Source organism: Neolamprologus multifasciatus, chromosome 6 (genome assembly GCF_963576455.1).
Source record: "Neolamprologus multifasciatus chromosome 6, fNeoMul1.2, whole genome shotgun sequence".
Taxonomy (NCBI): Eukaryota; Metazoa; Chordata; class Actinopteri; order Cichliformes; family Cichlidae; genus Neolamprologus; species Neolamprologus multifasciatus.
The window spans coordinates 35,762,993-36,321,669 of NC_140444.1; the positions used below are offsets into that span (position 1 = coordinate 35,762,993).

Genomic DNA, 558,677 nt, shown 5'->3' on the forward strand with positions numbered 1-558,677 from the left:
CTTCCTAGAAACAAACAGATAGAGTATGCACGCATGTTAAAGCTAGCATTACGGTTGATTCCCGAGTTTAAGGGACCAAAATACAAAATAAAAAAACAAACACTCCCCCTGACAACTTGATAAGTGTGGTAAGAAAAATTCTGACCTGAGCCAAGGGAGCGGCAGGCGTTCACCGTGTGAGTCACTCCGATTAGTCAGTTGTTGGGGACAAAGACTGTTGCCTGATTCAATCTGGATTGAAAGAAAAGAGAGCTCAGTTGCATTCACAGAATTATATAATCCTACCTGAAAGGGTAGAGCTGCAGCTCCATATGGGCTCTGACTGTACAGTGTTTTTAATTGTTCTCAGGCAAATCTGGTGAATGAACTCAACATACATGTTTAATAATCAATAGCATTTTTATTACCAACGAGTTTTTACATTACAGCTGTTGACAAGCCAAGAAAAACAAACGACAAAAATCACTCCTGTCAAAATATACTCACCTGCAACTAAGCATACAAACATCACAATCACAACATTTAGATAAACTTTTTTTTATTAATACTTGAATCTAAATTTGATTTACAGCTCACATTAAAGCTGCTAGGATCATTCCATCATTATTTCATCAATTTAAATGATTCATGCTAACCTCCCTTAATTGTTTGACTGACAAATGTTTTATTATTCAGGTTGTCAGTTGCTCTTTGTCTTGGTCTTACATTAAAGTAAAATGCACTTGAAAATACAATTCATGAGATGAAGGGGATCAATTTATGACACATACAGATTAGGGGTGGGGGAAAAAATCGATACTGTGTAGTATCGTGATATTTTGTTTGCTAATAATGTATCGATACAGGGAGAAATCGATATTTTGTTACAAAAAAAAGGTTTTTGTGCTCTGACTTCAGAGCATGTTGATCCTTTTTCTGAGCAAGAATCCTGACATTCCTTCACTGTCCAAATGTGTTTAACTTTTTTTTGGCAGCAATAAACATGACAGTTTACTTATTTTACTTTAAGACACGTTTTATTTTAATTAAGTTTAAAACTTTTTTATTTAATGTAAAATTATATTTTGTTTTAATTTACTTTCAAATTCTTCAGTTGCTGAAGGGGCTGCATAGTTTTCATAAACTGCATAGTTCAGAATAGCTATAATTGTACCAGATGGTTGATTCAGTTAAGTTGGACTAGACTGTAATACAAACCGTTCAGTTTGTCAACAATAAAACTGAAATGAGAGAAAGACTGAGTGCGAGACTTTGTTATTAGATAAAATGAATATTGATAAAGTTTACCTTTATGTACAGAATCTGAATATCGCAAAATATTTTTTAAAAATGCAATAATATCGTATCGTGCGTTAAGTATTGTGATAATATCGTATCGTGGGATGTATGGTGATTCCCACCTCTAATACAGATATACTAATATGATGATCAGCATGTGGTTATTTGATCAATGTTATATGTCTGAAAAGTCTGACGTTGATGCCAAAAAAACAAAATGTGTCAAAAAATAAAGTCAGATTGCTTTAAAACAGTACATATAAAGAGAGGCAAACACACCTCAGGCTGAGTTCTTTGATCTCTGCCTGCAGCAAGCCTGAATCATTTTTGTTAGTCTGTTGAATGACAGTAAATCATTGACAGAGAAGTGAAGTAACAGATTCCGTCTGGTCATAAAAAGCCTTCATGCTTCTTCATAATAATAAAAAAAAAAAACCACTGAGAAACTGGATTTTGTGTTTTCTTTGTACAGATGGTTAACATTAAAAGAGTAAAGAGGATATAATGATAAAACAGAACAAACAGGAGTTGGATAAATTAAAAACAACTGTTTTGTGGTAGAGCTTTTCTCTTCAGTGTAGTTCTAAGATCTAATAAACCACCAACAGCCCTGTGCAGAAGAAAACTTACAATAAATGTTTTACACATATCTCCTGAGACTTATATACTTTATATTAAGTCTCATACAATGGTGACCTCATTCAAGTGACCTGTATTTTCCACACAATAAGAATTAAGAAAACACAAATTATGACAACTGCTATGATTACTGTTCCTGCTATTATTGTAAATGGTACTAGAAAAATGTGTGATTCTATGAAATAGTGCTTCCATAAGAACACAGTCACATTCATTTATAATCATCATCTTTGAAACAAAGTAAAAAGTTTGGATGTGTTTCCTTGCAGACAAGAGGAAGAAGCAGCAACTTCATGTTAGTTCCACAGATGAGGATTCCCAAAACTTTGATACATCTACTCTCATTTAAATCTACAAAATATGAAGCACTTTACCTTCCATATTCACGTTGACCTTGGCAGATACAGAATCAGGTACTATTCAAATAAAATCCCTCATAGCCCTTACAGGTCTTGGAGCATTTAAAAAAAATATTCAATAACATGTTTTTTTTAAATAAAATTCTAAAAATAAGACATTTCTGTTGAACTGTGAATGTTTCTTATTTTCAGGTCTCTCTTTTTAACTAAAGCACTCAAAGACTGACTGAACTCACTTTATACATTCAAAGATGATTCATAAAATGCTCCATATATCATTTGCTTCAAATGAATCCAAAACAAGATTATAAAGTCATCATTTCATATATTCTACTCAGATTGCTACTGTAATCTAACTGCAACATTTCTTCTACAGAGTGGTGTTTTGTTATAACACATTCCGTTCTATTCCTCTGCGGGGCAACCTGCATATGGACAATAAAGCATTCATTCATTCATTCATTCATTCTGCATTAGAATAATCACATTTCCAAACAGCCTCGCTTTTGAGTCCAAGCTGTCCGTTCCAAATGAGTTTTTGCTCAAAGTCTGCAACTCTTCTCTGCATCAACTCAAAGCAGCAAGTTGTCTGTAAATGTGTCTGATCATCTCATTGTCCCTGATCACCCGCCAGTCTGTGAAAGATGGAGTTATCAGCTTGGCAGAGAGACACGGGACTGTCAAACTCCACCACCTTCCCAGCATGCATCACTAGCACACGGTCACAGTCCATGATGGTGTTGATCCTGATGTGAGACAGGCACACAAAACACAAAAGGTGTTTCATTCAGAAAATAAAAAGCAGGAAGTTTTAGACTACAGTTGTAAAATAACATTCTGAAATGTGTTTTAGTGCAGGAACACATGCAGTCACCTGTGGGCAATAGTGAGCACAGTCTTGTCCTGAAACTTCTCTCTAATGGTCTGCTGCAGGAGTTTGTCTGTCTTATGATCCACGCTGGCAGTGGCTTCATCAATACACAGGACCTAAATGACAACAAAAACATTTATTGGAAAAATGTTTTGGTTTATTTGTTTGAGCAATCACGCTAAAATATTTTGTTCTCAGTAAATAGAAATAAATAAATGTCTGGTAATACAAGGTTAGTCAGTCTTCTTTCCAAATGTAGAAGCATAACATTCACAAAGCTTTTGCAAATACCTTCTCCTGCACACAGTCTCTTACAACCTACTTCCTTGTGAACAGGCGAAGGCGTGTCACATAATTAGAGCTAATCAAACCTGTACAGTTTGTTCTTTGTTTACAGCCTCATACTGTCACTGATGTCACAGAGAAAGCCACAGACTATTTTTCACCCTTTATTGTAATTCTGTTGCACCCTCTCACCATCAGGTCGGACACGACGTTTGTCGTCGGTACAGTGTAATGGTAAAGCTGCAAAACTCACCTTGGCTTGCGTCAACAGAGCTCTGGCCAAACACAGCAGCTGCTTCTGTCCTGCAGAGAAGAATCTTCCTCTTTCTCCCACCTCAGCATCCAGACCACCTGACAGTCACGAAAACATACACAAAAGTCATGAGAGGCGGCATGAATCTGTCATCATCTACATCTTCATGTAGATGATCTTTATGTAGTAGCAGCTCCATTTCATGCAGATTTGAAGCTTTATTTTAGGCTTTTATGATAAATGGCCCATAAAGTAAACAGGATTAATACAAAGATCACAGAGGAGGAAAGAGAACTCAAAGATAATGATGTTAGGTTCTGAAACACAGTCATCAATTATCAAAGTATGTTTGCCAGTCAGTGGATCCTTAGATTTATTCTGTGGTACAAAAAAATACTTTCGATCATCCAGCGTGTTGACTCAAGAACCATTTTCCCAGTGCAAGTAGGTAACTGAAGCAGACAGTCATGTGAGCAGACAGGAATGGAAAAGGGTGGCGTCAAAGGTGTCAAGCAGACACACCTTTGTAACAAAAAAGACAAAACACTGCAATTGTTCTGCTCTCTGTTAAATCACTGGGTCAAGCACACTTTTGTAAATAACTCTCACCCATTCTGCTGACCACAGGGCTGAGGTGGCACTGCTCCAGGACGTCCAGCAGCTCCGGCTCCAAGTGTCGCCCACAGGGGTCCAGATTCTCTCTGACTGTGCCACTGAAAAGGAAGGGGTCCTGAGGAATAATGGCCAACCTGGACCTGCAGAGGGCAACGACAGCACATAAGTCAACTTGTCTCCCACTGATTTTATTATATCATAAAGTACATTATGTTAGATCACAGTTTTCATGTAACTCTTATCCAATACCAATAAACAACTCAATTCAAATGTACCTGAGTTGAACTAGGCCCACAGTGGTAATATCCAGCTGATCCAGGAGAATCTGACCCTGGCTGAGCTCCACCATCCGAAACAGGGCCAAGAATATCGTGGACTTGCCAGATCCTGTACGTCCCACAATGCCTATTTTCTCTCCAGGTCGCACCATGAGGCTCACTCCATCCAGGGCATTGGGAAGACCATCCCTGTAGGTCAAAGCCACATTCCGAAACTCCAAACAACCGTGCTCAGGCCACGAGGGGGGCAGCTGATGTCAGAAACAGAGAGGGTAAAATGCAAATAAGTACTCCAAGAAATTTAAAACGTGTGACTGAGTCCATAAACACGTTAGAAACAACACTTGATTTATGGATTCATAAAAAAAAGGGCTGTTTTCCATAGATTTCGTTACAACAACCCATATTTTTTTAAAGCAGAGAGACTGCCCCCTGCTGGGCAATAGAAAAATATACACGTTAAAGTACTTTGTGTTGGCTTTTGTTTCAATTGACAAAAAAAAAGATGCCACGTCAATCTTTATTTAAATATGTAAATAGGTGTACAAATGTTTACATATGTTGTTACATATGTAAATTGTGTCTTGTGATCTTTTCCTCTGACTTTCAGGTTTGACTAAAAAGTAAGATACACTCTGTGAAGACAGCTGTGAGGTAAAGCCAGGAGCTCTGATAAAGCTTTAGTGTAGCCCACTGTTGTTATGTTAATATCAATATCCAGCACCCGACCTTTGTATTCTGATGCTGTGGTTCAATGGGCAGTCCAGTGGAATATTCCTCTGTTCGTTCCACGCTCACCAGCTGCATTTCAGTCTGCGTGAAGCTGAATATGAGGCCAGATAGCAGCTGTGTGATAGACAAAGCGTAGGACAGGGACAAACCCACCAGACCTGATAGGAAAACCAGCACACACAGTCTTACTTAATGGCTCCTACGGTCATTAAACAAGCACAGCCTGCAAATTCTTCTGCTGTCTTACCTGGATCAACAGAATTAAGCTGGTGCTGAACAACAGCTATCACCCCAAGGCCTGTCACCACAGCGATACCAATCAGCTGCAGACGGATGTCCAGCCACTGCCCTGCAGCGTAGCTAAGAAACAAACAGCGTTGGTTCTGCTCCAAACGCCTGGCGTTCTCCTCCTCAAACCTGAAACAGCAGAAAAATGTCCCAGTGGTTTAGCTGTTTCTTTAGTCCCTATACCTAATATATTTTATTAATATTAATACTTCCTGTCACCTATGTTCAAGAGAATTTAGATTAATTTTATGTCATGTGCAAGATAAAGTTAACAGCTATTACTTATTTCCACATACATTTATCTAATCACTGAAAACTCTGTTTCCGTGTCACTCACCTGGCAGAGTTGCCACTGGCCCGGATCGTTCCCAGTCCAGTCAGTGTCTCTGAAAAATGCGAGTAGATTGGTGACAGAGTGAGGCTGCAGAGGCGCTTCAGCTCTCGAGATGTGTGTCTATAGAAGTGCTGCGTGCGGTAGTACAGCAGACCCAGGGGAAGCAGGGCCACCAGGACCCAGGGCAGGCCGTAACTTATCACCACCAGCATGCCGAGCAAGCCGAAAATGTTGGCCAGTAAGATGTTCAAGACAAACGGCAGGCTGTCGTCCACGCTGTACAAGTCTGAGGAAAAACGGTTGAGAATTCGGCCCAAAGGAGTGGTATCGAAGAACGCCATAGTGGTCTGGATGGAGACGCAAACAAGACACTTTTTAATTTTTTTTGCTAAGTGGGAATTACTCATGTCACTCACACTTAAAGTGTTTCCCTCTCTCATTATGCATTTGCATTTTTCTTTAAAGAATCTTGTGAACTATAACATTTGCAGATGCAATTGTGATCTGTAGTAAGAGAAGGGAACAGGTAGAAGACAGTCGGGAGAGGTGGAGGTACACACTGGAGAAAAGAGAAATAAAAGTCAGTAGAAGAAAGAAGTATGTGTGTGAATGAGAGGAAGACAGGTGGAAACGTGAACATGCAAGAGGAAGAGACAGTGAGGGGAGATGAGTCTGAATATCTAAGGTCAAGCATCAAAGTGCCAGAGAGTGTTCAAGAGAGGTGAAGAGGACAGCGTAGGCAGGGTGGAGTGGGTGAAGACGAGCACGCAGGGTGATTTGTGACAGAAGAATAGCAGGAAAAGTGAAAGGGAAGGTTTACAAGATTATAGTGAGTAGATTCACCCAATCTACTTGTTCATAAACGTGACAATTTGCAGTGTTTTGAAAGGAGCATTGCAAAAAAAATGGCATTTAAAGGAAGATACAAACAATCAATTGTTACACATATGTAACAACATATGTAAACATTTGTACACCTATTCACATATTTAAATAAAGATGGCTGTGGCATCTTTTTTTTTTGTCAATTGAAACAAAAGCCAACACAAAGTACTTTAACATGTATATTTTTCTATTGCCCAGCAGGGGGCAGTCTCTCTGCTTTAAAAAAATATGGGTTGTTGTTAGTCATTTGAACATTATTGCTTACTGTGCAGCAAATCTATCTCAACCTTTTATGGCACTTAAATAATACAAATTATTATTCTAAAGTTGTCCAATTGCAATGACTGATTAGAAACTCTTTTCTTTTTTTTTACTGTCTCCTGTATGGTTTGGAGACAGTAAAAATAAATAAAATAAAATCCTTATTATATATGTATTTAAAACTACCTAGCACATCAGAAGGATTGGCATTAAGTAGATAACGTAGGCAGTGTGAGCATACCTCTTTACCTCTTCCTGTTAATGAACATCTACTCAGCTCGTCTGATGTCTCACACTGCTAACCCTTCAGTCACCACCCTGTTTCTGCAACCTTCAGCTATTTTTGCCAGACATGAAAAGCACTCAATCTGCTATGCTGACTGCTGACACACCTTAAAGACTTGATTCAGAAGTCTGTTGTGGATGACAGAAGCGGCACACATTACTCCATAGGCGAAGAGGAAGGCACGGAGCGCGGTGAACACGGTGTTGGCCGCAGCAATGGAGCCGTAGACTGTCAGGTAAAACTTAACATCTGCATCGATGTCGTTAGAGAGAAACGTGTAGTCAGAGGGCACTGAAGACCTGGATGGGTAGAGGTGAATATCTGATTTTAGTCAAAAGACTGAAGTAAGACAGGAAGAAGTCAAAGTTTAAATCACAGAACTAAAAGCAGTTTTTATTTTCATTATTCAAAATGAATGATAAACTTTGTGTTTAACATAATAACAGAAAATGTAATGGCAAAGTCTTTACATCTGTACCTTTTAAAAATAATATATAAATGAATAAATCATCATTATCTCACGGCTGAACTGCATGTTATTATTATAGCATGTGCTCTTTTAAAATTGGTTACAAATTTTGTGTTTTAAAGTTTATTCTGGAACAAAGATAGCAAGGCATCTTGGTTGTGTTACCATTCACAGACTCGTTTTCAAAATGTTGCCAATTGGTCGACTCACATGAGCCTGCCAGGTGAGAAAAGCAGCAGATGAGGTGAGCTGAAGGCAGGTAACGAAGAATCATTATTCCCAGTGGAACCATTGTGTTTTAGCTCAGAGATCCAGTAGGACAGCCACCAGTCAGACACATTTTTAGATGCTGATTTACACACAAACACACACACACACACACACACACACACACACACACACAGTTCTTATTAAATTAGAAATGAATTTAAAGCCAGAACACAGTAATTATTTTTTCTTTTGGGGACAAAATACCCTGAAGCTTTAAACAATAATCCTATATCACCCAAGTATCATACAGGTCGCCTGGACTTATTTTGTAATGTTGGCAGTAAAATTAAAAAATAATTCTCATCTTTAAAAGATGAAAAAATGTTGAACACAGAGAGAAAATCTTGCAGGTGATGTTTCTGAAAAATGTGCTAAGCGTCAACAGTGTACAAAGATCATAAAAAGCAATCCAAACCTTGCATGAGGAGCAGAGAGACTAAGACGCAGGAGGCCAGGACTCCACCCACAGCGGCCCAGTAGGTCTGGTAAACTCTCCATGCCAGCCTGCCCACCTGTTTCTGCTCTGCCCCTGAGAGGTCAGGATCATTATCCACATGTAGCTCAGGCAATGAACTCATTTCCCCTTCAACCTGCTCCACGCCATCTGCTCACAATCAACAGGGGCCAAACCAAAAGGATTATAAGAGTCCCAGAAAGAAGAGCTGAATTTTGGATTTGTTGAGATTTTGTTGAGATATTTTTATTGAAGAAGAAGATGACAACAATGGGAACTCTGGACTTGTAAGAGATTATACATGCGGCACTGTTTTTGTTTGTCATAATGTGAGGTGAACACACCTTTCTCTTTTGTGTTGAAGTTGTTCTTCTGCTTTTTCTGGACTGCCTCCACCAAAGGAAGGACTTCTGCTGGTGTCCCTGTTTAACACAGAGGAATAAAAAGGCCTTTTATTCCACAGATGTTCCACCTTATAATAATAATAATGGATTGGATTTATATAGCGCTTTTCAAGGCACCCAAAGTGCTTTATGCCACTATTCATTCACTCTCACATTCACACACTGATGGAGGCAGCTACAGTTGTAGCCACAGCTGCCCTGGGGTAGACTGACAGAAGCTGGCCGACACCAGTAGGCGGTAGGGTAAAGTGTCTTGCCCAAGGACACAACGACCAGGACCTTCCGGTTACAGATGCGCTTCCCAACCCACTGAGCCACTTACAAGTTGGTGCTCTTCTTGCATGTAATGCTAAACTAATGAAGTGAGCTCAATATAAACAACTAGACAAAACCAAAAAGCCTTTTAATAAATGTCCTGTATCAATAGCCGCTCATTTTTCTTTACTTGGCATATGGACACATTATACAAGACAACTCTGAGATGCTAAAGATGGCGGTTGTCCCACCTCGTTACCCAGAAGCCAATCAACCGTTTAGGTATAAAGCATATTAGCCAATCACATTATTCTGTGGATAAATGTACACTTCAGCTATGTGGAGGCAGACATCTTTTTCTACTTGTTATTGTTCTACAGATGTAGAGATGTGTACTTTTTTCCAATTATATTTTGCCTAAGTGCATATAGAACATTAATTTTAATTTGGCATGAGCAGATTCACTGTTAGTGGTCTGGACTGAGATGTGAATGAAGCTGTAATATTGTGAAACTATGCACATGCACAAGCAGAAGCTGTGGGATGAAAAATGCTTTTCTGAACTGTATTTTGGAGCAAAAATGCTAAAGTTGTTGGGATTTTTTGTATTTGACTGCCACTTCTATTGCATGCAGTTTCTATGACCCACTGATCAATACAATTGTGAGTTATGACTTTCTCCCCATCCAACTTCAAAATAACTTACGCTGCTGATCTGTGACACTTGTTTCTAAAAGGACTTTAAATCATTTAGAAGTTACATTTATACAAATGTCACCAAGATTTAAAGCAGACTTCAGTTTCTACCTGTTTTGATGATTGCTCCATTGTCCATGAGGACAACCACATCAGCTTTGTCCACAAACTCTATGCGGTGTGTGCAAAGGATTCTGGTCTTCCCTCTGAGGAGCTCCATGATACATTTCTTCATAAGGTGTTCAGCCACATCTGCATCCACTGCTGCCAGTGGATCATCGAGGAGGTAGATATCTTTGTCCTGCAAGAGAAGCAGAAAAAAGGAAGGGGAGGCAACATCACATTACACAAGCATATTGCATATAAACAGCTTTTTATGGCTTTGTAACTATTTGTTACAAGAAACTGTTAACATGCAGTTCCCTCAAACAAAATTAAAAGCTCTAAACGTTCACCTGATAGCTTTGAGTTTTTATCAATCTGTGCAACAGAAGGAAAAATATAATTCTAATATCATTTATCCTTGTTTACAGCATCCTTGCAGCCCAACTCATTTAATTGTAAAACCTCCTCTGCGCCTCTTAGAGTGTGAAGCAGATGGCTGGATTGTGCTGAAGACTCACCATGTAAACAGCTCTAGCAAGTGCCAGCCGGGCCTTCTGTCCTCCACTCAGAGTCACTCCGTTCTCACCCACTTCAGTCTTGTCACCATTTGGCAAAACCTGCAGATGCAGAAACAGAGCAACCAAAGCCCTGAAAACCAATTTATTTAACATTTTAAACAATCCCAGAAACTCCATGCAAAGCACAGTGAAATCAGTGTGAAGAAACGTAAACAATAAGAGTGTCACAATCGTACATTGAGGTCATCTGAGAGGGCGCAGGCCTTGATCACAGCCTGGTAGAAGGCAGCATCGTAGTCTCTGCCAAACAAGATGTTGTCTCGTACTGATGCATGCTGGATCCACGGTTCCTGCGAGGCCAAACCAAAGCCAACCTCCCTGTCTGCAACATAGAGCACTCCAGTCAGCCTGCAGAGACAAGTGGAAGATGGATAGACCTTAGTCGCACATTATTAATCCCAGGTTGTGTCAGTGCACTTAAAATCACTAAAACCAGATTCACTATTGATTTTATTGACTTTGTTGGTTCCAACTAAGATGAAAAATATCATCTAGAGCAGCGGTCCCCAACCCCTGGGCCTCGGACCGGTACCGGTCCGTGAGTCGTTTGGTACCGGGCCGCGAGAGTTGAGGCTTAGGTGTGAAATGTATAGTTTTCAGGGTTTTTATCGGTTTTCAGCGTTATTTTGTTATCGTTTTTATCGTTAACTCGGTTTTCCTTGGTCTTTTCACGTGTGTTATGAATTAATCTTCTTTTTTTCGGTACCGGTACTAGTTTTATTTTGTTGTATTTATCTGCGACACCTTAAAGGCCAGTCCGTGAAAATATTGTCGGGCATAAACCGGTCCGTGGCGCAAAAAAGGTTGGGGCCGCTGCTCTAGAGCAGCATAAAGCCCCTGACTGCCTATTAATCACCTAAGCAAACCTTTTCATATTGGGAAAGGGAATATTGATGACTCGACAACATTCTTCATATGTAAATTAAGTCATAAGTGATAATATTTTCAATAAAAGTTTCATAAGCTGTGTACCTATTAAGCTCTCCAGTCAGAGCAGCCAATAAGGAGCTCTTTCCACAGCCGACCTTCCCAACCACGACCACCAGAGAGCCCTGAGCCAGACAGAAGATAGCAGATGTCATGTCTGTACTAAGTCAGCTCCAAACACCTGCTGTTAAAACATTTTGGTGTCAATGCGTTTTTGCAATTTAAATATTCATATACAATTTTAGGGTGTTGAATACTGAGCTTATGTCACTGACAGGAGACGATGAATTTCCAACTATTCAGTTGGAAATTCATCTGGTGGGTGAAGCAATAGTTGCTTGTACCTTGGTTATGTTTAAATTGAGACTGTGCAGCTGCAGGCTTCCTTTAGCTCCTCCAGACTCTTCCTCTTCGTTTGGACTGCTGGGTTCCTGCCATGAAAATGATCCCTGGCTCAAAAGGACAGATGTCTGGCTGTCTTCTGGAGACACTGGGCACAGATGTGGTATTTCAGCACAAGAGAAACATTTCATAGATTTAAAAAAGCAAGTTTGGCTGATGAACTATGTACAGTTGGGTAAAACATTTTCTTTTCTGTGAACTTTACTCTTTGAAAAAATAGCATTTGATGCAATCACTCAAACAAATACTTGATTAAAGCAGAAAATAACTTCATCTAATGAGCAGAAGCTGTTCTAAACATTCATAAAAACTGCTTTTTCCTTGAATGAACAAAAAAGCACGAGGACCTGTTTCACATCAAAATCAAATACACCTCCACACAAACAAAGTAGCAAATCAAGCAGTACCCTACCCAGGGCATAGTATGCCTGCAGGTTCTGGTTGGTTAGTTTAAAGAAGCGCTGGATTCGTTCCAGAGACACTTTGGCTTCCAGGACTCCGTTGAGCACCCAGGGGAAAGCATTGAGTGGGACGATCAACATTCCTACAAGGGCAAGTGTGGTAAACACCTGCATGGGATGAGAATCACATTTACAAGAACGCACTCTTAAAAACTTAAAACAAGTTATATAGTCCACTGTTATATATGCATTTATACAATCATTCACACAAGAGCATAAAACTAGCTTAAAGAATTTCTAAGTTCAAAGCCACTGATATCCTTTTTACTAGGAATACAGAAATGTAGGTACAAAACATTTTTTTCTATTCTGAGAATTATTTAATAAATTAATATATTTATCTCAGTGGCAATTTTTTTTTCACCATTGTCCTTGACTGTCATTTTGGGGAACTTTTCTGATGGTCCAAATCCATCAAATCCTGATCATGAAGCGTGCTGAACACAGGATATAGAAGCTCAATGTCTAATATGCAAATAAAACTGACTTGATTTTACTTGTGCCTATTGAAATAAAATAACTATTACTGCTATGAGTTGTTAGTCATTTGAACATTATTGCTCACTGTGCAGCAAATCTATCTCAACCTTTTATGACACTTAAATAATACAAATTATTATTCTAAAGTTGTCCAATTGTAATGACTGATTAGAAAAAAGATGGAGAAAAAATTTGTTTGAAGAAGGTCTTCGATGCATTGGAGTGAGCTGGTTCAAGCAGACAACTCCAACTGTGGTACTTATGCATGTACCACGTCATCAAACACACCCTCCCTTCTCATCTCTCCCTCTGACATTTCATTTCCGCTGCTGCACTCTTTTCTTTTTTTTTTTACTTGCTAAATACAGGACAGACTTGACTGGGGAAAAGAAAGGGGAGAAAGAAAGAGGGAAAGAAAAACAGCAGAGAAGAGGGACGGGGATAAAGGGCAAAAAACAAAAAAACAACAAAATAAGCAGACAAAAAAATACAAATATCGATCACCTGGATCACCTGTTAAGAAAGAAAAAAGAGAAAACAAGCAGAAGAAAGAAAAAAAAGGGCAACATAATAAACAACATCACGATGATCTATGGGAATATAACAGTAAATACTAAATATTAAACATTGTGCAGCACGTAAGATCAAAAAGGGTGTAGTTTGTGTGTGTGAGCACCCGTGTGTACACCTGTGAGCATGAGCACGCTTGTTTTTAAAAGGTTCCTTCATGTAATGATCTGCTAGAGGGTGTGGGGGGGCCACAGCCCCGTCCTCCAGGGCATGAAGCAGGTATGGAGGAGATTAAAACTCCAGACATCCAGAGGCCCTCAGAACACAACAGACCAAGGAAGACCAACAGAGGGGCAGCTGAGCCACTGTCCCAGAGAGAGCTGAGGAGAGTCCCAGGTGAGGGGTCACTCAGCAGCCGCGGAGCAGAGGCCAGGGGGGGTTGCAGTGACGTGCCCGTGAGCTCCGCCAGCAGCCAGCTGTGCCACAGTGACCGAGCCCCAGGCCGAGAGGCCACCACAAGCAGCCACCAAGGAGTGAGCCGGTGTGTACCTGGACGCCCATCCCCGGACACAAAGAACCACCAACGCACCGATGTCTGAGGGCGTCTGCCACTGGCAGGGGGAGTGGTGGGGGGGAGATAGGCCTCCATACCTTGGAGGACCTGAGATGTCCCCAGAGAGGTGGCGTCTGATACCCAACCTGACATATGGACACAGACATACAGGCACACACAGATACAAACATCCATTCCCACCCTCATGCTCTCATATGCAATTACTCAACACTCACCCAACGTGGAGACAGACATAGAGAGACGCTGTACACACAATCACACTCCCCAAGCGTACTCTAAGCCCCAGATCTTGGTACCCTTGCCCCCGGAGGGGGAAACTGCACCCAGACCCAGGTAGTGTTACCCTTTTCCCTGGGGTGGAGAGAAGCAGACCGCCCCGTCTCCGCAGCAGCAGGGAGGCCCCACACTCCAGACCCCAATCGGACAGCCAACTCCTCCTCCCAGCCCCCCCGCTCCAGCAGCTGACCTCTTTTTAACCCCTCCACCACTCCAGCATCTCAGGTGTTGCTCTTGTCAGAGTTATTTTTTTTAAATATGTTTATACAGTGACGCTACATTCCCTAATTCTCTACAAAGCTCGCTCAGCATCAACACAGCAGCCAGTTTACCTTTGCTGCCGTCAGCTGGTGTCCAAGCAGCACATACGTGACGAAGGTCAGGATGGAGATGACCACAGGTAGAGCAGCCCAGGTATACACACACAATGCATCCAGGTATTTGACAGCCTTAAGGTGGGACAGCTCCTCTTTGCGACAGTCAGCCACCTTCTGTGTGAAATGAGGCTCCCAGCTATAGAACTTGATGACGCGAATGCCGAAGAGGATCTCTGTCATTAACTGGAAATAAGTTCAAAATTAAAAATAATCTCAACAAGATTTTTCCCTGGGTAGCTTCATAAAAGTATATAAATCAACTCAGTATAATAAGAGCTTAAACATGCCATACCTTAACACGGTTATCCTTCCACATGAGCATCTTTTTATTGTTGCTAAGGATGCAGGAAGCAAGGAACTTGTTGAATGGCACCAGCAGCAAAGCTACAGACAGTCCTCCAAGGAAAGCTACACCCACCTGCAGATATAGCAAGTAAAGGGTGACAGCTAACTGAAAGGGCAGGCTCCACAGCTCATGGAAGCTTTGGAAGAAGTTAACCACACGGTCGGTGTCTGTGCTCATTAAGTTCACCACCTCTCCTAAAGTAAAGCCAGCCAAGCTGCAGCTGCTGACTCTCAGGGCTTTGTTGTAGATGGCCGTCACAAGAGCAGCTCGTGCTGACAGCGCCACCTTGGAGACCTCGAAGACAAAGATGTTTCGCAGAACAGAGCACAGCAGGGTGGTAGCAAAGAGCCCCAAGGCACACCAGACACCCCTGCTGACTGGGGCACCTTTTTCCTCCATAAAATTCACAAGACTACTGAGGAGCAGTGGACCTGCAAAGCTCAATATGTTGACTGTCACCTTCAGCAGACCAAGGATGTAATACCACTTCCCAAACGCCTTGTGTAGCACCTTCAGCAATCTTACATCACCTTCCAGCTCCAGTGGTTGGTGCTGGTTGTGTAAACTCCTGCTGCCACTCAGGAGGTTTGTGCTGACTGGTGTGGGCCATTGATCCTCTTGGTAAGTGACTGGTGATCCTTGCCAGCAGGCTTCCCAGCACTGGTGAAAATACCGACAAATCACACTAGTTCTAAGTTTCTGGGGAAGGTGATATACATCGGCTGGTCTGTCCAGTTCACATCTCTGCCCTCGCCTGAGGAGAGGGGTGAGCCACAAGTAGAAGAGTCGAGATAGGCAGTCACTCCCGTCCTCAGCCACAATCTCCCCAGTCTCCAGCTGGGTGTTCTCTGGGATGAGCGGAGAGCCATCAACATCGTTAATATACAAAGTGTACCCAGCATCACTGATGCAGGGGAAAGCAAATGCCAGGAGGTAAATGAGAAAAAGAAACGTCCGTACTGAGGCAAGAACAAATCGGGCCAGTTTAAGAGGTTCAGCTGGGTTTAAATATTCCTTGTTGTTAGAGTAAATTATCAAGTTGATGACAAGGTTGGGGAGTAACAGAAGCACCAGGAGAAGCAGCAGTGTAGGTCCTCTGGTTCTCTTAAAAACAGTCCTCTGGAGCACTGTTATGACACTGAAGTGGACCAGCCAGGCCAGGATTGCACAGCTGCCAGCTAGGACGTCCAGGTACATGTCTCCCTGCTGGAGGACACTCACCAGGATGACATCTGCAGTGTAGAGTAAGGCAGCCAGCAGAGCTGACACGAGCCTGAGTGTCCAGCCACACGGGGGAGACGTCTGGAGGTGGCTGCATCTGGAAAGCAAACAAAAATGTGAAAATATAGACACAATTTTTAGAATCATCGGCATTAGTTTTATAGGGTGCCCCATTCAATGTTTAAGCTGCGCGTTTTGAATTAAGCCAAAAACTGGACAACACAGAGAAGACTCCAAAAAAGATGGGGGGGGGTTGCTTGTTTTTAAAGAATTGTTGTTACATTAAAGTAAAACATACTTCATCAGAAAATCCACTGCAAGGATTGATATGCATGTTTTTTTGTAACTACAACTTCATTATCCGCTAATAAAATTGCAAGATTGGAAAAGTGTTGCTGATAAGGACCTGGTATCAATGCATGACCTACCGTGACATGCTGAGGTAGCAGGCACTGAAAATGGCCATCCCAGCATGGGGCAAGACACCAAGGATGAGCTGGTTAAAACAGGGGCTGATGCATTCATTCTGCCACAGAGGAAGAGGATCCTCTTCATCGGTATGACAGAGGCCTGCAATCAGGTCAGTTGGCCCAAAGTTATTCATCCTTCTTCCTACTTGACTGCTATCATTCTAAAAATTATCTGTAGAGGAAAAAATAATATTATTTATCAACTTTTAAAAAAGGTAACAAGGGTGTTTCAAAGAAAACCCACAGGGTAGTTATTATTCTAGCCAACATTATTTTTTAAAAAAGAAGAAGAATACAACAATTAGTTGGCACTATCATCATCTTCCTATCAGTAAATAAGACAACATTTTACCATTGGCAGAGGCCACAGATCATCTGTTATGTCCCGTCAATTCTGCAGTCCATTTATCTGAGATCCAGGTTCAATAATTCACATATTTGTTCATAAATCCCTGGGTTGAAGACAGTACGGATAATTTCAGTAATGAAAAGGTGATAAAACTACAAAATAAACAAAAACTAATGTACTAACAGCAGCTATCAGCTAAATTTTAAACACAGCTATGTCCCTGAATTTTGTAATCTGTGCACGCCTAATGAAAGTGAACATATTTTCCCAAAGCCAAAGTTTGAAAAATGGCAGTGTAAAAACAGTATAATAAATAACCGGATTATAGTTTAGGTAATAGTCCTGTATGATTAATTTTATTGTAAGAAAAAAAAGGGGCATCCATCCATTTTTTTAGCGTTTAAAAAAAATAGGTCAAAAGGTATGGAAATTTGTGTTATTTTGAAATACAAGCTATGGTCATCCTTAGCTTGATCAAGAACTTTTCATAATTCATTCTGAAATGTTCAAATCCAAGTAAACAGTTACATTAAGGATATAAAATGCAGCTAGACTCTTTCGATAACTGTGTATTTTATGCCTGTAACAGAATCATCTAGACTCATTAGCGGTCGTGTTTTCTTGTTTACCAGATTGTTTACCAAATAAACCTTTCGTGAAAGACCTGTTGTTATAGTACAGTCTCTGTTGTATGTGAGCCCTTCAAGATGTTTAAGGGGCAAGTTAACAACTCTGGATTAAAAAAGTTAACATACAATTTGTTGCATTTTTTTAGGCGTTGTTGCGCCAACATTCACAGCACTAACCTTTAAGGAGTGACGAAGCAAAAAGAAACATGGAACGACAGACAGGCACATTTATCCGGTCTTCCTGACTGAAACACCCTCACACTAATGTAAACAAATTAGGCTAGCGTACTAGCTTAGGTAACGGAATATTACGCTATTAAGTTTTTTGATGTTACCGCATGCACTATGTAAATAGAAACTTTAGCGAGCTAGACCAACTATAAATACAAGTCGACATACAACCAATTTAAGAGCGTTTAGACCACAGGACTTTAAATGTTACCGGCTTTCATCTAGCTAACAGGAAATGGATCTGTTGATTTCTGATGACGAGTACAAAGAGCTTTTCAAAATAAATGCTCGATGAAAAAAAACAGTACAAATAAATGCTGATACTATTTCTACTATTACTGCTACTACTAATAATAAAACTGATGATGACTAATAATAAAATAATATTAATAATAATTCAAAAAATCATGGGAGCAACAACAAACCCGGCATTCAAAGTCACTAAATGTTTTTTCAAAACAGAAATACAGATTACTTATAGATAGATAACTTGACCATTAGTAGAGTGTTCTCATGTTATGATATAGAATTTCTTTAAAAATTATTTAAAAAATTGTTATGGCACTAAAATCAGTAATGATGCTTCTTTAAGGCTTAATTATCCAAATAAGGCTGTTACAGCCTACCAGGCATAAAAAAAATGTGCTTGGTTGTGATTTATTTACACAAAGACCACGATTATCCTTCTATTCCTGACAAACAATAATCACACTAAGTATGAATATAATTAATCTATTATTAGTCCCAAAATGAAAGTTAAAAAGAGTGACGCAGTTGATAAGGTATGAGTTCTTTATTGAGGGGGGGTGATGGTAGAAAAGGAGCAAACTATGTTTTAGCACCTTTATACAACTTAGAAAATTAATTGCTGGTTCTCTTGGTTCTCCTGATATACACACAAAAAAAGGTTTGTAGAACACTTTATGACATATAGGCTTGGAGAAGAAGCATTTCATTCACAGAAACCAAGCAACAGAAATGACTTAATTCAGGGGAAAAACACATTATATTTAATTACAATCAACATTAAATTTACAAATTTTGGAACCTGGGAGTTTAATCAGTGCACATGACATTAGCATGTAACATAAGTTAAAAACACAAAACAAAATTTTACAAATGTTGTTACCTGGAATTAGAAAAAAAAAACATCTTTAAATACTGGGTGCAGCTGTCTAAGGCATCTTTAATTCATAGAAAAAAGATCTAGAAGTCTTATACAAAGCAGGAATGAAGCTATACAATGTCACATATATATGTTTTTTTCCTTAAAACACTGTACAAAGTCCACTTCCTTCGAGGCTGGCTACGCCAACCACAAAACTATGCAGCTTACCAATTTTTAATATCCTACATTTACCGTGTCTGACAGACACGTTTTATTTACATATTCAGACATGAAATACAAACATAAATATGAGCAGCCTCTGTCTCTCTCCCAACGTCACCTTTTTAAAGCACTTTGTTCAAAGTGCTTTAAAAACAAATCGGACTTGAGCTTTTTTGGTCAAATTTCTCTGCTTTGCACAATCTGTAGCAAGCCTGCACCATCTACCAGAAACAAACCTCACTGTGAAGCTGCTCTGCTGGATAATTTGACCAAAAAACCTTGTTAAGCAATGACTTAATGTACTATTTAAAATAACTCCCTGGCAATTTCAGGCTTCAAACTCACTGCTGACTTGTTAGAAAACGGTCAGCTTATCTTCATAACATCAAAATCACTGAGCAAATGTACATTTTCTGTAAAGCAAATGAGATTAAAGAAAGTTATATCAGTACTGTGCAGCAGGGCTAATGCTGGTCATCTGTACATCACAAAAACATCTTAAGTGTTAATTTAGAATTAAAGCCATCATATAGCTGGAAAACATTGGAAAACTCATAGAAGGCCTGAGAAGGCTTTATTTTTTCCTGTTTTTTTGCATCTTGTGACATGATTGTCAAGTCAGGCCAAATAATTAAAAGTCTGATCTTATATACAGCAATGCATAGGCTACAATTCATCAAATCTGAACAATGAAAGAAAGACTAAAGTGTAGTTTTGTTTGTTTTTTAAATGAGTAAACTAGGAGAAAGTGTTGCAGGTACCAAATCTTTAGGTTCTTTAGTTTGGGATGATGAACATGTTTCCTGCCACGATGAAACTTGAACTATTCATGTTAAAAACATGTAATAAAAGAAGCAGAAATCATTAAGTTTGTCAAAGTTAAATGTCAACTATGAACATGCAACCATTTAAGAACTCAAATAAAATCAATCTAAAACTAAGACTGCTTTGACTTGGAACTAATGTGATTAATGACTGGATGGCTAAACTTCAGGAGCTATACAAAAATAAATGGCAATCTGATACACAGCCCTCGAAGTGAGTGTACATGTCTTGTTATACATGGTAAATAACCAACTATGTAGAAACAAAGTGTGGACCACAGATGCGAGAGCATGTTTTGCATTTGAGTTATCAACTCTTCTTACTGCTAATATTCACCAAATTCAATCTTTAGCGTCTAAACTCAGTAAAACTTAGCTCATCAGCAAAAATCTTTCTATGCATTTCTGGGCCATCTCACCAGCCTTTAACAATTTTATTTAATTTTCCTGATATTTGAAACTTCTTGCAGTGCCTGTGTAAAGGTAGAGATTTTTAGGTAGTATAAATACATAACTATCAGACATTTTCCTGATAAACCTACTTGGAAAGAACAATGGTCTCAAACATTTCATCTATTACACACAACTCATGATAAAAGAGCACCAACTGTCTCAACTCAACAGAGGAAACACCTGGAGCCACCATGAGCAGTGTGTAAATTTTCATTGTTGAATTTTAAGATACTTAATATGTTTCCTCCCCATCTTTAGCAACAACTTCTTCCTTGTGGCTTAAAGAGGTTAGATTCTGCTTTTCCTTTATCCGTTTCATGGTTTACAAAACTCAGGTGGCTCAAAACTCCATCCTCTTTACTTTGGTGTTCCACAAGGACTAATTCTTGGTCCTCCAAGTATTATATTTTCTAATTAATTACCCTTCCTTAAATTTAAACAATCAATTTCCCAACACAATTCCCAACATTAGCCAACTTTGCAGATCGCTTCATATTGCTGTATTTAGATCACTACTGGTAACCGGGGACCTACCAGAGCTCACAGAAATGATATACTGTTATAACTCCAGCACTTCCTTAATTGTGGTCTGTTTGGTTTTTTTTGTGATTTATTTTTACATTACTGTGGGGGAGGGGGGGGGGCTCACCCTCAATTTCTGAAATTTCTTAATATTCTGTAATAAAGAGTATGAAGGTTTTTGTGGTAGAAGAAAAAACAATATAAAAGAGACTGAAATTGTAACTGATGATGTTGGGTTTTCTAAAAGTAAAAAATAAAGAAAATCTGTATATGTTCTTCCACCAGAGAAGTTCATAAATAATCTAGCAGAGTTAAGCATTTAAATCTAAAGCATTTTTACCTTACAAATTCAGTCACAGTAATCTGTCCACGTGTTCAGACCAAATGGGGAAAAAAAACATTTAAAAAAAAGGTCAATAAATTTGCTGAAAGTTTGAAGTCCACCAGGAAGGGTTCCTTTGTACACCAGCGTCCTTGAAGAGTGACAGGGAAGCATTTCATTCTGGAGAGTTTCCCATTGCGGGATAAGTCACAAGCACAATCCCTTGGTCTCGTCTCCACTGCCCATCCTTCCTGTAACACAGTTCGTTTCTGAGTTTTTGTATCTGTATGCCGTCTGCTCACAAGTTCTTGGTGTTTATGTGAGTCTTGTAATGCTTTGTCAGGTGGTCGCTCCGCATGAAGCGTTTCTGACACTGGCTGCACTCAAAGCGCTTGTCTCCTGTGGGAGGGAAAAAAATGAATTGAGTAATATTTTTAATTCACTTTCAATAATGAAGAAACAATATGTGTTTTTAAAAACGTAATTTGTAAAAACGTAATTTGTAAAAACGTAATTTGTAAAAACGTAATTTGTAAAAACGTCTGGATTGTTAAGTTTTAAGTGTATTTAGCAACTCTGTGTGCCTATTTTGTAGCATGTGAAATTTAACACAGAGTGATTTGACGATTCTGTTTGTTTGTTTGTGTCCAGAGCACCTGTGTGCGTCCTGGCGTGCCTCTGCAGCTCGTCACTGCGCGTGAAACGTTTCCCACAGAAAACCCAGTTGCAGACGAAGGGTCTTTCGCCAGTGTGCAGCCGGACATGAGCTCTGAGCAGAGATGTTTTCCTAAAAGTCTTTTCACAGCCAGGGACGTGGCAGATGTGTTTCCTCTTTCCCACCTCACTGGGTCTAAACAGTGAACAAAATTCAAACCCTTTATCAGTATGAGAGTTTTAATAGTCTGAGTGCTAAAAAGTATAATATGAACTTCCCAAAATGTAGAACTGATCCCAACCCATCCTTTGACAGACTCACCTCTTGTCTGCATCTTTACAGTTGGGGCAAGTGCAGGCCATGCGTCGTTTCTTTTCTCCTGGCTGGCCAGGCAACTCCAGGGTGAGGGTCTGGTCTACCTGAATAGCAGGCTGGCCCTGTGCTGCGGCCAGCTGGAGCCCTCCACCCTGCATGGTCTGCACCGTTAGGTGCTGCTGGCCTAACAAACGCAGAGACTCATTGTAAGACAAACAGCAGGGCTTCTGCAGGAGCTGGATAATTCAGTTTACTGCCATCAGTGATTCTAATCAACAATAAATTAAGATGCGAAAGCTATATGTTGCAAAATAAAATTTTGTTTTTGTTTTAGAGTTTTTAAACACATGGCAAACTTTCAGCTGCTTTTGCTCTTTGACTGAGGAAAAGGTCAACATTATTCTTTATTAACATAAATAACTGACAACTGATAAAGTTATTTTATCCATCCGTTTGACTGCTTATCTGGGTCTGGGTTGGAGGGGCAGCAGACTTCCCTCACCCCAGCCACCTCTTCTTCATCTGGACAGACAGAGAGTCATCCTCAAGCCAGCCAACAGATATAAACTCTCTCAGATCCAGGTCTGCTATCTTTGGCACCAGACCTGGGTCTGACCTGAGGCCTCTTCCCAGTAGGAGATGCCCAAAGCACACCACTTCAGAGGCATCGATAAAGCATCCTCATCAGACGGTCAAATCATTTTTCAATGTGGAGGAGCAGTGCTTCTATTCTCAGTGAATATCTTCAGCAGCAATAACATGAAGTAATTGTTTTCTGTATAACTATCAGCCTCTCACATTGTTCTGGAGGAGTCTGACCGACGCTTCTTTACAAGGTCGCTTCATTGAGGTTTGTGGACGTGAATTTACACTAAGCTCTCTTAAAGTCTAACCACAGCATTTTAATCAGGGTGAGATCTGGACTTTTACGGAGCCTCTGGAACACTTTGAATCATTTACGTCTATTTTGTTGGAGATTTGCTGGTGTGCTTGGGTTGACTGCTCATGGTTGACTCAATGACTGCAGGGCATCCAGATCCTGTGGTTGCAAAACAAGCCTCTGCTCCCACGCTTGAAAGTTTTTATGAGGTGTCTGTGTTTGGTTTTCACCAAATGTGGCAACATGAATTCTGGCCAAAGGACATTGTTCCACAAGTCTTGAGGTTTGTTCAGATGCAACGTTGCAATTCTTAGCCAGGTTGTCACATTCGTTTTAGAGAGGAGAGACTCTCCTGGCAAACCTTCCAAACAAGTCAGACTTGTCCAGTCCTTTTCTGATTCTACTGCCCCGAACTTTTATCATGGTTTCATATCATAGCTTTTATCATAGTGCAAGGTTTTGGGGTGTTTTTCTAATTTCTCTGAGCATTAGTCGGACTCTGGGCCGTATTTAAAGGGAAGGGAAGTTTGTGGGAAGATTGTGGCAGTGAGTTAACACACACCAGACCATCAATCTGCCAAAATCAAGTACATTTGATTAGCAGCACTCGGCTGCTACTGACCTTCTAAACTGCCATGCGAGCAGGAAAAGGTTTACTTAATTTTTTCACAAGACTGCATAAAGTTTGTTGAAAATATTATTTTTCACATGTCTGTAAACTGGTCCACTTCTTGCACAAAACAGAAATGGCTAGGGACTGCTGGTAAGCAGCAACAGAACGAGAGAGGCGAGTATCCAGTAGAACAACAACTGCAGATGGTGTTTGTTTAACACAAAAATTACAATTACTTCAAACTTCAACTCCAATCCAAGTTCTTCCACCACTGCATTTCCTCAAAATGGGAAATGAGGGTGGTGGGGTCACCCCCCAGTGTGCTGCACACCATGCATGCGCTGCATAAACACCTTAGTGTATTTATCAGTAGTACTAGACAATAGCATTGGCTCTATAAACAGCCAGTGGAAAGCTTGAAGAAGAAAAACAAACAAACCCAAAGCATCTAGCATCAGCTCACCGCCTGCATTGGTGATGGTAACAGGAACTCCCTGAACTTGGACCCCGTTGATGCTGATGGTCTGCACTGCTTGTGCTGCTGAGGTGAGCTGCGATGTGTTCAATTGTATCATTCCACCTGCAGGGGCAATTTTTGCCAAGGTCCGCTCCTTTCGTCCTCCGGTAGCTTGTGTTCTCTTGGAGCCAGCTGGTGGTGTGACAGTGGTGGTAGGGGCAACTGTGGTGGCAGTGGTTGTTGTTGTCATGGAGTCCTGAAGCTGAACCGATTGCCATTCACCTGATGCTGTTTTAAAGAGAATCTGGGGGGAAAAAAATCACTAAGTTTACTTAAAATGTTAAACTAATTCTTAGTTAAACTGTTATATTATCTTATGTATGACTTTCGACATGTTGCTAGCTTAGTTGTAAGAATGTCACATGGTCCTTTGCTACCGTTCCTGAGGTATTCATAATAAACAGAAGAAGTTATTTTCAGCTGCTTCCTTATTTACAAGGAGTTACCACAGCAGGTAACTCTAGATATTGATTTAGCAGAATTTTACACTGGATGCCTTTCCTGACACAACAGACTAAAAATATTAAGAGTTAAAGAAACAATAAGTCTGAACGGATACCTGTGTTGGTGATGTTTCTGTTGGAGTGACCTGCAGATTCGAGGAGACAGATTGTCTCTGCGGGACGGGTGGCAACGTAGCAGAGGCAGCCTGTACCACCTTCAAAGCCTGTTGTGGGATCTGAACCACCTGAGAATCTGGTTTGGGCTGGACCAGCTGGACCTGTTGCACCATAGCAGGTTGCCCAGGACTTTGCACAATCAGTAAATTGTTCCCTGCCTGTGAATATAGAGAGACGAAGCTGACCAGTAATCCTCATACGTAGGCTTTAGCTAACATCTTCAATGTTTTGACCACACTGAAAGGCTAAACATTAATTTAACAGTTAGCTACAGACTGAGTTGAGTGTTTCAAAGTAGAATTTCAAACTCGATAACAATATTGTGGTTTCTGTTTAACTGCGGATAGACTTTTATCAATCTGAACTGCACACACATTTACTCACTTTGGCAGTATATTTATGTCACAGGGAACCTTTTGAGCGTGAAAAACAAAAAGTGGTTGTAACACTAAAAATACTTTTTGTTTTAACCATTTGGTGGCAGAAGAACACATCACAAATTAAAAAACAAAAAAAGAAACAATCTTTGTACCATAAAACAGCTGCCTGCCCAAAACTGAAACTGTCCTGAGGCTAATTAGGAAGCAGACGGTTCTGAAGATGTAAAACAGTTGACAGTTTCCTGTTTTTTTTTCTTCTTTTTTGACTCTTCACAAAAACCGATAACAGGAACAGCAGGTTATTAACATTCATTAGCATACATACATTTTTATTAAGATTAAAAAGTCCCAGTGCTCAAGCCCGGCTTGTATTACAGGAGCACAAACCTTAAGAAGTATACTCTGTGATAAAACAGAATCAGTTACACTGATTTTCAACAAAAAAGAGAGAATTAAAAAATAAAATAACTGATAATTAATTAAATATATATGGCATTTGGGGACTTCTACTTAAAATGCAGTAAATGTTAAGAGCAGTGAGAGTAGATGCAGAGTCTGGCTTACATGTCAAACTTGTGTCTGTTTAAGATTATAATTTGACAAACTTTAAATAAAACACTGACAGTTCAAAGAGAACACATTTAGAAGGGGACCATTAAGTCTGTTTGAAGATTAACTTAAAACAAATAAATCGTGCCTTCGTTTATACTTTTCAGTACCAGAAACAATAACAAATAGGGGTACCTGTATGATGTTATCACCAGCTTCTATTAGGATGGTCTCCATCTGCTCTGGGGTTGGAGAGGCAGCCTGTGCTGGAGGCGGCAGTGGAGGCTCAGCAGCCAGTACTGCCTTTTTTTTCCTCCCTCGTCGTGCCTTTCCAGGAGTGGGAGGGGCTGCGGCTGTCTCTGTGATGATTTGTGTCCCACCCACTTCTCCTGTAGCCACGTTGAGGGGAATTGTAAGTCCACTGGGCAGCTGCACAACGTTTGTAGCTGTATTGTTTGGCTTCCGCACCTTGAGGGAGGGCTTGATGGCTACGGTCTTCTGTGGCGTGACAGGAGCAGTGGCTGCAGCCGGAGCCGGCATGGTCATGGGAGTGGTAATGATGGCCTGGTTGGTACCGGGTATGAGCTGGATCTGACCTCCCTGTGGCATCACTTGAATGGTTTGTGCACCCTGGATCTGCGGCACCACCTGATACTGGATGCCAGGAGTGGCCGAGGTGCCGGTACAAGCAGGACTCTGCTGGATAGTAAGGACGATGGGGCTGCCAGGAGCTGTGGAGCCCAGGCCAGCAGGTAGCTGGATCACATTGCCCTTTGCTGAAAGGAAACCAAGGTTTTTCGGTGGAGCTGGCGCTATTGGAGCTGGCTTTATAGGAAGGAGCCGGCGAGGTTGCGGCTGCGCTGGCGGAGAGGTGACAGGAGCCTGAGCAGCAGGAGGGCCGATTTTACTGCAGGTGGCAGCCAGCAGAGCCAAAGGAGAGGGCTGAGTGTCCTGTGGGAAGACAGAAACATAGTCCAAGCCTGCATTAAAACCAGCCTGAACAAGAAGAATTCAACACTAAGGGAACAATAGGATGAGGTAGTAGTTAGATCAAAAGCTAAAACAAAACAAGTTAACACAAACCAACAGGTAGGCCGACAACTACACATTAAGAATCATAATCAGTAGCGATCAAGTGGTGTAGTAGGTGTAGGAGTTTCCACCTGCGATGCCTTTGTGCCCCTCTTTGGTCCAAATGTGTGATCATCAAGCTGCAGGACAGGGAAGCATTCTACATTAATGCCATCTTCAGCACACTTTATATACACTGGACCGCTTCATGTATTTGAGGCAACAAACGGGTTTAAGTTGGGACTAGGAAGGTTGATACAAAAGTGAAAAAGGTTTAGTGACTACTGGTGCAAGACACAAAGCGATGTCATTAGTATTTAAATTCCCAATAGTGCAGTTGTGTCTCTCAGATATTGATCAACATCGAAGGAAAACAGTGACTGAATTTATAGAATATATTGTTTTTGTTAGAAAAATATAGCACATCAGCTCTATCCTGGCACATAGAGAAGTGAGGGCAGCTTTTCCATTTCCAAACTAAACTAGTGCAAGAGCACCGAATCTGGATCTAACCTCATCTGAGAAAGTAATGATAAAGCTGCCATAATCCATAATTAGGGGGCGCAAGGGTCCAGATACCAGAGGTAAGTTAGAACAGTTGACTGGTTCTTTATCATTTGTTTAAATGTCTCTGGGGGTTTTAAATTTGACAATAAACTTATCATGACATCTTAACTTAACAGTGTCGTTTTTGTATGTATGTTAATTTCAAAATTCTACGCGGTCTTGTTCTCGAGTTATTGCATTCACAAGATTTTCAGAAAACTTAACCACTGAGATTTTTAGTAGATGCACCTATGGTATTCACTTTGAAGCTCCTACATATCCTTGTTCTCAAGTTATCGCATTCACAAACTTAGGTGTCCACACTGCCCGCCAGGCAGGGTAACAACAGTACTCCATCAGCCTTTTGCAATTGAGGGTTAAAAAACACTCAATGCTTACAATGCACTAAACATCAAAGGAATTTGATGTTTACAGAAAAGTAAACACACAGTGTATATTAGCACAAAGATATGGCAGCAATATGAACACAACAGATGTTAAGAGCAACAGTAAGAGAAGAGATTGCAACAGTGCAACATGCGTGCACAGCCGAGGCTTGTGGCTGCTACTCACTTGTGTTGAAGCAGAGGAGGGCTGAAGGTATTCGCTGGGACTGACAGCGACAGTGGTAGCCATGCTGTCCTGTTGTTCTGAAAAAACACACAGCAGGGAGATTTCAGGCTGCCTGCAGCAATGGTTAAGCTATTCAAGGGTATCACAGGACATTACAACAAAACAGAAGAGCTCTGTGAAGGACAAGCCATGCAGTATCTCACTTAAACTGCTATATGATCATTAAATGTCATCAATTACACAAATGATGCCATTAACTGCGCTAATTAACGCATTCATTTGCATGCTGACACTTTCATTTTCACCACACATGTGGGATATTTATATGACTCACATCTCTTAAAGGATTCAGGAATGACAGAGTTGTGCTTTTTTGTTTGTTTGTTTGTTTGTTTTTTGAGGTTTCGAGAAAATATTTTCCCTCCAATATGTTGACGATATTAAAAATATTCAACTCACGCATGTTATTAGCAGAGTCATTAGAAGCTATCTGTCAAGAGTCAATATATCATGTTGTTGTTAAATCACCATAATTGCAATTTGCATGAGTCAGCCACATTTACCAGTGACAGAGATGGGAAACAAATACTTTTCCTTCAAAGGTTTCTATGTTTTCTCTATTTTTGCCCAGAATCTACTCCACATCTATTCACATATTAAATTTAAATTTAAATAAGTCATTTATTCAATTTTCTCGGTAACTTAGTGGAGATTTTGTATATTCACACACATTAAACTGCATCAATAACAGAATTATAAAGGAATAACAAATTTCCACTGTGATGGAATATACCACAAAGAGCTAACTGGCAAAAATAAATGCAGACGATCTCTAAAGCCTGCTCTGAAAAACAGTTACCACTAATGCAAAGCAGTGTACGGAACTAAAGCTTTAAAGTTTTCCAGTACGTGGGGAATGATGCAGACACCTACTGATCTGTTTGATAAATACACACGGTTCTTTTAGGTACTGCAGCACATCTTTTGCTATTTGACTTGTTTTTGATCCAGTCTAATATAAACTGGTCATTAACCAAATCAAAATTTAGTCAATCAAGAAAGAACTGTGATACCTGTACTTCATAAACTTAACAAGTTGTGTCTGCCAGAGGTTGTGTGTGTTCTAAAAGCAAATGTCAATCTACTGGCCACATGTCAAATACTCTGAGCAAAAAAAAAAGACCAAAAAATACATTGGACTGCGCTCAAAAATATTATACGAGAAAAAGACAGTAAATATATTGAGCATATTATATTTCCATTTCAACAGTTAGCATAAGTACATTTAGGGCAGGCTGCCCAGCAGCAGTTTAAGAGCAGGATAAATCTTGAGAGCCAAGCAAAGCAGCCTAGTGGTCAAAACAGGTCGATGCTGTTATTGTCAAACAGAACTGCTGTGGAACTGTGGATAAAGCAACGCAAGCTGTGCTACTATCCATTACTGCTTGAACTACAACACAGCTAGTGCACACGATACAATCTCCACTTTTTAATAATTTATATAAATTCAAGAACAACACACAAATATGCAATTTAAAAGCCAAGGGATCTGTGACAGATTCAAATATTTTAATTTGGGATTTTATAGAACAGAAATACCTGCAGGCATTTTTAACATCTATTAACAATAATGTACAATTATTAATGACAAATGTAAAACGATAAACACTACTGGGACAGTAGTCCAGTACTGTCCCCTAACCCTAACCCCTGTTGAGCTACATATCTAAACTGGAAAACACCTGAACTCAACCAGCAGATAAGATATATGACCACATGGTAGCCACAGATCACTCTTCAGGCTGTCCCAATATTTTTGACAAATACACAGGATGATGATAAAGAAGTGATTCATCATCATAGATCTGCAGCATGCAGATTTTTAAGCCAATGGCCATATTTTATATAAATGTATAAAACAAAGTAAGATGAATTAGACTCTGTGTCTTCTTATCATGATAAAACAAATTATTGCACAAGTCTGTATATGTAAATTAACACAGATACTGCAATAACATTGCCACCAACACTTGTTTGGAGTTGTAATGTTTGGGGCTCAGTTATTCTCTGCCTGCTCTAACAGGTGTTATAAATTATGAAACAGGTTTGTGGTTGCTTGTCTTTGAAAGCATGTACCTTCAGCACAGTTTGCAGAGAAACAACTTAGTTTCTTTGTAAGAGTGCAAATGCAGCTTTCTACAAGAACTTATGTAGTTCAGTGATCTTTCTTGTCTTCACCCTTTGCACAGCATTTCTGTCCACACACGTAAAACACAAAAATGCACAAGTATTACACAATGATCATTTATTGAACTTCTCTTACATTTTTATTGAGGAAAATGATGTTGCAATACACCCATCACTAACAACGTTAAAAGCACTGACATTATGTGTTACGATTCAAGGTTCTGCGGTGAAACTTTAGTTCCTGGTACTCGTGTGGGTACTTTGACTAACTTTGTTGCACACCAAGAACACAGGCCACACCTTTGACATCACCCTGCAGAACAACACATCCTGCCACTAAAATACAAATAAAAAAAAAAAACTAAGGAACAAAAAACAGACATGCAAGGCACCCTGATCTCATTCCAGTTAGGCATCCTGACCTAGGACAGCCTCACTCCAAAACCAATGCACTGGATCTGTCACCAACATTCCAGTGCCTGACACCACAAGTGTAATAATATTCCATAAAAAAGCATTCCATACAATGCCGACGTCAGACAATAACTTGCTAGTTATGAGGAAATGCCTGAAGTAGAAATTCCTCTTTTCTACAAACTGTGCCGTCTGTATCTGCCAGCTCATCTGTCGACAGTAAACTTAAGCCTGACACACAATAAACTCATCTCTGTGTCGTGGCTGGTGATCAGCTGTACAAACAGGAAGGAGTTCCTCTGTTGGAGCTACCTGCCTCATCGAGTAAAAGTATTATAAATGCAGCTGTTAATCGAAACGTCTGAACATGACTACCAAAGCAACAGACTTTCACTCGGGGATATCTCAGCCTGCTGAGCGAGCCACTAATCTCTCCATTCTGACACATTTTTGGATTGGTGATAACAACAAAGAACAGAACTTCCCATCAGTTATGCAAGTGTGACTTTAAGTCCTGCAAATAACACAAATGGGGGGAAAAGTGCGGCCTCAAAATAGCGCCGCCATGCAACACAGTCTGTTAGGTTGGCTTGCAGAGCAACAGCAGCTAACGTTAGCCACCAAGCTAGCTAGTGCTACTGACTCAACTGAGGCAGACTCAAATGTCTATCGACTAGCTTATATATGTCCTGGTTTGCTTTGATGAAAATAAATGAGGAGAGACGGGAATGGGTGCAACATGAAAATATGTCGGTGCATTGCTGTGGGGTTTCATATGTGGTGGAAATGGACAAATCGATTTGGGGGCAGAAACAAGTAAAGGACCAGCTACATAGCTTCCAGTAGCATTTTGGCTAGCTGACGCGTAGCTAGCAAGTCAAACTCTCTTTGATAACGTTACAGAAAAAAGGAGCCCTTTGCCGGAAGTGCACTGCTTATTTTGGTACATACAACCGCACGAACACCCCTAAAACATAGTTATTTGTACCACAGCATGATTAGTGCTTTCTCTTCAACGCAAATATAATGTTTTACAAAGTAGAATGTAATATAAACACCAATGTTTTAATTCCTACCCACCGCTCATGACGACATTCGCTCTCCGCGAGCCTTGCAGACCGAACCCATGGAGGAATCCGCCCGCGCTGTTGCACCAATCCACGGACAATAGAGAGTTAATTGTCGTCTACCCCGACCAACTACATTTAGCTGTCTTTGTGACCGAAGTCCACCTGAGCCAATCCCGACGTCAGATTTCTATACATGGGTCGATGGATGACCGTTTGGCCAATGGGATATCTAGATTGTGATCAGTGGGGCGGTTCCAACAGGACTGACCTGGAACAAGCGAGCGCCCTATTACAGCAGGAGCACTGCTTCATTGACGTCCCTGACGGCCAATGTGATCTTTAAGGGGCAGTACGGTCAAACTAAGAATGACAGCCGCGCGGATCAATGAGCTTTAAGTCACTTGTGCCTGACCTGTTTAAACTGTGGCACGATATGGAGCGGGACCGTTATGTGGGATAAAGACTGCGCTCAGTGAATGGATTATACATTTATTTTAAAGCTGTGAGCATATGTTGCATTGATAGTTCAACATTTGTCTGTACAGTACAGGATATCACTACCAGCCTACTTTGCACAGCTTTGTATATTGTACATTTTAGATGTATTTGTTATTTTTTTTGACAATGTTGGCCTGTTAATGGCTTAATTACTGTTTGTTTAAAGGTCCGCTCACGCAAAAATGTACTTAACACACAAAAAGATGCCTGGCTAAAACATGTATGACATGTCTTTTATCTTATCCTGTTGTTTTCAACACAGCCTTCACAATAGACTGTAGTTTTACCGTGAAAAGCACTTTGACATTTAGCTCTCTGCTTGTGTGGTAACTGCTAATGCAATAGAGGATGCAGCATTCAAGTCAGTCAGTTTTAATCTTTGTAGACTTTGTGCCTTTTTACTGTCCTTTTGGTTTTTGTCTTCTGATAGACACAATTGATTTGTGCTAATATAATCACATTAACTGACCCTCTCTGTGGCTGATTTACAACTCTTTCTGATCCAATTTCTGTTTTGCACAGTTTTATTGATTTGAGTCTGTTACTACACAAAAGAAGAAAAAATCCTACTCTCTTTAATCTTTGATTGATTTCTGATACTTGGCTCGATAAAAGACTCAACTCACTCAAATGAAATTATGCTGTATATTTGCATGTTGTCTTTGTGAGCATGCACAGATATATAGGATTTCTGCAGTGATTCTTAAGATTATTTTTGTAACTTTTGTGATGCATTGTCTTTGGATCTAGTGCCATCATCAGGTGAGTATGTTATCTAAATATTTCAGTAAGCGAGGAACCAGCTGGACTGTTGTAGAATATATTAGGGGAGGCAGAAATGTAGAGTGATTGTGAACATTAAGCGATATTAGTGACTATATTCTATCCAGCTGCTACAGTCAATGAGTGACTATAGCAGCTGGATAGCTGGTTAGACTACACGCCTTTGGAACAGAGGATCGCAAGTTCGATTCCTGCCTGGGGCGTCTGTATCCAGTAAGGCTAGACCCCCTATGCTAAGCGAGCCTACCGCAGACATGAGCGAGACAGATAAATATGAAGGCTCGGCCGTCGCTCGGACATCACCCGGATCAACAAGGTGACCCTGACGAGAAGTGGGGAAACTGAAACAAGAAGGCATCGGTGGGCAAGAGACGAAAAAAAATCAGGGCGTTGTTGGAATGCTACTACGCAAGTAACCTCGGCGGAAGGGATAGGATGAGGGACCTATGGATTCTTCGATACCCAACATCCACAATGACGGCGAAACAGCTCAGTGTTCCAACATTCGAAAGAAGGGACTGCTTTCACAGCTAGAGATTGACGAGGTACAACATAAATGCTACGGCAAGGAGGAGTCAGGACGCCAGGTCAGGGGGGAGACATCATCACCCCCAAGTGAGACCCAAGTGAGACTGCAAGACCAGACTGACCAACCTGTGCACTGCCTGGATTGATTACAAGACATGACTCAATGCCCCACAGCTGGATACTGGAATGCCTAGAATTGTATAAGATCAATGGGACCCTAAGAGCCTTCATCAGGAACTCAATGGGGATGTGGCGTACAACACTAGAGGCCAACTCCAAGCCCATAGCACAAGTCACCATCAAGTGCGGGATCTACCAAGGAGATGCTCTGTCCCCACTGCTGTTCTGCATAGGCCTGAACCCCCTCAAATACCTACGGATACCGACTACGGAACGGAGCAGTTGTCAGCCACCTCCTGTACATGGATGACATCAAGCTGTATGCCAAGCGTGAACGAGACATCGATTCACTGATCCACACTACCAGGCTGGAATGTCGTTCGGGCTGGAGAAGTGTAGTCAAAGAGAGGGAAGGTAGTCAGAACTGAGGGGATTGAACTACCAGAAGGCAACATTGCAGACATAGAGGACAGTTACAAGTACCTGGGGATCCCGCAGGCGAATGGGAAGAGGCCACTAGAAAAGCTGCAACCACCAAGTACCTGCAGAGGGTCAGGCAAGTCCTGAGGAGTCAGTTGAACGGTCCTATCAACACGTACGCCCTGCCCGTGACCCTGCTGGGGTAATAGGCTGGCCAAAGGAGGAGATAGAAGCCACTGACATAAAGACAAGAAAAGCTCCTTACCATGCAAAGCTCCTTCACCCCAAGTCCAGCACCCTGAGGCTGTATGCTAAGCAGAAGGAAGGGGGCCGGGGACTGGTGAGTGTCAGCACCACAGTCCAGGATGAGACAACGAACATCCAAGAATACATCACGAAGATGGCCCCAACTGACACCGTGCTCAGTGAATACCTCAGGCAGCAGAAACCCAAGAAAGAGGAGGGAGACGAGGAACCATCATGGAAGGACAGGCCCCTGCACGGTATGTACCACCGGTGGATAGAGGAGGTGGCTGATATTCAGAAATCCTACCAGTGGCTGGACAAAGCTGGACTGAAGGACAGCACAGAGGCACTAATCATGGCAGCACAAGAACAAGCTCTGAGTACAAGATCCATAGAGGCTGGGGTCTATCACACCAGGCAAGACCCCAGGTGCAGGCTGTGTAAAGATGCCCCAGAGACAATCCAGCACATCACAGCAGGGTGCAAGATGCTAGCAGGCAAGGCATACATGGAACGCCATAACCAAGTGGCCGGCATAGTGTACAGGAACATCTGTGCCGAGTATAACCTGGAAGTCCCGAGGTCAAAATGGGAAATGCCCCCAAGGGTGGTGGAGAATGACCGAGCTAAGATCCTGTGGGACTTCCAGATACAGACGGACAAAATGGTGGTGGCTAACCAACTGAACATAGTGGTGGTAGACAAACAGAAGAAGACGGCCGTAGTGATCGATGTAGCGGTTCCGAATGACAGCAACATCAGGAAGAAGGAACACGAGAAGCTGGAGAAATACCAAGAGCTCGAGAGGATGGATAGATAGATAGATAGATAGATAGATAGATAGATAGATAGATAGATAGATAGATAGATAGATAGATAGATAGATAGATAGATAGATAGATAGATAGATAGATAGATAGGGGCAGGGATAGCTCAGTAGGTAGAGTGGTGGCCCCATGATCGGAAAGTCAGGGGTTTGATTCCCCTGAACAGCTACCCCGAGGTACGCCTGAGCAAGGTACCGTCCCTACACACTGCTCCCCGGGCGCCCAATGGCTGCCCACTGCTTCACTGAGTGAATGGGTTAAATGCAGAGAGGAATTTCCCCACGGGGATCAACAAAGTACACTTTCTTTCTTTCTATAGATATATATACACAGTCATTAGTCATGACACATTAACACTGTTTTGAGCTAATTTCAGAGCTTTCTGTCACAACGACAGAGAATAGATCATTGTGACATCCAAACATTATTTAATGGTTTTAAATGTCTTGTTTTCTTCCTATGACTAATACAACCGTGTCTTCAAAACAGAATCTGAAAGTGTAACCTTCATTTTTGCATTCTTACCTTTAGCTTGTTCAAACACTGACTGGTTCCTTTGGGATCTGAATACTAAAGATTAGGGACTTTTCTTTTTGGCTCATGTCATGATGCCATTCACTCTCTGCGAGCATTTTATACCTTTTGTGTCGGATGTTCAACTTGTTAAGAAAATGTCCCCATGGTGGCTGTCAGGCCCATCTGTCATCTGCATCAGCCGAGCTGGCCCCCAGCACTTTCAGCCAGCTTGTAGGCTACTATGAGCTGGCCTTCTTTCTCATTGGCTCATTCCCATTGACTCCATTCACATCCACAATGCACATAATGCCTTTTCATATAGGCTTTTCCCAAAAAGTACCCTTGACCTTATTCACATACAGACCTCTTTCATTTCTTCCCAGTCTGTCCTCTCCCTGCATCGCTGCATGAGTTTTTTAAGAGCTTAGGAAACCAGAGTCCTGCTTTTAGTTAAAGCACTCTCTCCCTCTTCACCTCAAGTGTGCTGTAGTTGGCTTGATGAAGGATGCAGATACTGTCTCTCACCTTCTCCCCAGGCACCTCTGTGGAGAGCCTCGGAGAGAAAGTGCTGCATAATTTAACTGGGACATCTCACTTTTATCAGTTAACAGGCTTCATGAGCAAGCCAAAGCTGTGGCAGAAGTTTTCAGCCTAAAACATTTCAAAGAGAATAGCTGACATTAAAAAATGAAGCACACTCTACGTTAAGAGCTCAAAGCCAGAAGCTGTGAAGCAAGGGGCATGATGTTGTGACGGGTTTTTAGCCTTTTTGACATTTTATAAACAAATGGTTTATATACAGAATATAAACAATACTTGCTTACTGAATTTAAAATGTTTTATTTAATTTAGATCACAGTAGCTATTTAAGTTCACTTAGTTATATTCATACACACTTTATATATTGTGCATGCTTTAATCACTTTGAGGCAGTTTTGTTATTCAGGGTTGATGTTCAAATGACTAAAAAAACAATGTTGCAATAATGAGGTGGTCTGCTGGTCACAGAAACACACACAACACAACCAGATGTCTGTGCCGGTATGAATTAACCATTCATATTGATATTTTAAGAATTTATTTGTCAACTGTTAATTATTCATGAACTAAGGGTATTTAATTTGAATTTAAATTGAATTTTGAGCTTTATATGTTGGTATTATTACTACTAATAATAATAAAACAGTCTGCACAACAAATTCAAGCATAAAAATCTGAACCTCATCATAAACGGTATGCATAATAGCTATAAAGGGCTGGATCAGGTGACCTATATCCTCCCTTAGTTATGCTGCAATAGGTGTAGGCTGCTGGGGGATTCCCATGATGCATTATTTCTTCTTCAGTCACCTTTCCCACTCTCTGTTTATTTTTTTCTCTCTGCTGAGAATCATACTTCCCCAGCATGTCTTTATCCTGTCTTCCTTCTCTCACCCCAACCGGTCGCAGCAGATGGCCCCGCCCCTCCCTGAGCCTGGTTCTGCAGGAGGTTTCTTCCTGTAAAAGGGAGTTTTTCCTTCCCACTGTCGCCAAAGTGCTTGCTCATAAGGGGTCATATGATTGTTGGGTTTTTCTCTGTCTGCATTATTGTAGGGTCTACCTTACAATATAAAGCGCCTTGAGGCGACTGTTGTTGTGATTTGGTGCTGTATAAATAAAATTGAATTGAGTAATGGCACAATGTCTTGTTCTCTTAAGCTGATGTTAATTTCTTTATAGCAGGTTTTCCTATTTTATAAATAATGTCATCAAATTTTATAGTGGAGCAGATTTATTTAAAGTGAAAGTTTTTGGAGGGTTTTCTACAAAAAGAAAAAAAAAAACAGATTTTGCTGAGCAGGCACATTTATCCATAAACCCTGTTAAGACAAAACTGTCGATCTGTCATCGATGTCATAGTTATGCCAAAGCAGTGATAGGTCTAGTATATTAGTTAGATCTCAGTATGCCAAGATTGAATTTTTCCTACTTTTAGATTGTGTATCGCAGTCTCGCACAATGACCAACAATTGCTAACTTTAAATAAAATATTTGGAAAATATACGAACAGCAAATTGGCTTGTTGTTTCCAAATCTTTCAGTGATATTAATTAGTTTTAGTTAAATTAGTTAATTAGTTTTCCATAAACCAAAATAAAATTCAAAATGAGCTAAAGTTAGATCCCATCAATATGTTTACTGAAATATTTTCAGTTTGCTTTCAGTGAAAATACTCAAATTGGGAGAAAAAATGCCACACACCAGGGTTTTTTTGTTTCCTTTTTACTGGAAAAGCCAGTAGCCAGCTTCACGGTACTGAGAAACAGAATGAGGAAAATACACCTGGGCATTTCAACAAATAAAACAAACAGGTAGAGAGCAGTTATAGGAGGTATACACACTGAGAGGCAGGGCATTTTGGCAATAATCAAATGTTCCCAGATTCAATAATTTCAGTTCAGATGAGTCTTTCATTTCAGTAACTGAAAATATCTACCCTAAAGCAGGAAAACCCCCACATCAAATACCCGTTAGTATCGTAAACCAGTTTTCCGAGGACGTATTTTCTCTTTGGTGTAATTTCACTATTTCCGTATATATCTGTCTGAACATGAACAGCACCAATGTGAAGTCAACTGGGTCTTTTAAAAGCAACAAATACAGGAGTTTAAATAGACCCGAATACAATGCATTGGGAGAAGTAAGGAGCATGTGAAATCAGTGACAACCTTTACGTTCATTTACTTAATGAACTGTAGTAATGGCTGTCTCTTTACATCGTGGCTCAGTAATCAAAAATAAAGACAATAACTCTATATGTTTTAGGCATTCTTGGCAGAAGACAAGGCAAAAACATGAACCAACAGAAACCATAGCGTAGCAGAAACTGCTATAAGCCAGCACCTGTGGGGGTCATTTCTCTGTGATTTAAATTACAGCAACAAAAACAACCAATTTTATGGCATAAGACATTTTATTGTATTTGGGGGGGGGGGGGGGGGGGGGGGGGGGGGGGGCGCTTAGGGAATAATGTGTTTACTATTATGTGATATTTTATACTCTGAAAAATCTGTCAAGTATTTAGTGGGCAATATAATTTTACCTATTAGAGGAGAACAGCCTAAGACTGCATACCTCTAAAAGCAAAACATTTCCTCCGCACCAAGCATAAATTGACTCTGAATGTTTTCTGAAAAACCTTATACATATAGCAGTCACTTTTTAGCTAAACATTGCTAGCACCAGGTTGGACCCTTTTTTGCCTCTAGAACTGTCTTAATTCTTCGTGGCACAGATTAAAGAAGGTGCTGGCAAACATTCCTCAGAGATTTTGGCCCATAACATCACACAGTTGCTGCATATTTGTCAGCTTCACATCTATGCTGCAAATCCAAAAGGATTGGAGGGCGTTTGAGCACAGTCAACTAATTTTCACGTTCAGAAAATCCGTTTGAGATGCTCTGAGCTTTCTGATATGGTGTGCATGGTACACCATGGTCATAAAAGGATTGACGTGGTCAGCAACAATAATCAGGTAGCCTATGTAATTTAATTGATGCTCATTGATACCAAGGGGCCCAAAGTGTGCTAAGGAAACATATCTCACACTATTACATCACCTCCCCCAGGCTGAACCGTGACTACAAGACGGGATGGATCTATGCTTTTATACTGCTTACACCACATTTTGACCCTCGTCATTCAACTGTTGCAGCAAAAATTCAGGGAACAAGGGAACATTTTTCCAATCTTTCCATTTTTGATAGACGAATGCAAATTGTAGCCTCAGTTTGCTGTTTTTAGACAGGAGTGACACCCAGCTTCTCAAGGTTCAGCGTGTTGTGCATTCAAAGCAATTTCCCTCTGCATACCTATATTGTAAAACATGACTATTGGAGCAACTTTAAAGCAGAATGGCAATTTCCTCTAACCTCTGGCATCAAAAAGGCATTTATAGCAGCTCACTGGATATTTTCTCTTTCCTTTTTTTCTGTGAACCCTAGAGATAGTTCCCCAAAAGTTAATTCTGTTCATCTGGACGTCTTCAGTGGGAGAAATGTTTCATCACCCATCCAGGTGACTTCTTCAGTCTCAGCCGACTGCAGGTTTCCCCAATCTTTTAAACAGTACATTTGCATAATGACTGAAACCAGCCCACTGAAGGAACAATGGGCTGTGAGATAGACCTAGAGATAGTTGTGTGAGAGATAGCCTGTCTGGCACCAACAAAGAAATCACATTTTTCCCCCATTCTGATGCTCAGTTTAAACTTCAGCAGGTGATAATGACCATGTCTATATGCCTCAATTCATTCGAGTTGCTGCTATGTGATTGGCTGATTAGATATTTGTCTTAATGGGCAGTTAAACAGGGGTACCTAACAAGGTGGCCAGTATGTGGACCCAGATTAGTTTAGGATGCTGTCTTAAGAAGAAAACAGTGTCTACCATGTTCTTATTTCAATTAAATAGATATTTTTAACACTATGACACAAAACGTCACAAAAAATCATCCAGTGATGACTATATATTGAAATGCCTATAGAATAAGCATACCAACTGCCTCCTAAATGGTTGCTCATAAGCAACACTTACACTCAGCAGCTCTGACTACCAACAGGTAAATCTCTGGGGACCATAGGCTGGCCAACACAAACAAAATGAGGATAGCACTTTTGGTTTCCTGGTAGCTAACGCAGATGAAATCACAGGCAGTAGAACAATCATATTGTGCCTATATTGTTGAGAGGCCAAAGACAAAGAAGACTTAAAGCAAAACAGCTTGTATCTCAGAATTAACTCAATGGGTTTTAGCACTCAAAGCTCATAGTAGGTTCACATAAAGTAACAACAGTTGGCTAGCTATTTACCCAATAGAAGTGGGTGTTTGTTTGTTTTTTAAAAACAAGGAGTCCAGTTTAGAAAGTTGGGTTATAGCGAAAAATGCCTATTGCCACTTTTAAAAAATAGCTGGCACACTGATTAATGTAGAATAGTGAAAATAACCAGTGCTGGTTGCTGCAAGTGAAAGCCACGGTCAATACTCTTAATATATTCCATATACAACTTATACAACTTGAGGAGTTCCTCAAATTGTGTCATATAACATTAGATGAGTTTAAATAAAATGAGGAAATTTACGGGATTTAAAAAAAAGCAAAAAACTTTTTTTAGCTGATTCATAGGGTCCAACTTTGGGGTTCAGTTTCAGATGATGAAGACACCAAATGATTTGACAGGCCTCTGTGGCCCTGCCTCTGTGTGTATACCAGTACTGAGGACATCTTTTAATCCAAAATCCCTTTTTTTGACAAAATGGAAGGAAAAACAAGGAAATGGCAGCAAACAACAGTTGTACAAATTGACCAGTGCATTGTGTTTTAAAAGTCCATTTCAACAGGTTCAGGAAATTGAGTTCATAATTCAGGCTCTGTTTTTGTGCCTGTCGACATGTTTTCAGGTGAGCGTATCTCTACAGTCCCTCCTCAGAAGTCTCTGAGTCCACTGCATATGCACCACGATTCAACTGCAAGCACACATCATTCCTCTCATTAGTCCAAATCCACACATAGGAGGATCCATCCCAGTCACATTGGACACACAGATTTCCAGGGACTCTGATTGGCCGATGCTGGAAGACTGGTAGACCAGTACAGACAGTACAGTCCTCCACAGCAAAACCTGGAGATGAGGGTAAAACTATGCATATTAATGCTTTATATTAAGATTTCACCTGAGCATCTGAGTCAGAGGATCAAAACATCGTTGGATTAGAACAGTACTATTTACCACTAGAAATCAACAGCATGCTGTTGATAAACTAACTCACTCGAGCTGAGAAGAGCTCTGCTGCTACGTCTGCGACTCGGCCTCCTGCCCTACTCCCACTACCCTCCGGATGCTCTTGATTGACAGGTACATCTCCTCCTCAGGGTCATAGTAATAAAACTTACTCAGGTAGGAGATCAGCGGTCTGGAAAGAGGTGAAAATACAGGCAAAAAATCAGTATCAAAATCAAGAGCTGTATTACTGAATGGAGAGATAAAGAAACAGAACAGAAGACACAAAAGTTTTAAACATCAGCACAAAGAATAAATGAAAACCAATCCAGGATTTTTCAAAATATCTCAGCTTTTGTTTGGATACCAATGAAACTATGCTAACACATACTGTTTTTATGAAAAACAAAATATGATATCCTTTTTCTTTACATGGAGTGGTTGGAGGTTGCTAGGTTAAAAGCTCAGTAAGATCTATAAGTGAAAACCCATCAATAAAGAGTCTGTTAAAACCGTTCCAACACCTTGGAAAACAGCAGCATTATTCAGGATGCTGGCTTTCCACTCCTGTATATTTCAGCAAGTATATTTCCCAGTTGAAACTGAATACCTGGGCAGTGGAAGCTCTTGGATGTGGTCGATGCGGACTATTTGTCGGATGCAAAAGCGACAGAGATGTTGAAGTGACTTCACGTTGCTGAAGCGAGACACAGGATACAGCAGCTGAACCGGAGTGGGAGGTAGTCCTGGGACAGAAAGAAACACTTTACTCAGTGAAACATTTTAATTTGCCCTTTCCCAGTGACTAACATGTAGGCGTCCTTCACCGACTTTGTGTCCTCTTGTCAACTGTTGCACCTGTAGCTTAATGGCCAAAAATTCTTACAAAAACATAGTTTTATTTGTTTTGAGACTTGCAGGACTTTTCTTAAAAGAGATGCTAGTTTCCAGCTTCGTACTTTTATTCTTGGAATCTACTAGAGCAGCATTTTCATTTTATTTACAGTGGCTGTAGCTCAGGTGGCAGAGCAGGTCAGCTAATCAGACTAATCAGAAGGTCAGTGGTTTGATCCCAGGCTGCCTCCTGGCTGCATGCCAAGTATCCTTGGGCAAGATACTAACCCCATGTTTGCCTACTGGTGGTGGTCAGAGGGCCCGGTGGCGCCAGTGTCCGGCAGCCTCGCCTCTGTCAGTGCGCCCCAGGGCAGCTGTGGCTACAACGTAGCTGCCATCACCAGTGTGTGAATGTGTGAATGACTGAATGTAGTGTAAAGAGCTTTGGGAAAAGCGCTATACAAATGCAGGCCATTTACCATTAATCCTTATTTATTGTGTACTTTCATGGCTTTGGGATGGTGTATCAGTTCATCCAACTCTCCTTCGGCTCTTCCCCTGTAAGTCAGCTTCTCTTAGTAAACAGGATATCTGATCTCACTGGCATCACGCAGACACAGAAGTAGATAAAACTGTGTGAAACTCAGTGCTTAGAGCAATGTGAATTTCTGGTTTACAGGGATTAATTGTACATACACTTCTCTATCAGCATAGGCATCCACCACTTCAACCTTAGACCACTTCAACACAACTCACAAATGAAGATCATTTCTGTGGAGCGATCCTTTCAACTAACCTGTTGCATGTGAGTCAAGTATTCGCGCTCTTTGAGCTCCATTTTTGGTCTCTACAGACACCTGAGGGAAGTATCCGTCTCTTTAGCTGCTAAAAGCAATAGATTTTTGGAGCTTTTGCTCTGGCTGAAAATTATATTATCGTGGGAATAGGAATTAAATAAAACAGTAGAGTTGTAGCTGTACAGGGAAGCAATGAGCTGAAATTCAATATAAAGCTCCCTAAAGCCCATGGTAGAAGCAGATGCAGCTGGTCCGTTACTACAAGACTCCTCGCACATTTGATGCATGTGAATGTATAGATTATAGGCTCTTTAAGCAGCCTGATTCTGTCATGTTTAGCAAAGATTATTCAAACAGGTGTAAATAAAGTATTTGCTAGACTAGTAGAGGAGCAATCCACAGGGAATTGGTGCTCGGTGAGTATTTCTAGCTCAAGATTTAGTTTAATATAAATATAACAGTAAAGGATTCGTTTCAATCGGACTCAGTTATGTCTGATAACATTTTGCACAGATATATTTCCCAATAAGAAGATGCTACCTTACTTATTGTCATTTAGGTGTGATGCAGTAAACTACAGTGAATTGTGCGATATAGGTTGGCCTGAGGTCCACATGCATCACATCTGTGTCGGCATGAGGGGTAAATCTGCTCACTGCTCAATGATATGTGTATAAATCGCACAGGTGGATGCAAAGGATACAATGGCATACAGTTACACTGCAGTATACACAAACTAGTGCAAATTTACTGTAAGACATAAATGACCAGATACCTTCACATGAGCATGATGCAAAACCTGAATGTAGACATAAAAATGGTACATATACAGCTATTCTCTCCTCCCGGTCTCTCAGGCACTTCTCACTAAGGGGTGATTCAAATGTTTTTTTGATCAGTTGGAGCTGGGTGTTGATATAAAGCCTGTGTTGTTTCACCTGGGACTCTGGAGCGGAGGAAGTAGAGGAATTTCCCATTTTTGGAGTGCATGATGGCTCGCTCGATGAATTCCACCACAGAGTGACAGCGGTCCTCAAACTTCGGGTGACACCACAAACTGAACGTCCCTGCAGGCAATAAAAGAGGAATCGTTTCCTGTATGTACTGTATTATGTGTACTTCTTCAATATCTATAAATCGTACCCACATGAGTAACGTTTTTATAAATGCAGCAAACATGTCAAAGATGAAACTGTTCCTGGATAGTTCTAAAGAGACTAAAGAGAACAAAAAATAAAGCTACACAACAGGTAATTTCCATCAGCCTGTCCAGCTTTAAGATGTAAACATGCCCTTTAGGTCCTGGAAATAATGCAACTTTAAAGGTAAAGTTCACCACTAAATCACTTTCACATACATTTCTACTGGCTTTAAGCGCTATTTATCCTTTTAGATGGCTTTGATGTGAGGTGCCCAGTTTAGTAGAGATTTGTGGAGCACGAAGGGCCAAAAAGCACAGTTGACACACAACATTGCAGAAATCATGACAAAGTTGCTCAGAAAATCCAGAAGCCTTTTTGTAAACAGTTTCATGCAGGAGTTGTTTGCTTTCTACTACCAAAAAAGGGCATGCAGCTAGCAAACATTACAGCTGTCACACTGTTGTGCATATGAGCCTCTGATCACAGGGATACGCAGGCCTCGTGCTGCGTAGTAATACAGCTGGAAAGTAAAAAAAAAAAGAAAGTGTTATGGTTCTGGGCAGTGTTGGGGAGTAACGGAATACATGTACCGCCGTTACGTATTTAAAATACAAAATATGAGTAACTGTATTCCGTTACAGTTACCGTTTAAAAAGGTGGTATTTAGAATACAGTTACTTTGTTGAAATAAATGGATTACACGGCGGTACTTCCTTGTTTCATATTGTGGCGGGTCAGGCCTGTTTGGGTTTTGTTTGACAGCTACGTTCTGTTGTTCCAGGCGGCAGCGTTACGGTTGCCATGGTTACAGGGTGACGCTCTCTCTCTGCGTGTTTCCTGGGTGAGAGAGGCCTTTTTGTTGTTGTTGTGCTAAGCTAATAGGCAGAATGCTACAGGTATAGCTCTAAAGAATGTAGCATCATAGGCAGTGTAGTCCGTGCTGCAGGGAGAATGGACTGCCATACACGTTATGTGTCTGTGAGCGAGGGAGGGAGAAAAAGGAAAAGTACGAGCTGTCACCGAGCAAAAACGGGAGCTGGAAGCATGTAAATATAATAATAACCACTGCAGCCAAGAAGAGAGCCTGACGAGCCCAGTTGTAAGTAAGCTATTAAGACTCGACTGTACACCGTGTTCGTGTTTTCCTCCAAAAACAATAAGTTATGTTGGAGCAGCCTTTCAACGCCTCTCTCTGTCTCTGCTAGCAAAGTTGACCCAGACAACAAAGTAGTAGTTAGTTTTGCTTCCCCTGTGGTGTCATGTTCATTTGTATCAGCTGTGTTCTCCAGGTGTTTCCACTTCCCTCATTGCCCTTCTGTGTATTTAAGTCCTGTCTTCCTTTGTTCCTTGTCAGGTTGTCTGTTCGTCTACCCGTGTCTGCTCTCCTTGCCGTGTTCATGGTCTGTAGTTTTCCCACGCTCTCTGTGTTTAGATCTTTGTTTAGTTTTTCCCCAGTTTAGGTTTTTGGTTAGTTTATCTCTGTGTTATTTTGCCTTTGTTTCTCATATTTCGTGCCTCAAGCGTTTGCGTTTGAGTCCTCTTAAATAAATACAGGGTCTGCTGCCGCAGACACGTGACAAAAAGAAATATTAAGGTAGAAATTACTTTAGAGCAGTTCATAATTACATAATACTGAATAAAAATAATTTACAAACAGCTATGAGTGATTCGACTTCCTGTTGACTTCACAGTGGTTCTTTCTCTTGAAGCCTTTCTGCCCTCTGTTCATGCTGGGTCATGATGCATTCATGCAAACAAGATTGTGCTGATGCGAACATGTTGTGTCAGTGAAGGCTGCATATCTGTGTAATGAATGTGTTTTCAGCCATGATGCTGTGGCCATGTAATAGTGACTCATTAATGTACAGCCCCAGTTATGAACATCTGCATGGGAGCGTGCATACTGGAGTATGTGACCAGTCACACATTCATCTTTGTACAAGTCACCTTGTTAGTTTGTCACACATGTGAGGCGTGTGCATGTGGCGCCCTGTGAGTTATTCATGCTTCAAGCGTTTTGGTTTCAATTTGCTCGATCTGTACAGGCCTGTCTGCTTACACATAATGTTTTCAGATCTGTCTATATGTTAACTGTAGACAGATTACTGTATGTAAGTCTGTATGTAGGTCTGTAGCTTATCTACTGAAATGGTGCTAATACACTTTAAAACAGCTCAGTCAATTGTATGAAGATTTGTTTGTCTCCTTTACATTAAAAAAATGCCAAATATACAATGACACTTTTATCGAACTCAGATTTTTGCATACAGTGCTTCCCGAGTTTTGTATAAAGAGACATTAACCCTTTTAATGTTGCTGATTTTGTCTGCTGGGTTGAGTCAGGTACAGTCTGTTTTTACTCTATTAATTTATTGCAAACTACAGTTTGGAATCCAAAACAAATCCCCCCACGGGGATCAATGAAATTGCTGATATGATGAAACTGAAGTCAAAGCCTTCTACTTGTCAGCTAGACCCCATTCCTACAGTTTTGGTTAAGGCATGTCTACCTTCTTTGCTTCCCCTCATATCTGCTATCATCTGCTCTTCACTCACCACTGGAACTGTTCCTGCTTCCCTCAAAATTGCTGCCATCACCCCAATATTGAAAAAAACTGGTCTAGATCCCAATCATTTTGAGAATTTTCAGCCTATTTCCAATCTACCATTCCTTTCAAAAATTCTTGAGAAAATAGTTGCCACACAACTCCACTCACATTTAACTAATAATAACCTGTATGAACAGTTCCAGTCTGGTTTTCGCCCCTCCCATAGCACTGAAACAGCACTTATAAAAATAACCAATGATCTTCTTATGGCAGCTGACTTTCCATTCTTATTCTCCTCGATCTGAGTGCTGCTTTCGACACTATTTCTCACTCTATTCTTCTCAGTAGGCTAGCCTCTCTCATACTCCACTAGCCTGGTTTAAATCATACCTGTCTGATCGCACTCAGTTTATTCAACTCAAATCCTTTACTTCTCAGCCCTTTCCTCTGACCACTGGCGTGCCCCAGGGATCTGTCCTGGGCCCCTTCTTTTCATTATCTACCTTCTTCCGCTTGGACACATTTTCCGTAAATACAATATCCAGTTTTACTGTTCTGCCGATGACACCCAGCTTTATCTGTCCACTAAACCTGATTCTGCTCTTCCCCCATCCTCCCTCACCCTCTGCTTAGCCGAACTAAATTCATGGTTCTCTTCTAATTTCCTCAAACTCAATAGTAATAAATCCGAGCTCCTCTTGGTAGGCACTAAATCAACATTATCCAGAACCAACAGTTTCTCTGTTACTATCAATAACTCACCGGTCTTCGTTTCTTCCTCTGTGAAAAGCTTGGGTGTCATCCTCGACAGTACTTTATCTTTCAATTCAAACATTAATAATGTCACTCGGTCTGCATATTTTCAATTGCGCAACATTAATCGTCTCCGTCCTTTTCTCACCCCACATGGCGCTGCCATTCTTGTCCACAGCCTTGTTACTTCCCGGATTGATTATTGTAATTCACTTCTTTTTGGTCTTACTCAAAAATCCATCCACAAGCTCCAACGCGTCCAGAACTCTGCTGCCCGTATCATCTCCAGGACCCCTTCTGCCCACCACATCACTCCTGTCCTGCAGCAGCTTCACTGGCTCCCGGTCAAATATCGTATCAATTTCAAAATACTCTTGTACACATTTAAGGCTATTCATCATCTCTGTCCTCCATATCTCTCTGATCTGGTTCAGATCACCGCCCCATCTCGATGTCTTAGATCTTCTTCTTCCCTTTCTCTCTCCGTCCCCTCCCCTCGTCTTGCCACCATGGGGAGCAGGGCTTTCAGCTGCTATGCTCCACGACTCTGGAAGTCCCGACCTCCTGATTTAAAAATTTCTCTTCCTTTTCTCTCTTTAAGTCCCAACTCAAAACTCACTTGTTCAAAATAGCTTATCCCACATAAACTCTCCACTCTGCTATTTTAAATTTGTTTTATGTCTTATGCTTTTATGATTGTGTAAACTGCTTGCTTTTATGCTGCTTTTTTATTCTACTGTGTACAGTGTCCTTGAGTGTTCTGAAAGGTGCTTTCAAATAAAATGTATTATTATTATTATTATTATTATTATTATTATTATTATTATTATTATTATTATTATTATTATTATCATATCTTATGTTGCTTTACATAAGATACTTTACACAACAAAGTTCTATAAGTGCAAACTTGAGTAAAATCGTGCCAAAGTATTTTCTCCAGAGGCAAACATTACGTTTTTTGTGCTTTTATTTTATTTATTTTATTATTATTAATGTATCTGTGTGAACAGTCTGACCTTTTTTTGTTATTTGCTTTCGGTTCCACATCTCATTTTTAGACTCAAACCTGTGCACTTTGTATGCTATACTTGGTTCTCTAATGCATAAGGTGATGTTTGGAACCTGCTGTGTCTGTCTGGCAATCACGAGTGTGGCAATAAATCAAAGTCTAGATAAACATCTTCATCTTTAATGATGACATTTTTGACACATTAACATTTATTAACATGTTGCATCAAGATCCTTCTCTATGCCTATGCTCACCTGCAGAGTATGAATAGCATGAAACCTGCTTTTGTTTGGCAGCTCTTTCTAAATACACTTTGCACTAAGTGAAGAGTGGCTAAAGTGGAATATAGAGTACAGTTTGATGTGCACATTTGTGTATCATACTTAGCTTGCGTGTGTGCATGAAGGTCTTACATGACTCATTGTGGTAATATGTGCTCACAAATATCCGCATTACACGCCTGAGATGTTGAATAACCATCATATGGGACTGTGTGAGTGGGTGTTTGTGTGTTTTTTGAAGCTCTATCTTTCATTTTACATTTATAGTAAGAATAAGAAGAATAAGAATAACTTGACATAACTGTGAATCAACTTCTTAATACAGTTGTAACTTGCGAGACTTATACTTTATCTTCTACAAGGTTTTGTAGCCCTATAACTACAGTCCACATGCTTCCAAACATTTTATACAATGTGGAATATTTGCCAAATTTCTATTTATTTGATTTTATTGATTAGCATTCACATATCTCAATGAATACAGAACAAGCAAGAAAGCATGAGACAAGGCTAATCAAAAGGTATTGGCTGAAGCATTTGCTTATTACGCCAACCCTTTTAACAAAAGATCTTTTTGCATACAGCTCCTGTACGCAGGGCTCGAAGCAAAGAATAAAACAAAGCAAAGCAAAAACAAACAAACAAACAAACAAAAACCTTTCCACCTTAGATAAGTAACTACATCAAAGCAAAACAGTCAAGAGTTTCAGTATTATTATTTTTGCTCTTTTCATTCTTGATTTATATATTTTTCTAATACTCTATTTTTAAACATATTTTCAAGGAAAAAGAACTACACCTTTTTAAATCACTATCATAACTATTCCACAGGTTAACTCCTCTAACAGAAACACATCTCTGCTTTATATTTGTCCTTATCTTGTTTTTTTTAAAGAAATCTGTTCCCCTTAAGTCATATTGACTCTCTCTGACTTTAAACAGCTTCTGAGTACTGTGGCAAAGCAAGTTATTTTGTGCTTTATACATTATCTGTGCCATTTTATATTCAACTAAATCATAAAATTTCAGGGTATTCAGATTAATAAACAAAATGTTAGTTGGTTCTATATAGTTTGATTGATTTATAATTCTTATAGCTCTTTTTTGTAACTTGAAAATGGGAAGAGTATTTGTTTTATATGCATTACCCCATATTTCCAGACAGTAAGTCGTATATGGAAGCAACAGAGTACAATAAAGTGTGTATAATGATTTTTTATTCAGGACATGCTTTGTTTTGTAGAGAATAGCAATGGTTTTTGACATTTTTGTTTTCACATGGTTTATGGTTCAACTGAGGAGCACCATGAGGATTAGATCCTTTATTGGATTTAATGATGTAAAGTGTTTGCACTTCAACATTACTTGATGCTCTTCTTTTATCAATTTCATGCTGACAAATATGAGATTGGTCAGAATGCAAAGATAAATCTTTACCTCCAAAACCTTAAAAGTCTGAACACCTCATAGTCTGAACCTACTATGACTGTCCACAAAAAAACAAACACACAGACAGAAAAGGAAGGAGGGCAAACTCTCTAACAGAATAAGCCTGTAAATTCAGTCCAGTACAACTTACCCAGACCTCTGAGCTCTATCCTAATGCTACCCATAATCTATAAACGCTCTAAAACTAAATAAGAACCAGAACTGAATAATAATAAGTCTTACTAGAAAGATAATGACATCAAAAAACTAAAACACAACACATGGCACATGACACCAGCTATCAGTCTGAATATCTTAATGTCACTTTCATATCAGATACACAGAAAATCTTTGTCCAGTGACATCGCCGAAATATTTTTGAATGCAATGATTCCCTCACAGGAAAAGCTAACACCATACTACATGGAAACAATGCACATTAATAATCTTAGAAAAGGACTGGTACAAGTATCGTCAAAGCAAAATCTATCTTAACCTTGCAAGCTGGGAAGATGTGATAAATACAGCAGAATGATCAGTTTATAATAAACGATGTGGATTCTAATTAATTAAGATAAGACTGAAAAAACAGTTTGTTCTGTCGCCTGAAGCATCATTGAAACCGTGAATATATAGCTGACTACATACGCAGCACAGCAGCCTCGCTTTGTCCATTTAAATTCACTAATAAGCTGGTTTATAGTGTAGCATCACTGCTAGTGTAGAATGGTCATGTTAGGAGGATGTTGTTCTTTATCTAGTTCAGTGGATTACTCTAGAAAATTACCTCTGTTAAGTTCATAAATAATCCCAACTGAGACGTGTGTGTGTGTGTGTGTGTGTGTGTGTGTGTGTGTGTGTGTGTGTGTGTGTGTGTGTGTGTGTTTCTCACCTCTGTAGTGCTCCATGCGAGTGTGGTGTGTGACTCCCTGTGATCTGAAGCTGAGGCTCAGGATGTACCGAGGGTCTGAGCTGTCACGAACCAGGAAAGATCCGTCTGGTTTACCCTTCAGCTTCATCTCCGCGTCCTCCCAATTCATGGGACCCCAGTACCAGCCGCACTGCAGGTTGAACCCCCACCCCCCAATAAAAAATAAAGAACAACCCCCCCCCCCCCCCCAAAAAAAAAACAAACAAACAAACAAACAGAGAAGCATTCTCAGTTATGCTTTTCTTTTCTCTGATCAATAACCTTTGGAAATAACCTCTACATAAACAGATTGTAAAGCCATCCCAAAAAACAGAAGAAGACCTTGTACATTTTATGGATTTATAGGAAGTTACACTTTGTATAGTTGACCATACAATGAGAAGATACATCAATATCATCTTACCTTCTCCAGTTCTCTCAGACTGGCGGTGAAGTTGCTGGCTTCCGACCGCCGCAGGGCACACAGCATGGGGGGTGGGGCCTGTCTGATGGGGGGTGGAGCATCAGCTGATGATGGGTTGGAATGAGGAAGGGCCCGTAGGAAAGCATCTATATGAGAGATGTTAAAGGTGCCAGATGAAGCATTTTTAACATAAACATGTCTATACTACTAACTGACGCACATTAGCTGATTATAATGAGAGCGGGAAGTCACTAATCTCTGAACACAATTCCCATCATCCCTCGGGACAGATCTTACCATTGAGGCTGAGACTGTGCTGGATGGTAGTGTGGGAAGGAGGAGGAGGAGGAGGGAGAGGCAGAGGAAGAGACTGCAGAGAGGCGCCCATGACGCTCACTAGGAAAGGCCCAGGCTGGGGCCCGGCTATGTCGTCTGGAAGAAGCGCAGGAAGGAAGGGAGGAAGGCAAAGGAGGTAAATGAAGACAGTAGGGAGGAACGACCGAGAGAAGAAGAAAGAGTGAGGAAGAGGAAAAAAGAAAAGGTGTTAGGAAAGGTGAAGGAAGGAAGGAGGTTTTGTCAGCACCATCGACAGAAAGTCTCAAGCTCGGAAATGAAACTTTACCACCTTTATAATTGACAAGTATTACACATAAAGACCAAAAACAACCACACATGTATCCAAATCCTATGAGTGTAATCAAACCTAACACATCCTGCTAGGTTGTCTAAAAACTATTAAATCAATCTATGAGCCACAGTGCTGCCCCGAGGGGCATGTTCTTTCATTACTATACACACACATGCAGTTTGTTTTCACTCAGTTCCATACAGCGCTAAATGTGTATTGATAACCCCGGATAAGTGCACTACTAAGTAAAGTTTAAAACTGAAGCTGTAAAAAATACAAAAGCTGTGGATTTCTGAGGGTTTTTAAAACATCTTCACAGAGCACAAGAAAACCCGCATATCGTTGCTGACAGAAAATTAATTAGTCTCGATCACGCCTAATAAGTGCCCAAGTCCAGTACACATGTTGGTCTGAAAATAAGATAACCTTCGATAACAACACTACATTTGAAGTTCAGAAAATTGACATGAAATAATAAAACATAATGTATAAATAAATATTTCTCAATACATAAATTAATATGCAAACAAATGCAAAAAAGGGTATTAAAAATAAGTGCAGGCATTATTTAATAAAATGTCCATTTACTTCTGGTGTGTGTAATGTATATTCTTTTCCATTATTTATTTGTATTCTAATATATCAATCAATCCATCAATCAAGGCTTTATTCGCCACGTGCAGGTTGCCTTGCAGTGAAATAGGACCCCCCTCCCGACCTTACACACACAACACAGACATCACATGGGGATACAGGTCGGAGATCGGTAGCGTTACAGAAAAAAAAACACTGAAATGTACACTACAATGGGAAAGTACAAGAGGGAAAAAAAAGAGAGCTCTACTCATGCTGGGCTCCTGGGAGGACAACATGAGAACAGGAAACAAAAAAACTCCTCTGCACAAAAAAGCACATAAATGTCCACAGCACAACATTATGGAACACGTGACAAGCCACAGGTTCGGGTGGGGGTGAGGAGTAATCTGAAGCAAACACAGCAGCCATCCTGCCCAGTGCTGAAAGGGTGTCCGCATGAAGTGATGGTGCTTTTTACTTTAGTGTGAACAGCTCATATGGATTTCAAAGCCGTTTTAACAGTCCAACACTGGTCTCTCAATCTCCCGTTGGAGAGCCGTGAGCTTCTCCATGATGTTATCAAACTTGCCTCTGTGATGTTTTTATTCTTGTGCTCAAAGAGCCGATTCTGAGAACTCACGACCACAGTGTGCCTCCCCAAGATGTAATCCAATTTGCGCTCAGAGATGTTATTCCGAGCAAGCCCCTCCAGATGTAATCCAGTTTGCACTCAGAGGTCTTGTTCTGAGTGTTCACGGCAGCCGTAGCCTCACCAAGATCTTATCCGTGCTGACTCAATGAGCCCGTTTTGAGAAACTCACACCTCTTCCCATCGTTCCAATCCCATCGGGCAGCCTTGTGGGGGTTTGAACAGCCGATTCCGCTTTCTTAATTCCTCGATAAGTCAGGGCCAAGCCAGCTCCGATCAGCAAGAACCCTGTTACCATGGTTCCAAATAGGTAGATATCTTCAGCACTCAGGCTCACCCAAGCCCAAACTTCTCATTGAGAAAGAGGTGTCAATTGCATTTAGGGACCAGTTGATCCAATCCAAAATTCCTCTTTTAGGTTTTAGAGAACAGACTGTGAGAGAGCGTTCCAGGGAAAAGTAATACAAAAAGCACGAGACTAGACAAGGACATAAGAGGCTAAGCAGGGAAGCCAAGGGAGAGGAGGAGAGGAGAAAAGTGCGACCACCTTCGTCAAGAGCAAGAGCAGGATATATATATATATATATATATATATATATATATATATATATATATATATCCTCTTATTTATGTGTTGTTGTTGTTTTTGTTTAGTTCACCTCGCAGCAGTAGAAAACATAATCTACCAGTCAGTACAAACTGTATTACCAAAGAACAAAGTCAGTGGAAGTAAAAATAGACAAACAGGAAGACTAAGTGTTTTTCCCTCTTCTTTGCTATCGATTGAGTCACTGCATCCAGATTTCAAATTAAATCTGTAGATTGCTGTTGACCTGTTGACTCAAAAGCTTCCACAATCAGATTACAGCAGATTATAAAAATTCGTCTGTGTCTGAGTTTCCAGAAATGTCCGGCGGTAACCAAAACTACTAAGCAAGACAGAAATATTAAGAGAAACTGCCTGGGCTTCAATTCCATCTGAGCTATAGCCCAGCTGCAGTGAAGCTCTCTGAAACCAAAAGCTTACAAAGGTTTGTTTTTTTATGGGCTTTATACTTTATGGATACTGTAAGTGAACTACTACTATTGGAAGAAGACGAGAAGAGAAACAGAAACTGACAGGAAGTAGAGAAAAGTACCTAAGAGACTGAGACTTCGACGAGGAGGGGGTGGAGGTGTAGGTGGGTGTGGGTGTGGCGTATTCGCCCCTCGCTGTGAAATATCCACATCCACTAGAGAAACGGTCTCACCTGAACACAGGAGGAAGAAAAGATAAGAAGAAATTGAGAGAAAGAGGAAAGTGAGCAGACGGTAAGACAGTGAAAGGGGCTGTGCTTTGTGAACCTGTAACTGTGCGTTGTTTTGTCTGTGCTGCAGCATGCCATTAAAGCTGCACCAGGCAGGATGTTTATGGAAAATTACACCCAGCTAATCAGCCTAAATCACTACAATAAAGGAGAACATCCCATCTCAGCTAATTGAAATGCTGCACATTCAATGTTTACCGAAGTCAAACCCTGCAGTAGGGCATGGTTGCTGGCAGGAAAAGAAACAAAATCAAAGGGTTAAGAGCCAAACCCTCAAGAGCAGAAAAAGCTGGACTTGCCCACATCCAGTCTCAGCCACCAACATCACTTTAGCTCGCTTTTTGGTTGTGAAACATCACATACAGGCTGGCTGGTAAACATGAGCAAGCCATGGGCACGGCTTCAGGGTTTTGAAAGTCCCCAAGATTTCAAACGAATCATCCTCACAAACTCTGCAACATGAAGCAATGCTGGGTGCAGCTTTAATGTTTTGGTCTAATTGGAGGTTGTGACGCTTGTGCTCACAAACTCCAAAAATTCTCAGTCTGTGAGTAATGTGGGAGACTGCATAGAGGGAACGTCAGAGGCCGCCATAGGTGCTGAATCAAGTTTTGCCTTATGAGCCACAAACCTTCTCTCCCTTTTTACCTTTGTGCTAAATCAGCTTTTATCTACTGCACCAGTTGCAGTTTTAGCATGTAGTGTTTTGGTAAATTGTGAGATGACCATGTTGGGGTCTCACTGACATCATAAAGCTCCAAAAGTAGAAAAAAAACTGAATGAAACTGAGCATTAGATCTTTTTGAAGACTGAGATTTGTAGCCACAGATATTACTTTTATATACAATTACATCATTATCTGAAGCATGGAAAAAAGAACATAGCAGGTAACTTTAACAACATTTGGTCTCACTATACAATCCAGCGTTATAGGATCTACTTCATGATTTATAGTTGTAAACACTCGCCATACTTAATATCTAATCTCAACACGTAACATAAAAACACTTTATATCAGGTTCATGTTGACTCAGTTTCACATCCTACTGCCCCAAATGCTTTCTACAGCACTCGCTTCTGTCAGTCTGCCCCAGGGCAGCTGTGGCTACAACTGTAGCCTCCACCAGTGTGTGAATGTGAGAGTGAATGAATAGTGGAATTGTAAAGCGCTTTGAGGGCCCCGAAAAGTGCTATATAAATGCAATCCATCATCATTATTATTATTATTATTATTATTATTATTATTATTATTATTATTATATGTGGCTTAATCTGCACTACTACAAGTACACTGCTTACTCCTGTCTAAATAACTTGTGCTTAAAAACGCAGGGTCAGCTGTTTTTTGGACTTATTTACAAGTTGATAAAATAAAACTACATTTGTGAACATTTTACATCTGCAGTGGGAATTAATGAGTTTGGATCAGTATTTCAAAGAAGTTTGTCATTTGGAGTGAAATGCGCTTACTTGTTTCTCTTATCTTGCGATGTTTGTCCAAAAAAAGTTAAAAGGGTGAAAGAAAGATATAAACTGTCTAATTTCATTCTTATGACTTGCTAACTGTGCATATAGGATGGAAATCATAGACTTTATAGGGCTTTTTGTGTTATACATTTTGTGCTAATCTTGGCTTCTTGCATCAGCTTCTTGGATAGAAATGAGACTGGAAGTGTCTTCCAGTGTATCCTTGGACTGCCTGGCTTTGACATCAAGCTAACATTTTTACTAACATGTGGAAGTGTTCCACCATTGTAATATAAGATTGTTCTTCTTATGTGTTTTGGGTGACAGACTGGATATGTTTGACAGGTATGTGTGATTTTATTAAGAAAAATATTCCCTGAAAAAGTTCTAAAACAAACTCCAGACTCAGCTTTAAATTAATCTTCAGACTGTCACATTACATCATTTCATCTTTCAGAAACAGGACCGTGTTTTGGAGGAGGAATATATTTTTGTGATGGGATTCAATGTGAAAATTTTGGATATGTACAGAGAGAGAAGGGGTAATGTGAATTAGTTACTACAAATTAAAGATAGTAAAAGCAGACATGAAGAATTTTTAAAATTTTTAAAAATTGTAATTTTGTTACTTATGCTGAATTTTTTTTAACTTCATCTTAATAGATAAACTGTCCTTAGTCACTGAAAACAATATTTATGGTATTATACTGTTTTTTGTTTCCATTTAAATGATCACAAGAGACCATTTTCACTCAAGCCCCACCCACTTGCTAATTAAAACTCCTTTCTTATGAGCAGTAGCCAATCAGAAGAAAAGTGGCTTAAAACAAGATTGTTCTTAAAGGTGTAGGTGCTAAAACAGCTTGTCTTATGAGTTGCACCAACACTCAGTGCAAGATGAAAAAGGATTGTTTAAAACCTCCCAAGTAACATCCAAGAATAAAAATATAGAGCTGGAAATGAGCATAATATGTTCCCTTTAAACATCCATTGTTTAGTTTTATCAGCCCCAAAGCCTAAAGTAGATTTTAAGGTTAATTACCAGCTTAAACAACATGTGCTTCGATTCAAAGTATGAATGTTTTGCCAAATGGAGCTGAAGTTGTGAGAATTATTGCAGCAAAGAGTATATCTGCTCGTCTTTTCTGCTGCAACTTAACTGGTGAAAAAAAAATAAAACTTAATATCTTAAAAGTGTACTGTCACTGACTCTGGTAAATCACACCTCTGCTCAGGTTATTGTTGGATGTGCCAGGAGCTTGACACAACATTCCTCCGTTTTGTCGCTTTTATGTGACAATAAACTGAATATTTTGACGTGGTTGTGGCTTCTTTTTTTTTTTCTTCTTTTTTTTTTTTGGAAAAAGGAGTACATTCAGAATTCATACATTTCTTTCATTAACAGTTATATATTATGTTGATTATTTACAAGCTTATCAGAAAGTTTGGGTGATGGATATCAGAGGGGTTTTCCTCTTTGAGCACAAAGCTGTGAGAGAAACAAAGCCAAAGCCAAAGCAACCCTTACCAGTGAAAGTTGAGAGAGAGGCAGAGAGGGAGGCTGGGGAAAAGGCACTGTGGGCCCTGGTCAGTCTGGGCTGGCTGTGGCTGAAGAAGGAGGAGGAGGAGAAGAAGAAGAAGAAGAAGAAGAAGAATTATGAGAAGAGAATTAGATTGCAGAAGAAGTATTAGTGCAGTCTCTGCTTAGCTTTAATAGTGTGTGGGTTTTTGCATTTTCTGTTTGATGCTCTTAGCGCCAGCACTAAAGACTTCTGAAGCCATGTTTTTTAATCATAGCCTGCCTTCAGTGTGCTGCTGTGAATAATGACTTAGCTGTGAAGACAATAGAGGGTGACAAGCCAGAAAGGTTAGAACAAAATCTCAGCATCTAATAACATGTAGCACCAAAAAGTTTTAAGAGAAAGATCTGGAACATGAGAGAGTTCAAGCCTCTGGAAATCAATGTTCAGCTTACAGAAAAGGTTAGGATGTTTCACTGGCCGAAATCTAATAATGGACTTCCTATTTCTTATGTTAGGTTAGACTTTTTAAAAAGTCTCTGGCCTACATGTATTAAGACAGCTTTTATGTTTTTAACTTGCTATGTTTACTTGTTCTGACCCTGACAGAAGATCTGTTTGGGATTTCTTACCTGTCTGCATCCTGCTCAGCACCCGCTGCACACGCCATGTCCACCAGACTTCCGGCAGAAGATACTGAATAAGTCACTGAGGGCCTTTTGTCCAAAAGGTGACTGGAACCGCTGCAGCTTTTAGTCCGGAACAATTTGCTCAGTCTGATCTTTAACGAGCCCTTTTTTGACTTCCCTGGAACTTTGAGCATCTTTTCCCCGCCCGTGGCCCTGCCCGTGGGAGTCCGGGGCGCACTGGCGCACCGCTCCGGCCGCCTTCTGGGTGTCGATGCCTGGCTCAGGTTCGGGCTTGTGGCCCAGGGCGAGCTCTGGGCCGGGGTAGTCGACGATGACTTGGCTGAAGCATGCGTGACAACCTCTGTATTCCCACAGCTTACCTGCGAGAGGCGGCCGGATAAGTTCCCGTGGAGGCTGCACACCTGCGTGGCAATGTGCGCCGCAGCCGCTGTTTCTGTCGCCGTCTCCTCCACCTGCCTCCTCAGTTCCACTTGAAAACTGCTGATGGAGAAAGCCCCGGACATTTTCTGAACTATTTCCCTTTTCCTGTTGAGTAAAAACTCCCGGCGTCCGTTTTCATCATCTGCCTCATCCTCCGGACACTCGTCCATGTCCAAACCGTCAACGTCCCCGTTCCCCAGCCCTTCCAGCACCAACAATGCGTCGCTAGTCTCTGTTGGGTCATCGCCGGGCTCTACTCCCCCTCCTGCCGGCCTATGTGCACTTTGACACGAACAGTGGGGGAGCTCGCCTGCTTTGAACAGCATTTTGGGTACCGCGCCAACCCCAAGCTCCCCGAACCGCCGGGCCAGTTCAAACACGGCTCCTTCCCTGTCCCTGGTGGCGCATCCCCATTTAGAGTCAATCACGGTGAGAGGGTTAGATCTCTCCGTCAACACGGGCCACTCTGGCGTAGTGGCGATGAGTCGATGCCGGTGGCACAGCTCAGCCGCTCCCTGCATCTCCACAGAGGCTGGCGAATGCGCTCCCCATGTCCGATCTAGCAGGTTCTGCTGCTGCTGCTGAACCTCTCTGACACTCAGAGTGTTGTTATTGACCGCTGGGCTGGAGCAGCCAGATCCCGGGCTCTGATCCAGAGCATCCCTCGGCTGATTCCGACGGTCTAATTCCAAAATCCCCTCTCCGTTCCGCATTATATTGGAGAAGACTAGCAACTGAGGCCGTAGGCCGGGGCTGGGAGCGAAGTCAAACGCCTGGGCCTCCATGGAGCTCTGCGGCGGCGGAGGCGCGGACAGTGTGGCTCGGCTCTCCGTCACCCCAGAGTCAGGTGCAGCCGTGCCCTCGGTGCTCGGCTGTGCTTTGTTCAGGTGGCTGCTGGGATGCTGGAGGCCCTCCGTTGGATCTCGGCTTATATCCAAACCCGCTTTGACGCCGCTGTGAGCCAGGACCTCCTTCCCCAGCCCTGCCACCACTCCTCCCGGCGGCAGATTCCCGTTTTCTGCGTCCAAGCGGTCATCCTCGGCCACGGAAACCAGGCGCATCAACACAAAATCGGGCGACATATCTTGAGCGTTGTTCATAATTGTTCGTCAGGATCACGAAACGAGAATTGCTAGGCGATCTGCTCTTCACATAGCTAACCGCATAGATCTCGTTCCTATAATAAAGAAAGGACCAAGCCGCTGCTGCCTCCCATAAATAGGCTATGAGCGAAAACGTTAAAAAAATATATCAGGCGATGTTTTCATCCTCCTCCTCCCCTTCGCCAACGCAGCGTCCGTTAAATATGTTGAAGAAATGCGTGCAGTTTGCTCCGGGCAGCAGGCGGACCCCTGGGTCAGACATGCGGTCTGATTTCAGTAGAATAAAAGCCAGCAGAGTCTCCGGTCAGTGACCACAGTCTGCCTCTCTGTTCCGAGCCAGGCCCCACCCGCTCCTCCTCCGCTCAGCCCATAATATCACTTTATGATGAGAACCATAAATTCGACGACAGCATCTTAATATCACAGGGTTGGCCTATCCAGCCTCACATCTGAACAACTGATTTTTGGTTTTCCGTCTTCATAAGGGGACGAGGGAAATATACAAATAGCCTACAGGCTACACATGTTTTTTCCCCCTTCCCCCCCTAGACATTAGTACAGCTCTTAAATGGAATTCAAAGACAAATAGAAACGCCCTCAATATTTTCACAAAGAGGTTGTTGTAAGCCCGAATCTATTAAAGTTGTTTTAGTAGTTTTACAGGTTATCAGTATATTTAATAATAAATAAAAAAAAGCTGTGTGGAAATGTATGCAGAAACACTAGGAAACAATTTCACGCTCCTTATGCTCCTATGCTGAAGATGGATTACCCTTTTATTTATGAAGTAGCAAACTGTGCAAAAGTTTTTGCGCCAAAATAGACTTGGAGTACCAAATTTAAAAGCAGTCATTATGCAAAATATCCCTTATCAGAATCATATTACTGGATCATAATTATTGACTCATTAATGCATATATGATTTTAATGTTGCACCTGCAGATGATTTCAATCATTAATGCTAGTTTTATATGTAATAATACAGCATCATATGATTTATATCTTGAAATCTGCAAATTAATAACTAATACCAATAATATACTGAAAATAAACAGTATGAATGAAAATATCAAAAGTTATACCTTTATACAAATCTGGAAACAAACACCATTTCACAAACTACAGGCCTGTCTCTTTACTACCTCAATTCTCAAAAGTTCTTGAAAAACTGTTTAAAAACCGACTGGAAAAATTTATAGATAAACATGAACTACTCACTGAGAGTCAGTACGGATTCAGATCAAGCAGATCAACATCATTGGCACTATTAGATTCAATAGAATACATCACAAATTCCATAGACCAAAAGCAATATGTGGCTGGGTTATTCATAGACTTGACAAAGGCATTTGACACTATAGATCATGATATATTAATAAGAAAATTGGAACGTTATGGTGTCAGAGGGGTAGTTTTAGATTGGTTATTTAAGTGACAGAAAGCAGTTTGTGAAAATAAATGGGGGTTGTTCCAGGGGCCCTGATTTGATCAATCAATCATATGTACAAAGAACAATATTTGCTGAGATGAACAGTACACCAGGTGGGTGACATTAGGGGACCAGTGCCACCCCATGGCACTCCTTCTGGAAGAACCTCTGACAGATATGTGCCAGGCATGGACAACATGCTCCAAAACAAAGAACAATGATTCCCTATATTTATCTCAGCAGTTGGTTCAGACCAAAATAGAGGTAAAACTAAGCATGTGTTGGACCTATGCTGGAACACAAAGTAGTCTTTCATGTCAAACTTGGTCAAAGTGTCTTACCGCGTTTGTCTTCGCTCCTGGGGTCTCTAAAATCAAATTCAAATTCAAATTTTATTTGTCACACACACACAACCATACACAGTATGACATGGGGGTGAAATGCTTGTAGCTGTACAATGCCCGACCATTAAATAACAGAAAAAAAAGTTTTTCAGTATTTACAATTTACAGGTTACTACAAAATTTACAAATTAACTTAGAAATTTACAGTAAGAAATGTGCAAATAGCAGAAAGAGATTATAAAGATTATAAATTATAGGGATTATAGGATTATAGGAAATGTGTGGTGGTGGTGTGATGTGTGTGGGAGAGTCCAGTCCTACACCTGGTTCAGGGCCCGAATAGCCTGGGGGAAGAAGCTCCTCCTCATTCTCTCTGTCTTGGCCTTAAGGGAGCGGAAGCGCTTCCCAGACCTCAACAGTGAGAAGAGTCCATTGTTGGGATGGGAGAGGTCCATCATAATCTTCCTAGCTTTGGACTTGCACCACTTGGTGTAGATGGACAGCAGGTCAGGGAGCTCTAAATGAGAGATGTAACTCCTAAACTACTTATTAAAGCACACAGTCTACACTTTCGAGTTACAAACACAGTGTAATTATCCAGATACTGGGACTTCACAGTCACTCACATATAGCTAACAAAATACAAAAGAAGATTTCAAATTACTGTCGGCAAACTAGGAGAGTTTAAAAAGAGCATTCATTAAACAGAAACAATAAATTAAGAACTGGGTTCATATTCTTACTGGAGTCTTGTCCCCAGTACCGATCTTATAGCTCTTATCTAATGAGATGCTGGAAAGAGAACGAGTTCCATGTGGCACAGTCCCAGATATCTGATGATGAAGACCCACTTAAGAGCAAGTTTATTCAATCTTCTGACAGAGTGCCACTTTTTACATAAGGTTGTGTGTCTTATTGTTGGCTTCATCCCAAAGATTCAGACAGTGTGGTCACCCTATTACATTTGATTAGCAAGTGAAATAGGGTGACTGTAAGCAGCTGTAGCACATGGCAGCTCCTCAGCTGACTGATAATGGCAGGTCTAACAGCCAGCAGTATGTACATGGAGACTATCCAAATATAGCCTAGTGCTAATTTGGCTTAGTGAAGTTTAAGTGGGAATTACAGAGAGAACAGCAATGGATGATGTCCGAGGGGAAAAAGAGAAAACTACAAGAAAAGAGCTAAAAATAAAAGTTAAATACAAATAATAAAATGGAAAAAGAAGAAGCGGATGGAAAACAACGACAGATGATAATAACTGCCTTTTTAAGTGAACAGTAAACAACATCCCAACACAACCTGTGAAACAGGGCTTTGCCTTTCCTGCATGTGCTACTGATACATGTGAGGCAGTAGAAAACCAAATTAGCGAGTAATAAAACACAGGAATTCAACCAGAACAGAAACACCTGCCCAGTGTAAAGCAGCTGTGAAAATACGTAAAGAACAGACACACATGCAGAGATTCCTAAATTTATTAGAGACATATGTCCCCTTCAAATTAAGCTGCCATCCACAAGGAGTAGAATAGCAAACAGGCCAAACCCACACAGCTTTCTTTCTAAGCTGAGTGTCCCATTCCAGCTCCAAACAACACTGTTAAAGTACCAAGGGCATGTTATTTAAGGAAGCGGTTAGATAACAGAACAAAAAGCCATAAGTCCATAACAGGTTAAAGGACAACTGATATTATAATTGATACACATCTTAAAAAGGAGGGGACATAATTATCGATGTTTACAGCATTACCTTCATGGTTGCTTTACCTTTTACATGGAAATATCTCAGTCCGGTTTGTTACAGAAACAGTTTTGGCTTCTGACACTCGTTTAAACAAAACCATGAACCTTCCCTAACCTTAACCGGTGTGATTCTGGTGTCTGTACTGCCACTGACAGTGATTATGCTACTGCTGAAGCATTTCCATGGAAACAATAATGATATTGTAAATAATACATAAATATAATTTCTAGAAGACAGGTTTGCAAAGGGTTTAATCTAATATTAAAACACTGCACTATGGTTCATAATGCTCACAAAAACAATCCAATAATTCAGAATAGTTATAATAATGATGAACAGCAGAACAGTTACAGATACAGTTTCCTTCAAGGGAACAAATGGACCCAAATCAAAATGCCCAAACACAGCATGACAGAGCCGCTGGATCCACTCATTAATCCGGTGGTCAGTCTTCCTTTTTCATTTAAAAAACTGAGCTATGCTGTTGTTCTGTTAACTTTCAGTATGTGAAAACTTTGCAGTAAATGCTGAAGACTGCAGTCATTTTTAATTATTTTTGATTTGAATACTTACAAGCTAACCTTCTCACAAAGGCCGCGCTAACATGCTGATATAAGGGCTCAGACTTTGGACCACAGACTGTATATCAAAGATGGCTATAGCCACAGTTTCCACTTCTGATGCCAATGTGGAAGTGACTTAAACCTGAATCTCACTAATGGGGAGCAGCGTGCAGTCGGAATAAGAACTGAATGGAATATAGATCCATGTAAAAACAATCTTTTGGCTCCGTTGCTCTATGATCTCAGTAAACAAGTTCCTGTTGGGTTTATAGTTTCAAGTCTTGATGATGATGTTTATTTTATACAGTCTGGTCACATGTAGGATAAATCATTTAGAACGGCAACTTTCTCATCAAATCTGGTTATAAAATACTGAGATCCCTAGAGTACTCAGACTGAGGATTTGCAACATGATTTCACTAACCAAAAGCATGATGTCATGGTGTTAGTGGCCATTTTTATTTACGCTCTATGAGAAATCACCATTATTGTGACTATAAGCACAATATTTAGGTTTTTTTTACTCAGGTATGAATCATCTGCAGGATACCACAAATGTTTGTACAAAATGTCCCTATTTTAGTTATTCTGTTCTCTTCTGCAGGGGGTTGGGGCCTATTCCAGCTAGCAAAGAACAAGAGACAGGGGTGTCTGTGAAGGTTCTCAGTCATCCAGGTCATTGTAGTCAAAGGAGCTTGCAAAGGAAAGCGTCTGGACTTCTTTAAGTTACTTGAAGACGTTTCACCTCTCATCCGAGAAGCTTCTTCAGTTCTAAGGTCAAATGGTGGAGAGTCCCAGATATAAACCTAGTGAGTAAGAGACAGGGGTACACCCTGAACAGGTCCCTAACACAGAGAGACAAAGAGACAAACAACATGTATGGACTGTGGTAAGAAGCCATAGTACTGGGAGAGAGCCCACACAGACACAAACTGACGTTTTAAGAAAAGCTAGCCAACAAACCAAACTAACATGCCGTTGTGTCTCCACCTCAACCGTTACCTGACCCTAGAATTAAAGTTAGAGCCTGCACACACAACAACAAACATACTTGATGCAGTAACAGACAAGTACAAACATGGAACTGATGATTATGTCAGTAACGACAGACATTTGATTGGTTTAATTTAAAATGTTTGGTGTGGAAATGTTTACTTTGTGAGTGCCCTAATAACCATCCTAGTAACTGGTACCATCCCATATCTGTGTGTTATGAGCTGTCAATGAGCTATGCCAATGACATTTTCCAGTTCTAAATGTCATACGCGATAAGATGTGGACTGTATTGAGAAGTGATGCGACAAAGGTAAATATGTAGAAATATATATCTTTGTTTAAATGAAGTGTAGTATGAACACAGCAGTAGCTTAGCTTTAAAACACTGAACAAAGCGCTCCAAAGACGCAAACCTCCACACTGACTAGCAGTGTTGTATTAACGCTGTGAGACAGGCAGATGGCGCTGCAGGTCATTCTGTAGTGATAGATGACGCTGCTGCTGAGTGCAGATCATGCTAGGAGAGTGGATGAAGGCCCATTAATCCTTACAGTGTGTGTGTGTGTGTGTGTGTGTGTGTGTGTGTGTGTGTGTGTGTGTGTGTGTGTGTGTGTGTGTGTGTGTGTGTACATGTAAGCCACAGAGATGAAGGCAGTGTTTGCTCATATTTGATGTTTATGTGGAGTAATCAAACTAACAACCTGCCCTGCAGAGCTGAATATTGATGTGATGAAGCCCGGGGGTCATTATACATCGTTTTTCTTATACATCCTTTCATCTTATATTTACTCTCGTTCAGTACAGTCATATATATCATTATTTATGGTCTATTTTGCATTGCGTTCCTTCTAGATGTTCCGGCTCTTTTAGTTCTTTTATTTGCTTTTAATAAACAAGCCTCTAAAATAATATTTACATGAAACTGTCTTTACTTATTTACTTAGTTATCTTAGTTATTATATTACCCACTCAAGCCTTGAATACCCCAAACTCATCTGCAGCACCTCAGCTGCCAGATCAGATGTTTGTTTATATGGGATCAAACTGGAACAACTTGAAGACCTCAGGAGTGAACAGTTGCCATCGCTGTAGGACCAAGATTTCCACAAACTGTCACTTCATTTTGTGTGCAATATTAGAACACTTAGTTAGCACTGTTGCTGCACAGCAAGAAGGTCCTGAGTTCAATTCCACCATCAGGCCGGGGTCTTTCTGTGTGGAGTTTGCATGTTCTCCCCGTGTTTACGTGGGTTCCCTCCGGGTACTCCGGCTTCCTCCCACCGTCCAAAGACATGCAGCTTGTGGGGATAGGTTAATTGGATAATCTAAATTGTCACTAGGTGTGAATGTGCGAATGAATGTGAGTGCGAATGGTTGTCTGTCCCTGTGTGTTGGCCCTGAGACAGACTGGCGACCTGTCCAGGGTGTACCCCGCCTCTCGCCCTATGACAGCTGGGATAGGCTCCAGCGCCCCCCGCGACCCTGAAAAGGATAAGTGGAAGTGAATGGATGGATGGATGGATATTAGAACACCCTCATATATGAAGAGGGGGATGGATAGACTTAAAAGCAAGTTCTAGGCTAAGTCACAGCAAAAAGTTTTGACTGCATAATTTGATAACGGAACGCAAATATTGCGTAGGCTGAATCTGCCATAAATTTGCATGAATTCCAGAGTGGATCTGTACCGTTATGTTATTGTAGGAGTGTGTTCATATATCAGTTATAATCACGCAATGTTCAGCCGAGAAGAAAAACAATCTGAGCTGGTAAGACTGAGTTCACCCCAGTGTTTTATCAATTTCTTCTTCTTCAAAAAAAAACCTGCGAAATCAAAATATGCAGTGCATGTGTCCCATCATCAACAGGGATTCTCTTGTTACTCTTCACAGTGCACAGTGCATTGTTTTAAATTGTCTTTAATGGCTTTCAGACAGATTACATTTGTTGGACTGAAGAAAAAGTTCAGATGTGACAACTTCTAGTGCCTTATTAGCTGCGCACTTGAACGTGCATGAAATGATTAATAGCATTACCAATAGATAAGCTAGAAGAAAAACGGTAGGTATGAATGTGACTCATGGTGTGTTAAAGCTTCATTTCATCACTGCACTTGTCGTTTGCGTGTTTTTCTATATAGATGCGCGAGAACAGTCTGACTTATTGTGTTCCTCGAGCTCGACTGCACCACCTTCGCTGTTCTGCAGTGAAGTCCCAAGGAGGGTGTGTGTGTGTGTGTGTGTGTGTGTGTGTGTGTGTGTGTGTGGCTCACAGTTGAGGAGGGGGCTGGGGCGGGAGATTCTCAGAAACTGGTTGCCATAGTCACCAAAACTAGTCTTCTTGCCCGCATACATCTGTGTCGCCTTTTCTTTCATCACGCTTCTCATACATCTTTCACTCAGCAGTGTGCACGCACACACACGATTGTTACACCAGTGTTATGGTATTTGCGAGCTCCCCCACCACACACAAAAACTAACAAATGAACTAAACATGCGCCTGGACAGAGAATGAACTCCCTCATGATGCAAAAACTTAGAAACAAAAAGCTGAAGTATAAATGTGGAGGTTGTTAACACTTTACATCCTGTGGCCTCCACTGTGTGTGTGAGAGAGAATGAATGCTCGTCTTTCTCTTGTTTACGAGGGGTTAATCCATCCAACCATCCAGCCAGTAGAGATATTTTTGATGGATGTCCAAATGCAGCAGAGCTTAACCCTCATCTCTGACTGAATGCATCATCCTCTGCTTTGTGAACACGCACGCACGCACACACAACAGATGTACCACTCTCATCACCTTTAAGCACTGGTGAGGGTTTGTCAAAACGGAGGGGGGAGTTCGGGGCTGAATGAAAGGAAGGGGAGGACGGAAGGCGGGAGGCAAGGAGAGAGGGAACGACGGTAGAGAGGGGTGGGACGAGCATCATGAGCCTCCACCCGACGGGCTGGAAGCTCTGTGGAGCAACAGATAGCAGAGCGGGAGGCAAAAGAAGAAGGGAGAAGTCTGCTCTCTCTCTTAACCCCTCCATCTCTACAACATCTCTCCTCCTCCTCCCATCTGACGCAGGGAGCCCCAAGTTTCAGGTTTTTCCTCTCTCCTCCTTCTTGCTGCGCACACTGCGTTTTCTTTGCACTGGTGATTGTAAAGCACGAGAAACGAAGACTGAGTGCGACGGCACGCTAGAGACACCTTACGGGAAACAGAAATGCGGGGATTGCTCCCCTCGTCAGTTTTATCCTTGCACCACCACCGAGGACTCGCAGGTTCAACTACATCTTCGTGTTGACACGAGCTCAGGCGTGCATGGTTCCGTGCGGCGCACAGATGGAGCTGTGCGCTCCGAGTGAGAGCTCAGCAGCGCGTGTGGCAGCGTTGTTACCGGATACCTGCTGCTGCAGTGCCTCCCAAATGTGAAGATGAAAAGTTCAAAACAACATGTGACGGGTTATCACTTCAAAGGAAATCCAAAAGGGGCAAAGCGTGCTTTAGCTGAGTGACCACCTTCAGTTACTCCCCCCCCCTTTTTTTTCTTCATCAGCGTGCGTCCAGGATGGATCCCGTCTGGCTTCTCCTCCTGCTGCCATCCGTCCTCAGAGCGCAGGTGGCTTCAGATTTCCCATCAGGCGTCACAGTGGAGACGACCAACAGCACTGACTCATTGACAAACAATACAAGAACTTCAGAAAACTCCACCAGCCCCTCCACTTCCTCCACTGCTGCAGAGCCTTCGGGGTTTTCCACTTCAGAAGCTCCCACAGAAATAGAGGATGACTGGTCACCGGCAGAGACATTTCTGTACACTGGAGACCCCTCGACTCTGGTAATGGGCCGTTGTTCACGGGCGTATAGCACCCGTGGGCAGATGGGACCCCTGCCCCTCAGCTTCACCGCCCCCCTCAGGCCAGCTATGGATGCACTAGCCAACACTGCCAACTTTCTTAACATGATCTTCCAAGCTAGTGACCTGCATGAGAGCACGGTGCAAGAGGATATGGAGTGGTACCATGCCCTGGTCCGTGCCCTTCTAGAAGCTGATGTGCTCATCCGACGGGCCCTGTTTACGTTTGATGCTGACCCAACTGCCCAGGTGCCGCAGCTAGTGCTCCATGCAACTCGCAGCCCAATGGCTAAGGTGCAGACAATCATCCTCCAGGACTTATCCAAGGCATGGGAGAGCCTGCACCCACCTGCCCCTGCCCCTGATGACAGCTGGTTCAGAAAACTGAAATTCCCAGAGTCCAGCCAGCCAATTACAGCCCTGTCCAAACGAGTGCTCCTCAATGACCTCAACACCTTGGACACACCTAAGTGGGGGCAGGGTGACAGCTATGTGACCAATCGCAGTGGGGTACGCTGGGATAGTGCTCCTTTTCTGGACTGTATGGATGAACGCTTTGTGCCTGGCTGGATGCTCACACTCTCCACCTCCTTCTTTGGTCTCAAGCCTGACCTGACACCAGAATTCAGGTTAGGGCCTGCACACATACAAACAGCAAGCAATAACAGTCACATAAATACAGGCACACACATAGAAGTGACACCTCTGATGATGTCAGTAATTATAGAAATTTGGTTGGTTCACTTTAAAATGTTTGGTTTGGGAATGATCATTCAGTTTCCTAGTAACCGTCTTAGTAATGATGTGAATCCACTGATCTGTGTGATGAGCTGTCAATCAGTGGTGCCAATGACATCTTCCAGTCATAAAATGCTATTATACGTTTTGTATTATGAACAGAGAGATTTGCATCCACATTGGGAGCACTTTTTTCAGTCCTTTGAATACTCTTAGTAATGTGAGGGTATTAAAGAAAAACATTTAAGTCATAATTTATGCAAAATCACGCCTAATAAGACCATTAACGATCTTGTTGTATCGATTGGTCACTGTGAGCAGAGTAGTTTAAACAAAACTCCAAGTCCATTTTACCCGCTGAAAATGACAGAAGCTAGCACTCTGAAATGAATTTACAATAACACTCGTGTTTGAATGTGTTTGAAGGGTTTAATTAAATATAACATTTGAAATAGAATGTCTTGCATGGTCAGGCAAAATGTGCAGTAGCAATTTAATTCAGTTTAACAGGACAAAACACAGACTAGAGAGAAGTCAAAAGTTATTGACCTGGAACAGCAGGATATAAACACATGGGGAGTAAAAAAGAGGGGAATGCAAGAGTGGTACATCATGGGAAGTCCTCCAGCAGCCGTAGGCTATTGCAGCATAATTAAGGCATGGCTCAGGGTTACCTGAACCAACCCTAACTGTAAACTTTACTAAAGAAAAAGTAACTTTAAAGCCTAATATTCAAAGTGGAGAGAGTGTCTGTCTCCTGAGAGAAACTGGAAGCTGGTTCCACAGCTTTGCCATGTTTTCTTCTCTGCCTTAAGTCTGTGAAGGTTCTCAGTCATCCAGGTCATCGACAGACAGTTGGTGTCGACACCAACTCTCTGACATCTATAATCCAGTTTTGAGTTCCCTCCCCAGACGCCTTAACGCCCACTCACATCCTCGGCCATCTGACCTCAGGAATTCGCATGATAAGGTGGGGCCAGGTTTCACAATGAACTCACCCGAAACTCTGGCTGATTGGGACCCACACCCAGTTTCACACCTTGGCTCAGGCGATTAGAGGATCATCAGGGGGTCCTTTTTGTCCCTCTGTGGGGGGACACTCCCACTAGGTTTAAATCTGGGACTCCCCACCATTTGACCTTAGAACTGAAGAAGCTTCTTGGATGAGAGGTGAAACGTCTTCAAGTAACTTAAAGAAGTCCAGACGCTTTTCTTTGCAAGCTCCTTTGACTTCTCTGCCTTAAATTCTACTTTTAGAAAGTCTAGGAACCACAAGTAAGCCTGTGGTCTGAGAGGAAAGTGCTCCATTGAAATAAGCGCCTTGAGGCGACTTTTGTTGCGCTATATAAATAAAATTGAATTGAATTGGCACGGTGAGGTCTTTGGGATATGAAGATGTATGCGTAAAAAGAAGAGACTTATTCTAAGTCTGACCTCATGTGGAGCCACTGTTGTTTCTTTGTTCTGTCACACATCTTTGACCCACTCCCCCACTGTCTGTGTGTTCGGCTTTAGAGGTGTGATCCGTGTGGATGTCAACATTCAGGACATTGACTTGGACCAGTGTGCAACAGGGGAAGGCTGGTTTGCTGATACTCACCAGTGCAACCGCACCACCATGGAGGTAAACACAGTGTAGACTGAAACTACCTTTGAGATAGCGACAGAAAGTCAAGATTTTGTGTTTTTGTTGCTTTTCGTACACACAACCAAATTGCCATGAAAAATGGCACCAGTATTAAAGATGTTGTTGTGACGATCCCTGAGATTTCATCTGGCACTATTAGCATCTATCTCAATAGACATGACCTGACTGACAGATAACTGAGCAAAACTGGATGAAACTCCATGGCTTTGGTGATGTCATTCCTTCAAGGACATAATATGGGAACATTAGGAACATCGGATAGATTGAATTGTTTTTGATAGAACTGTAATTGTTGTACATACTTTTTAAAACCATGGTACCTGCAAACTTACAGTACATTATGACTTAAAAGGTACTGCTAGCATGCTAGCCAATAAATATATATGGTGACAATGTTAAACTTTCTCGAACATCTCTAAGTCAGCACGTGAGTATTTTTATTAGGAACATTTTAGCACATAGCCTATTATACTACACATTGTTAGCAATATTATTCCAGTATGATCTTAACATCTGGACCACAAGGCAAGAACAAGTGTTGTTTATTGTTCATGAATCTAAAAGTGTCTGCCACTTCTACTGCCAGGGTAGTCAGTGTTTCATCATTAATCATACTCTTACACAAAATATACATTTTAAATCTCACATGGGATCAGACGGGTTTTTTTCTGGAGTTTTGAGATTATACGTATATTCATTGGTTTAAACATCCTTTCGCGTGCTAATTGTCTCCTTTCTCTTTTGAGGATGAAGCCTGAAATATTTACTAGATCATTCAAAGTAAGGAGAAAGAAAGGACTGTGAGAGGGGGAACTAGGTGATGCTACATTGTACATACTGTACAGTACCTGCACTACACCAGAGTACCAACAATAGTAACAGGGCATTAGAAGAAGCCTCTCAGCCTTTATACTGCCTCATGTGGTTGAATTTTGAAAAAAAGATATCAAGATCACGTGTGCAACCACTGCTTGATTTCTTTTTAGAGATTTCTTTTTAATGTGAGGCAAACAGCTTGGTGTTTGAAAGGGAAAATGTAGAAATTGAAAGAGGGGAAGATATGTCCTGACATAACCTGGTGTTGATCTCCGAATCACCTCCCACATCTCACATTTGTTCAGTGATTTGGTTACAGCAGAGCTTTTATTTCGCTTCCCGACAGCTGTTTCTGCATGTTTGAGTAACAATTACTCAAACAATTACTTAAAACGATAAAGACTGATAAGAACAATTTTTCTGAGGTTGTATTGTAAAATAAAGAAATAAATAAAATACATTTTATTTATTCTTATTTTCTGTGTTGTATGCTTTTAAACATGACTAAAGTTTAGAAGACTGAGGTTGGCATATGTAAAAGTTGTCATGGTCCTGAGTCTGCCGACTCAGTGTTTTGTGTTTCTTTATGCTTTTGTTTATTCTGAGTATTTATTCTGTTATGATTTGCCATTTGTTAGGTTTCTGTTCTGTGCTTACCCTGGTCCCACTGTGTTCTGTCTGTCTATGGTGTCACACTGTCTGGTTGTGAATCTGTCTGTCTGGTTCTCTGTGTCTGAGTTTCCTGTGTTATTCTGAAAGTCTCCGTCTCATGTGAGTGTGTTCAGGTTACGTTTCCCCTGTCCCGTCAGCTCTGATTTCTCCCAGGTGTGTTGCCCTCCTGTCTCTCATCCTGATTACTGCTGTGTGTATTTAAGCCCTGTGTGTTCTCTTGTCTGTTGCTGGTTCGTCTGCGTCTCTCGGCGTCTCTCGGCGTCTCTCGGCGTCTCTCGGCGTCTCACCCCATCTCTCCGCGTCTCTCCGCGTCTCTCTGCGTCTCACCCCATCTCTCTGCGTCTCTCCACGTCTCACCCCGTCTCTCCGCGTCTCTCTGCGTCTCACCCTGTCTCTCTGCATCTCTCCGCGTCTCACCCCGTCTCTCTGCATCTCACCCCATCTCTCCGCGTCTCTCTGAGTCTCTCCGCGTCTCACCCCGTCTCTCTGCGTCTCTCCGCGTCTCACCCCATCTCTCCGCGTCTCACCCCATCTCTCCCCGTCTCTCTGCATCTCTCCGCGTCTCTCTGAGTCTCTCCGCGTCTCTCCGCGTCTCACCCCATCTCTCCGCGTCTCACCCCATCTCTCCGCATCTCACCCCGTCTCTCCGTGTCTCACCCCGTCTCTCTGCATCTCTCCGCGTCTCACCCTGTCTCTCCGCGTCTCTCCGCGTCTCTCCCCGTCTCACCCCGTCTCTCCGCGTCTCACCCCGTCTCTCTGCGTCTCTCCGCGTCTCACCCCATCTCTCCGCGTCTCACCCCATCTCTCCGCGTCTCACCCCGTCTCTCTGTGTCTCACCCCGTCTCTCTGCATCTCTCCGCGTCTCTCTGAGTCTCTCCGCGTCTCTCCGCGTCTCACCCCATCTCTCCGCGTCTCACCCCATCTCTCCGCGTCTCACCCCGTCTCTCCGTGTCTCACCCCGTCTCTCTGCATCTCTCCGCGTCTCACCCTGTCTCTCCGCGTCTCTCCGCGTCTCTCCCCGTCTCACCCCGTCTCTCCACGTCTCACCCCATCTCTCCGCGTCTCACCCCGTCTCTCCGTGTCTCACCCCGTCTCTCTGCATCTCTCCGCGTCTCACCCCGTCTCTCCGTGTCTCACCCCGTCTCTCTGCATCTCTCCGCGTCTCACCCCATCTCTCTGCGTCTCACCCCATCTCTCCGTGTCTCACCCCGTCTCTCCACGTCTCACCCCGTCTCTCTGCATCTCTCTGCGTCTCAGGTTTGTTATTTAGTTTTCCCAGTTTAGTTTTCTTTAGTCTTGGCAGCTGGGGATCAGTCTGCCACCGGGGGGAGGCCCGGGGCAGACCCCCGGATAAGCTGGAGGAGGTGGATGGGGAGAGGGAGGTCTGGGCCTCTCTGCTTAGGCTGCTGCCCCCGCGACCCGGCCTCGGATAAAGCGGATGAAGATGGATGGATGGATAGTTTTCTTTAGTTTTGTCATCCCTCATTGCCTGTTTTGCCACTACGCCACTTTGTAAATAAACATCACTAGCACTATCATCAACTGCCTGCATTTTGGGTCCTTTCTCCCTCCAACACCACACGGCTCGCCTCGGCAGCCGTGACAAAAGTAATCTCTGTGAGTCAAAAGCTCTGACTTCAGACAGCTGTTGGAGAGTTTCGTCTAATTTTGGGACTCGCCTTCTGAGCGAAAGCAAAACTAACAGACATAAAATAATTTCCTAAAGAGTTATTATTAGCTGAAAACCTGGCATGTCTTGGTGTGACTTGGTGTGCAGTGTGTGCTTTGAGGAAACTGAACAAGTGGAGGAATAAAAAGTGGCAACTATCTACAGCAGATAAACCGTGTCTGAAAGTCGTGTCCAAGGAAAAAATCCAACAAAGACCTGACACAGGATCTCAGGACACAAGGCTGAGAAAAGGTCTAACAGTATGAGTCTACTGCCATCTGTAAAACACAGTGGAGGCTCTATCATGGTTTGGGTGTGTATTTCAGCCAATGGTCAAAACTGTTGTGTGTGTGTCATGACATGGCTGGTTACCTGCCTTCTGGCTCCCACACACCTGCTCCTGATGACCTTGTTTGGTTGCTTCATAAAGATGCAACAGAGACTCAGTCTTCACTGGGTTGTGGCTGGAGAAACAGTGCAGCATGTCTCCTAGCCTTGCTGTTGCGGTTGCCCAGGATTAGCTTTCAAGATGTGAAGTAGTGAGCTGGTTCTTGTGTGGATTTGGGAGAAGATTGGATAGTGTTAGGACTTTGAGGAAACCTTTGAGGAAACCGGACTGTTACTACTGTTCACTACCTTTCTGTTGTTTAAGAGTCACTGTAAAGAAATGAGCTCACGTTCACTTGGAGCCCTGCGTTTGAATCCTTCTTCTACTTACGTCTCCTTGACAGAACGATCCAACCTAGAGGAAGCAGCCAGATTCAGCTTGGTCAGGCCCAGCTGTATCCACAGACGCGAAGAAAATGTTTTGTGGCTGGTGTCTGTCTGTATTGCGGTAACAAAAGCGCCTTTGCAGCAACTTTTCTGGTGCGTCCGAAAGGCTGTGTCTGGCACGGTGTAGATTCTGACATCTTTCTGATAACTCCTTCCTACTCCGGCTCATGGTTCTGGGTAAAATCACCATCAATTCCCAAATTTAGTCACTCAAAGCTTTTATTAATTACAGAGAGGGATAAAATTTAGACCTCGTACCCAGAGCACCTTTGCCAACCAGCCACTTATATAGTCTGTCTAAACCCCAACAAGAAGCCATGGAGAAATGTACCGCAGAGTCTTGCTGCTGGTATTATCCTTCCATCGTCATCTCCCCTTGCTGGGTTTTTCTTCATCAAGAAAAAGGATGAAACACTTCGCCTCTGCATAGATTTCCACAGCATGAACAAGATTACAGAAGAAAAAAAAAACCTTATCACTCCCCGCCTCAGCAACTCTTTTCATCTGGTGAGAATGAGAAAAAGACATAAATGGAAAATAGTGTTTAGTATGCATCCAGGCCACTTTGAGTATCTGGTTTGACAAATGCTCCAGCTGTGTTTCAGGTCCTGGTTAATAATGTCCTAAGGAACTTCATTAATCATTTTGTGTTTGTGTACCTTGATGATATACTGATTTTCCCGAAGCCCCTGCAGGAGCATGAGAAACATGTCTGTCTGGTCATCCAATGCGTCTGTGTAAAGGGAGAAAAATGTGCCTCATGCTGACTGTGTCTTTCTCGGGCTTCACTGTTGAGAGAGGGCAAATGAAGGCTGACCTGGTGAATGTTAAGGCCGTGGTAGACTGATCAAGCCTAACTACTCTCACCTCTCCGAGGCACATGTTTCAGTGCAGTTCTGCAGCCCGAGCCACATTCGACAAGCTGAAGCAGCTCTTCAGCCACAGCAGTTGTTCTTGTACAACCCAATCTGAGTGAACAGTTCATTGTGGAAGTGGACATCTCAGATTCTGGAGTTGTTCTCTCGCAGCAAGATTTGGGTAAGATGCATCCATCCATGCATCCATGTGTCTTCAGTGTTAGTGACCGGGAGCTGCTGGCCATAAAGTTGGCATTGGAGAAGTTTTCCTATCTGCAAACCGCAAAACAAATAAATTCCCATCAAGCAAGGTGGAGTCATGAACTGAAATTCGCACAGAAGCGGGACCCAGAAACAGACTCAATACACTAGTTGCGAACTATATCCAATACTTTATTTCCAGAGGGGGTCGGGCAAAAACACGAGGAAACACAGGGGTAATGCAGTAGCCGGAGGAAGTGGGAACAGCTTATGGGAGAGGCTGTTCTAAGACACCGCAATTGGACCCACGGTAGTACGCAGGGACAGGAAATGGGAAATGGCAACGAAGGAAGTGAGCCTTGAATCCAGAACAGGATGGTACGGAGACTAAACAACATGAGTAGCCGGTTGCGCTGGTTTAAATAGTCCCTTGTGGTTAACAGTGAAATAAGGCTCAGGTGTGAGGCAGGCAGCTCCGCCCAAGAGAGTAGCCAGTACACCATCCTGATGACAACTCCCACAGCTGCTCCCACGGACCATGATAGGTGGGCTTTGGCAGCAGATTGGATTCTGTGTGGATTTTGAGGAAACCCTCAAGAGCCTGTACTGTTCCTACTATTTTGACCTTTCTGAATTGGTATTTAAGAGTCATTGTAAATAAATGCACTGGCGTTCACTTGGGGTCTGGCGTTTGAGTCACTTCTACTTACATCTCCTTGACATCTAATGTACAAATATGGAATAAAGGCGGCCATACCACCTTCTTTCGATTAACATTTGCATGTTAATGTAACTCGTACCAATTTCCTATTTTCCTTGCAAAATATATGAGGGATATCTCAAGACATATACACACTATTGTGTATCTTCTCCAATATACAGTAGGATCTAGTGTTGCAGTTCCACATAATAATGTTGTGATCTTAAGCTCTCAGCTCTTATTCCAGTATTGATGATTGTTCCAGTACATGTTCAATAACAAAGACATCTAAAGGTGAGTTGGGGTACATCTTACATAAACAAAACAATGCCCCACTTCTCATTACTGAATTTAAGGTCTAGGCCATGTAGTTTTAAGTGGGACCAAAGACAAAATATAATGGGCTAACAGACAACTACAGATTGGAGAGATCTGTAGTTCTGTAGTATCTTGAAGCTACGATGGAATAGAAACATTTTGAAACTGGAGCGCAGACTATGATCTTAGATGCAGTGATCATTTTTATCTGCTGAGTAGCTTTTCATCAACAGATAGGGCTTCTCTGCTGTCTTCTTAGATGTTGACGTTTTTCTGCTGAGGTTATTTTTCTAGTTACTGTTTCTAATGTAAAGAACACACTCTGAGCCCCGACCTAAAGCTAATATGGAAAACACGTCTGTTTATATTCTTTTTAGTTACATCTTGCATGCACACTCTAAAACGTTTGTGATCTCCAAAAGGTTTAAGCTCTGAGTGGTGGTGCTCGTTACTTCATTTTGGCCTCTTAAACTGTTCTACCTGCTGCACCCCGCCCGTCCAACGTTGGTTTCTCTTTTCCCTGCCAGGCTGTCTTTGCAGACCCATCCTCTACCTCTCATCTCAGCCATCTATTTAAAGATGGCTGTTCAGGGTGGCAGGCTGCAGGATGATCTGATGGATTATTGAAATAATCCAGCCCGCTGACATACTTCCCTTTTATGCACTACACTCACAGAGGTCTGAAACACAAGAGCAGAGCACTCTAAAAAAAATCCCCAAATCCACACGGCACCCTTTGTCGCGTCCTGCATTACCTGGCTCGTACTGGGTCATCCATTTCTTCTGTCCTGGTTGTCCAATATCTGCTCTGTTATTGGCTTGTAATCTATCACCATATCAAACCTCATAATAAATAATGGTCAGTTGGAGTGGGAAGCCCTCTCCTCCAAACACGGCTAACAGTGGACAGAGGTTGTCTGTGTTGACTATCCTCAGCTGTCCTCATCTTTCTGTCTCTCCTTTTTCATTGGTTACTATCTGTGGTGCTTTTAATGTGTGTGCTCCAGTACAACGGTGTAAATTTGCTCTTTGAGAGATTCCCTGAAAATGTGCAGTCATTCCTTTTTTAAATTGCTTTTCCACATGGTTCCCCTACACAGGCTATCGTGAATTAGTTGTAGGTGAAAATTTGACTTTAAATAAAACATTTGCAATACCAGTATGATGATTTCAAATTGATTTGTGCATAGAGTTATCATTAAAACACAACTGATTGTTTACTGTGTATAATTTGACTTGGGCTGTGTATATGCACTTATGTAAGGTTTTACTGGAGAGAGGACCTAAGTACAGGATTGAAAGGTTAAACAACAAAAGTTTGTCATTTATACTTGATTTGCTCTTACGCTAGAATAACCCTCCTTTTATCAGCCATTAAGTACCACACTAAAACACAGATGATGCTAACTATTCACACAAACGTTGAATTTTGCTACAACAAATACAGTTATTGAAGCAAACTTGTGATGTAAACTTTAAGAACAGCAGAGGACTTTTTAGGACAGTCCAGCAGTTAATCAGAGCCACTGTATGCAGTAATACTTTATATTATGTTAGGTCAAATGTCAGGCTATTACTATAAACACTGATGAAACCCAGGGGCTCTGGGCAAGCCAAGAGGCTGTAAAGCTTTAGAAGTGGCTGGTAAGTTTCAGCTTAAACGTTACAGAGTGAATCTACTGATTTACTGCAAATATCTGCTTGAGATGTGCTGTGTATAATCCACATCACATTAATGTTCAACCTGTGCCATTAGCATCTGATAAGGGAGCTGTGAGTTTATATATACAGTACGTGTGTACGTGTGTGTGTGCGTGTGTGTGTGCGTGTGTGCGTGTGTGACTATTTGCTGTTGAACAGGATTTCTCTAGAAAAGGATAATGCTCTCAGTTGAGGCATTATGTATCCATTTAGCTTTTAACTTAGATTAACACGCGGCATCCGTGTGTGTGTGTGTGTCTGTGTGTGAGTGTGTGTGTCTGTGTGTGTGTGAGTGTGTGCATTTGTTTCTCTGTCCCAGCTGAAGCTAAATTGAAGCTAGCATCAGAGGGAAATAGAGTGAGAGAGAGTAATGTGACCCTGTTTTTAATGTGCTGCTGTTTCATATCCTCACAGGTCAACATGATTTTAACCTGAGACACGCAGTCTAGTCTAGCTTTGTTTTTTGGCTCCCAGCTCTTTTTGTTTTCCCATCTAAACATGATCTACTTTCATGTTTATGTCCCGAGATTATTAGACGCATGTTAATGCCACCGCCTTGTCTAGTTTCTCTTTATAAAACACGTATTATGGCTCAGCAATAATATATAAAATATGTGCCACAATTCATTCATATATATATATATATATATATATATATATATATATATATATATATATAAACAACAAAAGAAAGGAAAAACAAACACTCCGTGTTTCTTGCAGTGTATTCCCGTTCCAGGCCGGGGCTTTCGATTGGGTCAGTACTGCTGTCGCTGTAAAGAAGGATACTACAGCCCTGACGTATCGCCTCAGGACTCAGGTAAGTCAACAGATATTAAGTAATCTGTTGGTTTAACTGTGAAACTCCCTGGAGGTTGCTGCCTTAACTTTGACCTAGCAGCTCTGTCTATTGTTTTATGTCCAGATTGGGGGGGAGGGGGATTTACAAAAATCAAATCTAAAGATATGTTTTTCTTTTTTCGGAGGGTCATAGTTGATTGACCACACTGTCACTTACTTGTATTATACAAAAAAAAAAATCAAATGTGTCCTTTTTCTTTTTTTCTGCTTTTGAGAAGCAAAGATATGGACATTACTTTTATTTGTTTTGCATCAAAGAACAAGAAAGTGATGGTAAAGTGCAAACTGTGCCCAGGCGACGATCAACTATCCACTGCTGCTAACAAATCAACTCTTTTCAAGCATCTGCAAAGGCAGCAGGCTACCAGGTCTCTTTAGGCTGGTTTTCTTAGTAGTCAGACCGTTTAAATCATAGATGCAGCCACCATGACAGCACCCATTGGTTTTGGAGCATCTACAACAACAGGAATTGTGCTAATTATTAAACCAGATCTTTCAAAGTCAAAATTCAAAACTAAAAAAGATTATTTCAAAATTAAGATTAATCATTTAGACCTTTAACATACTGTTTTAAGCTCCTTGAGGAGGTTGCATGTATATGAGGTTTTGCCATGGCTTTGTGTAGGTTGAATAGATGTGTGTGTCTGTATGCGATGCAGATGGAGCCCCTGTGAATGAGAGTGACAGCAATGGTATGTGTTACCCGAACATGCCCATCTGTCTCCCCTGCTGGCCGGGCTGTAAGAGCTGCCAGGACGGTACCCCATGCTGGGTGCAGGAGGACTGGCTTCTTAGGTCTGGTGTGCTCGCCATCCAGGGGGTCTTCATGCTCCTCATTTTCATCAGCATGCTGGTGGCCTACCGGCATCGTCGCAACCGGGTAAGTCAGATCTTTTGGCTTAGCAAGGCCACCATATAGATCATGTTTAGATGGAAGGTTGACGGTGACTGCTGAGCCAAATACATTATGTTAAAAAATCAATCCAGTTTTTATTCATCATCTTATTGTATGAAACTTTTAGTCTGATAATTAATAGGGGTGGGTTTTAATAATCGATTCAACGATTAAAATCGATTCTGGCTTGGATAACGTGATATCGATTCATTAAAATCCTGAATCGATTTTTTTATATAAATTTATTTTGCCCAAAATTCCAGAATCTCAGGTGAAACGTCAAAAAATTTTGACAACCACCAAACATTTAATACATTAAATGAGAGCAGGTACATGGCTTCTGCACAAAGACGTAAACACAAAGCGCGGACCGGAATCGGCGAGATGTCGCTTTTCTCACCCGACCGCACGGACACGGTCGGGGCTGAAAGCCGACAGCTCGATGATTCTGATGTTTCGGAGGATCCGCGCTTTGTGTTTACGCCCTTTTTACGCTGATTCTAAAGCTGTTAGTTTTATCTCTCTCCAAACAATATTGACCGAACCAGCAGCAAAAGAAGAACTACACTTCACATAAACATCGTCATGAATTCACTCTGACGTTTACTGTTTTGCTTCCACCACAATAAAATCACACTTCATGCACAGCTCTCTCTCTCTCTCTCTCTCTTTCTCTCTCTCTCTCTGTACTTCAAGAACAGTTTCCCGTCTATCCCCGAAATCTGTTTTCTGCATTATTCGCTTGCTTGTTACGCACAAGTCTACCGTTGTTTACAGCGCTGTCAGCCAATGTTTTTTTTTTCCTTTTACTTACTTCCGAAAAGAAAACCTAATTTCTGCCGTTCAATACTGAACAAATTTAAACTTTTTAAAATTATGCAAAATGCAAAACGCTCAGCTGTGTCTGTAATAAAACCGCTGTAACTTCAGAGGTAATGTTCATAAGTTGATTAATGATTTTCTTTCGTTTTTGATGTACTGCAGAATATTTTTATAAAATCCCAGGCCAGGAAAAATCACCTTCATGTTTTCTGTGTTTTATCTTCAGCTACTTTGACACAAAGGCATCTGCTGTGACGCTCACACCTTTGATAAAGTCTCGCAAGTGTCAGCTTCCTTTTTATAGATATAAAAATATGTAAATGTACTGATCTGAATTATAATATTTCTGACTGTCTGAGGCAAAATTTCCCAGATTCAAATCGAATTGAATTGAATCGAATTGAATCATGGATCGAATCGATTCAGGACCTTGTGAATCAGAATAGAATTGATTCTAGAAATCAGTGACGATACCCAGCCCTAATAATTAATCCTAATCATAAAATCAACCGCAGTTGTAGCAGTAGTAGTAGCATAATCCACATTACATTAATGTGTGTTATATTCTGTAGTGCTGTTTGCAACAGCTTCTCATAATAGCTGTTCCTCTCCTCCTCCACCCCCAGCGGATCCGGGCTTCTGGCCTGCTGCTGCTGGAGACAATCTTGTTCGGCTCCCTGCTCCTCTACTTCCCGGTGAGTTTCTGACCGAGCCAGCTGACTGAGAGCCCCACAGATTAGAGCTCTTCACGGATCACCACACAGCTCCATATCTTAGATTATGTGACAATGGACGATTTGTAGGGATGGTGAATGGGTTGAGGGCGTGTATGAGAAATGCGAGGGCGTGTTCATCGTCGGCACATTTCATAACCTCCCTCAGCTCCGGTCGTAGATTATCAATCAATCTTTAGATTCATTTTACCAATTAAAGAGGCGTTAACATAACCCGGATGTGATTTTGTTCTTTTAATCTATCTGAAAGTGTCAGTCAATTTGATCTACAGAGTGATTTAGTGTGCGCAGAGCTGGTCCTGTGCTCCGCATTACAGATGATTTAGTTTAATGTCGAGTGTGTGAACATGTTAATGGATTCTGGGCGTGAATTTTGAGAGTATAATAGAGCAATTATTCACTTCATAAGGTGCTTATATTTGGTGGTTGCATTAGATTGTAGATTTAAAAAGAAACATGATCATGTGATACGTGCGGATACGAGCGGCGGAAATGAGCTTTCTCTGGAGGGTGGCTGGCCTCGCCAACAGAAATAGGGATAGTTCGGCCATCTGGGAGGGGCTCAGAGTAGAGCAGCTGCTCCTCCACATTGAAAGGGGCCAGTTGAGGTGGATCGAGCATCTGGCAAGGAGATGATTCATGACATGCTGGAGAAATTATATCCCTTGGCTGGCCTGGGATTGCTTTGGGGTTCCCCCGGACAAGGTGAAGGAGAAGGCCGGGAAGAGGGAGGTCTGGGCTTCTCTGCTTAGGCTGCTGTCCCCGCAACGGATGGATGGATGGATGGATGGATGGATGGATGGATGATCATGAGACAATCCTAATTCTGAAACAGGATTTTTCTTGGCCTTTGATTTGGAAGAGGCCAAGCTTTAGCTGAGGTGTGGTGAGATGGTGGGGTAGCATTGCTGCCCTGCATTCTTGAAGTGTGGGGTCCAGGGTGCTTGCAGTCGCGGGTGCTGGCTCTGGACTGGGTGACCGGCTTCTTTTGGCTGGCTGCTTCCCGGGGCCATGGCAATTCTGGAAAGTCACAGAGCTAATACAAAGAGACAACTATTCACACTTACATTCATACCTATGGGCAATTTAGATTCACCAGCTATCCTAACCCCACTAACTGCATGTGTTTGGACTGTGGGAGGAAGCGAGCCCACACAAACACAGGAAGAGCATGCAAACTCTTTAAAAAAATAAAAAGGATAAAATAAAAAGAAACTGGATACCAAGATGAGCCTATAGAGAGTTTATAGAGTACCATATTCAGCTTGTTAAAGCTGTAGGCAGGGCAGCTTAAGAAACAAAACAAAATGCTGACTTTAACATTTGAAGAATATTTAAGTGATGATCTTCAAAGCTATTTTTTTACAGTATAATATATAGGACGCATTCATTTTTAAGATTTATTGAATCTGCTGTCCAAAAGTAAGATGTGTAGTGCAGTGTTTTGCACACACAGTTAAGTGGACCTATTATGTTATATATGCTGTTACAGTGGTAGGTGCTTCTATGAAACAGAGTCATCTTACAAGTAATCCATGCAAACAAAAAGCTCAGGATTCAGGACTCTTGGCTCTGTGTGATGTCAATAAGAAGGGCGAATTCTGCAAATACAGAAGCCCCTCCCACTCGATTCAAACCTATCAATGATGGGCAAACTAAAATATAGTCAAGCCATCTCACCTTTATTCAGATAGCAGCCTGCAGGTATATTTGGTATCCATTTAAGAGCTAAATAATAATAACAATGCCAGTAATAAATGCAAATATCATAAATGTCAATTTACGTGCATAAGTACTTGTAAATGTAAATGTAGATTTAATATAGTAGAGGTAGATGATCTGCGGTTGCAACCATTAAAGGGAGCAGCTGAAAGAAGAAAAAGAAATGCAGAGATACATGTGTCAGTTCATTTTGTGTAGAACTATACAAAATGATGATGCAGATGAAAGCATGGAAGGCAAGAATGTACAAACATGAATACAGGATATATTTCAGTTATGAAATTAAAGATCTAAAACCTGCTGTGGTGACGTAAGAGGTGGAAGCAAGACTGGAAATGAGCAAATATTTGGGATCATGTTGTGTGAGGTTTTTTTTGTTAATTCAAAGGTGACCTGCAGCCCACATAGCTGACTGTAGTTCTGAAAGCCCCAGATGAAAGGTCAGAGTTCGGTCTGTCATCTCACTGGGGCGTCACTGAAGTAAAGTTGCCATTTCATCTACAAATAAATCCCCTGCATGAAGGAAGGTTGTTGACCATCCCACCAACATACTCAAGCTGGTTTTGAAATCCACCACGACCCGTTAATGTAGCAGGATTTTCTAATGTCAACAAAAAAAAGATCAATACGAGCGTCTCGGTGTAGTAGCACCTGTAGTAGCAGGTACCTTTTGGGTACTTAGTAACTACTTTTTAGAGAACAACAACTGTTGTCCCTCTGCACTCATTAGTTCAGCTTTATAAGAACAGCAGCTTTATTTTTATATTAATGAACTGAACTGGTTTTATTGAGGAGGATTTGAGCTTTATTATTGGATATCACTGTCATTTTTTGAGTATATAGTTAATAAAGACAATGTCAGATCAGAGGAGAGCTTGGTTTAGAGCCCCATGATGCAAATCTGCACTGGAGAACACAGGTTCCCAATAAATAATCACTAGAGTTACTGGATTATTGGATTGATTCATTTATTCTGTCATTGATTGTTTTATTTTGCTCAGCTTACTCACTGCACTATATCTTTGGGTTGACCAATCACATTGTTTCTTTCTGCTGTGCAGCTCCATCTATAACAGAGACCCCAATCTGTGTTTGTGTGCTGGCCATTCATACTGATTAAACGTGCTTTCCTGTTGTTGTCTATGGAACGCCAGGACTGCCATAATGAATTAATTAAATACACCATTAAATAATTAATTAAATGTGTCAATAATTAATTAAAATGGGAAATAATTAATTAAATAAATAGTTATGACACATGTAATTAATTAATTATTGACACATTTAATTAATTATTTATGTATTTCACATTTTAATTAATTATTGACACATTTAATTAATTATTGACACATTTAATTAATTATTTCTTGACACATTTAATTAATTATTTATGTATTTCACATTTTAATTAATTATTGACACATTTAATTAATTATTTAATGATATATTTATTTATTTCATTTTGGCAGTCCTGGCGCCTGGCTCTCATCATGAAATAATTTTATCTGTCAACCTCACCCATCAAACTCAGGGGGCGGGGTTAACGCTGATCGACTCAAAACCATTGCTTTGGCCTGGTGGCCATTGTTTTTAGAACACAACAACCAGCATGTGGAAACTAACAGAACTGAACTTTGAAAAACCCTGTTTGTGTGTGTCACCAAATACAGTTTTAATATTTTTTTAGCCGAGAATGTAGTGGTTTAATCTTCATGTGTCTGGTCGGTTTCTCAAGATACAGCCTCTTTGCAAAAGTGCTTCGATGATTTCGGAGATGTCTGCCCAGTCTCACGGCAAAGCGTGGATAGACCCGCTCGCCTCGCAAGCAATCGAGCTGTTATTACCACCGAAAAGGCTCAGGCCCCGGTACACAGCTGTAATAACCCCCGCTGACACGGACTTCTTTTACTGAGGTTATATTTATCAGGGTTTTATTTCCTGATGTTCTTATGTGTCCTACGTGTTTCAGTCGCCAATTCTGAATTATAACTAACATTAAAAACATGTTTAAGGAGGAGAGAGAGCAAATAAATTCGATTAACAGCTGATCTTTGGGTTTTTGTTCAGTAATCAGCGTGACCTGCGTATAAACGCATAAAAGAGATAACGTTGGTGTTTCCTCATGTAGTAACTGCTGGCTTTAACTGTACAAAGGTTGTTCGAAACTATGACACACATACAGACTTCATGATGTTCGGCTAATATTTTTATTGTGAATATTAATCATGAGGGTAAACGGACCTGTACACCACAGAGCGAGGTCAGCATATCCACGATATCTTCAGCTCTCTGAGGTAACACAGAGTTTCCCAGCTGACTAATCTAACTGTCATCTACGAATAATTCACGGGTCATATCAATATGATTTTACAGAAAAGCATCCTTAATACTGCCAACTATTCCAGAGACGTGAAAATCTACAGCATAAAGAACACAAAAATATAGCAGTCTGACGCAACACTGTAGATGAACCGTCAGTTTGTCAAAGTGGAATGAAAGCGATTGGTTGAACAGGTGTTCGTGATCTGTGTTTTCTGCATTTTCATCAGCGTAAGAGACTCAGCAGCAGATTAGAATAACAGTTATACATTTAATAAATTACCAAATGAACGCAAGAAACGAGCAACCCTGTTCCGACAATTTGAGTTTGTGTTCCCTCAGCTGCAGACTGTTTAAATGTTTGAGAGGAAGATTAGATATAAAGCAATCGTCAAACATAGACTCAGTCTGCGTTCACATTTGATATGAGGCCAGGACGGATAATGGCTGTGTCCTGTTTTAAGATCATACATGTAAAATTGTTGTCTGACCTCCGTCGATCCAGCCGCTCAGAGTTAACTGAAGTTAACCTGGATAAATTATAGTTAAGGAGTATCACAGATAACACCCACGTGAGCTGTGTGACTGTTCACTACTACACTGAAATCAGTAGGCTATTACTGAAATACACGTGCTATTTCATAAACTATGATGTAAAGTCCTACTAACATGTTTAGTTTTAAAGGACACCTTCCTGCCTTATTAGCAGTATTAGTTTTCTTCTAACATCCAGAAGTCTGCACCATGTGTTTCATAGTTTGTAACAAACCTTTGACAGTTAAACATAACATGACCGAAAAAGCAAAAAAATGAATAAAAAGAGAGAGAGAGAGAGAAAAATCACACAAATTATATGTTAACCTCATTTATTTTTAGTTAAGTAAACTCTAAAATTTCTAACAGATCGCTGGTGCTTAGAAAACCTATTAAAAAACAGATGATATAATATTTCTGTCCAGGTTGCAGTCTGCATTATGAACATGTAGTTGGAAACTCTGCTCCTCTCGGTGGAAATGCGCCTTCTCTTTCCTCTTTGTATAAAAACATTTTAAAAGTCAGTTTAATCTCAAAATTTACTGTTAAATCCAAAACACACCAGATAAAGAAAAGCGAATGGTTCAGTCTAACACAGTGAACCATTAAACGTCTGTAAAACTGTGCAGTTATGAAACGTAACTTTAACCTCAGCCAAACCGATTTGCTCAGTTGTAAATAAAACAGCGAAGTAAACGTGACCCGACAGACAAAACCTGAGTGAATTAAGTCCAGCGTTTAACACTGAGAGCTAAAACTCAGCTCAGGTTTCAAAGCTGTGTGCCGGTGATTGGACATCAGCCGCTGATGAAGTGGGTTCGTGCTCTGTTGGGAAACAAGCTCCAGCAGCTCTGCGCTCGGGAAAAACTATATTTACTTATCTTGTCCAGAAAAATGTGCTGAGGTTGCGTAATATCTAGCACCGGCTGCCCAGTTAAACTGTGACTATCACCAGGTAACGTGGGCGTGTTTCTTGAATTAGCAGCAGGTGTTAAACAGCTGACAGGTGAGGAGGAGGATGCATGCAGGTAAACTGAGGGCCTGTTGAGCTGATCGCTGGTTTCGTGAGAAAAATGTCAGCTCGTCCTTTATGTTACAGAAGCACAGAGACACAAGACCAGGTGGAAAGAGACGATCGTTCGGTGAAAATGAGAATCTGCGAATGCAACACATGGAACACGGAGAGTGGAATATGTAAACAAACCGGTTAACGTAACCCCCTCGGTGCACTCTGCATGCTGACTGTTAGCAGAGCTACTGAAATCTCTGAAAACATCTGAGCACCTTTGCAAACATGTTCTATGTTGACAACCTGACCCATGTGAAGATTACAGCGCGACATTCGCAGCTAAAACACAGTTAAAAGTGTAGTTGGTGACAGAAAAACGGGGTATTTTAAAACTACACCACCAACATTGCTGCCTGTGATTTGAAATGCATTCTGGGATACCTGGCTGCCCCAAGTCTACACAAGCAATCGATTATCTAGGATCGACCTGTTTTGACTTACTTTGCACGGCAACCAATCAAATGTTAGAGAAGCTGCATGGGCAGCGTTAACCCCGCCCCCTGCGTTTGATGGGTGAGGTTGACAGATAAAATTATTTCATGATGAGAGCCAGGCGCCAGGACTGCCAAAATGAAATAAATAAATATATCATTAAATAATTAATTAAATGTGTCAATAATTAATTAAAATGTGAAATACATAAATAATTAATTAAATGTGTCAAGAAATAATTAATTAAATGTGTCAATAATTAATTAAATGTGTCAATAATTAATTAAAATGTGAAATACATAAATAATTAATTAAATGTGTCAATAATTAATTAATTACATGTGTCATAACTATTTATTTAATTAATTATTTCCCATTTTAATTAATTATTGACACATTTAATTAATTATTTAATGGTGTATTTAATTAATTCATTATGGCAGTCCTGGCGTTCCATAGTTGTCACTCTAAACAGTTTATTCTGTATAAGCAGTTATAACACAGTGATGTATGTTTGCGTTTACATTATCACAAGATATAGATTATGCTCTTATCCGGAGTGGCTGACACTGTTTTGCTCGTGTTACCATCACAGCAAAGTGAGTTTTAATTCCTGGATTACAGTCAGGCGTGATGTGCGCTTATACGCTCAGCAGAGGCATCAGTAAAAACAGTTGTGTTGTGTGTATGTATACACTACCAGTCAAACCTTTGGACACACATTGTCATTGAAGGGTTTTTCTTTATTTTCATGATTATTTACATCATAGAAGACTTCAAAACTATGAATGAACACATATGGAATTATGTAATAAACAGTGTGAAGTTTTAGATTTGATTAGATCAAAATAGCCACCCTTTGCTTTGATTACTGCTTTGCACACTCTTGGCGTTCCATCAATGAGCTTCATGAGGTCGGTCCTGAAATGGTTTTCCAACAGTCTTGAAGGAGTTCCCAGAGATGCTGAGCACCTGTTGGCCCTTTTGCCTTCACTCTGAAGTCCATCTCATCCCAAACTATCTCGAATGGGTTTAGGTCAGGTGACTGTGGAGGCCAGGCCATCTGGGGCAGCACTCCATCACTCTCCTTGTTGGTCAAATAGCCCTTACACAGTCTGGAAGCATGTTTGGGGAACTCAAAGTTTTAGCAATTTTGTGGACTGACTGACCTTCAGTTCTTAAAGTAATCGTAGACTGTTGTTTCTCTTTAATTAGCTGACTGGTTCTTTCCATAATATGAATTCTAACAGTTGTCAAATAGGGCTGTCAGCTGTGTACCAACCTGACTTTTGCACAACACAACTGATGGTCCCAACTCCTTTAAGAAGGCATGAAATGTCACAAATGAACCCTGACAAGGCCCACATGTGAAGTAAAAACCTGTTCAGGTGACGACATCATGAAGCTCACGGAGAGAAGGCCAAGGATTTGCAGCGCTGTCAGCAAAGCAAAGGGTGGCTACTTTCACGAATCTTAAATATAAGAGATATTTAGAGTTATTTATCAATTTTTTTCTTTGCTACATAATTCCATATATCTTGCTTCATATGTCCAATGTCTTCAGTTTGTATCTACAATGTAGAAAGTATTAAAAAAATAAAGAAAAAACATTAAATGAGAAGGTGTGTCCAAACTTTTGACTGGTAATGTACATACAGTGGTGTGTTTACCTCCTATTTTTTGATAAGTTTGTCACACTTAAATCTGTTAGATTATCAAACAAAATTGCATATTAGACAAAAATAAGACAAGTAAACACAAAATGCAGTTTCTAAATGAAGGCGTTTATTATTAAGGGGAAAGAAATCCAAAACCTACATGGTGAAAAAGTGATCGCCCCCTAAACCTAATAACTGGTTGGGCCAACTATCGATACACCAATAGAAACTGTTGGTTGGTCGTGTATAGCTGTAGTTTTTCTTTTACTAAGCATTTCTTTCTCTGTCTCTGCAGGTCTTTATCATGTACTTCAGGCCAAGCACCTTCAGGTGCATCCTGCTCCGCTGGGTGCGAATGCTCGGTTTCTCCATTGTCTACGGCACAGTCACACTTAAGATGTACAGGTAGGTTAGCACTGATAGTAGTCGATACTAACATTTAATGTAGTTAAAATTAAGTGCTTCTGTTTAATACCTTCTCCTTAAACATCAAAGCACAGTGGTTAATGGCTTTGAATAAATGCTCAATTTCATGAAAAATACACGAACTTTACTGTAAAATATTTAGTTTATTTTACTGAAAGATATTTTGTATGATCTTTTCTGAGTATGCTGGAAGGAAATTAGGCCTATTTATAAGTCCACAACTGCATTCATTTATAATTAAATAACATTTGGGTTCAGTGATTATCTACAAATATAAATCTCATATCAAATAATATGAAATTGATCATATTTGTCATATATTTTATATGTTTTGATACAGACAGTATTTGTGGTCAAAGAGCGACTTGTATACGACGGTTTCCACATAACATAGTATTTTTATTTATTATTTAAAATGGAAAAGTATTGAGTTTTTGGAGTACTGGGAGGACAATAGATGTCTGTTTTGTTTTGCTATAAAATGATTCATTTCAAAACTAAGTTAAACTACTTGCCTTTAAGACTGTGTAATTTTATGGGGGGGAAAGAGTATGTTCCTCTTGAATTTATATGCATATACTTATCAGCTAAAGTTTGCTAACTTGTACACCCAGAGTGTACTATAAATGGGAAGACTTTGTTTCTGAATTCTGTCCTTTCAAATAAACATTGAGTGATTTATTGTGGATTTTCTCAAATCCACAAAGGTCGAAGGTCTACATATAAACTAAATGCATACATACAATCACACTAATATTTGGTTAAACGTCACTTGGCAGGTTTCAAGTTGCACCTTGATCCTGGATCTTTTGATAGCCATCAACAAGTTCCTGGAATAACTTTGGCTGGAGATTTGAACACCCTTCTTGGCAAAATTGATAGAGTTAATTTAAATTGGTTGGTGTTCTGTCACAAACCTGGGTTTTAAGCATAGTCCCTAAATTTTCAATGGGGTTGACGCTTAAAGAGCTTTGGGAAGTTCATGTGTTAGCTTACTTTCTTAATCCATCCCAAAACCAATTGGAACACCCAATTATGTCCAAGTTTTCACCATCTGCCTGTTTATTTAAGGTAACATTGAATAACTTGTGATAATCAGTGATTCCTGGGTTGTTCCTAAACTTCCTAACCAATCTCTTCTGTCACCCTTCGGGTCTTCTGCCAGACCTTTGCAAAGTGGTGACACATCTGGATGACTTGTACTTATCTACAGTTGTTTGAACTGATGATCTTGAAATCTGCAGTTGTTTAGAAATAGCTCCAAGAGATCTCCCCAGCTTGTATAAATCTGCAATTATCGTGGAGAGCAAAAATTCGTCTTACATTACTTATTTTGAGCCTAATTCCACTGATATCAAAAGTCTCTCCAGGCAAAGACATCTCTCAAGAAACTTCATATTGAAGTGACATCCAATTCAACACTCAGTCACTGACTTTACTGTTTACTACAAGTTGCACCAGTTTGTCTTTAGTACTCAAATACTCCACATTAAGGGCCAATACTGCTCTTGTTTTGGACCAGAGTACTGAAGGTGTTCCTGTCACGCACAGCCCAGAGAATGCCCTACATGTCCAGCCTCCATTTACTGAGAATTCTGGGAGTGATGCTGATGACAGTCAGCTGGTTCCTGTGTGCATGGACGGTGGGTGTTATGCAGAATCGTGACAGAAACATTCCAGTCTTCATCACAATCAACACACCTGATGGACAGGGCTTCAACATGTGTTACATTGACCGTTGGGACTACATGATGGCAGTAGGTAAGTAAACTACATGTAAAGAACCTGTTAAGAGTATCAACAGCATCATTAAACATACAGTAGCTGTTACAGTGATTCTATTAAATCTCAAAGTGTACCTATGTCTATATCTACGCACAGTTATGGTAAAAAGAAAGTAAAACCTCTTTCACCTCTAAGTCTTTATGCATAAGAACATAATAAAGATAATCTGATTCATTTTAGGTCTAAGAATTCAGTAAATACTACTTTAGATGTGTCATCATCATAATCAGGCTGGCGCCTAACCCAGCTGTCATAGGGCGAGAGGCGGGGTACACCCTGGACAGGTCACCAGTCTATCACAGGGCTAACACATAGTGACAGACAAGCATTCAAACTCACATTCACACCTATGGGCAAGTTTACACCTTTATTATTATAGTTCATTACAAGTCCATTTTTATACTTATTCCTTAAAGCAATAAATTAGACAACAAAGTAGAAGACAGCGTTGGTACAATAAAATCCAGTGGGGCACACAGGATCACTTTATCAGCAATTCACTGGGATTATCTTGACAACTTAAGTTCTAGGTAAAAATAAAAAAATATACATCAGTAAATAGCTGGCCATTAAATTATAAGAAACCAGAATATATCTTAAAAAATAAATTCACTGTTGAATAAGCTTAAATGAGACTTCTTTGAATTGCATTCAAGAAAGGTGTTTAAGTGGTCACCAGTATTAAGAGCTTTAGCGCACAACATAAAGCACCACAAAACTACTGTTAGAGTGAAGTAAAACCAGTTTCAACATTTGTACTGTGTATTCCTGAACATCCAAGTGATTATAAAGTCTTCTGCTACAGCTGAGCTTCTGTTCCTGTGCTGGGGGAGTTCACTGTGGACTGCTGTAAGGCCAGTACCCTCAGCTTTCCATGAACCTCGTTACATGGGCATCGCCATCCACAATGAGCTGCTTCTCTCCTCTCTGTTCCACCTGTTCCGGTAAACAGTAACCAAGACCACTAAGGTCAATGTGTCTGAAAAGAAAGGCAGTAAAGCCCATCGCATGCTTAACAATATGTCTGTGTACCATACAAAATAGAAAGCCAACACACGTGGGATGATTCTATATTTTCTGCTTCCCACAGATTTACCTTTCCATCTCTTCATCCTGATTGGATGCTTCTGCTCTCCTTCACACACACCCATGTCACCATCACTGTGACACTCGCCCTGCTCTTTGTTCCCAAGGTATTCCACATTTTTATGTCCATAGTGCCAGAGTAGACTAATTATACAGTAAGAATTAGTGCTGTCAGCGTTAATCTCATTAAAATGACGTTACACCATAACCTCCTGCAGACGCAGACCGCCCTGTGCGTGGGGCTGCACTGTGTCAATGCGTTAGCGCCGTGCAGCCCCATGCACGGGGTGATCCGCGTTAACTCGCTAATGGAGATTTGCCGCGTTAACGTAATTTTAACGAGATTTACGCTGACAGCACTAGTAAGAATAGAAAAAAGTCATGGAAAATGGATTAGCGCTTTTCTACTGCCCTTGGCAAGAAAATGTTTTACTACAAGCCTCATTCACCCAATCACACACATTAATATATTGTCTAACAGTCACATACACACTCACATGGATGCATCAGGGATAACCCTGTGTTCAGTATCTTGCCCATGGATATTTCAACATTCAGAGTAGCTGGGACTCAAACCACTTATTTTCTGATTGGATGACATCATGCTGTAAAAATCTAAATGATATCTCACAGTATTCTCAAACTTGTTAGCTTTATCTTTAACTACTTTAAGCATGTAACTCCACTTTATGTTAAATATAAGACCTCAGTATATAATGCTAATGATAACCGCTAACTCAGCATGGTCTAGTTCTGCTTGAAAGCCAGCCAGTATGCTAATGTATGCTAAATGCTAATATGTATTAAGCTAACATGCTACATTTACTTAGTATGGAGCCCCGCAGGGGACATGGGCGGAAAAAAAATTAAGACGGACTTTTGCAAGATCTCGCAAAACAAACTCGGGATCTCGCAAAACGTTTGCAAGATCTCGCAAAAGTTTTAGCCGCATTCTTCGGACGCCGGCTCGAAGCCGACCGGGAGGTCGAGGCACGATGTGCCGGGAAAGCGGTGTTCCTCCCGGCTGTAGTAGGTCTCGACCTCCCGTTAGCTCGAAGCTAACGGGAGGTCGAAGGCCGAAGAATGCGGCTAAAACTTTTGTGAGATTTCGCAAAAGTTTTGCGAGATCTCGCAAAAGTCCATCTTAATTTTTTTTCTCCCATGTCCCATGTGGGGCTCCGTAACTTAGATATCATAAAATGTTGGTGGAACTCACCGCTGTTGCCAAGTGCTTACTCATAGGAGTTCGTCTGATTGTTGGGGTTTCCTCTTTATCATTGTAGGTTCTTTACCTTACAATATAAAACACATAGAGGTGACTGTTGTTATGATATGGTGCTATATAAATGAAGTAGAATTCAACTGAAGTGGAAAGCTTTCCAATCAGTCCTTCTAGTTAAACAATGTTCAAGACTTCTTTCTGTATGTGTAATTATTACTTATGGACTGTGTTTAGTCAAAACCAGTTATCTTACATGTGCTCCTCTCCTATGTGTTCCACAGTTCCTTTATGTATCCAAACCTGGGAGAGAGGAGATTGCAGCAGAGGTGTATGAAGATGAAGTTGACCTGCGGCGCTCTGGCTCCTACCTCAACAGCAGTTTTCGCTCTGCATGGAGTGAGCACAGTGTGGACCCTGATGACTTTCGGGTAAACGCTGTTGTCCCCACAGAACGATGTTATCACTTTGCAGTAGGGCATAATGTACATAATATGGAAGAAATTCCAAAGGCTACATTTAAAAAAGAAAAAATAATTAACCCTTAATTTTAATTATGTTTACATGTAGATTCAATAAACAAATGGTAAATATGTTATAAATGAAATCATAAAGTAACCGTAAATACAGTTAACTGTAGACTGAACATATTTCTATGAACTTTCACCACCCTTCAATCCTTTGCTTTAACCTGAACTGTGTTCTTCATACTTGAAAACTCTTTACCTGTCCTGACTCTCCTTGTCTTTTCCTCTTCTCAATCATTTCAACCTCCATCTCATCAATTCCCTCCTTTCTTCATATGCATCAGGATGAACTGAAGAAATTATATGCCCAGTTAGAAGTCCACAAGACGAAGAAGATGGCTGCAAACAACCCTCATCTACCTAAAAAACGAAGCTCTCGATGTGCACTGGGGAGATCCCTTATAAAACGCATAGCTGAAATCCCAGAAACGATGAGCCGCCAGTGCAGCCGTGAGGAGAAAGATGGATCCTTCCGCAGTAGAAGTGGGAATCATTCTGACTCTTTTAGAAGGTCTACAGAGACGGTCAGCATCAGTTACAGAAGTTCAATGAAGTCAGCATCTCTATCACCATCACCATCCATGCGTAAGTCGCAAAGTGATCATCACTATGTCAGGGAACGAGACTCTTTGCACACCTCCACATTAAGGGCCAATATTGTGAAGAGATCCTCACAGCGATCTGAGACAGACTCCTTGGATATACCACCAGGGGTCTGTAAGTCAGCCAGTGCCCAGAATCTGACGATTGATACCAATCTCTTGCATCCTGATCACAACAGACTTCATAAATCTTGGAGCCTAACCTCAACTACCAGCCATTCTATGGAGAATATACCCAAGGTTAACAGAGCCAACACAGTGAGTTCGAGGCCAAGCCTTTCTATAAGTGACCAGACCAGGAGTGCTCTCAAATCTGAGTCATTTGACAAGGCTGAAATCTGCCCTTGGGAGGTGGAGCCAGAACAGTCAAGTGACAAGAACCAGAAGCATGTCACATATGCAAACTCTGGGGATGATGAGGAAAAAGGTCCACCATCTCCACTTGCACTTATCTGTCCTTGGGACCATTTGCCACCTGTAGAAAAGAAGTCTTCTGTGGACAAAGGCCTACAAGGTGAAAGCGAGTCCCCCAAGTCTACCGTGTCTACAAGTGCACCTGGTTCTCCAAGACCAAAGGTTGCAAAGGATCAGCGTGTTTTCTCTTTCCGCACCACTACAACCGCTAAGTGGCTGACTGTGAAAACATTGATGGGATCAATTGATGCAGCTAGCAGGTCCAGCAAGGATGGAAGCTTAAATAGAGAAGATTCTATTTCGCAAAAAAGTCAGGAAAGTGCTTCAACAACACCAAGGTCAGGAACATCAAGACATCCTAGCATTGAAAAGAGGTCACTCCAGAAAAGAAGCATGACAACAGCAGATGGAAAACCATGTCTTGTTAAGCAGAATGCAGTCAGACTCTCTTCTGGGGATTCCTCTGACAGAAGCCCACGAAGGCTTGTAATTGTAAAATCTTCTATCTATCCATGTGATTCAGAAGATATGCAAAAAGATGGGACATATGAACACGTGCTTTTGTCGAGGCAGAGTAGTAAACGTAGTAGTATAAGTTCTATAAGCAGCTCCAGAACCCCTTCAACTCACAGAAGAGGTAGTTATCGAATTACTCCAACCCGTAATGTTCCTCATACAGATGTATGTTCACGGGATATCGCTAGTGGAGAGGGACTAAAGAAGCAGCAGAGCATCAAAGCAGATGTCTGCCCTTGGGAATCACAGGTATCTGAACGATCTAACGTATGTCCTTGGGAATCTCAAGAGCAAGCGAACATGAGAAGACGAGGAAGTGGTCATGGAGAAGTGGGTCCTTTGGAATCTCAGGATATTCCAGTTGTTTCTCACACTATCCTTTCTAAAGATTTACAGGCACAGCAGCCTTTAAAAGGCATATTAAACATATGTCCCTGGGAGACTTCAGAGTCTCCCCAGCCTTCAGTAATACAAACTAATGAATACGCTAATGTTTGTCCGTGGGATATGCAGGACAAGGTTGAAGGTGTATACGAAAATTTAAGTCCTTTAGAAAACAGGGGAACACTGACAGTGCCCCTTCAGCGAGAGGTCATGAAAGCTGCAATCTATCCTGGTGCATCAAGTAATGAGCAACATTACCATGCAATATCACCTGCCTCAAACTGGGGTAAAAACATAAACAAAGCAGCAGCAAGTTCTCCATGGGATTTCCCTGATCCCCCGACAATCAAGGAAAATATTTGCCCATGGGAAGGCAGTGACACGGAGCAGACAAATACAGAATCAACTCCACAAATGACAATAAAGGTACATATTTGTCCCTGGGAAAGTGAACAAGACAATCCAGAAGATTTAGAAATAGATACCTCACTTTTGGAAGCTACTTCAGAACATACTGATGGAAAAGACAGCACAAGAGTTAATGTATGCCCCTGGGAAACAGCACTACCTGAAAAAACGGCAGCGACCAAAACAATGTCTCAAGAACTTAAAAAGCCAGCAGAGGTTTGTCCATGGGAAATAGAGGAACCAGAATCAGGAAAGCCAGAGATCCCCAAAATATCAGAGAGCACCGCTCGAGCAAATGTTTGTCCATGGGAAACAGGTGAAGCAGGGACAGTTAAAACTGAAGTATCAAACGCATCTGATAAACTACAAAGGAAGGGCATTTCCCAGGAAAATGCTTGTCCACTGAAAACAGAAACCCCCAAAGTTCTGAAAAAGCAAGACAGCACAAAAGCAGATGTTTGTCCGTGGGAGACTGAAGAATCAAAAGTTCTGAAAAAACAAGGTAGTGCTCTGGCAAATGTTTGTCCCTGGGAGACTGAAGACACTATGGCTGCCAAAAAGAACGATAGCATTAAAGAAAATGTTTGTCCGTGGGAGACTGAAGAACCAAAAGTTCTTAAAAAACAAGATAGCACTCAGACAGATGTTTGTCCGTGGGAAACAGAAGAACCAAAGGCTGCCAAAAAGGACGATAGCACTAAAGAAAATGTTTGCCCGTGGGAAACAGAAGAACCAAACATTCTCCAAAAACAAGATAGTGCTCTGGCAAATGTTTGTCCGTGGGAAACTGAAGAACCAAAAGTTCTGAAAAAACAAGATAGCACTCGAACAGATGTTTGTCCATGGGAGACAGAAGAACCAAAGGCTGCCAAAAAGGACGATAGCACTAAAGAAAATGTTTGTCCGTGGGAAACAGAAGAACCAAAAATTCTCCAAAAACAAGATAGTGCTCTGGCAAATGTTTGTCCGTGGGAAACTGATGAAACCGTCCAAAAGAAAAGCATCACTGGAGCAGGTGAAGACAAAAATGATATTCCCAACAGTGACAAGGATGTCATAGAAAGTCAGAGCTGCCTTAGTGTCGAAGAAACTCCAGCAGACACAAGCCCTGAGCAAACAGATGAGTCTAAAGCAAACTTAGCCCTGGGCAGGCGAGATGCTCTGTGCCCTTGGGAGATGTTAAGGAGCACATCTGGCTCATTCACTGACAATGCGTCAGATATCTTTACATGGGAGCCAGAGAATATTCCAGAGGAGGACGAAGACGACGATGCCGAGTGTGCTGCTGAAGCTCTTGTATTCCCACCTGACCTATAGCTTTATACTTTTGTAGCTACTGTAGGCTCAGCTATAGAAGAGCTTCCCTGCAGCTGGCAAAGGCAAAATTTCTTTCTGATGGATTATTAAACAATAATTAAAGAGTAGACTTGATTAATGAAATTTGACAAACAGCCCACATGTCTAAAAACCTGGAAGGCTAGACTTGGCTGGACACTCCAAGTTGTGCAGACCTGACTGAAAATACATTTTGTAATGTACATACAGAAGATTTACGTACCCCATACATTTAACACAAAAAGGATTTTTACATGATAGAAGGGCATGTAAAGCAGTTAGCTGAAGTCCAATGTCTTTGTTTCTGTCCCCCATATTAAATGCAAATGATTTTGTGCGTCTTTGAGTGACGTCACTCAATTTTGCCATGTGATCAGTATATTGATGGCTGAGCTAAAATTATTACAAAAGCTGAAGTTAAGTCAGCACTACTCTCAAACAAAAGTACAACACAGGGTGTCTACAGATACGAAACTCTGGAATACTCCTGCCCCATAAAGATACACCAGACAACTCAAAATTTCTTAAAAAATCATTTGTTCAAACTAAAATAAAATACAAACTGTCAAGCAGGAATACAATGGACACAGTTACATTTCAAAAGTATTGATAAAACTATGCACACTTTTTTGTTTGGGTGACTCATTTCCTGACTAAATACTAGTGTTTACTATTGTGGACCGACTATGCTTTTATTTTCGGTCATGCTCACTGCCACTCATATTTGAACACAAAGTTTTTAATGGTGTGTGAAAATTATTCTGTGAGTCAATAGCTTGGTTTCAGACAGTTCTATCTACTGTGCTCATTATTTGATATCATTGAGAGGGGCTATCCCTAATGTGGTCACCTCAGGCACCCACCAACTGTTTATACCTTCTGTTGTTGAGGAGCAACTAATCAAAAAGAAGATGGTCTAAAAAGATCAAACAGCTTGTTTCACACAGTGAATGAACTTAATCTGAACTCCGGGTCAAAGAAAAACATTGCAATCACCACAGAGCTGTTGTGTAATCACCTTTTGAAAACACTGCAGCTATTTGATAAGGCTGATTATGTTTTTAAGCACAAATGACTTGAGCCAAAAGTGGTTTGCACCACAGTAGTAAATATTCCTTGATTGTTTAACAGATCTTGACAATATTTTTTTCTTTAAAGACAACATCTTATGATTATCAGATGGTCATCATTCGCTAATCACTTCTTCACATCAAACAATGCTTTTAATTTCAGTGTGTGATATTAGTGAATGCTACTTTAAGTTCTGAATCTCTGCTCACAGATTTCAGAGTCAGCTTCCAAGTTAAAAAGAAATAGTAATATTTTTTTGGTAAATTCTGGACTTTAAATATCAGCAGTTGTTAGTTAAGATGTAATTAAGCTGCATGTCCATGCCAGCAAATATTGTTTGAAATTCATTGATGGTTATCATCAGACGTTATGCTGCTACAGTGTCATACAGTGATTTTATTGCTAAACTCCAATTGTTGGCTCCAAGTCTTTTTTTGTCAGTGGACTGACCTTGTTTTGTAAGCAATGTTTGTGTTGTTGTTTTTTTAATGAGTGTACTGTAAATTGTAGACACAAATATAATATTAATATATATATATATATTAATATATATATAGTTGTAACACATCTTGATTTGTGCTTACAGTAATTTGTGAAAAGAAAACCAGGTGAGACACTTTATCTCATATTTCCTGAGTATATCCATCGCAGAAAAAGATTACTCAATTTCTGTACATCTGACCATTTTATTTCTTACATGTGCACAATCAATTTAATAAAACAATAAGTTTGAGACAAAAGCATCATGAAAAGAAGGTTTTATTGGCTTTCTGTGCAGTAGTATCTAAAATTCACCTGCTGCTTCCAGTGCCTCAACAACCAAAGTCCCTTTTCAATCAGAAACGAGTCTCATAGGGAAGCCTGGTTTCCTGCCAAAGTGGACAAATTATAACCAGCCACAGCCAACTTTTGGCCCATGAGTAATACAGTCCGCCTGTGGTTCGATGAAAGGCGCAGCGCCCCCTGGTGGCTCATTTATACCACTGTACAGCCTCTGGTTTAGGAACTTCATAGTTCAGGGCATCAAATTCTTCCCCTGGCTTCAGCTCCGGACCAGGAATCATGACCGTCTAGAAGAAGAAAACAAAGAATCTTATTTAAATGTTGGTGAAGTCCCAAAGCCTTCTACAGAACGTGTGCTGGCATAGTTTGTTCCAACAGCAATCAACGTTAAGATCAGAACAGCAGAAAGGTTTCATAAAAAGAAAAATAAACTTCTCTAGTTTACCTGTAATGTTTTCTCCTGAATCTTTAGATTCTCTATCACAGGAAGTGGGGAAAAAAAGCTTTTCATATTTTTATATATATATATATATATATATATATATATATATATATATATATATATATATATATATATATTTATTTATTTTTTTTGGTTTGAGTTCATGGACAAAATGCAAGGAGCCGTTTCACTGACAGATTGTGACTGACAGAAGGCAGACACATATCAAAGCTAAAATAATTTATCTGTCACAAATGTCTCAATTAGTGACTAAATACTAGAATCAGAATTCATTAGAATATTAGTATTAGAATAAAAGGTATATACAATAACTTATTCCAATTTTATCATGACCCTCCAGTAAAGACTGATCAGATTCTGATACATCACTTGAGGCATAATTCCTTTTATTATAGTGACATAGATTTCCTTTGCTTTCTTGCCCTGAAGCCCAAATAAGAGACAGACACTAATTGTTCACAGCTGATCACCACAATCTCTTCTCGACAGATGAATTAGAATGAGGACTTTAGTAAATCATCTTCACATCACATCCTGGGTTTTTTGACAGTATGACTAACGCTTTTTTTTGCAGAGCTCTGATGCTGATGGTAAAAAACACCTTCCAGGCAACATTGCAGCTCCATCTGCCACATATATCTGAGCCACAGCAGGGACTGACTCACATATTTAAGGTGATTACATTCTCAGTTCTTAGCAGTGATGCATTTAATGCAAGCCATCTCCTGTGTCCTCTCGCTATGCAAAGGTTTCTGTAGACTTAACACAACCTCCTGGTTTGCTTTTTCTTTACTGAATCTCCCTGACACGCTCGTGTGGGAGCAACTTGTAACAGATTCGCCTTAATGCAGCAGATCACCAGGTTTAAATTCCAGGTGACAGGAGTGGTAATTATTAACTACCTTTGACTCAAAACACTGTTCTACAGTATATTTCAGTAGAGCTGCAATTGTATTTCCTTGCATTATCTTTTCAGATAAATTACATTTTACAAAATACGACTGTCTGCCGTGTAAAAAGTGCAGATTTCAACCTGCTATGATGCAGCCTACGACTGCCTAATTTCATCTTGTTGCATGAATGTAGAATTGGGGTGACACAAGGAAATCATCTCCCGAAGTATTTAGAACAGATCCAGCTCAAACAGCAGAATAGCATCTCCTCTGATAACAATTGACGAGGCGGCTATCTGACATTAGAGCTTCTTTTTTTTCCTGAAGATGTCAAAAAATGTGGATATCCTTTAGATAAAGTTGACTGCCCTTCTTGTTTTCTTTAATGAGTAAGGCCAGAAGAAGCCACACATATAAGATGCATTTAAACAGCTTGTTTAACATGACTGCCGATTGTCATTTTTGTCCAGGGTCGTGGATTTTCAGTCACTGAAGAGGCAGCATTTGTAATATTAGCTACGTTTAGTCGGCTGTGACAGCTAGAAAGATGCTGAAATTGAATGGAAGTGCTCCCTTGGTCTTCATTGGTGCTCTATATTACAGTGTGACACTAATTTTGGATAGATGAAATGTATAGTAGTGTAAGCTTTCAAGGCTCTAGTCTGCCAGGTCCATGAAAACTGAGCTTAATAAAGGACCCTGAAAAGTGCAGACAGTTTCATGATAGAGGTCCAGAATAAAATTTAGTGTAAGGTGAAACTTTTTGTATTTTTATTTTTTATAGAAGGCTGAAGGCTTTTCAAAAAGGACACAGAATGTATTATATTTATGCAAAAAAAGAAAAAAATATCAAAAAGCTTGCAATAGCTAACAGATTTTGTCTGCCTTGTTCATGTGCCCATTAAAGTGAAGTATGAACAGGCCAGTTAATAACGGTATTTTAATTAGCATTTGACAGGGAGAGCGCCTTGGACCTCTGCCTTTTTCTTACTAAAAGATAAATGTTTAGAGTAGAGGGTCACCTTAATAATTGGATCCTTGGCAGGGGCCCAAGATGGCACTATTTTTCCATGTAACCGCCACCGGCCGTAGGGGTTGATGAGGTGCCTTTCTATGACCAGGTACTCCAATACATCCTTCGGCTGCTCCTCGCTTCCCAGCATTAACCTCCCGAAGCGGTCATAGATGGCCAGAGTCTGCACACAGACAGAGGTAAATTCAATTAGTCGTCTTAACACTAATTGTAACATGAACGCAAACCTAACCCTGCGTTTGATTTAGATTTTTCATCACCTCCACAAACACAGTTGTTGTGGGACACACAGATTCCTAAGCAACTCTAAAAACTGGCTGCAGGGCTGCTGCTTTCACTTTAGCTCACAGGAAAATATTAAATTTGTCCCAGAAGGGGCATTTGAAAGCTGCCAGACAGTTAAAAATACAGAAGGAGTAACTGACCAACAACATCGAAACCTGCAAAAAAGACACGCAGCCTTAAAATGTGTAAACAAGTCAAATGGCTTCTGGAATAAAATCAAACCTGCTTTTGCTCGTTTGATGTACTGACTCATCTTTCAACAAGCCAATATAAAATGCTTTATGTTACTGTCATGAACCAAACAGCAGAAGGCAATGTGATAACATACGCAGAACAGTTTTTCAAAGACAGTCCAATAAAATACAAGATTAAAAACAGAAACATGTCAAACAAGGAAGTAGCATCTCAGAAGTGATTCGTGTCCGTCTGACGAAGGGACACGTTCAGTGAGTGAGGAATAAAACTTATAATAAAACACTAAAAAATTTACTTGCTCAAAACTGTTCTGGACAATCTCACACACATGAAAACACCAACACAAATACTCATACTATACTGTACCTGCTTGGAGTGCATGCGAACCGTCACCTGTCCATACAGGTTGCCTTTGGAGACCATGTCAGGGCAGCGGGCATGGACCACTCTGGGTGGCTCCAGGGACTCCACAAACCTCCAGCGGATCGTCTTGTATCGGTTACCCCTCGTCATCTCCTGAACACAGTGCAGCCGAACAGAAGGTTGAGTACAATAAAACAAAGAACTGAATTATCTCAAGGATCGTCAAAGGATAAACTTACAGGATAACACCTCTCAGTCACCAAGGAGTGAAGTTTCTCCTTGTTGAACCTGAAATTCAGATGAAAGATTTTAATCTTCATCTCTAAAACTGAAGCCGGAGAGTTTTCATGACATGTTGCTTTACTGTGCATCAGCCTCTCGTATCTTTGTACATATATCTCATATACAGCTAGTAAAATGTATGAGTGTCAAATGTGTACTTCAAAAAAAAAAAAAGGAAAAAATGTTGAGAAAATGATAGTTGTTGGAGACGGGTCGCTGACAGGCTCTGAGTATTTCAGAAACTGCTGATATACTGGGATTTTCCCACAGTGTCATCTCCGAGGTTTACAGGGAACATCCAGTGAGCAGTCTGGCCATTCTCCTCTGTCCTCTACCAGCAACGAGGCATTTTTGCCTAGAGAACTACTGCTCTCTGAACACACCACATGTGGAGTCGCTGCTCAATGTTCCCTCTAAGCTGTGCACGTGCGTAATTGCGCACTGCTGGCACGGTCTCTGCACACAGAAAATCTGCGTTGCGTACAAAAAAAATCTAACCTGAATTGAAATTAAAATTAAAACTTCAACAATCCTGTTTTGCAGTGTTAGTCAGTAAGTGACTGGTTGCTCCCGTATGGGATTAGAACGATGCCACCTTATCCCATAGTTCAGCCAATAATGCGATTCACATTCGTATATACGCAGCTAATCAACGTCATTGACAGGCTATGACAGCGTCCTTATGTGCCGACACCGGTGTTTTAGCGAGCAAAGCGGCGTGGCTGATGTGGAGTGAAGCCACGTTAATGACAACGTGAACAACCATTGGAGATGTGAGCAGGACAGACGGAACAATTGACGGAAAAAGTGTGGACTTTATACCAGTTTTTAAATTGTGTTGATTGGCCACGTAAAACCAGAGTTATGATAAAAATATCTGCAATGTTTGGTTTTCTTCCTGAATACTATCGTTGTTTATATTTACTGCGGGAAGAAACGGTGAGAGATTTGAGACGTTTAGCGCAAATCTGTAGTGTAGTTAGTGTGTAGTTAGTGTGTAGTGTAGTCAATAGTTTTGTTGTGTGTGTCAGAACAATGAGGCGACTGCTGAATGTTACAGGTGTTACAGCAGTGATACATCTCCTGTTGTCAGGCCTGCAGGTATCAGGCTGTTGTTCTCCTTCATCTCATAGTGGACAGAAATTATTTTTTGGAGTGGCACAAATAATTTGTGTGACATCAGATTTGATGCAGAACAGCTGATTGTTCTGTAAATAGTTTGAAATGTTTATTTAAAAAACGCCTTGGCTGCATTTAAAAAAATAGCTGCAAAAAACTTTGTTGTTTGCCAAACTGAGTTACTTTTTTGAAGAAGTAACTATATAATTAATTGCCCAACATTGGTTATTATTTACTATATTTTGCAGACAGAGAGTTACAGGACTCTCTCCCAGACCACAGACTCATAATAGTCAGAGCTTTATATTAAAAAAAAATAAATTGTGTTTTCAAAGTTGGAGTTCAAGTTATTTTTACTTCCAATAGTGTTAACACACTACACAGGTCATGAACTAGATTTTTTTAAATTTTCATTGTAAGTGGGCTAAAGCAGTTAATTAAAAGTAGTCTAACATAAATGCTGTAATTTGATTATTTTAATAAACCATGTAACTTGAATGGATTAGACGCCGGCGTGACCACAGTGCACACGTCTGCTGTCGCTCACAGTGGTCCAAGGGACACATGACACATGAACTCAGACACGTGAAAAATTAGAGGGAACATTGGTGCCGCTCCTGTCAGCCAAGAACAGGAAAACTGACGCTACAGTTCGTATGAGCTCACCAAAATTGAAAAACTTGGTCTGACAAGTCTCAGATTCTGTTGCAGCATTCACATGGTAGAGTCAGAATTTGCATAAACAACACGAAAGCATGGATCCATGTATAGTTCAGGTTGTTCTTGGTGTAACAGCATATGGGGGGATTTTCTTTGGGACCTCAGTATCAACTGCTCAACGTTTAAACTACCCGAGTATCTTCGCTAACCACAACCATCCATGATTTATGAGCACAGGGTATTTATTTCCTGATGGCTGCTTCCAGCAGGGTAACACATGTCATGAAACTCTGACTATCTCAAGCTTGTTACTTTAACATAACTGAGTTCACTGCACGCTAATAGCTCTCAATCTAATGGAGCTCCTCTGGGATGTAGTGGAATAGGAGATGCATATCATAGATGTGCAATCGACAAATCTGCAGCAACTGTGCGGCGATGTGGTCACAGAATCTGTGCCAAAGACTTTAAGTCAGGTCTGAAGGCAAAAGGGGTCCAAGCCAGTACTAAAAAGGTGTGCCTAATGAAGTGTCTGATGATGGTCTACAGAGTAGGCTCGATTACTGTAAATGTGACTAACTATCATAATTCATTGTAATGTACTTTGGCTTACCACGATAACCTGTTTATCACTACAGATTGTTTCATTATCAGAGCTGAAGGCTGCCTCAGTGCGTCTCTCACCTCTATAAAAATGTGCCACAGTAATAAACACTCCTTGTCAGTTGACTATGTGAGGTGAGACAGGGGTTTATTTCTTACTGTGTCAGGGCGTGGTGAGCTTCAATAAAGATTTCTTGAGCTTTCTCTGCAAAATCCTTTGTTGTGAACACGGAGTCGTGCTCTTTGATTTTACGAATCCTGAAAGAACAAGAATACGGTTCGTTCACCATAAGATATTCAATGAATTCAATTAAGCAGCTGGATTGAGAAGATAATCGTTCTCAAAAATATCCAGAAAAGAAAAGCATCAGCACAGCGACAACACAAAGACACAAAGAAGAGAATCTTACGCCAGCTGTGAGGCGGCACTTTGTCGTATCTGTTCAGTACGTTGTTTCAGGCCTTCTTTAGACAGAGTGGAAAGACGAGCATCACCCTCCGGGGGTATGTAGGGGTCGAAGATTCCCGCTGGTAGAGAGAGCAGACATGACTGATCAGCCAGTGTGAAGCCTCCGAGCAGGGAAATGTTTCAAAATAAATCATTCCTGCTGACTGATTTAGCAAGAACAATATATAACCCTACTTAGAGCACTAAAACCCTCTGTTTAGCTTCTGTGTGGCACTGACATCTTATTCAGGACACACCCCGTACACGACTGAAGACAAAAGGGGGACAGAGCCTTTCAGTCTGTTGCACCAAGGCTGTGGAACAGTTTACCACTACAATTACGTTTGCTTGACTCTGTGGATTCTTTTAAAAAACAGTTAAAAACTCTTTTGTTCAAACAAGCCTTTTGTTGATCTACATATTTTATATTTTTTACATTAGTTACATTTGATCTTTTACATTGTATATAATGTCTATTGATTTTATTGTTTATTTTAATATTTGTGTACAGCGCTTTGTGATTGTCTGTCTGTGAAAAGCGCTTAATAAAGTTTACTTACTTACTTACTTACTTAATATCACCTTTTCCTGGATATAAAATACATTTAGTATTAAATAATAAAAATATAAACATAGATTTTTCAATTTTTTTGTTAAATAACCACAGACAGACATGAAGGAGATTTTCCAGGCCTGGCTTTTTATGGAAGACAACCTCCTTAAAATATTCTGCAGTAGATCAAAAACGTGAGAAAACCATGAATCACCATATGAACATTGCCTGATGCTGCTGAAGTGAAACAGAACACAGTTACAGAGGTTTTGTCAGAGACACAATTTTAAAAAGTTTAAATTTCTTTCGGTACTGAACAGCAGAAATGAGGCCGGATGTCATTTTGGATTTAAAAAAACGTCCGACAGCACCTTATACAGCGGTAGACTGGTGCATAAGCAACCAAAAAATGCAGAAAACAGAGATTTTTGATGGGAAACTGGTCTTTAAGTACGCTGAGATAGACCTGAGCAGGGAGTGTGATTTTATTTTGGGGAAGCAAAACAGCAAAAGTACGAGAAAATTCATGGCAACGTTTTTCAACGTGAAGCAGAGTTTTGATCTTCTTTTGCTGCCGGTTCAGTGAATTTTGGTCGGAGAGCGATAAAACCTGCAGCTTCAGAATCTATGAGCTGTTGGCTTTCAGCCCCGACGACACGTACATGTCTGTGTCGTCGCGCTGCGCTTTGTGTTCGCATCTTTTTGTGAAATCAGTTTACCTGCTCTTTAATCATTTGCTGTTTAAGCTGTTTGGCAGTTGAAATGCTGAGATTCTCGCATTTCTAATAAAATACATTTATCTTTAAAAATCAATATCGCATTAGAAGAATTCAGAATATGTATCTTGTATAGGGATGGGTACCGGTATCCGGTGCCATGATGGCACCGGTTCTGACATAAACGGTAGTAACCAGACCGAAAAGCAGCGCACATTTCGGTGCTTTATTTCGGTGCTTTTTTTTCCTGAGATGTCACACACTTTGAATTCTAGCCAATCATTTTACGTTTCCGAGGATAGTAGCGGGCCCTTTTAGAGCAGAGCTACAGATTAAAAATGCCCAAGGCGAAGCGGTCAAATGTCTGGCTGTACTTCACAGAAAAAGATGCAAACTCAGCAGCCTGCAACAAGTGCTTTAAGCTGATACTATGCAAAGGAGGTAACACCTCAAATCCGATGAAACACCTGGCGACGCATAGCGTTTTTTGTTTTTTTTTAAAAAAGCGCCGTATTTGATAGCTTGCTGCGAGATCTCACACCGTGCGCATCTACTGCAGGTGTGGTGGTGACGGATGATGATGGCAGCAGCAGCCGTTCTTCTCTGCGTGAGTAGCTTCATGTTGTTCGTGTATAATTTACGTTGAGTAGGCTAACCACGTTATTACATTAATGCATGTAAGGTGAACTAGCAAACACTGTCGTAGTTACATGCAGCTGTCTTCTTGTTTGATGGCAGATACTCCCTTCACCCTGGCCAAAAAGGCTAAAATGACCAAAGAAAAAGTGGAAAACAGTTAAACATGAGAGGTTTTTGGACAAAGTTTGTGTTTTTTTTTCCCATTGTTTAAGCACTGCTTCCAGCCAAGAATGATACCATATATGCCCCATAGCTGCAGAAAAGGTCAACATTGTTATCTTTTTACAAAAAAAAAAACAGCTGAACATGAGAGGTTTTTGGACCAATTTTGTGTTCTCCATTCTTTAAGCACCGGCACCGTTTCAAAAGTACCAGTTTGGCACCGGTATCAGATAAAACCTAAACGATACCCATCCCTAATCTTGTACTTGTAATTTCTGTTTTTTCTTAGCTATGGGCAAATGAAACAATCAGGACCATCTTCACATTTTTACCCAGAACAGAAGTTAAAAATTAACCTTCACCACGTCTAGTTATATCCTCTCTATACAATCAATTGTTGTATGTAAAGAGGATGATTATGCTGTAGCACCTAATTAGTAAAAGAAATGTAAACATAAAATATTGAATACTAATCTAAAAACAGTTCTATGACATGCACTCTTGTGTCTGAAGCCGGGAGGAAATGAAATATAGAACGGTCGTGTGTATTTTTAAACTGTTAGCTCAGCACGCCAGATTCCTTTTCAACAACATCTGTTACTGATCCTAATTTCATGTTGTATCTACAGATTACATTCAACAGCCAGCTCATGAAAACTTGCTCCCAAAGCTAAAACTATTTAAACACAATGCCCTTGAATTAAGAAATAAAGGTTTTTCCTCACTTTACTGTTATGTTGTACAATTTTTCAGTGCATGTTTACACAAAGTGTTATAATAAACTCTATAAAATGCAACAATAAATAGAGTTGATGTCCTCCAACTTATCTCTGTATCATTTCCCTTTGCTTTAATTCCAGAGGTGTTTCACTTTCCATCGAATTGTTTTAATGCCTGTTTTTATGTTACAATAGTTTCTGCCACTTAGATGTCTTCATTCACTTTTATCAAAAAATATTTACTTTTTTCTTTTACAATTATTATTTTCAGGTAGCTGTCCCTCCCTGAGCCTAACTGGAGGTTTCTTCCTGTTAAAGGGGAGTTTTTCCTTACCACTGTCACCAAAGAGGTCATCTCATTGTTGACGTTTTCCCTGTATTATTGTATGGGTTTTATCTTACAATATAAAGTCACTGTTATTATGATTTGGTGCTATATAAATTGACATGAACTGAATTGAAATTGAATTGTTATTAATTTTAGGGTTGTTGTTTTTTTTCTCATTTTTATTCATTTATATATTTTTGTTTTGAGTAGTTTTAGCCCATAAGTGATAAGTAAGGAAGCATGTAAGCATATCTCTTAACTGAATCCTTTTAGTTTTACTTCATTATGGCTTTTTTAATGTAATTATCTTTGCATTTGGTGCTTTTTGCAGCATGCTATAGCATTTATTATCCTAAATGCTACCATGGATGCTTTATTTGTTCTAAGTGGTTCAATTCTGGTTTACATTTGTGTAACTTCTATCTTCTTTGAAGATACTCAGTCTTTTCAATAGTTTTAAAAATTTCTGAGGCGATGTTCACAGATGGTTATTTATATGCATGAAAACAACACTGTTGCTTACTTTTGACAATAGATGGTTCCTAGGAGAGGAGTGCTAATATCCAGCATTAGTCACTACCGTACTGGTAGATATGAAAAACTTAATGACCACAACGTGCTCTAGCTTCAGAAATAACATCTTATATGCATATCACTGATTTTAAGGGCCATTTTACCAGTGCAGGCGATATTGATTGGCCTCTCAAAGTACTGCTGCCTGAAGACGATGCCTGCTGCTCGGGCTTTGGCCTCTGGGTTTTCCTGCCTCTTCCCCTTCAATCCCACTGCTGGAGGGATAAAGTACCGCTTTTTGGTTCGGACCGGCAGGTAAAGTGGAATGGGATGTTGCACATCCAGAGACGTCTCAGCATTCTAAGAGGATGGAGACAAATATGTGTTTAACCACCACAGTTATCCTCTAAACTCACTGGCCCTGAATTCTACTTTTACAAAACCTAAACACTTTCAGCTTTTGTCAACACTGTCAAAAAGACACCCTTATCTTTAATATCGAGAGGGCTGTGCCCCTTACCCTGACAGGTATTCCTAATATTTTGCCTCCCTCACAGGTCTACATGCCTGGAATACCATGCGTTTTAGTTTATATTGAACTCAACTGTTGTGAAGTTGTGATCTGTATATCTTAATCTTGTCAAATACTTAACACTGTGAAAACCTCAAGCTACGTAGTATTGTTTCATCCAGCAAGATAAACACAAAGCCTCTCTTTAGTTAAAAAAAAAAAAGAGCACCTCTGAGCAAGCAAGCAGTTAATTATATACTCTCTCTCTCTCTCTCTCATATATATATATATATATATATATATATATATATATATATATATATATCACTTAAAGGTAAATAGAATTAGTTTAGCTGACAGAAATAATAGTCCCTGTGTCCCTGGATGCTCATACTCTGTCTGTTAGCTAACATTAGCAAGGCTAGCCTGTGTAGGATTATAGGCAGTACTTATATGAAGCAAATCAAACGAATTGCTTCTTCTACATTTCGACTGTATGCCTTTCTACAACACTGTGCTCGTAAACGTTACAGTACCTTTAAACTGCTACAAATCGCTCTATGAAGAGCCCCCAAAGTCCTCCTCATGGGCATCGCCATCTTGCCAGGATTTTTGTCATAGACTTCCGGTTATCTCTTTCAAAATAAAACAATAATACTATGAAACCGCTGAGTAACGTTAGGCACTTAACGCATACATGCATACACAGTGTTATGGAGTAAAATACAAAATATGAGTAACTGTATTCCGTTAAAGTTACCGTTTAAACGGGTGGTATTCAGAATACAGTTCCTTGTTGAAATAAATGGATTACACGGCGGTCTTTTCCTTTTTCATATATGCCTTCTCTATTTTTGGTCATGTCACCCCGGTGGAAACCCAAACAAATCACGCATTAAGAGACTCTAGTGCCTGTGTCTCAATCTCGTGGCCCATGTCACCTCTACGCATAATGACGTGAAGAAATTTTTTTAAAATGTATTATTCAAAAAAATATTTAATATGAAGGCAATAGGCAGAGTGTTACAGGCATATCCCTAAAGAATGTAGCCGAATGTAGCGGACCTGTTTTTATATACGCGCGAATAGTTTTCTATACGAGATCGCTGCAAAAAGTGCAGCCTTACCCAATGTCCACCTACTGTTACTCATTTTATATTAAGATTTAGTTGGTGTTGGTATGGCAAGTAACCTTCAATAATAGTATTAAATCACACAGCAATCGTACATTCATGTAGTTGTAAAAAGCATGATAATATATTAAGTAATCCAAAGTATTCAGAATACGTTACTCTGTATTTTGTAACATAACTGAATACGTTACAAAATACATTTTGGAGAATGTATTCTGTAATCTGTAGTGGAATACATTTGAAAAGTAACCTTCCCAATACTGTGCATACAAGTATCTTGGTTACATGTGAGAAATTAAACATCTTATTTTGGATTCAAAAAGCTGGATGACCTCTTATCTTAATCTTGATAAAGTTGTTTATAAGCACCTGGAGGATTATAATAAAAACTGGGATGTTGTGACATAAAACCGGGGATTTTGTTTGTGCCTCATATGATGAAAACCAAGATAAGTTAGGCCTACAGCATTTTTGTACTAACTGGTAAACAAGCCTGTAACAGAAGATGAAAGATCTACATAACTACACCTCTGATCATAACACAGTAACTGCTTCAGCAGTTCTTCTGGTGCTGCATTCTTTGGAAATCTATAGGTCTTGAATGTTGTTGTTAAAGAAGTTTCTGTCTGTGGGGTTTCTATAGCATTCCATTTGTCCCAAGCTTCTGTCCACATGCACAGGGTTGACTGAACATGTGACCAAATATTTGTCTCTGTCTTTTCAAGTGTGAACTCAACTTTAAGCTGTGACAAAAACTATGCTGACCAACCGGCCCATCTGAGCTTAGCATGTTGTTTTTGTGCATTCTTATGAACAACACCCCAAAGTGTTATTCTCTTTGTTATTGTTCCAGTAATGTACTTTAAAGAAAACTTGTAATTATATAAGGTAACAACCAGATTACATTTGTTTGTTTTTTAATGTTTATTGAAGTTATGCATAAAATAAAATGTACATCATTTAGCTTCCTTAGTTTTAAGACTCATATAAGTACAGGGGAGCATAGTAGTCTAGGTGTCTGCTATCACGTCAAGTACTTGTCCTTCACGCAGGTTTGAGAAAAAAGAGAAGAAAATAACAAACAAAAAACAAACAAACATAAGTACAGATAGATGTAGTGTGTAACTATATACATCCAGAGAGAGGGCAGTCGAAAACCAACACACTCAGTAGCAGATGGTGACATAAATAGCATTAGTATATGTTACTTTAATTAAAAACAAACAAACAAACATTTAAACATCCATTCCTTCAATGGTGAATATCAGCAATATCTGGCCATACAGATATTGCCATTCTTCTTCTATAATCACCAGACACCCCCCCCCCCCATCTTTCTTTTATGTACTTCGCTGAGTATTGCTGATATCATGAAGATTCTTGTATATTTGTGAGATTACACTTTTCTTAATTTCTGACTTATAAGCATTTATAAAGAGTTGGGTAAATGGCCTCACTGCAGTGGTTATTTGGTTTTTAGTGTTTCAAGTATAGCCACAAGTATTTCTTGAAAATGAAAAATGAAACTTTGTAATAATATCCATATAGTGGCCAGCTTGTTAGGGATTTCACAGCTGACAGCTGTGTAAAATGACACTGACAAGAGAACAACGTATCAAGGCAACATTTGAGAGAGTAAAGTTGTGTTTCCACAGAAAAATAACAATTGAAGGAGACTTCAGACTTGACATGCTACCTTTGTTCATGTTTGTTAATTAAGAACCTTTGTCACATGTTAGTGCAGATGTAATTCTGACATACAGAACACAGAGTTCATATTTCTGCTATAAATCATATCTTTCTAACACTGTTACTTGATAAAGAATCCCTTAAGTATCAAGAAAGTCAACAGTGTAATGACAGTACTGATAGTTTAAACAAATGGCCACAAGTCAGACTTTTTGATTACATGCTGATCACATACAGACCCCTTGTTTAAAAGTTGTTCTAATCTTCTGTACGATGTCCATTTAACGATCCTAGCCATGTGCTGAGATCTGATTGGTACGTCCCAGATTGTACAACAACAAAATATCAATATCAACAACAAACATGTGTAACAAATTTCAGTTTGTTCATTATTTCGCTGGGGGAAAAGGATTTAAATTAATATACTGAAACAGAAAACATACAAAAAGCATGAAACAGTATAAAAATCTTTCTGTCAAAGGTTTTTGATAATATTACTGTCGCGTGTATGTACAGTTCGTGCGTGACCACACACACACGTTCAGTGGGTACGTTGGAACGTGATGACGTCGCATGTCTGTAGGTCGACGCAGGGTTAGTGGAGTTGTTTGGGCTGTGAGAGGAGAGATCCGTAGCTGGCAGTGCTGGGAGGGTTTCAATTGATGTTGTTGCTTCTGGGCCGCACGATTCCGTTGTCATTCGCCCAGAGTCACTACTTGCTGCCAATCCTCACTGTCGAGGCTCGTTGTAGCCAGATCCGTGTTAATAAAACTCAGAGCGATAGCCAGCATTACACACAGCACCGTCTTCGTGAGCGCAAGCAACCAAAATATAGGAACCATGCCCGAAAGGAGGCCCTTCGTACGGCTACCTACTGACGTTTACCCCGTCAACTATGGTTTGTCTTTGAAGCCTGACCTGATCGACTTCACGTTTGAAGGCAAGCTGGAGGCTTTGGTGGAGGTATGTTGACCACGACACCCCCGTAGATACACAAGTGGATTTATCTGTGCATGGCGGGGATCTCGTTATGTAATCTGACCAGCTAACGGTACCAGTTGCTAGCTAATTACGACAAATTGTTAGCCACTAGCCCACTAGCTGTCATTATTGCACGCGTTAGCTAATGTAAGCTGCAACGTGTTAAATGTTCTGACGGGCTCAATTTGGCCGAATTAAACCAGTGAATGAAAAAGAAACAACCACGTTATGTTTCTCTGACTAACAGTAAGCTGATCCGGACTAGCTAGCACAACAGTCCCGTGCCGCAGAGTTGCACTCTCATGTTAGCCTAGCTACCTGTTAGCCATCTGCCAGTGGCAGGCAGTGCGCTAAGTTGTGTTTTAAGAGGAGCTTGGTGAATACCAGCGACGGTAACCTCTCGTAGTAACATCCCATTGCTTTTGAGGCTGATACTTAATAAGTGGCGATTCATGAATTTGGTAAAGCGCTATCTAGCACCCAGCCAATACTCACTAGTGTTTGCTAAATCATGGCAACATCGTGTAGCCCCCTCCCACCCCAGTCCCACTAATACGGTTGAACTAGGTGAAGTTGTACGTTGTACATGAACATAAACCGTGAGTACAGTAAAATGACAACGTTTTAAAAGTCCTTTCGGTACGTTTGCTACTGTATCTTGTGCTCACTTGTATCTATCGATAAAATGGCTGTACTTTGTAGACTGGATACTATGTAGGACGTAAAAAGCGACTCTGTTTGTTTAACTTGTGTATAAATGGTCCCATTGTCCAGACACCTGTTAGTTGAGTGTGCTAACACCTGCGCCTGGTTGTAAACTGTTACTTAACGCACATTTTCACAGCAATCAAGTCAGATCACAGACGCTGTCTAAATATGCACCATTTCCAAGATTAACCTTATATGCTTTATGATATGCTTTACACCACTAATGGTAGTGTAAAGTGCTTCATTGTCAGGAAGAGTCATCTGTTAAAAAGATTAACAAGACACTGGCAAACCTTTGGTACAAAAGGGAACCTGGAAAAACAACACAACAATTTTTTACATGATGTAATAGCCAACCATTAATTGTGTGCAAATTCTATAAGGTGTTGTTGCAAAAGCAAAGCACAGGTACAGTTTTTTCCACGAAGAAACCTTGACAACTTGGGTTTTTATGCAAACTGATTAACTGTGACATGATTTGCCCATTAAAATTAGACTCCAAATGCCTTTAAAGAGTTTGCTTTTTTTAATTGGTAAAATGACCAGTTCAGATTTGGTAGACAAACCAACTTGTACACAAGTACTGTATACTCTCAGCTTCCATGTATCTGAAATAACATTGCCACAAACTGTGAATGTTTGTGTTTTTCCCTCTATGTTGGGGATTAACGTCTGCTTTTTGCACACAACTCAGAGTCCCCTAGTTGTCTACCTGTCTTGTGTTTTTGTTTTCATTTCCCTTCACTAACTATTGTTTCCCTTCAACGCTGTATTTTTTATCTGTAAATTAGATTTGCTGTGTTTGCAATCTAAACAGGTTCAATTTGAATTCACAATCACTGGTGCAGTTTGGTCCATTGATGTAGTTCCAAAATGAAACTTGAACTCTTCCTGATACTTGGATGCAGCTGCTGTGTTTTACTGAAAATGTAGAAATTTAGGCACAGCAAAGAGTCTAAGTTGACGTGTTTTATGTCAATATTTACAGGTTACACAAGCTACAAATCAGATTGTGATGAACTGTGCTGACATCGACATCATCACAGCTTCCTTTGTACCACAGGGAGGAGAAGGTCAGACTCAGTGAAACCTTGTTTTTGCTTTTATAAATGGCATTGTTGTGAATAGCATTGTCACTTCTAGCCATCTTATTTGATTTCAGGATTGAAAATTCTTAATAGCATCATTCCCCAAAGCCAACAGCGTGAGTTCTCAACATGTTCTGATCTTCTTTTTAAAATTTGTTTCTTTTAGAAATTAACGCGACAGGATTTAACTACCAAAATGAGGATGAGAAAGTCACCCTTTCATTTCCTAGTGCTCTACAGAAAGGTAAGAAGAGACTGTTGGCGGTCCCTGCTTCTGAAGCAACCGTCTGTATGACTGTTAAGAACACCAAGGACGATCATGCAGATGATCATTACTGTTATTATTCACCTCCCCTGTGGTGATGGCTGTACAAACAGTGTGTCTCTCTCTGTGCACGTCACCCTAGGCTTCGGCACATTGAAGATCGACTTTGTCGGGGAGCTGAACGACAAAATGAAAGGATTCTATAGAAGTAAATATACATCTCCTACTGGAGAGATTCGCTATGCTGCTGTCACACAGTTTGAGGTGAGTGAGTGGCCTCAGTGAAAAATACTTGAAGAAGTTGTGTGTATTGCTTAACACTTTAGTTCCCTGTGTTGCAAAACAGAGGCAAGTCCTGTGGCTGTTCTGCTGTTCAGAGTGGTATCTCACAGTTTGTTCTATTTGATACGCTCTAGTTTTGCTTGTCAGAAGTTGGCCAATTAAGCACAGACACTGACCAGGACGCCTTTATCAGAACCCACTGTGCAGGATATCAGGCTGTAGTTAACATGTAGGCTTTTCTTCTGCAGCGGGTGTAGCTGGAAGATAAAGAGGATCTTTCTTTATACAGATGCATTTTTCGCAGATTATTAAATGTTTCTTTTTCACCTCAAAGTAAATGCTGTAAAAATGTCCTATATCGAGTGTCCTATATCCTGATCGAGTGAGTTGACAACTATTGAAAAGCTCACTCGAGTGTGCTTTTCCTTGTTCTCATGTTGGGCTTAAGATTTTTCAGGAAGCAGTTCTTGCACTTACAGTAACTTAACAAGTTGTCATCACCTCTGTTATCTTCACTCCACATAACTCTCACCTGTTCCTCTGCATGTGAGTTCGTGAGGAGCTACACTCGCAATTAAAGAGAAAGAAAAAGCTGAAAAAGTGAAAATTTTCACACTCAGCTGAAGTGAAACAAGTGCAAAGAAATCTATGCAGATCTAATTTCCTATTATTCAGTGTACCTATCTTGCTTCTGTTTGGATTTATTTTCAAAGAAATACTTATAGTGTATACGATATGCTTTAAGAAGATGGGATAGCTTAAGAAAAGAGCAGGGTCTCGTTTGTGATTAAAATGATGACTCCAGTCAGCTGTTCACAAAAAGGGAGCAGTGAAAGTTGAGCTTGAGGGCGAAGTTCGACCACACTCGTTCAAATGCATCCATGCTTGTGTTTATGTCAGTCACTCCAACTGGCCAAGCTTGTTGGTTTGGGAAACATAGAACTGTCATTTATCTAAAAGAAGCATAAGCCATAGGTGTGTTTCTGTACATCAGGAAACAGGTTACATGACCACGCCAAAAATGTTCAGTTGAATTGTTTCCTGCTAAAAATAAGTGTAGGACTGTTTGCAGCACTGCTGAATGGAAAAATGAAGGTGTGTATAGATAATTATGTATGTTGGTTCAAGTTTCTGTTTGTGACAGTTACTTGTATACTTAATGTAAACATTAAGTTTTACCAGAAGTGAAGTCTGTTGCAGCTGGTGTCACACAAAAAGACCAGAAGGTGGAATATGAGAGGCATATTTAAGATGCGCTTGGACGCTGTGTGTGATCTGAACATAAACGCAGCCCGGCCTCGTCTGGACCCAACACACCTTGTCTCACAATCTGTCCTTTTCCCCTCTGCCCCTCATGCCCCTGTTTCTCCAGGCCACGGATGCTCGCAGAGCTTTCCCCTGTTGGGATGAGCCAGCTATCAAAGCCACCTTTGACATCACTTTGATAGTTCCCAAGGACCGAGTAGCCTTGTCAAATATGGTACGTGTCATATGTCCACTCCTCCCTCCGAGGAAGTGACGACCCCACAGTGACCAAGTCACTCTCTGCTGCCAGGGTTCCTTTATGCATGTCTGTGTTTTCCCTCCTTTCTTTTCCCTCTCTTTTTTCTGTGTAGCTTACATAACAGAGGGCAGACAGTCACTGTGTACTCTTCCTCTGGCTAAATATGAACAGCTCTGTCTGAAGTCTAACTACTGTATACATACAGTTTTGTCACTATAAGGAAATTTTAGTAAGTATCATGTGTTTATTTTGTATACTGTTTTCTGCTATTTCAACTGATCGACTTTACAGCCTAAATTAATCAGACAGCATCATCTGGCTCTGATTATTTAAAACGCAGCGCCCCTCCAGGCTAACGCGGTCCATCTGGGCAGTGACCGTGAAGTTAAATTTGGCTCTTTTTGACAGTTTAATACGAATGACATTAATGCACTCTTTCTTTAATAATGACATTTTTTATGGCTTCTTTTAGTAGAAAGGGTAAAAAATAGTTATAAATAAATGGAAAGGAAAAGAAAGACAACTGTAATCACAGGACCCCGGATAATGGTATTAATTGAAAGACTAAAACTGTCATGCATATGAATTATGAACTGAGCACAGTAGGGCTGCTCGATTATGGCAAAAATGATAATCACGATTATTTTCACTGAAATTGAGATCTTGATTATTTGACGATATTTATTTAACAATAACAATGTGTTGAATAATGACTTTAAAGATTGTCAAAAAATAATATAAAATAGTGTGCAAATACTGATAACAGTGCAAATGTTTGCAATATAAAAAATAAATGAAAAATGTAAACATCTATGTTTAGTGAACTTTGCAGTGTTGCTCTGTGGTGCAGCTACGACACTGTAGCAAAGTTTACACACTATGTGTACTTCCGCGGTCCCCAACCTTTTTTGCGCCACGGACCGCTTTATGCCCGACAATATTTTCATGGACCGGCCTTTAAGGTGTCGCGGATAAATACAACAAAATAAAACTAGTACCCGTACTGAAAAAAAGAAATTTATTCATAACACACGTGAAAAGACCCAGGAAAACCGAGCAAACGATAAACACGATAACAAAATAACGCTGAAAACCGATAAAAACCCTGAAAACTATACATTTCACACCTGAGCCTCAACTCTCGCGGCCCGGTACCAAACGACGGTACTCGTCCGAGGCCCGGGGGTTGGGGTCCGCTGGTCTACTTGATCCAGGTCTGACTCCGCGAACCCATAATGTTTCCACACCACTGAAGGTTTTTTTTTTTTTACCTCTCTTTTCAACCGACAGCAGTCACTCTCCTCTCCAAATAACTTCTGCTTAGCTTTCCGAGCTTCCCTCGGGTCCTCTTAACCAGCGGTCCCTAACCCCCGGGCCTCGGACCGGTACCGGTCCGTGAGTCGTTTTTACCGGGCCGCGAGAGTTGAGGCTCAAGTGTGAAATGTATAGTTTTCAGGGTTTTTATCGGTTTTCAGCGTTATTTTGCTATCGTTTTTATCGTTAACTCGGTTTTCCTGGGTCTTTTCACGCGTGTTATGAATAAATCTTCTTTTTTTCGGTACAGGTACTAGTTTTATTTTGTTGTATTTATCCGCGACACCTTAAAGGCCGGTCCATGAAAATATTGTCGGGCATAAATCGGTCCGTGGCGCAAAAAAGGTTGGAGACCGCTGCTCTTAATTGTTGTGACACGTGTTCGAAATGCAGAGAGGTGCGCTCGATTTGCCACACGGAGCAGCGCCAGAGTAAAGCACGAGGGAGGGGCTAATAATCGGCTCAGTCATTTTTAATGATCGTTGAAAGCCCAGATTATAATCGTGATTAAAATTTGATTAATTGAGCAGCCCTAAGCACAGACATAGGCTACTCCATCTCGGGACCTTTTTGTGTTTATGTGCCTGCTGCAGTTTATTTTCTGCTTTGACCTCTAAAGTTGTGAGAACGATGTTATTTCTGCAGTCGCTGTCAACTCTTGCAAAATGTGTCCTACTCAGTATTTATTTAAGACGATCGTTTATTTGTGAACTTGGCAATAGAATAGAACAGAATAGAATAAGCCTTTATTGTCTTTGTACGTGTACAAAGAAATTGTAGAGTGTTAGGGTTACTTTTGGTATAAACCAAAGGGTTTTGATTCATACAGTCAGTTACTCGTTGCTTCTATATTTTGTCAATCAGCTGGTTAAACTGAATCATTTTCAGTCCACACTTCAGCCATATTCACGTCTGAGAATATTTAGTTTTTTAATTGTGGATCGATCTTCTCTCCAGAATGTCATTGATCGAAAGCCACACCCAGATGATGAAAACCTTGTCGAAGTCAAGTTTGCCACCACCCCCATCATGTCCACATACCTTGTAGCTTTTGTCATTGGTGAATATGACTATGTGGAAAGCCAGTCATCAGATGGTGTAATGGTACGCGTCTATACACCGGTTGGAAAGGCTGAACAAGGGAAATTTGCCCTGGAGGTAAGGCTGTTGTTGAAACATACCACATTTACAGAGCTGAACCCAACCTGTCGCTTTATTCACTGTATTATGTTTTTACCTTGAAGTAAAAAGTTTGTCCGTAAGCAGAATGAGAAAACAGACAAATTAACCAGCGTTTATATGACGTGGATCTGCTGGATTGTTACTGACACAGAATCAAACACAAGTGCTTTTCCTTTTTATTTTATTTTATCTTTTATTTTATCTTTTTATTGCAGGTTGCAACTAAGACCTTACCTTTCTACAATGACTACTTCAGTGTTCCTTATCCGCTGCCTAAAATTGATCTCATAGCTATTGCTGATTTCGCTGCTGGTGAGTAGCTCTAGATTCTTACATGTGGAAGTTTGGAAATGGTTAAAGTCAAACTGAAACACTTTCTTCTTCCTCCCATTCAGGTGCCATGGAGAACTGGGGCCTTGTTACCTACAGGTAAGCTTTACAAAACACAATAAGATATTTTAACTTGTGTGTCCATAGTATTTGTAATGAATAGGCATATAATAATAGCATAACTACAAGCAGATAAAGTCTGTTTCCACCCAGGATATAATTTCTAGAGGCTGTGGCTCAGATGGGAGATTTTCCATCTCTCTGTTTTCTGTCATTATAAATTTAATGTCTTTGGCTCTTGGGCTATTAATTAGAATAAACAAGCACTTTGAAAATGTTTCTGTGAAGTCTATGAAATTGTGGTTTGCAGCCTGCTCTGACATTTATAAACTACGTGATTAAACACGAGTGTAATCAGGCTTTAACAGTTGTTAGACTCATTGAGAAAATGGCACGTTTTTCTTTATGGATGACGGCCCTAATGGCTTTTTAATTGCTTTGTGCTTAGCTGCATGTGCCACCACCTGTTAGGTATTCAGCTGCTATCTGATTAGCACAGAGCCGCATTCATCTAGCATCCTCAAATAGATTGAAGTGCCTTGATAAACTGCACAGAAGGCGATGGGACTGTAGACAGATGAGCGAGAGCAAAGGTTGCAGACGAATTGTCGACCTTCAGCCGTCTTTGTATTAACCTCGAGTTTCTGCTGTTTTTCAGGGAGACAGCATTGCTTATTGACCCGAAGAACTCCTGCTCATCCTCCAGGCAGTGGGTGGCACTGGTGGTTGGACACGAACTTGCCCACCAGTGGTTTGGAAATTTGGTCACCATGGTAAAAAAAAAAAGCTATAAACTGACACCAGTTATACACACGCAGAAGAGAAAATGATGTATTCCTGTTTGAAAAACATTTGTTAAAGTAATAACAAAACCTCGAACAGCATTTATAAAAAAGCAAAAACACGAACTGGACGATATTTTATAAACTAAGTTGAAGAAGACAAAATGTAAATCTCTGGAGAAATCAGTCAATCTTATTTATTTGGTCTTAATCTCTAAACTGTCCTCAGGTGTTTGGTTACACAGTCCTTCAATTCACGGCATTAAGAAAATGTCTCGAATTTAATTTCCTGTTGATACAGACGCTGCACTCTCCGTAAGAATGTGAAACTCATATCAAGTATTTGATTTGTATCTCAAAATATTAGAAAAAGTAGTGCCTGACTTATTTTTTTTGTCATGCTCTTTATGCACACTGTATAAATAGATATGCCTTAAAATATCTGTATATGTAATGTGTTTATAATACATTAAGTTTACACCATTATATAATGTTATCATTTATTTTTCTCATATCTTTATTGTAATTTTCTTCTATACAACAAAAAAACAGATATTTAATGAACATAGCTGTCACAATGATACAAAAGAAATCTTGCAAGTAATAGGGACAAGATTCCCCCTTTTTTCATGAATAACCTCTGCCTCCAGTCCTTATGTTCATCTATGGCTTCCAGATATTCAGAAAGTCCCGTTGTTTGCCCTTGGCAGTGTATATTAGGCTACGTTCACACTGCAGGCGAAAGCGCATCAAATCTGACTTTTCTGACCCTATGCGACCCATATCCGATCATGGTATGACAGTGTGAACGGCACAAATCCGATATTTTCAAATCCGATCTGGGTCACTTTCGTATGTGGTACTGAATCCGATACATATCCGATGTTTTAGAAAGCGACTGCTGTTTGAACGGTCACGTCGCATTAAATCCGTCTTTTACGTCACTGACACAAGACAGACGCCAATTATGAGCGCAGGAGAAGACATCGTGAACGCTTCCTGGCCATCCCGTGTAGTGAAACTGTTGGGAAGACAACGTTGGAGAAACGTGAACATTTTATTTGTACTGTATAATCTGCAGATTCTGACAGAAATCTGCAACTATCCTTTGAAGCACCGCTCCTCTAAAACAGCAATAAGGATCATTATTAGGTTATTCACATTATTATGTAAATAACAAAATAACTTAAAGCATAAATTGGGAAACGTAAAGTCCGAAGTCTTTATATTAACAGCCATCAGTCAAACAATACTGTTTGCTCTGGGTCTAAACATGTGTTGTGTGTGACGTCTTCTTTTGCGCATGCGGCCGCTTTGAGCGTTCACACTAGAGCGTGTTTGCTGTCGCATTTTATTTGTAGTGTGAACAAGCAGACAAAAAAAATCGGATTTGATCAAAAAATCTGAATTGAGCATTAAGACCTGCAGTGTGAACGTAGCCTTAGTCTTTCCAAGCCTGGAGAATCTGGAATTTCCTTCTTTCAGAGTCCCATGGAAGGTGCATCCATACTCCAACATAGTGCAGTGGCTTTTCTGGCTTGAAGTAGTCCAGTCTAGTAATTTGGTCTGCTTCTTTTATTGAGCTACACACTACCCTGCTTGAGCTCTTCTTGTTACAGGTTGTGGTTATCTTCATTTTTACCTGCTCTAACAAAAGGGATTTCCTGTGATAGGTGGATAAATTGATAGATATCCAAACGTATGTTAGCGTTTAATGTAGGTAATGTAGCTTTGGGGTGCAGTTTGAAGATGATCTTTTTTAACTCGAGTTGCAATGATGTGAAGGAACTTTGTCCATAATGGAAAACAAACTAGTAAATGTTTCCTTTTTTACCTTTTGGGAAACTCATCGTGCTTCGGGAATGACTGTAATTTGTTTGTTTGTGCTCCATTAGTTTTGAAGGACTTGGAGGACGGTCTCGTCTTAGTGCCTGTCTGTGTTTGTGTGCAGGAATGGTGGACCCATCTGTGGCTCAATGAGGGGTTTGCATCCTGGATCGAGTATCTGTGTGTGGACCACTGCTTCCCAGAATATGACATCTGGACTCAGTTTGTCTCGGCCGACTACACCCGCGCTCTGGATCTGGACGCACTGGACAGCAGCCATCCCATAGAGGTGAGCTTTGAAATCCAACATGTATGCAGGGAGTCACTTAAAAAACTTTTTGTCTCTATGGAGGAAAAAAGTGATTTTATTGAGACCATATCACCAGGATGTAAGCCCACCTTAACATCTGGATTTCACATTCACAACCCACATAATCTTTTCTTAATTACTGAGTGTGTTGAAGGACAGATAAAATTAGATGTATTAAGGTCGGTGTGTGTTGCTGTGTATGGCCTTCTGTCGGCTTTGTAACACCCACTTATGGTTTTGCTCTCAAGGTGAATGTGGGCCATCCATCAGAGGTCGATGAAATCTTTGACGCCATCTCCTACAGCAAAGGAGCATCTGTGATTCGCATGTTGCACAACTACATCGGAGATGAGGTTTGTCGTCTGATGTGGTATCTGTCGTCGTTTCCAGTCTGATGTTGAATATTTATGAACGTACTTGTCTTTCTCTTCCGTTGAAGGACTTTAGGAAAGGAATGAACGCCTATCTTTTGAAGTTCCAACATAAAAATGCATCAACAGGTGAGCGCACATGCAGGAAATACTTTCCCTTTACGTGAAGTTGTTGTGTGGAGTCACTCTTTTGACTTCTTCCTGTCTCCCACAGAGGACCTATGGGACTGTTTGGAACAGGCCAGTGGGAAACCCATTGCTGCAGTGATGGGCTCATGGACCAAGCAAATGGGCTTCCCCATAATAGCCGTCGACCAGGAACAGGTGAGCTGTTCAATCTGATTGTTTGACGCATGCACTTATATTTGTTGACTAGCCCTGAAGTTGATTTTGAAACTGGCCTAAACCAACACAGTGACATGAATACATTCATTTACACCTACAGTTTTCTAGTTGAGCGTTTGGTTCTTTTCTGCTGTGACATTCATTCGTGCCTTGACTGTGATATTCATGATACTATTTTTAGCAAGGTGATGACCGCGTCCTCAAGATATCGCAGAAGAAGTTCTGTGCCAGTGGACCACATAATGGTGAGTGTTTGTCACGGACGTTGCCTGGTAAAAATGTGGATTTACCAAATCCATTAGATGCAGTGGTTAACAGATTCGGTTAGCAAGTGTAAGGTCACTGGTTCAATTCCAACCCCTGAAGGGTTGTGTCAGGAAGTGTATCTGGCTCAAAAATGTTCGGAATAAGAAAATGTGTAGCTGCCTGTTGTGGGAATCCCTTGTAACAAGGGAACAGCTGAAAGTAGCTAGCTAACTAAATGTAGACCTATGGTTGTTTTTTAATGAGCTAAAAAAAAAAGAAAAACACTTTGAATCTAATCCTCCTGTGGTGGCTCCATCGTTTGTCTGCTGAACAGAAGAAAACTGCCCCAGCTGGATGGTCCCCATTAGTATTTGTACCAGTGAGGACCCCAAATGCACCAAGCTCAAGGTTCTGCTGGACAGACAGGAGACCACCATCACTCTGAACAGTGTTGGCCCAGACCAGTGGATCAAGGTGAGCAAGCAATAATAACCTGCACTGAAAATGATGCCACCACCAAAACGGTAAAATACTTCAGGTCACTTAAAGCTGATGCCAAAAAGTTACAACCCCAGATTTTGCAGCAGGTGATACATGTTTACAGCCATGTGCAAAAAAATCAGATTTGAACTCTGCTGGTTTCAGTCTTCATGACAAGTGTACAGGGGTTAGCCTGCATTTTAGCTTCAGTAACGCTTCAAAATAGGGGTGTGGCTACTTTGGCTAGCACATGGATCCTGACACAGTCTGCTAGATTTCTTTGGTAATTTAAGTTTTGTGGTGTTGGCATCATTTTAAGCATTTTAATGACAAATTCTATGGTATACTCTGGGATTATTGTACTAATGGCCCATTTAAAAGTCTAATATTTTACCTTTACATAACCTTCTGTATACATATATAAAGATATCTGAAGCAGTAGTATTAATTTTCCTGTAGGCCAAAGTGCATTCCAAGATATGCATAGTAAGACCTGAGTGAAGATGTTGTTTGCGTTGTTTGTAAATTGCTCGATTGTGTCATTTCGACTCTTGCAACAGCTGCAGACTGAGTTTAAGAATTAACGAGAGAAGATGCGTCAGTCTGTCGTCTTTTCATTAAAAGTAACTTTTAAAGTTGGAATAAAGTTAACAGACTGAGCTCCTTATTGTCAGCTGGAAGGACGAGCTGTAAGCACGTAATCATCACAGAGTCAAATAACACTTTTTCTATGAACCCAGTTCACTCTCAAAGGAACAGCAGCTATATTTATTCTTTTGTGTGGTCATTAAAATAATGACCACGGTGTAAATTGGCAAGGACAACGATGGACTTGTTTAGCTGCTTTTAAATGTGACTTGCAAATTAGTGCAGCTGTCGAGTCTGTTTAACAGTTCCTCAGGATGTAAGCATGGTAAATGTTTTGAAATGGGTCAGTGCTTCACAGCTGATGCAAACAATATGTTGAAATCCCATTACTGCTCTAACTATAGGTATCCAGTGCAGTTTAGAGTCAGTAGTGGAGAATAGTGATTGGAGGCCTGCTGTTCACTGTTGTCTCATTTTTATTCACCTAAAAAAACAATCCACTCATCACAGCAAGCTTATTGTTGATTAATCTCTTGCATTTATTCTGATAGTGTTTAGGGCGTGCTGGTGCTCAGCACTCAGTGTAAAGGGTAAAAATGATAAGAGCCCAAATTCCCCACAGTCTGACTCAGACTTGTCTTTCTGCTGTTTTCCAGATCAACCCCGGCACTGTGGGCTTCTATCGCATCCAGTACAGCTCGTCCATGCTGGAGAGTTTGCTCCCAGGCATCAGAGACCTCAGCCTGCAGCCTGTGGACCGACTGGGACTGCAGAATGACCTCTTCTCCCTTGTAAGCCACACACACAGCTGGGAAACAAAACAATTAAAGAATAGTATTTCCTTCATTTTGTTCACAGCAGAATGTAATTGGCTGCAAAGTTAACTGCTTGTGAGTGTAGAAAGGAAATCCACTCCCTTCCAGAGTAAACAGCCACCTGATTTACAGTACAAGGGAGCAGGAAGACTGAAAAGAAAATGTGGGACATGAAAGTGGAAAAAACAGTCAAACGAGTACAACTGTTTCTTATTAGTAGATTTATGTATCACATGATCTGAAATTATAATGGAAGTGTTGCATCGAAGAGTGGACGTGACTAATTGGGAATAATGAGCGGATCTAGCTAATGAAGCTCGTTTTTTCCGCTTTGTGTCTCTTTTTTAAAGCGGCTCATTTATTGTGTCTTTAATGAAGCACAACAGTTTTCAGCTAGAAAGAGAGAGACAAAAATGTTTTCTAATGACCAGTTTTGTAACACTATCAACTTCTATTAGTGACACAGCATGTCTCTGTATGCCTCCATATTTAATTTAAAATTGTGAATGGCTCATGATGTATCTTTCTATTAATTATTGTGAACACTTCTGAACATAGTGTTTTTAGAGGTCAGTGACAGAAGCTACATGACCCTCATGTTGAGCTTCTCGACACTAAAGCTGCTATAAAGTAAATTTGTGATTGACGGTATCATCACCTTGAATATAAATCAATATCTCTGACCCTGGATTGAAATTAACACTGAGCTAATGTGTTGCATAACTGTACATTTCACCACATTACTGGAAACTAATCAGTTTATCTTGCACTAAACCTCGTGCCTAGTACAGTATTTCCTACAACCTTTGAATAACAAACTTTAATTTGTTTGTGAGACATTTGACAAAAGCGTAACTTGAGCAGCACCGCATGTTTAAAAACTGCAAAATGCACAAGGATCGACAGATTGTCACTTCCTGAGGAGTCCTTACTTTGAATAACATTACAGCCTCCTGTTTTTTTAAACATCTTTCTCCACCTCTGAGTCCCACGTTACCATTTTTCTCTCTTTGGGAAATACAGCAGCTCTACATTTAGCTAGCAGATTCCTTTTTTGGCAACTTACATAGAAACATTGTCTGTTTGGTATTTGTTGAGCAAAATAAAATGACCTGCTATCTAAGATATTATTCTGTTTGTGCTCACGAAAAGTGCTTTTTAGATGTATCAGCTCACAGAGATGAGACGTGTTGAAGCTATAAGCTGGCCATTACTTTCCTATTACTGAGCCAGTATCACCATGTTGTTACTGGGAGCAACACCAGGCTGCAAAATGAACTCTTTGATAGTAATATACATTAATTAATAGTCATTACTGAAGGTGCTGGAACTTTGTTCCCGATTCCTCTGCGCCACTTTAACCCCCAGCTATCACATTTTACGTGATTTGATTCCAACCTGACTTGGTTTTGTTGTCACAAATTAAACGCACTTAACTTGTTACACTTAACATTCGTCCTCTGCTTCCTTCCCACTGGCTCAACACAAAGTTGTTTTGGATTAATATCAGACCTTTATGCTTCCTTCTTTACTCTTACACAATCTGCAGCATTATCAAAGGATTGGAATTTTCCTGAACTTTTATTGCAGTCAAATTAGATGTTGACACTGTGTGACAGGAGTAATGTTCACAAGATCAAACGGCAGCTAATCATAAATCTGTTCACTTGTTCACTTGTTCTTTGAAAGCAAACAACTCGACAGGTTTTGTCCATCTTCATTAAACTAAAACCTTATTGATTTGCACGTTAAAAACAAGCTCACGTGGACGTGATGGCCGTGTGGTGACAAAAAGTGCTCGTTTATTCATATTTCTTCTCTTTTTGGAAACATATTCTAACCCTGACTTCAAACATGCCAAGAAACTAACCTGACACACAGTCACTTTACTGGAAAAGCATTTCTTCTGACCCTGAGGCAGTAAAGGAAATGGATCCACGTTTCTTAGAAAAAATCCATTCTTCGTTTTCTATGAAATGCTTTATTGTTAGTGTTAGTACCATTGTAGCACAACCTTTCCTTTGCACCTGCAGTTTGAGACTTAAATGTGGTTATAAAGATATACAGAAACCCTTCACCTTGAAAAACTATAACATCCACCATAAAGCACAAGGCTTTCATCCTGCCTGTTTTAGTTTCTAATTGATTTGTGGCCTCAGTCTCGTGCAGGGATGATCAGCACAGTGGAGGTGCTGAAGCTGATGGAAGCCTTTGTCAATGAGCCCAACTACACCGTGTGGAGTGACCTGAGCTGCAACCTGGGAGTGTTGTCTTCTCTGCTGTCCCACACCGACTTCCACGAGGAAATCCAGGAATTCATCCGGGACCTCTTTACTCCCATTGGCCTCAAGCTCGGCTGGGACAGTAAACCGGGGGAAGGTGAGGAGGCGTTGTAGAGAGATTGCATTCAAGGTGGAGCCGCTCCATTCCTTTCTTGTTATTAATATTAAAATTGAGAGTAGTCTTTTAAAAGAAAGTGCAGGAATGTAGAGAGTAGGAAAGTAAAATATTTGATTTTCAAACTTGAAAACGTTTTGGTACAAAATAGCAGTAGAAAAAAATGAGCTTTTCTTTTCTTTTTTAGGCCATGAGAGCTACCCTGTTATCAGATGAGCATTTCGGTTACTTGAACTGAACCATATATAACTCGTAACTGTTTGTTTCCACTGTTTCTGCTTTAGAGACAGGTCGGATAAGATGACTGACTGAAATTAGTGTGAAAAAGCTCTGTCCATGAGTAATGGAGTAACCTAAGGGCTATTTTTGTGTGCTACAGGTCACCTGGATGCTCTGTTGAGAAGCCTGGTTCTGGGGAAACTGGGTAAGGCAGGACACAAACCCACACTGGAAGAGGCCCGGCGGAGATTCAAGGATCACGTGGATGGCAAGCAGGTTTTACCTGCGGACCTGAGAAGTCCGGTAAGTTGAGCTTGCGCAGGCACTTTGGCAACGAACAGTGTCAGATGGTATTCACACTAATCAGTATGTTTTGCTTCAGTTTGCTAAAACAGATGGTGTTGCAACAGTTTCTGTAAATAAATCAGATTTGAAAATGTGGACATTAGGCTGCAGTCAGGTCTTGCTTGAGCTGAAGATCTTCTTCCATCATTATTTTTTATTTTTTTAGTATGTTAGGCTTGTTTATTCAGTGAAATAGCCTGTGGACACACTGTGACCTATGTAAGCCTGTAGTAGTTACAGTTACAGGCAGTCATTTGCACTCTGACTGTGGCAAGAACTAGTAAAAAAACCAAAATCTATCTATAAATGATCCTTCCTCTGTTTTTGTAGTTCACATGTTGTGCTTATATCTATGCTGACTCTGCTAGAATAACTATTTGACAGTTCAACTTTGAGCCTTATTTATCTCATACTGAGCGTTGGTGCGGCCCCTCAGAGCTGTATATTATGAAGGAAACTCTTTGAGCGAGTGAGCTCGACAAAACCTAAAACCCATTTGGAGATGATGGTTATCAACAAGCTGTTAAGAAGAGCTTCATAATTCAGGCTCTCTGCGCCTCGTATTAAAAGGGGCTTTTGTTATTTTAAAGTCTGTAACTCTGTTTGGAAATCTCTTGAGCTCGGTATGGCTTAACAACTTGGGCAAATAAAAGGTATTCCCCCAGCAGAGAAGCTGAATGCCACTTAAACATGCATATATTACATTTTTGAAACGCATGTTTTTATACTTTATTTTAATCTGCTGCTGTCTCTCACACATTAGGCTTTATAGCAGAACATACACAGAGAAAACTGTCAATCAATAAAATAAATGTACTTGAAACATGCTGTAAATCAAAGAATTAGTGAAACTGGGTTCTTCCAGCCAACTTTGAACTGAAACTCTGAACATAACTTGCTCCCAACAAGGTTACATGTTCAGCATAAGTTACCATGAGGAACGATAACAAAATAACGCTGAAAACCGATAAAAACCCTGAAAACATTTCACACGTGAGCCTCAACTCTCGCGGCCCGGTACCAAACGACTCGCGGACTGGTACCGGTCCGAGGCCCGGGGGTTGGGGACCGCTGTTATAGTGCACTCCCCAGCATGTCAGCATGAAACAAGCAGTCTTAATTTTAGTCCACAGTGCTCATGATGACCTTTCATTAGCAACGTCTATTCTCTGTGACATCATACAGAGCCAACGGTATTTTTTAAAAAAGCTGTTTGTCGTGAGCATGCACTGTACATATAAAGGATCTTACAGTACAGGAGGTGTGTTCTGTGAGGAAAGGAAAACGGTATGTTTAGTATAATAAGTCCAGTTTAATTGACAACATAAGTAAAGAAAGTCTTTGGATTTATTTTCATCTATTTGTAAAGTTGACCTCCAAGACGACGCTACTGTCACTGGCGAGGTTTGATTGTGAAGATTTGAGTAGAATTTCAATAAAGTGCTGGTCACATGACCGTAGGTCACCTGATCTTTGGTAAAAACGTCATTTCACTTTATAAGGGAGATCAGCAGATGGCCCCGCCCCTCCCTGAGCCTGGTTCTGCCGGAGGTTTCTTCCTGTTAAAAGGGAGTTTTTCCTTCCCACTGTCGCCAAAGTGCTTGCTCATAGGGGGTCATATGATTGTTGGGCTTTTCTCTGTATCTATGAAGCGCCTTGAGGCGACATTTGTTGTGATTTGGCGCTATATAAATAAAGTTGAATTGAATTGAATTGAATAAGGGGCAAGATTGTAGGTGCTTATCTCAGACTGGATCAGAAGCTTTCATTTGATTGAAAGTGATTAGAAGATGGGAAAAAAACCTTGAAGGCCCAACAAAATACAGTATAGCAGCATCACCATACTACAGTGTAATTCAGTTAAACGTTATTAAAGGATAATGTCTAAGTATCTTTTTTTCCCCACAGGTGTATCTAACAGTATTGAAGCATGGAGATAGTGCTACACTGGACACGATGATGAAGGTAAAACTACATCATGTCTCCATCTGTGACGTACTCTGTGTCATTTAGCACCAATAATTCCAAAGGAGTTAGATCTGAGTGACTGTAGTTGGGTAATCACGGTCACACTGTGTCTTTGTCACTACTCCCTCAGCTCCACAAGCAAGCAGACATGCAAGAGGAGAAGAATCGAATCGAGCGAGTTCTCGGAGCCATCTCTGCCCCTGATCTCATCCAGAAAGTGCTCAACTTTGCCCTCTCGGTACATAAGACCGTTTAATTTGCGGCTCTCAAGCGTAGTTTTATTTCTCAGGATACAGGAAAAGAAAGGAATGGCATTTACTTGCAATCATGGTCAAATAAAAAGACCCAGGGGTGTTTTTATTTTGTAAGCTTTTTCGTATGAGTCGTGTTTTTAGTGCGACTCAACTTAGAGTAAAATTTGGAGTATTGGCTTTAGAAAAGTGTTGCATTTGGCTTTAAGTGCCTGTCTGTGCTGAAGTTACTGTCAGCTCAAAACTAAAGGAAGTTACAGTTAAAGCTGCTTTACATAAAAACTGACGGTGAACCGATAAAATTGGACGTTGTGCTTTCTTGTTACAGCTTTAAAGGAGTTGTAGAAAAGTCTGATGATTCTCCAGCTGCAGTGTGATGGAGGCCAACATGGCTTCTGTCAAATACCACAACAGCTAATTTAGTTCTCTCTGCACGTTCCCGTCCCAACAGGAAGACGTTCGTCCCCAGGACACGGTTTCAGTAATCGGGGGAGTGGCAGGAAGCAGTAAACAAGGACGGAAAGCTGCCTGGAAGTTTGTCAAGGATAACTGGGAGGAACTTTATAACCGCTACCAGGGAGGATTTCTCATATCAAGGCTTATCAAGGTAAAGAAAGAGCCTGAGGTTTACAGTTTCCTGAGGTTTTCTGGTTATTTCACTGTAAAATACACACACACGTCTTTATTGTCATTGTCACAGGATCAACAAAATTAAAAATGGTCCCCGATCAGTGCATCCGTTTTATTTGTTTATAGGCTGCTCACATTTGTCTTATTCATGTGTCTTTGCAGCTCACAGTCGATGGATTTGCTATTGATAAAATGGCTGTGGAAGTGAAGGTGAGCGCTCCCTCTTGTGGGATTTAATTAAATTATATTAATCTTCCAAGTTAGGAAATGAATGGTACAGGGAATGGTTCTTGTGTATTGCTTTTCTACTCAAACACAAAGTGCTTTAGCTGGACTTCTACTGTGTGGTGAAATAAACAAAGAAAAAAACCAACATGATTGATGATTGGATTAGAGCAGGGAGATATGACCAGAAATATTTATCATGATATACATTTGAAATTTTGCGATAACGATATAACTGACGATATAATTGACACTTTACAACTCCACAACTTTATTAGTGCAAAAAACCCCATCAATGTATTTTCACTTAAACAAGCAGCTGTTTATGTGCATTAAAGTTATATAAAAATGTAACAGTGCAAATTCCTTGCTGACAGTTTAACCAAAAGGCATTTCCAGTGGAAATATCCTCAGCATAACCATGTATAATATCCACAAAACCTAAAAAGAGGTTAAACACACACAATACGGTAATATTATGTTGAAGCACCGTACGTATCACTCCGCGGGGCGCCTAACTACGATAGCCGTAATGCTCCGACAATCCATCAAGCGGTGCGGCTTCGTAGCTTAGCAAAGTCGTACTGAAACATTTGACAGGTTTTCAAGCGCCGTGTACATAAAATCGTTTCGAGGTCAGTAAACACAACCAGAATTCATACATAAGGCACACGGGATTATAAGGGGCACTGTTGATTTTCAGAAAAATCAAAGGATTGATTTTAAGTGTGCCGTATTTTCCAAAAAACACGGTAATAACGACGGCCCGCTAGCATGCTCTACCAAAAATAGTGCTTTGTTGTGTATTTGACGGACGAAAGCTAAACCACTTCCACACCACTGATGTTGCAGCATTTTTACAAACCAATTCTGGTTCATTCGTTTCATTTAACGATCCGCTTTCGCTCTTCTCATTCTGCGTCGCCGCCATGTGCGTATGTAAACAAAGGCACTGCGCATGCGCATTTTACCCATATTCTATCGCAATATTTCATTTTCCTATCGTTGCCCAAAATTACACCGGTATTACTGTGAACGGTATGATATAGCCCAGCCCTAGATTGGATCATTGCCACTGATGACCAATCCAGCTTTTTAGGTTAGACTTTGACCCAAAAAGGCTGATAGGTGATTAAAATATTAAATTCCTATCCTGAAGTCAGGGTCTATGGCTCTGGGCATGAGGCAAAAATTCAGATTTTGAGAAAACAGTGTAGGTTACTCCATGTGATATTTCCCACCCCATCATATTTCCATCTAACTTTAACAAACAAAGCATCCTTTGGTGTCTTTGGTAGTTGCTTATTAGTTGCTTTTTTGCTCTAAATGGATTGTAGTTGAAATCGATGCACGCCCACTTCACTCTGCCAGCTGATACTTGCCTCGACGCCTGCTTGTCTCTGCCTGTTTGCCCTGAGCAACTTAAACCCTACTGCTATGAATACACAAGCATTTCCCCAGTCCAGATTTCTAAATGAGGAAACTGGAAGTCTTATGGAAAATGTTGGCACATGAGAGAAATGCAAATAGAATTCCAAAAGGTTGTAAAAGTGGTTCATGAAGAAATCGAAACTCCATTTTATATAAAATGTTATTCTTTGTAGGAGGTTCTGTTCTGCTTTATTATCTGGATTCTGCAGTGTGATTTTAAATTCAGTTATTAATCTGATGTGGTGTTATTGTTACTGATATGATGCAACAGGGGGTTAAGGGTTTCCTTCCTTTCTGTCCCTGCAGAGTTTCTTTGAGAGTCACCCGGCGCCAGCGGCCGAGCGTACCGTGCAGCAGTGCTGTGAGAACATCCTCCTCAACGCCGCCTGGCTTAAGCGCGACGCAGAAGACATCCACCAGTATCTACTCCAGCGCAAAGCACCCCCCGTCTGAACTACCAACCCCGTCGCCCCCACTCCCTACCCCCACCCCCAACTACAGACCAGAGCGGGAGACCAGAGGGTACTTTGCAGCAGGCTTCATTTCTCTAAAGAAACTGCAAGAAACAAGAAGACAAAGCCAAGAATTTAACAGTGTGTTGGAAACACAGACTCTTTTTACGTTAACAAGCAAAATTCTGTTTAGACAGACCAGGAATGTAGTTTTATCCCCATTCTGCCCATCAGCAGATGACCCATCTGTTAGTCAGCACGCAATATTTCAGTCTCGCAAGCACCTCGACCCTCGAAATGATCGCTAACCCTGCTAACGGTCACATGACCAGCCCGTAAACACCCCTTTATCCACTTTTGCTCGTAGCTGAGAAAACTGTGAACCCAGTCCTCCTTTTTCCTGCTGTCGGCCATTCTGAATGCATGAAGTGTCTGAGGTTTGTTTTTTCTTCCCTGCATTTGCTGCTTTAATTATACCACTTAGTCGTCCTTGCTGTGATACTTTCCCACATCCTTGTTTCTCTCACACGTTCCTCCTGGTCTTCCTTCACTTTTGGCCGCTGTGATTGGGTAAACTAAAAAAAAACAACCTGGGCAGAATGGGGTTAATAACCATAGTGTGTGTTGTAGTTTCCAACAGAACTGATTCTACATTGCTAATAAATGGTTAGGACGAGGTGAGCAACGCTAGCATGGTACTACATTATAAATTGTATAATGCAAGCATTATTTTATTTTTAAATTGTTTTGTTTTTGTTGCCAGTATTCCTAGCAAAGAATTAAATGGAAAGGTTCATGGATATCTGTTTCCACTCCCCCCAGGAAGAAAAAAACAAACAAACCTCAAGCTTGTTTGTGTTGAGCAGAGATTGTGTAGTTAAAATCATCCAGATTCTTTATCCTTCTCCCACAATGAAATGACGGTCCAGGCGTGTTTTTATAAAAGCGATGCAGTTATATATTTAAATGTTGCGATAATCCTGTTATGCGAGGACAAGGAAAGAAAAAGATCACAACACTACTTACCGGGGCCTTTTCTTTCTGAAGTAAAATCCTGAAACGCCTCTCCGTAGGGTTGAGAATCCAGCGAGACCCAGTTTCGACTTGACACATCGACGTTGACCCTGCCGTCGACCTCGGAAGCCTTAAACCGGTCGACCGGTTTTGCAGTAAATATTCAGCACTGAAGCGGTGATCATAGGGGACTTCCTCATAAACATCAAATGGATCTAATGTGACAGATTACACAGACTTGTTGAACGAGTATATCTATTATAGAATTTACAATTTGATGTGTTTTTCTGGAAACATACCAACGAGTCATCTAACCTGTTGTCGAGACCCCGCCCCCTCCCTTGGAACATTTGTTGTTTTTTGGGGGTTTTTTGTTTTGTTTTTTTTTTTGTTAAAAAATACAGTTGGTGTTCATTAAAGTGGAAAAGGATTATAAAAACTAATGATGTGAAATCAGTACATGTTGAGTTTTGAGTGAGGGGGTGAGTGTACGTCCATAAGAATATCATTTTTAGCTCGTGCAGTTCCTGTTAACCCTAGCCAGTTTTTTTCTTTTCTTTCCTAGTTTGAATTTATAGTATTGTATCAAATCAAACGCACTGAATAATTAATTTCCTTTTTTGAAAAGGGGACCGTTAAAAAGGGGACTCACTGAATGTGTGTGCCTGCTCACAATGTGGCTGAGCATCTTTCTTGAGCACAACTCAAACATGTCGCTGAAGTCATTTGTCACGGGAAATTAAAGAGAAAACATATATACAAAAATGAAACATGTCCAGCTTTGGATGATCCAGGGAGCGGTCAGCTCACTGTTAACTCAAGCTGAAATATGAGAATTGCTTTTCCAAATTTTCCACAACACTTACTCAGGTGCTCAGCAATAGATCTGCAAAATTTGAAGCCGGTGGTATGAACAGATACTTTTCAACTTACGAGCAAGCTTGTTTCTTAGAAGCAAATTGCAACCAGACAAAGAATGCGCACCAACTGCTTAACTCCCTGAAACTAGATTAATTAAAGGTTAATTCTGATAGAAAGTTAAAAACCCCATTTTGGTTTTTAGTAAAAAATACTTGTGTTCACTGAACATGCAGATGTTTAAATTACTCTGATTGTAGTTGAACATGAGGAGCAAATGTAAATATACAGTTTATTAAAGTAACTGGTGTCTGTCCATTAAGGACAATGTTCAGGGGCTTTTACAAAAAAAGGCTTTCTGGGAAGCTTATTGTAGTAACATTCATCATTCATCAGCAGAGCTTGGTTATCATCCAGGCACTAGAAACCTAAATGACAAAAGGACGTATGATGGCAAAGCCGCGAGATGCAGAGGTAGAGCAACATGGGATAGAGACTAGCAGAGTAGAGCCTATACATAGCTGTTCTACATTTTTATGGCATTTAAACTATATTAATATTGTCTGCATATTTTAAGCCCTTTGGCATCAAGGTTGAAAAACTGTACACTATTCAAAAGCACCAGACCTACTGAGTCTCAGTGCAAAGCATTTTAAGTGTATTCCACTTACCTAGTCATAGGGTGAAAGGCAGGGTACACCCCAGACAAGCTGCAACTGCATCGCGGGGCTGACAGATATTTAACCGCTGGTGCTGATTACTGCACCACTGCACCACCCTTTTTATTTGCAAATCTATTCTTTCAGTTTTTTTCAGTTTCTTAAGTTTCTATACTCTGTTTTCCGTACTTATGGCTGTGGGTCATTATCCCATATAGCATAAAAGAAATACACCCTATGTGTTTAATATGTTTAAGGAAAAAGAATATATTGCATATGTATGGCCTTAAAGTGACCTAAAGCACTACCTGAAATAAAAATGAGTCATTTAATCTGGCCTCATTATCTGTTTGTCATTCAGCTGAGTCCCAGTTTAAAGAGGGAAAAAAAGGTTCGCTGTCTAGGACTAAATCCATGTGTGGAAACGGGCCCATTTTGAACCAGTGCATTTGCCACATTTTCTAAAAAATACTTGATGGAGCTTGTTTGGCTACTGATGAGCGTCACCATCGCAATGGCCGGTAGGTGGCGTGAGTGCGCGCTTTGCTGTTTGTGGAGCTGAAGGAAAAGGAAATGATGAAGTGAACTTTGCTGCTCAGTTGAAGATGCTGCTCAGGAAATGACAGCTGTGTAAGTAAACTAAGTGCACTGTTAACTGATCCATGAATATCTTTATATTAATCTATTCGTAACTTGATCTTTAGGCATTGAGCCAACCCCCGGCCTCCAGCTCATGTAAACTCCTGAACGTGTTTGGCTAAAGCTAAACAGGCTACGTGCAACGGTAGCTGCGTGATAGCTAGCTGCTTTAAGAACTTGCTAACCTGTTCAGTAAGTCAAGTAGCAATGTGTTTTTGTGGACTGTTTCTGAATGATACAGTTGGAGGTAACTGGCATAGTCTTTAACAGTACGTCTGTTTTCATTAAAACATTTTTACTGCTGGGTTGTACAGGTTGAAACTGCTATTCTTAGCTGTTAGCGACGTAGCATGCGGCAGGTTCAGGTTCAGCCGTTACAAAAAGCTCTTTGTTTAATTTATCAGACTTATTAATGTTAAAATCCCTGAAACCTTTTAAGGGAGCCCCCTCCCAGTCTTGGTGTTTATTTGTTAATAAAAATGTAGTTAATGGTTAAAGTTGGTTGATTGGTGTCAGAGGTGAAATGGGGAGCAGGTGGTTATTTTTAACCGTGCCGAGAGGCTCTCAATCGAAAACTCTCCGGCTTCTTTAGAGTCATGTTTCACTGAGCTGCGAGGAGGCGGCCGACGGTTACCGCGTTACTTTCTCCGTATGTTTCTCCCGAGTATATTCAGTTTTTGGCACCGAAACTACAGGCGTCCTTTCTGTTCTGGAAACCAGTTTGTCATGTCTTTTAATGAATGGAAGAACTGAGGTAGGTTGACCGGCATGCTTTGCTGTCGTGTTTTTGTAGTTTTAACTTCTCATAGTCATTCTATAGTCTTTATTTTCGTTTTATGCGTAGCAATTGTATTTTACGTGTACACTACCTCACATCGGGTGTTAGGTTGTACTTTAATGGATAATTGTTTGTCTTACACATTTTTCCTGAAATCAGCAAATCCCGTAAAAATGGCAAACCATTCCTTAATTAATCTCGCTAACAGCTGTGGATTTATCTTGTCCCTGTATTCGATGAATCTCCTTTAACAGGACAGTGGTGGAATAACAAAGTGAATATTTGCTGTGATGGCTCTGTTACAGTAGGTAACTTATTAACTGTACATAATAAAATGAGATGAAGCAGACTGAGTATTGTTAGATAAGCTTTGACGGGCTTTGTAGTGTAGGACTAATTGATTATTTGCTTTGCCTAAAACAGGTTAGGGTGATGGGATGTCAGTAAGAACCTGCAAAACGTTCAGGGCCAGAAACATGTTAATCAATCTACATGTTGTATTAAATGGAAAGTGACTACTGAGTAAATCCTGCTAACAAAATGAGACGTTTCCTGTCAAACACACCATGTAATGATTAACTTTGACACCCTGCACCACAAGATGGTATTTTTAAAACATTTGGAAGACAGCTATTTTTTTCCACCATATGTGCTATTAAAAACCTAAGCTTTTAGTCACAAATAACTTATTCTTATAACTCTAACAACTAAAAGAGATGTGAATAGCTCCTTTGACTACGATGACTTGGATGACTGAGAACCTTCTCAGACAACAGTGTACATGGGTTATCAGAATATGGCTGTTGACTTATTAACTATCAAAAATTTAGATCCTAGCCTTATATTATGTAAAAATACAATGCTTTTGACATATCTTTACTTATTCAAGTGGGACATTTTTGGGGGGCTAAATCTACCTTCCTCTTTATTTTGTTTATCCAGTTTGGAGTTACAGGGGTGGGGGGCTATCCCAATTGTTATGGAGCAAAGCAAAGGGTATACTGTGGACAGGTTGCCAGTCTGTTCAAGGGCCAGCACTTAAAGCAATCTGTTAGCCTGACAAGCCTGTCTTTGGACTTTGGGAGGAAGATGGAGCATCCCAGAGAGAACTCATACAGACGCAGGAAGAACATGCAAATGCCACACAGAAAGACCAAGGCAGGATTTTAACTCGGGACATTGTTCCTGTGAGGAGACGGTTCTAACCACTGCATTGCAACCTGCATTTCATTAATGTTTTCTCTGTTTAATAATTGCTCAGTCCATGCTTTCTTGTCAGCCAAGGTGGTTCCCAAATCCTGCTTCCTGTCTCATTTCAAACATGGTGTGGCAAAAAGGCAAGATGGCAGCTGGTGGTGTTGAAGCACAGGCCCCGTGCTCTGTGTGATTGTTAGCCGAGCGCCTATCCTTGGCTTCACTGACAGTCCTCGGCTATTTTATATGCAAAGAGACGCTTTCCTTGTTGCCCAGGCTTCAAACATCATGGGATTGCGGGAAAACAACTTTCCAATATCTCTCCCTGAAACTGAAATATTGGTGTATTTGCAATGTAGGCAATTTTTGGGTGCTTCTTTATTATTTTGGTGCTTATTTGGACTTTTTTTTTAAGTACTGTGGGCTTCCCATTGTAATACATTATTAAATTGACAAGCACGGAGTACGGGAGTTCCCTTTAGGAGTGTGCTTGACCTTTCCACTTACAGAGTTTGAGATAACTGGGTTCAAGGGGTATTGAGTTAGTGAATTCTTGAATCCAGATGGGGGTTTGACCCAGTAACCATGTTTTATTTTGTTGCCAGAGAACAGTCTGGCTTGCAAGCCAAGTAAAGAACAAAAAAACCTGAATCATGGGTAGTCCCCTACAACTTCACCACTGTACGACCTTTGGCTGATTTAGCTGTAAAGGCAGGTTTGATCATGGCGGAGAAATGACTGTAACATAGAGCTGAGCTAAATATCCCATTGTGCCAGCAGTTGTCGTATTCAGGCTTTTGAAGCAGGTTGTTGGCAGTTTTCTGTGTGGTAACCTTATTACAGAACTGCAATCATAATGTATTTTACTTCAGCGGTCCCCAACCCCCGGGCCTCGGACCGGTACCGGTCCTTGAGTCCTTTGGTACCGGGCCGCGAGAGTTGAGGCTCAGGTGTGAAATGTATGGTTTTCTGGGTTTTTATTGGTTTTCAGCGTTATTTTGTTATCGTTTTATCGTTTACTCGGTTTTCCTGGGTCTTTTCATGTGTGTTATGAATAAATCTTCTTTTTTTCGGTACCGGTACTCATTTTATTTTGTTGTATTTATCCGCGACACCTTAAAGGCCGGTCCATGAAAATATTGTCGGGCATAAACCGGTCCGTGGCGCAAAAAAGGTTGGGGACCGCCGTTTTACTTGACTAAATTGTGTGATGGATACAACTTTTCTTTATATGTATGTGTGTGTGAGAAGCCTTACTTGACACTGACTTATAGACACACTGTGATTCTACATATTTTAATGTACGTTTTTCTCTTTTTTGAATTGCGTGACTCAGGCAGCTGTTTAAATGGCACACATCTCCAGTTTATGCGTCCACTTTTTTATGGTATCGGTCTTGCTTCCCTATCCTTTCAAAACGAACTAATGTGGGCTCTCTTTTATGATGCTTTGTGGTCTCACTTCCCCCTCCCCATTTTGCTAATGGGTAAATCAGTTAACCCATGCATAAAGCACTGTTGATCTCTCTCCAAAGCCTACATTAAAACTGCCTTTATCCAGTCAGTTTCTGCTGCCTGCCTATTGAAGACGGTTTGTATAGCTCCTCTCTGTTCAGCTCCCCTCTGCTGCTGATTTACAAACAGCTGGCTGTGACAGCAGTTGGAGTTGGTTGTACTGACTTCTGTAGTTCTGAGCAGCAGTTTAGCCTTTGCCTCTGTTTGAATGTAGCCTCCTGATCTGTGTGTTGTTCATTTATACTTTTCAGGCTGTCTGATGACTGACTGACAGATGCCTTCACCATGAAGCTGAGTTGCAGCGCGCTGGTCGTCGCCCTCCTGCTGTCCCAGGCCAGAAGCTTCCTGAGCCCCTCAGAGGATGACAGCTTCCCTGAAGAATGGGTGCTGCTCCATGTGGTTCAGGGCCACATTGGGGCCGGAAACTACAGCTACCTACGCCTCAACCACGACGGCAGAATCATCCTCCACATGCAAAGCCTCAAGGGAGACGCAGACCTGTACGTGTCAGATAAAACCCTGCACCCGAGCTTCGACACCTACAAGCTGCAATCAGCCACCTGCGGACAAGATGTGGTGGTGGTCCCCGGGGACTTCACAAGGCCTGTGGGCATCGGCATTTATGGCCACCCGTCTCACCAGGAGAGTGAGTTTGAAATGCGAGTGTTCTACGATCAGACTGTGTCCCAAGACCCATTTGATAAGGGCTCTTACAACTCAGAAGGTGTACATAAGGAAAAGAAATCTGCTCATGCTACAGAGGACGACTTCCAGGAGGAAGAGTCCATCTTTTGGACTATTCTGATCGGACTCCTGAAGATTATACTTGAGATTTTGTTTTGAAAATCACTGTTCATTGCTGTGACAGCAGGAGGATACTCTGCCATGGTACATTAGATTCCTTTCATTTTGTGAGGGTGAAAAAAATGTTGCACCAAACCCCAGGGAGATTTCTGACATTTAAACAATCAAACCTACAGACTTGGTAAACAGCAAAGTCAGATTTACAGCACGGAATTCACCAGCGAAGCCTGACCAGTCAGAAAATGTTTCACAAAGTGTATTTAGTTTTAGCTACACTAAAAGAACACAAGGGGACTTTTTCTGGAGTCTTGAAAGGTATATATGGAGTAAGAAGTTTCTTAATGCACATAAGTCAGTCGCTAGAACCATTCTTCCTTTTCCATTGCCCAAAGTCATAAAATTATTAAAAATATCAAAGGTAAAAACTGCAGTGAAGACACAAATAGGTTCTAAATTTGAGCTGCTTTGAGGCTTCAGCACTTTGGGATACCCCCATGCTATGCTTCAAAGAGAAAGTGTTAACTCTTATACTGTCACACTTGGGAGACACATTGAAATGCTTCCTTTATTTCATGCCTCTACACGTCTGGTCGGTCTGATCTTGTAAAATGTTCTTAGAATTTCTGTTTTTAGGAAGTTACAAAGCATTGTTTATCGCAGCAATCAGAAGCAGGGTTCCCGACACATTGTGTTATTCCCACCGTGTAGGAAAAATGATGGTGTGTGTGCAGGATTCTTAGGGGGAGTCTGTGAACTAAATTAACTCGATGGTTAATAGCAGTTTGCAGGATCTTTACTTCAGCTGCTACTTTGAAGCTGTATAATCTCTTTTTTTAAACTTAATTTTACCCAAAGCAAAGTTTTCTGTTTGATTATAATTAGTTTTTTTCCCCACATTCGCACATGCAGCAGACTTTGGAAAATGAGAGAACCTCTGTGTGTTTTTGTTTTTTTCCTCAGTGCACAGAGGATCTTTGTCCAAAACTGCCAAACTGTGCCCAACACCATAATCAACAGTATCACAAAGTTTTGAGGCCTAATTTTCACTTAATGCCACTGTTAAGTTTAAATGCGTATGTGCTGCTCTGTTGTGGTTACATTGTCCGACTTGACCAGCTGTCACTAATTCTTATACCATGATCTATATGTCTAGTTTCTGCGCACAGATTCAAACCGTAGGTTAAAAACTGGCTGGGCTTCACCTCGCTGACGAGTGATCTTTCAGCTATGCAGCTTCTCCTAAAATCCACCACACTTGACTTCCAAGCTAATAATACTTATTTGATTAGTGTTAAACCAAACCCCTTAATTTGAATTCTACTGAGGTCACACTGTGCACAGGGTTGTTGTTTCCTTATTGCTCAAAGGTGGAGGGATCACGTTAAACACATCCAAAGTCATTGGTTAGCCTCATAGTAGCTTCAGCTTAACATTTCTTTCTACAAGACAACTACAATTTGTGCACATTTAAGGTGTAGTGAAAGCTGGTGTAGAGCTGCAGGAGTGACACAGTAATTCAACATTTATGTTGTTTCCTTTCTGTATCAAGATTGAAATGATCGACTAGCCCCCTCCTCAGCCTATGAATGAATGAACACCACCTGTCTGTCTTAACACAGCTCAGCACCATGTGAGTTCTGTGGTCAAATATACTGAGCAATACGGTCAATTTGAGATATAGATACGATTTGGGAATCCTTGGACACAAAGGGGGACCTTAAAAGATATGAACAGATTTTTCTTAAAGCAGATATGTTTCATTGATTTGGACTCTTCACAGGGAACATGTGTTTGTGATGAGATTTCTACCAATCTGTTAACATGAGTAGCAGCATTGTATTTAGTTTGATCGCTCACTTTTGTTGTTTTTGCCTGTTGGACAAACTCCTCATTTAAACATCACCTCCAGCGCTGGAGTTCAGTTCTGAGTAGAACTTTGTTACCCTCTGAGCAGAAATGTTCAACAGTGCCTTCAGATCGATCCTCTGAACATCTGTGGAGCTTCCTTGTTCCCAGAGGCGATCTAGTCAGGTTTCACAATAAAATTAGAAATTGTTTTAAAAACTTGACTCTGTTTAAGTCATTTAAACATTTGTTTTATTTATTCTAACTTTTACATCAGAAATACCAGTAATAGTTTTATAGCATAAGCTACTTTAACATAGGCACACAGTCCAGTGTTGCATATCACCTCAGTTTGGGAACCCTGCATTTAGGGGATTGGTTTTATTAAATTAAATGTTTATGTATCAGCTGAGTCTCAAAAGGATGACATAGGTTCACAGACATTCTGGTCAGTGTGGGCAGACCCACTTTATCTTATCTCTCTGTAAATCACGATCTAGGCTAACGGTGGACTTACTCTGGTTATTCTGTGGGTCCTTGAGGAAATATTAGAGGGGATTTTCCCCCATTGCAGCTACACTAACTTCAACCCTTTGTAAAGTTTTGTGTTGTAAACTCAGATTTAATCCAAACCCTCAGTACATGTTGGAAACAAAGCTTTAATACATCTCCTCACAGGTCCGCACTATATATTTACAGGAGTACAAACCAGTGAACAGCTGCTCAGCGTATTACTCAAATGTTCAGCTCCTCGTTTTAAACCAGTCAGAGTCATGAGCATATAAGCTGACCGCCACAAGTTTGTTTACATGTTTGAAACCAATAAGAAAAAATAAACCGCGGGTCAGAGAGTAGAGTCTTTCAGTCCTCTGTGTCATCCTCTTCACGTGAGTCTGGGGGCCAGCTCGATGTCGTTGATCCTTAGCACCGTCTGCGGCTGGATGATGATCTTTTTGCGCTGGAACCGGTGTCTCTTCCAGAAACGCATGTGGACTTTGGGCCAGGACTCGGTCTTTTCGATTACGGTGGCCTCGACTCTGACCAGCTCCTTCCCCAGAAGAGGCCTACCAATCAGGGTGAAGTCCTCAGCTCCAACCAAAAGCACCTTCTCCATGCGGATACGCTCCCCGCACTCCGCCTCGATGTGGTTCTCGATCAGGATCAAGTCTTCACCGGTGACCTTCCACTGGCGTCCGGCGAAGTGCACCACCGCGAAGAGCCGGCCGAAATCCCGAAGGTTGATCCGCTGGTTTACGGTGCTCACCACAGCAGCGTGTCGGCTCCGCTCTTCTTCCGCCGAGTACGGGCTCGGCTGCTCCGGCCACGGAGGCCTGGAGAGCGAGGTCCAGGGCATCAAGTCTCCACTAGCAGAGCTCTGTGTTCGGATGGCAGCGGGGGACAGGACATGGTGTCTGGGTAGTAACATTCTGCATGTCCTCCACAATCCGGCGTACGCCATGCTCGCCGACATCTTGGCAGGAAGTCGTCTGGTTCCAACTGCGCAAGCGTCACGTTACAGTCACCTGACACTTCTGCCTTCAAAAGCATCCTTTAAAAACTGGAAAAAGGAAACTTTTCTGGCCCAGAGACAAACATAGCTTAACGCTATATTTTCATATTATTAATTTAATTTGATAATCACTTTAAACAATTTTCAGATGGACGCTAATTAATTCTATTATAGAAAGATTTGGTTACCTCGTATTTTACCAAGCAGACCCCTCAACACAGTTAATTCATTTTCTTGCCCTTTTATGCATCATGTTTTAGAAAGATTACACGTTTATTTGTTTCTCTGTTTGTTTTCTTGTTTTTACCTTTCCCACATATTTCATAATATGAAGCGCCTTGAGGCGACATTTGTTGTGATTTGGCGCTATATAAATAAAATTGAATTGAATAATAAGAAAATTATTCAAAAAGACTCCACATCACCGTTTATAATTTTTAACTGCTGTTAACTGCTTAGACTAGAGGGAAACTCTAAATATATGAAAAAGTAACCGTTTACCTCAACTTCTAGCACCAAAGGAACCATAACAATTATTTCATACAGTGAAAGAATATTTTCATCAAACACGAAATATATCCAATGCTCTACATCTTACGGAATATGAAAATTAGATCAACTGAACTGAAAATGTAAATCGTGACATTGACGTAGTCTAAACATTACACGTCCCATTAAACCAAACACGTTTCAGGACTGAGTTTTGTTAGTACCCATATGACCTTGTTCAGTTTAAAGCTGGAATTTACGGCAGCGCTTTAATGCACCGCTGTTGTGCTCCATTTTGTGTCGCTCTGCTTGTTTCCGGGTTTCCGAAAAGAGAGCGATAAAACGGTGTCAGCAGGGAGTATGGCTCTGCTGGCAGGTCAGGAGTGCAGGTAAAGTTTTCTATAGCTACCTAAAACTGATAAAAAGTGGTTCTCAGACGCGCCCAGCACTTTGTTTAATGCACTATTTATCTCAAAGACCTCTTGCGGACAGAGTTTGCAGGCAGCCGGACTGCGCTGACATTGACAGCTGGAAAGTAAACAGCTCGGTGCAAAGCAGCTAACTGCGGCTAGCTCCAGTGAACCCGCCGCTAGCCGATCTGTTGAAACCGTCGACAGCTAGCTAGCTAACCTGCTAGTGTCGCTGGTAACTTACGCCAGCACAGCTCACCAGCACCCTCCCATCATTTTTTTGGAAGGGGGGTCAGACTCTCCCCTACGAAGGATTTCTACATCGACACTTCCCATTCATGTTGTTTAGGAGGACGAGACTAGCAAACATCCGCTTGTTCGAGCCAGGGTGAGTAAATTCGTAATGCTAACCAAGTTTAAGTTAGCCTCTGCCAGGTATGTATGCTCACTCTCCCTTTACCTGGGAGCGGCTACACAACCTGGCTAGGCCTTTGGATCATGTGTGTGACGAACGTTTATGTCACTGTTTGCATGTTTCTCTTAGCTGGAGGTCTGTCCAACAAAAACTATGTTTATGCAGCGGTGTGCAGAGGTATAAGGAATTATGTACTCATGCGAAGGCATCAAATGTCACACTATAAAAAATCATCACTATATCGGTATTTAAATAGACGACTTTTGTCATTTCATACCCAAGTAGGGTAAACATCTCTCAAACACTGTAAGTAATGAGACTATCCGGTACACGGAAATATAAATGTTTATTTGAAAACAAAATAGATGCCAGTTTTCGACTAATCGATTATTAGTTTCTGCCTCGTGTATTCATTAAGCTCAACGCAATAAAAATTTAAATTTCTACATAGTGTACAAATGTGTCTTCCTTCCCTGGTTTTATGGTAGTTATCTGGTCTCTACGTGTTGAAAAAAGCTGACAGTAGAAAATGTTGTGTTTTTTATTCTAAAGAATGTCTTGAGCACACAATTGAGGTTCTGTTTTAGTTATATGGGGCCATCTCCACCCCCCTAAAGCCTAGAAACACACACAGTGTTACAGGCCTGTAAGCTCAGCGTACTTCCTTAACCACAAAAGCATCCTACTTCCTCATACAGCCCTCCCTCTCTGGCTCTGTTTCTCTGTACATCGCCAGACTGTTGATGTGGGGAAACTTCTTGCCATCAAATGGCTGTTTACCAACTGTTTGGGTGAACAGTTTAATGGTGAGCAAATCTCAGCCTCATGACCTACTTAAGAGCTCATTTTTACTTGGATCTTGAATGGACAGGATTAGTTAGATTATGGGGTCAAAGGTTGCTTTTGCCAGGGCATGTTGCTTTTGCCAGGGCATGACTGCCAACCATATGAGCTTTTTTTTTTACTGCCTGGGTAATATTTGATTATCATATCTTATTTAAACCACAGAGCCTTTTCAGTATTTCTGAAGTCTTATACCAACAATCTGAGGTCTTCTTGGCTCTATACAGTGTGGGTTGTCACTTAAAGAACTGCAAAGAATTGTTAAAAGCATAAACAACAGTTACTAGTTCCAGTTTCTTAAATCAGCTTTAAGATATAAAGATTAAATCAGAGATTTTGTGATATCTCATAATAAAGTAAATATGATGTGACGATGGATCCTTGAGTTGTGTAATAGCCATTTGCACACCTTTTTTCCTCCTTTCTTGCTGGTTTAATTAAATGACTGTCACTGAAATAGGTCTATTTGAGACTACAGTTACTCTACACACCAGACAGGTCTTGAAATATTTGCTAACCCCCTACTCTCAGTTTTCGTAAATCTGCTGCTGTGCGGTTCGCTTTAACCCGCGTCAATGCCTGACTAGCGAGCTTGCTAGGTAAGATTCCTTTAGTTTCCCTCGGTGAAAACCTGTCTCCGCTCTAAACCATGCTGCCCGAGGACTGGAGCATAAAAGAGGTGAGGGCGGGGCGAGGAGCCAACTGCCTGCATGAGGCAACAATGAGCCCAGACAGCTAACTGGTTTGGGGAGATCCAATGACCTCAGACACTCTTTGTGTGAAAAGCTTTGACATTTAGAGCAGTTTCAGTACAGGTGTATTATATGCAGGATGGACACAGTTTAATATAATATAATTAGCTATAATGTAAATTCAGTACAAATATTTTGGTAGTCTTTTCAAATCAAAACTTTCCAATACTGGAAAATGACGTCCATCATATACATTCATGTGTGATTACAGGATTTAAAAAAAAAAAAAAAAAAAAAAATATATATATATATATATATATATATATATATATATATATATATATATATATATATATATATATATATATATATATATATATATATATATATATATATTTTTATTTTTTTTTAATTTATTTATATATATATATATATATATATATATATAAAAATATATATAAAAATAAATAAATGAATAGGGGTCAAACAGAGCTGTACTTATCTCGCTAAACTGACTGTATAACAAGTTTTATATTTAGTGTACCTTCTCGCAAAGACGGGGAAAGTGCTATTCTAATTTCATAGTGGATGAAAACACACTGTCCTGTATTTCTTCAGGTCATTATTGATCAATAATGCCTTGAATAACCTCAAAATGGCTAAATTATTAAGTAATCAACCCTTTTCCTTTAAAACGGCTCCAGATTACAAGACTTGTGTCAGGAGTCAGTCTAATTCAAACAAATGTCAAGTGACCAATGTGATTCAAGTTAGTGGCCAGAGCTTATTGTATAGATAAAAACTCCAGTGTTTTCCATTGTGTTACAGACTTGCGTCACCCTGTATTTACACCAACCTAATCCTTGTTCCTAGTTGGATTTCAGTGCCACTGTTTTGGGAGATGAGACTGAACAGATGTTGAAGTTGGAGCCACTAAACATTGAACAACTTTTATTTCAACTGAAATTACTGCAATAGAAAATAGAGGGAAGACTTTGAAACCAGTTGAGTCTGTGCACTAACGGGAAGTGGCAGTGGTTAAACTGGCTATTTCATTAGCATTTGAGACACCTGGATACACTTATTACTTGTTAGATTTTGTTTCACAGGGGTATTGTCTATGACCAAATCAATAACTTAGTCATTGTCTGCATTATAGCCACCTGAAGCCATGTTTCTGGAGACGGACAAGTGAGGCTCCAGTCCAAGAAAAATATGTGAAATTGATCAGTCATCTGTCATGGCTGATCAGCTAAAAAAAAAAACAGGCCTATTCCAGTCAGCAGTTGGCATCTCTAGTTCCCTCTGCAGGAAATCTGTGCAGGGAACAGGACTTTTTGATTAACTGATTCTGTTACCCTTTTTCCACCAAAGGGACATAGTTCAAAATAAAGTTCAGGGGAGATCATTAGATTTCACAAAAGTACCCAAGTCATTAGCAAGACTATATGCTGAGGTTGCAATGCAGCCATTTGGTTCATGTTACAGAGCTCATGACTGAATAAACATGGTGCAATAAAAGTTATTTTAGAAGTACATATTTCCAAACACTTACTTTATTTAAAATGACTTGAGTAGGGTTGGGGGTTGCCACCTCAGCATGCAGTCAAGTTCTGTAGAGTCTTGCTAATGACCGACTAATTTTATACAGGTGTGTTGCAGCAGGGACACATTTGAGTTTTAGGACGCCGGCCCTCGAGGTCTGGAGTTTGACACCCCTACTTTACACCCACAACTGAAAACCTTTTTGTTCTGTGGGTGGAGTAAGCCCTGAGATGATTTTTTTTTTTTTTTTTTTTAGGGGAATATTCAGAGTAAAGTTGAGGCGTTGGATTCTTTCTGTAGAGACACGTCTAAAGCGAGTCTACCTACCTAGTTCGAGGGACCCTCTTAGGAACCTGCCTACTGAGCATCATCCCTAAGAGCGACTAGCTTCAGGGGCTTTTATCTAGTCGCAGTAACATAACACAATCACCAGCTGCTTGTTGGCATAACGTCAACTACAGTCATGACAACAAGACGGAAGACGCTTTGTTCAGTGATGCCATTTGCTGCGTCTTGGCTTTCTTCATCCGAACTATAGAATTAGAAATGCAGACTTTTAGAGACTGTGTCATGCCTGACACCTATGTCCAGTCTACACTAATAGAAAGTTGTGTAATACCAACATGAGAAGTTCTGTTTCGTTACAATTAGGTGTAGGTGTGTGTGTGTGTGTGTGTGTTTTTTTTGTTTTTTGTTTTTATATATAATCAGAAAAATCTTGCAACTGGTTCAGTTCTGTCCTACAAATAGGTGGAGTCAGTTTCATCAGCCTTATAAAACTGATGACGCTTTAAAATGAGTAATCATGTTGTGACACTTCATACTGGATTTACCTGAGGGCTCACTCCATTGTTGAACAGTTAAGGATTTACACAAGATTACAAGTGAAATTTGAAAGACAGAACAACTCTGTCATTTCATCCTTTATCTCAAGCATCATGCTTCATAACAGTCTTGTCAACTGTATTGTGCAAACTGTCCCAATTCCCATGGGAGTAATCCAGGTCGCAGTTGCATTTAACAGTGACACAGGCACAAAGTGAAGAACATTTAAAGGAAACCATATGAAAACACTCAGCTTCACATTAAAATGAACAGTCTCCTGTTGTTAGCTCTGCCTGGATGCTGGTTAAATGCATTGTTCTTATTTTGGATGTGAAACAAGAAGTTGATCAGTAGAAGAAAAACAAAAACACAGGATTGGTTAAATGTTTAATTATTCTTTGGATTAAAAATTGTTCTGTGGATCTGATGCTTGCTCTTCTCTCCTTTTTGATATTTGATTAGCTTTCAGTGAAACTGATAGGAACACATTCAGCACCACTTAGCCAAACCCGTTAAAAGTTGCAGCAGCTATTGAGAGGATTTTAGTGAAACTTTAGGGTTTACAAACTGTAAACTTGTTTTAAAGCCTGGTTCATTGTTCAGATAGAGGAACCAAAATGCCTGGAATGGTTGTGGATTGGCAGGTTGTTGTTGTTTAGCAGAGCTTTTCATACAGACATCTACATAATGTAGTTGTTTAGTGTCATCGGGAGCAGTGTCAAAATGTAACAGCCAGTAATGTGGGCTGCTCTTGTTTGTGCTGTTCTTGGTCCACTAGCATAGCGCCTGCTGTGCTAAGAACATAGGATGTTTAACATACAACGAACTCAAATGCAGTGGTGTTCAAAACAGGTAAAATTATCCACTGCAATCATGGTGAGTGTTCCTTGTGGCTTTTTTATTTTATTTTATTAAGCACATATTCTTTGATTTAAAAGTCTGTGGGATCCATTACACCCGCTGTGCAGTGCCTCATGAACGGCATAACATTAACATTACACCTGCTGTTGCTAGCCGCCATTTCTGCCGGTTACGCACTTCTAGATTTTTGTAGCCTACAACATGTGCCGCATCTGCTACAGGTGGGTTGAAGATGTTTGTATATGATTGCATTGGTTTTAGAGCCATTTAATGATATCTCAGTAAAGAAGCTCAGTGATGAACAGATTGTACAGAGGGAAATGTTGCAACAGTTTGTGGAAGAAACTTTTGGGGAAAAAAGTTATAATTTCTTTGCTTCTGGTTTTGGCTGCTTCTCCTCCTCTAACAGTGCTGATATGGACGTTTTGTCTTAGTAGTGACATCACCATTAGGGAGAATACTGCAGCTAGGACTACCTGCATTGTAACAGCGAGTATAAATTGATATAGTTGCGTAATTATGTCATCGGCGGTGCACGAAGGGACCACTGGAACATTTGGCCTGTAACTGGCTATATTGATCTAAGGCAGCGGTTAGCAACCTTTCACACCCAAAGAGCCATTTGGACCCGGTTTCCACATAAAAGAAAACACTGGGAGCCGCAAATACTTAATGACAACTAAAATGAAGATAACACTGTATATATTGTTTTTTACCTTTATGCTTTGTGTGAACAACTAAGTTGTTTATGAAATCCATGAAATACAGAGAAAATTACATTTTATTTATGTAGTTAACACATTTTGAACTCTTAAAGAAACATAATGAAAGGAAAGACACCCAGCTGAACTAAAATGATCCAGCAAACGAAAACTGTTGTGAGCCGCCACCCTTATATCGCCTTTGGGCTTTTGGAGCCTTGACCTGACTTTTAAAAAATAATTGGAAAAAAAAAAGCACTATGCTGCTAAAAGATGAAAAACAGATATTTGCAAAATTCTGCCTAAATATGTATTTTACCTGGTTAATGTGTGTGGCGGGGCGTGGTCTGCAGCGCCGCTGCAGGGGAGGCGGACGCACCTGAGCGGCACCCGCAATCACGCCTCGCCGCCTTAACGTCTGTGCTCTCTCTGCTGTTGTGTTGGTGTGTGTCGGGCTGTGAGCTGAAAAGCTACAGCCGGCTGTATGCGTACAGCAACCGTGTGTGAAAAGTGGTCAATAAAGAGATGCTGAAAAGTGTGTTCATGCAAACATCGTCGGGTCTGCCGTGATATGTTTACAATGGGACTTCTGCTCCTGAACCTCTGCGCACAGCGTCTGCAAATCGGGGCTTTCATCTTTACGCAGGACTGTAAGCTGTCATCTGTGAGGCGTGAGCGGTGTTTGTTTTTAACATAGTTCACGGTGGAGCTGCTGACATAATGTGGATCCGAAGATCCATAATTGGCCTACCTGGGGTTGAAAGTCTCAATAAATGCACGGCGTTTCGGCGGTACACCGACTTCCGCGAGTGTGATGCTTATTTTGAGCGATGAAAAAATAATAGAATATAATTGTATTTTTATATTTCAATATCACAATAATCTTCAAATTTAGAACTACAAGTTAAAAAAAGAACAAACATAAATAAAATACACTTCAGCTAAATACTTCCCAAACCACGCGGAGCCGCACTATAAGGACTAAAGAGCCGCAGGTTGCCGACCCCTGATCTAAGGGCTCCATGCAAATTTATCTGTATAGCCTCTGCATAGTTTGAATTCCCATATACCTTCTCTCTTCGTTGCCAAAGGGCTTTATAAAGAGATACTGATGAAAGATGACAAATCCTGCATAAGTTCCTTAACCCTCTATACCTTAGTAGGCTTCTATTTTAATACTTGAGTTTCCTTTAAATTCCACAAAAAGAGACATTTGATGAACATTCAAAACACCTGCATTTACCAACAAAAGAAAAAGTGTCTTACCAAGTTTGTCTTAATTTAAGTGCCATTCAAGATTTGTACATTTACATTTTCATCATTTGTCTCCTCCTCATCTTCATCTGCCTCCTCTGTCATTAAACATGCAAGCCTCTTGTCTCCAGACAGCTGACAGTCACGTACTTCAAAAAACAAAAAACAAAAAATTCACCAGCACTGAACAAAACCAGCAGTGTTTACTCACAGGCAAGTTCGGGGTATCCTCAACAACTCGTCTCATAAGTGAGCTTCGCTGGCCCATATTGGACTTTATTTGAAAAGACAAGCAGACAAGGACACTTCATACACAATGAAGTTTTAACATTTTATAAAATATTTGACATATTTTTAATTCCTAATTTATTTTTAAGTGTTAATATTAATTAAATGCATAAAAATATAATGTATATGCAACAATATCTTATATACCCGGACAGCAGTAGAAGGGTTCCAGTAATCCACGGCTGTTATGGGGAAATACGGCGTATCCAGCTGTTGCTGTTAAAGGGTACAGAAGGTTAAAAGGTTCTTGGTCCATGGGAAAGCTCCTGTGGTGGAAAAGTGTGTGTGTGTGCTCTTGAAACTAGGGTTACATCATATTCCAGACAGGACCTTTTTTTACTACTATACTGGTACAACAGTATGTGCAGTTTTACCCTTACTTAAACCTTTGCTTCATCAGACAAAACTACACAGCTGTGGCTAGTATAATGTGAACACAGTGAAGCTGGAGGATGAACACAAAAACTTTTTCCACTCAATAAAAGTTAATGTAAGGGTTCCTGACAGTTAGGGTCAAAGTAGGGCTGCACGATTTTGCATAAAATGAGAATCACGATTTTTTGGCTTAGAATTGAGATCACGATTCTCTCACGATTTTCTTTTCCAGTATAAATATTTATTGCACTTATTAACTGCACATCAACTTCGTAACAGTTGAGACTGAACATAAAAACAATAAATAAACATAAAAACAACAAATGTCTCACGTTTTGTCGTTGCCGCAAAATGTTGTACTGCTTGAATTTCCGTTTCCACCGTCGCTCGACACTGCGTGTGCAACAAGCAGGTAGTGCAACAATAGAAAAATAGTTGCGGGACGGCACTGTGTAGCGTTTGTCTAGGGTGTTGATCATTTTTCTAAATCCCTCGTTTTGCACAGTGTTGATGGAGCCATATCTTTGGTCAGGTGATAAGTGATAGCCTCCGTAATTTCTTTGTGCCTGCGGGAGTTCGACGGGTATGGGGAAGCGCTGTATAAGGTTCCCGTTATTGATGTTTGGGTGGTTGACCGGGACGGATTTTCTCCTGTCACTTTCTCGTCATCCCTGACGTGCTCTCCGTTGTTTTTTCCTTGCCAATTTTAGCAGCCAGCTTCTGTATCACGTGGTATAAGGCTCCGCCCTTGTCATTTGCTGAGCAGGAAGAGTGAGCGCTTGTTTTCATGCAGATTACGTCCCGGATCAAAGTGCGGTACAATCATCGTCTCTTTTTTAAAAAATATTTAAATCGTTGTCATTTGGAAATGAGATCGCACATAAGTATGAATTGAGATCGCGATTTTCTAACGATTAATCGTGCAGCCCTAGGTCAAAGGATGCTGTAAATGGACCAAATTTCAGTCAGGAGAACAACTGAGATAATCCATCCACCATGCGAAGTTAGTCTGCATGGGCTGGGCTGCAGTTACACCGTAAGGTTTTAAAAACTGAGCTTTAAAACGTGCTGATGAATAGTGGTAATAAAACCCGAGAGAGACTGACAGTGATCACTGACTTTTTTTAGGGGCATGTTCAGATTAAATAGAGCAAGATACAAAACTTGTGTTTTAAAACATGTTAAAAACAGAAAAGCCTTAATAAAAGCAGAGTAGAAGCAGGGTTCATACGTCATCACTTAACAACCGAATTGGCTTTCAGTTTTATCAGTTGAGATATTCTGTCATTTTCAGGAGCCAGCGTATTGTTCCAGCAGAGACGGTGAAGTCACCGGCCTTTACCCCACACAGAACGGTGCCAACGCAGAGTCAGGATGCCTATTCCTCCCCCTCCTCCTCCTCCAGGACCCCCACCCCCTCCAACCTTCCATGAGGTCAGTGGCCCGATCAAGTATTCATCACAACACACTGCACTGAAAACTGACAAGTTATACACTCCCTTGCAGCAGATCTCTAATTTGACCTGAGATGTTTATGTGCTGTGAGAAATTTGTTTATATTAAAACAAGGTGCAAATGTGCACAAGACGTGCTTGTCCCTGAAACAATGGGAAAAGTCAGATATAGAAGCTAAATTACCAAAAGCTGCTACTAAACTATATCTTTGTTTTAAGTCTGCATTGCGAGCTCAATAAACTTTCTGTTCTAACTAAAGTAAATATAGATAGACTTGTTCTTATATAGCGCTTTTCTACTCTGTCTGAGCACTCAAAGCGCTTTATACAACTAATTCATTCACCCAATCACACCCATTCACACAAGCACTTTTTTCTGACCTAAGTGCTAAGTAGTCTACCATTCATACACGTTCACACTCCGATGGACGCATCGGAGAGCAACGCGGGGTTAGTATCTTGCCCAAGGATATTTGGCATGCAGACTGGAGCAGCCTGGGATCGAACCACCGACCTTCTGGTTAGTGGCTGACCTGCTCTGCCACCTGAGCTACAGCCACCCAGGAGCCGGAAGTTTGTTTGCAAAGTTTTTAACTGTCTCCACAGGCAAACACAGCTCCTCCCAAACTGAGCTCATCTGAGGCAAAAGGCAGAGGAGCGCTGCTGTCAGACATCCACAAAGGCGCCAAGCTAAAGAAGGTCGGCCAGGTCAATGACCGGAGTGCTCCCGTTATAGAGAGTAAGTTTGTTTTATACACAAACTCAAATCCCAACTGATGTACTGCCTGCGAGTTGATTCAAAATGTCCTGTAAAAGAATTGTTCTTTGTGTCTCTGTGTTAGCCCTGCAACAGACTCCCAGCCTGGGTTAAGGTTAGAGTAGTGACCCTGACACGAGGATGGATGTACAGAGTCCTAAAGTTATGTTGTATTCATATACTGCCAAATAGGGATGGGTATCGTTTAGGTTTTATCCGATACCGGTGCCAAACCGGTACTTTTGAAACGGTGCCGGTGCTTAAAGAATGGAGAACACAAAATTGGTCCAAAAACCTCTAATGTTCAGCTGTTTTTTTTGTTTGTTTGTTTGTTTGTTTGTTTTTGTAAAAAGATAACAATGTTAGCCTTTTCTGCAGGTATAGGGCATATATGGCATCACTCTTGGCTGGAAGCAGTGCTTAAACAATGGAAAAAAACACAAACTTTGTCTAAAAACCTCTCATGTTCAGCTGTTTTCCACTTTTTCTTTGGTCATTTTAGCCTTTTTGGCCAGGGTGAAGGGAGTATCTGCCATCAAACAAGAAGACAGCCGCATGTAACTACGACGGTGTTTGCTAGTTCACCTTACATGCATTAATGTAATAACGTGGTTAGCCTACTCAGCGTAAATTACACACGAACAACATTAAGCTACTCACGCAGAGAAGAACGGCTGCTGCTGCATCATCATCCGTCATCATTTCTGCTACACTGGCAGGGCTAGGGGCCAGGACTCTCCTCTTCGGGTTTTTGGGGGATGTTGCTAACTCCGGTCCGATAACAGGCAACCCACCCGCAGTAGATGTGCTTGGTGTGAGGTCTCGCAGCAAGCTATCAAATACGGCGCATTTCTCGGCTTTTAAAAAAAACGCTATGCGTCGCCAGGTGTTTCATCGGATTTCAGGTGTTACTTCCTTTGACAGTATCACAGTATCAGCTTAAAGCACTTGTTGCAGCTGCTGAGTTTGCATCTTTTGCTGTGAAGTACAGCCAGACTTTTGACCGCTTCGCCTTGGGCATTTTTAATCTGTAGCTCTGCTCTAAAAGAACATACGTACCTGGACCCGCCTACTATCCTCGGAAACGTAAAATGATTGGCTAGAATCTAAAGTGTATCACATCTCAGGGAAAAAAAGCACCGAAATGTTCGCTGCTTTTCGGTCTGGTTACTACCGTTTATGACAGAACCGGTACCCATCCCTACTGCCAAATCACAACAATAGTCACCTCGGGGTGCTTAATATTGTACCAAACACTCGCTGACAGTGGGCAGAAAAAACTCTTTGACAGGAAGAAAACTGCCATCTGCTACAGTAAGGTGGGGTGGTGGGGGGCACAGGACAAAAGACACATTGTGGAAATGCAAAGTAGTGTATAAACAAATAGATGTTGGGGGAAAAAAGGTGAATGACAGCGCATGTTTGTTTTTAATAAGTCGTCTTGCTGTATGTCAGTAATGACGTGTGGTTTAAGAGTTCCCTTTAATTTTTTTTCATTGTTGAGCAGTATATATATTTTAGAAATTTATGTAAAATATGTTTAAGTGGAAAAAGGAAACTGAACTTGACCTTTAAAATGTTGTTGATAAAATTAGTTAAATTAAAGAACAGTTTTTTTTTCTTGCTCTGCAGTGTAACAGCTTATTCCCATCAGTTTTCCATGATAAAGTCTTAGGTTCTCTAAATATTTGAATATTAAAATGTATTTCTGTTTGCCCCCCCAGAATCTGGAGGTGGAGGTGGTGGTGGTGGAGGTGGAGGTTTTGGAGGTGGAGCCCCAAAGGGAATGGGCGGCCTTTTCCAAGGAGGTGTGCCAAAGTTACGCCCAATTGGAGGTAAGACATTTATGCTATTTAGCACATACGTGTTTGCCCCAGTTTACTGTATTTGGATCATTTTGTCAAAGAGCCGTTATCATTAATGTGAGTAAATAACAAGGAGAGAGGACACCTGAAGTCAAACCCTGTCATACATTACATCTGTCAGCAGATTATTCCAGAATAAGAAACGGCACATAAAGAGAGAATAAAGCTCCTTTGGCTTTTCTCCCGAGCTTGTACTTTTTATTTTTCTGTCCATCATTTTGTGGTTATAGAAATAAATAATTTACACTGCTACAATTCCACAATGCTTGGACCATTAATAATGAATGAAAGTCTAAAACTTAATATTTTAGTTGAATGTTAAATTATTGAACTGTTACACTTTATATGCAGCAAATAGCTTCAACCTTTAACTTCTTCTGCTGCTTGTTTGAGATTTTTATAAAGGAAGATCTCAGCAGTCAAAGGTGGAGAAACGAAAGTTCTCAACTAGTGTTAATGTAACCATAAGCTGGTCAAACTTGGTTACCCACCCCCCTCACTAATTAAGCAATAATGTACAGCAACAACACCACAAGATTGTACTGCACAGTTTAGCGAGCGGTTGGTTTATAAAGCAGTATTATCGACGAATCAGTGAGCAACAGGTCTGACATGTGACTGATTTGTGCAAAAATCATCTGATTGTAGTATTTAACTCGTCCACATAGGGCTCGGCGATATATCAAATTGTGAGATTTTCCCACGTATGTTGGTTAAAATGGCTTTATTGTAACCATCAAGTATAAGTTACCATGGAAATATTAAGCTGTCTGCGTGTAATTATTTTTTTCCCACATGCTGCGAATGCATCATTAATCCCCAACCAGGAAACATTTCTACCTGGCACACTGCATTGAGCGTGCGTGTTTATATATTACCCGATAGAGAAAAATATGGTGACAGCGGGAGTTTCAGAGCGAGAGTATGAGACTCACTGGGAGTGTTAAGTCCTTAAGTACTTCCTTATTATTTTGCTTCCAAAACAATAATACTTGCTTCCAAGAAACCAGAGTTGTTTTTTGTTGTTTATTTTTCCCCAGTGCTCTTTAGCTGTAGTTCTCGAGGCTTTCACTGGACATTGGCTGCTGTTTCTTTTTTTTTTGTCTACACATAATAGACATAACTTGGCAATTGATCAATTTTAAATTGTACCTTGAAGCACTTTGTTCCTGCCAGCCTGTTGCAAAAACACAACCTTTTTAAAAGTTTCAGTATTCAATTAACGAATTAGTCCATTGTCAAATTGTTTATCAAAGCTGCTTTGATGAAAGGTTGTAATGTTCCCGTTTGTATATAAATAAAGGACCATCTGTTGGGTTTCAGGTGTTGAGATTAATTATAATGAAGCCATAACTTTAATTCTATGAGTGCTGGGGAAAACTAAATAAAATTATTCAAGAAAATAATGTGATAAATTCATAAGGAAACTGTTTTTCTTGAAGCTGTAGCCCATGCCAGTGCTGCACTTAAACACTGCCTCTCTGTCTTCCACACAGACGGTCCTGCTGGTGGTTCACTGGGCAGATCTGCACTACGGCCCCCGGGGTCCCGGTCAGCGGCTCCTCGTCCTCCCACAGGCCGGTCCACCTCACCGTCACCCCCCAACAAGCCCTCTGCACCAGAACATTCACGCTCACACCGCCCCTCGCTGCCTGACATATCCCACTCCTCCAGCGGTAGCAGTGGGATGAAGCACAGCACCTCTGCACCACCGCCCCCACCACCCTTTAACAGAGGTGGCCGTGGAAATGCCCCACCTACCCCAAGCCAGAAAGCATCTCTTGCACCTTCCTCATCCTCTTACAGCAGAGAGAAGCCCCTTCCACCAACACCTGGAAGAGGTCCAGCCCCGCCCAGCAACGTAAAACCTCCGTCCTCCAGCAGACCACCTACTGGAGGCTCTTCTGCTCCTCCTCCTCCCCCGCCATACAGAGCACACACATCTGGTGGTGTCTCTAATGGGCCATCCCACGGCGATGGAGGTGGAGCTCCAGAGCTTCCCCAGAGGAATAACTCCCTTCATAAAAAACACACATCAGGAGGCAGCAACCAAGGACGCAGCCATGCCCCACCGCCACCTACATCATTATCATCGTCATCCTCTTCTCAGCAGTCTAACAGACCACCTCCACCTGTCAGAGATCCACCTGGACGCAGAACAGGTACGTCCCAGAAATCTGTCAAAAGTGCAACATTGCACAATTTTTTATTTATTTTTTTCCTGTGATTGAAATTCTCTCGTTCATTCTCAATCATCTCTAATTTGACCTTCATGAAACCTGACCTTCATGAAACCTAACCTCCATTGTTGACCTAATCCATTAATCAACTCATCGTTTGAATGCCCAGATTTACTTCATATATACAATAAAGATATGGCTGATTGTGAACGTTGAAGAAGACCTCATTATTCTTTATTTTGAGGAGAAATGTTTATAATGAAGGCAAAGCGAGCCTTGGCTCATTATCTCTGAACCTTTAAGGTACAATCCAGGATAACGCTGCAACGTTTTCTGCACATGACGGGCTTCAGTCCTCTGAATCTGACAGTAGTGCAGAACGATACAAAAAAATGTGCGTCATCTTGTTCTGTGTGATGTATAAATCTTCTCTTGGCTGCAGCATTTCATCAAGTTCCTGCACAGATACTTGACAGTAGTATAATATTTCTTATAATTACAGCTGCTTTTGCATTTTGGGAAATGACCTTTTTCCCCCCTTATTTTGTCAACAAGTGACGGCATTAGGATATTTTAATATGCGGAGCAGATATGCTGTTCTTTGGTATTTGTAAGTATGCTAAGTTGGGTGGATGCCATGTGCATGACACATCTTAGATGCTTCTGATGTTTAAAAAACAAAACTTAAAAAAAACTGGGGGATTTAGGACAGCCACACCTACAAAGTGCCCTAGTTACAGATGAAGTTCTCCACGTCTGACGTGTCAAATGATGATTTTGTTTCCGCTTCAGAAAAGATTTACGGGACACTGGAAACAGTCATAATTTGAATTCAAAGCAAATACACGAAACAGGAAGGCACTTGTTAGCTTGAGTCCTGGCTTGTGATTGAACGGTGAAACGATTTGCTACAAGGTCTCCTGGTTCCTCTGCATTCCTGTAGCCCTGTGGAATATTCCAGCATTCCTGTTCACCTGGTGTTTTCCCCCACACACACTCTTAATATTAAGTTGCACAGACTTGTTTCAATCGTACTGTTCGCTGGTACTGAAGTCTCTATATTTTAAAAGTCAGTATGAGAACAGATGTTTTTGGGTTTGTTTTTTTACACTGTGATGCAGTGACAGGAACTCGAAATGTGTCATGTGTCATATTCTAAGTTGCTTTGTTACAAACAGCAGCATTTTTAAGAAACTATCATACCTGGTTTCACGATTCGTTATGAAACCAGCTGAAATAAAGATGCTTGTAATGAGATGTTTCGCTCTGTTCTGCACAACATACATACACGTTTTTACTGATTGCTGAGTAACACTTGAGTCTGTACTAAATGTAAAACAGTCATGGGTCAGTACTTTCATTTCATATTTCTGTTTTAGCCCCTGTGTACAAACTTTGTACCCTTACAAGTTTTCTTATCATGGTGGGGAGACCCCAGCGACTGATACATTAGACACACAGACTTGACCAGATTCATTAAAATCACTGCCGTTCATCTGACCCTCAGTATGAATTCGTGATCACTTGTTTGTGTGTGTGTTGTCCATGCAGCTCCCCAGGCGCCCACCCCTGGCTCTCGTAATGGCAATCGGGATGCCCCTCCTCCCCCACCCCCTTACCGTGGCCATAGCTCAGACTCCAGAGGCAATAAACCACCACCTCCTCCTTCCTCTTCCTCCATCTCATCTTCCTCCTCACGAACCCCAGCTGGACCCCCTCCTCCACCCCCGCCTGTCCGGAATGGTTACTCCTCCAGCTCCTCCTCCAAGTCCATCATAGGTGAGTGCGAAGAGACTGCTTCGGCAACATCTCCTTCATTTTCCACTGTTGACAACTGCTAAATAACTGTGCATCAGTTTTTAACATCCTACTGAATCTAGTTCAATTAGATCAAATGGTTCCACAGTTCACAGCAGGCAAAAACAAAGGATACAGGATTTCACCATTTATCAAGTTAAAATATTTATAATGAGCTTAGCAAAAGGATAAGAAAAAAGGATAACATCCCTAAAATTGTGAATTCAACTGTTACGTATAAATGTCTCTCTCCAAACATTGTTTAAATCCTAAAAAGATGAGCTATAAATATCCCAGTTTTATGTGTGAAATCTTATTTACATGACTTTGCTCACAGGTTAGACCTAAAATGGCTTAAATGTAGCTCGTTACCTTTTTGCCTGGTTTTGTATGTGTGGAGGTTTTCAAATTGGACCCTGACACCTCCATCCACACCCATCCTCTCTTTGAATTTTCTGCTACAGTCTCTTTGCATAGCAGCACACAGTCAATGTGTGTGTTCTGTTAGGCAGGAGTGGAAAACCCAGCGCTCCATTTGTAAATCAGCTAAGAACACAGAGAGGTTACTGTACACGCTTCAGAAGATCAACCATAACTGGAGCACAGTGGACAACAGCCCAGTGCTTGCTGTTTAAACCAAACTGTGATCACAAAGAGTTTACATGAATCCACACTTGCCAATACTGCAGACCCACACAAACACAGGAAATGGCAAATGAAGGCTAGTGCAACAAAATGCACTGTGAGATGAACAGAAATGAAGATGGATGAACCAGATTATCATACTGCTGATAATCTAGTACTAATAATAAACAAGCCCAACCTGTTATAAGTAAATTGGTTATCCATGGTGTTACGATAATGTTGGTAGGAATACATTGTGATTAAGAGAGCATAACAAAGCTAGTTTATGTTTATCTCACGGTCTTACGTGGCTGCCGCAACACAAAATGTGGCCTTGTAAGGGATTGTGAAGTTGGTTTTCCCAATAAAAAATTAAGACTGAAAGTCTGAAACTTTAAGTCTGAAACTCACCAGAGTCACTAGAAGAAAAGATTTTGTTAGGCCTAGTAGGGCTGCTCGATTATGGCAAAAATGATAATCACGATTATTTTCACTGAAATTGAGATCTCGATTATTTGACGATATTTATTTAACAATAACAAAATAACGCTGAAAACCGATAAAAACCCTGAAAACTATACATTTCACACCTGAGCCTCAACTCTCGCGGGCCGGTACCAAACGACTCACGGACCGGTACCGGTCCGAGGCCCGGGGGTTGGGGACCGCTGGTCTACTTGATCCACGTCTGACTCCGCGAACCCATAATGTTTCCACACCACTGAAGTTTTTTTTTTTACCTCTCTTTTCAACCAACAGCAGTCACTCTCCTCTCCAAATAACTTCTGCTTAGCTTTCCGAGCTTCCCTCGGGTCCTCTTAATCAGCGGTCCCCAACCCCCGGGCCTCAGACCGGTACTGGTCCGTGAGTCGTTTGGTACCGGGCCGCGAGAGTTGAGGCTCAGGTGTGAAATGAATAGTTTTCAGGGTTTTTTTATCGGTTTTCAGCGTTATTTTGTTATCGTTTTTATCGTTTTCTCTGTTTTCCTGGCTCTTTTCACGTGTGTTATGAATACATTTTCTTTTTTTCGGTACCGGTACTAGTTTTATTTTGTTGTATTTATCCGCGACACCTTAAAGGCCGGTCCATGAAAATATTGTCGGGCATAAACCGGTCCGTGGCGCAAAAAAGGTTGGAGACCGCTGCTCTTAATTGTTGTGACACGTGTTCGAAATGCAGAGAGGTGCGCTCGATTTACCACACGGAGCAGCGCGAGAGTAAAGCACGAGGGAGGGGCTAATAATCGGCTCAGTCATTTTTAATGATCGTTGATTGTATGGTTTTTGTCGAGGGAGGGGGCGATGATTTCTCTTGAGGTGGTGTCTCTATGCAGGCAGTAGGAGATGGAGAGGAAGGGGAGAGGATGTTAAATTGTCTTATTGCTTATTGTCTTATTGGGGGCGATCGTGGCTCAAGAGTTGGGAGTTCGCCTTGTAATCAGAAGGTTGCCGGTTCGAGCCCTGGCTTGGACAGTCTCGGTCGTTGTGTCCTTAGGCAAGACACTTCACCCGTTGGTGGTGGTCAGAGGGCCCAGTGGCGCCAGTGTCTGAGCCCGGTGGCGCCAGTCAGTGCGCCCCAGGGTGGCTGTTGGCTACAATGTAGCTGCCATCACCAGTGTGTGAATGGGTGGATGACTGGATATGTAAAGCGCTTTGGGGTCCTTAGGGACTAGTAAAGCGCTATATAAATACAGGCCATTTACCATTTACCATATTATTGCTCCATAAATGCCTTTCATGTGGACTTTGGATGTTTACCCCTTCCTTAGATCCCTGAAAAGCTCGGATAATGTTTGAAAAAACATATCTCTTAATTTCAGTAACTTTGGGCAAATGGTAAAATGGTAAATTTGTATAGCGCTTTTACTCAGTCCTTAAGGACCCCAAAGCGCCTTACACTACATTCAGTCATCCACCCATTCACACACACATTCACACACTGGCGATGGCAAGCTACATTGTAGCCACAATGTAGCCACAGCTGCCCTGGGGCGCACTGACAGAGGCGAGGCTGCCGGACACAGGCGCCACCGGGCCCTCTGACCACCACCAGTAGGCAAATATGGGGTTAGTATCTTGCCCAAGGATATTTGGCATGCAGCCAGGAGGCAGCCTGGGATCGACCTTCTGATTAGTGGCTGACCTGCTCTGCCACCTGAGCTACTGGCACCACCAGTACATCTGTGCAGTGAGTAAACTGAACTTGAGCTATATCTCTGAGTGTCAACACTACATCCCGAAGTGTTGGCACCTGTCTGAATGTGGGGTTCGATCTGACTGCTCTTTTAAACAGGAGATGAAATGCTGAGGCTTATACAAATAGCTACCACTTTTTCTGCTGCTTAACTAGTCAAATTTGTTTATGATCTTGATGCGATGGAGGTGACGGCGACGAATCGCCGTTGATAGTCAAATCTCCCCTGACGCTATGCAAACTACCCTTTTGGTTTCCTGATTTTTCCACACATCAGGAAACCAAAAAGGTAGTTATGGTTCCTAGATTACTACTGAGGCTTTGTGTACTTCCTGTGTCAAACTTAAGAATTAAAAATGATGATAAAACCAAATCACTATTTATGTGATTTGTATAAAGGGAGAATTATCCAGACCAGGGGATTTATAGCCTAAGATAGTTTGTCATCCTGTCCCTCAGCAACTCTTTCAAACTGAGTAATAAATGTCATAAGAGAGCATAAACAGTCATTGCTTGCATGTCTGGTGATTAGGGAATAAATGTAAATTCTCGACATGCCAACCACTACAAGAAGTAAATCATCAACCTGTAGGAAAGACTTTTTTTGTGCACAGTTTGACAGAACTGGGAGCTGAGACGAAGTAAGCAACTTGTACGACTTATTTTATCATTTGACAAACCAAAAAATACCATTTATTTTTGTTGTCTAGGCTTGATGGTTGGAGTTTGTGGCTGTAGGCAAAGATGTTGTAGCGGTGATCTGTAGTGGCTGTAATCTAAAAACTGAGATGTGACTCGGCTCTGTTGATAATACAAAGGTAGAAGAACGAATAGGGTAAAAACTTTCATGCTCATCAGCTAATTGTTTGAGAGAGGGGTTGAAAGATTTTTTTTTGGTTTTGTTTTTTGTTTATTTTTTGATATTAAAAAAACAAAAGCAAACTTTTGCCTGGTGGTTTAAAGTACTCCTTCTGTCAATTCTTAAGCTTTATGTATGTAATGGTAATCTGTTCCTTAGCAGAGCTTAATATGATGTGAATATAACCTCAAAGGAGCTACAAAACATTTCATATTACATAATGTCATTATTTATGTAACAAAAACTAAGCCATATTGCAGAAGCAGTGTTTGTTTTTTAAACCAAGTGTACCCCTAATAATTCTATAGGAACGAAAAGGGTAAGGCTTATCAAATGTACTTCATTAACTGATCACCAGCCAGTGTGAGCTCACCAGTAGAAGCAAAAGTTTCGCAGCTTGCTTGCCTGCAGCATTCAGGTATGTGGTGACACGAGGCCAAGGAGGAAAGACGTTAATAATGATTGAGGAACAAATGTTGCTGCCTCGAAATGTCTGGCAATGGTTATAAATCATTTGAAGTCCATAATTCTACAGTGAACAAGATTATTCACAGGTTGGGATACATTCAACACCATTACCAATCTTCCCAGGAGGGGACATGCTAGCAAGTACACCCCAAACTCAGACTGTGCAATGCTCAGAAAAATTTCAACGAATCCGAGAGCGACACATCAGACGCTACAAGCCTCAGAGAGCTACAAAATGTTAAAGTTCATGAACATACAGTTAGAAAAAGACAACAAGTGTGAGTGGTCTAGAAGGTAAAATAAAGCCCCTTCCTTAAAATAACATGGCATCAGTTTTTCTAGGAGAAACATAACAATAATTGCAATAATTTAGACACAAATTATTGCATTATCGTGTTAAATGAACACTATATATTAACAGTAAAAACAAGCAGGACTGATGATCTTTGCTACCTAGTGCCAACATTAATGATAGAGTTAGTGGCTTTGGCTAATTAATGTTAACTTTTAAAAAAAGAGAAAAGACGGTACATAGATGTAGAAACGCTCTTATATAGATGAAACTCACACGTGAAAAACATGTTTGTCTTTATTCTTGTGCACTGTGCTTATCTGTGTTTCAGTGCTATGTTTGCTGTTTCACATTATTTTTAAAGAAGGGTTAAAAAACATAGCTGCCATCTGTGGGTAATTGCTAAGAATGAAATCTTAATTCATTAACAACGTTTATGATGATCAGGTTAAAATTTGATGATGATGATGATGGCCGTTTAATAGTATTTTCAAAATAAGAGCTTTACTGACCTCACAGAAGTTGTCATAAACACCGGGGTGTCAGACTTTAACATGCTTCACTAAGTCTGTTATGCTACTATTCACATCTGTTATGTTGTGTGTCAGCTGAAGGAGAAGATGATGTTACTCTGGGTGTATCAGTACTGTTGCAAATGAGTATGCAAGCAGTAAAAAAATCCATTAAAGCATTTGTTACTACACTTTGGTTTAGGAAATGATCTCTTAGCGACAGAAGTTTGAGATTTAACTTTTTCATTTTGCGTTAGTAGTAGTCGTAAGTTTTAATTTAAACTGTCCACCGGCTTTTCTTTGTAAAACAAATGCAATTAATAATTAAAACTTGTGACTTGATGTGTCTGCACTTTTTAAAATGTTTGTTTATTCTCCTTCCTCCTACAGATGATTTTGAATCCAAGTTCAACTTCCACCCTATTGAAGACCTTCCACCTCCAGAGGAGTACAGGCCTATCAACAAGGTCTACCCCAGCAAGACCAACACGGGTATGAGGAACACTATGAAGCACATTTCTCTCCCTCCACTTGACTTGTTTTGTCAGGAATAATAAAACTCTGCATTCTCATGGAGAATATAGTGTTATTGTCAGACACGGTCACTTCATTTACCCAGATGTCATTTGCTAAACACTTAGAACAGCAGTAAAACAACAAGGAATAAACAAGAAGAAAAGGTTATGATCTGTGTGATATGACTGAAGCATGACCCACAGTGTAAATGTAACAGAATGCCAGCTCCCCTTAAGATTCAGTTAAACCGTGGACAATTGACCCTGTGCACGAGAAAATGCTAACTTCCTGGTTTGAGACGGGATGTGGGGTTGTACATTTCCGGTAGCTTTACTTTGCGGTCAATCACTACTGCAAAGATATTCTCCAAAATCATGTCCAAAACTCGAAAACGGAAAGATTGCATTAAGTGACGAAGAGCAGAAGGTGGGAACACTTGCCGCTGTTGTGTCATAAAAAATCTAATGATCAATTTTGACGTTTAAAGCGTTTAGATCGATCAGTTGTTTACATCACTCAACACAAGCAGAACTACATCACTGCAGCAGAAGACACATCGTCCACATTCAGAATTATCTCTGTATAGTGACTGGTGTTGTGATTTAAACAGGCAAATGTTCAGCATTCAAACTACAGGTGAAGAATAGTCAAACCAGATGTTTCCCCGTTATGTCGATATCAGCTCGTCAAGTACACACCTACACAGCATGTTAACGAACCGTGAAAAAAAGCCACACAAAAAATGAATGATTGCTGGTAACGGTTTCTATACATTAGTATGTACGAAGGGTATGTTGTGACTTACCTTAATTACAGCGGTCCCTCGCTATAACGCGGTTCACCTTTCACCTCGCTGTTTCACCGATTTTTTTTTTTTTTTTTTTTTTTAGTGCAAGTTTGCATGCTTATTTTTACGTCACATTGTGTCCTGCGTCCTGATCGCTGCAGATGATCTCCTCCGTGCCGTCTCTCCTGCACAGTACAGAATCACTGCATCGATCGCTAGCAGTGTGACTCTGAAGTGCAGTGCTGTATGTCCACGAAACGTTTTGCACCATCAAAAAATAAAATTGGCTACTTGATTTCACCTATCGCTGGTTATTTTTAGAACATAACACCCGCGATAAACGAGGGACAGCTGAGAAATATAACATTTGAATCCCTTTTCTCTTTTGCCCTGAGGCGCGGGGGAAAAATATTGACAAGTTGATGAACATCATTTACAGATATATTGGGTAAATGCCCGAGACATCTATAGAAATGTAAATCACCGCTTGATTCATTCATTTGCTTAACTTGTTTTGGACCGTAAACAAGGCGCGAATAGGACACCGGAAACAAAGCTCCCCACAGGAGTTTCCGCACCGGAAGTAGCATATGCTAACGTGCACATAGTCTATTGTTTTTATTGCCATATAAACTGCTCTGTTTGTGTTATGTGTCAGGATGCAGTCATATAGGAAGCTGGGTTTCATGAAAAATTACCCTGAGCTGCTGTGTGTGTGTTTTTTAGACACTATCCTAACAGTTTGGTTTACAAGCGTCTTTTAGAGCTGTTGGCACGTGCTCCACATGCTCTGGAGTTGCTCTGGAAAGTGTCTTCCCTATAAATTCAGTGTTATTATAGCAGCATTGACATAATTAATAATTACTAGAAACTAGTTCTTCTTCTCTGCCTATAAAATAAATATATAATATGCACACACCTAAATGTAAAAGCACTAATTAACAGGCAATGGTAATTTGCAGTGTAGGAAACAAATTGTCTTCTTAAAATATTGATGTGACATCTTTATGATGGTATCCTGCCACAAATAGAAATGCTAACAGGTATTCAGTGACTCACACAAGCTGCAAATGTATTCTTCTGTTTTTTTACAACATGCCAAAAGAGAAAGGTATAACGCAACATTGACCTTTGTTTCACAGTAAAGGTTTACCACCAACTTAATCACAGCTTACCTACTTCCTTATAATGACTACTTGAGCTTTGTGAAACTAAATATTAACCTGTCGATGGGGAGAGGGGGGCAGTTTAAGTCTTAGGAGCCATGATGTTTCCAGGTTGAATCAAACGCAGGATTATCATCTCAGCTAAGAGATTTATTGGAGACAGTCTTTGCATTTCTAAAGTTCTCAACGTTGAATTCACGAATAAATTTCATGAAAATGGAAACGAGGGCAACAGTTTTAGCTTCTTCAGTGACCTACCAGTGTATAATTAACATTAGCAAACTGCTGTTGATAAGGCCATGCAGTTCAGTTAGTAACACGAGGATGTCATTTGTAAAACCATGTCAAAAGTACAGCTGTAGATGATGCCTTCCACCTTTGGCTTCTGGGTAACAAGGAAAAAAAGCACCTTCACAGAGCTCCTGATGGACAGAGCTAACTTAAGATTTTGAGTTATTTCTCAAAATTACAGCTTATTAACTCAAAATTTTGAAATTTCTAGTCCACTGTGGTTGAAAATGGTTCTCTGTGAGTGAGTTGTAAAATAATAGCTGACCTTCTGTCAGGGCTTGAGGTTTTAAAGATTTATTCACTAAACTGTTTTTTAGTTTTGAACTTCTGTCACTTTTCCAGCTTTCTTCTCAAAATGTCCAATTTATGCCCTTTACACCAGTGTGACTGAGCTGTAGTTAACTTTGTCTCTCCACCTTCTTTCCTCAGCCGTAAGAGGAGCTCCTCCAGCGCCGCCAGTGGGCAGGTGAACGGACCTCAGTTCGGGACTTGAACTGTGTCGTTGAGGAGGGAGTGGTGAAGCACTCGAATCATAAACACACTACATCACAAACATACACTAACATTGAGCCACCAGCTGGAAGCATCAAGGTGAACACCAAGTAAACACTACTACACCACGCAGGTTTGACACTACTCAGCGGTCACTTTCAGTCTTTGCACGAGAGAACAAAAACCACTGACTGGGATCACTTTGATGACGACTCTGCAGAGGCTTCTGTTTGACACTACATATCGGGACCAAACTCCGAACACTTCCAAATCTCTGCATTCCATCTTTTTTTATGCTTATTCAGAATAATAATAAGAATAGTTGTGATTTTTCAGAATAACATATTTTCTTTTTTCTGTTATGTTATTGCTTTTTGGTGTCAGCATTAATTTGTAGGGAATATGAGCAGATAAACTCGAGTTTTTCCCTAAAAATTTGTACTGCCACACATGTGGGGGTTATTGTTGGTTTGTTAATTAGTATTTGTCTTGAATAGCCATTCCATCAGTGCCAGGTAAAGGTGTGCTTGAGTCGGTGTGCCAAATGCAGGTGGAGTCTCACGAACGGTTCACCATGACAGCAGTCGCCACACACTTGTTCTGACATTTATAATTCTTTGATTGTAGTCTTGCCTGTTTTTGTAACTCTATCCTGTATCTGGGGTTGTTCATATTTGCATCTTCAGATGATGTTGCACAGCAGCTAAACTGCTTAACCGAGACACTGTGCATGACCCTGACATACGCACCTTCAACATCAGGACTACATCATGTTGCTGCGACATAAAACTGATTTGCCTGATGGTTCTGACAGGTTGTCCGTCACATAGCCAGCATATTTCTTCAGGCTCACTGTGGGTTCTGTGTGGGCCACATTTTAGTCCAACACTAATTATTTGTTTACTGGACCAAGGTTTGCAGACCATTTTTGGAGGAGTTTACAAGGGATCATCTGTTTTTGCAGGAATCTTCAAGGGAAGTTGGTCTGAAAGCTCAGCTCTGCTCTGATTCATGATTTGCTGCTGGTGGCCCTTTCGAAGAAGGACCTTATAGCCAGAGAAAGATAATGTGTTGTTGAATTGCTATGCAAGCAGCAGTTTGTAGAGATTGTAGATGGTAGCAGCTAACCAAAAACAAAAATCTTAAAAAAAAAATGCAGGAACACTTAAGTGCCAGAGAATTGTTGGAATATATATGGAGGTCCTCTCTTTTCTCCCTTTGAAAGCATCAAGCTTCACTTTAAAACACTAATGACATCATTTTCTACAGTGCACAGCACAAAAAGTGAACAAAAATCCTGGCTCAGGTCAGACTGTCCATTCTCAGTGATGCAGCGCCTCCTGCTGGTATTTGCCTTACACAAATCTGTTGTCACTCATCGGTACCAGTGATTAGTTTTTTGATGATGATGATGACGACATATATTGGGGGAAGATGATGACAACGGAGTAAATAAGAAACAAGTCTATTTGAAAATGCAATAAATATTGTATATTTACTTTAAGGAATATGGTAATCATAGTTATTGATCTATTTTTATGTTGTAAAAAGCTTGTACTATAGGAAAAGACAAATGATTAAGAGTTCTAACAATGTTCCAGTGGGTGAGCTTTGGTCTGACAGACTGGATTCTTTGTTGCACTTCTCTGGACATTTGGCCATAAAGGTGAACGAGCTGAATTGATGTATGTGAGGTTTTACCAATGAGCCAACATTTTTGGGGTCTGGTTTTCAAAAAATCAGATTGGAAGGTGATAAGTGATGCACCTCCACTTCTTTTTCTGGATCATGTTCACCTTGATACACAGATGACCCCTCTACTTATCTCATGTTCTCACCTTGTCCACTCTGAAAAGCAAAAACCCTGTGGTCATTCACGTTATCAGCCATGTTTTTATCATTTGAAATAATTTCAAATAAATATATTCCTGTTGGGAAAGGGTACCTGATTCATTGTGTCTGTTTCTTTATGCTCAGTTTCTGTATTTGTAGCTTTTCTTCCACTTGCACAATGTTTTACTAAATTGGCAGAACTCTGTACTGACAGCTATTTCATGCAGTGGACGCTTGGCTGGTCTCGTTTCTCTAAACATTAACACAGCTTAAATCTCATTTAGATAACTTTATCTAGATTTCAAGAGCAATAATTAACTGTGCAGTTAAGCGTATGGTTTTGTGAAGAGTAACTTTGCCACCTGCTGAACGTGTAACATTAAACTGTTGAGTTTGAGACTTGAAAGTGGACTATTTGTTGTGAACATAGTTGTAGTAGATCCTTGACGTTACACTGCCACCTTCTGAGGTCCTCCAATGTCTATGAGACTTTGTCCTTAAGTCCTGTTGTTCTCCAGAGTATGTATGTGTTCTTAGAGCCTGTCAAAATCTGAGTATACTCCGCTTGCACTTGCTTCCACTCTAACTTACTCAGCCCTAATGTGACGTTTCCCGCCCTCGCAACGGCGCGAAACGTGAAGCGTGATCTGTTAGCCCCGCCCACTTTAGCGAGCGGCGGGAAGGTCAGACCTGCAGAGGCAGCTGAGAGGATGAATATGAGGACTGTTTTAAGATGACATTTTCATTCCAGGTAAGTCTTTATTGTCAGTGATTTGTTTTCGTTAAAAACAAATTTGGGTTGAATCTTATGAGTAAACCTTGAGGTGTCTGGGATACTTTAATGTGCCTTTCTATTCATATCTAGATCGTAACTGTCAGTGCAGCTGGGCTCGACCTACCAAAGCCTGAATATGCAGATATTTTGTAACGTGTCATACAACAGCTGAAGTTTCTTGTAGTGCAGCTATCCCATCTGTTGGGTAAACACTTTGGCTTCAAGAAACAAAATCAGTCAGGTGAAGGTTTGAAGTTATTTTTTTTTTATCAAAATATCCCACATAATAGAGCTGTGTGAGGTAATATAAAATACCTTAAACTTTTAAATTCTTTAATGAGACTTCACTTGCAACTAACATGGACAGTACACTGTGTGGGAATTATGTACATGTCATACAAATGATTAAAGAGAGTAGCTGTTAATGGCGTTTGTAATGTGGACTGTATGGAACCGCCTTTCGCAGAGGAACAGGCTACTCTAACATTGGACCAACAATTCTTACGGATTGCGTTACAATTATACCAATATTCACGGCAACAGTGACACGTGATGGTTGTTTCCCGAGAGGACCACTAGAAGGTGTTTAATATCGTAAACCAGAATGTGCTCAAGACACAGTGGCACTCACTCTGTATATTCGCAACAACACGTGAAACGCTACTGCGTCAGTGTTGCCAACTCCTCAGTAAGGAAAATCGCTATTGGCTGTCCTAAAAGTCGCTAGAAGTCGCTAAATGACGTCATCGCCTAATTTGCATAATTGGTCATGCTAATGTAATTGTAACCTACGTTGTTGGAGAGAGAAATAACATCGTGGAAGAGACAGAGTGAGTAAAAAACGTCCTAAATGCACTTAGAGTTTATTTAGAACTACAAATTAAATTTATTTTAGCAATTATTGTTTTTTTTTAATGTCACAATTCCAACCCTGCTCCTTTACCCGGGCTTGGACCGGCAAAAGTGACCCGAAATAGGCATTCTGGTGGAGTTACTTTGTGTGTGTGTGTGTGTGTGTGTGTGTGTGTGTTTATAAGTAGTTTTAAACCTTGTGATCCACAAAACAGCATAAGAGTAAAAGAGTAAAAGAAGAACTGACTGCGTTACAGCACCCGCTGCTTGTTGAGAGTAAAAGCGATATGCGCTTTCACGTCTTTTTTTAGGGGGTCTGAAAACTCGCTGAATATAGCGACAAAGTCGCTAAGTTGGCAACACTGTACTGCGTTGTTTTTACGCATGCGTGGCAAACACACACTTCCCTGTCAACCATTTGACAGCCGCCCATTGGCCCTCTCAACTTACCCGCCTCCATTACCCTATGAATGTTTCGCGGGAACACTGAAGACGTGAAATAACCTATGAGAGAAGGTTCCGGATATCACTCCAACCGAGCCCGTATTGAAGTAAAGTTTTCGTATCCTGGTTGAACAAATTTAACTATGTTCAAACAAACGCTCGTTTTGGCTTTAATTTTCGCGTTGCTTCACACCGGTAAGTGCATCTAAAAGTACGTCACTTTGGAAGCTACGCGGACACGGTTATTTTTCTGTTTTGAGCCTAATGTAGCAACACTACTTTGGGTTTCACGAACCCTTTAAAATAGTATTACTGCGTTTTAATTGATTTGTGTGCTATTTAAACTCTCCCCACCTCACTCGACTCGTTGAAAGCTAAGGCTAACAGAGCAACAGGTACCTGTGCTCTGTTTAGCTAGCTGCTTTTTTAGTTTTGAACTTAGTTTTTCTTTTGAACTGAGACCAGATGTGTATATACAGTGTAGTAAACCCAGCATAACGCCACAAATGTCAATTTTAAGGCGCTAAACAATCGTTTAGCAAACGCTAAACGATTGTTGTTATTGTGTTGTGGCTACCTAGGTTGCTTGTATTACCAGTTTAGGATGAAATCAGAAACTCTTCTTTCCAAATTTGGTGAAATCTTTATGTCTAGCTTCTTTCTTTTAACTTGGAAGATTTTATACTAATTGTATATTTGATGTGGTACACCGTACAATAAATACCCAAGTAAGCACGTTCTTGATTGTTTTGCATTCCTCACATTTCATGAGTGAACTGCCGCAGGTTTGTCATTTGTATGGTTTACTCACAAGTGTGTGAAATAATCGTGATATAAAGAGTCTGGCACAAAACAAACAAAAGTTTCTGAAAAGATCCTCGTTTAGAAAAGAAAAAGATTATGAGGAACGTGCTGTGTACAATGATAGAAAACTGTTAGGAAGTTTGTAAACTCTGTCAACAAAAAAGCTATTTGAAGTCTTGGGCTGTGATTCAAAATATTGCTTTTGACAACTTGTATAATCAAATAACACACAGGTGTCAAACTCGGGCCCATGGGCCAAATTTAGCCCGCAGCCTAATAGACCATGTGCACAAGAAAATGCTAACTTCCTGGTTTGAGACGGGATGTGGGGTTGTACATTTTACTTTGCGGTCAATCACTACTGCGAAGATATACTCCAAAATCATGTCCAAAACTCGAAATTGCATTAAGTTACAAAGAGCAGAAGGTGGGAACACTCACCGCTGTTGTGTCATAAAAAATCTAATGATTGACGTTTAAAGCGTTTAGATCAATCAGTTGTTTACATCACTCAACACAAGCAGAACTGCATCACTGCAGCAGAAGACACATCGTCCACATTCAGAAGCACATCTCTGTATAGTGACTGGTCTTATGATCTAAACAGGCAAATGTTCAGCATTCAAACTACAGGTGAACAATAGTTAAACGTTTCCCCCGTTATGTTGATATCAGCTCGTCAAGTACACACCTACACAGCATGTTAACAAACCATGAAAAAAAGGCACACAAAAAATGAATGATTGCTGGTAACAGTTTCTATACAGTAGTATTTACGAAGGGTATGTTGTAACTTACCTTCAAAATTACAGCGGTCCCTCACTATAACGCGGTTCACCTTTCACCTCGCTGTTTCACAGATTTTTTTAGTGCAAGTTTGCATGCTTATTTTTACGTCACATTGTGTCCTGCGTCCTAATCGCTGCAGACGATCTCCTCCGTGACGTCTCCTGTACAGTACAGAATCACTGCATCGATCGCTAGCAGTGTGACTCTGAAGTGTAGTACTGTATGTCCACGATGTCCACAAAACGTTTTGCACCGTCAAAAAATAAAATTGCCTGCTTGATTTCACCTATCGCTGGTTATTTTTAGAACATAACACCCGCGATAAACGAGGGACAGCTGAGAAATATAACATTTTCTCTTTTGCCCTGAGGCGCGGGGAAAAATATCGACAAGTCGATGAACATCATTTACAGATATATTGGGTAAATGCCCGAGACATCTATAGAAATGTAAATCGCCGCTTGATTCATTCATTTGCTTAACTTGTTTTGGACTGTAAACAAGGTGCGAATAGGACACCGGAAACAAAGCTCCCCACAGGAGTTTCCGCACCGGAAGTAGCATATGCTAACGTGCACATAGTCTATTACATTTGGCCCGTGAAGCCATACCAAATTACTATTAGAGCTGGCCTACTGGTAATTATACAGCTAATATATATATTGTTTAGTATTAAGCTTTGCTTGTTCCATATTTAGTTTTTCAGCAAAACTTGTTTGAGTCCATAAGAAAAGATTCATTCTTATATCTGGAGGAAGATTTTTTTTTTCCAATAATTATTAATGTTAACCCGCGACTTTGTTCCTGTTTTGAATTTTGGCCCACTGTGTATTTGAGTTTGACACCCCTGCAATAACACAATAATCAAATGAACTAATGGTGAAAGCTGTCACAATGTGCAGCCATGACTTCGGTTAGCTTACTGAAAATGCCAGAATCTCTTTTTTCCCCCTTTTTTTAAAAGGGAAAAATGTTACATTTTTTACTGTCCCTATTCTTATAGTTTGCATGACTTCCTGAACGAATCCAATAGTGTGTTTAAATGAAATGCTTAGTATGTACAACTTGTACTGTCTGGGTAAACAGATTAACAGATAGCTGTATATTTGTCGTTTAGCTTGGTGACCCCCACTTTAACCATATATACCTGCATGAACCTGAAAGTGGAGACAATGTATGTGCAGTCTTTGTTAATGTTAAAACTGTTTGTTTCTCCAGGAAAATTTCAAACTTCGAACTCTGGTACTTCGATTAGCCGAGCAGAGGGTGATGATCTCACTTTTCAGTGTAAAATCCCCCCGAGAACCAACTTGAAGGACCGCTCTCTGGTTCTGAAACGAGTCGATGGAAACACAAGTTACACCGCAAGTGTCATCTACACCCGTCGAAATGGAAAGGAAGATCTTGATTCACAGCCGGAACAATACAGAAACCGGATGAACTTCATCGATGAAGACCTGGGGAGAGGATTCATGACTGTACAGATCCGATCAGTCCAGCAGTCTGATAGCGGAAAGTACAAATGGTTTATCCCAAAGTCAAACGCCGCCTGTTTTTTTGATGTTGTTGGTAAGTTGGTTCATGAGCTTGTTCATTATTTGATATTACTGGTATTACTTAATAAATGTTGGAATTGTATATGGTTATGTAAGTAAGAAACAGAAGTAAAACAACTTGATGGTTTTTACCTCATTTGAAACAGTGACAGAGAAGCAAAACTTGACTGAGGAGAATGACACTAGCACAACAGCAACGCCAACAGAGGAAATGCCAGGTACAGGTAAGACTGGCACAATGAGGTCATCGTTTTGTTTTTAAGTTTGTTTGAAAAAAAAAAAGAAAAGAAAATCAAGACGCATACCTTACAAACACTTTGCTTTTCCCTTTAGATCCTGCACCAGAGAACCGCCGTCATCATTATGCCCTCATTCCCGTCTTTGCTCTTTTCATAGCTGCTGTTTTCCTGATGTTCTTCAAGAACAGTGAGTTAAGCAGCATTACATTTTTAATTTAGCCATCACTGACTTTTGCATTCAGGCTTTTGAATTGGTACGCTCAGTCAAGTTGATTCACATATCTGGTTTCTCAGCTGAAGTCCATTGGTCAAACAAGGACCACAGGAGGATTCATTGTTTGTTTTTCAGCACAGGCTGTACAGGCTGAGCTCCGTTATGGTGCAAAGCTATTTTAAACAACCAGCACTCGTTTGTTTCCCCTAATAAATGCACCCCTAACAAACAGCTACTGAACGACAAGTCACAAAAAGTGATGTAAAGGTGTGGAATGATATTTATGTCATAACAAATGCACAAGCGCATTTAAATTCAACCGTGCAGACAGTCTGCATTGCACACACTGCTATAGTTTCACACTCGGCGAGTAGCTCCCTGCACTCAGAGGCAAATCCTGCTCAAACGAATAAACGAGACCAATGTAGCACACAGTGCTAATGTGATTGGTCACTTTGATGCACACTTCAGGTTACTGTGTTAAACTGAGGTAGGCTGTGGCAGCGACAGAAACGCTGTTTTAAACCGTACTTGTTAACATTTTGAAAACATAGCAGTGGCAAAACTGTCACTGTATTACTTTAATGCTGAAGAAACCAGAGGATTCGAAAGTAAGTTCTCTTGTACAGTATTACACAGCTTAACTTATAACGAGGACCAGGAAAGAAAGTGTGCATCAGAATGTGGCAACTATAAGTTTGGCCAAAATAAAGATGTTTAAACCAATCAACATAAAGTTGCTCAGTCTGCAGGAAACACGTGTAACAACATGTAACTGCACGTTTCAAAAAGTCTTTAAGATGAGTTTCAGCATTAAAGTGAAGCCCGTCATAAATCAGTACAATAGAAGTAACTGCTGTAGCTAAACTAGCAAACTGCGCTTTCAAAACATCAACACATCCTCACAACTGATATGTAGCACAGATCAACTCTTTTATATTAACGTTTTGCTTTATTCATAAAATATAACTATAAAAATGCAAATACTTCTAATCATATGTAGCAGAATTAGATTCATATAAAATATAAATCAACTAATTAATTGTGGTGTGATTTTTAGCTTCAGTGAATTAGTCCCATCAGTGGTGTACACTTTAATGACTGAACACTTATATAGAGTTTGAAGTATATTTTAATGCAGAATATTTGTACTTTTACTTCAGTAAAAATGTATTTTTACCAAATGCACATGTACTATAGTATTACTTTTTTATATAAGTATAGGATTTAGGATGGGTACTTCTTCCACAGCTGTAAAAAGCAGATAACACCTAGCATGCAGCAGCTACAAGCATAGTGTGTTATAGTTATATGACCTTTTAGATTCATACACCATGATGGCAACAACCTGAACTGTTCATCAGACACTAGTTCAGACCAATGAGCTACTTACCAAAGACAGTGTGTCACATCCTGCTCTGCTGTCCACCCCACAGACCGTCTGTGGTCACGGTGTGTGGAGCTCTGGAGCCAGATGTGTACAGCTGTTTCACTGAGTGAAGTACCCTCACTGGCAACAACATAAACACATTTTATATTTCTTCACATTTTATAAAATTACGTTTACTCGACTGACTAAGAAACAATTTTTCCTGTTGTTGTTTTTTGATGTGTGCTTCTCGTTGTGATTTTTAAAAGCTGTGTAATGCTGTACAACAGATGAATGGGGCGGCAGTGCAGAGGCTTCAGAACTAACCTTGGAATTAAATTAACATTAAATAATCCGGTGACAGTTGTCAGTGTTTCCACTGATGTACAACAAACAGTAACTGTTGATGATTAATTCAGCAACCTTTATTTTTCAAATTCTAAACACATACAGTTTAATGCCGGGCTCACACTGTGCGATTTTTGGCCCATTTTGAGCCGATTTTTGAGTCGTGCGACCATTTTGGTGATCGGCCCGATTTTGGCCTTCATTGTGCATCGTGTAGTATACGTGGGGTAACGAGAAGCGATTAACACCTCACGACCAGCTCCCGATCATCAATCGCTTGGTCGTGAGGGTGTCACCGCAGTTTCTCACACTGCGCACGCGCAAACACAAATGTCAGCGAAAAAGACGGAGTGGCACGGCGGTGCAGCGTGTGATCTGGACACAAGCGTTGGAGGCACTTGTAGAACTTTAGAAAGCTCATCCGAGCCTTTTCGATGTGGCCTCACAAAATTATCACGACCACAACAACCGTGAAAATAGTTGGATTTACACTGCTGCCCAATCACAGCAGCCTGATCATGTTTTTCATTAGCAATTTAGCAAAGTTGATGGCGGTGGTGTGTGTGTCTGTGTGAGTGAAAGACAGAGAGGGAGAGCGAGCGACAGAATTTCTGTTATAACCTTCATTTTATGGACGCACAGTGTGAGCACTCGGGTCGCATCCGAGCATCGGGTCGTATAGTGTGAGACCTGCATCGTGACCTACGAACTTCTAACCCCTGCGAGTCAATCGTACAGTTTGAGCAGGAGCTGAATCGCGCGACTGACATAATCGCACAGTGTGAGCCCGGCATAAAACAGCTTTTCTGTCCCTGTCACAGTGTAACTCAGTTTAACGCAATAACCTCAAGTGTCGATCAAATCGACCAATCACATTAGGACCCCGTCTACCTTTGGGCTCTGCCTCCAGACGGCAAAAGTACATTTAAAAGCATAAGCAGGATTTCTCTCCGAGCGCAGAGAGCTTCCTGCGCTCTCTGCGCTGTGAAACTGTAGCAGCACATTCAAACCAGACGCTCTTGCGTGTGCGATGGCTTCTTTGTGAGTTCTGCGCATGATGAGATAAATATCATTCATATTAAGGTTGCACCCCCTCACTGATACCATTTCTAATTTCCATCTCTTATAAAATTATAGTATGCTAAATTGTGCTCATTTTCTGAGTGCTCATAGTTTACTTTCATTTTGTTTAAAATTTATTTATTTGATTTTTTTTAATCTCTTTGAAGTTTCAGATTTCACACTGTACCTTTAATCAAATGGCCTGCATTTGTATAGCGCTTTTCTAGTCCCTAAGGACCCCAAAGTGCTTCACACTACATTCAGTCATCCACCCATTAACGCACACTTGTGATGGCAGCTACATTGTAGCCACAGCTGCCCTGGGGCGCACTGACAGAAGCGAGGCTGCCGGACACTGGCGCCACCGGGCCCTCTGACCACCACCAGTAGGTTATTTGGCATGCAGCTAGGAGGCAGCCTTGGATCGAACCACCGACCTTCTGATTAGTGGCTGACCTGCTCTGCCACCTGAGCTACAGCCACTAATCAGACACTATTGCTATCCATAATAAGCATATACTGTTAAACATTAGACGATATGGATATAAAACAGATGGGAGCTGGTGTTTTCTAAATTGCATATTCAGCTCAACACATAAATGGCACTTTGGCTATCAGCCGGGCTTTCTGAAAATCCATCCATGTGAAGTGTTGTTGGTCGGTGGGTGCGTCTGGTTAACTTTCCAGATAGTTTGGCTATGATGGTTATGTTGCAGCTTGAAAACTCTAGCTCTAGAAAAGTCTTAAATCACTCATATTTATTTATACGTTAGTTCCAATGAGACAGACTTTCTTGCCTTCTTACTTATGTGTTTAGTTAATTTTATTATCGTTATTTTTTTTTTAATTTTCTTTTGTGGTCTTGAGCACCACTTCTTTACTTTTTGTCTGATCATTGGCTGCTTTTTCACTCATTTTTCAGGCCTGTCCCTATACCTGACCATCTTCAGATAAACTGTTTGTTTGTTTTTTGGTTAAATATAATATACCACGTTCTGACTGAGAGATTTCTGAAAAATTCAAACATACACCTCTGCTGTCACTTCCCACATAAATAAAGATAAAAAACTAAACAGCAGTGTGGCGTTTGTAGGGTTACTGAAGTTGAGCTAGCTGGTATGTAGTGCTTTTGGATAGTACAGCATTATTTCAGTTTCTAACTGGTGTTCTTGTTTTCACAGGGATTTGTAAGACGTGCCAAAGGAAGACTGAAGAGAAAGACTCTGAGCTGGAAACCCAAGGTAACAAAGCAAAGGAAGGAGATGAAGAGGAACAGCTCAAACCATCAGCAGGAGGAACTGACGGACTGAAAGGATAATCTCATCATCACGGCCAGAGAAAAGAAGCTTTTTTGAATATCCACCATTTGGGCCATTCATCTGATCCTTCTGTCAGTTGCTCAGGTGCAGCTAAATATTTCCTGGAAACATAGAAAAAAGTAAGATTGTTTTATCAATTATTTGGAAAATCTAATTACTTAATAGTAGGGCTGCCACGATCAGTCGACTAGTCACGATTACGTCGACTATCAAAATCATCGACGGCTAATTTAATAGTCGACACGTCGTTTGAAGCTTTGTAAGATTCCAAAAGATGCAGGAATAAGTAGCAGGATTTAAGAGTGTAATAACGGACTGTAACAGAAGATGGCAGCACAGCAGTCATTAAACCCCGAAGAAGAAGAAACTGTTTCCAAATTCAGGAAGCGCATCCTCCTGTGCCCGCATTTGTAGGCCGATTACGTTACAGCCACACGACGAAGACTGTCCAAATTCGAACACTCCGACAAATGTGGCCCAGAAATGCGTCCTTCATTTCCCCAGATTTGAAGGATGGGTCGGGATGGGTCGTGGCCCAACCTATCCCAGAATTCATAGCGCGGCCCTGCTCAGTTTCCAACAATGGCGGCAGCTAGTTAGTTTTAATATTACTCTTATTATTCTTTCTGGGTCACAAAATAAACGTTTAACATATTTTCAGGCGAGAATGTAGCTGTGTAAACCTCAAATATCTGCTCAGTTTATCAAGACACCACATATTTTCAAAAGCGCTCCGACGTTTTCAGAGACGTCTGTTACCCACTAGCTCGATAGCGAGCCGGGGTTCAAGGCTCACTAGAGCCGCTGAGAACACCAAATCGTTTTCAAACCCACCACCAGCTTTCACTACTCAGGTTAAACATGATATATAAGTCACTTAAAAATGTTATTGTTTGGCTTTTTTTAGTATTATTATTTTATTTATTATTATTATTAGTATTATTATTATTATTACTAAGTAGTATTTTTAGTATTTTATTTGTTCCTGAGTAAATCGGTTTGGCTGAGATCAAAGTTATAGTTTTTACACAGCTGAATAAACATCAAGCAGACAACTGATTATCAGAAGTGTGAGATGCTCGAGAATTTACTCCAGTATCCTGTTATATTTTAGATAGCAAGGAGCAGACGGCTGAGTTTATTAAACTCCACTGAAACAATCTGCAGATTTCATCAAAATTTAATAAACTATCATCTTGTCTTTATTTTTAGTTAGCACAAACCTTAAACACTTAAAGCTAATGATAGTTATATCATTAGCTGGTGCAATAAGCTGATCTGATTATTCGACTAATCGCAAAAATAATCGGTGACTAGTCGACTATCAGAATAATCATTTGTGGCAGCCCTACTTAACAGCCCTTTGTAGCAGGGATTTAAAAGCCTTCTAAGCCCATGAAAGTGTTCACGGTCCCATTAACTATTTTAAAATCCTGGTGGAATAAGCATGATCTGATTATTCGACTAATCGCAAAAATAATCGGTGACTAGTCGACTATCAGAATAATCATTTGTGGCAGCCCTACTTAACAGCCCTTTGTAGCAGGGATTTAAAAGCCTTCTAAGCCCATGAAAGTGTTCACGGTCCCATTAACTATTTTAAAATCCTGGTGGAATTGCAACCAAATAAGCTAGAGCAATAATTTTTTGCATATTAAAACAGGAGTTGTACTTCCATATCATGTGTTTAACTTGTCCCAGGTTGTAGTTTCCTTCCACTAATGGCTTTGCAAAAAGTGCAAGAAACAACAAAAAAATTATTATTATCCAGACAAACGTTTTGCTGATCTGATCAGCTGTTCACAGCACTTCCTGCGTTTGAATAAACTTGATCATGTTGTTAGCAGGAACTATCACCTCATTTTGTGGGAAACGTAGTTTTTTGGGGGGTTTTTTCAGAAAGTTCACTCAGCCTATTGAAAGTCATCTTTGACTTTCTGTATAGTTTGTGACACTTAGAACTTTGCACAGTTGGAAATAGTTTATTTTTGAGGCACATGCTGTTGCAGATTGTGCACAAGATCGATTTTTGTTTTTGCAGCAGTTTATAAAAATTAGTGTTTGTTAGAAATGAAATTCTGAGGATACAAAATAAATTTCCTGTGGTTCGGAACTACTTTGCATTTACAGTTTTCACCTCTGAAATTTCTTTTATTAGAAAAATGTGTTAAAAAAATATAATTTTTAATTTATTTGTAGTTTTTTGCACCTTTTAGCAATTTATGTCCTTACTATGGACTTAATGCATGCATATTATTAAAATTTGCAACACAGTGATTGTAATGTATGTATTGTATGTTTAGCAACTTGAAATCCTCCAAAAAATGACACTATAGCATCAAAAAATGTAAAGACTTGTTCTATGATGGGCTTAAAAGGTTAAGCAAAACTTATCTTTCACTAATTTTGTCATTCTAGCTAGCAAACAATCCCCAAGTGGCTGATTTTGTAGTTACATTTAAACCCCTGTCATGTGTTTGCACATTAAACGATCCTATTATACCATAATTTATTTATATAGCACTTTAAAAACAACACATGGCCGAACAAAGGCCAGTAAATAAAAATGAGTTTTTGATCTGGATTTAAAAACCAGCACTGATTTCCTGATGTGAAGAGGAAGATCGTTCCAAAGCTTTGGGGCCACAATAGAGAGCGCTCGGTCTCTAAGTTTCATCCATGATTTAGGGACTCTGAGCAACACCTGCTCAGCTGACCGGAGTGAATGAGGGGCAGCATATATATTCAGGTACCAGACCATTTAAGGATTTAAAAACCAGTAAAAGGATTTTAAAATTGATCCTAAATTTAATTGGAAGCCAGTGTAAGGAGGCCAGAACCGGAGTAATATGCTTACATTTTCTTTTACCAGTTAAAAACTGTGCCGCAGCATTCGGCACCAGTTCCAGACGTGACAGAGTGCTCTGGCCAAACCCCATTAATCCAAGTGTGAGGTTATGATCGTCTCAAAGAGTATACTTATACACTTATACTGACACTCTTTAAGCTTTCACAAGCTCTGAATCACGCTGCTCCTGCCGACATCTCTGATCTTTTACAACCGCACGCTCCCTCTCGCAGCCGGAGATCCTCTGATCAAAAGCTGTTGGTCGCCCTACAAACACATTTTAAGACCAGAGGAGATGTTTTAGAGCGGTGGCCCCCAGGCTGTGGAGTGCTTTGCCTCCATCATTACATTGGCTTGATTGCCTTTATTCTTTTAAACAGCAGCTTAAGACTCTTTCATTTAGATTGGCTTTTAACTAGAATTGTGCAGTTTGTTCGATTGTGCTGTTTTATGTGTATCTGTTTTATATTATTGTGAAGCACTTTGTGGTTCTTATTTTGTTAAGAGTGCTATATAAATAAAGTATCTATAATTAATTGTGTTGAAATGTTATTTTGCTACAATTGTGCTACGTGTGCTTTCTAAATTGTTTCTTTCTTCTTTCTAAATTTATTACATTTTTAAGGAGAAAAATGTTGTAATTTTCTATGCGTCTCTGCTTTTGTCCTGGCGTGTGTGTGTGTGTGTGTGGACTAAGTATTATGTAAGACCCTCCCAGTTTGACCTATCTTACCTTAATTTCAAGTCAGTCTGACTGGATTTCAAAGTAAAAGCCCTTGGAAATGTCTTTGGTGCTCCAAATCTTATCAGGTTTGTTTAATTATTGTATTTATCTTTCTTAATTCTGAATGACGACATAGGGAAACATGGAGGCACTATCAACTTCAGCTTCATAGTATCTCACCCTGCAGTTACTCGGCCACTCTAAATTGACTCTTGCATTGTGAAATATAAAATCAGCCTTTCGAAATGCACAGTGGGAGGAGAAGTGATACTTCTGAATAAGAACAAGACCAGAGAAAGTTCAGTTTGAGGACGATGGCTATAAGACGGTCCATCCTGGGACAGCATGTTGATCTGGTGGAGTACAGGTACCTGGATGTGCACACTGACAATTAGCTGAAGCAGAAGACCAACAAAGACAAAAAAAAGGGGGGCTGAGCGGCCTCTGTTTTGTGGAAAAAGTGGAGACCCTGTAACGTGCAGCAAAATTATAGAGATGCTCTTTCCCTCAGTTCAAATGAGTACGGTGCTGAGGTCTGCTGGTGACACCAGAAAGAATGAATAAGCCAACCAGGAAGTTGCAAAGAAAAGCATCTGGACTTCTTCAAGTTACTTGAAGACGTTTCACCTCTCATCCGAGAAGCTTCTTCAGTTCTAAGGTCAAATGGTGGAGAGTCCATTTGACCTTAGAACTGAGGTCTAAGGTCAAATGGACCTTAGACCGAGCGTTCGGTCACTCACATCCTGGGCCATCTGACCTCAGGAATTCGCATGATAAGGTGGGGCCAGGTTTCACAATGAGCTCACCCGAAACCCTGGTTGATTGGGACCAACACCCAGTTTCACACCTTGGCTCAGGCGATTATAGGATCATCGGGGGGTCCTTTTGTCCCTCTGTGGGGGGAAACTCCCACTAGGTTTATATCTGGGGATATCTGGGACCACCATTTGACCTTAGAACTGAAGAAGCTTCTCGGATGAGAGGTGAAACGTCTTCAAGCAACTTAAAGAAGTCCAGACGCTTTTCTTTGCAAGCTCCTTTGACTATAATGACCTGGATGACTGAGAACCTTCACAGACATACCAACCAGGAAGGCTCCTCTGTGGAGGATTTTGAAGCTGTATTGGTGAGAACACACTGAACACGCTTTTTTTTGTCTTTTTTTTAACTTTACTACTAGAAGAATATAATCTATCATATGAGTAATCATTCTAGCTGAGATTTGTACCTTTTAGTTTAGCCAAAATCTTTTAAGTGAGTAGGATTTCCGGATGGTAAATAAGTCTGCTATGAGCCGTCCAGCCTAGTGTAGTAGTATACTACTTTTTCAGAATCGCTCTGACACAGGATATTGCGAGTTTTGAGAGAGATTTATTGGATGCTGAAGAACACTCTGATAGAAAAATGACCACAACATTCCAGACAGTGATATTAGGGGCCAACGTAATGCTATCCAGAGGAAGTATCTGGTCAGACACCCTGTTTCTGACGTCTTATTCCAGGAACTTCATTTAGTTTCAATTTAGAAGCAGACTGTATGTTATAGTGACTCCTGCAGTTTAACTGAACTTTGTTGGACTGTTGCCTAATAGTAAGAAGGCTATTGGATACCCTATCCCCTGACCCGCTATCACTATTTAGAAATATATCAGAGTTGATATTGACAGAGTGCCACTGTGAGGGTGTATACTGTACCTAGACCATGGAAATATTTATACCATTAGGAATATTATTTGAATCGTGGTTCTTATGCTTGGCAATACCTGATATACACACACGACGCAAAACAATGTGGGAGTTTGCACAGTGAGTCAAAGTTGGAAAAAAACCGTGTGCGATCAGCGTCTAAATGTAGCAGTGCAATTGTACATTTGGACTGCTTTATCCTGAGGTTTGTAGCTGATATAAAAGGAGAATTTTAGAGCATTTAAAACAATTTCTTTTGAGCAGTGCAATAAGGGAATTTCTGATGATTCATTACATTCCTTGTAAACGGATGGACAAAAACAAAAACGTGCCTAAACTTGTGCTGGCAGTGGCATTTAGTGACATTTAAATGTAGATGGGTAAATGATGTCTCCGGACGGGAGGTGGATCCTCGTTAAAGCGCTAGCTCGTTTACAGCTAGCTTAAACGAACCAGCGCTTAACTGACCGCAGTGTAAATGTTTTGGCTTCCCTGATGGACACACGGATAATCGCTCTGTGCCTACTTTGGGTTTTTTCTTCAGCAGGTAACTCTCACTTATTTAACTGGCAAGTTTGTACTTTTACTTTTACATCACTGGGATAACTACAGGCTGTTCATGTATTTGTAAGCCCAGTATGATTTGTTTTTACCGGTGTTAAAAACCTAATGGCTTCTGTGATGTAATTCTGTGGCTTCTCAACTCTTGAAGTTTACAGCGGAAACATTAAATCAATTTTTGGCGCAACACTGATAAGAAAGCAGGGAGACGAAGATTTCCAAAGCCGTTAATGGCATGATGATACTTTTAATCAGTCAGCGAGGTTATCGGCAGTAGAGCATCATGATCATCAGCTTATTTTGTCAGAGTGGTTTTTGTTTGCATCATTGTTGGCTTTATGGCGAACTGATGCGGTTAATAAGAGCGCAGTTATGGTTACACTTTAGATGGAAGGTGATGTTTCAGACGGCCAGTCTATAAAACTTCCTGCTCTGGGTCCTTTGAAATTTATTAGGGTAATAAATATCTGACTGCTTGAAGTCCTGCTACTGAACAATAAACTAACACATTTCATTGAGAATTCAAATGTAATTTGGAGACTGTCAAATTATATAAATGTTGCTTTTTTCCCTCCCCAGAAACGCCTCAAAGCTATTGCCCATCCCCACTGATTCAGGCAGAAGAAGGTCGTAATGTCTCATTACCGTGTTATGTGGATCCGTCAGTTGACCTGTCTGCTTATACCGTGGACTGGAAACAAACTGACTTGAACGATGTAGTCTTCTCGTGGCGACACGGGCACGAAAATCATGGCGCACAGGCGGCGAGCTATAGAAGCAGAGCAACTATGAACCCCGGAGACCTTAGCAGAGGAAATCTAACCCTGCAGATCTTCTCAGCACGCCTGTCTGATAGTGGACATTACAAGTGTTTTGTGCCAAAACTGAAAACCTTTTGCACCGTTCATCTTAATGGTAAACACTCTAAATAACAAAGTTTAGTTTGATACTAAGTTTTGTCAAAAGTACCTTTTATATTTGATTTTGGAATTTGGTTAAGGAAAGAGCAGAAAAGTGACTTTCCCTTTAAATGTAAACAGTCCTAATAATATGAAGTGCAAAAGCTGTGAGGTTTAGCTTTATTTCATGTTAACAGTTATAGCTTTGAACCATTGTGTCCTTGTATATTTTTATTTTGTCACAAAGGAAGCTTGAACAGCATGAATTTGACTGAATTTGGCTCATGTTGTGTTGTTTAGTACTTTTCTGTGTTGATGTTCACAGTTTCACAGCAATCTAGCTTTCCTCGAAAGCTCGAGGCCCCCTCACTAGCTGCCAGAGTGACAGGAGTGAGTTCTCATATAGGCTGAAAACAAATGAGGTTTCTATCAAAAATGAATTAGAATCCATCCTTTCCACTTATCATTATAACTTTCCCACAGGTGTGAATGTGAGTGTGGTCTTTATTTGTTAGTCCTGTGTCAGACTGCACACCTGTCCACGATGCACGATGTCCAGGGTGCACCCTGCCGGTTGCCCTATGGTAGCTGGGATAGGTTCCAGCTCCTCCTTGTAACCCTAACAAGGATAAATTAAAATAGCACTTTATTCTGTTTTGTTTTGTCCAAAGTAATTTAACATGGACTTGGAGGACACTATCAGACATGCTATCTTTTTAAAATATACATTTTCTTTAGAATATTATGTTTAGACAGTCTCATATATTTCAAATACTGAGAATTTATTTATTTTTACAGTAACCAAAGAGATTAATGTCAGGTCCAGCACAACCACATCTCCAAATCTCCACAGCACAACCACAACGCTGAAGCCAAATGATCCAGGCAAGTGACTTTGAACTTTTCTTCTTTTCACTTTATTAAGTTCAATTTAGTTTTATTTATAGTGTGAAATCACAACAGCTCAGGCTGCTTTGTATTACCAGGTAGAGACCTTAATACAGACCTCACCACAATACAGACAAAAGATGTTGAATGACCTCTTTTTTTTCTTCACAGCAGACATTTTGAGCTGATGACGAATCGTTTCTTTTTAAGTGTCCCGTTAAGTCATGAAAGTGATGCATCAAGCGTAATAGCAGAGTCCTCTGCAGCCAGGCATGATACACCTCACCCCCTGTGTACTTCAAAGGGTTATAGCTCACAAAATATTAGCCTGAAGTTAATATAATATAAATGTATGTTAGGATGAAGGCAACATTTTGCAGGGCTTCAGTTACTCTGCTAGAAAACATGGAAACTTCCTTGGGGGAGCCTTCCCCAGTGTTTGAGTAGGGGTCAGCTTTCTGGAATGATAAACATCTTTAAAAATAAACGAACTCTTCATTCAAACCCCAAACTTGTGGTTTGATTGTTATATTCTGAAAAATGACTCACTTTTGCATTGTTGGCTGCATGCAGTTTCTGTGAAAACTCGTGTATGAGCTAGAGAAGTGGGTTACACGTGAAGTCGTGTAGAAGGCTAGCTTCCTGTTTGGGAAGTCAAGGTTTGAAAGTACCTAAGTTTTAAAGGTTACGTTAAAATTCACAAAAACTGCTGTTGTCAGCATGCCACCAGTCACCAGACTGCACCACTCATCTTCATGGTGTTGTCAGTCACATTGTTGCAATACTTTTTCCATTACATATCAGTTCAACACAATGAAAGTGAAAGGAACTGGCTTCAACACTGATTCATGATATTTGGAAAATTCCTCACCAGCAGATTTTTTGGTGTCCTGTTCCAACTGCTTTACTTATTTATTTTATTTATTTTTAATTTCTTTGCATATCTGTTAGTTCTGTTAGTGTGCAGGCAGTAATATTGGGAAGAGAAGTCTCAGATCCTGACACAGCCGTCTGTGCTTGACCCATTTCAGCTTCCCTTCACCCAACAACTGTGCGAACTTTGTAATTACAAGGTTTTATAAAATAAATTTGAATTAAAAATGATCTAAATGTAATAATAATTCATGAGTGGCATCACATTAATTTGCCTTTTAATTTCTGATTCTTTCAGATAAACTTCTTGCCGTTCTCCTTCCTGTTGGTATCATCTGTCTCCTGATTGTCGTTGGATTTTGTCTGAAGAAACGCGTAACGATCCGTAAGTTGATCAACTTTAGTGCAAGAATTTGTGTTTTAATAGTTAAACCTTTGTTTGGAGATTACTGCTGGCAAGTCTGGTGTTTGATTATGATGAAAATCTGTCGTGGATACCAGAGGAAAACGCACTGAAACAGGAAGCAGAGAATAAGAGCAAAATTATACATTACACTGATATTAAATGAGTGAAGAGCACACGAACAATGTAAATAAAACACATAAGCCAAACACACAAACTTTTATTGTTCAACTTGAAATGTCTGAAGACAACTTAAGTTTCTTTTATGCTTTTTTTCCTCATTTTTACTCCATTTTGCATAAATTATTACAAGTGCGTCTTTCCATGTTTGCGTGTTTATCAAGGGCAATGCGTTGGGGGAGCTGAAAGGGCAGAAACGAGGAGTAGACCGTTCAAACCACGTTGAACTTCAGTCTTTGGAGAATTCAACACTGAAAGACGACAAGAACAAGGCTTCTTGAGAAATGAGTGAAGTACAGTGTTGTGCTTGTCTCTGATTGGCTGAGTAATCAAAATGATTTTAGATTCTCAAGCTGCTCTCATTACGTTACAGCTGGTTTAAGCACAACTTAATTCAAATTAATTACGTTGGATCGTTTTAAGCGGTTCTAAAAGCTCATCCTTGTTCCCATTTAGAGACTCATATTTGATCTGTGTTATTGTATTTCATATTGGAATAGTGTGTGTGTGTGTGTCTGTTAATATGTGTGTGCACATATATGCTTGTATAGCCATTTATGTATATAAGTATATGCATAAACTGTGCCCCCCCCCCCACACACACACACACATGTTTGCACTGAGTAGATGCTCTGTATCTCATTGTACATCTGTATAGTGACAATAAAGGCATTCTATTCTATATAAGCGTATGCTTCCTTTATATATGGTTGTCTTGTAATATTTTAACTCATTTTATTCTTTCTTGTTTTAACTACATTGTCCCTCTGTTCAACAATTTGGCCTTGATGTCTTTTAAGTAAATTAAATGTTTACAGATCTGGGAACAATCACTGAGTGACTTACTGGTCAGAGGCAGAACAAACAATCAAACAATCTGAAAGTATACTTCTGCTAAAAATCATGATGTATAAGTGTTGGTTGAATATACAGCGTCCTCCATAATGTTTTTAAGATTGTAGTTTTTTTCTCTGTACACCAGCGCGGTGGATTTGCGTAATGTTTTTTTTTTTTCGTGAACGGGAAACTGCTTAAAGAAGCATATGGTCAGTTTGTCCAATCGTGTTTTAAATAAAGTTCTTTGAAAAAAATTCCGCCAAAAAGTACGTCCACCACGACGTAAGTACGCGCCACAGTCAGCCAATAAGCGTTCGGAGTCTTTCTAAAAGGCGCGAAATTCAGCTAGAACGAGGAAGTCGGGGGAGGAGCTTTGTCATGTGTTCGTGTAACATGGAGGGAGAGTTGTTCTTCGGCGTGCTCTGGGTAACGTGTTTTTAATTATTTTCCACCTAAATGTGAGAGTTATTTTTGTAAATGTAAATCTGCAATGTTCCTGCATGCTTCTTGTGTTTAATTGGTTGCATGTATTACTTGAATTTTTTTTGTTTAAAATATGATATTTTGATGGCGAGGAGACAAATAAATATTTGCGAGGGAATCAGAGTTTCTTAATTTGTGAACTTTTGCGGTCAGCATTTTAAACTGTTATCAAAGCCTCATGTGGTAGCTTCTCCAGTAATGATGACAGTGAAGACTCTGCCAGGTTATTCAGTAAGTATTCTCTAAAGGTTTGAGATGTCGAGTGGATCAGGTCAGAAGATAAAATTGGTCTTTTGAATATACTTTATTCAGCTGAGAACAGATTGTTTGGTTTTTGCACTGATGTATAGCATTGTGCAGAAAGTCACAAACCGATCCACAAGTTTTGGATTCTTTTGCCCCCAAGTATCTGGATTTTGTTGTAAATGTATTAAGTCATCTTGAGCAATAGTTTTATTTTAAGTGTCTCTGAAGGTCTTTCAAAAAACATTTTGGACGCTGGGTTCTTTACCAGGCGTGATTGTACCGACGAGGCCATTCTCAAAGACGTATTAATTAACAGTGCCATCATCTCATCATGCTGTGCAGTGTGTCCTTGCAACTGGACAAATGAAGAACAAAAGAAGTGGCAGAAAGGCGCTGACTGCTTTGGATCCATCTGACTTAGCATGGCAGTGATCCCAGACACATTAGCAGTGCAGTACAACCACACAATCGGCAGCTGACGTACCAAAAAGAAATGTTTGGTGGCTCAAGACTTTTGTACTGTGTATACGGTGTATACTGTTTTGAAAGACTCCTACACACAAAAGCGGGATGTTGGAAGTAAGCGGCTGAGTGGGGTCAGTTATTGTTCCGGTTATCTTTTAGGAGAGAGCTGATGGGTCAGTGTGAAAACGGCACGTCCTGGAAGACTGTAAAAGTTAGTTACTGTTGCTGCGCGTACTGCTGGCGTCACTTCCTTTTGCCGGCTGCGTGATCTTGAATGAAGTCGCGCGCTCTACCGGTTTGTGAAACAAGATGAGATTTTCTGTCGCCCCACGCGACCTCCTACTCATATCATGCATAGTTGTGTGTTTTCCGTCATCTGATGGAGCTCTGAAGGGTAACTTTACTTTACACTTTACACTTTGCTAGCTGTTTAGCTCGTGGGTACGAGCATTAGCAGGGCAGGCTCTTCACTTGTTGTTTTTAGGAAACGACATTTGGTGTGTGTGACCTGAGCAAACTCGCTGATTATTCTCTGGGGACAGCACATAACTTCTGTGTTCAAGTATAAAACGGGTCCAGGAGCAGTATTCAGCTGAAACAACTGCTGTTTTAAGGTATGAGATCGTGATCTTAATTCAAAGGTACTCAAGTTGTGTTTTTCTCCTCAGAAGAACATCGAGCCATTTGCCCAGTTACGGAAATTGAAGCAAAGGAAGGTGATGATGTCACCCTCCCGTTTTATGTGGTTCCCCCTGTCAACCTGTCTGCGTTCACCGTGGACTGGTCAAGAACCAACCCGAGTGTGGTCGTCTACGCCTATCGACACCAACAGGAGTCACATAATGCAGAGATGAATGCAGCAGTCAGACGTGAAGACCTGAACAGAGGGAATCTGACACTGTGGATCCCCTCAGTACAGATGTCCCACAGTGGACAATACACAGGCTTCGTTATGGACCTCGGGATCAAGTGTAGTGTTCAACTTAATGGTAAGGACCTGAGTAATAGATGATGTGTTGTCCGATGTACTTGACATGAATGTAATGAAGAAATCCACTTAATGATATAAAATGATCTTCCACTTGGGGAAACACAAACATAGAATAACATGATTTAAAACTAAAAATGATTTGTATCCACATTTTGTGTGTGTGTGTAAACATGAAAGTAGTCTAATTGTGGATTTGTCTGTAATGCAAACCTGTTGCTGTGATGACTTTCCAGCAACGTGATTGGTCAGGCGTATAGTCCTGATTTACCACAGCTTGAGGCTCGAGTACATGTTAGTAATGGGATGCATCCAAATCTCACAAAAGGGGTGCGTGTCTAAAATGGGACAGCAGGCAGTGAGTGCAGGTCATAGACAAGCCTGAACAAGTTGTTTCATGTCCCGACCCCAACATATAAGACTTGAACCTGGACACAGCACAGCTCCAGATATGTTAATGTGGTGTGAATCCTAATGACCAGCGGTCAACAACCCCCGGGCCATAGACCAGTACTCGTCCGTGAGAGTTGAGGCTCGGTGTGACATTTATGGTTTTTATGTTTTTTTTTTTGTTTTGTTTTTTTTTTTACTTAAATCGTTTTTATTGATGACTCTGTTTCCCTGGGTTATGAAGAAATCGTCCTTTTTTGGTACTAGTACTGGTTTTATTTTTGTTGTATTTATCTGCAACACCTTAAAGGCCGGACATAAACCGGTCCATGACGCACAAAAGGTTGGGGACCATTGCTAACGAGAACGTCTCTCTCTCTTTTTTTAAACAGTAACCAAAGACAAACTGAAAAAGCCAAAGGGGCAGGATGGTTTCAGCACAACTGGAGCTCCTCTCAACACGACGGTGGAGAAAGTCGGTCCACGTAAGTTACTCTGAGCTCTTCTCCAGAGGATTTTGGTTGAAACACAACCTTCAAGAACCTTTGCGTGATTGCTCACTTCTTTTAAGTATCCATTAAATCATGACAGTGAAACAGTATGCATAATAGCAGGCTCTGCATACACACATCAGTGATGAAGCTGTTCTTTTTCCTCATGTGATTTCACAAAATGTGAGATTGCTTGAGTGCATTAAGGAAATTAAAGACTGGTTGTGCCACAGTTTTCTCCAGCTAAACAGAAACAAAACTGAAGTAATAGTCTTTGGTGCCAAAGAAAAACGATTACAGGTCCCCAGAGAACTTCAATCTATACACCTAAAAACCACAAACCAGGCGAGAAGTTTGGGTGTAGTGATGGACGCAGACCTAAACTTAGAAAAACACATTAAGACAATAACAAAATCAGCTTACTATCACCTCAAGAATATTAGATCTGATGTCTCAACAGGATCTGGAAAAACTAGTCCATGCATGTATCTTTAGTAGGCTCGATTACTGTAACAGCATCTTTACAGGTCTACCTAAAAATAATCAGACAACTACAGCTCATTCAGAGCTCTGCTGCTTGAGTCCTCACTAAGAGCAAGAAAGTGGACCACATCAGTCCAGCTCGGAGGTCTTTACACTGGCTGCCTGTCCACCAGAGGATAGACTTTAAAGTTCTGATGCTGGTCTATAAAGCTCTGAATGGTTTAGACCCAAAGTACATCAGTGACCTCCTGACCCAGTATGAACCTTCCAGATCCCTCAGGTCATCTGGATCCGGTCTTTTATCAGCTCCCAGAGTCAGAACCAGACACGGAGAAGCCGCATTCAGCTTTTATGCTCCATATATCTGGAACAAACTCCCAGAAAGCCTCAGATCAGCTGAAACACTCAGTTTATTTAAATCCAGGTTGAAGACTCACCTGTTCTCAGCTGCATTTGAATAAAACGCCAAATCCACACTGTTTTATTTTTAGGTTTAAATTTCAAAACTTACATTTTAACTATCGATTTTATCTACTGTTCCTTTTTTTTCATTTTAAATCATGCTTTTTATTTGTTTTTGTATTTTAATGTCTCTGTAAAGCACTTTGAATCACCTTGTTGTTGAATTGTGCTATACAAATAAACTACTGGGTGAAAATGAACCACGCTCTTAGGTTTTCTCACTTTTTGCTCTAAACCAGGGGTGGGGAACTCCTGGCCTCATGCAGGTTTGATATCACCCTGGGTCAACACACCTGAATCAAATGATTAGTTCATTCCCAGGCATTATAACTTGTGGCTGATTTTTAAACTTCAAACATCAGACGGTTAGAAAAATACTGAAGCCCAGGATCAGTACATGACATTCGTGTGGTTGATTAAACCAGGTCCAAAATGCAGCATAATTGAGTTAAGTGCATTTAAAAAAAAATGTTAAAAATGACCTAATTTAAATTGAGGTATCCACGTCACGCGTGGTAATCTGAACTCTTAGAGTCAAGGCAGAAGTGACGGAAATCTCAAATCCTGACCAGTGAGAGCATCTGTGGTTTGATCTTTCCTTCACCGCAGGACTTAGTTTGTCATGTGGATATATTAAAGAATGATGTTGGAATAAACTGACCCTTGTTTTCAATTTCTGACTTCTAGGTGGTGACATGATGCCCATCATTGGGATTGCTCTTTCTTGCAGCGTCGCTCTTCTCTTCTTGATTGTTCTTGTTCTGGGATTGCTTGGAAAGCTCGGTAAGTTGGTGGTCAGTCTAACGGTTAACCTCTCAGTTAGGCATTACTTTTGTCAGCAAGCTGGATGATAATGAAACTTGATGCAACTCTTCATTGAGCTTAAATCAAAGGTCATATAAATGTTCCTAAATAAAATCATGCTTGCTTGTTTTTGGATCCAGACTTTATCTCTGCCATCGTTTTCAGTGTGCTGTAGGATCCTCATACTGTGATATAAACATGGTGACAGCCAGGAATTTTTAAGAAAGGTCTTTAAGGCCACGTGTGGGCAGACCGCCTGCAAAAATGTAGAATGTGTTATAATCATTACTATATATTTACATTTTCACCATGAAAATAATTAATGTAGTGTTTTTTTTTTTTTTTTTTTTTTTTTTCTGTCTAGTAAAACTTTTGTTTAGGTTTCTTAATTTAAAAAACAAACAAAACAAAACTTTGTCTTGATGCATTCTCAATATTCCAGGAAAGTAAATCTCCAAAAGCGTTTTCAGTGGGAGAAACAGTCTCAGCTGACTGCAGGTTTCCCCAATCTTATAAACAGTACATGGAAAGACCATCTCTGAATCGAGGAGGGGGCCTAAGGGTTCATCTTTCACCATCTTACAATGCTGTGATTGCAGCCATTCCCCAGCTCTCTGTGAATGGTACTCATGGCCATTGATCAGTGGGCTTTGATCAGTGGGTTCTGGTCGGTGGTTGTTGATCAATGGTCATGAGAATTTGCATAATTAAGATTAACGAACTGACCTCCCAGCCCATTGTTCCCTCAGTGGGCTGGTTTCAGTCATTATGCAAATGTACTGTTTATAAGATTTGGGGAAACCTGCAGTCAGCTGAGACTGAAGAAGTCACTTGGATGAGTGATGAAACGTTTCTCCCAGAAAACGCTACATCCAGATGAACAGAATCAACTTTTAGAGGAACAAAAATAACCTTAATGAACTTCATGTTCAACCATAAAAAGTCTTTGTTTTTTGCAGAGGGATTTGTGAAACGGTGCAGAGGAGGATCCAGCCACCAAATGATGATCCCACTGAAAATTAAACCATCTTATGAAATTTAGCAGAATGCAGTGATTAACAAATCTCATGTGCTGCCCATAAGATGTGGGTTTATTATAGAATGCGTGTCAAATGTTTCAACTTTAAAAAATTCTTTTATGTGTGTAAGGAAAACACAAGCTCTTGGCTGTAAATGAGGTATTACATGTGAACACAACACATGATGAGTCACGATGACAAAGTAATACCAGAGGTGCCTCTAAGATGAGTTTGAATCTCTGACCTTGTCCTTAACCTCCTAAGACCCAAACTCTCATTTCATGAATTTTTAATTTGTCTTTGTTATTTGGACTGATTGAGACCTGCTGAATGTAAAAACAAACCTGATGTAGTTTCTGAGAATCTGATATCAGGCCTTGTACAGCAAATTGAGTAACTGTAGTCTAGACAACCCAAAATAATCATGTTCACACATGTGGGAGGTTAAGGTCAGAGTTCAAATTTTCTGAAAACTTGAACTCTACTCACATGTCACCTATGATTTCCATATTGCTGTCACATCTATCGGTCCTACATTTTGCTGCTTCCATCAAAGTCAAAATGAGCTAATGTTGTTCTGAAAATGACACTTTCTCAGTTTAAACTTCTGTTTATGTTCTGTTGTGAATATGTGGGTTCATTGGATTTGCACATACTGCTTTCTGTCATTTATGTTTATATATTTTGTACATTGAGACTTTGGGAGGCTGGCCTATAGTGTGTGTGAAATGACATTTCCTAGAGCAATAATGTAAAGAAAATGTGAATGAATAAGTTTGTATTTATGAATGTTTTATAAATGTTACTTTTCATCGCTCTGTAAAACATTAACACAGAAACAGATGGATGATAGTATGTGTGTGAGTGAGAGGTGACTGTGTGATGATTAAATCAATAAACATGATACTGAATGACACAACTTGACTTGCTGATGAAACCTGAACGTCACTTCACTCGCTCAAGATTGGGGAAAATCAATGAAGCTACTCACACATTTATAATGTCTGGTTATTTTCAGTATGCGCACTGCTCGCTGCATATACATGTATGACTTTTTATTGAATGAGGGGCCATGAGTCTTTTGATGAGTAAGCATGCTAAATGTTTGGCATGGGTGCAGTTATCTTTTGTTGACAAGACTGAATGCAAAACAGTTCTGTTGCCCAATTACTGGAGTTGTTCACTGATGGCTAAAAGCTGCAGTAAAACCAGGCAGTTTCCATCAGTCCTACAGTCTGTAGTGAAAGTCGAGCACTGGCCTCCTTCATCTGTTTCTCTAATTCATTTAAAATCTTACAGAAATTGTTGGGATGTGTTTGTTTTATTTGTGCTTTATAAGCGAGACACTTGTAACAATGTCCGCATTCTTCAAAAACAAATGAATTGTTGCTAATCTTCAATCTAACAGAACCTCGTCCCACAGTACTGGTGTTTATTTAGATAAACACCTGAGCTCGTTATTTTATTAACCCTTTTAATCCTTTATTTTAAATGTGTACAATTTGTCTTTTTGCTCTTATGGAGTTGTTTGTGGCTTCATGTTGTATTCATTTTATCAGGCTTTTCTATTTGGTGTTGTAGGGGTTTTTTTTCTTTCTTTTTTTAATTTCACAACAAAAGCTGCCTTGGGGTTTGTTTTACTGTGAGGTAAAGAGTCCAGTTGAGGGAAAATGACAATCGGAAGGTATTTGGCATCCAGCAAAACCAGACTCGGGGAGGAGTTTATCTGCCATAACAAGTTAAGAGTGAAGGCAAAGACATAAAAAAGGGGAGAACAGGGATGATAAACTAGCAATGGGAGAGAGAAGACAAAACCGAACAACATATTCCAGAGGTATATAAACACACAGGCAGTAAAAAAAAGGTGAGTGTATTAAAAAAAACAACAACACAAAAAAACCTGCAGACACAGGGACAACATGCTAACTCCACAAAGAAAGGCTTGGATTCAAACCCAACCTCCTTATATGAAAATAGTGCTAACCACCGTTCCCCACTTTAACTAAAGGATATAAGATAGTCAACACTTATCTTCAGTTCTGAATAAGGCAACAATAAAACGGCCATGGCAGATCAGGAGCAAAATGTGTCTTTGTAGTAATGTCCCAAAAATATTTTATGTATTAAAAATATATATTTATATGCTTTATATATTATTAATGCTTTGTGTTATTGTTTTAGTGCAGTGATATGGTAGTTAAAATAGTTTACTCCGATTATTTCCATAACGTAAATTATTTTGGAGAAACAGGTAAATATGCCAGCATTTGGACACGTATAAGTTCCCGGGAACTTTGCGCCAAAAAAGTACTCTGTGTTCAAACTCCCGCCACCGACTGGGCCGCGTAACATTGACGTAACATCCTCCGTAACGCTTTAGCCAATGAGCTTCACTCAGCTAAGCCAATCAGAGGGCAGCGGCGGGAAAGACAGCTGATCTAGAAAGAGTTGCGGGAGATTCGGCGCAGGTTTGGTTTTGGGCGGTCAGAGAGAAAAGAAAACGCGTTTTGCTTTGTACCGAGAAGACTTCTATCAACTTAATTTAAGAGGTACGTTTATTACCAACACGCGCATTTAACTCGTAAAAGAAAAATACATTTGATAATGGACGGGCGGAAGAGAGCTGACTTACTGTAGTCTACTCTTCAGAGCAGGTTTGCCACCACTCTTAAAATATCTCAGTTACCTTTACACGCTTGCTTGTATTTGCAAACAAATGCATTCGCAGTCATTTTTAGCCAACCAGATATATTTTAGATCAAAAAACTGTCCGGTGAAAGTGTAAACTCGGATATTTAAAGGCCGAGGCCTTTGTTTGGCGCCATTAGTGGAGCACACTGTATTATTTCCTGTTTATAGGTAACTGTTAGCTCAGGAATCACGCGATATAACTAATGTAATTTGCGCTGTTTGTGTAGTACTAAGCGCAGTGCTACGATTTTATTTGCGATTTTGAATTTTAACACGAAGTTACGCGATTAATGGCTCGTGTTTGAGTAGCATGTTAGAGCAACTGAGCTAAACGACTTTGATAGGACAGCAAATCCTGGAGGGACGCGAAAAGATTTGTACAACCAATGAACGGAAGGTTTATTTGGGGACACGATTGTTTCTGAAATGCCTTTGCCCGTTTTTCGAGACCCACAGCAGACATTTCCACTCAAACACTACAGTTGTGAAAGTTGGGCTTAGTAATAATTTGCCTGTGAATCAGTCACATGTTTAGCTTTGTTGTTTTTTGGTGGCCCTTACACAAAAGTACATGTTTCTGTATTTCCAAATAGGAACACGCACTTCATCGTAAATCCCATCAGTGTTTAATCTTCACACATATTTATGATCATATTATTCTGGCTACAGTTCTGTTCATGCATATAAATATATAAAAAAGCCAAACAAAACATTGGTTATTATTATTTTTTAATAATTAAATGTCTGAATCATGCGTCATATTTAGGTGCTTAAACATGTTGTCTTCGTTTAGGTTAATCCAAAATGCCCAGCACACGCTCCCAGGGACGAGCTCAGCCCACACTTCAGTTCCCTCGACGTAAATCCTGCAGAGTTTCCTCCCGCTCCAAGAAGCCGGAGCCCCAGAAGTCCCCAGCTGTGTCACCAATCAAGCCTGAAACTCAGGCCCCGGGGCTGACGCGGATCGGCCCCCTCTCCCCGAGACGTCCCATTAACTTGTCCACCCCACTGTCCCCCAGACGCTACACAGACCAGCCCACTCCTCTCTCCCCAACGCGGCCAGTCGCCCTCTCGTCCCCTCTTTCACCCAGACGCACTTCAGCCCAGCCACCAGCACCTTCCTCCCCTCGTCTCCAAAGCCGGATCCCCCTCAGCCCTCGAAAGCGCACAGGTATTGAATTCAAAAGCTTCAGTTGTTCCACTACTTCATGCAGCTCTGTGTACTAATAACCTTCAGTACCTCTAGTGGCAAATGGCAAAACTTCAATTCAGGATTAAAATTTCAGATCCTAAAAAGCCAGCCTTGAGTCATAACAAATAACACTTTTCTCATTTTTCTCCATCAAGGTGATGACAATGTCTGCAACCTTGGCACCTCCCTGCAGTGCTCACCTTCAAAACAGAGCAAGCTGAGCCTGGCCTCACCACGAAAACTCGGCTTTGATGAGAACTCACCGGTCCAGGCTCGTCGGCAGCTGATCCCATCCTTGGGGCAACAGACGCCTCCTTCCACTGCCAAATCATCTCCGAAACGAGAAGAAACGCCTACTGGGAGCCCCATCCATAAACATCTGAACAAGAAGCCACCCGTTGCTCGACTGTTTGGAGAAAGTAAGAACTCTAGTTCTTTTTTTCTTCTTTTTTTGTTTCCCACTTATATTACATTATATTATATTACATTATATTATATTACACTACATTACATTATATTATATTACATTATATTATATTACACTACATTATCACCATGTCTTCTCCAGAGTTGAGGCTTCAGAGTGTGAAGCAGGCGCTCCACACTGCCATCCCTGAGCGCCTTATGTCCAGAGAGGCCGAGCGGGCGTCCATCCGGTCCTTCTTGGAGGACAAAGCGCTTCAGCACGTTCCCGGCAGCCTCTACATCTCTGGAGCCCCGGGAACAGGCAAGACAGCCTGCCTCAGCTGTGTGCTGCAGGAGATGAAGGTGAGCGTGAAGGAGTCTGTAGTCTGTCATGTTTAGTGCTTTAGGACACCTGCTGGCGACTTTCAGTTACTGCAGTAAGATTAGAGTTTGAGCAGCACCCCACAGGCTTCATCTCCAGAGTTTGAGGGTCTTAAAGTGCAAGTTTAAAGTCTGAGTGCAGGCTAATAATCTTGTCTATGTAACAGCCAGGGTTGAAGTTTTGTGAGTAACTGGTTGCGTTTTGTGTCCCTTCAGGCGGAGCTGTCGTCAGTACAGACGGTGATGGTGAACTGCATGAGTCTGAGGAGCTCCCATGCTGTCTTCCCACTGCTGGCTGACAAACTGAAGGCATCTGGCGGCCAGAACGGACTGCAGAGGTTCCTGACAGCCCCGGGGCCCACTGTGTGAGTCAACAAATCCTCAATCCTTTGGGGCGATCGTGGCTCACAGAGTTGGCAGTTCGTCTTGTAACTGGAAGGTTGCCGGTTCGAGCCCCGGCTCGGCAACCTTTGGTTGTTGTGTCCTTGGGCAACTTCACCTGCCACCTACTGGTGACGCGCAGAGGGGCCGATGGCGCGATATGGCAGCCTCGCTTCTGTCAGTCTGCCCCAGGGCAGCTGTGGCTACACCTGTAGCTGCTTCCACCAGTGTGTGACTGTATAGTGGAATTGTAAAGCGCTTTGAGGGCCCTGAAAAGCGCTATATAAATGCAATCAATTATTATTATCATTATCTTATCACACATTTACTTGAAAAAGGAAGTATGATCGATGACTAAAGGGTGTGGCTTTTTAGAATTTTAGAGCAAACTATCCACTAAAGGTATTCTTTTAAAAAAGTTGCTGGTTGAAGGCGTTTTTGGGATGTTTTGAAAATATAGCTGTAATTGCTGCCTGCTGAGATACTGATTGGGTCTGTTTGTTTGTTTGGCTTTCCCCTTTAAGGCTTCTTGTTCTGGATGAGATGGATCAGCTGGACAGCAAAGCCCAGGATGTCCTCTACACAATCTTTGAATGGCCATACCTGCCAAAGTCTCGCCTCTGTCTCATCGGTAAGTACTCGACTCAACAAATATCCCGAATTCACCAGATCTCACATCTTCGTGTCTTGTACACAGGAAGCAGAGTGTTCTGAAAAATCTGTTCCACATGCTGACCACTGATGTCTTTGCAGGTATTGCAAACGCTCTGGATCTGACTGACCGGATCCTGCCCAGACTGCAGGCGCGTCCCCAGTGTCGCCCTCTGCTGCTGCACTTCCCTCCCTACAGCCGGGAGGAGCTCACGGCCATTGTACAGGACAGACTTGTGCAGGTAAATGTAGTCTGTGTGACTTAGAGTTTAAGCTGAAACCTTATAGATCACTTTTATTTAATCAGCGCCGCGTCTTCTTGTCCTCAGGCGTCAGCTGAAGGGCTCCTCGACGCTTCTGCAGTTCAGTTCTGTGCCAGGAAAGTTTCAGCTGTGTCGGGAGACGCCAGGAAAGCTTTGGACATCTGCAGGTGAATGCTTGGACTTGTTTTTTCTTTAACCTTTTAGGGAATCACGTCTCTGTGTTTGCATTTAAATTCTGCACTCGTTTAGGCATTTTAGTTGTTTCTGCTCTCGGGAGACCTCGTGCAGATTCTTTGATGTCATTCAAACGATTTTCTGGTTTCTGATTTCAGGAGAGCAGTTGAGATTGTCGAGTCTGACGAGAGAAAAAAAGCAAGTGATCCAAAGGGTGAAAGTAAAGGTGAGTTGTGAAATGTTTTCTTGAGTTAAAACTGATGATGATGGAAGTCACACGGCAGCTGATTGGTGGAATCTTACCTGGAAACTTCCTGTACTTGGTGTTCTGCAGCGTCCCGGGTCAGCCTGCCGCAGGTTGCGAGAGTGCTGTCGGAGGTCTACGGCGACCGCATGGCGTCTCAGAGCAGCGGCTCAGAGGGAGAGAGTTTCCCCCTGCAGCAGAAGCTGCTGGTGTGCTGCCTGCTGCTGCTCATCCGCAATGGGAAGAGCAAAGAGATCGTCCTGGGAAAGGTGAGGTGCTGATTAGGGATGCACCGATACGATACTGGTATCGGGTATCGGGGCCGATACTGTAAAATGTGTGTGTACTCATACTCGTAAAAGTTAACCGATACCAACTTATTTCATTAATCAGAGGGTGGCTGGTCATTTCTGTTGTAGTTTTTAGATTGGCCACTAGGGGCCAATTATTATTTTATTTATTATTTATTTTATAATTTTTTATATTTTATTATTTATTTAATAATAATTATTTTGTTTGTTTGTTTACAATATGGACACTCTGCAATAATTTAAGTTTATTTTATTCTCAAACCTAATTTGTATTTATTTTATTCCAAACAGAAGTGTTTATTTATTATTCCGAAAGCTCGAGACAGTGCCAATAGTTCAGTGATATTTTGTTAAATTACAATGTGGAGACTCTGCAATAATTTAACAGAAGAGCTTAAGATTAAGATTTTATTTTTTTATCGGCAGAGAATAAAATAAAACCTGTCTTCCAATTAATTGTATGTGTGTGTGTGTGTGTGTGTGTGGTAGAAGTATCGTTTTTTTGTACTCTGTATCGGCAAGTACTCAGATCCAAGTATCGGTATCGTATCGGTTTGAAAAAATTGGTATTGTTGCATCCCTAGTGCTGATATTAGTTTGCTAAAGGATTGTAGCGTCGTGTTGTCGTGGAAAATCAGGAAACTTATTGCATTAATGCTTAATTATTCCGTCTCTGCCAGAGAAAATATAAATCTTTCTATTTTCATGTGATGAGGCTGGATTATGAATTTGTAACAGTTCTTCCTTTAAGTCTTATTTTTAGTTGAAGTTGACTGGTGGTGTTTTCTGACTGTGGGTGTTTGTGTTTCAGCTCCATGAGGTTTACAGCCGCCTGTGCGCTCAGAGGCAGGTGTCTGGAGTGGGTCAGGGCGAGTGTTTGTCGCTCTGCAGTCTGCTGGAGAGTCGAGGGATCGTTGCCCTGAAGAAAGCCAAAGAGGCTCGTCTCACTAAGGTACCCGACGCTCCACGAGAAAATGCTCTCAGTGCAGTGTTTGACCTCTGTTGCTTAAAAATGAAACTCGAGGGGTTGTCAGGGAACAAGACAGTGGCTGATTAAAGCGTCTGTTTCTGCAGGTGTTCCTGAAGATCGAGGAGAAAGATGTCGAAAACGCTCTGAAGGATCGAACGCTGCTGGGCAGCATCCTCGCCGGAGGACTCCCCTCGTGATCGTGTGATCGTTCCCTCTTTTAAAGACTCATTTTTAAGGTTGCACAATGAGCCAATGTTTTGTGGGTTTTTTTGTTTTTTTCTTCAAAGACATTTTTTGGTTCTCATTTTTGTTGAGAATTTGTACAGTTTTAATGTTGTTAATGTTGAGCTTACATCAAATGAACCGTTTCAGTTTTGAAACCTCTTTAAGCTTTGAATAAAAGTGAAGCTGTTTTAACGGCTGTTGCTTGTCTCATTGAGCACGTGCGTTGAAATGCTCGCGCTATATTTGAGCTGATAACTGAGGACAAATGTTCACTCACTGAAATCAGCTGAGTCTGTAGATGTTGTTCCAGAGAACAAGATTTTATTGATTTCATACTTCCATTTATATTATGGAATATTGCATATACTTCTAGCGTAAACAGGAAGAACGGGATTCTGATTCTGTCTGCACAGATTTCCTTAACGATGCTGTTAGTTTTCACTGAGACTTTACATCTTTGTCCACAAATCAGCAGAACAAAGCTCAAAGCTGTGGAGCCCCTGAATACACCGATGCTTAAAAGATATGTTTTTATCCCAGTACACAGATGTTTCAGCAGCTGGAAATAAAATGGGTGGATTGGGTCACAGTTGCACCATTAATATAAACCCAGAGTGTTAATTCAAAGCAAAAGTCCATATTCAGCTTGGTTAAATGTAAAGTGGGAACACTGGCTTCATGGCTGAAGGTGAGCTCTTCAGAGGGTCAGAAAGTGTTTTCCCTGCACCTAAATATTAGAAAGGATCCAGACATCTGTGATATTTTACTCGGCGAATATTAAGTTGTAAAACAAATGGGATAAGCACCGTTTTCAGCGACCTGGAGAAATGCAGGTGAAATTACAAGACGTGAACAAACCACGAAGGCACAAAGATCAACTCTTCAAATCCGGTTTTATTCAAATAATTTATTCACAGCAATGCATTAAAGTGGATGAAAATATAACCTGTGCATGTTTTTAATACAAATACAGTGGGCAAAGTATGTCGACAGCATTAAATACTCAGACATATGATACACATTTCTTCTCATCTGTTGCTGGTAAACCAGACAAAGCAACATTTTCTCCACCTACGTCCACTCTGACAGCTTATCTTAAGTGTTACATATTTAGTTTTTTTCACTTTCAAATCACCTCAAATAATTTGTAGTGATTGTCTCGACATTCATACGTTTAAAATGCGTTGTGAAGATAAATAACCAAAGCGTGACCTTTGCATCCACAGCAGCTCTACAGGTACGTTTGCCCACTCTCACTCTGAGGTCTTTAACAGCTGTGTTTACAATCACTCGGTTTCTGAGTGTCCTCAGTTATAACAACATCACATTATGCCTCGTGTTATATTTGATAGCTGCTGTTGTCAGTGACGCTGAAAATGATGTTGACTGTTCACGCTGACCGACAATGAGAACATTCAGGTTGAAGCAACGCAGAAACAAACGCTCCTGGGGTCCGTTCTTCGTACCTCGCTTACTACATAGATCAAATCATCGCGCCAACTTTGAGCTCGCTATTCCGGTTCTCCGAACACACCTGTTGTTGACGATTAGTACAGCTGGATGAAGTAATGTGAGATCACTGGGTGGCTTAAAAGGGGCTACGCATCGATAGTAGAAACATTGATTGGCAACCCTTTGATTGGTCGGCGAAAATGTCGAAGGAGCGCGCTCAGTATTTTTCGGCAGCAGAGCAAGAACTCTTGATTGAGGGATTTCAGGAGTTTCAGAGTTTAATTAAAACGCAAGGGAACACTGCAAAGGCTGCAAAAGCAAGGAGAGAGGGCTGGCAGAAAGTTGCTGACAAATTAAACTCGTAAGTAATTTATTTTATTATATTATATTATATTATATTATATTATATTATATTATATTATATTATATTATATTACATTATATCCTCTTTCACATTAGAGCCACAACAGGACCCACTAGAACATGGGAACAAGTAAAAGTGAAATATAAGAATATTCTACAGAATGGTAATATTTATCACTTATATTGCTTTTAGTCTCTTGAAAAGAGACCCTGTAATAATCTGTTTGTTTATAACAGCAACCAAGAAAAGGGCAGAGCAAAAAAAAAGACAGGTGGTGGTCCTGCACCCCCTCGTCACACCCCGGCAGAGGAGCTGGCCCTAGGGTTGCATGCTCTCCTTATCAATCTTGCACCTTCCGCAATGGGTTGCTCGCGTACAAACAGACAGGACATGGCTGCGACAGACTTCCCAAATCCACCTTTGCTTTTATAGCCGTGATCTCTCATCTTGATTACAAGAAGTAATTTACTATTACTACTCTAAAATATGAATTACATCTGAAATAATCAAATACATGAAACAGAATGATTAATAGTACATTTCCCTTTTTTTAGGAAATGACCTGTATGTATCTGTATGAAATCAATAAAAGAATCAAATACTGCATTATCTTTAGTTACATTGATAATATTTATTTATGGAAAAACAGTGGAAAAATATCGCTGTTGCTTTCGTATAAATGAAGCGGACATACCTGAGTGGCCGCGATCTAATCCTGTTTACATAAAGTAAGCCTGCTCCCAAGCAGGTTTACACTTACGGATCTGTTGCTATGACAGCAAGTCCCGGATGAGCTTCGGAGAACCGAACGATCCAAGATCACGCGAAATCGTCAACAATCAAATCCAGCTAACTTACTTAGCGAGGTACGAAGAACGGACCCCAGTACTTTAGATAAAACATGTTTGGAGCACATTGATGAAGCTTTACAACTTTCTGAACCCTGAGCACTCACACTGTACTTTCTCACAGCTCTAACAGAGTTAGTCAATTCACAAACATATTAATTGCGAAACCCTACTTGCTACTCTTACACAACAAAACATTTAGTCACGACTGAGTCTTTTTTTTAACCATTAGTGCTTTTACTTCAGTAAAGTGTGTGGACATCTCTGTCGCCACCTACAGCACAAACACTGGGTTTTAAAGTTGGACGTGTTAGAAAATATGAGAGTTCCTGTGGTGTCAGGACGAACACGAAGGGCTGTGAACATTCAGAGTGAAGAGGTTCGGTTGGTGTGAAAACGACGAGCGTTCTCAGTGAATTTGAGTGCAAAGCTGTAAACTTGGTACGTAATGACGATTAGCCCTCAGTTTGAGTCACGAGACACCGCCATGACCTCACAGTGTATTTACAATCTTGAGTTAAAATCAACAAATAACAGACGCCGCAAACTCAGAGCGCTTTAACACGTGCGCTTTTCTTCACGCTGATGTTTCAGGCCTGGTGGACCAGAAACGCCTGGATTTAAACTGGAAGTCTGACACGTTCTGGCTGCCTTTAAAAAAATAAGAGTGACAGCAGTACAGCGACACTTTTTAATGACTGCTCCTCGTTTCATGTAAAAGTTTTAGAAGCATCTAGTTTTGCGTAATTACCCTAAAAGCTTTTTTCCTGCAGAGTATTCACACTCAGGTTATTTCTGCTTAAAAATCAATTTTAAAAAAAGAAGCTGCCTCAGGTGAAAACACACCAACTACACTCTGCAATAAATATACTGTATGCTTAACAGTTACCTGATCTAAATAATTACAATGATTACAATTTAATAAACTAACCTTTTCTGTAAAAATACCTTAGATTTGAGCTTTATTTGACATATCATGTGTTTCTAACTTCTTTTAATCTAAGCTCGAGTCTTCATATCCAAAATACACAGATATCAAAAGTTCCAGTTCGGGCCTTTCTCCGATCAAACTCTGAGGTGTAAACACACGGCTGGCTTCATGAGAGAGAGCTGAAAATAGGATGTGTGTTTAAAACGAGCTCTAAATGAAAGCCGAGCGGAAACTAAATACATTCAAAAGTGACGTGGATGTGTTTTTTGTAGATATATGTATAGAAAATCTAAGAAAGAGTCATTTTATTGTTCATTCTCATACAAAAAACAACAGCAGAGAAACACAGTTCAGCCAATCTCATCTGAAAGTGTTTAGAAACAGAAATCTGAACTGTTCCTGCAGATGCAATCGTTACTGTCGTAGGAAAAACAACAACAAAAGTTGGTTAATAACTTTTGCATGAATGGTCTTTAGTCTGAAATTTAAGGATAGTACTTTTCTTTCTCTCTCGACAGCAGCGATTTGCTCTGACAGGATGCTGGAGCAAAACAACACTGTTCCTGTTGTCTCGTTAGTTCATCAGAAATAATCCCGTGTAATGTGGCGTCGAGTGAAGACGTGGGAAAGGCTATACCATCACAAGCCATAATAAATGTTCTGTACACCTATTGCATAGATGAAACTAACAAAAAAGAGCATTGGTGGACCTGCCCTTAATTTTTGGGAGGTTTTCTGCACTTTGAACAAGGCTACCGGCCTGAAACTAGCTCTCAACCCCCTACTTGCTCTCTTTAGTAAAGCGGGAGAGGATGATATTCCCAGAGCAAAGCGCAGGATGCTGTCCTTTGATTCCCTCTTGGCTAGGCGTGCTATTTTGATGAGGTGGAAAGCTGATGCCCCGCCCTCCCATGTGTGGCTTGCTGATCTCATGTCGTGTCTAAGTCTGGAAAAGATCTTTTATCCTGTCTTCCTTCTCTCACCCCAACCGGTCGCAGCAGATGGCCCCGCCCCTCCCTGAGCCTGGTTCTGCTGGAGGTTTCTTCCTGTTAAAAGGGAGTTTTTCCTTCCCACTGTCGGCAAAGTACTTGCTCATAGGGGGTCATATGATTGTTGGGTTTTTCTCTGTATCTATGAAGCGCCTTGAGGCGACTTTTGTTGTGATTTGGCGCTATATAAATAAAATTGAATTGAATTGAATTGAATCCACTGCTCCATCCAGAACCAAAAGGGCACATTTGATAAAATTTGGGGTCTCTTTCTGGAAAACTTCTCTAAACTTCAACTTAAGGATGTTCCAGCTGACTAACGGATTTGCTTCTCCATAGTGGTCGGATGTCTTAACGGGAACGTGAAGCTCAGTGATGGTGTAGCTAACTTCTGTGTGGTTCTTATGGAAAGGGCTGGTTATCATAATCCCTCCCGGGTTGTGGCTTTTGTTATTTTGTTTGGGGGGGTTTCGTTTATTTTCTCTCTTTTTGTTATTTTTCTGTTATTGTTTTTTTTTCTCGTTGCTTGTTTGGTAAATAATAAGAGAGGAAAACAATGTTCCAACATGAAAAGTTCTGTGTTGTATTCATTGTAAACAGTTTTGTGTTTTCCGTCTTCTTTTTTATCTTTGTAAACGATATCCACAAATACTCAATAAAAATATTTTGAATTAAAAAAAGAGCGTTGGAGCGTTTTAGCGCTTACAGCTGCAGCTTCTGACCACTTGGGGGCGCCACAAACATCTGCGAGCTGTGTCCGTCCAGCTTTTTGTCTCCATCAGGAAGCCAAAGCAGCAAGGTCGTGAATGCAGATAAACGCTGATGTAAGGGCACATCTTACATCTTACTGCAGTCTAGCTGATAACTCTGCTGCTCAGTGATCAGACACACTCGTGTAACTGTTCCTTTCTCATATGAGGAGTGACACCCACCTGCCTCAAGTGCTAATTCACCCAGTAACTGAGAGAAGTTATCTAAGATCCCAGAGAGAAGGGAATTAAATTAATTTTAAGTTAATTCGATTTGTTTCGTGTAATTTCATTACTGAAATCCCAAAGATATACGTAAAATAGTCCCACATCTGTTAAAAGAATCTAATCTCTGATCTTTATTATAAAATGTTTAAAGGTACTTTTTGTAACGACCCATGTACAGAAAGATAAAATTGTAAACTTGATGTTCATAAACTATTTAGAACTTTATCAACTGTAGATCAGTAGCTCGTCCCACTTCTTCACTTTATTTGTTATTTCTTTGTCAACTAAGGAGACAACGCAGCGAGCGCTGTTTGCTTGTGGCAACACGGTTCTCTCTCTGGATGGTTAATTAAAATGACAAATGATTTCCTCCTGATATTTGCACGTAAGGAAACTTGGTATTTAGGGATTCTAGGTGGATCCCATCTCTACCTAAGCCGGGCGGAGAAACAGCGCATGTACTCTGTCATCCAGCGGTCGTCCACCACCATCAGCTGCGAGCGTCTTATCTTCTCCAGGTCAGCCGATCGAGCCCGCCGGCGGTCCAGCCTGGAGCTCCGCTTGTCGGACTCCCTGCGGGTCTGAACGCAGGCATCAGAAGTGTGACTCTGTGAGGAGAAACCAGAGAGAGGAGTCGTTTCCGAAAGCTACACCGGTGTTTTATTATTCATGTTTGCTGCGTGTTCGGTGACACGGTTTCACTTCTCTGCTGCATGACCCCTGCACTAGGGACGGGCCGAGAAAGAAAAAGGCTGGTAATGTGCTACGTGTTTTTTTCTAGTTAGCAAGTCTGTCTCTTGAGATATAATGGTGTTTAAAATCTTAACGTATAACTTAAAAACAGTCAAATTATTGATTGTAATTCTGAAAAGTTGCTAGTGGTCATAAGAGTAAAGTATATTTGTTGTTGCCATGAGCACTGAGCTTAAACTGAGCACTCACATCATTGGTTGTCCTCTTGACCTCCATCTGTCTCTCGCTCCAGTCCAGCCGGCTGGACGGTCTCTGGTTCTCCTTCTCCTTGGTGCTGATCACCGGCGTGCTCTTTGCTCTCGGCGGTTTACGGATCGCGGCTGGTTTGTCGTCCTGGGAACTGTCTCGGTGCGGCTGCTCAGAGCGTGGCGTGTGGCGGCGGCGTTGCCGTCGGGGTACTGGGTTTACCGGCTCCCCATCAGAAGACGCCGAGTCGGCTGGCCCGTTGTCTGTCGGTGTGTCGACTGAGGGTGCGCTGTTTGTTGGAGCCACCGCCACAGAACTGCCACCGGCCTCATTCACACCATTTTCTACAACTGCTGCTTCACAAGAACACAGTGAAATCGTTTAAACATCCACTGAGCTCTGCTGACTGAACAAACAGATTAACTAACTAAGCCAAATACCAATTAACTACTCGATGGAGCTGAATGGCTGCACAGTGACCCTGCAGAGCGCTGCTGTGTCTCAATCTATATGAAATTATTTGTGACTGTGAAGTTCAGAGATGAGCAGGCTTCCTGGCACTCTCCTGTCTCATGTTTAGCAGGTCTAATGTGTAACATAAGCATCATGCTGCTTGCTGACAAGCTAACACAAAGAACAGCCGAGGATCAAAAAATGTTGAGCCCTGATGGCATAGCAGTACCTGAGAGGGACGTGGGCGATGTCACCTGATGGGTTTGGATTTCTTATTTTGAGAAGAAACCATGTTTGCATGAGAGACTGGGAATGCTGTTATGTGTTAATGCTAGAAGGCTTGATTAGGAAACTGAGCCTAAATTGTACAGTTATGATGCAGAGACAAAAACAATAAAAGACTAATTAAATACTAGAATGTAACTGAAACTTCCATGGCAAGGTCAAATGGCCACGCCCACATTTCAGCCTTGCCATTGTTCTAAATAATTATCTATCTAAAAAAAAGTTTCCTACTGTATAGTTGAAAAAAACTGATCAATGGACCATGGAGTAAAAAATCATTTGAGAGCTGTGAAGTTTTAACATTTTAACACAAGTATAGACACTAACTCACTTTTGGAGCCAGCCTCTAGTGGCCACATCAGGAACTGCAGTTTTTGCCGCCTCATGATTGACATGGTCATTATCAGAGCTACTGCTAGTCAATTATTTGGTTAGTTAATTGAAAGAATATTAATCAGAAACTGCAATTCTCTGGAAAATATACACTTGCTATGACACAAAGTCTCGGAAACCAAATTGATGTCTTGTCAAAAGCAGAACGTTTTACGATATGTTTAAAACATTTACCAGGGAGAGAAGCAGCGCCTAATCACATTTAAGAAACTTAATCAAGCATAAGTTTAGAATTTCTTCTTGGCGACCCGTTTTCTTACCTGTGGTTTGTGCCGCATCTACAACCGCAGCGTCCCGGTCCCCCACGTCAGCCTCTCCATCCTCGCACGCTGGCTTTTGCACAGGACTGGTCTTTGACTCCAACCTCTGCTTGACCTCCAAGGATGTGGGCGGCAGCGGGAGAGACAGAGGAACCACTTTGTTCCTGGTCAGCCTCGGTGTTGACCAGCCGCTGGAGTCAGAGCCGCTGTCCCAGCCCTCCCAGAACCAGGGCTTGTGGGAATGTTCGATCACCCGGCGAGTCAGACGGTACTTCACAGAGTCCTCATAGCATTTAGAAAACGTCTCCCATTTGGGGTCCCTGAACTTCTTCATATATTCTGTCCTCACTTTCTTGGTCACCATGGTTCTCGTTATTGCCTGGTGCCAATCACTGCAAGGAGACATGAAATACAGTTTGAAACAAATTTGCAGTCTTTTCTTTGGTCGTCTTCTTCTTGCTCCCTTTAGAAGTCACCACTGAGAGTCTCTTCCTATCAGTAGCCTCCTCTGCTTTCACACTAATCCTCTGCATGTCCTTCGCTACATCTATGAATCTTTTCTTTGGTTTCCCTCTTTTCCTGCCTGGCAGCTTCATATTCAACATTCGTTGTTGTTGTTAATAATCCCAACACATAGTGAAAAATCCACTAAACATTATGAAGATGCAGTTAACTATGGCAACTACGAGTAAACAAACAATATTCTCTATCAGAGGAAGTAAAACACTTTCCCTTTACTTGTTTACTGATGCTGTGAAGTGTAGCCCTGACATTCATGCGATTTATATCATCATCTTATCAACAACCTCTCACATTATACTGGACGAGAGTTGAAGCCCTACAAAATTTCGGCATTTACCTGATTTTTATTACATTTTGATATTGACTCGGCCTGAATATTATCCCTTACACTGTCAGCGAGTCAACGTCAGTGATACTGAGGTGAGCACTGAGGTGAGCACTGCTGTTTTTGTCTCTGTTAGCTGCTGTTAGCTCCTGTTCACCGCTATTCACGGGCTGTTAGTGAAACTTTGTTTCAAGTGGACCTAACGTGGGCAGACTCACGCTGAGCAAATAAACTCCTGCGACGTGAGAATGAAATCAAACTGCTGAAGGAGGAAGAGGATGGAGAGAGATGATTTCAATTCAATTCAATTTAATTTTATTTATATAGCGCCAAATCACAACAAAAGTCGCCTCAAGGCGCTTCATAGATACAGAGAAAAACCCAACAATCATATGACCCCCTGTGAGCAAGCACTTTGGCGACAGTGGGAAGGAAAAACTCCCTTTTAACAGGAAGAAACCTCCAGCAGAACCAGGCTCAGGGAGGGGCGGGGCCATCTGCTGCGACCGGTTGGGGTGACAAGGAGAGATTAGTGGTGTAGGAGGCAGATGAAGAAGATGAGAACGAAAAAACAAAAGACAGATCATGAATCCTGGTCACTCCTGAATAAATATGTCATAAAATTATTTAAAGCATACAGAAAAAATGATTTTTCACACTATAAAAAAAATAAAAATAAAAAGCAAAGCCTTCTTTAACGTTTGCAGTGTTCATGCTAATGTTAAAAGTCTGCTGTTTGTTGTTCTTCTAGGTGGATGCACTTTCAAAGAAACAGTTACTGACAAGAATTTAACCAATGAGCATCAAGATCCATGCCCCAGTTTTCAGAAGCGGCTACACTGAGTTTTCTCTCTCCCCTCAAACAGACATCCTGTAGGGAAAGTTCCTTTCCTGGGGAACATACGGAAATATCTGGGCTGCTCTACAAAGTCCTGCTACTTTCTAGGTGGTGTGATAGTAAATGGACCAGTTTTTATAGAGCTTTATATAACCTACCTCATTCACTTCATAGAAGCACTTCTATGCTGAAAGTGCTTTCTAACATTCACACAAATTCGTACTCCGATGGATGAATCGGAGATTAACTTGTGGTTAGTATCTTCCCAAAGGATATTTGGAATGCCGACCGGAGCAGCCAGGGATCAAACCACCAACCTGGCGATTAGTAGATGATCTGCTCCACCTCCTGAGCTACAGCCACCGCGGATGGCTAGTGGTGACTGTCCGAATGGTAAACAGAACAAAACCTGGGTGAAGATGAAGTGGAATGAGACCTGCTGTTGAGAGTGGGAGGCTTCATCTTGATTGAGAAATCAAGTCCATGAAACTTTTAAGGCTCAATACAAAAAACATGATTGCAAAATAACTAGTTTTAAACCTTTGACTGTATTTACCCCTCTTTAGACTCACCCGTGTTTGCTGCAGGTATGCTTCCATGTAAAATATGATGGCTGCCGTCAGCCGTCAGCCGTCAGCAGGCTTTATAACACCAGTCTCATACCAGACTGGTTAAATTATAAGTAAACAGTTCATCTGCGTATTGTAGTACGACTTCTGGACATTTGTGTCTGTAAGATGTGTGGATGGAGCTAGTTTTTTTCCCAGTAAAGATTTTAAAGGTGATCACAGCAACAGCGCTGCTGCTCCACCTGAGCTCAGCGTCTCAGTAGGAACTCCACTTCTTTGCCCTTCACAGTGTGTAAACACACTCAAGATCCACATTAAAACACTCACGTTTACATTGTTTAACACATCTGTGCACTACAGAGCCAGGCACTGAACGAAGCATCAAAGCAAAACATTTATGCAAACGATTCGAATTACTCGATGAATCATTGCAGCCCTACAGCCAACAACAGAATGTAAAGATGCAAAAACACTAACTTTATATCCCAAATATACATTATTTGCTTGGGTGTACTTTCTAAACAATATCAAATGTGTGGCAGAAGAGGCTGATTAGAGTAAAGGGGACCTCTGTTTACCAGGCAAGTAACCGTGAACACATTTTTATTTACAAGAATGTGGACAGTAGGTACACCAACTGCAACAAGCATCCAAAAACATTGAGTTGAATTTTGCAGAAGGCAATTACAAAAAGTACCTTTAAGGATTATTCCATTGTTAATGGAATAATAATGTTTTAATCCACTTTACTAAAAGGTAAATTAAAAGCTGCATGCCAATTATCTATTTGGCATTTTTTTTCTTTTACTTTCCACGTCAGCTCAGAGCTCTGGTGGATATTAACCCTGTGCTGCATCCAGCACAACACACAGTGTCACGTTTCACTGTGGTTCAGATTTCCATTAAGAGGGTTTGATCAGTCTGTTCTTCTGCTGCTACAGTAACAAAGCTGTCACTGTGTTTTCTGAATACTGCCCATCAGCAGAAGGACAGAGGGACAACTATAAACATTTGCTTTATTGACAAAGAGACTTAAATTTACAGCCATTATACATGGATATACAATGTATGATACTATGTACGTAATACATTCAGAATTGAATTCAAGTAGCTAGATGCCAAACAGTCAGCACCAGATACTTGATGCTCAGTTCAATCCAGGTGGAATGAACCTCGGAGAGCCTCCTGTGGGACTGGTAATGACTCAGGACAGGCAGCAGATTAGCTTGAATGCATTAACACATAAAATAATTGAGTCCAACAAAATGAATGTACAATAATAATATTGTCTTTCATGTATCAAAGCATTTTTTTTTCCTGTAAAAAACTGCAAAACAGCCATGATACCATCATCCACCCATCCACGTCTGAAGGTAGCTGCTGTTAGCCACAGATCAGGGAAAACCATTAGAGGTTATTAGCACTAAATCTGACTGGACCTTTAATAACCATGAATGCAAAAACTGACATTTTTCCTGGGACTTCTTTTTTAATGCATCATATGCAAACAAAACATTTATAACATATGAAACGCTTTACCTCTTGATTTCATCTAAAGCTCTGGCCATATTCAGTAAAAATATATAGATAACGTATCGCATAATATAAAACTTAAATAATCAGGCCCCATCTTATCTTAATGACCTTGTAGTACCATATCACCCTATTAGAGCACTTCGCTCCCGCTCTGCAGGCCTACTTGTTGTTCCTAGAGTATTTAAAAGTAGAATGGGAGGGAGAGCCTTCAGTTTTCAGGCTCCTCTTCTGTGGAACCAGCTTCCAGTTTGGATTCAGGAGACAGACACTATCTCTACTTTTAAGATTAGGCTTAAAACCTTCCTTTTTGCTAAAGCATATAGTTAGGGCTGGACCAGGTGACCCTGAATCCTCCCTTAGTTATGCTGCAATAGATGTAGGCTGCCGGGGGATTCCCATGATGCATTGAGTTTTTCCTTTCCAGTCACCTTTCTCACTCACTATGTATTAACAGACCTCTCTGTATTGAATCATATCTGTTATTAATCTCTGTCTCTCTTCCACAGCATGTCTTTATCCTGTCTTCCTTCTCTCACCCCAACCGGTCGCAGCAGATGGCCCCGCCCCTCCCTGAGCCTGGTTCTGCCGGAGGTTTCTTCCTGTTAAAAGGGAGTTTTTCCTTCCCACTGTCGCCAAAGTGCTGCTCATAGGGGGTCATATGATTGTTGGGTTTTTCTCTGTATCTATGAAGCGCCTTGAGGCGACTTTTGTTGTGATTTGGCGCTATATAAATAAAATTGAATTGAAAACCTATTAAATGTTTACATTTTCTGTTTGTTTTTTTGTTTTTTTCGAGATTCACCTGCAAAACCTGGTGACGTAACTCTGCCAGGTGTAGTCTACCTGTAAGCCCCGCCCACCTCCCTCCACAGCAGATTACCCTGAGAGCAGGGAGGATTGAGGCTTACTACAGCTTTACAACTAGCTGTACTACAGCCATTACTCACTCACACCACACGACCAGTAACATCCAGTCTATTTTAGTCCACACGCCTACATGCACTTTCCTTTTCTTTCTATACATCAACACTTGTTGTTACTCAGTAAAAATAAGCCAATATTTGATTTTTTAAGCCTGTATCTGATTTGAGGACAAAACCTGTTCAGTGTATATTATCCTGTCACTGTCTGATTACTGCACATCTCCTGATGTGTTTTTCTGTAACTGAAACACTGTCTTGTTATAAAGCCTTTCACTCTGTCAGTCACACCCCAGCTCACAGCATTTTTAAAGATTTTAGTCTGTAAACACGCAGCAGAGCAAAACGTTGCATCTCCGATGCATTTTGAAGTTAATAAACGCGATGAAGTGTGTAAACCTGAGGTTTGAAATGCCAAACCGAGTGAAAACAGGCTACAGCCATGTTCACAGCCGTTCTCCTCACCTGCCCGCCGCGTCCAGCTTCGTTTGTAAACACGGAGTCATTTAAATGCTCAGGCTGACGACTAAAGTCTGATTGGGTATTAAAGTCAGGAATATATTTACTCACCAAGTCTGTGTACCAGGGGACTCCGTTTGATTTAAAGCCCGTCTCTCAGCAGGCGAGCATCGCTCTGCTTACTGACACCAAACGCCCAGCTCAGTTAGAAAGCTAGCAGCATTAACACATACAACTTCCGGCTTTGGTTTTCAAACAAGTGCTTTAAAACAGCCCAGCGACATGATTAATCAAGAAGATATTCAAGATAAAATCTTCTACTTTGCTCATATTATAGCTTTCAGGCTGATTTCAGGCAAAAACCATTCAGTTTAGATGGTCGGAAGCTTTATTTTGAAATATATATCCTGGACATCCGGAGCTCGTCTATTATTTATCCCTGTCTAGATTAAAGTATAACAGAAGTGTACTAGACTGATATGATTTTACATTAAGACGCTTCCACCAGACCGCGCATGCGTGTTCTGTCTCCATCAGTGCAGTCAAGATATGAGGAGAAAACAACAACAACAAAACCCCCTAAATAAATTAAATAAAAGGTTATTTACAAATGGTCTCTTGTAGGGCCATGATGTTTGGGTTTTCGCTTTTACAAATAGGAACTTGGGAATGTAATTCTACTTTACCACCTTGTAGAAACTACAATATGTCACTTAGTATCCAATATTTATTCTCTTTGTTTTGGGGTGAGAAGAAAGTCAGTGTATTGTTTAGCCTGGTTAACTACTGGATTTGTTTCAGCTCTTGAACTTGAACTAATGTTTGTCTCAAGGCTTTAAACACCTCATAAAGATGTTTCACTGCTGTGTTTGGAGCTGGATGACTTAAATTTATTTATTTATTTTTGGTATGCTGCCACATACGTGTATGTAAATTGTAGACTAGGTTAGGGTTGATATATGTGGTAATAAATTATTGTTTACAGATTTTATTCAAACAAAGTTTATGTGCAGTCTCTTGTGTGAGAGTCATAATGTTCAGAATATAATGAAAAAATCCAAAAGACCAGTAAAATAAAACGAACAAACATCCACAAATACTCTGAATCAGAATGAGCAGACAACACAGTCACACTTGGAAAAAATCTTTGGCTTTTATTTGCTTTGATGGGTTGTTTCTTTTTTGGTCTTTTTGTTCTTGTTTCTTTGATTTTAGTTGGTCCGAGCTGGTGTGTGTCATACCTCGAAGCCAACACTCATATATGCACACCAATCTTCATTTACATTAGAAACAGGACATACATAAAAGAAAAAATAAATAACTTATGTACAGGTTAGATGTGACATGATCCTCGCTGGTGGAAGTCAAAGGTCTCTCTATGAGAGGAGGAAGTTTCACAGTTCTAGGACAGCAGCATCTTACTGCTCTGGATCCTGAACCTGATGCTTTGGACGCATCGTGTTTAGAAGCACTTGCGGTGGACGATGCTGGGGCCGGCCTCATCGTATTCCTGCTTGCTGATCCACATCTGCTGGAAGGTGGATAGAGAGGCCAGGATGGAGCCGCCGATCCAGACTGAGTATTTACGCTCAGGGGGAGCGATGATCTGCACAAGTAGAAGAAAATGAGACAAATTTTATTGCCTGCTAGCACCTCAGATACCATTGTCATAGTATGTAAGGTGAGTGATCTTGTGCCAGTCAGTGTTGCTTTTGTACCTTAATCTTCATGGTGCTGGGAGCCAGAGCTGTGATCTCCTTCTGCATGCGGTCAGCGATACCAGGGTACATAGTGGTCCCGCCAGACAGCACATTGTTGGCATAGAGGTCCTTACGAATGTCAATGTCGCACTTCATAATACTGTTGTAAGCTGTCTCATGGATACCAGCGGACTCCATACCTGTGCAGAGAGGTTCAGGTTAAACACAATGAAATGACGATGTGATCTTTCAAAGGAAAGTTGTTACACTGTCTCAGATGAATAGTGTTGATGCTACGCACCGATAAAGGAGGGCTGGAAGAGGGTCTCGGGGCAGCGGAAACGCTCATTGCCAATGGTGATGACCTGACCGTCAGGCAGTTCATAGCTTTTCTCCAAAGAGGAGGAGGAGGCTGCGGTTGCCATCTCATTCTCAAAGTCCAGAGCAACGTAACAGAGTTTCTCCTTGATGTCACGCACAATCTCACGTTCAGCTACAAACAGAGGGCAAAGGTCATAATTCAAGCTGCTGCAGAGTAGAATAATAAATAAATGAAAGATGAATAAAATAATTTTATCCAAGTGAGTGAAAGGATGTAATGTTCTGAGTTTTAACCATTTGGTTTTATTTTGTGCTATTTTACCAGTTGTGACAAAGGAGTAGCCGCGCTCAGTCAGGATCTTCATAAGGTAGTCTGTGAGATCCCGACCAGCCAGATCCAGACGCATGATGGCATGAGGCAGAGCGTAACCCTCATAGATGGGTACATTGTGGGTCACACCATCACCAGAGTCCAGCACGATACCTGAGAGCAGAAACAGAAGAGTTATGGAGAAGCTGACAGGTTTCTACCTGACGCATGTGATGAGTCACATGAAAGGTGCAGAGTGCTAACAATCACTGCTTCTTTCTAATGTCCACATTTGTTTTTTTCACTGGAAGGCTTAAAAGACAGTTTTAAGTATCTTTTTTGTCCCAAAAATCAACCCAAAACTACATTAAACAAAATGGAAAAAAGCAGCGTAGTAATCATTTATTTGTTTCAACAATACAGTGAATTCCACAATGTTTGGGACAAAAATTCTGCAATTCATTTGGGACTGAAGTGCAGACATTCAGCTTTAGTTCAAGGGGTTTTACAAAGATTTTGTGTGAACTGTTGAAGTATTACTGCCATTTTATACACAGTCTCCAATTTTCAGAGATGCAGAATTAATAGGAAATTCGACTGACAAGCAGCTTCATGGCAAGTTGAGGCACAAATGAAGAATTCATAACATCGGAAGATATTTCAAAGTGTTGAATTTGTATTTTATAGTTTTTCAGTGTAATTTTAATGTAATTTTAAATATAATCCCCATACAAGTGAGTAAAGCCATTATATTTGCTCAGGATTTTCTACAAGTCTGTTGTGGCTAGTGCGATCCTCTATGCTGTTGCATGCTGGGGGAGCAGGCTGAGGGTAGCAGATGCCAACAGACTCAATAAACTAATCCGTAAGACCAGTAATGTTGTGGGGATGGAGCTGGACTCCCTCAAGGTGGTGTCGGAGAGGCGGATGTTGTCCAAGATAAAGACAATGTTGGATAACACCTCCCACCCACTCCATGACATGCTGGTCAGTCACAGGAGCTCGTTCAGTGAGAGACTGAGATTACCGAAAAGCACCACTGAACGATACAGGAAATCTTTCCTGCCTGTGGCCATCTCCCTGTACAACGCATCCACTTAACACACTGTTTACTGCTACAACTACACGTTTCTTTTTTAGCTATTTATTAATAAGTGACTTTATGTATATATATATATATATATATATATATATATATATATATATATATATATATATATATATATATATATATATATATATATTGTAGTATTCTTAGTTAGCGTATTGTCTGTCTTGTTAATGTTTGTTTATAATGGAGCACTGTAACAAAAAATAATTTCCCCCAGGGATCAATAAAGTATTCTGATTCTGATATATCACTGAAATATACCTGTCATAGAGACAGCATGATAGGAGGGAAACAGCTAATGATCCCAAGCATGGTGTGGCATGGATATGTATGGCTGCCAGTGGAACCGGGCCACTAGTGTTTATTGATGATATGACTGCTGATAGAAGAAGCAGAATAAATTATGGAGTGCAGGGCTATAATCGCTGCTCATATTCAGCTAAATGCTGGTCAGACAGACACAGAGCAAATGGATAATGACTCAAAGCACGCTGCAAATCAAACCAACAGTTACTCAAGCTAAAGAAATTAGATATTCGTCAATGGCCAACTCAGTCACCTGATTTCAACAGAGCAGGCTTTTCTGTTATAAAACACAAAACTGAATGCAGAGAAACCCAAACAGGGAGCAACTGAAAGCATCTGCAGCAAAGGTCTAGCAGAGGAACTCAAGGGAGGAAGCACAACATTTGGTGATGTCCGTAGGTTCTGGACTTCAGGTAGATAGTTGTTGCAATATTAAGTAATAAAAAGTGTCTTTATACTTAAATTAATGTTAGTTTGTCTCATTAATGTTGAACCTCTGCAAATGGGGCACTGTGCATAAACAGTGTTCATGTCAAACTTTGGAAAACTTCTTGAATTAAAGCTAAAAGTGTGCACTGCAATGACATATTGATTGTTTTATTTACAATGCACTGTGGCGATGTAGCGATGCAAAACTACAAAAAACTGTGGCTTTGTTCCAAAACATAATAGACTGCAATGTATAATCCGCAAATAATTTTGGTGATAAATTGACAGTCTAATATTGATATTATTGATTTTTCTTAAGTGTTTTTTAAATGAGAAAGAAATACTGTCTTGAAGACAAGGAAGCTTGTATTTCTGTGAAGCTCAGACTCACCAGTGGTACGGCCGGAAGCATAAAGGGACAGCACAGCCTGGATGGCCACATACATGGCAGGGACATTGAAGGTCTCAAACATGATCTGGGTCATCTTCTCCCTGTTGGCTTTGGGGTTAAGGGGGGCCTCAGTCAGCAGGGTGGGGTGTTCCTCAGGAGCTACGCGCAGCTCGTTGTAGAAGGTGTGGTGCCAGATCTTCTCCATGTCATCCCAGTTGGTGATGATGCCGTGCTCAATGGGATATTTCAGAGTCAGGATGCCCCTCTTGCTCTGGGCCTCATCACCCACATAGGAGTCCTTCTGACCCATACCGACCATTACACCCTGAGGAGGGGAGGAAAGCAAGTTAGGTCTGAAATTTATATTTATTGATGTCTGTATTTAATTTGTTGTAATATAATGAGTCCAAGAGTTTCAAACAGCAATTACTCTGTAAAGAAGTAGGTCTAAGATACACTGCAAGGCACGTAAGAAAAAGAAAAGCAAGAATGAGTTTCCTTTTTTTGTGAGATTTATTGCCCTTGCGTACCTGGTGACGGGGGCGACCAACAATAGAGGGGAACACAGCCCTGGGAGCATCATCTCCAGCGAAGCCAGCCTTCACCAGGCCGGAGCCATTGTCGCACACAAGGGCGGTGGTCTCATCGTCGTCACACATGTCTGCGGATTCTGGAGGAGGAAAGTCAAATGTGATGACTTTCTGTACAGCAGGATTACTGAACAGCACTTAACACACTGAACAAAACACCAGTTGCATGTTAGATATTAATTTAATTTTCTCTTAATAGACAAATTATTTTAACGCTAATACTAGTGTCACTTTGTTGAGTATGTTTTGTTGCCTTTTTAAATTTTGACTAAAAACTCAACAGCCTACTGTTTTTAATCTGAAAGTTTTAGGTTGATGTTAATTCCAAGCAGTTTTTTAATTGTAATAACGTTTTGGTTTCTTTCTTTCGTTATATAATAAACATAAATTATTACACTACAATGAACTAAATGACCAAAAAAGTGTATGACACTGTGCTTTACTACCACTGACTCCCCTGTTCTGTTTCACTAATAATCACTAATAACTATAACTTCTCCTCGTCTCCTCTCTCAAGCCTCCAGTGTTTAGATTGTGTCATAACAATTTACACAACCTGCCAGGACACAAAGGCATTAAGCTGCAAACAGAAACGCTATTAAATCCCCATTAGTTTAATGATGCCTTCACATGTCCCCCATAAACTTCAAAATCTGGTTTCGTCTTTTCTTGATATGCATTATAGTGCCCTTGTAAAGGAATCATCCTTCAAAAGCTGCTTTAAAAAGTATATGTATTGTTGCTGGATTCAGTGTTTTCTATTCACTAGTAAACACTCTGAAACTAAAGCAAAAAGCACTGATGTGCTGATAAGTGTCAACTAACGTACTCGTAACTAATTATGATAAATATTAGTAAACGAATAGACATGTCAGTTTTATTACAGCATTTGTTATTATCACTTTTCATCATAAAATGTTAAAATACACATTGTATTCCAAGCTAAAGTTACAAGTGTTACAAATCTCTAACAGCATTTGAACACAACCCAGTCTTTCCATTAACTACCTGTCGCAACAAAAGCTGAGCTTAAGCAGACTGTGGTTCACTGCCAGCTCCCTTCACTTAACCATTAAATCCAGATTATTCTCCATCTGTCTCATTCACTTAACCTAGCAAGAAGGCAGTCTCCATTAACAGTAACTCCACCTAACTACTGCTACAACTATTAACCCTCTCTCCACCAGGGAACCTCTCTCCTCCAAGCCGCTTACCTCTGCGTGTCTCGGGCTGTCACTGAGGGAACCTTGTTGGCTGCCAGCTGGTGTTGGGGTGACAGGCTACGACCACCACGGTCCTTATATACACCTTCTGCTCCATACCACCCGGAGAGCTTTTTCCCAGTAGTTTGGAATGTCCGAGTATTCGATAGGAATTCAACTGGCCCTTCGTCCATATTTGGTCGCGCGCGAGGGTCGTCGCATGCATGCATGTAGAGCCTCGCGGGCCAAGTGGGCCATATATGGAGAGGAAGTCCCCGCGAGGCTGCCGCGGAGCGCACGAGCCCGTGTATGGAGCTAGACCAGAGCGACGCACCGACCGTCACCTGTAGAATAACTGCTGCTACTTACACAAACGCACAGTACACGCACACAAACCATTCAGTACTTCAAAGCTTTTTCATTTTTTAGTGTTTCATGTGTTAACCGAGTTATGACTTTACTTTTTTGTGTTTTAAGTGAAGGCATAACGAAAGTGACAGTTAAAAAAAACAGAAAACAAACAGCACATTACATGAGAAGTGTAATACTTTCTACTTTTACTGAGCACTCAAAGCACTTTTACACTTACATAACGCTCTGATACCCATTCACACGCCACTGTACTCTAAGCACTTAAAGCACTTTTTAGCTATCATGCACACACTGATGAGCGCATCAGGGGCAATATGGGGTTCAGTATGTCATCCAAGGACACTTCACAGATTGCAGAAGCTGGGGATTAGCAGGTGACCCATTCTACCTCTGGAGATGCTCCCAAATGAAAGTTTAACAGGACAACTCAGGACAATTCATATTAGAAAAAAACAAACTTTATTATTGTCATTACGATTAGAGATTTATTTTTTGTTTTTCAGTTTGAACTTCTATGTACAAGCAGCAGACATTCATGCTCTGCTTTTTAAAACAAGAAAGGCCGGGACCTCCAACACTCTGGACAGCTGCAAACTGAGACAAAAATCCTCAGAGGGATAAAAACTGAGCCAATAGTCCCGGCTGTGTTTATCCAACTGTTGTGAGCTCCGCTGAGGTGTCAAGATTCATGGGAGTGAGGCCAGTTTTTAAATCGACGATGACTTGACACAAGACTGTAATCATGAATCCAAATGTGAAGACGACGTCACTCAAACATTTGGTGTTAAAATGCCTTCGCTCTTACAGACAATATTCAGACAGACATGCCTCTCTTTAATACGGTTAATATTGTTCTTGCCTCAGCAGCAGGCAAAAGGTCAAAACCAGCCTCATGACACTTTATGAGAAACCTTCACTCCTCTATAGGAGATGCTATCAAAATATGGAGCAATGGTTTTTAATAAACATAATATGGTTAATACAACCACGGAGCTGATAGCAACTGCCTGCTTTCTACTTCTTAAAAAGAGCCCGATGATAAACTGAACAAGTTAATAAGACCAGAAAGTAGAACACCTAAACACCAAAAAATTCATTTCACTAGCTGGGCCCACGTCCTCATTTATGATTGACAGCATTTTAGTAGGTAAAGGCGAACGCTTGGACATCAATTGAGCTGCGGTTTGGGGAAGGCCTCGAAGGGGACTGGCGACGGCTCCCGGGCTTGGCAGATCCCCGTGTACTAAATAGAAGTGAAGAAGTTAAAGAATTGAGAACAAGCAGGGAGGGAGGGTGGGGCACGTAAACGAGAATGAGTTGCAGAACTGGGGGAACCTGTATAGATAACAACCGTAAGGAGCGTGTTTGGAGGCATGGTCCCGCTCCTGAAATTCAGATACATAATCTCCAAAAAACTGCTTGGATTTGTGGAAAAGTCCTTCTAATCATTCAAAGTGTTATTTTAGTCCTTTACTGAAATTAAGGGAATCACATTAGCGATTAAATGAGAATATGAGAGTATGAGTGAGGACCCCATACGGTAGGGGATAAATAAAAATATTAAGTAATTTAAATATTTATTAATATAATGTAATATATAATGTAAAGTAATATAAAGAATATATAGTAATCATAGAAAATAAAGTAATTTTGATGAAGCATATTGTAAATGTCTTTATTTTCAAATACTACTGCTGTTACAGTAATGGCTGACATTAAAAATGAGGACACAAAGATGCACCAAATGGCTTGAAAGCAGCTGAAGCGAACAGTTGCAACTGAAATGTTTAAGTTGGTGCATCAAATCAGAAATAGCAGGTAAAATACATGCATAGAAGGAAGTCGTTTGAAAAAATGAAAGGAGCTGAAGTACAAACACTTAAAGCTGGGAGCTGAAATCTCAGGAGAAATTATTCCATAGACGTACATTCCCGGAAAACAGCAGTCAGATTGAATGTTATACGACATAACACTGATTATTTAAAAATATTAAGGCTGATAGTGTCCAGTGATGGGGTAAACATTGACCCTTAAAAGCAAAGTCCAAAACATATTTAGGGCACATCCTTCAGTTTTTACATGTATGTAGGGGAACAATGTAGAAAAGGCATCATTAAGGTGAACAGATTATTGTTAATGACGCATCAGCATGTGTGCAGGACAGCAGCTGGTTGAGAGGAAATAGTTCACCCTGTTTCATACTACATACAGTTTGAACCCTTTATATTCAAATATGCAAATGTCCAATGGAACCAGTATCTACAGCAGTTGAAAGTAGAATACAAAGTAACTACATTGTTCTTTCAGGTTTGTTACACTATTTTTCCCCATTTCTCTTTCTGGAGGTTTCTTCCTTCCCACTGTCGCCAAAATACTTGCTCATAGGGAGTCGTATGATTGTATGTAGGGTCTACCTTACAGTATAAAGCACCTGGAGGTGACTGTTGTTGTGATTTGGCGCTGTATAAATAAAACTGAATTGACTTTATCATCTTCCTTTTTTAAGCCTTAAACATATAGTGCCTGTTTTCTTCTCTTACAATAATAATAAGGAATTTTTCTTTTATCAACCATTTGAAATCCATAATAAAATGAAGGAAGTCATTTGTAAATTATTCTGGGGTTATCATTCTCTATTATCATTGTTGGCTCAGGGGGTTGGGAAGCGTATCTTTAACCGGAAGGTCGCCAGTTCGTTCCCCGAGCTCTCTGTTCTGGTCGTTGTGTCCTTGGGCAAGACACTTTACCCTACTGCCTACTGGTGTTGGCCAGAGGGGCCGATGGCGCGATATGGCAGCCTCGCTTCTGTCAGTCCAGGGCAGCTGTGGCTACAACTGTAGCTTGCCTCCACCAGTGTATGAATGTGAGAGTGAATGAATAGTGGCATTGTAAAGCGCTTTGGGTGCCTTGAAAAGCGCTATATAAATCCAATCCATTATTATCATTCTCCATTTGAAAATATAAAAAGTAAATTACCTATAACATTGGAAAGATTAGAGTCATACAAACTAAATTGGCAGTTATGTACAGCTCTAGTGCCAATCTAATCTACTTTGACTATATTTAGCTGCACTGGATCCTGAAAGCTGTGCAAGTGGATCACTGCGGAGGATCTCTGTCAGCGTGGCAGTCAACCAGCTAGAGGAGCTCAGATCTATTTATAACAAACATCTGCTCTTTGTCGCCCAACAGGAGGAAGCCCTGATGAGTACAGGGCAGCTTCTCGAGCCAGTATCTCAGAGGCTCAGGTCTGTGTCACTTTTTAAGTCTGCCATCTCACCTCAAATAAAAACAAACAAACAAACAAACAAACAAACAAACAAAAAGAGGCAGGAAGTGAAAGCTTTACTTTTGTGGAACTGTTGTCATATTGTTTTCTTTCTTGGAAGATTATTTTAGTTGTGTGTGGTAGGTTGTCCTACCCTGATCTTACTTGGTATGTCACACTAAACATGGCTGCATTCAGGAGGATCTCTCTTTATAAATGATTACGGCTTCCTTAGAAAAAGGAGGTGCAAACTTACAGCATGCCAACATGTCTTTTGTATGTATCCACTAAGAATCAAAACACACACATTAGAGCAAATTTGATTCATTGTCATAAGACAAATGTGTTCTAAACGTGGTGAATGTTAATGAAGCCGTCATACATTCTCTCTAAAAACAAAACTTTGATACAAAGAACTGAAATCATGTCTTGCATCACGATATGGATTTCTTGTCTCTCCTGTTAACAAACAACTATCTTCTTTACAGCAGCACGTCTTTTTCTAAATATGTACATTTGTCCCTAAAGGTGAATAAATGAAAACAGAAGCCAGTGAACTGTGTCACAGCTGTGCGTCTTTGAGGAATACTAGGAAAGTGAAACTGAAAAGTACACAAAAATCAACACATTTATTTAGAAAAGAACAAATTTAAAGACATCCCGAGAGTGAGTCGAATGCAAAGAAAAGCTGAATCGCACAATGTTTCACTGGTGGGTTTGGTGGTTGTTACATCTGGGCTTGAAGGTAATGTTCATAATTAGCTCGAAGGACAAATTCAAAATATGGCTTTGATTTCAAACTGCTGAGCTCATCCAGCTCCAGGAGGTCTTTGATGTCGGGCAGGTAGGTCTGCAGAGAGACGCCTGGAAAATATAGAAGAAAGAGTTCGTCTGTTTAGTAATTACAAGTGTATTTTTCATATAAGGATACATATGATTCGATGACCATACAGATAAAGAAAACTGATGACTCATGACTGTTCATAATATACTCAAAAACAAAGGGAGGGCTTGAGTGGTCCACTGTTTAGAAGAGCCGTCAACAGAACGTGTAGAAGAGTAAAAACTAAGCTGCTGGGATTACTGGCTGAGCCCGACTCCCTCCTGCCAGAACCAAATGTGTGCTCTAACTTTGACAATCACACGTACAGAAGTGTTCAGCTGTATTATGCACAGTTTTTGATAAACTAGTTCTATATGGAATGAGCCTACGCAGCTATTTAAGTTGAACAAGGGGCTCTCATGACATAATAGGGATAACTTAGTGTCATTTAAACCCATTTTCCCCATCAATACGCTCGAACCCCCTCCCCATATTTCTTTAATCCACCAAGTCTTCATCAATGTTTCTCACCTTCCTGAATGAGTTTGAGGAGGATCTTGACAAAGATGCTGTCTTTTGTTGCTTCCAGAGGGTCGTCGTTCCCATCGGCAGAAGACCAGCTGGAGGTGGAAAAACAAACAAACAAAAAAACAATAAAGAAAGATACCCACAGCATTTAAATCAACCATTACGAATCCAACACACACACAAGCTTGTTTTTTTTCCAGATTCCTTTACTGATCCAAACTAGCTGTAATCACTGACACTCCATCTTTCCTGGCATATCAATAAAACACTTATATCCTTTACAGCTGGTATATAATTCAAAAGATTGTATTTTTTAGAGCCTGATGAGACCTAGAATCCATATGCACTGGCCTGTGAGTTTCCAACTAACTATTAATGGTATTTCACATGAACATCGTAACAGAATAGCTTTTTATCATTTACAGTCGTGTTTCTGATCACCTGGCAGACTCCAATATTAATTACTTTTTTGCTCTGTTTTTGGCCTCTACCAGCTTCAGGGGGAAATGTCTGGCTCTTTATGTGCACGAGGTCTTATTGCTGAAAACTAGAAAACTGAGAATAAATCCAAACACTCGATTTGTGGCTTTAAAGCTAAACAATGACCTGAAACTGGCTAAAAGGCTCTAAAAAACAAAACAACATATATTCAGCTAATCATAGGTTACTCACTACTAGAAAACTATTTACATGTTATTAGAGAAATACCAGGAGAAAAAGTTTTAATTTAAGCAAAGTCCCAGTTGAACGTATACAAAAAAACCATGATGGATCTTACTCGTCTCTCCTAAGCGCTTTGCCGAAAATCTCACATTTGAGTGCGTCGATGTCCACAGCATCGTCCTACAACAGAAAAGCAAGAAAACCGCTAAACTTGCTAAAGTTGAGAGACCGACTAACTGAGCCTCAAATGCACCAGTGCTGTAAAAAACGCTAGTGGTTACCTCATCGATGTACTCCAGCAGGTCCAGAGCCTTTTTGAAATCGTACTCGTTGGCTCGCCTGTTGTCATCACAGATGTACAGCTGGAGAGGACGAGAGTAAAAAAGGAAATGCACCGAAGCTGTTCAGTCTCAGTGTTGGAATCATTTTCTTCTGACCCTCTCTAAATGTGATCTGATCTTTTCTGCATACCTACGATTATCACTTTGTCTGAAGGTGAGGTCCTTCTATACTACTTTTATGAACAGCAGACACCAATTTACACAGTTATCATAAAAAAAAACATTTAAGCAACTGAAATGATCTTGTTTAAATATTGTACCTAAGTTAACAAGCAGTTTTTGCACGTGTTTTCACCTGTATGAGGTTGTGAGCACTGAGCAGAGGCATGGTGTCGGGGTTCTGCTGCTTCTCCTCCAGCAGCTGTCGAGGCAGAGTCTCCTGATGCAGCAGGAAGCGCTCCTGCTCCACAATGTCTGATCGGCAGATGAATGACAGTGTCAAGTCTACTTACACGACATATTACAAAGCACCTGCCACTCCACAAATATATGTACCTTTATATGTCTATTTTATCATGCCCTTAAAGACTTTCATTACTAAGAAAAAGATGAATGAGTTTAACTCTGAACTATTCTCTGAATTACTATGAGATCAAGGCAACCACTGTTGTAGCAGCTAAGTAACTTTTATCCACTGACAATCTAAGAATCTGTGTCAATAAAATGATCTAACATGCTGGTTCGATTCAGTAAAATTTCACGGATAACGAAGTTTATGAGGTGCAGGGAGGTCTGCATGCATACAGCGATGTGTGCGCTTTTTTACCATCAATTTGTTTGGAGAGCCGGTCCTCCGGCAGGTCAGATGCGAGTGCGGTCAGCTTACTGAGAGCCAGCAGTGTCTTCTTCTTCACAAAGTAACGTGTTTCCATGTTGGCTTGGCTGTAGAGAGTTCTGTGGGCCTGCAGACGTGAAATACCACGTTAGCCACGACATCGTCACACCAGAAATATATCAATCTGTGTAATTATAAGACATGATACAGCTTGATTCAAATAAACAGAGAGTAATGTCACTTTTCATTATTATACATAATTTATGGACATCTATGCTTTGATTTCTTTGCGTGGGTTGTTACTGACATGTGGTGAGAATTTCACGTCAGAATTATATTTACTTAAACAATTGGGTGACGTGATCAATACTTCTTATCACAATGTTGACTAAAAAAAGGGAGGAGCTAAAACTGCTCGTCTCAGTCAGAGGATGAACGGAGAAGCTGTATGAAGGCCCAGCATAAGATAAATAAGAATAGTTCAGAATCATGAAAAGCTATTCTAAAAGAATTCAATAATAAAACTGAGCTGGAAATGAGAATAACAGATCCCCGTGTCTGCTGAATACCTCACCAGGCACATTCATTATCACAGTTAAAACGGAAAAGAGGAACCAAAACAGTATCGACCAGGATAACAGTGAAGTTTACAGCCTCGAATGCGTCTTTGTCAAAGTGGATTTCTGCTGACAAGTGAGGCCAAAAGAGGAAGTCTTCTTCGGTTTAGATATATGCGTGCCCGTGGTTTCACTTTGTTTGTTAACTGCAAACAGGAAGGAAACTTTAGAAAGTGTGTGTGTGTGTGTGTGTAACAGATATGTTACAGGATGTTTTATTCTGTGCTTTGTCTTCTATGAGCAACAGATTCAAATCAAACCGGAAGGAAACTGAATTTGTGTTTCCATCGTAGATTACACTGTAACAGCTACACACTGTGTGTTTAACAGGAAAGACAGCAGGACTGTTAGGAAAGGAAGGAAGGAACAAAGGAAGGAAGGAAGGAAGGAAGGAAGGAAAGAAAGAAGGAAGGAAGGAAAAATGACCCTATATTTTTATTGGTTGCAAAACTGCCGTATTTTTGAAAAATGCTATTTCCAGAGGTAGTGAAAAGACTGAAGTGCACAAGCGATGAACGAACAGCAGAAGAAAAAATATGAAAAGGTTTAAAGTACAAAAAAAACCAAAAAAAAAAACAGGAAGGAAAGAAGAAAGGAGATAAGGACGCTAGGAAGCCGTGTGGTTACAAGAGCTTGAATAGAGCAAGGCGGATGTGTTTATTAATGTGTGAGAGTCAGACTGTACTTCTGAGAAAATCATGTTGCTACAATGTTGGCCAGATTTTGACTGGTCCTGATAGGTTTGATAGGTTTTAAATAGTTACCCCCCCCTCCAAAAAAACCCCAAAAAACCAAAAACGTTTGGGTTCAGATTAGGATTTAGTTGGGATATTAAAAATTCATAGAAAATTGTATTGTGCTGGTTTTGTGAAACAGAATTGTAAATGTGTGTGTTTTTATTCTTAAACATACACTTTGGTAGTCGTGGATGTGGATGTGATGCAGCCAGCTGAGGTGCTGATGAGCCTGCAGGAAGCTGGCGAGCTGCTGGTGCTGAGCGGCCGGCTGGGACAGCAGCTTCCCTCTCTTGCCTTTCTCCATGTACCAACGAAACAGGAAGTCGGAAAAGTTCTGCAAAAGTAAAGGTACAAAGAGTGTGTTAACGCGTTTACTGATATACTCTGGTTTGAGTTCGATAGAATCCAGTATTTGTGCAGAACCTGCTGCTTCCAGGTATGTGCATCACCTTTCTGAAAGGTGACGTATTGGTAAATGTACCCAAAGTTATCCAGCTTAAAAGAAAGCCTGAGAGATTGTTTTTATTCTTTTGGGATGATCTTAACAACATTTCTTAAATTTGCAGTTCATGATAACCAGACAGAATTTGATGACATGCCAATTTAGTCGATCATCATAGGAGTGGCAGGGGTGTGGTCTCTGGCCTGCTGCAGTGGAGGGGCGGTACAGTGAGCTCTCAGGGCGCCGAGGTGGCAGAGGAGACACCTCGAGACACGACTCGCTCCCCTTTTACATGTAGCGACAGCGGAGACAGACGGGGGAGGAGTGTGTGTGGAGTAGCTGGAGCTGCTGAGTCACCTGCGCTGAACTGAAAAGAATAAGCAAAATAAAAGCATTTCCTAAGCCTGACAAACCCGTGTGTATCTGGTCCTTCGCTACACTAGGACTGTAGCCCTTGTCAGTAAGTCACAACACACTAAAGGAGCCATTAGTTCTCCAATATAGAAAAAATAAACATAAAATTAAACATAGTTGTGGTTATACATCCTTTGTCTTCGGAGCAGCCTAGCTATTCCCCTCTGAGGTTGTCGATGGTTTAGGGATTTTTCTCTTTTTTGGAGCATTCTCTGGAGAGGATTGTGTGATAGGTCTGGTGCCAACAACTAGGCTACATTCATAGTCAATGAAATCAACTTAAAAACAAACAAACTAGCAGATGGCTGCACATTTTTAAGCCTAAATAAAAGATACAGTCAACTACTGCTGCCTGTCACCCCTCCCAGGCCTAGGGGCCGGGACTCTCATCTTCGGGTTTTTGGGGGATGTTGCTAACTCCGGGTCAATAACAGGCACCACACCCGCAGTAGATGTGCTCGGTGTGAGGTCTCGCAGCAAGCTATCAAATACGGCGCATTTCTCGGCTTTAAAAAAAACGCTATGCGTCGCCAGGTGTTTCATGAGATTTGAGGTGTTACCTCCTTTGACAGTATCACAGTATCACCTTAAAGCACTTGTTGCAGGCTGCTAAGTTTGCATCTTTTGCTGTGAAGTACAGCCAGAATTTGACCGCTTTGCCTTGGGCATTTTAATCTGTAGCTCTGCTCTAAAAGAACGTACGTACCTGGACCCGCCTACTATCCTCGGAAATGTAAAATGATTGGCTAGAATTCAAAGTGTATGACATCTCAGGGAAAAAAAGCACCGAAATGTGCGCTGCTTTTTTCGGTCTGGTTACTACCGTTTATGTCAGAACTGGTGCCGGTACCCATCCCTAGTCACTTCTGCCTCAAGGTGTCGTCGCCGGGTGCTTGTTGGGCGGAGGGTTCCATCTGAGAGCCTGCCTGGTGATGTTGGTTGGCGGTTTGCGTAGAGTGTACCCTACCCAGCACCATCTTTTCTTCGTCTACTGGGAGTTGACAGGTTCTTTCCCATAGGTTGATGTTACTGATGGTGTCTGGCCAGCGAATGTGGAGAATCCTTCTCAGACAGCTGTTTAGGAATGTCTGGGTTTTCCTGTTTGAGGTTTTGTTTGTGCTCCAGGTTCCAGCCCTGTACAGCAGCACTGACGTCATGTTGGAGTTGAACAGTTGGACCTCGGGAGTCAGAGTTAGCCTTTTGGATGCCCAGATGTCAGAGGAGCCTCGTTTTTATTGGGTTAAAATGTAAAATGGCCTCAAAGTGCCTTTACAATCCTGTACAACGTAAAACACTGTGTCCTTACATCCTAAATAAAAAATAAAAATGGTAAATAACATGTAAGGAAACTCGTGCAGAGTTTTTGTGTACCTGATCTGCGAACTTGGCCATGTAGTGCTGCAGGCGGCTCTGGTTGTCTGTCTGCTCACACATCTGAACCAGGATGTCAAAGTCACAGTACTTCTCAGCCAACGCTGCCACCCACTGGTACTGACCGAGCTCCACTGCAACGCAAAACACTAAAAATAAATAAACTGAAAGGAAAAACCTACAGAAGAAACATAAACACACTTCAGTTTGCAGAGTGTCCACGTGTCTGATTACAACATGTCTGTGTGTGAGCTGTGACATGGTCACGTTCAAGTGATAGTTTGTTTACTGCAACAACCTCTGTAATTGGACTGCTAATAATAGACCATCTCTCTACTCAGTTTGAGCACTCAAAGCTTTTTCCTGTAATAAAGAAAATTTAGTTATTTCTTCATACAAAAGAGGAATTACCAAAGGAATACTTACAGCATTTTTACTCATCTAACAAAACTCTTAACAAAAAAAAAATCAAAATTTCTAAATGTCACAAAAATCCACTTTAATGTTAAAGATTTAAATTTTACTCGGTGAATCTATAAGACTCGATCATTCACATTTTAATCTCCACTTACAGAGCGGTGCGAGCAGCTCGGAGCGCCGCTGGCTGTACTCCATCTCCAGGCTGTTGTAGCGCTCCTGTTGGGTCCTCTGCTGCTGCAGGGAGTTTAGCTGAGCCACAAAACTGCCCAAGTAGATATCCAACAGCGCCACCAGCTGCTCACAAAGGGCATTGCGCAGCTCTGAGTCAGCATGTGGGTACACTGTGCGCAGTATGATCTCGTGCTGGCGCGAGAGGACTGTTCGAACGCCGCCAACGCCGCCTGATGCTGCATAAGCAAGATCAGGTGGAAAGAAAACAGGGTTAATAATCAGTTCTGCTCCAACACACAGTGCAGACACTGAGCCATTCAAACATTCAGTTTCTTACAGCACTGAAATAGAAAAGAAAGTTTTAAACTTCTTCAGTTTAAGACGGGATTTTAAGCCACGATGTTTACATAAGCATAAATGCATAAATGCATATTTGGATGAAGTGCTAAAGTGATTTAGTTACAAACACTGAACAACAACATACACTAACAGGGTTATATGTAGAATAATTACATTTCACTGTGAATACATGAGGATTTTCTTATTTTTTTCTTCGTTTGTAGCTGCTAAATTTAAACAGCAAAGCTTTATTTCCCAACAGAAAACTTTCAGAACTGCAACTGAGCTTTCCTGTCCACACCCACTCTGTAAACTTTGTGGTATTAGTGCCCAGATTTACTGCCATGAGTTTGTATGGTAGGTTTTGCAGTATTTCGATAACATTAGACTAAAGCATGCTGTCAAACTCACATTACATCCACTTTGATCTTAAGTGGGTCGGACCAGTGAAACTCCTTCTATGCTTTTCTGTCATTTAACTGTTTAGTAAGAAAAGCTGTAAAACTTACAAAAACACAAAAACAAATAAATAATAAAATACAAAATTTATGCTGGTGGTTGTTTGAGCAGCAGATCAAACAAGTTTAAAATTATAAATGACCTTAAGCGCACATTCAGGCCTGTGAGAGCCACGGCTCTGTGCTCAGTCTGCTTTTGCATGTGACTGGAGTGTCCATCAAAATACATTTGACACCAAGTGAATCTAAGGCTACGTTCACACTGCAGGCGAAAGCGCATCAAATCCGATTTTTTTGAGCCTATGCGACCCATATCCGATCATGGTGTGACAGTGTGAACGGCACAAATCCGATATTTTCAAATCCGATCTGGGTCACTTTCATATGTGGTACTGAATCCGATACATATATGATGTTTTAAGCGACTGCTGTTTAAACGGTCATGTCGCATTAAATCCGTCTTTTACGTCGCTGACACAAGACAGACGCCAATTATCAGCGCCGGAGGAGACATCGCGAACGCTTCCTGGCCATCCCGTGTAGATGTCAGTGAAACTGTTGGGAAGACAACGTTGGAGAAACGTGAACATTTTATTTGTACTGTATAATCTGCAGATTCTGACAGAAATCTGCAGCTATCCTTTGAAGCACCGCTCCTCTAAAACAGCAATAAGGATCATTATTAGGTTATTTAAATTATTATGTAAATAACAAAATAACTTAAAGCAAAAATTGGGAAACTTAAAGTCCGAAGTCTTTATATTAACGGCCATCAGTCAAACAATACTGTTGCTCTGGGTCTAAACAGAGCGCGCTGTGTGTGACGTCTTCTTTTGCGCATGCGGGCCGCTTTGAGGGTTCACACTAGAGCGCGTTTGCTGTCGCATTTTATTTGTAGTGTGAACGAGCAGACAAAAAAATCGGATTTGATCAAAAAATCGGAATTGAGCATTAAGACCTGCAGTGTGAACGTAGCCAAAGAAGGTTCATGTTGTTACCTGTCCATGGGATGTACTCAGGCTCTGCAGCAGCATTTTCAGACGCTCTGTACATGGAGGCCTTCATGTCTCTGTACTGACCAGCAGCTTGAAGCATGTCCTACACACACACACACACACACACACACACACACACCTTACTAACATTTTACAGTCATTACATTTGAAAGACTACCCATACACTTAAAAATGAAGCCTAAGTTTTAACGTGACCGCACATTTACCTTGATGATGTTGTTGACTGTGAGGACCACTTCGGCCCACTGCACCGAGTCGACTGGACTCTCCTTCAGACTCCGCTCCTCCTCCTCCAGCAGACAGTCGAACACCAAGGAGATCTGAGAGACCTGTGAGAGCACAACAACAGTCCAATGACCGTCTATTACACAAACAAACTGTGACAGCACCTTCTCGCTGCCAGAGACTCAAACCTCTCTGAAGAAGACGTCAGCAGCGGTGAGGCTTTGCGGCACGGCGGTGTTGTTCCTCTGCAGCGCTGTGCTGATGGCCCGGTTCACTAGTTCAGAGTGTTTGGTGTGGTGATTTTTCAGCACCATGGCTGCTTGCAACTTCTCGGCGTGTTCACACAGCAGCAGGCGTGTTGCCATGGGAGATGAACGTACAGTCACCCGAGTGAGTCGGTCCAGCAGTCCAACCTGGCAACAGAGGACGATGGTGGCTTTTGAGAGGCAACTGGACTGATGCATTTCTAAATTCAGCCTTTGAGTTTTGATTTGCATCACATTTTTATTTTCAGCCCTGTTTGTATGTCAGTAAAAGTAGATTTGCAATCTAATGTACAAGCTGATCTTAATTTAGTTTAATTTAATCATTTTCCACCAACAAGCTTAAAGTGTGCCTTATAAAGTAAACTTGGAGTGTGTGCACACATGCAAAAGTGCAGGTTTCTTTACCTGCAGCAAGAACTCCATGAAGCAGCCATGGGCCTTCATCTTATCCTCCAGTTGGTGAAGGATGATGAGGGAAGTGAGAGGAAAGCCAGCGCTCTCTTCACATCCCAGAGAGAGAAGAAAAAAACAAAACAGTTCAAGTCTTTTTCCAACACACACATTAAACTCAAAGTCAAATCAGCTATGTGAGAACTGTACAGTGACTGCAGAGAGGACGAAACCTTACAAGCACTAGTTTCATACAATATCCAGAGCTTTTCATTGGTTGGTTAATAACTTAAACTTCTTGTGTTTTGTTTCCTCTCGTCTCAGCTCACCATCGGGGACAGACTCGGCCCAGCGAGGGTCAGAGGCCGGGTAATCGTCCACCAAATCAAGGTTGATTTGAGTCACCATGGTGTCCAGCTCAGCTCCCTCCTCCCCATCGCTGTCAGCTGGGAACAGCTCATCTATGACTGTCTGAGCCCCGACCAGGTCATTACTGACAGAGGAGAGAAGGAGAGTTATAGACTTGTCCTCTCAGTGCTTTTTAAGGGCTCAGAGAGTTTAGAAATGTGTTAACATAGAATGTAGAATTATTGCAGAGACACTGCCCTCAATGTGATAAAGGCCTGACTGTCATGAACTTAGGAGTAGATTGTAGGAGACCCCTCCCCCAGTTGAACTGTGAAAGGTCTCAACATTTGTAACTGGATAACTGTGGTCTGGAAGGGAGATGGGTTTTATGACCTCTAGGGAGTCACCTACACCCACAGTGTTTTAACTGTCACGCACACTCACTCACGTGCACACACATAGACACGCGGAAACGCGCACATGTAGGCTCTCACGTGCTTGTGCACATAGACACAGACACAGAGTTTGCAGCACACCGTGGGGGGGGGGGGGGGGGGGGGGTTTATGATGGGGTCGCCTCTATAAAGCTGGCTATAATTAACAAAGGGGTGAAGATTTTGCAGAGGGACATCGGCCTCGTCTTCCCTTCTAGAAGTGCGTGCTTAAATGAAGATGAATAAAGGTTTTGTGAAATAACTACTGAGTTCCGGTGCCGTCTCTGGAAGTTTCGACGAATAAAAGAACCGGGGTGAAACTGATTTTGCAACAAGAGAAATGAGGAAGCACAGACAATCCCATCAGAGTCTGGTAACAGCCAGTCAACTTAGCAAATAGCAACGGACAGACACAGAAACAAACTATAAAGAAAAACAAATGTGTTGTTTTTCTCTTACTCACAGATGACCGGTCATTATGGCTAGAAAGTGTGAATGATAACTCCTTATTAAAGACCCTGAGCTTCAATATAAGACTTCAACATTCATCAGAAGCTTACAATAACCAAGTTACTCAACACAACATGATGCAGAGAAACGCAGCTTTGATGTTTTTACTTGATAAACAACAAAAATGAACAAACATGTCGGCCAGAGATTCACAAAAACAATATTCTCAAAAAGTAGAGTGATTTAGTCACTTCTGTATTTACCTGATACAGAATATATAAGTGGACTTGGTGCTGGCTCTTCCTGTTCCAGCACACAGTGGTGTTTATGTGGACTTTATCTGTGTCTGTGTCATAATGTTGTATGCCACGGTGGAATCGTCACGTTTTATCTAAAGCACTCTCTGTTGATTCACACGCTGATATTATTATTCACTCACTGTTTTAGGCATTTACAAGCTTAAATGAACTCGCAGCCGACTTGCTAGCAGCATGGCCTCTTCGCCTCTCCCTCCTGCACCTTCCTGCTCACTCTGATGTTTGAGTGTTTGTTAGTTAAAGCACTGACAAAGCTGCTTGTGTGAATGGGTGAATGTGGCGTGTTGTATAGAGCGTATAAGAGTATAAAGCTATGCAGATGATGCCCAACTTCATTTATCCATGAAGTCAGATAACACACACCAATCAGTTGCCTCAATACCTCATTTTCTGCTTCTAAATTCAGAAATAAGCTTATTGTACTCAGCACTCAGCAAGAGTACTGACGGGGACTAGAAAGACAGGGTATATTTATTTAAAATCCTGCTGCTCATGTGCAGGTTTTGAATGATCAGGCCTCATCTTATCTTAATCTTAGTTATCTTATCTTATCTACTACTAAGATAACTAAGATAACTTATCTTAGTTATCTTAGTAGTTATCTTAGTACTATTAAAAGTAGAATAGGAGACAGAGCCTTCAGCTTTTAGACTCCTACTCTTTGATTTGGCAGACAGACACGGTTTCTACCTTTAAGATTTGGCCTAAAAACGCCCTTTTTGATAAAGCATGTAGTTTGGTCAGGTGACCTCTAATCTTTCCTTAGTTATGCTGCAATAGGTCTCGGCTGCTGGGGGATTCTGTTTATACACCTCTCTACATTTAATTATTTGTTATTATTAATCTCTGGCTCTCTTGTCTTTGTCTAATATTATGAAGGCACTTTATTATTTTTATTTAAAATATTTTTCAAAGGAGATGTGAGCTGCATTTAAGACGTACCGACAGAACTGCAGGAACGCCGCCTTCAGGAGTTTGGTTTTGTCCTCCTGAGCTACAGGCTCGGCTCGGGTTGGCGTCTCCATGGCCGACACCTTTGATGCAAATTCAACATTAGAAATGCATGACTGCAACACCCACAATCACATGTTAGCTTAGTTTTCTTTTTCCTTCTCAGGATTTCTTGTGTCAATAATTATGAGACGCAGAAGAAAGATCATGAGAAAGATCGAAGTCTCACAAACTGGCATAAAAAGAAAGTTCTTAGTCTCATCGCTCAGACTCTCTTTGAAACTCACTTCCGGGGCTGCAGCCAGCGAGGAGCACAGCGAGTCCTCCATGGTCTCTGGCAGGATGGAGGCACTCTCTCTGGCCACCACCGCCACCAGACCGCTGTTTTGCGAGAAAAAGACCGGCAGGTTGGCACAGCAGCCGGCTCCACGTACACCATCACCTGCACAGACAGAGGCCACCAACATAAACAGACTCACCTGGATTTGATCTAAACTGAAAGCATTTATTGGCCTATTGAACAAGTCGAGTGAATTATTTGTTCCTTTACAAATACTTTATTATATTTTTTCTTAATTCATCCCTAACCAAAACATTCTCGAACAATTTTATCTTTTAGGAATATCTGAGTCTTCGAAGCAACACAGTTTAAACCTCTTACACCAACACAGTGGACAAAAACCTGTTAATATGATAAAGTTAACTTATTCAAGCAACATTTGATCAGTTATAGATTTTTGAGATGCAGGTGAAATTTGTTTGAATTATGAAAAAGAACTTGAACTTTGTTCAGTGATGTGACAGATTTTAATTAATTTTTTGAAACATATTCAATATTTCTGTGTAACTGAATTTCAAACCAACGCCAAAATAAGTTTATCCTACAGAATCAGGAATTTCATTTAACTTTAATTGAAAAACAAACTATTCACTGACCACAGTATTAATTTCGTTGACTATTACGTGCAGTAATAATGACAAAATGAAGGAGTTCTTGCTCTAACGTTCCAACTTTCCCACCTGGTGAGTTAAAGCTGATTTTCTCATCAGGAACTGCGACCCGGTTGGTTCCTGTTGAGCAGGCGAACACGACGTCCTCGGTGTACAGAAAGGCTGTGGAGCCAGGGGAACGAGGCAACGCCAGCCGAGTGGCCTGCAGGGTCTCCATGTTCTGAGGAAATAACAGAATAACTAAAGACCTTCAAAATAAAAGCATAAATATCTTCACTTTCACTGTCACTTGTTTGGACAGTTCCACTCTTTCTGCGTTGCTCAAAGTGGTTAATGTTTTAATTATAATCAAGGATTGTAATTATCAGGCTCTTCTTGATGAGCAGGGTTTTACACAAGAAGAGGATGACCAAACTGATCCTCTAATACAGGGGTCGGCAACCTGCGGCTCTTTTGTCCTTATACTGCGGCTCTGCGTGGTTTGGGAAAATAAATTAGAAGTATTTAGCTGAAGTGTATTTTATTCGTGTTTAGTTCTTTTTTTAACCTGTAGTTATAAATTGGAAAATTATGATTTTGAAATATAAAAATAAAATTATATTCTATTATTTTTTCATCGCTCAAAATAAGCGTCACACTCGCGGAAGCCAGTATACCCGCCGAAACGCCGTGCATTTATCGAGACTTTCGACCCCAGGTAGGCCAGTTATGGATCTTCGGATCCACATTATGTCGGCAGCTGTTCTCCACCGTGAACTATGTTAAAAACAAACACCGCTCACGCCTCACAGAGGACAGCTTACAGTCCTGCGTAAAGATGAAATCCCCGATTCGCGCTGCAGACCACGCCCCGCCACACACATTAACCAGGTAAGATACATATTTAGGCAGAATTTTGCAAATATCTATTTTTTTTTCTAACGGAATAGTGTTTTTTTTTTCCAAGTATTTTTTAAAAGTCACGTCAAGGCTCCAAAAGCCCAAAGGCGATATAAGGGTGGCGGCTCACAACAGTTTTTGTTTGCTGGATCATTTTAGTTCAGCTGGGTGTCTTTCCTTTTGTTATATTTCTTTAAGAGTTCAAAATGTGTTAATTACATAAATAAAATGTAATTTTCTCTGTAGCACTTCATGGAGTTCATAAGCAACACACCTTAGTTGCTCTGTGGATTCTTTTAAAAAGCAGTTAAAAACTTTTCTGTTCAAACAAGCCTTTTGTTGATCTACGTATTTTAGATTCTTTACATTATTTACATTTGATCTTTTACATTGTGTATAATGTCTATTGATTGTATTGTTTATTTTAATCTTTGTGTACAGCGCTTTGTGACTGCCTGTCTGTGAAAAGCGCTTAATAAATAAACTTTACTTACTTAATTTAGTTATTCACACAAAGCATAAAGGTAAAAAAACAAAACAAAAAACAATATATACAGTGTTATCTTCATTTTAGATTTCAAAAAGTATTTGTGGCTCCCAATGTTTTCTTTTGCGTGGAAACCGGGTCCAAGTGGCTCTTTGGGTGTTAAAGGTTGCAGACCCCTGCTCTAATAGATCAAATCACAAAAACACCACTGCTGCAGTAGCAGCTTCAGGTCTGACCTGGAAGGGAGAGCTGTACTTTGTGACCTCCACGGTGAACTGGTCAGAGATGGCGGCTCCGTTGTCCTGCAGGGTGACCAGGCAGAAGTAGGCCAGGCAGGGGGTGTCGGACGGGTGCCAGGCTGCAGCCAAAACCACCAACCCGGCTCTGAAAGCACACAGAGTGGAGCTCAGTTCAGCCAGGGGTGCAGTAAGTTCAAGAGGAATAGCGAATAATAGCAACAAATAAACACAAGATAACCTGTCGACTAAGACAGTGGTCCCGAAACGTTTTTACACCACAGACCGGTTTAATGTCAGACAATATTTTCACGGACCGGCCTTTAAGGTGTCGCGGATAAATACAACAAAATAAAATCATACGACCAAGACGAATATGGTGGCATTTTGTAAATAACATAATAAACGCAAATTCACTGTGTAATTGTGTAACTTTATTAGCAGCGTCCTCCTGAAATGCGCCAACAACACTGAGAGTAACGTCCTCCTCTCTGCCCCTTAACTTCCAAGGACCTGGCGTCCACATATGTGGACATCACATTTTGGGTTATTTAGACCAAAATACTACAAGGGCCTGATATCCACTTACGAGGACATTATACTGCTACTGTTCTATCAAAATTTTAAACGAATATCCCCAGATGTGGCTCTCATTTTCCTTGGAAACAAAAATCCGTTAAATCTTTTTATTTTTTAAATCTGGTCATTCTTTGTTTTTGCATTCATGGGGTCCCAATGTGCCCAAATATCAAAGATAAATGAAAAATGAATGCTGTGGAAGAGTTCAGGTCTTAGGAGGTTAATGCTCTCTGGTCACTATGGTAATGTGTAAATATTTCTTTCAGAATAAGACAACTATAACACGGGAAAAGACCCAGGGAAACAGAGTTAACGATAAAAACCATACATTTCAAACCCGAGCCTCAAGTCTTGCGGTTCAGTGCCAAACGACTCACGGACCAGTACAGTTCCGTGGCCCGGGGGACTAGGACACAACAAGTGGGGAGACAAGTGTAAAACAAGTCTTTTTATTGACTGAAAGGATAAAATCCATCTTTCATTTAATATTTATTGGCCCAATAAATAATCTCAGAATTTTTTTTTAAATTCTGAGATTGATCTTTGAAGTGCAGAGCGACACAGGATGGCTAGCTCAGTTTGGCCGTAGTATGCTAACGCTAGGGTGACCATATTTTGATTTCCAAAAAAGAGGACACTCGGTCCAGTCATGAAGAACTTTAATAAAACTGTTTGCTTCAAGAAAACATATTTAAACGATGCCTTCTTTGTGTGGTTAATGAATCGTGAAATAAAAAATGTCATATAGACTTTTACAAGTCAACAAGTGCAAAAAAAGGAGGCCGGTTGGTCACTCTAACTAACACTTTACCATGCTTTAGCACATGCAATCCTACATGCGGCATGTTTTAGTGACAAAGAAGAAGAAGAAGGAAACAAAAATGATTCAGGTTTTTGTGAATCCAAAGACAAGCACCAATGTGTGGCCCTGCTGCTTTTAATCACACACACAGTAGAACACACTCACTGGCTGAGCTTCATGTCCAGATATGCCACATTTGCTCCCTCCTTCATCTCCTCATAGTTGCTCTCTGACCCCTGGAGGAAAGGAAATCATTTTCATTTGAATCTTATTTAGTTTGTTTTCTTTGCTACAGTGCAGAACAGGAAAAAACCTTCATCTGTAATAAATAAGGTCACATGTTTGCTTATACTGACCCATATAGCGTCTGTGATGCTCTCGTTCAGAACTCTGCGCGCGTCCCAGTTGAGGATCTGGTGCTCCGAGCTGTCGTCGACCTCCCATTTACTCAGACTGGAATCAGTGAGTGTGTACAGGGAGCTGCTTTCCCCCACCCACAGCACACTGCAGAGCTGCAGCAGTAATAGAGTCAGAACTCTGAACACTGAAGATAACTAAACTGACACTGGAGAAGAACTGCCCTCACTATTCAGCCTGATAGACGTAAAACATAAAGGGTGTTTAAGAAATTTGTGAATTGGAATCAAAAGCAGTCACTCATTTCTCTCTGTGGCTAAAATTTATTTAAAAAACAAAACAAAACTTGATTAATATAAAACACAAACAAATAACACATGGAGGAAGTAATTAGCAGGTTATAATCAGATTATCTATGAGTGACAGTAAAAATGGGAAGAGTCAAGCTCAGAGCAACACTATTCAAATTTAAAGGTCATCAGCAATAGATGAAAAATAATAACACTGTACACCGACTAGTCTTGATTATTAAAAATGCACAAGATAGAAAAGAGTACAGATAGAATAAATGAAAGCCCAAACTCTGCAGTGGACTCACTGCGTCATTGGCTGGTGTCGAGAGGATGCCAAACAGGCTGGAGACACGACGTCCGATGCCAGAGAGCATGCCCTGACCCTGCTGCAGAGCTCGGCACTGCAGTTTCCCGGAGGAATCTGCACTTGCTCTCAACAGCTGATTCTTCACCGAGGACAAGACAAAGCTTCCACCCTGAGAAAGGAGAAGGAAGTGAGGAACAAAGAGGTCAAGTTATATGTTGTTGATTTAATCCTGTTCCTTACAAATCTACACAAAATAAAGTGCAATGCCAGCTTTATTACACGTGTTTAAATGTTTCAAGATATCTCAAGGTATGCAGTGAAGAAAACTTGGACAGCAGCATTACTCCTCAGCGATTTCTGGAGTGATACTGTTTGATGTGGTTGTACTTTGGGACCCTTTTCAAAAATATTTGAGTATTTTGGATTTGGCAGAGTCAGTGGTGAGTTTTTTTGTAACAAATTGATTAGCAAAACCGTCTATTTTCAACTGAAGAAACCTACTTACTCTGACAGCAACAACAAAGTTGCACAGATCTCCCAGGTCCACATCGGTCTCTGTGTAGTTGCCCTCCTGGGAGAGGCTGGGCCAGTAGCGAACCGCTCCTTCTGCAGCCACAGCCAAGACAGAGATGGACTGAACAGCAGCCATCTCCAGGGGAGCAGTGGAAGTCACAGCCACAAGGTCAGCAGTGTAGTTGTACTCACTGCTGGGCAGTTGCAACTCCTTACAAACTGAGACCTGCAGGAAAACACAGTTTAGTTTGTGAATTTAAAGCTGCCAGTTTAGCACATTGTGAACTTTCAGTCTGTTTTGATTCATCATTTACTCCATCTAATATCGGAATAAGAAAGCAGGTTTTGTGAGAGAAAAAAAGTCCATCTTTCTATCGCTGAAACATTTACCACATGTTACTGTACCCAGCTCTTTAAACAAAACTAAGACACATGAAATAAACGATCAGTGAATAATTATTTGCTTTGTCGATCCTACAGATGGAAAAAAGGCCTCACGCCGCTTGCATTATTTTGGAGAACATGTTAAAATAACTCTTTAATGATTTTTAGATTGTAATTTTAGTCTAAATGTAGTTTTAAAGTGACTTTTAAACTCAGGCTGAAAAAAATATATAATTGTCTGCCCTGATCATACCTTAGCTACAGCAGTTTGGCAGATCTTCCAGATGATCAGACTCTCTCCACAAACCATCCAGGCCCAGCCGCTCTCACACACCTTCACTGAGATCTGATCATCAGCTAGAGTAACCAATAAGAAAATGAAAAACAAATGTTTAGTGGAAACTACTAACTCTCCCACAACCAGAAACATAAAGAGAAGAGAGAGAGCAACTATTCATCTTTCATTCTCAGAAAGAAGACAATGTTTCTCTTACCGTCAGCCATCGTCAGTGCCTCCATAACTTTGACGGGGAGGGATGAGCCAAAGGTCTGCACATCATAGTTAACGGTTTCTGCCCCTGCATGGCTCTGCACTCGGGTAGGTGTTGATCTGGGGAGGACACAAACTCAGAACAATCAGCTGTAGCTACAGTCTGATGGGCCCAGCTAATCCAAGACTGCACTGACGACTCAGCACGAAAGAACAACATCTATAAATCTGTAAAATTGTCTTTATTTGTCATATATATGGAGCCTTCCGATTGAGTAAATCTGATCCGACAACACTCACCTCGCCGACAACGGCGTCCTGCGCGGGGAGAACAGGAGGCCAGGGACCGCACCGGAGACGCTCTTCCTCCCGGCGGTCCTGGCCGGCTGCCTACGGCCGGAGCCCGGGGCGGTTCGGGGGCTAAACATGCCTGCGGTGGTACCCCGAACTGTTCAACAGTGATAACTACAACCCTGCCTGAAAAGCGCGCTCACACGATCCACCAAATACAACTCTCCAAACAACGCGCGGTGCAGTCGCTGGATTAAAACGTCATCGTCTCCTCCGCCTATTTTGTAAAACTTTATTTACAACTCGAACACGAGATTTTACAACTGCAACACTTTCACAGAGGAAAGTCTTATTGTGTGGGTAAGTCAGTCAGACTATATGAAAAAAAAACCCCACACACTTTTCCATGTAGGCCGCATTCATCCAATTAAAATTAAAAATTTAAATTACTCCGCTCTGCTGATTCTACGTTTTTAAGGGGCTTAAAAAGTAAGTTAAGTACGCTAAATACTTAACACACTGTTAACACAAATTTATGCCATCAAGATGACATCAGATCTTTAGGAGACTCCAAACTATTCAGTGCATCTCATCATAGTAGCTGACTTTTATCAACTACAAAAATTATATTATATCAACCTAATAACTGTGTTCTAAGACTTTTTTTCTTCTCAGGAAATCTGTTATCTATAGATTTAGCCTTGAGCTTGAAACTAACGGGAGCCAGGCGAAAGCAGTAGATTAACGACACCTAGAATTGCTGATTAAAGATGAGAGCGGCCAGCTAGCTTAGCTGCTTTAGCTAGCATGATTTGATGGAGTCTGACAGGGTTGGATAACCACGATGGAGCGGCAGCGAACGACGTTGATATAGTAGTTATAGCCAGATACAGTGATGCGTTAAAAGCGGTCAGTTTGGACACAGTAACTGAAGGCGGACAGCAACACGTTATGCAGTAAGTAGCAATGTCCAAATAATGATGGTACGGCATTAATCCCGCTAAAAGTTTATCGGCCAGGCCCACTTCTAGCATTAGGAAGTTAGCCAGTTAGCTTGGTGTAAGCATCCTCCTCTACTATCGAAACTTGACAGCTTTACACTGCATGCCTAGTTCTTTGCTGACTTTCAGGTTAGTTGGCATGTATCTTTATTGTGCTAGCTGGGCCCGTTGTAATGCTTGTAACGTAAACACGCCAGCGTTGCTTTGCTATGTAATTAGCTACTAGGTGATGCTGTGCTCAAGAGGTTTAATTTGACCATGGAGGTGATGAATGAGAATTTTTAGTAGTCACAAACATGTCTCGTATTTTGTAGTCCGTTGTGAGCACGAAAACAGTTACTATATGCTTCCGACTTGTTGGGTGGATGAGCGAGAGAAGGTGCTGTGAAAAGTGCCAGGTGTCTGACACTGTAGCTTGTGCTCTAAGGTCATGAAGCGGATTCGCACTGAGCAGATCCAGTATGCCGTGGCTCAGTACCTGAAGAGGAGGCAGTATGTGGACACTGACGGCTCCCTGAAAGGAGCCAAGCTCTACCAGTCCCCCGAAGAAATGGCTGCAAGTCTCACGGGTAAGATGATGATGATGATGATTCCAGCCTAATCAATAGATCGCACAGCCATATAGTTATGAGAAAAGACTGATCACACGAAAACACTACACATACACCACAGGATTGGCTTCACTGCAAAGATTAGCAGTGAAGCCAATCCATGTTGCCTCAGTGCAACATGGATTTGGTTTTGGGCTTGAACCTTGTAGAGCCTAGAGCAGTGGAGTTTCCATGCTCTCCATGGGTCTGCTTGGGTTTAATTCCACAGTGCAGAGACATGTGTTAGGTAACTGGTGATTGTGAGATTGTGTTTTTTGTCTTGGTTTGTTTGTTTTGTTTTAACCTTTGTTAAACTCGTGACCTTTCTAAGGTGTACCATAAGACAGCTGGGATAGGTTCCAGCTCACCTGTGTCCCTAGGATAATTGGTTAAGATAAATAATCTATTTTCATAATGCAGTGTAATGTATTCGACCGTTTGACTGGCAATATTCTATGTAATTAACAGTTTTCCTGGTTTCTTCTTTATCTTCTTTCTCTATGTCTGAGCAGTGCAGACGGAGTCAGGATGTTCCAATGTCGTTTCTGCTGCGCCATGCCAGTATGACCCACAGCAGTATGAGATTCAGTATTCCAAGCTCCGCGCCTTCCTGTCAGGTATGAGCTCTACATCACTGAGTGGATGAGTCTAGACCTGCACATCTATAATTGTAGTTGTTCCCAAAGTTTATGCCTCGGCTCCACTTCTTTAGGTAGTGGTAAAGCTGCATCCTAAACAGCAGAAAGAGACAAAGGTTGTGGACGACTGAGGCTTCTTTATGAAAGACGACATATTGCTGCAGTTTTAAATATTTTTATTTTCTCTGACAATTGTGCTTTTGTATTATTGACCATCCAGGGCTGATATTTTTTCATTTTGTCAACATTTCTTAATCTGTTTTTGTGCGAGTCCACATTGTTTTGTCCTGACTGTTAAGAGAGAAACATGGATTACAAACTTTGGGTTTAACATTTGTCTTTCATACATTTATGTTCGTATTTATTTATTTATTCATTTACATTTTTTGAAAGGGCATGAATAACAAAATGGATTATTATTGGCTTGTATACAAACAGCTCCACGTGGATATGGAGAATGAGATGATGGGACTGTGTTACGATATTGTTAACCTTTGTTATTGATTACAAAAGCCTAAAAAATATACTTTTTTCTACTAAATAGAAGCAGACATATCCTGGGCAAAAGAGGTGAGCAGTGTCCTCTATCCGCTCTTCGTCTACCTCCACCTGGACATGGTGCGCTTTGGACTGAAGGGGGCTGTGGATGGTTTTTACAGTCGTTTTCATGGCGCCTTTCTTCAGGACAGTGAGCAGCGTACCATCATAGAGCAGCTCCGCCATGTCCTCAGTGCACAAGACATTGTGACCAACCCCAAGCTGAATGCTTTCTTAGAGCACAAATATGTGGTTCACCTGACGGAGCCAGCCTACAGCTACCTGCTGCGTTACCTGCAGAGTGAGGACAACAGCGCCCTCTGTAGGATCCTCAGTACACACCTGCAGCTGGAGGTCAGTGCCTCGAGGCGGACAGACTACCAGCTCTATGGAGCTGCTGGCGGGTCGACAGCTGCTCCAAACTCCACCTCCTCCTGGGCCGGAGTGGATGGAACAGAGAGTGGTGATGGGGTGGAGGTCCCAGCAGGGATCCCACAGAATGAGGCAGCCCTCGAGGCTCTGCAGGACTGCGTCAAGAAAGTCCGTGAGGGACCACCGTCACTCACCACTGTCTGTTTTTACGCCTTCCACCACACGGAGCAGATGCTGAACACTGCTGAGGTCTCGGCTGACAGTCGGTTGCTGGCCGGTGGTTTTGACACCTCCACGGTAAAGCTGTGGAGCCTCCGTGCCAGAAAGCTCAAGGCCAGACCCCATCAGGCTGATGTGTCACACATCCACCTGGCATGTGACGTACTGGAGGAGGAAGTAAGTAGACATTGTTATGAGAAGTCTTCACCTTAATTGTTTCCATATTTGCATTTGTTTCTTTTGGTGTACAAAATCTGAGAAAATAATCCTGAGGACAAGACAAAGGTTGTCATGAGAACAGACACAGTGGTGAAGTCTTGTTTATAGTGGTGATGGACAGGCTATGATGTTTGCAGATGACATTATGATCTGTAGTGAGAGTAGGGTGCAGATGGAAGAGTTGCAAATACAAATGACTTGTATGTGAACGAGAGGAAGATGTTGGAAAGTTGCAGGCACAAGGAGTGGACGTTGACATGAGTGCATGAGTTTAAATATCTGAGGGCAACCTTCCAAAGCAACAGACACGAGAGGTGAAGAAAAGAGTGGAGGCAGGGTGGAGCAGGTAGAGAGGTATGTCAAAGGTGTGTAAGGGACGGCTGATAAGATGTAGTGAGCAGAGCTGAACCAATTGCAATTTGCTCAGTTAAAATGTGTAACCTGCTCTTATTGATTTTCTTTCTATGAACCATAAATTACAGCAGATACAACTTAGTTTGTCTTCAATGCAAATACTTAAAAAATATTATAACAGAAGAAATTATTGCCCCAAATATTATTCTCCAAAGCTGATAGTTAGATCTTCTTTCACTGAAACATCTGAAGAGCTTTGCTACTGGAAAGAGGTAGAAATGATAAAATGAGTTTTAACTTGCCAAACAAAAGGAGGAGCAACAGCTTTATATAGTTTATTTTTCAGTAAATTTATAAATTCATTAGACAACAGGGACCTTTTTTTTTCTTTCTTTTTTTAACTGAACTCATAACTGCTTTGAATTTGTTTTGTTTTTTTTCCTTTGCTTGCACATACCAAGGCTGCTAGCTTATGGTGGCCTCTAAGCACTGGATAGCTTTAACTTTAGCCACTTCAGCTCCTTTTAAAATGTCCACGTTTATCTGGGCGATGATGTCACTGTCTGATTAGGTTTGTTTTTAGAAACATTGTTGTGGTGGGGTGCACTGAAAATCATCCAATTCCGATCTCTAGCAATGAGATGGGTCTCATTTGTAGATGGTGGCTCTGATTTAAAAAGACCTGCAGAGTTAAAGATTAAATTATTTAGCAAATTTAGATCTTTAATGTAAAAATAAATGACGTACATTATTTTTAGATTAAGCTGCAGAGGAACAAAATCAAGTATAATTATGTAATCTTTCATCATTTCTTCCAAGGTAGATGAAGAGGACAGCTCAGGCAGTGAGATCAAGACGCTGCGAGGTCACAGTGGCCCAGTATTTCGTACCGCCTTCCTCACAGACAGCTCCGGCTTGCTCTCGTGCTCTGAGGACACAACCATCCGCTACTGGGACCTGGGCAGCTTCACCAACACGGTGCTCTACCAGGGGCACGTCTACCCAGTATGGGATGTGGACGTCAGCCCCTGCAGCCTTTACTTTGCCAGTTGCTCTCATGATCGCACCGCCCGTCTCTGGACGTTCTCCCGGACATACCCACTGAGGCTCTATGCAGGGCATCTTTCTGATGTCGACTGTGTGAAATTCCACCCGAACTCCAACTATTTAGCCACCGGTTCCACAGACAAGACTGTGCGACTCTGGAGCACCCAGCAGGGGGCGTCTGTTCGCCTTTTCACGGGCCACCGTGGCCCTGTGCTGTCACTCGCTTTCTCACCGAATGGCAAGTACTTGGCGTCCGCTGGTGAAGACCAGCGGGTGAAGCTGTGGGATTTGGCATCTGGGACTTTATTCAAAGACCTAAGAGGACACACAGATAGTGTCACCAGCCTGTCCTTCAGTCCGGACAGCAGCCTAGTGGCATCTTCATCTATGGACAACTCGGTGCGGGTGTGGGACATCCGCAACTCACACGGTGGGACGTCAGCTGACAGCTCGTCCAGCGAATTGGTGGGAATGTACACTGGAAACACCAGCAACGTGCTGAATGTCCAGTTTATGGCCTGCAACTTGCTGCTGGTGACGGGAACTGCACAAGAGAAAGCGGAGCAGTAGATGTAGCCGTCACATCTGCTGCTCTTTTGGGCGAGAGCTGAATGTTTCCCTGTGTCTGAAACTCAGGAGCTCGATCCTGAGATACATGTTTTTGTTTTCTTTCCTTCAAATTTCATTCTTCATGAACTGGCTTTTTTTTTTTTTTTTTTTTTTTTTTTTAAAATAAAGAAATAAATTACCAAAGTGAATTCATGATATGTCAATATTGAAGAATCTCTCAGTTTCTTGTTTAACTGATGGTCGAAAAATTGTGAAGTTCTGTTTTTCTGTTGTGATGTAAATTCAGGAAATATTGTTACTGTTGGAATGACTGACACTATCAGGCAGCTTTATCCCAAAAGAAAACTTTAATATTTCAAACCTGAGACGTGTACAATAAAGAGCGTTCAACATTGCCGGGCTTTCTGTGGGTTAGGCAGCGAGACAAAGCCTAAACCCAAACCCCATCTGTCACAATTCTTTATCAGCTTTCACTGCTAATTCAAGCTCTGCTTCTGGTGTTTGACGTGTATTTTGACTCTTCACACAATGAACCAAATGCTACCTTCTTTAGTCAGAAGGAATCGGGCAGATATTATTTATTTGTAAATAATATACAAAGCAAAATGCTGTTACTGCAAATAAGAAGAAGAAAACCACTCTGTGTGGTCTCAGCGCAGCCGTGCATTTGCAGAGTACGACAACTTCTCATTGTTACATTTTAATCCAGATTAATTTAATTTTTTAAGAAGAGCATTCAGGTCTGATGGTGATGTGGAAACTGCTGAAGATCTTTGACAAAATGAAATGCAGTGACTGAATACTCTGACAACCAGAAATGAAAATGAATTATGTGTTAAAATTAATGTAAATGAGGACCAAACAAAAGTATATATATATATATATATCCACATTTACTTTATCACTAATTGAATGCATGTTACTTCACATGGCCATTTGGCACAGATTCCTTACACTCATCATAGCGTACCTTTGTTCAGTAAAATGGATTTCAGTCATCGTCATCAGAAGAGCACTGAATAGAACCACCTCCTGCCAAGTTTGTCTTCAGTGCAGTAACTGTATCAGTGTCTTTGAAGGTATTAAAGTGTTTTTTACACGAGCATGCACTTAGTATATAGAGTCTGGTATACTGAGGTGCATACATGGGACCAAAATAAGTTAGGGTAGCCGGCTATAAAGCGCTTTGCACCATAGGTGACGGTGAAATTTATTTGCACATGCTCACAGAGTGTAGGTCTTTTCAGCCACACCCACTTCTGAACCAACTCCATGTTGCATTGTGGCAGAGCAGGAAATAAGTTGACACGGCCGCTCTTACTGGCAGATTGACACTGAAGGCTGGTGATGGTAGTTTTGTCTTAATTCAGAAAGTTTAATGTCCACAGTAATTGTGGTATTTTTTTTTTTAAAGGAAACTAACCCGTGTTCATGTCCTCTCACAACTGTCTCATTACCTGATTTAGGAAGACGAGAAGTCTGCTGATTTATTTGTGTTGATGTGCTCAATATTGACAAAATCAACGTTACAAAGATAATGTTGCTCGGTGTGTTTTAACATGTAGGTAGATGCTTCCAGTAAATAACTATCAGGCCTCCTGCTAATAAATTACTTTCCTAACTAATCTAGGTCTGTCTACACCGAGGGCAACTATTGCTTCTCAGATGTATTAGGTTAAAGACATTTGATGTCACCATCCTGAAACCAGTCAACATAATCACCTAATATTGCTCCTTGTTGGCTGCAGAGACTGGACTGAAAACACACACACATGATTGTGGGCTGTTAAGGGTCGTCTCCAGCACAGCACATCGTTTTGATCTGTTTGGCTCACACGTCCATCACTGGTTGGTAGCTATGTTGCTGGAATAACTGTTATATTTGTTTTTGTTTTCAGTTTTCAGTTGTGAAATGAGATCTGGAACTGATATCATGTTTGGCTTTTGGAATGCTGGTAGACATTTATAAATCCTATCAAGTTTAAAAATTGTTACGTTTTAAAGGTTCTTCAGGGCGAAGCAAGTTATTGTGAATTAACAGCAGCGTGATTTTTTCTTGTTCTACAGCAGCAGGTCGTGTCTGAGTGCCCGCTGTAGCTGTGGGTGTAAAAACTCTCATTTCTAAGTATTGAAGGCTGTTTTTTTGGTTTGTTTATTTTTGGAAAAAAAAAATCTAACTGTGCAATTCATAAAAAATGTAAATAGACATTATTTTTGTAAGTTTTGGGGGCCTTCCTGGTAACACACATATGCCTGTGTTATTTCATATAAAGTCTGGTTAGGGTTTGATGTGTTATTCATAAATCCAGCCTGGAACTTTTCTTTTGGTGGTCACCAAGCTTTCTGTTTCCTTTTGTAGTCCAAAACAAGAAATAACAATTTCTTTTTAACGATGTCAGATTTCATTCCTTTTTTGTTGTATCATGTTGACGAAGTAATACGTCATATAAGAATCCAACCATAATCCTCAGCTTTCTGAGTACTTAAGCACATATTATACTTTATTATAAAAACCTCAGAATTCCAGTTCAATTAGCGTCATCCCAGTCATCCTTGATCACCTGACAACTGACATTTATAAAGTGCTGATCCTTTCTATTTTACTGGCTGCGTTAATAGCTGTATTTAAACATTTCACATGTTTCTGTATCGGTGCGAAGGCTGCACACTACGATAGAAATGCTCATTTTATTTGTATAGCACATTTTAAAATGCTCCATGCTTCATTTAGGAGAAATCCACATAACAAAAACAAGTGAATGCACATATCTCACACATATCCACATGCACATACAAACGTGCATCTACACCAGGGGTGGCCAACTCCAGGCCTCGAGAGCTGCTGTCCTGCAGGTTTTAGATCTCACCCTGGTTCAACACATCTGGAGAATTTCAAGAAATGTTGAGGAGCTAATTTAGCCATTTAAATCAGCTGTGATGGATCAAGGACACATCTAAAAGCTGCAGGGACACCGGCCCTCGAGGCCTGGAGTTGGCCACCCCTGATCTACACATATGTATGTGTAGATGCACATGAAACCTACGCTGGCTCGCTTATATTTGTCATAGCTACTGTGATAAAAGGTGCATTAACTTGTGCACCAAAACTGGGTAAACAGCAGGTGGACTGGTTCTTACAGAGCACTTTTCTACAGTCTAGCAGTCAAAGCATGCTAATGTGTCTCATTCACACAACCACAATTTTTTATGCTTCATTGCTTTACACACATTCACACTCCAATACACCGGAGAGCAACTTGGAGTCAGTATCTTGCCCAAGGCCCAGGCAGACTGGAGCAGCCGGTGATCAAACTGCCAACCTTCTGATTAGCAGCTGACCTGCTCTGAGCCTGAGCTACAGGTGAATGTAAGGAGACTAAATGACAGCAGAGGGCAGAGTGAATATTCTGACATTAAATTTACATTATTCAGAGAAGAGAAGTCAGACCCCACTAAAAGATATTAACAATAACCAATATTCTACTTTTTCTTACTAAGGTTTACTACATATGTTTGATGCTTCTGTTCTTGTAAATCTTGGCCTAAATAGCAACTGTACCTCTTACTGCTACTTTTTTGAAGTAATACAACCAAGTACAGCTGATAGAGTCAGACAAAGAGAAGGTAGAGGATCCTGCAAAACTACATCACCCATATTTTTATTTGTGTAATTAAGGTCACAAGTACATTAATTAAATAGTAACCCAAAAGAATACAGCTCAGTGCAAGTTCTTCAGCTATGAGAGGAATCTGGTGACTGTGGGACAGGAATGTGGATGTCATACCTGACAGCGTGAAGTGTCACCGCTGTGGGTCAGGGTGGTGCAGATACTATGTTGGCACACCCTAAATCTGTCTGCACTGCTCAGAGAAAAAGGGAGGGACAGATAGATCCTTGATCTCTAAACCTGTTACAGTGGCCAGAGACACGAAATGACACTGAGGCTGATACAGACAGTCGATCACTCAGTGGTTGCTCTGCATTATTTAATTATTTCTTTTGCTTTACTTGGAATCTGCGACGTAACATTCGAGCATTATCAACAATTTAGTTGAATTGTAGTTTTTTTTTCAGTTGAGAACTACATAAAAAGCTTGTTAGGCGTAAATAAATGATAGGGGTGACCATTTGTCCTTCAATGATTTGTCACAGAAAAAAAAACACCACAGGCATCAGTTGTGGTCTCAGCCCTGCCCACTTAAAAAAATATTTGTCTCTCTCTGTTTCCACGTGAAAGCCATGTTACGCTAGTACATCCAGGCCAAGTAATTTCCTTATAAAAGTCCCAGCAGACACAAATTTGATTTAAGTTGATTAATTTTTCAACACTGTGAAAGTTTAATGGCAAAACAAGCAGTTTCCCACTGTTTGGTTCTACGAGTCTAACAGATCCCAGTTAGATGCTAGGCAAAGATCATTGCTATCAGTTCCAGCGATGCAGAATAATCAAGAATAACTTCTCCCAGTGTTTGGCAGGCCAATTCTTAAAAAAGAGAAATAGATAAAGAGAACAGACGGCACAGTGTGAGCCACGAGGGGCGAGGTTGACTGCCGCAGGAGGACAAACCAGTTTCCGTCTGGAGGGTGTGGACCTTCCAGCCCTACCCACCTGTCAGACTTGTCTCTGCATCAAACACTCAGCAGCACTCCATCACGCCTCACCTCACCTGCTTCTCCTCCACTCGCCGAGATTCTTCCCAAAAGAGAAGATGTCCACAAGCCAGGCGGAGAACACACAGTCAGATGGGAAATCCTTTGAGCAGCTGAGACATGAATGTCTCATGAAGGGAGTCCTGTTTGAGGATCCAGATTTCCCTGCCAGGGACTCCTCTCTCTTCTTCAGCGAGAAAGTTCCCGTCAACATTGAATGGAAGAGGCCCACGGTATGTAAGCACTGAGCATTCTTATACTCAAAGGAGCTCTCGAAACCTGTTAGATGCACATGTGCTGTTCATGAATTTCAAAATACTGAGTGACTTCAGTATGTTTCGTCTAATGATTATCTGGTGATTTTTTTATACCCTTAAAAACGTGCATGTTTACTATTCAAATACATTAACTACATGAACTGCATGGCCACAGCCGTCCATGTCAGGTGACTGCAAAGGTGATGACATTAGACGACAAATTACTGAAATGATTCCATTCAAAAAATGAAAGTTGATCAAAACTCTGTTTTTATTACTCTGAACCTAAACCAAGTCATGAAATACTTGTAGTTATAGCAGCAAAACCAGTTCTGCAGGTGAACTGTGCAAATATAGCTGAGTGCAGCAGGAGTTTGTACCACTCTGAGCCAACTTTCCTGAAGTAAAAGTGGAGTGGGCTGGTTCGCAGCTGCTCCAACGTAGTGTGACAGGTTTGCTTTTGCTGATCAACTTAATGTTGAGACATTTATGTACAATTTCATGAGTTTTTGGCTCATGAAATCCTTCAAACTATGTCATGTTCCCGTTCATTTTTTGGGGTACTGTTTCTTATCGTACACTTCAGCTCCAATATCTTTACCTGTTAACACGCCTACAGAGCTGACCCGATTTAAACAACCTGTCGAACTCACAGCTCGTTACAATTACTACACATTTCTGTCCTGGGTGTGTGCTTTGTGTGCTGCGTATTTTGTGCGCACTGACTGGGATACCAGCCGATTAATATGTCTGGAATGTGAACACACCTATCAAACACACCGGTCTCCCGTGTCATTTAAAAAATAAACCGACCAGTTTGTCTTCCTGTTTTGTGACCCTTCAACAGGAGATATGCAAAAACCCAAAGTTCATCCTAGATGGCGCAGACAGAACAGACATTTGCCAAGGACAGCTCGGTTGGTATTCAAGTCTCTTAACTACTGTTAAATCTCAAATATTCACATATTTCACGGTTTTATTAATGTGGCACTCGTTTATTTCCACAGGCGACTGCTGGCTCCTGGCAGCCGTTGCTTCGTTGACTATGAAAAAAGAAGCCCTGGCCCGAGTTGTCCCACCTGACCAGGAATTTGCTCAGAGATACGCTGGTATCTTTCACTTCCAGGTAGGATCTCTGATCAGAATAACAGACTCTGCAAAGATGTTTACACACTGCAGTATTTCCTGGAATAAGCAAACACATAAGGGATAAAAAGAACCAGGATGACAGCACGTTTAAAGAAGCGTCATGCATTTGAATGTTCTTTTAAAAATTGTTGTTTCAGCAACTCCAGAACTTGCAACAAAAGAGACCGATGACATTAAAAGAACGCCAGAAAACATAAAGTTAAACACTTTTTGACTGATTGATCATTTGGCAAAATGTTCAGTCAATAATGTGTTAAAACACAGCCTGTAGTGTATTTGCAGTACATTTTAAGCAGGCGGTGTATTGGAAAAAGGATGCAGTGCCCAACCCATTCAAAAGATTGGGTTCCACAATGTTCCTCCAGCTGTCTTTTTTCAGGACCGTTACTGTTCAAGCCTTTTGTTGCCTCAGTCCCAATGTTGCTACAGTCAGATGCAAAATGAGCTCATATTATTCATGAAAGAGTAAAATGTCTACGGTCAAACATTTAATATCTTTCCTATTGTGAATAAAATACAGATTTACGGCATTTGTAAATCATTGCATTGTGTGTGTGTGTGTGTGTGTGTGTGCTTTTTTACATTTTATACTGTGTTGCAAGCAAAAAACACATTTCAGTCGAATAGAAACAGATTTACAAGTGAGATTATTTTAAGTAATCAAACATTGTCTTCACTTTGTGTGAAGTCGGTGTAGGCGGTAAACTCACCGGTTCCTCTGTTAGTTACACTGTAACGTTCTCTGATGGTCCCTCAGTTCTGGAACCACAACAAATGGCTCGACGTGGTTGTGGACGACAGACTGCCAACAGTGAGAAATCAACTCATCATGCTCCACTCGGCCTCCAGCAATGAGTTCTGGAGTGCGCTGCTGGAGAAAGCCTACGCCAAGTAACATCACTTACTTCCTCTTAATATTTTGTCTTTTATCTTTCCATTCGTCTTGTCACATGCATGTTAAACATGCGACAAGAGGTTATTTAAAGAAACATTGTATAAATACAATTAAATTAGATTGCACTGAAACACTAGGACATTTTTTTTCTTTCGTTTATTTCAGATTGAACGGCAGCTATGAAGCCCTGAAGGGTGGCAGCACAATGGAGGCCATGGAGGATTTTACTGGTGGTGTGGGTGAAATGTATGAGACCAAGGCTGCTCCAGGAGACCTGTTCAATATCATGAAGAAAGCCCTGGACCGAGGCTCAATGATGGGATGCTCTATTGATGTAATCTAATTTTTAATTTTTGCCCATGAGGTTTACTCAACATATCAGCTCAGTTACTGTGTTTTAACTCTCTGCATGCTTTGGTTTTCTTCAGATCACTAGCTCTGCAGAGTCAGAGGCCAAGACTTCCACAGGCCTGGTGAAAGGACATGCATACTCCATCACAGGTGTAGAAGAGGTAAAAGTCTCAGTAACAGTCTCAGCAGCAGATGTAAGAATAATGAGGGGAAGCCACTTGTTGCTCAATAATCGTAATTAGAAGTTTACAGACTCGGGTAATTGTAATACTCGTTAAAAGATGCAACTGTACATCTGTAAATATGAAACTTCGATCTTTAAAAAATTACCTTTACCTTAAACACAATGGCTTAGAAAAATAAAAACACCTAAAATCCTACAAAGACACATTAATTACATTTAAGTTTAAATTTAAAAACATATACTTTTCAACAATGTAGTCACAGAATATTGTTTTTGGGTTTTTAGGTGAATGTCAGAGGTCAGAAGGTGAAGTTGGTCCGGATTAGAAACCCCTGGGGACAGGTTGAGTGGAACGGTGCCTGGAGTGATAAGTAAGGATAAAGAAAACTTTATTTTGACCTTGAAACTACACATATTGTATAAAGTTCATCCTTCCACATGAAAAGCAGGTCTCCTTGAAGAGTCTGTGCGTGAGAGTCTTCCTCGTAGTTTATCTCTAGTCTATAGTCAAACAATATGTTTGTTACTTTGAATACGGTTCACAGCCTATTATTGAACAGTAAAAAAAAGTTGTGTCTATATGTAGATGTTTTACATGTTTGGTTTCTGTTTTCATATTCATTCAGTCATTCTGTGTTCCAAGTTATGCAATCATCATTGACTTGGCCACAAAAAACGGTAATTACATCCCAGGTACCCCTGAGACGCTCAGGTGCCAAAGGGCCATTGGAACCTCTTAAGTTCTAGCAGGAAGAGAACAGGCATAATAATATTATTCAAATATGAAATTTTCCCAGATTTCACATTTAGACAATTTCAGTAACTCCACGTTTGATTTTCAACAGATTTAAGGGAAAAATAATTGTCCAATTGTGGTACTTTTTCTCTGATTAACATTGTAACAGATCCTCTGGCGTTATTTTTCAGCTCCAGAGAGTGGAATTATATCGACAGTGCAGAAAAAACTCGCTTAATGCAGAATTCAGCAGATGACGGTGAATTCTGGTGAGTCCACATAATAAATTTCAAACTACAGATTAAGATGTGTAATATGTTTAGCAAGTCTCCACATTGTCGTATAATATTTTTGCATATGTAGTATATGAATGTAGCAGTGGAATGAAACAAAATGGCAAAAATGAACTGCCATAGATTTTCAATCAAAATAGTAAATTAACGTAAATGAGTTTCAGGCATTGTTGACAAACTTCAGCCAGGCTTTTTTTTTTAAACTATAAAATTTCACACTCTTGTGCAATAGTTAGCACTTTTGGCTCAAATCCCGGTTGCCGCCTCGCTGTATCAAGTTTGCCTGTTCTTAAGCTGAGCCAGCTAATCTCTGCCAACTCCAGCTATCAGCTACAGACTTTGTTGTCGCCCAGTTAAAGAGTCCGTGGTCATAACTTTAAGCCTTGCTAATGATTAGATGGATGAATTTTTCCAAAATTCACACACAGTACAGCTGTGCTAGTTTAGGTGACAATGTTGTTGCTGTTTGCGACTCCAGGATGGAATTTGAGGACTTCAAGAGGAACTATGACAAAGTGGAGATTTGCAACATGAGTCCTGACTCCCTGACTGAGGACACGAAACATCAGTGGGCAGTCAATGTGTTTGAGGGAAACTGGATTCGGGGTTCCACTGCTGGAGGCTGCAGGAACTACATTGGTGAGATCAATACATCTACAAATCAAAAAATTTCAGACAAACAAATCCAGCAAAGTGTCAGGCAGACTTAGAGATTTCATTGGATTTTCCTTTTGTGCATTTATATTTTGACATGAACTGGTTTAAATGCAGGAGTCAGTTTGCATTTCTATCTCAAACTGCTCTCTCAGTTCTACATTTCTAATCTGCAGACACATTTTGGACCAACCCTCAGTTCAAGCTTTTGCTGAACGATGCTGATGGTGATAATACTTGCAGTGTAGTCATCGCGCTGATGCAAAAGAACAGACGAAAACTGCGAAAAGAAGGCCTGGACCTGGAGACCATTGGCTTTGCTGTGTATGAGGTCTGCAAAAACACTGTTTTTTTATTATGTTATCATAAATAGCATGGGGCGTAGTGCTGGTCCTTGCCGAACATTTACTAGCCCCTTTCTGAAAGACTTAGTCGTGGCGTTAGTTTAAAGGAGCCATAAACTGAGTCAAAGAAACAGATATTTGTAGATGAGCAATAATATTAGCAAAAACTTTTTTCTGCACATGTTAAATATTACACTAATGTATTTCTTCTGTCCAATATAAATGTGTTTAAGCATTTCATATCTCTTCACAAGAAGATAGAGTTACGAGACAATGAAGAGAAGGCACAGCCTTAAAAAGCACGATCTGATATCCTCGTGTTGGTGTTGTTCCCAGATCATCATACTAAATGTTGTTCCAGGATCAACATTGCAAGTGACCAATCAGAATGTTGTGATGTCATACTTTTGCGACTTCGGGAAAAACCGGCGTAAAACAAAAAACTGTACTTAAGCTGCGAGAAACCGCCTCTGTCCGCCGATCAACGGACCCTAACCCTGACCCTAACCCTTTAATAAACGCTAAGCAGAATTGATATTGTCCTTGCAACATTGGAATTTCATAAATGCACGAATGGGTTGGTGCGCAAAAGAATAACGTCACAATAATGTGATTGGTCACTTGCAATGTTGAACCTGGAACAACATTTTCATGATGATCTGGGAACAACACCAACAAGAGGATATCAGATCATCCGCCTTAAAAATGAAGAAGTTCTTAGTGATAAAAATTTTGGGGACATTGGTAAAACGGATGTGTGTTTTTTATTAGTGATATAGTTTCTTTGCATTTCAAAATATGTTATATTTTTAAAAAGTCATCCTTGCACTTCTGTCTCGCTCCTTCGTATTTACTTACTTTCTTCTTTTGTTACAAATTTACTTGCAAATTTAATTTAATGTCTTTTCTCCCGATGTGTTCAGGCTCCAGAGGGCGAGGACCATGTGGGGAAAGACTTCTTCCGTTACAATGCATCCAAGGCACGCAGCAGAACCTACATCAACATGCGGGAAATCGCAGAACGCTTCACGCTGCCTCCTGGAAACTACCTGGTGGTTCCCACCACTTTCCAGCCCCACCACGAGGCCGACTTTCTTATTCGTGTCTTCTCTGAGACAAAGGCTGAAGCTTTGTGAGTGTGCAGCTCTGGTTCTGGAGCGAAAACAAAAAGTTAAAGCAATATCAAACCTAAAGAAAACATTTGGGTATCAAGGAATAATTATTTAATAACCTGATTCATTTCGTTTCATTTCATTTCAAGCCTTACACTAACTGTTACACTATGCCTTTTCTTCACAGAGAGATGGGAAGCAACGTTGATGCCAACCTGCCAGACGTAAGTAGATAACCAGAAGCTCAATTACCTGTTCAGTCAATCAAGCAGCTGAATGTGTTTATACTGAGCCTGTGTTGTTTCATCAGCCACCCATGCCCACCCCTCCAGAGGAGGAGACAAAGGAGGAGAAAGGCCTCAGGAGGCTGTTTGAACAGCTGGCTGGCTCGGTAAGAAAAGCATCTTCAGCTTTGGGGTAACAGTGTTTACAGCATCCTTCATTTGTACAGATGAGTAGTGTTTTTATAAGAGCAAGTTTGTCTAGTTTGTACATTTTCAAATCAAGTTTCACCTTTTTACAATGAAAACAAATTAAATAATTAAAGTGCTTCAACTTGTTATGATTCCACAAATATTTTTTACCATTTCTGGAATTTTGAAATGTAATTTTGAGCCTTCGTTGTTTTAGTTTTACAGTACACTAAGTGCACAGCTGTTGTGAAAAAATACCCACAATAAACAATACGCGTAGCTCCAAACCACAATTAAAGGCCAGCTGCTTAAAAAGAAAGAAGAAGAATGAGGCTTTTTCTGCAGTATGAATGTTGCAGAAAAACAACAAAAAAAACTAAATTATAACAATTTTATGAGCTTTACGTGATTTATTTTATCAACATCTATTTTTAATGAAAAAATTACATATTAAGATAACAATATAAACATACTGGAAAAGAGCTGGTTATATTTGTGACAAGGAGCTCAGATCTGCAAATGATGATTATTTCTGTTCATTCATTCATTCATTCAGCAGCAGCACGGTGGCACTGTGGTTAGCACTGTTGCCGCACAGCAAGAAGGTCCTGAGTTCAATTCCAACATCAGGTCTTTCTGTGTGGAGTTTGTATGTTCTCCCCGTGTTTGCGTGGGTTCCCTCTGGGTACTCCGGCTTCCTCCCACCGTCCAAAGACATGCAGCTTGTGGGGATAGGTTAATTGGATAATCCAAATTGTCACTAGGTGTGAATGTGTGAGTGAATGTGAGTGCGAATGGTTGTCTGTCCCTGTGTGTTGGCCCTGTGACAGACTGGCGACCTGTCCAGGGTGTACCCCGCCTCTCGCCCTATGACAGCTGGGATAGGCTCCAGCGCCCCCCGCGACCCTGAAAAGGATAAGCGGAAGCGAATGGATGGATGGATTTATTTATTTGCAATTTTCTTTAGTCAGAATTCACTGATCTCTTCCACTTTATAATTTTTACAGGATCAGGCCATTTGTGTCAGAGAGCTTCAGGAGATGCTAAATGGTGTTCTCAGCAGAAGTAAGTGAATGAAAGTTTCTGGTTTTTGTTTACTTTTCAGTCCATTTCCTGCATTTTCATGCAGTCATCATATCTCCTGCAATTAAGTTCTACATTTGTGATGTTTGAAGCTTAACTTGTTCGCCTGATATTTGTTGAAAGTCAGACATACAGGTAATTTCTCCTAGAATGTGTGTCACAGTCCGCGGATGCAGACTGTATGGAGATAAGGTGTGGACCCAAAAGCAGACGCGTGGAACAGAACGTCATTTTAACTGATAGTCATTTAATAGGGCCGGTAGAAAAACACAAAACAAAGGGCAAAGACAACCAAGGCAAAGAAAATTAACATTAAACATGAAAACACACTGAACTTGAAACCTAGACTCGAGATGCATCGATTCCTGGAACACAAGACATAAAAAACAAACACATGGGGAACACAGCTGATACTAATGAACATGATGCCACAGGGGAAGCAAAACTAAACACACTGAACATGGAACATGAGACTATCAAAATAAAACAGGAAACATAGAGACTAAGCGCGTGGACTTGACATGGGGACAGAGAAGAAACAGGAGGCGAGACACAGACATAAGTGAGGAGCAAATCCAGAGCATATGACAGCTATGGACAACACACATGAACGCACCTGGCAGACAGGGAGACATGTAAACAGGAAGGGGAGACAAAGACATAACCAAGGAAACATCCGTAGAGAACATGACAGACTCTGACAGGAGACACAGGGATGAGCAGTGACGGGAAAAGAGAAATATTACATAAATATTAAACAGAGCAGACCAGGACTTATTCAATACTAAATAGGAAACTAAAGCATTATAATACAAAAAAATCACAAAACACCATAAACTCAAAAGGCTGTGTCAAATGACCCAGAACCATGACAATGTGAAGCTAATACTAAGAGTTTTTGTCTATTTATTTAAGAAAAGCAAGCAGAAAAAGCAAATTTCCTTCCTACAGATTGTTTTAGGGTGATATCTAAAGGAGAGGTTGATCAGCCTACATTGGATTTTGCCAACACAAGAATCAAAGTGTTACAAGTAAGATACTGTGGCAAAAATAAATAATAAGTTTTAGTGGCTTAATAGCAACTAAATAACTTTCAAAAACAATACAATAACAAGCCACACTCAATGAACCATATGTTGCAAATATGTTAAACATCATTTGAAGACTGAACTAAATACATTTAAAACACCTGAGGTCAGTATCACATAGCAAAATACTTTGTTTATCTTTTGTGTACAGTGTATACATTTTCTCCTCACATCTTGATGCCTTATATTAATGGTCAGAGATGATTCATAAACTTCGGGTTTTGTGTTGCATTATTACATATAGCCATGCTTTTTGTATCATTACCACTTTAATCCTTTATCTTCAGGAAAAGAGATCAAATTTGATGGCCTGAGTCTCAGCACCTGTCACAGTATCATCAATCTTATGGATGTATCCTTTCAAGTTACTGACTCATTCTATGCTTGTCGTTGTGTTACATAAATAAGTTGTCACATTAAGTCATGCGTACTTTGCTCTAATGTGTGCTTCACTAAAATAGTGATACTTATGCCAGCATGTCCATATTCCATCACAAGACAAAGTTATCGAATTTTTGTTGATATTTTGTGTGTGTTTGTTTATATGTGATAGAAAGAAGGTTTTGGGGGTAAGCTATTTTCCACAATGCTTCTTAGGTTTTTTTCTTGACACAGTAAACCAGGTGGACAATACGGGAAAGATAGAGTTCCAAGAGTTTAAGGTCTTCTGGGAAAAGATGAAGAAGTGGATTGTATGTGTTGATTTATATTGGAAAACTGTAAATGAACCCTGTGATGAAAGTTGGAGGAGCACTTTTCTTTGTTGCTCAGACTATTAACCACAAACGTCCGTTGTTACAGATGCTCTTTCTATCCTTTGACACGGACCGGTCAGGAAAGATGTCATCTTATGAGCTTCGTGGCGCTCTCAAAGCCGCAGGTGAGAGTTCCCAAGCCCGTCTTTCTTTCTCCATCTCTCACCTGATGGACCTGTAGTGTTTAAAATGGTAAATGGCCTGTATTTGTATAGCGCACTAGTCCCTAAGGACCCCAGAGCGCTTTACACAGCCAGTCACCCACCCATTCACACACTGGTGATGGCAGCTACATTGTAGCCACAGCTGCCCTGGGGCGCACTGACAGAGGCGAGGCTGCCAGACACTGGCGCCACCAGGCCCTCTGACCACCACCAGTAGGCAACGGGTGAAGTGTCTTGCCCAAGGACACAACGACCAAGACTGTCTGAGCCGGGGCTTGAACCGGCAACCTTCCGATTACAAGGCGAACTCCCAACTCTTGAGCCACGATCGCCCCAGAGGGAAGGGAAAAAACGAGTGTTGAGGGTGTGAGTGGTCCTTATTGATGACACTGGCTTTCTGCTAAAATCTGCCAGTGTATCTCTGAGGGGGATTAGTGAAGTGCCAATTAAATGTGATCAGCTACCGATGTGCGCTTTTCAAGACGATTCAAGACACATTAATCGTATATATGTTTATATAAAACTCTGTTTGACTCTGTTCTCACCTGTTAGTTTCTGTGACTGAACAAACCTTTGTCCTATTTTAATACTCATTGAATTTGCACTTGTTTCAAATAAAGTTGTTTCATAAGATGTACGTGTAATATCACCAGCTACATTTCCTGTAACTATTATTTATAATATTATTATTAAAAATGTTAGTAGATATAGTATAGCAGTATATTTTAGTGTGTTCTTAATCAAAGCAGTAATTATAACACTGCAAACATTACAATAATGATTTTAATTAATCATCTAATGAGAATGCCTGTCCCGAGTCTTTGGTAAGTTGAGTCTAAATCTTTTTTATCTGAACATCAAAGTTTCAAAAATAACTGCTGCTTTTCCGCCAATGCAGGCATGCAACTGAACAACCAGCTCCTGCAGCTGGTGGGCCTCAGGTTTGCTGACGAGAACTACGAAATTGACTTTGATGACTACCTCACCTGCATTGTCCGTCTGGAGAACATGTTCAGTATGTACAAAACACTATGTTGAAAGATCGGTTTGCATGTTGGGAAACAAGGATCACAATAAGTACAAAAATACATAAAGAGCAGAGAGAAGACTTCTCGCTGTGTTTTTTTATCCAGGAGCTTTCCAGGCTATGGACAAATTCAACAGGGGACGAGTGCAGATGAACATCATGCAGGTAAAACCACAAACACGCCAAACATGAATCCTGAGTTTTTACTGTACTGTACCTCACATACCTGATGGATCTGTTTATCCAGGCTGTCAGAGATTTTATGCTTCCTGTATCTCCCAATAACTAACCAGATTTAGGATGTAGCATTCACAGCCTTCATGCTTTTGCCGGTCGTGTTAAATTGACTGAAATTTCTCCTCTTTGCTTCACAGTTCCTGATGTTGTCGATGAACATGTGAGGAGGAACTGAAACGGATACCAGCGGAGGAACAAAACGCAGCAGATCATCTTTAAGAGCAATGTTGTGAATATTAAACTTCGCCGTGATTCAGATTCTGTGCTATTATTATTATTTGAAATGTAATGTGAAAACACTGTCTGAGCTCAAATGTTTTTGAATGGGAGTGGTTTATAATTTTGGTCATGGGTCCATCTGTAGGTATTCACTGCCTCTGACACGGTACGAGTCTGTGAGCTCAAATGTAGGACAGCTGGGTCTGTGAAGCAGCCGAGTGCATGAGAGTGTTTGCCTGGCAAGTTTGCATCAATCTCACACTCGTCTAGTCGAATTCTGCTTGTGCAAATCAGTCTGACTTTTAGTAGTTTTGAGAAAACTAAAGAATTAAAGGAGCAGCTGACCCTCTTACACTTTCAAGGCAATCACATGCAACAGACTCTTGACTAACAACTTAACTTCACTGTGGCAGCAACATGAGTGCCTTTATACATGCGTCCTGTTTTTGTTTACATAAAAAACTCAAATTAACTGTCAATTCCCTTTTGTTGTGACACCGAAGAAATCTTAAAAATTTGAGGATTTTTTTAAGGCCCTTTTTCTGTTAGCTGATTGCATCTTAACTTAATTATGATAAAAACTGAAAAAGGCTAACTGCAGCTATTAATGAATGAATGAACCTGTCTGTGCCTGAACTTGAAAATTAGCTGTTACAGGAAGCCTGTCTTCTCACTCGGTTCCACCCCTGAAAAATGTAATGAATCGGATCGGTTCACATCAGCAGAATGTAATTCGCACATGAATGACTTCAAGGATATAGCAAAAGCAGAAACTTTCATTTGCAGCATGCTTTGTCATAGTGTTTGAACTAAATTGTGTTGACTTAAGCTTTTGGACAAAGTATTGGTTTATTTTCTGTTGGTTTGTTGCTCCCTGCTTGAGTGGGAATCGTTTTAAAATAAAACTTTTGTGTTTTCTCTTTCATGAATTTCTTTGGAGGACTACTCAAGCCAGATTTTGGACCTACTTGTTTTTGCATTGTTGCATTAGTAATTTGATAAAATAGATTTATACAAATAGCTGTTGATATTTAGTACAGGCTTACGTGGCAAGCTTGTTCTATGACGTCACATGGAAAACTACAATTAAACATACACACGGATCATTTAGTTTTCAAATTAAAACATTCCAACATTTTATTCAGGACACAAAATGTGCTTATTTTTTACTTTAACACTGAAGAGAGAACCACCAAATGGATCAATATAATAAAGACAAACAACCTTAATACAAGAAAATCACTGTAAAGAATACCTGGAGTGTAAATTGGGTAGAGATAAGTTTTGAAAGACAAAAATTGCTGATTGAACTGGAAAACCAGGATTCATTAATTGACAACCATCCACCCATCCATTCGCTTCCGCTTATCCTTTTCAGGGGGGGGGGGGGGGGCTGGAGCCTATCCCAGCTGTCATAGGGCGAGAGGTGGGGTACACCCTGGACAGGTCACCAGTCTGTCGCAGGGCCAACACACAGAGACAGACAACCATTCGCACCTAGTGGTAATTTCGATTTTTCCAATTAACCTATCCCCACAAGCTGCATGTCTTTGGACGGTGGGAGGAAGCTGGAGTACCCGGAGGGAACCCACGCAAACACGGGGAGAACATGCAAACTCCACACAGAAAGACCCCGGCCTGATGTTGGAATTGAACTCAGGACCTTTTTGCTGTGCGGCAACAGTGCTAACCACCGTGCTGCCTAATTGACAACCAGTAATGCTTAAAATAAGACATGGAAAAATACCAGAGTGATCTAAAACAAAAATGTTTGCACTGCTATTCTTGTATCCAAACAATTTCTGGGAAAGTGGAATATCACCTCCTGGTGCACAGTGACTGGATCTAGCCAAGGTTTCTCTGTCTTTTCTTAAAGACACCAAACAAAAAAGAAAACTGCAAAACACTCCGTGCTCTGACATTTTCTTTTTTTCTACTAAAAAGTAGACATTACTTCTATTGTGTGAGATATTGTGACAGTGGAGTGACAGCTTTCAGTTCTTGTGTTGTTGGGATTCTTTCGCAACGACTCAAACTGTACGTGTGGAACTGAATGAAGGTGTGGTCACACCAACCAAACAGTCACTGAAATATGACTCAGCTAACACACACACACACACACACAATAAAAAATATTACTTTATAGTATCAACTACAGTGTGTGTTGATGGAGCTGTGGAGAATGCATACAGTGTGTCTCATTCATGTTTCCTCAATAATTTTATACACAAGAAAGAAATAAAGAAATTTAAAGACATACTGAGGGCATATCTGTGCCTTCATTTGAAAATCAGCTGCTTTAGGAAGTCAGCAGTGGCACAAGGATGTATGGAAGTATGTGAGGATGGTGCAAGACATGTATGATGACAGTGAGACAGTAGAAGTGACTGCTAGGTCGGTAAGGGGATCAGCTGTGAGCTACTTCTTGTTTGCAGTGGTGATGAACAGGCTGACAGACGAGGTCAGGCAGCTTGACAACGATGTTTGACAGCTTTGTGATCTGTAGTGAAAAAGATGGAAGCATACCTGCGTATGTGAAGGTATGCGAGACAGAGTCGCAACCACACAAAGCAACAGACACTGAAGAAGAGAGTACAGGTAGAAAATAGTGCCGAGGCTGACTGGTTACAGAAGGACAGCAGCAAGAGTGAAAAAGCAGGTTTACTTAACGGTAGTGAAACCTAATGTGTGGTTTGGAGCCGAAGCAAGGTGGAGATTATTCAAATACTGAACAAAGGGTGGAGCACAGAGTAGAGTAGAACAGCGGTCTCCAACCTTTTTTGCGCCACGGACCGGTTTATGCCCGACAATATTTTCATGGACCGGCCTTTAAGGTGTCGCGGATAAATACAACAAAATAAAACTAGTACCGGTAACGAGAAAAAGAAGATTTATTCATAACACACATGAAAAGACCCAGGAAAACCGAGTAAACGATAAAAACGATAACAAAATAACGCTGAAAACCGATAAAAACCCTGAAAACCATACATTTCACACCTGAGCCTCAACTCTCGCGGCCCGGTACCAAATGACTCACGGACCGGTACCGGGTTGGTTCTACTCCAGCGGGTTGGGGACCGCTGGAGTAGAAGATTAATGTTTCTTATTCAAGGAAATTGCTAGAAATGAAGCCAGCTCAGCCTCAAAAAAGCTGAAAACCTGTTCATCAATAGATATAGCCATCTTTTTTTAAAGTTCTTTATAAATTGGTTTGTCGTGCGTTGCACTGAATTATTTAGTACATGAAAAAGCCTTGTGTATTTTAACATGAGAATTTAATCGTATTTGCTGAAACGAATTGTTCAACGATAACAGCATTTTTCTTTTCTTTTCTGTCTTTCTTTTTTCTTTTTGCTTGTACGGTGGTTTCTCCAGAACAAGTGTTAATAATAATTGTCGATATAGTAAGTGCACTATTGAGAACACCTGTCTGCACATTGTGTCCAGCAGATGTCACTGTGGAGACACGTAAAACTGTTTTGAAACCTTGATACAAATGGCACAAATGCTTTGAACGTTTCAGTGTTTCATAAAAACTTCCTTTGCTCATCACTAACACATATAATACGTTGTGGCGACCCCTAAAGGACCGAAAAATAATTTTGTTTTTCGGCACTATATAAATAAAGTTGCGTGGGGAAAAAAATATTGGAATATACTAACTCCATAATGTCGTGGAATTAAATTACACATACATGACACGCAGGAATCACGAATAATATTATAAATATAAACATAGTTTTAAATATTTTACAACATTATTTATTTTGTGTGGGAAAGAAAACCTTATCGTAGCATATCAGTGCTTTCATATCGATGCCTATAACCCCCTTAGGCTTGGTAATGGTTCTTTCCAGTAATGGTAGCATCAGCGTGGTGAAGGTGAAGGCAGCGTGTATAAACAACGGAGAAAGAGTGAGCATTCAAACGGTTACATGTTGTAGCAGCTACCCGTGAATCGAGATTTGAAGACCTTTTCGCTTGACCCGTCGGAAAACAGGAGAGACTCTATAACAAAATGGTAAGATATTGCTAGGCTAAGGCAGCTAATGTTGTTAGCTAGCAGTGGCTAACGTGCCAATTCCCCAAGAAACTGGTAAAACAAATTGATTAGCGAGAGGTTGTGATAGCTTTATAATTAGAAGTAGACATTGAAAACTTAAAAATAAGTTAAATAAAAAGTGTCTTGTTAATCCTATTCATGTGAGCTAGAGAGTTTACCCATGAACTCAAATGATCTAAAAGAGTCTCTAAAACATTGTCAGCGGTTTGTTGTACCCTGCTCAAAGAGTTGGACGTAAGTAATAAAGTGGCATCTCACACAGCATTAGCAACTACATTACAAAACGAAGTTGTTATAGGTGTTAACTACAGTAGGATTAAAAACTTAAGGTAGGTAGGTAGGTGAGGGGAAAACATATTAGTTGACTGAAGTAAAAACAAGTCTTTAAAACAAACAAACAAAATTTTACTGTGTGTAAAATGCCATCAAAAAGTCAATTAAGTTTTATTCTTTCTCGCCTGTCTTTCTGTCTCCTTTCACTTTTTAAAGGTTGCCATGTTAGAAAAAATATTTTGCCCTGCCATGCTGTTTATTGATGTGGCAAATGAATGGTTTATGAAAATATATCTAAATCTGTCCTCAGTAATCAGTAATGATCATGTCTCACCTCTAGTCTTCTCTGTCTTAATTTCAGGTTTTCACCATGTGTTGTAGATAGTTCAGGAGGTTAACTCAACCCAGCAGTCTACTTTCGGGTACTGTTTAGAATACCAGAATAGGGAGGATGGTGTAGGTTTAAGTTTATTACATTGATACATATAAACCAACAAGACAGTGTCCATCACTGTGACAACAGCGTTTGTTTTCATTCAAAGGCTTTATGGTTTTTCCTATAACACCTGGTGGGCCGGTCTCTAGTCAAAATGCCCGGGCCGATTTTTTGTCCCAGTCCAGTCCAGCCCGTAAGGAATCCGTGTTACGTTTGCTTATTGAGAACACTATTGCGTGACGATCCCCACGGTGTTGTATTTGTATTGTAATACAGTACTGAGCATTGAATCAGCTCTAGTTTGTTTATATTTTGTTTCGAATCAGCCAGACTTTGTTGTATTGTTGAAAGAGGTCTTGAGTAATGGGCATTTAGGCTTTCAGAAGTCTTTCAAAGTTTCTCTCCGGCTGCTTTTTCACTCAAAGGATGAAACACATTTTTGACTACACAAAACTGGCATCTTGGCAGAAAGAACCAATTTTAAATTGTATCTGTAGACACTACATCAGATCAACAGTTTCTGAAAGTCATGCCCTTAAGAAAATGGTGAAAATCTAATAAATGCCTGAAACAAGAGATGCATCTCTTGTGTGAATGTGAGAGTGAATGAATAGTGGCATTGTAAAGTGCTTTGGGTGCCTTGAAAAGCGCTATATAAATCCAATCCATTATTATTATCATCTAACCTTTCAGGTGGTCCACTTACTGTTTTCAGTGTAATAAGGATGGATGTAAGAAGCCACTCAGAAAGAAGGGAAGCAGGGAGAAAAGCCTGTGTGCACCTTCTTGGTGTGTTTCCGAGTGTGTTTGCACTTGTTTCAATAAAAACCTGCACCTATTTCCAATTTTATTAGCAAAATTTAAAGAAGGAAGAGTGACTCAAGGCCTTTTCAGCATATTGTTACTTTCACGATCATCTTAAATCAGATAGATTTGAACATGCTTGTGTCTTGCTTGGCATAAGTCTAGTTTAAAAAAAAAAAGGAAAGAAGAAGAATTAAATTATTTTCTGTTTCTTTCAGCCCCATCGAAAGAAGAAGGCATTTATTGACAAGAAGAAGGCTGTGACCTTTCACCTCGTCCACAGGAGTCAAAAGGACCCTCTGGCTGCAGATGAGAAAGCGCCACAGCATGTCCTCTTGCCTGCCACAAAGGTACAACCTTGCTGTTCTGATCATAAGTCTTTTTACTCATGTTCACAGGATGTGTGTTTAATGTCTGATTTTATAGCTGTTTTTATCTTTTATTGGTTTTTAAGAACCCTAAAGGGGGTTAAACTGTTCAGGACTTCACAATTAAAAAGGAATCAGCAAAGTCATTTGTCATAATTAGAGTTGTTATTTCTTCTTTTGTATTTGTTTAATCACGTTCTTCTGCTCTGATTTCCTTTGGTCAAACTAAAGGGGCTACGACCCGGTGGCTAATATTTCACTTCATTTCAGAAATGCCTTGTTAATGTGATGCTGTGATCATGTGTTTGTTGTTGCTTAGGTGGAAACGGAGAAGAGGCGTGAGGAGCAGCGGAAATTTGGCGTATTCTTTGATGATGATTATAACTACCTTCAGCACCTGAAGGAGGCGTCGGGCCCATCTGAGCTCGTGTACTCTGACAGACAGCCTCTTTCCCTCCAAGATGAAGAGGAGGAGAATGAGGGGGGAAAAATCGTGCACAAGGACAATCCTGTGAGTTGCTGTGAAACATTTTTAACAGACTTGTGCATCATCTAGTTACTCTGAGGAATTGATCTAAAATGATCCCTGTGTTGTTCAACGAGCAGGCCGCCTCCATCAACCTGCCTTCTTCAGTGTTCGCCTCAGAGTTTGAAGAGAAGGTGGGACTTTTGAACAAAGCTGCTCCCATTTCAGGTAAACAACCCATCACTTAAAATGGAATAAAGTGTTTTAGGACCTTTTATCAAGCTTCTAAAAGAATAGTTATCTTAATAACTTGGATATAAATCATCATTAAATACTGTCTGAATGTTGTCGCTCAAGATTTGCCACACTAATTACTAGAGATGGACCGATCCGATATTACGTATCAGTATCGGTCCGATACTGACCTAAATTACTGGATCGGATATCGGAGAGAAATAAAAAATGTAATCGATCCATTAAATATCAGAAAAGCACCTCACAAAACTTGCTTAAAACTTGCTTAGAACTTAACAACCTTCTCCCTCCCTCTCCTGCTGCTACTTCAATCGTGAAACTGATCAATGATCAGCTGATCGTCTTTTCTGTCGAGAGTCCGTCTCTCTGCTTCGTTTTTGGCCCACTTCGCACCAGAAAGAGGAAACCAGCGGCTGAACAACAGCAGCACGTTTAACCTTGATAAGCTGTTGTTAGAATTTATTTATTATTACTTTCTACACCAGGATGCTTTTCTACGTAGCTGACGGCTGGTAAGTGTGCAGGAGCGGATCTAGCAAAGTTTAGCCAGGGGGGCCGATAGGGCATTAACAGGGAAAAGGGGGCACAAAGACATACTTTTCTTTTTTATTCTCATTTAAAATGTCTAGTTTTTAATAAATAATTATCTGAATCTTACACCCAAAGTTTTAATCTGATGTAAAATGTATAGAAGTCCATTACTGTATATAGTAACTGTTAAGTCTAATATACCCTAGTAAGCTATACTACTTTTTCCTTGGGGAAAGTACCATCTGTGCAGTCTGCAATTCTGTTGAAGAAAGATGTTGAATCTATTTAATTATTCTTGAAAAATAATTGATTTTTGTGCATTTTTTTTCCACACTGCATCAAATTAAAGTTGATTACGTCAATTAAGCATCATGAGGTGGAGGGTGGGGGGTGGTTCCCTATTTTTTTTGCTGGGAGTTTGCAACCCTATTAGTTAGGTTGCTTAATATTTCTGCTAAGTACTCTGTAAAATACCAGAATAGGAAGGATGGAGCAGGTTTAAGTTTATTAGATTGATCAGTGTTGCTGAACTTACATTTGTTTTAGATCCGTGCTTGTCAAACATGCAAATTACAACACAATATGCAAAAATTATTTGCAGAGTCATGTGGTGGGAGTCAGTTTGTGGTGTCATATCTAGAGATGAGAATTGATAAGAATTTAGCGATTCCATTATCGATATCACTTATCGATTCTCATTGGCTCCACTTTGAGAGTCGCCACCATCTCTACGCAACATATGAAAGACATTACATTCATGCAAATTAATTACATGTTGTCTGCTATTTCCCCTCTTTGTTCTGGTCATTGATAAAAATAAAGTTATAACACATGATACACGGAATACTTTAAGGTAATGCAGTATGTTACTTAATTACTCCCTGGAGAAAGACGGTCGTTATACTACTCGTTACTTTACTTTACTACTGTCTCATAATTTCAGTTAACAGTAGAAACCAACAGGCTACGACTCCCACACGAACCCCTCTCCGTGACCCGTTTCTGCTTCTGCAGTAAAGTGAGCACAGCGTAGAGCTCAATACATCGATACTTTGTGTAAAATTTTGTTTCACTATAATAATATAGACATTTACATAAATATACTTTGTTTCATATTAAAGATAATGTGTTAATTCTAACATGTGATGCAACCTAAAACCAACCTTCAGCTCCTGACGTCACAGTGAAACTGTCTTATACATTTTCCTCCAGGACCCCGGCTCGACATGGATCCGGACATTGTAGCTGCGCTCGACGATGACTTTGATTTTGAGAACCCCAACAACATCCTGGACGATGATTTCATCATCAGAGCAAACAGTGGGACTGGAGCTGTGGACATGGAGTAAGAATTTCAATAGTCAAAATTTTCTTTTTATTCCTCAAAGGTTATTTATGTATTTTATAAAAACAAGATTATTCCAGATTTGTGATTCTAGACATTTAGAGACTTTTGTAAAGCCCGAATGAAACTGTAACTGCAAGGCTGATTTCTATGCCTAAAAATTCATTTTCGCTACAGCAACATTGTTTAAATGTGACTTTTGGTGCCTTAACTTTTATAACACAATCAGAAAAGTATTTTCTGATCATCAAAACACCCCAATCTAAAACTTGAGCTGTATCTCAATCCATTTTGAATAGAACAGGAAGTCCAGGGCTCGCAAAATCGCTAGCCCGACGTCCCGGTGCTAGCGATATCTCCGGTCGGGCGACCAAAATCTATCCGACGGGCGGGGCTGAGATAGATTTTGGTCGAGCGATTTTGCGAGCCCTGTGTTCAGAGTGCATGTAGATGTTAGCTGGCACAGCCAGTATTTAATATATTTAACCTAATGAATATATTTAATACAGTGCAAAAATTCTGTCATATCCTGTTGTAATTGTTTGTATTTGTGTAACCTGTGATAGAGGAGACGGTCATGATGATGATGATGATGACGAGTGGGAGGACACAGATGAGGAAGGCGACTTTGACTCTGAAGGCGGTTTTTCCAGCAACGAGGACGCGGAAGCGGACGGTCGAGAGTTTCTGTTCATGGACGAGGAGACGAAGAGTCGCTTCACTGAGTACTCGCTGACATCGTCTGTGATGAGGAGGAACGAGCAGCTCACCCTGCTGGACGACCGCTTTGAAAAGGTGAACATTTTTGCATTCGAGTCTTTTCTCTGTGAGGAACTCTCCCCATCTTCATGTAAAAGTGACAAATGAAGCACCTGAGATAAACAGAGTGCAACTACAGAAAGTTAAGTACTGATTTCAAATGTTCAGTAGTTGAAGAGAGAAAACCCGGTGGCCTTGATCACATCCTCAGAGCATTTGGTGTGTAACGAGCGACTGCTGGGTGCTGATGTGCTTCACAGAACACAAAAGAAGTAAATGTGCTCCTTTCTGTTGTTATTTCAGTTCTATCGCTGTGTCCCAAAATGTCGGCTGCATCCTTCGGAGGACCCGGCCTTCGCGGCCTACGTGGGCCGGGTCCTTCAAAGACCGAGAAGGCCGGAAGTGCGAGGCTGTGAAATGGGACGGTCTAGCCTTCAGATTTGCGTCGCCGCTGTGTCGGTGGAGTTTTATAAACTCGTCCGTCTGCTCCTTGCTATCTAAAATATAACAGGACACTGGCGTAAATTCTCAACCGTCTCACACTTCTGTTTAATCAGTTTTCTGTTTAACGTTTATTCAGCTGTGTGAAAATCCCGGAGGAACAACCCGATGGATTAATAAAGTTTTATTTAATCTAATAACTTTGATCTCAGCCAAACCGATTTACTCCGGCACACTTTTGCAAATATGCGATGTCTTGATAAACTGAGCAGATATTTGAAGTTTACACAGGTACTTTCTCGCCTTAAAATATGTTAAAAGTTTATTTTGTGACCCAGAAAGATTAATAAGAGTAATTTTAAAACTTAGTAGCGGCCGCCATTGTTGGCAGCTGAAATTTGGCTGGGCCGCGCTATGAATTCTGGGATATGGTGTGCCACGAAGGACACACACGACCCATCCTTCAAATTCGGGGAAATGAAGGACGCATTTGAAGGAGTTGATTGGGACAGCCTTCGTCGCCTGGCTGTGACGTAATCGGCCTTCAAATGCGGCCTCCGGAGGATGCAGCCGACGTTTTGGGACTCAGCTTATGTCTTTTCACACTACATGAAAGCTCACACTTCCTGTATGGTGCCGTTTCAGTTTTATGAACAATTTGATGATGATGAGATCGGTGCGCTGGACAACACTGAGCTGGAAGGGTTCATCGAACCAGACAGTGTTCGTCTGGATGAAGTCCTCAAAGACTACTTCAAACAGAAAGAGAAGGAGTGAGTGATATTTCATTCTTTTAGTGGTGCGGCTTTAAATTATCTATTTGATTAATGTGTGTGGGTTTTTTCCCCTCTGTTTTGTGGATCAGGTCTCTGAGGCCGGAAGATTTAGGTCCCAAAGGGCTTCCTGTTGTGAGGGAGGAGGAGGAGGAAGATGAGGATGAAGAAGAAGAGATGGAAACCGTTGTTGTTGAAGCTCCAGAAGAGAAGTGGGACTGTGAAACAATCATCAGTGAGTTTTTATATCATGTTATGTAAAGTTCTCTTTTATTCATCCAAGTTTTTAACATTTTAAACAGATTTCTTGATCTGTGACATCGTTCGGGAGAACAAACAAACACATTTATCTTTCCAGAGATATTTAAATGCAGAATATTACTGCGTAAAAGTCTTGAGCCCTCATTTCTTTGTATTTCACGTCCACTTTTTTATGTAATTTTTCAAGTTCTCCTGATTCTCTGATGGTTTTCTAAGTGTTTCTTTAGTTTTTCACTCATTTTCAGTGATTGTACATGAGCATTTTCATAGGAATGTCTTTTTGTGTTTAGCCTCTGAACCCTTTATCACCCAGGTGATGCAAAATCATTTGTTCAGGAACCATTTAAATGAGTAATGTGAAGCGCACATGGTGAAATGTAGGCAGAGCTGATTTCCCTGTCTTCAGACAGCACTACCTTGTGAATGCTTTGTGCTACCATGACAAACCAAATATCCCTGTAAAGCTCAGCTTCTCTTCTTACTGACAGAGTTACAGTCATTTAAAAGGAGCTGTGAAATGGCCCTGCTGACGTGCCGGTGGTTTAAAAAAAAAGAAAAGGAAATTTAACACTGACCTGTGAAGCATTGAAGACTATAAAATTCCCCTAACTGAAGGAATGAAATGACAAAAGTGCTTCAGATGATATCTTTAGGCATGTTGCTTCTTGCCTAAAGATATAATCACTACAAGCCTTTTCAAAGAAACAACTTCCCATTTCTTTAGTTGCATTTACAAAAATGCCATAGATACTACAGTTTGACAGGCATAAAATAATATTTATTGTACCAGCAGCGTGATTTTTCAAAGCATAATCAGCCAAAACTTGGTATGACATAGTGTGGTGAGCAGTGCCTTTAATATCTTAAGGGAAAAGGACATGTGAACAACAAAGGAAACAACAGCACAACAAAGGCCTGAATGATGCATCTGGCTCCTATGTTGAACCATCTAGTTTTTAGCCTCATTAGAACTGGATTCAGTGGAAGGATGGCTGTCAAAAAATGTGAAGAAAAGCCAAAGTACACAAGAACTGGACTGAAAATCAGTGGCAGGTCTTATGGAGTGATGATCAAATATGAGACCTTTGGCTCAGATCATTGGCAGGATGTCTGAGATGGTACAACAGTGAGAATCTACAGACTTGTGCAAAATAATGTAAAACAATTATTTTGGAAGTCTTGCTTTTGGATGAGTGCAGCTCCAACAAACTGTGTTGAGATTACTTTATGGTGTTGGTTGAATTTATTGTTCAGTAGTGGTGGGAAGTGTAATATCTTTATTCTACAGATGATCTTTTTATCCATTTCTTTTCTCCTCCAGGTACATACTCCAACATGTATAACAGACCCAAAGTCATCGAAGAACCTCAAAAGGTAAAAAACAAAGACTGGAATTTTTTTTTTTTTTTTTACAAATGTTAGGGAATATAGCCGTGCATGCTCGATCTTCCTGATTATTAGGTGGATTCGGTTCATCTGGACGTAGCGAGAAATGTTTAGTGGTCTCTCCACTGAAAACGCTTCAAAATTCTGAAAAACTCTTGAATCTATTTCATTTTAATCCTGTGGTTGTTGTCAGTAATGTGACTTATGAATCCATCCATTTGCTTCTGCTTATCCTTTTCAGGGTCGTAGGGGTGCTGGAGCCTATCCCAGCTGTCTTAGAGCGAGACAGCTGGGCTAGGCTCTTATAAAAACGCTTAGAAAATGTGTTTGAGTCATTTTTTTAAGGTTTATTATTTATGTTTATTCACGTGTGGTCTGAATTGAATTCTCTCTGTCTTTAGCCAAAGCCGATCCGCGTTTCCAGTAAGACGGGCATCCCTCTAGACGTGCTCCCAGCCAGAGGCCTCACAGCCAAGCAGGCAGAGCGCATGACGAGGATTAACGACACAGACCTGCCTCGTGTCTCCGCTCAGCCTCGAAGCAAAGAGGAGAGCACAGGAGAGAGGAAGGCCAGGAAACAGGCTATCAAGGAAGAACGTAAGGTGAGGAAGTCTGTCCCTGCCTCTGAACAGTTTGGAACCAAATGATGAAATCACACCACCTGTGACCTGACACGAGCAGGTCAGCGAGGTCTCCATCATCAGCATGAGTTAATTTTGACCTAGTCTCTCTGTACTGCTGAGCCCCAAATGTGGATTAGTACACTGCTGAAAATATTCTCCTTTTAACAGAATAAAACTGCACTGACCAGCTGTTTTTTTAGACCAAGTGTTTATGAAGTATTTATAAAAATTGAGAGCGAGGAGCCTGTTTGGGGATAGACAGATTATTGAGGAATAAGTCAATGTTGGTTTTGATCTTTTCTTGGAATTTGTTGACAGTCAGAATGACAAAGGTCTAATTCTTTAACCCAGCCAAAGATTAACGAGCTGAAGAAGTCATTGAAATGAGTCTAATCCAAGTGCAAACTGGGGTAAATACTTTGGTATCCTGTGCTGACTAGGCTCAGTTATTTATTTATTTATTTTAATGATGAAATATGTGATGTTACAAAGCCTTCCCACAGAATGGAAGCTGTGATTATGCCATGAAGACATTTGTAGAATATCAGTTTTACATTTTGATTCCTGATATTTTTTATTTTATTGTATTTTTCTTTAGGAAAGAAGAGTTGAAAAGAAAGCCAATAAAATCGCATTCAAGGAGGAAAAAGCCCGACAGGAGAAGCAAATGTTGAACCTGAGGACAAATGTTCAAGGCCTGAAGCTTTAGCAGCTGCCTGCCAGGCCTGTGCCTACACTGACTTTTCAACTGGTCACATGTTGCTCTTCACCTCAGTGGATGACAGAACAGGAAATCATGGCAAATGAGAGGAGGGGGGTGTCGGGAAGTTTTGGTTTCCCCAAATCATCCAATTCATTCAGGAAAGAGCAAAAATTTAATTTCATCTCCAGTAATCCGGCTCAGGATATCGTGCTGTTGAAGGAATACTGAAGGACAGGCTGTCACGCTTCAGTCATGCCTGTCAAATATGAATTTTGCGCCTTTATTAAAAATACTTTAATCCAGGTTTTTGAGATTCTTTCTTTAAGTCTTGTCATGCTGTACTTTTACCACAGGTGATAAGGTGGATGATTCTGTGTTAACCATAATAAAATTAATATGCTGCTTAGATATGATTATCATCAATTTAAAAAAAACACTGTATATAATGTTTAACAGGTCTGCATTTTAGTTGTACAGATACTTTCTTATGAGCCTGTTTGTCTCATAGTGAATGAGATGCGTCCGGTCTGAAGAGCCGAGTTTGTACGAGTAGTTTCTGAGCATTTTTATGATTATAATCAGAGTAATTTGGTCACTATATGATGTTATGAAATAAGCTTACATTGTGCACAGGCACATAAGCTTTATCGAACTCAAGATACACATTTAACACATCTCTAAACTATTACTGTAAATACAAGATGTTTATCTTTTGTGCATTTCATAAACTTTACATTTTGTACTAATTCATAGGTGTTCACTGAAGGGCTGAGATATCGACACATTTAGCATAATTAAAAGAAAAAACCAACATCAATACAATTAAACTGTTTGATTGCTACACAAGACTAAGTCCTTCTGTGCTTTGTAGATCCAACTAATCACCAGCAGGGGCTGATGAAGCTCTGTAGTTGAAACAGGAGAAAGTGCTGTCCTCCTCTTCAAACAGAGATGAGCTCTGACGCCCATCAAGCAAAACAGGGATCAGCTGCAGCACAAATTTTACTAACATTGCTATGGCAACTTGTTTGCTAGCCACGTGTCTAAACTGAGCTGTGAGCAACAAATAAGGATAACGAGGTGGAGTACAAACAACAATTTAGAGGGTTTTGAGTTTTATTTTTTATTTTGTCACTTTAAACACCTAACCTGCAACAATTTCACATCTTTACTGGTGGAATGTGAGATTCAGCCTGAAGTAAAGTTTTGTGAAACACAAGCAGAGAAAAACAGGAAATTAAAAAAAGGCTCTTTGTAGACGAGTGTCTCTGCCTTCATATTTAAACAGAAAAATGACTAAAGTCAGGAGTTAAAGTGGGTATGGCGAAGAAAAAAATCACTTCGATTTAAGTTGCAGTAATTTCTATTGATTCTATTTCTATAGGGCCAGTGGATTTCTTATATGCAGGCTGTGATCAGCTGTGCTGCTCTGACATCCAGATTTAATTGACTTCGACAGGATTAGAGCAGATCATGTATCATGCTGTCTTTATACATGAAGGCGACTGAATAATCAGTTAAAATTTACATGTTCCCTGTTACACTGACAGTGAACACCACGCAGCACTTCAACCTACTACGTTACTGTAAACGTCACCACTGAACTGCAAACCAGTTTAACCTGCTCTGAACTACCACATTACTTTTACATGGGTTCATCTGCTGATCTGCAGATAAGCTTTTCAGGCCTGTCACGTTGGTTTAGTCACTTGTTCAGTTTCTCAAAAGGAGCGGGTATTTTGTTTTCCAAGAACACATCATGCTGAAATATGGCAAGTTATTGGCTAATTGCTCTTAGGAAATCACCCGAGTGGTGCAAAAAAAAAGTATTTTACTAGTGCCTAGACAACGTTTTAAATGGTTTCTTTGCCAAGTTGTTTGCATAGTGTTGCCTTTTTAAAGCTTTAATGAACCATGATCTAAAATAAATGAGTCTGAAGAATTTTAAACATATAAAGAAATGATTGCTTGCTGTTCAAGACATTTTTGCTTCAGTTTGGAGTAGTAGTTCAATTTTTTATTAGTCTATTAATTAGCAGGATTATGTGTTTTCTACCGTATTTGATTGTACCCTACAATTTATGCATGTAACTTAGTCATTTAACCTTAGCAAGTTAGTGAGCAAGTAAGACCCTTGGTGTTTTTATCCAAATATATGACTTGAGTTTAAATAAAACATGACAGCAACCACCAGTATTTCTTACTTTTGTGGGTTGGATCATAATCGAAGAAGTTATCCTGGCAAGTTTCAATGTGATATTATATAAACTTAAATAATGCTCACAAAAACTAAAAAATACAAAAACACATTTTCTGGCCAGTTCAAATGTCCACTTCAACAGCAATCCACTCAATTTATTAATAAAAAGCATGGCAACTGTTGACGTTAGCATTTACACTAAAATATGAGCAAAATGAAAAAAAGCACTGTATCTGGTCAGGATAGTGTCGTGGAAGAAATATGTATGATAATGCAAAATCATTACATTTCAGAAAATAGATATTACAAATATTCTTACTTTAAGTAATCCACAATGGAAGATTAATAGTTATATTAGAAAATTCTTTCCTTCTTTTCACCTGTAATGCATCCCCTTACATTTGATTTGTACTGGAACACTTCAAGTCACACCCAGCCACAAACAGTCGTCACTGCTGGCAATAAAATCATAAAAGTTCTGAATAAATGATCAAAACAAGACAGAAGCAATTTTCCGGGTTCCTGCCGATTTTAACGTGCCGTCTCATCCCCACAGGATAAAATGTGTTTACATTCCTTCTTGTTATGCAATAAAGAGGAGAGAGCAGGCCTACATGTTTCAGTCAGAGGAAAAACTCATGTTTGATACGTTTTCATGTTATTAGTGATGCTGGAAGCAAACATTCTTGGTCAATGCACATAAAAAATTAAAAAATCATTCCAGTGTCCAACCTTTAAAGAGAATATGATCATATAAGCTGTACAAAAATACCTTTAATACAACAATATTTTACACTTCCCACATCATAGAAAAAAACAAAACATCAACCCTGAAGTAAACAACAATCCTGCGTGCCTATGAGGCAAGCAGAAGAAAGGCACTAACCCATGGCCTACAGAGCAGGTTTTGCCGGCTGCAGTTTTTCCAAACAACAGGCAGCACAGGTGTGGCACCGTCAGCAGCATTGAAAGGTAGTTGTGACACCTGCAGTTCTGCTGTCAGGAGTGGAAAATCCCTGGTTTATCTCTGACTATTCATGCAAAACCCTTACAATGGCTCTAAAGCATTTTTAAGAGTGTTTAAGGGTCAATACAACAAAAAGACAGAAAAACAATCATGTTTATTTATCCTGTTATAGATAGTTGGGTTTTATTTGAGCTACTGGCCTCGTGACAGACTTTCCCCCAGGGTGAGTCTCAGACAGGCTCCACTGTCTTAGATATAAAGTTAAGAGACCAGATGGACGGACGCTCCTGTCCCAAATGTCTTACACACACCGTCGGCTGGTATCGGCTCCAGCCACGCTATGACACTGCTTTGATAAGCCCCAACACAAATTTAGAAAATTAATGGAAGCAATACAATACAAAAAGATGCAAATACATTATATTTTTTTTAGATTGGATAATATGGTTGCCCCTGACAATCAGTAGATATTTGCACCTTTCACTGCAACTGCTTTCAATGGATCAAAGTAGTAGTTAATATTCCAACAACCTCCTTTGGATTTATCTACATCAGTCAGTCACCTCACTGCACTGAAAAAAGTCCAGACTGATCACTTCTCTGCAGCATGTAGCGAAAAAAGCACAAAGCAGAGAAGCTCCACTCCACAGTGAAAGGAAACACTGTCACATAGCACTGCTGAGCCCGAAACAATAATAGGCAGGTGATTTTAATATTGTGCCAGATCACTTTATATATAGACATATATGTTCAGCAGAGATTAAAAGACGGTATGTAAAAGTTGTCTATTATCCTTGCATCTGATGCAGGGGCAGAAACCAGCAGAGATCCAGCTAGCTGCCTCTGTAACCAGACAGAAAACAGCTGGAAGACAAAGACGTCCAGCTTGCTTCCCTGAGACAACCAAGTCTGTCAGTGCAGTGTTAACCACTGGCCCAATATGTTCAAAAGGCAAAAATAAAGTGAAGATTTCATATTGTTATAAACTCACATCCCAAAGGTGGGTTTAGATTGTTAACCTTTGATGACCTGAGTCATGACTTAATTCCCAGTGTAACCTGTAACCATGTCTCCACCACCCATGTCCATCATCACATGTGGGCAGTCATAAGCAGACCTTTCTTCAATTGAAACACACTCCGTCTTTACCGAGTCGTCTCCAGAGTCATCATCCGTCCCGCTTCTGTCAGAAGCGCTGCTGTCCAAATGCGGTCTCTCTGCGTAGCAGGAGTTGCTAGGGTTGTAGTCAGAGCCAGCACTGCTGTTGTCTGCAGGCTGACCGGTGTCCTTGAGAAGAACAGTTTCCTCGGGGTCGTCCTGACTGCAGTCTAAGCTTTCGACAGAGATTCGACTAATGTGTGGTCTGGTTGGGTTGGGTGGATGCTTGCTCTGATTCCCTGCACTGTCCTTCTGCAAGGTACAGGAACAGAAAAAACATTTGGCACAAGGTTAAAAAAACCCAGCTAAAGCAACATCATGTCCTGCTTATTTTATTTTAGTTTTTTATTTGACACCTTACCAGAGATGAAGGTAGAGTATCTGAGGGGTTAAATGTCCACGCCTTTAGCTTACAGATGCAAGCTGTTACCACAATGAGAACAAATAAAAGCAAGGTTGACAGCACAGCTCCGAGTATCATCTCATTGAAACCTACTAAAAAAACAAAACATACAAAAGGTCAATTCAGGCACAAAGTAAAGCTAAAACCAAACTAAACAAAAACAACATCAGTTGGTTCTAATTTACAAATCCAACCCATAAACTCATACAGGGCTGCATTTTTTTAAACATCTTCAGCCTGCAGTTACTATCGATCTACCACCCCCAGTGAGATGCTTGCTGTGCGATCACATGCAACAGATGCTCAGGACATGTGCTCACAAATTAGAGACGTGTTCTGCCAGGACATTCTGCACCCCTAACTCTAGTACTCAGCGGATATTTTCAAGCTTCTATGTTGATTTTTGTGGTGTTTACATAACAAAAAGAGTCTCTTCTGAATGCCCTCCCATCAAGTTAATCATGTAGAAAACATGGCTTTATGATGACTGAATGCAGAGCAGAGCATTCAAACATCTCAGACACTACTTAAAAGAATGTTTTATCTACAACTTAATGTCCTTTGGAAATCTATTTAACATGTAGTCATGCTAGCAAATTCTGACCATTTTTCATACCAGTATAGCACCAAAAACAAAAAACAAGCCCCAGATCTCAGCAATGTTACATTAAAGTTTGACCAGTTAAAACGTGACCCAACCAGCCAACCTGTTCTCTTTATGCAAATCTGATGCCCCTAAATATATAATATAGTATAATATTCCCCAAGTATTCCTTCTAGGTCTGCTTCATGAAAACTTTGGTAAACAGTGAAATTAATTTGCAGCAAACACTGTTAGGCGCAGTGTTGGGAAGGTTACTTTTAAAATGTATTCCATTACAGAATACATGCCCCGAAATGTATTCTGTAACGTATTCCGTTACGTTACTCAAAGAGAGTAACGTATTCTGAATACTTTGGATTACTTAATATATTATCATGCTGTTTACAACTACGTGAATGTACTATTGCTGTGATTTATTACTGTCACTGAAGGTCCGCGGCTCCGAACCGTAGTAAAGGGACCTCTGGCTAATACCTCGGGTTCTGTGTCGGGCTAGTAGCCGAAAACTAGCTTTACTTTGTTGTCTGGGTCAACTTTGCTAGCGAGAGACAGAGAGAGGCGTTGAAAGGCTGCTCCAACGGAACTTATTGTTTCAGAGGAAAACACGAACACGGTGTACAGTCGAGTCTTAATAGTTTACTTACAGCTGGGCTCGTCAGGCTCTCTTCTTGGCTGCAGTGGTTATTATTATATTTACATGCTTCCAGCTCCCGTTTCTGCTTGATGACAGCTGGTACTTTTCCTTTTTCTCCCTCCCTCGCTCACAGACACATAACGTGTATGGCAGTCCATTCTCCCTGCAGCACGGACTACACTGCCCATGATGCTACATTCTTTAGAGCTATATCTGTAGCATTCTGCCTATTAGCTTAGCACAACAACAACAAAAAGGCCTCTCTCACCCAGGAAACACACAGAGAGAGCTGCACCCTGTAACCATGGCAACCGTAACGCTGCCACCTGGAACAACAGAACGTAGCTGTCCAAACAAAACCCAAACAGTCCTGACCCGCCACAATATGAAACAGGGAAGTACCGCCGTGTAATCCATTTATTTCAACAAAGTAACTGTATTCTAAATACCACCTTTTTAAACTGTAACTGTAACGGAATACAGTTACTCATATTTTGTATTTTAAATACGTAACGGCGGTACATGTATTCCGTTACTCCCCAACACTGGTTAGGCGTCACCATAATAATATAGTTTACATAAGTCAGTGTTTCAGTGTTTGTATACCAACAATCTGGATATTGTATGAGATGCAAATCACTAAGAGTACAAAAATAATTCATGAATAGCTGGACCTTTAGTCACATTGCAATAATAGAATGAATGAGTTCCCACCCAGAGTTTGCATGAGGCCTGTGCAAATACTGAACTACTTCCTGTTGACAGATGTGCCTGTGCCTTTAGTTTCTCAACTGTGTTGGTCCTAAAACCACTAGTCTCTGTCCCACACCTCCAATAAAAAAATAAAAATAAAAACACTTACATTGGGGAGGTGATACCATGCATGTCTCTGTCTCTTTGAACACCACCTGCTGAGCACCGGTCCTGACTAACAACCATCCGCTCACATTGACGCACTTCTTCACGCCCTCTTTGAATGACACAGTATTACATTGGCAGATTTTTTCATCTGTGCATGACGTTGTGCAGGCTCCCTGAAAGTCACAGAGGAATTTATTAATGTCTTGATTATTCAAGTTAATTACTAGAAATAATGCAGATTATGGTGTTTGTGACACGTAGCGCATTAGTGCGTTATTACCAACAGATGGATTGCTCCCACAAGTGTTTACGAAAATCATGTCTGGCTCCAGGTATTAAATAAGTACTAGATAATATACAACATATTTATTCTTGATTTTCTTCCAGGAGGCAGTTAATATTGTCACTCAATTTTTCAGATGTAGTTTACAACCAGCAAACTTTTGTCTGCAATAAAAGACACGAAAATGTTTTTTGCATCCCAAAAAGCTTCCTGAAAATGATCTTACAGACTCATAACTGCTTCCCAGAGCACAAGGATGTGAATTTGGTCAAAATCTTCACTATCAAGACTCATTTTGTCAGGAATAAGAAAAAAACCCATCTGTATAGACCCAGAGAAACATTTGAGCCTTATCATGAAGGTGACATGGTCCATTAAATAGCAGATAGCCTGTCTTGATGCATTCTCAATCATCCAGGAAAGTAAATCTCCAAAAAGTTGATTCTGTTCATCCGGACGTAGCGTTTTGTGGGAGAAACGTTTCGTCACTCATCCAAGTGAAGCGTATGTCAGTATAGCAGCGGTACAGGGAGTGAAGTGAAGTGAAGAAGTCACTTGGATGAGTGACAAAACGTTTCTCCCACAAAACGCTACGTCCGGATGAACAGAATCAACTTTTTGGAGAGCAGATAGCCTGCATTTATTGCGCATTTATCAAATGATTGACGTAAAAGATTGAGCATGGGAACTGTATTCTGTTATAACCAATAAACACGTTGAAACACATGAACCGGTCTCTTAAAAGGTGGCATGCAGCTTTCATGTTTATTAATGTGTTGATTCTTTTCCTCATAAAGAATATGCAAGGCTTAAAATGAAATCACTACATCTTATAATTATCATCACGGTTTCATTTGTCAAAAAACATAAAAACACACAACAATTTTCAGCGGTATATGTCAGCCACCCCTTACCTGTTCATTTTTAACTGTAAAGTCGATTTGGTATTCATGCGTGTCCTTCTGTGCCATCTCTTTGTAGAACTTGAGGGGATTCTGGAAACTTACTGTGAGCTTCTTCTCCTTCAGTTCTAGTTTTACAGGAGGGAACTCTAAAGAACCTAAGAAGAAGAAGAGATATTTAAGCTTAATCTCCACCTCTCTCTCACTTAAACCAGGCTCTGCAAATGTTTACTAGCAGCATTGCTTACATTTTGTGTCGACTGTCCGTGAAAAGGAAAAAGTATTTGACTTCTCAGCTTCAGACTTGATGCCATCCTGTACAGCTGCTACAGTGACATACATGAACCCGAGATATCTCTCATCCCCAGATTTCCAGATACAGTTGCTCAGGTCATACTCGTGATCTGTGGTTTCAAATGTACAATTCCTAAATAAAAAACAAAAGAACAAAGACAGATTAATCCCATGAATAATACTTTAAATATAGTGGAGGAAAGTTTAAGTTTCTCAAAAATAAAAAAGTGTTTCCAGAGTCTAATGCTGACTAGTGATGGGATTTCCGGCTCTTTTTAGAGATCCGGCTCTTTCGGCTCGGCTCACTAGAAAGAGCCGGCTCTTTCGGCTCCGAACCGGCTCTTCAAGTTGCTTTGTTGCTTTAATTATTTAATCATTAACAATAATATAAAATTATGCAGAAAAGGAATTACTAATGTTAAAAAAAAGTGGTTTTATTTATATATGTTTATATATGGCCCCTAGAGACAAAGCATATACAAACTCCAAAACACATTTCTAGCGTTTACTGAACTTCCAAAACAGAGCTACCCAGATCACTTAAATTATACAATTGAAAGCATGTGTGTATTGTTTGTGTATTTATAGACAAGCACTCATATTTATTCAAATAATTAAAAAAAAAAAAAAAAGTTCATTTACCTGTTACTACCACACACCAAATCCGGTTGTTGATACTTCCTGGCTTGTGTAGCCACTAGGAAACAAAAGCTCAACACTGCGCCCTAGAAACCTGGAGCACTTCTGTTGTCTTTTGTACGTGCTTCTGAGTTTTTACGTGTTTTGGAGTTTGTACGTGCTTTGTCTCTAAGGTCCACCATAAATATACTTTTATTTATTCACTCCACATAAAATGTAATAAATAAATCATATAATACAAAAAACAACTATTTACATTTTAAATTTTTAACTATTTAAATTTTCAGCTTTTTCCTTTTAAACAAATTTAACGTGAAACAACACAAAACACTGCAAACCACAACACAATTAAATATAAATTAAAATATTAAAACAAAAAGAAGATGCACATTCTCTGTCATATGGGCCTGCATGATTTCTGAATCCTTTATCATCTGCAACTGAAAATAGTGGATGATTACTATGCCTTTCTAATGTGACGTTGTTGTCCCTCACTCTCTTTCTCTCTGGCTCTGTTCCTGTGCTGCTGCGAGTGTAACTAACGCCCCTCCCCCCTCTGCCCAGCGCAAAGTACAGGCCGCGCGTGCGGAGTTTAGCGGAAAAAGGGCGCGAGAGAGGGTGAGAGAAAGAAGGAAAAAACCTCACGGCTCCCAATAAGGAGCCGGCTCGCGTTGTTCACTTCAAAGAGCCGGCTCTAAGAGCCATTTCGTTCGCGAACGACCCATCACTAATGCTGACAAACTGGAGCGCACAAAGCAACAGAACAAGCACAGCAGTGCATTTAGGCACCTTTATCACACAAAGTAAAATCCAAATAAGTTTGAACATAATGTATTATAAAAGCTCTTTTCTTACCATGGATGAAGGGTTCCTCTAAAGATTTGTGGTTTGGTTCTGTAATCCCAGCCGACAGAGACCTTTACATTTTGGCAGCTCACTCTCACGTTTGTTGGAGGTAAAACTGCAAATAAGAAAAAGAGGAAAGAGACATTTATTTCATATATCCCGTTCAGAGGATTTTCCCCCAGAAGTCAGATTTTATTTTTCATTGGGAACTTTTCAGAAATTCGAAGAAATGAAGGAGAGAAATATTCAGCTTACCATCATTACTATAAATGGGGTGGACACAATAATAGAAACACCTGACTGCATCAGTGGCCCTTACACTCATTACATGGTTGAATCACGTAATCAAGACTTATTGTAGGGTTGCCTGGTTACACCCTCAGAGCTAAGGGGACATAAAAAAACAACAACAACAACAACCTGCCACCTAAATGTTGTTTTGTTTTGTTTGGGAAATTCTTCTGGGAAATCTGCGCACAGGAAGTGAAGTTTCATCATATCCACACCTCTGCTTGCTGCGTGTTGTTAGTGGGGTGGATGTAGTTAGTGAGGTGGATGTAGTTAGTGAGGTGGATGTAGTTAGTGAGGGGGATGTTGTTAGTGAGGGGGATGTTGTTAGTGAGGGGGATGTAGTTAGTGAGGGGGATGTAGTTAGTGAGGGGGATGTAGTTAGTGAGGGGGATGTAGTTAGTGAGGGGGATGTTGTTAGTGGGTGGATGTTGTTAGTGGGGTGGATGTTGTTAGTGAGGGGGATGTAGTTAGTGAGGTGGATGTTGTTAGTGGGGTGGATGTTGTTAGTGAGGGGGATGCAGTTTTTTTGTTAGTTTTATACCAAAGAAAACATTTGTTAAACTTTCATACGTGCTGTCAGAGCTGGATAAACACATTTATCATTGGAGCCAATCAGATCTGTACAGACACGAACAGTCTATGCAGTTACCGTGTCGCTGTTCCTGTGTCGGATTTCACAAGAGAGGGAGTGTTAACACATACTTTCTCTCAAGGTAAACTTACAATGGCAGATAAAGCTGTTGTTTTTCTGGTTTCTCTCCAGCATTTCACGTTGTTACTCAGTAGCTGTCTCACCTGTTTTGAGTCTTAAAGGGCGTGAACATCAACATTTAAGCAAAACAAGGATCCAAAGGTAATTGTCAAAAACGTTTGGTGTGGGCGGAAAAGGTACATTTACAGCCTTTACTGATCCATGCAAAATGAAAACCAAACTCGGAAAGCAAAGATAACTTTAAAGCAGAAATAGTGAAAGTTAATTACACCAGGAACATGATGCTGTCCATAACTACCAACCAAAACAATGACACTGTGTGGACCACAGAAAGTAGGCGCTACAGAAACTTTGACATTTATTTTTTTGTGGGCTTTCTAATTATATTCAAGAAAAGATCATCTCTATGCGTTTTTATACAAATTTCACACAACAGTAATTTAGTTAGATAAACAGCATTACAGTCCAGAGGAAAATATACACTGCACAAAGTGTTTAGTGACTGGAGAACTACATCCAGTATCAAACACTTCCACATCAGGTTCCAACCAAAATGTATAAAACTGCTAAATCTTTAGAGCTTATTGTGTTTACTGCTGGTATCAACAACTTATCAGTCTTTGAACTTTTTGCAAAATCGTATAATCTTTGTTGAAAAATATCACGAGTGTGTGCTTCACAGGACAACAGCTCAGGTTCAAGTTCCTCGACTCCATCTGCAGTAGATGAGTCATCCATCAGCCACAGACAACAATCAAAGGTGTCAGGCGCCTTAAAAAAGAATAAATACACACACGGCTGCAGAGTTTGCTTCAAAGTTAAGTGTGCAGTTGACCTTCAGTTAACTTGACCTGTCGTGTATATTTTCTAAATTTAACGGCATCTTTTGTCTTGAATACGTTTACCTGAACATACAACTCATCACACCACTCACAAAGTCATCACAGACTGTGCTGCAGCTGATCGCTTTGTCCTAGAGTCAGCTAACAACAGGGTCATCTGCATACTTTTAACATGATCCTGTTGCCATACCTGCTGTGGCACATAGCTATGTACAGGATAAATAATAGCAAAAGCACACATCCCTGTGATTGAAACGAGTTCTATTAATCTGGACTCAGATTCCTGTTAGTTAGAAAGTCAAGAATCCAGGCCTTGAGATTGTTATTCTAAATGTTTAAATGTTGTGAGAGACTTCTGAGGTGAAACTGTGTAGAGTAATAGAGCTTTGATTGAACTGTTAGTTAGATCATAGTTACAGAGTTACTCTTCTACTCACTGAAGAGCAACAGGGTTTCCATTTTTCTTTCCTGTACACCAGTTTTTATGTTCTTTTTGGGGGTTGTCTTATTTCCTATTAAAAGTAGTAGAACTATTATTCTATTGCTATTATGGGAAATTACTGTACATCTAGGAATATGAGTTGTTACAGCTAAAGTTAAATGAATGAATCATTCCAAAAGGGCAAGAATTAACCTGCCACTTACGATCCCATTGGATGTTATTTCATAATCCTGCACAGAGTTCATGTGTATGACGGATGGTGGAAACATGAGACGGTCCCGTGTTTAAGAAAGTTGGACGACTATAGAAATGATCAGTTTTAAAGATTTTGTCTGCTGTCTAATGCTTGATTCATACTACTGCCCTAACGTGCAGCTGTAAACCTTTTAAAAGCTAAAAAACAACAAACAAACATATATTCTGATACCATAGGGTCAAAGGGTCAGGGGGTATTTTTTGCGGTCATCATTAATGATGACTTGGCCCAACACAAGGTTAAATCAAAGAATTTCCCACATTACTGTTCGTCATTGCAGGTGATATTTGAGACCTCTTTGAAAAAGAAAAACAATAAAGTGATGTTGATGTGAACACACTGAAAGTTAATGACTGCAGTTCAAACAACCTCATCTCAAATGTGTAGGATGTGCTGGAGGTCAGATTGTTTGTGTAGGCCTGTCAACTTTCAGAGAAAACATTTTTCTTGATGGACCTGCGTTGGTCATATAATAATTATAATGTTTGAAATTCCAGTGAAAGCCACCAAACCAACCACAAACAAACATACACGTATTTGATTTGATGAATTAAAGCTTGAGGACAAGGACATCAGAGGAATGTCATCAACTGACTTGTTCAGTTCTGGGGAATACGCACTGTGGCTGGTACAGAGCAGGTTTATCAAGACCTCACCCTCTTTCACATACAGTTTGCAAACACTTACAGTGCCGATAGTTGACCTTTGTTTTATAAGGGAAGTTTAGTGTTGCAGTTGATCAAAATTAGCTGATATGTGGTTCAGCATTGAAGAATGTCAGTGCGCCACAGCAGGACCGGTTAGCTGTGTTCCTATAAATAGAACGACAAAGCATCTAAGAGGGAAATGAGAACTTAAGCAAAAGGTTTTCCACTAAATGAAACTGTTCTTAAAAGTTTCTGTGAAAAGATTTGAAGCAAGCAGGGACAGAGCTACCTGATTACTAATTAAACTGATTGTAAAACGGCCACAATCATATGAACATCACCTCAGCCCTCAGCAGCAGCCTGGACCTTGATCACATTTATAACTTTATATTTTTGTTGTATCACAAAGTCTAAAAACACGTAACATTCTCAAACACACCCACACCCATCTTTTCCTTAAATCATTAACAAATCGCTATCAACTTAGCTTCTGCTATTAAAATTAGCAGATCTGGACACGAGTTCCCAGAAACAGTGATTTGAAATAATAATAACGACATCTCACAGACACTGTCCTGCCTATAATGGCTGGAGCAGTCTTCCAGAGAAAGGGTGTGTGGCAACAACAACAACAAAAAAAGACGTCCAGTTTGAACAGCATTGCTTGCTCAAGCAAACTCATCAGAACAGCAGATGCTTTAATCTTCAAGAGCTTAAAATGTCAGCAAGACATCTACAGGTAGCTCTGTAACTGTTAGAGTAATAGTACACACAGAAAAAAGGGGCATGAATCCAACCTTCACTAGAAAAATCTGCTATTCAAAAAGAACTCTGAGGAAAACTACAGCTTTCCAGCAACCATACAGGAAAAGACCGGGTGTATTGACAGAACGTGCTATGGACAGATGAGTCAAAGGCTGTAAATGTTCTGTTTTAGGAACAGGACAGCTTGCAGTTATTCCCTTAACCATGAATACATCATGTCAGAAAGTGTTTGAGGATAATGAGAGATCACCTGTCAAATAGATGAGGTGCTCTCAAGAACAGCACAAAATTCCCATTTTAATTTCCCAACAACAACCAAAAAATACATTCAGGGTTATGGAAGGGCCTGGTCAACACAAGTCCCACTGTCGGGGAAATTTGGAAAGGACAACACACATAAGAAAACCCTCAAACATCTTAGAAATCAAGGGGGAGAGGTCCAAAACTCCAACAGGTGACATTAAAGACCAGTGTGACATTTTGTTCAATTAAATTGAATTAATTTAATAAAAGATTTTCCTTTAGATTTCAAATGTCTCACCTCAAAGAGATTCAAAGAGGATAAAGTGTTTGATTATCCAAATGTATTAGAAAAGTGACAGCACACTGCATAAGCACATGTTACCTATGCTTTTAGCATGCCAATTTCATTAACCTTCACACGTCTTTTGGGTGCTGTAATAACTTTTAAGTCATAGTCTTTACATATTTGTAGCAGTTTGATTGTTACTTTTATCACCATATTTTTGTCACGTGCAACAATGTCCTTTTGTGCTCAGCTCGTTAGACACATGCCAGGAACTTTAAATGACATGGTGACATAAATAAAACTTTATTAAGTGAACGTATGATTAATGATTGCCCTTAAAGCAGCGCAAAACAGATCAACTTTGTACGTAGTCTTCGGTGTATAAACTTGTCAATTTTATTGAACCCAAGGTTTGAAAAAACAGTGATTCTAAGGAATGTACTTAAAAGGGTTTACATACCACTCACAGCAGAAGCCCCGCTGATCAGAAGGAGCAGAACAGTCAACTCATCGCTCAGAGACATCGTTCCCACCTCGAGGCTGTGATAGCGACTATTTAAATTAAACTTCCTCTTCAGAGCCCAGGAGGCAAATAAAACGAATAAAACGTCAACTTGCCCTCATCGAGAAACAGACTTGTCACAACAACACGTGTAATTTCTCATCTGCCAGTTTATAAAAAAATCTTTTATATTTCACCACAAATCTGCCGATACGGACTCACATCATTAACAACTCCTACTCCGGCATGTGTCTAAGCGCATACAACCGACCACATTTACCTGGAAACACCTAGGCGACGTCAACGGAAGACGCACTTGTATTTTCAAAACAAAAGCTTTAGACAGCGCACACATTTTCTCGATCACTTGACGCGCTTTTCTCAAAACAGTTTTCATAACACAGGTATTTTTCACAACATAGACTCACCCTTTTCACATCAGCTCTCCGATCAATGAATGAAAACATTTTAACACCAACAACGTTTTAAGACTTGGGCACCATTTTTTGTTCTCCAAAAAAAATGCCTATTGTGGAGGAAAAAAAAGTTAAGAAAACAGTTCAGACATAGAAGTGAAATGTAACGGATTTATTTGAAACTTTAGAGAATTCCTGAAATCAAAAAAGCAAATGTGCATGTGCAAAAACAGACAAAAAGTCTACAGAAGTATGCAGCTCGTTGATGCAAAATATCGAATCAGACAATTACATGTCAGCAACACAAAGCGGACTGAGAAAGACACACACATATATGTGTGTGTGTGTGTAAACATTATGCACTTTATGTGCATAATGTTAAGTATATATAGATTATTATTATTAAATATAGGTAATATACATTAATTGCTTTAGAGATTTAAAAAAAAGTCTCTGGTTGGGCAGGTCACGTACTGGGTGAAGGTGGGCAGTACAAGTAGAAGGAAGTTTACAGTTATGTAATGTGTAAACGCTTTCATTCATATATTATACTTATAGCACCTGCTCCATCCGCAAAGCCACCACCATCGTGGAGGACCCGACACACACCTCTCATACACACTCTGCACTCTGCTGCCTTCTGGAAGGAGGTACGGGAGCATTCGAGCCCTCACTGCCAGACTGCAAAACAGTTTCTTCCCCCAAGCCGTCAGACTCCTGAACACTCAGTGACAGTGGACTGACACACACACATAACTTCATATATGTCACTACCAAGCATCTCTCTCTTTCTTACACACACACACACACACACACACACACACACACACACGCACACACACACTCTCCTCTTCTGTCTAGTGTTTAGCAATATTTGGACATTACTTTACGTAAAATGGTAAATGGCCTGCATTTGTATAGCGCTTTACTCAGTCCCTATGGACCCCAAAGCGCTTTACACTACATTCAGTCATTCACACACTGGTGATGGCAGCTACGTTGTAGCCACAGCTGCCCTGGGGCGCACTGACAGAGGCGAGGCTGCCGGACACTGGCGCCACCGGGCCCTCTGACCACCACCAGTAGGCAACATGGGGTTTGGCATGCAGCCAGGAGGCAGCCTGGGATCGAACCACCTGCTCTGCCACCTGAGCTACAGGCACTACGTAGTCCTGTGTTTGTCTGTTATATGTCATATGTAGCACCAGGGTCTCGGAGGAATGTTGACTCTGTACTGTACATGGTTGAAATGACAATAAAAGCAACTTGACTTGACTTGCACTCATCGATCACTTTAGTAGGTAAATTAAATCCCTTTTTGCTCTCAGAGCTGCTCACAGTTTGTCTTAAATGCTTTGGTGCAATGCTCACAGCAGAAAAATTCTTCTGACTACTCTTAATTGTAGTCCTTCAAATTAGTTACACATTTTTTCACCCACATTAGCCTTTCTTATTGTTTTTTTATACACTATTGTTTGTTCTCTGTACGCTTCACTACGAAAGATATTTATTAAAGATATTTATTAAAGATATTTATTACTGCGTCGATGCACTTCTCACTTGAATCTGACAACTCATTGAAACATTTCTCAGTCACAACTCTAGATCGTTCACCTTCTTGAGTACTGTGCAGCATTGCATTTGTGTTTTCAATCAGAGTACTTCAAACTTTTTGAAAGAGCAAACACAACAACAAACTGTCAGTAACAGTGAAACTGATTTGTAAAAAGTGCCTGAAGTCTTTGTGGTACAAATTCAGGTAGGTGTGGGGAGCATTTCTCAGAGATTTTGCTCCATATTGACAGGATTGCATCACACAGTTGCTGCAGATTTGTCAGCTGCTCATCCACATTTCTTCTTTGACCACATCATGCCAGAGGTCCTCTACTCTGGGGCGATCGTGGCTCAAGAGTTAGGAGTTCGCTTTGTAATCGGAAGGTTGCCGGTTCAAGCCCCGGCTCGGACAGTCTTGGTCGTTGTGTCCTTGGGCAAGACACTTCACTTACTGCCTACTGGTGATGGCCAGAAGGGCTGATGGCGCGATATGGCAGCCTCGCTTCTGTCAGTCTGCCCCAGGGCAGCTGTGGCTACAACTGTAGCCTCCACCAGTGTGTGAATGGTTGGATGACTGGGTGTGTAAAGTGCCTTGGGGTCCCTGGGGGGGACTAGTAAAAGCGCTGTACAAATACTCTGTGATGAATGAATAAAAAGCTTTCACTGCCCTTTTTTAAAATGAGTCCTTAAAATGTTTTTTTTTCTCTTATAACCTTACTGACATAAAGGGAGGCCTAATACAGAGTAAAAATTGTTCAGACACAAAAATTAAATCTGAACAATTTTTTTTCCTGCAGCTTTACAAAACTGATGAAATGGAGAAAATCAAAATCTCCATTTCGTGAAACTGTATGCATCAGAAAACAAAAAAGAAAATATATAAATCTGAGAACATAGCACCAATTACTGTACAGTCAAATAAAGCCACGCTACACACCTTCTGCAACCACTTTATTAGGTACGCCTGTTCCACTGCTCATCCCAATAATCCAAATGTCTAATCAGCCTACATCAGCAGCAACTCAAAGCCTTTAAAGCATGTAGACATGGTCAAGACAGCTTGCTGCATTTCATACTGAGCATCAGAATAAGGAAGAAAGAGGACTGATTTTCCTGCACAGCCATTTACATGGAATGGTCTGAAATGAGAAAAATCCAGTTATCCAGTTCCAAGATATCTTTACCCAGCAGTTCTCTCGGTAAATGTACAGTCCTGATCAAAAGCTTAAGAGCACTTAAAAAATGGCAAAAAAATCTTATTTTACATGGTTGAGTCTTGGCAGGGTTTGAAGTATAGCTTCAACATGCAACAAGAAGAAATAGGAGTGAGACAACATATTTTTTATGAACATGCAATTTATTGGAAAAAAAAAAACAAAAAAACAAAACGCTTAAACTGAAACAGGCTATTTTACAGCTGATCAAAAGTTTGGGACCACATGCCTTTAAAAGGTCAAATCTGTGCAAAAATGTGGGTTTATTGACATTTTCTGTAAGGTAGTCACACTGTCATGATGTTCTGATGGCAAAGTCAAAAAGCCTTCTCCTTTTTGAACATGGGGGAGTTGTTGAACTGCATAAGCAGCGTCTCTCGGAGCGCACCATTGCTGCTGAGGTGGGACGCAGTAAGACAGTCATTAAGATTTTCTTAAATGATCCTGACGGTTATGGAACAAAAAAGTCAAGTGGAAGAACCCAAAAAAATTCACCAGCACTGAGCCGGAGTATCCAAAAATATAAAAACCAAAACCAAAACCAAATATCCAAAACCATCAGATGGCAACTGAGACTGAAGACTGGTGCAGGGGCGTCAAACAGCCGGTGACTATGTCGAGATGTTGCAGAGAGCATCCCTGATGACTGAGAGCCCTCGTCTGTGTGGTAACCACTGGGTTTTTCAACAAGACAACGCAGCAGCACACAATCCCGCAGGATAAGGGACGTCTTCCAGGAGAATGACATCACTCTTCTGGACCATCCTGCATGTTCCCCTGATCTAAATCCAATTAAGAACCTTTGGGGCAAGGGAAGTTTACAAAAATGGACAACAGTTCCAGACAGTAGATGCCCTTTGATCGACCGTCTTCACCACTTGTTCCCACTCACCTCATGGAAATGCTTGCATCAAGCATACCACAAGGAATTATTGAAGTGATCAATAATAATAGTGGAGCTACTCATTACTGAGTTCCTGTTTGAAACTTTGATTTCTGTTGGGTTTAACAGGATTTTTGGAGGTGTGGTCCTAAACTTTTGATCAGCTGTAGAAACAGCCCATTTCAGTTTAATTGTTGTTGTTGTTGTTTTTTGTTTTTTTTAAATAAATTGCATGCTCAGAAAATGTTTTGTCTCACCCCCATTTCTTCTTGTTGCACGTTGAAGCTCTACTTGGAACCTTGTTAAGATCCAACCATGCAAAACATGAATTTTTTCCAATTGTCAAGTGGTCTTAAACTTTTGATCGGGACTGTACCTTGTTGATGTCATAAGAGAACTGATAGGAAGGCAACACTAATTCAAATAATTACTCATTACAAACAAACTATGTTCTGAAAGCACAACACATCTCACCTCTTCCTGATGCTCTGTTTGAACGTAGCAGGTGTTCTTGGCCATTTCTTGATTTCCTTCTTGATTGGCTGATTGGATATTTGTCTTAACAAGCAGTTGAACAGACATACCTAATAAATGAGGACTGCCTTAACTGATCTATGAGCTTCACTAAGATTAATGAGAGTGACATTACTGCTGTGAGAATTGTGCTAAAGAAGTTGAGAAAAAACTGTAAAATTTGTACTTTTTGTATTAAAAAGAATAAGATTTGTAACATTTAGTTGGCAAAAAGAATAAAAACCTGTGGTGTCATGACTGTTCGCTCCACCTCTGTAGGCATGAACCCAGCCTCCTGGATTTCTGACCACTCGGCACTCCACGTGAGCCTGTATTACAGCTGCCTTCTGCACACCCATATCACTAATCCAGCTGTGACAAATCCTACTCGCTGCTAAATCTCCCCACCCTCAACTCCCCAAACCCTTCGACAGAGAAGCCATCGAGCATCCCATTGGGTTCCCTCTACACAGATGTTACAGCTGGATTGCAGATGTGTAAATAAATCACTGATCTACACTGTGAGCTGCATTTATCTTAAATTGTACAGCGGGACAGCCGATGTTACTGGGTGCTATTTGTTAAATGAAAAAAAATACGCCATTCAAATAAAAGTGAAAAAAAATGCAATGCAGCATTGTTTAATCTACAGCACTCACAATCAAAAAACAAAACGAGTTTACTAAAAATGAGACACCCGTATGTTAGGTGAATATTTTCACACTCATTTGATATTTTAGTTGCTCAGTTCTGCGCCTCCTTTGTTGTATCTTTATTTCATTATGCAGTCACTTTCCCCTCCATCGCAGACTTTTTCCACACACACTGCATCTGAAAAGCCACTAGCACTGAGGACAACCCCACACATGCCTCATACCAATGCTTTAGCCTCCTGCCATCTGGCATCAAGGACTAAAGTATTTAGGTCCCCAGTGTCAGACTGTGCAACACTTTCTTCCCGTAAGCCAACAGAAAGATTAATACTCAAGGACCCAACTGGAAACATACACAAATACACTTCCCTAAGCACTTTGCAAGAAAAAATGTACATCAGTGAAGGTGTGAACAACTTTGACTCCATTTCCTACTCTTGCCTCTTGATGACCTTGTTACACACTTTGAATGTTAATATTAACCTGCCAATCCAAGTCAGGTCCTACTTCACAGTCCACCAGTTCGGTGAATGATGCCTTGACACAGGTGAGTTTTTAAGGTTGAAGTCTCCTACTTGTGTACTTGAGGTGCTTTAGCTCAGGTGGTAGAGCAGGTCATCTACTGGTCGGAAGGTTGGTGGTTTGATTCCTGGCTTCCCCTAGTCTACATGCCAAATATCCTTGGGCAAGATACTAACCCTAAATTGCTCTCCGATGCATCCATCGGAGTATGAATGTTACCTATGAAGCACTTAGAAAAATGTGCTTGGGTGAATGCACAAGTTGTGTAAAGCGCTTTGAGTGCTCAGATGAGTAGAAAAGCGCTATATAAGAACCACTCCATTTACCACTTTACTTTTCTATTAATATATCTATCACATAGGTGGTACTTCTATACCTATGCTATAGTACTCATGTAGCATATGAGACAACACAAAGGCATAATAATGTAATGTCACAATGTAACAATGTAATGGGATACTTTTGTAATTCATAACTTTCACTACTTATTAATACTGAAGAGACCTACAGACTGTCACCAAGTTTTTATTCATTAAACTCTGTAGCATCCATCATGCTAGCATCTACGGTATAAACTGGCTTGAGGCAACTGTGAATGACTGTGGTTTAGTGCTATATAAATAAAGTTGAATTCAACTGAATTGACAGACTAGGAAACTCTCTTTGAAAATGAAACAGAATATTTAATGATACTTTGCTCCAAAAAAGTTGTATATAAGCACATAGGCACGACATTGTAGAACAAAGAGTTGCTCAGGTGATCACGCTCATGCTCATCTGTATGAGCACCATCATCAGTCAGAGCTTGATGGCTGCTTTAAATCCCCTGACCAAAGGCCTGTTGGGGATTTAAACCAGAGTGAGCAACGAGTCTGCGGATTTGTAAACCTGGGTTGAAAGTCAGGCTTCATCTCCGGGGGACACAAGACTTCTTATGATCTGTGAAGTCTGAAACAGACTCTGAGAGGATTTTCACATGTGATGCTGGTGTCGATGCCGCCCACATGAAGGTGTCCAAAGCTTGTCAAAGAAGACTTAAAACTGTAAGTGCTGTAAAAATTAAGGCTGACAAAACTTGGAATAAGGGAATTGTATTTTACACTTTGACTAAATTAGCAAATGTTTCTAAAAGCACCCTTTGGTTCGGACAAATGATTAAGAAAATGGATAAATGCATGAATGTTTTGTAATTTTGTAGCAATAAATAGTAATACACAAATAGTTTGTAACAGGTGCGTAACTTCGCTCTCAGATTGATTTATTTCTCGATTATGTCCATGTGTCTGAGGTTTGGTGTAAAGTGAAGCCCCGCCTTTTTATGTAACCAAGCTTTTCACACACACGCTCATATATACTTAATATTCTTATAAGGCCGGCTGGAGTATAAAGCCTGCATGTGCGAGCATGTGAGCAGCTGCTTAGCATGTGGCCCCTCCCACCAACCGTTTGACCCCAGTTTTACTCATTTCACCGGACTCCAAACACCCTCCTCCCCCCCAATCAGCAGCCATCTCCGCCCTGCTCTCAGCTTTGTTTACTCCCGAAACATCCGGACCAACAGCTCGAGCCGGTCTTTACTCTGTAAACATATATTTCACCATCCAACATCAATCACACACACCTCAGCATCATGCGGGGGCTAGTGGATAGCAGCTGGATGAGGTTTGGACCAGCAGGCAGAGAGTCGTATGACTGGGTGACAGGATCTCCTTCAACATCAGAGCAGCAGGTGTGTAGAGTTCAGCTGTGTAAATCTGACAAATGTAATCCTTTATATTAAAGTTCCCCCAGATAACAACAACTACTACTACTAATAATTATAATGAAAGAAAGAAACATTCCTCGCCTAGCTTATTTTTGTGTATCCTTGTTTTTAAATTAAATGTTATAATTTTAAGATATGAGTTATTCCAGCACCGATGCTGCAGAGCCAACATCTGTTGGAATAACACCACAACACCTTAAGATGAATTACTGGCTCCTCTGCTGCTTTGATGATAGCAGATGTTGGTTGTTAAGGAAACAGATTTTTACATTAAGCTCAAAGTTGCAGCTGTTATGTTTAATAAATACTTTTATGCTACAGTTTAATTAAAGTTTTTTTTTATTTAAGTCAACTCATTTTTTTCAGTTAATCTGATTTAATTTTCACCAGTTATATGTTCAATTCAATTCAATTCAATTCAATTTTATTTTATATAGCACCAACATGTAACTCTGTGAAATGCAGGGTTATGGGTCATCCAGGCAGCATTAACTAATTGCTAGAAAAAGTGAGGCAACAGGAATCAGGGATGCTATGAGTGGACGTAAGAAGAACATGTTTCTTCACACGTTGTTCTCTCAAAGCTGGAGGGCTGTAGAGTCACCCTTTGTTTCTGGATCAAAGCGTCTCAGGGTTATGAGTGATCAGCACTGCAGATGTGCAGGTGGGACAGCTTGATCTAAAACGAATTCAATGTTATCTCACTGCAGAAACAGCTGCTGGTTATTATAAATTGCCCATAGGTGTGAATCTTAGTACGAAAGTCTGTCTGTCTCTATGTGTTAGCCCTGTGACAGACTGGCTAACTGGCCAGGGTGTACCCCGCCTCTTGCCCTGGAAAAGCTCCAGCCCCCCCGGCGACCCTGAAAAGGCTGGCTGGCTGGATTATTATAGCAGTTGTAGTAGTAGTATTCTACTACGAGACAGCCAGGTTTCTTTTGTTTGTACAAATTTGTTCATAAAATACAAACTGTAATAATTCAACAATTTGTAAATGAAACATTCTGACACATGATTTATGCACTGTTAGTGAATAAGGGCCGTTTTTTGGTTAAATGGTACATTTTTCCAGTTTAAACATTTGATTTGTTTTTAATGTTTTATTGTGAATAAAATCTTTTGGGGATTTTTTTGTTTTTTTTTTGTTTGTTTTTTTTTTTTGGGGGGGGGGGGGGGTATAAGGTTATATACTTACCTGTACATCATTAGCAATCTGCATCTCTTACATGAATGTTAGGGCTTATAGATGAATATGGAAGTTCTGACAGTGCTGACAAATATATCATGAATTCTTCTTTGCTGATCTCTAGGACAACAGTTTTTATGGACTCCAATTAGGATTTCCAGAAAGTTTGGAGCTGGTGGTTTACATTATCCTTCCAATTATCTCCGTCCTCCTGCTGGCTGTCCTGGTTGGGCTGATATACCGCTGCTATTCACACAGTAAACTAAGCTTGGCTAACATCATCACTCTTGACCTTGAGGATGCAGAGAGCAGCGTTGAGTTTCTGTCCTCTCTGACCAAGAACGCCGAGCGCCACGCCAGCACCAGCTCCGATGGATCCGATGGAGTCTTTGTTATGGTCTACCTGCCTCCACCGTACGAGGAAACGCTCACCAAGATCAGCAGAGCTGCCAGCCTATCCAGTTCCAAAGATGTAGAGTCCATAAAAATAGAAAATATAGAAGCAAAAATGTGTCCAGAGCTCAAATCCACTGGGTGATAATTGTCCTAAATCAGACCCAGCCAACTTAACTATCATCCAACTCTGCAGCTCAATAGAAAACTTTAGCTTCTCTTAGCTCCTGTTTTGATTTTAGTACACATCAAGTCTTGTGTGTTTTTTTCCCCTCAACACTACATGTAATATCTCTTCTAGCAGCAGAGGGCAGTAGCAATCTCCGATAAAGCAAACACACCACATGCCAGTGTAAACAGATGCTGGAAAGGACCATCTAGCTGTTCAAGAGCCAAACTGGACTTAAAGGGAACAAATGATATGAATTGCATGCTGGTCTTTATTAACTGTCTTTATTAAAGTTGATTCTGTTCATCTGGACGTAGCATCTTCAGTGGGAGAAATGTTTCATTACTCATCCAGGCTTCTTCAGTCTCAGCTGACTGCAGGTTTACACAACCTTATAAACAATACATTTGCACAATGACTGAAACCAGCACCACTGAATGAACAATGGGCTGGGAGGTCAGTTTAACCCCAGTTTAACAGTTAGAAAACCTGAAACGTATGGATTTCAAACTGTTTTGGGGTCAGGACGAAAGAGTTAAAAGCCAGAGAGATGCGGTGTTTAGAGAAAACACACAAGGGATCACTAAGGGTTTGTGTTGTAGCGTCCTGATGACGCCCAGTTTGTGCTCCAGTGGATGATGAGAGTCAGACATTAAACACTGATCCGTGTCTGTAGGTTTAAGGCACACATCAGCTTTTAAATGTCCACATTACTGTTGTAAATCTCACGGTCTATGAAGGCCAACCTGCCATTTTTCATATCCTCCCTGGTGAACTTGCCGTGTTGACCCACCATGTTAATGTGATCACGTCCTGAAATTTGATTTTCTCCAGGTGTCATCCACATACCTGATCCAAAGCTTGTTGCTGTTCCATGGTAGGATAACAAAGCCCCCTTTTCCACTTCTACCATTTGCAGGTTGGCCAAAATCGATGAAACTGGGAAACCCGTGGCACGGCCATGTTTCTGCCTGTAGTACTGACCCTTATTTCTAAAATAGGTGTAATGAAGACAGTTCCAAGAGCAAAAAATGTGGTAAGTGCAGAGAGTGGTCCTGTTGCTGAGGTTGGGGTCGCCCTGTAATCTCTTACAAACTACCTCCACTGCTTCAGTAACTGGAACACAAGTGAAGAGAGATGTAACATCGTACCAGACCATTGCTTCATCTGCCTCTATTGTCAAAATCCGAGGTGTTCTGGATGTGGTGTTTATAAGATTGGGGAAACCTGGAGACTGAAGAAGTCACTTGAATGAGCGACGAAATGTTTCCCCCACTGAAAACGCTACTTCCAGATAAACAGAATCAACTTTCTGGGATTTCCTTATACGTGAACGATTGAGCATGCATCAAGACATTTACTGGATGTGTGAATACAGTTGTTTGTGTTCTCAACTTGTTTTGGATTTTCTTTCCCCTCTGTGACATGTGACTGTGACATGTGTGTGTCCCCAAGGACAGAGTGGAACAGAGAGAAAGACAAATGTAGAAGTGCAGGATGAAGAAGCTAAAGAAACTGCAACAAAGACTGACCTCTAGTGGTAACAAGCCAGAATGACAACATCAACAAATTTGCTTACTCTAATATGGTTTTAATACACTGTATGATGTACACGATCACATGTTATGATAATCTTTAGTAGAAATCTGATTTATGTTCCCAAAACTACACATGAAACCATGATAGCGGTATTATTTGTAAATATGCGAGGCTGAAAGAAGCACAGAATTATTTTTAGCATTTGTTATTGTGTCATATATCATGTTTGAACAAAAAGATGTCTTCATTATTGAGGGTCAAAAATAATTAAACTACAGCCCTTGAAGGGCTGCCAACAAAAAGGTCCTGCATTTGAATCAAGGTGGGATCAACCTTTGTGTGGAGTTTGCATATTATCCAGTACTTCAGCAGCCTAACAGTCCAAAGACATGCATAGGGGTAAGTTAACTGGCGCTTCTAAAGCAACTGGGGTGAATAAAAACATGAAATGGTTCTGGATTTTGTTTTTGCTGCTGTCAGCGCAGTGACACTAAAGGACACCTTGTTCGTCTCTGTGAGGCCAACAGCCTCTGACAATATTTGACACCTTGCAGTAAGAACAAGTTGGATAGCTCTGCACCATCCTGCTAGAACTGTCGGGGCTCTTGACAAAACTGAAAGTGAATTTTACTTGTCGAGTACATCCTACATCTATATTGTGTCTCCTTATGCTAACGTTTAGTAATCAACCTCACACTGGTGATGAGTGCTCCCACTCTGCCTGCTCTTGTCCTCTTTCTGGTTTTGTGTAGAGATGGGCAGGGTGTGCGAGGCGGTTCCTAAAGGAAGTACACCTACTGGCTGACTGTTTTAAAAATGGCTTGATGCTAACAGCATCTTTCTTCCTTTTAACACCTTCACATTCATGAACTCATCACATATATTTTGATGGTAACTGAATTTGATTGTTTTGTTGTTGCTATTCAAAACTCTATTATCTGTGTGGTCTCACTGTTTTGTCTGTGCTTTGCTCCATGGCAGTACCTGTGCCATAGGTCATTAATATCTCTACTTATCTAAGTCACTGGTTAGCATTTCTGTATTCTCCTCTCCACACTGCTCATCTCAATCCACATTTCCTAGATTCGATTCAGTTCTTCCAGACGACTCTAAATCTTTACTTTACATGCTTTACTTTTATTTTATTTTCACAAATCACTTTACTCCTGTTAACATAAGATTCATCACTAATGGCATTCAGCAAAGTACTCAGCTGCTTGCTTATCTTTGCACTTATCCTGCAAGATGAGCTTAATCCTGCAAGAGAACAGATTTGCATTAGTTTATGTATTCAAACATTGCAATTCATTAGGAATAGCATATGCACTGATCTCACAAATATCTATTCAATATTTAAATATTGAACATTATTAGTAAAAGCAAAGAGTTCATCTTAAAGGTCATGTTTTCAAAACAGATAAAGACATAACTCACTCTTTCGTCAGCTCCTTCCAATGGGCTGCCCCAAAACCCTTTTCACTGTGGAAATCGTGAAAATAGGCACTGAAGTGAATTTCACTGAGTACTCACGGTTCCTTGTGTTAATAATTGGTGTAGTTGCAAACAAAACATTCAACTATCTAATCTGATCACAACAAAATCTCTCAGTTGTCATGGATCTTCGCTGGTTCGTTGCATCCTGTGACATCATACCGACAAATTATATAGAAAAGACAGAAAGACCTACACCAGATCGACGAAGAGCTTCATCAGACAGTGGACATCGTCTTGTATGTCATCATCAATCAAGTCTAGAAGGAGAAAAAGAAAATATTTTTCTAGTTCAGATGTAGATTCTCATTTTAATTTGCATCGTCTAGGCTTGACGCTACAATTACATCTGATATTCTATCCATCAAATTTCAAGAAAATAACAAGTGAAAGATATTAAAAATCTACAAACGTACTTATTTGCATGTAATGAATGATACTCACCCGTGCACTTTATCGCACAAATATTTGGTGATTCATTTGTGCCTTTACCACAGACCAGCTGATCCCAGAGCTGGAAAATGCCATAGAGCATGTCGTCCGAGTCCCCAGAAGAATTGTTCTTCTGCCAAATGCCATCGTCTCTCAGCCCCTTACTGACCAAACTGGTGTTAAATTCTGATACGTTTTCCACAAAACAGACGACTGGAGAAGAAAAGAGAAGCAAACTGACAAATATTTTTCAAACGACTGGGCATCTGTTTAATTTCCTCTGGATATTTATGGCTCCTAGAAGTTGCTAATAAGTCCATGACTTAGTTTTTCCTAGCACCACCAACATTTCAAAACATGTCTTTTAACATATCTTAAACAAACCCGAACCAGTTTCACCTAACATTTTTACCATTAATCTGGTTGATCTGGAGGAAGAATATTTATTTATCTGTGTTTGGGATCATTATCCTGTTGCAATATGAATCCTTCTCAAAGATGACAAAGCAGCTGCCATCTGGCATGTTTCTTTGCTATCACAGTGGTGCTTAATAAGTTGCTGAGAGTTTGCTTTGTCATTTCACATGAATCGTCAGATCTTAGTTGTTCACATTAAAATGGGATTTCAGAGTGGAAACAGAGTCGAGCCCACAGTTAAAGTTCCTTAATAATGAAACTAAAGCATAAGAGCAAGAGAAGAGTGAGTTGGGCTAGCTTGCCATTTAAAGGCTACGTTCACACTGCAGGTCTTAATGCTCAATTCCGATTTTTTTGATCAAATCCGATTTTTTTTGTCTGCTCGTTCACACTACAAATAAAATGCGACAGCAAACGCGCTCTAGTGTGAACGCTCAAAGCGGCCGCATGCGCAAAAGAAGACGTCACACACAACGCGCTCTGTTTAGACCCAGAGCAACAGTATTGTTTGACTGATGGCCTTAATATAAAGACTTCGGACTTTACGTTTCCCAATTTTTGCTTTAAGTTATTTTGTTATTTACATAATAATGTAAAAAACCTAATAATGATCCTTATTGCTGTTTTAGAGGAGCGGTGCTTCAAAGGATAGTTGCAGATTTCTGTCAGAATCTGCAGATTATACAGTACAAATAAAATGTTCACGTTTCTCCAACGTTGTCTTCCCAACAGTTTCACTGACATCTACACTGGATGGCCAGGAAGCGTTCGCGATGTCTTCTCCGGCGCTAATAATTGGCGTCTGTCTTGTGTCGGTGACGTAAAAGACGGATTTAATGCGACATGACCATCAAACAGCAGTCGCTTTCTAAAACATCGGATATGTATCGGATTCAGTACCACATACGAAATTGAATTTGAAAATATCGGATTTGTGCCGTTCACGCTGTCAGACCATGATCGGATATGGGTCGCACAGGGTAAAAAAAAATCGGATTTGATGCGCTTTCGCCTGGAGTGTGAACGTAGCCTAAGTGAACACCAAATTACTGTTTATATTAAAGATATACAAGAAAAAAAGATGTCAGGCATGACTCTTGTCATACTCCCAATTTGTTTACAAGTCTAATGTTTTGATTTTATTAGCTTTCAAAGACGATATGAGACTTAAAACAAATATCAAGTATCAATATAAAATCCAATTCCTAAAATACAATGCGTCACAATCCTTGGTTTCAATAAATCATATTAAATTAAATCTATTTCATTTCAAAACAGACTTCAGTGCATTGTTGCCACTTACTCTTGGCCACAAACTTCTCACTGTCCAGTCCTGAATCTTTTGCTTTCTGTGGAAGGTTGCTGGTTGCCCTGATCAGTTGGTCTCTCAGTTCACATTTTGACACAATTCGTCCGCCGGCCCAGCTGCAGCCCAGCACTACCAGGAGAAATATTCTGTGTACCCTCATCTTGAGTTCATCTATCGTCTCTGACTCAAAGAGCATACGTGACTTAGAATATATCATCTGCAGAGCCGCAGGCAATAGGCCATCTCTTGTTCACTTTAGATAAATGCCATTCCCTGAATGGTGCACAATAGTTATCCCCATCAGTAGCCAATATCACATGGCTTCTGAGCTCAAAAGAGGGTGTGGGAAGAAAATGATACGTCTACCTGAAACTCTCTTTTCTTGTTTATAGGGCATGCCTTCATGTAGCTGAAAAGACCTGGCTGAGAGTGTAAAGGACAGACGAGGTGAAGCTGAATTATCACATCATCAGGATTCATAATTTCAGAGGATCAGGTGTTTGAGCACACAGTGTTACTACAGTAACTACAGAATGTATTAAATATAAGGCCACCTGATTCCTGAGTGCAGCTGTCATTTTATATCCAACAAAAAGAAGAACAATGACACGTCCAGCAAAACAGCAACATAAGAAGAGCAAATCATCTTCACTCAGGAAGGAGACGAAAAAGAAGAAACCAAAAGTACAATACATTATACAAGCAGTGCTCATCTTCATCTGACTTGCAACATTACCTCATATTCCACAGTCCAAAAATTCAAAATGCTGGGTCAAAGTCTCAGGACCGTGACATAGATTGCAGACTTATTCAGGTACCTGACCTGTGTGTATTTTGCTGTGCAGAACTTACCTCCAGTAAACAGACCAAATAACATGAACAATATCATCAGTTGTTTTACGGTCAGTGAAACTTTAAAGGAAGCAAAAATAAATGTACTTTATGTATCAACATCCAAAATCTAATTTACAAAAGCTTGCTAGGTTTTCACGACTTTAACTGCAGTACGTTTTAATGCTTGATGATGATTATTATGATAAACAAAATAAGCTTAATTTGAAATATTTGTCAAGAACCTGTCAGGGGTTGCTGAGTGGAGGCGAAGAAGTGACCCAAATGCAGGACTCGTGGATAGTTAGGTGAAGGTTGGTGTTTATTGCGATGGAGTGAACAAACAGAACAGAGGTAGGAAATGGCTGGCTGGCTGACTGAACAAACGACAACGTAACATCAAAGACACGACAAAGAACTGGTGAAACCGAGGAACTTAAATACACAGGTTGAATGACGACAATGATTGGAAACAGGTGAGTACAGAGCTGAACATAATCTGACTAATGACACGAGAGACAAGCTGACACGGGGAAAAAAAAACAGGAAGTGAAAACATTGATGTGGCAAAACTGAAAACACTGGGTCACCGACCCAGGAACCCTGACAGTACCCCCCCCCCCTCCCCCCCCCTTCAAAGGCCGGCACCCGACGGCCAAAAGAGAAAAAGACCAGAACAGGGCGGGTGGAGGGGGCCCAGGACGGAGGGATGGAGTCCACACAGAGACAGTTCAGGTGGGCGGCCGTGAGGAAGACGGCGGCCGCTGAGCAGGTCTGGAGGGCGGCCGCGAGGAAGGCGGCGGCGGCCACTGAGCAGGTCCGGTGGGCGGCCACGCCGGCGATGACATCCAGAACGTGGCTGGGGCGACGGCGCGGCAGCCGCAGGACCAGGCAAAGCAGAAGCTGACGCCGAGGCCGGCCCAGGCGAAGCAGAAGCTGACGCAGAGGCCGGCCCAGGCGAAGCTGACACAGAGGCCGGCCCAGGCGACGGCCCAGGCGACGGCACAGGAGCCGGGGGTGACGGAGCCACAGCTTTTGGGCCGGCGGGCGCGGAAGCCCCTGGCTGGAGAGCGGGAGAGCTCACAGCTGGCTCTGGGTGCTGTGGCTGCAGGTCTGGAAACTGAACAGGGTGGTGGATGAGAGACTGAACTGACTGGACTACAGACTGGAGGGCGGGCGGCCACTGGACTACAGACTGGAGGGCGGGCGGCCACTGGACTACAGACTGGAGGGCGGGCGGCCACTGGACTACAGACTGGAGGGCGGGCGGCCACTGGACAACAGACTGGAGGGCGGGCGGCCACTGGACAACAGACTGGAGGGCGGGCGGCCACTGGACAACAGACTGGAGGGCGGGCGGCCACTGGACAACAGACTGGAGGGCGGGCGGCCACTGGACAACAGACTGGAGGGCGGGCGGCCACTGGACAACAGACTGGAGGGCGGGCGGCCACTGGACAGACTGGAGGGCAGGAGGCGGAACTACAGGGGACTGGAGTGAAGGCTGAACAGCAGGTGAGTGGACTGACTGGACAGAGGAAGTTAAGGGATGAACAGAGGTTGGCGAGGCTAATGGCTGCGCTAATGACTGAGTTACTGAAGGGGATAAAACTGCGGCCTGGGCTAATAAAGCTGGTGCCTGAGCAGGGGACAGGTCAGCTAATCTAACTAGGGACAGTGCGAGGGCGTGAAAGGCTGGGTCAGGAGGTGGAGGAAGTGGTGAAGTAGCCGGTGGACAAGTTAGGTATTCCGTGCCTCCAGAGCGTGAGGGCGCCGGCTGGGGAGCCTCAGCTGAGTCTCTAGAGGGGTCAGGTCGGATCCTGGCCGCCCTCAGCCTGGGCGCTGGGACACGCATGGGAGGTGGCTGGACACCAGTCACCCCCACCCGAGAAACAGAAGCGGGTGTGGAGGTAGGCTGGGTCGCAGCTGCCCTCCTCCTGGGAGCTGGTACTGGTGTGGGTGTAGACTGGGCCCTAGCCATCTGAGGTGGTGAAACGGCTGAAGGGGAAGGCTGAATCTGGGCCGCCGTGCTGGTGGGAAATGCCTGAGTAATGGGTGTGGAGATAGTGACTGGGTGTGTGATACTTGCAGGTTTATTGGGGATTGGTCTGGTCTTTCTGCCACCACTATTTACAGTCTTTGGGGGAGCAGAGCAGAAAAAATCCTCCCAGTCTACATCGTCGTCTAGAAGGGAAACTCCCCATGAATCGGAGATGAGGGTATTAGTTATTTTAGGTGGAGAATCAAATGAGGAGGGTGGAAAATAGTCAGTGGAACTCACCACCGGGAGTTGCTGTAAATAGTCCATGTTATGGCGGCGTGTGCGCCGCTTTTTCCGGGAAGAGGAAGCGGGCGGGGTACACAGCCGAGCCTCCGGCACGGGCGCCTCTGTTGAGCCGAGGTGGGAGGCGGAGCCGCTGTGCCATGGCGAGGTTGAAGGTCCGGTGAATGAGGCAGGTGGCGTGTGAGCGAGGAGCGGACCCGCGAGAGAGGGAGCCGCCGAAGCGCGGCGCGAAACGCCCACTCTCCGCGGCAGATGCTCCGGTGCAGGTGAGGCAGCAGGTGGGAGAACGCGGTGTCTCCGAGGGCCGCCCAGAGCCAGGCGAGTTCCCTCGAAGATGTGCTCTCGCTCCGCGAAGAGCCGCTGTTTCTCCTTAAGCTTCTCCGCCCAAATGGAGAGTGCTGCCTCCTGCCGCTCGAACAGATCTGAGTCCGCTGGGCCGAAAACGTGTCTTCGTGGCACGGGTCGTGTCATTCTGTCAGGGGTTGCTGAGTGGAGGCGAAGAAGTGACCCAAACACAGGACTCGTGGATAGTTAGGTGAAGGTTGGTGTTTATTGCGATGGAGTGAACAAACAGAACAGAGGTAGGAAATGGCTGGCTGGACGACTGAATGAATGAAGGACTGACTGAACAAACGACAACGTAACATTAATGACACGACAAAGAACTGGTGAAACCGAGGAACTTAAATACACAGGTTGAATGACGACAATGATTGGAAACAGGTGAGTACAGAGCTGAACCTAATCTGACTAATGACACGAGAGACAAGCTGACACGGGAAAAAACAGGAAGTGAAAACATTGATGTGGCAAAACTGAAAACACTGGGTCACCGACCCAGGAACCCTGACAGAACCCTTCAAGCAGATTGTTGTGAACACAGTCACAGTTTGCTGTTCAATAATTTCCCAGGCATCATTGTAAGCCTACAAGGAAGTCATTGGTTAAAAATAATAGTGAGAAAACAAGCGAGGGAAAAAAAACTGTCAACTGTGAAAACTGTAAAATTTACTGCAAGCATCTATTTCAATTTCTTAAAAAAAAAAAAAAAAAAAAGCCTTTTAAAGTGGGATGATTGTTTTTGATACTTCTTCTATTTCTGCAGCACTGACTCCGACTGCAGATAGGGTTAGGGCTAGATCCTTTGTCACGGTTATGTCTCCACAAAACACAAGAACCAGCAACAATGCTGTGATTGCAGCCATTCCCCAACTCTCTGTGAATGGTACTCATGGCCATTGATCAGTGGCCATTGATCAGTGGTCTTTGATCAGTGGTCTTTGATCAGTGGGTTTTGGTCAGTGGTCATGAGAATTTGCATAATTATGATTAAGGAACTGACTTCACAGCCCATTGTTCCTTCAGTGGGCTGGTTTCAGTCATTATGCAAATGTACTGTTTATAAGATTGAGGAAACCTGTAGTCAGCTGAGACTGAAGAAGTCACTTGGATGAGTGACGAAACGTTTCTCCCAGAAAACGCTACATCCAGATGAACAGAATCAACTTTTGGAGAGCAACAATGATCTGACAGATAAATTCAAGCTACACAAAGTCAACCTAAAAAATAGCCTAGTCAATGTACGATGTTATAAAGGGCTTAAATGTCTTTGAAGGTTTTCTCACCTTTACTCTGCACACAAAGTGAAGTTAATATATTGTTTATATAGGTTGACAGTGGCTTATTCTACAATCATAAGTGCATGAAATATAAAAACTACTTAAATTAGAGTCTTTTTACTGCTTGGGAAAAGATTCCGACTGGGCAGCTTGTGTGAGACCGAGACGGACGATTACAACAGAAAAAGTCAAAAATCTGGAGCGAACATGACAGTCTTTGCTTGCCTGGCTAGTTGTGAATTCAGCTTTTTACTTTTAAATATATTCTAAAAACTGTTTGAATCTCATTACAAAGCAAAGAGATTTTTTCTACAAAAATAAAACAAAAAAGGAACTTCTGGGTGTCGACCATAAGCACAAAAACAGACAAAGACAGAAAGACAAAGAAAGACTGTCTCAAATTACTGTGCCACAGAAGACCTACATAAATGTTCTGTCAGTCTGCACATCTTCGTTTCCTCTTCCCTCAGTGACAACATCTAAACTTCTCAACATGCTCCAGCTGATTATTCATTTCATGTTCTCATTTAAGAGGGAAAATCAATGGGTTTGTTTTTATATAAACAAGTTCCTTGTCATATGATACTATTATATGATTTTATGAATTTTTGATTCCTGGGTAGCCATTCATTTGACTGGAATGTGTCCCTTAATAATTATGTCCCTCTATTTTCCCTCATTAATTACACTTTCCTCTCTCTCTTCCTCACTCTGTTAATATGTATGTGTTGATATGCATTACTGATGCTCATTAGGGAAACAAAAACATTAGACACACTCAGTGCACAGAGGTCAGAAGCATCTTCCAGCAGTGGTGACACTTTTCTGGAGAACTTATTGGTCAGGAGGTGGTGATTTCATACCTGTTCATCTCTAACAGGTGAGGATTGTAGCATAAGTTACCATGGCGACTTGCTCTGGTAAGAAATGAACTACCTTCGAGCACAGCAACCCCAGGGTTAATCCCAGAGGTGGGAAGTAACAAAGGACAAATACTAAATAAAAGTAATGAATAGCAAATACTTTGTTTCTGTGCTTAAGTAGAATTTTAGCTGCTCTTCACACAAACACGGTTGTTTAAGTTGTTAAGTGCTTACTAATATTCATACACATTCAGCCTGGGATCGAACCACCAACCTTACGGTTAGCAGCTGACCTGCTTTACCACCTAAGTTACAACCACCCCCATTGGGGCAGCTGGGCTGCTGACTGAACTGGGGAGGGCTGGAGGGGTGGTTGTGTTGAAAATGGAGCTGGTGGAGGAGTTACTGACTGAGCTTCTGCCTGGGCAGCTGACTGAGCAAAAGCAGTCTTAATGACAGTCGTTGTAGGTGAGGCAGGAAAGACACTGCTGTCCTCACAGGCTGTACAAAAAATAGCCCCGGAATAAACAGTCAGAGTCTGAAGAAACAGAAAAAGTGTGTTTCTCACTCACCACAGCCGGCTGCTTTGACATCCTGAAGTCCGGCTGTGGGGTGACGCACAGGTGGCGCGGCCATCACTTCATCCTCCTCGGTGATGGCTCCAATGGGCCGGGCAGCACGTCCTTTGCCGAGCTGGGTAGGTAAGTGGTAGCGGCTGGGGAGTGAAGATGAAGCTCATTTAGAAAGAAATCCTGTATGAGCGGGTGAAGAGAGTCCAGAAGGCAGGGAAGACCGGAAACCAGTCGCTGTAGCGGGTTGACTACTACCCGCTGAAACTCCTCTGGATGATCCAGCCACAGGTCACATAACTTATTTACAGAATCAATGATGTCCTCCCGAAGCTCGTCAGACGGGGTGAGTGCTGCGGGGTCCATGTAGTGGTCGCGTCGTTCTGTCATGATGGGCTGTGTGGCAGGCAGGCAAGCTGGACCCCAGAGCAGGACTCAAACAGCGCATATTGGATGAATTCTAAATTATTTGTTCGCCGAGTTGATGATCGTCACCGTCAAATTGGCTCAGTAGTGGTGAAATTAAACTAAATTATAAAATCTGTTAAGTAGATTTCAGGTGACATGTCCATGGTAATTTTGGGTAATTTGGGATAAATAAAAGTAAAGTCTGGAAATTTGACAAAATTTATTGTGATTAATCTTGGGGTGAAGTTCAAAGTTGTTGTGACGTATGTTTGAAATTGGTGTGTTATGTGTGTGTGTGTGTGTGTTACGTCAGCCAAGAAAAGAGATTAGGTTAGGACATTTGGTTAAGGGATTTTATTCCCACATTGATTAGTAGAGTTGGACTCGGGCATCAGATAATAGACTGGAGGTTAGAGTCCACAGTGATGCTTTTAAATGTATTTAATATTTTAGGACGGAAGTTGGACTTCCAGGGGTGCAAAATGTTCTGGGGGTTATGCCTCAACTCTGTTCCGGACGCGGGACATTGTCCTCCGGCGAGAGGGTTAGTTCGGCTGGCAACCACGAGCACTGGCGCGCGTTAATAGCTAGTGGTCAAGGACCACTTTTCTTGCACCATTTGACCGACAGGGCGGGGCCCCGGGCGTGACCATTCAACGTGGCTGACAGGTGAGCCTTAAGTAAAGCTTTACGGTGTAAGTTTTATACGCCGGATAAGTGGGGCTTCCTGTCGAGTATATTTGCGTGTGTGTCTGGCAGGAAGTGAACAACTTTGCATGCCCATAAAAGGAAACTGGCGGATGTGTGGCGTGTGCAACCAGAGAGAGAGAGAGATGTGTTAAAAATCTAGGTAGTGTTAAGAAATGGTAATGAAAATTGTTATAACCTCGGGATAAAAATGCTCAGAAACTCAAGTGCCAGTTTTAGGACGTTTACTGACCACTTTCAGAAACAACCACAGCTAGTCGCACACATACAGGAAACTGTCCCACACATAACATTCCGGCAGGGAGAACCCTGAAAAACCTCTGAAGGTTCCGGGGTGCAACGCCCCCAAACATACATTAACAACAACACTGTCTATAACACTCCCCCCCCCCCCCCCCCTCCCCTTAAGCAAAAACCCACAACATAGCAATTATGCATAAGTACGAAAAGAGAGGGAGAATTCAACACCACATTATTTTAACAATTCAGTCTATCAGGGGGCTTGTGCTGCCTCTTTGACCTTCTCAGTCCTGCTGCTGGGTTCTCCAGGCTAGGAGCCTGCTGAGCTCCTGTGGCCGGGTTCGGCTCAGGTGACTTAGATTGCTCCACCAGCCCTTCTGGTAATACTGAAGAACCAATCCCGATCTCAGGGGCTGCTGACACGACTTCCCCTTCGGGTGAACCACTCTGAGGCCCCACAATGTCCACAGCCCTGTCTCCACCATGTGCATGCGAACCACACTGAGCCCTCTTCCCAGCTCCATCTGTGCGGGCTCTCACATGATCCTTGTGCCTGCGAACTTGTCTGCCATCCAACAACTCCACCACAAAAGATACTGGCCCCGAACTGTGGTGAATGACGCCAGGCAGCCACCGTGAGCCACCCGTAAAGTTTTTGATATACACACAGTCTCCCTGCTTGAAAACACAGCCTCTGGCATGTAGATCATGTCTTACCTTCTGCCCACCTTGTGACTGGGTGACTCTGGCTCCCACATCTGGGCGAAGAAGATCCAGATGAGATCTGGGCTTCCTCCCCATCAGCAACTCCGCTGGGGACAAGCCTGTGGTTGTATGAGGCATGATGCGATACTGAAACAGGAAACAGCAGAGCCTCTTTTCTATGGAAAGACCTGGCATTTTCTTTAGACCATCTTTCAGTGTCTCCACGCCGCGCTCCGCTAAGCCATTGGAGGCAGGGTGGTAGGGTGCTGTGCGGATATGTCGGATCCCATTTCTCTCCATAAATTCTTGGAAAACCCCACTTGTGAACGTGGGCCCATTGTCCGTGACCACTGCCTCAGGTAACCCATGTGTTGCAAAGATTCTCCGGAGTGTGACGACTGGGGCTGTGATGGTCGGCATTATGTGGGCATCCAGCCATTTTGAATGCGCATCCACCAACACCAGGAACATGTGGCCCAAAAAGGGGCCGGCAAAATCTAGATGAAGCCTGGACCATGGACGGCCAGGCCACTCCCATGGGTGAAGTGGGGCAGGTGGTGGCATTTTTTGGTTTGACTGACATTGAGAACAGGCTTTTACCTTGTCTTCCAAGGCACTGTCCATTCCCGGCCACCACACGAATGACCTTGCCAGAGTTTTCATTCGAGAAATCCCTGGATGAGCCTCATGCAACACTTCAATGATCTGTGACCAACCTGGAGGTGGAACAATGACTCGGGAACTCCACAGGATGCAGCCATCTTGAACACTGAGCTCCTGCTGACGCTTGGCATACGGTTTGAGCTGATCCTGCTCCACTGTTGCTGGCCAGCCCTGCAACAGCCACTGTTTAACCTGAGATAACTCTGGATCCCGTTCAGTCCATGCTTTGATGTTTATAGCACAGACCGGAGAGTTCGCCAACCTGTCCAGCAAAAACACAGTTTCTGGGGGCAAGTTTGACTGGTCGGGGACCTCTGGGAGGGGGAGGCGGCTGAAAGCATCTGCATTCGCATTTTCAGGTCCCGCCTTACAAACAATGTGATACTGGTATGCCGACAGTGTTAATGCCCAGTGCTGAACCCGGGCTGAAGCCATGGGTGGGATGCCTTTTGTTTCACTAAAGAGATTAAGGGCTTATGGTCTGTAACAACAGTAAATGGGCGCCCATACAGCTACTGATGAAATCGTTTCACAGCAAAAACTATTGCTAAGCCTTCCTTCTCAAGCTGTGAATAGCCCTTTTCTGCTGCTGTGAGCGTGCGTGATGCATATCCGACCGGTTTCTCTTCCCCCTCTTCCATGCGATGGGAAAGAACAGCTCCTATGCCATACGGGGAGGCATCACAGGACAGGACCACCTCCTGCTCTGGATCAAAATGCACCAGGAGCGGTGCCGATTGTAACAGTTCTTTTACCTGTCTGAAGGCCTTCTCCTGTGCTTGGGACCACCTCCACTGACTGTCTTTGTGCAGTAGCCCATACAGGGGAGCAAGCATGCTGGAGAGGTCAGGCAAAAACTTCCCATAATAGTTAACTAAGCCCAAGAATGATCTTAGTTCAGCTACATTCTTTGGACTCAGGGCTTCTTTTACTGCCCTCACTTTCTCTTCCAGCGGGGACAGGCCCTGTGCAGAGATGCGATGACCCAGGTATGTCACGCTAGGGGCTTGGAAAACACACTTACTGCGCTTCGAACGCAACCCAGCTTCTGAGAGCTTCTTCAACACCTGCTCAAGGTTACGCAGATGCTCCTCTTCTGTTTTACCTGTAACTAAAATGTAATCCAAGTAAACAGCAACACCAGGAATGTTTTGCAGAAGATTGTCCATGGTGCGCTGAAAGATAGCCGGACTGGATGCAACGCCAAACACCAGGCGGTTGCACTTGAACAGCCCCTTGTGTGTGTTTATTGTCACATATTTTTTTGATTCCTCATTCAGCAGCAACTGCTGGTAAGCATGACTCATATCCAACTTTGTGAATGTCCGACCACCCGCCAGTGTGGCAAACAGGTCATCCACTCGGGGCAGAGGGTAGGCGTCGAGCTGAGAGGCTTGGTTTACTGTCAGTTTGTAATCACCGCATATACGCACCCCTCCGTCCTCTTTCAACACTGGTACAATCGGGGCTGCCCAGTCCGAGAACTCTATTGGCTCAATAACCCCTATCTGTTGTAGTCTCGCCAACTCTGCTTCCACCTTGGCCTTCATGGCGTATGGTACAGTGCGTGGTTTGAAAAAGCGTGGCCGGGCAAAAGGGTCCACACACAGCTTCACAGTGGTGCCCCGGAGAGTGCCCAATTCATTCTTGAACACATCTGCATACTTTCCCAGTAACTCTGCTATTACCGTTACATACCTGATTTCCCTCCAGTTCAGGAGGATTTTCTGCAGAAGGTCACGACCCAGCAGACTAGTCCCCTCCCCTTTCACCACCAGTAGTGTTGCTGCAGCTTCTTGACCCTGATATGCTGCATGCACCTCTTTTAGAAAGGGCTTAATGGGAATATTAATGTTGTGCAAACTGTGCGGCTTTAACAAGATTTTCTGTGTATTTAGCAGGTGAAATTATCTCAGTTGACCTCAGAGTCTCAGGACGCTGAAGAATCTGAGGCCACTGAGATATGATGTGGGGAAAATGAACAGAGGGAGTGATTTTAAGTCTGATTTCAGACCATGTAAGTATTAGTTAAGCCAAGAGTCGGGCAGAACCTTTGTGGCCCTGAAGTTCTAATCCCGACAACATATTGTTAGATTAGTAAGCAAAACTTTTCTGTGATTAAGATTTTTGGGGTTGTTGTTTTAGTGATGGGTTGATTCTGACAGTTAGGTTTGGGTTGTTTTCTTATTTCAATAGAGGGAGTTTTATTAAACATGGACATGTCTATAATGGGCCCTTTAAAATTGTAACAGTGCACTTAGAGAAATCCTGTCAGGTGATTATGTTTTGTGTTTTGATGAGCTAATAATCAGCTCTCTTGTTCTCATTTTCTAAGCAGGCCTGCAAGATTGAATTAACAGCGCTGTAAAAAAATTCGGAAGAACAAATTTAAGGTGACGTTTTCCAGATTACAACTGGCTGAGGAGAAGGCCGTCTGTGGGGATCTGATCAGGTTCTAAGTTAATAAAGAACTCTTTTTCTAAAAACAAAAAACCAAATAAAACAAATGAATGAGCTCATGTTGCTGAGGGTGGAGAATCTGATTATTAGTATCCACTGTCAGCAAATATCTTGTGTGAATGAGTGAATGTGTGACTGAACTGTGATGGACTGACGATGTGGACTGAATCTTTGACTAACCGGACACTGAGACAAAGACTGGACGAAGGTTAGGATGAGTAAATGTTGACAAACAATTAACCACGCATTGAAGAGAAAGGGGATGCTTTGCTTTGCTTTGCTTTTGGCAGGGGCAGGAGGAGAAGAGAGAGAGGGAGACTGGAGGTTCACATGAGAGTGTGGAGCTGGAGACTTAATCTTGCGGCTGGTAATTTTCGGTTGCTGATGTTTGCTTAAGAAAATTCGGTTTTATTGAGTGGGTTTAGATTATAGTATCACATTATATTGTTGGGAAAATGCCAAATGCTAAAGGGGAGAAATTTTTTGACATTACTGATGTTACCATTAACCAAAGTTGGCCACTGTAGAAGTGTGAAAACGAACAAAGCTTACCTAAGAGAATTCAGGATGTGCTGAATAAAAGCCCCAGTTTTGCCTTATATGCTGTATATGCTGTTTATTGTTTGGGTTTTTTTCCATTGTAGTTTGATGTAAAAGCAGACTGGCCTGTCCTGACTAGGACAGAAAGAGCGACCTCCTCTGGACAGGAGGCACTTCTGCAGACGTCAGACTTGCCACTAGTTCACTGTTGCTCAAACAGAGAAGAGACGAGTCCAGTGATCTTGTTTCCGTGTCCTATGCACTGAACGGGTTTTGTTTCCTTTCTTGCTGCTCATCTTATTTGATATAATAAAATAAAAGGAATCATAGGAAAGCAGATTGCCTAGTATATCATCACTAATTAAGGCGTATATATTATCATCAAACTGTTTAAATCAAGAGAGACATACCCAGGCTACCCACAGGGTCTAGCGATTCTGTCTGAAAATACAGCTCCAAATGAACTGAAATAAAACAATATCATTAAAATGAAAAAGAAAACAGTTCTTCATAATTTTGAGTTGACAAGAGACCGTGCAGATCCAAGATTCAAGCTCGCTGGAGGTGAAAGCAAATGATCCTGTGGTAGCAACTTAGTTACATTCTTGGAAGTAATTCTTTTGGTGTCGACATGAATGTGAGACGTCCCTAAAGACAAACCTGTTTGATGAAAAGAAAAAGACAACAGTTACCTTTTTTGTTCTTGTTGCATTTATTTCATTCATCTTTCTTTAGACAGACTTGTTTGTGTTATATTGTATTCCGGTCAGCAGTCATTGGGATTTTACATCATACTTATATTAATTTAAAGGAAAATACTAGACAGACGTGTAGCAGTATGATTGTAATCACTTGATAAACCTGTCAATATGATATTTATATGCTATAAATAGTATAAGTGATAGTTAACACTTCATTAACATAATGTGGGACTTTAGCTTCCCAGATTTACAGCTTGGATGAAATTGATTGTATGTGTATGTATGATTAGAGAGCTAAGGCTGCTGGTAATGGTAAGCCTAAAACCAACAACAAAACACACAGTAGGTGACTGTTGTTCTCTTATCTTATACCAAAGTATCTGCTGTGTGGCAAATTAAAGGAAAGAATTGAACACTGAATGCCACAGAACAATGAAACTACACTGGTGACACACGATGGCGGCCCAACACCTTAACTTAAACACTTTATATTACCAACTGCTGTATAATATATGTACTGTGAATAAACCAATCAATTAATGTATCACACATCACGTGATATTTATAGTATTTTATCTGACTTGTGAGGATTTTGTTGAATCGAAACTTGCCAAAAGTAACGAGTCTTGAGAAAACAATCGATGTCATCAGTTATGTCGTTATCAGCAAAAGCTTAAGGAAAAAAGAAATTGTTTTGAATATGCAAAGTAAAAGAAAAAATGTTACGTTACCTGTGCAGTTGGTTCCGCACACATTTCTGGACCAGCGATAAGCAGAATAACAGAAATGGCTGTCAGAGAGCTGGAAGAGCCCATAAAGGCCCAGGGACCAAGGCTTGATCACAGTGTGTTCTGCTTCTGCGTTTTCCTGCTGTTTTCACCCTCTTGACTGGATGCCCTTTTGTGTTTCTTCTAAAGGGCTGATCGTCTCTTACATTTCCCACTTGTCTCTTCTGCCATCTTGACCACCTCACTGCTCTCACTGTTATCATCCATGATACGGTTATCATCTCGCTCCATCTCCTACTCATCAAACACGTTTTCCTCCTGCTGGAGCAGTTCTGCCATGGACATCTCATTGTTGTTTGAATTAGCGTCTCGCTGTCTTCTTTTGCTGCCAGCCGTGGTAGTTGATTCCAGAGCTGTTTCTGGGAGAATGGTGGTTGATCTTGCGTTGGCGGTAGTTGTTGGACTGGTAACTAATTTGCTGTTTGTTGTTTCAATGGCCGGTTCTTCAGTTGTCATTTCATTGACTCTTGTTGTGGAGGGGGTTTCAACCACTTGAGGTTCAGGTGTCGTGTGCTTGCCATAGACCTTAATCAACTCAGTGTTCAGGCTAGACCTCTTCTCCAATTCACAGACAACTGCAGCAAACCAGTCATGCAAGCCAAGAGCAGAGAACAAACAAGGAAACAAAAAAAAAGATTAAAAGGGTGACAGGCAGTACTATTCATTGTCTTTATTCAATCTCCAAAATCATTGTGCTTTTAGTTTTATTTAGTGTTTATTTTTTCCAGTCACTGAGGCCACAAAAGCACCATATTATCTTTCATGTTCATGGGCAGATGAGTAGGCAAACCGGTCTAGGCTCTCCAGCGTCCCTCCACAGAAGCCAAATGAACATTACAGCAAACTAAAAGAGATGTTTTATTGTGTTTTTGACACGGAGCTCTTCTCTGTCTCATTGTGGTCTCTTAAAGGTAAAAAGGAATTTTTTGCATTTTTGCACTTTGTTCGATTTTGACTTTTAGTTTTTAAGGTCTATTTAACCCTTTTCAGTTTCTTTGTTGTCTTTTTGCTTTATTCTCATTTTGTCATTTCTATAGTCGGCTTACTTGCATTTCTATTCAGATATGATACACTGGACCCTCTGGCCTGCCCCTAGTGTGTTCACACCAACCACACATCTATATGTAGCCCCAACACCAAAGATGAATGTTAATATTAGAAGATTCTTCAAAGCTCTGGATTAAAGTCATAGCAACAACTTATTGCACAGTACTGCATCTGTGCAGTTGATAAGTCAAATTATAGACAAATAATACAACATGAATGATTAACATTAAAAATATATTATTTTAATATTTGATTGAAAACTGTCATGGAGTAGAAATGTAATTGGCTACTTTCCACCATTATCCATAGTTTTGACTCAGCAGTTAAATAATTGATGTCCCTGGAGGTCATGAACTGACGTGGGAGTCATATTTAACCTCACCTCTTCTCACGATTGCATCTCTGTATTTCTCCAGTCTCCTGGGCAGTTTGAGACCCTCTCCAAGCTTGTCTCTGAGCTCACATTTGGAGACTCTGCTGCCCAGCTCTAGAGAGCTGGGCAGCAGAACTGCCACAGCCAGCAGGACTAGCAAACCAAGCTTCATATCAGCAGCTTGTGTGGACAGAAAAGAGAAAATGAAAACACTGCAGGAAATTACTAAAAGTAATTTTAGTTTGGCACAAATTTTCATTAGAAATAGAACATAAGAAGCTGCTTTAAACTTCAGGTTTTATGTTTTTATATGTTAGTTAGCGCTTTCCTTTAGTTATGGTCTTCAGGAGGAAGCAGTGAGAGAAAATCAGAACGTCACACCTGAAACGTCAGCTGTTATGCAAAAATAAGTTATCCTTCCCAGAAGAACTCTGTGCCAGAAAATAGAAAATTATTAATATGTCCTGTAAACGTTTACACATAGAAAACTCTTGACTGAAAAAACCATGTCTACTTAATTAATTAGATAATTAATTAAATGTATTATAGATTTTTTAAGTACCATGAGTGAGGTGAGACACTTTTTCCCTAAATTCAGTAAAAGTTAAGCAGTGCTAAAGTTAACTTTTGTAAAAGGTTCTTGTCTTGTTTCACGACACTGATTTGCACTGATGAAATAAACGTACCTTAATTTCAATATTTTTGGTCATTTAAACAAAATGTCAGCAAACTATGAACAGTGCAATCAGAAAGAGTCGTGTCGTGTGTGGAGGCGAGGAAGTGACCCAAACGCAGGACTTGTGGATAGTGAAGAACTGAAGATGGTTTATTATGAATCGTGGATGAACAGGGCAGGAACGAAGGACTGGCTGGCTGAAAGACTGGATGGATGGATGGATGGATGGCTGGATGGATGGATGGTTGGATGGATGGCTGGACTGAACATACATACGGAGAGACGACATTAACATCAATGACATGACAGTGAACGAGTAGAAACAGAAGACTTAAATACACAGACTAATGAGGATGATAATGAGAGACCGGTGAGTACACAGCTGAACATAATCTGGCTAATGACACGAGACGAGCTGACACAGGAAAAGCAGGAAGTGAGAACATGGAAGTGGCAAAATAAACTGAACATGAACAAAACTGAAAGCACTGGGTCAACGACCCAGGAACCCTGACAGAAAGAGTCAAATTCAAATCTAGGAGACAGTGTTTGCTTTTAAACTGATCCATCACAAATACAATCACAAACATTTTCATTTTGCAATAGTGTTGTTTTTTACCGCAGTCATTTTTCTCTAATCATAATGTAAAGTAATTAGTTAAAGGAAAATTATAGCAAAAGAGAGAGTGGGGGGGGGGGGGGGGGGTAATAAACTGAAATGCAAAGTAATTATTATTAAGAGAAGCTTCCTTACCGCGTTTGTTCACCTGATTGACTGTAATTGCCTGAAGACTGTCTCTCTTTGTATCTGCACTGAGTTTATATAAATACCTATGAACAATGGAACGACCTGTTTTACTACAGTCATTGTTGTCCACATGATTTCCTTTAAGGAACAAGGACATTTCTTATGTTGAAAGACACACAGGTGGCTGTGATAATTGTTAAGACACTGATTATGGGTTACATGCTTTTACAAAACCCAAATGTTCACCTGTTTGTGGTGTGTGACAGGTGTGTTTGCGTCTTAAAAAAGGCAGCACACCACAAATCACAGTACAGGGTGGGCCATTTATATGGATACACCGTAATAACATGGGAATGGTTGGTGATATTAAAGTCCTGTTTGTGGCACATTAGTATATGTGAGGGGGCAAACTCCTCAAGATGGGTGGTGACCATGGTGGCCATTTAGAAGTCGGCCATCTTGGATACAGACTTACCTGGACTAATTTACCTCTCCGCTAACGCAGTGAAACGCTGTCCAGTTACCTGCTTTGGCTCCGTGCTGTGATCCTCTCTGTGCAAGCTATTCTTTCATGAAAAACAAAACCTGTGGCCCTCTTTAATTACCACCAATTACAAAAATGCAGTAAAAGCAATAAGTCTATTGGAATGATTTGAGTTTGTTTTAATGTTAAACACGGTAATATACTGTAATCCACAAGAGAAAAGGATTAAAACAAAGACAGACATGTAAAGTTAAGATTGCATATTCATGAATATCACATTTACAATATGAATGAGCAGAAAATACAGTTAGATGTTATTTAAAAGTGTCACACTACAGCTGAAAATGATCCTGGCAGGCTGAACGAGGAAGGTGCTGCTCCCAGACTGCCGCATTGTGGCGAAGGACACTCAAAGCTCTCAGAGTGCAAATATCAAAGCTCGGCTGGTAGCTTTCCTGTTGATGGTTTGGAGACACACGGAGGTGCTGAGACTGTTCACTGTGGTGTTCATAGCTGTTACATGGTGAAAAATAGCATGAACACAAGCATAAATACCTTAAAGTCAATGCTAATAGCTTTGCTTGTCTCAAAGGCTGACCGCTCTGGTGGAAATGTCCAGACTCCACGGTCTTGGACTACAGCTGGCCAGTTGAGACGGTGGTCTCATTTTGAGCAGATTTTAGGGTGTCCTTTCAATTCTTTGCACCCTACGTGTGGGGTGTGTACCTGGAGGTAATGGCCCCTTTCTCCACCATGTTTGGTTCTGGTTGGAGTGACACATTAGCTCCAGTCTCACGGAAAGCAAAGGAGCGACTATTGTCACCTGATGCTGTCCAAGAGGGTGGAATTGGAGTCTATTTTCAAGATGCAGGGGTTACTTGAGAAGTTGCATTATACAGAGAACCACAACAGTTACCTGACTAAGACTACATGCATGGAAGCAGAAATTACTTATTTTTCAGTATAAAATTTATATATTTCTGAAGTAGTTAAATCAATAACAGTGAAAACTGAACATGTTTCTTTTGCATTAATGAAATAAATCATCCGCAAAAGTAAATATCACATGTAAAATGTTGGCCTTTTAAAAACATATTTAGATACATAAACACTTTTGAACAGTATTAACAAAAATGCTATGTTCAAAAAGGCAGCTATATTTATTCCACTCTAAGCAAGATCATCTCCAAGTGGTTTATGTCAGACACATTGAACTCAAGAGCAGACTGTTTGATGGAAAAAGATGTCTCTAAGAAGCTAAAGATTTCAGGACCTTTCATGGGAGGCATGCCAGAAAAAAAAGATGCTTTCTAAAAAGAATATAAAAAGACAACAGACTGAAGCTGAATAAAGACAATGACCAGCTAGATAACTAAACCTAACCTTTCTGTATAAAAAGCTGTCTGAAGGGAATGCTGCAAAATAAGGGCTCATAATGCAAGAAAATTGACCATATAATGGCTCAAAAAGATTTCAGGGTTTCATCGAGGACTGATTCTATAGAAATACTCAGAACTTTGAACTTTAAAATGTGGGGATTTGAAATAGTCTGCCAATGCAGTAATACTTTTGTCCCTCTTCCCGCTCCACCACAATCACCCACACATGCAGGGCTTTGGGGTAAAGGTGTGTCACCATGGTGCAGGGGAGGGGAGGTGGTGCAGCTGCCCCTCTGTTGGTCTTTCTTGGTCTCTTGTGTTCTGGGGGCCTCTGGAGTCTGGAGTCTTGATCTCCTCCATACCTGCTTCATGCCCTGGAGGACGGGGCTGTGGCCCCCCCACACCCTTTAGCAGATCATTACATGAAGGAACCTTTTAAATACAAGCGCGTCCATGCTCACAGGTGTACACACGGGGACTCACACACACAAACTACACCCTTTTTGGCTCCTACCTCAAAGCACACTGTGTGCTGTCGATCTTACGTGCTGCACAATAATGTTTAATATTTAGTATTTACTGTCATATTCCCATAGATCATCGTGATGTTGTTTATTCTATTTCTCTCGTTTTCTTCTGCTTGTTTTCTCTTTTTTCTTTCTCAACAGGTGATCCGGGTGATCGATATATGTATTTTTTGTCTGCTTATTTTGTTGTTTTTTGCCCTTTATCCCCGTCCCTCTTCTCCGCTGTTTTTCTTTCCCTTTCTTTTCCCCAGTCATATCTGTCCCGTATTTAGCAAGTGAAAATAAAATAAAATAGACAATAAAAGGTGAATCAAATAGACCATTACGGCAAAGCTGGGATGGTCCATTTGGTAAAGTAAATCCATTGGGCATCTTTCTTCGCCTTTAGACAATAATTCTGATGGCAAAAGAGCCAAACGGGACAGGCAACAAAAAAAGAAAAAGGAAATACTTTTGTCAAAAAAGAGTAAAATACTATCATTTTAATGAGCTATTGTCAGAAACAAATTAGCATCTTCAGAATACCTCAAATATTTTTGTTTTGTTTTTCCTTTTCCTCCGATCTGAGGCCAACAGTGTAACTGATTTTTCAACCGAAGAATATTTGATCTTCTGATATTTGTGCTGAATCACTGAAAATGTTTTTGTCAACTAGAACCTACCACTGGGATCGAATGTTTGCTTATGCATTTGACATTTTTCCTATTTTTGTTGAAACTGAGAACATGTATGTTTTATATACAAGTGCTGTACGAAAAAGAATGATAAATAATGTAAGTATAACTATTTTGCAAATAATGACAGAAAAGAAATCACAGAAAAGGTTGTTCATCTGTTTTTACATTTTAAGCTTTTATGCCTTCTTTTTTATCTTTTAGCTGTAACAAGGTAAATCACTGATGAAATACAGGAAAAATCCCTTGTAATCGCCACAGCAAAGATTCATTTAAAACCAGCAGTTTCTTACCCACAGGCCTTGGAGTGGATAGTATGTACTCTGCCCAGCTGTCCTGGATATAATCCATGCACATCCCTCCCCAAACGTGATCTTCTGTAGAGAAAAAGAAACAAAATTCTGTGTGAAAAACTTTTTGCTCTTACTCCTGACATTGCTACACTTCATTAATCATGACTCAGATCTCCAAAAGTATAAAATAATAAAATGACATTTGATCACGTAAAAGTTCATGAAATCAATAAGGTTACAGACTTTTCTAATCCATTTTTGAAAGCTAACTATAGGGCCAGTTGTTATTTCTTTCTCCAGTGGGCTAGTAGAGTTTTGCTCCAGCAAGATAGAGAAATCAAATCCAAGCTATCTGCCGAGTACAGTGACTGCATATTTGGGATTTACTGTAAATGTAATACTTTTATGACAAGAATGATCTGATGTTAGCCAAATATATAGTTACTGCACTACTGCAGCAGAATAGATGTGAAAGGTTTTTTGAAGTCTTTCTTCTTTCAATTTTGAAACTTACATATATACACTTTTGCACTGTTCAGTCTTTCGGGGGCCTTGTGCTCAATCCACGGCAGTGTGGAGACCAATTGGCATTTGACAATGAATACAAAATCGGCAGATCCACCACTGGCATCCTGTGCTTTTCACAAATAAGCGCAGGCTCACCCTACGCACCTAAGACAGATGTAACAGGGACTGGAGAAACTGTGGAAAACGTTGTGCTCCCTGTCACATGGTTCAGCATGACCGGTTTGGTGGTGGGAAGAAATCACCAGGACACCATCTGCCATCTTATTAGCTTGTTATACAAGCATGTCAGGGTCAGACAAACTACTGAGTATTATTTATGTTGTTGCAATGAAATTTCTGCAAAATGATCCAGCCTGCCACATCAGAATTTCATTTTGAATTAAGGGGCTGTGTGTGAATTCAGCCCTTTGTAGGCTGATCATTTTAATTTCCATCAAACGATGCCATCCTGTCATTCCTAACACAATACGCAGTTCAGTATAGATATAAGCATGACTTTTTTTTAACAAGTTTTTTTTAATTTCTTTCTTTTATTTTGTAGCAGTATAATTTACATTTATTACTTATACAGTGGGGCAAAAAAGTATTTAGTCAGCCACCGATTGTGCAAGTTCCCCCACTTAAAATGATGACAGAGGTCAGTAATTTGCACCAGAGGTACACTTCAACTGTGAGAGACAGAATGTGAAAAAAAAAATCCATGAATTCACATGGTAGGATTTGTAAAGAATTTATTCGTAAATCAGGGTGGAAAATAAGTATTTGGTCACCTCAAACAAGGAAAATCCCTGGCTCTCACAGACCTGTAACGTCTTCTGTAAGAAGCTTTTCTGTCCCCCACTCGTTACCTGTATGAATGGCACCTGTTTGACCTCATCATCTGTATAAAAGACACCTGTCCACAGCCTCAACCAGTCAGACTCCAAACTCCGCCATGGCCAAGACCAAAGAGCTTTCGAAGGACACCAGGAAAAGAATTGTAGACCTGCACCAGACTGGGAAGAGTGAATCTACAATAGGCAAGCAGCTTGGTGTGAAAAAATCAACTGTGGGAGCAATCATCAGAAAATGGAAGACATACAAGACCACTGATAATCTCCCTCGATCTGGGGCTCCACGCAAGATCTCATCCCATGGGGTCAAAATGATCATGAGAACGGTGAGCAAAGATCCCAGAACCACACGGGGGGACCTGGTGAATGACCTGCAGAGAGCTGGGACCAAAGTAACAAAGGTCACCATCAGTAACACACTACAACGGCAGGGAATCAAATCCCGCAGTGCCAGACGTGTTCCGCTGCTGAAGCCAGTGCATGTCCAGGCCCGTCTGAAGTTTGCCAGAGAGCACATGGATGATACAGCAGAGGATTGGGAGAATGTCATGTGGTCAGATGAAACCAAAGTAGAACTTTTTGGTATAAACTCAACTCGTCGTGTTTGGAGGAAGAAGAATACTGAGTTGCATCCCAAGAACACCATACCTACTGTGAAGCATGGGGGTGGAAACATCATGCTATGGGGCTGTTTTTCTGCCAAGGGGACAGGACGACTGATCCGTGTTAAGGACAGAATGAATGGGGCCAAGTATCGTGAGATTTTGAGCCAAAACCTCCTTCCATCAGTGAGAACTTTGAAGATGAAACGAGGCTGGGTCTTCCAACATGACAATGATCCAAAACACACCGCCCGGGCAACAAAGGAGTGGCTCCGTAAGAAGCATTTGAAAGTCCTGGAGTGGCCTAGCCAGTCTCCAGACCTCAACCCCATAGAAAATCTGTGGCGGGAGTTGAAAGTCCGTGTTGCTCGGCGACAGCCCCAAAACATCACTGCTCTTGAGAAGATCTGCATGGAGGAATGGGCCAAAATACCAGCTACTGTGTGTGCAAACCTGGTAAAGACCTATAGTAAACGTTTGACCTCTGTTATTGCCAACAAAGGTTATGTTACAAAGTATTGAGTTGTATTTTTGTTATTGACCAAATACTTATTCTCCACCCTGATTTACGAATAAATTCTTTACAAATCCTACCATGTGAATTCATGGATTTTTTTTTTTTCACATTCTGTCTCTCACAGTTGAAGTGTACCTCTGGTGCAAATTACTGACCTCTGTCATCATTTTAAGTGGGGGAACTTGCACAATCGGTGGCTGACTAAATACTTTTTTGCCCCACTGTAAGTAAATTTGAGGGCTATTTGTAACAAAGTATTTACACATTATGGCATTAATACTTTTACTTAAGCAAAAGGTCAGAGTGTTTTTGATAGTGACCACTCACTTTGGTTTTAACATAGCTGGTGAGAGAAGCTCTTTGGAGTTGTGAGACTCTCTGAACTCATGCAGCCTCACAGCGACACCGGATCCTGCCATCACTGTCCAAGTTAATGTCTGCAACGGATCCCAGTGAAGGTCAACAATGAATCCACTATCACAGTTCAAGTTTGAGAGTTTCCTGAAGAAAACACAGGAGACACAATTATCTCTGCCGAATAATGCATTTCTATATCATCAGTCAACCCTTTAAATCTGTGAACATGCCTAATGACAACCCTAAGAAATACAGTCATCTTTAAGCCTCTAAAGTAATATATGTGTGCAGTATTCTGGTGTCATGTGCTAATATATTTTGATGGGTAATGATTATTTTGACCACTTGAGGTTGCTAGTGAGAAGTTACTGTTTTAGTTATGTTCATAGTGTCGTATGTTTACTATATATAAATATAGTATTTTACTAACTAATAATACTAATAACAATACTAATGCTAATAACTATATTTTGTACAGCATATTTAATCCAAGTATAGCTGTAGGCAAAAGAAATGCAGTCAAAGCCTGCGTATAAAAAAACAATCACATTAGTGAGTTTAAGCACAGAATAGGAACAATATAATGAATTCATTTATTTAATACTTTCGCCTTTGAAATATGTTTCCTACATAAGAAAAGCCTTGTTAATTGAAAAAGCAGCGGAAGACGTGCAGCCTTACCTTAACACGAGAGAGTCATCACATCTATTCGTCCTATCAACCCGAGACCAGATACTTATATGTACTCGATTCTGCTCACCTATCCTATGTTTCTCTTCTCTGACAGAGAAACCCAACACTAAGTGCTCTGGCAACAAAGAAAACTGATACTAGCAACTTTAATCTCTCTCACTCCCTCACTTGCTCACACACAGACACATGCACACACCTGTAGTTCAAATTTGACCTGCTAGTAATTTGCACAGAGAAATATGTGGGACATCTTATCTTGCATACACACATTCATTCATCCAGAACTTCAAATTCCTGTAAAACAATGTTTCTATCTTCAGTTCAGAGGTTCGATTTTTTTTTTTACATTATGGGGACTGGGTTGGTTATCATAAAGAATATCAGATTCTGCTGTAGACACAGGCTGGGACCTCCCACAGTCCACTAAGCACTTCTACTCCAGTTGATTATTTGCTATAATGGCAGAACTTTTGTCTTCTGTTTGGTCCTTAGTCTCACTTTTTCTTCCATTCTTTCTTTTTTTCGGTTTGTTTTCTTTCTACTCAAATCAGTCATGGCAGAGCATCTGTTGGTCCCATGAAAATATCTTCTTCTTATCTACAGTTTGACAACAGGCTATCACACTGTTTAACCTATAAAGCCTTTGAATGGATGTTGCTGTAAGCTGGTGCTACGTTAAAAGAACTGAGCTGAACTGACCTCAGTTTAATTCATATTAACATCTCCAAAACAGGAATAATACCTGGAGCGTACAAACACGGAAGTTGACACTTGTTCAGATGAAGAGAGTTCAACATACCTAGGGTATCTTTGTGTTATCTGGTTTCACTTACTCTAACTTACCCAAGTAATTAGTTGACATCATCTAACCAGTCACAGAGGCGTGTTTCACAGATCATATGACTTGTTTTCCACAAAAAATAATCCCAATGAGTGGCGCCTGCTGCAGAAATATTATCAAATGGTGATATAAATCTCTACAGATCACAAAAATGTACCAGTAAAATACAATATTGTTGTTAAAATGATGCTGATAAATGTTGCAGAAAATGTTTTAGTTATTCTGGCGATTTAGTGCACACAATAAATATTTTAATTTCAGTTAATAGTTTTATCACCAAGTGCGTTCTCACTGCTGATTATTATTTGTAAGGTGATGGCTGCAGTTCAGACTGAATCCATTTAAACATTAAAGCTTACTATCACACAGCCTAAGGAGATGCGTCAACTTGTCGCAGATCAAAAGTAAATTATTTTTATTGGTCGAACAGGTATCCTTGCTGTGTATTCTGTGTTTGGAGGTCCTTCCAGGAATGTTGATGCTATTTTCTGAAGATTTATTTAGTCAGTAGGTGATAATTTCATACCTGCTGATCTCTAATCTGGATCTTAACCTGCTCTGTAGCAGGTTTCAAAAATATTTAAAATATGCTCACAAATATGCTAATACAATAACAATAACAATCTTCATCATAATCACAATCATAATAATTGCATCAAGTGCTGAGATCTAACAATAAAATACTAAAAAAAAATCAACGTGTACAATGAATTTACATTTATTAATAAATCTCATTTTTGAACAATATCCTTAAACGACCTCATGGACGTTGTAGACCAGAGACTGAGACTGAATTGTTCTTTCAGACACCAATTGATTAATGCAAAGCACCAGCACCAGCAACAGGAGCATCACTCCCACAGCCAGACTGGGACCGGATCCTTAAACAAAGCAGCCATTGAGTGGAAGGCTGGGGAGGAAAAGAGGGGGGGTTGCTATACATTTTCTTAAAACACAACAAAACAAAACAAACAAACAAACAACAAAACATTATCGAAAATACATATTTTGTGTTGGGCAAAACATACACTTAAATATAAACACAAAGAAGACACTTATATCTGCTGTGAATCATAGGAAATGAATTATAACTGAACTGAATCTGGACACATACAAACCCTTCACACACACACACACACACACACACACACACACACACACACACACACACACACACACACACACACACACACACACACAGCGAGAGAGAGAGAGGGGAGAGAGAGAACAAAAGCCAGGGATCAACAAAAGCCTAGGATGCCATGAGGAGACAGATGCTGCATTCACGTGTTCTTCGTAAAGTCACGTTTACCACATACACATGTAGCCAACAAACAAACGTGGAAAGTCGCTAGGAGAGTGTCTCTTTCAAGTGCAAAAACAAAAATTGAAACACCTGGGTTTTCACAAGATAAAAATAAAGGGTAAAGATGACATAAAGCAGAAAAAGTTAGAATACTGAGAAGAATACACTACAAGTAATAGCTCAGTGGAAGTCCACAAACGTTTTTGTAACCACAACGTAATCCCCACGAATAGGATTCAAATCATTTTAGCGCCTTTATCCACGGTTTCATGACAAGGGTCCAGCAAAGAGATTCAATTACACCAAGAATGGCCCCTTTTTAGCCAATAGATGCCACTTACAACTTTAAGAAAACGTTTCATTTTCCGTTTTCTTATGAGTTTAATTCTAGAATTGGTTACTAAATGGATAGTGAGACTACATTTGTTGATAAATACTTTAAAATGTAAGTTTAGGACTTGAGTAAAAGCTTGTTTCTACCTGCATTTTAATATATATAAACTAGACAAGGCAGGTGGAATGTGGAAAAATATTGCACAAAAGCAGCATTTTGAGCTTTTAAATGAATCTGAACACATATACATATAAAGTACAGGAAGAAATTATTTGATGCCAAATAAATAATTACCTTTGAACCTCACATGTAATTTTTCTGCAGCTATTTGAATTAAGTAAATAAGCCAAGCTCCTGAAATATAATCTATGTTTTAAATTGCGTTTTGGTCCCCCACTTAAACAACATGTCATAAGCAGTATTGTCTGATTCAAGTTAAGTAATGTGGCTGTGACTAAATGACGAGTACCCCAAATTATTTGATTAGCTGCGACTTTTTTGTCATCGTTTTTTAGAAAGACCACATTTCCGACAGCCCTTGAAGCCAGCAGGAGTCCTCCCAGTCAGATCTGGCTGAACGTGACGAGCCGACTCGGAGCCGAGCGAGGTTTCCTGGCGGAGCTGCGGAGGGAGCAGGAGTTGAGCGGGTTTGTCTGTCTGTCTGTCTGTTCGTGTGTCTATCCGCCGCCGCAGTCGCTGTCTGCCTGGGATATAAAAACAAAACAATACACCCCCGAAAACTCATCTTTACGGCTTCAACGGTCTGGAGACGGCATCCACGGCTATGGACCCATCGATGTCCTCCTGTTATCCACACTGAGCGACGTTACTCCGTCGGATGCTCCAGTGCCCAGAGGAGAGGAGGAGGAGGAGGGGGTATCCCTATCATTTTTCGACTGCCAGGTGAAATAATTATATGATATAATGTGTGTGGGGTGGACGCTTGGATTGTTTGTGTGAAAAGGGTGATAAGGAGGGGGGAGTGGGAGTCGTTGTTTGGGGGGCACGGGCAGCGGGTTTGTCTCGAGCCTGGAGCGGAGGTTAGCACGCTAGCTAGCTGCAGTTAGCGGACTGCTGCTGCTTCGTCATTCGCCGGGCTGGGAAGGATGCGGCGCTGGGATGCTGCCGCTGCTGCAGCAGCAGGGAGGGGTGGGCCAGTAATGGTAACTGTACCGGCCGTCTGGCTTCGGCCCATCGTCCTTATGAACTACACCCCCAACCTCCCGTTTTCCCCCTCCCACCTCTCTTCGTTGCGCCCCCCGCCTTCATAAACCACAGACTCTCATTTCAGTTCAGGATGAACTAACAAAAATCGCAGATGATAGATACCGGAGTGGTTTCATCAGAGAAATAACACCACTTCCAACAGCTTGACTGCCGGACTGTCAGTTAGCCAGCTATGCTAGCCAGGCATTGAACTGGCTGACCGGCTAAGATTAGCACTAGCATCACCCCCCTCACCCTCCCCAGCTAGCATCCCTGGCTAACCCGCATCCTCCAGCCGAGCCATCACAGGCCAACCACACAACCACCTTCCCATCCTGCCGTCTCACACCAGCTATTTCATCGCCACTAACAGTTAGTAATCGGCATAAGAGCCGTTGCCAGACATTTATTCACGGCTCGCCCATTAAAATATAATGGAGCACGCCAAGCGGATGTTGTTATGTAACAGATAATGACACCACACGCCCTTGAAACAAAAGCTGTTGTTTCAGTATTTGTTTGTTTGTGTGTGTGATGCAGGGCACAATCATGAACAATAAATCACAGACAGGGGAGGGGGGGAGTGTTTGTCGCACCGAGGGCCGCAGCTCTGAGCCGGCTTCTGAAATATACAACCCCTGCTCCTGTCAGCCATTGTTTTTGTTGTCATTGGAGATCTCAGCATTTGTTTTCCAGCGCTGGATCTTCCCAGTGGTGCTTGTGTGAGCCATGCATTGAAGCAACATGACCAGTCGGTCATCAGAACACAACCAGTACCGTATGTTGTTTGAATGCTGAAATGTGAATGATTATTGTCAGTATAAGGCATGCGATTTTTACCCACAATGTGTTCGTTTTTTCATATGAAAGAGAAGCCACTGATGTGGGAATCGGGTTTTATTGTTAAATTACTTGTAAAATGATAGCAGAGGTGGACCTACTGGTCTCATCTCATGTTGGGTACTGGCATATAGGAAATTCAGTTACTTGTGAGACATTACAGTGACAAACCTTTATGAATCATCATCATCACTGCATCTGTAAAACTGATCAGGAAAACAATTATCTTTAAGGTCATTTGTCAGAGCATTCAGATAGCTCTATTTAGAGGCAGTTCAGTGTGATCTTCATAAGGAACAGGATTGCATTACAGAACCATTTAAAGCTAATTGTAGTCCCTCTGTTTATAGTCACTGGGGTGATATAATTTAGCATATAGATATCATTATCTTTCTGTGTTTAAAGTGGATAATTTGACAAATAAATTGATATAATAAGTTCTTACATTCTGCTAACCTGAATTGGATAAGTGGTTAAGAGCAATGGCTGGGTCTTATTAAGGCTTAAGCTGAGGGACAAGTTTTGGCTCCAAGGAGCTATATTACAGTTGCACACAGTTAGTTGCTCTAAACATGAGTTTATTTTTTAATTGTATGATTTTGCATTCATTTACAAAACATCATCATGGAGAATGTCTTTATATGCACCTGTGAAAGTAATTTCAGGTAATATGCTGAAATAGTTGTTGTAATGAAGCAGTGTTAAACTATACACGTGTTCAACATTTTAACATGCATACATCCATTATTTCACTTGATAGTGTTGGTTCTGTAAATGTAGTCTAAGTATCAGTTATGTAGAGATTGGGGCTCTGTAGGGGCCATCGGTTGCAGGACACCTTGTTCTTTTTGCTTGATGCATCTGGCTGGATGTTTGAGCTTTGAGTTTGAGCTGCAGCATGAATTTGAGATGATCAGATGCCTTCTTGATATCTTTACATGATGGAGAAGAATCTAAACACTTTAAATACCCAAACTTTTGCATAATAAAGTTATACTATTAAATGTCAAATATTTATCCCATACATGTTATTTCAGATCCTATGTTGCCTCTGAATGTGAGTCAAGGAGCTGATGCTGGTGGGGGTTTTTTTTTCATTGTGTTTTTGGTAGGGCTGCACAAACTGTTCAAAAATTCACAAGCATGCAGAAAAAACTCCCAATAGCTGAAGCTGCTAAGGATTTTAAAGTTCCCTTTCTGATCTATGGGAAAAGGACAATTTGTTTTAACTGCTCTTTTTAAAAATATGTTTAAATTTAGAATTGGGGCGGGGGGAGATAACTTTGGAAAATACTGCCGTGCATTTAGATATATAAACATCAATCAACAGGGCCAATATTTGCCAATAGAGATATTCAACTAAAACTATATATTGTAACTAGGGCTGTTCGATATAACGATATATATCGGGTGACGATATAAAAACATCTATCGTTTCATTTTACGCTATTGTTTGTTTTGTAGTGTGGCAAAATATAATGTTTACGGCAATATTTTTTCATCGTTTTGATGGTCACTGTAGTGGTTATATTCATTTGTTAAAGTTCTTTCTTTCTCTTATATTTAATATGACCACACTATGAACGGACAAGCAACTGTTTTTATGCGTTGTCGTTAGCAACCATGACGGTAAAACAATGGCGTGGCTCCGCCGTCTGTTTATTTGTTTTGCATATTAACCTTTCACAATAAAGCTCAAGATCCTGTTGAGACTTTTCAAAATAAACTAAATCCCGTGAAAGAGTATGCAGTGTTTACGGATGAGAAGCAAAAAAGAGGCGTTAGGTGCTAAAAAATAAACCTTAGACTCAAACGTTAGAACAGGCTTTTCCCTGCAGCACGCCGTGTAATAAATACTCACAAAGAAAACGGCGGCTGTTACAACTTATGTCTAAAAATGTATCGTTTCATGCATCGGCTAAAAGTCATAACTCCAGGTACACGACGCCCAGCTGAAAACACTTCATGCAAGTTGAGCTGCCCGAGATTCACAGAATTTACAAAAAATTTTACATTTTTGTGATTTATATCGTTATCGGGATGATAGATGTCTTATATCGGGATATGAGGTTTTGGTCATATCGCACAGCCCTAATTGTAACTAGGGATGCCACGATTAGTCGACTAGTCACAATTACTTCGACAAATAATTTTATAGTCTTAGCGACGTTTGAAGCTTTGTAAGATCCCAAAAGATGCAGGAAGAAGTAGTAGGATTTAAGAGTGTAATAACGGACTGAAACAGAAGATGGCAGCACTGCATGTACAAAGATGCCAGCTGCCGTTAAACCCCGAAGAAGAAGTAGCTCTGTCCCACAATTCATAGCGCGGCCCTGCTCAGTTTCCAACGATGGTGGCAGCTAGTTAGTTTTAATATTACTCTTATTATTCTTTTTGGGTCACAAAATAAACGTTTAACATATCTTCAGGCGAGAATGTAGCTGTGTAAACCTCAAATATCTGCTCAGTTTATCAAGACACCACATATTTTCAAAAACGCTCCGACGTTTTCGATAGCTCGATAGCTAGCCGGGGTTCAAGGCTCACTAGAGCCGGTGAGAACACCGGACTCCCGGCAAATCGTTTTCAAACCCACTGCCGTCTTTCGCAGCATCATCAGTATCATGTTTAACCTGAAAGGTATCATGTTAAACATGATATATATAAGTCACTTAGATAACTTAAAAATGTTATTGTTTGGCTTTTTTCTGTATTTTATTTGTTCCTGAGTAAATCGGTTTGGCTGAGATTAAAGTTATAGTTTTTACACAGCTGAATAAACGTCAAGCAGACAACTGATTATCAGAAGTGTGAGATGCTCGAGAATATACTCCAGTGTCCTGTTATATTTTAGATGGCAAGGAGCAGACGACTGAGTTTATTAAACCCCACCAAAACAATCTGCAAATTTCATTAAAATTTAATAAATTATCATCTTGTCTTTATTGTTAGTTAGCACATACCTTAAACACTTAAAGCTGTAAGCTAATGATAGTTATATAAGAGCAGATGCATGCTGGTGCAATAAGCTGTACGTTTTACGTCCAATGGATGATGATCTGATTAGTCGACTAATCGCAAAAATAATAGGTGACTAGTTGACTATCAGAATAATCATTTGTGGCAGCCCTAATTGTAACAAAAAGAACTGTCAGTTACACATCCATGGATCTGTTGCTGCTCAGTGTTATTTCTAAAAGTCTCAGAAAATCTACCAGAACTACTGTCTAAAATGTCTAGTTAAAATCTTCCACAGGTGTTAAGTTGGTTTGAAATCGGGTGGATTAAGTAACTGTACTTACAGCTGTCCACATTTCATTTTGATTCAAAATCATATTTAGATGGCGGCCTGCATGTAACATTTTTAGGGAAGACTAGCAAGTTGTCCTCGTCATCCTCAAGCTCTGCTTCTGTTATGGAAGCTGTGTCAGCAGGATTGAGGAGATCCTCAAACTATTCCTTCAATTGCCCAACTAAATTCTCAGTTGAAGCCAGCAGGACCATTTCCTCACTGTATAAAGCACCATGAGAGCATGGCTTTCCCCTCCTAAGTTGTATAATGGTTCAACAGAATTGTTTGGAGGCCAATCAAATGTTTTGCTCCATGGCCTCACCAACCTTTTCCCACAGCTGAGTTTTTGCTTTTGTCACTGCCAGAGTTTCAGTCCACTTTGCCTTTTGGTACTTGCCAGGTATCTCAGGAAATATACGATCTAACAAAGTCCTATGGGACGTCTTCTTTAATTCAACAGTTCCTTTCACATTTGGTGTCTGCTATCTACTTAGGAGGTTGCCACGATGACAGGCATAAGCTACCTCGCAGCCCCAGCTCTGTACAGACACCTCAACAATGGAGGTCTATTAAGAGTCAACCAAACTCGCTCATGGTTCTTCCCCAGCTGAAAGCTGTTGTTCCATGTCTCAACATCTAGTTTCAAAAGGCAGAAATCAGACTGTTAGGGCCTTCACCTATAACTGCACCCTGACTTGCATAGCACTGGACCTGCTCTTTGTCACTGTGCATAATTTTTTATGAACAGAATAATTTGGTGGAGCCAAGTGGCAGAAGATCTTCACTTTGATGGCCTCAAAATCTTATCACTGCTTTTTGGAGTAGTTTAAGTAACTTGGTGTCTTGTTCATAGGTAGGGGAAGTGTTTGATTGATGAATGGATTGGTACTGCTTCTGCAGTAATGGAGACACTCATTGTGGAAAACTGAGAGCTGAGCATTAAAGCAAAGCTGTCAATTTACCAGTTGGTCTGCATCCCCATCATCAGCTGTGGTGGCAAGCTTGGGTAGTGACCAAAAGAATGAGATTGAGGATATAGACAGCTGAAAGTTTCCTCTTCCTTAAGCCCTTTTTCCGTTGCTGCCTACTTGAATTGGCACAAAGCAACTCGAGGCGGCATAACTTGTTTTCCATTACAATCGAGTACCACTTAATGTGCATGGTGTTGTTATAGCAACATGGTTGAACATCCCGTGTCGTCATTTGTATGTGACATGAACAAAGGTGGATGTCAAGGCGATGTTATACCTGCTGCTCGGTCTGTGGCTTTTTGTCAGGCTCAGCACCACGGTGTTGTTTCTGTGTGGGCATTTCCCTTGTTGCCAGGTACCAGGTTCTGTCATCTGATGGAAAACCCTAAAAACCGTGTCGAGCTGTACCGAGCTGACCCGAGTAGGTACTAATGGAAAAGGGCTATTAGAGATTGGGTGAGGAATTCAGTTAATTAAGGTCTCAGAATAGAGATGCTACTCCTCCACATCGAAAGGAACCAGTCGTCTGACTAGGGTGCCTCCTTGGTGCCTCTTAGGTAATGTATTCCAGACATGCCCCACGAGAAGACCCCCTGGCTGATTTGGAAACCTCCGGAAGAACTGGAGTAGGCGGCTGGGGTAAGGCAGATCTGGGCTTCTGCTTGGACTGGTGCCCCTGCAGCCCAGCTGCAGACGAATTGCAGTGGATGGATGGACTATTTAATCCCCAGAGAGAAATAGTCTCTTTAGCCGCAGCTAACTGGATCTGATTTATTTTGACATGATATGCAAACTCCCAACTCCTTTTCTAGTTAAACTGGAAAAACTATTTCACTGTATTTAAATTTTATATAGAAACAGTTTTATCCAATTGTTTAGCTCTTCTATGAAATAATGTAACAGCTGTTGTGGTATTGTACATTTTCACACTCAAGACTAAAAATTGATTTTGGGAAATCAATGAATTAAAGTAAATGGTAGCCGCTGCCTTTTTGTTGTTGTTAACTTGACATAAGTTTGACAGAATGCAGATTGTTCTAGAAACAGAAACATATGTCCCATTGTTCTCAGTTAACTTGTCATATTTACTGTAAGTCTTATTTACATAAACAAGCAACATTTTCACAACTGTGAAGTCCTACCTAAGAACAGAGAAGCCTGTTGGTGTAGTCAGAGAAGGTTATGAGGGGTAGGATGGAAAAATGTGAGGATGGATGAAAAAGGTGAGAGAAGAGAAATAGAAATAGGAAAAAGAATCAAAGTAGGGGCTGGTGAAGAAGAAGGGGGCGACAGGAGTTGAAAAAGTGAGGCAAAAGAATTAGAATGAATGAGGGAATGAATGATGGAGGAAAGCAGGAGTAAGAACTGGGGAGGGAGGGAAGGAAGGAAACGGGTGAGACTGGGAGGTCCTGGAATTCTGTGTGGAAGGAGGAAAAGTCAGCCAAGGGAGAGATGGATGGGGAAACTGAAGGAAGAGAAAAAACTAGTATACCTAGTCAAGAAATGATGAAGAGGGGGACAGAGTGGGGAGGGGACAAGAGAGGAAGAAAATGAGTTTGTGAGGAAGAGAAGGAACATGACGAGAAAGGACTAAAGGAAGTAAAAGAAAATGAGAATCATCAGGAAGTTGATAGCAGATAAATGATAGATGACTTGATGCATGCTCAATCATCCAGGCAAGCAAATCCTGAAAGGTTGATTCTGCTCATCTGGACGTAGCATTTTTCCCACTGAAAACGTTACGCCCAGATGAACAGAATCAACCTTAAATGGTAGTTGGCATAGAAAATGGGAGAGGAGAGAATGAGATACGTGAATTTCCTTCACTTAAAGGTGAGTGAAGATGCAGGAAAGAGAAGATGAAAAAATAACAGAGCTGGGAACCAGAGACATGAAAGAAATAGCAAATTGTCTGGCAAGGGATGTAACAAAGGAAACAAGGAAAAGGTTGGAAGGAGTTAAGGAGGCAGGAAGCGTGCTAAGGTTCTGAACAATGAGTGGTTGCCTGCTGTGTTTGCTGTGAGAAGGAAACTATCCACTGACCTGCTGTGGGTTTTTTTTCTCAGTTTTCTCCTTTCTCTGTCGTTGTTTCCTTCCAGGCTGACTCACTACTGGACCGCCTGAAAACTGAAGAACTCTGAGAGAACAAGAGAGTGAAGGGAACACTGTAAAAGAGGGAGTGAGAAGAAAGGAAGGAAGGAGGGAGGGAAAGAGGGAGCAAGAAAAGTAAAGACGGTGAGGAACACTAGACGGGAAGAGAGGCAGCAGGAGAAAGTCAGGTTGGGTCAGAAGGGCAAGAGGAGGAAAGAGTAAGTGATAGTGGACAAGAGAAGTATAAATATTCATCTATTAGGCAGTGAGGGGAAGAATTTAAAGTCTGATGAGAATAAGTCAAGCGGTCAGACGGACAGCTGACTGAGCTTCAGACAAACCCACTGTCCTGCTAACCCTCCAACAACTGTCCCTTCACGGTCACCATACTGGGAGAGCTGGGAGAACTGGTCACGAGGAGAAGCCACCATGAGCGACCAGAACGTCGTCAAGGAAGGCTGGGTCCAGAAAAGAGGCAAGTTTTCCTTCTTTTTCTATTAGGAATTCTAAACTCTGGTCTTTAAAAACACATCTGGCAACCTTGTAGCTTTGAGCATTCCAAATAGAGCTGCAATGAATAGAATGGTGATTTGATAATGGATTCGATTTTCAAGAAAAAACGTAGTATTTATTTGTTATGCTTATCCTACATTGCAGTAAATTGAAGAAATAATTGGCAGGTTAATCAATGCTAAATTGTAGACCTAGTGAAGAATTAGACCTGCAGTGTAACCAGAGCCTGATGTGTTATTCCTCTGTCGTGTCCCACAGAGTTACACTGCTGTCCAAAGTTGTCATTCCCATATACACTAAACTCTGTTAGAGCACCAAATGTGGATTAATCTTAAAAATAGAACTGCAAGGTTTATTAATTTTTTGCAGACAAAGTCATGGTGTGAATGTGTTTGAGTTTTCAGCAAAAAAGTGGTTAGAAACCCACCTGCACAGGAGTTAAACACAATTAATATAATGCTGCTGTACTGTTAATGCATGTGCACCTCTGTGCAAGGAGGAAAGATGAAGGAGATGGAGAGACACGTGGGATTGTTTTGAAGGGAAAGCAGTCGGTATGCTCTTAAATTCTAGCAGAAGAGCAGAAAATCATATTGATTACTGTTTATATACAGTGATTAATAGTTTAGCCTACCCCGATTTGTTAACATAAGTGGATGGACATCAGTTGTACAAGTGAAATACTATTAATTTAATTAGTTTCTTAACATTTGCCTGGTTCAGTAATCTCTTTTCTAGCTTTTTAATTGTTTGTTCATGCTTGTTTAAATACAATCAAGGGAAATAGCAGTCTAATATACATCGGAAAAAGTAATGTTTGAAGTTTATCTTAAAACAAAAAAATCAAAGTCATGGTGGATGGACTGAGAGGGAGTCATGTTAGACTCAAGAGGCTCCAAGGCTTGTAATACATTTGTAAAACAGTCGTATCCAGTTATTGGCCCAAACTTTGCCTTTTCTCTTTTAGTTACACCTGGGATGCTGATGCGTTGCTAATTTTATTAGAGACCAACTGTTTTTTTTAAGTTAGTTGTTATTCTGTTATGACCAATATACGTTTGAAGTGATACTGAAAAAACTTATAATTAACTGTATTTCACTTCAACAAAGTGCAATCTTTGAGCAGTTCTGCAAAACTGGGAAAATGCAATCATTTATGTCAGGGGTGTCAAACTCTAGGCCTCGAGGGCCGGTGTCCTGCAGGTTTTAGATCTCACCCTGGGTCAACACACCTGAAACAAATGATTAGTTCATTACCAGGCCTCTGGAGAACTTCAAGACATGTTGAGGAGGTCATTTAGTGATTTGAATCAGCTGTGTTGGATCAAGGACACATCTAAAACCTGCAGGACACCGGCCCTCGAGGCCTGGAGTTCGACACCTGTGATTTATGTCATCATAGAAATAGATCATGAGGGCTGTGGGATATGACCAAAATCTCATATCCTGTTATGCGATGTTTCTCATCACGATAACGATATATATCACAAAATAGCGCTTTTTCTGTAAATTCTGTGAATCTCGGGCAGTTCGACTTGTGTGAAGTGTTTCCAGCTGGGCGTTATGTACCTGGAGTTGCGTGTTTTGACCGATGCGTGAAACTTTTTATTGCATGGGGTGCTGCGGGGAAAACCCTGTTCTAACGTTTGAGTCTAAGGTTTATTTTGAGCGCCTGATGGCTCTTTTTTGCTCCTCATCTCTCCATTCACATGATTCTTGTGTAGGTGGTAGAAGAGATTTGTCGTGTTTGAGTCCGTGGTGGGGACCGGTTTGAGGCATAATTTGCATAGTACAGTTTTCTGGTCCCTGTCGGACGTTTCATAACCAAACCATGTCCATGCTACAGAAGTAGCCCCTTGTTTAGGAATAAGGTCCTCCATTTGTTTTGACTGGTCTTTCTGTTTGGAGCTACCTGGTTCTGGCTCGTCTTCACTGGCCACGGTGGTGTTCTTTGTGCCCTGATGAAAAAATATTGCCGTAAACTGTGTATTTTGCGACACCACGAAACAAACAATAGCGTATAATTTAAAACTATAGATGTTCTCATTTTGTCGTCCGATATATATCTTCATAGGGGCGATCGTGGCTCAAGAGTTGGGCGTTCGTCTTGTAATCGGAAGGTTGCCGGTTCGAGCCCCGGCTCCGACAGTCTCGGTCGTTGTGTCCTTGGGCAAGACACTTCACCTGTTGCCTACTGGTGGTGGTCAGAAGGCCCGGTGGCGCCAGTGTCTGGCAGCCTCGCCTCTGTCAGGGTGGCTGTGGCTACAATGTAGCTTGCCATCACCAGTGTGTAAATGTGTGTGTGAATGGGTGGATGACTGTGTATAGTGTAAAGCGCTTTGGGGTCCTTAGGACCAAGTAAAGCGCTATACAAATACAAACCATTTACCATTTACCATTCATATCGCACATATCACACCTGTAGTGAAAAGGACTAGGATGTCTATAAGAAATATTATTACTTTCCTAACCTGCTTACTTGAATTACTCCACTCAAATGGTATTCTCTGCATTCATAAATTATTAGATTAGTTGAGTGTAACTAACTTGTAGTGGTGTTTGGATCTGCAGCCTTGTTGCAAGATAAGGTTCATGTTGTCTGTGCAGAATGAGGCTTTATGCCTTTTTTTTTTTGTAATTGAAGTCTTTATTTGTTTTTAACATTTAACCACATGAAAACATAAACAAAACAACAAACAAAACAACAACAGAAAAGAAAAAAGAAAAGACAGCTTCCAATCCCATGGTTAATTCACCTTTGTATTTTGGTTCTATTTTCAATACTTACTAACACCCGCAAAAAAAGGACAATAAAATCTTAAGTTATTCCATTACTGAGTGCCTAAACAAACATACAACGCAGCAAGCATAAAATTTAACTAAAGATAATTGCCCTGACCAAATAAATTCCAACCATCTCAGCCAAAAACACGTCCCCATGATTTGTCAAAACCCTCCCTATCATCATTAATCCTAGCCAAGAATTTTTCATACGACACCATTTTCAGCATATTTTCCTTCCACCTATTATATTCTGGAGGAGATGGTTCCTTCCATACACTGAGAATAACTCGAGCCGCTGCAATCACCCCCACCTTTATAACCACAAAGTCATACTTTGAAACCCCAGGTAACACCGACCGATCCCCTAATAAGCACAGTCTTGGTGACAAGGGTATTACCAAACCAATCCACCTTCCTATTTTGTCCAATACTTTTTGCCAAAAGGGATAAACTTTCCCACATTCCCAAATAGCATGCATAAATGTCCCTGGATCTGAACTACATTTCCAGCATATATTACTGGGACTGATTCCCATTCTGTAAAGTTTGGATGGAGTAAAGTACCATCTGTGTATTAATTTATACTGAGTAAATTTACCCCTGGCCTCTCTTATATATTTATCAGAGAATGACAAAATTCTACACCATTCTTCTTTAGAAATTGCACAACTCAAATCTCTCTGCCATATAATCCTCAAGTTTTCACATATCTCTTTTTTTGGATTGTTAAACAGTTTGTAGAAAACAGCTGCTCTATGTGCTGTACTGGACAATTCTAAAAACTCCACCACCATATTTGAGCTTTGAGTAAATTTTCCTTTGGTAATACAATCCCTTATTTGTAAATATTTCCAAAAATTATTTTCTCTTATCAAACCATATTTTTGGGTTATTTCAGCAAATGACATAAACACTCCCCCTGAGTAAAGATCACTTATCCTGTGTATGCCTTTGACAAGCCATTCCTTCCAGAACACTGTTTTTCGCCCAATCTGTACAGCGGTGTTGTTCCATAGCGAGGTATAAGGTTGTCTTAAATGAGATGCTCCACACACCTTGTGCACCTCTACCCAGACAGCTTTAGAATACCAGAGCACTGGGTTATTATGAAAGTCTTGTCCAGCCGAGCCCTGTGAGAGAACATCCAAGGGTGTAAAAGGGCTCACTAGTTCCTGTTCGATCTTCATCCAGCTCAGCTCAGAGTCCAAACCTGTCCAGTGCTTGGCCAGTCTTGACATTTCAAAAGCTAAATTATACAACTTCACATTTGGGAGGGCCATTCCCCCAATGTCTTTAGAGGCCCACATTTTCTTTATATTCACTCTTGGCTTCTTGTTATTCCACAAAAAATCTTTAATTAACTTTTCAAATTGACTAAATATGTGTAAAGGAATTCTTACAGGTAACATCATGGAAACATAATTGAACTGTGGGGCCACCATAATTTTAATCACATTAATTTTACCCCATAGTGTAAGATTCAATTTACCCCATTTCTCCAGATTTGTTTTTATCTTTAGGAGGAGAGGTTCCATATTTGAAAGCATAATATCCTAGGCTTTATGCCTTTTTAATCTGACTCAGCCTACCTATGACTAGCACAGTGAACTGACTGTTGTAGAGTGTTAGAGCTGCACTGTTTCACGGGGCTCTCATCTGTCTTACTTTTCACATTATTTGTTAAGAACTTTCTTTCACAGAAGCGAGAGGGGAATGGAGGGTGCTGCTGTCTGTGGTGGGTAGCGCAAGGTAGAGGTAGAGTAAGATCTTAGAACCAACAGCAACTGTTGTTGCACTTGAAAAAAGTCCTAATTGTCTCGTTGAGTAGTTGCTCACTTTGCTTCTGGCTGTTTTACTTAGTAAACGTATAAACTAATGATTATTATTATTAATTTATTTTTAAGATCAGTTCACTGCTAAGAGGGCTTAAAAAGACACCGCTTGTGCTTTTCAACACACCGGCTTCAGTCATAACAGATTTGTTTTTATCCAGCTATGTGTGGACATGGCCTGAGCCGCCATGCCAGTTTGAAGCACAGAACCTCCAAACAATGGTTGTTTACCTGCCAGACATTGAGCAGTGAAGGCAAGCTTTGCAGGGCTGCAGCCCAGTCTGAACTGCACTTTGCTGGTGTGTTTTATTTCCCACACTGGTTTTTGTGTTTGTGTAAGTGTGTGTGTGTGTGTGTTTGTGTTTGCTGAAGGTGGGTTTGTCTGGTATGAGCTCAGGGCTTTTGGCTGGCTGGCAGGCAGGCAGGGGGAAGTTTCTCAGTGGCACTATGAGCATACAGAGGATGACCTAACACTCTGGTTCCTTCCTATCTGGCCCCCACAAGTCCCTGAATTGTTTATTGCGCCTCTGTGTGTTCTTATAATTCAGCCTTAATGTCCGTCTCAGGGACGCTGTCCTCACAAGCTCTCTGTGTTGTTTCAACATCAAAACTCAAGAGTTCACATTAAGTTCAGGAAAGTTTGGACACAGTTTCCACATTACATATTAGTGGGCGTGGGGAACACACATTTTTACATATAGCTGGTTTAAAACAAAGCAGAGGAAGTACAGTTTTGCACTATAGCTAGTTTTCACAGAATGAAAGTAAAATGTTTCACATATCAGTTAAATTTTTTAATCTAATTTGACAGATGTTAAAAGGGATCTGTTATCCTCTCCTTCATTTTTTCATATCTGCTGCTATAAAGGTAGAAGTTTATATTAAACATGGCCGAAGATTAAAAAAAAAGACTTTAGTGTCTCTACAATGTATCCCTGTGAGCCAAAGACTTGGGCTTCAGGCTGTGTGTGTGTGTTTTTGTTTGTTTGTTTGTTTGTTTGTTTTTTTGGGGGGGGGGTCTACTTTTGGATTCAGTGATGTCACATTGCTCTGACTGTTGGCACAGAGGTCCCACCAACCTGTTGTTTAAACTTTTAAACCTTTTTGTTAATCAGAAGGAAGGGGGCTTACAGATAGGGTGACCTTAAAACAAGAGAACCTTAAATAGCTTGTTTAAAGAGGATGGACTAAAGAAGTTGTAAATGAGTTGGAAGTTCCCTCTCCTGGGAGTAAGGAAGAGGGAGGCCAAGCAAGACCAGCTGAAGCTGCAAGTTGTTTAATGTGATCAGGTATAGATTTAAACTGTAACTTAATGGGAAATCATTCAGATTGAAAGGTCAAGTAGGGCAGGACCAGACATAGTACACATTTTGAAGAGATTTATATGAGTAATGGCTCAACTGATATAAAAAATGTAGTTCTACTGTTCCACTGTACAAATATCTGGACATACAGCACATTTCTGTTAAGCAAAGATGTGGACTGTTGAGACAAAAAATACATTCAAAAAACTTTCTCCAGCTTTAAAGGTGCAGTATGTAAAATCTCACCAATGGATGTCAGACTGATGACAACAATCTGTTTTCCCTCCCAATTCAAGTGCACAATCCTAGCTATGCTGGCCACTCTAGGACAAAGAGCTGTTCTTGCCACCGTTCACCTGTAATGAATGTAGGCTGTCAGTCTACGGTTTACCTCAGCTGACAATATGCTGCATCACCATGTTTGTTTACTCTGAATGAGGCTGTAAAACGTTCAGATATCAATTCATGATTCAGTGAAGCTCGCGTGTTTACATTAGCTGGCATAATGTTAGCCTATAACTAGCTGTTAATGTTTAGCAAGCTAATTGTCAGCTGCTTAGAGCCAGGAGGGTTCCCCGTTTAATCTGCTGACAATAAGTAATTGCGACAATGTTGAGTTTTTTTGGTCTAATAAATGACCCTAAAATGGCTTACTTTACCCTTAAAGTAGAGCTGCTGTCAGCGGCAGTTGTCTCACTGACAGACAGTAGACACTGTCTCATGCCGAAGCCTTTATCCTTCTCATAAGACTGTTGTTGTTTTTTTCTGAAGCCTTGTGAGTCATCACATGTCATAGTTTCTTCAGGGTTTGACTTGTTTGATAGACCGTAAAGCGGTTCAGATGTTAATCATTGATATCACAGTTCTTTGTTAACTCTGGTGCTAGTATGACTCTCTAATTTATCAAGATATCCCGTATTTGTATAGCGCTTTACACATCCAGTCATCCACCCATTCACACACTGGTGATGGCAGCTACATTGTAGCCACAGCCACCCTGGGGCGCACTGACAGAGGCAAGGCTGCCGGACACTGGCACCACCGGGCCCTCTGACCCTGTAGGCAACGGGTAAAGTGTCTTGCCCAAGGACACAACGACCGAGATTGTTCAAGCCGGGGCTCGAATTACAAGGCGAACTCCCAACTCTTGAGCCACGATCGCCCCATGTACCCAAGTAACATGGATATAGCACAGCATAATTACAGCATTTGTTGTAATTATGTCACAAATTGATGACTCCGAATAGCAGGGAAGCAACACATAAATTGTTATATGGAGTTTGGGGGTGAAGCTAAAATGAGAGTAAAACAAAAAATTACACAAAATAACAATTACTAGGTTTTAAAGTGATGACTCGTTTGTGACTTTGCAGACGTTTTTAATCCTAGTTGAAAGAGTAATCTCTGGATCTTTCTGAACTTGAACAGCATTCCCCAGCAATCATTAGTTGAGTGTGAGGTCTTCATGATGAAAACACCAGTAAATAAAAGTCCAAAGTGGTCTCAGTGGTAATGTGTGGATTAGGAGCTGGCACTGGTACTTAATTCTATTTTATAGAACAGACTTATGAAAAGTTTAAAAAGACGTGATAGTACCAGGGTATGAACTGTTGGTGCCATTTTTATCTTTTATTCCCTACCTGCAGGAGAGTACATCAAGAATTGGCGACCACGCTACTTTCTGCTGAAGACAGACGGCTCTTTCATCGGCTACAAAGACAAACCACAAGACTCTGACTTGGCCTACCCACTCAACAACTTCTCTGTAGCAAGTAAGCCACGAGTGGATCATCGCACGTTTCAAACATCACAAACTTTGTACGACTCAACACATCTCTCTGTGTGACTGTCAGAATGCCAGCTGATGAAGACGGAGCGGCCAAAGCCAAACACCTTTATCATCCGCTGTCTGCAGTGGACGACAGTCATCGAAAGAACTTTTCATGTTGACACTCCTGATGAGAGGTGAGCTGTTGTCTTACAAATTCCTATATTTCACTATTACAGCAGCCTTGGATAATGAAGAAGATCCTTCTAAAAAAAGAAAGGTATACATCTTAAGGAAAAGGAGAAAAAATATTACAGAAAGTTACGTAGATTCTATTTAAATAACTTTGCCTGATTTATAGTTAAAAATAATGTCCTTTTGATGCTTGTTTAGCTGAGTTTAGTTGACCAAAGGCAAGATGTAGGGTGCGCTGCCCTGTCTGTATTCTTCGCAGGGAAATTTAGAATCACAAATCAATCTAAACCTGAGAGGCTTGAATCCAGAACCTTCTTACTATGAGGCACCACACCACTGTTCAACCCCCCCTTCCTTCTGAAACAAGTATCTCTCTCTTTAAGTCAACTTTCTTCTGATTGGCTTTGATATTAAACGCAGATCTACGAAGGCAGATTGGTAAGGCTTCCGTGTTCACAGAAATACCTCTAGGGATGAAGTAATCATATTAGCAATATCCTATCTCACTGACATAAAATGCCAAGATTAGTAGGAAAGAAATGCAGCGTTTAGAACAGTGTGCATGTTTGACAGAGAACACGGAAATGCATTGCAGCTCTTTTAATGTAAATAATTTATTAGACACTCAACAGTGAAACACATTTTACACTGATTGTGGGCTTCCATTGACTGTGTGTATTTATTATGAAGAAAAAATAAATTATATTTAATAAAAAGATAAGAGAGTCATTACCTAATATGAAAGGAGTGGGTCAGATTATGGAAATGGTTGAATTAAATTCTAATTACTTTACACAGCAGGATTCAATCAACACAATGAGAAGACAGTCAGGAAGTGAGTGGGACTGAGATGGAAAGTCAAGTTTTGCAAGTAAACACTAAAAAAATGTACGCACAAAGACCTGATACCTGATGTGAAATGATTTGTTACTAACAACATTAAACTAAACACATGAGTGGGGGTGGTTTTATCACAGATTTGGTTGGTTTTGAGGATGGTGGATCGCCTGTGAGAGACCCTGAAGAACAGTTTTGTTTTGACCAAGTATATCCAAAAGGTTCCTTAAAAAGTTTTAAAAGGCAAGAAAAAAATGTAACAAACATCTTAAGAAAATGTCTTAAACTGAACACTGAGGACTCTAAACGATGCAAGAAAAAGAAGTCGGAGTTTCGTCATTTTTTTCACATTGCATTTTAAAACAATTGCCCACATTTATAAAGATTGACAGAGTGCCGCTTGGATTATTAACATACAGATCAAGATCATCACCAGTGATTCTGTTCTTACTCACCATTGTATCTCATATTTAGGCCCCCAGCAAATTTTTATTTATAAGACTCTGCTGTAAAGATTTCATGCTTACCTTTGATCCTTGATTGAATTTAATCACAGTATTATTATGTGTTTTTCTCAGGGTTTTTTTTACGTTTTTCTGCAGACAGATTCTTCTTGAAAAAGAGGAGTCAGTCTCCAAGAGATTACCTGTTTGAATTAACACTTCATACTACTACTACTACTACTACAAATCTTAAGAACTTGACCAAAAATGTGCAGCCGGAAGCTGTCGAACTAAAGAAGAATACTTTGCACAGTGTGACGTTATGAAAACTTTAACCTTTCCTATACGGAAGGCATATAGTTTAATTTAACCATCTTTTTAAGAAATTTAGAAAATAGACTTTTGACGTTTAATCTATGATGTTGTTTCCACATATCTCCTACAGGGACGAGTGGGCTGAGGCCATCCAGATGGTAGCAGAGTCACTAGCCAAGCAGGAGGAGGAGGGCATCTTGTGCAGCCCCACCTCCCAGATTGAAAACGTCAACGAGGAGGAGATGGACACCTCCATTAGCCACTACAAACGAAAGGTAGAGACTGCTTTAATTCTCATTTCCAGCTTCATACTTTTATTGCTGGAACTCTCCTAGAGTAGTTTTTCATGAGTTACAGTTCAAAATAATCCTTGTTTATCATATGCTGGGCCTTGAAGCATGCCCACTCTCACCTGAAACAAGCTGTTTTAGCTCGCTTCTTAATCTCTTTAGGCCAGCGTCCCTGCTGACTGAGTGCCTCTAAATAACGTAAAATCTGAACAGCAAGATATCTGTGTCTGCTCTTGTTTCTTTAACTAGAAAAAACTGTGTGAAACCGCGTGTTTAAAGCAGTGTGAAACCTGAGCTTTTGGTTCATCTGGATTACTGCTACACACGCTGACCTAATTTCCGGAAACCTGAACATCCACTGTCGTACCGCTACAAATATGACAGAAAATAAGAAGAAGCATAAAAGTCCAACTGTAATAAAGCAGTTGAGGTTAAAATGCTGTTTTTGACTTGCAGTATCAAGGACTCACAATCAGTGTTGGTCAAGTTACTTGAAAAAAGTAATCAGTAACTAATTACTGATTACTTCCCCAAAAAAGTAATCCCGTTACTTCACTGATTACTTATTTTCAAAAGTAATTAATTACTTAGTTACTTTTTAAAAACATGATTTACAACCTGAATAGGTGATAAAGCGATAGATCTTTCAGCCCAATTCTACTTTTTCTGCATAATCATCATACAAAATGTAATCAAATGGAAAAGTCTCTTTTTAAAACTTGTTTTATTAGTTTTAATCTTTTAACTTTATGCATCAAGCAAAAATTTAATTATATGCACCATTCTCTGACTGGAAGAAATTTGTTTAACATTTAAACCTATTTTCTGCACATTCCAGCACATAAAATAAAATATTTTTTGTGTTTACACTCAGTCTTTCAAATAGATGCAAGTAAAACACAGCAGAAAATAAATAAAGTCAAAGACTAGCGGTCCTGTTGCTCTATTTTCACCTGTAAAGCAGGAGTGGGGTAGGCGGAGGTTTACCCTGGTGCAGGTGTGCCGCAGCGGTCAGTGGAAGAATCCGCGAGTTTCTCTGTGAGTTTCCATTACGTCGTAGCTACTCGGTGCTTGCTTGGAAGTTTAGGGGTTTGTTTCGCTGTAAAAAGAAGTTTTCTTCCCACACACAACGGACACTAATGTTTTTGTCACTTTTTATGGAATCAAACTCAAAGTAAGGTCAGTACTTCCACGCTTTAAACGCTGCACGCTCATACTCTCTCCCGCACTCGATATATGATCCATTGTTGATCTGCACACAGCTGTTGTCACGAACGACGGACTCGCTTACGTCACTGTCATGAGACATTCTCGCAAAAAAAATCACGGTTTTAGTAACGCAGTAACGCAGCGTTCCTACGAGAAAGTAACGGTAATCTAATTACCGTTTTTGCAATAGTAATCCCTTACTTTACTCGTTACTTGAAAAAAGTAATCGGATTACTGCCCATCTCTGCTCACAATACAACGTGTTTGTGGTATATACAGTAAAAATCAGTATTGTTGATCTGACCATTCTTCTATGTCCCAGTTTGTGAACTGACTGGTTTACTTTAAGCATATTGCTTTGAAGATGAAGTGTACTGAAGACTGGAGAAATGCTGATGACAACTTTTTCCTGATATTTCTTTCCACAGACAATGAATGACTTTGACTATTTGAAGCTTCTGGGCAAAGGCACTTTTGGTAAAGTCATTCTGGTGAGGGAGAAGGCGAGCGGCACCTACTACGCCATGAAAATCCTCAAAAAAGAAGTCATCATTGCCAAGGTCCTCTTTTAAATGATCAGCCTTATTTTTTGAATCTACTGTTACATATTTGACGAATCTAATCTGAATCTAATTACAGCATGTCTGCCTTCTAATATTTGGTGTTTTGCATTTGTTAGATGAAGCACATTCATATCAAACATTCTCTCAAATTTTAGATTTCAGCTCAGTATTGGCTTGATCTTTTTAGAGACGAGCTCCTTTTTCCTCCTCACTAATCATTGCTCTTTAATCTTTTTGAACAGGATGAAGTTGCTCACACTCTCACAGAAAGTAGGGTTTTAAAAAATACTCGGCATCCATTCCTAACTGTAAGTATGGTTAGATTGCATGTATCATTGCACCACATACAGGCACTTGAACCAAGTTGTAATTTGCATTTTGTCCAAACAAGCTATGACTACTAGCATCTGTGCAGAGACTCTTAAGAAGTGTTGTGAAGAATAACAGCTGGAAAGATGCACTCGATTCAAAGAGCTTTTGTGTTGCGTTTGAAACAAATGGCGCGTCTGAGTTTAAAATATATTTTAATATTTTTCACAGTCTCTGAAGTATTCATTCCAGACAAAGGATCGGCTGTGCTTTGTAATGGAGTATGTCAACGGAGGAGAGGTAAGAAGTCACTCAGAGACTTTTTAAATAGCACTTTGATGAGAGATGTTTTCGTTTAACATACAAGGATTTTTAAAAATTATTGAATAATGTTGATTAACATGACGGTATGAGATTCAAAGTGCTTTTACAGCAAGCAGTCTCTCACTAGATAGTGTTACGTTTCACTGGGAAGTCTGAACTTTTGTGGTTCCATTGTGGTAATAGTTTCATCATTTTAAAGCACGAATCAGTTCAGGGTTTATTTAGTTTAATTTATGACCATAAAGTGACAATTATGATATAAAATGATTTTAAGCAACTTTAAGTGTTTGTAGATTTTTTTTAATTCTATCTATATTGAATCTATTAAATGTGTGAGTGACATGGAGACTTGGTCTCCTTTATAGATTTGCTTTAAAAAGTTATTTATTACTTTTTAAAACTGGCTTGTGTATATTTGTACATTTTATATATTATTTCTCTGTTAATACTGTCCATATGCATATAGTGCTGCAGAACTGTGCCCCCCCACCCCCAGCATGTTTGCACTGAGTAGGAGATCTCATTGTACAACTGTATAGTGACAATAAAAGGCATTCTATTCTATTCTATTCTATTCTATTCTATTCTATTAAACTGAACAAGGATTCTGCTTTTGTTTGGACTAAAACTGTGTGTAATTCAAAGTTGTGTTTGCTTGCTGAAGCTATTGAGTCGTGATTTCACCAAGTGAATTATCACTTGATAAGAGAAACATATCTAAACTGCATGAATTCATGTTGTTTCCCTCTCCACAGCTATTTTTCCACTTGTCAAGAGAGAGAGTTTTTTCAGAGGACCGCACCCGTTTCTATGGCGCTGAGATCGTCTCTGCGTTAGATTATTTGCATTCTGCCAAGATCGTGTACCGTGATCTGAAGGTAAAGTACACCTGCTCTGTGTGAGATCTGAGAAGTGTCCGTTATTATTCTGAATTTACTGCTTATAAAAGGATACAGTAAAGGTTAATGGGTTTTATTCTTCTCCTCAACTACTCATCAGCTGGAGAACCTCATGTTGGACAAAGATGGCCACATCAAGATCACTGACTTTGGTCTCTGCAAAGAAGGCATCACTGACACTGCCACTATGAAAACCTTCTGTGGAACACCGGAGTACTTGGCTCCTGAGGTCAGCGGTCACACCAGATACACATAAAGACTATTATCTGAATTTTGGGTTTCAGATGTTGACAAACCTTCCCATGGCTATAAAAGACGAGAAAGAGAGCATAAGATTAAAAAAACAAAACCAAATTTCTCCGGTTTGTCCTCTGTGACAAATTCAGGAAGGAAACTGTTTTTCGGATCCTCTGTTTGTCTGTGTGTCACCACCCAGCAACTACCAGGTCCAATGTGGAAGTGCCCTAGGAGGCAGTTCCTCTGATGAAGTGTTTTCTTTCCAGTGGGTAACTGATCTCACTTCTTTTAATGTGGTTCTCAGTGGAGAACTAGAAAGTTGTTTGCTTCATAAAGAGGATATGAAAGAGGTTATCACATAGTTAAAGGTTGAAAAAAGAATTTTTGTGAAGTTCTCAGTCGAGCTAATCATAATGATAGCGGCCTCTTGGCTTTTAATATAAACAGTCACAGAGGAGAACCTTTTATGTAGGGCTTCTTCTGAATGAAATACAAATGGGGCTCGTGGGAACAATACAGTAAAAGGGTTTTTGTGTAAATCCTCAGGTGCTAGAGGACAATGACTATGGACGTGCAGTGGACTGGTGGGGTTTGGGCGTGGTGACATATGAGATGATGTGCGGACGCCTGCCCTTCTACAACCAGGACCACGAGAAGCTGTTTGAGCTCATCCTCATGGAAGAGATAAAATTCCCACGAACCCTGTCAGCTGACGCCAAGTCACTCCTGTCAGGGCTGCTCATTAAGGACCCCAACAAACGGTATGCATGCAAATTTAATTGTGATCAGCTTACCTGTGCAGTGAAGTTCTTTTTATTGCTAACTGCCCTGTCCTGTTTAGACAGAGTCCCCTCATTGACACAAAGACTCTCCACGAGTCCTGACTTCACTACTGACTTAGCTACGAATGGAAAACCTGCTGACTGCCTGAGGTTCACTCAGCGGTTTTCTGTCACTGATAGCACGCTTAAAATGTACAGGTGCAACAGGCCTTTCTGTCAGGTCTTTTCAAATGGATAAGAAAACTAAGAAAACTAAATTTTAACCAACCTTTTTTTTAAACTGTATGAGAGATGTGCTTAATGTGGCAGGCAGGCAAATGCAGCATGCAAGTTGCACTTCAACCAGGTGCATTTTGCTGCTAGCAGCATTTCAAAGCCTCAGCTTTACTTTTCTAAACATACCTCATGTCATTGTGGTTAGATAAATTAATCTTTATCTTCTCTGACCATAAAACCTTTCTCCAGAAGGCATTTGGCTTGTACGGGTGAAAATCAGCAGGGCGGCACGGTGGTTAGCACTGTTGCAGCACAGCAAGAAGGTCCTGAGTTCAATTCCACCATCAGGCCGGGGTCTTTCTGTGTGGAGTTTGCATGTTCTCCCCATGTTTGCGTGGGTTCCCTCCGGGTACTCCGGCTTCCTCCCACCGTCCAAAGACATGCAGCTTGTGGGGATAGGTTAATTGGATAATCCAAATTGTCACTAGGTGTGAATGTGAGTGCGAATGGTTGTCTGTCCCTGTGTGTTGGCCCTGCGACAGACTGGCGACCTGTCCAGGGCGCACCCCGCCTCTCGCCCTATGACAGCTGGGATAGGCTCCAGCGCCCCCCGCGACCCTGAAAAGGATAAGCGGAAGCGAATGAATGGATGGATGGGTGAAAATCAGCAAATTATAGTTTTGTTTGAAGCTGTCGATTTTGGAGCAGGTGCTTCTTTGTTGGTCAGTACCTTCTCTGTCCCTGTAAAACGTATTATTATTGTGTGTTCCAGCAGTTTCCAGTTAATGGCAGACTTGAGCCTCTGTGCTTCCTCAACATCCTAACTTTAACTAATTTCATCTTGAGGTGGAATTTGGGTCTTTGGAGACTTTGGCAAAGTGGTTACATATCCAGATAACATGTTCTTACATACAATTGCTTAAATTAATAATCTTGCACACACTTGATGAGAGCACAAACTCTCTTTATGTTAATGGGTGCCCAGCTCAAATGTTCTCAGGCAAAACCAGCTGGTGGCTGCGTTCAAGTTTCCACTCTTATCATCCCTGAAGCATTTTCTGTGTCTAACGAAGACGCCAGTGAAAAGAGGCTACTGCAGCTTCACTGAGCGAACTTGTTCACCCCATCAAGTTATTTTGGGATCAGTAGCAGGTGGATATTCTGGTTCCATTGATGGAGACTTTGTGAGAGCGCTATTTGATGTATGACTTTGACGCCATCTCTTTCTTATTCTGTGTGTTGGTTGACAGGTTGGGCGGTGGACCGGATGACGCTAAGGAGATCATGCGGCACAGTTTCTTTGGCACAATCGACTGGCAGGACGTCTACGACAAGAAGGTGAGAGCAGGATTTAGCTGCTAGACGTCATCGTCACTTCAATCGAAATCGATTCAAACAGTGTTTCTGAGGTATTCTGGTATCAGGGTTACCGTATTTTTCAAAAGAAGTCTGGCTGACGTGTAAAATCCAAAATGGAACGAAAAGGACAAAACATTACCTCATCATTATTTCATTTGAACACTATAACACAGTCAGACAAGTACCACCAGGTCGTTTTATACATATTTGTATGTTGTTTTTTTTCTCATCTTGAGCTTTCATAATAACGTGTCCACCCAGGCCTCCCATGTGCGTATTGGAGACACAGACAATAATATGGTTTGAAGTTTTAAACTGATTATTTCCCAGTTCTTCTGTGTTCGCATTTGGACCAGGAAACTGTATTCCCCTGAAATTTGCCTTTTTTGTATGTCTAATGAAGAAACATAACACACTATGTAGTCTGGTGATAATTTGTTTGTATTAGTGTATGTTAGACTACCTAAAAGTTTAGAACTCACCAAAATAATTTTAATAAAGTAAAAAGAAAAAAAAGGTTCTAAATGTTTGATTTGTTTGATGGCCAAAATAACATCTCTGATGGACAGAGTCTCCCACCACATGCATGTAGATGTTGCTGAACTGTAGAGCTCCTTCAGTGACAGACTGCTGCATCCTCGATGCATGAAGGAGCGTTTCTGCAGGTCCTTCCTCCCTGCAGCTGTCAGACTGTACAATCAGAACTGCTCCCAACAAACATAGATGTTTACATCAATGCTGTAACTGCAATAAGTTAGTTAATTAACCAAATCGCACTACAACCTGGTTTGCCTCTTACCTGTAATTATTTTTATTTAATTTAATAACTGTACAGTACTCTCTATTTATAGTAACCATTGTCCTTAATGTAAACATGTAAGAGTGTCCTGTGTACTGTTTGTTTGTCTTTTTGGCTGCTGTTACAACCAAATTTCCCCCTTGTGGGACAATTAAAGGACTATTCTATTCGATTATTCTATTTGAGTTCTGTTTAAGGTGAACAAAAATATCTAACCCTAACTGTAAAAAATGCATGACCTAATTAGTAAAGGTGAATTTTAAGCCTAATCTTAAAAGTACAGAGGGTGTCTGTAGTCTGAGGGTAAAATGCTTTATTAAAATCTGTGTTATATTTGCACGACTGATAAAAGAAAAAGTAATTTGACAAAAAAAGTGTTCCGTCAGTTGAAACAACAGCATATGTGAAGCTGTTTGAAGACTGAACCCCTCAGTGATACAACACCACCACTCTCTGCTTTCTGTCCGTCCCAGTTGGTACCACCCTTCCAGCCTCAGGTCACCTCTGAGACAGACACGCGCTACTTCGATGAAGAGTTCACAGCACAGACCATCACCATCACTCCACCGGAGAAATGTAAGTGCACATTCACTGCAATTTATTGCATCGTATTAACTGACTGAGACGACACTGCCAGCAGCTATTGTGAGTTTATGTCACGATCCTGGGTCTTATGACTCAGTGTTTTGAGTTTAGTTTATTTGGATGTTTATATGATTAAGCTCATGAGTTTTTTTAGTTCTTTGTTATTAGATTCTCCTTGTGTCTTCCAACCCCTGTTAAGTCTCCCCTGCTCTTCATGTGTTTCATGTCTGTGTCTTACGTTGTCAAGTTCTGGTTGTCATGTCTGCGTCTCATTATGTTTCCTATTTTATTTTGAAGAGATCTTGTGTTTTTATATTATGGATTATGTTTTGAGTCCTTTGTTGTACTGTTTCTTGTTTCCCTAGATTTCAGTTATGGTTATCATAGGTTTAGTTCGTTGGCTTTGTAATATGGCTTTCCTGTGTTCAATGTTGTGTCTACTGTGACTATTTTGTACCATGTTTCTGGTCCCTATGTTCTGTCTTCTCAGTTGCTGTTAAGTTTGCATGTTTAGAGTTCAGTCAGTGTGTTTCCTGTTTTACTTTGAAGGTCCATGTCTCATGTGAGTGTTTCTAGTTTTGCTTCCCTTGTCTTGTCCAGCCTGATTACTCCCAGCTGTGCTCTTCTTCTGTGTCTCATTCCCTCGTTATCCCTCTGTCTATTTAAGCCCTGTGTTTCTCTTTGTCACTGTCGTAGTCTCCCTCATGGCTGTGTTTCCTTGCGTTTCAGTTTACCCATGTCCCAGTTTAGTTTTCCATGCCATTCTGCAATAAAGCAGCTTTTTGAGTTTAATTTCGTTGTCGTGAGTTTTGCGTTTGGGTCCTTCTCCTGCCTGTACACAGCCAAAACATGACAGTTTAGCGTGTTTGCATGGCACTGGCTCTAAACACAAACTGCAAATGAAAACAGTATTAGTATTTGACAGACTGAATATTTGAGGAGAGTCAGGATAACTGCCGTTAAAGTTTGTAAGGACAACCTCACTGTCCATAATTGGAACATTCTTATGTTTTCCTGTTTGTGTTTTTACAGACGATGAGGACGGGATGGATGCAGCAGACAACGAGCGAAGGCCTCATTTCCCACAGTTCTCCTACTCGGCCAGCGGCCGAGAGTGAGCTCCAGCCCAGCCAGGCAGTATCGTCCCCATTTGTGGCCATTTTGAGGAAAACGCGTAGCCATTTTAGGAAAAAAAAAACAAAACAAAAAAAAAACACCAGTCTCCCCTCTTTTTCTTCTTCTCTGCCTCCTTGCAGAGGGGGAGAAGTCTTTTTAGGGACTTTAAAAGAGGTTTTTGCACAGTGGGATAGACTCCAGCCGGTCTCCCCACACTAAAAAATAAGTCTCCTACATTTTCAGCGCTATTTACTGCAGAAGGCAATGTTTTTGTTATTTTTTTTTTCTTTCTGTCAGTATTAAGTTGTCGACCTAGGTTGCGTTAATATTTTTGTTTGTTTGTTGTTTCTGCCCATTTTTTTGTTCTTCTTTTAACTTTTTTGCACTTGGTTTGGAAGAGCCGTTTTAGGGAACAAAAAACCAAAAATGTTGCCTTATGTGTGCAGATGTTTTGCATCATACCTACAGGGTGGTGTTTTTGTTGTTTTTGGGGATTGGGATTTTTCATCAGGGGAGAGGGTGGGTGGGTTCTGGGATGTGAAAGGTCATAAATAGGTGAGAAGAAGTGCATGGCTCATGGTTCACTCATTTAAAAAAAAAAAAAAAAGAAAAAAAAAACTCTTCCTCGTACATTTGCCATGGCAGCGCACATTTCCCAAATCCATGGTGATGAAAATCACAGTGAGCCTACAGATTACAAAAAACAAACAGAAAAGAGAAGTTGAAAGATGAGAATGGGTGAATCTATATCATTTCATTCGTCGCAGTAACTTCCCTCTTCTTTTATTTTATTTTTGCGCTTTTTTGAAGTTACTTTGAAACAAGAAACACTAAACTGCCAGAAACTGCACAGTTCACTCAGGCGCCACAGAGCACAACCGCATTCAAACTCAGCTTAACCGCTCCAGCTTTCCACAGCCGGCAGGGGAACGAGGCCTTTCTCTGCAGCATCGCCGCTTCTTCTCCTCATCATCATCCACCTCTCCTCTTTTTTTTTTCTTCTTCTTCATTGTAGCTGTAGGACTAGAATGGAATGGATGTTTACACAGGGAAACATGGCTTCATGTATGTATGTACAGTTTGCGACTGAATGGGGGTCAAGAATATGCTGTCATAGCACACAGAAACACACACACACTTACTCTCAGATGTAGTAAACCGCAGTGTTATCTATAATGATCATAGTGAAGTCGGCAGTTTGCTCCAAACTGAGATTTGATGGTCTTTTCTTCTGTTTTTGCAAAACATGGGGACACGAGAATGCTCCACAACTTGCAGAAGCCCCAAGCCTCAGGTCACGTCTACATGCCAAGCAGTTTGCTTGCTGCGCCTTGCTTTGTAGTTGGTTCCTGTTCCTGCTTCTGGTTGCTTATTTAACCCTCTATTGCTACAGTCACACTAGTGAAAACAGTGGTTGGAGTCCAAAGCATGAACAGAATCACTGCAACTGTGTCACCTGCCATCTTCAAAGCACTTTTGGTGCATCAAGACTTTGACAATAACATTGGAGTCAAGCAGTCAGTCTGCTGTATCCGCTAAGTTTGCAATTTAATGGGGTCAGATTTGTACTTGGATACAATGTTTTTGCACAAATTAACTGTGTTAAAGAAACAGATTTGAATAAGACGTTCGGTTGCCTTGGGATGGCAATTTTACTTTAAAAATGACATCAGCAGCTTTGCGCATGCAACACAACCAGTTGCCAACCAGCTGAGACAAGTGTCCTGTTGCACAGAGACAGAAGAGTGGCTCCCTTTGGCAACATGTTGTCAGTCTATCTCTAATTATCCAGCGGTTATGTGCAAGCCTTTGAAATCTGCGTGATTTCAGTCACTCTGAGTCAGACCACAGTTGTCTGACAGATTGCCTCCCACCAGGCGACCTTTGGTACTGCCTTGCGATCTAAAGAGGTCACTGCAGTTACTTGCAGTTAGTTACCAAATACAAAAGTATACACTGGACAACCACTTTTTATTTTTTTGTTATTTTCCTTTTTGAATTTCAATTAAATTTTATTTATATAGCTCCAAATCACAACAACAGTCGCGTCAAGGCGCTTTATAAGGTATGATTCAATGCAGAGAGGTCTATTAACACACAGTGAGTGAGAAAGGTGACTGGAAAGGAAAAACTCAATGCGTCAAGTCACAAGAAAGTTTTTGACCGTTCAGACTGAGCTTCATGTAGTTCCGTCCCCATCATGTGTTATTTTGGTCACTGAACTGATTCCTGCTGGCCTCTGCTTTTATGGAGGCCCCTCCAATAGCCTCCAAATAGTGAGTCCTTAACACAAGTAACCTAGCTGTTATATCCAGAAACCAAAATTGACAATCTGGTGTCGCCTGTTCCAATGTGTGTTCTGACATGTAGCTGAAGAAGTGTTTTGTTCGTTGAAAACAGTAAGACGTGTGGATATTTTATTGTTTCTCAGCTCAGCTGCTGTTGAAAGTGATCAGAAAGCTGCCAAACTCATTCAGACAGTAAGTTTGACAAAAAAATTATATGGATAAGAAGATAGTAGTGCGTCCTTCTCTGATGTGCTGCGCAGCTACAACTAAAGGCAGTAGTTGGGCAACTACAGCTTAAAGTGATGAATTTATTACAGCATTGGATAGTCCGAGTATGGCCTGGTACCCTACAGGTGGATGTTGCGATGGTTACGAGTAGCTTGCCAGTCAGTGTGGGGACTTTTGCGGCTTAAACACACCAGCAGACGGTGAGTTTGGAGTGTAGTGAAAGTGAGGGGGCATGTTGGTGTTACTGACACTGCAGCTGGAGTTTGCTCGTCCGGACTAGCTCGCAGGCTCGGCTCCCACACTGGCAGTGTTAGCATATGTTTAGTGAGTTCTGCCCAGAAGTGGCCTGACTGATGCATCACACTTCCTACGAGAAGTGGAACTGACCGTGGAGAATTGGGGAAAGCGATCCAATCATCCCAAATACTGTCAGCTAAACTGTCCTTGTGAAGCAGCCTTTTCACCCGTGAGCACACATCAGATCTGATTTGCTGGAGAATTCTGCCGACTTGAAAGTATTTTGTACATTTACAGATGTTTGGAAAGATTAAGAAGAAGAAGTGAGGATTGGTACGTCTTTGTGTGTTAAAGTAACGACGCAGGTAGAGAAGTACGACCGAGACATATCGAGTAGTGAGTAAAAAGTGAAGGGAAAGGGTTTTGCAGCTGTGCAGGAACCTAAAAAGAAGATTGCTGTAAAGATTTTTTTTTTTTAAAGAAAAAAAAAGAGAAACATTGTTTTCAGTTTAAGAGGAGAAATATTGACTCACAAACAGATACAAAGACTGTTTTTACATGACAAATCTTAGTGAAGAAAATGTAATTTATCACACAGATGCTAAGCAGAAGTGAGGCTTCCAGCTCCAGACGCAGGGGTCCTGACCCAATTAATCTTGTCAGTATTATGAGAGAAATGTATTTACACACAGACAAATATTTAAATTGAAGTAAGAGTATCAATAATTTACTGATCATGTCAGATCACAAGAAAACTGAGCCGTGAGACACTCGTGTATGAAGACTGTGAGGACTGCGAGAAAAAAGTGGCCCCAAACTTCTTGATGTAAATATGCAATGCCTTTTTTTTTTGTTCTTTTTGTCTTCACTTATGAGGCATAAACATTTGTTTTCTGTGTGACTGTATGTTAAGCTTGCTGATGAGAATAGTGACCGAAAAATCCAAACCACCCGCGAACGATTCAAAAACTGCTTTGAAGAAAAAAAACATTTAAAAGGAAAAAAATAAACACGTGTCAATGAATGGACCCTTCCACTGTTTTTTGTTTGGGTTTTGTTTGTTTTTTTGTTTTTTTCAGTTTTGCGTTTGTTTGGTTTTTTGTGATTCATGAGGATGTTTCCATGGAGACGAACCCCAACCCGCCTTTCTTATGTCACCATGGTCCCTGAAAACGATCGACTCCAGAAATGCGAGGACATCTGTAACATGGAGTCTGCACTGTACTTCTGTTCCCTTCACCTTCTTAAAAAACTATAAGAGGAGCCTTGGAGGACTGTCATCTATTTGTTTGTTTGTTTTTTTTCCTGTGTGTGTGCGTGTGTGCGGTGCTGGTTTCATCAGGTTTCTTCAGTCCCAATTCCTTCTCCTTCCCTCCTTTTTATACCATAGTGTTTGTTTTATTAATGTTTGTCATTCTAGACAGTGTTACCTTGTATGTTGTTAAAAAGGCACCTCTTGAAAGTCGCTGAAGAATGATGGATGCATAACTGATTTTTTTTTTTTTTTTTTTTTTTTTCGTTTTTTCGATCATTTGCTTGTTTGTTTTCTTACCAAAACATTAGGGCAAGAACCCAGTAGTGGACTTGCATTGCCGTGGTAGTATTTATTTTGAATTAAATTAAAAGAAATACATTTCAGGGTTTCTGCTGTTGTGACTCTTTATTTCAGGTGATTTCAGACCTTTTTCTTTATTGTTTAGATGAGATCTTGCCTTTTATGAAGAAAGAGATCTGAGAAAACTAATGAGTTCAACTTTTTTTACAGATACACTTGGATTGGATTAATATAGCAAAAAAATATTTTGGTTCTTTAACATGGAAGACAAAATAGTTTTTAAAAAAGCCAAATATTACATTTCTAATATCAAACTATCTGCTGTACAAAAACTTAATAAATCTCATAAATTGAAACTGCCCAGGAGCTTCTTGATGTAAAACAAAATAACTTTTTTTTGCAAAAACATCAAAGATTAGTAGATAATCTGTGGCTTCAAGTTTTTTGTCTGTGAGTTACTTAAAAGAGCTCAAATATGCTTCCCCAGAAATGATGGACTCACTAAAATGAACTACGGACTCTTGATGAGTGGAATATTCTAGCTGGAAGTCTCGACTGACACATACTGGGTAATTTGCCGAGACCAAATCTACTTAACAGTCACTGGAAACCAAAATTATCAAGTCTTTAAAATCAAAGTCAGTTTTTCATGTGTACCTTAACCTCCCTGGCAGAGTTGATAATAGAATAGAATAGAATTCAACTTTATTGTCATTGCACATGTCACAGGTACAGAGCAACGAAATGCAGTTTGCATCCATCCAGAAGTGTTTTAGCCATGATATAGATTTATTACAATATATATTAGCAATAATATAGATATGTAAGTATATTACAGAAATGGGTCTATTATGGTATGTTATAATCAGTGATGGGCAATCTGATTACTTTTTTCAAGTAACGAGTAAAGTAAGGGATTACTATTGCAAAAACGGTAATTAGATTACTGTTACTTTCCCGTAGGAACGCTGCGTTACTAAAACCGTGATCAACAGTGGCTAATATATCGAGTGCGGAGAGAGTATGAGCGTGCAGCGTTTAAAGCGTGGAAGTACTGACCTTACTTTGAGTTTGATTCCATAAAAAGTGACAAAAACATTAGTGTCCGTTGTGCGTGGGAAGAAAACTTCTTTTTACACCGAAAAAAACCCTAAACAAGCACCGAGTGCGCAACGACATAATGGGAAACTCACAGAGAAACTCGCGGATTCTTCAACTGACCGCTGCGGCACACCTGCACCAGGGTAAACCTCCGCCTTCCCCACTCCTGCTTTACAGGTGAAAATAGAGCAACAGGACCGCTGAGTCTTTGACTTTATTTATTTTCTGCTGTGTTTTACTTGCATCTATTTGAAAGACTGAGTGTAAACACAAAAAAGTATTTTATTTTATGTGCTGGAATGTGCAGAAAATAGGTTTAAATGTTAAACAAATTTCTTCCAGTCAGAGAATGTTGCATTTAATTAATTTTTTGCTTGATGCATAAAGTTAAAAGTTTAAAACTAATAAAACAAGTTTTAAAAAGAGACTTTTCCATTTGATTACATTTTGTATGATGGATTATGCAGAATTGGGCTGAAAGATCTATCACTTTATCACCTATTCAGGTTGTAAATCGTGTTTTTAAAAAGTAACTAAGTAATTAATTACTTTTGAAAATAAGTAATCAGTACAGTAATGGGATTACTTTTTTGGGGAAGTAACCAGTAATTAGTTACTGATTACTTTTTTCAAGTAACTTGACCCACACTGGTTATAATGTACACGGTATGAAGTATGTTATGAATATTCTATTACTATAAGTATGTACAGGCTATGAACAGGATACAAATATGAAATAAAGAACTATACAGAAATATGAGATATACAGTTATACAGAAATGGGAACTATGCAAGTTATAAACAGTTGTAGGATTAAAAATTATCGTATGATTATTTACACAGAACTATACAGTAGTGCAGTTAAGATAAGTGAGATATGTGGATAATTTCTACAGAGGCTATAAAGTGCTAGTGGTTGTGAGTGGTGGTTCAGTCCATGTTATTATTGTGTGTTTGAGGGTACAGTTGTCCATTGTGTGCGTAGGTGGTTGTGGGTGTGTGTATGTCCAGTCCATGAGTTTAACATGGGTCAGATGTCAGGAGGCAGAGTTCAGGAGTCTGACAGCTGTGGGGAAGAAGCTGTTCCGGTACCTGGTGGTCTTAGTCCGGAGGCTCCTGTAGCGCCTCCCAGAGGGCAGGAGGGTGAAGAGTCCATGTGATGGGTGACTGGGGTCTTTGATGATTTTCCCTGCCCTTTTCAGACACCGCTTCCTGTAGATGTCCTTTATGGCAGGAAGTGGTGCTCTGGCGATGCGCTGGGCAGTTTTCACGACCCTCTGCAACGCCTTCTGGTCCGAGGCAGAGCAGTTCCCGTACCAGACTGTTATACAGTTGGTCAGGATGCTCTCGATGGTACAGCGATAGAAGTTCACCAGGATGTCCGAGGACAGGTGGTTCTTCCTCAGAGTCCTCAAGAAGAAGAGGCGCTGGTGAGCCTTCTTGACCAGCTTGGAGCAGTTGGTCGTCCAGATGAGATCCTCGGAGATGTGGACTCCCAGGAACTTGAAGCTGCTCACACGCTCCACAGCCGTCCCGTTAATGTGGATGGGTGGATGTGGGTCAGCATTCCTCCTGTAGTCCACGATGAGCTCCTTGGTCTTCTCAGTGTTAAGCAGCAGGTTGTTTGTGTCGCACCACTCAGCCAGACGATCCACCTCCTCCCCGTAGGCGGCCTCATTGTTGTCACTGATGAGGCCAATCACCGTGGTGTCATCTGCAAACTTAATGATGGTGTTAGAACCACCGGCAGTTCTGCAGTCGTGGGTGAAGAGGGAGTAGAGGAAAGGGCTCAACACACAGCCTTGTGGTACACCGGTGTTCATTGTGATTGTAGATGAGCAGCGGTTATCCAGCCGGACATGTTGGGGGCGGTTGGTCAGGAAGTCCAGTAACCATTTGCAGACGAGGGAAATGATGCTCAGGTCTGTCAGTTTCCTGATGAGTTGTGAGGGGAGGATTGTATTGAATGCTGAACTGAAGTCTATAAACAGCATTCTGGCGTATGTGTTGTTGTTGTCCAGGTGTGAGAGGACAGAGTGCAGTGCGATGGAGACTGCATCCTCTGTGCTCCTGTTCGAATTGGTGGGGATCCAGGGTGGGGGGGAGACAGGATTTGAAATGTGCTAGGACCAGCTGCTCTAAGCACTTAGTGATGATGGGGGTGAGTGCTACTGGGCGGTAGTCATTGAGGCTAGATGGGTTGGAGTTTTTGGGTATCGGGACGATGGAGGTGGATTTGAAGCAGGCCGGTACCACAGCGTGGGCCAAGGACAGGTTGAATATGTCTGTGAGCACTCCTGCAAGCTCCCCAGAACACGCTCGGAGATGCCATCAGGGCCTGCAGCCTTGTGGACATTGATCCTGCTCAGCACCGCTCCTACATCGGTGGGGGAGAGAGTCGGAGGTTGGTGGTCTGGCGTCACATCTGCTTTGGTTGTGGTTGTGGGGTTCCCTCGCTCAAAACGAGCATAAAAGTTGTTGAGCTCGTTGAGGAAGGAGACATCAGAGGATGCGGGGGAGGGTTTGGTGGTCCTGTAGTCTGACCTCTCCTTCAAGGTCAAAGTCCTAATAATGCTACACAGAGCGATTTAAAATGATGTTTCTGTCACGGTCCTGGGTCATTTTGACCCAGCGTTTTGTGTTTCCTTTATTCAGCCCTACCTGTGTCTGTCCTTGGTGCTCTGTTCATGTCCCCGTGTTGTGTTGTAAATCAGTCTGTGTGTTCCCTGCTTTACTTTGAAGGCTCGTGTTCTGGATTTCCTGTTTTATTTTGAAGGTCTGAGTCTGTTGTCACTGTGTTCAGCTTGTATCCTCCAGTTGTCTTTGTGTATTAGGATCAGCTGTTCTTCCCTCCTGTGTGTGTGTATATAGTGGGTGTCGGTCTGTGCTCGTTGTCGGCTTGTCTGTGTTTCATGGTGTCCTGTTCCTCGTCTGCGTCTCTCTGCCTCCCACCCCATTCGTATGATCTCAGGTTTGTTATTTAGCTCACCCAGTTTAGGTTTATGTTCTGTCCTGCCCTCAGTTCTGTTATTTGTGCACTGTAAATAAAACCTACTTGCACCTCCGCCACTGCCTGCATTTTGGGTCCTCCTTTTCCTCCACACCACATGGCTCACCCCGCCAGCCGTGACAGTTTCTTACTGCCATCATGCACTGACAACATAGGAGATGGAGATTCTAATTGTAACATTATTTGGACCTCTGACCTCTTCTTTAAGATCAAACTCTTTAAAAGTATGTTTTAAATTCTGCTGCCTTTGTTTGTTTTAGCAACATTTAGGAAGTGACGCAGACTGATCACCAGTATCACATCCACATCCAAACGAACTCTCCATCAGCCACTCAAACTAAAAATATACATCTGTCATACTACCCTTATCTGATTTTTAATCCACTATAATTTGGTAAGTCTGCTTAAAAAGAATACAGAAAACAAAATCAATACAGAAAAAATATAATAACATTTAATAAAATGTTTTAGGTTTTAAGAGCATAAGTACATTCTGCTTCAAAGAAACAAATGATAGTTTTTGATACACTTTAATTGAAAGCAAATAAGTACCAGTATGTACACAAAAATGGAAGGAGCATACAAACTATTTTGTCCACTTGGCCCTGAAAAAAACTCAAAACAGAACAAGGGCACTATTATTTATTAAATTACTTCAGACTCAAGATTCACAGTCGATGATGTGAAGATGAAAAATAAATCCAGACAAAGCAGACTAGCCAACTGAGAGAACTGTGTGGCTATAATTTGTGTTTTCCTCTCCTCCAAACACCGTGATGGTTTCACCACAACTGTCAGAACCCGTTTGCTGACAGTTCAGCACTGTGGTCTAACAGGAATCCAGCAGCAGAGGGAACCAGTGCAGTCCAAGCCGAATCCTCTCAGAAACAGGACAAGAGCAGCGTCTGCGCGGCAGTGCAGCATTCACTCTGGCACAGGGGGAGGCCAGTCCACATCCACAGACTGAGAAGGGAAACATGTCATATTCAACAAGTAGGAATTTAGGGACGTATAACATTTCCAGAAAAGACAGTGACAGTTATATTCTATATGATATTCAATACGTTTGCTTTTTTATTTATTTGTTTTACAGATGTGACTTTCTCCCACCTCCACATCCAGTTCCAGGATGTCTGTGTCAGTCTTCAGCAGCTGGCACAGGTTGGGATTCGTTCGGCCGAAGTCTCCGTGGACAAACTCTTTGATGTAACTGTTGGCGGAGCATTAAGGAGCTTTTTTGTCTCACTGCAGGTTTCAGATAAAATTCAGGGTAAAGTATTTTATTAGCTTATCGTTTCGGTGTTCTTTCAATTAACAACAGACTGACTGGTGCAATGTTATAATTCACCATCGCACAGATGTGCCATTTAAAGTGAGGATACGTCCCGGCCTGCGTCTTCAATCTTAGGTAGAAATGATGAGAGTCCAGGAAGCGAGTGCTCATGCTGTGGATGGCTCGCTGTCGGACAGCCAGCGCCCGTCGATGCAGAACCCTCAAAGGGGTCTTCTGGTCCAGAGTCAGATCCTGATGAGACACACAACAGTCACACTGCTGATTCTTGATGTTTGAGTGTTAAAACACTCCAATTTCAACAGGTTATGACCAACTAGACCTTGATGTCATCAATAAAAGAGATGTCTTCTCTCTGGATGGGTTTCTGGGTCCACACGAGAGCTGTATATGACTTGGTCTTCTCCTCCTCTCCCTCCTTCATGCGACTCATAGCCTCTCTGCAATTTAACACACAGCAAACATGGACTACTTTCTTAGTTTTTCACATATGTTGGAGATTTCGCTGTACAGATGCAGTTTTCCCAAGAATGAGTCATTTTCGGATTTTCTCACCTGGTAACAATCTGCAGGTCTCTCACTTTGATTTTGTCTGACGACTGGTTAATGGTCTAAGAACAAAACAAAAATAATATCAGCAGGTCTAAAGTCTTCGCATCAGTGAACGTACATTTCTGGCAGCTTAACTTTGAAACAAGCATTTTTTTAGGAGGCTGAAAAAAAGGATCTGCCAATTGCCCAAAACTACGGTGGCCCTGAGAGGCCAAACGGACTGCAACTTCAGAAAACACCTGCAAAAAGAAAAATGCTGCAAAAAGAAGCATTTTTGCAGCATTTTTCTTTCTGCAAGTGTTTTTCTTTTTGCAGGTGTTTTTAAAATGCTAAAATTTACACTGTGGTGTAAAAAACATATTTTCCCTTTACAACCTTGTGTATGGATGGATTCCAAATGCCTTTAATATCTAATCCATCTGAATTTATTATTGACTTCTATAGTTGTGTGGTGGCTAAGATTGACAGGTGTGGTAAACCCGGGTAACTATAACTGATCTAATAGGTCTTACCACCACTGATTGATTGATTGAACTGAACCCCTCTGCTAGGTTTTTGCTGTGTGGTACAGCCTGTCCAACAGGTTTGCACTTCTGTTTTGTTTTGGTACCCTAAGCTCCATATTTTTCCTATTACATATTACATAGTGCTAATTAAAGGGTCGCATGAGCAAGCAATAATCAAGCTTGCTAGCAACAACGCTAATCCAAATAAGCTCACTTCTTGGTCCAAATCCTAACATGGAAACCTCCACAGAGTTAATGTCAACTCTTCAAAAGGCCAAAACCAATACCTGATGTTAAGGTGTCCATGTCCATCTTTTATTACAGTTTATGCTCTAAAGAAAAAAGTACTATGCAATAAAGTCAGTTCTTACTTATATACAACTTTAACATATTTCAAATCAAATGCACGGACTAAATCAGTTTAACAAAATGCTAAACAACAAAAGAAAATTACTGTGTTTTAAGATGTTCTTGGCTGAAGTAAAATATTACAAATTAAAATAATTAAGTCATGAGGAGGGAGAACAGATTCCCAGGGATTGAATTCAAATATTTTCAGTCACTGCAACATTTCTCATAATGTAAAACAGGCTTAATAAGGAAAATCTTATATTGCTGCTGAGACCTTCAGTTCAGCAACTAAGTGACTGCAGAATAATGGACGGAGTGAAACACATCTGTACCTCCTGGAGCTGCTTCATCTGCTCTTTGCTGAATCTGGATTTGTGAGGATTCAGCAGCTCCATCGCAAATGGACGTCCTGCCAAATCGAACCAATGAACCCAATAAAATAAACAGTTCTTCGATCTTCACAACTGACAAAATCTTAAAGTTTCAAAAATCCTACCATTCCCAAGAGTCCTGACATCCACATCCTCTCTGCCAGATGAAGAGAAATTAAAACCTGCAACCCCGAAAACAGAGATAATGTTTTATTCTACGGCAAGTCACGTGTCATGTGCTGAAAAAAAAAACAGTAATAATATAAATAAACATGAATAAATGTACAGTAGTTATTACATAGTTTAAAATCTGCTCACTGAAAAAGTGTTTTAAAAGTCAAGTTGGCTCACGTCTAAAATGAACCTGCTCCCAAACTAAACCAAAACACCCCCAAAAACTGTGCTCGTCTTCATTTAAGCTGTGATTGTGGTCTCACCATCCGCTCTAAAGGCAGAGAGGATAGGCGCCGCGATCAACTCCTCCACTGAAGACTCCATCCTCCTCTCTCCATCGATCACCCAGGGAGTTTGAGGCAGACTGCGACAGAACTTGTTGTATCTCCCTAAACATCACGAGGAGACATCATGATGCTATTTATTATGCTGTCAGTTTTAGACAACAACATTTCAAACAGATGCTCTTAATGTCCTACGTCACCTGCCACAAACACAGACACGTGCAGACACTGGACCTCCTGAGGACTGCAACTGCTGGTAGGCTGCTTTGGAGGACAGGGGCAGTGCCTGGAGAAAGGAAATGAAGGAATAAAGATTTCAAAATCATTCCATAGAACTTTTTACTCGTAAAGATGAAGGGGATCCTTACTTCAAAAATTTGGCATCGGGTATTTTTTCCAGAGCTTTGACCACCGCCATCCGAGTAAACACAGACTGCAGAGAGAAGATACAGATTCACACGGGGGCAGGGATAGCTCAGTAGGTAGAGTGGTGGCCCCGTGAGCGGAAGGTCGGGGGTTCGAATCCACTAAACCAGCGGTCCCCAACACCCGGGCCTTGGACCGGTACTGGTCCGTGAGTCGTTTGGTACCGGGCCGCAAGAGTTGGTCTAAAATGTATGGTTTTCAGCGTTATTTTGTTATTGTTTTTATCGTTAACTCGGTTTTCCTGGGTCTTTTCACGTGTGTTACGAATAAATCTTTTTTTGGTACCGGTACTAGTTTTATTTTGTTGTATTTATCCGCAACACCTTAAAGGCCGGTCCGTGAAAATATTGTCGGGTATAAACTGGTCCATGGTACGGAGCCCCGCAGGGGACATGGGAGAAAAAAAAATTAAGACAGACTTTTGCGAGATCTCGCAAAACAAACTCGGGATCTCGCAAAAGTTGAATTCCAACAATGGCGGCAGCTACTTAGTTGTAATATTACTCTTTCTGGGTCACAAAATAAACTTTTAAGATATTTTGAGGCGTGAATGTAGTTGTGTAAACGTCAGATACCGGCTCGGTTTACAAGACATCACATATTTGCAAAAGTGCTAGGACGTTTTCGGAGATCTGACACCCACCATCTCGAATTCGGCCTCCGAAGAATGCGGCTAAAACTTTTGCAAGACATCGAGTTAGCTTGGCGAGATCCCCGAGTTAGCTTGGCGAGATCCCCGAGTTAGCTTGGCGAGATCCCCGAGTTAGCTTGGCGAGATCCCCGAGTTAGCTTGGCGAGATCCCCGAGTTAGCTTGGCGAGATCCCCGAGTTAGTTTTTGCGAGATCTCGCAAAAGTCCGTCTTAATTTTTTTTTTCTCCCATGTCCCCTGCGGGGCTCCGTACCATGGCGCAACAAAGGTCGGGGGTTCGAATCCACTGAACGGCTACCCTGAGGTACCCCTGAGCAAAGTACCGTCCCTACACACGGCGTCCACTGCTTCACTGAGTGAATGGGTTAAATGCAGAGAGGAATTTCCCCACAGGGATCAATAAAGTATACATTATTATTATTATTACTGGACTTTCAATTAAATTATAAAGACAAACTAGTCGTCCTGATTATTTTGAAGGATAAACTCTGCTTCCTCACCTGTTTGTTCTTGGTGGGCTTGAAGCAGTCAGGACATGTTGCAGCTCTGTAAAAAGGACGTTGTTTAACCCATAAATCTATTACATTTCAAAACTTAGAGCACATCTTGTTCCTGTTTTAATCTAAAATCAGTTTAGCTTTTGAAATTCAGGGAATTTGTGAATCCTTCTAATGGATTTTTCTAAATTAAATGGATATGTCTTAATTATTACTGGTCATTTTTTATGTTAGCAGAAATATTTCCTTTCCCCTCCAACTTCATGTTCTTCACCAAGAGCTGTTTCAGACATTTTATGTGATCTTGAAGAGTTTAGGACTCACAGGAAGTGGCAGTCAGCGTCTGTCTCTGAATGAGTGAACTCCACGCTGACCTCAAACGGGCTGACCTTGGTAACCACAGCAATGCCCCCCAGCTCCTTGGTAACCATGCCCTGCATGATCCACTTGAAGGCCTCCTTGACCTGGATGACATCGTCCTTGTTGAGCACTAAGCCCTTTTCTCTGAAAATATTAAATTAAACATCTGATTCCTTGTGACTCTTGACTGTACATCGACTGATGTTCAAAACGTAGGCGACAAATACTTTACCTCACTTCCTTCTTCACGTAGAGCCAACAGGAGTGCTGCAGTATTTTAAAAGAAATGGTCATAAACAGTGCGCAGATCTTTTACATAAGCAATAAATACAAATGAACATCCAGTGAAAATATTACAGATATGTATGAATGCCTGGAAAATGAACTTATAACGTGAAAAACTGTGAAGTACCAAATGGACGATATCGCGAGTACCAAGACATCCATCTCAATTACCCAAAACTCAAAGGACACAGAAAAAAAATTCAGTTGAATCCATTTCATTTAATTATGAATCATGAAACCACAAAGGTTAGAATGTTGACATCAAAAATGCCTTAAGTGGTGCTTGTTTCAAATTAACTTGTGCTGGGACATCAACACTGTCACATTTCTTCACCTCGTCTCCTACATCAATCACACATCAATGATCTCACCCATTCTGCCTATTTCCATCTATGCAAAATTAACCCTTTTCTATCAATCCTTGTTCACAGTCTTGTCCCCTCCTGCACTGACTATTGTAATTATCTCTACAATGGTCTCCCTCCAAAATCCCTCCATAAGCTTCAACTGGTTTAAAACTGCTGCCTGCATTATTACCAGAACCCCTCCTACCAGCACATCACTCCTGTCCTTCAGGAACGTCACTGGCTCCCTGTGACATTCCAAATACTATTCAAGCTTCTTCTGTTCACCTTCAAGGCCCTTCATAACATTGCTTACCTTTCTGACCTATTAAGCACTACCTCTTTTGCCCACTCACTTTGATCTTCCTCTGCACTTGCTGTGCCTTCTTTCCGCCTCAGCACCATGGGAAGCAGAGCCTTCATCTGCTCTGGTCCCAGCCTGTGGAACTCTCTACCCCGGATATAAGAAACATTGATTCTCTGTTCAAGTTTGCTTATTCACTGTCAACTTATTGTGTATTTTATATTGTTCTTTGTTCTATTATGTGTTTTTACTCTACTGTTAAGTGTCCTTGGGTGTCTTGAACGGCGCATTTAAATAAAATGTGTTATCATTATTATTATTATTATTATTATTATTATTACTACACCTAACCCTTAGCCTAACTCTAACCATAACCTAATTGTAACCCTGACACTAAAACCACATTTTAAGTCTAAAAAAAATGCCTTCAAACTTGTGGGGACGAGCATTTTATCCTCATAATTGACTTTTGGTCCCCACATGTATAGTACCATTCCAATTTTTGGTCCTCACAAAATATGTAAGCATGGTTCATACACACACACATGACCATACTGACCTCGCGGACACAGAGCTGAGCGGGCAGAGACACAGACAGCACCAGTGTGTCAAACTCATAGTTTCCTGCCTTCACTGCCTCTGCTATCTGTGAACACACACCAGAAACACCAGTTTAACACTGACGGTTGTGTAAATGGAAACGGTGAATATTGTCGAGCGCACACACCTTTATCGCCTGGGTTGTACCACATAGTTCCTGCAGGATTCCCAAACACACCACACATACACGCGAGTCCCCATCCTTTGATTTGACCACAGCGGCTGCCTCTTCTTCTGACTGAACATCACTTATACTGGTCTCCAGTTTTGCTCTTTTATTGGGAGGGTCTTCAGATGTTTCTGATTCTGCAGCATCTTTGGACTTGTAATCATCTCTGGAGTCTAGAGCTACTGAATCTTGACATTTATCATTTTCTGTATCATTGATGAAAATTTGAAGTTCTTTAAGTGTTTCCTGTGTAAGGTCGAAGAAAATGCAATCAGAACTTTCATGCATTTTGACATAATTACTAATACAACTGACGAAATCTGTAGAATACGACTACGAGAGCATACATTCCCCAAACAAGAAGATAAGTATTCACAATCTTTTCTTCCTTGTAACTGTCTGCATGAGCTACGATACAAACAAACCAACAAATCATTTCTAAACAAAATGACGATTAAAGAATATAGCAGGTATAAAAGCGCCGTCTGCAGCATGAGCCTCACCTCTGGTTGCTTCCGGTAGGCCGCCTGCACACTCACGCAGCAGAATCTGAGGACACAGCGAGCGCAGCAGCCAGCTGACAGCAACTTCTGGATGATTGGTTTATCCTTCTCCTTCAGGGGCAGCATGACTGCAGCGTGCAAAAGGAGAACCATGAACATTTCGGCATGATAAATGGCTATTCTGTCTTAAATGTTGCAGATGTTAACTGCCTTTTGTAAAGACTGTGTGTTTACAATAACTGTGTGTTATTTATTACAAAGTCCCAAAAAGTTGATTGTGTTCATCTGGACGTAGCGTTTTCAGTGACTTCTTCAGTCTCAGCTGACTGCAGGTTTCCCCAACCTTATAAACAGTGCATTTGCACAATGACTGAAAACTGCATGAACAATGGGCTGGGAGCTCAGTTCCTTGATCATTATTTATGCAAACTGTCATAACCATTGATCAACAACCACTGATCAAAGACCATGAGTACCATCACAGAGAGTTGGAGAATGGCTGCAATCACAGCATTGTAAGATGATGACAGATGGACCCTTAGGCCCCCTCCTCAATTCAGAGATGGTCTTTCCCTTTTCACATAAATGGCCTCCTTGACTCCGCGCTCAAACCAGCGTTCCTCCCCGTGTACATCCTCATCATTGAAAGAGTGTCCACTGGCCTGTAGGTGTAAATAGACTGCAGAGTCCTGGCCTGACGAGGTGGCTTTTCTGTGTTGTGCCGTCCGCTTAGCCAGAGGTTGTTTGGTTTCCCCGATGTATAAATCACAGGAATCCTCCTGGCACTTAACAGCGTACACTATGTTACTCTGTTTGTGTCGGGGGATCCGATCCTTGGGGTGGACCAATTTTTGGCGCTGTGTGATTTGGGGTTTAAAAGCCACAGAGATGCAGTGCTGAGAAAAAATGCATCTCAGCTGTTAGAATAGAATAGAATAGAATAATCCTTTAATTGTCCCACAAGGGGAAATTTGGGCCGTTCCGATACTCCCTGACACATAAGGGATCGCTAAGGGTTTTTGCTTAGGCAACAGTTGTCCTTCTCTCCTGGATCAGCTGGAGCTTTCTTTAGGTGCCATCCTAGCTTTGACACATGTCCAGCTGGGATAACCACATTTACTCAGGGCCTTCTTGATATGACGTTCTTCTGTTTCTCCCACTGAAAACATTACGTCCAGATGAACAGAATCAACTTTTGGGATTTACTCACCTGGATGATTGAGCATGTGTCAAGATATTTATTATAATATGTATTTAAAAAAAGACAGAAAAAACTGCATGAAAAACCACATGAAAATAATCTTATTTAATAAGCATGCATATATCTAACTGTGGTTAAAACACCATCCATCCAGGCTGGAGCCCATCTGAGCTACCATAGGGCGAGAGGCTGGTACACTCTGGACAGGTCACCAGCCTGATGCAGGTTTAACAGAGACACAGACAACCATTAACACCCCCACATTCACCCCTACAGCTGGATGTCAGACTGTGGGAAAAAGCTGGAGTACCCGGAGAGAAGCCACGCAAACAAGGGGAGAACATCGAAACTCGTGGTTATGGTTAAAACACAGTTTCCAGTTAGATAATAAACTGATTAATTTTACTTTTACTGTAAGTACTATGAGGTTTTTTTTCCCACCATTTGGACATTTTCATATTTTGTTTTAGAGAAGTATTTTGTCTGGCATATTTTGACACACAAAAAGGCAACACAGCTTTTGCTCCAGGAAGTGGGAGAACGGCTGTCTGTCACTGCCTGGATTCATTAACAGCGCTTCTCTTACAGAGAATAAACGTGCAGATCTGTGACTGTTGTTCAGTCTGTAGAGAGCCTTTACACAGCTGTTCTCAGACCTAGTGCTCTAAATATTTGTGCAGTCATGTTCCTGTTTGTTATACGTATTTTTGTCAGAGATAGTGTAAAAAGAAGAAAAGAAAAAGAAAAGACACATTAAACGCCCCTCCACACACCCACCCCAAATCTCAGAGAGAGCACGTGTGAGCGTCTGAACAGATACTCAAACCAGCAGTTTCCATCTCACCAGATCCCACAGCAAATATGTTTAAGGAAGCGTTAACCATCTTCCCGGAGTGCACTGATCCTAGCTTTGTAATGTGCTGCCCAGAAGTCTTGAGCCACTCCTAAATCTCTGTATATTTTGTACCCGAGGCGCAAGAACGTTTTGTAATTTTTAAATGATCTCGAGAAATAGTTATTCAGTTATTTTCTGAAGGGCTTTCAAGGTGTTTCTTTGGGCAGTGGCTGCTTTTTCTCGCACTTTTAGTCCAGCCTTTGAACCTAACCATGATCACACAATGTTTATTTGCTAAGCTACTTAACACGGATCTATTAAATATTCCCAACTCAACGGGTGAACCAGTGCTATGTCTACACATAACAAACAACAAACAAAAAATCTAAAACAACAATAAAAGTTTTACATCTTAAAATAACCATAAACTATTAATTATAAGAATTTTGTGCCATCGGAAGACTGAGATGTGTAAAAATAAAAATAAAAAACAAAAAAACCCGACTGTTGCAGCTAATCATCTTAAACACGCCTGTGCAATCCAACAACTGCAGCTCCAGCACGGCTCACTTCAATTTTCTGATACTCTAAACTAGCAAACAAGTTGTAATAATCTACAGACAATCTACACAATCTCTTATGGGTGACAGCAGAATTAAACTTACCTGACAGAACAGTGTTTTTATGAACAGTGATGATCAGTTATTCGTAAGGCACGTTCGTCAATAGAGGGTCCTTTCCTGTAGTCTGAGCCTTTCCAGACAAAACTAATCAAAACAGGAGAAGCTTCAGGATAAAATTTTGCGTCTCGCAACAAGACGAGGGCTAAACTTAAGTTCATAGATGATAGCAAATGCTACTGATATGACATGGATAAAAATGATGTTTTAATAAATTACAGAAAACCCTAATGAATAATTTCTGGGTTCTCTATACTCAATCTTTACTGTCTGCAAACGTCATCTCCAAGCGCCGGGTAATTTGACAGCCGGGTCCTTCCTTCTTCTGCAGCACCCGGCGATCTGGAAGCTTCTAACTAGGGTGCTGGTATCGGCTCCTTAATCTGAGTCCATCCGAAGCCGAACTGTGGTGTTTCAGCGCCGGAGTTCACTAGTCTGACTCTGAAGACTCCCCTTAACATTTCCCATCGATTATAAAGTCAAGATGCCCGAAGCGATGGCAGCACCGAAGGTTTCCAACGGAGGCAAAAACAAAGGAGGGGCGTATGTGGACCGCGACAAACCGGCGCAGATTCGCTATAGTAACATTTCTGCTGCCAAAGGTATTTTGATATAATCATAGTTATATACAAGCAGCTAATATGGGACTCAGGGTTTGTACAGCAACCTGCTCTGCTTGTTTGCTGGGCACCGTTATTCCTGGTCCTATAGACGGTACCTTCCGCCTAGTCCAAATCTCATTCATTATAGTTATACTCAGGTTGACGGCGTTTCTTTGCTTTATAAATACAATACAGCGGCCATAACAGATAATGGTCAGTTAATAGTTTACAAGAATCCAACATCTTTATCTAATGTTGAATAAACCATTATAGGTGCTTGTATTACTTTTTCCAGATTAGTTAAAAGAAGCAAAATAATACATGAATAATAATGTAATAATTTGAGGGTTTAATTAAAAAACAAAAAAGAGCACTACTGAGCACTTGCTACAGGATGCTAATGATTCAGCACAATCTCTTCATTGTTGGGTTGTAATGCTGCTGAGCTGTCAGCTGAACTAGATTACACATTTTTGTAGTTTTCAGTAAGATCCCTTTGATTTTAATAGGTAATGTACTACATAGAGGTTCCTGCTATATCAATAATTACTTGCTTGACTTGGTTATTACCTGTGTTCTCATCCATCCCTTTGTTGTTTGTTAGCTGTTGCAGATGCCATCAGAACAAGCCTGGGCCCCAAAGGCATGGACAAGATGGTCAGTGAACAGATTTGATGGCTTTACCCAGGTCCCTCATCACACGTGTATCTAAGCGATGGCTGTTGTTTTTGTTTTCAGATCCAGGATGAGAAGGGTGATGTAACCATTACCAATGATGGGGCCACCATCCTGAAGCAGATGCAGGTGCTCCACCCCGCTGCTAAAATGGTACGTTACAGCAGCCTGCACAGAAGCTTTGCAACTAAAGCTGACCTATGAGCGCTCCCTTTCTAAGTATAATTTTAAGCTTCGTTAAAATTTTCCTTCAACAGTTTACACCAAACACTGTTGTTAATTCAGCGATTAACTCATATGGCCTGAACCAAATGTGTTTCAGCTGGTGGAACTGTCCAAAGCCCAAGACATTGAGGCTGGTGATGGCACCACCTCTGTGGTGGTGATAGCTGGAGCGCTGCTGGATGCCTGCTCCAAGCTGCTGCAGAAAGGTGAGTGCTTTAGGGGATCGAAAAATCGAAAATGTGATGCTACAGCTTAATTTTTTTCTCTTTTTTTAAGAGTAATAGTAGAATTATTTCCAATTATTTTGTATCTTGTAGTTTGTTTTTATGTGCATTTTGAATTCACGCACTGGACATGGAGCGTAGAAATGTTGACTCCCTTTACTTTGCGAGGCTTATTTTGCACAGTAGATGAACTTAAGATGCCCAATACAAGATAAATAAGGATCATTTTGAGCTGCGTATCTGGAAAAGTTGAAGAATAACAATATGAACCTTTAATTGAGCACAACTGAGCCCGTTTAATTACTTGTCTCACCTGCCAGGTATCCACCCCACCATCATTTCGGAGTCGTTCCAAAAGGCAGTCGATAAGGGCGTGGAGGTGCTAACGGGCATGAGCCAGCCAGTGCAGCTGAGTGACCGTGAGACGCTGCTCAACAGTGCCACCACGTCACTGTGCTCCAAGGTGGTGTCACAGTATTCAAGCCTGCTGGCACCCATGAGTGTGGATGCTGTTATGCGAGTCATTGACCCAGCCACAGCCACTAGTGTCGACCTACAGGACATCAAAATCATCAAGAAGCTTGGGTGAGTGTTTTTGTTTGTTTTTCTACTCTTATTTAAGCAGTTTCTTCTGATTTTTGCTAGGCTTAATCACATGTGTGTGTTGTGTGTTTAGAGGCACCATTGATGACTGTGAGCTGGTAGACGGCCTTGTGCTGACCCAGAGAGTTGCCAACACTGGTGTGACCCGAGTGGAAAAGGCCAAAATTGGCCTTATTCAGTTCTGTCTGTCCCCTCCCAAGACTGACGTGAGTCGCTTGATGAATATCTGCTGACAAGAAAACCCTTTCTGCCTTATTTTTTTATGCTCAGCTTCAGATTGTAACAGTGAACTACAGTTCTGACTGCTTCAGCTGCTATCGTTGCTCCTTTTCCAGTCATACAGAAGAGAAGACATTGTTTTCAGTATATATAAAACACTGTCAGTGCTGTTCTTGTGAACCATTGTGTATTCCTTCAGGAAAAGCCTTCTTTTTCTGACCTTCTGTTGGGTTTTTGTGGGGCATGTAGATGGACAACCAGATCGTGGTGTCAGACTACGCCCAAATGGACCGCGTGTTGCGGGAGGAGCGTGCTTACATCCTCAACTTGGTAAAACAGATTAAGAAGGCTGGCTGCAACGTGCTGCTCATCCAGAAATCCATCCTCAGGTATGCAGGGAGCGAAGGACACGAGAAAAACACACTCTGCTATGCATTTCAGTCTTCTTCTGTCACACTAACAACTAACTGTCATGTAACAGAGATGCTCTTAGTGACCTCGCCCTGCACTTCCTCAACAAAATGAAGATCATGGTGGTGAAGGAGATCGAGAGAGAGGATATTGAGTTCATTTGCAAGGTTAGTATTGTCAAATGAACCACGGCTTCTCTGTTTTTCACACAGTATTTAATGGACATATATAGATCTACATCACATTTGGCAGCACTTTATACTTAAAAGTTTTTATAGTGAACTAATCATCAGTTAACAAGATTTGTACACTTTTAACTTGTGAGCAAGTATTTAGTTTTGACAACTGTTAGCATTGCACACCATTTAACTGAAGCCCCACCCCTTCTTTAGACTATTGGCACCAAGCCCATCGCCCACATCGACCACTTCACTCCAGAGATGCTCGGCACTGCAGAGCTAGCAGAGGAAGTCAATCTGGATGGGTCCGGCAAACTAGTCAAGGTACAGTTGAGTCTTCGCTCAGAGAAACTCAGTTGATTTTTTTTTTTGAGTTAAAGGACACAGAATGTTTCACTTGCAGCTGAGGAAAAAATGAGCTGAAACAACTCTGAGCATCGCTTGGCACTTTTTGCAGATCACAGGCTGCACGAGCCCTGGGAAGACGGTGAGCATTGTGGTGCGCGGCTCCAACAAGCTTGTGATTGAGGAGGCAGAGCGCTCCATCCATGATGCTCTGTGCGTCATCCGCTGCCTGGTCAAGAAGAGGTCAGTCGGTTATTTCTGAAGAGTAAATTTCATTGTTAAAAAAATTCTTAACGAACCTGAAACATACCCCTCCATGCTGGCTCACATGGCAAAGTTGGACTGTTCAAGAACACCTTTAGATACAGTTACAGGGACAATTGCCCTCTGACAAAGGCGCTTTTGCACTGACTCATCCTGCAGGAGCGTAACAAACAGAGGAACAGTATTTAGGAAAGCTCGCCATTATTTTCGCAATGGGTTGCTTCAGCAACTTTGATGGAGAGCATTCAAACAGATGTATTCTTTTTTTGAAAACGTATTTTTGTTGTTATTATTTTATTTTGATCCTAATGTCTCTCAGTAATAGGATCAGATCCAGTGGCTTTTGCATTTTTGCCTTCTCTGTCTCTCAGGGCTCTCATTGCTGGAGGTGGTGCTCCAGAGATCGAGCTGGCTGTGCGTCTGGCCGAGTACTCACGCACACTGGGTGGCATGGAGGCCTATTGTGTGCGGGCATACGCTGATGCCCTGGAGGTGATCCCATCGACGCTTGCAGAGAATGCTGGCCTGAACCCCATCTCCACTGTGACGGAGCTCCGTAACAGACACGCACAGGGAGACAAGATGGCTGGCATCAATGTTCGCAAGGTTGATCTTTTAATTTATTAATTAATTTATTTTTTAAAGTTAGCATAGCCTGACTTTGTGGAGAAGGTACTGCTAACAGAAGTAGATATTTAAGCTACTTATCCAATAAAACTATTGTCTTGTTTGTTTGTTTTGTTTTTTAGTGCATTAATTTTCTTTTTCCTGTTGAATGTCAGTGTAAATTGAATTTTGAAATGTGAACAATTAGACACAACAAAAGACACTTAATTTTACTCTAAGAACATTTAATTTACACACCAAACAATTTGTTGTATGTGCAACAGGGAGGGATCTCCAACATCCTTGAGGAGCTGGTGGTGCAGCCTTTACTGGTCTCCATCAGTGCACTGACACTGGCCACTGAGACGGTCCGTAGCATCCTGAAGATTGATGATGTGGTAAGACTTAATCTTTTTTTTTTTTTTTTAACATTTAAAGTGAAATTATTTTAAGATTATTTCTTGTACACTACCTTTGGCTTTTTGCAAAATCTGAGTATATTAGATTACAGTTCAAACCAGTGGAAATGTGTTTTCTTGTTGCAGGTGAACACCCGATAGGTCTGTCCATTGAGTTTTGTCACTAAGCCTGCTCACACTGCAAGGGATCAGAGGACTCTGTTAACACCATTCTGTTCAGATTTCCGCTGTAGTTGTTACGTTGCATAATTTAATAAAAAAACAACTTGTTTTTTTTGTTGACATTTATTCCTTGTCTGTGTGATTATATCTTTTAAAGCAAGTTGAACCTTTACATCTTGGCCTTTTGTCTTGTTTCTGTTAATCTGTATAATCAGCATGCAAGATACCTGTACCTGTCATATGTCTAAGTAGCAAACTTGCACTCTGAAGATTACAGTTAAGAATAACAATAACTGCTAAATTTCACCACTGAATCAAATAAAAGGCATTATTTTTAAATATCCATCATGCAAAGCAGACAAGAACATATAAGTCTCAAAATTAATCATGTATTGTTCTAGCTAATTTGTATAAGTAATCTGCATCACAGATGCAAAGTACTTAAGATTTAACCATATCTTTAGACTTAAAATTTATTTTGGGGTACTGCAATTTTGTTGTTAAGGGTACTTCTGGAGGATTCATTTTTCCACATCCATAACTTATGTCATAGTATTAATCAATACATTAAGGCAATTGCAACATAATTTTTTTGTTCAACTATTCGTTTCACAAATTCTGGTGCTTTTAATTTGTACGGAGGCCAAGGCTTTTCATTTCCTGCCACTCTCCGTCACTTCCCTCCCAACCAAGCTTCTCTGTTGCTAAGGACTTCACTTGCTACCTGGATGTGGAAAGAGAGCGAGCTTGTCATCTCGACTGAGTACTCTTACTACAAGTGATTTTGTGACGCAACTTATATAAATAACTTATATAAATAATAAAAAAAGCAACATTTACAAAAACATGGCAAATGCCCACCGGAAAAACGTTTTGGTTACTTCATGTTTGAAAACGCCGGTAGACCCGCACACCAAAGCGCCGTTAGCTTCGTATGAACGCGAGAGAGTCCTGCCGTGCATGGTTACAGGTCACGTCGACAACCGGGATTACGAGAAAGAGGTAATTTTTACCGAGTTTTAATTGTTGTGTACCGATTCCGAATATCAATTACAACACCTGCCTTTTGTTTAAAAATCCCCTAATAATCAGCCTGCCAGCCCCCTTTTTACTGACATGTACCGTAGCTTTCTGGTTAATTTACAGTTAGTTAAAATAGATGTTTCCTTTTCCTCAGTGGTGGAGGAAAGTCCACACAGAAAGTGAATTACTTACATGCTGGAGAAAAAATTGCAGACTAAGTCACTGTAAATACTTTAATCCTGCAAAAAAAAAAGTAATTTATTGTTCCGACAGTTGTTAAAATTTATTTTTAATAATAATAATAATTTAGTAATAGTAATTTAACATAGATAGACCCCCGGTCATTCTATACAGACCTTTACATTTATTGTTACTGGGATCTTTGACATATTACAATTTGAGACATTGTATTTTAAATATTAAGTTTAAACTGTCTGAACAGAGTAGAATCAGCTGTTTGTTTTTAAAGGTTTTTCTCCATTATTATCATCCAAACTGTACTTCGTGAAGTAAGCCACACACTGTTTCTGATCTGGTTCCAACAGGCTGTTGACCGTTTAAGGTCAGCCTGTGTGGTGGAAGGGATTTGATCTGTTTAATTTGTTAAGCATACTATTTGTGGACTTCCATCTCAGCTACATTATCAGATGTCACATTTAGTGTATAATCCTAAAATCACTCATCTTCTGCTGTTCTTCCTTTAAGGATCTTGATAATTTAGTAAAAAGCTGTGAAGGCAGACACCTGATGTAAATTGTGTGTCTGCCTGTCGTGCCTCAACATATGGTCAGTGTCGCTGCTGTGACAGCATAATAGGCTTAGTCCTGGAGGAGTGCTCAATGAGTGGTGGTTAAGCCATTATGTTTGAAGATGTAGGAACGTGAAATGGATCAACGTGACAGCTTCACAATTCGTATATTTATTCCATGCAACATTTAACATATATTGTTCAAAAAGTTATCTAATGATGACCTATTCTGGTCATTTCCACCTCTTTGTTTTGCCTCTTGGACTCTTCTAGAATAGCTTTGCATGATTCACACTCAGATATTACCTATTCATCTTTTACTGGGACTTGATACAGCCCCTCAGTCCATCCTCTGTCTGAAACAAGCTGTTTTAGCTCCTCTCCCTAATAAGCCAGCAAACTTTCTCATGATTTGCTGCCGTTTGCAAATTGAAGAGATAAACAGCAGCTGGAAGAAGCATCTGAACCCACAGTAAAAGTGTTGGTGAGATAAGGATATCCCCTATCACTGACACACAGAGCCAAAAACAAAACGAGAACGGAAACATCTCATGTGACTCACAGAGGTTACTTGTACATTACCTGACCTCATTATTGTTATTATGACTCATTATTAACTTTGATCATATTTAATATAAGCATCCAACACAGGAACAGCATATCCATCCATCTTCCTCCACCTATGCAAGGTTGCAGGGAGGCTGGAGCCTATCCATGTTGCCATAGGGCGAGAGGCGTGGTACACCCTGGACAGGTCACCGGTCTGTCGCAGGGCAGCGTATAAGTGCAGCGTATTTCGGTCACTTATTATATTTAGATATAAAATGGCTGCTGATTGCAGTATGAGATTGTTGTGACTATTTCAGATGGAGTATGAGGACTCAGGCTCTGATTACTGTGATGAGGACTGCGCTGGGGCAGGAGGCCCTTTCATGATAAGCAACTATAGAGCAGCGGGAGATCGCCTCGACCTCAGTCAAATCTTCTTCTCCAATGAGGAGTACTACAGCAAGCTGGAGGAACTAAAGAAGGCCCACCTGCACACCATGGCAGAGCTGGAGAGCATGTATCAGCAAAAGCTGCAGCTCAAGTCGATGGAGCCATTAGATATGACAGTGATGGATGGAAGGCAGAGGTGGGTGGATTTTGTTCAATATTATGTAAGGAACTAAACACTTGTTCATTGTCTTTCTGTATGTAAAGAATTTTTGGAACAACACTAAACAGACAAAAACCCACAAAACATATAGTGAAGCTATGCAAATGTGAACCTGTGACCATAGTCTTTTTCTGATTAGAGAAAAGCACACAACTTTTGTATCCAACAATAAACCAGTGATATTGACACTTTTGACAATTTTAAGAATTTTATGAGGCTTTTATAGTTGTAATTTATTTGTTTCGATTCTAGGCTGCTGACTGGACAAAATAAGCTTTGAGAAATTGTGATTGACATTTTTCACAGCATTTTCTTACACAAAACTAATAAATTGAATAACTGGTATTATTATTGATGACTTTTATTCAAGTTTGTTTTTTCTTCTTCTATTTTTGTTTTGTTTTTTAGACTGCTGTGGGTTCATGCTACTGCCACAGCTTCACACTGTCATTTGAGGAAGTCTCACTCTGCTGTTGAACTCAGATGGGTCTCTGGGCATTCAGACTCCTCAGATGAAGATCAAACTGCCGGCAACAATGTTGAGAAAGGCATACTGTTTTCCCCCAAAGAGCACATCAAGAATATGTGGAAGGACTTTAAGCTGTCCCCTTATCATGCCCACCTGTCCTCTGCTTCGCTGCGCAGTCTAACAAATGACCAAAATAAACCACAAAAGAGAACAGGGCACAAGAAACAGAGGAATAAAGATAGAGAGCGGGAGCACTGGAAAGATAGAGTAACCGTCCCAAAACCTTTCCAGATGACACTACGCGAGGCTGAGCAGCGAAAGCGAGGCATAAAGACACGCTCAGAGATCGAACTGGAAAACGTAGAGCTGCGACGGCAACTGGAAGAACTGACAGAGTGTCAGAGGAAGTTCCGTGCCAGCCCCGTACCTGCACACATTCACCTCCCACTTTATGATGAGCTACAAGAGCGCAACGAGGAACGACGGCGAGCCATGCGAGAGCGAGAAGAGCAGCATCTCCGGACCATACAGAAGCCATTCAGCTTCCTAGAGCGGGAGCGGCTGAAGAAGGAGCAGAGACAACTACGTCACCTGCAACCATCTGATCAGGAGAAAGTGAAACCCTTCAAGGCCAAGCCTGTGCCAAAGTCTGTCTACATAGCAGCATCAGGGGAGCAGATGAAAGAGGAGCAGCTGTATCGGTCTATCAAGATACAGATGAGGGCTGAGGAGATGCTTCACAATGCTTCCATGCCTCCGAGCATGCTCAAACGACGGCTCAGTGAACGGAAGAATCGCAAAGATATCAAAGCTGGAGTCGGGGAAGGTGACGGCTTTTCACACAGGCCGCAGATAAACAAAGAGGTACCAGATTTCAATGCCAGTTATAGGCGCTTCCAGAAGCATCTGGAGAAACGAAAAGAGATAAAGCCTACGACTGCGTGTGAACCATTTGAGCTGAAGACATCACAGATTTCCTCACACCGGGAACGGATCCTGACTGATATCGAGAAGGAGCAGAGTAGCCCTCAAACACTGCGCTGGCCATACATCAGCCCTGGGCCAACTCGGACGCCAAACTCAAGCCTCTGTTCATCCCTCTCAGGTAGCCTGGAGGTCCTCCCTGCCAAAGTCACAGATGCCACAAAAAAGCGCCATGAGGCCGTGAGGTACCACCTTAGGGCACCAAAAGCTTCCATCATTTTAGTAGAGACAGTGAATTGTCCCATTTAGACAAAGTCCTCACCAGCTGTCTTCCGTGATTAAAAAGAAGGCCTCCTCCCAACTTCCCCTGCAACCCTTATAACCAAATACATGTATATAGCTTGTTTTTGCACCCATAAGCTTAATTACCTGCACTACCTGTAAACATTCCTACATCCATGACCAAATTTTCTACCGGAATAGGAAGGTGCTGCAGCAGAGGAAGAAGGCTGAGGAGGAGGAGGAGCGGTGGAGGGAAAAGCAGATGCAAAGGGAGAAGAGGCTGCAGGGGCTAGTTCTGAAACGTGCCCAGGCCAATGACCCCCACCTAGCTCTTTCACAGACCCATCCAAACAAGCTCAAAGAGTTCAGGTATGCTGAAAACAGCGCTACTTTCACTCTAAGCTTTGCTGAGCAGGTTTTTGCAACAAACGCTTGGTTGCAAGTTCCTATGGTCATGCAGTACATTCAAGTTGAGTTTTATATTTGTCTTTAAGTAAGGAAATGCACTTTTTTCTTTTTCCATGTTTTTTAATGAGAAAGATGATCCACTGCACTCTTATGTTTATAGGAAACAGGATCTTCAGCGCAGGAAGGAATACAAGCAGGAGATCAAAGAAATGCAGGAGAGAGTGAAGGGAAGGCCACTGTTGTTGGAGCAAGTTGCACAGGTGATTGTGTAACCACGACATAGCCACATCCTATCACATCATCACCTGCATGACAAACCTGCTGTCTTTCATCTTTTACTACACCATTTGGGTTTTATCATGACGATGTATGTGCCTCTAAAGATTTAAAAATGTGAGGGAAATTAGAACGAAATTTTAAAATGAAGCTTTAAATTTGATGAAACAACAATTACAAAGAAGCCAAGCAGTAAATATTCATGTGCAAAATGTTAGCAGAAATCTTTTCTTGCTAGAAAGCACACAAAGCATCCATTGAATGCATTTCAAGTTTTTTGGTGAAATATAACTATTGTTTTTCCAGCTAACTTCACAAAAGAATTTCCCTTTGAATAAATGAAGTCTTTATCTTATCTTATCTTATCTTATCTTATCTTATCTTATCTTATCTTATCTTATCTTATCTTATCTTATCACACTCTTGTACAATCTGTGTGTCCTCTCCCTCTATTCTCCTCACTCCTTCTACTGATAATCACACACAAACATTGTATCCGACAACAAAATAATATCACACTATGACAATCACTATGATACTTTCTCTCTCCGCGCCCCCCCCCCCCCCCCCCCCTTTGCTGGTTTTGGTACTTTATGTCAAATCAGTGATTTATGTCCACGATTTATGAGTTAGGAAGTAATAACAGAAGTAATAAAAAATTAATGGCAGTCATAATTTTTATGACTATAATAAAATTATGATATTTCATAACTCGGTAATAATCAATAATCATATGAACAAAAAATGTATGATCATGAAAATATGGTGATGGAATAGGCTGTTTAACCTCCTAGGACCTGGCGTCCACATATGTGGACATCACATTTTGGGTTATTTAGACCAAAATACTCAATTTTGCTCTACAAGGGCCTGATATCCACTTACGAGGACATTATACTGCTACTGTTCTATCGAAATTTTAAACAAATATCCTCATATGTGGCTCTCATTTTTCTTAGAAACAAAAATCAAATATCTGGTCATTCTTTGTTTTTACATTCATTGGGTCCCAATCAGCCCAAATATCAAAGAGAAATCAAAAATGCATGCTGTGGAAGAGTTCGGGTCTTAGGAGGTTAGATAGAAATTCAAACTGTGGAATAATTTATATTTTTGCGCTGCTATCATTTTAAACCAAAAGGTTTACTTTTTTGACCAAAAATGCCACATTGGACCCTTATTTGGGGACCAAATAAATGCAAAGTCTTCTTTACTGGAGGTTAAAAATGGCTCTTTGGCATTTCATTAAAAAAAATCTGAAAGAGCAATGTTGTAAGTGGGAATACGCCTGAATGTGGTGAGGGGACCAGCAACACTGAGTTGTGGAGCAGCTGGTAAGGACTTGTGTATTTCTGCAAAGCTGTCTTGGTTGATTTCAAAAACTCTGCATACTTAACTCGTCTGAGGGCCATAAATTCAGCTCATTAGTCAGATCAAAACCGTCCCACGGTCTCTTAGAGGCTGAAGCGAGAGCCTGCCTCTCTGAAATGACTTTATTGATGGGTCTGGGAGAAGTTCAAGATCATGGCTAGAGGTTACAGTCAGGGGGCTATTTACGGTAGGTGAAAGTCAGGCAGGCGAGAACTTCTGGTCACTCAAAGTCGCTGGGGTTGAATGAGGGTGAAACAGCTGTTTCACAGCAATCAGGTTAAACCCGGCCTGGTTTAACACATTTTAACACACACACATACACAAGTACCCAAAAACAGGGTCCTGCCAAGGTGGCATTTTTGTCAAAAAAGTAAACTTTTTGCTTAAAATGACAGCAGCACAAAAATATGAATTATTCCACCTAGGGATGCACCGATACCGATACTGGTATCGGGGCCGATACTGTAAAATGTGTGTGTACTCATACTCGTAAAAGTTAACCGATACCATGAACCGATACTAACTTATTTCATTAATCAGAGGGTGGCTTGTCATTTCTGTTGTAGTTTTTTAGATTGGCCACTAGGGGGACATCTCACGCTAAACAGGCACAGGCGAGTGAGACTGGCAGCTCCAGATAAAAAAGAGAAACTGGAGGCTGCTGTAGCTAGGCTAAACAAAATGTCAGCAGTGTGGACCGGAACAGCCAACTTTAACTCAAGTTTTGGAAAAGCGATGAAAAATGTCAAAAGAAAATCCACGGGCAGTTAAAATATCAGAGGCTCTGACTCATTTTATCGCTCTGGATGACCAGCCACTGCCAGTCGTGGAAAATCAGGGAGATAATGGTGCCAAAACTTTCTAAAGAGGTAAAGACAAGCAGTGTGTGCGCGATGTCAGTCCTTGGTTTAACGGCACAGTGGACTGATGATCCACGGGCAGATGAGGAGTTCGTCAATGCCAAATACTTTCGTTATTTTGTTTGTTTGTTTACAATATGGACACTCTACAATAATTTAAAAGTTTATTTTATTCTCAAACCTAATTTGTATTTATTTTATTCCAAACAGAAGTGTTTATTTATTATTCTGAAAGCTCGAGACAGTGCCAATAGTTCAGTGATATTTTGTTAAATTACAATGTGGAGACTCTGCAATAATTTAACAGAAGTGCTTATTTTTCACTTGAAATTTTTTTGTGGTCATTTTTATTAAGATTTTATTTTTTATCGGCAGAGAATAAAATAAAACCTGTCTTCCAAGTCATTGTATTTGTGCGTGTGGTAGAAGTATCGGTTTTTGTACTCTGTATCGGCAAGTACTCAGATCCAAGTATCGTTATCGTATCGGTTTGAAAAAATTGGTATCGTTGCATCCCTAATTTCACCGTTTGAATTTCTATCTCAAACAACCCATTCATCATCCTATTCCATCACCATATTTTCATGATCATATATTTTTTGTTCATATGACTATTGCTTATTACCGAGTTATATCATAAATATCATAATTTATCATGGTAATATAAGTTAATGGCAGTCACCCAATGAAAAAATTGTGACTGCCATTAACTTATATTACTTTCTTTATTATTTCTTAAGTAATTAAATGTAATATGTTCTTTAAGTAGAACATATTCCTTCTTTGCAGTACATCTTTAATTATTCTAATAGTTTGAATTTGTCCTGCTGTAACAGAGGAATGCCAAACAGGCTGCAGATAAACACTACACCAACACCCTGCATGGATGCGACGTGACAGAGGAGTTTATCAGCAGTAAAGCAGGCAAATTAGGATCTTCACCCAAATTGTCTCCATCCAGCGAGAGCAAGCAGAGGTAAATCTGTGACGCTTACAAACTTACTAAACTCAGTATTCTATCTGTTAATAAGTGGTTGGTACACTACTCATGATGTTCTTTTAATAATTAGTGACCTTGAGGAAGCAGACCTGGGTTATGAAGCAGTTCACTATAGGAAAGTCTTCCTGGATGATGATGTGGATGATCCAGCCGAGAAGGAGGGAGGAAGAGCAGACGAGGAAAGCGACGAGGTCTCGTCTAATTACCAAGACAGTCACCACACAGAGAAGGATTGTCTTGGGGATGATTGCCATTATTCTGATGAAAGTTACCAATACTCAGACGATCACGAGAATTACTCAGAAGACAGTGAACATGCTGCTGACACTAAGGAGCAGGAGGCAGAGGACTGATATTTTAAATGTCATCATGTGTTCTTTCTCTGAGAGAGAAAGCTGACCAAATTGTGAGAGGTTAATGTTTCTTTATTATAGGACTTTCAAGCTTGAGCTGTCTTGTTTCATCGATGAAACAAGACAGCTCTGTTTCATCCCTTGAAACTCACTATTTTTTCTAGTTTTCTATCATTTTTGTGTCATGGCTGTGACAGATGTGAAGGATTGCATTATGTGATTTCATTACCATACATTTAAGATAACGACTTTATTTTACTTACTAGAAAGCATAACAGTAACAGAAATTTCATGCTTGAGGAAGTAACTTCAGACACAGCCACAAGCCATTGTCACAACACACACTTTGACTTGCCCTGTTAGGAGAACCCTGTGTTTCACTGGTCTTTTCTAGCACTCCATGATCAGAATGTGTCCTGAATTAGTACTAATAGTGTTGTTGTGATGTACTGCTTTAGTTCTTAACATTTTCCCACTAGTGTCGAAATTCAACTAAATCAAACTATCACTGAAAATAAACTTAATAAAGAAACAGCAAAATGTAACTTGAATGTTTGGAGTATATTCTCAGATAGTTATATTATTTAATTGTTAAATGTGCATGTTTTCTTTTAGCACGTCAAAATGTGTTATATATAAATACTTAATCAATAGCTGTCCTTTTTTGTATTGGCTTAGAATAAAAGATTTCTAGTTATGTGAAATATTTCATTGACTGGCATTCCTGGACACATGGCCTCAGTTATATCATGACGACTCGTGTAGAAAAAAAAGCCACTCATTTAAGAACTAAAAATGGTATAATTTGGTTAAGCATTTAAGTAATTCAGTATTTGTTGCTTTGGGCCTTAGGTAGAGGTCAGAGTGGAAGATAAACAGGGGGAGGGAGATGAGCCAGATTGACAGCTTCAAACAGCCCATGATAAAGCGTGACGAAATCAATGGCTGAACCAATTAGATGCTCAGTAGGCGGGTGCTTAGTCCAAATTTTACGCGGCGCTCGGCGGGTCGAAACACCGAGAATGAATATCCCGGTCTCAACCGGTTTTAACCGGTCCGTGGTTGGAAGCGTGAGCTTAGAGGAAGAGCACACTTGCACGCACTTAAACATCTTTGCTTCCCAACAGTGTGTGCGAACAGAACCAGAAATAAAACGAGATTATTTTACTTTGTGACCCGGAATACGACTCCAAGTCTGACTACGTGAAACTCTGGTGTTAGCTTAGCTTGATGTTACATTAGCCAGCGGACCTAAATCATTGACTTTTCCATTAGCACGCTAAGTTGCTATTAGCCTGGTCGGATGTAACTGGTAGCCTACCAATTATGTTTCAGAGTGGCTAAAAATAAGAAACGTCGGATATTCTTTAATATATCGCTAAAAAAAATCGATGAATATCCAGCTTAGCAGCATTTTTAAATTACGACTGTTGGTGTAATCGAGGAAAGCTACTATTAGCTTTTGGCTAACGACTTTTAAGGGCAGCGTAACGTAAACGTGTGCCATGAGATAACGTAGCGAATTAGTTTGTAGCGTATTTAGCGGTTTCACATTTAGGTCTTCTGTTAGAGCTCACATTATTAAAACCATCACTAGTTTTCGACGGGCGGACACCAACTATCAGGTAAGTCGCGTCTGATCACCATTAACTTATTAAGGCTAACGTCAGGGTGTATCGGGTTTGAAACTAACCATTGGTAATAATAACCAGTTATAGAACTCAGACGTCATACAAGTTATTGTACTTGGTGAACTGGTACCTTTAATTGCGCCCAATAGTGGCAAACGGATCTGAGTGGACGTGTGTTGAATGCAGTATTTGCGGGTTGGTGGCGCTGTTTCGTGTTTCGCCAGTTTATAGGGTTTGTTTGAGTGACTGTCATAACTTTACCACGAGGGGCTGGCAAAACCGGAATAACCTGTTTCTGACTTATTTACTTATCCAGAATATCGCTTGTCGATTCCATTTTTACGTTCCACTTATCTAGTATGTGTTAGTATTTACAGTGTAAATTTTCAACACTAAAAGGGTTAGTTTCTAGCACTTGTACTGCAAATTTTAATCACAGATGCGGTTCTTTTGTGTTTGGTAGTTCTTTTGTTACTTTCCCCCCAAGGGATGCTGTTCGGTTAAGGTTTCTGTTTCTTCGTTTCCCCTGTCAGAATCTCTATGCCAGCAGAAATGACAATGTTGGCAGATCACCCAGCCAGACAGCTGCTGGACTTCAGCCAGAAATTGGACATAAACCTGTTGGACAATGTTGTCAACTCCATGTATCATGACATTGGATCCCAGGTGTGTTTTATGTATTTCACCTTCAGTCAAAGCAGTGCTACTTTTAAGTCCCTAATGGGTTTGGGAGCTTGTCTTGTAGCAAATACAGTTGTGTAATTACAATTTAAGTATATGTTAAATTGAAGTATACTTTAAGTTGCTCTAAACCCACTGCTACTATGTTGCTCTTTTCTAGCAACGAGTAGCCCAGGAAGTGCTCACAAACTTGAAGGACCACCCTGATGCTTGGACGAGAGTCGACACCATCCTGGAGTTCTCTCAGAACATGAAAACTAAGGTGTGAGCATAACAAGCATGTATTAAGGGATGCTAGGGCCTTAGACGAGCTACATTATTACACTGTTGAGGACCAGTGTATTAATGTGAGCTGAAGCTTATTGCTTTATCCACATAAGCACATAAGACTTAGGCTTTCAGGGAGGTGAGGTGTGAGAAATCATTATGATTGACCTAGTGTTTACTGGATATCTTGTACAGTCAATGGGTCATGCTTCACTGTCTTTAAATAAGTAGTTTTTGACAGCCTTACATGCTGTGCCTTTTTTACTAGATCACACATTTAAAGACTCTTGTGATGCTATCTTCAGTTGTCAGTGTTGTCAGAATGTTTGTTTTGGGCTTCTTTTGGCATTGCTACTGTCTCCATTTGTACATATAATGGCTCTGAGACTGTGCTTAGTATGCACACTTATTTGTCTTTGGTCTAAGGTACACACAGCTGCTGTTGCAAGAGAGTTAAATGCTTAACTCATAGGGCTTGAGAGGTGCAAGTGTTGAAGGTTAATGTGTCCATTTATAACAGTTCAATTATTATAACAATGCCAATTCCACACTTGTCTATATTTTGTCTAAGAACAGTGACTAAATATGTGGCTGAAGTCTACAATTAGTTTTTTACCTGTCAACACTGACCAAAGGTCATGTATGATTATTGTTTTAAAAGAAAAGAGAGAGACACACACACATTCCAACTATCTGAATATTGCACACTCAGATAAAGGCAAAGTAGTACAGTGAGAGACATACATTCTGGTATATGTATTTAAACAGAAAGTTACATAAATGCACATTACAAAATAACCTAATAAAATTATTAGTTATAAGTTATATAGAATAAACATTCAATGTGCTGAACAGCAATGATCTTTTTGAACATATAACAGGACATAATCAAACCATCAGGGGCCGGTGCTGCCTGAAGCTTTTCTCAATAGCAAATCAGGATTCAGTCAGCAAATTTAAGGTTCCACTGTTTTGCAATCAGTTGACCAAAATCAGAAATTTCCCCGAAGAGTGTGGGTGTAAAGTCACTGCTGTAGAATTAGCTCTGCAGTCATTACCACGTGGTGCTTTTCAAAAAAATTAAAGGTAAAACCAAGTTTGAGCTAACTTTGTGTATTTTAAAAACAAACTACTACATCTAAACTAACTGGGGATTAAAGCTTAAGTGGGAAGTCTGTCATGAGCACAAATATCTCTTAAACTTTACAGTGTAACCTGAAATGCATCTCCCTAAAGATGTAACTACAAGTTGCATTAATGCAGCCCATTCATCATGTGAATTCCTTTGAACTTCTTCACTGCAGTTTTTGAGTTTATCAATGAGAGAGCAGTCATCATCTCAAATCCCAGCTTTTTGTTTTTATCTACTAGCACTATATATAAAACAGCAGGATATAACCATATGATAATTAACACATATTATACCATGCACAATTGGCCACTTAAGTAGGTTATGTTGTAGGATGCACCGAAAAAGTCTAAATTAGGCCTTAGCCTGTTACTGATAACTATGTTAATACACCCATATAAATATCTCGAAAGATTCATTTAAGCTAAAGGTTTTTCTATTAAGCATATTATGACTTAATAGTGTTTATCTTTGGTAGCTGATATTTATCCACTTACGTTTACTAATTACATTAGGTCACTTCTCACTCGCACCAGTAGCTTTGTAAACTCTGCTGCAGCCAGAGCTGCACCTTCGCAGCCATTGCTGCACCTTCGCAGCCATTGCTGGGTTCTCCTTCCACAGTCAAATAATTTGCACAATTAAATGTCTAATTACTTTGTGAATTCCATTACATAGTTGAATTTAGAATATTCGTTGACAGCCCCAGTAATATCAATGTCTAAAGACCATGTGTCATCAATTTTGGGCTGCACAAAGCTGTCCACATGGGGTCACCGTGGAGACATGACAGTGCAAAGACTCTCCTGAGGTTAGCTCTTGTTTTTGCTTGTTAAATCGCGATGAAAGGATTGAGTCTTTTTCAGAGCTCTAACTCATCTTTTCTTTTTTTTTCTTTTTTCCCCTCCCAAATAGTATTATGCTCTTCAGATTCTGGAGACAGTCATCAAAACACGCTGGAAGATTCTTCCAAGAAATCAGTGTGAAGGTAAAAATCACCCTAATGACATTAATCAGGATATCTGTGTGTTTTCTTCCTCAGATATGTTATTTGTCTGAAAGGTGTAATCAGTTTTCTCTGAACAACATGTCTGTGTTTTCAGGAATCAAGAAGTATGTTGTTGGACTGATTATCAAGACTTCTTCTGATCCTGCAAACATGGAGGTAAGGTGTCCTGTGTGATATGGTGCACTTAAACATACTCGTGTCATTATAATAGGGTTGTTTTGATACCACGGGGAAGTTTGACCACATTGTGCAACAACAGAATTAATGGCAAAGACATCATTTGTTGAAAAACTTGATGTGTTAATTTTACAAATGATTTAGATTTCATTATAGACTGAAGTTAAAATATATTTTAAAACATATCAATAGATAAAGGGTACAACTGCAGAATACCTAACATATCAATATATATATTTTTAATCATTGAAGAAAAAGAGGATTATAGAAAAACTACAAATAATAATGTATTTATGCTAATATAAAGATGATAAAAAACCAAGAGTGTTCACTGTGAAGCAGATTGAACCAATCACTCACTGATTGGTTGCACTTTAAAACTGAAGTTATGGCTGGCAACAACAAAATAGGAAATGCATAATTAACACATGGATAAATTATTCCAAAAGCAGAAAAGTATATCATCTTGTACACATATGCCTTCTCTTCACCGGATCTGCAACCTCTTGCTCATCCAGTGTTCACTCTGTCCTGACTCACTCTGCAGCTCTTCACTTCACCTCCAAAATTTGCTCAGAGTAGTTTGTCACATTCTGCTCTCTCCACTGTTCAGCTACTGTTCCCCTGCTGCTCTGCACAGCCAGCAACCCATCTAGTTTCCCATGTGTCCATAATCCAGTCTGTTACTGCTCAATATTCTATCCCAGTCAGCCCTGCACCATTTATTAATCTTTTTTCTAACCATAGTCTGCTAGCTGTTACGTGACTGATTAAAAATGGCTAATGTGGCTATTGGGTAGTTGCTAATAGTTAACAGCTAACATAACATGTAACCATTTTTATGTTTATTTGCAGAAAGAGGGGGTATACATTTCAAAACTCAACATGATCCTTGTACAGGTAAATAGGCATTTAATGTTTGATATAGTGTACATTATTATTGTTTGACATAAAGCAATGATGCTGATGATGAGCTCTATTTCTGGACTTTTAGATCCTGAAGCAGGAATGGCCCAAACACTGGCCCACTTTTATAAGTGATATTGTGGGTGCAAGTCGGACCAGTGAGAGCCTCTGTCAGAACAACATGATCATCCTCAAACTGCTCAGTGAAGAGGTGTTTGACTTCTCCAGTGGCCAGATGACCCAGGTGAAGGCCAAGCATCTCAAAGACAGGTAACTGATCTGATATACTGTATAACTTGTGTCGAGCAAATAGTGGACGTCAGGTCTTACATTTGAGTACTGAACACTGAAAGAAGGAGAAATATTGGTTCATTGTTGATTTTGAGTTATTTTCAGTCTAATCAGGCACAGTTAGAGATATCATATTTTTTTTTATGTTGTGCATTCTCGCATTTCCATTGCATCTTTCGATCAGTCATACTGCATTCCAAAACCTGCAGGTTATATAGTCATTTGTATGCATTTGTATACTGATGATTCCCCCAAAAAAGCTGTATAGATGTAAGATTGCACCTTTTGTTAACAAAATGTAGCAATTATCCCAGAAGAAGGCTGGGAAGATTGTGAACTCTGACATCTTGAGTGAGACTCCACTTTAATTGGTTTTAGCAGCAGTATGTAAAATTTCCTACCATTTGTTAATCTGGTCAACGCAAAGCCAGATTGTTGGTCATTTGGCTCATTGGGTGCCACAGTAGACTCCGCTAGACTTGGGGAGAAAAAAAAAATCCAGATGATGAGTACTTACACTCCGCTCTCTTTTCCCTGTCAGCATGTGCAATGAGTTCTCCCAAATATTCCAGCTGTGCCAGTTTGTAATGGTAAGACAAACAATTTTTTTTTCGCAGTTGTTTTCAAAACATTTTGTGCAAATCTCAATACCTCAGAAATTGATGTGTATAATTCTTCTCCATAGGAAAATTCCCAAAATGCCCCACTGGTCCACGCTACCCTGGAGACTTTACTCCGCTTTTTGAATTGGATTCCTTTAGGTTACATCTTTGAGACGAAACTCATCAGCACGTTGGTCTACAAGGTAAACCAGATGATACTCTTTCATTAAATAAAACTTGAAATAATTAACTCTAATACAGCGTGATACAGTATGTCTGTGAGTCTGGTTATACTGAAAAACACTGACATGGCATGGTAAGGCCAGTTAAATTAATGTTGTCACGCAAAGTGTCTAAGAACAAATGCTCAGATTTGCACATGGAATCAATTACAAGTAGAAACTTTGAAAAGGTTTTAACCTTAAATTCTAACAGCTTAATCAGTTTAAAGTGATCCCACCGTCTGAACTATGGTGGTTCATCCTAAAGATGCATAACAATATTGTGGAAATATTGCCATTAATCCAGAACTCGTTGTGTCATTGGTTTGGTCAGGAATCAGTCATCTATTACATGCATATAAAGCAGTTGGTGCTAGATAATGATCATAAAATCATCAAATTGATCTGAACTGGTTACAGCTGCAGGGCTCACAAAAACCGCTAGCCCGACGTCCCGGGGCTAGCGATTTTTGTGAGCCCTGAGCTGACTAAATGTGAGTCCCTGTCACTATCATAGTTGTTGAGTCAAGGCTGTTAACCAGCTAACTTGTATGCATGTAAGAAATGCATTCCTTCATCACAAATTCTAGGAGCAAGAAAAATAGACATGTCAGCACTGACCTGCTGTGTTTTCTTTTTCAGTTCTTGAACGTACCCATGTTTCGCAATGTGACTCTGAAATGTCTGACTGAGATTGCTGGTGTGAGCGTCAACCAGTATGAGGAGCAGTTTGTCAACCTCTTTACTCTCACCATGTCCCAGCTCAAACAGGTATGCACTCAGACCCAATTAGTATTGAGTGCCTCTTGCATTAATTGTACTCGGTGTTACAACGTGCTTACAAAAAACGTTTGAGTTATTACACACAAATCTCCAACCTTCCACCTCAACAAAAGGTCAACAGGCAGCACAGGCTGTCAATCTCTCAGTAAAAGAAAGACCCAAAATAAATGTAGATTAAGTAAGAAATTTTCCTTAGTCCATTCAGAAATGGGCATAAATGTTTTTCAGTGTGTGTATGTGTGAATTCAACAGTTTTGCTGAGTTGCTCTGTTTACAGCAGCAGATAAGTTTCAAAAACTGCCCAAATACATAAAGCATGAGAGGAAGCAGTGGATAGTTTAGTTCTTTCTGTTCACAAATTAAAATACAGAGTTTTTAGTCACCTTAAAACCAACTACTTTCACTGTGCTGTGTATTGTGAATGTGCTTGTACAGAGTGCCTTAGGCTAAAGTGAAGAGTTTAATCCTTTCTAAGACCATTGCATGAGCTCAGGCTTTTCTGAATGAATCATGTAATAATCACAGCTGTGTTTCACACACAAGAATATTATGTCGTCTGTAACATTGAGCAGACTGATATATGGTGCTATAGCAAGTCAGGTCATTGGCTTTATTTGTACTGTAGAACTGTTTCGTGGTAGCCCATTTTATGTTGTACATCCGTGTCTATCAATAGGTAAACTGTACTTTATCAAACATTTAAACTCTTACTTGATAAGTCATCATTTATTCTCTCCAGAGTCTCTGTACTAAGTACTTTATTATGTACTTTAGTACTTTAGGCTCCACTCTGACTATCTAAGAACAAAATGATGCTGGTGCATGAGATGGTTTTCTGCGTAGCTGTGGCCTGACAAATTATGTGAACAGAAGATTATAAAATGAATATAAGATCAGGGTGTCTTTAGTTACCAGAACATTTTACATTTCTAAAGTTATAAGTAAACCTGGTCCTTACTTTACATGATATTCATTAAAACTTTCTTTACATAAAACTTTACTAAACGTTATCTCCCAGTATTCCTTAACAGGCAGTGTTTCTGGTATAACTTTGTGGTTTATATTCTAGTTTTAGATTAAAGTTGAATCTTGAGTGGTCTCATAGTTGAGTATAAGATAAAACTTGATTACAGAAAATGCAGTGTCCACAAACAAAACCCCAAATGGATTCAATGAAAGCAAGTTTGAAGATACATTAATAATTATAAGGCTTTGCAGTAATCTCTTTTTTGCTGTTTGGCCAGATGCTGCCTTTAAACACAAACATCAGAGTGGCGTACGCCAATGGGAAGGATGACGAACAAAACTTTATTCAGAACCTGAGCTTGTTCCTCTGCACTTTCCTCAAAGAACATGGCCAGCTCATTGAGAAAAGGCCCAACCTACGCGAGACACTCATGGAGGTAGGCGGACAACACAGCAACACAAACGAGAACATTTTCACTGTTTTCCTTTTTGTTTGTTTGTTTGTTTTACATCATGTGGACTCTGAACTCTCATGTTGTGGCTTACAGTCATTTTGTCTATATTAGCATCCCTTTCTGTATCAGGTGACTGACAGATTTTCTTTTTCTCCTCATGCATTTTGTCCTTATTACTCTTTTGCAATGGTATACATTTTGAAGCTATTCCACTGGGATGGTCGACCTTTCTCTTTTCCACTTCAATAAGTATAGATAGTTAATTGTTCTGGGAACTGTGAAGAATGAGAGTAGCACAGGAAATACCAGTAATCTCTACTGCAATTTAACCATAAAAAGGCTCATTAATTTTGATTATGCAAACATAACTTATCTGTTTGTTTTATGAAATATAAAACGCTAAGGACAAGTGGACCAGGAAATCAAGAAGTTGCTTAAAAAGTAAAAGGGAGATTATTTAAATTACAAACTGTACTATAATATTACCTTCATACTATATTTATAGGACAGCCAATGAAGACTACTTGATTATGCTTCAAACCAACAAATTCAGGGCATACTATGTCTCACATTTGGTTAAAGAAAGTGAGGAATATCCTGAGATCTTTTGACTTTAAAAAGCTCACTATATAGAAGTGTATCGCATCTGATCATGTTATAAGGGGTGGCTGTAGCTCAGGTGGCAGAGCAGGTCAGCCACTAATCAGAAGGTCGGCGGTTCGATCCCAGGCTTGCATGCGAAATATCCTTGGGCAAGATATTAACCCCATGTTTGCCTACTGGTGGTGGTCAGAGGGCCCGGTGGCGCCAGTGTCCGGCAGCCTCGCCTCTGTCAGTGCGCCCCAGGGCAGCTGTGGCTACAACGTAGCTTGCCATCGCCAATGTGTGAATGACTGAATGTAGTGTAAAGCGCTTTGGGGTCCTTAGGGACTGAGTAAAGCGCTATACAAATGCAGGCCATTTACCATAAAAGTTTTCTGTCTTGCAAATGTCAGTACTAAAGCACTGAGTACATCCATACTGAACAAATAACTGACCTGAGAAGACCTCGTTTTCCTATATCTGCTCTGAAGCACAAAGATTTTAAGGATAGGAAACATCTTTATAAATGCACCTGAGATTATGTTGATCCCAAGAAATGGTATCCTTATCACTTACTTTTACACACAAGAAATCAAAATTTATAAAACCGCTGTAAAGTGTTTTGTTTCAGTCAGACTTTTTCCAGTGAGTCCGTGAAGATGCCAGAATCTTTTCTTTGACAGCTGATTTTTCATCTGTGAGAGCTGTGATTCATGACTGGCTGGTTCTTTATTTTCGTCTGATGTTGGAGAACCCATTTACTGTGTTATGTAATTTTGGATGACCACCACATTCTCAAACATAATCCACAGAAACCGCATATTAGTTTATATTCTGCTTAATACTCTCAGTTTTACCTACAACAGGATCATTTAACTAGTTTGCGGCTGACCAGAAGAGTCATGACATAATAACCCCCACGTTAAAAAAAGAATAGATGTTTGAATAATGACATACGTCCCTTTGTTTCATCAGTTGACTTGAAACATTTAAAGTTGTCCAGCCTCACCACACGTTGTCCTGTCTGCAGGCGCTGCACTACATGCTGCTGGTGTCAGAAGTGGAGGAGACGGAGATCTTTAAGATCTGTTTGGAATACTGGAACCACCTGGCAGCTGAACTCTACAGAGAGAGTCCCTTCTCCACTTCCAGCACTCCACTGCTCTCTGATGTCCCACCACGCAGACACCTTTACCTACCTGTGCTCTCCCAGGTTGGGCTGCTATTACGCACGCACACACAGAGATTGTATCCTCAAAATGTCAATGGATTAAGAAGTCACACTGTCCCAAATGCAACTTATGATTATATTGAACAGCATTACAATCATATTCTTATGATTATTTATTGGTCATGTTTTTTTTTTTAATTGCATAAAATGCTTGCAAACATCTAAAACAAAATTCTTGCATCTTTTACACTGTTCTTACAAAACTGATGTGTCTAACCGACTCTCTATATCCCTGCCTTCTTTCAGGTGCGTCTACTGATGGTGAGCCGTATGGCCAAACCAGAGGAAGTGCTCGTGGTGGAGAACGATCAGGGCGAAGTGGTCAGGGAGTTTATGAAGGACACAGATGCAATCAACCTTTACAAGAACATGAGAGAGACTCTTGGTAAGTTGTTAACGGTCCTTGTGACTAACTAAAATATTATATTTATAATATTATTTATTTATATTTATAAAATATTTTAATTGTGCAGTTTTCAGGGGTTTTTCTCACTGTCAAGTTACGTCCTGTATGTACCAGGCTGTTATTCAACATTTAAGACCTTTCAGTTGTAATTTTACCTTTCAGTAATGTTTGCTGCTCCTGCGGGGTCTCAAAGAGGATTAGATTTTTTCTCTTCAAATTTATGAAAACCAAAAATGGGTTTATTAAAAGATCTGGCATCTTGTGTTTTGGAAGTGTAAAAATATCAAACCTTACTGGGAAAGCATTGCGGTAACAATGACGAAAGTGCTGGGGTATGACGTGCTGTGTGAGGCACGAGTAATGTATTTTGGAATATGGGAAAATGTAAGAAAGGAGGACTATTACTTGTTTAAAATTATGTTGTTGTGAAGCAAAAAGGTAATAACAAAAAACTGGCTGAAAAGTGACCCTTTAAAATGGAAGAATGGACTGATGTAATCGAGGACATATATATAATGGAGAAAATGACCTAGACTTTGAGACTGAAATCTGACAAACACCGAAAACAGTGGACAAAATGGATAGCTTATAAGACTCACTCAGCCCCATAGGGCAGAGACCTCTCCTCGTTGTTGTTGGTTTTTTTATTTTTTTATTTTTTTTCCCCTTTCCCCCTCTTCCACAGATTGGGTGTCCTTTAATTTTTGTTTATTTTTTTTTTCTCGTGTTTTTGTTTGCATGTACTAAAAAATTGGAAAAAGTACAAAATAAAAAGTAAAAAAAAAAAAAGAAAAAGATCTGGCATCTTGTTATTAAAATGGTATGGTCAGCAGCACTTACTGGCTACTGGTTATATTGGCACTTTGTATTAATTAGCTCACGTAACTCTCTCTTTGTGCACAGTGTATCTGACTCATCTGGACTATGCTGATACTGAACGCATCATGACAGAGAAGCTTCACAACCAGGTGAATGGCACCGAGTGGTCGTGGAGAAACCTGAACATGCTGTGCTGGGCCATTGGTTCCATCAGCGGAGCGATGCACGAGGAGGATGAAAAGAGGTTCCTTGTGACTGTCATCAAGGTGAAACATACATTGTTGTAGCACATGTCATTAACACAGTATGGCTGAAAAATATGTTTAGATTTTGTCAGTCGCTGTAACACCAAACAATATAAATTGATTAGGTGTGTTACATTTGCAGGACCTGCTTGGCTTGTGTGAGCAGAAAAGAGGCAAAGACAACAAGGCCATAATAGCATCAAACATCATGTATATCGTGGGTCAGTATCCTCGTTTCCTGCGAGCCCACTGGAAGTTCCTCAAGACGGTCGTCAACAAGCTGTTTGAGTTTATGCATGGTGAGATATTTTGTCCTTGGTGTTAGGAGAATGTTGAAACGATGCAAACCATTGTTACACTAAATCTCATTGGCTGCTTATCAAGGCTTATTGTGATTTTGTTTGGCTTATTCTCTTTTTCCTCGCACAGAGACACATGATGGCGTTCAGGACATGGCATGTGATACTTTCATCAAGATAGCCCAAAAGTGCCGCCGTCATTTTGTGCAGGTTCAGGTGGGAGAGGTGATGCCCTTTATAGATGAGATTCTGAACAACATCAACACCATCATTTGTGACCTGCAGCCTCAGCAGGTGAGCCCTGCCCAGTGTCTGGACTTATTCACGTGGTTTTGTTATAGTTCTGCTGTTAAATAGGTTTATGTGCGTCTGTCAGACTTTCACGGGATGGAAATTGTGTTTTGCAGTAGAACTTTTCGTTTGCTAAGTTCAAACCTACATGTTGACAAAGGTCTATGTTAGAATTAAGCCCAGTCCCATTCCTGCAGGTTCATACATTTTATGAAGCAGTGGGCTACATGATTGGAGCTCAGACAGACCAGGCTGTTCAAGAGCTTCTGATAGAGAAATACATGCTGCTGCCTAATCAGGTGTGGGACAGCATCATCCAGCAAGCCACTAAGGTGAGAAACCTTGTAATGTGCCAGTGCTGTTACATTGTCAATAAGGCAGCCTGCAGCCCACTTCTGTGTTGTTAGTGTGTGCTTAATCTTTAACATGGACTTGTGCTACAGAATGTGGATATCCTGAAGGATGCAGAGACGGTGCGTCAGCTGGGCAGCATCCTCAAGACAAACGTCAGAGCCTGCAAAGCTGTTGGCCATCCCTTTGTTGTCCAGCTAGGACGCATCTACCTGGACATGCTCAACGTCTACAAATGTCTGAGTGAAAACATCTCCTCAGCCGTCCAAAGCAATGGTAAGTTTATGGGCTCTCCCTCAATTTATCTTATTAACCAGACTAATGTTTGAGCCTTATCAATAAAGTTAGACTGCTTACCACATAAAACCTACAGTAGTAAAGAAATGGGAATTCAAGCACACAGCATCACTGTTGTGACAATATAACCAGTAAATCACAGTAATAATTGTTCTTTTTGACCAAAAAAATAATGTGCAAAAACTTCAAAGTTTTTTGATGAAACCCTTGAATGATTTTTCATCCTCAGTATGTGCTCGTTGGAGACGTCAGCCACTTAAACTTGTTGGTTTTTCTCATTTGTACAGGTGAGATGGTGACTAAGCAGCCTCTGATTAGGAGTATGAGGACCGTAAAGAGAGAGACGCTAAAATTAATCTCTGGCTGGGTCAGTCGCTCCAATGACCCTCAGATGGTGAGCCTGGCCTTGCTTTGTTTCCTCTAGTCTGTTCTCTAATGAAACAGATTCAAATCTGTGTTTATGGAGACTTCTGTTTCGAGCAGTGATTCATATAAAACCGCTCTGCATTTATTTAACAATGAAGAAATAAATGGTGCAGGTAACAAACTGAAAATTGTAATAACTGCTTTGCATGTAAGCATGGGTTTCTTTTCCCCTCAGAAACAATGAAAAGCTTAAATTAGATTTTTTTTCCTGCTATAACCCTAAGTATGACCAAAGCATGTTCTTTCAAACCTTCACTGTCTCTGGAAAATTATTATTTTGAAGCTAGAGTGCAAATTAATAATGTTAAAATGGTGTTAATGAAACGCTTAACTAAAATCTGTCATGGTTAAAGTCAAATGTCTGTAAATGTAGTAAATTATTGTAAAAGGGGTTTTTATCTTCTAATTATATTTTTAAGGCTCCAGTAGTTAATGATGTGTTTATACTAAAGAGTTATTCAAGATCTTTTAATATGAAGGTGTGAAACACCCATCATAATTGCTGCTGTTCCTTTGGTTCAGGTGGCAGAGAACTTTGTGCCTCCCCTGCTGGAAGCTGTGCTCATAGACTACCAGAGGAATGTTCCAGCTGCCCGGGAGCCTGAGGTCCTCAGCACCATGGCAACCATTGTGAACAAGTTGGGCGTCCATATCACCGGAGAAATTCCCATGATCTTTGACGCTGTCTTCGAGTGCACTCTGAACATGATAAACAAGGTTTAACTGAGTTGATTTAACTGTATCTGATAGAATAGAATAAAAATTTAAAGTTGAACAGTTTATAACGCGCCTTGAGGCGACTTTTGTTGTGATTTGGCGCTATATAAATAAAATTGAATTGAATTGAAATTGAAATAACCCTTCTTAACTCCTTGTTTTCCATTTATGCCTTCAGGACTTTGAAGAATTTCCAGAACACAGAACCCATTTCTTCTACCTCCTTCAGGCTGCCACTTCCCAGTGCTTCCCAGCCTTCCTATCTATTGCCCCAGCTCAGTTCAAACTGATCCTGGACTCCATCATCTGGGCTTTTAAGCATACGATGAGAAATGTGGCTGACACAGGTCTGAACTGAAAACACTAACCTTGTTAGATTGTTCAGACAACACAGAGGGAGATGCTTTTTTTTCTGCTTTTGATTCGATGTGATGTTGTTGAGATCGGATATCCCTAATGTGATCAGCTCTGAGACTGATCATAGGAGCCATAAGCTGTTCACAAGCTGCTCCTGTTTTTTTTTCTTTTTCAACAAATGAAGTGAGACTTTGTATAAGATAAGTGAGGATGGGATAAAAATTTTGAACAGCTGAAGATATGATGCACAGTTAGTGTTTTTATTCTAGTACAGTGCTGAGATAGAAATGTGGAGCACAACAGTTCAAAATGAAAGTAATATACCACACAGTACAATATCAAGTAATACGCAAAATCTGAAACTGACCTTACTCACATGTAGGTATGCAGTGCAGATTGTCCTCAAATCTCTGCTGATTTAAAGGATGTCGCATCCTCTTTTGCAGGCTTGCAGATCCTATATACTCTCCTGCAGAATGTTTCTGCAGAGGAAGCAGCAGCGCAGAGCTTCTACCAGACGTACTTCTGTGACATTCTGCAGCACATCTTTTCTGTGGTCACGGATACATCTCACACTGCAGGTAAAGAGATTATGAAAGATGTATCATCACACAATTATAAAGGCTTCTCAGTTTGACTTTTATATAAATACAATAATGATGCAGCACTCCATTTTCAGTGTAGTCAGGAGCCAGTTTTTTATAAGACCAACCAGTAACTAAATAACCAGCGTGTTGTTCTGCCCTTTCTCTAGGATTAACGATGCATGCCACCATCTTGGCGTATATGTTTAACCTGGTGGAAGAGGGCAAAGTTAGTGTTGCTCTGAGTGCTGCAAGCCCAGCCAACAATCAGGGACATGTCCAGGAGTACATCGCCAACCTGCTCAAGACAGCCTTCCCCCACCTCCAAGAGTAAGTCAGCTGAACCTTGCTTTGAACTCTGCTGCCCGTATTATTACTAGGACTCCCTCTACTCACCATCACCCCTATCCTGAAGCAGCTTCACTGGCTCCCGGTTCAACTCCGTATTAATTTCAAAATACTCCTCTACACATTCATTCTCTCTCCCCCCACCATATGACTTGATACAGATCTCCATCCCATCCTCAGATCCTCCTCTTCTCTTCTTCTTTCTGTTCCTTCATTTCATTTTATTACCATGGGGGGGCAGGACTTTTAGTTGCTCTGCCCCTCGACTACCCCCTGACCTCAGAAACATCAGTTCTTTCACCCTTTTTGTCCACCCTCAAAACCCACCTGTTCAAGTACTCTGTATAACTACTCCATGCTCTTAAACTTTGTTTTATTATTGTGTTCATTTCCTGTTTTTATGCTTGTCTTATTTGTTCTGTAAAGTGTCCTTGAGTGTTTTGAAAGGCGTTTTTTTTTCTTGAATATGAGGCCAAAAAATTAAACTGTTGCAGAATTACAACAGATGTTATTTTTGACCACAGTTTTACAAGTTGTACTTTCCAGACTTGAGGCTCATTGAATGTTTTATCTACAGTGCCCAGGTGAAGGTGTTTGTAACGGGTCTATTCAGCCTCAATCAGGATATCCCAGCCTTTAAGGAGCACCTAAGGGACTTCCTTGTGCAGATCAAGGTGAGAATGGCCAAAAAAAACTTGCCAGCTAGAAACTGACCAAGAAAGGTATAAGTGCAAAATTGAAGATTATTATATTCTTTGCCAACACAAAACAGTTTTATCTGAGCCAATGAGCAATGATTCTTAGCTTGGATCCAAAGTATACCAACCTTTGTGCTCAAATTTACATGAGCATAAAGATATTATTCATCAATGAAAACACTGCAGACACCTGCTTCTTAGTAGAAGAGTTGAATTTAAAAGCATTGGTGTTGAAACTGTATGGTTTAAGGAGCACAACACATCCAAATGAATCCAAATTTCCAAACCGTCTACTTGTGTGGTCTTGCAGGAGTTTGCTGGTGAGGACACGTCAGACCTGTTCCTGGAGGAGAGAGAGACAGCTCTGCGCCAAGCCCAGGAAGAAAAACACAAGCTCCAGATGTCTGTGCCCGGCATCCTCAACCCCCATGAGTTGCCAGAGGAGATGTGCGACTAAAGTGACCAACTCTGAAGGGAGCAAAGACATTTCCTGTTGTTTTCCTTCCAAGTGTGGTTGTGTGCAAGTGTGTGTTGAAGAGAATTGGAGGGGGGGACCCCGGCACTCGGTTGTATGTCGACCAAATTCTGTCAATATGTAAATGAGAATCGCCCCTTATTACTACCCCCAATTCGGGCACAGATTCCTCCCCACCACCAGCTTCTTTTATATACATTGTTTATGTAACATGCCATCTTTTGTTACCTTCTTGCTATCAAAGCTTTGTTTGGCCATGCATTCATTTAAACCTGCATGAAGTTGTAAGAAGTAATGGTTATTTTTGAACCTACTACATGCTTATTTCAACTTCCTTCCCACTTGTTAATATGTAATATATATATAATGTTGAAACACTTGCAATGGTTATGTGACAGATTGCTCCAGTTTCACAAGTGCCATGTGCACTGTGCAGAACGAATGTGATGTTCAAGGGGTCCATTTGTACTCCTTTGCTTCCTGTGTTTGTTGTTTTGGTTTTTGAGTGTGGTTGTTTTTGTTTCTTTTTTCTTTTGTTTTGGCTTTCTGATAAATTCAGGGCTTCGGTTCCTCTGCTTTTGGATGAGTGCGTGCATATCATCCTGTTTGTAAAGCTGTCTTAGTACTCTGAAAATATAAAGTTGGCTATTTTTACAAAACATTCTGTATGATTATCTTCTTTCTGTAAGCCTAACCTTAAGGACCTAAACGTTTAGATAAGCTTGAGGTGCTACTGATATGTCAGATGAGATGCAGTTTTTAAGTGAATAATCACAACACTTAAAAAGCCACTGTGGTGCCCCAGTCAGTTATTTGCAGCACGCATAGATGAAACATTGGAGATGTTGAACTAAATCAACTTGCACATTTATCCAAATATAGCACTTCTTTGATACTACAGAAGGAGTAATAACAAGTTTTGTTATACATTTTAAAATGGATAATTTATACTTGAGTTCTGTGATATACACTGCGCAAAAAAGGATCACTTTTTAATTGACTATAGCATCAAATTAACTAAATTCATTTTTTTTAATATTGATCTGGTCAGTTAGGTAGCAGAGGGGGTTGATGATCAGTTTCAGTTGCTTTGCTGTTAATGAAATTAACAGCAGGAGCAACACTGAGTCAACTCTGGCATCCTAGCACGACTGGGCCCCACACACGCCTGATCTAAAGTCTATACAACACGTGGAAAGTTATGTTTCCATCCACACATATGATGCCACCAGGCTGCACCTCAAGACTGTCCAGGAGCTCCTCGGGGAGCAGATAGGCGCATTCTCCAATGTTGTCATGGCAGACATACAAACTGCAGAGCGTTACTTTGAGTTGCCGCAATGAAATTTCTGCAAAATGGACCAGCTACCCACATACTTTTTCACTTTGATTTTGTAGGTGTCTTTGAAGCAGCACTTTGTAGGTTGATCATTTTCATCAAACAATGTAGCATTTTTTTGTTTGTTTGTTTGTAGCATTACTCACTCCATATCAGTGTAGGTATAAAAAACTTTCCAATGAGATCAGATGTGTTTGCTAAGTGCTGCTCTAATATTATTGTTAAATAGTTTGGTCAGCCTATGTACAAGTTTGTCCTTTTTTTAAAAGATTTTTTTTATTGGTAGAGACAGTGATGATAGACAGGAAATTGGGGGGAGACATGTATTAAAGGGCCACGGGTCAGACTCAAACCCAGGCCTACTGCATTCTGGCCACATGGCCTTGCTCACCCAAGATTTTTTTTAAAAACAAGTTCTCTGTTTCAGGTCGTTTTTTCTTCTACTTTTGGATTTGTATACAGGGGGAAATCCTTATATGTTCATCTCAAATATACATCTCTGGCTGTAGCAGGTGTTTGGATTGTCAACCAATCAGAAGAAAGTTGGATTAAACGAGGTGGAAGGAAGTTAAAACAGCTGCCCCAAGGCCCCGTACAATATAAATAAGGATTTTTTTTTTTTTTTTAGCTGTGAATCAATGCAAAGCTACTATAATAGGGTCACACATACAAATATATTGCTGGAGATGAGCATAATAGGTTCTGCTATAAAAGTTGTTCTGCAAAAGTATCAAGGTTTGGGTTAGCAAGATTATCGCCTTCCTTTTTCCAGCTGCTTCCTTTTGGGGTGGACCCAGCTGAGACCAACTAAAATCTCCTTCCATCTCAGCTTATCCCTATAATCCTCTTCTGTCACACCAACCCAACAAAGACATGTGAGGTCCTCCCTCCCCTTTTCCACCTGACAGCTCTGTATTTACTATCTTTCCCCCCAAATATCCACTATCCCAGTTCTGCACATGCTGAAACCATTTCAGCCTTGCCTAGTCGGATGGTAAATGGTAAATGGCCTGTATTTGTATAGCGCTTTACTAGTCCCTAAGGACCCCAAAGCACTTTACACTACATTCAGTCATCCACCCATTCACACACACATTCACACACTGGGGATGACAAGCCACATTGTAGCCACAGCCGCCTTAGGGCGCACTGACAGAGTGTGCCAAATGATGTACTAATTTTTAATCCTGTCTATTCTGTTCGCTCCCAATGAAAATCTGTACATTTTTAACTCGACCACCTCCAACTCAGCCTCCTGTCTTTTTGTTGGTACCACTGTCTCAAAACCATACATCATGAAAATGTTTTTTTGTAAACCTATATATACATATATATTCCATTACAAGTCATGAATGATTGATGATTAATGATTACATTAATCATTTATAATATTTCGGATCCATTTAATGTCATTACAAAGAAAACAACAATAAACATGCTTTTCTGTCAAAAACAAGGACATTTTAAATTTACATAAGAGGGTTGCCCAGGTTTTTAAGGTGATTTCATAAACATACATTTAAATATCAGTGCAGAAAAACCTGTAATATCAGACAATACGTATACAGTAGTATGCACAAATGTAGTAGAATAAATGCACAGAGCACATGCAGACACTGCTCGAACAGTGTGATGTTCTGCTCTTTGAACTGAATACATTAATAATTCAATTCAACTAAAGTAACCAAACCTACTATGAACTAACGTAATGAATTAAAAGGTATTTGAATTTTTAAACAGAGGAACATTTTAATAAATATTTCCCTAAATTATAACAATATAGAAACACAAAGCGTGTTTGTCTAAAAAGAGGGGCCAACTATTCATATTTTGTGGAAACATGCTGTTTTCACTCCATTTGCCCTTGAGATTGTGATTAGAGGTTGTGAATATTACCTCATTTGAAAGTTATCGCGAGACAGCCGAAGAAAAACGAACTGGCGGTGGAGAGAGGACGTAAAGTCCCGAACGGTCTCCATGCTGTGTCGCCCCCCCCTCCTTTTCCAACATGGCTGCTCTGCCTGCGCTCTCAAGTATCGCACAGATTGGAGACTGACTCGATCTCTTCCTTACAGTGCCTCTTTATTTTTGGTGTACATCAAATTCGTTTGGATGCAAATCCCGTTCTACACTTCACTGCTCCTCCTGGTTTTATTTAGTGGAATAACCTTCACCAATTACTCCTTCCAGTGGGCCCTTTTATCCTCAAAACAACTAACTGCCAGCCAAAAACTGTTTCCAGTGCAATGGTTTGAGTTGGTGTACTTAGTTTGCCTCTTCATGAACAATGTGTGAAAACTGCGCCGAGCTGGTGGAGGTTTTAAATGAAAGTAAGTAAACAAATCGTGTCATTTACGTAAAGCTGAACTAGCTGCTTGGTGTTAGCATCGCTGTCCACTGAAGCTTGATGGAAGCATGTTAGCTTGGTGGCTAACTAAATGTAACTTTGTGTGCTTTCTTGGTTAGCTGTCCTTTGCATCCAGCCATAAGACACTGGAAATAATGACATTTCAGCAGCTTATTTTGCAGTAGTATTTTCATGTGAGACAGCGTTGCTTTGGTATAAATACAAATGCCATTTTCTCTTTTACATTGGCAGTCAGTTTTGGGCCCGTCAAACACTGCTCACAAAACTCTAGCTTCAAATATCTAATTAATTCAGTCGGATTTCTGCGTGACATTACAGCCTTGTGTTAAAAATACTTAAAATCTGTTGGACAGGGAGTAGATAAGATATTTTGAAAGATGTCGATATTGTTAAAAAGCGCGTTGCTCGGGTTTGGAAGTTAGCTAGTGCAGCTAGCGAGCAGGCTGACTTTGTTTGATGTGTTTGTCAGGTCAGTCTGCTAGCTGTCCTCTCCGCTGCCACCCATTGTTTTGCAGACGGCCACATTCACAGTTCTGAATGGGCCTGCTTCTCCACAACACGCCCATGGTTAATAGTGCTGACACGAAGAGGAACATGTGTATTTCTTATGTGTGTTTTGGCCAAGTCTATAAAATGTTACTCTAAGCTAGCCGCAACTAAGCTAGCCCCCCACCCCCCCCAAATTAACGGCTGCATCGAGGCGCATATTTTGGCATATAGCACGTCGTTAATCCTCGGTAGCTTGCTTATTTGTTCTCTACTAATGTTTTTAGCACACTAGCTTAACTTCTTCTTTGTTTTGTTGGTCATACTTGTCTTGCCACGGAACTCCATGTCACCCTCACGGCTAACGTCAGCTTAAGCAAAGCAAACATAAATACAAGGTTGCTTTTATTGCTAAAAACTTAGCCGTTAATCTAGGCTTGCTAACCGGGCCTTGCTGCACTTTACGGGTGTCCGAAACTCATCGGAAAACGATTTTTGACACCAAGTCGATCATTTTTCAAAGTGTTTACATAAATTGATAGACGGACTGTTAGCGGTTTTCCCTTGTTCCATAAACTTGTCTGTGAATTGAAAGCTCCTGCTGGAGGCTCTGGAGACAGCTCCTTTTACAGACTGACTGTGGCGTGGCGTACTACATCATATTTAAAATGGAACAGAAGATAATGTAGATAACTTCCTTTTGACAAGTTGTCATCTCTCAAAGAAGAAGACTTTACGGCGTGTGTTTCCAAATATTTAGGTTTTAGCTGTGACAGTACTGGCTGTTCCAGCTGTGCAGTGTATTACTCAAAGTGAAAACACTACAGACATGAGTGACAATTGAATGCTGTCATAACAGCCGAATAATAGCCAGGAAAAACTCCTTTTTAGGGAGACTTTTAGAAATATACTACAGTACAAATGCACAGGCAGACCTTTAAGGGCATTCATAGAACAGAGTAAACTTTATTGTGGTTATGCAAGTAAATTCAATATAGACTGGCATCCCGCAAAAGAGAGCCTATCCTATTGGAAAAAAAACAATAATAAATGAATAATAATAGATTACTACTCCAGATTAAGATGAATATATGTATATATAGGGTGTATAAGGATAGTCCTTAAAGTTCTTGGCAGTGCAAGTTATTGTAGTGTATTGGGGGTTGGCGAAGGCCACAGCTGGTCAGGAAAAAGCTGTTCCTCAGTTTGTTTGTATGGGGTATTATTGATCTGCATCGTTTACCTGGTGGCAAAAGATAGAGTGTGTGTGAAGTGACTGACATGATGCTTCCAGCCTTCTTCCACAGATGGTTGATGTAAATGTCTTCTAGCTTTGGGAGTTCCAACCCCATCACGTGCTTTGCAGTCTTCATTACTCTGTGTAGAGGCTTCAGCTTGGCAGCTGTGCAGACTCTGTATCACAGCGTGATCCAGTTTGTAAGGATTCTGTCGGTCATGGTTCTATTGAATGCTAGCCGAAGTTTTTCAGAGAGCTGTGGTTGTTTCAGATATTTTAGGAAAAATAGTCTTTGGACTTTTTTGACCAGGCTTTTTGTTTTGAATGTCCAAGTCAAGGGTTTGGGCAAGTTAAATCCAAGGAACTTCAGTCTCTACTTTGCCACATATGTGAAGGGGCAGGTGGGCTATACTTCCTGTTCCTATTCCCAGTCTTCAATCAGTTCATTGGTTTTATAAGTTTTAAGAACCAGGCTGCTCTTCTCACAGCAGTCTGCCAAACGTGCCATTTGAAACCTGTAAGGTGTTTCATTGTCAGTGATCAGACCAAATTGCAAATTTGCATTGATGAGTAGAGGTTGAACAGTTTTGAACAGGGAACATAACCTGAGTTTTGTGTGTTCAGGATGGTGGTTAAAGAGTTGTTTTCAAAGTTGCTGTGGGCGTCTGGTAAAGAAGTCATATACTTACATATTGAGGAACCAAAGCACATGTTGTTTATTTTGCTGTTAAATGAGGCACTAAAATCCACAAATGGTTTACTCATATAATTGTTAGGTTTCAGCAGTATATGTCTGTATATGTCTATTGGCCACACTAGGACCCCTAAAACAGATCTTGCTGTTTTAGTGTGAAAACTTCAGAATTGTGGTTTAGTCTAGAGAAGTATAAATAGACTTTTGAAAATGACAACAGTGATACCAAAATTTACTTTGTGTCTGTGTCTTAGCAGCCTCAAAAATCAGGGCAACAACTAGGTGCATTTTTATTTTTCTAACTTTTGGAAAATGTGAGAATTACATGTAAGCCTGCAGTCTGGGAGCAACATGCTCCATTGGGATCATATGATACCAAGACATCTTAAAGATATGATGGTTCATGATCATATATGACTTTATATGTTTTTATGGATTTTAAATTCAATTGTGGATTAAATAGGGAGTTAGTGAAGAGAAGGTATCATGTGATTTCTAGACCCTGTCAGTATTCTCGGGGCTTTAGAACAGCCTGTTAATGTGAAGGATTAGTTCTTTAGGATGTTTGTAATTTTAGCAATATTGCACAAATGAAAGAACACAATGCAATACTAGATATTTCCTTAATGTGCGAGTTAAAGAACAGATACTAGTCAAAGGTTGCATTTTCATTCGATCCCAGAGGTGCTTGCTGGGGTCAAACTATACACTCTTATACAGCAAAGTGAGGAAAAACTGCTCTTTGTGGGCTTGCCTTTGGGGACATTGTTATGTTGAAACAGGAAAGGGCTAAACCCAGACCATTCCCCAAAAGCTGGAAATGCACTATTGTCTTAAAAATGTTACCGTAAAAATACAGATATGACAAATGATTGGAGTCACTACAATTTCTGCATCTCCCTTTACTTCCAGTTTATTCAATCCAATTTTATTTAAAGGTAAAAATTTTTAACACAATAGTTTTACAGAGTGCTATATAAGGCAGAAAACACCACACGGCTTAATTAATAAAACAATAAATAGAAGGTAAGAACATATCAGTATTATTCTGATTTAAGAGCCAGAAAACACACTAAGGCCATCATGCTTTGATAACCTTTAGACAGTTCATCAGTGGTTTAGGGGAGTTGAATCTTTAAAAGGTATGTCTTTCTCTAAAACCTTAGACGCTTCTGGTGCCAGTTTTGAATAGGCCTAAAACTAGAGACAACAGAAGGATCCATATTTGTTTTGTATAATGAGAGGTTGCATCACAGCTTGTTTAAAGTAAGCAGGCACAATTCCAGAAGTGAGACTGGTGTTAATAATAGTTTTAATATTTGGTCCAGTAGTTTCCCAGAGCTTTTAAAAAGGAAAGGTGGAAGTACATCAGTGAGACTGGGACAAGAAGCTGGCTTAAGCTAAGTTATAATTTTCTTTACCAATGAGAGAAACAGGCTCAGACTGCTAAAAGCGGCAGAGCAGCTCACACTTTATGAAGAGTCAAAGCAGAGGAGGAACATATTGGCTCTAATTTGTGCTAGAGCTGGGCGATATAAGATTTTTTCATTTCAGGCGATAATGATATATATCACGATATAAGCCAAATAACTATATTTGTAAGATTTAAATGTGCCGTTGCTCACAAGTAAAATGTGAAATAATCAGCAGCTTGTTTTGATTTAAATATTTATTTCCCATAATAAGTTCAACAGGGTAGATGTACTTAAGGAACATGAGACTTTTTCAGATAAATAAAGGCAAATATTGCAAACTACACAAAAGGCAGCCGCTAAAGCGTTTAAGTTTCAAAATAGAACAAACAAAACAGACTAAATTGTCAATTCCACTTAGAAACAAAATATTAATTCTAAAAATAAATCTTAGTTTGTTTTACAGAAAAACAGACAAAATTGACTAACTTTTGTCAATATCAAATAAACTGAGAACTAAAAGGAAATTCTCAATCTCTCCTTGTTGTATAGCTTAGCTTTTCAAACAGTTTTAACAGTTACTTTAGTCTGACAGAAGCCGAATGACGAATTAGCGCTTCCAGTCAGAGATTGAGCATGTACTGGTTTATTGTATTTCCAGACTTGCTTTCGGCACAATTTACAGGGCGCGCTACTCTGCTTTTTGTCAGACTTGAAATACCCGAAATACCTTCACACTACCGAACTTCTATGGCTCTTCCGTTCGACAATCTCTCCGGCATTGGAACATCATCTGTTTTCTCTTCGGTAACCTTCGGTCACGCTCAGTTGATTTTTCTCTAGTCGGCACACTCATTTCCTCCATTACCCGGGCGGCACGGCGGCTGGCTGCTTCCCAAACAAATACACATGTGCAGCTTGGCACTTGTGCTGTACGTAACAAGTCACGTTAAGTGACGCTGCGGCTGTGATTGGTTCGGCTCTGCGCTAGTTAATTTGGATTGGCTGTTCTTTTTCTTCTTTTTTTTTTTTAAGAGGACAAGAGATGAGGCCTATTGCAATAGTTTAACTTTTCTATCGCGAAAAAGTTATTTCGCAATACATATCGTTATCGTTCTATCGCCCAGCTCGAATTTGTGCAATTTCGTAAACAAAGAAGTTAGATGTTCACACATCTCTTAAGGTTCAATACTAGTGAAAGGAGCGATATTAAGAATTGAAACCATAACCTTATCATAACAAGAAGTTTGATTATTCTCGGGAATATTAAAAAACAAACATCAGCTTTCACAATTTTCTGATAATTACTTTAAAATCTCATCAAACTGCAATGTTCCATGGACATTTAGTACATGTAGGTTTTGCCTGCTGCAGTTGATCCCATTTCTATAATTCACTGTATTGTAGCTTTTAGCTTTGTAATTTAGCATAGAACCTTGTGCTGTTCAGCTAAGATCAGTAAGCTAATGTTATGTTAATGTTGGCAGTGGCTCATAGTTTTAAACTCCAGCTGTGTGTGAATACAACTGGCTGGTGATTTTGTGCAGACTAAAGCTGTGCATTACCAGTGTAGATAAAGTACCTGCTCTCTGCACCAAAACCACAACGCTACTGTAATACATCACAGTTCTGGATTAAAACGGGCCTTTTCAAGGGTGGCTATGCATGTAAAGTATTGAGCCTGTTTTACTTGGCTAACAAAGGGTTTTGTGGATTTAACTTCTTTTAAGAAGTCTCACATTTTATTCTTGTATTGAAGTTAAATGAAGGTTAATATTTGCTGTGTGCTGACACGCCATATACTTCCACATGCTTTAAACAGATTACTGCTGATGCTGGCCTTTCACCACTTCACCATGGCAACTGCTGAACTTTTTTTTGGTTTATTATAGGGAATGGAGAGGAGGGGGGGGGGGGGGGGTTTACAACCTAACTGATCCGCAGTAGTGTGACACACTAGTGTGAACATTATGTAGGGGTGAGATGGATGGTTCGCCAGCAGGGTGCTGTCAGCTGTGACAGCTCTGTCAGCTAGACGGGCAGATCCATGTGCTGTGACCGTGGGTGACCTTTGACCTCAGATTTGCATCAATGTGTATGTGTGAGAGAGAAACAGAAACTCTTTACTGCACAGATGTTTCTTTACACAACTAATCTGTGTGGTTTCTTAAAAAAAAAAATTTTTTTTGGACACTCGCCTTTTAGATGAAAGCTCTAAGTAGTAATAGTAGTAATGAACAAACTGGTTCAAGAAAGTAGGTAGGAAACTCAACAAAATTGTCTTATTCACGTTGAAGATGCAAAAGGAAGTGTGCTCGTAGTTTGTCCTACCGCCTTGTAGAGCCGTAGGACAAGGCGGCACTTACAGTGTACGTGATTTTAAGAAGCCACCAGTATTGCTTTTGTTTATCTCTACCTCTCTGTAAAATGGAAAGCAAATGTTTACACCCAACTTCTGAACCACACAAATTCTTAACTCACAGTCATATACTCTAACCTAGGATTGGGCTATACTGCTAAAAAGAAGTCATAGTTACATGGTTTATTCCTGTGTATGGCAGTATTGATTAATTTCTAATAGACAAGCAAAGGGTCTGTGACCACAGAGAGCAGTTTTCAAAAAAGAGCATCTGTCTTTTATTGTTGCTAGGTTACAAAAGCATCTTTATCATTGTTGGGATGCTGTATTGGTATGCCACTGATGGCCAGGGTTAGCTTCTCCATGGTTATTGTTAACAAACTTTATAAGTTTCACTTCTACATTTTGAGTGGTGAGTAGATTGACTAAAGAGGCATTCAGACCCAGGCCAGTGATAATCAACCTCAAAACCAGAGATTGATGTGACTACCAATGAAGGCTGTGCGCTGACAGGACTGTTAATACCAAGAGTCATAGGGTGGAGATATGGTGATGCTGCATACGATTAATGTAACGTTATCCACTAGGTATTTGCTAGTTGTGTTGTGTAACACACAGAACAGAAGAACTGCACAAGAAGAGAGATAAAAAGAGATACAGTGCGGGACATCCTGCCAATATCAAGACTGAATATACCCAATTTATTTTAACTTTAACTTGAAATACTTATCTTTGAAAATATCAGCTACATATACCGAGGCACGAAGGTAAAGGTTTTACTGTTAACACAATATTTTATTCACTATATTATTAAATTTGGCATGATTGTTGGCACCACATAGATTGGGCTGAGTTTTCTGAGAGTGGCCTGAAAAAGAGAATATCCAGTGACTGTAATGACGTCGGTGATCATTTTTGTATGAAGTGAGCATTGTTAAGGCTACGTTCACACTGCAGGCGAAAGCGCATCAAATCTGACTTTTTTGACCCATATCCGATCATGGTGTGACAGTGTGAACAGCACAAATCCGATATTTTCAAATCCGACCTGGGTCACTTTCGTATGTGGTACTGAATCGATACATATATGATGTTTTAAGCGACGGCTGTTTGAAAGGCCATGTCACATTAAGTCCGTCTTTTACGTCACTGACACAAGACAGACGCCAATTATCAGCGCAGGAGAAGCGCCTGAGGAGACATCATGAACGCTTCCTGACCATCCAGTGTAGATGTCAGTGAAACTGTTGGGAAGACAACGTTGGAGAAACGTGAACATTTTATTTGTACTGTATAATTTATTATAATTTTATTTGTACTGTATAATCTGCAGATTCTGACAGAAATCTGCAGCTATCCTTTGACGCACCGCTCCTCTCTAAAACAGCTATAAGGATAGTAGTAGTATAGTAGTTATTTGGCCAAATGTAAATAACAAAATAACTTTATAACTTAAAGCAAAATTGGGAAACGTAAAGTCCGAAACAAGTCTTTATATTAAGGGCCATCAGTCAAACAATACTGTTCGGTCTGGGTCTAAACAGAGCACTTAATGTCACAGCTGAGTATTGTTGCCATCCATGTTTATCCCTTTATCACAAGGAGTTCTCTGTACTCAAATGGTCACCAGATCTCAAGTAGTGGAGTGGGAGTTTGTCATCATGAATAATCTCCACGGTTCCAGCCTGGATACCTAACAGAGTCGTAGTCCAAGATGATAAGAGAAGAAATCATGCTTGGAGCTTGGAGCTAGTTGAGAAATGCATGTCCAACACCATGTACAGACTTCACCGGACTTCTTCTTTTGAACAGTCCAAGTACTTCACATCTTGTGTTGACCCCCACCATCACTTGCATTTAACTTCTGTTTCCTTTGAAAAATACATTTTAGTTGAAATGCATGTGTTATAGTGTCACAGCTGGAACATTCGTGTTAAAATGCTTCCAGTGTGACTGAATGTTAGTCACTGCTGAGCTGAGGAGTGTGATCACACAGTGCAGGTGTCCTCCTGTTTTATATCTATATCCATGCTGAGCTGAAAGCAGCAAAATGACATCCCTCATCCCATCTCGAAATAGTGCGGGCTCGATCTTGTTCCTGAAGCCTCTGAGGAGTTTCTGTTCACATACAGAGCTGAGGACATTCACTTCAGGTTGATTGAGGAGTCCTGCTGAGATGGGTTATTAAACTCTTATTGTTGACACTTTTTGTCTGTTTTGGCTGCCAAAGGAGGTCAGCAATTCAGCAGAAGACACTTGAATCCCCTGAGCTGGGTGGAACTGAAGAAGACTAATACAAGGACAGAAACTTTAGTCTGTCCAAGTATGGTGCCAGTGTTTTAACATGTTTCAATCTGGACTCCAAATCTGATAGAATCCTTTTTAAGCTAATATCAATACTCAGTAGTAATTAAATGATAAAGGTGGTATTCTGATGTTCTCCTCCTCTTTGAATTGTTTTACATTTTAGAATAGAAAGAAAAGACATAAACAAGGCAGATGGAAACTTGGGGGTCTTGATCTACTGTTTAAATATTGCCCTTGAATTTATCCAGATTTACCATATTAGATATATTACCCCCCCCCCCCCCCACACACACACACACATACACATACACAGATTACTGCAGATTACACACACACACATACACATACACAGATTACTGCAGATTACACACACACACACACACAGAAAAAAGACTTGCACAGGCGACTTAAGAAGACCAACAAAGTCAGTGTGGGGAAACTTCACTACGATCTTTTTGTGCTCTGTAGGTGTTTTATCAAGTCAGCAAAAATATTATGGTAGCATCCATCAACAGTGTGTTCATACTAGAGATGGCACGATACCACTTTTTTATGTCCGATACCGATATCATAAATTTGGATATCTGCCGATACCGATATGAAACCGATATAGTGTTTTTTTTTTTATCAATAAAACTGTTTTATTGATAAAAAAACAGTTTTTTTTATATAAAACTGTTTTTTTTAATATCTTGCTGCATTTTGTATAAGTTTATACTCAAGTTTAAATAAATAACAACACTAAAGATATTCTGTTATACCTGTATGTAAAAAATACACTGCACCCAAAATATTTCATAGTTCAGCAACACTGATCAATCTAATAAACTTAAACCTGCTCTATCCTCCCTATTCTGGTATTTTAAAGAGTACTTAGCAGAAATATTAAGCAACCTAACTAATAGGGTTGCAAACTCCCAGCAAAAAAAAAAAAAAGGGAACCACCCTCCACCTCATGATGCTTAATCGATGTAATCAAATTTAATTTGATGCAGGGGGAAAAATGCACAGAAATAAATTATTTTTCAATAATAATTAAATAGATTCAACATCTTTCTTCAACAGAATTGCAGACTGCACAGATGGTATCTTCCCAAAGGAAAAAGTACTATAGCTTACTAGGGTATATTAGACTTAACAGTCACTATATACAGTAATGGACTTCTATACATTTTACATCAGATTAAAACTTTGGGTGTAAGAGTCAGATAATTATTTATTAAAAGCTAGACATTTTAAATGAGAATAAGAAAGAAAAGTATGTCTTTGTGCCCCCTTTTCCCTGTTAATGCCCTATCGCCCCCCCTGGCTAAACTTTGCTAGATCCGCCCCTGCACAGTTACAGCCGTCAGCTACGTAGAAAAAGATCCTGGTGTACAAAGTAATATTAAATAAATTCTAACAACAGCTTATCAAGCTTAATAGTGCTGCTGTTGTTCAGCCGCTGGTTTCCTCTTTCTGGTGCAAAGTGGGCGATAAACAAACAAGAGAGATGGACTCGCGACAGAAAAGCAGATCAGCTGATCATTAATCAGTTTCACGATTGAAGTAGCAGCAGGAGAGAGAGAGAGAGAGAGAGAGAGGCAGTCCCTCCATATATCTGTTGTTAAGCTTAACGTGGGAATGCTTTACAAACATTCAGAGATGAACTTACACACTTGCTTTACTTCTCTCTGGGAAAACTTCCTCGGAGATGAAATGCTGGTTTGGTAGCTACGCTACAAATACACACAGCCGCTCTATCACGTGACCACACTGCTGCAACGTGCTACGGTTATGAGCCGAGTTAAACCGTGTAGCAAGTTTTGTCAGGTGCTTTTTTGATATTTAATGGATGGATTACATTTTTTATTTCTCGCTGATATCCGATCCAGTAATTTGGGTCAGTATCGGACCGATACGTAATATCGGATCGTTCCATCTCTAGTTCATACATTGGCACATAACATTTGTGATGTTGGAGACTTGGTGCTAAGTTTTACATTTTACTTTGAGGATCCCACGGTTGTGAACCGGGGTATTCCAGCCTCTGCTGCTTTGATTTAAACATCATTGTATTAAAAAGTGTTGTTGTTTAATCACGTTTTCATGTGGAATGATATGAATGATAATGTGTTTAGATGATATTTTCTGATATATCTATATCAGTATTTATAACAACTACTAAATGAAAAATAAAGAAAAGATGGAAGAAACATCCTTCAAATATGTTATTAATGATGATACAGATTTTGTCCACCACATGACAAACTAAAACTTTCCTTTTGGTGAATGATAGTGAGCTAAGCTAATTAGAGAAGAGTCAGCTAAAGCGTCTGCAGCTTGTTGTGACAGTAAAACGGTATTCTTATACTGCATTGTCATATCATATTAATGACTCATAAGTAACTTCAATAACAAATGTTAGGCATATGTGTTTATGCTTTGTGTGTCTGAAAGGAAAAATAAAATGTCAGCTGATATCTTGCATTTTTTTTTTTTAAACCGCTGGATATTGTTCTTGGTATCGTCCTTAAGAATCCTACGTTGTTTGGATTCTGATTGTAGTAAATCGAAGGGAATTGTCTAGCTGTTCTCTGATAAGTATTCTGTACTGTTTCTCCTCAGTATCAGATGCAGACAGCAGTGAAGGAAGCTTTCAGCTGAAGAAGGAACATGCTCTCCGAGTGCTGGGCTACATCAGCTCCTGGACTCAGAGGTCAGTGCTGCCTGCATATGTAGGCTTCAGAAAATCAATCATCATGCTTCTGCTTTTCTTCATTGAGTTTGTGTGTGTGGTGTGGGTTTTTTTTTTTTTTTTTTTTTTTGTAAAGATTGAAATATCTGAAATTGAATCCCTTCACTAGCTGCTGAATTGTTCTTGTTGGTTTGTTGGTGTTCAGCGTAGTATTTTTCTTACACTGTGGGTCAGACTTTTTGGCCCATTGGTACCGTATTTGTAGATTTATGCTTTATTACTGTAAACAATTAACAAACAAGGCTTTTAAATAAGTGTGTGTGCGTCAGAGAGGAGAGGCTGCAGCTTCATGCCAGTGATAAAGTAATTTTTACTACTACTTAAATACTAACGTTTTTATTTGAGAAGCTGTTTAGATATATACATTTTTAAGAATAGCAGGTAATGGCAAGTTAAACAACTCGCTTAAAAAAAAGCTTATTTTTATTCAAGTTTTTCTTTACATAGCCTCCAGTTATATGCCTGCTGCAGGTTTGAATACCCATGTATTCATTCATGATGAAGAACAGCAATCATAGTTCAGCTGCTTTCGAGCAAGGCGGTGAAGCGGTAGAGGAATGGAAGCCTTTGGTTTGGTGTCTCAGGTATCAAAATAACTTTGCTGTAATAAATCTGTAGCTTCGTTCTCTGATAACCTTCACTTAGATAAATAAATATTCAAAACATGGTCTTCTGAAAACTTTTATTTCCAAAGAGAAGCATTCCTCTTTTGTGAGAGAAGAACACGGTCTAATCTGGGTGATGGTCGAGGTCAGCTGATGGCAAAAGTGCCTTATATAGAAGGACTGTAGTTTATCATTTGCTTTTAGACTGAATGTTTTTATATTTGGTGATTGAACTGAACATCCCAGAGTTGTTAAATCATTCATCCAACACTACCAAAAACTCTTTTCTTTTCTGATTTGTCTCTGAGTAATTCTTTAGTCTTTCTAGAGTTAAAATAGCAGACTTCCTGATAAATCAATACTTTTACTTCATACTTCAACAGTTTATTTCCACTCACAAGTACTTTATTTTTCTAGAATTTGTTAAGAAATTTAAAGCTGAACTTCCTTCTACCCTAATGTAATGTAACATGACAGTCAATACACTTGTTTGAGGAGAATCTAATCAAAGGATTTCAGCTACCTGCTTAGTCAAAGGAGCTTGCAAAGAAAAGCGTCTGGACTTCTTTAAGTTACTTGAAGACGTTTCACCTCTCATCCGAGAAGCTTCTTCAGTTCTAAGGTCAAATGGTGGAGAGTCCCAGATATAAACCTAGTGGGAGTGTCCCCCCACAGAGGGACAAAAGGACCCCCTGATGATCCTCTAATCGCCTGAGCCAAGGTGTGGAACTGGGTGTGGGTCCCAATCAGCCAGAGTTTCGGGTGAGAAACTCACCCGAAACTCTGGCTAAAGAAGTCTGGACTTCTTTAACTCTGGTTAAAGAAGTCCAGACGCTTTTCTTTGCAAGCTCCTTTGACTACGATGACCTGGATGACTGAGAACCTTCACAGACAGCTACCTGCTTAGTTACAGGTCTTCCCTGAGCGGGACAGACACCTGTCCACCACCTAAGCAGAATATTCCTGGGTGCCTGGTCCAGGAGCTTAGTGACCAGATGGGGGTGTGCACACAGAGGCAGTTGCAGGGTCACCATTAGAAAATATTTGCATGGAGAAATCTTCTGAATATAAGTGCACTCATAGGCACAGATGTGACACAAGTGTTCACACAGGTGTACAAACAGGTACTCACAGACACACTGTCTTGGTTGGCTGCTGCCTCTAAACATCATGCATTATTAGTACTGTATGCTGCTTCTTGAAGATTTATTATTTATTGTTACTGATGCTTATATTGGTTGTTGCTGTGGTTTCCCGACGCTGTTGTCCTCTTTTTTTCTTTTTCTCTCAGCTGGTGATCAAACAGATTTTCATTGTCTTCTCTTTCTCTATCGCTCTTCTCCTCTATTTTTCTTCCCTTCTCCTTCTATTAAGTGTTTTCCCAACTTCTTTCTTTCTCTTTCCTGTCCCCCGGTCCTGTCTGTTCTGATATGTAATAACTCGAAATGGGGGGAGGAAAAAAAAAGTAACAATAGTAAAGGCTGAAATAAAATATGAGAATTAAGTGGGTCAGTATAGCAAAAGCTGTGATGGTCTACTTCAGAAAGGCATTGGTCTTCAGTAGGGCTGCCACGATTAGTCGACTATCAAAATCGTCGATGACCAATTTAATAGTCAACGCGTCGTTTGAAGCTTTGTAAGATCCCAAAGGACGCAGGAAGAAGTAGTAGGATTTAAGAGTGTAATAATGGACTGAAACAGAAGATGGCAGCACTGCATGAAGAAGGATGACGGCTGCCGTTAAACCCCGAAGAAGAAGCTGTGTCCCAGGATTCATAGCTCGGCCCTGCTCAGTTTTCAAAAATGGCGGCAGCTAGTTAGTTTTAATATTTCTGGGTCACAAAATAAACATTTAACATATTTTCAGGCAAGAATATAGCTGTGTAAACCTCAAATATCTGCTCAGTTTGTCAAGACACCACATATTTTCAAAAGTGCTCCGGAGACGCTTTTACCCACCAGCTCAATAGCTAGCCGGGGTTCAAGGCTCACTAGAGCCGCTGAGAACACCAAATCGTTTTCAAACCCACCGCCGTCTTTCGCTACTCAGGTTAAACATGATATATAAGTCACTTAGATAACTTACAAATGATATTGTTTGGCTTTTTTTTAGTATTTTATTTGTTCCTGAGTAAATCGGTTTGGCTGAGATTAAAGTTATAGTTTTTACACAGCTGAATAAACGTCAAGCAGACAGCTGATCATCAGAAGTGTGAGATGCTCGAGAATATACTCCGGTGTCCTGTTATATTTTAGATAGCAAGGAGTTTATTAAACTTGTTTAATAAACTCCTTATTAACAAGTTGTTTCCTGTTAATTAACTGGATCCTCCCACAGGGGGGAAATGATCAGACTTACAAGCTGTTCTGGCAGCTGTTACCCTCAAAGTGGTTAAATTGTACTTAGATTTGTCATGCTGTCTTGTTCTTGTGGCGGTTTTGCCTCTGTCATTTGTTCCATCCTGAAACTCTTTGATTAAAGCTGCATACACACCTTCTACTTCCAAACCTGACAGCTGTGGTGCATCCAGGGCATTAGAGGGAGGGTGGCAGGGGTGATGGTAGATGTAGGCCTTGGGTTGGGAATAGCTGTAAGACAGGAACAATAGGGCTGGGTATTGTCACTGATTTCTAGAATCGATTCGATTTGAATCGGGGAAATTTTGCCTCAGACAGTCAGAAATATTATAATTCAGATCATGCATCAGTACATTTCCATATTTTTATATCTATAAAAAGAAAGCTGACACTTGCGAGACTTTATCAAAGGTGTGAGCATCACAGCAGATGCCTTTGTGTCAAAGTAGCTGAGGATAAAACACAGAAAACATGAAGGTGATTTTCCTGGCCTGGGATTTTATAAAAAATATTCTGCAGTACATCAAAAGCGAAAGAAAACCATTAATCAACATATGAACATTAGCTGATGCTGCTGAAGTGAAACAGAGCAAAGTTGCAGAGAGACACAGCGGAGCGTTTTGGCTGAGATTAAAGTTATAGTTTTTACACAGCTGAATAAACGTCAAGCAGACAGCTGATTATCAGAAGTGTGAGATGCTCGAGAATATACTCCGGTGTCCTGTTATATTTTAGATAGCAAGGAGTTTATTAAACTTCACCGAAACAATCTGCAAATGTCATTAAAATTTAATAAACTATCATCTTGTCTTTATTGTTAGTTAGCACATACCTTAAACACTTAAAGCTGTAAGCTAATGATAGTTATATAAGAGCAGATGCTGCTGGTGCAATAAGCTGTACGTTTTACGTCCAATGGATGATGATCTGATTAGTCGACTATCAGAATAATCGTTTGTGGCAGCCCCAGTCTTCAGAGAATAATTCTCATTGCTACAGTGCTGGACAGGACATACAAAAAAAAAAGTATTCATAACCCTGGAACTTCTCCAGTTTGTCATGTTGAACCAGAAACTTAAATTTATTTTACTGGGATTTTATAGACTTCTTTCAACAGTGGCTTTTTTTTCTTGCACCCAACATTTTTCTTTCTTTCCTTTCCTTTCGTTTATTTATTTTTTTAATTTTATTTTTTAATGATTTATGGTTGTTTGTTTATGTCACTGGTCAGGCTCCATAGCATACGGTTGTTTTTTTTTTGTTTGGTATTTTTTCTTCATTCCCACTGCTTTTTTTCTTGCTCACTTTTATGAGTCCTCATAATAAAGAGTTTTCTTTTTTGCTACTGATGGTGTCTACCAGAGCATTGTTTTGTGTTTCCAGTAGGATAACTGTTTTGTAATTGGGAGTCCTCTGCTCATCTTTGGTTTTAAATGAATTAAGGCATTTATTTGGAAGTGTTTGGTGCTATGAGTTATGAGCACGGTATGCTCTGCTCCTCCTCCCCTTTCATACTTACACTGTGACAGCCAGTGACTGAAGAAAATCTAGCGCATCCATAAATGATTACAAAATTGCCAAAATGACACAGAGATAAATAGAGATGAACAAATACATAAAATATTTTGGTTAAATTGTTTTTCTTCTTTACTATCACCCTTCACCTCTCTTATACAATAGCAGAAAAACAGTGGTATTACAAAATAACATGAGGAATGTAACAAAAGGCCTCACACTTCTAAACTTGTAGATAATTTTTATTATACTACAAGGTATTTCAATCCTCTGAGCACTCTTTAAGCTTCTGATTCCTTTGTGTTTATTGCTTCTTTTTTTGTATATGTGCTTTTTTTGTATCCAGGCAATGTCTCTGCTGCTTCAAGGAGTACAAGCATTTGGAAGTTTTTAACCAGCTAGTCTACGCCCTCATCAATCTGGTCATTGCTCAGATCAGCAGCCTGAGAGAGAGACTCTTCAGCGTTGAGGACCACACTCACAAAAGAGGCGTATCTGGGGCAGAGGGGGTGGGGTCTGAATGGAGTGGAAGTGAGACCGCACCTGTCACCCTCCCCCAGCCACACTCGCCTGGTGAAGACGAGCCTGTGAATGTGGAAAGAGACTCTGCTGAAGAGGATGCTGATACGCCAGACCTAAACCAGAACAAGCCCCACACCCAGGATCAGGGCCAGAACCAGTCTGCTGAATCTCAAGTAGATGTTCTTGGATCTGGGGATGCCAGCATTGAATCCAGGAGTGGTGATGACGTGGCATGTGGCATTGAAAGTAACCAGGACAGTCAAGATCCCTTCAGCTCCTGGAGCACGGAGGAGAGGGAGAAACTGTTGCTATGTGCAGCCAAGATCTTCCAGATCCAGTTCCCCCTCTACACAGCTTACAAACACAACACACATCCCACCATAGAGGTGAGGAGTCTTGGATAACACACCTGACACATCACCACACCCACAGTGGTCAAGGTTTCCTCTTTCTCTACTGCAGACTGTTTAGTTATTGGCTGACACATTTAGCAAATACCTCCTGGCCTTATCACCACTTTAACTGTGGCCGTTCAGTCATACCATATCTATTTATGCAGTTTACATTGTTTTGCTCTTAAGGCTGTGTTTTGCCTAGTTTTCTTCTTCTTCTTAGATTATATGAGATTATATGTTGTGAACACAGATGCATTTCTTTTCTCTGATGGCAGTGCCAAAACACATTCTTCTCCTTAAGCACCTTAAAAAAATGCTTTGATTGTGACAAGTGTGGGCTGTGATTAAGAAACTTGTATTTACTGATCTTCTACATTTTAGGTTAAAACTTATTTTGGTCTTACACTTTTTTTTTTTTTTAAATTTCAGGACATATCGGCTCATGAAAGCAACATCCTCGGCTCCTTCTGTGACATGAATGTAAGAAATACACTTTATCTTTATTGCACTGAACCAAACGCTTTCATCGTTTTGTTTTGTTTTTTAAATTAGTTACAAGTTGTTTCCTGTTAATTAACTGGATCCTCCCACAGGGGGGAAATGATCAGACTTACAAGCTGTTCTGGCAGCTGTTACCCTCAAAGTGGTTAAATTGTACTTAGATTTGTCATGCTGTCTTGTTCTTGTGGCGGTTTTGCCTCTGTCATTTGTTCCATCCTGAAACTCTTTGATTAAAGCTGCATACACACCTTCTACTTCCAAACCTGACAGCTGTGGTGCATCCAGGGCATTAGAGGGAGGGTGGCAGGGGTGATGGTAGATGTAGGCCTTGGGTTGGGAATAGCTGTAAGACAGGAACAATAGGGCTGGGTATTGTCACTGATTTCTAGAATCGATTCGATTTGAATCGGGGAAATTTTGCCTCAGACAGTCAGAAATATTATAATTCAGATCATGCATCAGTACATTTCCATATTTTTATATCTATAAAAAGAAAGCTGACACTTGCGAGACTTTATCAAAGGTGTGAGCATCACAGCAGATGCCTTTGTGTCAAAGTAGCTGAGGATAAAACACAGAAAACATGAAGGTGATTTTCCTGGCCTGGGATTTTATAAAAAATATTCTGCAGTACATCAAAAGCGAAAGAAAACCATTAATCAACATATGAACATTAGCTGATGCTGCTGAAGTGAAGCAGAGCAAAGTTGCAGAGAGACACAGCTGAGCGTTTTGCAATTTTGCATAATTTTAAAAAGTTTAAATTTGTTCAGTAGCCTATTGAACGGCAAAAATGAGGCTTTGTTTTCGGAAGTAAAAGGAAAACAACATTGGCTGACAGCGCTGTAAACAACGGTAGTCTTGTGCGTAACAAGCAAGCGAATAATGCAGAAAACAGATTTTTAGACGGGAAACTGTTCTTGAAGTACAGAGAGAGAGAGAGAGAGAGCTGTGCATGAAGTGTGATTTCATCGAGGTGGAAGCAAAACTGCAAAAGTCAGAGGGAGTCCATGACGATGTTTATGTGAAGTGTAGTTTGGATCTTCTTTTGCTGCTGGTTCGGTCAATATTGTTTGGAGAGAGATAAAACTAACAGCTTTAGAATCAGCGCAAAAAGGGAGTAAACACAAAGCTCGGACCCACCGACAGATCAGAATCAGCGAGCTGTCGGCTTTCAGCCCCGACTGTGTCCGTGCCGTCAGGTGAGAAAGGCGACATCTCACCGATTCTGATTCCTCGGCGGGTCGTGCTTTGTGTTTACGTCTTTGTGCAGAGTCCGTGTTCCTGCTCTCATTTACTGTTTTAGCTGTTTGGTGGTTGTTGAAATTTTGTGAGGTTTCACCTGAGATTCTGGAATTTCGGGCAAAATAAATTTATATTAAAAAATCGATTCAGGATTTTAATGAATCGATATCACGTTATCCAAGCCAGAATCGATTTTAATCGATAAATCGATCATCAAAACCCACCCCTAGGGAACAACATGTACATGCCGTGACAGTGTCACATGTCTGGTGAAGAGAGTCAGTTTTATTGTCTCATCTTTTCTTGTCGATTGTTGTGGACTTTTGTTTCACTCGCTCTTGAATTTCGATTGATGTGGTTGAATTATAGCACTTGAGCATTATTAGGATTTTTTTTTTTTAACAGAAAAAGAGTAATAAAAGGTGTCCAGTCTAATGTGTGGGACCTGGAAGAAAATGGCTTAAGTGTTATTCTACTTCCTCCAAAAGCAGATTTCAGAGGGTCAGCTCACGTGACTATTCTAAATGTAATTTGGAAAATTGGCAGCAGCAGATCAGATTTCTCATCGCTGCATAGATAACAGTAGGAAGAAATGTATGTATACAAGTAACATCTCAAGATATTTATATCCTACTGTGAAGTAAATATCATGACCATCACATGTTTTAAACAGCTGTCTCAGGGCTCGCAAAATCGCTAGCCTGACGTCCCGGGGCTAGCGATTTTTCCAGTCGGGCTACCAAAATCTATCTCTGCCCTGCCCGTCGGGCTATCATAGGAAGGAAAAATATATGTCAATGCTTTTGCATTCTTTCGGAAATGTAGCTGGGTAATTATGTCATTGGCATCGGTGAGCCAGAATTTGCGCTTGTTTTTTGCTTTCACTTTGCAATCGCGCGAACTGTGTATAGAGAGCGACAGTACTGATTGGTGAGTGACGATAATTTGAGCACCAATTCCTCTGACATCGTCTTATCAATTGTTAGCTTACTATGCAAACATGACAAGTGAAATCTCCCGCAGCTTAAACATGTGAGAGGTTGATCGCGCAGAGAATCGCTGAGCGTTATGTGAGTGCGTGTGTAAAAGCAGCAGGATATATATTTTAGTTCTGCTGAGCCAAATAAGACAGGTCAGGGTGAAGAAGTGACAGCCCAAGAAAAGCTTACCACAAAACGGAAAAGTTATGACAAATCAGACTATAAGGCAAAAAGAAAGAGCAGCTTTTTGGTTTCATGGACAAAAGAATTTCTGTGGCTGCAATATGACGAGCTAAATAAGCAGGGCTGCACATAAGTGGTCCGCAGGTGCGCATTCGCTGTCAAAATAAAAAACGCGCACAAGATAAGAAGTTGCAACGCGTGTTTGTGTACATAAGATTTTCTGGAGGAGGACAGACGTTTGTTTAGAACTCTTAAAAATGTCGAAGAAGCTCCTTTAAGCAATTACTTTGGTGTTCCTCCACCTCCAAAGAAATGTCAGAAGGAGTCCGAACCACAAAAGAAGCGCGTATTCTCGGAAAAGTGGTTGCAGGAGGTGAGCTGGCTTCAAACAAATGATGAACGCACAGAGATGTGGTGCAGAATGCGCTGTGAAAATCCCACTCTAGCGGACAAAAACAGTGCTTTTTATATGGACGCAAACGCGCGCTGCAACTTCTTATCTGGTGCGCGTCTTTTATTTTGACAGCGAATGCGCACCTGCGGACCACTTAAATTATGTAAATAATATAATGTTCTGCCGGGTGTGTTGTTGGTTTTCCCTCGATTTCTGAGTCGACAAGCGCCTTTGTTACTGGGACCAGTAATTTTATGAAAGGCCCCATTAGAACCCATGAGAAATGCAAGAAATGCATTATTGCTCAGTCTGTAATATCTTTCCCAGAACAAACACCAATTGCAAATAACATACTAAAAATAAACCTGAAAAATCTGTTTAGAACAGCGTACTATGTTGCAAAGAGTGAACTACCACTGGCAAAATTTATCAGTCTTTGCAAACTTTAAAAAGCAAATGGCCTCGATCTTGGTTCCACTTGCCTCTTACCCGTGACTTCAGTGGAAATTTCAAATTCAGGATCTGACACAGACTGATTCATGTCCTACACAGTTCTTACAAGTTCATAGAAATTTCTGTTCAATTAGAACCAAGTATTTGAGTTGATGATTGTAATTTTTATTCAATGTTGAAATTTGTGTTTCAACAATTTTTTGATTAATGTTTTGTTTCCGTTACAATATTATACTTACAATATTATACAGTATAATATTGTAAAGGCAACAAAACATCAATAAAAAAAATTGCTCTTTTTTATTCGGGCTACTTAAATTTATTTTGGGCTACCAAAAACTGAAGAGTCCCTGCCCGAAGGGCTACCAGGGATTTTGAAATTTTGCGAGCCCTGTGTCTCATCTGTCCCTTAGAGTGCCCAGAATGGTTTGTAGATAAGATGCTACTAACTGAGTAAATACAATTACTCTGATATGTAGATGTTACATAGGTAAGGTTAGGGCTAGGCTTACTTTTGTCTCTGAGAGAATGCCATCTTTGATTGGTTTACAGTCCCCACACACTGAGTTATAGTTACTGTTAACCATGTAACCCTGGTCCTTACTTTCTTTCCGTTTCCTACCAGATGACTCACAGTGGTCACGTCACTGTTTAGTCCTTGGGGGGTTACATTTTTGTTTAGCTAAGTGTTGTCCCAGTTTCCTGCCCTCTTTGTGTTTTTTCGTACACGTGCTTACATTATTAAGAGAATTTCTAAGCTTCATAAAATGCATGGTAACAGGATTTTATTGGTCATGGGTCCTGTTGAAGCTCGTTGTTTTCTGAAACGAGCATTGTAAGGCTTGTAAACATTGTAAATGAGCTCATGTGTTAGCTCTGTACTGTCAACATGAAACTAAAGCTGTTCTGGGAACTTGTGCTGTGAATTCCTGTAGATGATGTTGCAGTGCCCCAGAGAGAAGTAATGTGTCCCTGGATTATCTTTGTTCACATTGGCACTATGATAAAGTTTTTATTACGCTTGGGGGAGGAGAGGGTTTAAGATGGCCTGAAGAACATTTTTATGAAAAACTCCTGAGCTGGAAATCTGGAAACGAATGGCTTTTCTGGTTTTTATTAGCAAAAGTAACTCATACCTATAAGAAATAAGTGTTTACACGCTTTATTTTAATTCACTACTTTCAGTCTCAAGTTCACAGTATACTGAGTTTGGCACAGCAGTACTTTTACCACACAGTCGTCTTTAAGTCACAAAGAACCTTCAGTTTAGAAACAAAACCAGTGACTATTCTTTAGAATAGAAGATGCTTCTTTAAAGTCATTTTGCCCTGTCTTTATGCATTCAACAGCTTTGTCTTCTGTTGCAAAAGCACTTCATCACAGTTGACAGGGCTAGCTCAGATTACAAATGAGCTTCTGAGTGGATGAACGTTTGTAAACCTGCTCTACTCTTGTCCAGGATGTGGAGGTACCTTTGCATCTGCTGCGCTACGTCTGCCTGTTCTGTGGGAAACACGGCCTCTCCCTGATGAAGGAGTGCTTCGAGTTTGGCACTCCAGAGAGCCTCCCCTTCCCTATCGCCCACGCCTTCATCACCATAGTTTCTAATGTGAGTGCTATCAATCTAAACCGCTGCTGTTATTTCAAAAACCACAGTTTAGCAGAACCAGTTCTCATACGAATTAGTATGTTAAAAACAACTTGGATAATAGTGGTAACAGCAGTAAATTGTGATCGGTTTAAATTTGATAATTGCTAAATTTAAGATGAAATTGTTCATCTGTTTGGAGTTTTTTTTGTTGTTTTTTTTTTTTTGGAGGCAAATACTGAAGATATTTTGATTAGCTGCCTTTTTTTTCTTTATAATGTCCCTGTAATAAATATAACGCACAACTTTGAACATGAACTTCTGTTTAAGATGCAAGACAGATTCTCAGCTGAAATTTATACTTTTTAAGTTTAATTATTTGCATATTGTATTTGATCTTGCCCACAGATCCGAATATGGTTGCACATTCCTGCCGTCATGCAACACATCATACCGTTCCGGACCTATGTGATACGGTGAGTTTACACACAATTCTTGGCTTTAAACATGTAACAACAGAGAGCATCTTCCTCAGCCAGAGACGGGTGATTCTCACCAGTTGCACTTGCTTTCAGGTGCAGGTTAAAAGACCTTTAAGTGCCTCACATCTGCCATGTTGTTGAACACCACACTTTCTGAACCTGAAGACAGTCACTAACACTCTTACTGCAGTATTCTTGTGTACTGTCAGATTTTTAATCTTGTCTGCAAAGCTCTGAAGATTAGATTCAGTGTCCAGCTTTGTTTCCCAGCTGAAGAAGTCAAGATTTGCTATTATTTATATCGAGGGAGCCAGACGTTGTTGATTCTGCATTAGAGCTCGCCATTTGTCTCAGTCAGGCAGCGCAGCCTCTTCTCTTCTTGTTAAAGTGCCATACATTTGTTGCTAGGAAGAGCCTTTGTTGCCATAGCAACAGTTGCCAGACTTCCAGTCAGTGTCTCTTCACGTGACCCAAGAGGAGGCAGAGTGTTGGCAGTGCATGTGATGTAGGCAGACTGATGTTCTGCTACCGTATTGCCTCTTTTGTCTGAGTAGCTTGGTAACTAAATAAACTACTGTATTTAAAAATAAAAAAATACGACTTTACCTAGTTAACTCTTTGGTAACATTTTCTGTACCAAAGAGTGAAAAATTGGAGCCAGCTTTAACAAGTCAATATTTTTCCCAATACTATAGTATACAAATAAAAATCTGCAAATGTAATAATGTTGCATTCAGTGTACTTCAATTAGGATTTTGCTAATTAAACACATGTTACACTTCCATAGTGAACACAGTATTTGATATTTACTAGATTATCAGTGTGTTAGTATTGTTATTGTGAGTAGGTTGGCATGCTATTGCTTGTAAAGATGCTTGAATATTTTAAGCTCTGCCTTGCAGACTGTGCTGTAAACCTCTATAAAAATGATTGATTAGCACAACCATAAGGAACACATCCAAACAGTAGGGAAGTGGTTTCACATAACAATTAAAAGATAAAAAGGTGCATTAACAAAAACCCAAATTAGGACAGTTTTCACATCATGGTAACTTTCCATTCTATTTAAAGATTTCTTTTTATTTAAATGAACACAAAGTACTTCAGTAGCAACTCTCTCCAAGCTACACCTCTAAAAACCACAAACGCAGCCATCCCAGAGTGGAGAGTAAATGAGTCAGCAGCACAGTTGTTTATTGGAAAATTATAGCGTACGCCTACAAAAGTCTGATTCAAAACAGCCAACCTTAAGTGAGAGTTCTTCTTCAAAATGAAACTTGGATGTTTTAGAGGAGGATTTATGAAACTTTTTTTTCTAGCTTTGGGATGCTGACAAGTTTGTTTTTAATAGTACCCTAAAGGTACTTTGTTTTTCCTCTCAGAAGTAATGATTGGTGAATTTCAAAGATGTGACGAGAGGGGGCAGTTTGTACAGTGTAGTTACTACTTGTAGGAGGGGGAGTGGTCACAAATACTGTGGGTTTTTTAAATAATACATAAATAGTGCTGGCAATACTGTACAACCCTTGGGGAGAGTATTAAACATAAAAGTTTTTGTCAGTAGCTTATCTGTCAGTCGGATGCGTCTGCAGGTATCTGTGTAAGCTGTCGGACCAGGAGCTGCGACAGAGCGCAGCACGCAATATGGCAGACCTGATGTGGAGCACGGTGAAGGAACCACTGGACAGTGCACTGTGCTTTGATAAGGAGAGCCTGGATCTTGCCTTCAAATATTTCATGTCACCCACTCTCACGATGAGATTGGCCGGACTTAGCCAAATCACAGTGAGTCGGACTCCAAACAGATTTAACTCATTCTCACACCCTCATGTACGTCTGGCTGATTCTAGTTTTCTGTGGACATTTTTTCAAAATGAGACTTTCCACAAAAATATTTAAGCAATTGGAGATGTCTGTAATATTTGGTGGGAAATAGAGGGATGAATTGTGTTGTATCTGTAAATTTCCTCTTTTGGTGAACGAACATAAGTAAATGCAGTCCAGGTTTTTAAAAAAACTGTTTAAGTGCTAAAATTGAGAATACTTTCACTAAGTATACGCCTAATTGAGGGAAATAACATCAAAAACAAACATCTATTATCTATGCTGTCCACTAGATGGTTAAATAACAGTTATGAGCCAGTGGTGCTGCAGTTATTAATTTGACAGGTTGTGCTTCATTCCTTCACTTATTGCGGGGCATGTTTGTGTTTCTTCAGAATCAGCTGCACACCTTCAACGATGTGTGTAACAACGAATCCCTGGTGTCTGACACAGAAACGTAAGTTCATGTAAAGAAAAAAAGATGCCTGTCCATAAATGCAAGCAAACAGGAAGGATGTGGTGCTATTTTAAACCAGTTTGGGCGAAAAAGAAATAAATAAACAAATAAATAAAATAAAATGGTTCACACAGTATTCTGATTCTGCTTTTTTCTTTCAGGTCCATAGCGAAGGAACTAGCCGACTGGCTGATCCACAACAATGTAGTGGAGCACATATTTGGCCCAAATTTGCACATTGAGGTGAGACTTTTGGATCCAGTAATGAAAAAATGAAAAAACTATTCTGGAGAACATTTCCCCCCCAGTTTTGCACATTTACATTTGTGTATGTGTGTTTTGTAGATCATTAAACAGTGCCAAGTGATCCTGAATTTCTTGGCTGCAGAGGGCCGGCTCAGCACACAGCACATAGACTGTATCTGGGCTGCAGCTCAGGTAAAACGAGAGACACGGTACAGCTTTATTCCACTCCATCATGGGGCAGCCTGCAGAGTCAAACATGAGTCATACCGAGTGACCGGTGCTGGTATTTCTGTATTGGTGGATTTTTCTGTGTCAGAAGCACTGGGAACAAAACTTTTAAAAACTAGGGGTGTATATGCCACTAAATGGTTTATGCATTTAACAGGGACACTGCTGTGAATGTCAGAATTGGCAAAGAAGCCATTTTTCATCTGCAGATGAAGTGGGAACTTGATCTGATTTTTATTTATTCTTTCATTAACTTTAAATGGTTCAAATTCTTCTGTGATTTAATGCAATATTATATTTAGCCTGTATTATATATAATAACTGTACTGTGATGAAATCATGGAAACACTTCAGGTGAATAAGGCTACGTCCACACGTACCCGGGCATCTTTGAAAACGCAGATTTTTCTATGCGTTTGCACCTTTCGTTCACACGTAAACGGCGTTTTCGGTCACTGAAAACTGAGATTTCTAAAAACTCCGGCCAGGGTGGATATTTTTGAAATATCAGTTTTTGCATTTACGTGTGGACGAGAAAAACGGAGAAAACGCAGCGTCAAAGGTGTGCGCCTTTTTTGACGTCACACTGTGCGCCACGTTATTGTTTCGGTGAAATGAATTTCTACAATACTGTTACTGTTACTTGTCTCTGCAGTGTTTAAATGCTTACATATACACACACAGTTACTGTCCCTCCACACATACGACTCGGTTCTTCGAGGCTTCTAGACTTCTGATTGACCAACATTTCTACACGGTTAGGAATATGGCGCCACCTGTTGCTTTGGCATGTTCCTAGCAGCGTTTTCCTTCATTTCTGCCTTTACGTGTGGACGGATTATTTTTTAAAACGAAAACGGAAAATCTCAGTTTTCAAAAATACCCGTGTACGTGTGGACGTAGCCGTAGTACGTTCCCTTCAGTATTTTGCGATGAGTTGATGAGATTGTTGGTGTTTTGTGTTTAACAACAATAACAGCTTCTTTGTTGTTGTTTTTTTTTTCTTTTAAAAATCAGTTAAAACATTGCAGCCGCTACATCCACGACCTTTTCCCGTCTCTCATTAAAAACCTCGATCCTGTGCCTCTCCGTCACGTCCTCAACCTGGTATCAGGCCTGCATCCGAGCACTCATACTGAGCAGGTACAAAACATTCTGAAGTTGAAGCACTGGGCACAGTTTCACCAACATTGTCTTTAAGTGGTTGTGACGTCGCTATGATGAATTGCTTCTGTGTTTCTCCCCTCTCCCCGGACAGACGCTGTACTTGGCCTCTATGCTGATTAAGGCCCTCTGGAATAATGCATTGGCAGCAAAAGCCCAGCTCTCCAAACAAAGCTCCTTCGCCTCCCTGCTTAACACCAACATCCCCATGGGCAACAAGAAAGGTCAGCGTGCTTGCATTTCAGTAGGAAGCCAAAACCAGTATAATATTTTTGAGGCTTTTTCTTACCACTTCAGTATCTGAGCTTTAGTTTCAAGATAACATGTTTTATATTAGTTGGCTGTGGGACTGGCTGTTTACCAGAAATGTAGTTTTTAATTTCTGGTTTTATAACTGGACCTGCCTTCTTCATTAACGATAATTTTAGGATAAAATTTCTTCCAAAATACAAAATGTTCCACAACCCAAGAGATTTTCTGCCACTTGATTTAAAGAAAAGCAAGAAACAAGTTTTTAATTTCATTCAATAGTGGCTAAAATGATTATATACTCAGTCGCACCTGTCGGGATAATGGATAATGTGATTCTAGGATAGCTGACATCATTTTTGCCGCGTGTCTGCAGATTTCCATTGGCAATATCTACAGTTAAGTTGCAGATATGTGCAGTGTGATTTCCAGATATTTGCATCTTCATCATTAGTTACCGTTCCTCTATATATATGTACAGTTTGGTTATGACTTTAGGATGAGTTGTTTTTACACAATGAATTCCTGAATCTTCATTAGACCTGGTCAATTCCACTTTCAGACTGTTGATGCGTTATTGAGCCTCAGGATTATACACGGTCCTCAGTCTGTCGTCTAATGTGGTTTCAGGTTCACCGGCCGCAAGTCCAGACAGCAGTGACAATAGCGACACACAACACAGTGGAGGCAGCGACATGGAGATGGATGACCAGATGATGACTGGCAGCAAGAGGAATCAGCAAAGACTATCTGACACAGAGGTATAGAGCACACATGGTGACACAATAAACTAGGATTAGGTGGTAGAGCAGGTGTTCTACCAATGTGAAGGTCAGTGGATCGACCCCTGACTTCAGTCTGCATGATGCTGAACCTCAAGTTGCCCCCAGTGCATCTATTAGAGTATGTGTGTGAATGTTAGAAAGTGCTGTAGGAAAGTGGGTACGATTGGCTGAGTGTTGTATGTAAGTACCAGTCCATACAAACAAGAGAATAAAGAGCAACTGATTTATTTTCCTCAGTGGCTGTAACAGTCATGATTGTTTTGAAGTCTGTCCTATCCTTGTGACCTTCTGCACTTTGACTTTTCTGGCCATAATAATTTTTTACTTTGGGTCAAAAATTTCAGTCCAGTTTTTGAAGTGATTAAAATGACGTATTCTGAAGGGAGTTGAAGCCCTTAAATCTTACACCATGACCTGTTTCTTTGTCTAATGTCTTTCTGTAATGTCTAATTAAAGCCAGGACGTTAACATAAAATGCACAACCAGGTGAAAAGAGCTGCTGTTGTTTCCTCAGGAGTCTATGCAGGGCAGCTCAGATGAAACTGCCAACAGCGTGGAGGAAGGCAGCAGCGGACCAGGCAGCAGCAGCGGCCGCAGCGAGGCTTCCAGCAACGAGGCCGCCTCTAGTCGAGCCAGCCAGTCAGCTGGGAGCCCAGGCAGCGAGCTGCACTCTGATGACATGGCAGATAGCGAGGCCTTAAAGGAGGAGGAAGAGGAGGAGGAAGAGGATGAAGAAGAAGACGAAGAGGAGGAGGATGATGACGATGAAGAAGATGAAGATGAGGGTAACCGCTCAGCTGCTGAAGGTGGGCACCAAAAGGAGCCCCGGGAGCAGACTGAGTCAAGGAAAAGGAAAGCCGGGGATGCTCTTGGTGAGGGGGCAGGGCCGAGTGGCCCAGGGGGAGGAGCCAAATCCAAGGTTCTCCCTTTCAACCCAGAAACTTCTGCTATTATGGTAACGGCGGCGACAGCGTCTCTAGAGAGCCGCATGAGAATGCTTGACACTTGTTCAGCATCGTCATCTGCTCGGCCTGATGGGACAGAGACCCAGCAGCCGCCGCCAGATATCAGCCCTTCTCAGATTGTCCAGGGACCTCAGGAGCCTCCCTGTCTCCCGCGACCCGGGGACTTCCTAGGAGAGGCCATGAGCAGTGAACTCTTCAACTGCCGTCGTTTCATTGGCCCTCAGCACCACCACCACCATCACCACCATCATCATCACCACCACCACCATCATGAAGGGTAAGACTGCTACACTTCTGTTTATGAGTGGCTAACACAGAGTCTGTCTACTGAGCACATATTTTCAAATTAGGGTAGAAATGGAGGGACATTCACGGTATTCTGCTTATAGCAATTTTTGTGTGTTTATATACTGTATATTAATAGGTAAGTATAGGATTTTACCTTCTGAGTACAGCTTATGTCCAGCACATATTGTAGTATTAAAGCTGGTTTTAGATGTAAAACATTTTATTGACTGCGGTGTTTATTTTGCATATTTGTCTAAAATCACAAATTTCATCTCTGCGAGGAAACTCGCTGCAGTTATACATGTTAGTGTTTTTGTTTTGTTTTTTTCTCTTTTAAATGTACCTGTCATTCTATCCTTGATCTATAAACCCTAATTGCCTCCCTCAGACCTATGGTGGAGGACATGCTGAGTGCTGATGACGTTAGCTGCAGCAGCTCTCAGGTCAGTGCGAAGTCAGAGAAGAACATGGCTGATTTTGACGGGGAGGAATCGGGCTGTGAGGAGGAGCTAGTCCAGATAAACTCCCATGCTGAGCTCAGCTCCCACCTGCAGCAGCACCTTCCCAACTTGGCCTCCATTTACCACGAGCATCTGGTGCAAGGTGAGCCACACTATGGAACTAGGACAGTTTAATTTATAACAATAATAATAATAGTAGTAAATCTAATCTCTGTCAGTCTGCCCCAGGCCAGCTGTGGCTACAACTGTAGCTGCCTCCACCAGTGTGTGAATGCGAGAGTGAATGAATAGTGGCATTGTAAAGCGCTTTGGGTGTCTTGAAAAGCGCTATATAAATCCAATCCATTATTATTGTTATTATTATTAAATCTGACCACGTGAATGCTCTTTATCCCCTCAGGTCCAGCTGTTCATAAACATCAGTACTCTAGCAGCCACGCTGTGACTGACATCAACTTGGATAATGTTTGTAAGAAGGGCAACACTCTGCTCTGGGACCTGGTACAAGATGAAGATGCGGTACGACTTCCACTTCTCCAATATTTCCTTATAGACAATGCTTTATGTTCACAGAGTTGATAGATGGTGCTTTAGCTAGCTTCAGTAGGATTGTGTAAAATTAATTTTATAATTTGCTTGTGTGTTTAGATTCATCTCTCTGAAGGTCTTATCAATGAAGCTGAGAAACTGCTGTGCTCGCTGGTCTGCTGGTTCACTGACAGACAGATTCGAATGCGCTTTATCGAGGGTTGCCTTGACAACTTGGCCCATCACCGGTAAGAGTGACCTCTTTATTTATTTTTTAAATTGTTGCATAAATGTATAAATACAACAAGCTTATGATATTTAGGACTTGTCTCTGATTGAATGTATTAAAAATGAATAATTGGTAGGCACCTGTCCTTGCAGTGCACACATAAAGGGTTGCATGTTGTAGCTTCCTGTGCATAGATAAACTACTGATTTATCAACACCAGATAATCATTTCTTGAGCATTTAAAATGTTCATCTTGTTTATTTTTGTAATTATTCTCGTTTGGGAATCTTGAAAAACTGGACTCTTCTTCTTCTTCTCTTCTCTCAGGTCAGTTGTGGTTTCCTTGCGTCTACTCCCTAAACTCTTTGGCACTTTCCAGCAATTTGGCTCCAGCTATGACACTCATTGGATCACCATGTAAGTTATACCACTTCTTCAGAGTGCAACAAAAGTCAAATACCATATGGAGTTTCAGATACAATTACATGACTCATCAAAGCTGAGTCAAAATATTTGAGTCTTTTTGAAAAAAATAGAAATATGAGTATTGAAGTGTTTTGTTTTGTGAGCCTTGCACTGATTTGGTTGTTGGTTCTGTCAGGTGGGCTGAAAAGGAGCTGCACATGATGAAACTGTTTTTCGACAACCTGCAACACTACATCCAAGAAGTCAGAGAACACCGGCACAAATTTGCACTGTGAGTCTGTCTTACACCACTGCTACATATCGACACTACTATACAGAATATTGAGTCTCCCTTTATTTCTTTATATTTTGCTTGCAAGAAGCCGGACTCGTAATTCTTTTTAAAGTGTTCCCTGAGCTTCTCCAGTCTTTCTGAAATTATTTGGTTGCTTTTTCACTCAATCCCATCTTTGTTCCTGTCCAGAAACAAGTTAAGACACTTACCACTGACATATAAATAATTCAAGCAAAACAGCGGCACCTGCTGTAATTCAAGGTGTGAAGTTGGCTTTACAGACAACTTTGTATCAAATTGTCTGTTAGAAAAACACATTATTTGTTCTCATTTCTTCAGTTGAATCTACAAAAAAGGCCCAACATGATAGTTTGACAAGAATAAAATATCACTTTTGCACCAACAAGTTGATTCACAAACTGCTATTAGCTGGAAACTTTATGTATCTTGGGGAAACTGGAGATTTGGAAGACAAGAGAAAACGGTACCGTCAACAGTGTGATAAAAAACAACAAAAGAAGACCTTTCAATGTGATTCAAGAAGCCTGGAGAAATTTTCCTCATGATGACTTAAAGAAATTATATGAGAGTTCAGGCTGTGTTGAAGAATAAAGGTGGTCATACTAAATATTCGCTTTCAACTTGTTAGAAACTGTCCAAACTGTTTTTGTCTTGTATACTGTGTTTCAATGCAAGTAAGTTGCTGCTAAAAATTCCTACAAAATCTAAAGGAGTGAGGGGTGGCTCAAGATAGATGTTGCCCTTATACACACACACACACACACACACACACACCCTAATTTAACCACCCCCTTCCGTGAAAGGACTGCTAACTACCCGGACAAATGTGACTTGAACTTAGATTTTATGTTATTTCTTTATCCATAACTATTGTTGCAATTCATTACTGCCTCTTTTACTGCTCTTTTTAAACTTACTTCTTTTTAAACTGTATTGCTTTTTGCACTGTAGAAGCTGGGGAGAAACAGTATTTAGTTTCAGGCTGGGTAACACTGTACGAAATAACAATAAACTTCTTGAGTCTATAACTGTACTTAACGGGACGCTTGATTTTGCAGTTGTTAATAATGACTTTTACCTTTCTACAAAGTTCTTTAGGCCACATTACTTTAGTAGTCATTGAATACTTTATGTTCTTTATTAAAATTAAGAGACTCATATATGCAGACTTTTAAAAAAAAATTGGTTGACCTTTGTTTAACTTAAATAAATGAACTATGCTTCCTTTTTCAGTTTATCATTTCTTATTTGTAATTAATTTGTCAGCTTCCTGAGTCACAGCTTTATTCTCTTAATTATGGCTAGAAAACAAAGCACCTTCCACCTGATAATTCCACATTTAGGAAGAATTGGAAACTAAAGTCACTCCTCAGAAAAATCATGCTGATAGTGGAATTCCTGTACCCAATTTAAAATTTCAGTTTTTGTTGTGAGAGCATTAGTGTTACAATTCCTTGTTGAGACTAGCCAAGTGTTTTTGCTTCACAGAATTGGATCTCATTATTGGCCTGAAATTTTATTGGCATGGCCTTTGGGAAAGCAAAGATGCGTCTCATGATTTTGTCCACCAGCAAATTCATTTTTATCTTCACATTATCTGCACAACACCTCTTTAGTTCCATTTGATTGCGTTGCTTAATGTTCCCTTGTGTGCAGTTATTTAACCTGCTTTAACCTTTAATGACATTGTAATTGCCCACTAGTGCGATATTTCTGGAGTGCCCATGATAGCAGCCACTGTTCATTTAAATTATTTACACGTGCATCTCAAAGACTGCGTTAGCAGAATTGTGCTTGGTGTCAATACTTCTGAGAGAGCAGTTGGAAGCTTCTGCAAACTGTGATCTTCAGACATCAGTTCACTTTCTTCGTCTGTGTGTTGTGCAGGTACAGTCACAGTGCAGAGGTCCAGGTCCGTCTGCAGTTCCTTACCTGTGTCTTTTCCACACTGGGATCTCCCGACCACTTCAGTAAGATTCCGATACCATTTATGTACTAGAGTAATCTTCTCTGTGAACTAAGATGTTTTTAAAAGACATGCACCTATCCAGAGAGTTGCACAGAGGTAGAAGTGTCTATATTATGCTTTAGTAAATAACAGCTGTGGTTTTCATAACATAACCCTGATCTCTGCGGTGTTTCCACACCAGGGATCAGGGTATATTCACTTAAGGAATATTTTACACCCCAAAAGAGGAAAAAAAATTAAAGGAGTGAAGTGTTTTCTTAAAGTTTCGTGGTCTTTAGCATTTCAGTCTTGATTTCTGAGCCTTTCTTGTTGGGTTCTTTCATTTTAAATTGGGGATCTCTAAAATTATCCACCTTTTAGCATGTTTACGTGTAATAAAAGAAAATGTGTCTCTTACCTTTTAATCCCCTTTAGAAGATCTTAGCCTCTTATGTATGGATGTGCAACATAAGCAGATAATTATGGCCAAAAGCCCAAAGATAAGGGGGGAAGTGGTCTGCGTTATATGAACCCGGTCTGCGTTTGACATGGCTGAACTCTATTTTGTAATTATTTTGGTGTTTGGATTTGTCAGGACTGAGTCTGGAGCAAGTGGACATTCTGTGGCACTGTCTGGTGGAGGACGCTGAATGTTACGATGATGCGTTGCACTGGTTCCTCAACCAGGTCCGCAGCAAAGACCAGCATGCTATGGGCATGGAGACCTACAAACATCTCTTCCTGGAGAAGGTAGTAACAAGACCGTGGATTATAGAATTTTATGGGTGTCCCATGGATAATGAATAAGAATGTCTGTGGAATTATAGATAATTCCAAAGTCGAGGGAAGGGGCAAAAACCTGTGCCCGTTTCGTGTACAACTTGTGACATAAATTTAATTCCATAAATCTCTTAAATGTGTGAAAAAATCCTTTATTTCCTGTGCTGTGCAACATTAAATTGGCAGAAAATTTTTCAGTTGGAAAAGAATCATAACATTAAGATTTTCTTTTCTTTTCTTTGGTTTCACTATAGAGGTTCTCTACAAGAACGGGTTCTCTTCTAGTTCAATTTCTGCGATCTGTTAGTCTGCCCGGCTATCGAGCTCTCTCATCAGCTCCATTTGCACTTGTGCTAGATTTTTTTTAGTTTGTCTGTAGTTGTGCATATAGTATCACAGTCTACAGGGTGGAAGTGTTACACAAGAGGACAAGAGCATGATGTGTTGCTAACACAACTTCAGCTCTTTGCAACCACTTACACAGACAGCATGCTAATGCTAAGCTAGTCAAAAGAACAAAGTGATGTTAGAGCCCAGCCCCTGAACTTCAACGGGTAACAAAAGCAGTAATGAGCAGTCAGATTGCAGACACTGTTCCTACCTCTTCATGTTTCTACAGCAGCGATTCCTTTAAAGCCTCTTTGTGCTTTTTTCCCATCTTCGCTTTGTGTTCATACCTAAATACTAAAAGAAAGATCATATGCGTGTCCTCGTTAGAATAGGGGTTTGTGTAAGTGTGTGGGACTGTAGCCTCAGGTTTATAGTTTAGAGCTGGCAATAAATAAATAAACAGGAACAGAATTTATCAGGCTATTTCTCATACGTTTATTCAACTGGATGGGTTTAAACTCAGCTGGGGTGGAGCACAATCACGACCCTCTGGGCAGCTTCAGACAGCAGCCGTGTGTTGATGTTGACTACTTTGTGTTTGTTAATGTCACTGTGTGTGTCCAGATGCCACAGCTGAAACCAGAGACTATCAGCATGACAGGCCTCAACCTCTTTCAGCACCTCTGTAACCTGGCCCGGCTTGCTACTACTGCGCTGGACAACGCCTCTAGCTGTGAGGTAAATGGAAACAAAAGCACGTGATGCTCGTAATCAGACATGTCGTCTTCAGACACGTTTGAGTAGATGATTAATTGAGGAATGTCTGTGCCGCCAGCTGTGTGGGATGGACCAGCTGTGGGGGATCGCTCTGAGAGCTCAATCTGCTGATATCAGCCGCGCTGCTATACAGTACATCAACTCCTACTACATCAATGGTCAGTTTTTACTCACTGCACTATGATGAAGTCATATGCTTTGTTATTGTTGTTTTTATTCTTCCGTACCAATAAGAACAAGAAGACTTTGAAAAATTGCTGATCTTAATCTATTAATTCTACTTTTGTGTGTCTCCAGCTGGTAAAACAGGACTGGAGAAGGAACAAGAGTTCATAAGGAAATGTATGGAGAGCCTCCTGATGGCTTCTGCCAACTTAGAGAAGGATGCTCACTCCAGCCTGACCAGCATTGAGAGGGGGTTGCTCATGCTCAAAACACACCTGGAGGCGTTCCGGCGCAGGTACACACACCTGGAATGTTTACATTATTAAAAACTCAGTGGTCAAAATCATTTTATATGAAAAAAAAAAAAAAAGCAAGCAAACAGTATTGCAGCACATCGTTTTGTCTCTGGTCTGTGGCAGGTTTGCTTACCACCTGCGACAGTGGCAGATCGAGGGGACGGGAATCAGCAGCCACCTTAAAGCTTTGAGTGACAAACAGTCTCTACCTCTTAGGATCGTCTGTCAGCCCGCCGGCCTGCCTGACAAGGTGACACTTTATTAAAAGCAAATAAGTCTTATTGCATAAATACTTATAATGTGCTTCTGCAGTACAAGTCAAATGTTTGGACACACTTTTTGCAGATGACCATTGAGATGTATCCCAGTGACCAAGTAGCTGACCTGCGAGCTGAGGTGACCCACTGGTACGAGAACCTGCAGAAGGAGCAGATGAACCACCAGGCTCAGCTGCAGGAATTTGGCCAGAGTGGCCGGCAGCCAGGAGACTTCCCAGGTCAGCTCCCTCCATAAAATATTCTCCCTTGCTTTTGTTTGTGTATAAATGTGTGAGTGAGTCTGTTAGTGAAATGTTGTCTCGTGTTCTGCAGGTGGTTTGATGGGACCGGTCAGGATGATCTCTTCTGGTCATGAACTTACCACAGACTATGATGAGAAGACTCTGCATGAGCTGGGCTTTAAAGACATGCAGGTAACAGTTTGACTTCTCTTCTGTGTAAGAAACAGCCAACAGTAGGACAGACTGCAGTTCAGCTCAAGTCTGAAAGATTGTTTTACATCTTTTTAACGTTGTTGTCTAATCATGTACATTTTGATTACATTTGTTCAGTGCAGATGAGTTTTATGAACCATCTTCTTATCTGATCCCAGATGGTATTTGTGTCTCTGGGAGCTCCGCGGAGGGAGAGGAAGGGCGAGGGTATCCAATTGCCTGCCTCCTGTCTTCCACCTCCTCAGAAAGAGCACATTCCTATGCTGCTGCTCCTTCAGGAGCCACATCTCACCACACTCTTCGACCTGCTGGAGATGCTGGCTTGCTTCAAACCCCCCAGCCCAAACACAGAGAAGGTCCAGGAGAGCCCAGAGGTGGGTGTTAGTTATGGAAGAACTCCTGAAGGGATGTATACATCATATGGCTGTTATATTGGCTAAAATGTATGGAAAATTGTATTTACTAGGTATAATATTAGACCAGATGTAATAATGCAAAAGAGCAGGTATGAACTGAAACCCAGTTTGAGAGGTGAGGTCACTGAAACACAGAAAACTGTTTTAAGGTGTACCTTTGATGTATGTTAGTTGATGTTCACAGTCATGTTCATCCACACATATAACTACATTTGTGGGTAAAAGAGATGCCTCAAGTATGCAAAATGGCTAACATTTCTTGCCTTAGTATTAGAAATATGCTAGACTATTTAACTATTTATTTGTGTTTAATTAATGCACAACACCATGTTGTCTAAGATGTTATGTTGCCACCTACACACTGGTGTCATCCTTGGTTACTCCATCGCCTGAAGACGGCATTGTCAGCGTGTTTCTGTGACAGGAAGTTGTAAACAGACAAACTTGAAAGTAAGACGGGATCGACAGTTCTTTGGCTGAAAAAATGAACAGTTGCATGTAGACAAACGTGAAATGATATAAAAGCATTTAACTGGAACAAAGCATAACCAAATTCAGTACAGATGTGTTTATAAAATAACAAAGTGCCACAATTGTTTGTTTTTTTTTAGAAATGTTAAAACACTGTTTGATTTTGGAAGATCAGAATCATTGATTTCTTAAGGCTCTTGAATATGTCCTTTCCTAACTTTGTCCATGAGGGCTGTACTCAGTTTTGGCTATTTTCTTTCAGTTTTCGCTGACTACTTGACTTAAATCTTGTTTAATCTGCAAGTAAATTAATCATCAGCCATTGCAGCCATTCCCCAACTCTCTGTGAATGACATTCATGGTCTTTGATCAGTGCTTGTTGATCAATGGTCAATTTGCATATTAATGATCAAGGAACTGAACTGACAGCTCATTGTTCACTCAGTCACTTCGATGAGTGACGAAACCTTTCTCCCACTGAGAACGCTACGTCCAGATGAATAGAATCAACCTTTAGGGATTTACTGACCTGGATGAGCATCAAGACAGTCACCAGGAACATCGCTGCTAACCAAAGTTTGGTTTTGTTTTGTTGTTAAACCAGAGCGCACGATGCGAGGAGCTTCACCTTCACGCAGAGAATTTGTCTCGTCGAGTTTGGGAGCTGCTCATGCTGCTTCCCACCTGTCCCAAAATGTTGCAGGCCTTCCAGAACATCTCAGATGATACGGTCAGTCATCCTGTTTAAATAAGGGCTCTTCAAGAGTTTGTTGTTGATCGGGCAAACATAGAATAACTCAATTTGCTTTTAATTTTGTGTTTTTATTTTGTCTGAAGAATGGCGAGGGTTTGTGTTGGAAGGAGCTGCTGAGGATTAAAAGTCCTCACAAGCTGCTGTACGCTCTAGAGATCATCGAGGCTCTGGGAAAGCCCAATCGACGCATCCACAGAGAGTCAACAGTAAGACAGATAAAGGATTGATGGCCTCTTTCTGTCCGCAGGAGCCGCTGCCAAGTGTGGAATCTGTAGATGTTAATATAGGGACATGAGTCGATTTAAAACAAATTAACTAAATGGTAGCACCATTTACTGCGACTATAGTCTGACTGTAGACACTTTTGTTTTTTAAATTGAGCTACAACTTGTAATGCCAAATATATTTAAATGTAAAGTCACTAAAATCAATATGCTGGGTACTAGGGCTGCCACAAACGATTATTTTGATAGTCGACTAGTCACCGATTATTTTTGCGATTAGTCGACTAATCAGATCATCCATTGGACGTAAAACGTACAGCTTATTGCACCAGCAGCATCTGCTCTTATATAACTATCATTAGCTTACAGCTTTAAGTGTTTAAGGTATGTGCTAACTAACAATAAAGACAAGATGATAGTTTATTAAATTTTAATAACATTTGCAGGTTGTTTCGGTGAGTTTAATAAACTCAGCCGTCTGCTCCTTGCTATCTAAAATATAACAGGACACCGGAGTAAATTCTCGAGCATCTCACACTTCTGATAATCAGCTGTCTGCTTGACGTTTATTCAGCTGTGTAAAAACTTTAATCTCAGCCAAACCGATTTACTCAGGAACAAATAAAATACTGAAAAAAGCCAAATAATAACATTTTTAAGTTATCTAAGTGACTTATATATGTTTAACCTGAGTAGTGAAAGACGGCGGTGGGTTTGAAAACGATTTGCCAGGAGTCCGGTGTTCTCACGGCTCTAGTGAGCCTAGCCCCCGGCTCGCTATCGACCTGGTGGTTAACAGACGTCTCCGAAAACGTCGGAGCGCTTTTGAAAATATGAGGTGTCTTGATAAACTGAGCAGATATTTGAGGTTTACACAGCTACATTCTCGCCTGAAAATATGTTAAACGTTTATTTTGTGACCCAGAAAGAATAATAAGAGAAATATTAAAACTACCTGCCACCATTGTTGGAAACTGAGCAGGGCCGCGCTATGAATTCTGGGATAGGTTGGGCCACGACCCATCCTTCAAATCTGGGGAAATGAAGGACGCATTTCTGGGCAGCATTTGTCGGAGTGTTCGAATTTGGACAGTCTTCATCGTGTGACTGTAACGTAATCGGCCTACAAATGCGGGCACAGGAGGATGCAGTTCCTGAATTTGGAAACAGCTTCTTCTTCTTCAGGGTTTAACGGCAGCTGGCATCCTTGTACATGCAGTGCTGCCATCTTCTGTTTCAGTCCGTTATTACACTCTTAAATCCTACTACTTCTGCGTCTTTTGGGATCTTACAAAGCTTCAAACGACGCGTCGACTATTAAATTAGTCGTCGACAATTTTGATAGTTGACGTAATTGTGACTAGTTGACGTAATCGTGGCAGCCCTACTGGGTACTCTGTACAGTACAGTGAAAAAAGCTTTTGCTCCTTTCTTTAAATATTTGTCACACTTAAATTTTTCAGATTGATAAATTGATAAAAAAGATAACCCAAGAAAATATAAAAAATAATTTTTAAATCATGAGTTCATTTTTAAAGGGAAAAAAGCTACAAGACTTATGTAAAAAAGTGTTTGGCCCTTAAATCCAGAAAAGTTTGGGTAGTTTCTTTCCCCCTATTTGGACTAAAGCCGGCATTAAAAACATAAATAATGACACTTTTACAGTGCAATGCGTGTTTCATGTACAACTTGGCATCATCGTTTAAAAAAGGTAAAATTGTGTTAGTGACAATATTACTATTTTACTTAGTTCTTGCTTGTTCGTTCCCAGGGCAGCTATAGTGACCTGTATCCAGACTCGGACGACTCCAGTGAGGATCAGATAGAAAACAGCAAAAACACCTGGAGCTGCAAGGTACAGCACAAGACTAACTCAAGCAGGATGGAAATCAAATTCCTCTCAATCGTGGCTTTAATTGACTTCTTCTTCTTCTTCTTTAGTTTGTTTCATCTGGAGGTTTGCAGCTGCTTTTGGAAATTTTTAATTCGGGCATCCTCGAACCCAAAGACCAAGAATCCTGGACAGTGGTGAGACAGTTTAGTCTACCTTTGTCATTTTCTACAGTTTCAGTAGATAGTAGATGTATTTTATGAGCATATTATTGGACAGACTAATATAAGTAAGTGTTTGGTTTGATGTCCTTTTATCTATAGTGGCTGCTGGACTGTCTGGCCTGCCTGCTGAAGCTGATCTGCCAGTTTGCTGTAGACCCTGCAGACCTGGATTTAGCCTACCACGATGTCTTCTCCTGGTCAGGCCTCTCCGACAGCCAGCGTAAAAGGGCGTGGCCAGGCAAATCACGCAAATCCACTGTAGATCATGGCAAAGGCCTGCACATCCCTCGACTGACTGAAGTAACTATTCCAGCTGACTTGTAATGCTTTGTAGCAGAAACTGCCAACAGGACGTTTCTGACTTCTGGATGTTTATCATCGGCTCTTCTGTCTGTTCGCAGGTGTTCCTCAGCCTTGTTCAAGGCACCAACCTGATCCAGCGACTAATCAATGTGGCCTACACTTACGACAACCTTGCACACAGGTTTGCCACACAAAAGCTCAAAAATGTGTTCTTTACTTTTAAATGGACAGCATAGTTGACATGTTGTTTGTTTGTTTGTGTTTGTTTGCAGAGTTCTGAAGGCTCAGTCTGACCACAGGTCTCGACACGAAGGTAAGGATTTTACATTTTCAGACGGTGATCGTGCTAAAAATGTTAAAAGAAGTAAGCTGGTGGAGTGTGACAGTAATGTTTTACCCACAGTGACTCACTATTCCATGTGGCTGCTGGTGAGCTGGGCTCACTGCTCTTCAACCGTGAAGTCCAGTCTGGCTGACAGCGACCACCTGCACGACTGGCTGAAAAAACTCACCCTTCTGATTCCTGAGGTGAGTCTAACACTCACAGCTCCATCACAAGTCAAGAGATATTAATTTACTCCATAAAAAGAAGAAGTTTTCTTAATGGTCTTGTTCTTCCTTGTGATGTTGTATGACAGTATAGATGGATCATTTTTGTGCTTTCTTGAGCTCTCAATAGCATTTTACCAGGACAGTGGATGTCACAAATATTAATCCTTGATGAGTGTTAAAGAATCCTCACCAGACTTTAAAAATCATTCACATCTAAACTGGTCCCAGTCACACCTCTGTTAAAATGTTCATGAATTTTGTTCCAGACTTGTTTTAGAAATCTTTATAACACTCAATTCAGTTGTTTGTGTAATTACTATTACAGCCTGATGGGGGCGACAAATTCACATTTCTTTGTGGATAATTTATGCAATTCAGTTGTTGATTGTGATGCCTGAATGCTTCAAGTTTGTTTCATACTTCTGTCGGATCCTCGCCGTATTAGCAGCAGGGCAGTAGAGCACAAGCAAGAGCCAGTTGGGAATTTTTACAATTGTGGTTCAGACTTAAGTCGTTTAATCAGCATGTCAGTATGCTTCGCTTTATCATCATTTTGTTGAGGTGTGTTGTTTTTCTTTGTAGCCGGCAGTGAGACACGAGGCATGTAACGGCCTGTACAAGTTGTCTCTGTCAGGTTTGGAGGGAGGAGAGTCCATCAACAGATCCTTCCTGCTGCTCGCCGCCTCCACACTGCTCAAGTTCCTGCCTGACGCCCAGGCCCTCAAACCACTAAGGGTAGGTCTCACACTCAAGTAGCTCAGCCTCTTAAAGGCAAGTACTTGCATGGAAGCGGTACGTGTGTCAGTACTCCTCAGAGGCAATGTTGGACTCAGTTTGACCTTTGCTACTTTGAATCTGGTTTGTTTCTACTAAGCCTTGTTTCTCACATTGGTTTAATGCAGCAGAACCTGACATGCACTCTATTAGATCACATCATGAGACTTTCATTGGGATGTTCTTAAGCAGTAACTGTGCATTTATATTTGCAGGTCGAAGACTACGAAGAGGAGCCTCTGTTAAGGACAGGCTGTAAGGAATACTTCTGGCTGCTCTGCAAACTCATCGATAACATCCACGTTAAAGATGCGAGCCAGGTGGGAACGTCAAACCTCAATGCTGATGATCACACCAACCTGTTGATTTAGTAGATTTGAGTTTGTAGCAACGTTTTGATTTTTGTATTGAACTGCTGCTAGTATTGATCTGTTTGAACTCACAGAAGGTCTCTCCCTCTCTGTCGCTGGCCGGCTCGATGCAGACCACCCTGCTGGACCTGGACGCTCTTGCCCGACATCTTGCCGACTGCATTAGGAGGTCTGATTTTATGCTCAGTATACAAAGATTTAAAGGATGTTTGCTGAAAGTTCATGCTGACAATATTACTGATGGCAGTGGCTTTTAAAATGAAACCAAATGGCAAATTTCTACAATCGATACTGCTTTGATGTAAACACAACTCTTTCACTTCCAGCCGTGAGATCTTGGACCAACAAGATGGAACAATCGAAGACGATGGCCTGACAGGGCTCCTTCGTCTTGCCACCAGCGTCCTCAAACACAAGCCTCCTTTTAAGTTCTCCCGTGAGGGGCAGGAGTTTCTGAGGGATGTCTACAACCTCCTCTTCCTCCTCCCCAGTCTGGTCGACCGTGCTCAGCCCAAGTGCAAGTCCCACGCTGCAAGGGCCGCCGCCTATGATTTGTTGGTGGAGACCGTGAAGGGCTCGGTAGAAAACTATCGGCTGCTCCATAATTGGGTCATGTCTCAGCACATGCAGGGTGAAGAGCTTCACTTTTTGATTACTTTTATTTGGTAGTTTATTTCACTTCTGTGTACTGTGTTTCTGTCTGTATATGCAAGCTCTGTGTCAGTAGTCCTCTTGGTCAGTGATCTGACTCAATTTAAGCTTTGCCACAGTGAATCCAGTTCTTCTACAAGACATTGACCCACAATTGGGACTGATGCTGAAGAGACTGGGACACTTTTTGTCAGAACTATGTTGTGAAAGTGTTTTAAAGAGCACTATGAGCTGAAACTGTCTACAAAGCTCTACAGAAGTGCAGAATCCTATCATTATTTTTAACTTAACTTTAGATATGTTTTTACACCATGCCTAATTTTAATCATAGCTTTAACAACCAGATTACTAGAGGTGGGAATCGCCATCCATCCCACGATACGATATTATCACAATACTTAACGCACGATACGATATTATTGCGATTTTTAAAAAAATAAAAAAATTTTGCGATATTCAGATTCTGTGCATAAAGGTAAAGTTTATCAATATTCATTTTATCTAATATCAAAGTCTCACACTCAGTCTTTCTCTCATTTCATTTTTATTGTTGACAAACTGAACGGTTTGTATTACAGTCTAGTCCAACTTAACTGAATCAACCATCTGGTACAATTATAGCTATTCTGAACTATGAAATTTATGAAAACTATGCAGCCCCTTCAGCAACTGAAGAATTTGAAAGTAAATTAAAACAAAATATAATTTTACATTAAATAAAGTTTTAAACTTAATTAAAATAAAACATGTCTTAAATTAAAATAAGTAAACTGTCATGTTTATTGCTGCCAAAAAAAAAGTTAAACACATTTGGACAGTGAAGGAATGTCAGGATTCTTGCTCAGAAAAAGGATCAACATGCTCTGAAGTCAGAGCACAAAAACCTTTTTTGTAACAAAATATCGATTTCTGCTGTCCCTGTATCGATACAATATTAGCAAACAAAATATCACAATACTACACAGTATCTATTTTCCCCCCACCCCTACAGATTACCAGACTGTTCTGCAAGTTTAGTTTGTTTTAAGGCCATCTGTAATTATGTCGGAAAAGGTTTTAGGCGAGTTGGAAATTCCATTTGCAACCCAATAATACATAGGTGTCAGACTTTGGCCCGCAGCGTAATTACATTTGGCCCGCGAAGCCATATCAGATTACTATTAGAGCTGGCCTACTGGTATTATACAGCTAATATATATCGTTTAGTATTAAACTTTGCTTGTTCCATATTCAGTTTTTCATATATTCTTATATCTGGAGGAAGATTTTTTTTTCCCCCAATAAATATTAATGTTAGCCCACGACTTTGTGCCAGTTTTGAATTTTGGCCCACTGTGTATTTGAGTTTGACAATAATGCAGCCGCCAGTTTGAATAATTTAATAAAAAGACAGGTGTGACACAGAACTCAAACTTTCTTTTAATATTTGGCTTCTAGGCTCTCATGCTCCATACAAGTGGGACTACTGGCCCCATGACGACGTCCGGGCTGAGTGCCGCTTCGTGGGTCTGACCAACCTGGGAGCAACATGCTACCTGGCCTCTACCATCCAGCAGCTCTATATGATCCCGGAGGCCCGCCAGGCTGTCTTCACTGCCAAGGTCAGTATCTGAAAGATTATGTTACAAGAACGTCATTAAAATTCAAATGGCACACAGGTCCTCACCCTCTGTGTTTGCGTGCAGTACGCTGAAGATATCAAACACAAGACAACACTGCTGGAGCTGCAGAAGATGTTCACATATCTCATGGTGAGTTTTGATTTTATTACCTCTGCTATCCTTTTAGTCCTTCCCTTCTGTCTCAGTCGTATTTGTTTAAAACTACAGTCACTAGTAGAGTAACTTTTAACACCCGTTCAGTTTCTGAAGATCAGGACGATTGGACTTTTTTTTCTGAGCACCACAGATGGCAAAATCAGAAGGTTTGGTGAGATGGATTATCTGTGTTAATCTGTTTTCAGGAGAGTGAGAGAAAAGCATACAACCCCCGGCCATTTTGTAAAACCTACACAATGGACAAACAGCCTCTTAACACCGGCGAGCAGAAAGACATGACAGAGTTCTTCACCGACCTCATCACCAAGATAGAAGAGATGTCCCAGGAGCTGGTGAGCAGACATCTTCACATACACATCATTATACACAAATAATGATGATTTCTTTTGATTTCTTTTGCTTCCAAAAGAAATCTGTAAATTGTTCATAGAAAGAGAAGGTGGGTATAACTTAAGAGGGAAATGGAGTTTAAAAATACAAAGTACTAGAACAACAACGATGTCTATCTCAATTGCAGGAGTTAAATTATGGAACAGTCTAACAGAAGAAATAAAAGAAAGTAAAAACATAAACGCAAACATTTTTTCTGTAAAACAAAGGGGGGCCCAGCAAAAAAAGTTTGGGAACCACTGACTTAATGTATCTTAATTATCTACGTTCACAGAAAAACACAGTGAAGACTCTGTTTGGAGGTGTCATCACCAACAATGTGGTGTCTCTGGTGAGTGTGGGAATTGATTTTGAAAGGAGGAATATTAAATTGAAGGAAAACTGTTTTGAGAACAACAAAGCACAACTGAACTTCGTGTTTATTTTAATACCTCACACAGAATGTAGTTATTTTTAAAACTACAAAGGTTACAGTAGATGAGTTAAGGGTTCCACAGACTCAGCGTGAGGTACATTTTCTGCCATTGTTTTTTCTCACTGTTCTGTGTCTCCCACAGGACTGTGACCATGTCAGTCAGACTGCAGAGGAGTTCTACACAGTCAGATGTCAGGTGGCAGACATGAAGAACATCTATGTGAGTGAAACTCACCTGTGATTCTTACAGCTTCAGCGGATATCAACCTCTGCCACATAAACACTCCTGCACAAACCACAATGGTTCTGAAAAGTGCAGTCCATGTTTTTTTTTCTTTGCCAGCATAAATGTTTAAGTTTAAATTACTTTTTTTTGTTTTTGTTTTTTTATATACAGAAATCTTGTATGTAAATGATACTCATTAGAATAAAAAAGAAGAATAAAGCAGGGTTGCTACCATTTACCGATGCAGTATGGTTCAGCTTTCATCAGTTTCATATTCAGATCCAAAATGATGAGTTAAAATGCTCATCTTGAGGGTTTAGAAAAAGGCCATTGCTCAACAAGGAGTGATGTCACATGCATCTTTTGCCAACTAAGAGAGAAAACTTTTGTCTTTTGTTCTCTAAACCAAAGTGCACTGCAGACTTTTCCTTCTTTGATGTATTTGTGCTTTGTTATCTTTCCTCAGGAGTCTCTGGATGAAGTGACCATCAAAGACACTCTGGAGGGTGACAACATGTACACCTGCTCACAGTGTGGGAAGAAGGTCCGCGCAGAGAAAAGGTTAGAACGATTTAAAATCCTGAAAAAAATAATGCCCCTCTCTCAACACAGTGTCTCACCGTGTCTCACTGTGTCTCTTTACACAGGGCCTGCTTTAAGAAACTGCCTCGCATCCTGAGCTTCAACACAATGAGATACACCTTTAACATGGTGACCATGATGAAGGAGAAGGTCAACACCCACTTCTCCTTCCCCCTGCGCCTCGACATGACGCCTTACACTGAGGATTTCCTCATGGGCAAAGGGGAGCGCAAAGAGGGTTAGTTTCTGTTCACCCAGTCGGACATTTATTGTGCAGGGCTCTAGAGTGCAACCAATTTGGTCGCAAATGCGACCAAATTTTTCAGTGGTGCGACTAAAAAAAAAAATATTTGGTTGCACCTGTGCGACCAACTCTTCGGGTAGCAAAAAAAAAAAATCTGCAACCTTCCCTGTGGTCAACAACAGACCAAACAGCAAATGAGAGCAGGTACACGGATTCCACACAAAGACGTAAACACAGAACGGACCCGACACTTCAGAATCAACTTTGTCTTTCTCGGCTTTCTCACCCGACGGCCCGTAGACGGACACGCTGTCGGAGCTTAGCGATTCTGATGCGTCCGCGCTGTGATTACGTCTTTTTGCGCTGATTCTGAGCTGCAACCAAAATTCACCGAGCCAGCAGCAAAAGAAGCAGCAAACTGCGCTTCACGTTTGATCAATGTCGTCATGAATTTTGCTGTTTTGCTTCCACGACTATTAAAATCCCACTTCATGCACGGCTAGCTCTCTCTCTCTCACTCTCTGTACTTCAAGAACAGTTTCCCGTCTCCAATCTCTGTTTTCTGTATTATTCATTCGCTTATTATTGTTTACAGCACTGTCGGCTGCTGTCTTTTTCTTTTTTTCACTTAAATGACCTCGGACAAGAAAGCCTATTTTTTTCTGTTGTTCAATACTGAAGAAATTTAAACTTTATATGCAGAACATTGTAGAATATTTAAGGTTATCTGCTATAAAAAGCCAGACCAGGAAAATCTCCTTCATGTTTTTCTGTGTTTTATTCTCAGTTACTTTCACACAAAGGCATCTGCTGTGATGTTCACAATTCTGATGAAGTCAGTACTGATAAATGATCAGAATTATAATATTTCTGACTGTCTGAGGCGAAGTTGAATCGAATCGGGACTTTGAAAACCGGAATCGAATGGATTATAGAAATTAGTGATGATACCCAGCCCTAGTGAGCAGCCTAGGCACGACAGAAGTGGATGTAGCTGTAATAGGAAAAGAACTATTGCTAACTTTTCTGTTAAGTTAAGGCCTGATCCTTCTGAAATTCATAGCCAGTGCTCTGACACGGTGTCATCAATCTTTGAATGCTGAAAAAGCACAGTGTATCCAGAAAAACAAATTATATTATATAAATTATTATAAAATTTGTGTGCGCCTAACTGTTGTGCCGGTACGCCTAACTTTTTAAAGTTAGGCGTACCGGTACGCCTAACTTTTTAAAGTTAGGCGTACCGGTACGCCTAACTTTTTAAAGTTAGGCATACCGGTACGCCCATGGCAAAAAGTTAGTCTAGAGCCCTGTTGTGTATTGATGATTGTAATTGACTCTTGAAGTGTTGCCTTCCGTGTGCCTCAGGTTTTCGAGAGGAGGGTGAAGCAAAGGTCACAGAGAGCTATGAGTATGATCTCATTGGCGTCACTGTGCACACGGGCACAGCAGATGGCGGCCATTACTACAGCTTCATCCGGGACATTGTCAACCCCCATGCCTACAAGAACAATAAATGGTGATGGATGATGCAGATTAAAGTTTTAATAATAATAAAGTGAGTGACTGTCATAGGACGTCACCATCTCAAAGGTTTATCTTGTCCTCCAGGTACCTTTTCAATGATGCAGAGGTAAAACCCTTTGACTCGGCTCAGCTGGCCTCTGAGTGCTTTGGTGGAGAGATGACGGTATGAGCGAGAGTTGCGAGATAAATACTACCACTTAATTCCACGTGTGATCTCTAATTTCACCTACTTTATTTATCTTTTAGACTAAAACCTACGACTCTGTCACTGACAAGTTTATGGACTTCTCCTTTGAGAAGGTGAGGAGAATTTCTGGTCCATTTTTGTAGTTTTTATCCTCTGTTTGATCCAGAAGGTAACAATGAAATGATAATCAAACTTGCAGACACACAGTGCCTACATGCTCTTCTACAAGAGAGTGGAACCGGAGGACGACAATGGGAAGGACTTTAGTTTTGATGTCTCTCCTGATCTACTTGAGGTACTGACTGTGCTTTTTTGTTTTAAACGTAGCAGATCTCTGTGCATTACTCTTATTAAATCCCCCATTTAAATGCCCAACTCTCTCTTTCAGTGGATTTGGCACGACAACATGCAGTTTCTGCAGGATAAAAACATATTTGAACACACCTACTTTGGGTGAGCATAAATCAGTTTGTATTTTTGGTCACATCTTATTGGCCTTTTTGATCACTACTCACTCAATGGCACGACTTGTCATTGTTTCAGCTTCATGTGGCAGCTCTGCAGCAGCATCCCCAGCACCCTGCCAGACCCCAAAGCTGTCTCCCTCATGACTGCCAAGGTGAGAAGTAATACAAGCATTTAGCTATTATTTTCTGGCTTTTATTGACTTGAAACCTGGATTTTTGAGAAAATGTATAAACTGTAATTGTGCGAATTACTTTTTAAAATAAAAATACTTTTTTGTTTTTACTTTACTACTACAAAAGTACAAAAAAATGGAACAGTTCTCTCTTAAAATAAGAAAACTAGCTACTTTGGGTTTTGGGTAAAACACGCTGGAATAACAGCTGGCTGAAGCCCAATCTAGAAAATGAAAGTGGGTAAAAGTTTCTGCATCTTTTACTCAGAAATATGTTATTTAATCTATTTTCTAACTGACCGCATTTTCTAAAAACATTTATACCATGCTGCATGATGTCACTGATTTGCAATGCTAATTAGTTTAACTAAAACTTGCTTTTCTACTGTTGTTTTTTCCCCTTTCATTTGCAGCTCAGCACATCCTTTGTCCTTGAAACTTTCATTCACTCCAAGGAGAAGGTAATGCACACTCATCCTGATTACTGTTATCATTTTCTGAGTGTTGTTAATTTGTAAAGATCAGTGGAAAGAAAGGGGAGGAGGAAGGAAGCGACTGATAGACTATGTTAATCCTTTCTGCTCTGCTACCTGCAGCCCACCATGCTGCAGTGGATTGAACTGCTGACCAAACAGTTCAACAACAGCCAGGCCGCCTGCGAGGTTTGTTTTAAACCTTTTTATTCTGGTGATTACAGCAAAGTAAATGGATACTGTGAATAAACTTTGATCATTATTTTTCTGTTTCAGTGGTTTTTAGACCGGATGGCTGATGACAACTGGTGGCCGATGCAGATCCTAATAAAGTGTCCCAATCAGATTGTCAGACAGGTCAGGGACAAGTCATAAAACATCACTGTACACAAAACAAACCTCAAAAAACAACAACATTCACAATACTGAAACTGGACTAATGTGCTCAAAAATGCTAATTATGTAGCTAAAGGGGAGAAAATGATGTGGCACGACAGAAGGGTAGCAGCAAGAGTGAAAGGATGTATGGTTTGGAGAAGGTGGCTCTGACCTAAAAGACAGGCAGAGCTCGACGTAGTGGAAGATTAGAAAACTAGACAGGCAAGACTGAGAATGTTTAGACATGTGCGCATATGGGACAGTGGATATATTGGATCCCAGGCAGGGGTTAAAGAGGAAAAAAACAGAAGGTTCATTTATGTAGTGAACAAAGACAGCAGACAGACGGGGTGATTCTAAGAAAAGGGTTAGATTGATGTGGAGGAGACGATGCTATACCAAAACGACTCAAAAGCACTTATATTTTATTTTTTTCCGATGTTTATAGCTATATTGTAACTCTGTTTACGGCATTCTGAACTTATTGTCAGTGAAAGTTTGTCTTTAAATTTAGATTTAAATTTAAATTTTCTTGTTTTAATTTGTTGTCTTCCAGATGTTCCAGAGGTTGTGTATTCACGTTATCCAGAGGTTGCGGCCAGTTCATGCTCATCTCTACCTGCAGCCTGGCATGGAGGATGGGTATGTCACTCATTATTGTGGGACAGGTTTCCCTGATCGAAATATTTTCTCCAAGTTTAGGAGTCTTAAAGTCGTCCATTAAGGCCTTTTCACACCGAACATGTAAAGTCTGTGCAAATATTTTGTGCATTAAAAATTGTTTTCAACTAATCCATTCTTAATGTAGCTGTTCATGTAAATTCACTACACTTATTATATATAGATATAGATATATAGATATATAGATATAGATATATAGATATATATATATCCATCCATACAAATAGATCTGACCAATTGGATGACTGCATTTGGCAGCAAGTGCGCTCCTATGTCGATTCGTGCATCGGTACTGAATATACACCGAGTTCTCTTTCATAGCATTCATTTCGTGTCTCACTATGAGACTGCCTCCTGCGTGACTTCATCAGAAGCTTAAATGCCATTACGCCAGACGTTACAGCAGGGGTGGGGGAACTCTGGGCCTCAAAGGCCGGTGTCCTGCAGGTTTTAGATGTGTCCTTGATCCAACACAGCTGATTTAAATGGCTAAATGATGCCTTACAGGCTGGCTTAGTGACACCCATGTCAGGAGGGACTAGTGCCTCCCTGTATAATAGGCTGACATAGCGTTAGATGTCGTTCAAAAACCTCTTCTCGCTTTTCGGAAGGAACTGAAAGCCTTTAAGATTGTATTGTTTTGTTTATTTTATTTCTTTTCCTACTGGGATAAAGATCAAATAAAGCAAAAATGAGGAAAAAAATCGACCAAACTGTTACTTAAAACACTGGCCCAGAATTTTACAGTTCATCCCTGCTATCTTTATTGCTTAGCAACACAACCCACTTAAATCTCATGTGGTACATTTTTGCCATGCAAGGCGTGCAGCACAAACACAGTGTTGTGTCTGTGAAATCAGATGACCACACAGATCCAAGCAGGAGCTTTGTGTCACTCAGTGTCTGTGCCACACTAGACTCTGAGGAAAAAACTTGTGGCTCCACATGAACTAAAGGGTTTAGATGTGTCATTAGATACCTCAGTCTCCAGTCTCAGAACCTCTGCTCCTGTGTCTGTTCAGCTCTGACGACATGGATGGACCAGTGGAGGATATCGGCAGCCGGTCCTGTGTCACTCGCTTTGTTAAGACCCTCCTCTCTATCATGGAGCACGGCGTCAAGCCTCACAGCAAACACCTGACGGAGTACTTCGCTTTTCTGTACGAGTTTGCCAAGATGGGCGAGGAGGAGGTAAATTGAGTTCTGCAGCCTGAAATCACTTAATGTGGAAAAAAAAAATTAAACCTGAAACTATTTTGCTTTTTCTTTGGGCCTTTCTTCTCAGCTAACAGTTGACACAGCATGATTTTGAGTCCTTTTTTAGTTTCATAAATGTGGTTTGGTTATTTTTCCCCTTCCTTGTTAAAAACGATTAATATTTTTTGTGTTTTGTGTCCACAGAGTCAGTTCTTGTTGTCACTACAAGCCATTTCTATCATGGTGCATTTCTACATGGGAACAAAAGGCCCTGAGAATGTAAGCTTTCACACTGCTTATATTTAAACTCGTTTATTTACAGTAATATTATCAAAGAGATATTTAATCTGAATGGTTCTCAGTTTCTTTGTAATATTATTTGTCTTTTTTAAATGAAGTAACACCCAGCCTTTAGTTATATTGTGTTTAGAAGACATGACCTAATTATAAGAAGGACCTAACCAACGTCCTTCTCAGCCTCAGGTAGAGGTGCTGTCAGAGGAGGAAGGAGAGGAGGAGGACGAGGAAGAAGACATCTTGTCTCTGGCTGAAGAAAAATATCGTCCTGCAGCTTTGGAGAAGATGATCGCACTCATTGCTCTGCTGGTGGAGCAGTCTCGCTCTGAGAGGTGCGAGTATACAACATGCGTGTATTTTTCTGTTTAGATGTACAATTCATGCTCATTAGAATTAAGCATTCAAGCAGCCACTGCGTTCTCCTCTCTGTCCAGACATCTGACTCTGTCCCAGAGCGACATGGCAGCGCTGACTGGAGGGAAGGGCTTCCCTTTCCTCTTCCAGCACATCAGAGATGGCATCAACATCAGGCAGACCTGTAACCTCATATTTAGCCTCTGTCGCTATAACAACCGGCTGGCTGAACATGTATGTTTGTAGGAAATGGACTGAGTAAATGTTGCAATGACTGCCACCTATACAAGCGTAAAATGCATCCGTTTTAATTTTCTCATGTTGAATGCTTCTCTCTGCAGATTGTGTCGATGCTCTTCACCTCAATTGCAAAGCTGACTCCTGAGGTGAGCATCGCAGAAATGAAACTGGGGTTAAAATCACCTTTATTTGAAAAACCAATCGAATCTAGCCCTTGTTCATTTTGTTTGAATAGATAGAAACTGAACTATCTATTCACATTTGTTAACTTGCCTTTGTAATAACGCTTAATAAACCATTTTAAAATATGGTGTAGTGATACAAAAATGATTTTTCATGACACCCCCTTAAATTCTGTTAGGCTGCCAATCCTTTCTTCAAGCTGCTAACAATGTTGATGGAGTTTGCGGGTGGACCTCCGGGGATGCCTTCCTTTGCTTCCTACATTCTCCAAAGGATCTGGGAGGTAAACACTGACGCACTAAATCCTTTTATTAGATCTAAACAAATGGAAAATATCAATGTAATATGTAGTTATCATTATTTTGTTAGATACAGGTCTTCAAAAAGTTGATCAAATGTCATTTACTAGAAATAATATTACCGTATTTCCCGGACTACAAAGCACACCTGAATATTAGCCGCACAAGCTAAAATCAGGGGAAAATCCTGTTTTGTACATACATTAGCTGCACCTGACTAAAAGCCGCAGGTGTTTCAATGTTGACTTATCATATGTAAGAGAATATGCACAAAGGGAATTGTCAGGAAAGAGATGGCTGTTTGGAGACACAACAACATAACAATAACCTACAGCACACCAGAAAAATAGATTCGGACTACCTTTTAGGCTCAGGTGCAGTGACACGGCTTTAACAAGAAGAAAAGTCAGTCATTCACCACCATCTTCCTCTTCTTCCTGCGCACTAAAACCACCAAAGTCCTCTTCTCCAGTGTCTGATACGAACAGGCTCAGGATGGCTTCGTCATCCACTCTCAGCGTCTTTCCTTCGTTGTCACTTTCAAAACCAAACAAATCCTCGTTATCAGAGTCGAACACCCTCTGAAGGGCAGTGGCGGTGTCCTCCTCTCCATCATGCAGCAGTCCAGCCCTTCGAAATCCGTTGGTGATCGTGGATGTTTTCACACTTTTCCACGCTGTCAGAATCCACCGGTGGAGTTGGGCATAACTTGCTTTTAGCAAGTTTATCGCCGCTCATCATCCACGCCTCCCGCTGAACGCGTAGCGCTACTTTGAAGTTTGTTTTTCGCGCTACATGTACGGCACTATGTTGCCTGGCGGACGGACATGTGACCAACATACCACTCTTGAACCCCGATACTGTGTGTCTAATCACATGCCCTTCCGCCAGGCAATGTAGTGCCGTACAACAGCGGAACAAACAAAACAAATCGTCTTACGATATCACAAAAATCATGGACAATCCACAGAAAAGCCACCTGACTAAAAGCCGCAGGGTTCAAAGCTTGTGCAAAAATATAAGCCGCTACGGCTTATAGCCCGACAATTACGGTAGTTATAATTTTGGGGCTGTGCCAAAATTTGATCCTTTTAGACTGGACAAAACTATACTGCATAAAAATATGGTTTCCTTTGTTTATAGTTCAATAGTTGCTTCCAACGTTCATTTCAACATTTCAGGTTGCTTAGAAAATTTCTGTTTCTGGCTTTGTTATAACCCCAAATTGGTTTTTTTAACCGTAATTCCATGCATGGATGTATGGACATGGAACGCTGGACCAACTCTTTATCCTGTCAAATACAGTCAAAGAAAGATGTACCTGGGTCATGTGGGAGTTTGCTCTTCCAGTTTACACGTGCTTTGTAGACTTGAACCTCGTCCCTCAGGTGATTCTGTCCTTCAAGAATAGTGGGTGTCTGGCTCATATTTAGGAGCTATTAGATCCCTGTACGAGTGCAGCGAGAGCTTGGTCTGCATTACTGGCAATAACTCGTACTTTTCAGTGGGTGTGGGATTTTGCTCGGGCTGCCCTTTGCTCCTAATTTCTAGGCGTAGCCAGATGGTGGAATCGCATCTCTGCTTTTTGCAGATGACGTGGTTCTGTTGGCTTCATCAGGTTGTGGCTTCCACCCTGCACCAAGCGTTTCATAGCAGATTGAGGCAATGGTTCTCAGCTGGATAAGGGTGGAATGCCCACTCTGGCTCAGGGACAAGTTGCTGCACTAAGTAGAGGAATTTAAGTATTTCTGGTTCACGAGTGAGAGTAGAGTATAGCAGGAGATTGACAGACTGCCGATTTATCGGTTGATCTATGTCCCCACCCTCACGTATGGTCATGAGTGTTGGATAACGACCAAATGAATGAGATTGGAGAGAATTTCTGCTGCTTGTATCTGCAAAGGGTGGCTGTGCAGGGCTCGCAAAATCGCTAGCCCGACGTCCCGGAGCTAGCGATATCTCCGGTGGGGCGACCAAAATCTATCTCAGCCCCGCCCGTCGGGTTATCATATAGCCCGACGGGCGGGGCTGAGATAGATTTTGGTCGCCCCACCGGAGATATCGCTAGCTGCGGGACGTCGGGCTAGCGATTTTGCGAGCCCTGCTGTGCTTTCCTTCAAGGAGGGGTGAGGAATTCAGTCATTTGCAAGGCACTCAGAATAGAGTTACGATTTTTCCACATTGAAAGGACCCAGCTGAGGTGGTTTGGGCATGTCCTACCAGGATAAGGTCCTGAGGTGTAGGCCCAGGGCATCCTGGAGAGAGTTCCCCTGGATGAGCTGGAGGATGTGACTTTGAACACGGGCTTCTGGGTTTCTTTGCTTGGGCTACTGCCCTTGTGACCCAGCCCTAGATAAGTGGTGGAAGATGGATGAATGGAATGAGATCATACATGTAGTTGCAACTGGTTTACATCTTATTTATCAATAAAGTAAACTTGCACCATATGCAGGATCAAAAGTCAATAAAACCAAACAGAAAAAATTAGGTCAGTATTTAGGATTGCCATTTTAAAATGAATATACTGCTCATAAAGTCTTTATTAAATATATGCTGTCTCATCTGTGTGCCTTCTGTCAGGTGATTGAGTACAATCCATCCCAATGTCTGGACTGGCTGGCTGTGCAGACTCCCAGGAACAAACTGGCCCACAGCTGGGTGCTGCAGAACATGGAGAACTGGGTCGAACGCTTCCTGCTGGCACACAACTATCCCCGAGTCCGCACGTGTAAGGGCCTCTGCATTGTCTCATTGTATTTAGTTTCATGGGTTTTTTTAACAAACACTGAACAGGGAGTTAAACCAACTACAAATGAAAATACATTGTGCCAGTGTTTAAAAAGGTGGATTAAATTCTGAAAACTGAGAACTTTAGAAGCCAAAATAAATATAACGTTAAGTTTTAAAAACAAAATTCTTAAACTAAACAGCCCTTTAGTGTACACAACCTAATTTTTTACTTTGACTATATAGATATACATTCTTCCTTTATTGTTAATGTAAATAGAACTTTATTAATAGTGTAACCTGCTTCTTAAAATAGCCAGGGCTCTTACAGAAAAGAATATCAAGATTGAATATGATGGTTAAATAAATTTCTAAATAAATCTGTTCACTGGTTTCCCTGATTTTAAAGAAGCTTATTCAAAGAGATTTGCATGATTCACATTTCCTCATTAGTCTTACATTGGCTGTTGCTGCAGCACTAAGTTCATCCATTGTTGAAATGAGCGTTTTTAGCTCCCTGTAAGCTAAATTTCTTCTGATTGGGCTTCTGTATTGACTACCAGAGCGATGTCTGAGATGACCATAAAAAAATATCTGCAAACTATGAGACCATTCAAGTCCAAAAAAACTCAAGCCTGTTTAATAAGAGCAGAGTCAATAATGAAAAGACCTTTAAAAACAACATGTTTAAATTAACATGAGGCACCACTGCAGTGACAGTAGTCCTTTGTTTATGATAGCAATTGAATCTCTCTTCTCCCTCTAGCTGCTGCATACCTCCTGGTCTCCCTCATCCCCAGCAACTCCTTTCGACAGATGTTCCGCTCCACACGCTCCCTCCACTTGCCGACCCGTGAGCTCCCACTGTCCCCCGACACCACCGTGGTTCTCCACCAGGTCTACAACCTGTTGCTAGGGCTGCTGGGACGTGCCAAGCTGTATGTGGATGCCAGTGTTCATGGTACTACCAAACTGGTGCAGTATTTCAGCTTCATGACTTACTGCCTCATCTCCAAGACGGAGAAACTCATGTTCTCTGGCTACTTCATGGACCTCTGGAACCTCTTCCAGGTACATCTTTCTTTGACTGTGAAGATATTTTTAAAGAGTTTTACCGATTGTACTTCAGTGTGCGTGCCCGAGTCTTAGGTGCAGAATTTAGAACTTTTTTCTTTTTCTTTCACGTTTTCAGCCGAAACTGTCAGAGCCCGCCATTGCAACCAACCACAATAAGCAGGCACTGCTGTCCTTCTGGTACAACGTTTGTGTGGATTGTCCGGAGAACGTCCGGCTAGTGGTGCAGAACCCTGTGGTGACCAAAAACATTGCCTTCAACTATATCTTGGCTGACCACGATGACCAGGAGGTGGTGCTATTCAACCGTGGCATGCTCCCTGCCTACTACGGCATCCTGCGCATGTGCTGCGAGCAGTCGACTGCTTTCACCCGCCAACTAGCATCACACCAAAACATCCAATGGGCCTTCAAGAACTTGACTCCACATGCCAGCCAGTATCCAGGGGTGAGAGGACAGTCAGACTTCTAGCAGTGATGTGACTTTATTGTCCATAGCACTTTGAAAATTCCCCATCTAAAAGCAAAACATAAAGAAAGTCTTTAATTGTTAAAGATTTTGCTTTGGTTATGTTTATTTGTGATAATGTAAAAATCATCTGATGTGCTTCTCCCTGCAGGCAGTGGAGGAACTGTTCAATTTGATGCAGCTGTTTGTGGCGCAGCGAGCTGAGATGAGGGAAGAAGAAGTGGAGGACATTAAACAATTTAAGAAGACCACTATTAGCTGCTACCTCCGCTGTCTGGATGGGCGCTCCTGTTGGACCACACTTATCAGGTAAGAACACACACACACTTTTATCACTGAAGGTCTGAAGCTTGTTTTTGTAACCTGGTGAAGATGTTTGATACAAAATGAACAACAGTTTCTGTGACAGTTTGGAAAGTTTACTGACTTTACTTTCTCTGTGCTGTTCCTCTCAGTGCCTTCAGAGTTCTGCTGGAGAATGACGAGGACCGACTGTTGGTAGTCTTCAACAGAGGACTTATCCTAATGACTGAGGTACAATCAGGTCTCTTCTAAATATTACAAAAAGAATTGCTAAATTAAGCTATCGTCTCATCTTTCTGTTGCCATAATCCAATTCATTTTCATGCATCATCTGCCTTTTTTGGCATTATATTTAAAACAGGGAATCATTAAAATCTGGATTTAAAAAGATCAAATTAAATATAGTATACTACAAGTGTATTTAAAATATGTATATGTACATGAAAATAAGATTTGCATTTCATTGCTTACTACATTGTTTTTAACCTTTCCAAATCTAATGAGTAAAGCTTTATGTACTGTTTGTTTGTTCCCTGCAGTCCTTCAACACTCTGCACATGATGTACCATGAGGCGACAGCATGCCACGTCACTGGAGACTTGGTGGAGCTGCTCTCCATCTTTCTTTCTGTCCTCAAAGCCACCAGGCCGTACCTGCAGCGCAAAGGTGTGCACCATCCCCTACTGTGTAACAGGGCGAACACATGTAATAGTAACACAGGTTAAACAGTTAAAACGAATAGTTTGTCCGTCCCACTGGCACCAGGTGCTTGCTCAAAGAAGGTTATGTGATTGTTGGGCTTTTCTCTATAATTGCAGGATCTTTACAATATCGAGGCCCTTGAGGCCACTGCTGTTGTGATGTGGCGCTGTAAAAGTAAAATGAAACTGTAGTTAATGCAACATGTTAACAAGAAGTTAGGCTCTGTAGGTGAATTCCAGTTTTCACTTGATGGTACGTATGCAAAGCTAGAAGCTGTTTGTGGTTATTTTGCCGGATTTGAAATGGTGCAGCAGTGAGCTACACTGACTCGTACAGGAGTGTCCGGTAGTTTTTTAGTCTTATTAATTGTTACTAATTCATTGTGCAGTTGCTGTGTTCTTGTTCATAAAGAGGTGTGGTTAGTTGGATGATTGTTGTGCGATCACTACTTTGATTTTTGCCATTAAAAAGGAGATGACCACTGAGTGTTTGATCTTGACAAACCTCATATGCATCATACGAAGACATTCAACCCCAGGACAGCATTACACTACAGAAGAGTTGATCTGTCTGGCATGAAGTAAATGAATGTGCAAAAAATGTGACCTTAGGGAAGATGAGATGAGATGACCTTTGATTGGTGGGAAATGTGTTTTATTAAAGCAGAAAGTGGACAGTGCAAAGTTACATAGCAAAAATTAGAAAAACACTGGAATAGGATAAGAATAAACTGTACACAATAGAATAGAATAAAATACAAATGCTGTGTACAACTGAGTATAATACAACGATGTCAGAAAAACAACGAATGCCTAAAACATATTTGGAGATGCACTGATGCACAGTTACTGCTGCAAATGTGAAATATTGTTTTCATAACAAAACTGAGCAGTGACTTTAGTATCTACTCAACAAGTAGATACAAGTGAAACAAAAGTGCTCTGATACTGGAAAAAATGAGTTGCTGTACATCCTCCTTTATTTGACAGCTACAGATTCATATAGTAAATACAAATGTTAAATACTTCATCATTTCACCAGACTTCACCGTTTTAATAGTCTTCATTTTTCTCAGAACTGCTTTGGTTTTTTGTTGTTTTTGTCTTTTCTTCCTTTGCTCATGCCGAGGCTGCTGGCTTACAGCTGGCTCTGATCTCTGGATAGCTTTAACTTCAGCCATTTTGTATTTTTAGCTCCTATAAAATGACAATTTTTTTTGTGTTTAGAAATTATGACACACCAACTTTAACCAGTGAACATGAAATGTCCCTGAATCTGACTCTCTGAACATCCAAGCAGCAGCTCTGGTACAGTGTACCAACTCCATTGGTTACAAAGGGCTGTGTTAGAGTAAAATATCTGCAGATGTGTGTTCTCATATCTGTGCTGATCTTTTGTTTTCTCTCTCTCCTGTTACCCAGATGTGAAACAGGCTCTGATCCAGTGGCAGGAGAGGATCGACTTTGCCCACAAGCTTCTCACTCTGCTGAACTCTTATAGCCCACCTGAGCTCCGCAACGCCTGCTTGGGTAACACTCACCTTTGATAACCCACCAGCTAACATTCAAGTATATTAAGTTAGGTCAGATGTTTATATACACGTATTATGGACATGTATGTCGTGGTAATTTGGGGCTTTTTTGAACTGTTCCTACAATGTGTTAACTTGATGAAGCCAAGTCCTGTGATCTCATTAGTGATTGTGATCGACTACAACTGGTAGTTTGTCTTTGCCAGGATGAGAAAGATTTGTTTGACAGCATTCATTGGACTCACCAATGCTCAGAACAATGTCCAAAGAACTCAGCGCGGGAAGGAAAGACTACTTCTTAATCTTCACTAAGTGCTTGTTCACAGGGGATTGCCTGATTTTTGAAGGGGTTCTGCCTTACAATTTAAAGACCAATGATCGAATTGAATATTATGAACACTTTTGACCCTGTGTGATTCTGTGAACATTTTTGGCAACTATTGTAGCCAAACTCTAGAAAACAGAAATCCTCCATTGTTCCAGCTGAGACAGAGTAGAATTTGGCTAGCAGCATACATATCTGCGTCTCTCTAAAAACGTAACGGGTCAGATGTAGAAATAATTGGAAGTTTAGAAAGTTTCCTGTAACGTGATGTTCTTGTTGCAGATGTGCTGAAGGAACTCGTTCTGCTGAGTCCACATGACTTCCTGCACACTCTAGTCCCCTTCTTACAACACAACCACTGCACATACCACCACAGCAATATCCCCAGTAAGTCTTCTCCTCATTATTCATGTTGATTGTCCTCTTTTGGTTTGCATTCTTGTTTTATAGCTTGAAATAGATCCCCAAGAACATAGTAGCTTTGCATGTTCATTGCTAGATGTCACAGCTTCTCCTTCTCTTTTTCTGTTTGACTGTTAGTCATTTTCATATCAGCTTTGTTTCCAAACCTTTTTCTGTATTTTTTCTTAACAATAATGGTAAACATCAGTATATGAGGCCTGTTGTCTCACAGTGACATCAAACGGTAACCAAAGAGTAGAACAGAGATTACTTACATGAACATTTGTCTCAGTGTTTGAAACTTGGGCCATTTTTAATGATAATCATTAGGGGTGGGGGAAAAAATCGATACTGTGTAGTATGGTGATATTTTGTTTGCTAATAATGTATCGATACAGGGACAGCAGAAATCGATATTTTGTTACAAAAAGGTTTTTGTGCTCTGACTTCAGAGCATGTTGATCCTTTTTCTGAGCAAGAATCCTGACATTCCTTCACTGTCCAAATGTGTTTAACTTTTTTATGGCAGCAATAAACATGACAGTTTACTTATTTTAATTTAAGACATGTTTTATTTTAATTAAGTTGAAAACTTTTTTATTTAATGTAAAATTATATTTTGTTTTAATTTACTTTCAAATTCTTCAGTTGCTGAAGGGGCTGCATAGTTTTCATAAACTGCATAGTTCAGAATAGCTATAATTGTACCAGATGGTTGCGTTCAGTTAAGTTAACTGAAATGAGGGAAAGACTGAGTGCGAGACTTTGTTATTAGATAAAATGAATATTGATAAAGTTTACCTTTATGTACAGAATCTGAATATTGCAAAATATTTTTAAAAAATTGCAATCGTATCATATCGTGCGTTAAGTATTGTGATAACATCATATCGAGGGATGTATGGTGATTCCCACCTCTACAAATCATCCACCGTTTGAACAGTACATATTTGACAAATATGCTGTTTGATGTTCTTCAAGTTAAGCTTTTATAATCCAAAAGGTTTGTAAGTAAAACCTTCAGTGTTTTCGACTTTTAAAAATCTCTGGTTCATCTTTACTTAAACTCTTTCAGATTAAATTAAAAATCTGGCTTCCTTTTCACTGACTTTTAATTGTCCCTGCAGTGTCGTTTGGTCCTTACCTGCCATGCAGAGAGAACCTCAAACTTATGGGAGCCAAAAACAACATCCGACCTCCAAGACCGGAGCTGAACATGTGTCTGCTGCCTTCACTGGTGGAGAGCAGCAAGGTACGGTTATCTGTTCCTGCTCCAAATCGTTTTGTGTCAGCATTAAAAGAAACCTCAACAGAAAACCTTCAGTACCTGCAGAGGCTTGGTGTTGGTAGTAATATTTGTTTGTGTCCATCTCAGGGTAAAGATGAGGTGTACGATCGAATGCTGCTGGATTATTTCCTGTCCTACCATAAGTTCATTCACTTGCTGTGTCGCGTTGCCATCAACTGTGAGAAATTCACAGATACGCTCGTCAAGCTAAGTACGTATTTGAATTTCCAGTATTATCATTACAGCATCCTGATCAAACCGTAAATTGTCTGCAAGCACACATAAATTTGCACAGAAACATAGATGTTTCCATGTTAATGCTCTGCCTCCCTCTCAGGTGTGTTGATAGCGTATGAAGGACTTCCCCTCCATCTTGCGCTTTTCCCCAAACTGTGGACAGAGCTCTGTCAGTCACAGGTACAGCTGCATTCCTCTGATTTCACTCATTTCAACCATTTTTAAGGTCAGGCCTTGTTAATAGACTCGGGCTCTTTGGATATGGACGCAGCACAATGGTAAATCCTTCTCATCTCGCTCTTCTTTCAGTCTGTTATGGCTAAAACGTGTGTGAAGCTGCTCTGTGAAGACCCAGCCTTCAGCGAGTACATTAAATGTATCCTAATGGACGAGAGGACCTTTCTGAACAACAATGTGGCCTACACCTTCCTTAACTGCTTTTTGCACAAGGTATAAAAAGTTTCAGCTTTTCTTGTAGGAATCAAAATAGTCACTACATTTGATCAAGGTTGTACCTAGTTTGTACTGATTGTCCAAATGATGTTGCATTTTAATTTGTAATTAAATAGAGAATAAAAATGTGTGTATGTGTAGGTCCAGGTTTTGTCTGGTCCCAGCTGCTCCAACCTCATTGGTGTTTTGGTGACAAACCTGCTGAGTGAACGGAGCAGTCTGCAGCCTGAACTGGCAGCTCATCGCCTGGAGCTTAACAAGACCAGCAGCCTGCTCAATGCTGTATGCATGCATGCACACACTCATAGAACAGTCCTCCTGATACGTTGTGCCACTGTTTTCTCATTGTTTGATCTCTCTTCTCTTTGTCAGGACCTGAGGGCATTGATGTTGCTGTTGTCTGTGCAGCCTTCTCAGGCCATTGACCCAGCTTTCCTCCCAGCCCTGCAGGAGCTTCTGAGCTGCTGTCGTGCTTGTCTCCAGCAACGCAGCACTCTAGAGCTGGAGGCCAAAGACCACAAATGCAAAGGTATAACATGCCATTCAATCACTAAACCAAAACACAACCTTGAACACATTTCTTTGGGTTGACCATTTAGGCAGAATAATCTGGAGTATGACTCAACAAAGTAGACTTTGTGATTTTCTCAGTGGCTCCTTTCAGTAACAGTCTGTGTTTGTTGTCAGCTGAGGATGAAGGGGCGACTCCGGTGAAGCGGCGGAGGGTGAGCGGTGATGACGACAGAGCCGGAGATGGAGGAGCCCAGCTCTATGCCGCCTCCACCTCCTCTTCAACTCTTCCGCCCTGCAGTGATCCAAAGCCTGACCAACAGGAGGCGCTAACACCCACAAGCACCTCAGACACGGAAACACGAGATTCCTCATCACTGATCGACCCAGGCACTGAGCAGGACCCGCCCTCTCCTGACCCCATGCCCACCTCCTCTAGAAATCTGGACTCCTCTCCCAAAGAGGAAAAGATGGAGGCCTCTTCGTCGTCATCCTCCTCGTTTTCCTCCTCCTCCTCCTCCCTGCTGCAGGAGACGGGAGAGGGGTTTGTCCAGGGGGAGGAGCCCGAGCTGCAGCAACATGTGGTGCCACGCGAGGAGACCGACGAGGTGGGAGATCAACGGGAGGGGAGAAGGGATGAGGCCGTGTCCACCTGCTCAGAGGAGGTGAAGGAAGAGAAGGAGATGAGCTCTAAGACCAGCAGCAGCCCGGCCCCACCCCTTTCAGAGGATGCTGCTTTCCCATCAGGGCTGGTGGGGGAGGGTCCAGATGGCTGTGGCAGCCACTCCTCCTCCTCCTCACAGATGTTCCAGAGCGTTGGCCCCCCACCTGACACGCTGGACATGCTGTACAGGACAGTGGAAGCCACCATTGCCATTGTTACCAAACTGTCTATTAAAGGCCAGCCCTCTTCATGACATCATCAACTGACCACCGCCATATCTTGAATTCCCTCCCCCCCTTTTTTTCTCTGCTATGGACGACTTCAGCTCAGAGGAAACAAACTTTCTCCTGTTCATTAAGTTTCTTCTTCTTCTGCTGTTTTTGTGCTGCTGTTTGTTGCCTTCTGCCGATGTTCAGTCGGACGCTTTCTCCAGCTTCAGCGGCTCCCGCCGCTCTTTTCGCATTATAAGATTGCGACTCCACGCAGAGCCAACATCTCCTTTGAGAAATAAAGAAGAAAAGCAGAAAAAGTCGTACAGACTACAGCACATTTTTTTTAAAGGGTGGGTGGGTGAGTGGGCTTGGTGGGTTTTTTGTTTCTTTTTTTTTTTTTTTTTGGTGTGTTTTATACTGATTTTATTTGAGCTTTGCTGTAAAGGGGAAAGGTTTACAGAACTTTTGTCTCCTCTGTATGTAATTTAATTTTATTGCATTTTTACTGTGTATAAAAACAAACAAACAAAAAAAAAAACAAAAAAAAAAAAAGGTTGTCCTCTGTGCCAGTTTTGTACTTTATGAACAAGGCAAGAAAAGTTGCCTTGAGTTTTTCTGTGGTTTAATTATCCAGAAACTAAGTTTACCTGTAAATGAAGAGAACCACAAGAAACTTGATTCTGTAAAGAATCCTCTCTAGTCATTGCCTGAAGGTGTATATGAAAACCATAAATATATATAAATATATAGATATATATATATATAAAATATCTTTATATATATATATATAAAAGCGGTGCTTTATTTGACTGTGGTTGAAATAAAGCCCCCCTGTTGGACCAGCTGGAGCTTTTATTTTCTTTACTGAAGTACATTCCAATTTGTTTTGTTGTTTTTTGTTTTTTGGCTTCTGCTGTGTTCTGGTTTTCCTCTTATTTTATTAGAGATTAACTTAATAAAGACAGTTTTAATATGAAAAATTATGAACTAAAATTCATCTCGAGCTGTGAGGTTTGATTTCTTGCCTTTGTTTGCTTTGCATCATATCCGAAATAAATGTAGCTCGTCAATTTCTTCAGGCTGTGCTCAGAATCTAGGCCTATGGCAAGCTCAACTGTGTGTTTATTATGCACGTACAGTAGTGGGGGTTAGGTTTAGGTTTGTTTTCTTCATAATTATTGTGATTTTGAAATATTCACAATAATATAGAAAACTGCAACAAAGCCACCCAAAAAATTGTGACTGCTTTCTTTATTGGCAAGTTGGGTTTGAGTCTGGCACCGTAACTGTACAAAGCCTTCAAAAAAATAATTATTTATTCACATCAATACTTCGTTATTACAGAATCACGGTGTCAATAGTGTACATTGTTAACATAGTTTAGGAGTTAACACATTTGTCTTGCACATAAAAGATAAAAAAATAAAAAATAAAATTCAGCAGCTATTGCTAGTGTACCACTCATGCTGGTCCCAAATCCAGATTTAACGGATGGTTGTGCCAAACTAAACATGCAGATCCATCTGCTGGGATCGTTTGAGAACCAAGGAAACAGCCAAAAGTACCTTTTGTATGTAGTTATCTTGACTCCTAAAACTCAGAAAAGGCTTTTTTGTTTTTGTTTTTTTTAAGCTAACACTGCGCCAATAGATGGTCTGATGACGAAGGATTTCTGCATTTGTTCTGAAAGGGAAAAAGCTGGTAATCTCAGCTCACGACTAATCTGTTTAGAGAAAAAGTTTTGTTGATCTTTTCCTGAACTTCTCATCTAAAAGTATAATAAACTAAACATCTGCTTATAAGCAACTGTAGACTGATGTAGGGAAACTCGAAATGGATTTGGGATGGAAAACGGAACAAAAAACTTCATGTTAATATTCATTAAAGGGAAGTCACACAGGTGTATCTGTGTATTTCTTTCAAGTGATGTCGGCAGATTGTTGCTAACTGGCAAAAATGTTTAAATGTTTCCATCGCCAATTTGACTTAATGACAATTTCACATATTGAACTGGAGAGTTTAACTGCTAAAATCCTTCTGTACATTTTTTGTGTATGAAATGAACCAATTTATTAAACTTTATTGCTAAAGAAATTGACTCAAAAGTTGAGAGGAAGAAGGGCGACGCATAGAAAAGTAATGTCAGATCAAATTTAAGCAACCGCACTCAAACATTCACGGTGAGGGGTAAAAGTACCCAGGCCCAACAGATTCTTTTGCCATATTCATGAGCTTTTTGCACATCTTTATGCATATTTTCTCTGCTTTTGGTTATATTACACAAATCGCTGCAGTCATCACAGTATAACACTACTACTACAGTTGTGGCCAAATGTTTTGAGAATGACAAAAATATTAGTTTTCACCAATTTTGCAACTTCAGTCTTTTTAGATCTTTGTGTCAGTTGTTTCTGTGATGTACTGAGGTATAATTACAAGCACTTGATAGGTTTCAAAGGCTTTTTTTGACAATTACATCACATTTATCCAAAGAGTCAATACGTGCAGTGTTGACCTCTCCAATTCGCCCTGGCATGCTGCCACGTGTTTCTTTGCAGGTAACCATGGTTAACAGGAACAACAATGATCTTAGGCGTCACCCTCCTTTTAACACATCCAATCTGCTATTCTAACTCGATCAGCTGACATAATGATCTCCGGCCTTGTGCTCATCAACATTCTCACCTGAGGTAACGAGAAGATTATTGAAATGATCTCAACGGGTCCTTTTATGGCAGCAATGAAATGCAGTGGAAATGGGTTTTTTCATGGCAAAGAAGGACTTTGCAAACCGTCTGATCATCTTCATAACATTGTGGAGTATCTGCAAATTGCTATCATCAAAACTGAAGCAGCAAACTTTGGAACATGTGTCAATCTCCAAACATTTGGCCACGACTGTACACCACTATGGATTCACAATGGTTTATGCTTTGTAACTGGACACAATGATATCTCTAAAGCTTAAATGAGTTGGTGTTGTACTGTGATGATCAAATGTTTGCTTAATTTTTTTGAGCAGCGCAATTTTGATTGATGGTTCAGTGGGTGGCCAGGAGAGTTGTATTCATTGAGATAAAGCTTTTCATGAATTAATACTTACCAATAAATAATTAGTTGATGCATTTTACAATGAAGACAGCATTTTTTATCCAGGTTTCTGAATGAAGAGTTACATCAAGGATGAGCCAGTTATTTAGGAGCTTCTTAATGTAATGCAGTAACATCCCAGTTTAATCCAGGGACAGAGGTTTTATTAACACCCTAACAGATGTTTGAGAGATATCTTTATCATTCTATGTATAAATGCGCCCCTAAATCTTTGCTAATCATTTACATAGTTTAGTTATTTTACTAAATAAAGAGAATTATAGTAAATTAAGTCATTAATGCATTTTTTACATACAAATAATTATTAATCCATACATGCTTTATTTTGATGAGCTCAACTCCTGGTCCTCCACAGCATTTACTTAAGCATAATTGGCATCTAGAAAGAAAAAAGAGAACAAACTCTGATCTCATATTAATTTGTTTCTCCTCATATTGTCCCCCAGATGCTCCAAAGCTTCCCCCCCCCCCCCCCCCCCCCCCCACACAGAGCAGTTCAGACTCTTTAGCAATACTAACAAAGCAGCTAATTATACCAGGTACAAGGAGAATGAAGACTTCAGCAGAAGCATCATGAGGAAACTTCACTGACTTCAGACTTGACATAGTGGGAGTTATTATTGCGAAGCCCACGACAGAAGAGGACATCTGAGCGCTATGGCTAGTTAGTTTGACACAGATCTGCTGTGTGTGGTCTTATTTTTACTGAGCTCATAATGAAGATCATCAGGTTGACTCTGCTGGTCCTGATGCCGACAGTATAGTGATGTGTCGTGTCGGTCACGAACGAAACGGCTCTTAGAGCCGGGTCTTTGACGTGAACGACGCGAGCCGGCTCCTTATCGCGAGCCCTGGGTTTTTTTTCCTTCTCTCTCTCTCTCACTCACTTTTTTCGCTTCACTCCGCACGTGAGCCTTGTGCTTTGCGCTGGGCAGAGGGGGGGCGGGGCGGTAGTTACACTCGCAGTAGCACAGGAACAGAGGGATGATCTGATAACCTCTTGTTGGTGTTGTTCCCAGATCATCATGAAAATGTTGTTCCAGGTTCAAAATTGCAAGTGACCAATCACATTGTTGTGATGTTATTCTTTTGCGCGCCAAGCCATTCGTGCATTTATGAAATTCCAATGTTGCAAGGACAATATCAGTTCTGCTTGCCGTTTATTAAAGGGTTAGGGTTAGGGTCAGGGTCCGTTGATCAGCGGACAGAGGCGGTTTCTCGCAGCTTAAGTACAGTTTTTTTGTTTTACGGCGGTTTTTCCCGAAGTCGCAAAAGTATGACGTCACAACATTCTGATTGGTCACTTGCAATGTTGATCCTGGAACAACATTTAGTATGATGATCTGGGAACAACACCAACAGGACGATATCAGATCGTGCGGAACAGAGCGGGAGGGAGAGAGAGAAAGAGAGCCAGGGACAACAACGTCACATTAGAAAGGTATAGTAATCATCCACAACTATTTTCAGTTGCAGATGATAAAGGATTCAGAAAGTTTATTCATGCAGGCCCATATGACAGAGAATGTGCATCTTCTTTTTGTTTTCATATTTTAATTTATATTTAACTGTGTTGTGGTTTGCAGTGTTTTGTGTTGTTTCACTTTAAAATTGTTTAAAACAGCGGTCCCCAACCCCCGGGCCTCGGACCGGTAGTCGTTTGGTGCCGGGCCGCGAGAGTTGAGGCTCAGGTGTGAAATGTATAGTTTTCAGGGTTTTTATCGGTTTTCAGCGTTATTTTGTTATCGTTTTTATCGTTAACTCGGTTTTCCTGGGTCTTTTCACGTGTGTTATGAATAAATCTTCTTTTTTTCGGTACTGGTACTAGTTTTATTTTGTTGTATTTATCCGCGACACCTTAAAGGCCGGTCCGAGAAAATATTGTCGGGCATAAACCGGTCCGTGGCGCAAAAAAGGAGACCGCTGGTTTAAAAGGAAAAAGCTGAAAATTTAAAGAGTTAAAAGTTGAACTGTTTTTGTATTATATTATGTATTTATTACATATATTACATTACATTATTACATATATGTTTATTACAAGTATATTTACGGTGGCCCCTAGAGGCAAAACATGTGCAAACTTCAAAACACGTAAAAACTCCAAAACACAACAGAAGTGCTCCAGGATGCTAGGGGGCAGTGTTGAGCTTTTGTTACCTAGTGGCTACACAAGCCAGCAAGTACCAACGACCGGATTTGATGTGTGGTAATAACGGGTAAATGAACTTTTGTTTTTTAAAATTATTTGTATATATATGAGTACTTGTGTATAAATACACAAACAATACACATATGCTTTCATGCTTTCAATTGTGTAATTTAAGTGATCTAGTAGCTCTGTTTTGAAGTTCAGTTAACGCTAGAAATGTGTTTTGGAGTTTGTACGTGTTTTGTCTCTAGGGGCCACCGCATATATTTATATATAAACATATATAAATAAAACCACTTTTTTTTTTACATTAGTAATTCCTTTTGTGCATAATTTTATATTGTTGTTAATAATAAATTAATTAAAGCAACAAAACAACCTGAAGAGCCGGTTCGGAGCCGAAAGAGCCGGTTCTCTAAAAAGAGCCGGAAATCCCATCACCACGACAGTAAAATACATCAGTTACACGAGGTCGCTGTAATTTTTTTTCCTTTGATCTTTAGAAATTCATTTCATTTATACTTAATCTGTTATTTTTGAATTTAATCCGGAAAGAAGAAACTTATAGCACCGTTTTAAAAACTGAACCAAATAAACTTGTAGAGCTGATAAACAATACATCTAAAATCACAGCCACTGAAGCCAAAGTGGAGCTTTGAACAGAAAATTACTTTAGACATCTGAATCAGAACATGTGTCGCATAAATGTAACAGTTCCCAAGTACTGCAGTCGGATGGGTGCTGAGGTGAAGATCCTGGGATGGCGGCCCCGTTAAGTCAAGCTGTCATTCATAAGGGGTTAAAGCAGTAAGTGGAACCACTATGTGACTACTGCTGGAATAATATCTATACAGTTCAGATAAAAAGCTTTCTACAGATTCAAAGCAGTCGCTTTCTGACCTGCTGTCTGTAAACAAAAAGCACACTGGGAACATGTTGTATATTAGAATTAAGAATTTTATAATCTGCCCTTTTTGTTGCCTAGCTTCAGACATAATTGGTGGTGAACTTGATATAACATATGTAACACTTGATGGATATGGGAAATTACAGTAACTTTGATTATTTTTACTGTATATATTCTTATACTCTGCTTTAATCAGTGTGTGCCTTACTTGGATAAAACAAAATTCTCCATGAGCCTGTGCACATTTTCATTGCTGCTTTACTTCTGAACTCTGTTTACATAATGCAGTGTTATTTAAAACAAATTCTACTATAATTTGATTAATTTTCCAATTCAAGAATTAGAACAGACAGAGAGTCGGCCCTCCTTTCTGTATGTCAGTGTCTCTTTATCTATTTGTATGTGCTCTGTCTGGTGTGAGTGTTTAAAAGGGAGCACTAAAACCTTTGCATATCTAGAATATTCTCGTTCAGAAAGGCTCAACTTTTCATAGCCAAAGTTTTGCATTTGTTTTCTGAATAACTTTCAGAAAATAATAATCATTCTTGTAGTTTATTTCTGTACATCTTGTGCATACACCGAGTGCCTCGCAACTTTTATTCACTCTCATTTTCATTCATGTTCATTCATTGAAAAATAAAATATCAAGACAAGTGGAAAAATTAAATACATGTTCAGTTATTGTGTTTATGGTGTTGATTCTTATATCATGTAGAAACACTTTCAGCTCAGAGATGGTGGCTGCTGGTCGTAGACTCAGACGACGGACTTGAAGGTCTGCGATCTGATGTTTCCCTTTTCCCTGGAACCTGTCAGGATAAAGACATCGATCAATAAACTCATGTCAGCTTTTCTGTAACACAAATCACCGATCAGCAGCAACATTTGGGTAAATTTTATTTACCTGTTCAGAGGTGTGTGAAGGTTTTTGAGAGCTATTTCTGAAATATAACAGGAAGTCAACATTGAAAAAATGCTTGACATACACAACTGTGATATAAAATTAATTTCTTAGACATCTTACATTGAACTCATTGAAGACTGTTTGTTCTCGGTAAGATGTACTTTGTCTGAACTCTTCTGATGTTTCCCCTTCCTATAGAACCTGTCAGGATGAACATAAATCAATCAATAAACCAGTTAGACTGAGTAAAATGTAGGGCCCAGTTAAGGCCGTTTTATGCCCACTGTGAAGTTGCAGCAGTAGAGGGGTTCCAGTGATCCCAGAAGCTATGCTTTTGGGTGCAATTTCCCCCTGGGTAGGGGGGGGGATCTTCAATATGATCTTTGAGGTGACGCAATATAGACTCAAAATTATTTGTACTATTTTCAGTTTGAACAGCTGTCGCAAAACAGTTATCAAACTCTACAAAGTACTGAAATAGTTCAGCTGATGCCAGGCAGAGAATTAAAAAAACCTCAACATAAGGTTAATTTATTCTATATATTCAAGTTTAATTCTATATATTCATACTTTTTAAATCACTGTGTGTCTTTTCTCCACCCCAAACCAGTTGAGGTCTGGCCTGGTATTGCTTGCATGTTAAAAGGGAGTTTTTCTTTCCCACTGTTGACAAGTGCTTGCTCAGGGGGTCGTGTGAATGTTGGGGTTTCTTTCTAACGTTGTAGGGGCGATTGTTGTTGTGACTTGGCAATATATGAATAAAACTGATTTGAATTGAATGATAAACAAATTTGATAAACTTTACCATCTATCCATCCATTCGCTTCTCCTTTTCAGGGTCGCAGGGGGCGCTGGAGCCTATCCCAGCTGTCATAGGGCGAGAGGTGGGGTACACCCTGGACAGGTCGCCAGTCTGTCGCAGGGCCAACACACAGGGACAGACAACCATTCGCACATTCACACCTAGTGGTAATTTGGATTAATCAATTAACCTATCCCCACAAGCTGCATGTCTTTGGATGGTGGGAGGAAGCCGGAGTACCCGGAGGGAACCCACGCAAACACGGGGAGAACATGCAAACTCCACACAGAAAGACCCCGGCTTGATGTTGGAATTGAACTCAGGACCTTCTTGCTGTGTGGCAACAGTGCTAACCACTGTGCAACCTGCTGCTGATAAACTTTGCCATTTTTAAAAACAACAGTATAGAAATAATGAGTTAAATTACAAATTTGAAGCAGCAGTATTTTCTTTTTTGTCCACTTGGACAATTATTGTCTGCTTTTGAGCTGGGAAAACAATTTAACCTGTTTAAGCAACAGTTGAAACACTGCAATCTCACCTGATGAGAAACGCAACAGCAAGAATCAATCCCAGGGTGCTCAGCCCAAACAGGACGCCCAGTGCCATGACCAGCGCCTGATTGGAGGTGGACCCTTGAGGGTCCACCATCTCAACATCAAAATGAAGCTCCTCCCCAAACAACTGAGACAGCTCTGCATTCACAGCATCTGATTGGCTCTGTAGTTTCCTGGTGGATCAGACAGCAAGAGGTCAAAAGAAATCTGTCACATGACCTTTTTACACGGTGATCTTTCCCTGATTATATCTAAATATAGAAGAATTTTTATGAGACCAGGTTTAGATTTCAAACTGGTCAAAATGGTCAAAACTCTGGAAAATTACTCAAAATCAACATTACTCAGACTAATGAATTTCAGGCAAGTTTGCTAAAAACCAAAGCAAAACAATACTGAGTGTCTAACAGATGGGCCTGATGTAGAACACAGTAGAAGTCAGTCTCTTACTTTATGACTGCTTCAGAGGAAACAACCTGGCCTCCATCTACAACAAAGAAGCGGACCAAAGTCCTCACAGAAACTCTCAGGTTTCGGGTGCCGGTGGATCCATCGTTAGCGCTGAACACCTGAACGATGTTCACAGTCCAGCCCAGAACTTTGCCCAAAGACCTGGGAGACACAAATCTATTAGAACTAACAGAAGTAGATTATAGAAAGCAAGCTTTAACCAGCTAAACCTGTCTTACGTCGATAAATCTTCAACTTTCTTCTCCACAATGTTAGCAGGCTGATTAAGTGAGATGGTCACAATGTTGGAGCTGCTTGCACTTGCCTGAACCATCACCTGGGGGCAGAAGAGAGATTAATTTAACTTGGAATTTAACTTCTTATTAACCTGTTTTATTGAACAAAATAAACAAGAAGATGAATTAAAAGGAAATGCTTTGTATTTATGCATATGAAAATCAGCTATCAGTTCTTTTTTGTGTAATTATTATAAATAAAGACTTTTGCTTTTATTCGTTGGAGCAGAGTGGACAGGAAAGTGGGGGGTGGGGGCTGCTCACCCTGTGAACTAAGCTTTTAAAGGTATCGCTTTTATTTAGGTACAGGTCTCGAATGTGTGTCAATGATGATGTCAATAAAGATATTTGAATATAAAAAGCTTGCAGTTATCATCTCATCAGATTTACCTGTCTTCATCTGGTCTTAAACACTCACCTGCACTATAGCGGTAGCATGAAGATCGCGGGGATCAGTGGCCTTCACCTCCAGTTTAGCTGTCTGTCCAGCCAGTTCTGTTGCTGAGATCACATAGACCAGACCTGAGGATGGGTCAATGTCAAAATAAGGACTTTCTGCTGTCAAACTGTAGACCAGCTGCCCCACATCTCCAACATCAGGATCTGAAGCCTGGAGGTAGAGAGCAAAAAAAGCACTTAAAACCTTTATGAACTAATGTTTGTAGTTGATACTAATTTGTGAGCTACTGGATTAAACCAAAAGTCTAAAACTAAGTTATCCAAACTAGCTCCACATCAGTGAGTGACAGCAGTATAATGCTGCTTAATCATTTATGCTTCAGTTTTAACAATGTAATTTATTTAAATTTGTAATAATTGTCACTCTTTTGCAAATTGTTCTTTTTATATTCTGAGCACAGTTAGCCAATAATATTGCTGTATTTTTATTTACTTAGGAGAAACAGCTTTTAGTTTTACATTTTTAAGCATAAATCTTCATCTTTGACGTATCTTTTTAACTTCACCAGATGTTTCTTGTTGCTGTGTTTACTGGCAGTGCACACGTCACACTGACTGATTTAGTGTTTTCATTGGTGATTACTCAGCCAGGAGACTTGACATACTGGAAGATGTAGGAAGTGTCGCTGTGAATGCTTTTCTCTGATTCCTGGTGATGTGGTGTGTTTCATGCTCACAGACACATTAACCATGAACAGATTGCTGAGTGGATTTCAGTTCAAAGTACACTGCATGATAGCAGATGCCTTTTATGTAAACATAAAATCAAAGGAGGCAAACATTCGCAGAACCATTATATTATTTCCAGACAGATGGAAACGGAAAAAGTTGGGTGTGTTTACCTTCACTTGGATGACAGGAGTTTTATATGGGGCGATGCTGAATATGGAGGCACTATAAACCTCTGGGGGAAACTGTGGCGACTCGTTCACATCCTTCACCTGAACTCTAACCTGAGACAGAAAGAAACATTGAAGAGAATTTCTGTGCAACGCTTAAAGCATTTTAACGTCACATTCCTCTAGTTTGTAAAATGATTAGGCAGCAATGAGAGTCTTTGGCTATCTTAATGCTTAGGTAACCTTGCCTAGAGCTTAAAAACAAGGCGATAAGTAAAGCATGATTTGAATGACTGTAGGTATTTGACTTTACAATTGCATTACTTTAATATCTGTGTGGATAAAGCAATACCCACTGGGACTGTGCTGTGTTTCTCTAACAATAAACCGTGGATCACTCATAATATCAAGGCTGCCCTTAAGCAGAAAAGGAGAATCAAGTCCACGCTCAAGTGAGGAATCAAGGAAGAAATGAAGGTTGTAAAGAGATCGCTGAGGGGAGGGGAAAACACCTTCAAACAGAGGATGGAGAACCAGGCTACGTCCACACGTACACGAGTATTTTTGAAAACGAAGATTTTCCGTTTTCGTTTTAAAAAATAATCCTGTCCACACGTAAAGGCAGAAATGAAGGAAAACGCTGCTAGGAACATGTCAAAGCAACAGGTGGCGATATATTCCTAACCGTGTAGAAATGTTGGCCAATCAGAAGTCTAGAAGCCTCGGTGGGAAAAAGTAAACAAAGCTGGGGCATAGAAGCAGAACCGAGTCGTATGTGTGGAGGGACAGTAACTGTGTGTGTATATGTAAGCATTTAAACACTGCAGAGACAATTAACAGTAACAGTATTGTAGAAATTCATTTCACCGAAACAATAACGTGGCGCACAGTGTGACGTCAAAAAATACGCACACCTTTGACGCTGCGCTTTCTGCGTTTTTCTCGTCCACACATAAATGCAAAAACTGAGTTTTCAAAAATATCCACCCTGGCCGGAGTTTTTAAAAATCTCCGTTTTCAGTGACCAAAAACGCCGTTTACGTGTGGACGAAAGGTGCAAACGCATAGAAAAATCTGCGTTTTCAAAAATACCCGGGTACGTGTGGACGTAGCCCCAGTTGCAGCTGAACAATCCCTCTCGAGTCTGGAGGGGTCTTAGATCCATCTCGGGTTTTAAGAAACAGACTTTTCTGTTGCTTGTTTGGATTACAGTGAGTAAACTCAGATTCATCAGGTCTGCTCCCAGTGCAGCAACCACTGCCACAACCATCATCATCTTGGCATTCTAGTGACTGCCCATCCCCACCTTAACTCTTTTCACACTATCAATTGCCTGTGTGCTGCCCCTGACCTCCAGTACATAGCTGAGTATATCTTTTCCTATTGCTTTTAACACTATCATACCAACAATCATGGCAGGAGTACAAAGATGTGGACCATCACCTCACCACATGAATTCTGGACTACCTTACCAACAGGCCTCAGTACATATAGATCAAGAATTGTGTTGGTGATGGGCTCCTCGGCAGTACAGATGACCCACAGGCAGAAGTCCTGGATCCGTTTCTACAACTCGGCTAACTGCTTTTGAGTCTCTAATGACTCAGTTGTTGGCCATGTCCCCCATGGGTATAACAAGGTTTTTGCAGGTGCAAACATCCTCCACTTTCAGAAGTCATCATGGAACGGATATTGAGATCATGGACTCACAAGTACCTGGTTATTAACGACTAACACAAATGCCATCTACAGAAACAGTCGGTATCTCCTACTGAGACTTGGGTGTTTTGGAGTGCAGGTATAGCTCCTATGACTCTGTGGTGGCATCAGCCATCTCTTATGGTGTAAGTCTGCTGGGGCAGCAGTAGCTCTGCTGGGGACAGAAAGAAACTAAACAGTTTGATCAAGAAGGCCAGCTCTATGCTGGGATAACCTCTTGACTCAATGGAAACAGTGAGCAACAGGAGAACAGTAGCTAAACTACCATCCTTGTTAGAGAACACCTCCCACCTCATGCAGCACTAAGAAGCTCCTTCAGTGACAGGTTGCCGTACCCAGGAGAGATTTTGGATGCCTTTTTTTTTCCAGAGTCTACTATGTCTAACAGAAATGAACATGAGGATACACACATGGTCTGTACATATCTCAATGTGCAACACTGTCCACTGCACTATGAAGCATTTAGTTTTTGCTAGATTTCTCTCTCTCTCATCAACTGTATTTTGTGTAATATCTGTGTTTATACATATGCATGGATATACAGAACCAAACAAAAAACAAAACTGTGCAATACAGTACTACAGTATTGTTTTGGTATAGTATTATTGTAGTTAGGTTATGCTGTATGTATTTATCCCTGCTACTGTAATAATTAAATTCCTGACTTTGAGACTAATCTCATGTTAATAACACTACAAGTAAACTCAAGGATTACTTTACAATTAATTAATTAAAATTTAAAATACATGGACACGTATTTGGTCAATTCAATTCAATTCAATTCTATTTATATAGCGCCAAATCACAACAAAAGTCGCCTCAAGGCGCTTCATAGATACAGAGAAAAACCCAACAATCATATGACCCCCTGTGAGCAAGCACTTTGGCGACAGTGGGAAGGAAAAACTCCCTTTTAACAGGAAGAAACCTCCGGCAGAACCAGGCTCAGGGAGGGGCGGGGCCATCTGCTGCGACCGGTTGGGGTGAGAGAAGGACCCCAACCGGGGTCCTTCTCCTTGGCAATGCTTGGATTGCCAAGGAGCTCTATACATGGGCCTTGTATGTAATAACACTTCATGAAAACTTTATGCTAGTCTGTTGTAAACACACCAGATCACATTTGCTGTGCCATCTTGACATACCTTCTATCTAACTCTGTTCCCTTCCTCTGTTCCTCTGCAATCAGTGAAATAGCTCATTTTTGTTAAAGTCAATACCGTCGTCATTGCTGATGTAGGTGGATTCCGTGTGTCCACAACCTCCACGTCCAAGAAGTACCATTCCTGCTGTTCTTTGTCGAGCTGTGCTTTGGTGAAGATACCTCCACTGAGGTTTATGGAGAACAGGTCTTTGTGTGTATTCAGCGAATACGTGACATTGTAAAGGTTGCTTCCTGAGGAGGCAGCGACCTGGCCTACCAAAACCCCGGCTTCCTGGTTCTCAGGCAGGCTGAAGTTATAGGAGGAGCTCAGGAAGGCCACAGTCTCAGTCAGACTGGAAATCTTCAGATTCACCACAACACGAGCTGCAGGGAAATTATAGCACAGAATACTCATGGGTTAAACTCCCACACAGGTGGAGCTAATTTTTTTAATGCATCGAAACTTAACGGTCCATACAACATTTAGGATTTCTTAGTACATACTGAAATTTCTGTCAGTTTTTTTGTGTAATTCTTAGCTGAGTCGAATAATTTTCCATGCTATAGAAATAAAACTGAACTGAACTGGTTAACATTGTGAAAAGATGCTTTTAAAGTCAAATCATGTTAACTTCCAATAAATCATTATTTATTAATTTATTCCTAATCCTGATCAAACAGTGACTGGAACTGAAGACTAATAAAATATAGCCTTATGTCTTATGCCACATACGTTTTTCAAATGTGTCCAGTGTTTGAGTTATTCATAAACATTTTTACACATTTCTACATACTGCAGATGACACCTATGAGAAGATATTAACCAAGGAACCAGTTTACCCTGCCAGGGATAAGCTTATTGTGCCCCCACCCCCAGGGTGGGGGCACAATAAGCTGAGAAGGGAGCTCAAGGAAGAGCGCCTGTTTGCCCCCTTTGCTCATGGAGCCTGGCTGGGTGCAGCCTTAGAGGAGTCATGGGCCTGCCCGTCTGTAATTCCACCAATAGCATGAGGCACAGGTCAGGTGCTATGTGTGTTAGGCAGCAGTCAATGGTGGTCCAATCCACCCTTGACAGACTACTGGGTCACCTACTTAATGGTTTTAATGGAATCTCTTACCATTACTATGCACAGAGTTACACTTTTCTGTCAAGCCCAACAACCTCAACAGCCTTTGATACCACTGCCTTTGTAAATACAGATGTTGCTCTATGGACAACCCTACACTCAGGAATCCTGCTCATGTTGGTCACTTTATTTCACTCATACTGTAAACTTTAAAGCTGCTACGTTGGTCACTTTAAACCACTTCAAGGTCACTTTAAATGTCAATTGTAAATTGTAAAGTTAGACTGTTATTGATCCTTTTTACCTAAAAATGTATATTTACTCCCCTTACCTTAATCTTAAAGTGTATATTTATTTCTTACACTTCTTATATTTATTGTTGTCTTTTTGCACTGAATGGAACTGGAGCCTCATCGTCTCGTCTCTGCTTTAAACTGTGCTGTATATAGCAGAGGTGACAATAAAGTTTACTTTGATTTTGACTTTGACTCAGACGCACAGCTAGACACAGCTCTGGCTCACTCAGCTCTCTGAAATGATTTCTCTGCCTCCTCATATATGTTCCCAGTTCTGGTAACAAGAGTTCAAACTGCCCCGCTGACATCCTGAAATATGCACGAAAGCAGCCACGAACAGCTTCAACTATGAAATTCTCCCTGCTGCTGCATTCTCGTGACAATTGGATGAAACCAGAGTGTCAGTTTCTGCTTTTCCTCGTTTAGGAACATCAGGACCATCTCTTCATGTCAACTTCCTTTTTTTCACAGTCTGTTTTTGAAGATGAATTTTCCGCAAAAACACAACTCATGAAAACGGCAAAAAACCCAACTCTAGATTGTTTATGCCTCACATTTTCCCCATGCAGGGCTGTAACACTGCAGTTTTACTTCTGTCCTTTCCTATCAATTTGTTCCCAATACAAAGCAGGAATGCATTTATTTCTAAACTTGGGAAGGTTAAAATGCATGCATACTATGATGTTATGGTTTACAGTTAAATCAAAAAATAAAGCTCAAATAACCGATGATGCCAAGAGCCGTTAGACTGACCTGTGGTGCTCAAAGGGGGCTGGCCGTGGTCTGTGGCCACAGCTGTCAGCACCAGTGCGGTATCTTCTGTTAAATCAGCAAATTTCGAGGTCAAAGTCACATTCCCAGTCTGGGTGTTTAGGTCCAAGTATGGAGAAGCTTCTCCAGAGAAACTAAAACAGCAAAAATGAAAAAAATACATTTAAGGAACCTTAATAAATACTCCTACTTCAACAACATACAACAACACTAAACTATCTTGAAATATGTTTAATCCATGCATTTTAATAGATACAATTTTTTTAATACAAACAAACAAACAAAAAATTCACGTACACAATGACTCTTCCGCCTACAATACTATAGAAAAAAATACATGCTTCCCTCAGCTGAAAAAAAGAACATGTTGGATCTACTTAATTCAACTGTGCACTTTGGTTGCACACAGATGTTTTGCTGTGTCTGTGGATGCTCTGCCCTGCCCACCGGGGCAGCATGACAGTTAGGGCAGGAGTGCTGGACGTGTGGGTGGCCGGGAAACTGCGCAGATGATGTGCACCATCAGCCTTCTGACACCCTCACCCAGCCCAGGAGAAACATACAGAAGTATGCATGCCTGTGCTGTGCTCAGTGGTGACACGAAGTCATCAGACACCAACTGTGGGGAAGAAGAAATGGTGGGGCCTTCACGTGAGAGCCCACTGGCTCCGGTGATTTGCTCCACGAAAGATTTCCCACAAGAGCAGTGATGACAGTCTGAGCTCAGCCTCTCACCAAGTGATAAAAGTTGATGTAGCACTGAAATTTCTGTATTTTGTAATGAGTGACAGTTTATATTGAGTGAGTCATGAGACTCATACACAGGAAGAGCACGCCTAGTTGTTGGTGCCTAAAAGCAGGCGGGAATTTATTCTCCAGGCTATTTTCAATTTACTCCAGAGTTATGATAAAAATCTGGAGTAAATCATTGCCCAATTGTGGATGTGCGCCAGTGTTGCGCAGGTTGTCACGGGAGAACTTGTTCCAGGCCCAGGAATGTCAGCAGTGACTTTACAACATTTACAACTCAGACAATTTTCACTGGGAGATAAATTGCTCTTAGCCCTGCGTCGGATTTGTGACCAAATCAAGCAAGCCACACGAATCCTATCATCTGAGCCTCTTGAAAGCATAAAGACAGGCTGAATCCATCTCTGCTGAACCTATTTAAGGAAAGAAATAAGTTGGGGCCAGAAGTGCCAAATTTAACTATTCCATCCTCACTCCATTGTGACAACCATGTGACACAGGCTCAGAGAGCAGATGTTGCTGCATTGCAACAACGTTTTGGATATAGAGCACCATTTTGAAACATGCCCTGGCGTGACGATGCATTCACTGCATTGCAGTGACTGCAATGTGAATGTTGGAAAGCAGAAACTGCGAGAAATTGCGTCAAAACCCTGTTCAATAAAATGCAACAGCATTCACTTTGGTGGTACCAGGTCTTTACTACACAGACATTAAACCTATACTTAGAGCTGGATCAGGTGACCCTGAACTCTCCCATTGCAGAGTTGCTATAATGTTGGGAGACTTTTCCATGATGCACTGAGCATTCCTTCTCCACTCTTTTCACTCACGATGCATTTACATGCTTCTACCTCATGTCATTAACTTTTAACTCCTCTCTCCCATAGTATGTTTTTTTGTCCTTGTCTTCCTATGTAGCAGATGGTTGCACCTCCTTGAATGTGTTCTTTACACCATAACCAGGTGGTTGCTTATCAGGGATTGCCTGATTGTTTGAGTGTTTTTCTCTAATATTGTAGAGTCATTTTAACCAGAATCAAACTGAAAAGTCAGAATCATAAAGATAGGAGTTCGTTTAAAAACAGCCCAAAAAAGAATAACACTCGTAGTATTTATAGTTTGTAATGTATTATCATGCTACAAAAAAACATAATTGCAGAGTCCCTGAAATTTCCCAAAGCCTACCAACTTTCAATTTGTTACATAAAGAAGGTGAAATGATTTTGCACATTCCAAAAGCGTCCGGTCCATCTGAACTGACCTGTAGGTGACGAGAGAATTGTTCCCGGTGTCTCTGTCAGTAGCAGACAGCGTGAGCAGAAGCTTTCCTTCCTCTGCGTCTTTCAGCAGGATGGTGCTGACGTAGTCGCTGGAACTGAAAACGGGGGTGTTGTCGTTCAGGTCAGCGAGGCTCACTCTGATCGAGGTGAAGTTCTGGTGTTCAAAGTCCAAAGTTCAATTTAATAAAAGAACACTTTCACAAAGCAAGATGAGATATGATTCATTACAGTTTAAGAGTGCCTTTCTGATGTGAAAATACTCAACTGGACCAAAATTAGACCTCATTTTGTAAAATACAATAACTTTTTTGGCTGTTTCAGGGTCTGTAAGCATTTTCTGTAGTTACCTCTCTTGGAGGGTTGCCTTTGTCTAAAGCCTTCACAGTCAGGTCATATGATTCCCTGCTCTCCCGATCCAAAGGACCAATAGCCAGCAATGTCCCATCCTGTAACACAACACATGAAACTGCAACACACATCCAACATAATTATACTATACCTACAACATAACTCCAACCAGCCCAAGAGCACTCACATAATAGTGAAACAATCATTTTGCCCCTTTTTATGACAGATTTTTCCATCCATCCTAAAATATGCAGCACTGCGAACAATGTCTAACTGTAACTTTTGTTGCTGCTTCCCAATACAGTGCATTGTAGAGCCCACAACTACTGTAATTGATTAATTAATTAAGGCCCTATTATACATTTCTATTGTGAGTATGACTTTCCTTATTTTCTGTCATATACACTAAAATAAAACCAAATAAAAATAAAATAAAGGAAAACATTTTTAATCAGACTAGGATATTGATCTGGTCAGTTAAGTAGCAAAGAATAATCCAATTATTCTCAGAATACAACATGCTGGAGGCATTGTGGACATGCAACAGCAAATCATTTCCACATTTTTTGGGAATGTCCCCGTGTGGTTCCATTTTGGAAGGAAATACATAAGGGGGGGCCTGCTACCCCCCCAAAAACCCATCTCCATAGAGACTGTGTCTGCTTCCAAAAAGACAAAAAACAAACTAAAAACCAGCAACAAACAACTTAAACAATCACAAAGAAAGAACAATACAGTATCCACATCTGAACCAAAGAGTAAAACGATGAAATGTGGATTATTAAATATTAGGTCTCTCTCCTCCAAGTCTCTGTTAGTACATGACTTAATAATTGATCAACAAATTGATTTACTCTGCCTTACAGAAACCTGGTTGCAGCAGGATGATTATGTTAGTTTAAATGAATCAACACCCCCGAGTCATTCTAACTACCAGAAATCTCGAAGCACAGGTCGAGGGGGCGGTGTGGCAGCAATTTTTCACACCAGTCTATTAATTAATGAAAGACCAAGACAGACTTTTAATTCATTTGAAAGCCTGATGCTTAACATTGTCCACCCCAGCTGTGAAACTCAGAAACCAGTCTTACTTGTTATCATCTATCGTCCACCTGGGCCTTACACAGAGTTTCTGTCTGATTTCTCAGACTTTATATCTAATTTAGTTCTGAGCTCAGATAAAATAATTATTGTGGGTGATTTTAACATCCATGTAGATGCTAAAAATGACAGCCTCAACATGGCATTTAATCTGTTGTTAGACTCAATTGGTTTCTCTCAAAATGTAAAAGAACCCACCCACTACTTTAATCACACTCTAGATCTTGTTTTAACATATGGCATAGAAACTGAACATTTAACAGTGTTTCCTGAAAACCCTCTCCTGTCTGATCATTTCTTGATAACATTTACATTTACAATAATTGATTACGCAGCAGTGGAGAGTGGACTTTATCAAAGTAGATGTCTTTCTGAAAGCGCTGTAACTAAGTTTAAGAATATAATCCAGCCACTGTTATCATCGTCAATGCCCTGTACCAACACAGAGCAGAGCAGCTATCTGAACGCTACCCCAACAGAGGTCGATTATCTTGTTAATAATTTCACCTCCTCACTACGTACGACTCTGGATACTGTAGCTCCAGTGAAAACTAAGGTCTCTAATCAGAAGTACCTGACCCCGTGGTATAATTCTCAAACACGTACCCTAAAGCAGATGACTCGTAATCTGGAGAGGAAATGGCGTGTCACAAATTTAGAGGATCATCATTTAGCCTGGAGAAATAGTTTGTTGCTTTATAAGAAAGCCCTCCGCAAAGCCAGAACAGCTTACTACTCGTCACTGATTGAAGAAAATAAGAACAACCCCAGGTTTCTCTTCAGCACTGTAGCCAGGCTGACAAAAAGTCAGAGCTCTTTTGAGCCAACCATCCCTTTAACGTTAACTAGTGATGACTTCATGAACTTCTTCACAAATAAAATTTTTATCATTAGAGAAAAAATTACCAATAATCATCCCACAGATGTAATATTATCTACAGCTACTCTTAGTTCCATTGATGTTAAGTTAGACTCTTTTTTTCCAATCGATCTTTCTGAGTTAACTTCAATAATTACTTCCTCCAAACCATCAACGTGTCTTTTAGACCCCATTCCTACAAAACTGCTCAAAGAAGTCCTGCCATTGGTTAATTCTTCAATCTTATATATGATCAACCTATCTCTAATAATCGGCTATGTACCACAGGCCTTCAAGGTGGCTGCAGTTAAACCTTTACTCAAAAAGCCATCTCTAGACCCAGCAGTCTTAGCTAATTATAGGCCAATCTCCAACCTTCCTTTCATATCAAAAATCCTTGAAAGAGTAGTTGTCAAACAGCTAACAGATCATCTGCAGAGGAATGGTTTATTTGAAGAGTTTCAGTCAGGTTTCAGAGTTCATCACAGCACAGAAACCGCTTTATTGAAGGTTACAAATGATCTTCTTATGGCCTCTGACAGTGGACTCATCTCTGTGCTTGTCCTTCTTGACCTTAGTGCAGCATTCGATACTGTTGACCATAATATCCTATTAGAGCGATTAGAACATGCTGTAGGTATTACAGGTATTGCACTGCAGTGGTTTGTATCATATCTATCTAATAGACTCCAATTTGTGCATGTAAATGGAGAGTCCTCTTCACACACTGAGGTTAATTATGGAGTTCCACAGGGTTCAGTGCTAGGACCAATTCTGTTTACATTATACATGCTTCCCCTAGGTAGCATCATTAGAAGACATAGCATACATTTTCACTGCTATGCAGATGACACCCAGCTCTATCTGTCCATGAAGCCAGATAACACACACCAATTAGTTAAACTGCAGGAATGTCTTAAAGACATAAAGACTTGGATGGCCACTAACTTTCTGCTTCTTAACTCAGATAAAACTGAGGTCATTGTACTCGGCGCTGAAAAGCTTAGAAATATGGTATCTAACCAGATTCTTACTCTGGATGGCATTACCTTGGCCTCCAGTAACACTGTGAGGAACCTTGGAGTCATTTTTGACCAGGATATGTCCTTCAACGCACATATTAAACAAATATGTAAGACTGCGTTCTTCCATTTGCGCAACATCTCTAAAATTAGAAATATCCTGTCTCAGAGTGACGCTGAAAAACTAGTTCATGCATTTATTACTTCCAGGCTAGACTACTGCAATTCATTATTATCAGGATGTCCAAAAAACTCACTGAAAAGCCTTCAGTTAATCCAAAATGCTGCAGCAAGAGTACTGACAGGGACTAGAAAGAGAGAGCATATTTCTCCTGTTTTGGCTTCCCTTCATTGGCTTCCTGTTAAATCCAGAATTGAATTCAAAATCCTGCTCCTCACATACAAGGTCTTAAATAATCAGGCCCCATCTTATCTTAATGACCTTGTAGTACCATATCACCCTATTAGAGCACTTCGCTCTCGCTCTGCAGGCCTACTTGTTGTTCCTAGAGTATTTAAAAGTAGAATGGGAGGGAGAGCCTTCAGTTTTCAGGCCCCTCTTCTGTGGAACCACCTTCCAGTTTGGATTCAGGAGACAGACACTATCTCTACTTTTAAGATTAGGCTTAAAACCTTCCTTTTTGCTAAAGCATATAGTTAGGGCTGGACCAGGTGACCCTGAATCCTCCCTTAGTTATGCTGCAATAGATGTAGGCTGCCGGGGGATTCCCATGATGCATTGAGTTTTTCCTTTCCAGTCACCTTTCTCACTCACTATGTATTAACTGACCTCTCTGTATTGAATCGTATCTGTTATTAATCTCTGTCTCTCTTCCACAGCATGTCTTTATCCTGTCTTCCTTCTCTCACCCCAACCGGTCGCAGCAGATGGCCGCCCCTCCCTGAGCCTGGTTCTGCCGGAGGTTTCTTCCTGTTAAAAGGGAGTTTTTCCTTTCCACTGTCGCCAAAGTGCTTGCTCATAGGGGGTCATATGATTGTTGGGCTTTTCTCTGTATCTATGAAGCGCCTTGAGGCGACATTTGTTGTGATTTGGCGCTATATAAATAAAATTGAATTGAAAATTGAATTGAATTGAATTGAATAAGGTCATGGAAACAATCTTCCAAAAGAAAATACAATTTCATTTTGCATTATTGTACCTAGGCAGCCTAGAGAGTCTTAATCTATGCAAACCGGATAAATATTTGTTCAGTGTGCTGTCGGTAGCTTGCAAAAAGGCCATAACTCGCCTTTGGATTAAAGAGGATATTTCTACCATAGATGAATGGATTGATGTGATATATAATATTTTTGTTATGGAAAGAATAACTTTTAGGTTAAAGTGCCAGGCAGACTCATTTGAAGAATATTGGTTGAAATGGTTGAAATATGTACAAAATGGGAGGCCCGATTTTGTATAATGTCATTGTATTTCTTGGTTTGTTTGTTTGTTCTTGTGTTTTGTTTTGTTTTGTTTTGGTCCGTTTGGTTTTGCTTCCCCCCCCACGGTGATTAAGTTGAATTTGTTGTACATGTTGTATAAATAAGAAAACTAATAAAACATAAATTTAAAAAAAAAGAGTCCAAGGGATTTCAGTCTCACTGTGACTTTACAATTGCAAAGCTGCTGCTAAACCTGAAGTCTTTTTTTTCTGATCGAAAATTTTTTAAAAAAAAGTAGCAAAGGGGATTGTTAATCATTTTCAGCTGCTTTGGTGTTAACAGAATTATCATCAGGTGCTTTAGAGGAGCAACGAGGGAAGCCCCCAAAACATGAATGAACGGTTTTACAGGTGGGGGACACTGACCTTTTGTCCCTCAACATATCTTCTGACTGTTTTTTCACTGGGTTTACATTCGGCTTGTACGTCCACACGTACCCGGGTATTTTTGAAAACGCAGATTTTTCTATGCATTTGCACCTTTCGTCCACACGTAAACGGCGTTTTTGGTCACTGAAAACTGAGATTTTTAAAAACTTCATTTTTGCATTTACGTGTGGACGAGAAAAACGGAGAAAACGCAGCATCAAAGGTGTGCACCTTTTTTGACGTCACACTGTGCGCCACGTTATTGTTTCGGTGAAATGAATTTCTACAATACTGTTACTGTTAATTGTACTCTCTGCAGTGTTTAAATGCTTACATATACACACACAGTTACTGTCCCTCCACACATACCACTCGGTTCTGCTTCTATGCCCCATCCTTGTTTACTTTTTCCCACCGAGGCTTCTAGACTTCTGATTGGCCAACATTTCTACACTGATGGGAATATATTGCCACCTGTTGCTTTGGCATGTTCCTAGCAGCGTTTCCCTTCATTTCTGCCTTTACTGTGGACGGGATTATTTTTTAAAACGAAAACGGAAAATCTCCGTTTTCAAAAATACCCGTGTACGTGTGGACGTAGCCTCAGTAGCATGGCAGTGTGAGGTGATTCTTGGACTCTACGGAGGTTGCACAGGTATTACCACTCCTCCAGGATGGCACATCAACATGTGTCATTGACAGAAGGTTTGCTGTGTCTCATAAAGTCTCAGTAATATGGTGGAGATTCCAGCTCACAGGCAGTTACTCTACATAGGTGGAAAGGGCCATAGAAGGTCTTAATCCATCAGCTGGACTAGTATCTGATCCTTTGTGCAAGGAGGAACAGGATGAGCACTGTCAGTCCTACAAAATTACCTCCTTCAGGCCAGTGCTATGAATGTCTCTGAGCAAACCATCAGAAACAGACTTCATTAGGGTGGACTGAGAGCCCAACATCATCTAATGGGCCCTGTACTCACTGTCTGTGGAGCCTGATCAGAATTTGCCATAGAATTGGCAGGTCCACCACTTGCACCCTGCTGAAAGCAAATTCACCCTGAGCCTGACAAGAAAGGGTATGGAGAAGCATGGATAACGCCATGCCAGCCAACGGCATACCTGTCTGTGAAGGTGTATCCATGGATATCTGATGTGTTTTAAGCGTTCCTTTATTTGTTTTTCTTTCTTTTTTTTTTTTTTTAGAAGTGTATGTCCTCTTATACTGCATACTAAATAAGGCTCATTTTGTGCCAAAGCTTCAGACTTCAGATTGCGCTAATACAAATGAACAGAATTAATATGTGTGTGGCAATATATAACCATCATGTCAGGTAAAGCAGTCGCTATAATAGACAAAAAGCGGAATTCTGGCATGTTGGAAAATGTTCTCAGCTGTTTTTTTCCCCTTTGCCTCACCTCTCTGAATCTAAAGACTGGGTGGGGGGAGATAAGGGAGAGGGTGACCTCTCCATTTAGCCCAAGGTCTGCGTCTGTGGGTGTGATGGTAAAAATTTCTCCTGGGCTTTCCACTGAGTAATCGCCTTCAATGATCATCAGTGGGTCAGGAATGCTTGGGAATTGTGGAGAATTGTCGTTGTAATCAAGGATTGTGATATTCAGCTGAGCCGTGGAACTCAGACCATCAGTCACCTGATCCACTGCGACAACCTGAATAGAGACACAAAAAACACAGAAAGTTACTGAAACCTCCCCCACAGGATTCTACTAACTTTAGCTCTTAGACACTAAGTTACTTTTTTTAACCAAAAAACATAAAATTTAGCCTGGGCATATAGTATTTGTTCCCTCCATCCATCCATCCATCTTCATCCGCTTTATCCGAGGCCCGGACCTCCCTCTCCCCAGCCACCTCCTCCAGCTTATCCGGGGGAACACCAAGGCGTTCCCAGGCCAGCCGAGAGATATAATCTCTCCAGCGTGTCCTGGGTCTGCCCCGGGGCCTCCTCCCGGTGGGACATGCCTGGAACATCTCGCCCAGGAGGCGCCCAGGGGGCATCCTTGTCAGATGCCCGAACCACCTCAGCTGACTCCTTTCGATGTGGAGCAGCAGCGGCTCTACTCTGAGCCCCTCCCGGATGGCTGAACTTCTCACCCAATCTCTAAGGGAGAGGCCAGCCACCCTTCGGAGGAAGCTCATTTCCGCCGCTTGTATCAGCGATCTCGTTCTTTTGGTCACTACCCACAGCTCGTGGCCATAGGTGAGGGTAGGGACGTAGATCGACCGGTAAATTGAGAGCTTCGCTTTTACACTCAGCTCTCTCTTCACCACGACGGACCGGTATTTGTTCCCTTTAACTTATTATTATTGTTATTTTTGCTTTTTAACATAGCACAAATGAACTACAGTAAAGTTATATTTTTACACATAAAAAGAAAATGGAAAGAGGACTGAATAATGAAAAAATGAGAAAAATATTGCTGAACGGATTCTGTGCCTCTCGTTTTTCTATTCCCAATGTAATCATTTCAAAAATGGTTCAGTGGCTCACCATTGGGTTATAAGTATTTAAGTTTTAAAAACAGAAAATATTTGATGTGTGTATACATTAATACATGGCAATCTAAGAATGCCTGCATTTATCATTGTTATTATTAAATAATATTCAGTAATAATATGAATTAAGCTAAAATTAGCTCAGTGGAGATAGCTATAATCTATATAATAATCTGTATACCATTCTTTTACATTTTAAACAATAGTGTAAGACAATATAATATCACAATTTTTAGTATCCATACATATGTTGTATATTTACCTGTAACAAATAGCTGTCTTTTGTCTCTCTGTCCAAGGCTACATCTCTTCTCAGTGAGACGACACCCTGCTTATTGATCTCAAAAGTGTCATTGTTGTAAAGGAAGTAGCCATTGGAGAATCCACCCTAAAAAGGAAGGTAGTTATGTTAAATAAGACGTCTTCATAACCAAAGGTAATTATTAAGAACAAATCAGGTGCATATACTGATATATTGGTACAACTGTGGAAAAACACTTTGGTCTTTTTGCACAGTAGACCAAATAAGAACCAAAACTTATCATAGCTGGACCCGGTCATGTAACTCACCTCATCCTTGTCAGTAACTTCCAGCACCAGGATGGATGCACCACCGGGCAGGTTCTCATAGATGGGTATGTGATGGATTTCCTTACTGAACTCAGGTGGGTTATTATTCACGTCCTTTATCTTCACCACCACTGAGCCATTCCCAATCAAAGAGGGTGTTCCCCCATCAGTGGCCTGAACTTTTAGGGTATACATGTTTGCCTCACTGTAGTCCAGAGGCTGGGCCAGTCGCAGGATCCCAGTGGACGACTCCAAATCAAAAACAGCAGGGTCTGATGAAGGGCTTTGCTGGAAAATGCTGTACGTAACTATTCCATTTACACTTTCATCAGGATCTAGAGCTGATAAGGTGAGCAAGCTTGCACCCACTGACTCTGTTTCTAAGATTTCAACCTGATACTCAGCCGCTGAGAACTTTGGTGCGTTATCGTTGATGTCAGATACTTGTACCGTCAGTGTGGCAGTGGCTGACCTGGCTGGACGACCCTGATCTTCAGCCACCACCAGCAGGCTGTATTCTGCCTTGGTCTCCCTGTCAAGTGCACCGGCCAAACTGACCATCCCAGACACAGGATCAATAGAAAAGCTCCCTTCTCCTCCTCTCAGTGAATATCTGATCTCCTTGTTGAAGCCACTGTCTTTGTCTGTAGCCGGAACTGCAGTAACATTGAATCCTACCTCTGCATCCTCCAGAACAGATTTGGTGACTGAGCTGGAGGCAAAAACTGGACTGTTGTCATTGATGTCAGTGACTTGGACCTCAACCACGGCGCTGTCACTGGTTGTTCCGTCAGTGATGGTAATTTCTACTGAGTAGTTTTGAGGGCCTTCGTCATGGTCAAGCTTAACCTTGGTGGTGAATTCACCACTGTTGGAGATTTCGAATTTGTCACCTTCTGTTGTAACTAAGAACTCAGGAATAGCAGGAGGTATTGCAAGGAAGTGAACCTGAAAGAAATACAGAATTGACAAAATCCTACTATGACATTTAAAGTTAACTATAGCCAGTGTTGGGGAGGTTACTTTTAAAATGTATTCCATTACAGAATACAGAATACATGCCCCAAAATGTATTCTGTAACGTATTCCGTTACGTTACTCAAAGAGAGTAACGTATTCTGAATACTTTGGTTTACTCAATATATTATCATGCTGTTTACAACTACGTGAATGTACTATTGCTGTGATTTATTACTGTTACTGAAGGTCCGCGGATCCGAACCGTAGTAAAGGGACCTCTGGCTAATACGGCGGGTTCTGTGTCGGGCTCGTAGCCAAAAACTAGCTTTACTTTGTTGTCTGGGCCAACTTTGCTAGTGAGAGACAGAGAGAGGCGTTGAAAGGCTGCTCCAACGGAACTTATTGTTTTTGGAGGAAAACACGAACACGGTGTACAGTCGATACTTAATAGCTTACTTACAACTGGGCTCGTCAGGCACTCTTCTTGGCTGCAGTGGTTATTATTATATTTACATGCTTCCAGCTCCCGTTTTTCCTCGATGACAGCTCGTACTTTTCCTTTTTCTCCCTCCCTCGCTCACAGACACATAACGGGTATGGCAGTCCATTCTCCCTGCAGCACGGACTACACTGCCTATGATGCTACATTCTTTAGAGCTATGCCTGTAGCATTCTGCCTATTAGCTTAGCACAACAACAACAAAAAGGCCTCTCTCACCCAGGAAACACGCAGAGAGAGAGCGTCACCCTGTAACCATGGCAACCGTAACGCTGCCGCCTGGAACAACAGAACGTAGCTGTCAAACAAAACCCAAACAGTCCTGACCCGCCACAATATGAAACAGGAAAGTACCGCCGTGTAATCCATTTATTTCAACAAAGTAACTGTATTCTAAATACCACCTTTTTAAACGGTAACTGTAACGGAATACAGTTACTCATAATTTGTATTTTAAATACGTAACTGCGGTACATGTATTCCGTTACTCCCCAACACTGACTATAGCAACAACAGTGAGTAGCTAAATGTAACTTGGCATTTGACACAGGAACATTTGGATGATAAAAGCACTGGTTTGCACACAAATTCACTGGGAAACATACCTTAAGAACTGCAACTCCTGGCTCCTGCTCCTCCTCTATGATAAAATGGTAAAGTTTTTGTAAAAACTGAGGTTTTGAATCACCAGGAGCAAAAATATTCACTTGTGCTGAGGAGGAGCGAGGTATGACGCCACCTAGAGGACAGATGAAGAAGAATATTATGCTACTTTAATGATGGCAGGCATTAAGAGGTCAGCTGGTCTACTTTAAGATTATGTAACAGTAATTACTTCCATCTTAAAGTTACTCAGGTGACAGAACTGACTGTAAGATGCTTTGTTGAAAGCAATGAAGTTCTGTGAAAAATATGAATTAGTCATATGAGATTAAAAACCTTGGCACATGCAAGGTAATAATGTTATGATGCTAAAGTGGAGTGATTGCTATGACATGACACTTAGGCATAGCAACTAAGGAAGCAGGCGGTGAAGTTGTGCACATATGCTGCAGTTGTGCTGCATACATGCCAAATAATCACAGTTGTGTAAGTTATGATTTAGTGAATGTCAGAATAAGTAATTCTGAAATTGAATAACCTATTCTGGCAAGCCACAACCACAACAACCTCAACAATATTAACAACAACAACAATAATAAGAATAATAATAAAAAAATCTACCATCTTTTGCTGTTACATAGAGAGGGAACTCCAAAATCTGGTTTTCCTGCAGGGGAATGGTTTTAGCTAGTGTAATAAGTCCGGTGTTTTCATCGATTGTGAAGTATCCTTTACTGTTCCCAAAGTCAATAGAGTATGTAATCTGCCCATTTACATCGACATCTGGATCTTCTGCCCTAACCTTGGAGTCACATAATACAAATCACAGTTTAAATGTCACGGAAATTAAAAAACAAAACACAAGATGATAACAGCAAAAACAAAAAACGATATCTTTGGATGATATGCATAAAATATGATTTAGTAATGCCATGAGAAAGTGATTATCCTTTTTAGTTGTAAAAAAATATTTTTCTGAGTTGGTATGATTGAATTCGATGCAAGCAAGAGTAAATTGAAGTGATTTAAAAAAAATACACATGCAGTTATAGAATCGGCCCGTATGTCTTATTGAGTAGAACTCACTAACCTGAACCAGCAACAATCCCTCTGTTTGATTTGCAAACACTTTTCCCTCGTACACGTCGCTGGTGAATTTAGGAATGTTGTCGTTTTCATCCAGAAGAGTCACAGTAACTTGTGCTGCTGCAACATTGTTGGGTTCATGTTGCTCTCTTGCTTCTACCTTTAAAATTAGTACGAAGAACAAAGTTGAGATGAAAGTTGGGACAAACTTTACTCTTTGAAAAACACAGTTTTTCTCCCACTTTTCAATTATTTTAATCTGTTTAAAACTGAATGGCTCAAAATGAGTTTTCAAGTTTTTTTTAAAAACATGAATTAAGACCCAGGATATACTGACAGTTGTTTTATCTTAAATCTAAATGACCTGAAATGTGATTGTTTCAGTGGCCTCTCGGTCGAGAGCTGTAGAGTTTTTCACTCTGACTGTCCCATCAGAGCTGATAGAGAAAGGAGCAGACTCTGGGATGATCCTCATTGTTCCCACAAACCCTCCCTAGGAATGAATATGAAAATGAAGAGAGTGAATGAAAATATGCATGCAGTTTTTTATATATTATTAACAGCATCAACTGACAGAATATATCTCGAAATCATAGGTGTATTGTAACTGTAGACTACCTGGTCGAGATCAGTGACAGAAGCTTTGAACAGAACAGCATCAACGGGCGAGTTTTCCAGAAGTGTCACAGAGTAGCTGGGTTCATCAAACTCTGGAGCATTATCATTAACATCCTCTACAGTGACAGACACCACTGTCTCAGTTGTCTTCATACTGTCGTCTGTTTGGGCTGCCTGAAGGGTATTAAAGCAGAGCGATATTTAGATTTAGATAACGAGGTCCTCCTCGGGTCCTCGTACTCTGGGGCCTCCGGATATCTGCCATACCTGCTTCATACCCTGGGGGGCGGGGCTATGGCTCCCCACACTCCCTAGCAGATCATTACATGGAGAAACCTTTGGAATACAAGCATGCAGGTGTGCACACAGGTGTGCACAGACGCGGACTACACCCTTATTGGCTGCTGCCTCAAAGCACATTGTGCGCTGTCTATCTTGCGTGCTGCACAATAGCGTTTAATATTTAGTATCTACTGTTATCTACTGATAGCTAGTTTATTGTGAGGGTGCTGTATTTATTATGTTGCTCTTTTTTTGTTTGCTTTCTCTTCTGTTTTTTTTTCTCCATACAGGTGATCCAGGTGTTTTGTTTGTTTTTCTTTCTTTCTTCCCCCCTTTCTCACCGTCTCTTCTCCCCTCTGGTTTTCTTTCTCTCCCTCTCTTTCTTTCATTCTTTCTCCCTGTCTTATCCCCCAGTCATGTCTGCCCCGTTTGTAGCATCCGAAAATAAAATAAATACATAATTATAATAAAGGTCAATCAAATGGACCAATATGGCAAGGCCATGATGATCCACTTGGTAAAATAAACCCGCTTGGCATCTTTCTTGGCCTTAAGACAACAATTCTGATGGCTAAAGATCCAAACGGGACACAAAATAAAAAGATTTAGATAACAAATAGCAGTATTTGTTCATATGAGCCACGTTCTTAACTTTTGTGCAAGTTCTATATGTAACACAAGTGAAAATTGTGTGTTAAAAAAAGCGTGTTAAATTTTGGTGAGCCTTCAGCTAAGACTGAACCATTTTGACACAACTCTTTTACTCTTGCATAGATTAAAATGTCAGTACCTTGATGCTGATAGAGATGATGCTGCTGTTCATTTCCTCTCTATCGAAGGCAGCAATCACAGACAAAACTCCACTGGAGGGGACAATGTTGAAGTTTCTTTGATATTTGTCTGGAGAAACTAAACAAACATAAATAATTTAGAGTTTTTCACAGGTTTAATGTCGTATTAGTAAAACAAAAAAACTGAACACATTTTTTTAAGCATTTACCAGCACTGATGGTATAAGTTAAAGTCATGTTGATCCCAATATCTCCATCTTGTGCCTTTATTGCCTCTGGTTGAATGGTATGGAATAATCCAAGCTGAAGTACACAACACACACACGAGAGTTACATTGTGTATTTCAAAGCTGCCACAGTGACGTTTCCACAGCGTTGCTTGCGTTTTACTCTGTAACAGCTAGGATGGGCCCCAAATAACTAACAAATTTTGACATGTTTAATTTAAAAAGTGAAGATATGTAAATGAAATCTGATTTGTGATGTTAGTCTGGATGTTTTGAAAATTTAGGGAAAAAGAAGAAAAAAGAAGAAGAAAATTCTGGACTTTGGCTGGTTTTGGCTGAGTTTATCCTCTCAGAAAGCATCAGCATTTCTGAATCTTGTTTATGTTTGTTTCTTTGACTTTGTATAGTTTTATTTGCATTTACTACTGCACTGTGTTCATCATGTAAACATGGCTATAAAATCCAATCAAATCTGTTTGTAAAAAAAGCCCCATGTCTTGTAGACATGAAATTCAGAAGGAACATCAAACATACTATTGGAAAAAACAAAATTTTCAGAATTAATATTTAAAGACTGTGATTAAAACACTACGTGTGCAGAATTAAGATTTTGACTTACTTGGTTCTCTGAAATAAAGGCCTGGTACAGACTGTGGCTGAAATAGGGATTCAAGTTATCAAAGTCCTCTACATTAATCACCACCGAGGCTGTGTCATTCAATCCTCCGTTATCCTGCAGTGAAGGATAGCAAGACTATAATCATATTGATGTTCTTGATTGAAGTAGTTCAGTTTTTATAAATATCAGTCGCTCGAAATAATTTTAACTCACCTTGGCCGTTACAGTAAAGTGGTAGTTTTGGACTGCGTTGTAGTTCAAACGTCTTTTCAACATAAACACCCCTGAGTCAGTAACTTCAAAGTCTTCTGTGGCTGGTGTCTTATGAAAAAGCAACAAAACCCCAAAACATCATCACCATGTTGTTATTGTTGTTTTTTATAATGACAGATTAAATACAGACACATTACCGACGACCAGTATGAATTACCTTATGTGAAAGCTTAATTATTTATATAATTTTGACTTACATTTGCATTAAAAATGTTTCTTTTCACATAGAAAAAAATGCACAAAAATTAGTGAAGAGCTTTATTCTTAGCTAACACTGAAGTGACAAGTAAATAAACCTGCACGTTACTTCAAAAACACATCTAGCTAGCTTTTCAATACATTTTAAATGTTTTTACAATGGAATATGTCACTCTGTTGTTTTGTGAGGTGGCGTCTGCATCCACAGCTGTCACTCGAATAACCTCAGCATTCAGATTAAGTGTCTGAAAGAAGAAAAAGTTAAATCATATACAGCCAGAGAAAAACACGTTTTGTAGTTCCATCCTATCCTTCTTAATTTTCCTACAGCTGTGAAGTACAGCTGTGATTCTACAGCTGTGATTCTCACATTTATAGAAATGTATCATGCAACTGGTCTACACTCCATTTTTAACAGATTTTAGTGGCTAACCTCAGAGACATCTTTGGAGTACAGTTTCTTTTCAAATATCGGAGCGTTGTCATTGAGATCACTGATTTGCAGTGTCCGAGTGTTATTGTACTGTAAAATAAAAAATAAAATAATTTGACATATTTCATTTGTAATGTACGGAAGCGTAGAGCTGCCACCCAGGCAAAAGAAAAATACAAGTGTATCACGTTATAACGTGAAAAGTTTATTGTTCTAACAAGATACTTTTCCTGTTTGTACAATATACTATCATGTTTGTACAATATACTTTTCACGTTTGAACAACATAATATCACGTTATTACAATATACATAATTATCACGTTCGTACAATATAATTATCACGTTCGTACAATATAATTATCACGTTCGTACAATATAAATATATTGTACGAACGTGATAATTATGTATATTGTAATAACGTGATACTATGTTGTTCAAACGTGATACTATGTTGTTCAAACGTGAAAAGTATATTGTACAAACATGATAGTATATTGTACAAACATGATAGTATATTGTACAAACAGGAAAAGTATCTTGTTAGAACAATAAACTTTTCACGTTATAACGTGATACACTTGTATTTTTCTTTTGCCTGGGTGGCAGCTCTACGCTTCCGTAGTAATGTATATTTGTAATGCATAAATATTGAAACTTTGCAACCACAGAATATCACCCACCTTAATAGGACCATCACACATGACAGAATAATGCAGGGTGGTAGCACTCTATAAAACAGGAACACAGTGGATTACCTTCAAATGAGTCATTTATGTTTAAACTAAACCGAACAGCATAAAAAAATAAAAAAAGATAATGAAATCTAATAAAAACTGCAGCTGATTATAATAAAATGTTGCATAATTGTAGAATTTCTTAAGTGTTGCCCATTGTGTGTGCAGCAGAATTTCACTTGGATGTTTTGATGTGTAAGACTATATGCTGCTGTGGTTATTTAGTGCACTGATTTACATATATTTTTTTACATATGTTTTTGGCATTTTATTACAAAAGGCTCCCATGAAGTTTTTAAAGGGTTTAGTATATTGGTCTTCAGCTGCAATGGGAAGATACTGTATTGCAATCAATAGGAGTATGTTTGCAGATCTTTAATTTGGCAGTTACTGAAAATGTTTCCTTTTCTTTTGATGTTTAAAATAAGCTGTATTTATAATACATATGGAATTTCTGGGAAATAGGTTTGCCCAAACTTACAACCATCGGAACATCTGCATCTAGAGGTTTCTTGGTGCGAACAACTGCAAAGTTGTCCCCAGGTGTGAAACTCAGCTCCAGAAACTCAAGGTGGGGAATAAAGATATGGTGCACTAACTTCACACTGGTTCCTGGCACGATACCATCTATCCTCTCCACATCCCCTGCAGCATCATAGAGAATTATGAAGAATACAAGATAAACACTAAATGTGTAAGTATGGATAGTTTTCAAGACCAGGAGAAAAAAACATTGTATTTCTTGTTTCTTTCATGCCTTAGTCCCTCTGTCACAATACTGGGTGTGTGACGCAGTGTGTGTGCTTTCTGGTTAATGTTATATTCTTCAGTATTCTTCCTGGTTCTGTTTCCTTGCCTCCCCTGAGTCCATGGTCGTGTCCAAATTCACGGGCTGCATCCTCCTGAGGCCGCATTTGTAGACCGATTACGTCGCAGCGGTGCGCCGAAGGCTGTCCAAATTCGTAGACTCCTCCGAATGCAGCCAACAAATGCGTCCTCCTTTTCCCCGATATCATAGCATATCCCAGAATTCATAGCGCGGCCCAGCCAAACCAGTTTCCAATAATGGCGGCCGCTACTACGTTTTACTCTTTTACTCATACTAATCTTTCTGGGTCACAAAATAAACTTTTAACATATTTTCAGGCGAGAAAGTAGCTGTGTAAACATCAAATATCTGCTCGGTTTATCAAGATATCGCATATTTGCAAAAGTGCTTCAACGTTTTTGGAGACGTCTGTTACCCACCAGCTTGATAGCTAGCCGAGAGCTCGAGGGTCACTAGAGCCACCGAGAACGGCACAACTCCCGGCACATCATTTCAGATCACCGCAGACCTTCACTACTCAGGTTAAACGTAATATATAAGTCACTTAGACAACCTAAAAATGTTATTGTTTGGCTTTTTTCAGTGTTTTATTTGTTCGTGAGTAAATTGGTTTGGCTAAGATTAAAGTTATTAGATTAGATTAGATAAAATAAAACTTTATTAATCCCCCGGGTGGGTTCCTTCGGGATTTTCACACAGCTGAATAAACGTCAAATAGAAAACTGATTAAACAGAAGTATGAGACGGTCGAGAATTATGCCAGTGTCCTGTTATATTTTAGATAGCCCACGTAGACCGCGCGAGGATGCAGCCCATGAATTTGGACACGACCCATGTTCCATGTGTAGTCTGCCATGTCTCTTGTGAATTTAAGTTCTGTCTCCGTGTTTATTCATCTGTTTCCCAGTCGTGTCTCTCACTTCCTCTGTTCCCTATGTTCACTCAGTCTGTGTCTTATAGTGTGTCTCCTGTTTTCTGTTTTACTTGGACAGTCTCGTGTCCTGTGTTATTGTTTTGCTTCCTACCTCTCTCATCGTGTTAGATCTGTTCCAGCTGTGTTTCCCTCCTGTTTCTCATCCTCTCGTTACCTCCCTAGTTCTCTGTTCCAGTCTTAGTTTTCCAGTTTCTTAGGTTTAGTTCTTTGTTTCTAGTTTTTGCGTTTTTGGTTTATATTGTTGTTTTAATATTTTTGATACAGGAATAAAACTGCTCCCTCATTTCACTCCTTTTTTGGGTCCTCATCCAGCCTGCCACACAGTGCATCCTTGACACTTGTATTACTACCATCAGCCATTTATTCATTTCATACCAGAATAAATGATTGTTGACACAGGAATATATGTTTGATTATTGTGTTTGTTAAAATTATAAAGTAAAGATGAAAGAAGACACTTTACCTGAATATCCTTCATTGACTTCACCTATATTTATAGTAGGAATCACCGCTTGACAATTTATGGTTGAAGTACCTTCAGAAACAAAACCGATGAGTTAGCACCGAGTGAACAGATTATCGATATTACATAAAAACACTATTTCTAACAGCTGATATGCAGATGTAACTGGGCATGTCCATTTTACTGAGATTTCTTTTCCCTTTTGTTTTGTTTTGTTTACATTCTGATACCAGGCTTTTCTTCTATCTGTGGTTCCTTCTGTGCTAAAATGATTTGCCAATATTGTTATTTAACACTTTCTTCTCTCTGATAGTGTTAACTTCTTCTAATCTCTTACAAGGTACCATGCATTGTTTTAAAAGGCACCACCGGTGCTGCTGCAGTAATATTTCAGATATGGACAATGGTTGTATTTTCTTTGCCTGACACCCTCCTGATTTTCAGTTTGGTTTGGCTCCTTGGATTTACTCTGTCTTCCTTTTGATATGAACACTTTTGGTTGTAGTGATGGGATTTCCGGCTCTTTTTAGAGAACCAGCTCTTTCGGCTCCCAACCGGCTCTTCAGGTTGGTTTGTTGCTTTAATTAATTTATTATTAACAACAATATAAAATTATGCACAAAAGGAATTACTAATGTAAACCCCCCCCCCCCCCCAAAAAAAACAAACGTGTTTTAATTTATATATGTTTATATATAAATATATACGGTGGCCCCTAGAGACAAAACACCTCCAAAACACATTTCTAGCATTAACTGAACTTCAAAACAGAGCTACCTAGATCACTTAAATTACACAATTGAAAGCATATGTGCATTGTTTGTGTATTTATACACAAGCACTCATATATATTTAAATAATTTAAAAAAAAAAGTTCATTTACCTGTTACCACCACACACCAAATCTGGATGTTGGTACTTCCTGGCTTGTGTAGCCACTAGGTAACAAAAGCTCAACACTGCGCCCAGCATCCTGGAGCACTTCTGTTGTCTTTTGTACGTGTTTTGGAGTTTGTACGTGTTTTGGAGTTTGTATGTGCTTTGTCTGTAGGGGCCACCATAAATATACTTTTATTTATTCACTCCACATAAAATGTAATAAATAAATCATATAATACAAAAACCAACTATTCACATTTCAACTTTTAACTATTTAAATTTTCAGCTTTTTCCTTTTAAACAAATTTAAAGTGAAACAACACAAAACACTGCAAACCACAACACAATTAAATATAAATTAAAATATGAAAACAAAAAGAAGATGCATATTCTCTGTCATATGGACCTGCATGAATAAACTTTCTGAATTCTTTATCATCCGCAACTGAAAATAGTTGTGGATGATTACTATACCTTTCTAATGTGATGTTGTTGTCCCTGGCTCTCTCTCTCTCTCCCTCCCGCTCTGTTCCTGTGCTATTGCCAGTGTAACTACCGCCCCTCCCCCCTCTTCCCAGCGCAAAGCACAAGGCTTGCGTGCGGAGTGAAGCGGAAAAAAGTGCGAGAGAGAGGGTGAGAGAAAGAAAAGCCGGCTCGCATCATCCACCTCAAAGAGGCGGCTCTAAGAGCCGTTTCATTCACGACCGACACATCACTAGCTGTATGACAAGGTGTTTAATCATTCCTCCATTTCAATCACAAAAGCTTTTGCTATGGCCGTTTAGGATATGTGCCACAAGTTAGCTTGTGGGAGATATGTTTGTGAAAACACCAACTGTAGAACTCCATAATGATTTAGTTTGTCAGTTGACTCTTCACATTATATTTCCATTATATTCCCATGTATAGTGACTTTATGTTACCAATTAAAATTCATACACTCATGATGACCAAGTGGAAATTTCTATTTCCATGACATCATGACTATTACAACAGGGCACATTGCTCCTGATATCAGCAAAGGGCCAAGGTTTAACGTACAAACCCCACCTTTTGTACTTGCTGTGTGGGGTTTAATCATCAAGGTTTTTAGTTCGTTCAGTAAATAAAATCTCACATTTAATATTTAACAAATATTATAAAATAACTATATAATTTGATATAATTTGAGGGCATGTAACTGTAATTTTAATAGTATGAACATAATATTTTGCGTGATTTTATTAGCTATGATAAAGTTATTTAACCAAAAAGTAGTTGATTTGGAATGGAGCAGGTGGAAATTAAAGATGAATGTGAGTGCCAATTGTTTGTTTGTGTTTATGTGTTAGTCCTGGTGACCTGTCCAGGGTGTTTGTACACTGCATCTCACCCTAAGACAGCTGGGATAGGCACATATCCGAAGGATAAGTGGAACAGATTGGATGGAATAATGACTGATATTATATGAAATCCTCCTTGTTCAAAGTTCATCTCTCACTTACCTGGAAAAAAAATATTTATTTTACCTTAGGGGATTGATCACATGTTCTGACAATAATATATAGGTATTAGTTTTAAATGAAGGATAGCATCATATATCTGTTTTATACTTTATTCCACACAGTTAAGTATTGTAGTATTGTAATAGTTAGAGGTAGACTAGCACACCCAGGCACCATTAGACATTAGAGACATTAGACCAGGGGTTTCGAACTCCAGGCCTCAAGGTTTTAGATGTGTGTTGATCCAACACAGCTGATTCAAATGGCTAAATTACCCCCTTGAAGTTCTCCAGAGGCCTGGCAATGAACTAATCATTTGATTCAGGTGTGTTGATCCAGGGTGCTATCTAAAAGCTGCAGGCCCTCTAGGCCTGGAGTTCGAGACCCCTGTCTCACCCTTGAAGAGGAAGGGGGCCTCCTGGGGGAAGCTGCAGCTTGTAATTAAACCCATTTCAAAGACACTCATCAAGTGCTTGTGTTTTATTAAACAAACTTCCATGACACAAACAAGACACACTGACAGCGAAAAATCTGTGAATAATTTACTCCAACACAAAACTGCAAAATCTGTTAGTAGCCTACTCTGGTCCTAATACCACGTTCAGGGTTTTAGACAACAAACATAAAAGAAACAAACAAACAATCCAACAAAAAACAAATACTATTAATAACAAAATATACATATGAACAATAAAAGCACTTAATTAGAATGAATCCTTACTGCTAAATTAAGATTAATGTTGTGGATCCAAATGCTACTTCAGTTCCCACAAACAAACAAGAACTGAGGCACCAGTGAGAGTTAAAAATAGTCTAGATTTTTTTTTATCGCCATTAAAATGATCAACGTAGCTTTTCTCTCACACACTACAACACAATCTTGTCTAAACTGGACTTTGAAACACAAATACTGAAATGTGAAATGAGTTTGAATTTAGTATGGGTAGAAAAAGGTGTCACCTGTGGATTACTCACTGCATAGCCTGATACCCTGCAGGACTTAATGATACCTCAAAACGTTTACTATTAATCCAGGTATCCCATTGTCAGAATTTATCATCTATAACTACACAAATACCATGTTTTTCTGTTTGATTTTTGTAACTATTGGAAAAACCGATTAATGATTCCATTATCAGTATAATGTAATATATGTATATAGTAAAATAAGGTATTCAGCATAGACTGAAAACAATCATCGTCATTTTTCCAGCTGTTTATGGTACAAAGTAACATTTTTTCCATCTATTCAGGCTGCACTCACCTATTGGACTTCCAGTGATGACACAAACAAAAATGGATAGAATGAGGACCAGACAAATCTTGTTCAACGTGTCCATGTCGGCACAGTTGTTTTTCCCCAAACCTGAAAACCGACACTGAATTGAACACACGAACATCAGGTGTTAAGAGGAACCTGCAGTTTACCTCGCCCTCTTTTGTTCCCAGTAATATTATTTTATGGCAGGTTGTAAAGGGTTATAGGTTTTATTGATAGTGGATCAGGCCAAAGATCAGGCCGAAGTACGAGTTTCATTTCTCCTTATCAACAGTTTAAAGGAATAACATCTTACTTCCTTTGTTGTTATACAGCCAAACTAGATTCGACTTATATGACAAGGAGTTGAGAGAAATGTTTGGTGAATACTCCGGGGAACTGTGTTGTGATCAAAATCTGTTTAACATGGCATTAATTAACATATAATGACACTAAATAATGCAATAAAAGTAAGTCATATTAAAAGGTACATTTAAACATTTCTTTTTCAAACTTAACATGGTTGAAACGGAATTGCTTAAAACACAAATATTAGACAAGTGTATTCACTGGGCAGGTGTATTTTATTTTACATACATTAACTAATTATGAGTTTCTGCTTTTGTCACCGTCCTGGATTGTTGACCCAGTGTTTTAATTTCTGTAAAGTTTATGGTTCTTTGATTTTTGTATTTCAGGTTTGCTTTTCACTTTCATTGTAGGTAATATTTAAGTCCTTGTGTCATGGTCCTGGGTCTACATGACACCTTGGATTTTCAATTGATTTTACCTACCTCTGTTTCTTGTAGTCTGTTTTCAAGTTTTAGTCTCTCAGCGTGTGTTTTGATGATATGATACATCTTATGATATTGATATTGATATTCCAGAACATTTATTTTATAATTTTACCAGTGATATTTGTGTTTTCCAAGTAAATACTTCTGTAACAGTGTGCCTGTTTCAAGTACTGGTGTGTTTTTGCCTTTCTAAATTATTCTATTGTAATACAACAACTGTTGTAATACAAGAACAAACAAAAACAAACAAAACCAATATCTTTCTTAACCAAAATTTAAGCCAGATGTAGTCTGATAGTCCCAGAGCTGTCATCTTCAGCTTTAAAAACTAAACCTTATCTGGTCTGTGGGTTTCCCCTCCTTTGATGTTAGAGACTCCAATTTGTTCATGTAAATGTCTTTCATACATAATGATAACTAAGGAGTTCTACAAGATCCCATGATAGAACCAATTCTGGTTCCACTATAATTCATTATCTATGAAAATTGAAAGTTAGAAGCATGAAATTACTCTAAAGCATGAAATTGTACAAAACTGTTGAAAATCTTGAAGCATTAGGAGCTCCTGCTGTGGTCGCTGACCTCTAGGGGCTCTCCCCATGTGAGAGAGCTCTTTATCCTTCTCCTGTGTTTCAGGTCTGCCTCATACAGCTGAGATGTGTTGCTGCTTGTCAACCACTGCATAAAGACTGCCAGCTCAAAATGCCACACCCTTTTTTCTCCCGTTTCCCTGGGTTTGGTGTTACTTTGTTTTTCTTTTTTTAATTACAACAGAAACTGGAGTAATCCACACTGAAGGAGGTAGGACTTCACTGCTTTGTTTGAGCTTTTTTTCTCCTGTTCTTGGGGCTAGACAGGTAGCTTAGCAATTGTACTTTGTTTTCGTACAGATAGAGTGGTCTTTTTTGTGTGTGTGTGTGTGTGTGTGTGTGTGTGTGTGTGTGTGTGTGTTTTTAGCTAGAAAGGGTCGTTTTGTTTGTTATTTTGGCCTTGGAGACCCTGACGCTTCCCTGTGTTTAATTTCTGTCCTAATTGGTTGGTTTGCCTTAATTGTAAAATAAATGGAACTTTACTGGGTTGTAACAGCTCCTTTTACTGGAAATAGGGCACTGAATCCAACTTCTGGAAAAACAACTCCACACCCCCTCCACCAAACTAATCTTGGCACAGTGTAGTCATGCAAGTACTGTGCTCCTGGCAACTAGCAAACCAAGACTCATCCATTGGACTGCCAGATGAAGAAGTGTGATGATTCACTCAAGAGAACACTTCTTTGCTCTAGAGTCCACCGCTGGCTTGCCCCTCACCATTATATATGATGCTTTCCATTCCACTTTGTGGTGTAAGTCTTGGCTGCAGCTGCTCTGAAATGAAACAGCTTCAAGCTAATGGCACTTTATGGAGCTTGCATCACAGCTTCATGAAGCTCTCTGTTCTTGAGCTAATCTGAAGGCCACATGAAGTATGAGCAGTCAGACTGCAGCCTCCATTTCTACCTGTTCATGTTTCTAAAGTAGAAACGTGGAATTGTGGCAATTGCTTTTAAGTCTGGGCTGGTTTTCATCTTTGCTTTGTATTGGCTGCAATTTTTTGTTGTTCATGCAAATTAACAGCATGCTGGTAATTTACATTAATGTATTTCTGTCACAATCTGGTAGGCAGACTGTATGGCGTGATGAGGTGGACCCATGTGCAGACACATGAAGAGACAAAACCAGTGTTGGGAAGGTTACTTTTAAAATGTATTCCATTACAGAATACAGAATACATGCCCCAAAATGTATTCTGTAACGTATTCCGTTACGTTACTCAAAGAGAGTAACGTATTCTGAATACTTTGGATTACTTAATATATTATCATGCTGTTTACAACTACGTGAATGTACTATTGCTGTGATTTATTACTGTTACTGAAGGTCTGCGGCTCCGAACCGTAGTAAAAGGACCTCTGGCTAACACGGTGGGTTCCGTGTCGGGCTCGTAGCTGAAAAATAGCTTTACTTTGTTGTCTGGGTCAACTTTGCTAGTGAGAGACAGAGAGAGGCGTTGAAAGGCTGCTCCAACGGAACTTATTGTTTCAGAGGAAAACACGAACACGGTGTACAGTCGAGTCTTAATAGCTTACTTACAGCTGGGCTCGTCAGGCACTCTTCTTGGCTGCAGTGGTTATGATTATATTTACATGCTTCCAGCTCCCGTTTTTGCTCGATGACAGCTCGTACTTTTCCTTTTTCTCCCTCCCTCGCTCACAGACACATAACGGGTATGGCAGTCCATTCTCCCTGCAGCACGGACTACACTGCCTATGATGCTACATTCTATGTATACCGGTAGCATTCTGCCTATTAGCTTAGCACAACAATAACAAAAAGGCCTCTCTCACCCAGGAAACACAGAGAGAGAGAGAGAGTCACCCTGTAACCATGGCAACCGTAACGCTGCCGCCTGGAACAACAGAACGTAGCTGTCAAAGAAAACCCAAACAGTCCTGATCCGCCACAATATGAAACAGGAAAGTACCGCCGTGTAATCCATTTATTTCAACAAAGTAACTGTATTCTAAATACCACCTTTTTAAATGGTAACTGTAACGGAATACAGTTACTCATATTTTGTATTTTAAATACGTAACGGCGGTACATGTATTCCGTTACTCCCCAACACTGGACAAAACTTGAGCATAGCAAAAAACAAGCCGTTTATTAAGGCTGGCGAAAACAATACAAACAAAAGGGCAATGATGAAACTAAACCTAAACTGGGATGAACTGAAACTACACATAAAAACATGAACATGGAAACCTTGATGTGGAAAACCTGAAACGTGAAGTCTGTGTATGGAAACATGGAGAATCCTGAAACATGGAATGAACATAGTGACATAGAAGTAATGCAGGCAAGCAGATGAACAGACAAGGAATGAATGAAAACACACAGACTAAATACAGGGGAACTAAACACACTGAACATGGAACGCCAGACCTCTTCAAAATAAAAGAGGAAACATAACCAAAACAAAACAAACTGGGGCACCAAATCAAAAACAAGGGGCATAAGAGGTCGATGGCACAAGAGTTCAGGGTGAAGCAGTTCAGGTGGCCGACCATGACTCCAGGTGAACAAAGTCCAAAAACACCGTTCAGGGGGCTGCCCATAGGCCCCCTGACCTACTAAACTTAATCATAAACCATTAAAATATGAGACAACTCAAAATTTCTTTTTTTGATATGTTGCTTAGTTATGCTTTGATTTCTTTGCATGTATGATTTGGATGGGTTATTTTCGACATCAGGTGATAATTTCATGTCAATAGCACCTTTAGAAATATATTTACTTAGAAAACTGGTGAAGTGTTTAGTTAATTATTTTACCTGCTATATGCCACTGAATTACTAATATATTGCTTTATTTGGAGAATTTGGAGATGATCCAATGCAATCTAAAGCTTTTCCCTAGTTAGTCTGACCCTGACCTTTGACCTTGGGCCATTTGATCTCAGGAAATCACATGATAGGGTGTAACTAGGTTTCACAATGAGCTCACCCGAAACCTTGGCTGATTGTAACCTACACGTTTTCACACCTTGGCTCATGTGATTAAGTAGAGGATCATTAGGGGGTCCTTTTGTCCCTCTTGGGGGTACACTCCCACAGGGCTTAAATCTGGGACTCTCCACCATTTGACCCAAGAACTGAAGAAGCTTCTAGGATGAGAGGTGAGACGTCGTCAAGCAACTTAAAGAAGTCCAGACGCTTTTCGTTCCAAGCTCCTTAGACTACGATGACCTGCATGACGTAGAACCTTCACAGGCATATTTCTTGCTTAGTTTCTAAATCCAAAATTTATATATATTCTCAAAACAAGATTAATAATGTTATTCATTCTGCTCTTGGTTTCTACAGTACATCAGTCTCAAAACAAGATCAAAAATACTTTTTGGCTGTATATAAGACTTAGTTAGATAGGCAATTTTTACACTGTAGTATCTTGTTTTCTTTTTAAATTCTTCTTTCCATTCACCTAGCACCTTGTTACTTGTTTGGTGGATTGGGCCACAGATGGGTGAAGGGAGCTGGTGGTAGAGGGGCCAGCAGAGTGGTTGGGCTGCCACCAGCTGGCGAGGCTGTGACCTTTGCAGATCATCTGACAGTGCACCAAGAGGGATTGCCAGCATGCTCCCTCAGCAGTTCTGCTTAGTTACCTTTTGCTTTTGACATAATTTCTGTAAAAATTCATTAATTTATATTAGTAATAGCTTTCAACTTTCAGCACTACTTTAACAAACTTATTAAAGTGAGAAATGCAGGTTAAACACGCTCAATTTAAGTATACCTTAACTTATATGCTTCATTACTGCGGTTTTTCTTTAGCTTACCAGATCAACTCAATTATAGAATGATAACTACTTGTTAGCATTTTTATGCTGGACAAATGTGCTGTCCTAAAAGCACAATTTGCTTTCTCACAGTGTTTCACTTAAAAACACAAAAATATATCAGAAAGTGTTAAGCACTATTCTCCACCCATAGACTTGGGAGGCTTTGTGCTTAAACTACACAATTCAGTTAAGTTCAGTTCTAATTATAAAGTGCCAAGTCAACAGTGGCCTTAAGGCTTTTTATATTGGGGTCAAGACCCTACATTAATACCAAGGAAACAGGAAACTCCAACAATCATATAACCAGCAAACACTTTGTTGACAGTGGGAAGGAAAAACTCCCTTTTAACAGGAAGAAACCCCTGGCAGAAACAGACTCAGCCATCTGCTGCAACTGTTTGGGGCAAGGGGAAGAAGACAGGTTGAGAAGACACACTGTGAAGACTGGACCTAGCCTCCATGTTGTAAAAATACAGGAAACTGCCAGGTCTTTTTGGACTTCTTTTATGGTAAAATTCCTTAGAGAGAATGTGCCAAGTGTGGTATGAAGTATCCTGTTGAGGGATGTGTTTAATTTAAAAAAGTAGAGCATTTAAATTAATGTTCCTAATGATAGATTTATAATATTTGAATGATAACTTGAGCACTGCTATGAGTTTGTTTAATGCTCAATTGGTATTTAACTGTTGTTTAATGTAGTGGGAGTCTACACAGTTAGGAGTTGCAGCTCCTCTTCAGGTCTAATGTGTCCCAGGTTATAATGGCTTTACTGTCAGAAGCCCTTTTTAGTGGAGTTTAGCCCAGTGCATAGCTGACTCTTGATTAATTCAATTCAATTCAATTCAATTTTATTTATATAGCGCCAAATCACAACAAAAGTCGCCTCAAGGTGCTTCATAGATACAGAGAAAAACCCAACAATCATATGACCCCCTATGAGCAGCACTTTGGCGACAGTGGGAAGGAAAAACTCCCTTTTAACAGGAAGAAACCTCCGGCAGAACCAGGCTCAGGGAGGGGCGGGGCCATCTTCTGCGACCGGTTGGGGTGAGAGAAGGAAGACAGGATAAAAGACATGCTGTGGAAGAGAGACAGAGGTTAATAACAGATATGATTCAATACAGAGAGGTCTATTAACACATAGTGAGTGAGAAAAGTGACTGGAAAGGAAAAACTCAATGCATCATGGGAATCCCCGGCAGCCTACATCTATTGCAGCATAACTAAGGGAGGATTCAGGGTCACCTGGTCCAGCCCTAACTATATGCTTTAGCAAAAAGGAAAGTTTGAAGCCTAATCTTAAAAGTAGAGATAGTGTCTGTCTCCCGAATCCAAACTGGAAGCTGGTTCCACAGAAGAGGGGCCTGAAAACTGAAGGCTCTGCCTCCCATTCTACTTTTAAATACTCTAGGAACAACAAGTAGGCCTGCAGAGCGAGAGCGAAGTGCTCTAATAGGGTGATATGGTACTACAAGGTCATTAAGATAAGATGGGGCCTGATTATTTAAGACCTTGTATGTGAGGAGCAGGATTTTGAATTCAATTCTGGATTTAACAGGAAGCCAATGAAGGGAAGCCAAAACAGGAGATTCATTTTAGTGTAGCATTATCCTCTTTAAGATGGAAGTATGTTTTTTCCCTTTCTAGTTTGATTTTTCTTCACCTGTGACAGACTAGCGACCTGTTCAGGGTGCACCATGCTTCTTGCCCTATGATGCTGGGATAGGCTCCAGCCTATCTTGCCATCAGTCCTCTGTTGAACATAATTAATAACGACTCCTGTATGAAAGCATTTCTTGTTGACGACTCACACAAAGTGAAGTAACAAAAACATTCTTAATGTATAAGAGTAAAAGAAACAAAGTATCTGAACTTAGTGCCCTGTAAAAATGGATTTCATTAAAAATTTCTCAAAGACACTGTGAGTTGTATCAGCTTCAAAAATCTCACTGTCCAAATTAAAAGTTCCTGTATCTCAAAATGTTTACTCATCTTTCAATTTGATAGCAGAGTTGAATAAGGAGCCATAGAGGATTCTGAAAAAGATTAATGGTGAAAGTCTTTAATGATTTTGTCGCTGACCTCAGGAGGAGGAAAATCATCTAAACCGATCAGTCTTCTGTGGAATCTTTATGCTGTATTCTTTAAAAATACTGTAGGATACGCACCTGTTTTAATAAAAGTCACCAAAAATCTTAAGCATATTCTTGCTTCCAGTCTGTGTCTCCCTAACTCCTCCATATTTGCCACACAGAGCACTACATTTACTGCTCATTTAATACAAATGACTGTTCCAACAAATGAGGAAACGATCACACAGACCACTTCTTTCTTAGATGCGCGCCTGTTGTAGCACAATTCATAGATTTCCTCCAACGCAATGTCCGGCCCACTGTGCAGCTCAGCCAATGAGAGCCGAGGGCCTGCGCAGTGATATTAGCATACAGCCTGTATAAAGCGAGCTGCTCTCTGTCACACAGCTCATTCGTTGCTGCAGAGTACTGAAGGAACAAAATGCCTGAACCCGCAAAGTCCGCGCCCAAGAAGGGCTCTAAGAAAGCCGTGACCAAGACCGCTGGCAAGGGCGGCAAGAAGAAGAGAAAGACCAGGAAGGAGAGCTACGCCATCTACGTGTACAAAGTGCTGAAGCAGGTCCACCCCGACACCGGGATCTCGTCCAAGGCCATGAGCATCATGAACTCGTTTGTCAACGACATCTTCGAGCGCATCGCTGCCGAGGCCTCTCGCCTGGCCCACTACAACAAACGCTCCACCATCACGTCCAGGGAGATCCAGACCGCAGTGCGCCTGCTGCTCCCCGGTGAGCTGGCCAAGCACGCCGTGTCTGAGGGCACAAAGGCCGTCACCAAGTACACCAGCTCCAAGTAAACTGATCCTGCTGTCAGTCAATTCAACGGCTCTTTTCAGAGCCACACACTTTGTCCTGAAGAGCATACGATCTACCTTCAAACGTGCAGTTACTATGTTGCCAACTACTGCAATCGCGGAAATGCTGCTTTGAGTCAATGTAGCGGATCAATAGTGACACTCAGGAAATGTCCTCTTGTTTGTTGTGGAACGATGACAAAGTAACTACAAATACAACATTAATGCCACTTTACGTTTGACAGTCTTTACGTGCATTTCAATGGCTCCCCTGTGGACGGCGCCTCCGCTGCATTTCCTGCAGGACTGAGAGGAGGAGAGCCACCTCTGTCCCAAAGCCACTCTGCTTTTTAACTCCAGCCCTTAACACCATTTCCCACACCTGTAAACATAAACTACTCTATGCTCTTTTAGTACTGCCGACACTTTATTCACTTTTAGTCACTTATTTATTCAGCTATTCAGTCACTTTCATTTTAAAACTGTGTATATGCTGTGTATTAGTGATGGGATTTCCGGCTCTTTTTAGAGATCCGGCTCTTTCGGCTCGGCTCACTAAAAAGAGCCGGCTCTTTCGGCTCCGATCCGGCTCTTCAGATTGTTTTGTTGCTTTAATTATTTAATCATTAACAATAATATAAAATTATGCAGAAAAGGAATTACTAATGTAAAAAAAAGTGGTTTTATTTATATATGTTTATATATGGCCCCTAGAGACAAAGCACGTACAAACTCTAAAGCATATACAAACTCCAAAACACATTTCTAGCGTTTACTGAACTTCCAAAACAGAGCTACCCAGATCACTTAAATTACACAATTGAAAACATGTGTGTTGTTTGTTGTTTGTTTGTGTATTTATAGACAAGCACTCATATTTATTCAAATAATTTAAAAAAAAAAGTTCATTTACCTGTTACTACCACACACCAAATCCGGTTGTTGATACTTCCTGGCTTGTGTAGCCACTAGGTAACAAAAGCTCAACACTGCGCCCTAGAAACCTGGAGCACTTCTGTTGTCATTTGTACGTGTTTTGGAGTTTGTACGTGCTTCTGAGTTTTTATGTGTTTTGGAGTTTGTACGTGCTTCTGAGTTTTTACGTGTTTTGGAGTTTGTACGTGCTTCTGAGTTTTTACGTGTTTTGGAGTTTGTACGCGTTTTGGAGTTTGTACATGCTTAGGAGTGTGTACGTGTTTTGGAGTTTGTACATGCTTAGGAGTTTGTACGTGTTTTGGAGTTTGTACGTGCTTTGTCTCTAAGGTCCACCATAAATATACTTTATTTATTCACTCCACATAAAATGTAATAAATAAATCATATAATACAAAAAACAACTATTTACATTTTAAACTTTTAACTATTAAAATTTTCAGCTTTTTCCTTTTAAACAAATTTAACGTGAAACAACACAAAACACTGCAAACCACAACACAATTAAATATAAATTAAAATATTAAAACAAAAAGAAGATGCACATTCTCTGTCATACGGGCCTGCATGATTTCTGAATCCTTTATCATCTGCAACTGAAAATAGCGGATGATTACTATACCTTTCTAATGTGACGTTGTTGTCCCTCACTCTCTTTCTCTCTGGCTCTGCTCCTGTGCTACTGCGAGTGTAACTAATGCCCCTCCCCCCTCTGCCCAGCGCAAAGTACAGGCCGCGCATGCGGAGTTTAGCGGAAAAAAGGGCGAGAGAGAGGGTGAGAGAAAGAAAAAAAAAACAAAACCAAAAAAAAAAAACCTCACGGCTCCCAATAAGGAGCCGGATCGCGTCGTTCACTTCAAAGAGTCGGCTCTAAGAGCCATTTCGTTCGCGAACGACCCATCACTACTGTGTATGTATTATCTCATTTTTATTGCCTGTTTATTCCCTGTCCTTGTCTACAACGTCATGCAGCTCCATTGTATCTTAATTGCCCCTTGGGAATAAGGGGAGATAGCTCTAGTTATATAGAAAGATACATATAGCTATATTCTGATTTCCAAATGTATTCAATACAAAGCAAATTCCAAAAAACTGATTGAAAACAGTACTTTTTCCACAAAATACCTGAACACAAATGTTGCTCTGGCCAGTAAACTCATTTTGACAGTTTCTTTACTGTGTGTAACATGGAAGTGTTTTTTTTTTTTTTTTTTTTTTTTTTTTATATCCAAAGTTAAGTTTGTCATTTCACAAAAATTGCATAGCAGAATCCAAAGAAGCAGTAAACTTAAACTTTAGTATCAATTTGTCTGTATCGTTCTGATCTGGGGTTGCACCGTTTTTCTTATGTTATACATTTGCACTTTATGTGGTCCTGTGTTGATTGTCCTATGTAGCACCACAGTCTTGGAAGAACACTGTACTGTACCACTGCACATGGTTGAAATGACAATAAAGCTACTTGACTTGATGATGTGCACGTTAACACTATAATTACACAACTAATAGTCTGTAATAGTCCAAACAAACCACGCCTTTATCATTAAAGGCGTGGTTTGTTTGGACTATTACAGGGCAAACATTAGCTACCCTAGATGCCCAAATGGATACTAGGAAAGGTATGAATTACTACCATTAATATAATTTTTTAGATTAAGTTATTAATTGTTCTTATTTATTATTATAAGAAAAGGAGTCCAATGTGTTTTCTCTTCCCCCACTTGTGGTACCCCTGGATGGAAGGCATCTTTACCATTTGCCTATACTGCCTATCCCACAGGCAGGCTCTGCTGTGTCCTACCATCCAGCTTTCCTAGCCATGCTCAAAGAGGAATTTCCGTCAAAGCTATCTTCAATCTAATTCATCATTTGTTGGCTCCGTAGCCACCTTTCTATATGCCTTTAGATAGTACAACTATTGTAGCAAGTGCTGTGAATAAGATATATCTATCTGCTCGGTAACTGTAGCTGGAAGGAAACAGACTGATGCAGACTAAGAGATCAGGGCCAAAGTGTGGAAGCGAGCTGTCGTAAGGTGACTAACTAATGGTGATTTCTGATATACAACAACGTGAGTGAAACTCGAGGCCGCTGTGCTTTGGTTAGAAGTGAGCAGCTCTCACACAAGTCTCTGTGCTCCGTGGGCCTCCAGCTGCATCGGTGTGTTTGCTGGGAGTTCGCGGCGTCACTTTGTCCCACAGCTGCGCTCACCAGATGCTGCTTTTAACTCGGAGTGCGCGAACGAACATGTGTCTGAGCTGGAAAAGGGCTTTTCACGGAGCTCTGCTGCGGCTCCTTTGTTTTAGGAAAGAAAAGAGCGCAAAAAGCCGCCGAGCAGCGCTGAGCTCCGCACTGAGTCGCTGAGCTTTGGAGGCTCCACAAAGCAAGAGCAGAGAGCACCAGAGCCCGACACGAGGCCTGCCCGAGGAGACACGAGTCCGCTGTGGACTGCTCCACTGTCGGCCTGCAGTGCTGCTCACACACTCACTTTGAGCTCTTTGATCCCGAGACACGAAACACAAACTGAAGCATTGCGTGGCGCACGCGAGAGCGGCGCGCGCTACATTCACTCTCCACGGTTCTCATGGTGCGTTTAAGTGCAGCGTGACGCTTCCGAGTTGCCATCACTGCACCGTGACTCTCGATCACAAGCGAAAGGGAAAAATGTCAGAGGAAGCACCCGCACCTGCTGCTGCCGCCGCCCCGGCCAAGGCGGCCAAGAAGAAGACGGCGGCTTCCAAGCCGAAGAAGGTGGGCCCCAGCGTGGGCGAGTTGATCGTGAAAGCCGTGGCCGCTTCCAAGGAGCGCAGCGGCGTGTCCACAGCCGCTCTCAAGAAGGCTCTGGCTGCCGGAGGCTACGATGTGGACAAGAACAAGGCCCGCGTCAAGACCGCCATCAAGAGCCTGGTGGCCAAGGGCACTCTGGTGCAGACCAAGGGCACCGGGGCCTCCGGATCCTTCAAGATGAACAAGAAGCCTACTGACAGCAAAGCCAAGAAGCCCGCAAAGAAAGCCGCTCCCAAAGCCAAGAAGCCCGCTGCTGCTAAAGCCAAGAAGCCGGCAGCAGCCGCTAAGAAGTCCCCCAAGAAGGCAGCCAAGAAGCCCGCAGCCGCTAAGAAGTCCCCCAAGAAGGCCAAGAAGCCCGCTGCGGCGGCCAAGAAGCCCACCAAGAGCCCCAAGAAGGCGGCCGCCAAGAGCCCCAAGAAGGTCACCAAGAAGCCCGCCGCAGCCAAGAAAGCCCCCGCCAAGAAGGTCGCCAAGCCCAAAGTCAAGAAGGCGGCCACAGCAGCCAAGAAGAAGTGAGCTGCCAACACTCTCTCCTCGCACTCAACAACGGCTCTTCTCAGAGCCACCACAGCAACACGCCAGAGCTCCTTCCTCACAATCACGCAACACTTATTATTATTATTATTATTATTATTATTCACAATAATACCATTATTGTTAAAGCAACGTAAGATACTTTTTGGTGTTTTTTTTTTTTTCTCATAACACTTGCAGCTTGTATTACTATCATGGCTCACATTTCACAATCACAAAGAGTTTTATTGCCAAATGGGGGGGGGGGGGGGGGGGGGGGTTATGACATTAGCAAATTGCTGCGATACTTGGTGCAAAACATACTGTAAGACAACCCTTAAAAATTAAAAGTGCTCAGTGTGTGTGTGTGTGTACGTGTGCGCAGGTGATGATCAGCGCAACAATGCAACGGATGCAGAGAACACCGTATAGGGTCACGTGTTTGTGATGGCAACAGTCACATGTACACGAGTGCTGTGTCTTCACAAATCTACAACTATGTTTACAGTCATACCTTCATAGTCAATACATCACACCACTTCTTATCTCTTACTATGAAGCATTATAATACAAGAAACCTTTAAAAGTCATCACCTACACTTTTTTAAATAAACAACAAATATGACTGGAAATAAATTAATAGATGCATGTTATCATCTACGTATGGAATATTTTTCTCTTCTATTTTTATTTCTAATCTGCTGTTTTAGTGGAAACACACTGTATATTTTAAGAATACCGAGACAATATAATCAAATTAAATGCTCCACTCTACAACCCAACCGGACTAAATCTTGGCCAGTTGAACCGATATTCGGTGATTTCAAGCACACACTTTACTCCAAGCTGAACCCATGCAGCTATTTATTGTCGCATGTATTTATTTCATGACTAATGTCATGACCATTTTGATTACTGTACATTTCAACAAATGGGCTTCCTTGGCGTTAAGGATGCGGGGGAATTCCCATTATTTCAAAAATATAGACACAAAAACCTAAGCCTAGACGGAAGTGACTTTCCAAAATTTCCCAAATTCAGCAGCAGCGCTGAACACGTCGCAAAGGGCTCCACAATTTCCTCCCTCTGCACCTGGATAGTTCTTGCAGCACCAGAGTACGTCCACCACACGCCCCCCTCCCCCTCCTCTGTGTTATGGCTTTTGTGTTTGACAAAGTTTGTGGTCTTGCCTCATGTGTCATGAACCACGTCGTGTCTGTTTCCACGAGCTTAGGATCTGCTTTTAATGTCAACCATGATGCATTTCTACGGCCGTAGTTAGCATATCAGTAATGAGTAGCTCCGAATTGTTAAGAGCGTAAAAACGTGATGTAGTCAGTTGTGTTGAATGTGATCTTTTGACTTGAGCAAGTTTGCTAGAATAAAGTGACAGATTTGTGAAAGATACAAGCTAACGGAGGTGAAAAAGGCACGGACATCGATCACGCTGCGAGAGAGACTGCAAGTGGTTTTGATCCAAGAAAAAGTGTGCAGTAGTGATGGGATTTCCGGCTCTTTTTAGAGAACTGGTTCTTTCGGCTCAACTCACTAAAAAGAGGCGGCTCTTTCGGCTCCGAATCGGCTCTTCAGGTTGTTTTGTTGCTTTAATTTATTATTAATAACAATATAAAATTATGCACAAAAGGAATTACTAATGTAAAAAAAAAAAAGTGGTTTTGGTTGCCCCCAGAGAGCACGTACAAACTCCAAAACACATTTCTAGCGTTAACTGAACTTCAAAACAGAGCTACCTAGATCACTTAAATTACACAATTGAAAGTATAAGTGTATTGTTTGTGTATTTATACACAAGCACTCCTATATATTCAAATAATCAAAAACAAATGTTCATTTACCTGTTACTACCACACTCCAAATCTGGTCGTTGGTACTTGATGGCTTGTGTAGCCACTAGAATGGTAGGCGCTCAACACTAAAATGTAAATAGTTGTTTTTTGTATTATATGATTTATTTATTTATTACATTTTATGTGGAGTCAATAAATAAAAGTATATTTACAGTGGCCCCTAGAGACAAAACACATACAAACTTCAAATCACGTGCAAAACACAACAGAAGTGCTCCAGGATGCTAGGGACAGTGTTGAACTTTTGTTACCTAGTGGCTACACTAAGCAAGTACCAACAACCAGATTTGGTGTGTGGTAGTAACAGGTAAATAAACATTTTTTTTTTTCCTATTATTTGACTATATATGAATGCTTGTGTATAAATACACAAACAATACACATATGCTTTCATGCTTTAAATTGTGTAATTTAAGTGATCTAGGTAGCTCTGTTTTGGAAGCACAGTTCATGCTGGAAATGTGTTTTGGAGTTTGTACGTGTTTTGTCTGTAGGGGCCACTGCATATATTTATATATAAACATAAAATAAAGCACATTTTCCTACATTAGTAATTCTTTTTGTGCATAATTTTATATTATTGTTAATAATAAATTAAAGCAACAAAACAACCTGAAGAGCCAGTTGGGAGCTGAAAGAGCCAGTTCTTTTAAAAGAGCCGGAAACCACACCCCCCCCCCCACACACACACACACACACACACAGGCAAGAATAAGGTATTACTACATTTCCATATAGCAGATGAAGAGGCACGAGGATGTTTGCTCAGAAAGAAGTGTGTGGCTCTGAAAAGAGCCTTTGTCTATTAGTTTGGTGCGTGAAGCAGAGGCTTTGGCATTTACTTGGCCTTGGCAGGCTTCTCGGTCTTCTTGGGCAGCAGCACGGCCTGGATGTTGGGCAGCACACCACCCTGGGCGATGGTGACTCCGCCAAGGAGCTTGTTGAGCTCCTCGTCGTTGCGCACAGCCAGCTGCAGGTGACGTGGGATGATACGAGTCTTCTTGTTGTCACGGGCTGCGTTGCCAGCCAACTCGAGGATCTCAGCGGTCAGGTACTCGAGCACAGCTGCCAGGTAGACGGGGGCGCCGGCACCCACGCGCTCCGCATAGTTGCCTTTGCGCAGCAGCCTGTGGACACGACCCACGGGGAACTGCAGCCCGGCACGGGATGAGCGGGTCTTAGCCTTCGCTCTGGCTTTGCCTCCGGTTTTGCCACGTCCACTCATCTTGTAACTTCTCTTCACAGTGTTAACACTCAAAGGAAATGTGGCCCGATCGGCGCCGAGCCTGGCTTATATTTCCGCAGAGCGCGGGCAGCTTCGTCACACACCAATCGCAGACAGGCTCGCGGCAGCGCGCGTTTTCAAAGCACCTTCCTCCAATGAGCAGCACACACTCAGGCGGGGCGGTGCTACTCTGAGCGGTGCTGAGCACCACGTGGAGCCCCTCACCAATCACGAGCCGCAGCGGCGCCACGTCACAGCCAGTCACACACTTTAAGAGCGGCGAGTCTCCTCCGCTTGTTACATTTTCTGATTTGAACAGAGAAAAGGCAAAGAGAGAAAGAATGGCAAGAACCAAGCAGACCGCTCGCAAATCCACTGGCGGCAAAGCCCCCAGGAAGCAGCTGGCCACCAAGGCCGCTCGTAAGAGCGCCCCGGCCACCGGAGGCGTCAAGAAGCCTCACCGTTACAGGCCCGGCACCGTGGCTCTGCGCGAGATCCGCCGTTACCAGAAGTCCACCGAGCTGCTCATTCGCAAGCTGCCCTTCCAGCGCCTGGTCCGCGAGATCGCTCAGGATTTCAAGACCGACTTGCGCTTCCAGAGCTCCGCTGTCATGGCTCTGCAGGAGGCCAGCGAGGCTTACCTGGTCGGACTCTTCGAGGACACCAACCTGTGCGCCATACACGCCAAGAGGGTCACCATCATGCCCAAAGACATTCAGCTGGCTCGCCGCATCCGCGGAGAGAGGGCTTAAGCTGTCTGCACGCCCTCCTTCAAACAACGGCTCTTTTCAGAGCCAACACACTCACACCGAGAGCGCTCCTTTCTTACGATAACATCAAAAATCCAAATACTGACATTAGATTCACTCTGTATCAATCACGTATCAAAAATAAATCTTCATAGCAATGTAAAGGTTTTATTGGCGTGACTTCATACTGCCCAAATCCCCACTTCTGTTGTGTAATTCAATTTTATTTATATAGCGCCAAATCACAACAAAAGTCGCCTCAAGGCGCTTCATAACATGAAGTTATGTTATGTGTACATGAAGGATGTAAGTCACTGACTGCAAAGATTTGTCCTGTTATACTTTTCTTACGTGCTTACCCACTTTGACACAAAGATAGATGTGGGGCATCTGTGGGGTTTTTTTTTTTTTTTTTTTTTTTTTTCTTTCCCAAATTCAGTACAATATGTCACCATTTGTTGCTTAGATATTTCTGCTTGTTTAAAATGTCACTCTGAGATTTGACTAGCATTTATATTGTAATTCATTATTTGTGTATGATTTTGAAAAGTAGTGATTTTTATATTTGTCATGTAATAATTGTTGTTCTCCCTGTTTTCTCATTATTTAGAGCCACACACACATGCACTCCCATACTCTTACTGAGTTTGCTGATTGCTGTACTACTGGGCTGCTGTTAATGATCACTAAAGTATTTCTGGAAAGCACTTTCTGTGGTCCATTCTCTAACCTTGTCCTGAGGAAGCAATCACACCAGCATCCCAGAGATAACTCTCTAACAACAGAAAAGTTTTTGTTTTCGTTTTGTTTTTTTAATGTCATGATACATGTTACAGTGCGCTCACACCGAGGCATCCCGGGTCGAATTGAGCTTCAGGGTTTGTTTGCAGTACAGCTTCAAATCCAGAAGAGAACAAGTCTATCTGTCTATGTAGCAGCAGCCTGTATTCAGTTTAAATATTGTTATAAACTCCTATGGATCAGTAGATGTCACAGTAACATTTAACTTTTTCGGTAGTGGCACAAAGACTGAGAGAGGAGAATAGAGAGTGAGAAAAAGGAAGACAGCAGTAAGAAAGAGAGCAAAAAGAAAGAGGCAAGAGAAAACATGTAGTCAAATTCACCAAAAATAAATAAATAATAAAGCTGTAGGTTCTGTTTGCCCACCTTGTACTGTACACTGTACTGCTGTTAATTGTGGCTCCCACTTTCTCTTATAATAATTATTATAAGATTATATTTTTGTCATTTTCTAGTTGAGTGAAGAAGCAAAATTATCTTAAAAAACAAACGTTATTTTTCATGTATTTCATAGATCCTTTCAGTGCTTTCCAGGAGTACACTTAAAAAATGCCAGCGAACAGTCTACACAGAGCATACTGATATGAATGGTAGCATTTTACAGGATTCACTCTAAACATGGCATAAATAGGATGGCTTCCACTACATTGATGTGACGGACTACATCTACAATCTATTCTCCACTCGTGCAACTGGGCTACACGGTGCTCAGTGCGGAGTCTGCATAAGAAAGGAAGGGTTTGTATGAATTCAACATCTTCAGTGTCAAACAACTCTACTTCCAGTTTGCTTCAAGTACAGGTCTCTGGCCAGTGTCTGTGCTGAATAAATGCAACTTTAAGTGTTGGATGATTTGTTCAACTGAATCTGAGAAACAATGTTGTGCATGTTTCTCATCTTATCTGCTTTGCCACAAATAGTTTAACTTCTACACCTTCTTCGAGACCCTCCAGACCTCCCAGAGCCTCTAGAACTAAAGAAATCTATGGAAAGAACTAAAACAGAGTTGATAGTAAGAGCCTACAGGATCTGAAGACAGTTTATGTGGAAGAATAGGCCAGAAATCCCACCTGAGCAATGCTTGTGACTACTTTCTCCACACAGGAGAAATCTTAAAGCTGCCATCACAGACAGGGTTTTTTCCGGTAATAAAGTAATTCATTTCCGTTTTCAATATTAAAAAACTTAATTTATCATCTTTGATTTCTTTGCATGTGTGACTGGATAATTTATTAATGAGATCTAGTTAAAAATAAAGCAGCAGCACTTAGTGATCTGTACAGAGTCTTGCATCCCCATACAATACATTACACTAGGTTCGACTCATTAACCAAAACTCGACTGATAGATTTTACATATCATCTAATATTAAAAGTCTTAAATATGACACATTCTTAACAGACTTTTCTGATCACATGGTGGTTATGGAAATAATATCGTGGGGGTGAGGATACCTGGACCCGGGGTATAGAGTATGTTTGGGGAGTGTGATTGTGTGTACATGTCCATTTACGTTTATTCCTGCGTTGGGTGAGTGCTGAGTGTTTGTATATGTGTGCATGAGGGTGGGAATGCATGTCTGTGTCTGTGTGTGCCTGTTTGTCTGTGTCTATATGTCAGGTCGGGTCTTAGACTTCACCTCTCTGGGAACTCCAAGGCCCTCCAAAGTGTGGAGGCCTATCTCCCCTCACCACACTCCCTGCCGGTGACTGATGCCCTCAGGGGTCGGTGCGTTGGTGGTTCTTGGTGTCCGGGGCTGGGCGCTCAGGTATGTACCAGCTCACTCCCGGTGACTACTTGGCGGGGCCTGGCGCCTGCTGCTCGGTCAGGCCTCTTCCGGGGCGCGGGGGGCCCTCGGGCCTCCGGCCTCTGTGCCTGCGGCTCGGTTCACTCTGGCGCAGCTGGCTGCTGGCAGAGCCGGCGGGCACGCCGGTGCAGCCCCCTCTAGCTTCTGCCCGGTGGCTACTGGGTGACCCCTCATCTGGGGATCCTCAGCCCTTCCCATGAAGGTGGCACGGATGCCCCTCCGGTGGTCCTCCTTGGGCTCTTGCACTCTGGGGCCTCTGGATGTCTGGGGCCTGGATCTCCTCCATGCCTGCTTCATGCCCTGGGGGACGGGGCTATGGCTCTCTACATCATCTTGCAGACCATTACATGGGGAAACCATTTGAATACAAGCGCGCCGATCCACACAGGTGTGCACATGGGTGTTCACTATTCGTAGACTTAAATCACACCTTTCTTGGCTGCTACTTCAAAGCACATTGTGCGCTGTCTGTCCTGCGTGCTGCACAACAACATTCAATATTTAGTATTTACTGCTGTTTACACTTAGCTAGATTAATGCGATGGTGTTGTGTATAGTATGTTGCATTGTTTTGTTTTTTTTTTTTGCTTGTTTTCTATTCTTTTTCTCTCAACAGGTGATCCCGGAGATATTTTTTCTTCCCCCCTTTCTCACTGTCCCTCTCCCCTTCTGTTTTTCTTTTCCTTCCTCTTTCTTTCTCCCTTTCCTATCCCTCACTCATGTCTGTCCCGTCTGTAACAACTGAAAATAAAATAAATAATAAAAACAAAGGTCGATCAAATGGACCAATACGGCAATGCCATGATGATCCATTTGGCAAAATAAATCCATTGGGTATCCTTGTTGGTCTTCAGACAAGAATTCTGACGGCTAAAGAACCAAATGGGACAGGCGAAAAAAAAAAAAAAAAAAAAAAAAAAGGAAATAATATCGTGTTGCTCCCACTAATTTTTGAACTATTGAAAACTGAATACATCTTTGTTAGCAGACGGGTTGCTTGTGCCTGAAGTTAAATCTGAAATTAAGAAAATATTACATCTTAAGATTTTTACTGCCTCTCTTCTTAAACGACCCATGTGTAAATTTTTTAAATTTAAAGCGAGAGAATTAAATCATGCTAAGAATATGAAATACAATGAAAATGTAAGTAGATATATATATTTAAGAAATAAGAAGGAGAAACTGTTAGGATGCCTGGGTCGTTGACCCAGGGTTTTTGAGTTTATTATATTATTTATCATTTCTAGTCTTTGGTTTCTTTGAGTTCTGTCTTATGGTTTATGTCTCTGTCTCCTCTAGTTGCTCTGTCTCCCCTGGCAGCTGTATCCCCTTGTCAAGTTCGCGTCTCTGTGTATCCTTAGTTGCTATATCCCCGTGTCCAGTCAGTGTCTGTCTGCCCTGGTCCCATGTCTCTGTTCCCTCTGCAGTGCCTGCATGTGAGTCTGTGTCTTTAGTTCAGTCTGTGTTATGTTTCCTGTTTTATTTGAAAGTCCGTGTCTCATGTATATGCGTCCGGTTTTGCTTCCTTTGTCTCGTTTGGCCTGATTTGCCCCAGCTGTGTTTCCCTCCTGTTACCCATTCCCTGATCGCTCCCCCTGTGTATTTAAGCCCTGTGTTTCTCTGTGTCTGTCTGTCTGTCTGGCAATAAAGTTGAGTTTTGGAAATACACTTTTGCCTCCGAGCGGCTGCACTTTGGGTCCTCCTTACCATCACTCCTGCCTGCACACAGCGCTAACCTGACAGAAACAAGAAGAGGAGGAAAATCAAATGATGTCTCTTAAGGAGAGCATTGATCGAGTCAATAGAGAAGTTTTATTTAACATGGTGAGACGTACTGAATTTCACGGGAATAGCGACTATATGATTCTAAATAATCAAAAGAAGCGTGGAAATTATTTCATTGTCTCAATTAAGGACAAACATGGAAAGTCAGTTTTTAAAGAAGAAGGGAAAAGACAAGTTATTAGGGACTATTGTTCGGAGATGTTTTCACCCATAGTTACAAACAGTGATGCTATTAACAATTTTTTTTGAGTGAGGTCGAACCATTAGATTCTGTCATTTATGAAACTTTGCTTGGAAAAATTAAAAGAGAGGAAGTGGAATCTGTGATTAATCAACTTAGCACCGATAAAACACCTGGTTTGGATGGACTTCCTTTGGAATTTTATAAACTTGTGAGTAAAGAACCGTTTCAATTATTAACTCAGTATTTTAATGAAGGAATAGAAAGAGGAACAATGGGTAAATTGTTTTATGAAGGAGTTGTGTTCATTATATAAGAAAGGTGATATTAATAATTATAGACAATTAACAATAATGAATGTAGATTATAAAAGTTTTGCTAAAATAATTATGAACAGACTAGAGGCTGTATTAGATATTATCACTGAAAAAGAACAAACTTGCGCAATCAAGGGACGAATGATGTGGGATAATTTATGTATGATAAGAGAAATTATTTATAACGGAAAGGATTGAGAGCTCTGCATCCTAGGTTTAGACCAAAGGAGAGCTTTTGATTCTGTCTCCCATTCCTATTTATGGCAAGTAATGAAAGCTTATAACTTCCTGGATCAGTTTATTTCCATTGTGCAATTGATTTATAAAACATCCCTAGTGCGAGTGAAAGTAAACGGAAAACTCTCATTCCCTTTTAGTGCTGAGTGCGGGATTAAAGAAGGATGTCCTTTAAGTGCTGCATTGTATGTTCTTGCAATCAACCCCTTACTGCAAAGGATAAATAATTAATTAATATGGGGCGCTGTTTGTAAACTAAAACATGCCAAAATTAACGGCAACATTTTTCCACATTTAGCTCTAAATCTTACAAAAACATGTTTTTTGAGTCATTTTTTACAACATTTAGTAAAATATTTGTAACTTTTTATATTTAAAACACAATTTTAAATGTTATATTTAAATGTTAAATCTAAATATTATATTTAAATCTAAATGTTAAATCTAAATGTTACGGGAAACTAAATATTTAGCTAATATGCAAATTTATTGTACGGGTCAACGGAAATACCAAAATAAAAGCTTCAAGAAAACCTCCCGCACTAAAGCGTGCCGGTCGTGGTCAGGTTGTGTGTCTGCGCTCCTCTCACGGTCACTTTTCACTGCCATGAGCTGCTTTACCTATTCCCTACCAGCATGTCCAGCGATTTAGCTGAAAACATTGGAAGAGCCGTTTTGTCGGCCATCCAACGATTCAGCGGTAGTGCACCGCTCAAGGGCCGCATTACTCAAAGACCGCTGAGGCCAGAAGTGCGAGGCTTGTGAGATGGGACGGTCTAGCCTCTGTCGCGCTGCCCAGGTTGCCTAGCAACCATGATAGCTGGAAACGTGTGGTTGACAGAAATGAAGGAGAACATATTTTGTTCGTTTGTTTGTTTCTACACGAGCTTTGTGTGATTTGATAAGTATCTGAGGCTGAGACCACAGGACTGTAAAACATGATTGTTGGGCTTCATTTCTGTACTGAACAGTCATTTAAGATTAGCTAGTAAATAACAAATAGTTAATGTTGTTCATGAGACTAAAGTCATCTCACTTTGGTAATGTAAATATAATATGGCCAATATTATATTAATCATTATTAGTTATTACAGCAGTGAACATGAACTCTGTGCCAAACACTGAGCTTCAGTAAAGATTCAAGTTGCATTTATTTATATTTCCTATCACCTTAAATCTTCACTTAAAGACAAGTATCTGTGACAGTGTATATATAGATGTATTATATATAGGAGACATATTGTTCTTTTAATATGTTGGCATTACTAAATTTGGCTCAATGCTTATATATGTGTGGAAGAAGCAAATGTACGAGCTGTGATAACTGTTTCTGATAGAATGAAGAGTAGACTGATATATGAAATATTGCTTTATTGGGTGAGAAAATCAGACCATGTCATAACTGCTTTAAGTCATACAGAATAGATATCAGAGCCTTAAACAGGCTGACTTCTACTAAATGGGTTAAACTGGGCAGAAAGTATACATCATATTCTATAAGGATGTTATGTGTTTGTAACACTATAGATCAACTTACCTCAGAATATATAAAGCATATAAACAATTACAGCAATATGATGCAACAAACACAGCAGTGCTACTGATCCAAAATACTCAAAGCTTCATAAAACTGAAACAAACAATTATTTTTAGATCCATTCAGCTGCTGATACATACTTTAGGTTTCTGAACATTAAACTTGTTGCTGCCTTTCATAGTGTGTAACTTGAAGGCCCCGAGTACTTTCTCCCACACTGCAAACACTGGGATGATAATATTATTTGAACATTACCTAATAAGACTGATTCAGGACAGACAATTAGTTATGTTAAACTTTCCTAGCAGTCCTTCACAAACAGGGAACAGTCTGTCTATTCTCTCCATCTGTCAGCTGCTGCTGGCTCTTCCTCCTCCTCTTCCTCACACACTGCTGAGTCCTGGTGGATCATCAGGGGTGCAAAGCCTCACAGATGATGTGCAGCAGTGGGTCCCTCAGTCTGTCCTCACTCTGGACACTTGCAGTCGTCACACATGGAAATCAAATGTGTGATAAGCTGCAGGATTCAAACACAAGTGTAACTTATAAACACATGTTCATACTTTTATTCCACAATCAGAGAGAAAGAAACAGAGAGAGAGTGCAGGACAGACAGACAGGTGACAGTCTCAGGTGTATACACTGCTACAAACAGAAGGATTTAGTGTTATTACGAGTGCTAAACAAGAAGAGTTCCCAGCTGGTACAGTGGACACATGTGTGACTGCTGTGATTAAAGCATATTTCTTTCAGCGTAACGAGTGAACCGTCAGCTCGTTCAAACACACGTTAAAGTCCGTTTGGCTCGACACCACTGAACAGAGGCAGCAATATAACACAGCTAACATTAACAGTGCAGTGAATCCTGCTTGTGCCGTGATATTCAGGACTGCAAACCGAGCAGCATCACTGACTTTCAGCCTGTTGTGTTTGTAGATATATGACTGACTTTAATTATCATCACATTCTCTGTAAGATTAAGGTCGACTATCTAACGGCGTATAAAGTAAAGACTTTAAAACAAAGTAAACTCTGAAAGTACAAACATCGCTAATGTCACATAACTTTGCCGGCATGTGGCCAACAGTAATATTTTAATGTTCTTCATTATTAAACATTTGCACATAAATAAGTGACATACTATTCAGAACTTACTTTTGAAAGTTTACTCTTTGGCCGCTCCGCTGCCACTTCGTTGAAGTGTCTCCCAGTCCCAGTGCACTTGTTAGCATGTTTTGGTTCGTGCATCTGGTTCGTCCGGTTATTGTCTCCCCAGAAACATTTCCGTTGTCTTTTTTCCTATTTCCGTTGTGTTGTGTGTGCTTTTGCAACATTTTTCTTTTTGCAAGTGTTTTTTCTTTTTGCAGCGTTTTTCTTTTTGCAAGTGTTTTTTCTTTTTGCAAGTGTTTTCTGAAGTTGCAGTCCGTTTGGCTTCTCAGGGCCACCGTAGTGTGAGCTGTGATTGAAATATTGGAAAGGATCACACATGAATCACAGCCTAAGTACTTCTTTCAGCTCTTCCTTTCTGGTTATCCTACTTCTGACACCTGGACCTCAGCCTTTCCAAATCTCCAAAAATGTTATTTATGTAATACAATTATACCTACTGAGCTTAAGGAGATAGAAACAAAGTATTGATCCTAATGAGCTAGTATCGATCAGATACCAATACTAGAGTTAGTATTGATCCACCTACCTCTAGTGCACAGGTGTCAAACTCCAGGCCTTAAGGGCCGGTGTCCTGCAGGTTTTTGATGTGTCCTTGATCCATCACAGCTGATTTAAATGGCTGAATTACCTCCTGAACATGTCTTGACGTTCTCCAGAAGCCTGGTAATGAACTAATCAGGTGTTTCAGGTGTGTTGACCCAGGATGATATTTAAAATTTGCAGGACACTGGCCCTCGAGGCCTGGAGTTTGACACCCCTGCTCTAGTGTACACTCCTCTCTGTGGTTTAGATATTATTTTATTACTATTATTTGTCGTTTAAGGCTGTAGAGATTGGATTTTACTGTTCCCTAGTTCTTGTTTTGTTTTGTTTTGTTTTTTCTGGGGAAAATCTTCTCTTCACATGCTTTTAAGTGGGTTTCAGGGTGCTCTGCCTAATTATTACACTTTTCTAGTTAACATTTGGAGCTGGAAATGGTAGATGCAAAAATAAAAAAACAAAACAAAAAGGAGATTGATGCTGATTGATGCATCGATAGGACAGCTTTTGCAGAGTTTGTCCCTTTGTAGAAAGATATCGAGATTATATCATGTAACAACTGGGAACACGAGAAGCTTGAAAAGTACCAAGGGCTCAGAGAAGATGTGGAGGGGTGAAGGTACAGTGGTCCCAGTGGTAACTGGAGCACTAGGTGCAGTGACTCCCAAGCTAGGCGAGTGGCACCAGGAAATCCTGGAACAACATCCGAGATCTCTGTCCTGAACAGCAGGATACTGCACAGGACCCTCAAGATCCCAGGCCTCTGGTGGAAGACCTGAGCTGGAAGGATAGACAGTCTGCAGGGGCAAGAGGGGAATTTTAAAATAATACATTAATTGATTAAAAGATTATACAGTTTATATAATTTATATGTTCATTTATGTAATCTACACACGCACAGTTACTTTAGCCTTCCCCACTGCTCTGCCACCAACTTACCGTAAGGTTGACAGCTGCAACTATTCTGGTGCATGCTGCACTATGGAGGTAATTACATTAAACACACGCAGCACTGAGGCCGTCCAAAATGCTGTACATGTCACAATGCTTTCACATTTACAAGATAACTGCAAAACACTGATTAAATAAATACAAGATGCAGTTGCGTTCATAGTCAACATCACCAGAACTCTTACCATCAATAACACACACTGCAGTAATCGATATACTTACAGGTATCTGAACACACACTGGCAGTCCTGGACTTTCCTCACCACCAGCCTATATCTGACATTTCCCACTTCAGTGTGCAGCTCTCTTATTCCAGCCACGGGGTGCCCAGCATTCCCAGGCTTAATGACTGACGGAGTGGAGCCGTCAGGGTGCACGCACTCAGAGCATGACTCATGACCAAAACATATTATATCCAGTAAGTAAGATCAACTCAGTTTATAGTGTCATTTACTGCTTATATCATTAAGGGCAATAAAGAGTACTGTGTGATATTTTGGTGGGGATTTATTTATTTTTGTTGTTTTTCTAATGCAATTAAAAACATAAATACCACCCTCATGGGTATACAGTTAGCTTGAAGATCAGACGACGGCAAGTTAAGTCTAAAGTCAACTCTTTTAGTCTGACACAGAACTTCTTTCTTATCTTTTTTTTAGTTTGTCATTCAAATGATAAAGTATGTCTGATCTATATGGTAATAAACATCAAATAAAAGTCAAATATTTAAAGTCTACCATCAACTGTTTACATGCTACAGTTCATCCTAACTATTGTATAATATTATTTATTCACTTTTTAAAACATATCTGAGCCTGACATTTTTGCTTTAGCTCTAGCTCACGTGGAAAAGAAACTTTTCACTGAACTCTGTACTGTCCTATGAAAAACTAAGTACAACACCTGACTCAATACTTTGTCGAACAAAACAAACCACAAAATTCACACTGATGTAATTTAAAAAAGACAAGTGTCAGTAACAAGATAAACTAATGTTCAAATTTGCTAATAAAATAATGCTGACAACCTACTGAGCACCTTTCATGTGTACTTTCAGTTATCTCCTAAAAGCTGGAAAAGTAGATTTCAATCAATAAAAGACTCTGTGACTGAACTGTGCTTTATTTTAGGTCACCTTCAGATATACGTTCAAAAAGGATAACATGCCAAATGAAATATAACTCTCCAAATGATGCTATAATTGACTCTTGCACACGGGACGTGGGGAAGAAAAGTATTTAAACTTCAGTCTCACATGGTTATTGCTACAAGAACGTAAAATATGATTTTGTGAATTTGAAAACACAAAGGATTGTGTGCTAAAATCCTTCAATTCAGAGACATGCTTACAGCATTTCTCTCTCATATCCTTTGCAGCTCTCCTTTTTAGCTCATTATTTTATCACCTTTTTTACTTTTCTGGTTATTGCCCCCTCTCAGATGTGACTACAGGGAAGCTCTCTGTCCATATCTCTTCCTGCTGTACTGCCTTCTGATGACTTCTTTGCCCTTCTCTCAATCTTTTCTATCTTTTCTTCACATCTTTCAAACCTACATCACTTTTTCACACCTCCTGATATAAAACTCCAGTGTCATTTTTGTTCTATATAAATCTCTGCTTTTTCACCTCCTCTGCTATAGCCCATCCTTTCTCCCTTTTACCAGGATAAGAAACTGATTCTTAATACTTCATTTTGGATGAATTGTTTTCCCAAACGCAGCCAAAATCCAGGTTTTACTGATAAATCTTTGCTTGGTGGAGGGACTTTAAATGTTTTCTTCTCTCTGCTGCTTTTCTTTTTATACTGACCGTATTTATTTTATCCTGCAGTCAAGTCAGGTGTGCATGCTGTTTGTGAGGCAAAGCAGAGGGAAAGGCAGGATTACAAATGCACAAGAGGCTGATTAGACAATGCGACCCAGGAGGGCGCAAAAGTAAAGATGAAAGCAAAACTAAACCAAACCAAACTTTTTCCACCACTTAGTGAGTAGTTGACATCAGTGTTGGTCAAGTTACTTGAAAAAAGTAATCAGTAACTAATTACTGATTATATCCCCCAAAAGTAATCCTGTTACTGATTACTTATTTTCAAAAGCAATTAGTTACTAAGTTACTTTAAAAAACACACGATTTACAACCTGAATAGGTGATAAAGCAAAAATCTTTCAGCCCTATTCTACTTTTTCTGCATAATCCATCATACAAAATGTAATCAAATGAAAAAGTCCCTTTTTAAAACTAGTTTTATTAGTTTTAATCTTTTAACTTTATGCATCAAGCAAAAATTAAATCATATGCAACATTCTCTGACTGGAAGAAATTTGTTTAACATTTAAACCTATTTTCTGCATATTCCAGCACATAAAATAAAATAGTTTTTTGTGTTTACATTCACTCTTTCAAAGATGCAAGTAAAACACAGCATAAAATAAATCAAATCAAAGACTCAGCGGTCCTGTTGCTCTATTTTCCCCTGCTTAGCAGGAGTGGAGCAGGCGGAGGTTTGCCCTGGTGCAGGTGTGCCGCATGTCAGTGGAGTTTCTCTGTGAATTTCGCATTCCCGTGGCAGCATACTCGGTGCTTGCTCGGAAGTTTAGGGGTTTTTTCGCTGTAAAAAGAAGTTTTCTTCCATGCAGTGAACAGCGGACACTTTTGTCACTTTTTAAGGAATCAAACTCAAAGTAAGATCAGTATTTCCACGCTTTAAAAGCTGCATGGTCGTTCTCTCTCCCGCACTGTCATGGTCCCTGGCAGTCAGTCAATCGGATTATGCGTTATTGCCCATCTCTGGTCCACATACAGAAAGTGTCATAGAAAGATTAAGGTATCATGCCACATTTGACCTCCGACCTCTTGTTCATGGTTACTAAATTAAGAGTCAAAGTGAAAGACAAATTTGAAACTTTGTTACTTACTACCATTGTTTGGAATAGATGGGAATATAGGGAATTATTTTTATTTGAAGACAGCGTTGTCAAGAGAGACAATGACCTGCCTAGTTAATAGGAAATATACTTTACTATGATATAATAAGCTCATGTTATTCATGTACTTTATTATTAAACATTTAAACAATGCAATGAATGTTACACATGTAGTATATCTGCATATCTGTATAAATAAAAAAGAATTATGTCAAGTATAGTAAAGTGAGTTTCATCAGGACAAAATAAAGTGTTAAAGTGGATTGTTAATGTTGTCATTTTTATGCTTACCATCTCTACATTGTTTCAACTCTGTGATGAAAGGAATTCCTTTGTCCCCCTCCCCAGCCTCTTGAGGTTCTGGGGGGGCTGTAATGTTTTATCACAAGCACATCCTTGTGAAGGGTTGTTTGATGTTTGGTAAGCTTCCTGCCCTTTTTATGGCTTCACTGTGTTGTGCATGGTGAACCAATATAGGAATTGAACCATACATTGGGTGTGGGGGAGATTGGCATTTTATGACTAAGGATGTTGCTAGAAACAGTTGGTCACGCACACAGAGAGACACACTCAAACACACACACACATTCTCACATGCATACAGATGTTTACACATACACACGCGTGGTGCCTTGTCTTAGAACCATGTGGGCGTTGCTTTGCTGTGATGTGTATTGTGTGAACTGTTTTCCCAATAAAAGGAGGAGGCCGTCGTTGGGGTCATTTTGTGGTAGACACCAACGAGGCCTCCCTTGCAAGTAAATCGATCGATCACTGCCTGTTTTGTTTTCTTCATGATGCATAAGTCTCTAAACTAGCGGGGCTTGTGGAAACACAAACCCAACATAAAGGCCCTTGCTCTTGTTGTTATTTCAATACAAATTTCTTAAAGAAGGACAAAGAAAAGGAAATAAATAAATACAAAATATCACACTATTGCCCTTTAATTAGTTTTAAAAACCTGACATCTGTGCAGACCACAACTAGACAGATAAGCACATCGGATTCAGATTTGATTTAAACTAACATCTGTCGGTCTCTAGAAGTCTAAAACATCTGTTTCTACCATTAAACATCCAATATACTCAACTTCCCAGAAAGCTTTGACTTCACGTGTGAAAATAGGAACGATTTTTGTTGTTTTGTAGCACGATATCAGCTCAGATATTAAACTGCATAGCATTCAGCCCATGTTTAAACAAAATGTGGCATTTTCTGCTATTTCCTGTCAGGACAAATGGAAATGAAAATGTAATTTGCTTTAATATGATGGAACTAAAAAAGCTTGATTTTCATCATTGACTGAGAATATTGGATCTGTCTCCCAGTCTGGCTGTCCTGATTATAATGATGTATAAACCTTCAGCTGACGAATAGATGCCAAAAGCCAAGAAAACCATAGAATTGTGCTCATTTTGCTGTCAGTAGACGACATGAAAAGAGCTGATACTGAGATGTCTTTATTTCCTTGATGCCTTGTTGGCATGTTGAATGAGTTGTAATGTTTACAAGTTTTAATTTTTTTTGACTTTCTGAATTTCCCTCCCCTCTGTGGTGAGAAATAACTTTGCATTTGCAGAGCTAAATTATTCAACAAGTTAATACCTTCACAGCGAGGTCACCTGCGGCACGAGAAATCCATTTTCATGTTATTTAATGTACCTCGGTACAATGGCAGTCCTGTAATGAAGTGCCTAATTTAAAATGTAACATCACCTATTGGTTAAACGAGCTTAGATTATAGGACTCAGATGTTTTCATTTCTAGTCTTTAAAACCTGTCTCTACCCATCTAGTATTAATTCCTTCTGGGATACAAGTATGTATATTATGCACACACACAAACACACATGCAGCTATTACACATTTCTTGTTTTTATACCTAAGATCAATTATTGTTGAATGAAGACATTTTTCAAACACATGTAAAATGTGGCCAATTGTGTTTATTGGGTAAAGGAAAATGTAGAAGGGGGAAAAAGGGGGGAAAGAAAAAAAGAAAGAAAAAGGATAGAAAACCCCAACAATCCCCTCTGAGCAAGCACCAGGCGACAGTGGATAGGAAAAACTCCTTTTAAAGCGAAAGAAACCTAAAGGAGAAACCTATGGCAGAACCAGGCTCAGGAGGGGGGCAGTCAACTGCCGGGACTGGTCGGGGGGTGAGGGTGAAAAAAGAAAAGGAGGGAGGGGAAGGGGAAGGGGAAGGGGGAAAATGAAGATGGAATCTTCGCTGTATCTATGAAGCGCCTTGAGGCGACATTTGTTGTGATTTGGCGCTATATAAATAAAATTGAATTGAATTGAATTGAATTGAATAGAGGTGGAGGAAGACGAGGTTACATCAGGTGAGAAGTAGCAGTGTCTCTCCTCCAGAACCAGAAGAAGCGTTTTTTCTTCTTTTTCAGATACTCTTCCACGAGCACTTTTTTCTCAATGATGAGGGTTCTCAGCTCATCCATTGTTTCTGTGTTTTCTTTCTCAAGTTTGTTGCATCTTTTCACCATGTCTTCTAATTGTTCTTGTTTTTCTTTGAGCTTGTCTTTCAGTTCTTTAACTGTTGCCTCCTCTATTTGCTTTGCCTCGTGCACATCTGTGTGCATGTCTTCCAGCTGCTGGTTTCTCTTCTGGATTTCTTGAAGTCTACACTGCAGGTCTTTATGTGTTTTCTGTTGTTCTTGCTTTTGCACCTGGATTTCAGTGGTTTTGTGCTTCAAGGTCTTAGAAAGTTCTTCAAGTTCTGTATTTTTTCTCAGCATTTCATTTATGCTACTCTGCATCGCTGAGCATTGATTTTCCAGTTTTTTCTTTTCTCCTTCCAGTACAGTTGTTTTGTACTTTGTTTCATTATACAATTCTTGGAGTTCTTCATTTTTCCTCTGAAGAACAAGTTTTTCTTCTTCCTGTTGTATTTTCTGTTGGTCTCTTTCTTGAAGCAGCTCGTTATTTCCATGCACTTTTTTATCAAGCCTGATTTGGAGCAATCTGTGTTTTTCCTCCATCCCGTCAAGCTTGGAGTCCATTTCCTTCTGTTTCATTTCCATTTGCTTCTTGTTTTGAAGCAACTGTTGATTTTTGTGCAGAGTTTTGTCATGTTTCACATGCAGAGCTTTGTATTTTTCCTCCATGGCTTGGAGTTTGCTCTGCAGGTCTCTCTGCTCTACGGGCTCTTGTTTCTTGTCTTGGAGGATCTCTTTATTTCTCTCCAGAGCTTCATCAAGAATTACTTGCAAGCCTTCATTTTGTTTCTCGATGTTCCTCAGCTTGCAATCCATTTCTTCCTGTTGTATTTTCTGTTGGTCTTTCTCGTGAAGCATCTCTTTATTTTTGAGCAGTGTTTCCTCAAGAGTTATTTGGAGCATTTTGCATTTTTCCTCTAAGACTTCAAACTTGCGGTCCGTTTCTTTCTCGAGCATTCCTTGTTGCCCTCTCTCTTGAATGAACTCTTTATTTCTGTGCACTTTTTTATCCAGCCTGATTTGGAGCAATCTGTGTTTTTCCTCCATCCCGTCAAGCTTGGAGTCCATTTCCTTCTGTTTCATTTCCATTTGCTTCTTGTTTTGAAGCAACTGTTGATTTTTGTGCAGAGTTTTGTCATGTTTCACCTGCAGCGCTTTGTGTTTTTCCTCCATGCCTTGGAGTTTGCTCTGCATGTCTCTCTGCTGTGTGGACTGTTGTTTCTTGTCTTGGAGGATCTCTTTATTTCTCTCCAGAGCTTCATCAAGCATTACCTGCAAGCCTTCATTTTGTTTCTCGATGTTCCTCAGCTTGCAATCCATTTCTTCCTGATGTATTTTCTGTTGGTCTTTCTCATGAAGCATCTCTTTATTTTTGAGCAGTGTTTTCTTAAGAGTCATTTGCAGCATTTTCAGTTCTTCCTCCAAGACTTCAAGCTTGGAATCTGTTTCTTTCTCGAGCATTTCTTGTTCCTCTCTCTCTTGAATGAACTCTTTATTTCTGTGCACTGTTTTATCGAGCCTGATTTGGAGCAATCTGTGTTTTTCTTCCATCTCGTCAACATTGGAGTCCATTTCTTTCAGTTTCATTTCCATTTGCTTCTTGTCTTGAGCAACTGTTGATTTTTGTGCAGAGTTTTGTCATACTTCACCTGCAGCGCTTTGTATTTTTCCTCCATGCCTTGGAGTTTGCTCTGCAGGTCTCTCTGCTGTGTGGACTGTTGTTTCTCTTCTTGGTGGATTTCTTTCAGTTTTTCCAGAGCTTCGTCAAGCTTCTCTTGGAGCTCCTGATTCCTCTTGACCATGTTTTCCTGTTTTATGTTCTCTTTTTTCTCCTTTTGGAGCAGATCTTTATTTTTTTCCAGAGCTTTGTCAAGCTTTTCTTGGAGCTCCTGATTCTTCTTGACCATGTTTTCCTGTTTTATGTTCTCTTTTTTCTCCTTTTGGAGCAGATCTTTATTTTTTTCCAGAGCTTTGTCAAGCTTTTCTTGGAGCTCCTGATTCTTCTTGGCCATGTTTTCCTGTTTTATGTTCTCTTTTTTCTCCTTTTGGAGCAGATCTTTATTTTTTTCCAGAGCTTTGTCAAGCTTTTCTTGGAGCTCCTGATTCTTCTTGAGCATTGTATCCCCTTTAATGCTCTCTTTTTTCTCCTTTTGGAGCAGATCTTTAATTTTTTCCAAAGCTTCATCAAGCTTTTCTTGGAGCTCCTGATTGTTCTTATCTTGGAGATCCCTTTGCTTCTCCTCAATAATACCCTGTTTTTCCTGAAGCTGGTAGGATAATTTTCCTAATTCAGCGCTCTTTCTCTCATTTTCTTCCGTCAGGATCTTAATCTTCTCTCTGTTCATGAGATTTTCTTTCTCCATTTCTTCCAATCGCTTTTCCTCTAATTCTACCTGTTCATCCCAAGGAAGAGAGCTGATATAAGGGTCTAGGGACTCATACCATGGAATAGAGCTGGGGTCAACTTCTTGTCTTTCTTGCTGTTTCTGAGACATGTTGGAGTCTGTATACCGTGAGTACGAAAAGGATCCAAATGTTTGAAAATGTTTTACTGGTGAACGTTTGAATGCTGCTAACACAAGTGCTGCAAATAACGGACTAAAAGTTGTACATCCGCACCCCTATTTAAGGATTCATGAGGATCAAAGCATCAAAGCTTTAGAAGCCTGTGACATCAGAATTCCATAAGCCAATGAGGTTGTCACATGACATTTTTGAATGAGGTCATATTTTTGTATGAATTTTTTTTTAAATAACATCAACATTCCGTAAGCCAATGAGGTTCTTACATGACTTTTGAATGAGGATAATTTGTTTGCTTTTTGCTTAATTTTAGCAGCTTTATGTTTGCAGCTCACCACAGGTTGAGTAAAAGAGTGGGTGAAGTTTTGCCTTTTCCCATCCTCCTGTAAGCTTTGATGTTTTTTACTTTTCATGCTTCAAGTATTCATAAAAAATTTGGATAATTTTCCTTTTTTGTGTCATAGCGAATACTAATAAACCATATAATACATCTGCATTTTAAAAACTCACATCAATTCGCTGATGGTGTATGATATTAAAAGGAAATGAAGGCTGCTTTTTGATAAGGTATGCTGCAAATGCTTATCTTATCAGCTTAGTGTGGGATCACCGCAGTCATAGTTGGGATATATTGTGTACAGCGAATATATCCCAACTATATCCCAACAAATCAAATGAAGCCACTTTAATGTGTCGCATGTTTAATTTGAAGCTTGTAAACATAATTTTTTAATGATAATACATTCCCAATAACTGAAATAACTCTTAGCCTGAGAGACGGAGGCAATATGAATAAATAAAACAGATGAGAGTTCTAGTACAAACTGTAAACTTCAACCCGACTGTGAGCATTTGCTCCCATATTCTGCCAAATGCTTGTAATCAATCTAAAAATATGTTTGAGATATTACTATTCTGGATATTAATACATAATTTAGTACTGTTTTCATCTCTGTGGTGTTTATGCTTAGCTTCCTGAAGGTCATTTGGCCAATTTTGAAGCAGTGGGGCTCTCATCTAAGTGTTTCCTTTCCACAACCTTCTGTGGAAGGTGTAAATGAGGAGAAACCGAGAGCCAATAATAACTTTCACGTTCATTTCCAGGCTGTTTTATTTCTCCAAGTACTGTGAATTGGCCCAAGGCTGCAAATTATGGAAGTGATACTTTCCAAAAAATGCATTCTTCGCAAAAGATTTTACTATTTAGATTCAGTCTTTTTTGGGTGTCCCCCTCCTCACAGTTAAATTGTGTGCAAGCATAAAAATCAGCACTAATTGTCTTTAAAGACCATCATGTGAATTTGGTTCTCCTGCTGATTTAACAAGCTGCTGCAGTGCTTTGTGACATTTTTGGCATATTTAAAACATTATTTTTAACCCATTTTGACCCCGTGTGGATATTTTTGACTGACTCCTATCAGACATGATCTGAGTCAGTTCACTTCCTAGTAATGGTACTTTATTAAAATTGGGTCTGAATGGCTAAAATAATTATGTTAATCTCTATGTTATGTTCTAAGACATCCAGTGGGATCTTGCCTGGGTATTTTCCCTTTGGAGATCATCAGTGCACACCTAACTCAGAGGCAATCATGAGCAAGACCCAGAAACTACTGGAGAGCTTATACTTTATGTCTCATCTGGCCTGAGATGTCCTTGGGATCCTCTGGAGGATCAGGAAAGCGTTGCTGGGTAGAAGAAAACATGGTGGTAACAAAGTAATAAATCAAGCCAACTGCTACTGAAAACAAGAAGTAATTGAAACATGAAAAACAAATACATGAACATGAATGAACTGATGAAGAAGCACTAACACTAAAAACCCCAAACAGAAAAATACATTTAGATAACCCCGTTAGTTCAAACTGTATTCATGTGTCTGACCTGAAATGAAACAGTGCCATGCCTCATTCATTACAAGACAGTCCATTTTGGACTATCTTGTAATCCAATGAAGTCAGAGCGAGATTTCAAATTTAGAAGTTCTCTGCTCCAGTCCTCTTTGTCTTGTGCTAGTGCGCAATGCACAATGCTAGTTTTTGATCATTACTAATGTGGCCTTATTGCTTCGTAGCCGATATCAATCTGGGTCTGGGTACGTGTTTCATCAGGAGAACGTCCAGGAAACCATGGACAACTTCAAGTTCCTGGTCAAAGACAGCAAAACAGTGACAACGTCTTCCACGTCCAGTGGTCCCTCATCAGCTTTGAGCACAAAAGGTCTGCACCATTTCCCAAAAAATATGCATATTTTATATTGATTACCTGTTGCCCATATTAGGAAATAAACATGTGTTTACCTTCACTGATTATGCAATTGTCTGGCCTCTTTCAGTGTGACAAATGAAGAAATAGAGTCGGCTCCTGAAACTGCAGGTATTTCACAAATCAGAAACAATAACAGAAAAATAATCTGCTTCATTTATTTACCCACCTCGTATTTAACTGGTCCAATTTGCCTTCCATTACCTGCAGTATGTTATTATATGTAAACAAGGAAAACTTTCCCCACATGAAGCAGCAGGTTATTAATGGATTACAATGAGAGTACAGGCTGTAGGCACTGATGTTTTGGCTGGTTCATTGTCCCATTAGAAGTACTCAATACTGTCATATTGAGTCTTGGGTGCTGCAGATCGGTCAGCTCGAGCATTCCTCCATCACACGGGAGTTTTTCATAAACACCGAGGTGAACATATTCTTCATCTCCAACATAGAGCTGCAAGGAAGTACAAGAAAAGTTAAAGGAGATCCTTGTGCACATATAAGTACTGCTGATCATTTTAACACAGCTGTGGTAAGTCACACTAGCCAAACGACATGCTAACATGTAGAAAAGGAGAATCTACACCTTCATATATAGAGAGTGCACATTGGCTCACAAACAGAACATTTGTTGAGTTCTGTTCATGGCTGAAACAGTATGAAGTGCACATGAATTTCCATTTTATTTTGCAGGTTTCTCTCAAATTTTGCAGTGATAAGTAACATTTCAGGCTAAAAAGTCTAAAAGTTTTGTATGAGCCTCTGCATAAATATAAAACCACATAAGCGCAGAGTGTAGAAGCTTCAGTGTAGCTGAAAAAAAAAATCCAGTGATCATCGCTTTAGTTTCCCCTGAGAGATCAGATTATCTACCATCAATGCTCTTATTGATGATATGTTTTTATATTGAAGAGATTTGTAAAGTTGCCACTGTGCTCACTGCTTACATTACAAACATTACCTTAATGAAGTAGTTGGTCCCAGCTACGACCTGTGTTTTGTAGCTCTCTGCAGTGAAAACCTTGAAGTTTCTCTCGGCTTTCTGCTCTGCGAGAGGCTTCATCTAAATAAAAATGACAATAGCATCAACATAAAGCACAGGCCCCGTGTGTGCATAAAGTTGTGAGTGTAAAATCTCTCTTTTCTACTCACTGCATCACAGATCTTCTGAACTTCTTCATCAGCCTCCTTTTCCTCGGTCAGCCCTCCACACATCGGCATTTTGACACATTATTTTGGTGGTGAAAAACGAGCAAATAGTGAATAAGCGCACGCAGAGCCTGTTTTTATGGGGCTTCAGTGAGTCAGCGAGTCATGGGGTGATTAGAGGGGCGGTATTTGTAAAAGGTCATGTAAAAAACACACACACACAGAAAGAGAGAGAGAGGGAGTCTGATTTTGTGTTTATAGGATACATCTCTTAAACGTCTGTTCTGAAGGCAGGACTGTGATGCCGTTTTCTCCCTCGCCACTAGAGGGTGTGCGTCCATAAGACTGGTGAGTTACAGGATATTCCTTGTGTAAGAAAGATAGCCTGTATGTTTTTTCGCTCTGGACATCCTCTGTTTGTACATTTTCTATAAGCTAAGTTATCGCTAGGCTAAGCGGGCTAAGCTAAGTTCGCCTAGGCCATACTGAGTTCGGTTTGAGTTGGTGATTTGTTATGTGTATTTACCTTCTTTAGTTGGCATCATAAGTGAGTGGGGCACAAGAGTTAAGTGATGGAAAGATGTTTATTTTCTTTGTTGCCAAATATGGTTCAGACTATAAGTAAAGGCCGCCAGCTTAGTAGTAGGGCCTATAAGACAAGTATGTGGCTGTAATATGTTATATGGTGATTCTTGTTGTCTATAATTTGATTGTAATTTGTGTTCTGTTTTCCATTCTGTTTGTAGAACCACACACATACCCACACTCACGCTAAATCTGCCATTAAAGAGCTGAACGATCATCCCCTGTCCTCGTTATTTTCTGGAGGGTCATAGTGGCACTTGACCTGTGCACACCCTGCGATCACCACTGTAGAACTGAACCTCATATCAGAAATCATCATAACAACGTCTCTTAAATACAAAAATTTTTAGACAATTCCCTTTTTCCTGCATTCTCTCGAGTCTGCCGGGAAGTGAAAATACAGGATGTGAGCTGTGATTGTAATGTTTGGAGAGGGTCACACATGAATCATGGCCTAAAAAACTGCTTTCAGCTCTTCCTTTCCGGTTATCCTACGTCTGACACCTGAACCTCAGCAAACCACAGTTCCCAAAAGTACCCAAAAGTAAGAGTGGAGACTGCTCTCTGTGGTTCAGACATTATTTTATTTCTATTATTTGTTGTTTAAGGCTGTAGAATTAGATTTTACCCAGTTACCTAGGTTGTTTTGTTTGTTTTTTTAACCAGGGGGTCTCTTTACCTCACATACGTTCAAGAAAACACTTCTGGAGTCGTTACAGTACACTAGGACCAGTTAGGTTCGACTACTAGCGTAGTAATGAGTGTAGCTTGTAATAAAGACCCCAGACCAGAAAATAAGTTTAAATTGCTGGCGTATTATTTTGTAAAAACAGAGAATAGACAGTTGACACACATTACATAAAACATTC

The 558,677-nt window shown here is 40.6% G+C and overlaps 31 protein-coding genes and 1 pseudogene across 47 annotated transcripts; 19 read left to right on the forward strand and 13 right to left on the reverse strand.

Annotated features, from left to right (window-relative positions):
• Positions 1-867: 867 nt before the first annotated feature.
• Positions 868-18,111, reverse strand: abcc10 (ATP-binding cassette, sub-family C (CFTR/MRP), member 10). Of its 2 annotated transcripts, XM_085164321.1 has the most exons (23): positions 17,795-18,111; positions 16,992-17,091; positions 16,598-16,811; positions 14,895-16,266; positions 14,558-14,785; positions 12,337-12,493; positions 11,867-12,012; positions 11,568-11,647; positions 10,772-10,943; positions 10,536-10,634; positions 10,024-10,213; positions 8,902-8,979; positions 8,519-8,707; positions 8,044-8,182; positions 7,471-7,663; positions 5,936-6,279; positions 5,558-5,727; positions 5,308-5,468; positions 4,576-4,829; positions 4,295-4,440; positions 3,686-3,783; positions 3,151-3,263; positions 868-3,022 (listed from the first exon to the last, which is right to left on the reverse strand). In XM_085164321.1, the coding sequence occupies exons 3-23, from the start codon at positions 16,771-16,773 to the stop codon at positions 2,887-2,889; spliced, it is 4,641 nt and encodes a 1,546-aa protein (XP_085020447.1). In that variant the 5' UTR covers positions 16,774-16,811; positions 16,992-17,091; positions 17,795-18,111; the 3' UTR covers positions 868-2,886. The 2 variants fall into 2 exon arrangements, with proteins under 2 accessions (XP_085020447.1, XP_085020448.1); XM_085164322.1 differs by lacking the exon at positions 16,992-17,091.
• A 515-nt stretch (positions 18,112-18,626) lies between these two features.
• On the reverse strand, positions 18,627-31,823 carry sp2 (sp2 transcription factor). 4 transcript variants are annotated; one of them, XM_085164354.1, is made up of 9 exons: positions 31,700-31,823; positions 28,019-28,095; positions 26,992-27,039; positions 26,024-26,779; positions 24,839-25,057; positions 24,226-24,523; positions 22,276-22,453; positions 21,956-22,149; positions 18,627-21,698 (listed from the first exon to the last, which is right to left on the reverse strand). In XM_085164354.1, the coding sequence occupies exons 1-9, from the start codon at positions 31,704-31,706 to the stop codon at positions 21,598-21,600; spliced, it is 1,878 nt and encodes a 625-aa protein (XP_085020480.1). In that variant the 5' UTR covers positions 31,707-31,823; the 3' UTR covers positions 18,627-21,597. The 4 variants fall into 4 exon arrangements, with proteins under 4 accessions (XP_085020480.1, XP_085020479.1, XP_085020482.1 ...); XM_085164353.1 differs by having other exon boundaries at positions 24,202-24,523; XM_085164356.1 differs by lacking the exon at positions 26,992-27,039.
• A 6,791-nt stretch (positions 31,824-38,614) lies between these two features.
• socs7 (suppressor of cytokine signaling 7) lies at positions 38,615-60,502 on the reverse strand. Of its 2 annotated transcripts, XM_085164341.1 has the most exons (10): positions 58,296-60,502; positions 57,672-57,751; positions 54,509-54,619; positions 51,814-51,948; positions 51,517-51,662; positions 51,075-51,243; positions 43,956-44,084; positions 41,997-42,132; positions 41,436-41,579; positions 38,615-41,287 (listed from the first exon to the last, which is right to left on the reverse strand). In XM_085164341.1, exons 1-9 carry the CDS (start codon positions 59,831-59,833, stop codon positions 41,459-41,461), a joined length of 2,565 nt encoding a protein of 854 aa, XP_085020467.1. In that variant the 5' UTR covers positions 59,834-60,502; the 3' UTR covers positions 38,615-41,287; positions 41,436-41,458. The 2 variants fall into 2 exon arrangements, with proteins under 2 accessions (XP_085020467.1, XP_085020468.1); XM_085164342.1 differs by lacking the exon at positions 51,814-51,948.
• Positions 60,503-67,714: 7,212 nt separating this feature from the next.
• gpr179 (G protein-coupled receptor 179) lies at positions 67,715-100,409 on the forward strand. Its single transcript, XM_085164318.1, has 11 exons — positions 67,715-69,385; positions 71,010-71,118; positions 79,574-79,670; positions 80,371-80,591; positions 82,055-82,123; positions 90,192-90,301; positions 91,845-92,083; positions 92,913-93,051; positions 93,198-93,300; positions 94,697-94,843; positions 95,224-100,409. The coding sequence occupies exons 1-11, from the start codon at positions 68,469-68,471 to the stop codon at positions 98,578-98,580; spliced, it is 5,508 nt and encodes a 1,835-aa protein (XP_085020444.1). The 5' UTR covers positions 67,715-68,468; the 3' UTR covers positions 98,581-100,409.
• Positions 100,410-100,415: 6 nt separating this feature from the next.
• Positions 100,416-111,602, reverse strand: mrpl45 (mitochondrial ribosomal protein L45). The gene is made up of 8 exons (XM_085164370.1): positions 111,474-111,602; positions 110,591-110,786; positions 106,759-106,876; positions 106,508-106,606; positions 103,924-103,972; positions 103,688-103,837; positions 102,831-103,004; positions 100,416-100,739 (listed from the first exon to the last, which is right to left on the reverse strand). Exons 1-8 carry the CDS (start codon positions 111,534-111,536, stop codon positions 100,641-100,643), a joined length of 948 nt encoding a protein of 315 aa, XP_085020496.1. The 5' UTR covers positions 111,537-111,602; the 3' UTR covers positions 100,416-100,640.
• A 2,753-nt stretch (positions 111,603-114,355) lies between these two features.
• On the forward strand, positions 114,356-138,018 carry npepps (aminopeptidase puromycin sensitive). Of its 2 annotated transcripts, none has more exons than XM_085164145.1 (23): positions 114,356-114,722; positions 116,437-116,521; positions 116,703-116,780; positions 116,944-117,065; positions 118,456-118,563; positions 120,859-121,059; positions 121,299-121,395; positions 121,479-121,512; positions 122,132-122,246; positions 124,207-124,371; positions 124,641-124,745; positions 124,832-124,892; positions 124,978-125,087; positions 125,290-125,353; positions 125,689-125,828; positions 127,079-127,213; positions 129,397-129,616; positions 130,014-130,156; positions 132,107-132,163; positions 132,297-132,404; positions 132,869-133,024; positions 133,210-133,257; positions 135,010-138,018. In XM_085164145.1, exons 1-23 carry the CDS (start codon positions 114,600-114,602, stop codon positions 135,154-135,156), a joined length of 2,622 nt encoding a protein of 873 aa, XP_085020271.1. In that variant the 5' UTR covers positions 114,356-114,599; the 3' UTR covers positions 135,157-138,018. The 2 variants fall into 2 exon arrangements, with proteins under 2 accessions (XP_085020271.1, XP_085020272.1); XM_085164146.1 differs by having other exon boundaries at positions 125,692-125,828.
• Positions 138,019-138,135: 117 nt separating this feature from the next.
• c6h6orf120 (chromosome 6 C6orf120 homolog) lies at positions 138,136-144,087 on the forward strand. 3 transcript variants are annotated; one of them, XM_085164165.1, is made up of 2 exons: positions 138,136-138,316; positions 142,063-144,087. In XM_085164165.1, exon 2 carries the CDS (start codon positions 142,097-142,099, stop codon positions 142,652-142,654), a length of 558 nt encoding a protein of 185 aa, XP_085020291.1. In that variant the 5' UTR covers positions 138,136-138,316; positions 142,063-142,096; the 3' UTR covers positions 142,655-144,087. The 3 variants fall into 3 exon arrangements, with proteins under 3 accessions (XP_085020291.1, XP_085020293.1, XP_085020292.1); XM_085164167.1 differs by lacking the exon at positions 138,136-138,316 and adding an exon at positions 138,331-138,517; XM_085164166.1 differs by lacking the exon at positions 138,136-138,316 and adding an exon at positions 138,628-139,079.
• Positions 144,088-145,099: 1,012 nt separating this feature from the next.
• On the reverse strand, positions 145,100-145,978 carry mrpl21 (mitochondrial ribosomal protein L21). The gene has a single exon (XM_085164164.1). The coding sequence runs from the start codon at positions 145,929-145,931 to the stop codon at positions 145,344-145,346; it is 588 nt and encodes a 195-aa protein (XP_085020290.1). The 5' UTR covers positions 145,932-145,978; the 3' UTR covers positions 145,100-145,343.
• A 417-nt stretch (positions 145,979-146,395) lies between these two features.
• wipf2a (WAS/WASL interacting protein family, member 2a) lies at positions 146,396-174,361 on the forward strand. Its single transcript, XM_085164153.1, has 8 exons — positions 146,396-147,257; positions 155,963-156,102; positions 156,729-156,861; positions 158,604-158,714; positions 160,241-160,906; positions 162,476-162,703; positions 168,060-168,161; positions 170,859-174,361. Exons 2-8 carry the CDS (start codon positions 156,043-156,045, stop codon positions 170,897-170,899), a joined length of 1,341 nt encoding a protein of 446 aa, XP_085020279.1. The 5' UTR covers positions 146,396-147,257; positions 155,963-156,042; the 3' UTR covers positions 170,900-174,361.
• Positions 161,270-297,971, reverse strand: ifngr1 (interferon gamma receptor 1). 3 transcript variants are annotated; one of them, XM_085164155.1, is made up of 8 exons: positions 297,653-297,970; positions 292,718-292,823; positions 291,178-291,356; positions 290,942-291,087; positions 289,746-289,917; positions 287,604-287,737; positions 287,114-287,494; positions 161,270-161,281 (listed from the first exon to the last, which is right to left on the reverse strand). In XM_085164155.1, exons 1-7 carry the CDS (start codon positions 297,714-297,716, stop codon positions 287,126-287,128), a joined length of 1,170 nt encoding a protein of 389 aa, XP_085020281.1. In that variant the 5' UTR covers positions 297,717-297,970; the 3' UTR covers positions 161,270-161,281; positions 287,114-287,125. The 3 variants fall into 3 exon arrangements, with proteins under 3 accessions (XP_085020281.1, XP_085020282.1, XP_085020280.1); XM_085164156.1 differs by lacking the exon at positions 161,270-161,281 and having other exon boundaries at positions 284,693-287,494; positions 287,604-287,734; positions 297,653-297,971; XM_085164154.1 differs by lacking the exon at positions 161,270-161,281 and having other exon boundaries at positions 284,693-287,494.
• On the forward strand, positions 174,470-194,421 carry LOC146517547 (uncharacterized). 2 transcript variants are annotated; one of them, XR_014874743.1, is made up of 7 exons: positions 174,470-175,020; positions 177,637-177,987; positions 178,121-178,198; positions 178,308-178,400; positions 191,303-191,389; positions 191,752-192,850; positions 194,290-194,421. XR_014874743.1 is itself a non-coding variant. In XM_085164162.1 (5 exons), the coding sequence occupies exons 1-5, from the start codon at positions 174,969-174,971 to the stop codon at positions 182,522-182,524; spliced, it is 711 nt and encodes a 236-aa protein (XP_085020288.1). In that variant the 5' UTR covers positions 174,470-174,968; the 3' UTR covers positions 182,525-183,422. The 2 variants fall into 2 exon arrangements, 1 of the variants encoding a protein (XP_085020288.1); XM_085164162.1 differs by lacking the exons at positions 191,303-191,389; positions 191,752-192,850; positions 194,290-194,421 and adding an exon at positions 182,388-183,422.
• Positions 193,703-200,391, forward strand: LOC146517548 (uncharacterized). Its single transcript, XM_085164163.1, has 5 exons — positions 193,703-194,012; positions 194,287-194,607; positions 195,389-195,481; positions 197,120-197,215; positions 198,196-200,391. Exons 1-5 carry the CDS (start codon positions 193,928-193,930, stop codon positions 198,276-198,278), a joined length of 678 nt encoding a protein of 225 aa, XP_085020289.1. The 5' UTR covers positions 193,703-193,927; the 3' UTR covers positions 198,279-200,391.
• cdc6 (cell division cycle 6 homolog (S. cerevisiae)) lies at positions 200,654-206,340 on the forward strand. The gene is made up of 12 exons (XM_085164148.1): positions 200,654-200,804; positions 201,740-202,117; positions 202,294-202,557; positions 202,707-202,906; positions 203,141-203,289; positions 203,830-203,936; positions 204,059-204,198; positions 204,286-204,386; positions 204,552-204,619; positions 204,728-204,906; positions 205,760-205,900; positions 206,023-206,340. Exons 2-12 carry the CDS (start codon positions 201,751-201,753, stop codon positions 206,113-206,115), a joined length of 1,809 nt encoding a protein of 602 aa, XP_085020274.1. The 5' UTR covers positions 200,654-200,804; positions 201,740-201,750; the 3' UTR covers positions 206,116-206,340.
• Positions 205,348-219,435, reverse strand: ccsapa (centriole, cilia and spindle-associated protein a). 3 transcript variants are annotated; one of them, XM_085164159.1, is made up of 5 exons: positions 219,315-219,434; positions 216,037-216,101; positions 214,035-214,426; positions 212,647-212,999; positions 205,348-212,312 (listed from the first exon to the last, which is right to left on the reverse strand). In XM_085164159.1, the coding sequence occupies exons 3-5, from the start codon at positions 214,396-214,398 to the stop codon at positions 212,133-212,135; spliced, it is 897 nt and encodes a 298-aa protein (XP_085020285.1). In that variant the 5' UTR covers positions 214,399-214,426; positions 216,037-216,101; positions 219,315-219,434; the 3' UTR covers positions 205,348-212,132. The 3 variants fall into 3 exon arrangements, with proteins under 3 accessions (XP_085020285.1, XP_085020286.1, XP_085020284.1); XM_085164160.1 differs by lacking the exon at positions 216,037-216,101 and having other exon boundaries at positions 212,647-212,996; positions 219,315-219,435; XM_085164158.1 differs by lacking the exon at positions 216,037-216,101 and having other exon boundaries at positions 219,315-219,435.
• Positions 220,340-225,713, reverse strand: acta1a (actin alpha 1, skeletal muscle a). Its single transcript, XM_085164157.1, has 7 exons — positions 225,576-225,713; positions 224,302-224,441; positions 223,772-224,096; positions 221,547-221,708; positions 221,205-221,396; positions 220,922-221,103; positions 220,340-220,809 (listed from the first exon to the last, which is right to left on the reverse strand). The coding sequence occupies exons 2-7, from the start codon at positions 224,428-224,430 to the stop codon at positions 220,666-220,668; spliced, it is 1,134 nt and encodes a 377-aa protein (XP_085020283.1). The 5' UTR covers positions 224,431-224,441; positions 225,576-225,713; the 3' UTR covers positions 220,340-220,665.
• nup133 (nucleoporin 133) lies at positions 228,170-248,518 on the reverse strand. Its single transcript, XM_085164144.1, has 25 exons — positions 248,278-248,518; positions 247,982-248,097; positions 247,741-247,844; positions 247,096-247,329; positions 246,589-246,759; positions 245,990-246,145; positions 245,799-245,869; positions 244,253-244,400; positions 242,720-242,870; positions 241,987-242,141; positions 241,691-241,782; positions 239,529-239,692; positions 239,215-239,309; positions 238,732-238,956; positions 238,525-238,647; positions 238,301-238,400; positions 236,487-236,741; positions 235,915-236,048; positions 233,863-234,021; positions 232,325-232,460; positions 231,854-231,972; positions 231,499-231,579; positions 231,333-231,397; positions 230,558-230,646; positions 228,170-230,067 (listed from the first exon to the last, which is right to left on the reverse strand). The coding sequence occupies exons 1-25, from the start codon at positions 248,403-248,405 to the stop codon at positions 229,931-229,933; spliced, it is 3,408 nt and encodes a 1,135-aa protein (XP_085020270.1). The 5' UTR covers positions 248,406-248,518; the 3' UTR covers positions 228,170-229,930.
• On the forward strand, positions 248,560-253,967 carry taf5l (TAF5-like RNA polymerase II, p300/CBP-associated factor (PCAF)-associated factor). Of its 2 annotated transcripts, none has more exons than XM_085164150.1 (5): positions 248,560-248,628; positions 249,697-249,838; positions 250,372-250,476; positions 251,042-251,802; positions 253,018-253,967. In XM_085164150.1, exons 2-5 carry the CDS (start codon positions 249,700-249,702, stop codon positions 253,813-253,815), a joined length of 1,803 nt encoding a protein of 600 aa, XP_085020276.1. In that variant the 5' UTR covers positions 248,560-248,628; positions 249,697-249,699; the 3' UTR covers positions 253,816-253,967. The 2 variants fall into 2 exon arrangements, with proteins under 2 accessions (XP_085020276.1, XP_085020275.1); XM_085164149.1 differs by lacking the exon at positions 248,560-248,628 and adding an exon at positions 248,884-249,224.
• On the forward strand, positions 258,428-269,464 carry capn9 (calpain 9). The gene is made up of 20 exons (XM_085164147.1): positions 258,428-258,699; positions 259,571-259,640; positions 259,731-259,849; positions 260,630-260,763; positions 260,933-261,101; positions 261,196-261,279; positions 261,588-261,673; positions 262,230-262,307; positions 262,810-262,970; positions 263,162-263,316; positions 264,253-264,461; positions 264,629-264,665; positions 264,752-264,832; positions 265,862-265,919; positions 267,313-267,377; positions 267,649-267,717; positions 267,827-267,905; positions 268,843-268,959; positions 269,078-269,136; positions 269,346-269,464. Exons 1-20 carry the CDS (start codon positions 258,526-258,528, stop codon positions 269,370-269,372), a joined length of 2,031 nt encoding a protein of 676 aa, XP_085020273.1. The 5' UTR covers positions 258,428-258,525; the 3' UTR covers positions 269,373-269,464.
• On the forward strand, positions 273,263-283,219 carry ltv1 (LTV1 ribosome biogenesis factor). The gene is made up of 11 exons (XM_085164151.1): positions 273,263-273,451; positions 275,225-275,356; positions 275,694-275,885; positions 275,981-276,068; positions 277,839-277,971; positions 278,538-278,766; positions 279,817-279,944; positions 280,037-280,179; positions 281,527-281,579; positions 281,993-282,193; positions 282,813-283,219. Exons 1-11 carry the CDS (start codon positions 273,449-273,451, stop codon positions 282,921-282,923), a joined length of 1,413 nt encoding a protein of 470 aa, XP_085020277.1. The 5' UTR covers positions 273,263-273,448; the 3' UTR covers positions 282,924-283,219.
• A 6,881-nt stretch (positions 297,972-304,852) lies between the features above and the next one.
• smim28 (small integral membrane protein 28) lies at positions 304,853-311,285 on the forward strand. The gene is made up of 2 exons (XM_085164134.1): positions 304,853-305,178; positions 306,525-311,285. The coding sequence occupies exons 1-2, from the start codon at positions 305,080-305,082 to the stop codon at positions 306,936-306,938; spliced, it is 513 nt and encodes a 170-aa protein (XP_085020260.1). The 5' UTR covers positions 304,853-305,079; the 3' UTR covers positions 306,939-311,285.
• On the reverse strand, positions 309,617-312,909 carry LOC146517557 (lysozyme C, milk isozyme-like). Its single transcript, XM_085164133.1, has 5 exons — positions 312,145-312,909; positions 310,437-310,637; positions 310,189-310,252; positions 309,936-309,980; positions 309,617-309,758 (listed from the first exon to the last, which is right to left on the reverse strand). Exons 1-5 carry the CDS (start codon positions 312,365-312,367, stop codon positions 309,689-309,691), a joined length of 603 nt encoding a protein of 200 aa, XP_085020259.1. The 5' UTR covers positions 312,368-312,909; the 3' UTR covers positions 309,617-309,688.
• Positions 312,910-338,306: 25,397 nt separating this feature from the next.
• On the forward strand, positions 338,307-369,211 carry akt3b (v-akt murine thymoma viral oncogene homolog 3b). 2 transcript variants are annotated; one of them, XM_085164289.1, is made up of 14 exons: positions 338,307-338,644; positions 346,150-346,616; positions 354,221-354,346; positions 354,428-354,539; positions 356,263-356,407; positions 358,060-358,191; positions 358,437-358,502; positions 358,735-358,803; positions 359,583-359,705; positions 359,827-359,955; positions 360,510-360,724; positions 362,212-362,299; positions 363,593-363,774; positions 364,566-364,690. In XM_085164289.1, exons 2-13 carry the CDS (start codon positions 346,571-346,573, stop codon positions 363,740-363,742), a joined length of 1,401 nt encoding a protein of 466 aa, XP_085020415.1. In that variant the 5' UTR covers positions 338,307-338,644; positions 346,150-346,570; the 3' UTR covers positions 363,743-363,774; positions 364,566-364,690. The 2 variants fall into 2 exon arrangements, with proteins under 2 accessions (XP_085020415.1, XP_085020414.1); XM_085164288.1 differs by lacking the exon at positions 364,566-364,690 and adding an exon at positions 364,737-369,211 and having other exon boundaries at positions 338,309-338,644; positions 363,593-363,695.
• Positions 369,212-373,699: 4,488 nt separating this feature from the next.
• On the reverse strand, positions 373,700-384,003 carry pus10 (pseudouridine synthase 10). The gene is made up of 18 exons (XM_085164286.1): positions 383,890-384,003; positions 383,608-383,709; positions 380,907-381,034; positions 380,362-380,649; positions 380,194-380,280; positions 378,934-378,968; positions 378,666-378,845; positions 378,345-378,390; positions 377,137-377,201; positions 376,969-377,054; positions 376,748-376,873; positions 376,436-376,492; positions 376,272-376,348; positions 375,086-375,141; positions 374,853-374,970; positions 374,622-374,764; positions 374,350-374,449; positions 373,700-374,202 (listed from the first exon to the last, which is right to left on the reverse strand). The coding sequence occupies exons 3-18, from the start codon at positions 381,030-381,032 to the stop codon at positions 374,164-374,166; spliced, it is 1,629 nt and encodes a 542-aa protein (XP_085020412.1). The 5' UTR covers positions 381,033-381,034; positions 383,608-383,709; positions 383,890-384,003; the 3' UTR covers positions 373,700-374,163.
• An 86-nt stretch (positions 384,004-384,089) lies between these two features.
• cct4 (chaperonin containing TCP1, subunit 4 (delta)) lies at positions 384,090-388,680 on the forward strand. The gene is made up of 13 exons (XM_085164287.1): positions 384,090-384,224; positions 384,829-384,881; positions 384,963-385,052; positions 385,222-385,330; positions 385,669-385,933; positions 386,025-386,157; positions 386,420-386,559; positions 386,652-386,748; positions 386,974-387,084; positions 387,218-387,348; positions 387,741-387,975; positions 388,260-388,373; positions 388,521-388,680. Exons 1-13 carry the CDS (start codon positions 384,107-384,109, stop codon positions 388,533-388,535), a joined length of 1,611 nt encoding a protein of 536 aa, XP_085020413.1. The 5' UTR covers positions 384,090-384,106; the 3' UTR covers positions 388,536-388,680.
• A 132-nt stretch (positions 388,681-388,812) lies between these two features.
• fam161a (FAM161 centrosomal protein A) lies at positions 388,813-398,133 on the forward strand. Its single transcript, XM_085164285.1, has 7 exons — positions 388,813-389,558; positions 391,194-391,462; positions 391,895-393,124; positions 393,363-393,530; positions 393,730-393,829; positions 396,913-397,052; positions 397,147-398,133. Exons 1-7 carry the CDS (start codon positions 389,403-389,405, stop codon positions 397,427-397,429), a joined length of 2,346 nt encoding a protein of 781 aa, XP_085020411.1. The 5' UTR covers positions 388,813-389,402; the 3' UTR covers positions 397,430-398,133.
• Positions 398,134-398,467: 334 nt separating this feature from the next.
• On the forward strand, positions 398,468-415,311 carry xpo1a (exportin 1 (CRM1 homolog, yeast) a). Its single transcript, XM_085164284.1, has 25 exons — positions 398,468-399,054; positions 399,594-399,726; positions 399,902-400,003; positions 402,053-402,125; positions 402,241-402,302; positions 403,179-403,223; positions 403,318-403,499; positions 404,062-404,110; positions 404,206-404,325; positions 404,986-405,114; positions 406,371-406,529; positions 408,160-408,342; positions 408,607-408,745; positions 409,670-409,851; positions 409,973-410,129; positions 410,260-410,423; positions 410,618-410,752; positions 410,864-411,047; positions 411,356-411,462; positions 412,017-412,211; positions 412,390-412,558; positions 413,015-413,149; positions 413,323-413,482; positions 414,078-414,174; positions 414,509-415,311. The coding sequence occupies exons 2-25, from the start codon at positions 399,601-399,603 to the stop codon at positions 414,653-414,655; spliced, it is 3,201 nt and encodes a 1,066-aa protein (XP_085020410.1). The 5' UTR covers positions 398,468-399,054; positions 399,594-399,600; the 3' UTR covers positions 414,656-415,311.
• Positions 415,312-417,981: 2,670 nt separating this feature from the next.
• usp34 (ubiquitin specific peptidase 34) lies at positions 417,982-484,864 on the forward strand. 2 transcript variants are annotated; one of them, XM_085164281.1, is made up of 78 exons: positions 417,982-418,342; positions 429,483-429,573; positions 434,437-434,998; positions 435,437-435,487; positions 440,223-440,372; positions 440,760-440,827; positions 442,426-442,618; positions 443,053-443,114; positions 443,276-443,357; positions 443,460-443,552; positions 444,606-444,731; positions 444,847-444,976; positions 445,632-445,762; positions 446,301-447,028; positions 447,428-447,642; positions 447,901-448,019; positions 448,149-448,276; positions 448,585-448,674; positions 448,859-448,954; positions 450,866-450,948; positions 451,522-451,676; positions 452,661-452,774; positions 452,872-452,971; positions 453,111-453,273; positions 453,398-453,524; positions 453,620-453,770; positions 453,865-453,965; positions 454,145-454,360; positions 455,478-455,603; positions 455,711-455,833; positions 457,623-457,706; positions 457,793-457,879; positions 458,006-458,206; positions 458,308-458,390; positions 458,482-458,522; positions 458,613-458,737; positions 459,344-459,496; positions 459,751-459,855; positions 459,981-460,075; positions 460,233-460,537; positions 461,995-462,158; positions 462,243-462,308; positions 462,521-462,667; positions 463,000-463,056; positions 463,283-463,360; positions 463,833-463,927; positions 464,014-464,186; positions 465,561-465,711; positions 465,804-465,882; positions 465,966-466,019; positions 466,106-466,201; positions 466,295-466,359; positions 466,450-466,525; positions 466,960-467,007; positions 467,143-467,208; positions 467,296-467,376; positions 467,954-468,039; positions 469,101-469,269; positions 469,480-469,554; positions 469,753-469,904; positions 470,007-470,160; positions 470,268-470,312; positions 470,528-470,632; positions 473,229-473,376; positions 474,142-474,446; positions 474,568-474,897; positions 475,070-475,227; positions 475,374-475,452; positions 475,761-475,887; positions 477,345-477,452; positions 478,062-478,166; positions 479,309-479,433; positions 479,557-479,680; positions 479,807-479,886; positions 480,016-480,156; positions 480,301-480,441; positions 480,532-480,688; positions 480,847-484,864. In XM_085164281.1, exons 1-78 carry the CDS (start codon positions 418,300-418,302, stop codon positions 481,584-481,586), a joined length of 11,046 nt encoding a protein of 3,681 aa, XP_085020407.1. In that variant the 5' UTR covers positions 417,982-418,299; the 3' UTR covers positions 481,587-484,864. The 2 variants fall into 2 exon arrangements, with proteins under 2 accessions (XP_085020407.1, XP_085020408.1); XM_085164282.1 differs by having other exon boundaries at positions 460,020-460,075.
• Positions 484,865-487,339: 2,475 nt separating this feature from the next.
• On the reverse strand, positions 487,340-520,610 carry LOC146517564 (protocadherin Fat 4-like). Its single transcript, XM_085164283.1, has 30 exons — positions 520,452-520,610; positions 516,825-516,896; positions 515,080-515,243; positions 514,545-514,592; positions 513,862-513,951; positions 513,587-513,673; positions 513,171-513,278; positions 512,958-513,071; positions 512,321-512,414; positions 512,111-512,229; positions 511,039-511,212; positions 510,785-510,913; positions 510,425-510,580; positions 509,956-510,136; positions 509,337-509,470; positions 507,273-508,220; positions 506,965-507,090; positions 505,604-505,855; positions 499,394-499,492; positions 499,028-499,200; positions 496,996-497,147; positions 494,956-495,263; positions 492,023-492,133; positions 491,140-491,331; positions 490,665-490,762; positions 490,426-490,587; positions 489,960-490,148; positions 488,737-488,817; positions 488,617-488,653; positions 487,340-488,521 (listed from the first exon to the last, which is right to left on the reverse strand). Exons 1-30 carry the CDS (start codon positions 520,585-520,587, stop codon positions 488,441-488,443), a joined length of 4,815 nt encoding a protein of 1,604 aa, XP_085020409.1. The 5' UTR covers positions 520,588-520,610; the 3' UTR covers positions 487,340-488,440.
• A 7,492-nt stretch (positions 520,611-528,102) lies between these two features.
• LOC146517565 (histone H2B 1/2) lies at positions 528,103-528,881 on the forward strand. The gene has a single exon (XM_085164290.1). It carries the CDS (start codon positions 528,134-528,136, stop codon positions 528,506-528,508), a length of 375 nt encoding a protein of 124 aa, XP_085020416.1. The 5' UTR covers positions 528,103-528,133; the 3' UTR covers positions 528,509-528,881.
• A 2,711-nt stretch (positions 528,882-531,592) lies between these two features.
• On the forward strand, positions 531,593-532,903 carry LOC146517566 (histone H1 pseudogene; annotated as a pseudogene).
• A 2,478-nt stretch (positions 532,904-535,381) lies between these two features.
• Positions 535,382-535,890, reverse strand: LOC146517567 (histone H2A). Its single transcript, XM_085164092.1, has one exon. It carries the CDS (start codon positions 535,829-535,831, stop codon positions 535,445-535,447), a length of 387 nt encoding a protein of 128 aa, XP_085020218.1. The 5' UTR covers positions 535,832-535,890; the 3' UTR covers positions 535,382-535,444.
• Positions 535,891-536,127: 237 nt separating this feature from the next.
• LOC146517568 (histone H3) lies at positions 536,128-537,991 on the forward strand. Its single transcript, XM_085164083.1, has one exon. The coding sequence runs from the start codon at positions 536,173-536,175 to the stop codon at positions 536,581-536,583; it is 411 nt and encodes a 136-aa protein (XP_085020209.1). The 5' UTR covers positions 536,128-536,172; the 3' UTR covers positions 536,584-537,991.
• The last annotated feature ends 20,686 nt before the right edge of the window (positions 537,992-558,677 follow it).

Bases quoted from the DNA above. Each gene is read 5' to 3' on its own strand.
- LOC146517547 (XM_085164162.1), top strand. From the start codon at position 174,969: ATGTTCAAACAAACGCTCGTTTTGGCTTTAATTTTCGCGTTGCTTCAC. The intron at 177,988-178,120 runs GTAAGTTGGTTC...CATTTGAAACAG, and splicing joins CTGTTTTTTTGATGTTGTTG to TGACAGAGAAGCAAAACTTG. The intron at 178,199-178,307 runs GTAAGACTGGCA...TTTTCCCTTTAG, and splicing joins AGAGGAAATGCCAGGTACAG to ATCCTGCACCAGAGAACCGC.
- LOC146517568 (XM_085164083.1), top strand. From the start codon at position 536,173: ATGGCAAGAACCAAGCAGACCGCTCGCAAATCCACTGGCGGCAAAGCC.
- mrpl45 (XM_085164370.1), bottom strand. From the start codon at position 111,536: ATGGCGATGCCCATGAGGAGGACTTTGGGGGCTCTTCATAGAGCGATT. The intron at 103,005-103,687 runs GTACAGTATAGT...GTCTGTGTGCAG, and splicing joins TTCGCATGCACTCCAAGCAG to ACTCTGGCCATCTATGACCG. The intron at 100,740-102,830 runs GTGACCCTCTAC...TTCTTCTTCTAG, and splicing joins CCAAGGATCCAATTATTAAG to ACGGTCATGATTCCTGGTCC.
- socs7 (XM_085164341.1), bottom strand. From the start codon at position 59,833: ATGAACAACGCTCAAGATATGTCGCCCGATTTTGTGTTGATGCGCCTG. The intron at 57,752-58,295 runs GTAAGAAATCCC...CTCCTTCTTCAG, and splicing joins GCTGAGCAGGATGCAGACAG to CCACAGCCAGCCCAGACTGA. The intron at 42,133-43,955 runs GTGAAACAACAC...TTTCTGTCCCAG, and splicing joins CCTCCGCTCCAGAGTCCCAG to GACTACCTCCCACTCCGGTT.
- ccsapa (XM_085164158.1), bottom strand. From the start codon at position 214,398: ATGGTGACCAAGAAAGTGAGGACAGAATATATGAAGAAGTTCAGGGAC. The intron at 213,000-214,034 runs GTAAGAAAACGG...GTTCTTGTGAAG, and splicing joins AGATGCGGCACAAACCACAG to CAGCAGTTGTAGAAAATGGT. The intron at 212,313-212,646 runs GTGAGTGCTCAG...TTCTCCTCACAG, and splicing joins TCAAGAGGACAACCAATGAT to AGTCACACTTCTGATGCCTG.
- nup133 (XM_085164144.1), bottom strand. From the start codon at position 248,405: ATGTTTAGCCCCCGAACCGCCCCGGGCTCCGGCCGTAGGCAGCCGGCC. The intron at 245,870-245,989 runs GTCAGTATAAGC...CCTTTCCTCCAG, and splicing joins GCATCACAGACGCTATATGG to GGGTCAGAGAGCAACTATGA. The intron at 238,401-238,524 runs GTAAATGTGCGG...GTGTGTGTGTAG, and splicing joins CAGTCAACAACATCATCAAG to GACATGCTTCAAGCTGCTGG.
- abcc10 (XM_085164322.1), bottom strand. From the start codon at position 16,773: ATGAATAACTTTGGGCCAACTGACCTGATTGCAGGCCTCTGTCATACC. The intron at 5,728-5,935 runs GTGAGTGACACG...CTGCTGTTTCAG, and splicing joins GCCAGTGGCAACTCTGCCAG to GTTTGAGGAGGAGAACGCCA. The intron at 4,441-4,575 runs GTACATTTGAAT...TGCCCTCTGCAG, and splicing joins GTGGGCCTAGTTCAACTCAG to GTCCAGGTTGGCCATTATTC.
- mrpl21 (XM_085164164.1), bottom strand. From the start codon at position 145,931: ATGTCGGCGAGCATGGCGTACGCCGGATTGTGGAGGACATGCAGAATG.
- c6h6orf120 (XM_085164165.1), top strand. From the start codon at position 142,097: ATGAAGCTGAGTTGCAGCGCGCTGGTCGTCGCCCTCCTGCTGTCCCAG.
- wipf2a (XM_085164153.1), top strand. From the start codon at position 156,043: ATGCCTATTCCTCCCCCTCCTCCTCCTCCAGGACCCCCACCCCCTCCA. The intron at 158,715-160,240 runs GTAAGACATTTA...TCTTCCACACAG, and splicing joins AAAGTTACGCCCAATTGGAG to ACGGTCCTGCTGGTGGTTCA. The intron at 162,704-168,059 runs GTGAGTGCGAAG...TTCCTCCTACAG, and splicing joins CTCCTCCAAGTCCATCATAG to ATGATTTTGAATCCAAGTTC.
- taf5l (XM_085164150.1), top strand. From the start codon at position 249,700: ATGAAGCGGATTCGCACTGAGCAGATCCAGTATGCCGTGGCTCAGTAC. The intron at 249,839-250,371 runs GTAAGATGATGA...ATGTCTGAGCAG, and splicing joins AATGGCTGCAAGTCTCACGG to TGCAGACGGAGTCAGGATGT. The intron at 250,477-251,041 runs GTATGAGCTCTA...TCTACTAAATAG, and splicing joins GCTCCGCGCCTTCCTGTCAG to AAGCAGACATATCCTGGGCA.
- fam161a (XM_085164285.1), top strand. From the start codon at position 389,403: ATGGCAAATGCCCACCGGAAAAACGTTTTGGTTACTTCATGTTTGAAA. The intron at 391,463-391,894 runs GTGGGTGGATTT...TTTGTTTTTTAG, and splicing joins GTGATGGATGGAAGGCAGAG to ACTGCTGTGGGTTCATGCTA. The intron at 397,053-397,146 runs GTAAATCTGTGA...TTTAATAATTAG, and splicing joins TCCAGCGAGAGCAAGCAGAG to TGACCTTGAGGAAGCAGACC.
- acta1a (XM_085164157.1), bottom strand. From the start codon at position 224,430: ATGTGTGACGACGATGAGACCACCGCCCTTGTGTGCGACAATGGCTCC. The intron at 221,397-221,546 runs GTAAAATAGCAC...CTCTGTTTGTAG, and splicing joins CTACTCCTTTGTCACAACTG to CTGAACGTGAGATTGTGCGT. The intron at 220,810-220,921 runs GTACAAAAGCAA...CTACTTGTGCAG, and splicing joins CCAGCACCATGAAGATTAAG to ATCATCGCTCCCCCTGAGCG.
- LOC146517564 (XM_085164283.1), bottom strand. From the start codon at position 520,587: ATGTTCGTGTGTTCAATTCAGTGTCGGTTTTCAGGTTTGGGGAAAAAC. The intron at 513,279-513,586 runs GTAAAAACATTT...CTTTTTCATAAG, and splicing joins ACAGAGTGACATATTCCATT to ACACCAGCCACAGAAGACTT. The intron at 513,072-513,170 runs GTGAGTTAAAAT...CCTTCACTGCAG, and splicing joins ACTTTACTGTAACGGCCAAG to GATAACGGAGGATTGAATGA.
- cdc6 (XM_085164148.1), top strand. From the start codon at position 201,751: ATGCCCAGCACACGCTCCCAGGGACGAGCTCAGCCCACACTTCAGTTC. The intron at 203,937-204,058 runs GTAAGTACTCGA...ATGTCTTTGCAG, and splicing joins GTCTCGCCTCTGTCTCATCG to GTATTGCAAACGCTCTGGAT. The intron at 205,901-206,022 runs GTACCCGACGCT...CTGTTTCTGCAG, and splicing joins AAGAGGCTCGTCTCACTAAG to GTGTTCCTGAAGATCGAGGA.
- pus10 (XM_085164286.1), bottom strand. From the start codon at position 381,032: ATGCTGCCCCTGAAGGAGAAGGATAAACCAATCATCCAGAAGTTGCTG. The intron at 377,055-377,136 runs GTAAGGATCCCC...TCCTTTCTCCAG, and splicing joins CCCGATGCCAAATTTTTGAA to GCACTGCCCCTGTCCTCCAA. The intron at 374,971-375,085 runs GTGAGAAAATCC...GTTAAATTGCAG, and splicing joins GACCTGCAGATTGTTACCAG to AGAGGCTATGAGTCGCATGA.
- capn9 (XM_085164147.1), top strand. From the start codon at position 258,526: ATGTCCACAAGCCAGGCGGAGAACACACAGTCAGATGGGAAATCCTTT. The intron at 261,102-261,195 runs GTAATCTAATTT...GGTTTTCTTCAG, and splicing joins TGATGGGATGCTCTATTGAT to ATCACTAGCTCTGCAGAGTC. The intron at 269,137-269,345 runs GTAAAACCACAA...TTTGCTTCACAG, and splicing joins TGCAGATGAACATCATGCAG to TTCCTGATGTTGTCGATGAA.
- gpr179 (XM_085164318.1), top strand. From the start codon at position 68,469: ATGGATCCCGTCTGGCTTCTCCTCCTGCTGCCATCCGTCCTCAGAGCG. The intron at 80,592-82,054 runs GTAAGTCAGATC...CTCCACCCCCAG, and splicing joins ACCGGCATCGTCGCAACCGG to CGGATCCGGGCTTCTGGCCT. The intron at 82,124-90,191 runs GTGAGTTTCTGA...CTGTCTCTGCAG, and splicing joins CCCTGCTCCTCTACTTCCCG to GTCTTTATCATGTACTTCAG.
- smim28 (XM_085164134.1), top strand. From the start codon at position 305,080: ATGCGGGGGCTAGTGGATAGCAGCTGGATGAGGTTTGGACCAGCAGGC. The intron at 305,179-306,524 runs GTGTGTAGAGTT...GCTGATCTCTAG, and splicing joins CTTCAACATCAGAGCAGCAG to GACAACAGTTTTTATGGACT.
- LOC146517557 (XM_085164133.1), bottom strand. From the start codon at position 312,367: ATGATATATTCTAAGTCACGTATGCTCTTTGAGTCAGAGACGATAGAT. The intron at 309,981-310,188 runs GTAGGTCTTTCT...CGATTTCCACAG, and splicing joins AAGCTCTTCGTCGATCTGGT to TGAAAAGGGTTTTGGGGCAG. The intron at 309,759-309,935 runs GTGAGTTATGTC...GTTCTCTTGCAG, and splicing joins TGGAAGGAGCTGACGAAAGA to GATTAAGCTCATCTTGCAGG.
- LOC146517548 (XM_085164163.1), top strand. From the start codon at position 193,928: ATGAGATTTTCTGTCGCCCCACGCGACCTCCTACTCATATCATGCATA. The intron at 194,608-195,388 runs GTAAGGACCTGA...TTTTTTAAACAG, and splicing joins GTGTAGTGTTCAACTTAATG to TAACCAAAGACAAACTGAAA. The intron at 195,482-197,119 runs GTAAGTTACTCT...TCTGACTTCTAG, and splicing joins GGTGGAGAAAGTCGGTCCAC to GTGGTGACATGATGCCCATC.
- LOC146517565 (XM_085164290.1), top strand. From the start codon at position 528,134: ATGCCTGAACCCGCAAAGTCCGCGCCCAAGAAGGGCTCTAAGAAAGCC.
- npepps (XM_085164145.1), top strand. From the start codon at position 114,600: ATGCCCGAAAGGAGGCCCTTCGTACGGCTACCTACTGACGTTTACCCC. The intron at 121,396-121,478 runs GTGAGTAGCTCT...CCTCCCATTCAG, and splicing joins TATTGCTGATTTCGCTGCTG to GTGCCATGGAGAACTGGGGC. The intron at 124,746-124,831 runs GTTTGTCGTCTG...CTTCCGTTGAAG, and splicing joins ACAACTACATCGGAGATGAG to GACTTTAGGAAAGGAATGAA.
- LOC146517567 (XM_085164092.1), bottom strand. From the start codon at position 535,831: ATGAGTGGACGTGGCAAAACCGGAGGCAAAGCCAGAGCGAAGGCTAAG.
- usp34 (XM_085164281.1), top strand. From the start codon at position 418,300: ATGTGTGAAAACTGCGCCGAGCTGGTGGAGGTTTTAAATGAAA. The intron at 443,358-443,459 runs GTGAGACTTTTG...TGTGTTTTGTAG, and splicing joins GCCCAAATTTGCACATTGAG to ATCATTAAACAGTGCCAAGT. The intron at 466,202-466,294 runs GTACTGACTGTG...TCTCTCTTTCAG, and splicing joins TCTCTCCTGATCTACTTGAG to TGGATTTGGCACGACAACAT.
- sp2 (XM_085164353.1), bottom strand. The intron at 26,780-26,991 runs GTGGAAACTCCT...GTCTTCCCACAG, and splicing joins GGGGCACAAAGGCATCGCAG to GACACTCAGCCCTCTCCTTT. The intron at 22,454-24,201 runs GTTTGTTTGTTT...TGCGTTTGTTAG, and splicing joins GCTGATGCTAGATGCTTTGG to GCCAGCAGCACCTAACGGTG.
- xpo1a (XM_085164284.1), top strand. From the start codon at position 399,601: ATGCCAGCAGAAATGACAATGTTGGCAGATCACCCAGCCAGACAGCTG. The intron at 404,111-404,205 runs GTAAGACAAACA...TCTTCTCCATAG, and splicing joins AGCTGTGCCAGTTTGTAATG to GAAAATTCCCAAAATGCCCC. The intron at 406,530-408,159 runs GTAGGCGGACAA...TCCTGTCTGCAG, and splicing joins TACGCGAGACACTCATGGAG to GCGCTGCACTACATGCTGCT.
- ifngr1 (XM_085164155.1), bottom strand. From the start codon at position 297,716: ATGTCTCTGAGCGATGAGTTGACTGTTCTGCTCCTTCTGATCAGCGGG. The intron at 291,088-291,177 runs GTAAGCAATGCT...TCTTCTTCTTAG, and splicing joins ACGGACAGTCGACACAAAAT to GTTCTTTAGAGTTCCCTCCT. The intron at 287,738-289,745 runs GTAAGTGTTTTT...TTGTTTTTTTAG, and splicing joins CATGGTATCACCTCCCCAAT to TAGGTTTCAATGAGATGATA.
- cct4 (XM_085164287.1), top strand. From the start codon at position 384,107: ATGCCCGAAGCGATGGCAGCACCGAAGGTTTCCAACGGAGGCAAAAAC. The intron at 384,882-384,962 runs GTCAGTGAACAG...TTTTGTTTTCAG, and splicing joins CCAAAGGCATGGACAAGATG to ATCCAGGATGAGAAGGGTGA. The intron at 385,934-386,024 runs GTGAGTGTTTTT...TTGTGTGTTTAG, and splicing joins AAAATCATCAAGAAGCTTGG to AGGCACCATTGATGACTGTG.
- akt3b (XM_085164288.1), top strand. From the start codon at position 346,571: ATGAGCGACCAGAACGTCGTCAAGGAAGGCTGGGTCCAGAAAAGAG. The intron at 354,540-356,262 runs GTGAGCTGTTGT...TATCTCCTACAG, and splicing joins GTTGACACTCCTGATGAGAG to GGACGAGTGGGCTGAGGCCA. The intron at 359,956-360,509 runs GTCAGCGGTCAC...GTAAATCCTCAG, and splicing joins CGGAGTACTTGGCTCCTGAG to GTGCTAGAGGACAATGACTA.
- ltv1 (XM_085164151.1), top strand. The intron at 275,886-275,980 runs GTGAGTTGCTGT...TTCAACGAGCAG, and splicing joins TCGTGCACAAGGACAATCCT to GCCGCCTCCATCAACCTGCC. The intron at 279,945-280,036 runs GTGAGTGATATT...TTTGTGGATCAG, and splicing joins TTCAAACAGAAAGAGAAGGA to GTCTCTGAGGCCGGAAGATT.